Source organism: Perognathus longimembris, chromosome 2 (assembly GCF_023159225.1).
Source record: "Perognathus longimembris pacificus isolate PPM17 chromosome 2, ASM2315922v1, whole genome shotgun sequence".
NCBI classification, from domain to species: Eukaryota; Metazoa; Chordata; class Mammalia; order Rodentia; family Heteromyidae; genus Perognathus; species Perognathus longimembris.
Genome location: NC_063162.1, coordinates 76407121 through 76912260, shown reverse-complemented (window position 1 = coordinate 76912260; position 505140 = coordinate 76407121). Strand labels below are relative to the sequence as shown.

Here is a 505140-nt window from a genome sequence, read left to right as displayed (position 1 = left end):
TACACATTTCTATCACTGCAAGTATTTCCTTGACCTCTATTTGAAAACAATTTCTATCAATTCCTGAATCCCAAGAGGACACCATCTCTACCTCTGTTATAAACAAAGCTCATTCCTCACCCAACAACCCCTTTGTACCTAAATATAGAAGGTACAGGTGGCCAGCCAGAGATGAAAGTAGAGCGGACAGCTGCTGAGCAAACAATCATAAAAGGATTCCAGAGGGCATTTAAATTCAAGAAGGGAAGAAAGTATATGCTAAGAGCTAAGGAAGGAGTCCATGTTCTGTAAACTCAGGACATAGGAGCAAGCAAGTGTAGAACTCTGAAATTAATTGGCTAAATGGGGGGTAGGGAAGGAATGAGGAAGGTCACTCTGATGTTATCTCTCATCCTGTTCATGGTTTGTTTTGTTGAACTGTTACTCAAGTGTTGTAGGACCCATAAAATTGAGATCCAGCACCAGAATAACTCCAATGGAGTCATACCAAGAGACTTCCAGGACACACCTGTTGAAAGGTAGTTCTGGAATATCTTAGAACATTCTGGAGCACTCCTAGGGTGGAGGTATAGGCTCTCCTGACTCTATTGTCATTCATCCTTTATCATTATTGTTATCTTTAATAATATTATTATTATGCCATCAACTACTAGCAATACCTAGGCCTTTACGGGAGCCATGATCTGGTCATTAAAAGCTTTCTCAGACTATTAACATAAGATGCATTAATGATTCTTCCTTAAAGCCTGGTCATCCTCCCTCCAACACACACACTCATACACTTCTACTACCACCAGGAACCAGGATGGGGGAGATAATCAGTGGTAAAAGTAATCAGTTACAGGGGAGGCTCTGGTTGTTCCTAGAATAACATATTTTGTGTTTGTTTGTTTTTTATTTATTTATTTGTTTTTTGTCTGCTGTGGGGCTTGAACTCAAGGCCTGGGTGCTATCCCTAGGCTTTTTTTGCTCAAGGCTAGTAGTGCTTTACCACTTTGAGTCACAGCTCCACTTCTGATTTTCTGGTGAGTAAATGGAGATAGAGCCTCACAGACTTTCCTTCCCAGGCTGGTTTTGAACCACGATTCTCATATCTCAGCCTCCTGATTAGCTAGGATTACAGGCATGAGCCACCAGTGCCTGGCTGTTTTGTGTTTTAAAAAATGGTAAAATACTATAGAAAAAAATTCACAATAATAAATAGACCAGATATCGATCGTACTTGTAGGATCAGTGGACATATACTACCAGGTATATCCTAAAAGTGTTATATAAAAGTAGCTATTTCTATTGTTTACATCTGCAAAACAAGAAAATAGTCGTGCTATTGATTATGGTTGGGAGCCACAGAAGAAGCCTGCTGTCTTTGTGAAAATAGCATTTATCATACAGGTGAAGCTGTGCTCCAGGAAAGGGTGCAGGTAGGTCTGTGATAAAGGTTTCCTTGGCCGTGTTTTATGGGCAACTAAAGTAGGGAAGCAGAATTATTAATCTGATTTTTAAAGTAAACATAAGTATAGTGTATTGGAGAGTAACAAATTAGTTATAGGATCACTAGAAAGTTCCTAATGCCACCTTCAGGATGTTTACATGATATTAGAAACTTTCAAGAAGAAGTAAAAAAAAAAAAAAAAGAAAAAGAAGAAGTAAATTCCTGTAGGATCAACAGAACTCCAAGTTGCATAATTAAATGTGTTTAAAAGCTCAGCTAAAATCAATTTTATCAGTGCATGGGTGATTTATAGACATCATAGACAAATGTGATGCTATGACAGATCCTAAATATTTAATCAAATAAATAAGATGATTATCTTTAAAACTTTTGATATCAATATCCTTTACAAGCAGCCCCTGATAGGGAAGACCGTCTACCACAGTCCCTGAGCATTTCTTGTCCTCTTGTGAAATGTCCCTAGACTGCTGGTCCCTTTCTTGGGAAGGTGCTTATAGTAAGGAACAGCAAGGAAGGGGGCCACAGCACAATCTTACTCCAACTCCCAAAGAGTGGGTTTGCTTACTGTGCACAATAAATACAACAGATTCCTCACACTCTGCATCCTAACCCTGGTGACCCAATTTAAGCCAGTAAGAAGCTCAGTGTGCTTACTATGCCTTGAGGAGTAGCCAGGATAGTCCCCTGTCCCTGACAGAGGCACCATGCCTTTTACCTCTATCCATGAAGCACTGTCAGACTGATGTATTACGCTGTAATTAAAATACATAGCAGACCCTTTATAGACTTTCAATTATTTAAAAGTTTGAAATCATGGCACAAAAAATACTAGCTTGTTCTTCTAACTGATGTCCGGAAATAATTACTAGCAAGAAAATCCTACCTTAAAATGAGCTGGATGCCAGTGGCTCATACCTAGCTACTCTGGAGCCTGAGATCTGAGGATCCATTCTTGAAGCTAACTCCAAGCAGAAAAATGTGATAGGGTTGAAACTCAAAGTTGAAACTGGAAGTGTGGCTGAAGTAGTCGATTGCAATGAGAGTCTGAGACCCGCAGAGTTTTGTATGTACACACAAACACACACACACACACACACACACACACACACACAATACCTAATCTTACCTGAATTCTTCAACTGTGTATTTTTCTCTTTGATGTAATCATGATTGATGGACAGTTGGTACTGATTAGGGAATCTAGACTGCTATTCTGACAAAAAAAATGGTTTGGCACCTAGCCATTTGGAGATCATCCCAGAGTTGATCTAGAGTAGATATGAGGCTAAAAGTTTCTGCCACTTACACAGTCTTACCACAGAATGGAACTAGCTTTCCTGCTAGGGATTGATCTTTTTTCATAGAAGAAATTTGGACCCCGTGCTGACAGTGAAGAGAATGGGCTTGCCAAGGAATCTCATCTTCAGAGAGAACATTGCTAGATCATAGGATGCACTAGACTCACAAAGAACATGGTCTTATGAGAAAGAACAGTTTAGACATGGAGTCTGAATCAGGCTTACCAGGCCTTTGTGTAGTCAAACTGTCCAATAGCCCAACACAATCTAACCCCTACAAAAGTAGAAATCCCTGTGTCACTACTAGGAAGTGTTGGTCTCATACAAGAGGTGACACAGTCGAGATACACAGAAAGTGCAACTACCATCCATCTGTTGCTAGTAAATAAGAACATGAGAAGCAATTTGGGCAGACCTGCTTAGAAATCCAGTCACATGACACTGATATCTCTAGGAGTTTCCAGGACAGGGATTGGCGCCTGTTCCATTGGCCCTTGTCAGCCTGAATATTTCATTAAAGAGATTAGTCAGCCCAAAGATTGTAAACACAGAGAAGTTTGCTTAGACAAATGTTCATTGAACAATGATAGGTGTTCTCGAATGAATGGGCTTTAATCATCATAAATAAGGCTGTAATATACAAGGATGGAGAGGAAAAAGGAGCCCTATAGCTAAGAATAATAGAGAAGTCCAAGAGAAGTGGAACAGGGAAGTCCAATGAAACTTAGAGGAATAAGCCTGGGTCTAAATAGGAAGGAGGTATAAGAAGGAGGTGGCATAATGAATGGGAGAGATCACAGATGGAGCTAAGACTCTCAAGCTGCAGCCCTGAAGAGGAAGAAATTGGCATCTAATGTGGCAGTGGCATATTGACATTACTCTTCTTTGTGACCCTTTGGTCCGTTACTTTCAAGTGATTGTCTTCAGTTCCTGTGTGTGTGTGTGTGTGTGTGTGTGTGTGTGTGTGTGTGTGTGCTAGTAGTCGCCTTGAACTCAGGATGTGGGCACTATTCCTTGCTTTTGCACTCAAAGCTAAAAATCTATCCCTTGAGCCATAGTTCTGCTTCCTCCTTTTTGCTGGTTAATTGGAGATAAGAATCTCATGGACTCCCTTGCTTAGTAGGATCCTAGTAGTTAATATTATAAGCATAGCCACCTGTGCCTGGATTTCAGTTTTTCTTCTTTTTTTTTTTTTCTTCAGGTCCCGAGGCTTGAACTCTGGGCCTGGGCACTGTTCCTGAGCTTCCTTTGCTAAAGGCTAGCACTCTACCACTTGAGCCACAGCACCACTTCCAGAATTTTTGAGTAGTTTATTGGCGATAAGAGTGTCACAGACTTTCCTGCCCAGGCTGGCTTCAAACTGTGATCCTTACATCTCAACCTCCTAAATAGCTAGGATTGAAGGTATGAGCCACAGGTGCCTGGCTTCAGTCTTCATTTTCTTAAGGACTTTGTTTCCTTTGCTCTTCTTAAACTTAGATATCTTCAGTGTTTGAATCTGTCTCTTTTTTCTTTCTCCATCTTTTCAATGTCATAGCTATCCATATTTGGATATCCATATCTATACATATTTTCTCCCAGTTCATATCTCACTATTGACCTATACCATCCTCTGCTGGGCCTTTCTCCCTTTTTACTTTTCACATGTTTTCCCATTTCATTACTGTTGGTTAAAGCTTTCTCTCCCCCTAGAACTGACCTTTAGACCACAGCTAATGATGGGCATGAGAAGCACTTTTATCTAATTCACTTTAAAGCTCAAAGTTCTTAAGCATGGTCCCAAAGCTCCTCCCACTGTTTCAGATTAATTCAGGAATGGCTTAGCCACTCTTTATGCTTACACTAAACTTCTAGCATTCTCTGTGTTTGCTCAGCAATCAGTTGTACCTTTTCACACTCTTTCTGCTCCTTGGATGTGCTACCTTGACCTAGGAAAACCTTAATCTCCTGCAGAGTGGAAAGAAACATCTACTCTACTGTGAGGTTCTTCCTGAGAAGAGCAGTCTCTCCATTGAGGCCTATCCCTGGTTTGTCTGCATTCACTCGAGGCCACTGTTTCAGTCATCATTAAGCTTTTGTCTCTGCCAGTAAAATGAAAGTTCTCAGGGTTTGGAGGAGATGTCTTTATATCTATGGGCCCCAGACCTCTCACACGCTCATAAATCAGCATTTTGGAGAGAATAAGTAAATAAATGAGAGAATAGCAGAAAAATTATCAATTCAGTTACTGTGCATTATGATACAGAAATAACAAGAAAATACTTTTGTTTATATAACAGATTATTATTATTAACAGATTGAGTTCACTATCGGCTTTTCTTTTTTAGTTTAGTTTTTTATTTATTAATTTTTATTTTAATAATACACTACATAAAACAACTCTAACCCAATACAGATGTCAAATATAAAATGACTGAGCTAGGACATTTGATATCATAATCTCTTGAGACAAATACATTATTTATGAATAATTATGACATACAATGTGATGTTTCAAAATACATGTATAATATTTACTAATCGAGTAAAGTATAAACCTGTATATTATCATTACATTTTTCTTGGAGCTTCTGACTTTTACACTTCTGGTTATTCATGAATGTGGTTTAGTTTTAAGTGTGGCTAGCCTACTCTGCTCTAGAGCATCAGAACTTACTCTGTCTGGAAAACCATTATCCAACTACTCTCCATTTCTCCCACTTCCATCATTCAATGATTCTAGAAATCACAGATATACATTGTATTCTTTTTTAAAAGATTCCTCAGTGAGCAAGCACAGACAGTACTGGAATTACTGTGTCAAACTTATTTCACTTAATACAGTGGATATGTCAATGGATGAACAAAAATCCATCTTGTATACATACACTCATGTTTATACCAACATAGACGTGTGTGTATATACATACATACACATATACATACATTTATATTTCTGTCTCTTCTCTGACTGGTATGTCGTTTGTCTTTACATGTGAGCATGCAAGTAGCTCTTCACCATCCAATTCCCTGAATTGTTATATGTTAACAGAAAATATCCAGAACACACTTAATGGTTGGTTTGCCCACTGCTGTAGATTGGGTAATTATGGCTCTTAGTAGTTTAAACAGCCTGGATAAACTCAATACAACAGCAGTAGAAGTGATCACTTGTATCCAGCCTCAGTCCCATGTACAGAATGCTGAGAGGGAGCCTACCCTCTCCCTTACCTGGGCACTGGGACAGCCCCTCCCCCCCAGCAACTGTGCACCATCACTGTGCTGGTTCCAAGAGCTGAAGCCCAAACCACACTCAAGGCCTCAAGGAAGGTGCTGTCTTTCCAGCTTGAGAACAAAACGAATTCACTATGGGCCGATGTAAAAACCCTGCTTTATAGGCCCACCTATGACAGGGGCACAGTCAAACTGAACCTGTCCTGCCTGAGCCCCACCAGAGCTGGCAGTATGCAATGAGGAGGATGAGGAGGGATGCAAGCTTTCTGTGTATACATTCGGAAATGGACAGAAATGAGATTGAGAATGTTTACATTTTTCCACCAAAATAACTTCTTATTCTATGGTAATCTAGAATGTATACTATAGTAAAAAAATAAGAGATTCATCACATTAACATTACAGTAACATAAATTTGATGTTTATGTATCTGTATACATACCCATTTAGGTACATGTATATGCTGTGGCACTTTCACTTCATATTTTCACTCAAGGGTGGTGCTCTACCACTTGAGCCATAACTCCACTTTCAGGCTTTTCCCCTGAATAATTGGAGGTAAGTAGATCATGGAGTTGTCTGCCCGGTCTGGCTTCAAACCAAGATCCTCAGATCACAACCTCCTGTGTAGCTAAGATTACAAACATAAGTTACCAGCACCAATCCCAGAGCATTTATTTTAATGGCTATGCATCTTCTGACTGAGGAATACTTACAACATAGCCTGGACTATTCTTCTTGTAGAGGAGTTGATAGGTAGGTGTTTTGGGTTAGAATTTGGTTGGATCTTTAAGCTTGCCGGACTGGTGTACTTATCACTTAGCCATGCCTCCAGCACTGATTTTGTACATTATTATTTTCTTTTTAAAATAATGCTAAGCTAATCTAGATGTTAATTTTAAATAAATAAAGAGGGGGTAGTTATGAGTGAACTTTTTTCTTGTCAACCCCGGACTTGAACTCAAAGCCTGGGCACTGTCCCTGAGCTTCTTTTGACTCAAGGCTAGCACTCTATTGAGCCACAATGTCACTTCCGGTGTCATGCATGATTAGCAAGAACTCTACCACTAAGCCGCATTCCCAGCCCAAGAGTGAACATTTTAAGAGCATATGGGAACTAAAGTTTTGAGAGTTGCTTTTTTTGGTATTTCCTGATCTTTTATTACCAATTTATAAATCCAAATAAATAGATATCCCAGATAGATAGACAGACAGATAGATAGATAGATATGGATATTTCTAGGTCCATTTTTTCTCATTTATTATCTACAAGTGGCTGTACAAAAGGGTTGTATTTTTGAGATAGGGTCTCCCATAAGCCTGAGCACAACCCACCTTTGTTAGGAGTCCCAATATTTAGAACAAGAGGCATACGTAACCAAATCCATCTCTTTATTGAGAATTGGTATCATGAAATTTTTTTCTTTCCTGTCTATTCTTGAATCATGATCCCAATAATCTCAGCCTTCCAAGTAGCTAAGATTATAGGCATGAGCTGCTGGTGAACTGTTTGCACCATACTTGTTTCCCCCCCTCCCCAACTTCAAAAGGATGTACAGGGAGTTACAATATAACATGTTGGTCTTCTAAGTCTCCTTTATTTCCTTTTCAGAGCCTCCCCTTCATCATTCTCCATCCTGTCTGTTCCCTGGCCCCTCACATTCATTCCCATTTCCTTTACCACTATGCTTACTTTTATATGAACAACTTATTCCTACATACTCATGTCATAGAAAGGCACAATGTAGTTTCAAAAAGTGACGAATGACACAAATAATTAAAATAATCTTTGCCTCCATTTTGTTTTGAGACTGAGTCTCACTACAGATCCTATATTGTCTTCAAACTCTCCATCCTCCTGCTGTTGCCTGATGAGTGCTGAGATTAGAGGTGTGTGCCACTGTATCTGGCTTCCAATAATGTATTTTGAAGCAAAAATAATGTACATTTATTCTGAATATTTCCAGATTGGTGACATTTCACGAGTCTTCACACTGAATGTGGGGGAGGATAATTAAAGATTACTTCCTGCATTTATTCCCTTTTAGTTAGAAACTCATTTTATTCTCTTTGACTTTTCTTGCTTTATTTGCCTGTACACACTTGCTTTCCTGAGACATCAATATTGAGCACACAGCATCGGATGTACAGCTACAGATAAAAGCCTAATGAAGCACTGACACCACGCTCTCCGAACTGAATAGAGAAGGAGTGCCTCTGCTAAATGTCCTGCCATGTAAATGGCGATAATTCCAAAACAGACCCCTCTCCTCAACTTCCAAAGTAATGATGCAAATTGTCTGTTTTATTTCAGACAGGAGTAAGCTCTGGCAATGTAGAATCATTTTTTTTCTTTTAATTTTTATTGTCAAACTGATGTACAGAGAGGATACATTTTCATACGTTAGACATTGGATACATTTTTTTGTACTGTTTGTTACCTCCTCCCTCATTCCCTCCTCCCCTCTCACCCTTCCCTTTCCCCCCATGAGTTATTCAGTTGATATACACCAAACAGTTTTGCAAGTATTGCTTTTGTAGTCATTTGTCTTTTTACCCTGTGTCTCTAGATTTTGCTATTCCCTTTCAGTTTCCTAGTTCTAATAACAGTATACACGGTTTCCAATGTACTCAGATAAGATGCAGAGATAGTGCAGGTACAACCACAGGAATGGGATACAAGAACATCATCAAGAATAGATGCTACAGTTTCACATGGCATGTTGAAAGTAATTACAACAGTGATTTAACAGTCGTTTCCATAACATAGAGTTCATTTAGCATCATCTTATGTGTTCATAAGGGTATAGCTATTGGGCTCTTGTGATCCTCTGCTTTGACTAGCCTAAACCTGTGCTAATTATTCCCTATGAGGAAGACCATAGAGCCCATGTTTCTTTGGGTCTGGCTCACTTCACTTACTATAATTTTTTCCAAGTCCTTCCATTTCCTTACAAATGGGGCAATGTCATTCTTTCTGATAGAGGCATAAAATTCCATTGTGTATATGTACCACATTTTCTTGATCCATTCGTCTACAGAGGGGCATCTGTGTTGGTTCCAGATTCTAGCTATGACAAATTGCGCTGTGATGAACATTGTTGTGCTGGTAGCTTTAGTGTGTTCTTCTTTGTGGTCTTTTGGGTAGATGCCCCAAAGTGGGGTTGCTGGGTCATAGGGGAGCTCTATGTTTAGCCTTCTGAGGAATCTCCATACTGCTTGCCAGTGTGGCTGAACCAGTTTACATACCCACCAACAATGAAGTAGGGTTCCCTTTTGGCCACATCCCCTCCAACATTTGTTATTGTTAGTTTTCTTTTTTTTTTTTTTGCCAGTCCTGGGCCTTGGACTCAGGGCCTGAGCACTGTCCCTGGCTTCTTCCCGCACTCTGCCACTTGAGCCACAGCGCCGCTTCTGGCCGTTTTCTGTATATGTGGTGCTGGGGAATCGAACCTAGGGCCTCGTGTATCCGAGGCAGGCACTCTTGCCACTAGGCTATATCCCCAGCCCCTAGTTTTCTTGATATATGACATTCTTACCAGGGTGAGATGGAATCTCAATGTTGTTTTGATTTGCATTTCTTTTATGGCCAGTGATGTAGAGCACTTTTTCATATGTCTCTTGGCCATTCTCATTTCCTCATCAGAGAAGTCTCTTTTTTAAATCTTTAGCCCGCTTGTTGAGGGGGCTATTGGTTCTTTGCGGTTTTGTTTTGGAGGAAGGTAATTATTTTAGTTCTGCATATATTTTAGATATGAGGCCTTTGTCTGTTGTATGGCCGGTAAAGATCTTTTCCCAATATGTGAGCTTTCTGTTCGTCTTGCGAACTATGTCCTTTGCCTTGCAGAAGCTCTGCAGTTTGATGCAGTCCTATTTGTCCATCCTTTCTTTGATTTGTAGCATTTCTGGGTCTTTGTAACGAAGTTCCGTCCTGTGCCAATCCAATCCAAGTCACAGGCTGAGAGATGCTATCAATAGTACAGGCAGTGGTGCACATGCTCCAGGGTGCCCGTGGACTCAACACTTATTAGGTTCAGTGCCTTAAAGGGAATGAAGTTGTAAACACAACTTTATAGAGTAAAATAGAGAAACAGGCATTGTCTCTGACTTCAGGAGGAAAGAAATATAAAATCAGGAGGAACAGGAAATCTAAAGAACAAAAAATGTAAGATAGCAACATTAATGATGACGAGACAAAATAAGTGCTTCTAAGAGAGCAATATAAAAAGGGAGGGAATACTGGGTGCTGGTGGTTCATGCCTCTAATCCTACTCAGGCGGCGGAGATCAGAGGATTTCCATTCAAAACCAATCATGGGCAGAAAGGTGCATAAAACTCTTGTCTCTAATTAACCACTAGAAAACCAGAAGTGGAGCTGTGGCTCAAAGTGGTAGAATGCTAACCTTAAGCAAAAAAAAAAAAAAGCTCAAAGACAGCATCCAAGAATTTAGTTGAAGTCCTATGACCACCAAAAAAACAAGGTGTGTGTTGGGGGGGGGGGAGGATGTGTGTTCTTTTATTGGTACTGGGGCTTGAATTCAAAGGCCTGGGCTAAAGACTAGCACTCTGCCACTTGAGCCACTGCTCCATTTTCAGCTTCTTTTGGAAGTTAATTGGAGATAAGACTTTCATAGACTTTCCTACCCCAGTTGGCTTTGAGATGAGATCCTAAGATGTCAGCCTCCTAAGAAGCCAGGATTACAGCCATGAGCCACAGGTGCTTGGCTCTAGATGAATTCAGTTCTAAGGACAGGATAGCTCATGAGAAAATATCTTGTGGCAGGAAAAGGTGCAATAAAATTCAAGAGCTGAAAGATCATACATAGTTCAGAGAAAGAAGGAAGTAACTAGGGCACAGTGTGAGCCATGGCTGAGAGACATGTATGGGCTAGATACACAAGTACCAGGCTATTAAGAATTAGAATTCATAAGTGATTTGGAGGTGTTCTGAGGGACTGAAAGAAGAAATACAATCAGATCTGAGTCTCAGAAATGTCACTACTTGTATCACAAATTTATAAAAAGAAGGTATATTCGCTTCTTATTGTTACTGCAACAAAGTACTATAAATTCAGTTGGTCAATGTTGCAGAAATCTAAATCTAAGGTCTTCCCGAGCTTGAATCAATATATTGTCAGGGCAAAACTCCATCTGCAAGGTCTAGAAGAGAACAGGTTTCCTTGTGCCTGCCAGCTAACAGAACAGCAACATTCCTGGGGGCCTGGTCCCATCCTCCATCCACGAAGCCCATCACCCCAACCTCTATCCCATCTCCACATCTCCTCTCTGTGTGCTGTTCCTGTCTTTCACAAAGTCTCACAAGTGTTCAAGCCCACTGGGACAATGCAGGCCTTTGCCCCATCACAAACTTCTTAACTTAGTTTTATCTACAGTCTTGAGCCCCATGAGGCGATGTAGACAGGGGCGGAGGGATAATGGCAGGGGAATCTTTATCTTGTTTATCTATCACAGGAGCACAGGAAAAACGCTGAGAAGCATCAGCAAGGTGAACCTGAAATGATGGCTGTTTGAGTCAGAATAAGTGCAGGGCCAATGGACTGCATTATTTATCTGACAGGTATGAGGAATATTTATAAGGAAAGCAGGTATGACTTCATAATGAACTGAATATGAAAAATAAAAGAATTGCAACAATAAAGACAGCTCACCATAACCTTGATGTCTGCAAGGGATCAAGGTCAGACCACAAACTTCCCAAACAAGGGTTTGGCAAAATGAGCGCAAAGACCTTGCAGTCATGCAAGAGTATGTCAAGTGGGACTTAGATAATCAGACCTAGAATTAAAAAGTGGTATGGGTTATTGAACCACCACAGATGTCCCACGAGGCAGCACAGGAGGTGGGAAAAGACAAAGCAAAGTACCTTGTGGGGATAAGGCACAGCTAATTATTGTCAGTTGCCATGGGGTTTGTTAACTGTTTGTTGTTCCATTTCATTTCATGAATTCAGAAACACAAGCCTTCTGGGTTCCTACTTTTTATTAGAGCTTAAACTAAGGATTACCTGCTCTTGCTTGGCTTTGTGGCTCAAGGCTGGTGCTCTGACAACTGGGACATGCCTCCCCTTCTGACATTTTTCCTGGTTAACTGGAAGTAAAAGTCTTATACAGGACACAGTAAAAAACATTTGCACATCCATGTTCATTGTTGCACTCTTTACCATAGCCAAGTTAGGGAATCAGTCCAGATGCCCTTTAATAGACAAATAGATCAAGAAAATGTGGTGTGTGTGTGTATAATGTGATATAGATATAAATAAAAACAGATTAAAATATATAATCTATTAATAATGTATTTATGTATTACATAAATATTACATACTTATATGTGTACATTTTATTAACATATATAATATATATAATGGAATTTTACTCACGCCTCAGGAAGAATGATATTATGTCATTTGTTTAAAATGGATAAACTTCGGAAAAGTTTTGTGAAGCAAGTCTAGCTCAGAGAGATAAAGGATACATTTTGTTCACATAGATGGAACTTAGATCTAAATTATAAGTATATAGGTAATCATATTTTTCAGGGTCATATGCATATATACACAAACATATTATCTAAAGTATGGTTAATAATTTTGTTAAGCTGTTCTTTCTGATCAGGAAGCTGGGGCATGTGTTATAGGGGAGAGGTCAAAGGAGGCAGATGAATGTATACATGAGAAAATGGAACTAGGAAAATTGAGGGGATGAGGAGCGTTGGTGGGATAGGGGAGAATAATAAAAAGGGTGACATTGACCAGGATGCATGATACTCGCTTACTGACATGTTGAGTTGAAACTCCTTTGCCCAACTACTTAACAACAATAAAAATGAATAAAAGAAAATAAAAATAAGTCTCCTGGACTTTTTCTTCCTCAGACTGGCTTAAAACCTCTATCCTGAGACCTAAACCCTCATAAATAGCTAGGATTAGCTGGGCACTGGTGGCTCACACCTATAATCCTAGCTACTTAGGAGGCAGAGATATGAGGATCACAGCTCAAAGCCATCTTGAATAGGAACATGTGAGAGATTCTTATTTCCAGTTAACTACTAGAAAACCAGAAGTAGCACTATGGCTCACGTGGTAGTGTGTTAGCCTTGAGTGAAAAAACTCAGGGACAGTGCCCAGGCCCAGAGTTCAAGCCCCACAACAACAAAAATATAAATAAACAAAATAAAATAGCTGGGATTATTGGTATGAGCACCAGCAACTGGAAGAAACTTCTTCTTTTCTCTTCTGTTTTCCCAATCTCTTGCTCTAACAAGTTCTTACAGGATGCTGACTTGAGTCCCTCCCACTCCAACATGAGCCACAGTCATGGACAGAGTCAGGTAGAAAGATCGCCAGGATGGACAGGATTGCTCTAGTGCTTGGCTGTGCGTCTCCTGCCTTCCCAGACACCTATACCTCTCTGTTCTTCATAAACTGAGCTCTAGTATGGGGGAATCAGATGTTACACAAGCTTCGGGAACCACATTCTCTTCTGGAAGGAGCTTTGTTCCCAAATGGATTTGTCTCTTCTAGTTCCACCCAAAACATGAGTATCTTTGGAAGAAATCATTTTAAAAATAGATGACCACTGGAACCATACCATAAGCATCATAATGGTGGGGGTTTGTTTCTGGGGTTTCTTTTAGGGGGTGTGCTTACATATGATGGAGAAAGCATTCCCTCCCTAGGGAACAAGTTTCAATTAAAATCTTATCACTAACTTGCTTGAGAGGAAATTAAGTTGATGTGTGGAGAATGTATCCCAATGACAGCAATCACCATGCCTGGGCTTCTTTCTGGGAGCTGGTACCAGGCATTTTCTTCCCCTTGTGGGAATACTAGTTAGTTACATCAGGGATAGTAAGAACTACATTTACCACTTTGAATAAACTGGAGAGAAATGTATAACCTTTCCCATCCCAAAAAATGTGCAAGTGCTCCTCAGATAAGTAGTACATATGGACTTTCCTTTTCCTTTTTTAAATTTTGTACCAGTACTGAGGCTTGAGCTCCAGGCTTTGCATTCTCACTTAGCTTTTTCACCCAAGGCTGGCACTGTGCCACTTGAGTCACACCTCTGCTACTGGTTTTTGGTTGGTTAATCAGGGATAAGTCTCAGGGATTTTTCTACTGTCTTCTAATCTCGATCCTCAGGTCTCAGCCTCCTGAATACCTAGGATCACAGACATGAGCCACTGGTACCTGATATATAAGGCATTTTCAAGGGAACTGTGAGAAATCAGCAGGAGAGAAATCACAGCATCACTTTGGCTGTGACCTCTTTATAATCAGGGTCCTGAGTAATCAGGCATGGACCAGATGGAGCCTGTTATGATTGAGTTGATCCATGGAGGTCAGTCAGACACTGCATAAAAGGCAGCAGGAAGGGGCAAGACGTGGCTCCAGTCAGGAGGCCAAAAGGAAGAGACGAGTAATGAGGATGACATCAGAGTAGGTTATTTTCCTAAATTTCAGGTCCAATACAGCACCCTGCTTTACAGCCCCTGTCTGCTCCTGAATGCAAATCTCATCAGGCTGAAACCTGAGTCCTGGCCCTCTCCTGACCTCCTCTCATCCCAGATTTTTCCACTTTTTTCCAGCCACCCTCCAGCCAGACTGAATTATCTCCAGATCCTTAAAGAGCTAAATGCTTTTACTCTTCTGTGCAACTTCAGGATAACTTCTCGATTTAGAATGTGGCTATTTTCTATAATTGGCCCCCACAACAGCTGAATTGTCACATTTTCTGTTGTGATTTCTTTGACTTTTCTGGGTGCTTTGATGATGTTTTATGCTGCTGACTCAGACTCCCTGCTAGGCAAGACTGTGGAAGCCCGGAGACGCCTGGATCATTCTGAAAAGAAAATCAATAGTCAGCCATTCATTTCAATGATTCATTTTAACAAATGCTTATTGATCACCTATTCAGTGGCTGACACTAGGAATGAAATAGAAAAAGTAACAATCTCTCTCTCTCTCTCTTTCTCTCTCTCTCCGTTAGCCTGGTAGAATTTGCAGTTAAGTGAAGAAAACATTTCAAACAGTTGCATACAGTAATATAATCATGGTACATTTTGTGAAGGATGCTTACATGGTGAAATGGCAGTATTAATAGAGGGAAGAGCAGGGTACAGCTAAGCCCCCAGAAAGACTGACAATTTGTGCTGACATATGAAGTATGACAAATTTGACAGCCAGCTTCTATTACTATAACCAATGCCTTGAGATAATCAACTTATAAAAAGAAAAAGTTCACATTGGATTATAATTTTAGGGGTTTCAATGCATGATTACTTGGCCCTTTTCTTTTGGGTCTGTAGTATACATCATGAGGAAGTATGTGATTTAGCAAAAACACTTGGCCAACAAATAAAAATAAGCAGAACGAGAGGCAGGGGAAGGGGAAGAAGGAGGCAGTTCCTTCTGGCACATAAATCCAGTGACCTTAAAACTTCTTGCTAAAATCCTACTCCTTTTGGATTCTAAAACTTCCAAATAGCACCTCACTGGAACCCAAGCTATCTCTTTAGCAAGAAAGGATTGGAGTTTATCTGAAGAACACTCACTAAATATAGATTGGAGGGCTTAAAGCAAGGGGTGGGTGATGTGCTGGACAGGTGAGTCCGAGACTTCAGGTTGTTAGGAAAAATAGTTTCTTAAGCCAGGGGCTCATGCCTATAATTCTAGCTATTCCAGTGGTTGAGATCTGAGGACTGAAGTTCAAAGCCAGCCTGGGCAGGAAAACTCATGAGCCTCTTATCTTCAACTAACCAGTGAAAATCTGGAAGTAGAGCTGTGGCTCAAGTGGCAAACCACCAGACTTGAGCAAAACAGTTAAGGGACAGCACCCAGGCTCTGAGTTCAGGTCTCAATACTGGCACTCAAATAAAGCATATATTCTTTCTTCTGAGGGCATTGTGAATGCATTAAGAATTAATCAAATGAGTAGCATTCTTGACTTTATAATTGAAAAGTAAAACACATAATTCTATTAGAAACACAGAAGATAGAAGGGTGGACGCAAATATGAAAATAGGAAAACAGGTTGATATTGATACTACGAAGCTCGAAATTATGGAAGCTTTCATAAAAGAAGTGAAAGATGGGGAGAAGGAACCTCTTGATTTGAGAAACCACAGAGAGTGAGACAGCATCTTCTAAGATTCTGGGAAGGACAGAATTGTCTACATCAAAATGAGGGACTTACGTTGCTAGAAAGAGAACAACTTTATGAGAGATAACAATTACACAAGAGGGAAAAGCAATAAAGCAAGCTATCCAAAAACATGATGTTAGATTCAGACAAAACTCAGCTTGGAAAATTTTATTAAAAATATTACATAAGCTTTTACATTTGTGAAAAATCCTAATTCTCTAATGTAGGTTTCCATGTTTTATGAAATATGTGTTCTTCACTTGAGACAATTATATTCTTATCTTTGAATGCAATAGGTCACACAAATAGTCTCTGAATCAAAACCACCTTTGCATTTACTAAATAAATTGTAATCCATTAGGAAACATCATACATACAACTTGGGTATACCAATATTTCTGTTCCATTTTTGTGCATGAAGTTGCTCAATAGTTCCCTTTTATTTTATTTTATTGCTTTTTACTTTATGCCACAATTATACTGGTGTCATAAAATAAGATAAATAACATTTGTTTTTCTGTGAAGTAGTTTATATAATGTAATATCTATCATCCCCAATTCAACAAACTTATGAAACAATCTGAACCTCTGTCTTAGATCAAGCAGTTTGTAGCGAATATTTACAATTACATTTCACTATCAATTGAGTTTCTACAATGGGTAATGTTTTCTTAAGCAATTGTGTTATCAGTTGCTCACTAAATTTTGTTTTGAAATAATCTGCATAAACTTTTATGGTATTATATTATACCTCCTATTCTACATTACCACATTTCATGTACTAATATTAATTGCAAGGTCATAAATGATCAATTCCTGAGTAAATAATGTAAAATATATTCTGCCTTGCTAATGAGACATTACACAGTGTAGAAAAATGATTAAAGTGATCATTTACAAGTGTCTATTGTAAAATGTTGATATAATTTGAATGATAAGGAAATGTATAATCTGTAACAGAGAATCATGTATGTATTTTGCCATGATTGTCTTTCCAGGTTAAATATTAGTAGCATAATACATTATGGTAAAAAATAAAACAAAGAAGTAATCTGTACTTGGAGAATATTGAATTTCATTTAACAAGCAGAAGTCTACTATCTACTTAACATTTTAAAACATATAAAAATGTTTTCTTAAAATATCCTAACCAACCACAGATTAAGATAAATTATTTTCATAAACAGTCTGGTTGTAAATATGCTCACTTTCCTTATGCTTTACGGTTATAATTAAAATCTTTCTTTGGTAAATAGTTAATTGCATAAACCTGTTTTTGCTAACTTTGTATTACTTTTATTTTATATTATCTTCAAGCAGCTGTACAAAAGGTCTTCAATTTAACATGTCAGTTTATAAATACAACTCTGCCTATCTCCTCTAGTTCTATTTTCATATAAATTTTTCATACATATATTGAATATTATGACCCTATTTGCCCCTTTTCCTTGATCTTACCTCCCCTGACACCCCGCATGCTAATTTCCAGGTACCCATTTTGTTAGACTGTAAGTTAGTTATTCAAAGGAATCTCACCATTGAAATTATTCCATCTACATCATAATTTGTTTATGTATACATTTGTATACCTGAAGCCTCATTCATAAACTTTGTAAACAGAATTTGCCAAGTATATCACCACAGTTTGGTAGCAGATGGTGTAGACTGCAGATTTAATTAATCAATATAAAGCAATGTGCACACTGTCATCTTCTATTGGAGAGAAAGATACACTGGTAAAGTTTCTAAATGTGACCTGAAACTTTTTCTAGGCTTAATATGTACATTAGTCAATCAATCTATATTCCTTAAAATATTTTAAAGAAAAAGTAGGAGGGGTATATGCATGAGAAGGTGAAATATATCTTCATTTGATCCCAAGCAAGTTAATAATTAAGGGAGACTCTTCAACTTCTTTCAGACTTTTGAAACGCTGCCCAGTAGGAGATACTTATCCATTAATATCTCAATAGGAATGCTCACTGAGAGAAAATGACAGTGCTATTTAACAAAAAGGGAAATTTTCCATAAAATTTTTCTTCTCCTTATCTACTGCATTCAATGTAACAATAACATTTATGGATATAAGTGACATCTGCTCTATAGATCTTAATGCACAACTATTAAAAATGTAGTAATAGACTGACAACCTTGATTGTCAAAAAGACAGGCGTGCTGCCATTTGTCATTACTTACCTTTACTCAACATGTTCGTTTAAGTTTATTCAGTTCTCATTAGGCAAATTGCACAACACCTCTGTTTGACTTTCGATTGTAGAGTAGCTGTCTCTTTACCTACCTATCTGTATTTTTGTTTTGTTTTGGTTTTTTTTGGCCAGTCCTGGGGCTTGGTCTCAGGGCCTGAGCACTGTCCCTGGCTTCTTCTCGCTCAAGGCTAGCACTCTGCCACTTGAGCCACAGCGCCACTTCTGGCCGTTTTCTGTATATGTGGTGCTGGGGAATCGAACCCAGGGCCTCATGTATACGAGGCAAGCACTCTTGCCACTAGACCATATCCCCAGCTCCTACCTACCTATCTGTATTTAACTATTTGGTACTTTTTACCCCAGTATGTTTGAACTCAAGGACCTCACATTTACTTAACTTGCTGCTGCTAGTGCTCTATCACTAGAGCAACAACCTTCAGCTTACCTTTTTGCTAGTTAATTGGAGATGAATCTTAGATTTTTCTGGTCAGGCTGGCTTTGAACTATGATTCCAAGATATCAGCATTCTGAGTAGCTAGGATTACAAGAGTGAGCCACCCAGGCTCTGCTCTATTTGGTTCTTATTACAGAATTCTCACTTCTCTATAGAGCCATACAAAGCATAGGTGAAGACTACATGGCCCAATAATTCTTACAGTTGAATCCAAACAACTATTTCTTAATAATGTGACATCAGCCTATGTATGGAGGTTAGACTATAAGCAAACCTCTTATATAATCTGATCTTATATAATCTGAACTTGCTATGTATGCAGAATAATGCAATAAATATTACTCAAAGAATAAAGTATGTACATGGCTGAGTTTTGGTATATTTGTTTGTGTATGTATGAAAAGGCCTTAAATGATCAAAATTGGTGAATTTAATTATGAACCAAAGCCTATACATAGTGAAGTCAGTTTGAAATCTGTGTGTGAATGGTCATGTTTGTGTGTGTATGCTAGTACTTTGGTTTGAACTCAGGGACTTGCCATTGTTTCTTAGCTTTTTCACTAAAGGCTGGCACTCTCCCATTTGAGCAACACTTCCATTTCTGGCTTTTTAAATTGTTTTCTTTTTTTTTTTGGGCGGGGGGGGGGTTGGTAGCTAATTGGAGGTAAGAGTCTCATGAACTTTCCTGCCCAAGTTGGTTTTGAGCCACAATCCTCAAATCTCAGCCTTCTGTGTAGCTCCACAGTTGACACATTGTAAGTGTCTCTATCTTCCTGTATGTAGTAAAATCTGTGATAAAGCTAGTTTGCAGGACATTCTCACAACATTAACACTGTGCATGTGAGGAAGTACAGTGTTTGTGGTTTTGCGTTTGGTTTGAAATAGTCATGTTGAGCTGTATTTCCATTGAATAACAATTAAACAAAAGATAATGAAGGAAGCCTTTACTATTCTAAAAGTAATGTGTCTTGTTTGGTTTTTGCCATCTTGATTTTGCATAAGGACTTTAATATACCTTTATATTTAAGTAAAGGTAAATTACATAATAAACAGTAGATTACATGAACTGTAATTACTACTGTTAATTCCATCTTATAAATTACTCAAATGATCTCAAAAGAAGGCAGCTGGTGTAAGCCTCAGTTGAGTGACCTTCAGCTCAAAGGTCTTAAGACAAATGTTTAACTCCAAAGGCATAAAGTATCTGCATGACTGACAAATGCAATGAGACTTTCAACATTGGCATAAGATGTGACCTATGTGTCCACTCATCTGGGTGGGGCACTTTTGCATGTTGGCTTTCTTTTTCTTCCTGTTTATTGTTCAAAGGCCTACCTTGAGGCATAAACTTCAAGAATATAGCAATTCAAAGACCAGAAAAGAGCCCCTAAGAGCAGAACATATCTAAGCAAAACTCAATTAAATTTTCACCTTTAAAACTTTAAAAGATCTGCAGTTGTTATATTTCCTCCTTACCTAAATTAAATTAGATCCCCAAAGACACAAATAAAGATGCAAGAAAATATACTGGCCAAAGCACAATTACATTCCATAAACCAGGTTCAATTATAGCACATTTCGTTTATTCACAGCACAATGTAAATATAATCATGCTTCAAAAGTTGGTGTTTATTGATTCAACAACAAAAAAGTTGATAGTGAGTCTATGTTAGAATTCAAATGCAAGAAAAATCACCAAATGCCAAATTGTAAATTCTTTAAGAAAGCATATTCATGTGATGTAGGAACATCAAACCCACTCAAGTCAATACTATCCATGTTTAGCATAATTCTCATCATACTAAAACATCCAATAAAATTATATTCAGGAAAGATAGATTTATTAAAATCTTGCCTTGCAAAAGTAATAGCACAGGGAAGAATTTTCTTTCTATCGCAAATTTTAAAATAAAATTAATGTGATTTTTCATTGAGCTTTTAGACACATATTAAAAGAACCCAAAATGTATGACAGGAAATTACTTTCAGTTGTAGACATATTGATTTTATACATTTCATTTAACTATAGAATATTGATTTTTAGATTAATAGTTTGGGGGAGCCATGTCTTTGAGGACAATAATTCTGAAAGTCACATAATTTTAGAAAACTACAAAATTTAAATTACTACTCAGTAATCATATAAACAATGTGCTGATAGTGCTTACATAATTAGAAGATAGTCAGACTTTTCTACAGGCCAGATTATCAAACTAGAATATGCATATTTAAACACAGTTTGCTGGGCTCCTTCCCAGGATCTGAGATTTCCATTTCTACAAAGCTCTGAAGAGAGGTCAATAATGTCAGTGATATGAAAATTACTATACTCTAGGAAACATTGTCCTAGAATAACAAAAAAACAATTTTTTTTCAAAATTAAGAAAGAAAATCACATCTTATTGCTTCAATTCTCCTGTTAAAAATTATAGTCTGTGGGGTCCTGATTAAACTGTTATTAATGATAAAGAGCAACTGGTCCAAATGTCTTTAATTTTGCTAATGGTTCAACAAAACTAAGTAGCTCTTTATGCTATTTGGGGAAAAAAAGTGGATTTTTTCCAATCCATTTGTCATGCATTTTTACAAAAGTTTTCATTTAAATCAATTTGAAGTTTAGTTTAGAAAAAAGCATATCTAGTAAAAAAAAAAAAAAGATGACAGAAATAGAAATAGTCCTTGATACCATATATCCTACCAAAAAAAATGTTAGTGGGCTCTGTATCTTAAATGCTTGACATGAAAAACTGTGGATGGCCCACTCCATTACAGAACTTCTCTATGGGACTCAGTTTCTTCATGCTTTCCTCCCAAAGAAACTCATCTACCTGGATTGGCAAATAGTGAATCTATTGAAAGAAGCCAATAGAATGACCTTTTAGATGACTGTTTATTAAAGAATTTCAAAACAGACAATGAAGGAGAAAATATAATTTTCCTGCCTTCCAGCTCCTAAGCACTGGAGATAATGTTTGATTCTTGTATATCAATTTCAGTAGAAGACAAGGTGGGCTCCTCTAATGCTTTACACAGGCAAGTGAGACAAGTGTTGGCTGTCAGAGGACAGATCAGGAGTGGATTGCACAGTTGGCTGCTGCTCACCAGCAAAGTGAATAAACACCTGAAAGAAATAATGAAAATAGCTGCTAACTTAGATGAGCACCCAACCTTACCAACTCAACAACAAGGAAGACACTGTCTCAGAACACTACCCAACCAGCCCCCATTGCCACAAATCACACATCCATGTCATCCTCTCTTTCATCGTCATAAACATGTACATGTATTAAGAATTCACCTCTAAGACTGATAAATAATTCTGTTAATAAATCACCTGGAAATTCTCAATAATTGGAGCACAGTTTAAAAATAAAAGAAATTGTGACATGATTTCTGTTACTCTTAGTAAATCAAATACTTTTTGTTTCCCCCTGAGTCAGAGATCATACAATTACAGCAAAGTCCAATTACTACTTCAGGGACTAGATAAAAATGTGAGGGAAAAGTTAATATGACATGATGTATGTTACTAGTGCCCAATACAACTATGAACAAATTGAAAATATACATATATAATCAGAATTTTGTTAAATTAATCAAGATTAATTAAATGGTAGACTGAAGGAGCAATACAGATTATCAAAAAATCAGCTGCATTAGATCTGATGATGCTACTTTCTAAGTCATTCCAGGTACCATACCTGTTCGAGCGTAGTTTGATTAATGGAATAATGCTTGATGTTCAGGAGAGTCCTATTGTTCTCTAGAACTTTGAATAAGTCAGCTAAGCATTCCCATGTTTTGGGCACATGATATTCCAATAAATTAAGGCACTGTCCCTACAAGCCAAAAAATGTGATTATTAAACAAAAACTGTATATACTGGTATTAGAATTAGGAAAGTGAAAGGGAATCGAGAGACACAGGATAAAAAGACAAATGACTACAAAAGCAATGCTTGCAAAAACTGTTTGGTGTAAACCAACTGAACAACTCATGGGGGGAGAAGGAAAGGGGAGGGGGGAGGGGGGAATGAGGGAGGAGGTAACAAACAGTACAAGAAATGTATCCAATGCCTAACATATGAAACTGTAACCTTTCTGTACATCACTTTGACAATAAATAAGAAAAATAAAAGAAACAAAATGAATCACACGGGCTGGGGATATGGCCTAGTGGCAAGAGCGCTTGCCTTGTGAATCACACTACATTTATTTGACACATATATTAAACCACATATGTAAGTACCAATGACATGTGTAGGTTAACTTTATGAGCTTTCAACGAACACTTATTCAAGATCATTTAGCCCAAAGCATATATACGCTAAGTGGTATTCACCTGGGTTGAATTATTGTTCTATCTCTTATGCACTCACGGCAAGGTTGCCATGAATGTCAGGAGGTCACATCTTAAAGGCCAGAAGGTGCCTACAGATGTTTCACAAACAGGAAGTTCTGTGCCATGACAGAGGCATCCAAAGGTACACATACTCTACATGCAGACACATGGTTTATAGCTCAACCATTGCCCTCTCCACTAGCAGAGCAAGGGAGAAACTCTTTGCAGTATGTGTAGCTACTCTGATCCTTATTTTCATGTCTTGTGGTGAACACAGTGATGCCCTTCTTACAAGACTATCGAGATGGTGCTGGAGTAGGAATGATAGGCATTTAACAGCATGTTTCTCCCATTGTAGGATTACAACAAATGATTGACAGTTGATATACATAAGGAATCGATACTTATAATGAATCAGAAGGACAGTTATTTTAAAAAGTTGTAGAAGAGCTTCTCAAACTTTTTTCATGCCAGTACTGAATCTTGAACTCAGGGCCTTGCACTCTTGCTTAGCATTTTTACTGAAAGGTGGTACTCTACCACTTGAGCCACAGCTCCACTTTTAGATTTCTGTTGGTTAATTGGAGATAAGGTCTCAGTAACTTTTTGGCCCAGAGCTGGTTTTGAACCTTTACCCTCAGATCTCAGCCTCCTGATTAACTAGGATTAGAGGTGGGAGCTACCATCATGAGGCTGAGCTTCTCAAACATTAATGTGCATAAGGACAACTTAGCTGCCTTACTAGAATGCAGAGTGCCATTTAGTAGGTCAGAACCTGAGACTGCTTGTCTAAAATATCTTAGATAGTGAAGATGTTATTGGTCCAAGGGCAATCTTTGGCCAAATTCAATTAGAAGAGAATCAACTCTAAGCATAGGATTTTACTTGTGTGGAAATGATCAAGCTTATAAACCTCACAGAAAATTCCCTATTGCAATCCAATCTAAGCAAAACAAAAACAAACAAACAAAAACCTATACAGTGGAGCTGTGACCATTGGTAAGAAAGGTAACTGTGTGGTCACAGTCTATGCTGGGCAGGCTGGGAAGTGTCCACTCAGTCTTAGCACCTCCACAGTGGTTAAGAACACCAGCTACTCATAGTATTCTTGGGAGGGAAACTGTTCAATGCACAACCATGAAGCAATTCGAGAACAAGTATACTACACAGTAGAGAATAAAAACAAACTCAAGTACATGAACAAGATGTTTCCAGCTAAAATTAAGGAGATAATGAAGGATATTGTTTCTACCTTAAACTGAATTTCTGGAAAATGGAGCTTTAAACAGTCAGAAATAGTGCTGGGTTGATCGGCTTCCTTTGAGAGCCAAATTTTGACTACGTAACCATCACCAAACCTGAGAATTACATAAATAAAAATATGGTTACATATAGGTATATATTTTACTTACCTTAGGCTAGTATATATTATATATGTATTTATATATTTAAATATGTTATGTATGTGTATATATAACATATATATTATTTGTGCATATGTTGTAATATTTAAAATATATTTGATATATTTATATATATTAATATATTTACTTACCTTAGGGTACATATATATAGGCTATGTTTGTATATAAGTATATACTGTACTATGTAATGTATAATATATATACTTATATACAGAGAGAGAGAGAGTTTCCTAAGATATGTAAATTCTAAGTTCATTTTCACAAAGTGGTTGAAAAGACCATATCAAATTGTTGGAAGATTTTGGATTCTCAAGCATACAATATGGAAAAATTCATGTAAGTTAATTTCACAGTCATTGTTACCCACTTATATTGACAGGGACATTGATTAAACTTTAAAAACAAAATCAGAAAGTCAGGAACTAACACCAGGTCAATTGAAGAAGGAAAGGTGAAAATGCAAATTGTGAGAGCAAAGTGCTGAGTTAGGGAGCTTTTCAGAGTTGGGGCTAGAGATGCCTTGAGAAGCATTATTATTGCTTCAAGGCCTGTAATGATTAAAATGTGGCTGGGAGAACATGAAAAGGAATGCATAAGTAATTCAACCAGGCCCTTTAAAAATCAACTGTATATAAAAGAATTTTCCTGTCTGTATTTCAGCTCAGCCTCAGTGGACAGTCCTGCCATGGCAGATGCAGCATTTATTGTGACATTGTAGAAGCAATGTTGTTGGCCAATCTACTGCTGTCCAATCAACAGTGAGAGGCTATTTTCAGACCCTAGCATAATCTTCCACTATCATTTCCAAGAATGGAGATTATCCAAAAGTATATTATTCTACACTCTCATTCTAGGTGCCTAGCATGGGGTTGGGCACAGACCTAAATTTCACTATTTATTATTTGTTTACATAGTAAATCTCAATAAAAATCTGATTGGCAAGAAGAAACAAAAATGGCCAATGGACACATGAAAAATGTTCAATATCTCTGGCCATAGACAAAATGCAAATAAAAACATCATTGTGATTTCTGCCTCACCCCTTTTAGAAGGGCCATCATGAAGAATGCAAAAAATAACAGATGTTGACACAGATGTGGGCAAAAGGAAGCCCTAGGATAGTGTTGGTGGGAATGTAAATTCTTTCAGCCTCTCGGAAAGCAGTATGGATGTTCTTCAAAAAACTAAACATAGAACAACATTATCATGCAATTCCACTCCTGGGCATTTATTCAAAAGATTATAAACCAGGATGGAGTCAAGCCACCACGGCAACCATGTTCATTGAAGCACTATTCAATGCAGCCAAGGTATGAGATCATCCGAGATGCCCCTCAGTGCATGAGTGGATCAAGAAAATGTTGTATATACATACAATGAAATTTTATTCATCCATTAGAAAGAATAAGTTGAATCGTTTTCAAAGAAATGGAAGTATCTGAAAAAGTTACATTAAGTGAAGTAAATCAATTCCAGAGAAAGAAGACACATGTTTTCTCTCATATGTAAAAGCTAGAATGGTACCTAGCACCAATAAGTAATCAAGAATGAACAGATGGCATGCCCAAATCTTACCATTGTCATTTTCTTCCAAAGCATCAATAAGCAAAGATATGTTTTACTTTAGTAACTTTTCCCGATGTGAGCCTGGCCATAATGCTTTTTTGATTTGACCATTGTTGTGAATCTCTGTACTGAAGGCAGAAAGAGCAAGGTGGTATGAGCTAGTTTCGATGGTGCAGAACACCCTGTGAGCACCCTCAGAGAAATTCATCCTGGGAGTCTGCCATGCTGTATCTGCCTTGCTTTCAAGTTGTAGATGAGCCTGGCCCCAAAAACATTCCATCGTTTCACACTGATGGTTTTTAAGCTCCACTTGGCTGAGAAACACACTAATAAGTATTCATGAAAGCACAGAGGCACCTCCTTGACATGCATTTAGCTGTCGCTGGGAATCTTTCAAAATCAGTACTGTAGCCTCTCCTCTGTCATTGGGTGTGGGTGTGTCAGAAGCTGAGCTGCTAAGTTCATCCTGCTCTGTTTTCACAAAAGCTACCAGAGTAGAGGGATGCCCCGGCACTGCATGAAAGAAAGAGATGAAGTCCAAGGGATTCAGGAGTTGCCAAAGTGAAGAGTTCTATATTTGAGGCTTTGTAACCCTCCACAGAGAGCTATCAGCTCTATGGATCCAGTTCTGGGTCATTGAGTGTGGCTTCTGATGATAAAGATACATCCTCAATGATTCATATCACATGACATGACATAATGTAATGTTTGCTCTACAGACTCTGAGTCCCAACAACTGGGTTTGAATTCAGCTCTTTCACTTACAAGATGAATGACCCTGGAAAGTAAATGAACTTGCTTATCTCAATTCCCTCATCTAGGAAACAAAACTATAAAAACCTGATAAGGCTGATAGAAGACAGGTGAATTAATCTGTGTGAATTATTTGAAACAGCTTTTGACACTGAGTAAATAAGTAGTTAAATCCAGGTTCTGAACAGTGCATTTACAAGTATATAACACTTCATTTGTTATGAAAAAGTTCATAAGTTGTTGGGGAAACCTTGAATACGGTGAAACGATTTGAAGATTAATTAGAAGCTGTGCATATTAATAGGGCATGAGGCATCAGCAGGCTAAGAAAATACCTAAAATCCACTTTACCACTATTTTGGAGCCCTATTTTAGGAATGCACTTTAGATTTTTCATATTTAAAATGAAATTCTAGCTACTCAGGAGGTTGAGATCTAAAGATTGTGGTTTGAAGCCAACCTTGGCAGAAAATTCCATGTAACTCCAGCCAGGTGTTGATTCAGTGGTTAAAAGAATGATAAGAGGGGGCTGGTAATATGGCCTAGTGGTAGAGTGCTTGCCTTGTATACATGAATCCCTGGGTTCTGTTCCTCAGTACCACATATATAGAAAAAGCCAGAAGTGGTGCTATGGCTCAAATCAAGTACAGTGCTAGCCTTGAGCAAACGAAGCCAGGGACAGTGCTCAGGCCTTGAGTTCAAGCCCCAGGACTGGCATAAGTAAGTAAGTAAATAAAAGTAAGTACAAAAAGCATTAAAATTAATTAATTAAAAGAAAAATTGTGTTCAATCCATTTTCTGAGAAATTCTGTACAAACATATTATTTAAATTCTTTCAAAATTTTGCTCTATTTGAATCTAAATACTTCTGATCCTAGTAAGAAAAACTGAATTACACTAAAAAGAATATGTAGAAAAAAATATATATTCTTAAAATTTCAAGGGAAGATATTTATACATATTTAAGGGTATATCATTATTTAAACTATATATTTTTAAAACTTCAAGAGAAAAATATTCCCTAAATAGACTGAAAAATTGCATAGGCCCTTTCTAGTTGATTCAATGAGATAGCTGGACGTCATGATATCAACACATGTATACTCAATAATTAGGAAATTTTCTGTAAAATATAAATTTTTCTCTATTAAGTAAGCATCAATCTTAGCTTTAATTTCTCATTTCTTGTATGTTTATGGCAATTATCCAAATCCTATGAAGGATTTATTTATCTCTGTACTAAGAATAAACAGTTTCAAAATAGCTAAATCATCAATCCAACATTTCAAAATATTGCTTTATATTTACATCATTTGTATAGTCAGCAATGACCGAAAGATTATCTGCCCATAGGAAATATTTGACAACTTTTTGAGATGCAACCTCCTAATATCACAAATATTAAGCTTATCATATATGACAAATGTTAAAATATAAGTAAGAACAATGCAGAAACATAATAGAATGTCAATCTAATACAGGTATATTTTAAAAGCCAGAGACATTTCAAAGAACATAGGAAAGAAGGAGCTAGACAGGCAGCTAAAATAACATTTCTAAAGAATAAATTATGACTTTATCTCGGGGACCCATGAAACTTTACAATCTTAGGCTTACAACTCTCCACTTATAAAATAACTTCCTTAGGAGGAGGCGCTGGTGGCTCTGGCCTGTAATCCTAACTACCCAGGAGATTGAGATCACATAATCTTGTTTTCAAGCCAGCCAGGTGCACAAATTCCTGAGATTCTTTTTTTTTTTTTTAATTGTCAAACTGATATACAGAGCAGTTACAGTTTCATACTTTAGGCATTGGATACATTTCTTGTACTGTTTGTTACCTCCTCCCACATTCCCCCCTCACCCTTCCCTCTTTCCCTTTCCCCCCATGAGTTGTTCAGTAGATTTACACTAAACAGTTTTGCAAGTATTGCTTTTGTAATCGCTTGTCTTTTTTTACCCTGTGTCTCTCGATTTTGGTATTCCCTTACAGTTTCCTAGTTCTAATACCTGTATACACGGTTTCCAATGAACTCAGATAAGATGCAGAGATAGTGAAGGTATGACCACAGGAAGGAATTACAAGAGGATCATCAATAATAAAAGCTACGGTTTCACATGGCATGTTGACAGTAATTACAACAGTGATATAACATTCTTATCTGCAATTAACCAGTAAAACTCTAGAAGTGAAGATGTGACTCAAATGGTAGAGCTCTAGCCATGAGCAAAAAGCCAAGTGAGAACTCAAAGTCCCAAATTCAAGCCCTAGTACAAAAAAAAAAAAAAATCTACCAGCCCTACCCCTAAAAATCTCCCTACATTAAAACATTCAAAGTTTATTATTTATGAATTTATAAGCACATTTATTGAAGCCTCAGTCACTAAAGTGTCTATAAAGCATTTTTAATGATGAGATGATTTGAATGTTAAAAGTATAAAATACAAAGTAAAAACATATAGACTTAGTAAAATGTCACCTTTACAAATACACATATGTAAAGGACTCAGAAATTCTAAAATGTTATCTAAGAAGAAAAATAGTCTGGCTGTTGGTTTTCTGTTAATCTTCTTCTGAGGGCTGGGGATATAGCCTAGTGGCAAGAGTGCCTGCCTCGGATACACAGGCCCTAGGTTCCATTCCCCAGCACCACATATACAGAAAACGGCCAGAAGCGGCGCTGTGGCTCAAGTGGCAGAGTGCTAGCCTTGAGCAGGAAGAAGCCAGGGACGGTGCTCGGGCCCTGAGTCCAAGGCCCAGGACTGGCCAAAAAAAAAAAAAAAAAAAAAAAAAATCTTCTTCTGAATTAAAAAATAAGAAGTACATGCCACTATTAATATAAAGAGAAAAAATATATGTAGCTTTTATAATAATAATAAAAGAGAGGTTGACATGAATCAACAAGTGCATTGTAGTGTATTTTTAAATTTGATTTTTGGTGATACTGGAGTTTGAATTCGGTGTCTTGTGTTTGCTGAGCAGGTGCTCTACTACTTCAGCAATATCCTAGATCATTTTTTTGCTTCAGTTATTTTTCTGATACAGTCACATTATTTTTGGCCTGGCATTAGCCTATACTACAATTCTCCTACTTATGTTTTCCTAGTAGTTTCAGTTACAGTTGCATGAATCACCAAGCTAGGCTGTCTGTTGAGATAAAATCTAACCTTGCCTGACCTTGAACCTCAATCCTCTCAATTTCTGCCTCCTAAGTAGCCAGAATTACAGGCATAAGTCATCATTCTGACATAGTTTCTGATTTTATAACCATGTATTAAAAAATCTGTATCACATTGCTACTTAAAAATAAATCTATCCAGGTGGCAGAAGTTCATGCCTATGCTCCATTACTCAGGAAACTGAGATTTGAAGATGGTAGTTCAAAGCCAGATTGGGTAGGAAAGTCCATGAGACTCTAAACTACAGTTAACCAAAACAACAACAACAAAAAAAAACCTGGAAATGGAGCTATGGCTAGAATGGCAGAGCACTAAATACAGTTTTTATAAACTACTTTGTTCAATGGCAATTCCTTTGTACAACTACTTAAGATTACATATATATACATATATATGCATATATATTCTTTATACAATATACAATATGTGTGTATGAACATATAAATAAAATCATGGAAGAATATTGATGGTTGAAATTTTTCTGTTTTGTTCACTGATGTTCAACTAGCACCTGGCATCTAGCATGCTACCAATAATAAGCAATCAAAGAATGAATGAACAAATGCCATGCCCGAGAACAGCAATGTTCAAGGATAAAACCAAGGCTTTAGTTCAATCCCCTGAACTGGTACATAAATCTCCTTACATAAACTGCTAATCCTGGACTTTGTGAATTATACAATATTCTTATTAACTGTCCATATATATATATATACATATATATATATACACACACACATACATATACAAACATATGTATATATAGGTAGAAACATGATTATATGATCTACTCTAAAAGGAACCTGTGTGCATGAATGTGCATGCACACACACACATATATGCCCATATATGTACTTCCCCAGTACCAACAATAAATCAGTTTAAAAGTAGCTTTTCCCCATCTATCATAGAGATAGAGCAGAGGGCAGTAGGTCTCCTGAGACTCATGGGAAAGCTCCTATCAAGCATGCCTATTCCAATACCTCCCCATGACCAAGGAGACTGTGCTAGGGCGGTGATGGACATTGGAGAGAAGTTGGGATGAGTTCTGCCCACATCCACCCAGAATGGGACACTGAACACAGATTATCATCTTTTATCTTTCAGAATTTGTATGACATTTTCTTGGTGTCTGTAGCAAATATGAAAGGGAATCTCACAGAAGATAGGAACTTGCTCAGCTCCCACAAGTCAAAAGGAATAGAATGACACACAATTCAAGCACTTGTCAGTTGAACTCCAACCAACATCAAGATCTCATGTTTAACACGCATGCTCTCCACAGCACCACTTTCTCATCAGCATATGAATTTTACTCCTCACAACAACTTGTGTTTTCCTTACATTTCTCCTTTATAAAATGCAGGATTTTAAGGTCCAATGAAGTCCATTGTCACTCAGCTCATTAACAGGCAGAGCTGGAACCAACTGAGGCTCATCCAACAGGTACATATTTCCATCTACAGTTTGCCTTAATTATTTGAATGTTGCTTAAACGTAGTTTGAAAAACATTGTAATTGTTGAATATGCAAACAAGAACAATTGTGAGGATTATACATCTAAGGTATTAACATAAAAAAGAGCTTCTGACCAACAAGGAATAATAATTTTTAAGAAATAGTTTGAGACAGCTAGGGAAAAAATCATAATTAACAGAGCTTCAGTAAGCCACTAAAGGTAGAGACAGGATCAAATGGGCAGAAGACAAGACTTAACAACTTAAAAAGCTTGAGCCATGATAATACCTAACATTTTATGAAGTCTCTCTGCACCTAAAAGAGCCATTTTCCTCCCCCTGCTTCTTCTTCTTCTTCCTCTTTTTCTCTCTTTCTTCCTTTCTTTTATTCTTCCTTTCTTTCTTCTGTTCTTTGTCTCTGTCATTCTCTCTCTTTTCCTTCCTTTCTTCTGCCTTTCTATCTTTTCTTTGTGCTGGGTGCTTGAACTCTGGGCCTACCATTCTGGCTTGGCTTTTTCTCTTAAGGCTGGTGCTCTACCACTTTAGCCACACTTCTACTTCTGTATTTTTGCTGGTTAAGAGTAGATACAAATCTCAAGAATCTTTCTGCCTGGGCTGACTTTGAATAATGATCCTCAGATTTCAGACTCTGGAAAAGCTAGGATTACAGGCCCAAACCATGGTCAGAGGACAAGAGCTCCTTTCATAAATGACTCTACCAGACATACGTTTAAGAGCATGGTCAATGCTTCCATTAGGAAGTAAATTGCTTCACAGGCAATCCCATGGAATCTATGCACTTTCAATAGATTTGGTCTTGTATAGCATTAGGAGTCATTCTGAGTGCAGGAGAGTTTTCTCTTAGCTATCTCTGAAGGTTCTCACTGGCAAACTAAATATGACATATGTACCCTAGTTCTCCTATGACTCTATTACTCTCATTTGTCTTTCACCACAACTTGCACTGTTATTGAGAACAGTCTCAGGCTTTAAGTTCTCTACTCATTGCTGCAGATTAGAAGAAATTAGGAGTTATCTGTTTTGTGGCTTCCTTCTTTTTTCATGCATTTTTATTGTTATAATAAAGATGATGTGCAGAGGGGTTACAGTTACACAAGTCAGGTAAAGCATACATTCCTTTTTGAACAATGCCACCCCTTCCCTCACTCTCTTCCAGTTTTTCCCTCCTGTGCCCACTCTCAAGTTATTTAGTTCATTTTCAACATATTGAGTACTGCTGCTGCATTTGTGCATATTTTGTCCCACCATTTCTGTGTCTCATCTTACCCTCCACTTTACTCTCCCAGACAGATAAACAAGACAAAAGGAAAAGAAAAGAAAAACAGCAATAAAGGGAAAAAAGTGTCTTGTTTACATTTGCTGGAGTTTTTTTAGTTAAATATTATACTTTCATGTTCCTCTCCTAAGAATATCCTCCTTTGTTCTCAATGTGTGTGGACGCCTACAAACCTGTATAATTTATCATGTCCCAGTGTGTTTTTTTTGTGGCTTCCTTCTTATCCAAGGCAAGTACCTGAGCCATAGCTCTGGAGGGGGGAATGTAAGCAATATCAGATACTTCTCTCTGAAGGGCACATCCACCTTAGGACCTGAGTACACATCTGAGAAGACAGAACTGAACCTTTTGGTTTTCTCAGCTTGCTTCTCCCTTGTGATCTGGGGTGGGGACAATGTGAATCCCACTTCTCACCTAGTTTAGGGTCTTTAGGTTGTAAGGTAGACCTGGGAGCCAAAGGGAGCTGTCACCTCTCAGCTGGACTCAATGGCAGAAAACACCTGGAAGCAAGAAAAGACATGGTGCCATGCTTCTACTTGGGGAAAGGGATTGCCCACTCATGGAGAGCCAGGTGGATGAAGGAGCCTGAGTTCTTGAGCACACCTACGTGGAGTAGAATTTCTCTTCCCCTTATCTGGATGGTAGGAGGAAAGCAACATATCTTGGTTTGAATGCTGAAGAATGTTGTTATCTACTTTGTTATAGCACAGGCTTTAAAGACCAATTTTAGATGGAGATTCTAAATGGTAGTTTTTATACAGTTGTCATAAGGTTTCTTGGGGATGGGTCTGCTGAGCTACTCACCCATGTCCTGGTGGCACTCTGGTCATCACCTGTCACAGAAATGCCTCTATGTCCACTTTACACTAACTATCCATGTAATCACTCCATATAAAGCAAGGAGGCAGTTATCTCAATTAACACATTCATGCACATGCTGTAAGAAATCAGATTTTCTTTGTCATAGATCACTTGGTTCTTAATTGGTGCTTGGAGGGACTCAGATTAATATCGAAAAGATTCACTTGCTTAATAATGCATTTTCATTCCTCAATCATCACTAGAGGCTCTCCTGTCTTTGGAGGATTGGGGAAAATGTGCCTGCTTTTATGCTAGTGAGGGTCCAGGGTTTCTTTTCTCAAGAGTTCTGTGAATTTCTAGTGTGCCATAGTGACCATTTGCTGTACTCTTATGTTCTCACCTGAATACGTGCTCCTTGGCCTCAGAAGTCTGGTCAGTCAAGCTGAGCATCCTCTAGATACACTTTTCTTGGGAGATTTGTGATTGTACTACTTCTTGGTGTTTTCGTTATGGAGCTGAAGTACATAATTGGAGTGCTCTAGTGTCAATCCACCTGGCCCCATCTCCATATTTCAGGGAACTTTCTCTTTGGGCTCCCGCAAGTGTAGATCACCCTCCTTCCTGCCACCATTATGGGCCAGAAACTAATGAGAGTCTGCCTTACATTCTTAACAGTAGTAAAGGTTAGTTACTCCTTAAGGCAATTCCTCTCAGCTAAGATGTTTGCTTTTATTTCATATGGAATTATTTTTAAACAATTTGACTCCTAAGCATTTGACCAGTAGATCACAAACAAGGTTACAGTAAAGCCATAAGCACAACCATTTTCATTGCCGCATCATTCACCATAGCCAAGATATGTACTCAGGCCAGATGCTCCTCAATAGACAAATGGTTCAAGAAAATGTGGTATATATACACAGTGACGTTTTACACATCTGTTAAAAAGAATATTTCCTTATAGGAAATGTAAAGATTTGGAAAGAATTATATTAAGTGAAGTAGGTCACATTTAGAGAAACAAAGGTGTCATAACTTCATTCCTTTATGGTAGCTTGAATTTGCCTATAAATACTTAAGTAAATATGTTGGGCACTACACAAGTGACTACTAACATATAAACTGAAATATGGTAGACTTAGGGACAACTCAAATAATGTAATTCCTTAGAATGATAAAGTCAAAACCCAACAAAATAAGCACTAGGAAACAGGTACTTGCCAGAAGGGGATGGGTCCAAGGGGAGAGAGGTAGATGAATGAAGAGCAGAAGGGGAGGTGGGAGAATGTAGTCAAGAATCTATGTATATACTACAAGATTGAGAAAAGGAAAGGAAAGGTAGGTCAAGGGGGATGAAAGTATTGAAAAGGATGACATTGATAAAGATGCATTATATTCATAAACTTCTTTCTTAAATGGCAACTCCTTCGTACAACTTATTCAAAGATATTTTTTTAAAGATTTAAAAGCAGGTATGGATGGGATCTGACTAGAGTCCATAGAAGTTATAAGACATTTCTGAAATTAACGTAAAAAAATGTTTAAGCTGATCTTCCTAAAACACCATGTCTCCACAGAAGCAAAAATCCACAGTGAAACAGATTAAAGTGTATTTAATTACTCAGGGCCTGTTGCAAGCTCCAGTGTCTGCACAGGTGGTAGCTGGCTGTGCACTGGATTTAAGGATGAACATTTCAATGATGGTGCTTTCCTCATCTGGCCTCATAAAACCCCAAAACAAATGACCTTGGCTTCCTCCATGGGGGGACATTGTTAATTACACTGATGGGCTCAGAGAGAAAAGAGCAGGAGGAGAATGAAAATTTCCCATGCTGTTGCCTGTGCAGGGACTATGGTGTGAGAACAGTTTGGTGGCTGCTACTGGCATCTGTTGTGAAAAGACTTGATGTAGCTGAAAATACTTCCTGGCCGTAAACCTCCTCTAAACTGTGGCTTCCAAAATGGAGAGATGTAGGCCACAGTTGTTTGGTAGTATTTTTGTATTAGGGCCTATGGTCTGTTGCTAAGATTCAATGGTGGTTGTGTAAGATTCCTAAAGTGTAGTAATGCTGGGTGAGTTCCTCTTCTTTCCCTTCCTCCCTCCCTCTCTCCTTTCTTTCCCCCTCCCTCTCTCCCTCCCTTCCTTTCTTCCTTCCTCTGTTTGTTTCATATGGCTTTCTAACAAACTAAAGTCAGTTTGCTTATTGAAATCACTTTTTAGCTTCTTAGGGTCTCTTTAAGATTCCATAAGGAAGAGTGTAAATGCATAAGATTTTGTTTCACTTTTTTTGATTAAAATCAATTGTTTCAACAATTTAGACATTTTAGCAATCCCTCTATGCTCCAAAATAAGCTGTCTGCTGTTACTCTTGGTAGATTTCATGATGTCAGGATTTTAACTCCACAGGTAATCATTGCATTTACATGTCAACATTCTCTTTAAAAGTGAAAGGAATGTGAAAATGAAATTCCTAGTTGTCCAGGCTGATTGATATAGAAAGATCACTCTTGTAATAATGTCAAGGTATCTTATCTATTGAGATTTCAGGGTGTCTCTGAAATGAAGGAAAATATTCAGAAACAAGCAACAACAAAATAAAAGCAAATAAAAAAGTAGCTAAGATTTAGGGCTCTCACCTACCACCTGGAAACAAAATGCTCTGCATGCTTGTGTGGCAGGTGGAAATGGTATGATGCTGGACATGAGATTTCCTTTTATTCCTTTCTCCTGGACTCTATTGCTTATTCTTTCAAGTTACTCTTTTGACATGTTAGGAAACCTGCAGCCCATAGGCCTCAGCAGGCTCTAAAACTCACTTGTACATGACTGACAGGACATGATGGAGTCTTCTGTGCTTTTGATTGGCCATCCACAGGCATTTATTTGTATTGATAATTTGTATAGCCCATGATAAATGTACAGTGGCCCTTGGGAGAAAAACAGGTTCCTATTCCTGGAAGGGAAAACCAATAGAATATTTTGCTATTTTTCCTGTTAAACCAAACTCTAACAAGGAGTTTGACTAATTTGTTACTGTTAATGTATCAAATCTGAGCTGGCCTTTGAGGGCTATTAGAGGCTGTGTAAACAACTTGACTGAAGCAGCTGATTCCACAGAGGATGTCCCATACAACTGAGCACATGGGACAAGGTTGACCTGACCCAAGGACAGAGATTTCCCTGTCCAAAATAGTATTACATAGGAAACACACTAAAGTGGTGAAGGAAAGGAGACCTGACATTGGTGGCATGAAGAGCACTCTAGGGTAAGAAGGCCATCATCTTGGAGTGCCCACAGACAAAGCCAAAGAGTTTGACTTTTTGCTTATGTGTGGTACTGGGGTCAAAACTCAGACCTATACACATGCCAGACAAACACCAAATGAAATTCCCTGTCTATGGGTGATCTTTGAGCCAGACTTTCATTCTTGAAGCTGAGATGGCCTCCTAAGCTGAGACAGTCCAGAACAAAGACATCACAAGGAAAAAGGTAAATAAAAATAACCCCACTCTAGACCAATATCCTTTAAGCATATAAACATAAATACTCAACAAAGTGCTAAAATAAAATCTAGCAGCATAAACAAAGAACCATACATCGAACACAATCAAGTGAGATTTAACACGCATTGGTTTATCATCCTAAATCTAACCTACTTTGCAGATCCAAAACAAAACACTCACCAAATTAGGAAGAGGAGGGGTCTTCATCAACCTCATAATAGGAACTACAAGAGATTGCAGTAAACATGACACTTAATGGATGTGACACCACCCTCACACTGTAGCTTCAAGTTCTGTAGTTCCAGTTATGTGGGTATAACTGTAATCTGAAAACATTGAATGGAGAACTCCAGAGACAAAACATTTCTACACTTTAAACCTTGGGTATGATGTAGTCTTTTTTTTTTTTTTTTTTCCAGTCCTGGGGCTTGGACTCAGGGCCTGAGCACTGTCCCTGGCTTCTTTTTGCTCAAGGCTAGTGCTCTGCCACTTGAGCCACAGCGCCACTTCTGGCCGTTTTCTGTATATGTGGTGCTGGGGAATTGAACCCAGGGCCTCATGTATACGAGGCAAGCACTCTTGCCACTAGGCCATATCCCCAGCCGGTTATGATGTATTCTTATCATTACTGTTTCATTATTTATTACTGTTATATTTTTACTGTGCCTAGTTTGTTAATTAAACTTCATCCCTACTATGTCTGAGTAGGTAAAAATATAATACACATAAAGTTTTGTATATCCTCAGGTTCAGGCATCCGCTGGAGTCTGCTGTCTATGGACAGGGAGAATGCACTGGCTTCTATCTAGCATTGTAGTATGTTCTAACTGTAGCAATAAGACAAAAAAAATAAATAAAAGGCACCCGTATTGGAAAGGGGAAATAAGCCTGCTATGCTCTGCTCATAGGTAACAGACAGTATATACAGAAAGTACCAAGAAATATACTAATCTTAGAAAAAATAAGAAAATTTACCAAAGTTGAAACATATAGGACCAACACACTAAAATAAACGATTTCTATATATTTGTTAGGCACTGACCTGAATTTAAATTAATAAAATTCATTTTCTAATAAAACAAATAAAATACACAGGATTAAAGTTAACAAAAAAAGTGCAAAATTGGCACTCTGAAATTTTTAAATAACATGCTAGAAGAAATTAAAGATTGTTCAAGTAAATGAGATGAGCTTTTATGTTCATGAATTGGAAGAAGGTATGTTCTTGACAGGCCAATACTCTCCAAATTGATCTAAAGACTGAACACAATCAAGGTCAGGAACCATGATGACTTCTTTCAGGGAAATGAAGCTGATTCTAAAACTCATATGGAATATCAAGGAATTCAGAGTAGCCAAAACTATTAGAGAAAGAAGGATGAACTTGGAGGATTCATTAGGCTTCAAAGTTTTATTACAGCAGTTATATTGATGCTATAGAAGTGACTGTGGAACACACATGTGAATGGATGGATTAGAACAGGAAGTTCATATGTAAACCTTGGGAATTACAGTCAACTTATTTTCACAAGGATGCCGATACCACTCATAGAGAGAAAATAATCTTTTCTCTCCCAAGTAGGTATTGGCTACTATATATTCACATGCCAAGAGAATGAAGCTGAGTCTATATTTCACAGAAAATTTTACTCAGAACTAATCAAAGATTTAGATATAAATGTTAAAACTACAAAACTCTAAAAAGAAAGCATAAGAATATATTTTCATGACATTGGACTTGCAATGGATTTTCAGGTATGACCACAAAAATATAAAGGGGAGAAAAAAACAGATTCACTAGCCTTCATCAAATTAAAAAATGCTTGTGCTTCAAAAGTGTAAAAAACAAGCCACAGAGTAGGAAAACTCTGATAAGGATTTGCATCTAAAATAAATATAAATATCAAACTGAATGTATATTAATAAACACAAATATATTTATGTATTTAAAATATCTACAATATACTATGCAGTAGTGGCTCACACCTGTAATCCTAGCTACTCAAGAGGATGACACTTGGGGAATCATACTTCGGAGATAGCCTGTGAGAATGTCACCAATTAACTAGAAAAAAGCCATGTTGGAATCAGGCTGGAGGTATGGATCAAGTAGTAGAGCACTTCTATGAACCAAAAATCCAAGTGAAAGCATAAGGCCCTTACTTCAACCCTTGGTGCATATAACATATAATATAATACTTAATATATAATATATATAACCAAACCTACAAAATATGATATATAATATAATATTATTATAAATAATAAAACCCTATAAAATATCACAGGATTTATATAAATATTCATATTATATTATTTACTTTATATATTTTCCATGCCAATGTATTTATATTAGTCTTCCAACTCAGTTATTAAAAGAACATGACATAAACATGATGCAAATATCTACATAAGCAATACATTTTTTAAAAAGATGGCAATTCACACATGAAAAGTGCTCAAGAGCCGGTGAGAAACATAAATCAAAGCCACGCTGTGATTCTCCTTCACACTCACTAGGAGAGCTAATGGAAAAAAATTCAGCTAAGAAGTGATGGGAAGGACACAGAAGCGTCAAATGTTCTCACACACTGATGATGAGATTGTAAGGTGACACAGCCAATCTGGAGAACATCCTGGCAAAGCCTCGCATAGTCTCCACATCACCCAGCAATGTCACTCTAAGCAATGGGAACATATTCACACACAACTTGTACAAGAATGCTGATAGCAAAACTTTTCATGAGGTCAATACTCATGAATTGGTAAATAAAATACAAAGTACCTCACCTTCAAAAAGAATTGATACATGCTACTTTACCATCTGTGAATTGTAAACTACCAAGCTTTCTCAAAGCAGGCTTTCCCATAATACCACACACCTGATTCCACTTACATGAATTGTCTTTAAGAGATGAGTCTCTAGCAGAAGAAACAATCTGTGTTAACTTAGGTTAATGCAAATAGGATCACAAAAGTGGGGCAGCTGAAGAAATAGTTCTCCATATGAAATGTTAAGAATGTTCTACAATTAGCTATGGAACGGATGTGTGTGTGTGTGTGTGTGTGTGTGTAAAATACTTATGTTATTTACTCTAATATTTTCCATGTTAATGTGTATATATATTAGTCTTATATACATATATCCCCAATACAGTAAAGACTATTAAATTGTATATTTAGTACAGATGAATTGTGAGATATAAAATATGTATCAACAAAGCTGCGAAAAAGGCAAGGCAGGGTTGGGATGTAGCTCAGTGGTAAAGCATTTGCCTAGCAAGTGCAACGTCCTTGGTTTGATCCCCAAAAAAGAAAAGACAAAACAAAAGGCAAGGCAAAGATGGGTTTTAACAAAGCAGTTAGAAGACATTTAAAGATTGATAGGATGTAAATATGGCAACAATTGTTTAGTCCTTCTGATGTCCATACCCTTTGCACAAGATTATAGTGTATTCCTGCACTATGGGTGGGCACTCTTTCTACTCTTTTTGGTGGAGGCAAACTGTTACTAGATGTAGCTAAAGTGACATTGCAAGTGTAATGTGGTAATGAGCCATCGTTGTGCACCTCCACCTGTTTATTCTTGTGCCAAAATCTTCTGGACTGATCTCAGAAGGAGGCTGAGTGACAAGTAGAAGGACTCTGCCGAGTTGGCTATCTCCAGGGACCCCTGAAGATTACTGGGGGTGAATGACAATCATTTCAAGCCACTGAATTTTGATGACTTTAGCAGAATTTTTGTAGCACACTTCAAGTGGTACATAGGACTATTTTATTTAAGGTGGAAAAAATTAAACTTGTACACAATGTTATAAACTATCAAACAAATATTGAGGATTCATGCAGTTCTGTGCAAATGAACTTGAGCTTGGGCATTTGAACTTAAAGAAAGTACATCTCCCAAGTGCTAATTTAGATTGGTTTTAAACCTGAAACATAGTTCTGACTAATAGGACTCATAATCCAATTTAATCCAATTATAATCCATAGTCCCAACAGTTTTCTATGCACCATTTATACTTAACTTTCCTATGCTATATTTTGCCATCAGTATGACATATTAATTTTAGGCAAGCCAGAGTATGTTCGCACTACATCTGGCTTTCCAGCAGAGAAGGTGACAGCAAAATATTGCCAAGTCCATGGCAGTAATTAGGCCTGAATCACACCCCTGATAGTTCCTGCTAATGGAGATGTTGAGTATAGACAGACAGAGCCCTGATTGTAAATGCAACAACTAAGAGTGAATAATGAAGACTGTTTTTGAGAGAAAGCAGGCTTCATCTTGTGTAGAGATACATGGGGCCTGAGTAAACATCTTTAAGAGGCAAATTATGATTATTAACAGTAGATGCTCACTAAGCGAGATGGGGTCCAAGGGTTTCCAAGGACCTCATCCAGTTCCTCTTTGAGAGTCCACACAGTCACAGCACCTTTAGAAGGAATTATTATTAAGAGAAGATCAAAAACAAGGTAGGATGTAATACTTGTTCCTCCAAAGATTCATTCAGTTCAACAAAGACTCAGTGTCTGTGTTATATTAGGCCCAAACATTAAGAATACAGAAATCAGCAAAAACAAAGGTCCCTCATCAATGTTGTTAGACAGAGACAGTGAGTAACAAATAAAATAAGGAATGCTGTGGTCTGTCCAGGTGTATTCATGAGTAGCAGATAAACAAAAATGAGCTGGGATGTTAGCAATTTTAACATCTGGTATTAGGTTGCTTCATTTCTAATCATCACATCTGCATTCAAGTGAGAAAGAAGCAAAATGGAAGGAACGAAGTAAGGAAAACATGATCCTCACTACAAATTCAAATTCTCCAGAAAGATGGACCTTGTAGCTTTTGTCATATACATGTTCACAATGTTGTTTGGGGGAGAGCTCTGTTCCTAACAATCTTTCTATTTCAGTACAGATAAATGTAACGGAGACTGTAACAGTAAGAGTCACTCTAAGAAACTTGGAGTGAAGAAGGTGAACTTTAAAACCAATTCTGGATGGATTGCAGACACACACCACATTCTTGTGTCTCTGCAAAGCAGAAATAAAACCTCAGACACATGTTTACAGGGAACGGTTTGAAAATTAGTAAGAGGAAGGCACCAGTAAGGGACAAGACAGATAGTGGTTAGGAAAAAAATATAAAATTACCAAACTTTAATCTAAAAATATTCTGCATACACACATATACAAAAATAAAATAAAACAATGAAACCTGTAGAAATTGTTCCAAGAAGGAAAAACACAAAGGAGACTAAGTTTATTTTGGCTATATTGTACATATATCATATTACTGTATTATATAGTTATGTTATAAAACACATATTATGTAATGTTAGATATGTTATACAATTTATATTGTATAGTTTTACAATATGATAATAAATATTATAGTAAAATTCCTTTGTACTACTAACCTGTTAATGTAGGTTAAAAAAATAGATATTGATTGTTTAAATGGTCTTTTTGTTTTCAGTATAAACTCTGTGCTTGGGACCAACTGTCTCACTTTGATCTGTCTCAGTTTCCCTACACTAAGGTGCCCTACAAGTAGCCATTTATGTCATCAGGTTTAAATGGGACAATGAATTATAAAATATTTGTCAGCTGGAAATATGGCCTAGTTGTAAAGTGCTTGCCTCATATACATGAAGCCCTGGGTACGATTCCTCAGCACCACATATATAGAAAAAGCTAGAAGTGGCACTGAGGCTTAAGTGGTAGAGTGCTAGCCTTGAGCAAAAAGAAGCCAGCAACAGTGCTTAGCCCCTGAGTTCAAGCCCCAGGACTGGCAAAATAAAGTGTCAAATGGCCTCTATTAAGTAGTGATTAAAACAAATGTAGTGGCGTGGATCTGATCTCAGTTCATGTGACTTCAGAATTTTTACACATTGGTTCAAAACTTTGATGAGTCCAGCTACCCCATCTCCAGGTCATAAAATGACATTGCCATAGTCTCAAACACCTCTTTGTCTATGAAACCACTCATGCCAAACTCTCCCGTAAAACACTGGGTTTGCATCTTATGAATTACATCGTTGTCATCTCTAATACAGGAGCCAAATAAATGCATGTAACTTCAAAGGTATCACTAGTCTGAACTCCTAACAAAAAAAATCCATCCATCTAAAATGGAAGCAGTTGCAACATTCACCATAGCCAAGTCGTGTGTGTCTGTGTGTGTGTGTATATATATATATATATATATATATATATATATATATATATATATATGAAAACAGATGCTATCCAATGGAGCAATAGATCAAGAAAATGTGATAGAGGAAAGTGGTGGTGTGGCTCAAGTGGTAGAGCACTAGCTGTGAGCTGAAGACCTCAGGGACCCATGTTCAAGCCTCATGAGCAACAAAGAGAAAAAAAAGAAAAGAAAATGTGTGTGTGTGTGTGAGAGAGAGAGAGAGATAAACACACATGTATTTATACACACATATATATGTATATGTGTGTCTATACACACATATACATATATAATGGAATTTTACTCATCCATCAGGGAAAAGGTTACTTCTACATCATTTCCAAGGAAATGGATGGACCTAGATGAAATGACGTTAGGTGAAGTAATTCTGGCTCAGAGAAACAAAGGATACATTTTCCCTCATATGTAAAATTAGATCTAAATTTATAAACATATATGTAAATATATAAAGGTCATATGCATATATGCACAAGCATTTCAATGGAGGAGTATTTCACAGGTTAACAAAATTAATACCAAGAAGCTGGGACTTGTGGTATTGAGGGGGAAGGGAGTAATGGAGAAGGGGTAGATGAATAGGGATAGGAATAGTGGGCAGATTCACTCACAATATTCAATAGATATATGTGAAAATAGACTAGGGAATTTGAAATGATGGGTGGGATTGGGAGAGATAGTGAGAATGATGAAAGGGGTAACATTTATCGAGATGTGTTAAACTGTTACAAACTGATCAGATGAAATGAAATCCCTGTGTATGACTACTTAATGGCAAGAATAAATAAATAAATATAATGGAAACAGTTATCTGCACTTGTATCTCCTATATTCATTCTGGGTGAGAGGCAGTCAGCTTATTTCTCACAGAAAATACCAGACAATGAGAGCGGAGAGTTCCTTTTTTGTGGGTAACAGCTCTGGGTGGCTCACGATCTGAATTTTCAAGCCTGTAGGCATCCACCTAAAATACCCAGCAGGAAAGGGGCATGTGAATAAGAATCTCCTGCTGGGTAATTATGTAAGAACAACATTAATTTTGTTCATGCTACACAATGGTGTGGAAACAAATGAAATGACAAATTATGTATGTCAGCTGGGGTGAGAAAATGCTGAGGATGTCGGCCCAATGAACATCTCTCCCTCTATCTGTGTCTCTTTCTCTCTCTCACCTCCCTCTGTCAATACATTTACTTCTTTTTGTTTTCTTGTCAATCATGGTGCTTGAACTCTGGGCCTGGGTGCTGTCCCTGAGCTCTTCAGCTCAAGGCTAGCACTCTACCACTTAAGCCACAGTGGCACTTCCAGTTTTCTGGTGGTTAGTTGGAGATAAGAGTCTCATGGATTTTTCTACTTTGAACTGCGATCCTCACATCTCAGCCTCTGAGTAGCTAGGATTACAGGTGTGAGCCACTGGAACCCAGCATAAATTTACTTCCACTTAAGGGAATGTAGGGATTAGCAGGAGGAATTGAAATATATAGTTCCTTAATATAAAGTAAAATTTAAAGAAAACCAATTCAGAACCTCATTTCATATGTCTGATACCATTACGTAGCCACATGTTCAAATATCTTTCTTTGTGAAAAGGACATAAATATATCACATCATTTTATTTTTAATAACCCATCTCATTATTTGACAATTCAATCTCTCCTTTTTGGATAAAAAAAGAAACTGGCAGTAGCAGTTTCAAATTTAGGAACTCATACTTGCTCATCTTACTTGCTAGGCTGGTGCTCTACTGCATGAGCGATTCCTCCAGTCCAACTTTTTACTGGTTACTTTGGATGTGGAATCTTGTGGATTTTCTTTTTGTTTTTGCCTGTGCTGGCCCAGACTACCATCTTTTAGGTGTCAGCCTCAGTAGCTAGGATTACAGGTGTGAGCCTCAGGATGAGCTTTCAAGTTCACAGTGGTACATTATAGAAACTTTAAATTAAAGTTATCACAATGTAGCCTATGATGTCACATTAGGTGACATTAATTTGCAATTACCCAGTCAACCTGCGAGCTCAAGTTTCGTGACATCTTTTATTGTGTTAGAAGAAAACCTACCAATATAACTGCCTAACAACGCTTCATATTTTAAATTAAATGACCAAATGACATATCTATGATAATATCTTTTGACATTCACTCCAGTTTTGTTCTTAATTCCAAGCTTTTTGTGTTTGACAGCTCAATAAAATGAAAATCCTTATAATTTCTTTGAATCTTTTAAGGCCATGTGGTGTTTATAAACCTTTATCCTCTTTCCTTCCCAAATCAGCCTGTTAAACTTCCCACTGTGAACTCTGTGCCTCAGAAGCAGGCTGTATTTTCCTATCCTAGGAGGCCTCTAGGCAGACTTAAACATCCTTCTGAAGACAAATCCAACACAGAAAAGCAAACAGTGTAGCCTGCAGCTGTTTCTGGTTTCTGGGTTGTGAATGTGCCCACTGCCAAAAGGCAGCTACCAGGGCTCTCAGAAGGTTTGCAGCATGGCATGCAGAGGACTGGGGAATCCATCCCTCATTACCTGTCACAAAATTTTGGTGCCTAAGGGTTGTCTGTCAGGTAGCTGGCACTCCACTTCAACTCTTGTTGGATAACTCATCAAACTTTGTGTGTGTGTGTGTGTGTGTGTGTGTGTGTGTGTGTTTATATACAACTACCCCATATTATATTACTATCTTGAAGTGGAGGTCTCTGGAGCTCAGCATAGTAACCCTTCCTTACACACACATTTGTATGTATACATGTATATACATATATATACATGCATATATAACGGAATTTTACTCATCCATCAGGAAACCTGGGGGAAATAATGTTAAGTGAAGTAAGTCAGGCTCAGAAAAAGAATGATCCAGTAAAAAAAAGGAGCCAGACTTCAGAAAGTCCACTGTACATTCACTTTTCATGCTCCACAAGAACAGAAATCTAATTTTATTCAAGTAGAGAAGTGTCCAGCTTAAAGTCTAGAGACTAAAGTCTGAGACTATCTCACAGTGAAGGAATCAATGGAATTGAAGTGTAAACTAGTGAATGAGCTTAGTTTGGAGGAAATTATACACAGTTGGCATGTGCTCCTGTTGGTTTTCTGTGCTTCCCCTGTCTGCTGCATAACTATGGATGGAGCAACAGCAGCAACTTTGAGACCAACCCAAACGTAAAAACTAGAGCCACTGAATCAATGTCAATTATAAGGTTTATCTGGTTTCTCACTACATACAGAAATGAATATGTTAAGGCAATAAATATGCTTAAATGATTGTGCTTGCTGTTGTTTTACTCAAGCAAATAAAGTTCATCATTTATAAAAACTAAAGTGTTCAAAATTAGAACAGTGGAAACAGAAAACCACTTGATGAAGATCTCAGAAGGGAAGGAGATCATGGTATTATCAAACAGATGGATGATTTAGGGAAAAAAAAATTTTCAGAGTGAGGACAAAAGGAATAAAATGGTGGGGAATTACTAGAAAATTGTTAAGATCTTATCTGGATCATAGGTAGCTTCTCCTACAGAGGAAATCAGACATTATGCATTAAATGTGCAGTGGTGGCATCTTGATAAGAATGGGGGGGCTGGGGATATGGCCTAGTGGCAAGAGTGCTTGCCTCGTATACATGAGGCCCTGGGTTCAATTCCCCAGCACCACATATACAGAAAATGGCCAGAAGGGGCTCTGTGGCTCAAGTGGCAGAGTGCTAGCCTTGAGCAAAAAGAAGCCAGGGACAGTGCTCAGGCCCTGAGTTCAAGCCCTAGGACTGGCCAAAAAAAAAAAAAAAGAATGGGGTAAATGTTGAAACTCTGTGGAGAACACCATCCACCAGGATATCAACAGGGGAAGGAGTTTGTGTGACTCCACCTCTGGCAATGGAGAGACTGCTCTAGTGGAAAGTGCCAGAATGCTCAGTCCCCAAGCCTGAAGTCACTGAATCTCAGCTCTTCCCCACTTCATCTTACATTCAACATGAACGCTCATCATGAGGGCACATCACAGAATAGGTGGAGCCAGAATGCTGAGGTTCAAATCTCAGCTTCTCCAGTTTCCAAAACTGAGGAAAAATACTTTAGAGTGCAAATAAAGGCTTGCTTGTAGCAGATAAACTCAGATCAGAAAGTTTTCTGCTGCTCTTACTTGATATATCTACAGTGCATTAGGTATATGTGCTTTGGAAATCTATTATTATTATTATTATCATTATCTTTTACAAAGATAATCTCTTACAAATCTTTTACAAAAAGGTTTTAATTCAACATGTCAATTATGAGTACAATGCATCTTGACTGATGTCATTCAATTCATTGATCAATGTCAATTCAAAATTTTCCTTGTCTCTCCCATCCCATAGTTCAATTTTCTTATATATAGATTGAATATTATGCCCACATTCCCACCCTCTCTTCATTTGACTACCCCATTGACCTCCCAGACATCTCAAGTGCTAGCTTCCTGGTATTCATTTTGTTAAACTGTAAGTTAGCTGTTCAAAGGAGTTGCACCATTGAAATTCTCCCTCGCATGGACCATAGTATATGCACTGCAAAACCTCAAAATGTTTACCAACTCATGGTATCAATAACAGCATTCAAATAAATAGCTGGAATATTGATTCCATACGAAACATACTATACCCAGGAAGAGGAGGGGGACACAAGGTCTTTTAGCCAAGTATGAGATTTCTCCTTGCCCTCCAGGCAGGGATTGCCCCACATCTGTGGTCCACAATTTCTGGCTTCACTTCTTTTAGACAAGTATTTCTCAGCCAAATCTAGCCCAAAGCAGGCTCCTGCCCATAGCCTGCTTTGTCCCATGGAAAAGCTCAACATGTAGGTCTCAACTGAGACTCAGGCTGTCTCTCCAACCTTGCTTTCTTCTGATTTATTTTCTTAGATGCTCTTCGCCCATACTAACCATTCACTATTTCTTTGTTATTTTCTCTGTGACTCTTTCCGTATTCCATCAGCCTCAAACTACAAGGCCATCATTTTTTATATTTATTTATTTTATTTATTTATTTCAGAGAGGTTACAGTTTCCTATGTTAGACATTGGATACATTTCTTGTACTGTTTGTTAAGACCATCATTGATTCCAGCAATTCTCCCCTGTAACCTGTCATCAACCATGAGCTTAGCTGAGTTCTCAGCATGCTGTTGGTTCAAAGCCATCGCTTACATTTCCAAGAGCTGATTCTAACTTTTTAAAAACAAATTTTGGCAGTTCTGGGGTTTGAACTCAAGGCCTCGAACTCTTATAGCTTGCTTGTTGGCTGGTATTTTACTAATTGAGGTATGCCTCTATCCTTGCCTTTCTGCTGGTTATCATGGAAACAGACTCTCAGTGACTTTTCTGTCTGACCTTCACTTGTGATTCTAAATTTCAGCCTCCTGGGTAGGTAGATTACAGAAGTGAGCCACCAGGCCTGGGCTTCGTTTTGGCTCCTGCAATGTGCCAAGGTCGGTACTGAGATGACCAGGCAAGCAATTGCCACTCCAATCACACACAATCAAACACAAGCCATCAGTAATCATGGCCAAGGCTGTGGCCTGTCCTCAGTGTGCTCAGTCTCATCCACTCCTCATGGCCACCCAGGTGATAGCTGAGAAGAGGGACAGAGGCTTTGGGAGGGTCATGCCGGGCAAAACAGATCCAGGCCCTTGCTTCTTCTCCCATATCTCTATCTGCAGGGTCCTCAGCACACAGCACTCAGGGTCCCAATTAAATCCATCTACATTGAATTTCTAGAGGCAGGAAACAAGGTCACATCCAAGACTGAATCAAATTGAGGACTCTCAGGAGGGAGGAAGTCTCTTTTCTACCCTAAAACAGCACCAACAGCCATGGCAATGCTTTACTCCTTACAGAGTTGTAATCAACCATCTCTAAGGAAGAGCTACCTCGTGTCCACTGCAGAGGCCCCTGTTCAGGAGCACTTGTTTGTATTGTACTTGGTGGATGTGTTTGGAGTGATAGGAGAGGATGTGCGTGGAGTGATAGAGCTGGATAAGAGGAGGAAGGATAATCCAGCAATCTTTCCCCCATGCCAAGGCCTGTACATCACAGCACAATGCTGCAGCTCAGAGCTGCTGACTCCTGGGTGTAGAAGAGGATGCATCACCCTTCATTTCCTAACTCAATATAGAGGAAACATCTGTAGTCATTTATGTAGTTATTATAGGTTTGTTTATTACAGAAGCATACAAATTTCATAAATTACTTTTTAAAACTCTATTAGCTTCATTGTTGCAATGAATAATCCACAAGGCAGCTAGAGTTGACAGCTTTGTGCTCTTGTCTTTATCACTCATGGATAGCATTCTACCTCTTGAGCCATGCCTCCATTTGGAACTCTTTGCTGGTTACTTGGAAATAACTGTCTCCCAGATTTGTCTACCTGGGTAGGCATTGAACTGAGATCCTTAAATCTCAGTCTCCTGAGTAGCTAGGGTTACAAATGTGAGCCCCTGGTGTTTGGACACAAGACAGCTCTTAGGTCATATAGTTACATAGTTCATATGCTCTAACAATATGGATATGAACTATATAACTATGTTATATATCAGCTTATCAGTGACATCAGCACCAAGTCTTAGAGGTATACAGATGCTCTAGAGACTGTGGACCAGTTCAACTAGAGGATAACTCTAGTAGGTGTCTTGACTCACTTTTTATAAACCCGTAGTAAGCCTGATAAAAACCAAGTAGGTACACTCCATCATACATTACCCAACTACAGAACAGACAGTGAATTAATAAGTAAAATAAGTCAGAACAGACAATAAAACAGACCATAAAATTTCAGATAGACACAAGGATTAGAGAGCATGAAATATTATTACTATTGTTATCTTGATGATACTTATTAAAAATAGGTTCTAACAGGTTTATCCGGCAAATGGTTATCCAAACTATCAAGCAACAATAGTTGGATAGTCCTAGCCTAACTCTAAGACAGTGGAAATACCATGTTTACTATATCACATGCCATCTTGATCCAATGTGTCAATTATTCTCTCCATAATGTAAACTTTTAAATTCTATGTACCTCTCTAAACACACACACACACACACACACACACACACACACACAGAGAGAGAGAGAGAGAGAGAGAGAGAGATTTATGAATAAACCTCAGATTGAGAACTCTCACTTCAAATTTTTGAATAAATAGCCAGGTACTGGCGACTCATACCTGTAATTCTAGCTAATCAGGAGCCTGAGATCTGAAAATTACAGTTCAAAGCGAGCCAAGGCAGGAAAGTTAATGAGTTTCTTATCTCCAATAAACGACTCAAAAAAAAAAAAAGATGGAAGGTGAACTGTGGCTTAATGGTAGAATGTAGTAGAATGTATTGGCCTTGATCATAAAAGCACAGAGACAGAACTTGAGCCCTAAGTTCAAGCCCCAGGATCAACAAACAAACACACACACACACACACACACACACACACACACACACACACGAACACCACACATATATGTATGCACACACACATACTCACACAAAAGCTACTAAGTAAATAAAAATCAAAGAGATAATTATCAACATAAATTACCATATAAAAATTATATATAAACAACAAATTAGAGAAGTTAAAAAAAATTCAGGAAACTCTGAAACCAAGAAGTTATACCAGGATATAAAATTGCTCATAGAAAGTAGTGACAAGATCATTATACTTCCAAAAACAAATGGTAAAAAGACATGGAAGGATTATTAACCAGGGAGAGATCTGCTGGATTAGTGAACACAAGAGAACTATACTGAGTGCTCAGTAGATCAAATGAAAAGTAACCACAACAACACTCACTCTTTACTGTCCTAAATGTCAGCTTTTTAATGTTTCTTTATAGTGTTTGATAAAATGGGAATACTGATTCACTGTGACTATGGGTTATGTGGGCATTTTATGTATAAACAAATCATTTCTCATGCTGACTTTATCATCACCCTGCAACGATCTTGTGATACCACAGGTACAATGTCCTGGGAAAAAAGAAAATAAAATGTTTTATGAAAACCATCTTAGAATTACTGTGTCTTTTTTTTTTTTTTTTTTTTTTTTTTTGGCCAGTCCTGGGCCTTGGACTCAGGGCCTGAGCACTGACCCTGGCTTCTTTTTGCTCAAGGCTAGCACTCTGCCACTTGAACCACAGCGCCACTTCTGGCTGTTTTCTGTATATGTGGTGCTGGGGAATTGAGCCCAGGGCTTTATGTATAAGAGGCAAGCACTCTTGCCACTAGGCCATATCCCCAGCCCTACTGTGTCTTTTATATACTCATTCTAGTTTTATGAGCACATCTGTTAGCTTCTTAGGGACTTAATCTACTATTACATGTCAATAGGTAATTTTCTAGACCAAGGTGATGTTTCTAAAGCACCCTCCATAATAATATTACATCACACCTGTGATTTGATAGAAAACATTTGTAGAGTACAGGAAGCTCAGAGTACCTGTTTTTAATGTGCTGAGGGGAGCCAAGACACTTAAAGCTGCCATCAACCATTATGGCCAGCCTGGTGCAAAGGGCTTCACACTCTTCCATGCTGGAAGGAAAGAAAACAAAGTATAAAATACGCCATGTTCTAAAATAGAAAAAAAAAGTGGAACATGATTTATACTGTAGAAATAAAATGGAGGTAAAAATATCATTCGTACAAAATACACAAATTCAAATAGACACCACATGATAACCAAATAAAATGCTTTCAGCCACTTACACAACTTGAAAATATTATTTGCATTTCTATTCACCAGGAAAACTAGTAGAAATTACATATGGAAAAGAACTACTCAGCAACAGCATAAAAATATGAAATGATCTTACCCGAAAATGTGAATATCTTATGATCAAAAGTAACTTTCTAGCAGACAGAAGTGAAATCTTAAAACAATAGGAGAGGGCATTTGAAAGTGAAAAGGATGAAAATCTTAAAATTGGGAAAACTTGTGAAAATTAGCATAATGTAAAATTATAGTACAGCAATAATGAAAATATAAAATATTTTTATATAGGCATGTCCAAACTATCAGTAAATTTATCACAAAAGCATAACAGAAGTTATACTATAACAGTTAATAATTGAAATTTTACAAATATATTTTAATTTGTGATTATAATGTAAATTACAATGTAATTTAAGACTATATCAACATGAAATTGATTATAAAGACCTGTAATTCATTATTATTATGTGAGTTTTATGTTATAGTGAATCAAAATATAATCATGCCTTGAGGAAGATGGATACTAATTAGAAAATATATCTTTAAAATTACTTAGAAGAAGAAAATCATTCAGTCATGAGGGAAAAACATTGTAAAATATGAATATTTGTTATACAACCAAGGAAATTAAAATTAAATAATTCACTAAATAATCACAAAGTCAATGACATGGGGGAAAGGGAAGAGCCTCCAAGTGAATCAAGATTAATGCATAAATGATTGGAGTGTACAATCATACCCTCTAAGCATAACTAAGGAGATGGTTAATATATGGGACAAAAAGGGCTGGGGATATGGCCTAGTGGCAAGAGTGCTTGCCTCGTATACATGAGGCCCTGGGTTCAATTCCCCAGCACCACATATACAGAAAATGGCCAAAAGTGGTGCTGTGGCTCAAGTAGCAGAGTGCTAGCCTTGAGCAAAAAGAAGCCAGGGACAGTGCTCAGGCCCTGAGTCCAAGCCCCAGGACTGGCCAAAAAATAAAAAATAAAAAATAAATAAAAAATAATATATATATATATGGGACAAAAATATCTCCAAGAGTATGAGAACATAATACATAACATTTAAACCAGTATGGATTGGGGTACTCATGTATCATGTATCTCATGATAAAATGCTTCTCTAGTGCATGTTAGACCCAGGTTTATTCCATTTCTAGCAGTGAAAAGAAAGTTACACCAAGAATAACAGTAGAGGTTTCTATACTTACTACAAAGTTATAAATTGATTTAAAAATAAATCAACATAAATTCAGTACATAAAAGGAGCAAACAATACACAGAAAAATCCACAGAACTACTCCTGATGATTAAATCTACTAACAAATTATAAACTTAACCATAAAGTGACTTTATTTTAGTACTATTTTCTACACAGAAAGGCTTTTGTCATATAAACTTTCTTGTTTCTCTATTATAGTGGAAATTTACTGTTTCCTCACCTCATTTTTATAAAAACAATTAGTTCTCAGATGAATGAACAGTACTCAGACTAATCACCCGATTCTCTGTAATTCAAATTAGAGCATCTCATATACTGACAATGGAATAAAACTCAGTGTAACTTTTTTAATACCTTTGGCAATAATTCCTCTTCACTAAAACTTTCCTCTGAAATATAAAATATAAATTACACCGAAATTTATTTATAATAGCAAAACTTTGGAAATTTGTAAATGTTCCATTGTCCAATAATAAAATACTCATATAAATCAGAGTACAATCCACAAAGTAGCTACTGAAATCAGCTTCTCTAGAGTCAATTAGTTTGCACGAGGAAAACTAAGAATATAGTTATGGCAGGTGATACATATTAAAAAATAATTGCTCAAGCTAGGCAATGGTGGCTTAATCCTACAATCCAGGCTACTCAAGAGGCTGAGATCTGAGGACCACAGTTTAAAATCAGCCCAGGCAGGAAAATATGTAAGAATTATCTCCAAGTTGCCACCAAAAGGCTGAAATGGAGATATGGAGGAAGAGCTCTTAGCCTTGAGTACAAAAAATCAGGGAGAACACCCAGACCCAGATTTCAAATGCCTGCCTCTCCACACACACACACACACACACACACACACACACACACACACACACACACACACACAGTATGTGAAAAAAAAAATATGTCCTTGAACTACCAGACCCAAAGAAACATGGACTCTATGGTTTCCTTCATAGGGAATAATTAGCACAGGTTTAGGCTAGTTACAGCAAAGGATCACAAGAGCCTAATAGCTATGCCCCTATGAACGCCTAAGATGATGCTAAGTGAAATGAACTCCATGTTACGGAAATGACTGTTATATCACTGTTGTAATTACTTTCAATATGCCATGTGAAACTGTAGCTTCTTTCGTTGATGATCCTTTTGTATCCCCTTCCTGTGGTTGTACCCGCCCTATCACTATCTCATCTGAGTACACTGGATACTGTACATACTGGTATTAGAACTAAGAAATTGAAAGGGAATATCAAAATCGAGAGACAAAGGATAAAAAGACAACTCCAAAAGCAATACTTGCAAAACCATTTGGTGTACCCAAGGCCTAACGTATGAAATTGTAACCTCTCTGTACATCACTTTGACAATAAATAACATAAAAAAAATTTTAAAATCTACAAGTAAAAAAAAAAGAAAAGACTACCAATATTTGAAAATAATTAATGGTTAGATCTTCTTTCTCTTGATGTCACTTTATATTATCCAAATTCTCTATAGGCAGCATGTGTTATTTTTATTTTTAGCTAACAGTCTAAAGCAGTCTGCTAGCTGGGTCAATGGATGTTGAAGGTTTTACCTCTTAGCCTTCCTTGTAGCTCAATGTGTGCATATAACAGGCTGAAGTGAGGGGTGCTTACAATTTCTGGGTTATCTTAAAATAAAGAAAACCACTTGCCCTGGAATTTCTTCCCCTTCACTTCTCTAGGTGGGATATAGACTCAGGCAATGAATACATAATAACCTTGGTATTGAGTACAACTCATAGGCCAGAAAGTATAATCAGTGAAATGATCTGAGTCCTTGGTTTGGTGGAACATGGCCCACCCATGCAAACTGATAAGCGAGTGGGAAAAAAAACTCTTGAAGAGCCAAGACAATTTAAGTTTTTGGGGAGATAATAGCTTAAGTGCCAAGTATGGGACCATGTGCTACAAATATTCTAAATGTGCTTTACATATTTTTTGTGCAGTGTACCTTTCTGTTTCTTTAATTCCAATTTAAAATAGACCATTTATCATTCTGATAACTGTATTATAGGTAGAATATGAAATAACTTTTATATTGTTTCTTTAAATGTACTTTTGACAAATGTAAGAAAGATCACAGACCACCTCTCCCTGGGGCAAGACAGGAGCTCAGTACTCTTAGAGCACTATTAAATTATTACATACTAAATTATTAAATATTAAAGCATTATTAATGATAATTTTAAGCCTTTATTATAAGAAATCCTTTCAATGTTTATTTTGTTCTTTATCTAAAATAAGATGTTATGATCTTTCTAGCCCCTAATTGACTCCCTAATTGAAAGTTGTAATACCTTTCTTAGTGCCCTAGCTAGCTTGAGTGAAGGAGACTCAACCAAGCAGCCAGCTAGACTACCCTCATGCCAGAACAAGCTTCTTTATAAATTCCCCACATACCACAGGGACGCTACATTGCAGCTACAGCTGCTTGTTTCTGAAGAACACTCTTCTGATTCTCAGCTACAACTGTTCCAAAAAGCTTCCATCAAAATTTTTGCCATCACAAGCTCCAGTGAATTATAGATGTGCCAACAGCCATTCCTACTCCAGTCAGAAGTGGAGTAGTTTCTCTGGTGACCTAGCAGAAAGCTTGTGATTGGTGCAAATTCAATCCTTCATGTGCCTAAGGAAGTATAACATGATTGGTACAAACGTAGTCCTTCATTTACATGAAAGGTTTGCCATGATTGATGCAGACCCCCTTTTGTACTTTCTTTCTGGCTATATAAGTAAGCAGTGAAGATATCAGCATTCATTGAGGCAGCAGTAGCTCTGCAGGCATCCAAACAACGGCAGAAGTATTGCAGCTGATGAATTGCACAGAATGGCCAATACAACAAAGACCTGGAGCAGAGGCGATGGAAGCAAAGAGCACTAAGAGCTTAAGACCAGAAACTACAGGCCCTGATGACTGAGCCTTAAGAGCCAAGGTCTCTGATACTCTAGGAACAAAAGCTATAATTGTGGGTCTAGAGCTGAGGGTCCCAGCATCAGGACTGTATGTAAGTTGCCACACTAGAAAGCGCTCCACTGTTGTTGCTATCTGCTGCCACAATCCATTTCTACCAAAAGCAGAGCATTATAGTAGCTACCCCAATGCTGCAGTCATTGGTGGCTGAAGAGCAGAGAAATAAGCCTTCATTCTGAGTGTCTAGAACCATTAAGTTCCTGTTAAAGCCTAGAGCAATAGTCTTCTGGATGTCAGGGTTTAGAGCTGTAATCCTCTGGGCTCTACCAGTCCAACCATTGGCCTTGGTCTTTCAAATGCCTGAGGTGGCCTGCCAGCACTGGAAGAGCTTCTTCTTGTCCACCAATGATTCCTACTCAGATAGACAAATGAGCCCAACCAGTTGATTGGAGATCTGAATGAGAAACAATAATGGGGTGAAAGGAACCTTCACAAGAATAGAGTCCAACCAACTCTTAGATGGCAAATTTTACTGTAGTTATGTCTACAAGCAAAAATCACTTGACAAAAAAAAATGAATCACAACCTAAGAATAACTAGCTCATCATTTGCAAGTAATTTGAGATCAGTAATTTAACAGAATGCTGTAAATCTACTCATATCATAAAATATGAGTCCACAGCGCAGAGTCTACAGCAAGACTATACAAAGTCAGAAATTGTTCAGCAATGAAAGCAGTTATTGGTCATTTGCTAAAAACAAACAAAATAACAAACAAATCAAAGAGAAAACAAGCAATGACTTCCACTAATGATAGATTGACTACTAGAATGACTAAGAGAATAGAGAAATTTAAGGCCTTGTATCAGAATTCACATATCATTGTTGGATGTCTGGTCACTTTTGGTTGGCCTTTCCCATCCCTGCAGTAAATGATACAACAGAAAGCTCCTCCCTCAAGGTTCTTGCCACATGCTTTCCCAAGATGCTGTGGGGTAAGGAGTTAGAGCTAATAAGATATAACGCTGAGACACGTCTTCTCAACTAAAGGCTATCATTTTAGGAAAAAATATTAGCCATAAGCTTTCTAAATCTGCATCTACAGTGAATCAATCAGTCAGATCTTTACATTGAATATTCATTTACAAAAATCAATTGATGTATGTACATATATATCATTCATATAAAAGCACTGAATAGGAAGATGTAAAGAAAAACTGCAGATAGAATAAATGGTACTACTGAGAACAGTCTACAATAATTATATGCTATGTGAAAAATAAAAATGATTTTGATGGTGAACCATTTTGCCAAGTTTCAAACCCTATGCCTGCACATCAAGACTCATGCATGCCAGAAAAATGAACATCGAAATGTTCAGTTCCTAGAACTGGCAGAGTGAGATGATAATTTTGTGAGAATGTACACATTATGATAAAGTAGAATAATTATCTAATTTAATTTATGTTCATGTAAAATTTTATTTCTAAAAAGAAGCTGAACAAAAACACAAAAATACGGAATAGTACTTCTGGCTATAGATGTACTGGAAAATCCTTTCCTCAGTGAGTTGATAAAATTCACAAAACAAACATTTCAGTAGACTGGAAAGATCCAAAGCACAAGCTAATGTTAGAAGCACATTGCAGACACATTGCTAAATGCACAGTAAGAAGGCACAATTTATCTGTGACCTACAAACTACAGAGCTACTGTCTTCCATCTCCATGGACATCATCTAGCAGCTATTACCAGGAAACACAGGTCATGTAGGTCAGAAGATTCTAACAAAATGGAAAGGAGTCCACTCAATTTGGATCATTAGGCAATTCCCATGGCTGGTGACAGTTGATGTACATGGCCATTTTGGAATCTAAAAATCTGATGAGTTAGCCTCTACTAGACAAATGTTGTGTAACTATGGAATATACAGGTATGCATGTGTGTGTATATGTGTTTACACACGAATCACAGGTATGTGTAATATAGACTAGAGAGGAGTACTGAACAAGAGAGGGCATCAGTGGCTCATACTTGTAATCCTAGTTACTCAGGAGGCTGAGATTGGAGGATCATGTTCAAAGCCAGCCTGGGCAAGAAAGTCCATGATATTCTTATCTCCCATTAACCATCAAAAAGCCAAAAGTTGGGCTGGGAATGTGGCTTAGTGGTAGAATGCTTGCCTAGCATGCATGAAGCAAAACAGTACATAAGATTCTTGTCTCCAATTAACCACCAGAAAACTGGCAGTAGCACCGTTTCTCAAAGTGGTAGAGTGCTAGCCTTCAGTGAAAGGAACCCAGAGACTGTGTGGAAGCCTTGAGTTCAAACCACACAGCCACCAAAAAGAAAAAAAGTTTTAATGTACAGATGTATGCTATAGTGAATAAACTTCAAAAACCTATAGTAAATTGAAAAAAATACATATTATACAATTTAAATACTGTTATAATTCAACAAGATTATATAAATGTAATTCAATACAAAAATATTCATATTAAATAATTCTATTAATATGAAGTATCCATAAAAGGCAAATTTATAAAGATCAATAGTTTCCTAGATCTGTGGTTTTGAGTGGAGAAAGTGATGGTAAGCTCTCGGAGCCTTAACAGTTCCTGTACAGCAAGTGGAATCTTTAGTCCTGATCTTCATTACATCTTCAGACTTTTTAGTAGGTAAATCTTATTACTCAGTCTCCATGAAACAGTCTTATGAAATCTATATTTGTCATGTCATGTGTCCTACAGCAGTGTGTCATAAAGTAAAAAAAAAAGCAATGGTTGAGTATTCTAATTACAAAATTAATTCTGTAATAAGGAAAATGTCAGATCAGATTCAGTAAACAAGTTAGATTTTCATTTTGAACATTTCCATCTTCTGGATATGATGAGGGCTGGAACAGGAAGTTGCTGAAGTGTCATTTGGGCAGAACTCAGTGAAGGAGACTAGAACTCACCTTTAAGAGGCAGCAAGGAGAAGACCCAGGGTGCGTCTATGGATATAGACTACTAGGCTCAAATTTTAGCCCAACTGCCTGCTTTGTGTGGTCTTACTTATGTTTCATAAACTCTCTGCTTCAGTCTCCTAATGTGCACAATGGAGAATAGCAACCATTTCACCACTATAACGTTGTAAAGACAAACTTCTTACTGTTGATGGATACTCTGTCTTGTTCAAAGAGCCTCCAGGTGGGGCAAAGCTCACCTGTGAGAAGTCAGAACAGCAGCACAGCCTTCTCGAACCTCCTTCATAATGGTTTGCCACAAGTAGCGCTTAGAGCAGGCATCCATCCCAGAGCTAGGCTCATCCTAAGGGAAAGAAAACATGGAAATGGGCATTTATTCAGTGAGTGCACATTGGAAACGACACACCATCAAATGGGACTAGACTCTGACAGAGCAGAAATCCCTGTTCTTGCAGAGCAAACATTTATGCTGTTTTTATTACATTCTACAAAATAAGTCATGATGATGGGGAGCAGGGATGACTGTGTCAGGAGTAAGTGCTTGGCTCCCTCATTCACACAGGATGACATTACCCATGAACAGTACTACCTGGTCACACCTTAATTATTGAGGCATTTGGCACAGCTGAGATGTTGGGAGAGGCTGGAGGTAAGGAAGAAAGTCCATTGACCATAGTAACCATTTTCAGTCTTCTGATGAACCACCTGAGAGGACTCCCTGAATACAACAGCCTTCTGGCACACCTCACTTGCCTCCTTTCCTTAGCATTTTCCTGAGAGCACTCCCACAGAGTGCAAGTACCAGTATCCCCCACAAACAACCAGCACATCTGCAGGACTAAGGGAAGACACACAAGCTTGAGCATTTTCTAACGGAAGCAAAACAAACAGGAAGCTCCCAGCAGCTGGCCTACTTCTGTGGGATTGAGAAAAGACATATGAATTCAAGAATTCCTCTCCCACAAGACTGACCAAGAGGCAAAGACTGTTCATACCTATAGAAACCATCTGACAGTGCCTTAGCATCACTCTCCTGACTGACTAATGAACTTGTTTCTCTCCTAAAGACAGTGGAGGCAGTCATGGTGGGGTAATTGCTGCTCTAAATTTGAACACAGCAAGCAATGCAACAGTTCTAGGAGCCATGACACCACTACCAAAAGAACACAAGAATATCCCAACAACCAATGTCAATGGTGTGGGATTGATGAATTGTATGACACAGAATTGTAAATTATTATCTTAGGAAGCTCAGGGAGCGACAAGTGATTGTAAATAGACAACTCAACAAAATCAGAAAAACAACATAGAAACAAAAAAAGATGTTTTCTTAAAAAAGAGAAGGAATTCATGTAAGAAGAATCAAGTAGCAATTCTGAAACATACACTGACATGTTGAAATGAAATCTCTCTGTACAACTACTTAACAGCAGCAAAAATAATAAATATAAAATATTATTGGACTTGCAAAAATATTTTAGGAAATTCCAGAGCAGAAAAATGCAGTAACTAAGATGGAAAATGTGACTGTGTCAATGGCAGACTATATCAAGTAAATTTTTAAAATCTGTGAACTTGAATAAAAGTTACTTAAAATTATCCAATCAAAGAAGACAAAAGAAAAAACAGACTTAAAAGGCATAAAGAATTCATATAGGATTCATAAGACAGTATCAAGAGAACTAACATGTGGGAAACAAGTTTGGTGGCTCATGCTTGTAATTCCTGCTACATGGAGGGAGACACAGGTAGAAGAATCATAATCAGAGACCAGCCCCTGATAGTAAGTAGAACATTCTATTAAAAAACAAACAAAAAAATAAACCCAAAGCAAAAAAAATTTTTTACTGAACTGAGAGAGCACCTGTGTAGCAAACAGGTCTTGAGTTCATGCCCTGGCACCACACACATACATGTATGAGCACACACACAGGCACACACACACACACACACACACACACACACAGAATGCAGCATTTATGAAAAACAACCTTTTACACTGTTGGTTAGACAAATTAGAGCTGGGCACCAGTGGATCATGGCTGCAATCCTAGCACTCAGGAGGCTAAGATCTGAGGATCAAAGCCAGTCAGGACAGTTTGTAACACTCTTAAATTAACCATCAAAACAAAAAAGAAGTGGAGCTATAGCTCAAGTGGTAGAGCACTAACATTGAGCACAAAAGCTCAAGGACAGTGCCCATGCCCTGAGTTCAAGCACCAGGATTAGCACCAGTGAAAAAATAGGGGTGATAAAAATTAGTGTAGCTATTATGAAAAAAAAGTAAGGAGGTTCCTCAAAAAATTAAGAACCCAGCAATCCCACTAATAGGTATATACCCCACATATATAAATGTATATAAATGCACAGATATAAATAAATATACACACAAAAAAATCAGTACGTAAAAAGAGTGTAGATGTACATACTTAAGTGAATATATGAAAAATTCCATCTAAGTGCCCATCAACAGTAGAGTAGAAAAATGTCTTACATACAGGCTATGTAACCTTATCAGGAATGAAAAGAATGAGATCACCTCATGCTTTTACTTGTACATATGCAGAAGTATATGATGAAATACTATTCATTAAAGAGAAGGAGACAACATAGTTTTCCAATACTTATATATACATATATGTACACATATGTGTACATATATACTTATATATGTATATACATATACTTATATATGTATATATATGAACCTGAAGAACACAATAGTAAATGAAATAAGTCAGACATAGAATGATTATTACTATGAAAACTAAGGAGTCAAACACATGGAAACAAAGAATAGAAGGTTCTAACAGATGTAGAGAATGAGGGAAATGGGGAGATGATGGTGGAAGGGTAGAATATTTTCATTATGCAGACTTGATATATAGCATAGGAATTTCTATAGATTGAAACTTCTGCCCCATCTATATTTTGTATTGAAACTTAATCCCCATAGCAAAGTACTGAATTGTGGCATAGGAGAGGTTATTTAAGTTGTAAAGGATACACCTTCCCAAACAATATGTGGAATTGATGGAGAAATTTTCTCCTGTTGTGCCTTATGATTTCTGCAGTGAGAGATCTCATTCTTCCCTCTGGAGTATGCACAATTCAAGACACCTCTTGCAGCTAGAGATAGGAACTTCAACAAGCGTCTAAACCCATCAAGGTATGACCTTGATCTTGCACTTCCATTCTCAAGAACAGCAAAAAAAAAATACATTTTGTTCTTTGTATATTAATCAGTCTGTGGTATTCTGTTATAGTAGCACAAATGGACTTGCCATGCTGTATTATTTATTTGAAATTTGCCAACAGGGTAGATCTTAAGAGATCTCATCTGGAGAAAACGGTTACAATCTGAGGTACTGACTGATACATTGGCTTGATTGTGATAATTACTTCAGAATGAGTATGTATATAAAAACAGCACATGTACATTATATGTGTGTGTACATTGTGTTTATATGTAATTATTCTCAATAAAACTGGTGGGCATGAGTGGGACTGTTTTACCTCACCTTAGTTTCCCTTGGTGATCTGGCCAAGCCATCCTCGGTATTTTTTTTTTTAATGAATTCTCACCTTCCATAAGCTTTCAGGCTGATATCCTCTAGTAAGATGTATAAGAGAAGCAAAAAAAAGGCTTCCTTTACCTAGGAACATCAAAGAAACTGAAAGTTCCTGGAACCTGAAGCTTTCTCCTTCAATAAACTCCCAAGCACTTCCTATTTGAGACACTTTTGAGAGAAATCTTGCTGAACACCATGATGCATTTCTGTGCTTTTTGTAGTCGGAGAGTACAAACCACATTTTTCTTAAAAGCTTTGGATCATCAGATTTCCCCAAGGATAAAATGGAAGGGAAGTGAGGCAAGCAGAGAGCTGAGCAGGAAAATAAACACCTGGTCTTTTCTGCAAATCAAGTGATACATGTATACTGTTAGAAAAAAAGGTGAATAAAACATGGGATCCTGTATTGCTCAGGAAGAGGAATAGATGTATAATTTCAATTTTTCCTATTTTATGCCTTAGCGTCAGCTCTCAGAATCTGAACAGCACCATCATTATAGTCAAAATATTTATTATAGACTTATGCACAAGGTACTAGCAGCATGCTTAATGTAGATTATTTCTTTTATTCCTTTAAATAGTTTCTTAAGACAGACACAAATATCAAAACTATTTCCAGACAAGGAAGAACCAGGCACAAACATACAAGGTCAAGCTATAGAATTTCAGAAGCTCAAGCAATTGTACCTAGTCTCTGGGGTCCCCTTCTGACCCCAAGCAAGTCCTGATCATCCATATAGATTGAGAGAAAAAGAAGAAAAGACATGGCCTCTTTGTCCACATGAGGACTGAGGCTAGCACACGGGTGATGGACATATATATCTCTGCACTCCTCAGCAGAGCCTGACTCATCCTCGCGGAATAATACCATTGTAAATTACAGAATGGTGCAAACACTAATGTGTCCTATCAGATGCCAGAATATAAAATTACACAATAGCATTTTATTTTGGGCTTCTCAATAGCAAGGTTAGAGCAGGTAAAAGGAGTATTCAGTTGAGTTTTAAATAGACAGCAAGAAAAACAACAGGATTCGTTTTTCCAGTGTGGGTCTTCTGAATCCTCATTAATTCTTCTACTTAAATGCTATTTTCATTTGATGAGCAAGAATGGAAGAAAAATAATCATCTTTGTTTCATATATATTTTGATACCTTTGGACTATCCTCCAGGGTTCAGCATTAGGGTGTAATTTAGTAATAGAACACAGCACATGATCTCTTTACTTGTTGTTTAATGGCATTATATATATTAGAGTTATTTTTTAATACCAGAGTGTTGGCTCTTATTCTTGGTAGTTATCACCTCCAATTAATGTTTTGATCCCTCTACATGAATTGGATGCAGCTACCAGGCAGATTACACACTGCCTTGTTCCTTGGCCATGCTCCATCTTTTTGCTGGAACTCCCTCTTCTTTCCCCATACTCATCCTGTATCCATGTGTTAATCAGCTTTCCATTACTAAAACAAGTCATCCAGACAATTAATTTATGAAGAGAAAACATTTTTGTCTTATAGTTTTGGAGGTGTGAATCCAGGATTGGTTGGCCTTACTGCTTTGGGGGGGCTGCACCACCCCAAAGCAATAAAGCCGCTTAACATGACTGGAGGTTATAATGGAAAAAATATCACTTCATGCCAGAAAGCATTTTAAAAAGAAAAGAAAAGAAGGGGCCAGGGACTTATGATCTCCAATAACCTAAAACTAGAAGATTCTCCCACTAAAGATTCTACAACCTCCCAATTGAACCAGGGGCTAGAGACAAAAGTGTTAGTATATGAGCCTTTGGGGAAACAACAGCAATCTCTGACCCCTATCTTCATAATATATATGTAGGCATTTAAAAGGCATGAAAGCAACATAGAACTATAAATAGCATTTCAGATTACAGGTATACTTCAATATTCTTCTCTCTGAATATCATTTTAATGTTAAAATTTCAAGGAATTTTTGATTTGATAGAAAAAAAGTGAATCCACCAAATGATAAATGTCGCGCGTGTGTGTGTGTGTGTGTGTGTGTGTGTGTGTGTGCGTGTGCGTGAAATTCTGGTGCTATATTATACTCTGGTTGAAAAACATTGACCTGGTACAGAACAATTTATTAGTTAATACCATCAGTGCTTTCAAGTTTTAAAGTTATTTCCGGGAAGAACTCTAACAGTTTAAAGTAAGTCAATAAGTGTGCATGCAAAGTGTGTCTTCCTTTAAGACACTAACATATTACTGGACTTTCCACTACTCACCAATAAAAGAATGTCAGGTTTCCCCACCATTGCCAGGGCTGTGGACAGCTTCCGCTTGGTTCCTCCACTATAGGTCACCACGAGTTTGTCTGCATGAGCTTCAAGGTGCAAGCGCCTCACAAGGTCTCCAGCCACCTAGAATAGAGGAACTACATATGAGCACACAGCAGTTCTCAGCCCTGACTTCTGCTTCTTCTCCACCCTCCCCTCACCTCCCACAGACAGTCAAAAACATCTCTGGTCTGTTCCCCTTCATGATATTGGGAGCAACTGAGAAAGAATGTGAGCATCCTGTGCCTGTAGACATCTGATTGGAGATCAGAACTCAGGACTGAAGCAAGCACAGAAAGCAGGTAAGTGGTTAAGAAACATTACCTCAAGACTGTGTCCACATAAACAGTCACAGTAAAGTGAGAAGATGGAAATCAGGAACTGAAAATGAACAGAATAAAAATGAAGCCAAAGCAACAAAGTGCCAAAACTTCAAGGGAGAGAAGGAGTGAAAGAGAGAAATTAGAAGTATGGGCACAAGAAAAGAAATATCTCCTTCGTATAAAGAAACTATTGATAGAGTTTGCACAATCAGAATTCAGCTTATGAAGTATCTTGGATGTATGACAGAATGGGAAAGTGATTCTCCCTTTATTTCTTTTTAAAAATTTCTTTTTCTCAAAGTTTTTTCTTGTTTTGTTGTTGTTTTCTGATTATCAGCTGCAGGCAGAGAATAGTTGTATGAAACAATGCGTAGAGTGACTTCATTCACCAAAGCACTCAGCCACAAGGAGCATCTGAGCCTATCAAATCCTCTGATTCACAACTTCCCCTGACCATTCTCCTTTCCAACCTGCCATCTTTTCACCCACCCTGAGAGTCCAGCTCCTTTCCTTCATCTCTTAGCATAAATCATGGCCATCTCTCCTGGATACCAGATGTGTTGATATATCAGATCCCTTGTTATACTTCACTGTAACTTGCACCTCACTGTCTCCTAGCTATTTCTGGTATGTATGCAAGACTCAAATGAGGAAACTTCCTTGTTTCCAAGCCTTGGCACAATTTAAAACTTTTTCATGATTATTTATCTCTGTGACCACAAGTAGTATTAATTAAGCTATAAATGTATATTCATTTTTTTAGATATTATGAAGCTGGCCAAGATCATATCTTAGTTCAAATTTAGGCTGGGGTATGTATGTGGCAAATGGCAAATGCAAATCCCTGAGTTGATACCACAGTACTGCTAAAAAAAATTAAATTTAGGAAGACACTGTACAAACACAATTCTTTAATTTGCAGCCTCTAAGTCATTTATAAAGTAAGCAAGGGAACTCACAGGACTGGTCTTATGACCTAGGAGTGCAGCTGAAGGAAACATGGACTTCAGGGACCAAAAGAGACATGAAGATATGAAATTGAATCCCATGTTCTTTGCCTAGCAAAGTCTCCTCAAGCCCTGATCATTGTTGTGCTTATTGAAAACAGTCAGGTCCTTCCTTGAAGATTTTTTGTGTGTGTGAACTACCTTTTCCTGGCTATATTCTATCTAATTATTTCAATTAAAATCATTTGAATGCAAGTTCATCTAAACTAAATTTAAAATTTTTAATATGTTATCCATAATAAGCAAAAAAGTACAAATATTAATGATAGTATTATATGAATGAAGATACAGCATGCCCAACAATGAAGAAATTAGATGGAAGAGGTAGTAAATTCACAAAGCTTTTCCATGGAGAATATCAATATTGGTAATAGTAGCCTGGATGAAGATGAAAGATAGAAGTGACCAAAGATAGAGACCTAAGAATATTATAGGCAGCACTGGGAATCAATATCTTTGAGGGGAAAACAAATATTAAATGTAATAAGACTAGAAAAAGGAACAAATAGGGAAAATAAGGTTTAATATGATTTTAGATTCATAAAACATAAACAATTGAAAATATAATATCTGCCTATTTGAAAGTTTTATTTTGATCTCATGCATTTTCCAAAGACTGGTAATCAAGGGAGGCTAATAAAGGAAACAACCGAAATAAAAACACCTGGTTCTTTAGAAACATGTTACAGAACAATACATTTTAAATAAATTTGGGGAAACATTACTACTTTTTCTTATGAAACTAGGATATGAGTGTTTTCCAATTTCACAAAATGTTGAAAGGTGCAGCCTGCAAATCCTGGATTTTCCATAGGGAAGTTTCCAAAATGAACAGGAACAAATATTCAGGTTTCATCTAATGCCCTCTGAATGTCACATTTTCAGAAAATAACTGAAAATGACCTAAGAAGATGTATTTTGTTGTTGTCTTTTCTGCCCTCCACAAAAGTATCAAAATAATGACAAATGTAACACCCCAGAAATCAGGGGAAGAAAAAATGTTACCTACATCTACAAATGCTAGAAGTCGCAGAATCTCTGGCATTCTCACAGAACAACAAAATGTCTTAAGTTACAGAATCCCTTGTTTTTATCTCAGGAAGCTTTATAAATTGCATTTCACTTGAAACAGAATATTGGTATTCATTTATTATTCTATCTCCTAGGGCATATCACATTGGTATAAAGAAAGACTTGTAGAAACATCATTGGAGTCTAAATAGATCACCCAGAAAGACACCTATGCAACTCTTGGCTTCCAAACCCAAAGATTTCAATTTGCGTATATGATGGTCATGACAGTATTTCTTGAGAGATTCGGGATCAAAAGAGAGCCAAGGATTTGGGGTAGTAATGCTTCACTTCTGGCTTTTTCTCAGGCAACAACTTCCTTACTTTCATTCTCCTTGTCTCCTAACTTCTAGCTCCTCATACATCTCACTAGGAATGGGGGAAAAAGTTCAGCCAAAAGTCATGCCTTCAGAGAAATAACACAGAGCTGTGTTCATTATTTTATGAACAAGATTAAGATGGGTAAAGAATGTACTTATTCAGTCTCAGGCAAAACTAAAATGCAGAATTTGCTAACATTCATCTTAATTAGAAATGTAGTTTGGTTTTGGGTGGGAGTATAACACCAACCCTGACGCTATCAACATTCTTTACACTTTTTAAAGCTTCTCAGTCTGTGTGGGCCTGCCCTCTTAAACCATTTGGCTATGGCTTGATGTAAAATTCTTTAATAGGTCAATTGAACTCAGGCTCAAGTGTATAACCTGTGTACAAAACAGTATGAACAATGAGAAAATTGGAACTCATTATACCAACCTGTAGAGCCCAAGTTCAAGCTAAAAGTGGAGGTAATTTTTTCCCCCTGAATTGAGGTTTGGAGGTTTGCGAGAGGGAGGGACATAACTACCCACAGGATGGCTCAACAAGCTGAGATAGGTAGACTGGATGCCTGGAGTATGGGTATAGCTCAGCACAAGACTTGAGTTTTAATGATGTTAAAGAAGGAATAGTTGAGAAGCTAACAAAGGAAGGACTTTCCAGAAAGGGAGATGGGCCTCCCTCATAAACTACAAAGATCATGAAGTAACAGCATGTTCATCATGAAAAGATGGAAGTCTGGAGAAGAGATCCCACATAAGCAGAGCACGGGTGATAAAAATCCTATCAGACATCTAGATGGGTCAGAAATGGGGGGGGTGCCTGCCCAGCTTGAGCCAAATGAAAGGTAAATCACTGAAAACAGCTTGTGTTAGAGGACCCATGTAATAATCCAACATAATTTCCACTTCTTGGCTCCTTTAGGGACTTATGAAATATGACTGATCTGTAGATGGCAGAGGGATTTAAGGGTCAGGTCAGCACCTTAAAACATGAGCCTGTACCTGAATTTAGTTTATCTGATTTCAAAATAAAATCATCACATACCAGTCACGTGACTTAAGTAAGTCACTTACAGGCACTGGGCCTCAATTTGCACATTTGTAAAGCTAATATTAGACAGATTTGAGCTCTGGGCAGTCCCACAGCCACACCAGTGCCAGCGCCAGCACAGCGCCCGGCACAGCAACCTGCACTCCACGCAGCTAAAGCACACAGCGGAGACCAGGGAGAAATCCTCCAGATGGCGGCTCAGCACGGAGGACCTGAAATCGCAGAGAAAGCGTGAGTACCCCATGAAAGATATTCTCACTCGCACCCACAGAGCAGCTTCTGGAAGGCAGCCCTTCCCCCACCGCCAGAGCAAAGCACCATCTTTGCCACTGACATAGGGTCAGACCAGATTGGAACTAAAGCGGGCCTGGGGAAAGCGAGGTCAAAGAAGCCATCTTTGAAAAGGGCAAGAGGGACGGAACAGTGAGAGCCAGCTCCACCCAGGAGAACGCCCCCTGCCCAGGCGGGAGGCTTGTCCCAGGCCACAGCTTAGCCAGAGGTGCCCCGCCCTACCCGCCGGAACTTCTAAATTTAAAGCCAAAGCAGCAAGCAGCTCCCGGCAGCACGGAAACACCAGAGGGAGGAACGAATAGTTCCTGAGACAGTTAAACGGTCCCATCACAGAGGAAGCCCAATTCCCAGCCCGAAACGGAGCTGCTTTCCATACCCACCTCTGCCAAGGAGGCCGCCCTGCCCAGGTGGGAGGAGCCTTACCCATGCAAGCAACTCTCAGCCGGGTAAAACGGGCCAGAGGTGCCCCGCCCTGCTGTTAAAGGCCGAGGCCCCGCAGCAGACAGAGGAGCAAACTGAAATCAAGCCAAAGCCAGCCAATCAGGAATATAGACTGCAGACCATCACAAGGAAACCAGAGACTGGGGAAAGACCACACAAACAAGGAGGACTCCATTTTTTTTTTTTCTCTTTTCAACATTTTTTAAACTTTAAAAAAAAAACTTTTTTTCACTTCGGAAACGTCGTTGGTTTGTTTTTTTTTTTCTCTCTCATGATTTCTATTTTTACCTGTTTGTTTTATCAAGTTTTTTTCTTTTCTGTTTGTTTGGGTTGTTCCTTTTCTGATTTTTTTCCTATTTATTTTTTTTCTTTTTTAAATAATTTTTCTCTGTTTTGTGCACCTGTCTTCCACTATTTTTACTTTATTTCTCTCTTTGCATTCCCTTTCTTTAAAAATTACTTTCCTATGAAGAACACCTCCACTCTTTTCTGCTAACTCTCCATTATCTATCATTTTAACCTTGTTCTTTCTACTGATTCTACTCTTCTCCACATTTCCACGTCACTGAAACTAAACCAAAATCACCACCTCCCCTCCCCAATACATTTTACTCTATTCTCTTTACTACCTCCAACTTACCCTCCTGACTTACTGCCTGGACCTCCAGTCTCCATTGACTCCCGGTTATTGGATAGAGGGTATCCCAGCTTAATCTGAGTGAATCAAAGGGGTTCATAGAGAAAGCCAGTCCTAAAAGAACTTAATATAAAAACGAGAATTGCTTATAGGGTTGTAACAGTAAATAAGTAACTACTGAATACAGGGCCCAGGATCAGTTGTTATATTGTAATTGTATTCTTTAGGAACACCAAATCTAATTTTATAGACAGGTATACAGGGTATCGGTATATAATTGTGAACTTGTAAGAGTTACACAACAGTGCTTGGTAAGGGCTGCTTTGGGTCTTAAATGGTGCTCACAGGTGCTGGTAGACTGGCATTCCCAATTCAGATGGGCAGAAGGAACACAAGAAAGATAGCAAACAATGAAGTCTTATCCCCCACTCAAAACAAGCAGGAAGCAGAGCAGTCAATCAAAGACATAGAAGAGAACCCCAAAAGGCTCTACAAAGTCTACTGATAAACATGATAAATGAAAAGTTTGAATCTCTTCAGTCAATTATTCTAGAGCGTGAGGAGGCAAAGCAAAAATTAATGGAGAATTTCATGGCATCCACGAATAGAAAGATAAATGAACTTCAAGAGTCAAATGAAAAGATAGCTAACCAGCTTAAAGATTTAAGAGACAAGACTCAAAACCAAAGTAATGAAGTTAATGAAGTAAAGAAGTCCATACAAGACTTAAGAAATGACATGGAAATCATCAGGAAAGACCAGTCAGAAGGAAAAGAGATTCGAAATCAAGTAGCTAGCTTACAGTCCCGATTAACTGAAGCAGAGGAGCGAATTTCAGAAGCTGAAGATTCTTTAGATTCTATGGAGAAAGATCAAAAATCAATACAAATCCAGTCCAATCAACAAAACAGATCGTTACAGGAGATTCAAGACACGATCAGGAAGTCCAATTTAAGGATAATAGGTATTGAGGAAAATTTGGAGAAAGAGGGTAATGGGATAGGCAACCTATTTAACAAAATATTAGCTGAGAACTTCCCAAATATCCAGAAGGAAAGGCCCATAGAGATACAAGAAACATTTAGAACCCCAAACCGACCAGACCAGAATAGGACATCCCACTGACATATAGTGATCAAAACAAGTTCAGTAGAGTGCAAGGAAAAAATACTCAAAGCTGTTAGGGAGAAGAAAACAATCACATATAAAGGAAAAGCAATCAGAATTACCCCAGACTTCTCAGCAAGACCATGAAAGCAAGGAGAGCCTGGAATGAAGTATACCAAACACTAAATAAAAATAACTACCAACCAAGAATTCTGTACCCAGCCAAACTCTCATTGATAGCCGAAGGTCAAATAAAAGTCTTCCACAGTAAGGAAAAACTGAAACAATATATCTCCACCAAACCAGCTTTACAGAAAATCTTCAAAGATGTACTATACAGGGAAAATAATCAAGATCCCAATACAGACAGAGAAATGAACCCTAAATAGTAAACATCAGATCAAGAAATGGGAAGACACAGCTTTAAGCAAGATAGTGATAATGAAAGGAACAAACGATCATCTCTCAAGCCTAACTCTCAACATTAATGGACCTAATTCTCCAAATAAACGACATAGACTCATAAGTTGGATCAAAAATGAAGATCCATCTTTCTGCTGCCTCCAAGAGACACATCTATCCAGCAAAAGTAAACATCTTCTAAAAGTGAAAGGCTGGAATCAAATCTATGAAGCAAATGGCCCCCATAAGCAGGCTGGAGTTGCAATCCTAGTATCAGACAAAATTGACTTCAAATTAAAAAAGGTAAGAAGAGACAAAGAAGGTTACTACATACTAGTAAAGGGATCTCTCCTACAGGAAGATATAACCATTCTAAATATCTACCCACCAAATGCAGGAGCACCCAACTTCATCAAACAAACACTACTGACTCTAAAAACACTCATAGACCCAAACACATTGATAGTTGGGGACTTTTACACCCCACTATCACCTCTGGACAGATCAACACGCCAAAAACTGAACAAAGAAACCACAGAACTAAATAATTGCATAGAGCAACTAGACTTAACCGACATCTACAGAATATTCCACCCAGCAACAACAGAATACACATTCTTTTTGGCAGCACATGGAACATTCTCCAAATAGATCACATCTTAGGGCACAAAGAAAATCTGTACAAATTCAGAAGTATCAAAACCATTCCCTGCATTCTCTCAGACCACAATGGTATAAAATTAGAGCTCAACTCAATCAGCCACCACAGAAAATACTACAATTCATGGAGACTAAACAACACACTGCTGAACCATCAGAGGGTCATTGAAGAAATTAAAACGGAAATTCAAATGTTTATGGAATTCAACCAACTTGAGGACACAAAGTTCCAGCTCCTTTGGGACACAGCAAAGGCAGTACTCAGAGGAAAATTTATATCTCTGAGTGCATACCTCAACGAACTGGAGAAACAGCAACTCAATAATTTAAAGAAGCACCTTAATTTCCTTGAGAGAGAACAACAAGCCAAACCCCACGTCAATAGACGGAAGCAAATAATTAAAATCAAATCAGAATTAAATCAATTAGAGATGGAAAAAACCATCGAAAGAATCAACAAAACAAAGAGTTGGTTCTTTGAAAAAAACAAGATAGACAGACCCCTGGCAAACCTGACAAAGAAACGAAGGCAGCACACTCAAATAAACAAGATAAGAGATAAAACAGGTAACATCACCACAGAAATAACCGAAATTCAGAAAATAATAAGGGACTAAGGGACTATTTTGCAAACCTTTATGCCAACAAATTCGAGAACTTGGAAGAAATGGATGATTTCCTAGAAAAAATTCATATCCCCAAACTCAAACATGAAGAGTTAAACCTTCTAAACAGACCCATATCCAGTATTGAAATAGAAACGGCAATAAATGATCTCCCATCCAAGAGAAGCCCAGGTCCAGACGGATTCACTGCAGAATTCTACAAGGCCTTCAAGACAGAACTCACACCAATATTTCTCAAACTCTTCAATGAAATTGTAAGAGAACGTTCCCTACCAGACTCATTCTATGAAGCCAGTATAACTCTCATCCCAAAACCAGGCAGGGACTCATCACGGAAAGAGGACTACAGACCAATTTCCCTGATGAACATAGACGCAAAATTTCTCAACAAAATTCTGGCCAATCGACTTCAACAGGTTTTCATAAAAATCATACACCCCGATCAAACTGGATTCATTCCAGGGATGCAAAGTTGGTTTAATATACGCAAGTCAATTAATGTAATCCACCACATCAACCAGAGCAAGGTAAAGAACCACATGGTTTTATCTCTGGATGCAGAAAAAGCATTTGATAAAATCCAGCACCCATTTATGCTTAAAGCCCTGGAAAAACTGGGATTCCAGGGAACATTCCTGAATATAATCAAGGCAGTTTATGACAAACCAACAGCAAGCATAACTCTAAATGGTGAAAAACTAAAGCCATTCCCTTTAAAATCAGGAACAAAGCAGGGATGTCCACTCTCTCCCCTGCTCTTCAACATAGTACTAGAATTCCTAGCCAGAGCAATTAGGCAAGAAGAAAATATAAAGGGGATCCAAATAGGAAAAGATGAAGTTAAACTTTCTCTCTTCGCAGATGACGTGATCCTATACCTAAAGAATCCCATACACTCTACCCCAAGCTACTAGAGCTGATCCAAAACTTTGGCAAAGTTGCAGGATATAAAATAAACCTTCAAAAATCAAGGGCCTTTCTCTATGCTAATGACCCGAAGACCAAGGCTGAAATCAAGAAAGCACCTCCTTTTGCAATAGCCCCCCAAAACATGAAATACCTAGGAATAACCTTAACCAAAGAAGTGAAAGACCTCTTTGATGAGAACTTTAAAAGCTTGAAAAACGAAATTAAGTCAGAACTAAGGAAATGGAAAAACCTCCCATGCTCCTAGATTGGGAGGATTAATATAATCAAAATGGCAATACTGCCAAAGGCTATCTACAAATTCAATGCAATACCCATTAATATCCCAACACCATTTTTTAATGAAATAGAGGAAGCAATCCATAAATTCATATGGAACAATAAAAGACCTAGAATAGCAAAAACATTCCTAAGCAGAAAGAACAGTGCTGGAGGAATTACAATACTCAACTTCAAGCTGTATTATAAAGCTATAGTAATAAAAATAGCTTGGTATTGGCACCAGAACAGACCTGAAGACCAATGGAACAGAATTGAAGACCCGGAAATGAACCCACAGGACTACGCCTACTTAATCTTTGATAAAGGAGCTAAAACAATAGTATGGAAGAAAGATAGCCTCTTTAACAAATGGTGCTGGCAAAACTGGCTCAACACATGCAACAAACTAAAACTAGATCTTTATATATCACCCTGCACCAAAATCAATTCCAAATGGATTAAAGACCTCGAAATCAAAACAGGCACCTGAAAACACTAAAGGAAGGAGTAGGAGAAACACTTGGGCTCCTTGGCACAGGACGGAACTTCCTTAACAAAGACCCTGAAAGGCTACAAATCAAAGAAAGGTTGGACAAATGGGACTGCATCAAACTGCAGAGCTTCTGCACGGCAAAGGACATAGCTCACAAGGTAAACAGAAAGCCCACAGACTGGGAGAAGATCTTTACCGGCCATTCAACGGACGAAGGCCTCATATCTAAAATATATGCAGAACTAAAAAAATTACCCTCTTCCAAAACAAAACAGCAGAGAACCAATAGCCCCCTCATCAAGTGGGCTAAAGACTTACAAAGAGACTTCTCTGATGCGGAAATGAGAATGGCCAGGAGACATATGAAAAAATGCTCTACATCACTGGCTATAAAATAAATGCAAATAAAAACAACATTGAGATTCCATCTCACCCCAGTAAGAATGTCATATATCAAGAAAACTAACAATAACAATTGTTGGAGGGGATGTGGCCAAAAGGGAACCCTACTTCATTGTTGGTGGAATGTAAACTGGTTCAGCCACTCTGGTAAGCAGTATGGAGATTCCTCAGAAGGCTAAATATAGAACTCCCCTATGACCCAGCAGCCCCACTTTTGGGTATCTATACAAAAGACCACAAACAAAATCACAGTAATGCCACCAGCACAACAATGTTCATCGCAGCACAATTTGTCATAGCGAGAAGCTGGAACCAACCCAGATGCCCCTCAGTAGACGAATGGATCAGGAAAATGTGGTACATATACACAATGGAATTTTATGCCTCTATCAGAAGGAATGACATTGTCCCATTTGTAAGGAAATGGAAGGACTTGGAAAAAATTATACTAAGTGAAGTGAGCCAGACCCAAAGAAACATGGACTCTATGGTCTCCCTTATTGGGAATAATTAGTACAGGTTTAGGCAAGTCATAGCAGAGCATCACAAGGCCCAATAGCTATACCCTTATGAACACCTAAGATGATGCTAAGTGAAATGAACTCCATGTTATGGAGACAATTGTTATTTCACAGTTGTAACTACTTTCAACGTCCCATGTGTATCTGTAGCTTCTATTATTGATGATGTTCTTGTATCACCTTCCTGTGGTTGTACCTACACTAGCTCTGTAAGCTTATGTGAGTATATTGGAAACCGTGTATACTGGTATTGGAACTAGGAAATTGAAAGGGAATACCAAGATTGAGAGACACAGGGTTAAAAAAAAAAAAAGACAATCAACTACAAAAGCAATACTTGCAAAACTGTTTGGTGTAAGTGAACTGAACACCTGGGAGGGGAAAGGGTAAGGGGGAGGGGGGTGGGGGGTCTGAGGGACAAGGTAACAAACAGTACAAGAAATGTATCCAATGCCTAACGTATGAAACTGTAACCTCTCTGTACATCAGTTTGATAATAAAAATTTGAAAAAAAAAAAGTAATATTATACCTTTTATCTACTTCATATGATACCTGTAAACCACTACAGCATGGGCTGGGAAAGAATGGATACTTCAAAATTGTCATGCATCACATAAAAATGAATACTTTCTGAGAAGTGAAATTTTAATCAATTTTGTCTTAGTACAAACCTCAAATCAAAGTAATAGAGGTCATTCACTAGATACTGTCTTATAAGTAGTAGACTTTATTAAAAACAACTCAACACAGCACAATAAGTACAGAAACCAATATGTAGTCATTTATTATTAGGAATTATACTTTCATTTGGTTGAGAGCACAAGTTTGTTTACACTAGTACATCCTACTACTACTACATATACTACATATACTACTACATCCGTACAAAAATGTACGGGGATATCATACTGCAATGGTTACAATATTATTAGGCCATGAGGATTTCTCAATTTTGTTAAACTGGTCAGGATCGCTATTGTGCATGTGGTGCTAGGTGAAGTGCAATGTCACTTCAATGTATGATTGTATTATACATGATGGTATTAGACAATTCTTTTATTTTTTAGTAATAATTCTTTCTGATCACTTTGTGATAAGCACCTCAAAACATGCACACACATACACATTTTTTCTGTATTTAAAATATTCACAGAATTATAGAGAGGGAAATTTGCAAGAAATGGGGCTTATCTCCTTTGGAAATTGATGGGAATGTGTTTTGATCTATTAGAAACCTCCTTTCAATGGATGAATGGCTTAAGGAAATGTGACATTAATTATATAGCCAGATCTAGACACAGATGTTATAGAGATGGACAGACAGACATCTGTCTAGATAGATATATAGATACATATATAGATGGATAGAGAGGAATTTTACAAATCCAGTAAGAAGAATGTTTTGTCATTTGTAGGGAAATGGATGAAGGATGAACCTGGAAAAATAATCACATTAAATGAAGAAAGTCAGATACAGAGAGTAAAAGGACACATATTTTCTCTCATATGTATTAATTAAATTATAAATATTTATGATAATATTTACAGGGTCCTAAATACATATATTAACTTAATATGTTTTTTATGTGTGTATACAAATAACATATATATATATATACATTAACTTATATACATAGATTAACTTAAGCATATTCAGGGAAGATTCCAGTGATGTAACTCCTTTTTCACAATTAACCTACAGTTTAATAACACAATACTAGAAAGTTGGAACTTGTGGTGTCTGGGGGGGTGGTGAGGGGAGGATGGTGAGGTAAACAGGAGGGAGCAGACAAATGAAGATAGAAAGGGTGAGGGAATGTAGCCATAATAATCATGGTGTATATGTGAAAATGACACTAGGAAAATTGAGGGGATGAATAGGGTTAGGAGAGATGGGGAAGAATGACTAAAGGGGTGACACTGATCAAGATTCATTGTCCTCACAAACTGACATGTTGAATTGAAATCCATTTCTACACTACTTACAGATATTTTAAAAATTAAGAAAAATATTTCCTTACAAATGGGGCAGTGTCATTCTTTCTGATAGAGGCATAGAATCCCATTGTGTGTATGAACCACATTTTCTTTTTTTTTTTGACATTTGGTCATTTATTTCTAATTTTTAAAATATACATGCATCTTACAGCAAACTATAATGCTGTTTAACATACTTTCTAGACATCTTCTGTTACTTGTAAAGATACACTCATCAGTAACCTGAAGATAGGTAATTTGAGAAGTTACATTGAAAAGGACACGTTTTCCACATTATTGAAAATTTTACACCAGTGACTACTTACATAAAATTGGTAAACACTTTCATTAAGGAGCTTCTCATTTTGTTTATTTTCTTCTGTTGATTCCTTGGGCTTGAGCTCAGGGTCTTTGTGTTGGGCCTGAGCTTCTTTGCTCAAGGCTAGCACTCTACCCCTTGAGCCATCGTTTCCACAGCTGACTTTGGGGCAGTCAGTAAGAGTCTCATAGACTTCCTGCCTGGGCTGGATTCAAAAAATAATCTTCTGTTCTCAGCCTCCTGACAAGCTGAGATTACATATCTGAGACACCATGGACAGGCACTTTTGAAGTGAATGACATATGTTTCCATATATTTTATGTAAGTTATCTCAGGGCTATCATGATGATTTGACTTAGAGTAGCTCCCACCATTACTCTGCCCAAAGAAGATGTTTAAGGACAAACACCAGGAGTACCCAGGCACTCACCTTTGACATAGTCGTGGCATTCCTAGACACTTGGGAAGGAGAGAAAACCCTGTGCTGTGTTTCTCAGCACATTTGGGGATTTCTGCTAACGTGAAGAAGTTGGTAATTATCTCAGGTGAAAAGATATTGAAGGGAGGGATGGCCCAAAGTATGGGCTGAATATCTTCCCACCTATCAAGGAGTTCAGATCCAATGTTCTGGTTTAAACTTCATGATAAAAAGTAGAACAAAATAAATGTCAGATCTTCTCAAACTATTCTCTCAGTTATTTGAAATCTGTATTCCTAATTCTATCTGCAAATTAGGTTCTGTCTGGTTGACCTTTAGTTTGGATCGGATGTCTTCCAAATCTACATGTGATGATTCCTCTTATTAATTTTAAGCAATCTCACTATTGTACATATATATTTGTACATATCTATATATTGTTTAAAGTTACTATATCATCCAATAAATCAGAAATGACTCCACTTTCTTTTTGTTTGTTTTTTTTTTGGCCAGTCCTAGGCCTTGGACTCAGGGCCTGGGCACTGTCCCTGGCTTCCTTTTGCTCAAGGCTGCTAGCACTCTGCCACTTGAGCCACAGCGCCCCTTCTGGCCATTTTCTGTATATGTGGTGCTGGGGAATTGAACCCAGGGCCTCATGTACACAAGGCAAGCTCTCTTGCCACTAGGCCATATCCCCAGCCCCTCCACTTTCTTTTTAAGATCAAGCTTCCTCAGTGAATCTTACTGTTGAAAAATACATTGTTATTCACTCAGAGATTTTCATCATTCACGACACTAAACATCATATACAATATGGAACATTACATATACCACAAACTTGGCTGTTAAATAAAAAAGCTATCAATTACAAAAGTTCATCATTCATTTAGATGGAATACTTAGTGTTTTTAGAACTTGTTACTTCAGGGTTTTTTCCATGCCATACCTGGTGCTTAGATGAGTATTTGTTCACAAAATTAAAGACAAGTGAGGTATGTCAAGTGGCGTGCTCTCAAATACATTGTATACCAGTGTTGGTGGCTCATGCCTGTAATCCTAGCAACTCAGGAGGCTGATTATCTAAGGATAAAAATTGAAAGCCAGCCTGGTCAGGTAAGTTATCCAGTCAACTTAGAAAGCTGGAATTGGGGCTGTGGCTCAAAGTGGTAGAGTGATAGCCTAGAAAAAAAAAGGGCTAAAGGATAGTTGACAGCCCTCACACCAAGTTCAAGCCAGAAGACCAACAAAGAACTAAAACACACATACAAAAACATCATAGATGGAAAGAATTCTCCATTAAGTATGGATTAGGAGTTTCCTTCCTGCTAAGGCTCTTAGGGTATTTGAAACTATCATAGAAACTACAGACTCCTACATTCGCTAGAATCCAAGCAGATTACACACATACATCTTTAAATAAATGTGTTTGTGCATAGGGACTGACTAGCCAAAATGAGTTTGCGCCTCTAGGTCACTTTTCTGGTTGTAGTTCATCATATTTAAATTTACACTAAAGTTTGAGTCATAGTCATAGTTCTTATGTGCATAATATAAAAGCAAGAAATAATACCCCACATAGCTATATTCTTTCCTTTTTGTATTCCCACATGACATTGACGGGCTGACTATAGACAGAAGGATTTCTCACATGAAAAATGTTCTTGTGGATTCTCATCAGTGTGCACCGTTTGATTCTGTATAAGAGGAGTAGATCAGTTCACAGCTTTCCCACGAGTGACACTCACAGTTTCTCTCTGCTGTTTGTTCTTTGAGGGAGCCAACCCTCCATGATGACTGAAGGCTTTCCCAGAGCTGCAATGTTCATAGTGTTTCTCGCCCGTGGATAGTCAGGCCTAAAGCCTCTCACAAAGATGGTTTCTATTGGTGGTTTCTGTCTAGTATATGCCCTCTCGTGTTGTCTTAGATGAATTGACTGACTGAAGACTTTCCACACAGATGAGACTACTGAGTTCTCAATCTGGGAGGATTGGTTTTCCATTCTAAGGTTACAGGGTGTACCAAAACATTCCACACACAGGTTGCGTTTGTATGATTGCTCTCATTTCTTGTCCTGGCAAGGTTTAAATGAGATACTGAATGATTTCACTCACTGATGACATGCATCATTTTTTCTCTAGTGTGTACTTTCATATGGTGAAAAAGGCTAGAGGCCAAACAGAAAACTTTCCGACAGAAGTGACACTCATAAGGCTTCTCTCCAGTGTGTATTCTCTCATGTGTGGCACGGTTAGATGGCTGAGTGAAGGCTTTCCCACAGGTGCGACATTCATAGGGCTTCTCTCCAGTGTGTGTTCTCTCATGTGTGGCACGAGAAGATTGCACAGTGAAGGCTTTCCCACAGGTGCGACATTCATAGGGTTTTTCTCCAGTGTGTATTCTCTCATGTGTGGCACGATGACATGGCTTAGTGAAGGCTTTCCCACAGGTACGACACTCATAGGGCTTCTCTCCAGTGTGTATTCTCTCATGTCTGGCACAAGAAGATGGCCGACTGAAGGCTTTCCCACAGGTCCAACATTCATAATGTTTCTCTCCAGTGTGCACTATGCTATGTCTCTTAAGGTCACTTGCCTTTTTGAAGTCTTTTTCACAGATGTGACATTCATGATGTTTCTCTTCAGTGTGTGTTCTGTTATGTGTCTTAAGGTCACTTGGCCTTTGGGAGGCTTCCCCACCGGAAGGACACACATGTGTTTTCTCTCCGGAATGTGCTCCTTCCTGATTTCCAGAATGAGACAGGCGAGTGACCGCTTCCCACACAGAGGGGACCTTCATCTGCCCCTCCTCCAGTGGGCATGTCCTCCTGCTGCCAGAAGATACTTGGCTGAATGAAGGGAGCAGTACACAGGCGGCTGTCATCAACTTCCTGTCTAGTGTCTCCTCCATCCTGCCAACTGAGCTCCCTGGGTTGATCCAGTACATGCCCCAGGTCACTATCCTCACATGCATTGTCTCCATCATGTGCAGTCGTATGGTGACTGAACTTTGAAGGAACAAAGGCTGTCGTACACAAACTACAACCATGTGATTTTCCTCCAGTGTGAGTTACATAGTGTTTACAGCGTTCATTGCTCTCAACAAAGACTTTAGCACATAAACCACAGTCACACTGTTTTCCTCGAGAGACTTACTGCATTGTCTCATGTAACGAGTTCTTCATAATGCCATTGCCATTTAGATGACCAATTTCTTTGTGTTCCAGGTGCTCAAGAGTACATGAATATTCATGGTGGTTCTCTCCCCGGTGTAGGCTAACACAGGAGATGTCTTCTGCCTCCTTTAGCAAACTCTGTGTCAATGAAGAACTGTGAATCTTCGTTTCTGTAGAGTCATTCCTGTCAAGTAAGTCTTGCAGATAAAGAGATTTCTGCACTGATGGGGTCATGTGGACCTTACCACTAACTTGTTGTATGTAAAGATGGCCATCTTTGCCACGTGGAATGGAAATACCGATGGACTCCAGCAGACAGGCAACCTGTGACATCACATCTCTCCACAGCTTCCTCTGTGCTGCGTTCATCAGGTCCCACTCTTTGGGGGTGAAGTTCACAGTTAATCTTAAATGTTCAGAGGTTCCTCAGTATTTCCAGGTGTCTCCATCATGGGACACTGGATCCCGACATCTTGGTGGACCGACACATCTCCTGTAGGTGCTTGGTGTAATAGGGAGGTTAGATCTGGCCAGTGCCATCATTAACTGTGGAGGGACTTCAAGATGACTCCACTAAGATTAGAGCAGAAGCCAACTCCATCTCCACTGAGCTCTCCCCCGAACCACATTTTCTTGATCCACTCATCTACTGAGAGGCATTTGGGTTGGTTCCATATTTTAGCAATGACAAAAATTATGTTGTGATGAACATAGTTGTTCTGGTGGCTTTAGTGTGGTCTTGCTTTTGGGTAGATGCCCAAAAGTAGGGCTTCTGAAAAAAAAAAAAAAGTAGGGCTTCTGGGTGGTAGAGGAGCTCTATGTTTAGCCTTCTGAGAAACCTCCATACTGCTTTCCACAGTGGTTGAACAAGTTTACACTCCCACCAACAAGGTAGTAGGGTTCCCTTTTGGCAATATCCCCTTCAGCATTTGTTATTATTATTTTTCCTGATAATGGACATTGTTACTGGGTGAGGTAGAATCTTAGTGTTGTTTTGATTTGCATTTCTTTTTTTTTTTTTGCCAGTCCTGGGGCTTGAACTCAGGGCCTGAGCACTGTCCTTGGCTTCTTTTTTTTTTTTTCCTGACACTTTTGCAGTTTATTTTGTTTTGTTGTTTTTGTTTGTTTTTTTTTCAAATTTTTATTATCAAACTGATGTACAGAGAGGTTACAGTTTCATCCTTGGCTTCTCTTTGCTCAAGGCTAGCACTCTGCCAGCTTGAGCCACAGTGCCACTTCTGGCCTTTTCTATATATATGATTCTGAGGAATTGGGTTTCATGAATATGAGCCAAGCACCCTTGCCACTAGTCCATATTCTCAGCCCCTGACTTCTTTTATGGCCAGTGATGCAGAGCACTTCTTCATGTGTCTCTTGGCCATTCTCATTTCCTCTCCAGAGAAGTCTCTTTTTAGGTCTTTAGCCCCTTTGTTGAGGGGGCCATTGGTTCTTTGAGGATTTGTTTTGGAGGAATTTAATTTTTTGAGTCCTATGTATATTTTGGATATGAGACCTTTGTCTGTTGTATGGAAGGACTTGGGAAAAAAAATCATACTAAGTGAAGTGAGCCAGACCCAAAGAAACATGAACTCTGTGGTTTCCTTCATAGGGAATAATTAGTACAGTTCTAGAATAGTCCCAGCAGAAGATCAGAATAGCTTAGTAGCTATGCCCATGTGAACACAAAAGATGATGCTAAGTGAAATGAACTTCAAGTTATAGAAACAAGTGGTATAACGTTGTTGTTATTTTCAACATGCCATGTGAAACTGTGACTTTTTTTCATATTCCCTTCCTGTGGTTTTACCCCTGATACACTGTAACTGATTTTAGTACCCTGGAAATTGTATATACATGTATCATATATTGAAACTAGGGAAGGGAAAAGGAATACCAAAATAGAAAGACAAAGGATAAAAAGACAAACCAATGCAATAGCAATAGTTACAAAACTATATGGTGTAAACCAACTGTATAACTCAAAGGAGGGAGAGGACAATGGGGAGGGGGAGGCAGGGGAAAAAAGGGAGGAGGTAACAACTTGGATAAGAAATGTACTCACATATGTACCTTACATATGAAACTGTAACCCCTCTGTACTTCACTTTGACAATAAAGAAAAAAAAGAAAAAGTAAAAAAATTAAGAAAAATAAACCTCTGAGTAAGCAAGTAGTAAATGTGTCTCAAAAATCATTTGCAGTTTTATGAAAGAAATAAAGTCAGTTCCTAATTGGTGATCATTAAAGTAAAGTAGGTTCTCCATGGAGAAGTTCAGAGCCATAAGCTGTCTGACAGCAGTGTATCAGGAGGCAATCACCCTGGATGACAAGAAACAGTAAGCATTTCTGTATTATGGTCAGCCTTCCATAGGCCCATCCCCTCCCCCCCCCCACACACATAACAGAGGGACTACTTACAACTTTACGAAGCATCTGCCGCTCTCATTAAAGCTAACAAGGGAAAGCTGGCAGATAAAACACCTATTAACAGAGCCAGCTATTAGTACTGGCTTCCCAGAGCCATTAACTGCAATGAGTCTCTTGTGGAACGGTCAGTTATCTGTGCTTTGTTAAGATGGGAACCAGGATCTGAACAATGAGGAGGCAGAGGTTTTGTTGTAATTTCACTTGAAGTCACAGAGCATAAATAAGAAATAAGAGTTTGAAGTATGACCAGAAGAGCACAGAGAATCACTTTTCATGGTCTGCTGAAGGCAGTTTTTGTCTCTTGTGACTCCTAGGAAGTTCTGTCTCCTACAGATTCTGCTTGAAAATGTATCACATAAGCCACATTTCTCTGGTTCTTGCTCAGAATCCAGAACTCCAGGAAGCATCTCAGATGAAGAGATGGTAAAAGCATGCCTTCAGCATGTGTCTTTCTGGTGGTTCCCAGTGAGGAATGTTTGATGAGCTCTCTAGCAAGACTATTTGTTTGTTTCTCTGATTATGGGCTTTATCAAAGGCAGTGGCAGCTTATTTTTGCTATGTTGCTTCTTTCTTCTCCACTCATTCTCATACAGGAAAGTGGAGGGAGAAGGAGTTACCAAATCCACATTACTTCTTCATTCTCCTGAGCACACCCAAAAAAGGAGCCTCTGACAGGAATCTGTCAGCCCACTCACCAGGAAGTCATCAGTTCCAATAACTCCCCAGTTCCATTCATGCTCTGGTGCTCCACCTCTCTGCTGAAAGCCTAGTTATGATATTTGTTCATGAATATAAACTCATATATCAATGCATGCAAAATGTTGTTATTTAGATTTAACACCTTTTATATGATCTCCTCACCAAACCATGATTTATATATATATAATGGCAATATGACACACACTTTTAATATTAGAAAATGTCTTCCTGTGAAGTTTATCAGCTATTATGACTCCTGTTTTCAGGAGGAAGAGTGCAGCCTGGGTACAGGTCTGTGGGCCTTGCATTCTCTTCTACAAGAAAACCAAGGACATTTACCTCTTTGATGCATTGCTTTGGAATCCCACGTAAACTGCAGTAATAATGGAGATGTTCCCACCCAGTCAGGAGGTCATCCAGAGCATCCTGCTGTGGACAGTAGCCAATAAGGATCCCCGCCTCTCCAGCAGAAGACAGATCTATGTCATCTCTGTGAAGACAAACAGAGCAGTCTGAGTACAGGCTTCCATCTTGTAAACTTGACTTGTCAATAAGATGTAATTGTAATTTATACAATTGGTTCATGTTTCACAAATAGTTCCATGCTTCCTCCCACACCTGCTAAGAATTTGTCCTCAACTCAGAACCCCTTTCTTTTCATTCACCCTGACAGTACAGATGACTCATGTGGATGCCTCAATCTCAATGTTTCCAATGTGTGTGTGTGTGTGTGTGTGTGTGTGTGTGTGTGTAAAACTGACATTCTCATATACAAAGTCAATTTTTCTCACTTGTTTTTCCTTTATGCAGGGCCCTGAGAGATTCTAGCAGGGAAAAAAACAAAAGCAAAACCTTCTGGCTCCCAGTAGAACAAACTTAATTCTTAAACCAGTGTCTTGGAGTTAACATCAGTAAATCCATGATTATTTTGGTGGTTAATATAATATATAGAGCACAGCCTAGCAGCATAACATAACAATTATTTAAAGCACAGAGCTTCACATTTGGCAACAAACATTTAAGTACACATATGATGTGTCCTTAATAAATGGTATCACACGCAGGCACTACTAGTGGCTCAGGACTATCATCATAGCTACAAAGAAGTTTGAGATCTGAGGACTGCAGTTTGGAGTCATCTGAGGCAGATAAATCCACAAGAATTTCATCTATAAATAAACCAGAAAAAAGGCCAAAAGTAGCTATGTGAGTCAAGTTGCCAGTGAAAAAGCTAAGCAAGGGCACCAAGCTCTGAGTTCAAGTCCCAGTACAGAAAGAAGAAAGAAAGGAAAGAAGGAAAGAAGGAAGGAAGGAAGGAAGGAAGGAAGGAAGGAAGGAAGGAAGGAAGGAAGGAAGGAAGGAGAGAGAGAGTGGGAGAGGGAGGAAGGGAGGGAGGGAGGGAGAGAAGGAGGGAGGGAGAGAGGGGAAGAGAGAAAGAAAGATAAAGAAAAAGAATGGCTATAATACTTGTTATTTTTCCTAACAAAACAATTTATGTGAACAACTGATTAACAATTCTTAGGATAATCACATGGTTTCAGGTTATTTTGAACATTAAATATTGTTATGATAATTCATTAATCTCTCATTGAAAATATGGAAAAGAATAGAAGAATAAAACTAATAAGTACAATTCTCAGTGGTTTCTACCATTTAAAGTTTGGCATTAATCTCTCAAGTACTCATGCTACATAGATATGGCAAAGATTTATACTACATCCAACTCACTTAAAGAAAAAAAACTATAGTTCCATTTCACAATTAATGTTAATATATACTCATCTGAAAAAAATGCAAAACTATCCAAATGTGAACAAATTTAACATTTTGATTATTTTCTCACTGTATGGTTTACAGACAGGGATACAATTATTTTGACCATGAGGATTCTTAAGGTCACTTCAGGAAGGAAAATTTTTATTCCTACATAGAAAATAAATTATTTTCAACATGCCATGTAAACTGGTACTATTTTTTTTCTCTTTTTCCCTGTCTGTTTATTTGACTGATTGGTTTGTTTAGTTTTGTTTCTCTTGTACTCCCTTCATATGGCTGTACCCTTGCTCCCACTGTATCACATCTGAGTACCCTGGATACTGTTTATAAGGGTATTAGTACTGGGGAAGGGAGGAGGAATTCCAAAATCGAGAGACAAAGAACAAAAAGACAAACCACTCAAAAAAAAAAAAAAAAAGCAACACTTGCAAAGCCATTTGGTTGTGAACCAACTGCACAACTCTTGGGAGAGAGGGGAAGGCGAAGGGGAGAGGAGGGGGAATGTGGGAGGTGGTAACAAGTAGAAATGTACTCACTGCCTTTCACATGAATTTGTAATCCCTCTGTATCACACTTGGTGAGACAGATGGTGAACAGATGGTCAGTCAAGTACAGAGGGCTCCTCAAACCTCAGAAAAGAACCTCTTCATGTCAAGTACTACTGAGACATAAAGTATAGAGCCCAAGGAAGAATAGTAAAAGCTGGAGAAGAAAAGTGCCAAGTCACATATAAAGACAAATCCATCAGAATAACAGCAGATATCTTTCAACAGAGACTCTAAAAGCCAAGAGGGTATGGATTGGTGTACTTCAACTCCTGAGAGAAAAATAATTGCCAACATAGATTACTGAAACTAAAAAAACTACCCTTCATAAGTGAGGGAGAAATAAATATCTGTATGATAATCTCAAACTTAAAGAAGTTATGACCACTAAGCTAGCACTGAGAAGATACTGAAAGGATCCTCTACATAGAAGAGGAAATAAACCATGACCATTAGAACACAGGAAAGGATAAAGTTTACCAGAGGAGCACATTAGCGGATAAGGAATGGAAAGAAAAAGCAATACAAAATAAAATAAAATAAAATAAAATAACAAAGATCACTACATATTCTTAAATAATAACTCAAACATTACTTATCTCAAATTTCTAATTAAAAGATGCAAGCACGTAGATTCAGTTCAAAAGAAAGACAATGTGATTTGTTGTCATTGTTTATTTTCATTTGTGTTGCTCTATACAAGGCACATCTTTAACTGGAAAACACACAAACTCCTATTGAAAGTACTGAAAAATGTATTCCAGGAAAAAAAAAAAAGCCAAAGGCAAAAAGGAAGAGCAATGTCCATATTTGAAAGCAAAATTACTCAGAAGAGACAAAAGAATATCCCTTTATATTGATAAAGGAACAATCCATAAGAGGGCATAGCAATTGTATACATAATAGCACCTGATATCAATGTGCCTAATTTTACAAAACAAACAGTACTAGATAGGGGCTGGGAATATGCCCTAGTGGGAAGAGTGCTTGCCTCTTATACATAAGGCCCTGGGTTTGATTCCTTAGCACCACATATACAGAAAATGGCCAGAAGTGGCGCTGTGGCTCAAGTGGCAGAGTGCTAGCCTTGAGCAAAGAAGAAGCCAGGGACAGTGCTCAGGCCCTGAGTTCACGGCCTAGGACTGGCCAAAAAAAAAAAGTACTAGATATAAAAGCATAGATAGATACCAGCACAGCAATGCATGGTATGACTTCATTTCCAAACCCTCACTAATAGAATAAGTCATCAAGACAAAAAGTCAGCAAAGAGACTTCAGAATTAAATGACACTATAAATCAAATAGACTTAACAGCCATCTACAGTAAAATCCATCCAAAGTTTATAAAATACATATTATTTTCGACAGTCTATGGAACTTTCTTTAAAATAAGTCATATTTGAGGACATAAAGCAAGTCTTAGCAAATACAAGAAAATAAAAATAACCTCATGCTTTATCAGACCACTGCAGAAATAAAACTCGAAATCAACAGCAAGAGACACTAGACAAAATTGACACTACACAGTATACTCTTGGTTTGTCAGTGAGTCACTGAAGAAATAGCAGACAAAATAAGAATTCATCCTAAAAGAAAATGAAAATTGAAACACAGAAAACCAGACTCTATGAAATGCAATGAAGTGGTACTAAGAGTGAAGTTTAGGGCTGGGGATATGGCCTAGTGGCAAGAGCGCTTGCCTGGCATACTTGAAGCCCTGGGTTCGATTCCCCAGCACCACATATACAGAAAATGGCCAGAAGTGGCGCTCTGACTCAAGCTGGCAGAGTGCTAGCCTTGAGCAAAAAGAAGCCAGGGACAGTGCTAAGGCCGAGTCCAAGGCCCAGGACTGGAAAAAAAAAAAAAAAAAGAAAGTGAAGTGTAAAACTATGTATCATTAGGCTGGGAATGTGGCTTAGCCATAGAATACTTGCCTAGTATACATGAAGCTCTGGGTTCAATTTCGCAGCACCACATAAATGGAAAAGAAGGCAGAAATGCCTGTGGCTCAGGTGGTAGTGTGCTAGTCTTCAACAAAAAGAATCCAGGGACAGTGTTCAGGCTCCAAGTTCAAGCCCCAGGACTGGCAAAAAAAAAAAAAAAAAAAAAAAAAAAACCTATGTAGCACTACATTTAAAAAATCAGAAATCTCACATGCTGGAAGCATGTCCCAAGTGCTACAGCACTTGCCTAGAAAACACAAAGCCCCAATTTCAAATCTAAGAACTTTATGACCCCCCCAAAAAACTCAGAGAGATATAAAATAAATAACATGATATTGCACCTCAAGCTCTCAGCCAATAAGCATATCCCTAATAAAAAGAAGGAAAAAGTAAAAATGAGAGCTGAAGTTAACAAACTAGAAATTGTAAAAACAACACAAGGATCAAGGAAACAAAATTGTTTCTTTGAAAGAATAAATGAAGTCCTCCCAAATGAACTGAAAAGAGAGACAAAAATGGAAGAATTTGTCAAAATTAGAGATGAAAAAAGTAACATTATAGCAAATATCATTGAAATTCAGATGCTAATTAGAGAATATTTGGAATTTATATAGTCCAATAATTTGCATAATCTGAAACAAATGCATAAATTTCTAGACACACAGCTTACCAAAATTGAACCAAGAAGATATAAATAATGATCAATAAAAGCACTAATTTTGAAACAGAAAATAAGAAGTTCTAAATAAAGAAAAGTCTAATACTATATGGATTTTTTACTGTGCCTTTAAAGAAGAGAAGCTCTAACACAAATGATCCTTATACTATTCCACAAAATACAAAGCAATATTTTCAGTCTCATTCTATGAAGCTACTATTACTTAGATACCCAAACAGCATAAGTCTACAAAAAGAGGGAAAAACTGTGGATCAATGGTATTGTAACAAAAGTGTTTTTTCAGAGCATCTACCCAAAAGACCACAAACAAAAACACACTAGAGCCACAAGCACAACAATGTTCATCGCAGCACAATTTGTCATAGCTAGAATATGGAACCAACCCAGATGCCCCTCAGTAGATGAATAGATCAGGAAAATGTGGTACATATACACAATGGAATTTTATGCCTCTATCAGAAAAAAATGACATTGTCCCATTTGTAAGGAAATGGAAGGACTTGGAAAAACTTATACTAAGTGAAGTGAGCCAGACCCAAAGAAACATGGACTCTATGGTCTCCCTCATAGGGAATAATTAGCACAGGTTTAGGCTAGTCACAGCAGAGGATCACAAGCCCAATAGCTATACCCTTATGAACACATAAGATGATGCTAAGTGAAATGAACTCCATGTTATGGAAATGATTGTTATATCACAGTTGTAACTACTTTCAACGTGCCATGTGTAACTGTAGTTTCTATTATTGATGATCTTCTTGTATCACCTTCCTGTGATTGTACCTACACTATCTCTGTATCTTATCTGAGTATATTGGAAACCATGTATACTGTTATTAGAACTAGGAAATTGAAAGGGAATATCAAAATCGAGAGACACAGGGTGAAAAAAGACAAACAACTACATAAGCAATACTTGCAAAACTGTTTGGTGTAAATGAACTGAACAACTCATGGGGGGGAAAGGGAAAAGGGGAGGGGGGAGGGGAAATGAGGGACAAGGTAACAAACAGTACAAGAAATGTATCCAATGCCTAACGTATGAATCTGTAACCTCTCTGTAATTCAGTTTGATAATAAAAACTTAAAAAAAAGGATTAAAGCCAGCATGGCAGAAAAAAAAAAAAAAGAAAGAATCAACAGTGTGAACAAACAGCCTACAAAATCGGAGAAAATCTTTGCCTGATATTTATCCAACAGGAGATTCATATCCAGGATAAAAAATGAAGTTAAATATATATATATATATATATATATATATATATATATATATATATATATATATACAGAGAGAGAGAGACAAAGAGAGAGAGAGAGAGAGAGAGAGAGAGAGAGATGCTCACACCTGTAATTCTAGCTACTCTTAGGAGGCCGAGATTTGAGGGTCACAGTTAGAAGCCATCTTAGGCAGTAAAGTCCAATTCACTATCACTACTCAAAAAACAGTCATAAGTGGAACTGTGCCCCAAATAATAGACAGCTATCCTTGGGCAAAAAAGCTCAGGGACACCTTCCTGTGGTTGCACCTGCACTATCTCTGTATCTTATCTGAGTATATTGGGAGCCGGGTATACTGGTATTAGAACTAGGAAATTGTTAGCAAATACCCAAATCGAAAGACACAGAATAAAAAAAGACAAACAACTACAAAAGCAATACTTGCAAAACTGTTTGGTGTAAATGAACTGAACAATGCATCGGGGGGAGGGGAAGGGAAAGGGGGAGTGGGAGGGGGAATGAGGGATGAGGTAACAAACAGTACAAGAAATGTATCCAATGCCAATGAAACTTTAACCTCTCTGTAATTCAGTTTGATAATAAAAAAATATATATATAAAGAAATTACCCCCAAAATATGCAAATTAAACTTAGAGAAAGTAGAAGTTATAAAACAATGATTAAATAGGAAATAAAACAGAAAGAGAAAAAAAGGAAAAGCAAGTGCTATTTTGCTTTTCTCTGAAAATTTCAACAAAATCTACAAACCATTAGTTTGAATGACCAAGCAGAGGGAAAAAATGTTTCAAATTCCCAGATTAAATTAGCAGATAAATTATTTCTACGAAAATAGGACTTAACAAATGAGCAGTGCATAGGTTCATATGCTAACAAATTCCCTAGAAAGGAGCAAACTACTGAATATGATTAAATAAGAAAAAATCTTAGATGTATGACAAAGCAAGAACTTGAATAATTAAAAACAAACAAAAAGTCCCTGGGACCAATATTCATTGATAAGTTCTATCATATGTTTAAAGGTTAATTAATATCAATTCTTTACAAACTGTTTCAAAGAGTAGACAGGGAAAGCGACAATTGTAAACCAATTCCATTACATTAAGAATCTGATCACAGAACCAAAGACATAACAAGCAAAGAAAAAAAATTATATGTGTGATAGAGTTTTAAGAATCCTTAAAATGGGAGCTGGTGGCTCATACCTGTGATTCTAGCTACACAGGAGGCTGAGTTCTGAAGATCATGGTTCAAAGCCAGGCTAGACAGGAAAGCCCATGATTACATTTAGCCATCCAAAAATAAATATAGATAGAAGTGGAACTATGACTCAAGTCAAGGACAGCACCCATGCCCTGAGTTTAAGCCCCAGGATTGGCACACACGCATACACATGTACACACACATGTACACACAAACACACACACACACTAATCCTCAAGAAAATACAATAATCCTCAACTAATAAAATAGGACACTCTATAGCTAACAATACATTTGTACCCTAGTAAACCCATCATAACTTGAAAATATTGTAAAACAAAAATGCATTTGTAAACTCTGAGCATTATAACAGACTGGCCCTCCTGAGACATAATCAGAATTTAGACTAGCCTATGGTAGAACATTGCAAAAGAATTAGGACCATATATCAACTGTCTGGGAAAGGATGGAAATTCAAATGTCAAAGTAGGATGCTACTGAATACATTATATCTTTCATACCATTATACAGTTTAAGAAATTGGATAAACATCATAAATCACAAACCAGCTCTACAAGTAAATTGAAGCCAGTAGTAATAGAAAATTAGACATGACCAAGTGAGATAAATCCCAGGAATGAAAAGCTGGTTTAACATACACATATAAGTCATTACACACCCACACTAACAAAATAAAGGAGAAATACACAATATCTTAATAGTCCAAGAAAAATTATTTGACAAAAGAAAGCAGCCTTTCATGGTAAAAATGAGCAAGCTAGAGATAAAAGGGATTTTATGGAATCAGCATAAAATAGAGACATCTGCACATCCATTATTCACAGTAGCCAAGTTACAGAAGCAGCTTAAGTGCCAACCCATGGGTGAATGGGTAAATAAAATGTGGTATACATACCCAATAAAAATTTATTTCCCCATTCTGACAAAATTATGTCATTTGCCAGCAATGTTTTGTAGGGAAGATTATCATGTTAAGCAAAATAAGCCAGATTTACAAATATAAATAATCACATTTTCTCTCATATGTGGAATGTAGTTTTATTTTAAAAGACATGAAGGTACAATGGGAACTCTCTGGGACCAATGAGAGAGATGGGTAAAGAGGAGGGGGTGTCAAAGAAGATAATGAAGGTAAACATAATCCAAGTACCTTATATACATGTATAATTAATATATCTAATAAGGTTTGGAAGGATTTCATCTTATGATCCCATTTATATGAAGTTTCCTATTCATATAAATAGACAAATGTATGAAACAGAAATAGATTAATGACTGCTGAAAGCTTTGGGAGGTAGTGGCAGAGAAGGAAGATAGCTAACAGCTATGGTTTCTTTGCAAGGTGATGAAAATATTCTAAAATTAAATCACAGAAATAATTATACAACTTTATGACTACATTAAACCTACTCCACTGAATTGTTATACTTAAAATTGTAAATTCTATGCTGTGTGGATTTCATCTCAATTCATTAAAGCACCATCAGGAAAAGCTAAATAGCTAGGATTATAGGCATGAGCCACCAGTGCCCCGGAAGCAGACCCATTTTCAATCGTGTGGCTTTATAATTCTGATGGAGACATTAATGGGTGAAACATTTTATAGATTTGTATACAAAGAGGTTTACTGCTAATAAAGCCCTGGATTGAGACAAGCATTGATATCTAGCCAGAGTTCATTGTAAGTGTTCTAGAAGACCAGATGAGCTCACTGATTTAAATTTTCTCATCTAATTCAGAATGACGCTAACCACTCATTTCCTGGATCACAATCACAGTCAATCATATTTATATTAGAAAAGGTTCATGTGCATTTCATCATTTCTACAGGCTTGGGTCCGGGTTACCTCAACTTAGTAGAGAAGATCAGAACACTATGTATGCTCAATGCTTCAGCAGCATGTACATACAGAAGCTTTACCAGTCTTGAACTTAACACAAAAATGAACTCCTAGTGGCTTTTATGATGGTGCAAGCTATCTTGCCCTTTTCCTCTTCAATTAATGACAACAGTTAAAAAAAAAAAACAAAACTGGAAAGTTTATACAAGACAGGCAGCACTCAGAGAGGTCTTGCCAAACCAAGAATCTGTGGTTTCAAGAATTTAATTTCTGTTCTATTAACAGCAATCTGTGAAATGCTGCAGTAGGTAAATGAGAGGCACAGAACTATTCAATGAACCTAGTTTGATTTGCTTTCCAGTCAATATTTTAAGCTTAATTTCTCTCAGACTTCTGGCTCTTTGTCACTGTTCTGTCTGTGCTTTGCTGCAAGTTTAACTTCCAGTTCACCACATATCTAATTACCAGATGATCTGGTCCTTCCCAACTTTGATTTAGAAAGAGTACAGTATATCCCCAGCACTTTGTTTAGTAACTGTGGATCAAGATCATGTGTAGAATAAATTTTGAAGCCTATGCTTATTAGGGGGGGGCTCTGGACCCCCTTTTCCCTTATCTCTTGAGGGAAATGCCTGAACCCAAACTATGAAAGACACTCAGCCCTACCCCTCCCACCGGCAGAAGGAGTAAGGAGTATCTTTGTGGACTTTGCTGAGTTGAGGAGAAATGCCGAAATCCCCTACCCCGTCAGCCCCCCTCACGTGTCCAACGCAGGAAGAAAATTCTGGGGAGACAGCCTGATGGTTGAATGGGTCTCGCCCACCCAGGGTGTGGGCAGAAGAATTTATTAGAGTGACAAAGGCGGAAGGGGAAAGACTTGGGATGATTGGCTAATTGGCTGAGCTGGGCTGCCCATCAGGTGATGTCATGAAACTTCCTCTGTGGGCGGGGGCTACAGCCCCCCAAGAGCTGGGTCTCTGTAGAAGTCCCCACCATGATGGCATGCACGTGTTTGCCCCAGGGGCTGGGGGCTTCTCTTCCTGTTAAAGGCGCAAGGGAAGGGGACAAGCTAAAGCCAGCTGTGGCCTCTTAAAGGCACAGCTGTCCCCAACATATGCTTAAGCTTATAAATCTCCAACACACTCTCATCCTACCTACATCACCATACTTTGTCCTCAAGTGCAAGTACAAACAGAATTCTCTCCAGTCCTTCATACTGGAAATTACATATAAGTATATGTGCAATATTACAATGAGTGTACACTCATTCTTTTAGGAAAGTACTTAGGTATCTGTTGCACATTCTCTCTCTCTCTCTCTCTCTCTCTCTCTCTCTCTCTCTCTCGATCTCTTAATTTTATTTCTCTCATTTTTATTTTGTTAGTACTGAGGTTCCAACTCAGGGATACAGGCTTTAGAGGCCTATACTCTATCACTTGATTCATAGCCCAGATGTCAGGTTACAGGTAAGGCCTCCTTAATTTTAACAGGGCTAGCCTGAGACTGTAACTTGATACTTCCATCATCTGAGTGTCTGAAATTAAAGAGAGATGATGTTATGCTCAGATTGTTTTTGAAGAAGCGTTTTGAGAGACAGTTTCCCAAGGATGCCTTTGAATTATGTATGACTCTCCTATCTCTGAAGCAATCTTTTTTATTTATTTAATTCCTATGTATGTGACTAAGAGAGATTACACAAGTCTAATAAAGAAATGACTAAAAAAGTAAGTAACAAAGTAAAATTACATGTAATTACAATTACATACTTCTAAGATGTTTCGCTTTCTTGCCTACCAAGAAAACAAGTTTATTTTTTGTCTTTTGCCATCCAGTGTGTTTACTTGTAGGTTTATAGGCACATTCTAGCTACCACAAATAAGGGAAATCTAGGTAACCTATGTTTCCTTGGCTCTGATTTACTTTTTTTCCCTCTCCTTCATTGTCAAAGTGAAGTATAGAGGGGTTACAGTTTCATATGTAAGGCAAGTACACTTCTTATCCAACTTGTTACCTCCTCCCTTATTTTTCCCATCTCCCTCCCCAGCTCCCACCCCACCCCCAGTTGTAAGGTTGGTTTACACCAATTGGTTTTGTAAGTATCACTATGACAATGGTTTGTCTTTTTATCCTTTGTCTCTCAATTTTGGTGTTCCCTTTCCCTTCCCTAGTTCCATACATGTCTATAGAGTATCCAGAATACTAAGATCAGTTACAGTAATAGCAGGAGTAAAACCACAGGAAGAGAATATAAGAGAAAAAAGGTATGGTTTCACATGGTATGTTGAAATTAATTACAACAATGATATACCCCTTAGTTCCATAACATGGAGTTCACTTCACTTAACATTATCTTATGTATTCATATGCTATTGCATATGAATAGCTATTGCATAGCTATTGGCTATTGTGATCTTCTGCTTATCTGACTTACTTTGATTAATAGAATTTTTTCCAAGTCTTTCCATTTCCTTATGAATAATACAATTTTTCCTTTATTTTTTTAAAATTTTTATTGTCAAACTGATGAACAGAGAGGATACATTTTCATACATTAGGCATTGGATACATTTCTTTTTTTTTTTTTTTTTTTTTTTTTTTTTGGCCAGTCCTGGGGCTTGGACTCAGAGCCTGAGCACTGTCCCTGGCTTCTCTTTGCTCAAGGCTAGCACTCTGCCACTTGAGCCACAGTGCCACTTCTGGCCATTTTCTATACATGTGGTGCTGGGGAATTGAACCCAGGGCCTCATGTATAGGAGGCAAGCACTCTTGCCACTAGGCCATATCCCCAGCCCTGGATACATTTCTTATACTGTTTGTTACCTCCTCCTTCATTCCCCCCTCTCCCCTTCCCTTTTCCCTTTCCCCCCATGAGTTGTTCAGTTGATTTACACCAAACATTTTTGCAAGTATTGCTTTTGTAGTCATTTGTCTTTTTACCCTGTGTCCTTTCTGATGGATACGTAGAATTCCATTTTGTATATGTACACATTTTCTTGATCCATTTGTCCATTAAAGGCATCTGGGTTGATTACATATATTGGCTATAGTAAACAATGGACATGGTTGTACTGATAGCTTTAGTATATTGGCTTTGTTTGTGTTCTATTGGATAAATGCCCAGAACTGAGTTACTGAGTCATAGGGAAGCTCTATGCCTAGTCTTTTGAGGAACCTCTGTAATGTGTCTCAGGGTGGTTGAATGAGGTTACATTCCCACCAACAGTGTAGTAGCATTTCCTTTTGGCTGTATCCCAGCCAGCATCTGTTATTGTTAGTATAATTGATAATGGTCATTTGGACATGACATATTATATAGGATAGGATTCTAGATGTTTACACAATGAGACCAAGGGAGGATATTCTTAGGAGAGGAACACAAAGGGTCAATACCTATATGATATAGCATATAATAGATAACATATACTATATAAACAGCGTATTATCATATAAAATTATTTTTATCAACATGGACTCCAAGAAAAATGGGAAAAAGGTGTCTTTCTCCTTTGTTTCTGCTTTTCTTTCTGTGCCTTCTATCTGGTTTGTAAGTTAATATGTTTTAGGGAGGATAGGAAGAAGAGAGAAATGGTAAGACAAAGGGGGAACAAATACAGCAGTGATACTCACTAGATACTATGATAAAAAGTGAACTATACGGGCTGGGGATATAGCCTAGTGGCAAGAGTGCCTGCCTCGGATACACGAGGCCCTAGGTTCGATTCCCCAGCACCACATATACAGAAAACGGCCAGAAGTGGCGCTGTGGCTCAAGTGGCAGAGTGCTAGCCTTGAGTGGGAAGAAGCCAGGGACAGTGCTCAGGCCCTGAGTCCAAGGCCCAGGACTGGCCAAAAAAAAAAAAAAAGTAAAAAAAAAAAAAAAAAAAAAAAGTGAACTATACAACTAGTCAGGGAGGGGCATCAGGAGAGAAAACCTGGGAGAAAATGAGAGAAGAGGTAACAGTGTTCAAAAAGAAATACATTCATTACATGATTTATGTAACTGTAACTCCTCTGTACATGACCTTATCATCTTTACAAAAACAATTAGAAAATAAAACAAGCAAAAACAGAAAATAGTATAATTTTCTGGCAACAAAATGGCTTATAAATTTACACATATGTCTTTTGTGTAACAGTGTCAATTTTCCTATTTAAACATATATTCAAGGAAAGGACTAGGTAACACATGAAGTTTTGTTTTCAAAGAACAAATGGTGCATTGCTGATTATGTGTTACCACTGTGAGATGTTACCATTGGTGATATATAGAATTTTGGGAACTCTCCAGAAAACATTAGCTCAGCTAAAATTAACCAAATCTGCTCTTCAATAATGTTAATGTTAAGAGATTAAGGGAAATCTGGATGATAAATATTAGCATTAACTGAACTCATGAACTTTGACTGACTACATTAAAGACTGAAATATCCAAAAATGTACAATACACAGAAATTTTCTATTTCAATTAAGTGGAAAACAAATCACAATGTCATTTTTAAATTTCAAAATATAACTTTTTAAGATCAAATAATACTTCAGAATATCTGAAAAATGTTTTGTAAAAAGTGAATTCATTTATAAAATGTTACTAAAATTAATGGTTAGAGGAAAATTCAAAGATGGGACTTTTCTAACAATAAGAAAGAAACAATTGGAATAAATCAATGAAATATTATTCTTTTTTTTTTTTTTTTTTTTTTTTTTTTTTGGCCAGTCCTGGGGCTTTGGACTCAGGGCCTGAGCACTGTCCCTGGCTTCTTTTTGCTCAAGGCTAGCACTCTGCCGCTTGAGCCACAGCGCCACTTCTGGCCATTTTCTGTATATGTGGTGCTGGGGAATCGAACCCAGGGCCTCATGTATATGAGGCAGGTACTCTTGCCACTAGGCCATATCCCCAGCCCCGGAAATATTATTCTTAAAAGTTAGAAAAATAACCAAAGAATATTGTGAGGTAACACAAAATATTTAATAATAAAATTAGAAAATAACTAATTATAAAACTATAAAGCAAATAAATAGTCAATTCCTTGAAAAATGTTAATATATCGCTAGTTTCTCCAGAAAAAAAAGGATGTAAAATAACTGAAAACATGAAATAAATTGGTGAAAATTTTAAAAGCCAAAGTAGGTTCCTAATTACAGAAATACCAAAGGAATTCAAACAATGAGAAGACATTGTTTTAAGTAATAAATAAATTCACATTTTGAGTAAAGCTTATTATTTTCCAGGAAATATCTGGCAGTCAGTATCCAGACTGATATCTTAAAGTTAGTCAGTTACTGTTTTCTAAACTGAAAATAATTCTAAGGAGTAAACACTATGGACTACCTAGTTTCTGTGTCATACATCTATGGGCTGAAGGTGAACAACTATAAACAAGAAAACACAGAAATAGAAAAATAGATGGATTTAAGAAAGCACACTGTTCTATTCCTTTAACTGTTCTTTGATTATGCCTGTGTATAGTCATGTATTCCATATTTTCAAATGATAGGGCCAAATACTAAAGTAACATCACTCTTGCATTTAGAGGTAAAATGTTTTCTTAAAAGGTCACATTATTTAGCTCTGATAGTCTATGATACCATTAAGAAGTAGTAAAATATTTAAGAGGTACTGCTTAGTGAGATCAAGGGAAGTACCTGGGGATGTCTCCTTGAAGGGGATTGGTGCCCAAGCTCTTTCTTTCCCTCTCTCTCTTTCTTTACTTCCCTCTTCCTCTCCCTTCCCCCCTTTCTCTCTCCCTCCCTACCTCTCTCTCCCTCCTCCTCTTCATGAAGTAATCAGTTTTCTGTCATGTGATTCAACCATATTTTTCTTATCATAGAAAAATAGGCCAAAAAGTAATGGAGCCAAGTGACCATGGACCAGAAAATTTTAAAACAGTAAGCCAAAATAAATCTTTTCTCCTTTTAAAGTGATTTTCTAAGTTGTTTTATCATGGTGGCAGAAAGCTAATGTGTTGATATGATTTTTTTTTAAAGACTATAAGAAAAAATTGACATGTTAGACGAAGTAGCACTCAAAAACAGCCCACAGCCAAATGCTACAAGTATATGTGTACAAGTATATATAGTCTTGAATTTTAACAATGAGGATGAATTCTGAGAAATGAGTCACTCAATGTTTCATTGTTCTGTGACTGAGTTGACTAATTATTCATGGGGTGATAGGATCTTATGGATCCAGCATGATGAATGTCATCTTTTATTTACTGGAATGTTATTAGTAATGTATGATTTTATGTACAAAATAACTTAAAACAATGAAGTGTAGTCATTCTCCTTGGGAAACTATATTTTAGTATTACAGAAAATGACAACAAATGTTTGCTATTTATGCTAAATAATTTTGGTAATCACATATCCTATTTTCAGGTAATAAGTTAAATGAAAAAACTGACTTTATTACAGTCATAATCAAAGTACATATTTGTCTTCTATGTTACATCTAAGAAGAACAAGGAACAGAGCATGAATTGTGATGTATTCATCCTTCTTACTTCTCTGTGTCATTTATAATCCTCTTCTATCCTCCACTACCCACTGTCTCCTGCCTAGATCTCTGGGAAGAAAAACCAGGGACTTTGTCCACAGTAGATCATACTTGGTTGTCTATTTTTTAAATTTTTTTGAATAATTACTTATTTATTTTCACAGTGATATACAAAGGGGTTACAGTTTCATACATAAGGCAGTGGGTAGATTTCTTGTACAATTTTTTTTTCTCAAATTTTTATTATCAAACTGACGTACAGAGAGGTTACAGTATCATACGTTAGGCATTGGATACATTTCTTGTACTGTTTGTTGTCTTGTCCCTCATGCCCCCCTCCCTCCCCCCTTTCCCTCCCCCCCAGTTGTTCAGTTCACTTACACCAAAGAGTTTTGCAAGTATTGCTTTTGTAGTTATTTCTCTTTTTTTACCCTGTGTCTCTCGAATTTGGTATTCCCTTTGAATTTCCTACTTCCAATACCAGTAAACACGGTTTCCAATATACTCAGATAAGATTACAGAGATAGTGTAGGTACAAACATAGGAAGGTGATACAAAACATTATCAATAATAGAAACTACACATACACATAGGACGTTGAAAGTAGTTACAACTGTGATATATCACTTGTTTCCATAACATGGAGTTCATTTCAATTAGCATCATCTTATGTGTTTCTAAGGGTATAGCTATTGGGCCTTGTGATGCTTTGCTATGGCTTGCCTAAACCTGTGCTAATTATTCCCAATAAGGGAGGCCATAGAGTTCATGTTTCTTTGGGTCTGGCTCACTTCACTTAGTATAACTTTTGCCAAGTCCTTCCATTTCCTTACAAATGGAACAATGTCATTCTTTCTGATAGAGGCATAAAATTCCATTGTGTAAATGTACCACATTTTCCTGATCCATTCATCTATGGAGGGGCATCTGGGTTGGTTCCAGCTTCTCGCTATGACAAATTGTGCTGCGATGAACATTGTTGTGCTGGTGGCATTACTGTGATTTTGTTTGTGGGCTTTTGGATAGATACCCAATAGTGGGGCTGCTGGGTCATAGGGGAGTTCTATATTGAGCCTTCTGAGGAATCTCCATACTGCTTGCCAGAGTGGCTGAACCAGTTTACATTCCCACCAACAATGAAGTAGGGTTCCCTTTTGGCCACATCCCCTCCAACAATTGTTATTATTAGTTTTCTTGATATATGACATTCTTGCTGGGGTGAGATGGAATCTCAATGTTGTTTTGATTTGCATTTCCTTTATGGCCAGTGATGTAGAGCATTTTTTCATATGACTATTGGCCATTCTCATTTCCTCATCAGAGAAGTTTCTTTGTAAGTCTTTAGCCCACTTGATGAGGGGGCTATTGGTTCTTTGCAGTTTTGTTTTGGAAGAAGGTAATTTTTTTAGTTCTGCATATATTTTAGAGATGAGGCCTTTGTCTGTTGAATGTCCGGTAAAGATCTTCTCCCAGTCTGTGGGCTTTCTGTTTATCTTGAGAGCTATGTCCTTTGCCGTGCAGAAGCTCTGGAGTTTGATGCAGTCCCATTTGTCCAACCTTTCTTTGATTTGTAGCCTTTCAGGGTCTTTGTTAAGGAAGTTCTGTCCTGTGCCAAGGAGCCCAAGTGTTTCTCCTACTCCTTCCTTTAGTGTCTTCAGGGTGCCTGTTTTGATTTCAAGGTCTTTAATCCATTTGGAATTGATTTTGGTGCAGGGTGATATATAAGGATCTAGTTTTAGTTTGTTGCATGTGTTGAGCCAGTTTTGCCAGCACCACTTGTTAAAGAGGCTATCTTTCTTCCATACTATTGTTTTAGCTCCTTTATCAAAGATTAAGTAGGCATAGTTCTGTGGGTTTAATTCTGGGTCTTCAATTCTGTTCCATTGGTCTTCAGGCCTGTTCCGGTGCCAATACCAAGCTGTTTTTATTACTATAGCTTTATAATACAGCTTGAAGTTGGGTATTGTAATTCCTCCAGCACTGTTCTTTCTGCTTAGGAGTGTTTTTCCTATTCTAGGTCTTTTATTGTTCCATATGAATTTCTGGATTGCTTCCTCTATTTCATTAAAGAATGGTGTTGGGATATTAATGGGTATTGCATTGAATTTGTAGATAGCCTTTGGCAATATTGCCATTTTGATTACATTAATCCTCCAAATCCAGGAGCATGGGAGGTTTTTCCATTTTCTTAGTTCTGACTTAATTTCATTTTTCAAGCTTTTAAAGTTCTCTTCAAAGAGGTCTTTCACTTCTTTGGTTAAGGTTATTCCTAGGTATTTTATGTTTTTGGGGGCTATTGCAAAAGGAGTTGCTTTCCTGACTTCAGCCTCGGTCTTCGGGTTGTTAGCATAGAGAAAGGCCGTTGATTTTTGAAGGTTTATTTTATATCCTGCAACTTTGCCAAAGTTTTGGATCAGCTCTAGTAGCTTGGGGGTAGAGTCTATGGGATTCTTTAGGTATAGGATCATGTCATCTGCGAAGAGAGAAAGTTTAACTTCATCTTTTCCTATTTGGATCCCCTTTATATTCTCTTCTTGCCTAATTGCTCTGGCTAGGATTTCTAGTACTATGTTGAAGAGCAGGGGAGAGAGTGGACATCCCTGCCTTGTTCCTGATTTTAAAGGGAATGGCTTTAGTTTTTCACCATTTAGAGTTATGCTTGCTGTTGGTTTGTCATAAACTGCCTTGATTATATTCAGGAATGTTCCCTGGAATCCCAGTTTTTCCAGGGCTTTTAGCATAAATGGGTGCTGGATTTTATCGAACGCTTTTTCCGCATCCAGCGATAAAACCATGTGGTTCTTTACCTTGCTCCGGTTGATGTGGTGGATTACATTAATTGACTTGCGTATATTAAACCAGCTTTGCATCCCTGGGATGAATCCAGTTTGATCGTGGTGTATGATTTTTTTGATGACCTGTTGAAGTCGATTGGCCAGAATTTTGTTGAGAATTTTTGCATCTATGTTCATCAGGGAGATTGGTCTATAGTCCTCTTTCCGTGATGAGTCTCTGCCTGGTTTTGGGATGAGGGTTATACTGGCTTCATAAAATGAGTCTGGCAGTGAACGTTCTCTTTCAATTTCATTGAAGAGTTTGAGAAATATTGGAGTGAGTTCTGTTTTGAAGGCCTTGTAGAATTCTGCAGTGAATCCATCTGGACCTGGGCTTTTCTTGGATGGGAGATCATTTATTGCTGTGTCTATTTCAATACTGGATATGGGTCTGTTTAGAAGGTTTAAGTCTTCATAGTTGAGTTTGGGGATATGAATTTTTTCTAGGAAATCATCCATTTCTTCCAAGTTCTCGAATTTGTTGGCATAAAGGTTTGCAAAATAGTCCCTTATTATTTTCTGAATTTCGGTTATTTCTGTGGTGATGCTACCTGTTTCATCTCTTATCTTGTTTATTTGAGTGTGCTGCCTTCGTTCTTTGGTCAGGTTTGCCAGGGGTCTGTCTATCTTGTTGATTTTTTCAAAGAACCAACTCTTTGTTTTGTTGATTCTTTCGATGGTTTTTTTCGTCTCTAATTGATTTAATTCTGATTTGATTTTAATTATTTGCTTCCGTCTATTGACTTGGGGTTTGGCTTGCTGTTCTCTCTCCAGAAAATTAAGGTGCTTCCTTAAATTACTGAGTTGCTGTTTCTCCAGTTTGTTGATGTATGTACTCAGAGATATAAATTTTCCTCTGAGTACTGCCTTTGCTGTGTCCCAAAGGAGCTGGTACTTTGTGCCCTCAACTTGGTTGAAGTCCATAAACATTTGAATTTCTGTTTTAATTTCTTCAATGATCCACTGATGGTTCAGCAGTGTGTTCTTTAGTCTCCATGAATTGTGGGATTTTCTGTGGTGGCTGAATGAGTTGAGCTCTAATTTTATTCCTTTGTGGTCTGAAAGAATGCAGGGAATGATTTTGATACTTCTGAATTTGTACAGATTTTCTTTGTGCCCTAAGATGTGATCTATTTTGGAGAATGTTCCGTGTGCTGCCGAAAAGAATGTGTATTCTGTCCTTGCTGGGTGGAATATTCTGTAGATGTCGATTAAGTCTAGTTGGTCTATGCAATTGTTTAGTTCTGTGGTTTCTTTGTTCAGTTTTTGGCGTGTTGATCTGTCCAGAGGTGATAGTGGAGTGTTAAAGTCCCCCACTATCATTGTGTTTGGGTCTATGAATGTTTTTAGAGCCAGTAGTGTTTGTTTGATGAAGTTGGGTGCTCCTGCATTTGGTGTGTAGATATTTAGAATGGTTATTTCTTCCTGTTGGAGAGATCCTTTTATTAGTATGTAGTAACCATCTTTGTCTCTTCTTACCTTTTTTAATTTGAAGTCAATTTTGTCTGATACTAGGATTGCAACTCCAGCCTGCTTATGGGGGCCATTTGCTTGATAGATTTGTTTCCAGCCTTTCACTTTTAGAAGATGTTTACTTTTGCTGGATAGATGTGTCTCTTGGAGGCAGCAGAAAGATGGATCTTGATTTTTGATCCAAGTTATGAGCCTATGTCGTTTGATTGGAGAATTAAGTCCATTAATGTTGACAGTTAGGATTGAGAGGTGATCGTTTGTTCCTTTCATTATCACTGTCTTGTTTAAAGCTGTGTCTTCCCATTTCTTGATCTAGTGTTTACTAATTAGGGTTCATTTCTCTGTCTGAGTTGGGATCTTGATTATTTTCCCTGTATAGTACATCTTTAAGGATTTTGTGTAAAGCTGGTTTGGTGGAGATATATTGTTTCAGTTTTTCCTTATTGTGGAAGACTTTTATTTGACCTTCGGCTATGAAGGAGAGTTTGGCGGGGTACAGAATTCTTGGTTGGTAGTTATTTTTATTTAGAGTTTGGTATACTTCATTCCAGGCTCTCCTTGCTTTCATGGTCTCTGCTGAGAAGTCTGGGGTAATTCTGATTGCTTTTCCTTTATATGTGATTGTTTTCTTTGCCCTAACAGCTTTGAGTATTTTTTCCTTGCACTCTGCTGAAGCTGTTTTGATCACAATGTGTCGGTGGGAAGTCCTATTCTGGTCTGGTCGATTTGGGGTTCTAAATGCTTCTTGTATCTGTATAGGCCTTTCCTTCTGGATGTTTGGGAAGTTCTCAGCTAATATTCTGTTAAATAGGTTGCCTATCCCATTAACCTCTTTCTCCAAGTTTTCCTCAATACCTATTATCCTTAAATTGGGCTTCCTGATTGTGTCTTGAATCTCCTGTAGCGATCTGTTTTGTTGCTTGGACTGGATTTGTATTGATTTTTGATCTTTCTCCATAGAATCTAAGGAATCTTCAGCTCCTGAGATTCGATCCTCTGCTTCAGTTAGTCGGGACTGTAGGCTAGCTACTTGATTTCGAATCTCTTTTCCTTCTGACTGGTCTTTCCTGATGATTTCCATGTCATTTCTTAGGTCCTGTATGGACTTCTTTACTTCATTAACTTCATTACTTTGGTTTTGAGTGTTGTCTCTCAAATCTTTAAGTTGGGTAGCTATCTTTTCATTTGACTCTTGAAGCTCACTTATCTTTCTATTTGTGGATGCCATGAAATTCTCCATTAATTTTTGCTTTGCCTCCTCACGCTCTAACATAATTGACTGAAGAGATTCAAACTTTTCATTTATCATGTTTATCAGTAAACTTTGTAGAGCATTTTGGGGGTTTTCTTCTATGTTTTTGATTGACTGCTCTGCTTCCTGCTTGTTTTGGTTGGGGGATAAGACTTCATTATTTGCCATCTTTCTTGTGTTTCTTCTGCCCATTTGAATTGGGAATGCCAGTCTACCAGCACCTGTGAGCACTGTTTAAGACCCAAAGCAGCCCTTACCAAGCACTGTTGTGTAAATCTTACAATTTCACAGTTATATACAGATAACTTGTATACCTGTCTATAAAGTTAGATTTGGTGTTCCTAAAGAATACAATTTCAATATAACATCTGATCCTGGGCCCTGTATTCAGTAGTTACTTATTTACTGTTACAACCTTATACGCAATTCTTGTTTTTATATTAAGTTCTTTTTTTTTTTTTTTTAACTATTAAAATACTAAATTTTATTTTTTTTTTCTTTCTCAAATTTTTATTATCAAACTGACGTACAGAGTGGTTACAGTATCATACGTTGGGCATTGGATACATTTCTTGTACTGTTTGTTGCCTTGTCCCTCATGCCTCCCTCCCTCCCCCCCTTTCCCTCCCCCCCCCAGGTGTTCAGTTCACTTACGCCAAAGAGTTTTGCAAGTATTGCTTTTGTAGTTATTTCTCTTTTTTTACCCTGTGTCTCTCGAATATGGTATTCCCTTTGAGTTTCCTACTTCCAATACCAGTAAACACGGTTTCCAATATACTCAGATAAGATTACAGAGATAGTGTAGGTACAAACATAGGAAGGTGATACAAAACATCATCAATAATAGAAACTACACATACACATGGGACGTTGAAAGTAGTTACAACTGTGATATATCACTTGTTTCCATAACATGGAGTTCATTTCACTTAGCATCATCTTATGTGTTTCTAAGGGTATAGCTATTGGGCCTTGTGATGCTCTGCTATGGCTTGCCTAAACCTGTACTAATTATTCCCAATAAGGGAGGCCATAGAGTCCATGTTTCTTTGGGTCTGGCTCACTTCACTTAGTATAACTTTTTCCAAGTCCTTCCATTTCCTTACAAATGGAACAATGTCATTCTTTCTGATAGAGGCATAAAATTCCATTGTGTAAATGTACCACATTTTCCTGATCCATTCATCTATGGAGGGGCATCTGGGTTGGTTCCAGCTTCTCGCTATGACAAATTGTGCTGTGATGAACATTGTTGTGCTGGTGGCATTACTGTGATTTTGTTTGTGGGCTTTTGGATAGATACCCAACAGTGGGGCTGCTGGGTCATAGGGGAGTTCTATATTGAGCCTTCTGAGGAATCTCCATACTGCTTGCCAGAGTGGCTGAACCAGTTTACATTCCCACCAACAATGAAGTAGGGTTCCCTTTTGGCCACATCCCCTCCAACAATTGTTATTATTAGTTTTCTTGATATATGACATTCTTGCTGGGGTGAGATGGAATCTCAATGTTGTTTTGATTTGCATTTCCTTTATGGCCAGTGATGTAGAGCATTTTTTCATATGTCTATTGGCCATTCTCATTTCATCATCAGAGAAGTTTCTTTGTAAGTCTTTAGCCCACTTGATGAGGGGGCTATTGGTTCTTTGCAGTTTTGTTTTGGAAGAAGGTAATTTTTTTAGTTCTGCATATATTTTAGAGATGAGGCCTTTGTCTGTTGAATGTCCGGTAAAGATCTTCTCCCAGTCTGTGGGCTTTCTGTTTATCTTGAAAGCTATGTCCTTTGCCGTGCAGAAGCTCTGGAGTTTGATGCAGTCCCATTTGTCCAACCTTTCTTTGATTTGTAGCCTTTCAGGGTCTTTGTTAAGGAAGTTCTGTCCTGTGCCAAGGAGCCCAAGTGTTTCTCCTACTCCTTCCTTTAGTGTCTTCAGGGTGCCTGTTTTGATTTCAAGGTCTTTAATCCATTTGGAATTGATTTTGGTGCAGGGTGATATATAAGGATCTAGTTTTAGTTTGTTGCATGTGTTGAGCCAGTTTTGCCAGCACCACTTGTTAAAGAGGCTATCTTTCTTCCATACTATTGTTTTAGCTCCTTTATCAAAGATTAAGTGGGCATAGTTCTGTGGGTTTAATTCTGGGTCTTCAATTCTGTTCCATTGGTCTTCAGGCCTGTTCCGGTGCCAATACCAAGCTGTTTTTATTACTATAGCTTTATAATACAGCTTGAAGTTGGGTATTGTAATTCCTCCAGCACTGTTCTTTCTGCTTAGGAGTGTTTTTGCTATTCTAGGTCTTTTATTGTTCCATATGAATTTCTGGATTGCTTCCTCTATTTCATTAAAGAATGGTGTTGGGATATTAATGGGTATTGCATTGAATTTGTAGATAGCCTTTGGCAATATTGCCATTTTGATTATATTAATCCTCCCAATCCAGGAGCATGGGAGGTTTTTCCATTTTCTTAGTTCTGACTTAATTTCATTTTTCAAGCTTTTAAAGTTCTCTTCAAAGAGGTCTTTCACTTCTTTGGTTAAGGTTATTCCTAGGTATTTTATGTTTTTGGGGGCTATTGCAAAAGGAGTTGCTTTCCTGACTTCAGCCTCGGTCTTCGGGTTGTTAGCATAGAGAAAGGCCGTTGATTTTTGAAGGTTTATTTTATATCCTGCAACTTTGCCAAAGTTTTGGATCAGCTCTAGTAGCTTGGGGGTAGAGTCTATGGGATTCTTTAGGTATAGGATCATGTCATCTGCGAAGAGAGAAAGCTTAACTTCATCTTTTCCTATTTGGATCCCCTTTATATTCTCTTCTTGCCTAATTGCTCTGGCTAGGAATTCTAGTACTATGTTGAAGAGCAGGGGAGAAAGTGGACATCCCTGCCTTGTTCCTGATTTTAAAGGGAATGGCTTTAGTTTTTCACCATTTAGAGTTATGCTTGCTGTTGGTTTGTCATAAACTGCCTTGATTATATTCAGGAATGTTCCCTGGAATCCCAGTTTTTCCAGGGCTTTTAGCATAAATGGGTGCTGGATTTTATCGAACGCTTTTTCCGCATCCAGCGATAAAACCATGTGGTTCTTTACCTTGCTCCGGTTGATGTGGTGGATTACATTAATTGACTTGCGTATATTAAACCAGCTTTGCATTCCTGGGATGAATCCAGTTTGATCGTGGTGTATGATTTTTTTGATGACCTGTTGAAGTCGATTGGCCAGAATTTTGTTGAGAATTTTTGCATCTATGTTCATCAGGGAGATTGGTCTGTAGTCCTCTTTCCGTGATGAGTCTCTGCCTGGTTTTGGGATGAGGGTTATACTGGCTTGATAAAATGAGTCTGGCAGTGAACGTTCTCTTTCAATTTCATTGAAGAGTTTGAGAAATATTGGAGTGAGTTCTGTTTTGAAGGCCTTGTAGAATTCTGCGGTGAATCCATCTGGACCTGGGCTTTTCTTGGATGGGAGATCATTTATTGCTGTTTCTATTTCAATACTGGATATGGGTCTGTTTAGAAGGTTTAAGTCTTCATGGTTGAGTTTGGGGGTATCAATTTTTTCTAGGAAATCATCCATTTCTTCCAAGTTCTCGAATTTGTTGGCATAAAGGTTTGCAAAATAGTCCCTTATTATTTTCTGAATTTCGGTTATTTCTGTGGTGATGCTACCTGTTTCATCTCTTATCTTGTTTATTTGAGTGTGCTGCCTTCGTTCTTTGGTCAGGTTTGCCAGGGGTCTGTCTATCTTGTTGATTTTTTCAAAGAACCAACTCTTTGTTTTGTTGATTCTTTCGATGGTTTTTTTCGTCTCTAATTGATTTAATTCTGATTTGATTTTAATTATTTGCTTCCGTCTATTGACTTGGGGTTTGGCTTGCTGTTCTCTCTCCAGAAAATTAAGGTGCTTCCTTAAATTACTGAGTTGCTGTTTCTCCAGTTTGTTGATGTATGCACTCAGAGATATAAATTTTCCTCTGAGTACTGCCTTTGCTGTGTCCCAAAGGAGCTGGTACTTTGTGCCCTCAACTTGGTTGAAGTCCATAAACATTTGAATTTCTGTTTTAATTTCTTCAATGATCCACTGATGGTTCAGCAGTGTGTTCTTTAGTCTCCATGAATTGTGGGATTTTCTGTGGTGGCTGAATGAGTTGAGCTCTAATTTTATTCCATTGTGGTCTGAAAGAATGCAGGGAATGATTTTGATACTTCTGAATTTGTACAGATTTTCTTTGTGCCCTATGATGTGATCTATTTTGGAGAATGTTCCGTGTGCTGCCGAAAAGAATGTGTATTCTGTCCTTGCTGGGTGGAATATTCTGTAGATGTCGATTAAGTCTAGTTGGTCTATGCAATTGTTTAGTTCTGTGGTTTCTTTGTTCAGTTTTTGGCGTGTTGATCTGTCCAGAGGTGATAGTGGAGTGTTAAAGTCCCCCACTATCATTGTGTTTGGGTCTATGAATGTTTTTAGAGCCAGTAGTGTTTGTTTGATGAAGTTGGGTGCTCCTGCATTTGGCGTGTAGATATTTAGGATGGTTATTTCTTCCTGTTGGAGAGATCCTTTTACTAGTATGTAGTATCCTTCTTTGTCTCTTCTTACCTTTTTTAATTTGAAGTCAATTTTGTCTGATACTAGGATTGCAACTCCAGCCTGCTTATGGGGGCCATTTGCTTGATAGATTTGTTTCCAGCCTTTCACTTTTAGAAGATGTTTACTTTTGCTGGATAGATGTGTCTCTTGGAGGCAGCAGAAAGATGGATCTTGATTTTTGATCCAAGTTATGAGCCTATGTCGTTTGATTGGAGAATTAAGTCCATTAATGTTGACAGTTAGGATTGAGAGGTGATCGTTTGTTCCTTTCATTATCACTGTCTTGTTTAAAGCTGTGTCTTCCCATTTCTTGATCTAGTGTTTACTAATTAGGGTTCATTTCTCTGTCTGTGTTGGGATCTTGATTATTTTCCCTGTATAGTACATCTTTAAGGATTTTGTGTAAAGCTGGTTTGGTGGAGATATATTGTTTCAGTTTTTCCTTATTGTGGAAGACTTTTATTTGACCTTCGGCTATGAAGGAGAGTTTGGCGGGGTACAGAATTCTTGGTTGGTAGTTATTTTTATTTAGGGTTTGGTATACTTCATTCCAGGCTCTCCTTGCTTTCATGGTCTCTGCTGAGAAGTCTGGGGTAATTCTGATTGCTTTTCCTTTATATGTGATTGTTTTCTTTGCCCTAACAGCTTTGAGTATTTTTTCCTTGCACTCTGCTGAAGCTGTTTTGATCACAATGTGTCGGTGGGAAGTCCTATTCTGGTCTGGTCGATTTGGGGTTCTAAATGCTTCTTGTATCTGTATAGGCCTTTCCTTCTGGATGTTTGGGAAGTTCTCAGCTAATATTCTGTTAAATAGGTTGCCTATCCCATTAACCTCTTTCTCCAAGTTTTCCTCAATACCTATTATCCTTAAATTGGGCTTCCTGATTGTGTCTTGAATCTCCTGTAGCGATCTGTTTTGTTGCTTGGACTGGATTTGTATTGATTTTTGATCTTTCTCCATAGAATCTAAGGAATCTTCAGCTCCTGAGATTCGATCCTCTGCTTCAGTTAGTCGGGACTGTAGGCTAGCTACTTGATTTCGAATCTCTTTTCCTTCTGACTGGTCTTTCCTGATGATTTCCATGTCATTTCTTAGGTCCTGTATGGACTTCTTTACTTCATTAACTTCATTACTTTGGTTTTGAGTGTTGTCTCTCAAATCTTTAAGTTGGGTAGCTATCTTTTCATTTGACTCTTGAAGCTCACTTATCTTTCTATTTGTGGATGCCATGAAATTCTCCATTAATTTTTGCTTTGCCTCCTCACGCTCTAACATAATTGACTGAAGAGATTCAAACTTTTCATTTATCATGTTTATCAGTAAACTTTGTAGAGCATTTTGGGGGTTTTCTTCTATGTTTTTGATTGACTGCTCTGCTTCCTGCTTGTTTTGGTTGGGGGATAAGACTTCATTATTTGCCATCTTTCTTGTGTTTCTTCTGCCCATTTGAATTGGGAATGCCAGTCTACCAGCACCTGTGAGCACTGTTTAAGACCCAAAGCAGCCCTTACCAAGCACTGTTGTGTAAATCTTACAATTTCACAGTTATATACAGATAACTTGTATACCTGTCTATAAAGTTAGATTTGGTGTTCCTAAAGAATACAATTTCAATATAACATCTGATCCTGGGCCCTGTATTCAGTAGTTACTTATTTACTGTTACAACCTTATACGCAATTCTTGTTTTTATATTAAGTTCTTTTAGGACTGGCTTTCTCTATGAACCCCTTTGATTCACTCGTATTAAGCTGGGATATCCTCTATCCAATAACCAGGAGTCAATGGAGCCTGGAGGTCCAGGCAGTAAGTCAGGAGGGTAAGTTGGAGGTAGTAAAGAGAATAGAGTAAAGTGTATTGGGGGGGTGGTGGTGATTTTGGTTTAGTTTCAGTGACGTGGAAATGTGGAGAAGAGTAGAATCAGTAGAAAGCACATTGATAAAATGACAGACACTGGAGAGTTAGCAGAAAAGGGTGTAGGTGTTATTTATAGGAAAGTAATTTTAAAAGGAAGAGGACGCAACGAGAGAAATGAAGTAAAAATACTGGAAGACAGATACACAAAACAGAGAAAAATTATTTAACAAGGAAGCATAAGTAAATAAAAAGGAAAATAACAGAAAAGGGACAACCCAAGCAAATAAACACAAAAAAAAACTTGATAAAACAAACCAGTAAAAATGGAAAACAAACAAAAAAACAAAAAAACAAAAAAAAAACAGCCAATGATGTTTCAGGTGTGAAAAAATTAAAAAGAAAATTTTAAAGAAAAGTTAAAAAAAAAAATGTTTGAAAAGAAAAAGAAACCAGTCTCTGGATTCCCTGCAATGGACTGCAGTCTATTTTCCTGAATGGCTGGTTTGACTTGATTTCAGTTGGCAAGGGGTGGATCTGTTCTGACCTTCTCCCCTGTTGGTGCAATCGTGGGTCTCTGAGGTTCGCACAGCTTGCAGGCAGGCCTTGGGCGTCCTCTGTCGATGGGGACGTGGGCAGTCACAGGAACTGTGGCTCCTCTGTCTGCTGTGGGGCCGCTGCCTTTGATGCCTGGACTTGACTAGACTGTGAACTCGGCAGAGCGTGGAGCCTCTGGCCTGTTTTGCTCCACTAAGAGTTGCTTGCCTGAGGGAGGCGGCCTCTTTGGCATAGGTAGCTATGGAATGCAGCTCCGTTTTGGGCTGGGAATTAATTTCCTCTGTGACGGGACCGTTTAGCTGTCCCCGGAACTGTTTGTTCCTCCTTCTGTTGTTTCCGTGCCCCTGGTAGCTGCTCCCAGCTTTTGCTTTAAGTTTAGAAGTTCCGGCGGGCAGGGCGGGACGTCTCTGGATAATCCCCAGACTCCCCTCCCGCCATGGCAGGGGGCGTTCTTCTGGGCGGAGCTGGTTCTCACTGATTCCGCCCCTCCTGCCCTTTTCAAAGTTGGCTTTTTTGGCCTCGCTTTCCCCAGGCCCGCTTCAGTTCCAGTCTGGTCTGACCCTATGCCAGTGGCAAAGATGGCGCTTTGCTCTGGCGGTGGGGACAGGGGTGCCTTCCAGAAGGTGGACTGTAGGCACAAGCGAGAATAATTTTAATTTTTTTTTTTTTGCGGGGTACTCACGCTGTCTCTGCGATGTCAGGTCCTCCGTGCTCGGCTGCCGTCTGGAGTATTTAACGCTTTAGCTGTGCGGAGTGCGGGGGCGGGGGGGGGGCTGTGCCCGGCACTGTGCCGGAGCCGGCGCTGGTGCCGCGGCGGGACGCCGCCCGGAGCTCAAAACTGTGTTTTCAGACCAGCAAAGTCGATTTTCCCTTCCTGTTCAGAATCCCTGTACTGTTAGAACTTACTTTGGCTGTCTTTCTCAGAGAAACAGTTTCTATGAGGTGAGAAAACTACAATATCGGAGGGAGCTCTGCAGGGCTCAGCCGCTCCTCCGCCGTCTTCTGGATCTATCTTGAAAATTCTTGTACAATTTGTTAGTTCCTCCCTCATTTACCCACTTCCCCTTCTCCCCCTCTCCCCCCATGAGTTGTTCAGTTGGTTTACACCAAATGGTTTTGTAAGTATTGCCTTTGGAGTTGTTTGTCTTTTTATCCTTTGTCTCTCAATTTTGATATTCCCTTTCCATTCCCTAGCTCTAATACCAGTATATACAATATCCAGGGTACTCAGATGAGATACAGTGATAGCACGGGGGCAACCACAGGCAGAGCATACAAGAGGATCGTCAACAAAAAAAAGCTACGGTTTCACATGGCATGTTGAAAATAATTACAACAGTGATATAACACTCGTTTCCATAACATGGAGAGGAAATGAGAATGGCTAAGAGACACATGAAGAAATGCTCTACATCACTGGCCATAAAAGAAATACAAATCAAAACAACATTGAGATTCCAACTCACCCCAGTAAGAATGTTCATTATCAGGAAAAGTAACAATAACAAATGCTGGAGGGGATGTGGCCAAAAGGTACCCTATTACATGGTTGGTGGGAATGTAAACTGGTTCAGCCACTCTGGCAAGCAGTATGGAGATTCCTCAGAAGGCTAAACATATAGCTCCCCTATGACCCAGCAGCCCCACTTTTGGGCATCTACCAAAAGATTATAAGCAAGATCACACTAAAGCCACCAGCACAACAATGTTCATCGCAGCACAATTTGTCATTGCTAAAATATGGAACCAATCCAGATGCCTCTCAATAGATAAATGGATCAGGAAAATGTGGTACATATACACAGTGAAATTTTTTAGATTTTTTTATTGTCAAGGTGATGTACAGTTACAAACATAAGTCAGTGAGTACATTTCTTATCAAACTTGTTACTTTCTCCCTCATTTTTCTCCCACCTTCCTTCCTCCTTAATCCCCCCTCCAGTTGTATAGCAACTTTACAGCTCATTGTCTTGTAAGTATTGCTGTTGCATTGGTTCACCTTTTACCCTTTGTCTCACCATTTTGTCTATTGTTTTAACAAAAACAAACTTAAACCTCTAGCTCAGAGGAAGCTTTCGAAAATGCTCACATAATTAAACAAAAACCTACCACTCAACAAAAGAATAAATCAAGTAATGAAATAACCCTAGATGATGTCTTACCTGTCAGGAGTCTTAAAAATCAGAAGGAGAGGAACTGAACAAAACAAAGACAAAAGATCCTTAAAGCCAGGTGCCAGTGACTCATGTCTGTACTCCTAGCTAATCAGGAGGCTGAGATCTGAGTATCACAGTTCAAAGCCAGCCAGGGCAGGAAAGTCTGTGAGACTCTTATCTCCAATTCACCATCAGAAAACTGGAAGTGGCACTGTGGCTCAAAGTGGTAGAGCACTAGCCTTGAGCTGAAGAGCTCAGGGATAGCACCCAGAGTTCAATTCTGACTACCAACAAAAAAAAAGACCTTGAAATATTTAAATGTATGATTACAACAAAATGGTCAGTAATTAATTAATGGGAAGATAGTTATAAGGATAAATACCAGATAGTCAGAACCAAAAATGATAGAGATTGAAAATCAGTGAGACCTTCTTAGTTCTAGGGAACACAATAACTAAGGAACAGGAAGTCAAAAAGAATACAGAGAAAGCAGGGTGAGAAAACTATAACCTCATTAGCACAAACACTGTAAAGTTCCAGGTTGAAACACAAAGCATAATAAACTACAAGGAAGAAGAAGAAGAGGTAAAGAAACATGCCAAGGTACAGTATCATTAAATAGTAAGACCAGGCACACATACCCTAAACACATGCAGAAAATGAATCAAGTTAGCATGCCCCTAGAAGCCTCAAGAGTAAGGTTGAGCCCTAGGTGATGCAATGGAAAGATATATTGAAAACTCTTCAGAGAGTATGTAATATCTCACTTCAATTATCTACAAATATTTAATCATACAATTATGCAAATATACAATTATAACCACAAATATTGGATTAATATTAATAATATTTCTATATTATTGATTTGAGGGACAATGTTTCCTATTCATTTTTTCTCAGAAAATTTCTAGGGATTGCTCTCAGAAAAAAAAAAAATCAAAAGGGAAGTATAAACCAAGAGAATAGGAACCATCGAAAAAAGAAAAATGGCATCAATAAAAGAGAAGACAAGAAAGTTGCAATGGGGGCCAAAGGTGATAATGGGGCAGCTAAGAAGCAGTCCCTGAGAGACAGCATAGAGCAAAGCTTCAAAAAAATAAAATTGATGGCTTAGGCAATGTACTTGGGGAATGAAAATGGGGACCCAATGCATTGGAAGCAAAACAAATTAAATAAAGGCAACCAATAACACAAAATGTTAAGCAAAAATGTGATGCCGTCGCTTCTCAGACCTCAGCTGTGACACACATTTGTACAACTTGAAAATTGAATGGTGTACAATGTGGATGGGGGGGGAATAATTTTTTTTTCCTGGTTTACAGATTAATAATTAAGAAAAAATTTAAAGCATATGTATTATAGATATTTCTCTTATATATAAAAAACAATCACTTGCAATATGAACAGAATGATCATTAATTACAATTTACAATTATCAGATAAAGCCAACATCAATTTCTAAATTAAAAATTGTGAAAAATAACTTAGTAAAACAGGTGGGTGTGGCTTAGTCTCAAGTGTGGCAAAGCATCTGAGACAGACTTAAGGCCTCACAGGGAGCACAGCACACAATAAGGAGCTCAGACCATGTGTTCGCTCTCATTTGATAAGTACAAATCTTCACTTGAACTCTCATGTATTGCAATATACAATCTTTGAGATTACTTTTGGCATTTAAAATTCTTTAGACAAAGAGTGTCTCACATTAGTGATTTATCATCTCCCATCCCCAGAAGCTTACTCTATTCATTACGGAAAATAGAGTTCTATGTTGGAAGGGCCTTAGAGAAAATAGTTTCTAGGGCTACAATGAGCCCAGCATTCAAATTGGCTTTTGTATCTAAATGCTTTGGAAAGGAAGCAATTCCCTCCAATATTCCACTTCAGTGAACATTATCTCCTAATTAACAAAATGCTGAGGGTATTTCTCTGCCAGGGGACTTTTACAATTTTTCTAATGCCACTTTGTAATACAATAGATTACCCAAGATGATTTAATTATTCTGGCACATCAGAATAAGAGTAGAGGAAGATAATAATTAGTATAGGATAAAGTTCCGGGAGGGGGGGGTGGTGGATAACAGATTAAACTACATATTACCTATGGAATGTCAGCAAGTTTTCATACACACAAGATATGTTCTATTAGAACACACACACACACACACACACACACACACACACGGAGAGAAAAAGAGAGAGAGAGTCCTATTTCCACATTAAAGTTGCCGGTTTTGAAAAGATAGCAAAGATATCTTGGTTGACTGAAAAAAATCACCCAAGACAATTCATTAGCAGATGTGACAAACAAGGATCTGAACTGAATGCCACTTCAATGAGGAACACATTGTATAATTACGATCTGCCGTGGCCCAGTGCCTTCAATTCCTATAGCAAATACAGATGCCTTTTGCTGATGCTTCCTCTACCTTCTAGGCCATAGAATAAGCACAACCATTGCCTAGCTTGCATTAAGAGACTTCAAGTAGGAGTTCTATAATCCACTACAGGAAAATTCACATGAGAATCTTAACTACATAACAGAGAAATTATTCAGTACATGCTGGTGTCGATTTGTTATTATTTATTTGTTTATTATTTTATTATTATTTTGGGGTATAAATTTTATATTATATTCAGTGGAATATAACACAGGTGATATGAACACTGTACAGAAGTACTAAAAAAGTCTGATAACATATATATCTAGAAACAGTGAAATGAATGAGAAACTATAATGTCACTGAAATTACAGGAATGTTCCTCTATATAAGTATATGCACAGAAGAAAATAATTACTGATGCCTTGTATTTCACAGACATGTAGATAGGCAGAAATTTTCAATGCTGAAACTAAAAAAGTGGAAATCACTTATGTTTAAAATAGTCAAGGACTTTCTTCATTTCTTTCCTAAATCTATATTAAGTATTGTTAACCTGTCATTTAATATAAAATGGCATATGGGAGACGTCATCATTTAAATTCTTCTAATATGTGATCCATGCTAAAGGAAGATAAATTCCTTTTTAAGCCATAAATGGGTTTTATGTACTTTTTATATTGGTACTGCCTTGGTTTATATAAGGTAACATAATTTGTATATAAAGTACTAAGTGCTTTACCTATAAAGCTCGGTGTTTTGATGGAGTTCTTCAGCTAACAGTTAACACTTACATGAATTCTACAATAGTAGTCACTTACAAAATGAGGAAACCAACATCAAAAATATATATAATGTCCATCCCAGCTCATACATTAAAAAAATGCACACTCCCAAAATAGTAGTCTAATATATGAAAAGAAAGGCTAATGTCTTAAAAAAATGTACAGTTTTGTTTATTGAATTGCACCATGAACTAATACATTACCATTTTGCAAGATTTGAAAAAAAGGAACAAATAAGAATTGCAATTCTCCATCTAGATATAAAAGTGTCTGACCTATCAATGCCTTTCCATTCACAGTATTATTTCATTATATACTGTTTATATGTCTTGCCAAGAAGTTAGCTTCCCACTTAATTTGGCACGGTCACATTCATCCATGGCCACCAATAATGAAAGTGTTCTATGGTTGTGTTGCCTACAAAGGAAGAAACCATGGTGTGCTCCTAAGCTGTTTCCAGAGTTTTCTTCACTGGAGTGGATAGAATGGAGCTACAAATCTACAAATAAACACAATGTGCATTACGCAAGTGGTTTCAAATGGTTTCAGGGAAGTATAATGGATTCTATGGAGAGCTCAAATAGTATTATTTTTTGAAGAGTAGGTATAACACCCCCCCAAAAAATAAAATCAACACCAGGAAATACACTGGTATATGTAAGCAGGGGTGTGGAACAAAGGGGAGAGGGGAAGATGAATGAAGAGGGGAAAAAAAGTAGAATGAAGTCAAGAATTCATTATATATACCACAAAATTAAGAAAAGTAAGGGAAGGGGTAAGTCAACGTGTGGTGAGAATGTTGATGGGGATGATGTTGATCAAGATGCATTGCATTCATAAAATGCTTTGTTAAAGGCACCTCTTTTGTACAACTACTTAAAGATAATAATAAAATGTATAAAAAACAAACTAAATGTGTATTATTTTATTGATTTGTTTGTTTAAAGGCTGTTCTGAGATTTGAACTCAGTTCCTTTGTTTGAGAGACCAGGACTTGAGTTATGTCCCTAGACCCTATTTTTCATATTTGATCTCCTGTTCCCCATCCTTAGACATTTGGCCTGAACTTCAATTCTCCTACTCATGCTTCTCGTGTATTGGGATGAGTTGGGTGGGCCACTATGCTTGGCTTTTTTGTTGAGATGATTATTTCTCTCTGACCTTTTACACAGGTTGTTTACTCAAGCCAACTTTGAACTGTTATCCAACATTCCGATCTAGCAGAGTAGCAGAGATTATAGGATTATGTTATTGCATCCAGCAAGTTTATTTTTAATATATTTCAATGTAATTTTTCAATATTATAAGTGGCTTGTGGCTACAGTTTTTTAAGCCTAGCATTATTTTTTTAACTCCATTATTGCAAACTTTATTTTTTTCCACTTATCTTTGCAGAGTTCTTATTTGGCATATTCTGTTCTACCACATTGTGCCTAAGTATAAATCTTTCTTATGTGAGAGAAGTATAATAGTTCTTCAGGCTAAGGAAGCCTGTTTTATCACCACCAGGAAATTCTTAACTACTAATTCTTAAATATTGTTTTTCCCAACTTGCCTCCACTCTTTCTTCTCTGCAAAGGCTCAATAATGAGGCAAGTGTATTCCTTGCAGTTCGTTTTGATGGGGATTGCTCTCATACCTCACAAATAGGCATGAGGAGTTTTATTTAGAATCTGTTCATATATATGTTATTCCTTGTTATCATATACTTCATATATGTTATACTTATTTAAGCATTAGACAATAAAGGTAAATAGTTAAAGTCTTTCTTATTATTGTCTTATTCCTTTTATAGTTTTTGAACAGTTTGTTTAGCACATTTTCATGGCTTAGGTTTAACACACAGAATTTCAAGAATGTAAAATGATTTCATATAGCAAAGTACATTTGGTTAAGTAAAGTATCTTTGCCTTAGATATGATTTTTCCTATGCTTCTATTTAAAAGATGTTAAGAGCAAGTCCCTTATCTTTCCATTGATCTTTCTCCAGTTCTTAATATGTAATGAAAGATAACTAGTATTGTAAAATAATTGGTAAGATAAAAAAACAGAGATGATATACATTCTTAAGCAGAAAATCACAAAGGCCACTGTTTTATATAATATAACCTCAGAGAAGAAACAAAATGAAACTTAATATAATGAATGACTGAATCCATGTGTCTCAATTACTTAGTAATCAGTTATGAGCTGCATGGGCAGGAAGGTATATTCCAACACTCTAAGTAGTTAAAAATTCCATTGTGCTTCTAATTGCCTATTTAAATCCTTGAATACCAATGTGCAATTAACATTACAAATAATCAAGGTTAAAAATATAATTAATGCAAGTGTGATTTAGTTATAATTAAACCAATTACACAGATATGTAGCATAATAAGGGACTTGCCGACCATTATGTGGATGCAAATGTATTCATACTTTCAAGAGCAGCTATTTGAATTTCATTTTCCAATTATTTTACAAATGATGAAATGGAATAATAAAAGAGAAAATCAGTCTGGGCAATGAAAAAGTAAACTGTATATTTTTCATCCTTTTCAAAGTTCTTAATCTTTGGTCCATATGCACTTGTCAATAAAGAAGCCAGTGAGGAGAAAATGTGTAGTATGTAGATAGTCAACAAAAATACCTGACTTCTCACTTTTGTTATTATAAGGAAAAAATTACAGGCAGGACAGCACAGAATGATTCAATTGCTAATGTGATTTTCTTTCAGAATGGCAAGATAATGCACAAGATTTATACACATGAACCTTAAATATTCACTAAACCCATGCATTCTACTTCTATACTAAACCTCATTAGTTCTGAATTTTGCTTTCATCCACTGGCATAAACCAACAACTGATAAGCTTCGATCTATTCTCTGCCCAAAGACAGCAATAGTTGTTGCCATAGATTGCCTGCAGGGAATCAGGAGAGGAGGTATAGTCAATAGGGCTGTGCAGGGATAACCTTGGGTGTACCTGATCTCCATGGCTGGGATCAGGCAGCCACTGTACGTACTTGTGTAGAAAACAAAGGGCAACAGTGTTTTTTTGACTCCCCTACATATGACATGAGGCTTTTAAGGTGAACACTGTTTCTAGTCCCAAGTAAGCCATAACTACTAGAAAGGTGAGGTCTAAGTGGTAAAAGGAAGGTTACCATCTGACCCCTCATAATCACACTTGAAACTCTGCCTAACAGACAAAGAAAAAGAGCTGGGCTTCTATTTCCCACTCACTTGAGTTATATACAAAACATCACAGACGCATTTTGGTGTTTTCAATGATTTTATCACAATACCTTTTGGGCATATAGTTAACAAGAGTTGAGTACTATTCATTGCTCTTTAAGAATAGGCAACTAGCCAGTCACCCATGGCTCACGCCTTTAATCCCAACTACTCAGATAGATGAGATCTGAGGATCACCATACAAAGCCAGCCCAGACAGGAAAATCCCCATGAAAATCTTATCTTCAATTAACCACTCAAAAAACCAAAAGTGGAGTTGTGGCTCAAAGTGGTAGAGTGCTAGCCTTGAGCAAAAGAACTCAGTGACAGCACCCAGGCCCTGAGTGCATGCCCCATGCCCCATGCCCAACAACAACAACAAAAAAAAAAAAAAAAAAAAAAGGAAGGAAGGAGCAACTAGAAGGAAAATCTGGAGGAAAATGGTGTTTCTAATCTTTACTCCATAGATGTTAAGGCATTCTGGGGACTCTCTGGGCTTTTTAGCTTATTTGGTAAGAAAGTAATAAAGCTTAGATCATACCCCAGGGGCGTCCGGATGACAGCATGTCCTGAGCTCGGAGGAATTTCACCATTCAACATTTTAAACATAGTGCTCTTTCCAGCTCCATTCACCCCGAGGAGCCCAAAACACTAAAGGGAAAAAAAAATAAAGTTAAATGGAACATGTTAATATACCCAAAGCGACTTTAGAAACAACACTTCAGCTGAATCAACTTTGAGAGACTATCATTGGTCTATGGAATTAAGCACAGTTTGAACCTCACATTATTGTACAATGTGATTTTATGGATTCTACATATTCTATGGCACTTGAAGGATTAAAAGATATTTTCAGAGACATCATGGAATTTGAGTATGAAAATGTTAGCATTAATTTACAGATAAATCCATGTATGGAAAACTGAGCAGAATGAGAACTGTCAAGTACCTCAAATTAAGCAGAAAATTATATAGTCTTTAAAAGTCACATAATTTTCCTGATGCTTCCCTTTTTGAACATTTTAAATTACTTTCTAAAAATATTCTATCTTGAACCTTCCATCTGTATATATATATATATATACATATATACACACACGTGTGTGTTTGAGTGTGTGTGTGTATAGCAATTGGTTTCTTCCTTTTCTATTGAATTGGTGGTAAAATTTTCCAACACAGAGCCTAATTGCTTTTAATTCTGTATTCTGACCATTTATTCTTGGTTTAATCTTGTCTTCTATTCCATGTAAAAGATGACTTCGCTCCCATTTCTAAGCTTCGTGTCTGTCTTGCATGTATTTTGCAAGATTCCAAGTCAATGATTCTTGCAATCTTCTGTGATGATGCTCACTTTCTGAAGTCTAGGTGCTGCTGTCTGCTGGTATAAACTGGCTTCCTGTCTCTTTGTATCCTAGAGAGTGGTCCTTTATGGAGTCTGCCTCCAATCACATAACCTTGTTTGTGTCTCGGGATATTATGCTGGCCATATACTTCAATCACCATGTTTTTCCCAGTTGCTCTGGATTTTACCCAGTATCCAAGAAATGGATCTATCTCACTCTGTTGTCAGATTTGTTATACCTGAGTTGGGCATATCAAGATACACCACCAACACCCTATCAAAATTATGTTCTCAGTTTCAGGGCTCCACCATACCCCCACGTTTGTCAAAATGCTCTCCTCACACATTTGCCTTCTTCCTTCTGGTACCTTCTCTACACATAAAGCACCCAGGACAATACCATGTATATGAGTTATAATCTTGTCTTGATGGGAGGCAATGCTTATGCTGCTATACAGCACAATGTATAGTTATGATCTTTTGTCTCTTAACTAATTATTTCAGTCATTTCTTTATTTTTTCATAGGCTCTAACAAAGCACTTCCCATCTGGACTATTAATAGTGATGCTCATATAAATGATTAGAGAGATTGCGCACACTCAGTCACTAATGTGTTTCAAAGGCCCAAGTGTTGAAGGCTGGTAGGTCCCTAAGTCATGGCAGGAATGAGAGATGGTGAAACCTTTAGAGAATGAGACCTACTCGGAAGTTTCAGGTCACTGGGAATATAGAGAGGGATACTGAAGGGGATATTGAAATAGGACCTCTTTCACTCTCATTTTAGCACTAGTCCTGAAGTGAACAGTTTGCTCTGCTACACACTCCTGACATGGTTTCTATGACACAACATACTGTGCAACCAAAGCAGTGGGGGCCAATGAGTCATAAGGGGAAACTACCAAATCTACAATATTTCCTCTTCACAATTGGATTGTCCCCAGTGTTTCCTTACATTAAATGGAAACTGACTAATATAAAAACCAAATTTAAGGTTGAGGATATGGCTTAGCGGTAGAGTGCTTGCCTCACATGCGTGAAGCCCTGGGTTCAATTCCTCAGCACCACATAAACATAAAAAGCAGGAAGTGGTGCTGTGGCTCAAGTGGTAGAGTGCTAGTCTTGAGCAAAAAGAAGCCAGGGACAGTACTCAGGCCCTGAGTCCAACTCCCAGGACTGGCAAAAAAAAAAAAAAAAATTAAATGGCATCCCAGATACATAAAATTCAGGTTTTTCTCTTACTCCATAGTTTAAAACTACCACAGAAAAATAATGACAAAATTAATATTGATGTTGACTTTGAAACAGAGGTGAAATTTTTCATGAGACAAATACAGTTACACAATTAAAAGCAGCAGAAATATAGCCACAAAAACAAATATGTCCTTAATATCTTGCTATTTTCTACTAGAAATCATGGTTGTGAGCATATGGAAACTCCTCAAGTGCTTGAGATGGGTTTTCTGGGCTTTCCTTCATTTCAGGATGATCATGTGTGGGACACAAGCTCAACTCACAGAGAGGGTGTGACTTTCAGTCAGAAAACAATATAGCTTACTTTGAATTTCTCAGGAGCTTGGAACAATACACATCAAGGTGCTCTTTTTTCTCAGTTAATTAAATGTAATCATTTCCAAGGTTGATTTCCCTTTGTGCATTAAGTACAAATCAAGAACAATTTATATGGCTTCTGTCAGTTCTAATTAAAGATTTCTACTAGAATTAATGCCCTGCTCATAAGAAATGTCCCCTGCTGTGACTATGAGTATTTAACTTGCCAAAGCAGCATATTACTGAATATTGAATGGACCAAACTGGGCACGCAAAGCAAACATGCTTGAGTAAGAGGAAGAATTTCTTTAATTAACTAAATATATATAATTATATATATGCTAAATATATAATTAACTTAATTATATATTTCTATAAATATATGTATATACACAGATATATGTAACTATGTATTTATATGTACTATTCATAGTATATATATGCTATGTATATGTAAAATATATTTTATATATAGTATATATAAATACATAATTATATATAGTTATATTTCTATATATTGTTGTTGGTGTAGTTACACACATTTTATGTTTATTTATTTAAATATATTATTTTTATGTCTATATATTTATATGTATAAATTTATAAGTCAATAATAGACATACATATAAATATTTAAAATTTATATATAAATACATATTTACATATAGTTTATATCTAGTGAAACATCATCTTACAGCACAAATAAAACTTAAAAATCCACAACAACTGATACTTTCAAAATTATGAAACAGAAAAAAATGTTAAACAGGAGATGGAGGTGTAATTCAGGTGATAGAATGTTAGCCTTGAGCATAGAAGCCAAGCAAGAGTGTAAGGCCCTGAGTTCAAGCTCCAGTATAGGCACACACACACACACACACACACACACACACACACACACACACACACGTTCTGAAAGAGCTGGGTGCCAGGGATCATGCCTGTAATACTAGCTACTCAGCAGGGTGAGATCTGAGAATCTTTGTTTGAAGCCAGCCTGGGCAGAAAAGTCCCCGTGAGATTCTTATCTCCAATCAATTACTCAAAATCCAGAGTGGTGCTGAGGCTCAAAGTGGTAGTGTAATATGGAGGTCAGATCTGGCCACATGGCAAGTTATACTCATCTTGTCTTTTGGGTGTGCCTGGATTCCTACAGGAAGGGAAGTCCATCCCCAGGTAATGGGTGTTCCTGAATCCCAGGAGACAGGGGTGGGCACATAGCCTATAGGTTACTGAACCTGTCTGTCAAGTGCTTGGAACTGGGAGCTTCCTGTGACCCAGCCCCCCTGACCTGACCCGGTCAGGCCAGTTCAGACCCCATTATGCCATGACACATGTCTCCATGTTCATGTCCTGTGTCCTGTGTCCTGGCTCATCTCTCATCCCCATGGCATCCCAAGTCAGCTCTCCATCAGAGATGAATTGGTTTGTTGGTATCGTTTTTGTTCTTTCCTCCCTCTCTAGCCTGTTTCCTGATAGTGTGTGTGGCCTGCAGGAATTATTTAGAAATCTTCCAGAAGTAAGTCTCTGTGTCTACGTCCTATTTTGTGTTATATGTTTTTCTGAAACCTGGGATTGATCCATCTGGAACTTCCCCAATACATTCATCTTTTTGCTTGAGACTGTCTGAGTGGTGGACTCTTGGAGGGATGGGGAGTCCCCTCACTCAAACCCCATAACAGGTAGAGCACTAGTCTTGAGCAAAAGAGCTCAGTGGCAGTGCCCATGTCCTGAGCTCAAGTCCCAGGACCAACTGACAAAAGAAAAATTGGAACAAAAAATGCTGTCAATTAAGTGGTGACTCTGACTATGCGAAGAAGTTACAGCTTTTGTAACGTTGTGAGAAGGATGCTTTTAAGCATAATTGTAGACATTCTGAAACTACTACAAGCAAATCCATTCTAGGTGTTACATAGGTTAACAATAGAGCAAAACTAAAGCTAAAAACTTCTTTACCTCTCCTTTGGGTATTCCCACTGTAACATCTTCCACAGCAGTCACCTTCTTGCAAAAGCTTCTGTAACTCTTACTAAGGTTGCATAATACAAGGATGTCTCCACTGGTCCTTCCTTCGAATACTCTCATTTGCTCTTTTTCCACATCTCTATCCTTTGAAAACTTCACAGTATGTTCAAGGACAGTGTGACCCCTGGGAAAATAAAGAGGATCAATTGACACCTAAGAAATCATACTGTATTCAAGAGAGCTAAGAGGAAAGAAACAGAGCCCTTGGATCTATGCATATCAGCTCCTTGTAGAACACCTCAATCTTGCCATCTTGAAAAGCAGCAAGAGCCAATTTTCATTTTCTAGTTTAAAGGAAATATACAAGTTAGTAAAGATGTTTTTGATTCCATGAAGAACAAGGTCAGTTGGGACCTTACACTAGATGTAAGAAAAAAAATCATCACATCATAAGTATCAATTTTAAAGGTACGTTTATTAAATGGTTCATTTAATAAAAGATCATATAAAATACACAAATATACATAAGCTTATAGTATAAATTGGACTACCTACAAGAATTAGGTAGTCAATCAGCATTCCACACAAGTCTTCTATAAGGTAGTAAATTAGCATCTACCAGTCTACTCTAAATCTAAGCTATACACTCCTTATTATGACTTTTAGTCTGGTGTGTGATTTTTTTTCTTTTGGTACTAGTACTAGGGCTCAAACACATTCTGGATACTGTCCCTTAGCTTTTTTCACTCAAAGGTAGCCCTCTGCCACCTGAGCCACAACTTCATTTCTGGCTTTTTGCTGGTTAATTAGGCATAAGAGAATCATGAGATTTCTTGCCTGGGTTGGCTTTAAACTATAATCCTGACAGCTCAGCCTCCTGAATAGCTAAGGATACATGTACGAACCACCAGCACCTGGCTAATCTGGTATATTGTAACTTTCCATTAAATTTAATTTCCCCTTTAACCCACATTGTCTTAAAGATTAAATAACTACTCCTGAGTAAGTAGTATACCAATATCCACTACTTTGTTTTTATATGCATATTGTGAAAAAAAATCACATTATCATGGAGGGAGTTGGGAAAAGAAGATAAATCTTTTGCAATCTTTTGAAAATTTTAATTTATGTCAAAATAAATAAGTATTAAAATTCAAAGACATAGCATTACCCTCATTTGCCCTACCTTCTTTCAGTGTATTAGTTTTCTATATCTGAAGTCACCATCTGATTTTCAAAAAAAATTATTTCATAAACATCACAAATAAGATAACTAGATGCTCAGAAGTATATTTCACAGGATATTGTTGACATCACATTTGAAAGTATAGAAATAAACCAACTGAGTTTAAAAAAAGACATGTCCCCAGAGGATGCATGTTGACAGACTGTGATCGGGGTGCCAATGGTATTATCAATATTTAATTCATTAATCTAAGAAGGGCTACAGGAGTGTCACCAATTTGTACAAATCCATCATATTTTGTATTTTTCTGCTTTACAGTATTTATACTTTCTCAGATGGCCCTCCACCCCAGGCTGGCCTTTCCAATGTCCTTTTTCATTCTAACAGATCATGTATTTGTGTCCTCCTCTCCTCCATCCCTACAGCATCCCACACCCAAGATTCTTTTCTCCATGCAAATTAACTTGGATGCCTATACATAGCTCCTGAGTCTCAACCCAGAGTTTCTTATCTCAGGGCTCCAGCAAGAAACTCAGCAAAAGAGAGAGAGAAAGAGAGAGAAAGAGAGAGAGAGAGAGAGATCTGTTTGAATTTCTTCAATTCATTCTGGTGGATGAAGAATGTATCACTGAGATTACTTCTTGTTGAGGCCTTTCCCAGCAATCCATGATCCTAGCACACCCATCTCTGCTCAGCCATATGCCACTCAGCCATCCTCCCACCAAAAATCACAATAAATACCATCTATCCTATAGAAAAAGGATCTAGATTGGTTGTAGATGTAGCAGACTTCCCCAATTATCATCATACCTAATATCAGCACAACTTTCCTGGCTGTTGTGACTCAGTCAGCACAAGGTTATTGAGAACATCTCTTCTCCAGAAATGAGAAGATGAAACAGGTGAAACTTCCCAAAATGACCTGACCTAGGTGGCACTGGGACATGACTAGGATGCTAATAGAGACCTGGATTCTTCGCAAACTAGAAGCCAACAACACAAGACATCAGGTTGGCGCCAGCACATGAGAGAAGGACAACTGTGAAGTGGGCCCCACAATCCTCTAGCCTCAAGTGCTGGTAACTTCCATGCTGCTCGAATGGGGAAGGCAGTCTCTGATCCCATGCATGAGGCTGAGTTTTCCTATTCTCTTCCAAGATTCAACTGAGACTACTATAATTTTTCTGCAGGAATGAGTTTATCATCAGGTAAAGATAATTACCATGTAGATACTGTAGTTATGCTCTCATTAAGAAACAATTAGCAGTGGGAAACTAAGAATTCCATCAGGGAAGCAACAAGGGAGAGAGGTGTGCTGGAAACAAAGAAAGACAAGCAGAGAAGATGGGAGGCACAGTCCTCCAAGTGGTGTGGAAGGAAGGGTTAGGGAGAGCTTTACTGAACATAGCTTGTCAGACTTAGAGAGTGTTGCTAAGAAATGTGGAATGAGCCATTTTGCAAAGGGTGCTATACTAGGGTTTCAACTCAGGGCCTCACCACTTATGTTCTATAACTTGAGCCATTCTACTGGCTGTTTTTTTGCTGCCTGAGTTTAGAAATTTTTTCTTCTTGTTCTGCCTTGAAACCACATCCTCCAAATCTCAGCCTTGTAAGTAGCAAGAATTACAGGCATATACCATGCCCAGATGGAAATATATATCTATATATGTGTGTATGTATACACACATATGTATATGTATATGTATATATAGTTGTTTTTGTAAAGGTAACATACACAGAGATTAGAGTTACTAAGTCAGGAAATGAGTACTTTTGTTTTTAAACAGTGTCACTTCTTCCTCGGCTCTCTCCCAGTTTTTTCCTCCTGTCCTTACCCACAAATTATATAGTTCATTTTCAACATAATGTCTGGTGAGTATCACTACTGCATTTGTTCACCCTTTTTCCCACCTTTCTATGACCACCCCGCCCCTCCCCCTTCCCACACAATAAGATAAACTTACAAACCAGGCAAAAGGAAAAACTCACCAACAAAGGAAAAAAAAAACATTTTTCCATTTCCTGGAGTTTATTTAGATAAATATTGTTTTGTATGGTCAGATGCACATAAGCAATTATTATTAATCTGTCTTGAACTGGGTCTCATGATCACTGTAACAGTAATCCTAAAGGAGCACTAGCCAACTGGTGTCTAAGCTAAGCTAAGTTTCTATTTTTTACATTGATATGCAGCAGAAATGACTACTGTGATATCAAAAACATTACTCCAAATCCAGTCCAACTAGCATGCCCTATAAAGTAAAGGTAATAAAGGAAGAATTTTTATTGAAGTCTTTTGATACTGCAGGACGCAAGCATAACCTGAAATGTGCCAGAGGGGGTTCCATGTTACATGTTTTAAAGTAGATTGAACCATTAAGGGATATCACAGAACCAATTATGTTCGAAAGGCACTCGGAACTCTTACCTGAATTTGGTAAGCTACTGGTTATCTACAGAGTCTCAGAATAATTATGGCCAAATGCAAAAGACTTTTGGGATTTGCATTCAAAATGGGTTTCTCTTTTTGCAGCTTAAAAGTTATGAAATGAAAGCATGTCATGAAATGACAGAAAAGAAAAAAACTGTAAAGGAATAATTGTAAAAGATTAATAATGTGTCCTTACATCTTTAATAGGTTCTTCAGTGAGAGGGTCTTAAAATTTTCTCCCTGTAAAATCATTCTTTTTGCTAGGGATTTGGCTCAACTGAAAACTCCTGGCAGCAGGATATCAAGTCAAACCCAGTACACACACACACATACACACACACACACACACACACACACACACACAGATAGATAGATAGATAGATAGATAGATAGATAGATAGATAGATAGATAGATAGATAGATAGATAGAAAAAAAACCCTTCTTTTACCAAAGTTCACAGGCAAATCAGTAGATTTGCTGTGGGCAGAGAGATACATCATTGTGGACTCTACACCAAATAGATTATTTTTCTTCTTAGATTTTACAGATTAAGTCTGGAAATATTTTAGACATCTGTGCAAAGCTATCTTAAATACTATTCATGGTAGGTGTAAGTGATAGCAGGTGCACACACATCTACACATTTACAATTACCCCGCACAGCAGACAATTGCTTCCTCAATTAAGTTAAGAAACCAGCAAAAGAAGGAATAGAATCTGGCAATGACATGATGTGTTCTGTACTGAATTTTCGTAACTTCCTGCCACCGGGAGCTAGTCATAAAAACAAATTATTTTATGGTATCAACCAAATTCACCTGAGGTGCTACAAAGCCAGAGGGAAAAGAAATGTGCAATTTCAAAGTGGAAAATACACTGATACAACTAAATAATTGTGAAGATTATCTCACAGGTTGGCACCTTATCTTTTGAAATTCTCCTCTCTAGGGAATTTGGTGACTCACATTAATCAAAATAAAGAAGGAAATGTAAAAACCTCATTTAGTGGTACCATGCATAATTCTGGTCAGATCCATTTCTTATCTTGCAACCTGCAGGATGGATTTTCCTCTCCTTTTTATTCAAATGATTGACCTGAATGAGCCATACAGAACATACCTTGGCTGCCACAACAGGTCCCAGTGCAGCAGGATCCTTAGGAGGAGGAGAAATGTTCCCTGCAAGGCCAGTACCACATAGATCCAGCCCAGGAAGTTCATCTCAAAGGGACTCGCATAGGAATCAATGCCAAAGTTGTGGGTCAGGTCATATTTGATCTGATTGTAGCAGAGTTCTAGCAGTCCTTGTCCCAGGCAGAATTGAGGGAAAATAGTAAATACCCACTTGAGCACATTGTAGATGTTCTGCAAGTTCTGCATAGTTAAAGAAATAAATTTAAATAAAAACCAGTCCCTGTTTTCATGACATCTATGCACAATTATTTTTTTGTCCTTGCTTGCATGTATATTCTGTCTTTCCTATCCCAATTCTCAGTGACCCCAATAAACTCAATAAACAGCCATCAGACCAAAGAGGACTGTTCTTGACATCTAAGATTCTATTATATTTAGCTTGTAGTGAAGCTCTTTTCCTTTTCTTCCCTTGGAATGGAATTGTGTATACCATCTTGCTTTTGTATTTTAGTAGTATGAGGAATTGTGATTGTGAGTATTTAAGTAACATACAAAATTCCCAGTTTAGGATGAGTATAGTGGTATGTGGCTCTAATCCCAGATATTCTGGAGGCATAGATTGGGAGGATCATGATTTGAGGCCACATAAGCACCAAAACCCATTTCCACCAACCAGCTGATATTTCAGGAATATTGAAACTGATAGGAAGTTTTTGGTCCAAACTGGCCCAAGAAATAAGAAGTCAAGAGAACAATAGAGAGAGACAGAGAAAAAAGAAGGTAAAAAAGGAGAGAAGGGAAAGAAGAGAGAGAGAGAGAAAGGCAGGCAGGCAGGAAGTCAGGAGGGAGGGAAGAAAGGAAGGAAAGAAGAAAAGAAGGAAGGAAGGAAGGAAGGAAGGAAGGAAGGAAGGAAGGAAGGACCCGCTTAAAAAATAACTATAGTGATATTGCCCTATTTATAAGGAAATAAAAAGACTTGGAAAAATTATATTAAGCAAATTAAGCCAAAGAACCATAGTCTGCATGGTTTCCCTCATTTGTCATAATTAGAAGGTGCCTATAAATCTACAAGTACACCCAATGGTTAGTAAAAGACAAATAATTACACTTGGACATGATTAAACAGCAGCCTAAAAACTCACACATTCAGAACAAAGGAGGATATTCTTGGGAGAAGATCACAAGGGCACAAGGGCTCAATAACTATGTGCATATGATCATATAAAATGATGCTTAGTGCCGGGCACCTGTGGCTCACTCCTGTAACCCTAGCTACTCAGGAGATCTAAGGATCTCAGTTCAATGTCAGCCTGGGAAGGAAAGTTCATGAGGCTCTTATCTCCAATGAACCACCAGAAAACGAGAAGTGGTACTATGGTTGAAGTAGTCCAGTGCTAGCCTTGAGCTGAAAGGGACAGGGTCCAGGCAAAAAGTTTAAGCCCCACAATCAACCAAAAAATAAAAAATAAAAAAGCTTAGGGAAATGAACTCCAAGAAGTGAGAACAAGAGGTGTTTTTGTTGTTGCTGTTAGGTTTTTGTTTGTTTGGGGTTTTGGTTGTTGTTGTTCGGTCATGGGGCTTGAACTCTAGGCCTGGGCACTGTCCCTGAGCTTCTTTGTGCTCAAGGCTAGCACTCTACCACTTGAGCCACAGCGCCACTTCTGGTTTTCTGGTGATTGATTGGAGATTAGAGTTTCACAGACTTTCCTGCCCAAGGCTGACTTTGAACCCATGATACTCAACCTCCTGAGTAGCTAGGATTACAGGTTTGAGACACCAGCGCCTGGCAAGAGATTTTTTTATTGTACTGTTTGAAGTTCTTTTTTCCCCTTTTATCTTTAGTTCATTCCCTTTTGTCACTGTATTTGATTTCTGTACCATTTGTCTCATATATAAGTTTATCTGAGTTGGGGAGGGGAAGGAAACACAGAAATGGTGGACAAAGGGTGAACCAATTCAGCAGTGAAGCCCACTAGACCTATGTTGGAAATAAACTACACAACTTGGGGTGGGGATTGGGTGGGAGAATAGGGAGGGAAAAACCTGGGAGAGAAAAAAGGAAGGGGTGATACTGATCAAAAGGAAATGCACTCATTACCTGACTTATGTAACTGTAACCCCTGTGTGTTTCACCTTTACAGTAAAAATTAAAACAAAAAAATATAAAAATTTTGATGGAATAGCTCAACTAATAGAGTCCTTGCCTAGCAAGTGGGGGGCCCTGAGTTAAACTGCAGTACCCTCAAAAGTAAGTAAGGAAATAAGTAAGTAAGCATAAAATAATGAAAGAGAGAGAGAGAGAAAGAAAGAAAAAGAAAGAAAGAAAGAAAGAAAGAAAGAAAGAAAGAAAGAAAGAAAGAGGAGAGAGGAAGATGGTGCCGCCACAATAGGGAGGCACCCCAACTTGCTCCAACTGAGGAGCGAGCTGGGAACTCCAGCACCCAACACCCCATCAAGAACCCAGAAAAACCAGCAGCCGGAAGCAGTGGAGAAATGCAGGAAACGAAAAGGAACAAAAAAAGAAGAGGCTATAACTTGCATGGAGCTGGAGAATCTCCAGGGTACCCTCCCCCCACCCACCGACCCTGGCCTGAACAGGGCCAGGCTGGGAAAGGGGACCCAGTGAACAGCAGACCGACTGCCGAAAAGTCACGCCAGGAGCGCAGAGTCCAGACAGTGGGATTCCACGGACCCCAGCGGGAGCACAGACTGAGACAGAAGGCGGTGATGGGAAGTTCGGGACCACACGGCCAGGATCAGACGTGAGCGGCAGGGGAACCGAACGGTGCAAAAGGGGAGAGCTGGGGCCGCCACCACCAAATGACCATTCGCCACACCCCAGCACCCCACCCCCAAAGGGCCAATGGCGGCGCGGGAAACACACACACACAATCCAGGACCAGTGAGTTCCCCATTGCCCCCTCCCCCAACGGGAGACCAGCTGTCAGAGACCCAAGCCCTGCAGAGAAGCTGGAACTCCCTCCCTCCCCCTCCCCACCTGAGGGAAAAAAGAACCCCCAAATCAGGCTGCAAAAGGTCCCTTCAGACTCTGGGAAGATACAGGAGCCAGCAGGGGAGGGGCGAAGTAGGGCCAAGGCAGCAGAGGAGCCTGAACCGGCCCCACCAGCCACGCCCCCTTCCCAACAGGGGCCCGGGGACCAGCAGGCATTGGAAGCCCCACCTGAGGCACCTGGGCCTTGCGGACTTTTTCAACAAAAGTCACCGGCGAGCTGGTGGGCAATACCAGCGCAACAGGGACACCTGGGCCCGATCACGCACCCCTCTCACAGCAGAGGCGCAGTCTGTGGGCGCTAACCCGCACCTGGATACTTGATCCCACTGGGGCCCACACATACCGCCCCCCACAGGGGACTCATGGGAGGGCGCAAGCACACCCCAACAACCCAGGGCTCGCTCTGGTAGGCGTGCCCCGCACTGGTGGGCAGAGCCCCCCAGCGGCGGCACCCACTCAGTTTGGCGCATTTCACACAAGTGGGTGGGCCGCCCCTCAACACCACCGGCCCTGGAGCGGTCCACACAGGAGGGCAAACCGCCTGAGAGGTGAGCTCCTCTGACCAGGATACAGAGTGGAAAAAAGAACCAAAGAAGAGAAAAGCCTCCACACCACGCTGAATCAGCAACCAGCAAACCCCCACCAGGGGCACGCTAGGGTCAGCACAACACAGCGGCAGGACACTATCCCACAGAGAAAGACACAGAACCTACCCATCCCCAAGAGCAGGGAGTGTGACCACCCCGGCAACAATCCAGATGGTCACGCTCACCCATTGGGCAGTAAGGATCAACAGCCAGGCTCAAACCCAGAGCCAGGACACAGACAAGTCTCCCACTGATGGACCAGCGGGAACCAGCACAAAGCCAAACCAGGGAAGCCACCCACAGATCTCCAGATGCATAAATCACAAAGAAATATAACGAGTTTCGTCAAAGGGCAAGCCAACTCGCCAGCTCCAAAAAGCAGCACGACTGAAGGGGAGATAGAGAATAGAAAAACAACTGAGGCCATGTTAGCAGAAATGATAGAAAGCTTCAGAAACGAAATCAGAAAACAATTCCAGGAGTTTAGAGTAGAAGTCTCAAAGGACATCCAGGAAGCCAATAAAGAAATGGAAGAAAAAATGGATACAGTGCAAACCTCCGTTAAAGAAGACCTTAACATCCTGAGAAGTGAAATGCATGAAAAAAATAGATTTAAAATACAACTCTTTAAAGGAAGAAATTTCCACGATCAGAGCTGATCTGGCAACCATAAATAGCTCTCTGACATCCATAAACTCCGCAATTGAATCCACAGCACAAAGAATTGACTATATGGAAGTCAGAATCTCTCTCTTGGACAATAATGCAGCCGATAAGAACCAGAAAATTACCATACTCCAAGAAACGGTAAAGCTCCAGGGCAGACTAATCCAGGAGCTAGTGGACAAAGACAAGAGATATAATCTGCGCATAATTGGAATAGAAGAAGGAGCCGAATACCAGAGCAGAGGGCTTCAACATATTTTCAATAAAGTTATTGCAGAAAACTTCCCCAATCTCACAAGGGACCCCATCCAGGTAACCGAAGCCTATAGGACAGCTGGCAGACCAGACCCCAGAAAAGCCATGCCAAGGCACATAATATTCAAGACTTCAGATCTCAAGAATAAAGAGCAAATTTTGAATGCAGCCAAAGTGAAGAAAGAAATTTATTACAATGGAAAGAGGATCCAAATAACAGCAGACCTCTCCACACAAACCTACCACGCACGAAAAGAATGGAAGAACACCATCCAAGTTCTACAGGCTAACAACTGCCAACCTAGAATAAAATATCCAGCAAAGCTGGAGTTCATATTTGAGGGGAAAACCAGATCTTTCCATAGCAAAGAGGATCTAAAGGAGTATGTGAATAAAAAACCAGCCCTACAGCGAATTCTAAGAGGGGAATCCCACCCAACAGAAATCGTACAGGACACACAGACAGAAACAGAAAGAAACTACAATAGCCAGAGCCCAACAAAAAGAGCAGCTCACTAAAGACAAAAAAAAAAAAAAGAGGAAAAACAGCCCAACAAGAAAATGGAAGGAGAAAAAACATTCTTATCCTTGATCTCTTTGAATATAAATGGTATAAACTCTCCGATAAAGAAGAGCAGACTGGCAGAATGGATCCGCAAACAAAAAGTTGCCATCTGTTGTCTACAAGAGACCCACCTTACCAAAATGGCAGGAGTAGCCATCCTGATCTCAGACAAGCTGGACTTCTCATTAAAATCGACTCAAAAAGACAAAGGAGGTCACTACATTTTAATACAAGGAAAAATCCAGAATCAAGACATCACGGTGATAAATGTATACTCACCAAACAAAAGAGGCCCTACATATGTCAAGCAAATTCTCACAAAACTACAGAACAAGATAGACCCAAACACTATCATAGTGGGTGACTTTAATACCCCACTCTCTCCAAGAGACAGATCCAACACCCAGAGGATTAGCAAAGGAGCTGAGGACCTAAGTAACACCATATCCCAAATGGATCTTACAGATCTATACAGAATCTTCGACCCTACAGAGACCCAATACACCTTCTTCTCAGCAGCCCATGGATCATATTCCAAAATAGACCATGTCATAGCCCACACAAAGAACCTCAGCAAATACAAAAGCATTGACATCTTCCCATGTATTATATCTGACCACAGTGGATTAAAGGTAACCCTCAATAACAACGGTTACCACAGAGACTATACACATTCTTGGAGGCTAAACCCCACACTGTTATCCAACACTTGGGCCACAGACCAAATTGAAGATGAAATCAACAAATTCATAAGCCACAATGACAATGAAAATACATCACAAAGAAACCTATGGGACACAGCTAAGGCAGTACTGAGGGGCAAGATCATTGCCCTCAGCACTCACATTAAAAGAATGGAAGCAGAGCAGGTGAATAACCTCACGATGAAACTAAAACAACTGGAGAAACAAGAAATGATCGAACCTAAAATGACTAGGAGGAGAGAGATCACAAAGATTAATGAAGAGATAAATATGATTGAAAATAGAAAGACCATTCAACAAACAAATAAAACTAAAAGCTGATTCTTTGAGAAAATAAATAAAATTGACAGACCACTCACAAGACTTACAAAAAAAAAGAAGAGACTCATATACATAAAATCAGGGACTCCACCGGAAAAATTATAACAAGTACACACGATATTCAAACAATCATAAGGAACTATTTCCAGAACCTCTACTCACTAAAAAACAAAAATTTGACAGAAGTGGATCAATTCTTAAAGAAGTATAAACTGCCCAAACTGAACCAAGTAGAAATAAATCAGCTAAATAAACCAATAACTTACAGCGAGATACAGGGGGTAATCAAGAACCTCCCAACAAAGAAAAGCCCAGGCCCAGATGGATTCACCAACGAATTCTATAATTCTATAATTGTATAGTGAGGAGTTAATACCAATACTCCTCAAATTTTTCCGTGAAATAGAAACAGAGGAAGAAGTCCCAAACTCATTCCCAAGCCAGGCAAAGACTCAACAAAAAAAGAGAACTACAGACCAATATCACTAATGAACACAGACACAAAGCTCCTCAATAAAATATTAGCTAACAGGATCCAGAAACTGATCAAGAAAATTATACATCGTGACCAAGTAGGCTTCATCCCACAGTCACAAGGATGGCTCAACATCCGTAAATCAATCAATGTAATTCACCACATAAACAGAACTAAAATCAAGAATCACATTGTTATCTCAGTCAATGTCCAAAAAGCCTTTGACAAAATACAACATCCATACTTATTAAAAGTTCTGGAGAGAACAGGAATAGATGGAACATTCCTCAAAACAATAAAAGCCATATACAACAGACCAACTGTTAACATCATATTAAATGGAGAGAAACTTAAATCATTCCCCCTAAACTCAGGTACAAGACAAGGATGCCCACTCTCCCCACTTCTTTTCAACATAGTGCTGGAATCCCTAGCCATAGCAATAAGGCAAGAGGAGGACATCAAAGGAATCCACACCGGCAAGGAAGAAATCAAGCTATCCTTATTCGCAGACGACATGATCTTATATCTGAAGGACCCAAAAAACTCAGTCCCCAAACTCCTACACCTAATAAACCAATTTAGCAAAGTAGCAGGATACAAAATCAATCCACAAAAGTCAGCAGCTTTTCTGTACACCAGCATTGTACAAGCAGAAAAGGAAATTATGGAAACAATTCCATTTACAGTAGCCAAAAAAAAGAATAAAGTACCTAGGGATCAACCTAACCAAGGACATGATGTACCTATTTAATGAGAACTATAAAAATCTAATAAGGGAAATCAAAGAAGACACAAGGAGATGGAAAGACCTCCCATGCTCATGGGTAGGTGTCGGGCTCAGGTCGCCTCCCCTGGCGCAAGGATCAAGGCTCTGCTACGCTTCTCACAGCTCCCTTTCTCACCCTCTCCCCTAGTCACCCGACCCGCAGGTAAAGCCTGGGTGGAGTGGGAGGCTCAGCATAGACCTCAGATGCACGCGGCCGAACGAGATCGCATTACCTCCCTTCTTACCCGTGAAGAAAGCCAGGCGTACGCGGACATCGGAGACGCTTCGGGACCAATCGGATTTATTAAGGTGGGGGCAAGGACTAATATGGTAGGAGGGGAGGAGAGAAGGCTATTGGCCAGGACGCTGATGATAGGCTACAAGCTTGCCATATGACCCCCTCATGAGCTAACGTCACTCGGAAAGCGCCAGGCCAGGGAGAGACTGGGGGTGCATGGGCTGGCGAGAAAGTTTGAGGGCTGTTCGCAAAGCTGGTTCTTCTGGTTCCGAACCCAGAGAATTGTGGCCTGCTTCTGCATTCCCCAGGGCTGGGAGAAGGGCGGTGTCTCAGGAGCGCTCCCAATGCCCATCCCCCATCAAGTCCAAAGGCTGGACCCCAACAGGTAGGCAGAATCAATATAGTGAAAATGGCCATATTGCCCAAATTGTTATACAAATTTAATGCAATCCCTATAAAAATCCCAGTTACATTCTTCACTGAAATAGAGAAAGCAATCCATAAATTCATATGGAACAGCAAAAGACCTAGAATAGCCAAAGCAATTCTAGGCAAAAAAAAGCAGTGCAGGAGGTATCACAATACCAGACTTCAAGCTCTACTATAGGGCCATCATAACAAAAACAGCCTGGTATTGGTATAAAAACAGACCGGAAGATCAATGGATTAGAATTGAAGATCCAGAAATAAAACCGCACTCTTACAGTCAGCTGTTATTCGACAAAGGAGCTAAAGACATACAATGGAATAAACATAGCCTTTTCAACTACTGGTGCTGGGAGAACTGGGGAGCCATATGCAAAAAACTCAAAGTAGACCCAAGCCTATCACCATGCACCAAGATCAACTCAAAATGGATCAAGGACCTCAATATCAGACCTGAATCCTTGAAACTACTGAAGGACAGAGTAGGAAAGACACTAGAACTTATAGGCACAGGAAGGAACTTCCTGAATATAGTCCAAGGGGCACAACAATTAGGAGAGAGACTCGACAAATGGGACTACTACAAATTAAAAAGTTTCTGCACAGCTAAGGACATAGCCACCAAACTAGAAAGACAGCCAACCATATGGGAAAGGATCTTTACCAGCACAGCAACAGACAAAGGCCTAATATCTGTCATCTTCAGAGAACTCAAAAAACTAAGCCCCTCCAAGCCCAATAAACCAATTAGGTTGAGATCTGAGCATTGTGGTTCAAAGCCAGCCTTGGAAAAAAGGAAAAGTCCCTGTGATACTCTTATCTCCCATAAACTGCTCAAGAAAGCCAGAAGTGGCACTATGGCTCAAGCCACACTGGAAGAGCAAGGACTTAAGTCAACCCTTTTTGTTTCAAGGCCAAGGTGATTCCACTAAGAAATACAGCTTTGGGGGGATGTTAGTCTACTGACCTGAGATATAGCTACTCTAAAAACAATTAGCCCAAAAAGGAGACATTATTCAGAATTACCAACACAAGCCCTGGAAAGACCATGATGATTTAGACTTATACTTTAAAGTCCTTTTCCTTTTGTTCAAACTATATAATTGGTCTAAAATGAGTAATCATATTTCCAGGTAGAGGAATCACCATAATCTGAGCATATAAAACACAAGTATATGTATTATATCATAAGTATTAAATATTAAAATTGCAGAACCATTAATTCTATTTCTTACTAGACAATGTATATATTTTTGCATTACAATGTGAAGTTCAAACACTAGGTTAAGTGTAGTCTAGATAATTTTGTTTGAGGTACAATAGAAATTTTAAATAATAGTTTTCAAGCATCTTTCATTATGTGATTTGTTGTCTTTTACTTATAGACAGAAGAAAGTGCCAGAGCTTCATTTAATCTTCCCTTAGCTTTTCCTTAACTTTCACTAGTTATACATTTCAATCAGAAGTGTTTATTTATTTCATTTTATATACAACTATATCCCTATATTAATTAATGGACCACATAAAAGGGTTTTCTATTATTACTGAGGATATAGCAAGAGGAGAATCTTGTACGTTTTAGCTGAGGAACTGATAATTAGTGAAATGATGCACTAATGGTATCAGTATATCTCATATTAAGGAGTTCATGATGTCTCTGTACAAGCATGAACACAGAAACGAGATATAAGAACACAGAGGTAATGAGAAATCTACACCTATGAAAGGAGTATAGCCACACAAGTCCAAGAATACAAAGAAATAGAATCTGTGGTTTGTTGTTATTTTTGTTTCTTATTTTCTTTTGTGCCTAAACTGAAGCATGGACTCAGGGCTTCCTGCTCTCACTCAACTTTTTCACTCACAGTTGGCCCTCTATCATGCAGAGAATATTAAAATCATCATGCTTCCATTTCTGGTTAATTGGAGATAAAAGTATGCCAGAGCTGATTTCAAACTGTAATTCTCAAATCTCCGCCTTCTGCATGGCTAGAATTATAGGCATAAGCTACTTGTGTTCAGCTTAGTGATAGTGATTTGTAACTCCACCTACATCCTTCTAAACATAACAAAAAGTCTCACCATTGGGAGAAAGATGATCCACACCTTGTGTTCAGAGAACTCCAATTATAGATGGGAATGACCTATTACAGATAGGAAAATGCTTGCTGGCCAAGCAACACCAGCTTGGAGAAATCCTCTTCTTGAACTTTTGGAAAGACATTAAACTGAATTCCTGAACTCTTTCCAAAAGCTTCAGGCAAAAGGGTGGAACACATCAAATCATTCTCCAGGTGTGTTTGGTTCAAGAGCATGGTAAACAGTTCTGGTTCATTCTATATTGAAGTATCCAACCCAGTATAGGATGATTTGTAAACAGGGCACATTTTACTGCATTCACTATTCCAGCACCTATCAGTAGTTCCATTACCAAACCATCTCAGTAGGAATTGTACCTTTATTTTTCTCAGTTTGTCACAAAGCCTGGACTTGCCTTCTAAAAAATTATGGAAGTTATCATCTTTTGTTGTTGTTGATAGTGGTGGTTGTGGGCTTGAACTCAGGGCCTGGGCACTGTCCCTGAGTTCTTTTTCTCAAGGCTTGAACGCTACCACTTTGAGTCATAGCTCCCCTGGAAGTTTGTTATTAATTAGAATCAATTTTCTTTCCATTTTAAGAATGGATACTTCTGCATGTCCACTGAATTCCAGTAGTCAAAACAACAGAATTATTGCGCATCTGTATATGGCTCATATGTGTTGAACCTTTAGTTTGCGGAAGTTCTAGAAACTTTATGAAGCAGAGCCTAGGTATGAGAATTAGCTCCTTAGGGGATGTGCCTTTGAAGGTTGTATCTGGTCCCCAGTCCTCCTTAACTCTCTACTTCCTGTCTACAGTGAGGTCAGCAGCCTCCTCCTCCTCCACTTGCTCCCACCATCATGATGTTCTGCCTTTACCCTGGGCCCCAAATTATAAAAACAAAGATTATGGGCTGAAATCTCTAAAACTATAAGCTAAAGTAAATCTTTCCTCTTTTGTTTATGTCAACTATTTAGTCATAGAGCAGAGAGGGGACATAGATTCCCATCTGTCATGGAGTTGGGAAGTTAACTAATACACAACCCCATTCTCCTCTCATTCAAACTTTTAAAAGGAAACACTGTCACTGACCTGAGCTTTGGAGATGATGGCCAGGAGCTTGGGCATGGTGGTCATCAGCATGGTACATAGGCCAAAGATGAAATTCAAGGAGATGTAGGAGATAAAAGCCACATCTGGACTTGAAAAGATTCTGGACATCAGATACATCCATGGAAGCATTGCATATCTGAAAAGGAAAATAAACTAATTTCATGTTTATATTCTTATCATGTTGATCCATATAACAAATGAATCACAGACATTATTTTATTGCCCTGTGATTTTTTTGTTGTTGTTCTTCACTTAGTGAAAGACTATCCTATGGTCTTCCATGGACAAAGCACTCTTCTGGTGCCACTAAGGACCACTGGGTTGAGGACTGAATGAAGTTGTATGGGAAGCCTCCTCCAGCTCCACAATCTGCAGAAAGCACCTGACTTCTCCACCATCTCACCTAAAAGCATGCTCCTTTATGATTCTACTCTAGTCATGTAGGAATAATATCTATTTGTTGTAATGAGAATTAAAAGCAACAAGAACACAAAATGCCTCATAGTTCCATATAACATTAACATTATTAAAAAGTAATAGAAAACTTAATTTTTAGAATCTAGTGTATATTGAGCTCTATGATGACACTTCTCCTCTTCCTCCTCCTCCTTCTCTTTCTCCTTTCTCATCCTTCATCTCTTCTTTTTCCTCCTCCTCCTTCTCCTCCTGTTCCTGAGCCCTGCCACCTGAAAAATGGCACCATGACCTTCATCTCATATGTAGAATATGAATGAAGTTGTGATCTTGATCTCACATCCACAGCTGATCTATAGGTGAAACTGATCAGGGTCAGCATGGTCCCAAAGATAGATAGCAAGGGATCATCGCCAAATATCAAAATCTAAGACACTACTCAACATCCCTAAAATAAAACTCTCCATTTTTCTATTTCTCCACAATCTTAGAGCCATGTTTCATTTGGGTTACTTTCTGAAGCTCACAGCAAAAAGAGATAATTTTAATGCACCCCAACAAAGGAAAGTGACACTTTAATCATAGTTTCAAAATTAGCAGAGTGATCACAGCCTTTCCCAGAAAACCTCTCTCTGGAGTCCCTACATGTTTGCTACAGACTCAAGGTACAACTGTCACTGTTTCCTTAAAGTGACTGATGGTTTAACTGAAATACTTAAGTGTTTCCAAGTGCCTGAGGTTTTCCTAATATGCTAGTTAGCTCTGAAAATTAGGAGACTTTGAAATGGGAGAAGAGATGCTAGGGCTTCAAGGCAGCCATTATGTTAGTATGCTTCCTTTGTGTTATGTAATCTGTGAGACTAGAATACATCCCTGAATTAAAAGATAATTTCTCTTTCCGAGGAAAGTATTTGAAAAATTATGCATAAGATCATACAATGTCTCAGAAATGTACTTAACAGTAATCTTCCTCCTAATTTAAGCATGAAAAAATGTCATGGAGGACATGTTGGAGGTGAGTGCTTCAAAGAAATTTTTCTAGAGGAATGGAGGGGGAAATAAAGGGGAGAATATAGTCAAGAATTCATTGTATACACCACAAAATTAAGAAAAGTAAGGGAAGAGCTGGGTCAAAGGGAAGTGAGAATGTTGAAGGAGGAAACACTGATCAAGATGCATTGTATTCAAAAATTGATTAAATGGCACCTCCTTTGTACAACTACTTAAAGATAATAAAAATATATATTTTAAAAAATAAAACAACAATTCTAAAGTAGATGTGGTAAAAGAAAATTACATTAAACCAAAGTAATAACTACAAAAAAATTGGTAAGTCATGGCTGTTTGATGCCTTAAATTGTCAGTGCTTCTTCTGTCTGAATCAAACCTCAACTCTACTTAACATTACTTTCTTCTTCTGTTCCCTCTGGAGCAAAACTCAGGTGCTATTCTGTGTTATGGAGCCACTCAGAGTCAAACAAACCACATCATTGAAGGTATTTCTGGGCTGGAGGTTTAGTTCAAGTGGTAGACCACCTACCTAGCACTCATGAGTTCCTGAGTTTAAACACCAGTACCATCAAGAAACTGTATTTCTGCCTTTGAAATTTAAGTGAATTCTGAAAAGGTGTGACATTGATTAAGATGAATTTTATTCATAAACTGAATGTTGGGGGTACAATTACTACTTAAAGCAATAACAACAATAATAATAATCTTATATTGTGGAATAAGACATGAAAAATTGCTTCTCTTTTCCCAATAATAGCCTTTTAAATGGTCAAAAATAGCCATGTTGTTTACTTAAGCTTATACTATAAAATATTAAGTGTTTATCTTTTTTTTCCCTCTGTATAACACAAGTCCAACCAACTCTGTGCACTAAATCTGTCAGTGTGGGGGCCAGGAAATGTGAGGAGTGCACCTCACGGAGTATCTGATGTGGCATATTACAAAGCATAGCAAGATTATAAACTACTTTGATCAGCCCCCTCTGCCCACCAGCACAGTCTCACCACACCCACCTCTCCTGCTGTCAGACCTGCATCCCTCTATCTGTACTTAAGGGACTAATTACAACTTTGCCCCTAGTCTCTGTGTCACTGGAGATTGTTATGAATCTACACTTTGTTACACCTTACATACGGTTTCTATACTGGGCTCTGTCATTTCAATATTTGACAAGCATATCAAAGCATTGTTCAAGAAAAAAAATTAGAGATAAAGAGACAATCTTAAATGATGCCCCAGAGGAGTGTTGCTACATTAATGAACGCATTGTCAGCTTACGTTGTCAGCTTCTTTTTCCTGGCTAGATTGACGGGTTTTGTTTTGTTTTTAACTACATTTTCATTGGTTATCTTTCAAATACTTGGTTGAAATGACATATAATTTCAGTTCCTCTCCTGTTTTCCTTTTTCATTTTAGAAGAAAAAAGTTGATTTGCAGGCTCTAATGTACTTTTTAAATGGGACTTTCAATTCTCTTCACTTTTTTATTAAGATATTTCACCATGTTCTGGTGGCTCATATCTGTAAAATAGGCTACTCAAGATTATAGCACAAAGCCAACCTGAGCAGGTAAGTTGGTGAGACTTCATCTCCAACTAAACAGCAAAAGGCTGGGCTGGAGACATGGCTCAAGTGGATAACTCCAGCTGTGAGCAAGAAAGCCCAACAAAAGCATGGGGCTCTCAAGTCCTGATTCAAGCCACACACACATACACGCACAGTCACCCATAAAGACATACTGTAACATTTTTCCGGAGATTGGTATACTGTTCTCAAGTATTCTGGAATTTATGGGAAGACATATTATTCTCTTCTTCAAAACTGGTCCCTTGCCTACACTGTGTGAATTTCCTAAAATACCTAAACAGGACGTTGTAACCCTTTTTCTCAATCTTGTAGCAAATATATATATATATATATATATATATATATATATATATATATATATATGTTCCTAGGTTTTGAATTTTTTTAATACTAGCTAGATTGTCTTTCACAATTTTGGGTATCATTTTTCTCTATTTTTTTTGGTTTCTATTTTTCTTTTGAGTGTCATTCTATAACCCATGTTGAGCCTAAGCTTGCAATCTTCCTGCCTGAGTCATCACATCCAGGTTATATTTTCTTTTTATAATGATGACTTTTGCTTCACTGGTACAGTTTAACTATCTAAAGCTCCCACACTAGAGAGACAAAATATATTATTATTAGAAGTGTATATTTGTTATCTTTTCTGAGAACCTGTTCACTGATCCCATCTTTTTATCACCACAGATTCCAATTCAATAAATGGCTTGTTTCATACTCAAGTATGTTCTTCAGTTTCACCCCATTCTGAGATTTGGCCTTCCTGACATCTTTCTTGGACTACCGCTGCCTGGAATGACTCAGTTCTGATGCCTTCACCCAGAGATGGCTGCCCGGACTTGTCTTCACATGCAGTGAAAGGGAGGTCATGGGGGCTACAGGTCCAGTAATTCTATTTCAAGCATGAAATAATGACCATTTTAATATTAATTAGTCCATGACCCTAGCTGTCATGCTGTAACCTTCTTTTGAAGCTTTTTCATTGGTGTTACCCCTGATTCTTGTACCTCTGTTCCCCTTAACCAGAAATTTTTATCAGAAAGTGTGTGGGTCCAGAAAGTGTTGTCCAAGGGCTGTGCATCCACAGATCTAGATCTCCAGATGTTCCAGAAATCCTTTAAAAAGTATTCTTATACACAAAGAAAGGATTTTGAACTTGTTGCAAATTCTTAAAGGGATTTATAAAGAGATCAGGATTAAGAAAATTTTCTAATAACATGTTTTAAAAGTTTCTAACCATTTGACTTTATCTAAATTGTATCATAATTGTTGAAGTCTGCTCCTATAAATTCAACATAATTTTATGGCAAAGTCTATTTTGCTCACACTATGATAAGACCAAACAGTGCTTTCCACTCAAATGGGATCAATAAACTGAAATCAGACAACTTCAACCAGATACACACATATATAGATCTTACATGTGAACTCACAAATATCAAATTGACTATAAATAAATGTTTGCTATATGTATGCTATAGACCTGAGCTCATAATCATTCTAAATAGGAAAATAATTTTGAAAATATCAATATTAGCTAAAATTACTATAATTATACTTGTTGCAGATATGTCATCTATGATATTTGCATAAAAATATGATTTAACTTTCATAGTATTAAAATGGAGTATTACAAGGATTAAACTGAGACTTAGAGAAGGAAATTAATATTACCACAGCCACAGAGTTAGTGAATAAAAGTATCAATATTCCTGAAAAAGGAACTTTTTTCTTTTTCCATGTCTCCTTTATGTATCTTTTTACCCACCCATTCATTCATCCATCCATGATCCATTCATCTATCAGTTCACCCATTTAGTATTCACCTGATGATGATGCATACTTCTTTAAGTAAAACTCTATCTTATAAGATATTTTTAATATTTCTAGATCATTGATGTTTTAACAAAGAATATATACAATACTTTGTTTATAATATTTAGCTGAAATGAAAGCTGAATGTGTTATTCTTAAAATGTATTGAGTTTCAATAATTTAATGCATCTATTATTTTCCCCAGAAAGGCTTCTTATGTATTTATTCTATATGTAAACATATACACCTACTATGTACAGCCCATAGATTCTTGATATCAGAGGAGCATAATTTAGGAACTGCTGGGAATAATCCTAATCAATTTGTTGAAATCAGAAATTTATAGTTCTACTGGTTTTCCTCTGCAGAAAAAAAACACAAAGAAATATATGGAATTCAGATAAAATGCTTCATATAAGAGAGGAAAATCTATTCCAGACAGAACTTTAAGAGGGAATCTCCACAAATGTAATTTCAGAGCTAACTGGATTATATATTTGAGGCCATGATTAATGTCAGAGTGAGAAAACCTGAGAATCCATTTTGCCTTGCACAAGTTGTCTACAAGCCTGAGGGCCTTTCTGGGCCAGGGCCAATACCATCTTCATTATGACCATGTCAACCGCTCCTTCCTACACAGGGCATTCATCATCTTGCTCAAGCTTGTTTGTTCAATGTCTCTCGTAGAAGCAACATAATTGCTTGAGAGGAGAAAAAATCATGAAGCCGACAGCAGGTTCAAAGCCATCCTTAGGGTTTTTCTCTTACAGAAAACAAACGATAATTCTGCAGCAGTGTTTCTCATCACATACCCGAAAAGTGCCAGCAGGAGGGCTGTGGCCGCCAAGTTCTCACGGAAAGTAAAAGCTGTTAACTGGAAGGCAGCGATAATGGCGACACACAGGGAGACAGAAACCAAGTAAAAGAGCTGAGAAAATAAAAAGGGAACATGTTGCATCAGAGGACTGTAATATATTTATCTACTTACCTCAGAGTCGCCATTCAATTCCTATGTATGCACAGCTCCTACTTTGCACATTAGAAGCTTTTTGGGAGTATAGTTCATCCTGAAGACTCACTACTATGGGCTGATTTGTGCTCTCACAAAATTCTAATGCTGAACACCAATAGCTTCAGAAATATGACTTTATTTGGGCACAGGGACTTTAATGAAGTAATTAAGTTCAACTGAGATCACTAGGGTAGAGTCTAACCCTATATGACTGTGTTCATAAAAAGAGGAAATGAAAGGACAGCAGCCAGGGTCTCTCTTGGGGCTCTCACATGACTTCTCTCTCTTGCATTAGTGTTTCTGCCTACAGAGCCCTTTCTCAGTGCCATCCCCATGGCTTGTTCCCTCTCACCTTTATAGATCTCAGCTAAAATTTCACTTCCTTGTTTGACTCCCCAATTTAATGTTACCCTCCACCCCATTGCCCTCTTTAATTCTTTCAATAGCCATGAACCAACTGTATGTGTCCTATTTATTTATTTATGCTTCTTCCTATGAGACTATAACCTTTATTAGGGGAGAGATCTTCTGTCCATTGATCTTTCTGTCCATTGAAAGCTAACATAGAACAGCCTGTGTGACTTTTAAAACTACAAATTCATGTTCACAGTTCTGGATATTGAGGTAGATGACACCAGTACATCTGGTGTATGTGAGAGCCTACTTTCTTGTTCCTAGATGAGGCATTCTGTACATTAACCTCTGATAGAAGGAGCTAATGAGCTCTTTGGGATTCCTTCCATAAAGGCACTAATCTATTCATGAGGTCTCCACCTCATCACCTCCTATAAACCCCACCTGCCAATACCATTATTAGGGAATTAGGTTTGAACATGGGATTCTCAGGAAATACAAACATTTTGTCTCCAACAACCTTGGGCATACTTTGATCCAAAACAAATTTTCAAAAATATTCATTTGATGGGTCGATTCATAAAATAAACAGGGAACTATTGAATAAAAGAAAAATGTCAGCCAGTAATCACCCATTCTCTTAAACTCCAGGGTGAAGAAGGGCCACATTTAGCAAAAGAGATAAAGAGATGATAACCGAAGTGTACAGGAAAGAGAGAAATCACAGGGTTTCGAAACTTGGGATGCTTTATGGTGTCCTGGACATGCTAATCCTTGTGTGCTATTACTGTTTCTTGGTGCATCTCTCCCTTCCTCTGAGGATGGGATGGCCATTAGACATCATTAAATATCATATGGTATAAGGAAAGAGGCTCAGAGCTTACAGTACTGGGTAAAGAACTAGGTGAAGAACTGAGCAAGAAGCCCAGGCTGGCCTTGAAGTCTAGAAATATAATCTTAGATGGGATTCTTACTTCCCTTTGTAAACATGAGGGGTTTGATGGCCAGCATTGTTTAGTCTTGTCTGAGAGTCATAAGTTGCTTTGGATACTGATTGAGCAGGCCTCAGAGTCCCATCTAGACCTACTGAACACAATCTTGAAAGTACATCCTTGGGAGTCTTCTTCACTGTTAGCAAATACCCTGGGTGGTTAATGTCACTGCAGAGTTTTGTTAAACCTTGACTCAACTCAGTGAATTCTTGTAATGTTGAGGTAACTTAGGTATGAACAATACAAACTGTATTTTAGAAAACACATACAGGGCTGGGAAGGTGGTCTAGTGGGAGAGTGCTTCCCTAGCGTGAATGGAGTTCTGGGTTTGATTCCTCAGTACCACATATACAGAAAAAGCTGGAGTTGGCACTATGGCTCAAGTGGTAGAGTGCTAGCCTTGAGCCGAAAGAAGCCAGGAACAGTGCTCAGGCCCTGAATTCAAGCCCCCAGACTGGCAATATATATGTGTGTGTGTGTGTGTGTGTGTGTGTGTGTGTGTGTGTGTGCATGTACATACATGCATGTACATATATATATGCATGTATGAATATATCTATATACATACATATGTATGTATATATATACTGCATGATCAAAAGGAAATCAATCAACTTATCTCTAAGCTATCTCGAAAGAATAAACATTACTTAATAGCAACATGATAGCACATCAGATTCTGTACAAAATACCCGTGTTGACATAGAAGCTGACAAGTGTCTGAGTATCTAGCCAATAAGTCTTATCCCCATCCTTCCTTAGCTACCATAATGGGGAAATAAATGCAGTCCTTTGAAGAGCACCCTACCATGGTGGAAAGTTGTTGTAGGCATGCAGTTTTTAAAATTATCTTTAAGTAGTTGTACAAATGAGCCATTTAAAAACGCAGTGTATGAGTACAATATATTTTGATCTATGTCACCCCTCTCAACATTATCTATCCCTCCCCTACCCACCCTTTCTTTTGCTCTTAATTTTGTAAGTTATACATTGGATTCTTGGCTGCATTTCCTCTCTTCTCCTCTTTATTTGTCTGCTCTTCCTCCTTGACTCCACCATACCCCTTTTGAGTACCTGTCTCCTAGAATTTTTTTAAAAATTTTGTTTTATGTACCTACACCATCTCTGTAATCTTATCTGAGTATATTGGAAACCATCTATACTTGTATTAGAACTAAGAAATTGAAAGGGAATACCAAAATTGAGAGACACAGGGTAAAAAAAGAAAAACAACTACAAAAGCAATACTTGCAAAACTGTTTGGTCTAAGTGAACTGAACACCTCATGGGGGGAAACGGAAAGGGGGAGGAGGGAGGGGGGCATGAGGGACGAGGTAACAAACAGTACAAGTAATGTATCCAATGCCTAACGTATGAAACTGTAACCTCTCTGTACATCAGTTTGATAATAAAAATTTGAAAAAAATAAGTAAAAGATAAAAAAATAAAATTTTGTTTTATTGTGATGTATGGTGTTACAGGGGTTACAGTTACCTATGTAAGATAGGGAGGACATTTCTTGTCAAACTTGTTACCTCCTCCCTCATTTTTCACCCACTTTCCATCCCTGCCAACCCCTCACCAAGTTGTAGAGTTAATTTCCAACATAGTGTCTTGTTAATTTCCCTGTTGCATTGCTTCACCCTTTGTCCCTTGTCTCACCATTTTAATGTTCCCCTTCCCTTCCCTAATTCAGATAAACTTATATACAATACCCAGCGCACCAAAACCAAATACAGTGACAATAGAAGATAAACCATAGGAAAGAAAAATGAAAGGAAAAAGAAATAATTTCACATAGTACATTAAAAATAACCAAAGAAGGGGCTGGGAATATGGCCTAGTGGCAAGAGTGCTTGCCTTGTATACATGAAGCCCTAGGTTCGATTCTTCAGCACCACATATATAGAAAAGGCCAGAAGTGGCGCTGTGGCTCAAGGGGCAGAGTGCTAGCCATGAGCAAAAAAGAAGCCAGGGACAGTGCTCAGGCCCTGAGTCTAAGCCCCAAGACTGGCAAAATAAATAAATAAATAAATTGAAAAACCTCTTATTTCCATATCTTGGAGTTTATTTCGCTTAGCATCATCTTATATGATCATATGTACATAGTCATTGAGCTAGTGTGATCCTCTGCTAGAACTTCCTAGACATATACTAATTATTACCAATGAGTGAAACAATGGCCTCTATGTTTCTTTGGGTCTCGCTTATTTCACTTAATATTTTTTTCCAAGTCTTTCCATTTCCTTGAAAATGTGGCAATGTCATTCTTTCTGATAGAAGCATAGAATTCCACTTTTATTGCCTTACTTTTCATAAGTGTCCGGTAAAGGCAATTTCCAGGCAGGTCTTTGGTTTCTCAGATCTCTAGCCTAAGATTCCCAGGTCTTACCCTTATGAAACTATCTTAAATGATTGACAGTGATCAGAAAAAGTGATTTGCCTGACATGATCATGGATGGAGTGATAGCCTCTTATTACAAATAGTCCCAGATGGTCTGGGTCCTCCCTCCCCTCACCCTCACATATACACATGGATCACACTCCCAAATCCTACCATGTCATGGAAGAAATATGTGAACCAGTATGTCCTGTAGCCAAGGCCACTTAAGTGCTGCAACTTTTTGGCTCCGGTCACCCTGTCCCTCACCACAGAACTGCCAAACCATGCAGACAAGACAGAGAATCCCAGCACAATGCAGAGGGCAACACCACACTGACGGATGCTCTCCAGGCTGCAGGCAAAGCAGAACACCTCATCAGATGTCAAGAAAGAACTCAGATCTTCTTCCTGTTACTAACAATTGCATATGGGAGGAATGTGTGTATTTCATGACTACCCTCAACTGCCTTTAGACACATTGTTGTTCAGAGTTTACAAGAGACATAACAAGGAACAAGATACTGATGGGCATTTCATTGTCTTCATATTTCAAAGTCTGTTGTTCACACCGAGCCTAATTCCTAGTTAAAATGAAGGACATCTCCAAAATGATATCCTTGATACTCCCTAGCGCTGTCAGTGTTGGGATAACTTTGCTACACAGCAAAGTCGGACAGGTAGAAGTACACACTGCAATATTACACTTCACTAGTCCATCTCCAAATTCCAATAATCAAAATAATAAAAAGTTTGTCCATGATCAAGATGGTCCTATAATAATAATGTACATTCACTCCTTCAGATGTATTTTAGCTGTGGAACTATAGGGGATCCACTGTTCACGGTGCCCTCTTTCCATCTCTGATAACAGTGAGACACAGAGGATCTTTCAGGTGTCTGAGAGTGAATAGTCTCATCACAGAGCATCTACTAGACCATGCTTTCATTTCCACCACATATTGTTTTATAACAGATGTCAACGCTCCTACTCCTGAACCTCTAGGCAGGTTTCAGAGATTGCCAAAGGCAGAATCCCTAAAATCAGGACATAACTGAGAGGAAAAGCTATAAATGTACCTTTGCTGTAACATTATGATTTGAGGAAATGATGCTTATTCATCATATTGCCTTCTCAACTTGATATGCCAGAGAAAGGATACAAAAATACTTACCTTTATTACTAATTTATTATTTATTACTTTATTACTAATCTTTGATGTTTGCGAGCTATATGTTACCAGTGGGAGTGGGAGAAAATTGACAGAACACTGTACCTTGTAATAAGACAGTGAAAACTAACACCAAATTCCATATCTGAACACCAGCATTACTAACACTCTAGTCTATCTGCACCTTGAGCAAAGTCTTGCATTAGAATTCCCAAGGAGATACTGGGCACTGCTAGGTACCACAAACTTGGTGTTCACCTGGAATGTTGTCATGGAATCTGTGGCACCCCATTGAACGCATCCTCCAGTGACAAATGCAATTTAGAAGTACAAGTACCTGAGGACCTCATCCATTTTGAAACTCAATATGCTTCCCACTCCCTTTTCTTGTGTGCTGCTCCTGGAGCATGAACTCCAGGCCTGGGCACTCTCCCTGAGCATGGCAGGGACTCTACCAACTGAGCCATAGATCTACTTGCAGTTTTTTTCTGGTTAATTGGGGACACAAGTCTCACTAACTATCATTGTTTCCCCACTTTGCAAAGAAATGCCAGAATTCTGTCACTAACTACATATATCAATATTTCTCCTGACAAATACCAAAGAGGAATCAAAATCACCCCTGTAGGACTCAAAGATATTCTTCCATGTTGGTGGTCCTGCCCAGCATTCCTTCAACTCACATCTTGTCTTCATTCAGCAAGGCCCCTCCGTATGGGTGGCTATAGAGTGTTATTCCTGTGAACATGAACAACAAATTGCAATGTGAATCTTGAGCTCTCTCTTGCCTGATGAGTCACAGCCCTCCTCCAAGTTCTCCTCCAAGCCACTGTGAGCAAGATATCTCCTGCTGGCATTCATGATTCCATTCATAGCAACAAAAAGAAATTCTACCTTGCCATACAGCTAGGCTGTGTTGAGATTTTTTTTTTTTTTTGGCCAGTCCTGGGCCTTGGACTCAGGGCCTGAGCACTGTCCCTGGCTTCTTCCCGCTCAAGGCTAGCACTCTGCCACTTGAGCCACAGCGCCGCTTCTGGCCGTTTTCTGTATATGTGGTGCTGGGGAATCGAACCTAGGGCCTCGTGTATCCGAGGCAGGCACTCTTGCCACTAGTCTATATCCCCAGCCCTGTGTTGAGATTTTTACTGTTGCTATTATTGTCAAACATAGACAGCATGCATTTTTATGCACTATGTGACAAGTACTATTGCTATGCTTTATTATCAATTGTTACATGCATCTCAGTAAGTAAAACATCAGTTATATTCTACCATGGGTAAACAGATGCAGACTAAATACCAATGTTCAGAGGAGATCATTTCCTAGACACAAAATGAACATTCCATTCACCTCCAGCTTATGCCAGGCTTAGTCTGAGAAAACAGGACTGTTTCTGTGGGCCATTTTTGACTGTGGAGTTGTTTTGCTTTGCTTTGTTTGTTTCCTTGGACTTTTACATTAGTGTAACACCAGCAGCCAATATGGAGAAATTGCCAAGGAGTTATCACCTAAATGGATGCCATTATGAAGACAACACGCAGTATCTCAGCATGATGTCTCTTCCTACAGCAAATCCCAGTCCTTAATGTATGAAAAACTCCTTAACTTGAAGAAAATGATTTGTGTTTTGTCTTCAAGGCACTGTGAGCTGTGAAAGTAATTAACTTTTCTTTTTTCAAAAAGGTTGTTTCAAATATTTGAAGCTAAATGTGGAGCTTGTATACAGAGGACAGTGCAATAGCAGAAAGCACTTGATTCATTTCATGTTGACATTATATTTTTATTTTCCTTTTGACTCACTTCAAATTCATCCTATCATCCTTATTTTACATTCGTAAAATACATCCGTATTTTACATTCCCTTATGAAAACACATTAAATATTTACTGAACCACCACAGGGTATAAATGAATACAAATAAACCAAAAGTACAATGCCAAAACAGAGCACAGTACTCCAAATGCTAAACCATTTTTTTCTTAAATATCTTGACCTCTCCATTTTCCTCTCCAACTATCCCAGCTTTTTCTTAAATTTTCTTCCATTCTGGGCTTGGGCATCCAGCAATGCAAGAGCACTGGCTCATTGTAGAAAGAGCAATGAGAACTCTTTGTTCATCAAGTCTCTTGTACAGTTTTCTACAACATTCTCTTTGATGGCAAATTAATATTTTGTAGATATTCAGTGGCCAGCTCTCTGCATATGGGCCCAGTGACTGCGGTGTGGTTTCTTAGACCTTGGATTTGACTTACACCTAGCTTATAAACTAAAGTGCATAATTAAACCACAATAAACCTCTGGAAAAAGCCTCCTGAGAGGATATGGTTAGTAAAGGGTCTGAGTAGAGGGGATAGAAGCTGGCTTCTGCTCATACTAGACTTTATGTTCTCTATTTAGCTGGCCCTCCTGAACTATGTCATTAAAATACATGTGTAATGGTAAGCATAACTCTAATTTATTGTAGCAAATCTTCAAACCTGATGAGATCCCAGGAACTGTGTACTTTATAGCTAGTCATTGAAAATTACACATAGGCCCAAGGCCTCTCAAAGTGGAGCAGAAGGAAGGGCCCTCTTATTTGAGACCATGCCCTTTGGTCTTAACAGGTATCAGTGTGCAAACCATGGGTTATATGACAGAGTTCTGTATCCAGCCCTCTGTCTTCCCCAGTGGTTAGATGCCTCAAAGTTCCTTTCCAATGTTAAAAAAAAATGCTTTAGTATATTCTTTGACCCTGCCTCCTTGGGAAAGTTCTCCTTTCAAAGCACTGTTGGCTTTGGATAGTGGGGCCACTCCAGATCATCAGTGGTAGAACGAAGTGGCCGTACACCCAGCTAGGAATGAGACAGAGCATAGTCTACTGCTAGATGCTTCTTACGTAGTGGAGCATAGTCCACTGCTAGATGCTTCTTATGTAGTAGAAATATGGGCATGACTTGAAGCCTTTCCTGGGCTGTCTGTGTCTCATACTCTTAGACCCCTTCTGTCTAGCCTTCTTTGATTATCATGTCCTACCCATAGCCCTAGCATGAGGCTGGCTTAGGAAATCCTGCCACCCTACAAAAATCAAAAAAGCACCTTAGGCTAGGATGCTCTCCTCCTTCAGCTTCCTCACTTCCTTGAGAATTCTCATCATCCTTCCAGTTAGCCAGACCCCATGACCCCACTGTTCCTCACCCTACACATCTGAGAAGCTTCCTAGTCTTGTCATTTCCATCGGTGCCACACTGTGGTTTTGTACATCAGCCTCCTACTAACATACTGTCCCTTAGCCCACCTCTGCCCATGCCCTTCCCACCCCTCAGTAGCCTAGATAGCTCCTAAAAGGAAATGGATATTAAAACAGAGCATTCATAGTCATTATCTAGACACAGATGCTCTTCAAAGTAAAGTCCTAAAGTCTCCTATTATTCTCTATTTCACTGGTGTGAATTTCTACCATTTTCCTTAACTCATAACTACAGGCATATTCCACCTCTTCCTTATACTTTTTGTCCAGGCCCCATGGACTTCTTACTCCCATTGCATATCAATTTGATGAATTAAATTTCTACCTCTTGAAATTATTATTGCTCTGACATGCTTTAGTGAGATATAGCTGATGAATTAAAAATGTATAAAGACTGACTCTGACTTATAATGGCTTAACTTATGATTTTCAAGCTAAGGACAGTACAAAACCAACACACCCTTTGTAGAAATCAAGCTTCCTATTTGAATTTCAATATTTTCCAAGCCTACTAATAATACACATTACTGCACTCCCGTGATGCTAGGCAGTCTATTGAGCTGCTGCTCCTAGACAGCCATGTAATCAATTTTCCATAGAGCACCACTCTGCAAAGTAGTGATGCTGAGCAGGAAAGCTGTGTCCCATGCATTTCCCTCTTCAAAGACTTCACCCTGCAAGTTCATCAACACACCAACCCATCATTAAAAAATCAAGGAGCATATGCATTGTGAGATGATTATCACACGTGAGCTCATTATCATACTCATCCTCCCTTTTATACTGTTAGTGAGAACATAAATTAATATATCCATTATGATACCATTATAAATAATCGCACAGAAGTACTTCAAAACATTATAAATGGAACTACTATGTGATCTGTCAATCCCACCAAAGGAATGATGGAATTACATTCTAAGTTGATAAAAACACTTTTTAAAGAAATATGTGCTAATCTCATACACATATAGATAGATATACATAAAAATATATATGGATATATTTATATAGTATATGCATATATACTTATATATGCATATATAGCTATGGTGTATAGTATGTATCTATTATACACACAAGTATTATACATCTAATATGTACAAATAACTGTAGGCAGATACATGATTGGAGAAAATACATTATACCTATAGATATATAGGCATAAATATAAGTAAAATAGGCTATAATTATAAATATATAGGGATAAATATAAGTATATAAATAATGAGTATATAGGTGTGTATATATATGCACACATAAGTACACATAAAATATATGTTTATATATGTACATACAAATATAGTGGAATATTGTTCAACTTTAAAAAGGAAACCTTTGTCTTTGTAAGAATATGGATAAAAGTAAGGATATTATTCTAAGAAACTGAATGGAAAAAAAATCCACGACCTTACTTAGATGTGGAATTTTAATGCTAAAACTCATGAAAACAGAGAGGAAATGATTCTCAGCCAAAGGAAGATATTCTTAGGAACAGATCACAAAGGCTCAATAGCTACATGAATATGATCACATAAAATGATGCTTATCGAAATGAACTCCAAGTAAAAACAAGAGGATTTGGGGGTTTCTTTTTTCTCCTATATTGCTGTTTTTGTATTTCTATACTTTTTGTCTTGTATGTAAGTTTATCTGCTTGGGGGTTAGGGGAGAGCACAGAAATGGTGGAAAAAGGGTAATTAGTGATACTCAGTAGACACTACACTGAAAATGAACTATATAACTTGTAAGAGAGCAGGTCAGGAGGGAAAACTGGGAGAAAACAAGGGAAGCGGTGACACAGTTCAAAAACAAATGTACTCATTACCTAACTCAGATAACTGTAACTCCTTTGTGCATCACCTTTACAATAGCAATAAAAAATAAAGGAGAAAATCTAGAAAAGAATGGTACTCAGGGATTAAAGTGGTCAATGTTGGAAGATGTTGGTTAAAGACAACAGAGTTTCAGGTAGGAGATGAATAAGCACAGTACTGTAGTTAAAGGTACTGTTTTGTTTACTTGAAGTTTAATAAGTATAGATCAGAAGTGTTATCACTATGTGTATGTACACAGGAGAGATGAGTTCAATGGCAGAAGTAAAGATCAAGGATGGAAGCAGCACTTCTCAGACCTCAACCCTGACAGACTTGTGAGCAAAGAGAAGGAACTGGTACCCCCCAAAGTGTGCAGCATCCTTCTTGACCCATGAATTCCACATTTGCTGCTCCCACTAACCATGAACCAAAAATTCATGGAAAAAATTGCACCCATACTGGACATACACACATTTCCCCCCATTATGATTTCATGAGCAGTATGGTCTAAGAACTATTCTTCTATAGATTACAGAATACAGAAAATGTGCCTACATTATATGCAAATGTTGTAGCATTGCCATTTTGCATAAAGCACTGGGACATCTGTGGGTACTATGGGGGATCTGGAAAGGAATTTTCCACAGATACTGGGGTAGGACTGTACAAAAGGTAACCTGTGGCCATGTGTTCTACACTATGAGTGCAGAAAGTCTTAGAGAAAAAATGCTGTCACCTCAGTGTTTCCAAGACCATTTGAGAAGAGGCATCTGAATCACAGGTATTCAAAACACCTGCCAGATTGTGACAGCTGCGACATTCTGGGATTCAAGACTGTGGTTGCCCCTGCCACAACCCATTTTGCTGCCAGCTTGTCATACACTTCTCTTCAGCCTACACTTGTGATTTCCCTAACACCTTATCTACACAGTGAGAGGAAGACAAGGCTGAGGTTAAATGTCTCTGCCCTGCTCACTGTTGCAGTTAAAAGCTTCAAATATTCCTGTGGAGAGTTGAATAATAAAGTTATATTGGATCTTTATTTGTCCAGATTGCATAAATATCTTTTCTTACATGAAAACACCAGAGTCACAGCAGAGACTGAAAACAGTGACCTAATATTAACTTTCTGCGCTGCCCTCATTCCTCTGTTAGAAATTGATTCTCTTTCATTGTAGCACATTCTCTGGTTTTGTATCATTTCTCAAGTTCTAATTATGGGGTGAGAGCTCTTCTGTTCTCCCCTCTCACTGGTGGTTGACTGACAACCCTTGTGGTTAGTAATCCCCAGATGGGCTAAACCCTATATATAATACACTTTCCTATTTAGTCATCTGGTTATTTACTTGATAAAATTCTGTATTAAAGAAACCAATAGAGCATCCTCTCATTACTGTGTAAGGCAGCTCACAGCTTTCTAGAATTGTAGGTTTTATACATAATAGGAACCCTGAGGGATGATGTAGCCTAGGCACCCACTTGGCATAGTCTAGCTTAGGTACGTACATCCTTGTACTGTGGAAGCATGAAGGGCAGCAGATGGATGAAGCTGATCTCCTGGAGCCCAGGGCCCGCTCTGCATTGGCAACACTCATGTCTCCACCTCTCCAAACAAATCACCCACTAATATCCAACAGCACTGCAAACTGGGCATGTAAGAATCTCAGTGTGTTCCAATGGCATGCATAACATAGAGTCATGAAGCATTTCATGGCAGAAGAATGCCATGTATTCCTTGCAATAAGCTCTAGGAGCTAGTCACTGGTGCCTCAGGCCTGTAATCCTAGCTACACAAGAGGCTGAGATCTGAAGATCACAGTTCGAAGCCATCCCAGGCAGAAAAGTGCATGAGACTTTTATCTCCAATAAACTACCAGAAAACCAGAAGGGCATTGTGGCTCTAATCAGTAAAGTGCTAGCCTTGAGCAATAAGAGCTAAGAAATAGCACTTGGGTCCAGAATTCAAACCTCACAACTAACAGAAGGTGGGGGAGCTTTAGGAAACAGCCTGCCAAAGCAGCCACCTGTCAATCTATTTCTCTTTTTTACACACAGAGCTAAGTGTCCATGGGCTATCCTCCCACTGGTCTTAGAAGTGTGAAACTGCCAGACTTCCCCAGATTGGTGGGGCTGCCTCCCTTCCCAGGGACCCCCATTTAGAGATGATTCAGTGGGACACAGATTTTAATGTGACTTTGCTTGAGTATCCTCATATATTTTACATAGTGAATATTTTGGTGTGACTTCATTCAGGCCCTACAGAAAACTCTAATGGCCCAGGAACACAGTGCTTGTGCTCTGCACTCAAGGCCAAGGGAAAACCTTCAGTCACCTGTAACGCTCATCACTATTCAGAAGCCTGGAAGACAGGATTCTGAACAGTTCACAGTAAAGAAATGGTAAGTATTTGAGAAGATAGATCCATTTAACTTGAGCTAAACATAACATGATGTATACATGTGTTGAAACATCACATAAGACTTTATAAACATTTTTATATCTCATGTCTATCATCTATCTATCTATCTAATCTATCTATGTTCTGGTACTGGGGCTTGAATCCAGGTATCCTATAGCCTTTTCACTCAATGCTACCATTCTAACAGTTGGCGCCAAGAAACAGACAACCCTGGACAAGCTCATATCCAACAGCATCCCAGACCTCTCATAGGACTATAAATAAGGTTGGAGTAGAATGGTTCTCTGTAGGGTCACTCTGTAATAATCACATAGATCTGGGTAGGGAGGTAGGCAGGCTGCTGGTTGGGAAGGGTAGAATCTAATGGTTCACACATACTCATGTGGAATGCACAGGCTGCCTGTTGAACACACAAGCAAGGCTGGCTGAAGGGGAGGGCAGATGACACACAACAAAACACATATGTTATCTTGGTTTAGGAGCACTGAGTTTGCTTTTCATTTTAGCATTGCAATCTGGCCTATTGCAAGATCTGATGTTTTCATATCCTGCTTATTTCTTAGGAACTGTTGCATAAGATCACACACAGTTGAAATCAAACTAACATTTCTTTAATTGGTGCTAAGAAGAATTTATCTATATCTGGCAAAAGTGAAGAGATTTGAAGCTATTTAAATAATTGATGAAGATGGATGGATGATAACATATGTGTATGTGTGCTTGTGTGTGTGTATGTGTGTGTGTGTTTGCATGTTCTCAAAATCAAAAGAGTAATTTGAGACAGAACAAGAAGACTAAAGGAAGTTGATTCTGTCCTTGGGCATCCTGGGTCCTCAGATTTTAAGCTCAGCAGCCTATATAAGAGAAATATCACCTGCAGAGTACTCTCCTACCATCACACCTTCTCATCACAGACCCTTATTTTATACTGTAACAAAACTCCTTGCAAAGATTCAAGAAGGAGGGGTCCTGGCGTAACTCCTATCAAATGTGACTAGTCTGTGGAGAAAGTGCAAAGGAGGACCTAAAGGGGTGGGGGAAACAGAGAAGGAAATGAGGAATAGGGGGACATTCTTGTAACTAATCTGAGGTTAAGTATAATTGGTAAGAAATTGAGAGGTGCCACCCCAGTTTCTAGATCTTCATTTAATCTCTTTTCTGTGAAACTAGGAAAATCATTTCTAGTCTTTGATGTCCTCACTGTGAGAACCACATTGTGGCAATGAACAATCTCCATAATTGGGTTATTATTTTCATTGTGCCGTGTGCACTCAGTACTCTATTTAGGTAACAATGGCATTGTGAGAGAATCTTGGGACTGATGATGTTGGAAAAAGGATCAAAGATAGGAAAGAAAGGGCTTCCATTTCAGTACCACCATTGAACAGAATGCACTCACTCATCTCTCTCCAGCAGTACTTCAAAGGTTTGCAGAGATGACATTTGCAAATGTACATTGTGGGGTACATTTGAATCATTTTTCTTGTTTGATTATTCTTATCATTTATATTCTGGCTTTTCTTTCCAAGAATTGGCCCATAGCAATGTCTAAATGTATCAAATTAGTTTTCTCATTTAGCATTCTCATTATGGCGACATCTGTTAAGGTTTCTAGACTGTATATTTGTCAAGGAAAATGCACATCTGGGCTTTTGTTTCATAGCCATTATGATTGCAAGATACTTAACATATCACCGTCAATTCAAGTAGTCACTTTCAAGTTCATTACTCATAAAATGTGTATACTCTGGAAGTACTAATGTCCAGACGTCTGAAATGTCCACATGTTAATGTCCACACTAAAAGAAATGTCTAGCCTTAGCATTAGTATGTGTGAGGAATTTTGTGTTCATTTAATTAACTAACCACGAGATATGGAAGAGTAATTACATAAATTCAAACAATCTTGAGAAAAATATATGAATTCTTCTTACTAATTGCAACACAATGGCTTTTACCTTTTATTCACTCCAGGGAAAAAAAATGTTCTGTACTCTCAATATAATTATTAAGCCCGGCACCACTGGCATATGCCTGAAATCTTAGCTACTCAGGAGGCTGAGATCTGGAGGATTATAATTCAAAGCCAACCCGGACTTCATCTCCAAAATGCAAAATACTAGATTGGAGGCACAGCTCAAGTGGTAGAGCACCAGACCAGCAAGCATAAGGCCCTGAGTTCAAACCACAATACTGCAAAAACAATTAAATTAAATTAAATTAAATTAAATACTATAAGCCAATTGTAAAGATATCATAAATTTAAAAATAAGGTACAGGATAAAATTCAGTTATAATCTAGTCCCAAGACATTCAGATTTAGAGGTAGTCACTTTTTTATTTTTAGGTTTATTGGTTTCTTTCACAAGTCCTGGGGCCTAGACTTAAGGCCCGAGCACTGTCTCTGACTTGTTTTTGCTCAAGGCTAACAGGCTACCATTTGAGCAACAGCGCCACTTCTGGCTGTCTCTGTTTATGTGGTGCTGGGGAATCAAACCCAGGGTATCATGCATGCAAGGCAAGCACTCTACCTCTATGCCATATTCCCAGCCCCTATTTCTTTTCTTTTCATGGTTTTCCCCTATATATGCACATTATTGTTGAACTGCTCTGTGTTATATGGATTCAATTCCATGAATCATTCTTAACTTTGCATTAATTTTTCAAATGAAAGGAAGAAAGAGAATAGGAGGGAGGGAGGGAGGGAAGGAGGGAGCAAGGGAAAGGAAAGATTTTTCTGGTTCTATATGCAGATCAGCCTTCTCCCAGCCTCCAGGTAGCTGTTTACTTGTTCCTGAAAGAGAGCTAATATGGATATTAGTTTCTAAATTCCCCTTGTGTCTATTCTTGTGTTTCAGTGATCAAATTATGAAGTCAGCTATGGAATTCAGCCTGTGGTTCCCCAACCTGGTACACATTAGAGTCACCTAAGGAATTTAGAAAGTCACATGATTGAGACTTGCTCCAGAATCCCTTAAAGCTGAAACTCTGTGGGATTGCAGTAGAAATCATTGTGTTTAACTCCTTGATGACTGCAGTATTCAGTGGTTGTAGTTTGACCATGGTGGACATTGGTCAAGCCATTTCCTCCAACAGGGTAACAGATTTTGTTGACTGTCTTTCTAGACTTGGCTCACATGTGAATACAGAGTTGATGTAGGTTTTCTCTACATTTCCAACTATTATCTCTATCACTCATAACTTCAAGATAAAAAATAAATACAATAAAAACCAAACCCTTGGGGCTGGGGATATGGCCTAGTGGCAAGAGTGCCTGCCTCATATACATGAGGCCCTGGGTTCGATTACCCAGCACCACATATACAGAAAATGGCCAGAAGTGGCGCTGTGGCTCAAGTGGCAGAGTGCTAGCCTTGAGCAAAAAGAAGCCAGGGACAGTGCTCAGGCCCTGAGTCCAAGCCCCAGGACTGGCCAAAAAAACAAAAAACAAAAAAACCCAAACCCTCTTCTATTCTTAGTCTGTCTTCCTTTTAGTTACTTCTTTATCTATTTAGGGACTATTCTATTTAAGCTTCTGTTTCATTTTATTCATTTCATCTTATTAAAAATTTTCCTCTTTCATTCATTCTTCTATATTTATTTAATACCAGTCCAATAAATTCATGCCAATTTTAAAAGGTACAATAATAAAAGCAGCAAGTGTGTACTTTATTGCATATTAGCTTTTATCAGAGAATATAATCATAATAATGAAATACACTACAGAAACCCTATAATAATGGTACCGGGTCTCCTTTATTTAAGAAAAACATTTATTAAAATCCTCAAAGACTCCAGAAAAACAGACACATCCATAGTTTAAACACCAGCCACGAAGTATTTGTATTCTTCTTACTTAAGCTAGAGGTACAAATGAAAGAAGGAAATGCAAAGTGTTACCTTCTCTAATGACTTGTCACTGTGTCTGGAGAATGGTAGACATAGTATATGAATTCTTGCTAAGACTGGATCTATCAATGCACTTGAGAAGCTAAGGACTGTAGGAGATGAGAGATGAAGCCACTGACTCAATTTGCAAGAGTGGCAAGGACCTCAACAGGTGAGGCAATATCTGTGATTGCCCTTAAAAGGCCAAGAAAGGCCTAGCTTCTCATTAAGTATGGAGGAGAAGAAATGGCAGTCCATATGGAGACCATGTAAGTATAAAGGCCCAAGGGACCATCAGTCCATTGTATGTAAAGATGTAGATACTCTAAGGAAAGAGATGGGGCATAAAAAGATATGAAACTCAAATGACAGGCAGCAGTGAGCACATGCCTATTCAAAAGCATGGGCTGTGTAATGAACACATAATGGAAAACACTAAAAGTCCTGTATTTTGCCAGATAACAGTGGCTATTACCTATAATGTAAGCTATTCAGATGGCTGAGAACTAAAGATGTGGTTCATAAGCAAGCCAGCCTGGGCGGAAGAGTCTATGAGACTCTTATCTGTAACTATGCAGCAAAAAAGCAGAAGGCAGAAACATGGATCAAGTGTAGAACACCCAGCCTGGAGTGGAAAAGTATAAAGGGTAGCAATCAAGCCCTGAGTTCAAGCCCAGTAACAATACAAAATACAAACAAACAAAAAAATGTCTTGAACCGAGGGCAAGAATTTTAGTTCCAAAAATGGTGGATAGCTCATACCTCTAACCCTAGCTATTTAGGAGTTTGAGATCTAAGGATCCTGATTTGAAGCCAGCCCTGGAAAAGTGTGCGAGACTCTTATCTCCAATAAGCTACTAAAAAGCTAAAGTAGGGGTGTGGCTCATGTGGTAGAACACCATCCTTAAGTGGAAAAGCTACAGAATGGCTCCCAGGACCTGTGTTCAAGCCCCAGTATAGGCACACACAAATAAGAAGGACAATTTTAGAAGCACTTTTCCCAGCAAAATGTCACAGCATGATTAATGTATTTTATTACTGCATTAATACAAGTGGAATTTTGATTTAAAAAATGCTTTCAGTAGAGAGTAAGTAGAAAGGGAAGGCATTTAGAAGCGTATATGATAATCAAATATCAATGGGAGAAACTAAAAGAAAGTATGTGAGTAACCCATTTAAATTTGAGGAAGAGAAAATTCCAAGCAGCTAGGCATATACCTGTAATTCTAGCTACTTGGTAGGCAGAGGCGGATGGAATCAAGGTTCAAGGAGGGCAAACCCAACAAGTTATCATCTCAAAATAAAATACAAAATAAAGGCACTGGGGCCTTGACTCGGATAAAAGAGTGCTGGTGCATAGCATGCATATGGCTCTGGGTTCAATCCTGGGTACCTCCTGTGGTGTTATGTCATCTATATTCCCAATTTATTACATAAACCTCCCTTTCCTGTCGCGACTGTATAAACAAGTCAAATTAGAATTGAAATCTTGACAACAACAAATAAAATAACTCTAAGGGTTTTTTATTCCAAATAACTGAAAATAAATGTACCTTTCCAAGTCAATATTGCAAGGAGTGAAATGTTCACTGCTCACAGTAGATGCTTCTGGGATGAGTATTAATAGATATATCTGCAACATCACTGAGGACATTGCAAGGACACAAGCCATCCAAGAATGTGGTCCAGCTAATAGTGTTCTTCTGTTGCTTGACCTAATCACCCCCATGGCCAGGTACCAGAAACTTAAGGGCAACCCCCAAACCCCAGAGCCACCTAAAACTATAGAATCTCCTAGAAAATATTCTTGCCCATTTCCCTCTTATTCTTTTCTTGACTGATGGTGGGTCTCCTCCATGGCTCTCAATGGTGTGGTGTGGCCTAACTCCTTCTTTGGTATCTGTGAGAACCCCAAATCATCTTTCCAATAGCAATTGTCTCCTCATCTGTTGCCCTTACTGTAATGCAGTGATAATAAAATCCATATATTGAAATAAAGCTTACCAAGCCATCTCTCCCAGTGTAGCAGACTTGCTCTGGGCTAAGGAGACCTTAACTAATTGCATAGAGAGAAAAGATTGTGGCCTCTGCTTGTTCTTGAACATTAATCTCCACAGATTGGGGAATTGCTTTTGTCTGGTTCCCCCTCCACACTGAGCAACTACTAAATGTCATGATTTCCTTTAGTCTCTCTCTCTCTCTTCACTTTCCAAAGGCCTTCTGCTATTCTGTGAATCCTTCTATTAGCCATCTATCTCCTGGCCTAGGCACCTGTGGGGCAATATTCTCCTTATGATTTTCACAGACCATACCCACTGTCTCTTTTCTTTCTGGCCTGAGACTATCTTTTGGCCGTCAGAACCCCATTCATGTGACAGAGCAACCTAATCTTCAGCCCATAGACAGTTTATGGTATATTAGAATTCCTTGCACTATGTCTCTAGCTCACAGAAAGATACTGGTGATTGGGACACCAGTTCCCCCAATTCACAGCAAAAAGGAGTGTGATCAAAGCAAATAAAATTGACACGAAATCCTCGAGTTCTCTATGATTAGTTGTTTCTTTGGTTGCTATAGATCTTGGACCAGGTCCCAAAGCTCCCATAATACTATGTTAGTATTTTTAGCTGTTTATTTAACTCTTCCGTGGGGTAAATGAAACCTATTCTGACACCTTCTGATGTTTGAGCCTTATTTTCTTTGTGTGGGAACTGGTCTATCCCTGTAAATGCTCTAGATGCTTATTATAATGGAGGAGAAGCTCAGATGATCTAAATCATTTGCACCCACTCATCTCAAGGAGGTGTGGCAGCTGCACCACTCTATGTCTCTATCACACATCCCACAGGAGGGAGGATCAGAAGATGTTAATCAGCTACCACCAATTCCACAAAAAAATACAGAAACAACCACGGGCAGAAGAGGACAAGAAATACCTCACTGGGAAACTGCTGAGGACTACAGAAAGTGTCTGGGCATCCCTGGAAGACCAACAGTTGATTGTACCTCAGCACACATGGCTATGGGTAACAGATGGAAGCCTGCTGCTCAAATCAATTTATTGGTTAAAACAGAAACAAACACACCATTCAGTTCCTCAAAAAGTCCTCAGACTACAGTCTGACATTGCATTTCAAGTTTATGTCACTTTATTATTTTATTAGATTTATTTACGTTTCCTTTTCTTTTTTCTTTCCATTTTTCTTCCTTCCTTGTTTCCTATTTTTTTCCTTCCTTATTTTCTTTCTTTATTTCCCTTTATTTTTTGAGACAGAGCTTCTCTCTGTAGCCCAGACTGGCATCAAACTCAGATCTTTTTGCCTCAATCTTAATACTTGTGCTTATTTTTCAATGGTAGATATTAGAGGACATATAATAACAGGAACAAATTTTAATTTTTAAAGCATGCCCAATGTTTGAAATAAATTTTAGACTTACATTGCCCTTATACTTTTTTTAAAAAGATGAACAAGTTTTATACTTGCCTTCTATAAAAGTCTGGCCATCCTGCAAACAAACACCTTTTCTAGATAAAATCCTTCATTTAGTTTCTGTTTAGCTCTTTCGAGGCTTTTATTCATCAATTTTCTTTATATTCTTATTCTTGAATGTTCAAAGTATACCTTACCTCCTCAGCCTCTCCACACACACACACACACACACACACACACACACACACACACACACACTTTCTCTTCACAGTCAAACATCCACAAAGCAGAAGGCTTTATTGTTTGGATTCTTAAGTTTTTTATCTTTTCTGTTTCATTCCTTCTATTCTGATGTATGCTTTTACAACATTACTGGAGATTGCAAAAACAAAAATCCCTAAATGGCTTTGCAGTATTTTTCCCTGTTTTTTGCCCTTCTGCTTGAAATTCTGTTCTCTCCTGGTATCTGTGGCAAGATTTCCCCACCGTGAGGGTTGCAGCATCTCTGCTCAGGTCCTCCTGAACATTTTCATGTGTATGTGTGAATCATAGCCACCTGGCTGCTTCCTTGAATTTACCACTGCTCCTGACATCTCTTACAAGGCCATCCATCCTGAGCAGTCAGTCATTCAATATACAAAGCTCAGGTGGATGAATTCAAATTTGAAATCCTTTCTTTTCTCTATCCTCTCTGCTCTAATTTTTCTCTCATTTGTTTCAATTTTTATCATGTGTTTTCTCCAGATTTACCTTAGTTTTGCCTGGGTTACTTACAAATTATGAGATGATTTCCTTATAGGCCTTAGATTGCAAATCACTTCCCTTTTAATTCCTGGCCTCCAGATCATTCATTCTAACCCACAATTTTGATTCTGTCATTATCCCTGAATATGTAGAAAGACTAACTACTGTGATCAGTACCAAAGTCTAGAGTCCTTACATCACCAATGTCAAGCATAATTTGACTTCAGTCTTTCCAGACAGATTGACAATGATGTCTCAATACTTAATTCTATGAGTGCATGCCATGACTTTTCTTGTAGTACCAAGCCCCTCCATGGCTTTCTGACATCGCCCACCTACCTGCTTATTGTTCAAGGTCTAGTGTTAATGGCTCCTTACCCATGGAGCATGTACATGAGATATGACCTCTCAGTTTGATGGATAAGTGCAAACTTGTTACCAGTAAAAGTTTGACAGCAGTCTTGGTCTCACTCCAGAGCCAAATTTACTCAGAGCTGGAGCTGCAGCTCATATTTTTAATATCAACTTTCTAATCAGTAAAGTAGGCAAATATTTCCCAGCTTACAAAAATCGAAATAAAAATTAAATGAGACCTTGGAAATTTCATTTAATGAATACATTGCATATTTCAGAAACTTAATAAATATTACTATTTTATCTCCATTCCACATGACTTAAGACTTGTTTTGGCCAGGCATGGGTGTCTCATGCCTATAATCCTAGCTACGCAGGAGGCTGAGATCTGAGGATCGAGGTTCAAAGCCTGCCCAGGCAGCAAAGTCCAATAAGACTCTTATCTACAATTAACCACCAGAAAACCAGAAGTGGCACTGTGGCTCAAGTGGTAGACTACTAGCCTTAAGCTGAAGAGTTCAGGGACAGCACCCAGACCCAGAGTTCAAGCCCCAGGACTAACAAAATGAAAAATGAAAAATAAACCATTTGTTTTGTAATTTTCTTAGCCATACATATTTTAATGATTTATGCTACTCATTATTAGTAAAGTTTCTAGAGTAACACAGAATAAATTTATTTTATTAAAAACATGATAGTAAGCAGAGTGTTGGTGGCTCACACCTATAATCCTAGCTACTCAAGAGGCTAATGTCTGAGGATTGGGATTTGAAGCCAACTCGGTCAGTAAGGTCCTTGAGACTATTACTTCCAAAACAGCCAGAGGTGCACCTGGGGCTTAAGTAATAGAAACTCAGAGACAGTGCCTAAGCCCTGAGTTCAAACCTCAGGACCAGCACCGCAAACAAAAACAAAAATTTGATATAGATCAGCTGTATAATGCCTATCATATACAGATGCTCTGTGTTCAATCCCCAACATCACACACACGCACACACAAGCACACACACACACAGAGTAGAGAAAAGAAAACAAATGTGTAAAACTGAAGTAAGTTTGGAGGAAGGTGAAAGCATATTACAGTAACTAGCATTAATTTATATGTGAATTAATGTTTCAGTAAATATAGTTTGCAAATAAATTATGACGGTTGTAGTTTGCTATGCTTTATACTACCTAGGGGTTTTTCCTTCTTATTTTAAAAGAACCTGAATTAAATTGATAAATTATAATTTACTCAACTAAAGCAAATGAACACTCTCTTAAACCAATAATTAACTCTCTATTCCAGAAAAGGACCAATGCCATTCACCAAAATAAGAAAGCATAAATAATCAATAGTGATCAACATAAGTAAGTGACAAGTTGAAGACCCAACATAAATCAAATTACAATGTTCATCTTCCCAATAGTGAGAACACTAAAGTGATCTATATTCTCTATTGCAAAATAATATCAATAATATCCTTTTAAAAGTCAACTTACAAGCCAGGTGCCTGTGGCTCACTTATGTAATCCTAGCTACATAGGAGCCTGAGATCTGAGAATCACAGTTCAAAGCTAGCTTAGGCAGAAAAGTCCCAATGAGACTCTTATCTCCAATTAATCACTCAAATACTGGAAGTGGTGCTATGGTTTAAGTGGTAGAACACTAGCCTTGAGTATAAAGTAGCTCAGGGCCAGCGCCCAGACTCTGAGTTCAAACCCCATGATTGACAAAAAAAAAAGGTAAATTTATGGGCTAGAGGCATAGGTCTCAGGCTAGACATTGCTTTCTCAGCAAGCATGAGGCCCTACATTCAATTCCTAATACCACCAATAACTATTTTATTTTTGCTTTTGTAAGATATGAAAGCCATAGAATAATTTTAGGAAAGAATTCTCAAGCCACATTTTTGGGGGTTTGTTTTTTTTGTTTTGTTTTTTTGTTTTTTGCTTTTGGCTTTTTCTTGGTGGTTCTGGGACTTGAACTCAAGCCCTTGGGTCTGTCCTTTCACTTTTCTGCTCAAAGCTAGTACTCTACTATTTGAGACATAACTCTACTTCTAGTTTTGTTTGGGGGGAATGGATAATTGGAAGAGATTCACAGACTTTTCTCTCAGGCAAGCTTCAAATCAAGTTCCTCAGACTTCAGCCTCCTGAGTACTGAGGATTAAAATTGTAAGCCACCAGTGCCAACCTTCAAGACACTTTTTATTCTATCCTTTTCTTTAAAAAAAAAAAGTATTATCTTTAAGTAGTTGTAAAAAGGAGTTGCCATTGACCAAAACAATTCATGAATACAGTCCATCTTGATCAATATCACCTCTTTCAACATGCTCACCCATCCCTCCCAACACATCCCTTCCTTTGCTTATCTTAATTTTAGGTTATGTATTGAATATTTCCTCATTTAAGAAAGCAGATTATGTGTACAATGCATCTTGATCTGTGCCATAACATCAACATCTTCATCCCCCTTCCCTTCTATTTCTCAGTTGTGCAGAATATACAATGAATTCGTCTCTGTGTTCTCCCCATTTCCTCTTCATTCTCTATTTTTCTCCCCCTAGGCCCAATCCCTACCTTCTCACAAGTACTCATTTACTGGTACTTATTTTGTTGAGCTTTGACTTCATTTTTTTAATAGTGATACTATTTGCACTCTCCACAGAGTCTATTACACTTCGGTTAATTCATTTGTACTGCTTGCTTATTACCCAGTGTGTTTACTTGTGGATTTATAGGCACACTTCAGCTATCATAAATGAAAGAAACCATGAAACCTACATTTCTCTGGGTCTGGCTGACTTCAATTAATATAATTTTTCCAAGTCTTTCCATTGCCTTATGAATGGTACAATATCATTCTTTCTGATGGATGAGTAAAATTCCATTGTGTACATATACCACATTTTCTTGTTCCATTCATCCATTCAGGAGCATCTGGGCTGATTCCCTATCTTGGCTATAGTAAATAATGCTGCAATGAATATGATTGTGCTAGTGGCTTTTGTGTAGACTTGTTTGTGCTCTATTAGACAAATTTGCAGGCATAGGATTGCTGGGTTATAGAGTGGCTCTATGTTCAGTTTTTTGAGGAACTTCTATACCATTTTCCAGAGTTGTTGAACAAACTTACATTCCCATTAACAGAGTAATAGAGTTATCATTTTTAGTGAGGTCAGGGTTTCGAGGAAGTGAGATATTTAATGACACACATGTAAAGACAGAGCCTTTGACTTTGTAAATCTTTATACATGGTTGGATGCTAATAGAAATGTTCCCCATGGCATTTTTCTTTCCTATAAACCCTTTTTGTTTCTTTTACTTAATAAATTTTACCTTGAAAGTAATCAATTATAATGCATAAAAAGTCAAATGTTACCGTATTGTCTCCAGTCCACAGTAGAAGGTAAATGTCGCCACAAAATAAGGTTGTTTAGATGATTTAAGTAGGAAGGTAAGGAGTGGAAACCCTTCTGATTAAACCACACCTACAAAAGAAAGATAATTTAATGGATCTCAAAAAATTAATGCTTAAGTCTCTTCTAGGGCATAAATGCATGTGTCAGTTAGCTTCAAATGCACCTGAATGTGGAACCCACAATAAAGTTCCTTCATGCTTGCTAGTGAGCAGTCAACTCCAGTCGCTAATTTTATATTTGTTGCAAGCATATAATTTACAGCTAAAAATAGATTAAATTTCCCCCAGAACAAATGTGAATGTTGTTTTATAATTATAGTCTTAGGAGAAAAGAGAACCGAAGCCCATTTTTTTTCTTTCTCTGTTGGTAAGCTAATGAAATTTGACCTGCAAATTAAAATTGTAGAAGATGATCAGAAAAAAATGATTACTTTCAAATTAATAACTGAGTGTGGAACATTATTTCACAAAATAAATTGAGTTGAACATTTGCTGAGCATAGGGAATAAAGTTGCATGCCAGTTGAATGAGAAAAAGGTGGAGAAAACAGAAAAATATGTAATTGACTTCAGGCAAAAAGTATCATAAAGCACTCATCAAACTATCACTATCTATATTTCAAAATATCGGTATTTTAATGAAACATATATTCTCAATTTAGAAAGCTGGTAAGAAATATAACAAATCAGCTGGCGCCTTTGAATCTTCTGTCATTTGACTGTGCAGCTCATTTCTTTAGACAATGCTGTCTTTTGCAACAAATAATTCACCTGAGGAATTAGAGTTCTCCCACAAAAAGTTTACCCCCCGAGAAATCTGTTGGAATTTTCATCAACATGTATGCAAAATGACAGTCAGACTTAAGAGCCAAGAAGGTTCCAATCCATCATACATTGAGCAGTTGTTTTGAAACCAGCATGTGTGTGGTAACTGTAGAGCTCACAAAAACAGGTAACTAATCAAGTGAAGCTACAAAGCAGAAACAAAGCCCTACTATACAACACAACATTCCCCCGTTCTTTCTCAGCCCACTTCATGAGATACTTCAGAAAACAGAATTCACTCTCATCTCTTTCCACATCCAAGACACTCTTTTTTAAATATTGGTTTACATTCATCAAGTAAACCTTGCTATCATTTCTTAATCTCCAAGAAGAAGAAATGCAGTTTGAGACATACTAATCGCAGAATGCCGAATGTTTTCTAAGTGTCTAAGGCTATGCCTAAACAAAGTGGCATAGTAGGGTCCATTCCTTCCCTGAAAAACTATCTAATGCACCTTAAATCCACAATTCTGGAAAAGTAGAGCAAAGTGTGAGTTCTTTTTTTTTTTTTTTTTTTTTGGCCAGTCCTGGGCCTTGGACTCAGGGCCTGAGCACTGTCCCTGGCTTCTTCCCACTCAAGGCTAGCACTCTGCCACTTGAGCCACAGCGCCGCTTCTGGCCGTTTTCTGTATATGTGGTGCTGGAGAATCGAACCTAGGGCCTCGTGTATCCGAGGCAGGCACTCTTGCCACTAGGCTATATCCCCAGCCCAAAGTGTGAGTTCTTTAATGGCACTAAATTGGAGCAGTTAAGATCACATCTTAGAAGGATGTCCACCTCCTTCATTCAATTCAGAACTTTCTGTGCAACTCTGTAATCACATACACACACACGCACACACGTACACACACACATATCTGTCATAACTCTCAAGACACCTTTTGTTGCAACCTCATATATCCAGAAATGATGGGAACAGGGTTTTGTTAAAGTCAATTAAGGCTGCTACAGGAAAAAGGCCATTCATTGAATGTAGATACAGGAACCTCCCACTAATCCTTATCTGTGACCTTTCTTCCCATTATATCTTGATTACCTTCAGTTAAAGAAAAAAAAAAAGGGGGGCTGGGAATATAGCCTAGTGGCAAGAGTGCTTGCCTCACATACATGAAGCCCTGGGTTCAATGCCCCAGTACCACATATATAGAAAATGGCCAGAAGTGGTGCTGTGGCTCAAGTGGCAGAGTGCTAGCCTTGAGCAAAAAAGAAGCCAGGACAGTGCTCAAGCCCTTTGCCCGAGGCCCAGGAATTAAGTCAGAACTAAGGAAATGGAAAAACCTCCCATGCTCCTGGATTGGAAGGATTAATATAATCAAAATGGCAATATTGCCAAAGGCTATCTACAAATTCAATGCAATACCCATTAATATCCCAACACCATTTTTTTAATGAAATAGAGGAAGCAATCCAGAAATTCATATGGAATAATAAAAGACCTAGAACAGCAAAAACAATCCTAAGCAGAAAGAACAGTGCTGGAGGAATTACAATACCCAACTTCAAGCTGTATTATAAAGCTATGGTCATAAAAACAGCTTGGTATTGGCACCGGAACAGGCCTGAAGACCAATGGAACAGAATTGAAGACCCAGAAATGAACCCACAGAACTACGCCTACTTAATCTTTGATAAAGGAGCTAAAACAATATAATGGAAGAAAGATAGCCTCTTTAACAAATGGTGCTGGCAAAACTGGTTCAACACATGCAACAAACTAAAATTAGATCCTTATATATCACCCTGCACCAAAATCAATTCCAAATGGATTAAAGACCTCGAAATCAAAACAGACACCCTGAAAACACTAAAGGAAGGAGTAGGAGAAACACTTGGGCTCCTTGGCACAGGACAGAACTTCCTTAACAAAGACCCAGAAAGGCTACAAATCAAAGAAAGGTTGGACAAATGGGACTGCATCAAACGGCAGAGCTTCTGCATGGCAAAGGACATAGCTCGCAAGGTAAACAGAAAGCCCACAGACTGGGAGAAGATCTTTACCGGCCATACAATGGACAAAGGCCTCATATCTAAAATATATGCGGAACTAAAAAAATTACCCTCTTCCAAAACAAAACTGCAGAGAACCAATAGCCCCCTCATCAAGTGGGCTAAAGACTTACAAAGAGACTTCTCTGATGAGGAAATGAGAATGGCCAGGAGACATATGAAAAAATGCCCTACATCACTGGCCATAAAAGAAATGCAAATCAAAACAACATTGAGATTCCATCTCACCCGAGAAAGAATGTCCTATATCAAGAAAACTAACAATAACAAATGTTGGAGGGGATGTGGCCAAAAGGGAACCCTACTTCATTGTTGGTGGGAATGTAAACTGGTTCAGCCACTCTGGCAAGTGGTATGAAGATTCCTCAGAAGGCTAAATATAGAACTCCCCTATGACCCAGCAGCCCCACTTTGGGGCTTCTACCCAAAAGACCACAAAGAAGAACACACTTAAGCCACCAGCACAACAATGTTCATCACAGCACAATTTGTCATAGCTAGAATCTGGAACCAACCCAGATGCCCCTCAGTAGACGAATGGATCAGGAAAATGTGGTACATATACACAATGGAATTCTATGCCTATATCAGAAAGAATGATATTGCCCCATTAGTAAGGAAATGGAAGGAATTGGAAAAAAGTTATAGTAAGTGAAGTGAGCCAAACCCAAAGAAACATGGACTCTATGGTCTCCCTCATAGGGAATAATTAGCACAGGTTTAGGCAAGTCACAGCAGGGGATCACAAGAGCCCAATAGCTATACCCTTATGAACACATAAAATGATGGTAAGTGAAATGAACTCCATGTTATGGAAACGATTGTTATATCAAAGTTGTAACTACTTTCAATGTGCTATGTGTAACCGTAGCTTCTATTATTGATGATCTTCTTGTATCCCCTTCCTGTGGTGTACCTGCACTATCTCTGTATCTTATCTGAGTACATTGGAAACTGTGTATACTGGTATTAGAACTAGGAAACTGAAAGAGAATACTAAAATTGAGAGACACAGGGTAAAAAAGACAAACGACTACAAAAGTAATACTTGCAAAACTGCTTGATGTAAATGAACTGAACAACTCATGGGGGGGGAGAAATGGAAAGGGGGAGGGGGAGGGGGGAATGAGGGAAGAGGTAACAAACAGTACAAGAAATGTATCCAATGCCTAACGTATGAAACTGTAACCTCTCTGTACATCAGTTTGACAATAAAAATTTTTAAAAAAGAAAGCATATGTTCCATTGCTAAGATCATAAATTAAAACACTCATACTATCATTCTAGCTGAAGCAAAAATGCAATCAAATGAATACAGTAGACCCTTAGTATCTGTGGGAGTGTTTCCAAGGAAATCACCATTGAGAAGAACTATGAGCTTGGATACATAAAGTTCATTACTACACTGCTTGATTCATTTCTCCCACAAAGCCATACTGCTTTGGCTGAAGACATGCTACCTTTTAACAAATCTAACATTGTCCACTTATCACTTAAGCATGTTGACTTTTACTTTGCTCTGGGAGCACCATATATTTGGGTGGAGGCATATTTTCACAAAATTTAGAGCAGAAAAACACCCAGCAGATCACACAATTAAGACAACCAACAATTATGTGGGACCAACTGACATACATCCTCCAAATCAACTGAACGGCATAAAGCATGCATGAGAATTTTAAATGTGTTGCTTTTAAGAATGTTTACTTATTTACTTATTTAATTTCAACTGCATTTAGTCAAAACCACATATAAGTCCAGGAATAAGGCAGGCTTGCTGTTTGTGCTCAAACCTGACCAAGATCAGACTATCCTGGCCCTAAAACAGCAGCAGAAGCTCTCAGACCCATACTGAGATCTCTAAGGCTTGGAGTTCTTGCTATATAGTAGCACTGAGGTAGTAAATAACTGACACAATAACTTGTACTAGGAGGAGCTATTAGGATAGCAACAGTTGAAATTAAAACATATGGCATTCATTTTAAGATCAACCAGTAGGCAATACAGAAATACTTAAATAAGTTTGGAAACAGATGAGAAATCCTACAGGAATGTTAGGGAACGTAATAAGAAAACTGCAGTAGATAATGATGGAATGCTGAACCTTCTTACATAGGATCAAAGACTTGGTCAAAGTGTCATCTGAACTATCTTTGAAGATAGATGGTAGAAATTATACCCAGTAAAGCTGGGATGGAGACTGATTTGGAACCATATTGAAAGACACAGCTTCAGAATAAATATTAAAGGTGAGGCTGTCAGAACTGTGTTAAAATTCCCTGAAAAAAAATGATGGAGAGGGACAGAAGGGTCCCAGAAGCTCCTTATGCTTGACCTTTTCCTAGTCCCAATAATTTATTTTAGAAAATGTAGCTCATCTCAACAAAAACCATGAAGTAGTTTGTGGACTTTACATGAATAGACAGACAGCCCGGAATATTCTGCAGGCAAGCCCATCAGACTGAACAGGATGTATGAGGTGAATGGGTTCCCAAGCCCAGCTTTCAACAGAAGCCACAGGTTCTCTGCTCAAAAGTGTGCAGCCATGGAGGGTTATGGGAAAGGAAGTCCTTGGCAACAACTGGAAATAATGGAAAGGATTGTGAAATATTCCCTGAGCACATTGCTTCACACAGCCCACAGAAGCACAACCTCATACTCATGGACTAAATGCATGTGTACCGTTGATGCTACTGACATTTGTGACTGATTATATAATTATTTTGGTACTAAAGGATGGTTCCACTGGGCTTCAAGGAAATAACTCTGAAATATTCTTGAGTTTTTCTTTCAATTCTGCCAATTAATCTCTGAGAGAACTTTTCTAAATTATTTAAATATGCAATCATAAGTTACAATGTATTTTCAAATTAGCATTTGAAGAGAGGTGCCAGTGGCTCATGCCTGTAACCCTAGCTAGTTGGAGGATCTGAGGATCTGAGGATGGCAGTTTGAAGCCAGCTGGGAGGGAAAGCCCAAGAGATTCTTATCTCCAATTAACCACAGAAAACAATTCCAAGTGGAGCTGTGTCTCCCCTTTTTTTTTGTGGTAGAGTGCCAGCCTTGAGTGGAAAGAGCTAAGGGAGAGTGCCCAGAATTCAGTACCAGCCCACACACTCACACACACACACATGCATGCATGCACACACGTGCACACACATGTTATCATTTAGAATTTAGCTAAATTCAGAAAAGTAGTTTTCTTTTCTTTCTTTTCTTTCTCTCCTTCTTTCTATTTTTTTCTCTTACCACCAAAGAATAATGTTCTAAATCAGACTATGTTGTCTGATGACCCACAAACCGGAAAGTAATAAAAGTCCAGGGAGTAAGAGAGGAAATCGATCTTCCTTTAGGAACAGTTCATTCCAACTCCAAACAGATCTTTCTTCTCAGGACTCATGAAAAATGAGTCCCTAAAACTAAGCTTTCAGAGAATAAATAACTCAATTAAAAAATAAAGGGGTTAATGAACCAAACAGAAGAAGTAAAAATGGCCAAAAACACATGAAGAAATGCTTAATATCTCAGACTATGAAAGAAGTGTAAATCAGAACAATGCTTAGAATGGCCATCATCAAGAATACAAACAGCAATAGATGCTGGCACAGATGTGTGCAAAAAGAACCCTATTACACTGTTAGTGGGAATGTAAATTTGTTCAACCACTCTGAAAAGCAGTATGGAGATTGCTCAAAAAGGTAAATGTAAAACTACCCTATGATCTAGCAATTCCACCTCTGGGCATTTATCCAACAGACTACAAACCAGGATATGTAAAGTCACCAGCACTATTCATTGTACCACTATTCATTATAACCAAAGTACTAAATCAGCCCCGATAGCCCTCAATGAATTAAGAAAATGTTGCACATAAAAGAAATACAAATCAAAAAAACATTGAGGTTCCACCCCACTCTAGTTAGAATGGCCATTATCAAAAAAACTAACAATAACAAATGGTGGCAGCGATGTGGCCTAAAGGTACTAAACTACACTGATGGTAAGAATGTAAACTTGTTCAACTGGAAAGCAGTCTGGAGGTTCCTCAAAAGACTAAATGTAGAGCTTCCCTATGACCCAGCAATTCCACTCCTGGGCTTTACCCACAAACAAAGCCACACTGAAGTTACCAGTACAGCCATGTTCATTTCAGCCTTGTTTACCATTGCCAAGATATGGAATCAATCCAAGTGTCCCTCAGTGGATGAAAAGATCAAGAAAATGTGATATACATACACAATGGAATTCTGTGCTTCCATCAAAAAGAATGATATTGTACCATTCACAAACCAATGGAAAGAAAGACGTGGAAAAAAATTATACTAAGAGAAGTATGCTAGACCCAGAGAAACATAGGTTGCAGGTTGCATGGTTTCCCTCATTTGTGGTAGCTACAATGTGCTTATAAAGGAAACATACTGGATAATAAAAGAAGAAAAATATACTGGAACATTATAGATTATACAGGTCTCATGGCATTCACACAGAGTGAGACCAAAGGAAAATATTCCTAGGAGAGGCTCACATAGGCTCAATAGCTATGTGCATCTGACCATGTAAAACAATATTTATTGAAATGAGCTCCAGGAAATGGAAAAAAGAGGATTTTTTTCTGTGTTGCTGTTTGTGTTTTCATTTCCTTTTGTCTTATTTGTTTATCTGACTTTGGGAGGATGGGGAGGGCACAGAAATGGTGGGACAAAGGGTGAACCAATGCAGCAGTGTTACTCACTAGACACTAAATTGAAAATGACTATACAATCTGTGGGTGGGGATGGGAGGGGAAAACTGAGCAAGAGAGTGAAGGAAGGGGTGACATTGTTGAAAAGGAAATGTACTCTTTTTTTTCCTTTATTGAGATAAAGTAACTACATAAATTTCACAGTACACAGTTTAACCCTACCAATGATGGACCTGTCATTCTAATCTACAAAGCATATGAACTCTACAAATATTAATAAAACAAAGGAAATACACTCTTTATCTGACATGCAACTGTACCCTCTGTACCTCACCTTTACAGTAACAATAAATAATTTTTAAAAGAAAATATGGCATCACATTTACTCATCCTTTAGAAAGAATAATATGGCATTGTTTGTAAGTAAATGAAATGACCATTAAAACTATGTGAGTTAGTTAGCTAGTCCCAGAGAGACAAAGGTAATGTGTTTTCTTTCGTGTGTGGGAACTAGAATTACTTTATAAATAAATAAATAAATAAATAAATAAATAAATAAATACTTTAAATAGTATGCAAGTGTGCAAAAAATGTGTTAACTGACATACAGTAGCTTCAGGGAAGAACTCATGGTAATTCCTTAGAAAGGCTAAATCAAAGGTCAGTAAAATAATTACCAGGGTACTTGAAAGGAATGAAAAGGGGTCAAGGAAAGGGGTTAAACAAATGAAAAGTAAATGGGGGACAATTAAATAAAAAATCCAATGCATACCCTACAAAATGAAGAAAATTGAGATAAAAAGGTGGTTTGGGAGATGGGGGTGAGAGTGTTGAAAAGAATGACATTAAACAAGGTGCAATGTATCCATAAGGGCTTTGTTGAAAGGCACCTCCTTTGTAGAACTACTGAAGACAATAAAATAACAGGAATGACACTGCCCCATTCATAAGGAAATGGAAGGACTTGGAAAAAATCATATTAAATGCAGTGACCCAGACCCAAAGAAACATAAACCCTATGGTGTCCCTCATAGGGAATAGCTAGTACATGATTAGGATAGTCATGGTAGAAAATCAAAATACCCCAATAGCTACACCCATATGATCACATAAGATGATGCCAAGTGAAATGACCTCCATGTTACGGAAACAAGAGTTATACCACTGTTGTAATTATTATCAACATGCCATGTGAAAACGAACCTTTCATATTTTTTCTTGTCTGTTTATTTGATTGTTTTGTTTAGTTTTGTTTCTCTTATATTCCCTTCCTGTGGTTGCACCCCCGCTACCACTATACCTCATCCAAATACCCTGGATACCGTTTATATGGGTATTAGAACTGGGAAGGGAAAGGGAATATCAAAATTGAGAGACAAAGGACAAAAAGACAAATCATTCCAAAAGCAATGCTTACAAAACCATTTAGTGTAAATCAACTGCACAACTCTTGGTGGAAGAAGGAAAGGGGGAGGGGGTGGGGGAAATGAGGGAGGAGGTAACAAGTTGAACAAGAAATGTACTTACTGCCTTACATAGGAATCTGTAACCTCTCTGAACCACACTTGAACAATAAAGAAAAAGTTTAATTTAAAAAAATTTTAAAGAGTAACTAAGTAGCAGTAATGAAAGAAAATCACTAGAGGATTATGAAATTCCAGTGCATAATAAAATATTATGAAAGAAGAGAGGCAATTTATTTGGCCTTTTATTTGACATGTATATGGTTTAAAGGGTGTGTTAATTAAATAAATATAAGCTAAACACTCAAGGTGTATGAATGAAATAAGACAGAAAAGTTCCTTGAGAGACATTTTATAATATAATGAACATGCATTATGTATTTTTGGATGCAAATATCCTATTTTTCCTACACAAAATCTATGAAAATCTTGCTTTCTGTCCTGAATGTAGCCTAAAATTTGGAGGAAAGTCTTATTACAGATTGTGAAAACTGAATGCATTTATTTGATAGGACATCAGCCACCAACAGACTTCAGTGGGAGTTTCACACAACAGACACATATCATACTTCAGTGCAGTATCTTGCTAGACTCCTGAGTGTCCTGTTGAGAAATGTCTCCCCCAGATGATCAGCTACAACAACTCACTTGTATGTTGCAAAGAACATGTCAAGCAACATAAAAATTCCAGAAACAATCAACTAAACATGTCAGTGAGAAGAAACACGTAAACAAAGAACAAAAAAGAAAAGTCATATCAATACATAAACCCCTGTCCACATCATCATTGAACAGGAAGTCCATGTTATGGACATCTAAAAGCCAGGAGACAACTGTCTGTAATACATAGGCAAGGTTGTGGCTTGGATACATTTTTTTTAAGTCTAAATGTAAGAAAGTGAGTCCTACAAAAGAGGCATATTTTAAGTGACTACATAATATGTTTCAACATATTTCAAATCATTTTTCAATCAACAAATGAGAGATCTTTTACATGGAGTTATAGATCTTTTCCTTTAAAGAAAGTAAAAGAAATTTGAACAAACCTCAGTTGGAAAAAGGATTTCTGAAAATCCACACTAGGGTTTGGCATTTTCCTCAGGCATTATATTGCAAAGTCTAACTGTTGAAATCATCTTCAGGGATGATACTGCTAAGGTGCCCTTCAGGGATTTTGTGGTGAAGGCATTGTAAGAAGTCTTCTGTTCCACTGAGAAGACCTCCACAACCCTCACCCTTATCCTAATTAGCTTTTCCAGATTTGTGGGAATCATGAATGTCCCCATTACAGAGTGGAGAAGGTGCCTTCCTGGGATCATGGAACATGCCTTCCTTGTTTCATTAGTTCTGGGAAGAAATTATGAATAGACAGGATACCTCACTTACAGAGAAAAAGAACTTGCAGTCATTCAATACTGACATCCTGACATAAACTCACACTCACTTTTCCACATTTGATTTACCTTCTTCCCACAACCTACTCATTCCTTTTTCTCTCTTGGTCAGACACCAGACTAGTTCCTAATCTTAGGGCTGAAAACTTGAATTCTTTCATTTTTTCCCATCTTAAGGTAAGCTGACATTTTCCCCACAAAAAAATAGATGTATTTTCATCGGCTTTGGGCCTATTAGGTGTAGTCTCATTTTAACAAATAGCAATAATCTATTTGTTCTGCTTCTATACATCTAAAGAAAAATAATTCATTTTTCTCTTTCAAGGGAATGTTTCAATACAATAATTTAGTATTGACCTTCCCATCACAAAACTATGCTCAAAATGCATTTAGATTTTTGTTTTCCCTAAGTATTTTCTAAAAAGGAGTGGGGAAGAAGAAAGAAAATATTATCACCTTTGCCATAGTTCTTGAGTCTTGAACTTTATTGAGGACTCCTGCTCCAAAAGACCAACCTCCAAGCCTAGTAACAGTAAACAAGGTGTTAGTGCTCCACTAGGGATTCTACTCACAGCTCATTTCATTACTAACCACACTAGTTATAGTGGTCCAAGGACAGGTCGTACCCAGCTGAGCATCTATGGTCTTTGGCATGCCAGGTATATGACAGGTATATGAGCCTGGCTCTCATTGTAAGTGTGCTAGAAAGGCACTGCTTATAGAGAAGAACTGGTAACATTAAGGATTGTACTTCTCATAACTTGGTATCATGATAAGAAATACATACCTTTTAAGAACACGGTTGAGACCATCAATACTCTATTTTAATCCTCTACAAATCCACCGTTCAGGAATAATTGGTCCATTATGATCTTGCAGCCCCCCAGGTTTGTGCACACTACTTTGTTCCTTTCCTTCTCCACTCACACCTTGCTTAGTTCAGGAAGGTATCAGAGAACTACACGCTGCATTTCTTTTGAATTCTCCTGGTATTCCATGTTCCATCCATTGTATCAGTTACTACACTGAGTTTTAATCATCTACCTGCTAGCTTATCTTTTGTGCAGCTCTGGGAGAGTTTCCTAGGTGGGGTGTATCTTTTATCTCCATCTTTCCAAGGCTGTATAGTATTTGGCAATAGTTAAGCTCCAAAACATAGTTGATATTAGAAGCAATAGCAAATATTAATCTCTGCTTCTCAGCTCTGGGTAAAAGGAAGCCAAAAAGCAGTCTTGTGGAGGAAACAGAGCAGGGACATTTTTCCATCCAGCTCAGTTGAATTCACTCATTCCTTTGACAGACGTGAATTGAATGTCCATTGTGCCAGATGTAATTCTAAGTTCTGAGCCTTCAAGTTCCTAACTTTGAGAAGCTAACCATTGAACCACTAACCACTAACCACTGGGGTTAGGAAGATATCAGATAGGGCATACTAGGAAATGGAGCAGCAGAGCAGGGACAGGCATAACAACACTGAGGCAGAAGCTGTCTGTGTCCTTGGGGCTGAGAGCATGCATCATGGAAAGAAAGGTAGGTTCAGGGTGGTGAAGTGTCCCCAGCAATATAAACAACTTGCATATGTGAGACAGTGTAGTGTACTGGGAGGAGGGGTAAAAAGACTGATGGGGTGGTGAATATTACTAAGGTGTAAATGAGAACCAATCATTCTGCCCACCTCATCTGGAGTCACTTCTTTGCCTCAAAAAAAGCGGGAACACAAACAAAAACTTTCCTAAAATCATCTGTAAGAAATTTTTCAAACCAGTTACATCCAGGTTCCTATACTTCAGGATGCTTAGGAATTGTAAATGCACTTGTATTTCATTATGCTATTAACTTGCCTGCTCCTGTTCCCTAAAACAGTAAGACTATTGCTGCTTCCCTGACTCTACCATGGGCAGAATCACAATTGATATGATTTCCTCCAGTGCTTCAAAGACCAAAAGTCAGAAGCAAGGAATCTGGAGCTGGGTGCAAGACTTTGGAATTTTTCTGAGCACTACGGTGAGTGTTTCACTTTTGGATTCTTGTGAATATTACCTTTGCAAACAACAAATTGACCGAAATATACTCTATTCTCTCTTATCTTCCACATCTAGGGATTCAACCAACTATTGATGCATGTGTTTTGAACGCATATAGACAAGTGTCATGTCATTATTCCCTATACAATATGTATAACAACTATTCACATTGTCTTAGATATTAGGAGTCATCTAAGGATACTGAAGAATGTGGATGGATTCTATGCAAATGCTGCAACATTTTGTAAATGAGCATCTGCAGATTTTGGCAATCTCCAGAATATTGAAACCAATTCACAAAGGATACCAAGGGGCAACTGCTACTCAAAGACAATAGAAAAAAACACAAAAGCATTTGTGCACACACCTGGGTTTCTCAGATGGTTGCAGCAGGTACTCCTCCACATTGAAGCCTGAGAGATTGAGCAGCTTGTGGCCCAGGCAGTTGGTCAGGTAAGGAGCACTTCCATTTGGACACTTCTGCAACTGGTTTCAAAAATATAAAATTGACACTTCATTTGTAACTCACAAACTAGTCTACCAACCGTGCTTTAAACTAAATATGATTTATTCCCTCTTTCAATTTTTAATAAATTATCTCCCACTTTTTATGCATTCTGATTTCTAAAATCTTTTCAAAAGTCTTCTACATTAGAGAATTGCGCCAGAATTCTACTGAGACCATGGCTGTCAATTATATCTGAGAACTTCAAATCCTTTTCTGTCTGAAAGTTGGTGCAGATTTATAAGAACTCAAAAGGAAAATGTTTTCACTGTAATGATTGTGTGTTTGATGAAGCTGAAAGAGAGTCAGAGGCAACTAGTGGAGAGAAGATAAGCAGGAGAATTCAAAGAGGCATGTTTCTCTCATAAATATCTGAAGTAGAACTCAACAGTTCATCCACACAGACACACTAGAGTGCTAGTACCCAGTCTGAATGATGAAACTGACCACAAACAAGGACAGAGGTAGTGGTCACACAATGCTGGGGGATACAGGGTGATGTCACATGTCCAGCCACAGGGTTCAGACTCACTGGGCTTTGTTCCCATTTTAATGACTTAGAGGAAGACAATATATGAAAATTCATTCCCAGCATTGAAAGCTTGTTTTTTCATTTGCAAAATAAAAATAGAAATAGAAAGATAAACCAGGCTTGCTGAATGCATGGATTTTGTTGTTGGATTCAGATAGACATGGAAAAACTAAGCCAAATAACAAGGGTTATTATATGCATTTATCATGTGACTTTTTGAGCGCTAATAGGAATGAAGGGAAAGACACTAAAACAGATATCAATAGCTTTACATTACAGTCCATCCAAATGCTTACTCACCTGTGAACTCTAATAAACACTCAACTCAAAAATAAATAAATAGCTAGACTCAAAAGAGTAAGAGAACAAACTGGTGGTTGCTGGCAGAGGCTGGGTATGGAGCTGCCTTTCTACTTCCTTCCTGTTCATCTAAGAACCAAGGTCAAGGAGCCAAATGTACTTTTTGGACCCGTTGTGATTTCCATCTTAACTCCCACCTTCCTAAGTTCTTCTGGTTTCTAATGTGTCAATCATCATCTCTCTACACAGATAAAGACAAAAACAATGAAAGAAACAAGACCCAAGGAAGCAAATAATTATGCACAAAATAACTTGAACAAAAGGGAGCTGGTCTCTGCAAAGGAGCAGCAAATGTATTTGAATTTTCTGTACACGGAGGCCAAACGGAAGCATGGAGAGCTCCATGGACTTGCAAGTGCACTAGCAAATGAAATGTCCATTATGGGGTATGGGGAGGCTGTGGTATGGGTCTCTCTTATCTACCTCCCTCTTTTCTAGGAGAAGAAAGCAAATCAAGTCATGCAAAAGCAAACTTTCCAAAGTCATTAAGCTACTGAGAGGAAGGAACCACGAGATCACTACATAAAGAGGCCAGTGAACATACTTCCTACATGACCATTTCCTTTATATCCTGATCTAAGAATTTTCATTTCCCTTTTTAAAGGTAAATTCATTTTGCCACATTGTGTTGCTGATCATGGATAGCCCCTTTTATTAATTAGCTCTTGGGATTTCCATTGTGAAGAATTCCCACCAGTTTTCCAAACAAATTTCCATGTGTTCTCTTTCATAGACTAGGACATTTGGCCTTTGCTTCAAGAGTGGTATGTTGGTATGAATCAACCATACCTGAAATGTTTAGTGCTAGCTTATTATTTAATATTTGGATCTTACAACTCAAATAAAAAGTATGATATGAGCCTGGAGGTCATTTTGTCTTGAAACTTATGAAAATATCTCCCCCAGTGGCAATCCTAGCCTCTCATTATTAATGGAAGATTGATTTGCTTAATGAATACCAGTGGGGCTATTGATGATCCAGAACAGTAGATGATGGTTAAGGGGTCACAGTGGGGTATGTATAATGTTCACCTTAAGAATGAAACTTTCCCACAAATGGCCAATCAATGGAATCAAGAAGATATAGAAACTCACTGAACAAAAATGAAGGCTTCACAGATAGAGTAAACTTATTTTTTCACTTGAGATTTATATTTAAAATGATCAAAAAATGCTGTAGAAACATACCAGGCAGCCACAGGAGTCCTGGAATGCAGAGCTAGAAAAGGGATCTTTGTGCCAGCGGGAAGAATTCTTTCTAAAGAACAAAAGAGAGAATTAGAATGATCCTTAGGATTACAAAGCTATTTTATTTCCATAAAAGAAAGTTCCTTCACAGTAGAACATGGTTCACAAGATAATCACCTCCTACTGCCACTAAGGATGAGCTTTGACATTTGTTTTCACAGTGTGAGCTGCTAATCTGATGATAGCTTTTATTAAAATGCCAGAATTCCATTGTAGGACAGGCTGCTCACTTGGCTTCCTGCATTGAATATATTACCAAGGCTTCCAGGACCTTCATGGGATCCTAGGCTTGTGAATCCTACAGCTCCTGGTTTTATAACCAGATGCTAAGACACAATTCATAAACACAAGGATCTGATGACTCCTTTCCCATGGCAAGTCATTTAATCATTAGCTAAAGAAAAACAAGCATTTGTCTGTAATCCATAGATTGCACAACAGAAAGTTATGAAAACAGTAAGGGGCAGGCAGTGATGGGGAAAATCTATTTTGTAGTTCAAGTTCCCTATAGCTTTATTAGCCTATAGGCACATGCTTTATTTGTAAATCAAATTGTAATTTAGTAATGATAGTTATTCTTAGTTACTCAAATATTGTGAGAGAAGGAAGGAAATTAACATGTACAGGCTTGTGGAGTATGGAGAGCTAAAGAAGCTGGCCAAGACCATCCAGGGGAAATGACTAGCCTGCCCTTCTCTTAGTTTAGTTTTTTGGTCTCAGTGTTGCCACAAGAGAATCAGTATAGCAACACCAAGTTATAAAATTGTCCAGTCCAGAAAGAAAGAAATTGTCCAGAAAGAAAGCTTTCTATTTCTAGTCACCAGAGTAGCAAAGTACATGTAATTTTTGAAGCACTCTCCAGCACTATTGATTCCCTTAGGGCAATTAACATTTGAGATTTTCCAGATCACCTGGAAATGTAACATATAGGAGAGTTACATATTTAATCCAATGGCTATATCTAATACTACTTTTTTTAAAAATTGACTTTATGTATACTTAAACCCATCAGTCCCCTTTGCTTCAGAGGCATGTCCTAAACAACAAAAATATGACTCTATGAACACTTAAAGCCAATGCTGTTGTTTGGCTTCCCCTAAAGGTGTATATGCTGGAAGCTTGGTCCCAGTGTAATGGAATTGGGAGATGGTAGAACCTTAAGGTACAGGTGAGGGGGGAGGGGGACTGCTAAATAGAAGGTAATTCAATCACTAAGGATACCTAACACCCATGGAATGGATTAATGTTTTCCATCTGAAACTCCATTTAGTTGTTCAGAGAGCAGGTTATTATAAAGAGAAGGAGCCAGCTCCTCTGCTTCCTGCTTTGCTAAGTGATCTCTTCCACATCCACTCCCACTGAAATAAAGAGGTCAGATCTGGCCAGCACCATCACTGGCCACATGGTGAATTGTAGACTCTGGCATCTTGTCTACAGGGGTGTGCCTGAATTCCTAGAGGTAGGGAAGTCCCACCCTCAAGTTATGGGTGTTCCCAAATCCCTGGAGACAGGGGCCTATAGGACTTGGCCTATAGGTTACTGAACCTGTCATTCAAGTGACTGGAAGTGGGAGCTTCCTATGACCTAGCCCCCTGACCTGATCCTAGTTAGGATCAAGCCAGCTCAGTCACCATTATGCCAGGCCACATATCTCCATGTTTGCATCCTATGTCCTATCTCCTGTCTCCTGGCTTGTCTCCAGTCACCAGGATGTCCCAGTCAGCTCTCCATTGGAGCTGAATTGGTTTGTTGGTACTGTTTTTATTCTATTTTGTCTCTCTTGCCTGTTTCCTAATAGTGTTAAGAGTATTCTTGCCTATTTCCTAACAGTGTTAAGGGTATTTGCAGGCTGTAGGCCTTTGTAACAACTGGCTTCCTGCAGACTGCTAGCATTTTAATGAAGTCTCCTGTAGTATGGAGGTCAGATCTGGTCAGTGCCATCACTGACCACATGGTGAGTTGTATTATCTGGCATTTTGTCTTGCTGGGTGTGCCTGAATTCCTAGAGGAAGGGAAGTCTCACCCCCAAGTGATGGGTGTTCCTGAATCCCTAGAGACAGGAGTGAGCCCTTGGCCTATACGTTAGTGAACCTGTCAGTCAAGTGCCTGGGACTGGGCACTTCCTGTGACCCAGCCCCCTGACCTCACTCTAGTTAGGGTCAGGCAAGCTCAGGTGTTGGGAGGCCATGCCACATATCTCTGTTTTCACATCCTGTGTCCTGTCTCCTGGCTCATCTCTGGTCACCATGGCGTCCCATTTCAGCTTTCCATTGGAGCTGAATTGTTTTGTTGGTATTGTTTTTTGTTCTACCTTTCCTCTCTGGTCTGTTTCCTGACAGTGTTGAGGGTATTTGCCAGCTGCAGGTCTTGGTAACAACTGGCTGCCTGCAGACTGCTAATGCTCTAATAAAGACTCCAAGATTCAGTCCTTCAAAATGTGGCTTCTCAGATAATTTACCTTACAACACCACCATGTTGTACCAGCCACCAAAGGACCCTCACCAGAACTACCCAGGTGTCCACCCCACCCTCTCAAACCTATAGTACTGTGAGCTAAATTTTACAAAGTGCCCAATTTCAGGTATTTTGTTGCAAAACAGAAACATGATAATACCACAAGTATATATAATTTAACTTCAGAAAGTAAGTTCTCTATTTTTTTATCCTCTAGCTTCCTTAGCTGCATTGTCATAATGACAATGTTTAACAGAGTTAATCCTTTTTAGCATCTCTTAAATGCCAACAATTTTTGTGTTTGAAGATTGCTATGCAGATATATGCAAATAGACCAAAAGATGGTAGGTGCATTGGAGGATTCCAATGCTATAATTCCTTTGAACCACGAACCAAATGAATACTATGAAATGGAACTTGTGCTCGATGAGGTCAACAGGAAGTGGACAGATGGAAGAGAGAAAAAGTATAGCTTACTAGAGTCATGGTAGTCAATGTACACATGTGAAAAATGGAACCCCTGGTAACTTAAGAGGATAGGTGGGTTGAGACAGATGAGAGAAGGATGAAAGCGTGACATTGATCAATACACATTGTACTCATAAACTGACAGGTTACTGAAGCCCTATATATATATATATATATATATATATATATATATATATATATATAGAGAGAGAGAGAGAGAGAGAGAGAGAGAGAGAGAGAGAGAGAATTATATTAATTAAGGAAAAGTAGAGTCACTAGAAAGTTGTTTGCGCATGAAACAGGCCAGCAGACAGGACAGCAGGTTGACAATTATATGTTTCTCCCCAGATTTTAGGAACATAAGCCCATATTTTTACTTAGTAAAGCATTGCTCTCATGTGTTTGCAGAACATACCAATAATGGTGTTTTGAACATGGTTACTTGCTCCCTAATGTTTGAACATGTGGGGTTAAGTAAGTTTCTCTAATGCAGAGCTGCCTGAAATCTCTAAGCATGATATTAGAGCTCAAAGTAAGAGTGACAGTTGCAAATGACCACATGTCTTGAAAGTAGTGATCAAAAATATGAACTTGCCTAAAGAGACTGAAAACATTCCACAAGGGTCTTTGTCATATTTGATGCTGCTTCTATAGAAATGGGAACACACAGAAGCCAACAGAGGCAGACAGAGAGGTCCAATAAGTTGGCCAGGTTCACACAGGTGAAGGTGAGCTTCGAATTGAGAAAACCTGGTCAGGAAAGTGGGCTCTCCACCCCTACATATGATGCCTTGAGGAGGTACACCATGCTGTTGACTTTTGACCTCAACTTTCATCTTCATAGATCCAATCAGCAGCCACTTCATCTTCAAGGAGCTGGCCTACAGAGCATTCATTGGCCAAATGAGCCTTTGATTGTCCTGAGCACTGAGACTATAGGCCACTGGCATGACACATCGTATTGTTTTTGTCTAATTGTGGAAGTGGTACAGTATTTTTAACTTTATGAAAATAAGCTTTACACATTTTTTTTTATCCTCAGTAACAGTACTTGAGCCCAATGCCCTGAGCTCTCTTGATTTTCTTGTTCAAGCTGGTGCTCTGCCACTTGAACCAAATCTCCAGCTGGCTTTTTTGTTGGCTAATTGGAGACAAAAGTCTTGTGAACTTTTCTGTCTAGGTAGGCTTAGAATGATGACCCTCTCAGCTTCTGAACAGCTAGGATTACAGACATGATCCTCTACCACTCAGGTGCAATTGACTTTTTAACTTGTCAGAAATATAAAATATTCTAACAAGCATTCTGGTTTCCATTAAAAACTAACAAGAATGGAGGGGAAATGACTACTTTGCCTCAGGTGTCACCCAACATAAGCTTTGTAAAGTAGATCAAATTATGTCAGTCTACTAATCTGCTCCTAGAAGTAGGCAATATTTGCACATTTCAAAATTTAAATTTTGGTACATCTACTATTATGAGAAACACCATTTAGATTTATAGCAACCATCAACTGTGAAAAAGAGAGGTCAACATCACAGTTCATTATGACAACTGGTACATGAACCTTTAAGTTGAGTATCTCAATAGTAAAGCACTTTTCAGCCATAGTCTAATCATGTGTTTTGAAATGTTTTGTGTAACTGATAATCAAGTGCTTACTAAAATATGTCAATAAAGTAAAAGTATAGACATCAACAATGCACTTACAGGAAGACACTGGCTGAAGAAAAATTTTGTTTTGATACTGTCCCTCATAAATCAAGCTCTGTCTGTGCAACATGGACATGAATTCTTAATACAAGTACCCATGGATATCTTCACATACAAGCATCCACATAGGCACAGAATTTTGCTAGGTGGACTCAGTAGATATGAATATGTTAAGGAGCAACTATGAGGATTTTAAAAACAGGAAAGAGAAAAGAGCAAATCCAGAAGGCAGAAGAAAGAACCTGAGGGTATTTTACAGGCTTGGCTGAGGAGAGGGGAAAGGAGACAGAGTGCTTGAAGAGCCTCTGTTACTTCTGTAAAGTTAAAGGACAGGCAAACAGAACTCTACCACCACTGAAGCATTCATCCCACCATTGTTTTTTTCCTCTTGAGAGACTTTCTCTTACTCCTACTTTCCTTCTCTTTCAGGCCCTCTCTGCTTTTCTCTGTCTGTCTCTCTCCTTTTGCTCACTGTCCTTCCTTTTCTCTCGTTCAAAGGTAGATGTATTTTACAACCTACGTGTTGCATCAGATGGAAGAGAAATAAGTCATCAACACTGAAGCCTTACTTAAATAAAACTACTTTGTTTTCCAAGAGAAAACTGAAGTGAAGTAACCTAATTAATTGTCTGTTAATGCTTTCACACTGAGACCATCATAGTTTAATTATTGTCAAACTAATTATCAAGATGATTAATGAGCAAACTTTTGTGATTATAAATTAAGAAACATATTGTCAATATAGTATTTTTGTGAGGATTTATTTTTTAACTTAAGAATACTTCTGGCATCCATATACCATTATGGTTTCATCACTTATCTCATATTTTCTATCTAAAACTATAAATTATCTGAGACCAAACTATATGCTTTTTGTAACTTTAGTCCCTACAGCAGTACTCTATATTAGATCCTCAGTAAATAAAAGTCAAGCAAAATAAGAGCGAAATGACTACTTCTGAAAAAATATACTTTGTCAGTGTTACATAGAAAAGTCATATCTAACCTAGGCACTGATGGTTCACGCCTATAATCCTAGCTACTCAGAAGGCTGAGATCTGAGAATAACAGTTGAAAGTTGGCCCTCACAGGAAAGTTTATGAGACTCTTATCGCCAATAAATAATTCGGAAAAAGCAGCAAGTGGACCTGTGGCCCAAGTGCTTGCTTTAAGCCAAAGAAGCTCAGGTACAGAGCCTAGGTTCAGAGTTCAAGCCTCAGAACTGGCCAAAAATAAAACAAAGTCATCTCTATCTTATCATTTTCATATCTAGGAAAATTCTTACCAGTGTTTGTATTTTTTATTAGTGGTGTTCCTGGAGCTAGACCTCTGGGCTTAGGCACTATCCCTGACCTTTTTTACTCTACCACTTTGAGCCACAGCACCACTTCTGGTTTGGGGTGGTTAACTGGCAAAAGCATCTCATGGACTTTCCTGCCCTCGCTGACTCTGTACTGCAATCCTCAGATCTCCGGCACTTGAGTAGTTAGGATTACAAGCGTGAGTCACCAGCTCAATGTTTGTATTTTTAATGTTTTCTTCATAATTTACTCATAGCTGCATTTACAGATGACAAATGATGTGATCTATCAACAACTATCAGATCAGGAAAATGATCATATCCATTACCTAAAACATTTATCATTTCTTTGTGTTATGAGCATTCTAATACTCCCTACTTCCTATTTTGAAATATTCAATTCATGGTTCTCAACCATAAGAATCCGTTTTCTCTCTGTCTCTCTCTCCTACCTATCCTTCCTGGGTTCTAAAAGGCTTTGTCTATTTCCATGGAACATTATATGGCCATTAACAAGAACCAAACTCCATTATGTGTCACATTGTATCTGGAAATAAAAGACATTATATGAAATGAAATAAATCAGGCACAAAAAGACAAATACTGCAGGTTTTCACATATGTCCTGATTTTTAATATCTTTTCATTAAAATACAAATTCATCCATTGAATTAGTTCATTCATTCATGAATACCCTCGCTCAAAATCACAGCTACAGCTATACTCACTTTGGGTGAAAGCTTTCTCTAAAAGTAAAACCTAGTAAATTTTAGTTAATTGCTACTTCATTCTATTTTAGCTTTGGTTTTTATGAAGCAATTTGGATGCTATTAATTATTTGGTAACTGTGATGTAAAATGTGACAGAAGGAGGAGAGAGGAACAATTAGGCAGCTACTTCAGGTCATATAAAAGTCATATAAAGAGGGGAATGAGGGAGGAAGTAACAAACAGTACAAGAAATGTATCCAATGCCTAACATATGAAAATGTATCCTCTCTGTACATCAGTTTAACAATAAAAAATTTTTTAAAGTCATATAACTGATGACACCCATAACCTACTCATTAGGCTAACACTCACTTCATGAAATATACAGTTGAAATATAAAACAGCAGAGTTAGAGGGCTGGACCAACACTGCTGCTTCTCTTGGTCTAAAGTCTATGTTACGTAGAGCACCTTGTACTTACAGAGCTGCATCTAAATTACCACAGTGATGATCATGATCTTTAAACTTCCGCAAGAGCACATGAGTCAGGTCCATGTTGTCCTTTCCACTATTGTTCATGGGAAGACAGGAGAAATAAAGTAAGACTGTTAGGAGCTCAAACAACCCTGTAAGCACAACTTCTAATCTTACAGTGTGTTGGAATCAAACAGATGCCAGCTATAGCTCAGCTATAGCTACTCGTCCACCATTTTATGGGAAAGCCAAATGACCAAGGAAAATATTGAAAAATTTCTTTAAAGCACAATTTTGTCACTAACACATATGCATCTTAGTATACCTAGTCACTGTGTATTATGCTTCTCAACTTTCCATTTAGTTTTATAACTATTCTCACCTACTTCCACAAACTTAAAAACAAATTTTTAAAGGCTGTGTAAAATCACATTATGTTAATATATTAAAATCTATTAAAAATTTCCTCTTCATGCTGAGTTCTGGCTTCATTGTCCTATTACTTCATTACCTATTACTTCAATAAAACAATGTTTTATGTTTATACATTTTGGTTTCAGTAAGTGAACTGCACTGAAGTGCCTTTTGCAACTAAAAAGTTTTCAGAGCTTGCTGCCAGCAGCTCATGCAGGTAATCCTAGCTTTGTAGGAGGCTGAGACAGGGAGGATCATGTTTCAAAGCCAGTCCAGATAGAAAAGTCAGCAAAAACCTCCATTTCAAGTTAACTTGGAAAAAATCCAGCTGGAGACATGGTACCAAAGGCAGAACACTAACCCTGAGCAAGAAAAACAAGCAAGAGTACAAGGCCCTGAGTTCAAAAAACAAAAACCATTAAATATCAAAATGTACATGTCAACATCAAGAAATGTCCTGAGTTGAAGAAATTCAAAATAAAAACTCTTAAACCTCTGAACATTTGGCTAGTTGGGAATAGGTCTACTTTCAATTAATTAAAATGCAGAATTATAATATCTACAAAAGAATACAAATTATCACTTTAGAAGGGAAGTTACAAAGTGGTTTTGAGTATGTACTATTGAAAATATTTGTTCCAGATATAAAGAAGAATGATATACAATTAACATGATAGGTAGCACACATATAGAGTAGCCTCAAACTCTAGAACAAATTAGCATATGTGTTAACCAATACACATACATGGTGTCTTGTAAAACATTTACAAGTTTCCTTTTTTAAGATGTGAAAGTAACTTCAATGTAATACTCAACCACTGCTTTTTCAAACAAATTTTGTGGTTCATGGACAATGGAAAGTTGACTCTTAAATATCTTTTTGCATTGTTCTTAGCATTCACTCACTAATCAGAAAGTCTGAGTTGGTTAGGCCCATTGCAACCGATATACTTCAGTACAAATGTAAATCCAGGACAAAGAAATTTCTATATTTGTGCAAGAGGACCTTATATGTGTAGGAACTTTCTAGATTCCCAGCTTTCCCAATTCCCTGTCTGAGATCCCTAATATAACTTGGTATTTTCATCTGCTCATTTTTTCATGTGATCCAGCTATTCTAATTCTGTGTACCTATCCAAAGAGAATGATATCTGCCTATCAAAGAGCTATCTGCTCATGTTCATTGCAGTATTATTCTTGGTAATGAAGACAGAAAACCAACCAACGTGTCCCTCACAGATAACTTGATAAGAAAGTGTGCTATATACATAGACAGTGAAATATTCAACCATAAACAAGTTTGAAAGCCTGTTATTTGTAGCCAATCAATGAAACAGAAGTATATTATGCGAGACTAGCACTCTTGCCACTAGGCCAAATTATACTAAGTGAAGTGAGCCAGACCCAAAGAAACATGGACTCTATGGTCTCTCTCATAGGGAATAATTAGCACAGGTTTAGGCTAGTCACAGCAGAGGATCACAAGAGCCCAATAGCTATAGCCTTATGAAAACATAAGATGATGCTAAGTGAAATGAACTCCATGTTATAGAAACAACTGTATATCACTGTTGTAATTACTTTCAACATTTGATGTGAAACTGTAGCTTCTATTATTAATGACCCTCTTGTTTCCCCTTCCTGTAGTTGTATCTGCACTATCTCTGTATCTTATCTGAGTACATTGGAAACCGTGTATACTGGTATTAGAACTAGGAAACTGAAAGGGAATTCCAAAATCAAGCGACACAGGGTAAAAAGACAAACTACTACAAAAGCAATACTTGCAAAACTGTTTGGTGTAAATCAACTGAACAACTCATGGGAGGAATGGGAAAGGGGGAGGAGGAAATGAGGGAGGAGGCAACAAACAGTAAAAGAAATGTATCTAATGCCTAACATATGAAACTGTAACCTCTCTGTACATCACTTTGACAAAAATTTTTTTAAAAAGAAGTATATTATGTTAAATGAAATAAGCCAGACGCGAAAAGCAAGTACCACATGCTCCCTCATTGGAGAAAGTTAAAATATAAGGTGACCTGAAGGCATAATAGTCATTACTTGAGATGGAGATGGGGAAAGTAGACAAAGAGAAGCTGGATATCATTGGTTCATGTGTTGGTATATGTTGAAATAACATACTAAAATCAGTTAACTATAAAGTAATGTAGTAATGCATGTAAAAATAAGTTGAAAGATATCTATATATTATATTAATATATTTTACATGTGGCTCATTTTTACAGTGAGCTTGAAATACTATTATGTCTCCAAGTTTTAAATCTTTCCACAATCTTCAGGCCTGAACATATTTATGCCCTTTTCTCAACATTATTTCTGCAAAGGAGGAATCCAGTCCAGACTACCCCTAAGGACCACTTGCTAATTGAGTTGATCTGCCTTCAAGGTTTTGATCTTTCCCACACGACTACTCTAAGCTATGTGAACATAAAACTGAAGACATGTAGAGCCCATAGACCTAGCTTCATTCAGCATGAGTACCTCCTCCCCTGTTTTCCTTCTGCCCAGAGGCCTTGGTACACAACCTCACTGAGTTCTAACTGGAGCCTTTGCTTCAGTCTCATCATTGGCATAAAACAAGATTAAGATAAACTACAAACTCAAGATTTCCAAAAAATAATTTGTTGAATGTATTGCAACATATTCCTAGTGCACTGAAGTGATTGGACTAATCCTGTATCTCTTCCATCTCTAAATCCCTGAACTTGCACCACCTAAATATGACAAAAACTTAACAGGAAAAAATATATCTGAAATTCAAACTCTTTGTGCCAAGTGAGTGCTGTATTTTGGCTAAGGATAACCTTGTTTTCAGAGCATTAACTCTGCATAAATCCAGAATGTCAATATTTCTAACAAAACCTAAGCTAAGAACAAAATAATGTTTTTTTAAATAAATTGTAGGACATATATTTCTTTACATTGGATTTGAGTACACAAAACTAAAGGCAAAATGTTTTATCCTTAGACCTCTCAAATACAGAAAGGGCCACTGAAGTGAATCTCTTATTGCTGAAATAAAAAATACATGTTCTTGTCTCCACCAGACATTGCTTTCTACCTTCCAGGAATAACATGTCTAACAGCAGTGACACTATTTGCCAACAGATTTTTATTCTCTCAATACTTGAAATAATTTGGGCACAGACTATCAATCTTGTGCATCTGGGAAAAAAGTACACAAAATTTTAAACGAGGGAAATATCAACTTGCATATTTCATATATACACTAAAGAGTTTTAAATACTCTGGAGGCTTATAACTGGCCAAACATGAGTCTCTACAGCCATGGCTAGAATAAAAGACAATGAACTGGGGACTGGTGGCTCATGTCTGTAATGTTAGCAACTCAGGAGGCTAGGACCTGAGGATTTCAGTTCAAAGCCAAGTGGGGCAGGAAAGTCATCCATGAAACTCTTATCTCCAATTAAAACCACCAAAAGGCTAGATGTGAAGCTATAGATCAAGTGGTAGAACACTAGCCTTGAGCAAATAGAACTCAGGGGCAGTGTCTAATCCCTGAGATCAAGCAGCACAGCAAGCACAAGACAGTGAAACAAGCTGAGATTGAGTCCTATATCAAAGCCATGTCTGATCAGCAGGTAGCCCTCAGGGACCTGCAAGTCCCCATATGAGGCTGACCTCAGCTTCCTCTGAATAAGTGGAGATGGTAATACCTACTTATTCTTGAATCAGAATGAATGTAGAGTGGAAAGTTTCTTCAGTTCCCTCAGGAAAAGAGAGATAAGCAACACTAGCAGCCACCTGAGTCTCCACGGAAGAAGGATGTGATTGTTCTATTTCACTCAGCATTGCATCTTGTCAGCACAAGTGGCATCCTTATCTGATTTCATCAATATATTATTCTTACTGAGAAAACAGTAAGGACATCCACACCCCCCGGGAAGTCAGAAGGAAACTCCAACAGTGTAGACTTCTATTAGGAATAAAACTACTAAGAGAATACACAGTTTAAACAACCAAGAGAATCAGAGTTAAGAAGCAGTGATTGATCCCAGTGTCAATGGCTCATGCTCATAAGCTTAGCTACTCAGGATGCTGAGATCTGAGGATCAAGGTTTGAAACCAGCCCAATGGAAAAGTTCCTATGATACTGATCTCCAAATTAACCAGTAAAAAACCAGGAACAGAAGTATGACTCAAATAGTAGAGGGATAGCCTTGAGTGAAAAATCCAGGTGAGAACATGAGGCCCTGAGTTCAAGTCCTAGTAGGGACACACACACACACACACACACACACACACACAAACACTGACTGAGAATTATATTGTTGTGTAAGACTTCCTCAACCCAGGAAACATGTTTCCCTCAAGATGGTATTGAAGATATGAAGATATGAGTAGAGCCAGGTGCTGGTGGCTCATGCCTGTAATCCTAGCTACTTAGGAGACTGAGATCTGAAAATTGCAGTTCAAAGCCAGTCAGAGTAAGGAAAGTCCATGAAACTTATCTCCAATAAACTGCTCAGAAAAAGCTGGAAGTGGCTCTGTGGCTCAAGTGGTAGAGAGCTAACCTTGAGTACAAAGGGACTCAGGGACAGTGTGCATACCCTAAGATCAAGCCTCAGGACCAGCAAAATAAAGAATACATATGTCCATTGTTTAGACATAAATATCAGGCTAGGCTCTGGTGACTCACACGTGTAATACTCAGGAGGCTGAGATCTGAGATCTGAGGATTGCAGTTCAAAGCCAGATCAGGCAGGAAAGCCCAGTGGACTCTTATGTCCTATTACCACCCAAAAAGCTGAAAGTGAGCTGTGCCTAAGTGGTAGAGCCCTATCCTTGAGTATAAAAGCTCAGAGACATGGCCCAGGCCTTGAGTTCAAGCACAGTACATAGTACTAAAGGAGAAATACATAAACAAATAACCTTTATAGAAAAGATCAGGCATTCAGGGTGATATGGATATAGATGATAACCATTTTACTAAATGTAACTTAAAAAATAGATCTGAGCGATCCTAATATGAGATATAACTGGACCTTATAAAAGAGATAAAGGAAGTATGGATCTAAAGAAGTAATTGAGTCAGTGATAGAGTAAAATTATCTTGAACTCAAAAAAAGGAAGAAGAGTCTATAGGTTTATAGGCTTGCTGAAGGAGAAAAAAATGGGAAAATAAATTCTTTACTCCAAGGATAGACATCTTAACAATGATCAAGACAGGAAAAGTCAACTATAAAAAGATGACCTGCTCCAAACTCAAGTTTGTGCTTGGAAGTTATAAAAATAATCCCTATTACAATGACGCTCCAGAGGCTAAAACTCGCAAATATCTTCCTTCCACAAAAAGACAAAAAAAAAAAAAAAGACTGTTCTTAGAAAAATCTCACAGTACCTGCCAGGAAATGGAAACACTTTGGTTCGATTACCTTCATTATTCTCCTACTTACACTTTAGGAAAGGTAAAATTATCTCTGAAGATTCCATTCAGGCACCACAGCCTTTTAAATGATAGAAACCTGTCTTGCCATCACCAAATGGTTCCCCTGAAGTATTAGCAAAACCCGTCACCTAGTGCCTACCTATCTCATAACATGGGTAAGGCTTTTTGCCTCATCTGCAAGCTTCCTAAGGGTAGGCCTTAAGTCATTATACGTTGCTGTGGTTTGGATATGGTTTGAAAGTGCTCCCCAAAGGTCCTTGAACTGGAAATGTGGTCACCACTGTGGCAGAGTTGAAGTGGTACGAACTGTAAGAAGACTAAGAGAAAATCAAACATGGGGCCCTACCTGCAGCAAAGAGTAACATTGTTCTCCTGGGACTGGGTTAATTCTCAAGAGAGTTGTGACAAAGAAGTTACTGGTCAGTCCCGTGAGAAGCCATCAAAAATGAGGCAGAGTCTAGGAGTGATGAAGATTTCTCTTTCAGTTTTCCAACTTCATGGTTGTGAATCTACAACTCAGGAAACTCTGAGACCCACTATTGTAAATTAATTATGTGGTGAAATCTGGACTCTTCTGAAAGTATTGCCCGTGAATCCTAACCTACACAGACCTGGTGTTTATGGACTCATTTATCTCTTTCTGCACAAATGAGAATCCAGCAGGTCCTTGCAGACAGGTGAACACAATTGTGAACCATTGTGTTTGAGGCTAATAGTGCAAGATTTTGTGAAAAACACAATGTATAAATTCCTGGAAATTCTTGAGTATACCTGGCCTTCCTACTTCCTGTTAAGAACCTGGGGTCATCGTGTGCAGAGCCCTTTGCATCTCAGTAGGAGGCCTCCTGTCCTGTCAAGACACTTGGTGGCTAAGGGGAGAAGGCAGTGATGTCGAAGTTTCAGGAACAAACCCACTCCTGACACCCTAAACGTCTGCATGAGACAGCCCTAAATATCCAAGGGCCGCTCAAAGGTCATCCCTATGAACTCTAACCTCAGAAATCATAGAAAGTATCTTATAGGGAAACTTTTAAAAAATTCTGGACGTTAAAAGGTTGTGCAAAGGGATCACCATTAATGTCTGCAAGGGTTCAATGCAGTTACCCCTTCCATCACTCCCTTCATCTGTTCTTCCATCCTATCTGTTCCCTCATTTCTTCCATCCTACCTGTTCCCTCCTCCCAAGATCCTGACTCATTTGACATTTCCCACTTCCTTTATCACATACGGTATCACATGCATTGAGTATTCTGGCTATATTTATCTCCTATTCCTTTTTTCATTTATCCACACCACTCTCACTAGATCTCCCTTACAATTGCATTTCAGCTTCCTCATATTCATTTTGTTAAACTGTTACTTGCTCTAAAGGTTTACTGTACAGAGTTCAACTCTTGTATATACAATACATTAGTCAATTAAACCATATACAGAAGCCTATGTCTCTATGTGTGTTTATATGGGAGGTTGTATCTGGAATCTAAGTTCAACATATGAAAGAAAACATGTGCCCTTTGTCATTCTGGCCTGGCTTACTTTGCTCAGTGTGATATTTTCCATATCATTTTGTATTTTGCAGTATTTGAATCATCTCTGTAAGGATGAAGAGGAATTAATTACTAGTTCACAGAAATAAGAGGAGTTCATAGTTTCACTAAATATTCTGACTTTAGTGTATAAATATTTTGTTTCATATGTCATATCATCTTTGCATATGTAGTATTTCTAAAACATAAGCTTCAGAAGTGAGAATGTTGAAAAGGGTGACACTGATCAAGATGCACTATATTCATAAACTGCTTCTGTGATGGAAGCTCCTTTGAAAAACTGCTTAAAGATAATGAAAATATTCAAAAGAAGAAGTTAGTTTCTTTTGTAAATGGTAGCTGCTTTTTAAATTAAAATTCTGCATTTGCTATCAAAGAAGGAGGAGGAGCAGAAGGAGGAGGAGGAGAAAAAGGAGGAGGAAGAAGAAGAGGAGGAGGAAAGCAAGAAAGCAAGAAAGCAAGAAAGAAAGAAAGAAAGAAAGGAAGGAAGGAAGGAAGGAAGGAAGGAAGGAAGGAAGGAAGGAAGGAAGGAAGGAAGGAAGGAAGGAAGAGCAAGCACATATATTTGAAGGTTCTGATGTGCTGAGGACAAAACCCAGTGCTGTGGGCATGCTAGACAAGTACTCTATCACTAACCTATATCTCCAGCTCTTTATATTAAGAAATTTTAATTTGAAATTCTTAACAAATGATAATGTGATTGCTATTTGTCTCCAGGCAACAAAAATTCATGGTATCTAAAGATCAGAGAAATAAAAAAAAAGTGTCTTACCTGAAAAAGTAGGATTCTGCCCTTTCATAATGGCCAGGTGTCAGTTTGAGGGGAGGGTAAGTGGTAGCCAAAGGCTGCACCATAAACAAGCCCATGGCCAAGGCCACAAAGAGAACAGGTAGCAGCAGGTTGGAGAAGGTGCTTTTCCAGGCCCGCAGAGTGTGGTATAGCCTTCTCCTCAGGAGGGCAGTCACCTGCACCAGTAGCAGCTGGTGGCCCCGCATGCACACAGGTAAGTTCTTCTCTGGTGGATTCCATGAAGGAGAGTCACCTGCAGAGGTGGGCAGGTCAGCAAAGTGAGTCAGATAAGGATACACCAGGCTCCTAACACTCATGTAGCTATAGGTGACACTGGAGTGCCTTTCAGCCATAGCAAGATGACCTGTGCTGCCTCCCCACAGCAAATAAGAACAGGATTCTGAATCCAAAGGACCACATCTGGGCTCTGACTCTCCATTCTGCAGGGAAATGAAAATTAGACCTGTGTCTCACAGCATTAAGTACAGTATCAAGCACCAACATGGGATAGCTCTGATCTTTCTCCTTTGACTTAAAAAAATGTGACTTCTATTTATCTATTAATTTTATTTACTTTTTATGTGGTACTGAAGAATCGAAACCAGGACCTCATGCATGCTAGGCAAGCAGTCTACCACAAAGCCACATTCCCAACCCTAGTGTTAGCTTTATTGGTTTGAAATAAAGCCTGGTTCATAGGCAGATTCTGGCCCTCAAAGATTTAAAATGAGTTGGGCATCAGAGGCCCAACCTGTAATCCTAGCTACTCGGGATGCTGGGATCTGAGGATCACTGTTCAAAGCCAGCCAAAGCCAGAAAACTTGTAAGACTCTTATCTCAAATTAATTGTCAAAAAATCTTGAAGTCAAGTTTGTGACTCAAGTGCTAGAGTAATAGCCCTGAGAAAAATAAAAAAACAAAAAGCTCGGGATCAGAACCTAGGCTGTGAGTTCAAGCCCAGGGACTTACACACACATACACACACACACACACACACACACACACACACACAACAACAACAACAACAACCAGAATATTCTGTGAGTCACAACCAAACCACTGGGTAGCAGGATCCTGAAGAGTTTCTCTCCCTGCTTAGAACTTACACCCCACCCCTCTCTTCCCCTTTCTCTCCGTTCTTTACCTGAGGTTCCCCACCCCCAAAAGAAAAATACTCAGTTCTAAATGATGAGTATGTAGAGTGGTGCTCAGGAAAACCCTTCTGACCCCTGCTTTCCCTCAGTTCCACCTTCCACAATGCAGGGAGAAACAACCTGGGAGTGTTGATGAGAAAGGGGAGGCATGAGTGCAGCCTGCGGGAAGTTCAGGACATGACCTTAAGACCCAAGAGGAGCTTTCAGGTAGACAACAAAACATGAACATAAAACTCCTGTGAAGACTAGTAATGCAAGCAGAATTTAGGACTTACTTGCAGTATGTGGTAGGGGATGGGAGTGAATGATGGAGAGAAACCAAGGCATAAGAGCCCCAAAAGTCCTCTGAACTAGACTGAAGACAAATTCACCAGGGATGATCTGATTAGACTTTCAAATGTATAAAAAAATTCACTGCATGAAAAGCAGTGCTCCAAGGACTGGCTTGATAACAAGCTACATATAAGACTCACCTGGACATTATTAAAAAGACTGATTTCCTAGCCAAGATGCCCTACAATAGACTAGTGGATGAGGAAAATGTTGTGTGTGCATGTTTGTGTGTATATATATATATGTGTGTGTGTGTGTTTGTGTTTATGTATATATACATACACACACCATATACACTGTCTATATGCACTATGTAGTGCATATATCCTATAGTATATATAGCATATACTATATATACATCATATATACTACATATAGTATATACTATATATACTGTGTAGTATTTCATATATATTTACATGTATATTCACATATATAGTGTATATAGAAAGAGAATGTATATGTGTGTATGTGAATATAAATATGTATATGAATTTTATTCATCCATCAGTAAGAATAATTCTTATATTATTTGCATGGAAATGGACCTGAAAAAAAATTACATTGAGTGAAGTATGTCAGGTTTAGAGAGACAACGGGTACATGTTACATGGAAGTTAGATCCAAATCATAAATATATATAAAACATATACAGGGGCTTGAGCATATACATGTAAACAAAAAGTATGGTATATACAGGAGATGATTCCAATGGTGTAACAAGTAACAGCTTAACAAAATGAATACCAGGAAGATAAAGCATGCTTTGTCGGGGTGAGGGGGCATCAATGAAAAAGAAGGAGGCAGATGAATGGAGGAAGGAAAGGTTAGTGAATACTCACACAATGCAATGTACATATGTGAACATGGAGTCATGTAATTTGAGGCGGTGAGATGGAAGAGATGGGAGGAAGAACAGTGAAAGGCGTAACAGTAATCAAGATGCATTGTACTCAGAACCTTACATTTTGAATTGAAACTCCTCTGTAGAACTACTTACACATAATTCTTTAAAAATTAAATTTAAACAATTAAAATTCAATTTTAAAAGACTGATTTCCAAGCCCTGTTGCACAAGAAAAAAACCTACATCACTGCCAGGGGTTCACACCTATTATCCACGCTACTCAGAAATATAATTTGAGGATTATGATTCAAAGCCAACCTAGACAGGAAAGTCTGTGAAACTCTTCTCTGTAATTAACCAGCAAAAATCCAGAAATTGAGGTATGGCCCAAATGGTAGAATGCTAGCCTTGAGTAAAAAAGCTAAGGGACAACATGCAAGCCCTGAGTTCAAGTACTAGTACACACACACATGCGCGCACACGCGTGCAAACACACACACGTGGGCACACACACAATGCATTTATTATAACTTCCTCAGGGATTCTGATGTTCAGATGGTCTGTGGTTATAATTTAATGCATTATCTCTGCTGATCTATATGCAGCTCTCCTAATTCAGCATTAACTCAGTCTATAGAGTAGCACTAGAAAATGTATACTGTTACATTAAATATGACCTTCTCATTTAGTTATGACCTTCTTGATAGAGTACTGCATAACACCAATTCATGCTTTTAGGTGTGCAGTCCACTAGTATAATTATGGGCCTTATCTAACTCAAGATAAATGATTTGAAATGTGATTAGGTTGCCTAATTATTGATGCCTTCACTGGCTCTGATTGAGGAGCTTTCTCCTGCAAAGCACAGGTCGGCCTCTGTGTATGTGAAGGGTTAATGATGGCCCAGTCATTCTCACACTTACCTAGCCACTACCATCATAAGTCACATCCCACAAATTAGCCTTTACTCAGTGCCTTTGACTCTATCACTGGCCATCCACACTTACATCCTGTCAAACTGCATGCTAGAACATGTACGTATATGGCAGGTGAAACTCATAAATACCTATTCACTAATAGACAAGAACATTCTGGTTATCTAACTTGGCAAATTTTCCCTGGTGATGGAAGCCAAGGTTGAGAATGATGGGCAAGCTGCCACTGGCCTTGTTAATTGGGGCTCTTCCTGTGCATCATGGTGGAATAGAGGAAATTCAATCTACATATACTTGGATATGAATCCAATCTCATTCCCCAAAATACCTTGTGATTTTTTTGGAGAACTACTTAGCCTCTCTGAATAATATCCTTCAGTTGTAAAATAAGGAGTCATATCATTTCCCTCTATATTATGATAGTTACTACGAGAACACTTACTGCACTGTCAAAATAGCCATAACTTCCAATCATTGTATATGTTTACAGACAACCTCAATAAGACTGTGGGGAAAGGTGTAACTCATCTTTTTTTTTTAAAGACTTTTATTTATTTATTATTATTATTTTTATTTTTTATTTTTTTGCCAGTCCTGGGCCTTGGACTCAGGGCCTGAGCACTGTCCCTGGCTTCTTTTTGCTCAAGGCTAGCACTCTGCCACTTGAGCCACAGCGCCACTTCTGGCCATTTTCTGTATATGTAGTGCTGGGGAATCGAACCGAGGGCTTCATGTATACGAGGCAAGTGCTCTTGCCACTAGGCCATATCCCCAGCAGGTGTAACTCATCTTACCAAGAATAAATTTTCTCCACCTTCACATAGCTGTTAATTGGACATCATGAGAAAAAAAATAAATGATAAAATAGCTTATGGTTATGAATCAGCCACCAATTAAATATTCATGGATAAACTTATAAAAGTATTCACATGAATAATTTAACAGACAAAATTAAAGTGCTGGATGGAATTGTTACAAATTGTCTTATTTGACTTATGAGTGCAATTATATTCAAGGACTCTAGTTACTTCCACAATTATGCATTCCCATTTTGTTCAGACAGTTGAATTGCTTAAAGAAAATGTCTATAGAAGCTTTTTGTCCTCCCTTTTTTTGAGAGACAGAGAGCAGGTAAGGTAGCTGCAACTGTTCAAACATTAATACCTAATGAAGAACAGTTTAATATATGAGTGACTTGGCAAACACCCTAGTATATGATTCTCACTGAAATATTCTTGGAAATTTTCCTTTCATAATACTTCTAAGTTCATAAAAGTAAAATATATGCTCCAAAAGAAAAATGCACATACAAAATGCATGATTAAACAGTGTAAAAATCTACAAATAGTCAATATATGAATAGTGTAAGATAAGACAATAATTTTTCTTTTTGACTCAAGAATATATTAAAAACTAAAGATACTCTTAGCAACTATTATTATTTGAGAGCTCAAGAAAATAAGTCTTCTCATATCATTCTTGTGGGAATCATTTCCTGCAATCATTTGTAGAAACCAATATGTATTTTCTCCTAATCTCAATTCTAACCTAAGAGCTATATTAATCAACTGTTTAACTACAATCCAACAGGTATGCTATTCAAAATAAATGCATCAAACACCATGCACCTGTGGCTCACACTCGTAATTCTAGCTACTCAGGAGGCTGAGATCTGAGGATTACAGTTCAAAGCCAATCCAAGCAGGAAAGACTGTGAGACTCTTATTTCCAATTAACCATCAGAAAACCAGAACTGGCACTGTGGCTCAAGTACACTAGCCTTGAACTGAAGAGCTCAGGGACAGCACCCAAACCCAGAGTTCAAGCCCCATGATCCACCAAAATTAAATAAATATATAAATATATGCATCATATGTATGTATATGTATGCATATATTATACATATATGTCAGAGTAGTCTTTACAGAAATTTGGTAAGTTTGGTAAGCTTGGTTATCTTTATAGAAATTTATAGCAAGAAATCAGAAACAAATGTTTAATAAATGGGAATTAATTGAACAAAGTATAATAGAAGCTGAGCATTTCATACTCAAAATGCATGGGCCCAGAAGTGCTTAGGATTTCAGATTTTCAGATTTGGAGATATTTGTGTGTACCTAATGAAGATGGTCTCCAAGTTCAAACTTCAAATTCACTTACATTTCACAAACACATTTTTGTTTGCAAGTCCTGGGGCTTGAACTCAGGGACTAAGCACTGGCCTAAGCACTTCTTTTTGCTCAAGGCTAGCACTCTACCACTTAAGCCACAGGACTGTCTACTGGGTTTTTCTATATATGTGGTGCTAAGGAATTGAACCCAGAGCTTCATTCATACGAGGTAAGCACTCTACCACTAGACTTCCCAGTCCCACAAACACATATTATATAGGCATAGACAGAAGGTATATTCACACAGTGCTTTTAGTATGCCCGTGTTTTGATTGTGATTCATTGTGTGAAATTCTCCACAGTTGTGGCATCATATTGACACTCAAAACTTCGCAGAGTTGGGGCACTATGGAGTCTAGATTAGAGATGCTTAACCTATGCAACTGTACGGTGAAATACATTCATCACCAAATATTCATTGATAGGAAAAGTATTCATTAATTTTTATAACTGAATAATTTAAAATGGAGTAAAACCATCTTTTTAAAGAAAATACCTAATAGCTCAATAAAATATAAGGAAAGGAAATAGGACCCAAAGCATTGATAAGACATATCAACCAAAAAAATTAAAAAAGATTAAAACATGAAATATTTTAAAGTACAATCATACTATATTAGATGACAAATGTTGCAATGTAAACACACACACAATAAATATAATTTACTAAGATGGCAGTCACTGAACCAGAAAAAAATTGAAATTTGGGAGAGGATACATTCAGTGAAAAGTTGCCTTTGATCAAGTAATTTCTACTATATATATAAATATGTAGATATATACAATATATAAATATATATCATTTTATCCAAAAAGATATGAATCTATAAGTATTTTTTTAACTTTTTTTTTTTTTTTTTTTGGCCAGTCCTGGGCCTTGGACTCAGGGCCTGAGCACTGTCCCTGGCTTCCTTTTGCTCAAGGCTAGCACTCCGCCACTTGAGCCACAGCGCCGCTTCTGGCCGTTTTCTGTATATGTGGTGCTGGGGAACCAAACCTAGGGCCTCGTGTATCCGAGGCAGGCACTCTTGCCACTAGGCTATATCCCCAGCCCTGTATTTTTAACCTTCTTGAAGACTGACATTTATTTTTATGATGATTATGGTTAATTTAATTTTCTGTTTCTTCAGCAATGAATATTTATCCATCTTGTAATCAATTATGATTTTGCAAAGGCTGTAAGCCTCATTCAGGAAAGGAGATGAAGTTCTATATGACAAAAACAGTACCTGAAGTCTTGTTTAGTAGGCAAATGACCCTGCTTGATGGGAATATAAGAAAGTACTAAGAATGATGAGCTTAAGGATACATTAAAGGAAGAGTTTATATTGTACTTACAACTTTCTTATAAATTTAGGATTGTTTCTCATTTTTAAATGCGTTGGGGGAAAAATAGTCACAGTTTTTGCTAAAACTTCTCAGCTCTGTTTCCCATGTTATAGAAGCAGGTTTTGGAACTTGCTAATAAAGCAGGATAGATCATGGAAAATGAAGCATTGGAAACTGCAGCCAGAAATTCAGAGATAAATAGTGTATTAATGAATAGCTTGGTTAAAAAGCATAAAGACAATGGGTAGAAAAAAACACGTACTTCAAACCTTTCATTTATGTATCATTAACATTACTTTAAGAAAAATTTGAAGGAATAAAACATACTATAGACTAATGTGAGTACAACAATTAGACTTTAGGTAATCTATATGAGTAAAATTCTTAAGGGACTCTTATTATTTAATAGACCCAGGTATGTCAACTACACATGCTAAGTAGCCAAATTAAACAAATTCTAGCCAACACAGTAAATGTAGTTAGTGCAAGGTCATGGGTAGATTCTTCAAGGAGGAGCCAACATGAGGGCTTCCTTAAAGGTGCTTACTGACAGGGAAGGAAAGTCAGCAGAGTATGCAGGTTGCTCCAAGAATTGAGGGAATCACCTGTGGATTATGAAGTAGATATGAATGGAGATCTTTAGGCAATGAGAATGAGGGCTATTTTCTACTATACTGCAACCTCAACCCTGGGTTTCAAACTCATTCATAACTAGGAAGAATTCTCACATCTGTTCTCAACAACCCAGCACAATGGAATCAGGGGAGCTGTAGTGTAAGCATCCTTGGGAGATACATTTTAACAAACTAGACACATGGTGTGATCTTTGTGAATGTCTCACAAGGGAAGAATACCATGTTGTGCCAGCCATCAACACCCCTGAATTCCAAAGCATGTTGCCTCTGCTGCACTGAAATGTCTCTGAAATGCAGCACACAGATCCTCCATAGTCTACACATGGCCCCATACTGGGTTCCCAAACATGAGCTCCCTCCACAATTCTAATGAATGGATGCATAATCTGTACGGTTCCAAAATCCAAAATATTTTGTGTACCAACATGACACTACATGAGGACAATTTCATACCACAAAACTTTGCTTCATTAATCAAATTGTCTAACATTCTGCATAAAACTGCATAAAACTAAGGTATATGTGAAATATATATATATGAATTTCACGTTTGCACATGGTCCCACTTCTGAGATCTCTTATATATAGGCAACTATTCTATAATCCAAAACAAAATGCAAAATATGACACATTTCTAGTTCCAAGCCCACTGAATGAGAGCTATACAATCTGGATCAAGCTCAGAGATTTGTACCCAGCTCTCTGTGGCTCCAGTGAGGAAATGAGTGCTGAGAAAAGATGGAAGGAGCTCCAGAAGCCTTCTCTTGCATTCCTGAACATAGATCTATCAGGGAAGGTCACCCAGCGCTAGTTCCATCTGAGCTAGTCCCATGTCCCATTTAACTTTGAGGTGATGCTATATGTGAGCAAAGTACACTGTGGTCACGTATTTCACAGGAAGATGATATTCCAGCTCAGGAAATAAAGATTGCAACTATTCATCACTGCCTCAGGAGCTTCCTTTGGCAGCTTTCATCCATGTGGTTGAAAAAATTACAGCTTCGCATACATTCTTGGCTTCCCACTGCCCCTGATAGACGTTGCTGGCTTCCTGGCACCTGCCACCAGCATTTATCCTGCCCAAGTCTATTTCAATTCTGTTCTATTTTGGCAGACTCCTTACTGCAAGAGCACCCTGCCGGTAGCTCGCTGCTGGTTTTATCTAACTTGGAAAACAAACCTTCTTTGGTATGTATAATTGGCAGCAGTCAATTCCCTCCCTACCTTGCTTGAAGGGACAGTGGTTTTTGAAATTCAAGGCAATGTAGACTAAGGAGAAAAGAGAGAAATCTGGTTTTAACTCCATAGTACAGCATTGGAGACACATGTAGAATTTGGAACAGCTCTTTGAAGAGGCAGAGAATCACCCCATCAGTGTAAAAATGGGGCTGGTCAAACAGAATTGCTTTAAAAAGCAAAGGAGTGGTTGCAGACCCTTCAGATTAACCACTGCCAACATTGTTTTCCATCATCAGACACAGTAGCAATTAGGAAAGAAATATAGAGGATTAAATTGTGGAAGAAAACTGCACAACGACTTTAGGTAAAGTGGCATAGACAAGCTGGAGAGCTGACAATTTGAATGCAATCTCAGATCTCACATGAGGGGATAAAGCTTCATAAAAATTTACAAAAATAAAAAAGCCATGGTGAAGCCTTCTACAGAAAAATAATCATGTTTAATAAGTATTAGATGGATTTGTGATCTTTCACAGGAACTTTAAGCTTAAAAAGACTCTAATGGGGTGTTTTTCATAGCAATGACCAGAGACCATTTCAACCACAGAACTTAGGGTGCCTGTTAAAAATGTAAATGTCTCCAAGTCCAGTGTTATATAGCTATAGTCCCATGTACTTTTTAGTCTGAGGCAAAAGGATTCATAGTTCAAGGCCAGTCAGGGTTGCATAGTGAGAATCTATCACAAAAAGAATAGACTGGGGGGCTGGGGATATGGTCTAGTGGCAAGAGTGCTTGCCTCCTATACATGAGGCCCTGGGTTCAATTCCCCAGCACCACATATACAGAAAATGACCAGAAATGGCACTGTGGCTCAAGTGGCAGAGTGCTAGCCTTGAGCAAAAAGAAGCCAGGGACAGTGCTCAGGCCCTGAGTCCAAGCCCCAGGACTGGCCAAAAAAAAAAAAAAAGAATAGACTGGGTGTGGTGGCTCAAACCTATAATCTCAGCTACTCAGAGGCAGAGACTGAGAATATGATAGTTGGAGGCCAGCACAGGTAAAAAGGGAACAAGATTCCATCTCAACCAATAAGTTAGGCATTGTGGTACATGCTTGTTTTACTGGCTATGCAGGAAGTATACACAGAATGATCGTGGTCCAGTTTGGATCATGATACTAGACTTGATCTGAAAAATAACTAAATCATAAAGGGCTGAGGATATGGCTGAAGTAATAGAATAATTGTGTAGTATGTGCATGATGAGTTTAAACTCCAGGACTACAAAATAATTTGTAAAGTAAAAGTAAAAAGTAAATGTTTGCTGAGGACCCATGGCTCACTCCTGTGATCCCTGCTATTCAGATGACTGAGATCTGAAGATCTTGACCCAAAGCCAGTCTGGACAAGAAAGTCTGTGAGACTCTTATCTCCAATTAACTACCTAAAAAATCAGAAGTGGAACTATGGCTCAAAGTGGTAGAGCACTAGCTTTGAGCAAAAAAGCTCAGGGACAGTGCCCAGACCCTAAGTTCAAATCCCAGGACAGGGAATTGAACACACACACACACACAAAAAAAAAAAAAAAAAACACATGCACACACACACACAAACACACACACACATGTCTTCAGAACTAAGATTTGTGACTAAGAATAAATACCCAGAATATTTTTAGGTTTTCTTTTAAAAGAAGTCCCTTATTAACACATATCATGCATGGACAGAGAGCTACAGTGACCAGGCACAGTATAGGTGGCACTGCAAGGCAGCTGACTACAGGGTAAATGAGGCCTGTGGTGAGCTCCTCCAAGGGCTAACTGCACATCCTGACCAGCACACAATCAAAGCCCGAACTGTGAACTGGGCAAGGTAAATGGCAACCATTTCCCATCACATGCAAGGCTGCAGGGCCCCCTACTCATTTACTTGGTCAGCTAGGTAAGAAACTTGTTCCATGTATTAGGGAAAGACACCATACTCAATGCCCAGGCTACAGCAATAAATAAAATGACCACTCCAGGCCTGCCCTCTCCAGCTTACAGTCTTTGAATGGACACAGATGCTTATCAAGTAAGCACTTGATAAGTCTGCTACTTAAATACAATCTCTCTCAGATACTGTGAACATCCTATCCAAAGAGGTTTGACCTCATCTGTTGAGCTGGGGAAGGCTTTGCAGAAAAGATTGAAACATAAGCAGAGAGAAAATTGTAGACAGAACCTAGGTGGGGACAAATGTAAATTTAATCTGTGTAAGAAACTGAAAGAGAAGCAGAAGACAATGCAAAGAGGCATGGGTCACTTGGCCATATATTATCATGGCATTTGTGGGGGAAGAATCTGAATCCAGAGAAAATCTACTGAATATCCCAAGTAAGAAAAACAAAATGGGACCTTTAATTTTAAAGGAAGATGGGTGACAGGCCAGAGCACATACTCCACACTCATGGATTTCAAAACTTTGTATGAAAAATGAGAAAAAATAAAAATTTCACTCATGAGTTCAATATTCCCTCTTGGTCTCCAAGTACCAAGAGCACAGATGGAGCAAAAAAGGTGCTTGGGTGAAACACATGTTTTATTTGGACATGTTCTAATGGTAATGATCAAACAAAGATGCCCAAGGACAGTCCTCAATGGGAGCAGGTGCCAGATGTGTGAGCAACAGCTCCATGGGGGTAAAGAAGCCTGCACTGGGATGAAGAGGGTTGTGGGCAGCCTGACGGGCCAGGATCAGCTGGGCCTTTGGAACTCAGTGTGAAGGCCAGGATGAAGAACACCACCAGGAAAGCAGAAATTGAGGTCTTAAAGACCCAAGAGAGCTTTACCCCCAAAGAGGGAGCTGATACTGCTTTGAGAGTAGGGTTGCTTCCACTTGAAAGTGATGGAAGGATGGACCACCACAAAAGGAGAACTGGCTTTTGGAGGGGCAATGATGGCAGAATAACACAAACCTGAGTGGACCAAGACATGGGGGAGTCAGAGCATACTCAGAGCAGCCCTCCATGCTCCTTCAAGGGAAAAGCTGTTCTCTGCAAGGGAGGGGAGCTAAGGCAGCATTTACTAAAAGGGTATTTGTGAGGAGAAATTTTTATTCGTATTTTGCTGTTCCTAAAGGAAGAGCCAAGAGGATATTTCAAACCCTAATGGGAACAATTCAAGAGATTGGGAAAAAGTTGGACATACATGGATGTCCTTTAGATTCATGGACGGAGACAGATGGACAGACACACCAATAGACAGACACCATGATTCTAACTATGGGACTATTTAGGGAGATGAGTGAGAGGAAAGAAAGAAGGACGGAGGGTGAATAATATTGAAATATATCACAATTATGTCTGAAGATGGGATAAGGAATCTCAATAATATCTATTGATCAGGAAAGGAGAAAGCAAGGGAAAAGTTTATCCTGATTAAGATACAATATATGCGTGTCTGAAATGTCTTGTGAAACCCCTTTGGTTCTGCTAATACACACTGAAAAAGTAAAATGAAATAAATGACAGGAAAGTAAAATGGTCTTTGTTATACAGACGGGCAGTCAGCTGGGGGAGGGGGGCAAATAGAGCAAATGAATGAGGAGGAAGACAGTCGAAGTAGTTCATTTGCATCTATGAAAATGAAACTGCAAAACCATTGAAATTGTTTTAGGAGAGTAGTGAGAGTAATAGGTGGGGTGAGGTTGATGGGGTACCTTGTACACATATGTGGCAAAGTCCATGGAAACTCTACTTGTACAGCTAATATATGCAGAGAGAGAGAGAAGTAAGTTCACAGTAATTAAGTCCCACCCCAGGTCTGCTCAGTCAGAAAATAAAAAATTATCTGTGTTTTATGGGGCTGTCTAGGCTATCAAGCTAATTTGAGCTCACTCTTGTCTCTGAAAATATTCCAATTAATCTTATTATCAATGTCTATATAAACATTACTTGATTAATCTTTTTCCCCTCTCTTGACCTAATTAACTTATTTGTTTATTTCATTGTGGTACCAAAGTTTGGACTCAGTCCCTTACATTTGCTAGGCTTTACTATTTGTGCCATAGCCCTAACCTTTTCATTCTTTTGTTACTTCACCAGAGAGAGTCTTATGTTTTTGCCAGGATTTTGTGTCCCTCCTATTTATATGTTCTGCATAGCTAAGATCACAGGCTCACACCAGCACACCCATCTTATTTCTGAGATTAAGGATCTCAGTAACTTTTTTTACCCAACTGGGCTTCAAACCACGAACCTTTCAATTTCTACCTCCCGGGTAAGTGTGAATACAGATATGTGCCACCATGCTTGGCAAGATCTTGTTCAAAACACAAAAGAAAATGGTCCTAAGAGAACCCATGGCAAGTGTAATGCCTTAAAAAGGACTTTCATTTTTAGAAAACCTAAGGAATTGCAGAGATCAGATAACTTCTAAACCTCAGATCTATTTCCAAGTTGGCAGTGCAGAGTAAATATGAAAAAACACATGCATCTAAAGTGCCCATCTCAAAACCTGATATGTCTAGGCAGCTGATAAATAGTTCCTTTCTCCATAAGGAAGTGACTTCCAGGCCAGCACCATGTGCACCTCCAGGCATCTGTCTTCATAACTCATTTCTGTGGCATTGCTGGAGTTTCTGTGATTAGAAAGTATATATTTTATATTTTATTCAGCCTTCATCAATCTCTCAGAGTGGTAAGCAGTGAGTTATTTGAGTGCTGGCCCTTGAAAGACACATGGCATGGGTAGAGAGAAAGGGTGGCCACAGGCAGGCGCCTCTGGAAACAGATATCAATAACAAAAGAATAATCTTCCAGGCACCAATGGGAGGAGAAGGCATTTTTGCTAATGGCTTTTCAAGAAATTGAATTTCTCTAGGGTAGATCATACCAAGGGGAGAAAAGTGGCTCAGTCTCTTTATTTAGAAGACATTAATATACACGCTCACCAGTGTCCTGATTTAACATTTTGATAAAGTTCAATCTCCTAAGGAACATAAATTTAGTTCACATTGAGTTTTATATGAGAATTTTACAGAATATAATAACACTGGCAAATTCAGGTGATCTCATTCCAAATTTGTCTTATTATATCCTGGTCTTGTCTCTTAATTAGTAATGAAAGATTTAAATAGAATTTTAAATTCCAGAATCTGTAATGTGAATGACAAAATTACATGGTTGTGTCATATTTTGTATTTAATGATGGAAAACACTGTAATTCTTCTTTCCTGAGGATTCTGTCTTTAAACACTCTGCTTTTCATATAGCATTACCCTCTATTACATTCCTCACATCAAACACATTGTCATGAATTTTCATAAAGCTCCCCAGATTTGGAATATGAAATCGTTACTTCTCAAAACAGATGTCTGACCATGATAAAGACAGTGAATAGAGGCAATGGATTTTTGCAATAAAAATTAACCTAAATTATTAGAATGATAGTGTTTATGAGAACCTAGCAACCCGAATTTTCAGGAAAGAAGTATTTCCAAAGACAAAAAGCTCAATGAACTCCAAGGAATAGAAACCCTAAGCCCTACATCAAAGTACGTTGCAAACAAACAACTGAACTTTGAAGGAAAAGAGAGACCCTCAAAAGCCTCAAGAGAACAAACTCATCATGTACAAAGCAATCCTTAACACAACTACTAATAGCTAACTTGGAAGAAACCTTAAATGTCATAAGACAGAAGATAATCATTCACATAGAAGAAACAAAAACTGTCCACTGATACTTCATATTCTTCATAAATGCTTGAGAAATTAAAGAGAAATTAGTCATTTGTAAACAAATCAAAGCTAAACAAGAACAATACTAGGAAAGATGCCCCACAAGAAATGCTAAAACAAATATTCAGGTTCAAATAGAAAGAATCCTAGACAATAACTTACAAAGCAATCAAACTATAATGTCCTCAAGTAAACATACATGGGAAAATATCAGAAAGAGTATTATTGTAAATTTAGCATATACACTACTTTTTATTTCCTACAGGATATAAAAGCCAAAACTATTTTTTTTTTTTTTTTGCCTGTCCTGGGGCTTTGGACTCTGGCCTGAGCACTGTCCCTGACTTCTTTTTGCTCAAGGCTAGCACTCTGCCACTTGAGCCACAGCGCCACTTCTAGCCATTTTCTGTATATGTGGTGCTGGGGAATTGAACCCAGGGCTTCATGTATAGGAGGCAAGCACTCTTTGCCACTAGGCCATATCCCCAGCCCCCAAAACTATTTTTTAATGTAAACTTATCTTAATAAGAATATAATATATAATGGTGTGCTTTTTGACAATAGTATAAAATGGGTAGAGTAGAGCCATAAAGTAAAAACATTTTTGTTTGTGGTTAAAGTTCAATTGGTATGAATTTAAGATAGATTATCATAACTTTAGGATATTATATGCATTGCCTTTAGTAGATACAGATTAAAACATGCATAAAATGCACATAAAAAGAAGACAGAATAGAAACATATCACTATGAGAAAAGTGAACAGAAAATTTGCAGTGGAGGAAAGGAGGACTGGGAAATTCTAAGATGTATATAAAACAAATAACAAAATGCAAATAAGTGCATCCAGTTGAGAATGACTTTAAATATAAGTGGATTATGCCTCAAATCAAAGCATAGACTGTCCACATTGATTTAGAATGAAATACAATAAGATTCAATGAAATACTGTCTACAAGAGGCATATTTTAGGTCCATGACACATTTAGGTTGACAGTGAAAGGTAGAAAACAATACTTGATGCAAAAAAGAGTGTGACTAGCTTACTAGTAGACAAAAATAAAATAAATAGAAAGCATTTAGAATAGGCAAAGAAGAACATTATATTGAGTACATTTAATAAGAAGCTAGAACAACTGCACACACTGGCTTCAGGTTCTTGCTCTTCTATTATGAAAGAGATAGTGAGTGAAGTTGGTGGCCTGGTACCTGGTGCAAAAATGCAAACAAGCCCTTTGTACTTACAGTAGTCAAATAAAGGTCCAGTAGGCCTCTGATTCTGAGGTTCTAACATAGTCCCCAGAGCAATGTGAGATTTCTTGTTGGAATCTTGCAAAAGCTTCAAAAATACCTTTGAAAAGGAAAACACAAAGGAAACTGAATTGTTTTATTTTTTTCACATTTCTTCACACATTCCATTTCTTTTCTTCCATCATCCAACTAGCTCAGGCCAATAACACACTGCACACATACCCATATTTCATTAGTCATTCATTGAACTAGAGTAAATCTAAGACTTCCTATATATCCACAGTCCAACTGATAGACTCCGATAAGATGCAAAGATAAAGGAAACGTGACTGTTACCTTCAGTCCCACCCCTGCAGGAGGAAGCTGGCTAAGTTCACAAACAGCAGTAGGCTGGAAAAAGACAAGTAATAATAACCGGCTCTTCTCAGTTTGGCTCAAGTTTACAACTCACAATGCCTGCATCTTACAAATTCAGACATAACTCAGATAATAAATGAGAGTATGCATATACTCACAGTTTCTGTATAGATCTTGTCTATAAAACTCCACCTTGAATTTGTGTTCCTTGTGAGTTACAATGTGCCTTTGCATCAAAATAGTTAGGTTAGGTTATTTGTGACAAACCACTATTTAGTTAGTGTTGGAAGGGAAAGTCCAAACTTCCAAACTCAATGGGTTTAAATCCAAAGACTGGGCCCAAGAGTGCGAGTCAAGACAAGCAGAAATGGGGGACAGGAGGAATGGGAAATAGGCCTTGAATTATACCTAGAGAACTGACAGGGAATTATGAAGAGATGGAGAATCTTTCACATACACATTGAGCACAGCCCACAAGAAGTGGTGTTGGTCTAGGCATAAAGGATAAAGGAAACTCAACCCTGTAAACCATGAGCCATATCATGATGTTGTTTTTAGCTTTTTTAACTCAATGAATAGGCACTGTCCCTGAGGTTTTTCTTTTGTTTGTTTGTTTTTTTTCCCCTCAGTGCTAGCACTCTACCTCTTGAGCCACAGCTCCACCTCTGGCTCGATGGAGTGCTTAATTGGAGATGAGAGTCTCATGTCTGAGCTGGCTTTGAACTGTGATCCTCAAGTCTCAGCCTCCTGAGCAGCTAGGATTACAGGCGTGGACCACCAGCACCAAGCCATCACTGTAGTGTTTGAAGACAGAACCTTTGCTGTGACATTTGGGTCAGCTCTGTGGCTACAGGTATAGAAGTTCATCACCCAAAATGTAGGCTGCCTCATCTGTGAAACAAATATGATAACAGTAGCTTAAGTTCAGTGGATGCTAACTGTAAACTTCCATGAAGATCCAGATTCTCCTTCCTGGTCCTCTTCAAGAGACTCCCGCTGGACCAGTCCTATTGACTGTCTATCTGGTACCTTACCATCTATGTGTGTCCATACTGTCCCTGTAATTCTGATTTCTGTCAACAGTATCACTATTCTAATTCCCTTAGACAAATACAAAAGTATGATTATTTCTAGGTGTTTCCCAGTCCTCAGGGAAAATAATGGGAGCACCCCAGAGAGAGCAGCTGGGAGCAGAAAAGCCTGAAGGGAGAGGTATGCAGCCTCTCTACATGTGGCTAATTAGTTTGAAGTGAATCCTACTGAGAAAACCCTGTATCATGAACAGTGGTGAAGGTCAGGACACTGCATGACAGAAAATGTTGTTCCCTTCAATGACCTTCCCTTCTTTTGAAGGAAAATGTCACACTTCAGTACCAAGGCACATGGTAACATAGCAACATTTCCAAGTGCATGCCAGCCATACAACCTTGGACAAACTATTTGACCACTCTATGACTTAGTCTCTTGAGATGACACATGGTGATGATGATACATTACAGGACTGTTGCAAGCCATGATGCACTTACAAAGGAGAGTCGGGAGACGCTTCGCTGGCTGGCATGGAATAAGCTCTCAGTGTTAAGCCAGAGGATACACATGGCAAATTTCACCACATAATTCTCAAATCAATCCAGTGAAAAAAGTGATGTGACCCCCACTTTACAGAGGCTTAGCACAATAAGTACATCTCCTTTCTTAAAAGTTTCCATCTCTTCCTGCTTTCAAAAAAGTCTGTGCCTGTGAATGAGCATTGTATAAATGTGTGTGCACATGCGTATACATGTGTGCACGCATGTGTGTAGGTGTGTGTCAGAGGCAGAAACAGAATTAGGGAAGAAGTTTTGCCCCAATAATGTCACAGATCGGTGAGGGGTTGTGACCAAAACAATTGTAAAGGAGCACTAAACACCAAGGTATGTGCCTGAGAATTTCATCCATATGAAAAGGTGAAGTCACGTCTAAGAAAACTAGGAATTCAGTCGGTAACATCTAGGGTTAATGTGATGTGGAGGTCAGATCTGGCCAGCAAAAGAGGGCAGAAGCTGACTCCATCTCCACTATCTCCCCAGCCCCCCTTGCTCAGAGGCCTGGAAAGATTCCATCTCCCAGTAAACAATAATGACTCCCGCCCCACATATGGCTGGATTTCCCTATCCCACAACCACTAAGCTAAAAAGGCCCCGCCCTTATGAGAAATGAGCACACCCCTAGCCAATGAGCCAGAGACAGAGCTTGCCCGCGAACTAACCGGCCAGTCAAGTGTAAGCCCGCGAACCCCCACCCAATCACAAAGCCATTGTCATGTTTATCCCTCCCCCTACGTCTCACAACCCAATTAATCAGTGGGCAAATGAGCCAAATAGAGACTTCTCAGACAAAGAAATAAAAATGGCCTACAGACACATGAAGAAATGCTCAATATCTCTGGCCATACAGAAAAATGCAAATCAAAATAACACATAATACTTCTCACTTAGAATGGCCATCATCAAAAATACAAACAATAACAATTTCTTACACAGATATGAGTGAAAAGGAACCCTAGCGCACTGGTGGGTGGGAATATAAATTTATTCACCCACTCTGGAAAGCAGTGTGGAGGTTCCTCAAAAGAAAAATGACACATAGAACTACCCTATAATCTAGCAATTCCATGTTAAGTGAAGTGAATCAGGCCCAGAGAGACAAATGATGCATGTTTTCTCTCATATGTGGAATTAATTTATACATTTATAAGTAAACACTTCAGGTAGAATCCAAATATATGTAAGTATGATAACAGAAATATGGTGAATTCAGAGGAGAACTCAAATAGTATGTAATTCTTTAGAAAGACTCCCACTCCGGAGGAGGGGGGCGGTATGAGGGACAAGGTAACAAACAGTACAAGAAATGTATCCAATGACTAACGTATGAAACTGTAACCTCTCTGTACATCAGTTTGATAATAAAAATTTGAAGAAAAAAAAAAAAGAAAGACTCCCACTCCAACAAAATAATCAGGAAATAAGTACTGGAAAAGAAAGGGTAGGATCAAGGGAGGAGGGTTGACAAAGAAAGAGAGGAAGTGGGAAAGAATGCAGTCATTAAATTCAATGTATATCCTAAGAAATGAAAAGGATAAGGTTGGGAGAGATGGGGAGAACGCTGAAAGAGATAACATTGATCAAGTTGCATTGTATTCATAAGCTTCTATGCTGAATGGCAACTCTTCTGTACAACCACTTAAAGGTAATTTTTTTTTTAAAGAAAAGAAAATGTCCAAGTAGCCAGTGAACAGAAAGATCCCATAAATATATTTTTTTCAAAAACAGTAACATTGAATCCTTTAGTCAATGATTTGAACTCTTACAGGCAGATTTTTGTTACTTTGGGCTGTAATTTTTGTACTAAATAGAGAGAGTCAGTAATTGCAAAGCTTCCATTGGTAAACAACCCAGTGAACCTGACACCAGAATAGCCCATTACTCGAGACTGTAATGAAAAAGAATGTATCAGAAAGTTTCTAACACTCTATTGAGTTTAGGAAATGAAGCATCCATAGATCAATTTTAATACATTCTTTATCATCTGATACATATTTTCTAGCAAATTTTAAACTGCTATCTGGACTTCAAGATTAAATCCTTGCAAATTTTTAAATATCAAAAATAAGATAACTTGTTTTTATTTGTTCAATTTGTTCTATAATGTAATATTATTTTAAAAATCTTATTTTAAGTAAAATCATGAAAGGCTTTCCAACACAAATTATCAAAAAATATAATTAATTGGTGAGCATGATCAATGTACTTTTATGCAACTATGAAAATGTCACAATAAAGCCTATTTTAACAATAGTAAAAAAATGGAAGAGAGATAAGAGAGCATGAATATGATCAAAGTATATTATATGCATATTATATGCACTATATACTAATAAAACACATTTGAAAAAATAGTAAGTAAAAAAGGAAGATAGAAATAAAGCTTGAGCTACTTTATAGAAAGTTATTCGAGTGTCAGATAAAAATCTAACATCCCCTACCTGGGCATTGGTATCTTATGTCTTTAATCTTAGCTACTCATAAAGCTGAAATATGATCATTTTGGTTGAAAGCTAACCCACTAACCAGGGCAGGAAAGTCCATGAGACTATTTTTTTTTTTTCTTTTTTGGCCAGTCCTGGGGCTTGGACTCAGGGCCTGAGCACTGTCCCTGGCGTCTTCTTGCTCAAAGCTAGCACTCTGCCACTTGAGCCACAGCGCCACTTCTGGCCATTTTCTGTATATGTGGTGCTGGGGAATCGAACCCAGGGCCTCATGTATGGTGGCAAGCACCCTTGCCACTAGGCCATATCTCCAGCCCCTATGAGACTATTTTTAATTACCAAAAAAACACAAGTCCTAGAGTGCTAGCCATAAACACAAAAGCTCAGAGACAATGCCCAGGCCTTGAGTTCAAGCCCCAGGACTGGTGGGTGTGCACACATGCACACACACACACACACACACACACACACACAATCTCTAACATCCAGCCACATTTTTCACAACTTAAGAGAATGTTAGATTTCTGCAGTTGGTATGAAATGAAATATACATCTTCCTCCTCTTTCATGTTTTCTCTCATTAAAAACATATTGATTATAGTTGTCATATTTATTTTAATATCTTTGAATAGTTCTACAAAGAGGTTTTCATTCAACTTGTTCACGTATCCAAACTCCACCTCTCTCAAGTTTCCTAGTTATATTTTTAATGGTGTACACTGAATATTGTGACTGTTTCTATCTATCCATCATTCATTCCTTCTCCATTTGTCTACCCACAATTCCTAAAGTTCCTCCTCCCTCAGATATGCTTCATCTTCCTGGTATTCATCTTGTTAAGCTTTTTGTTCACTGTTTAAAGGAGTTACACCATGGAAACCCACCCTGAACATCCCATACTTTGGCCTATTTAATCATGTACCTATGCATTTGCTCCTGTGTTTTTATATATATATATATGGTTGTATTTTAGGGCTAACTTACACATCTGAGAAAAGAAACACAAGTGCCCTTGACCTATCGAATCCTGATTTTCTGTCATTTGTAATTAAATAGGGGCCACAAGCCAACTTGAATAGTTCAAACAGAAACTACACCTGGCTGATTTTTAAAGAAAAGGACTAGAAAATTGTTTTCGATCTTATCTTACATTTTTATTTCACTAGAATTAGCTCAGTCTCCTCAAGTCAAGGATCCACAAAACTGGTCACACGTGTCTTACTTTTATCCATTCATACAAATTGAATAAGCAAAATAGTATAAGAAATGATCATTTTAAATCTATAACACTAGCCTGAAAATATGTATAATTCAATGGAAATTGGCTTTAAATAAACTAATGCCTGTGGAAATTCTTTTCTTTCTTTATAGGGTAAATAAATTCAGCAGTTTGAGAATTCTTCACTTGGGGATTTATGTCTCTTTAATTTAAGAGGGCTTCATGATGTTAGTGTTTATGACAGCCCCGTGTCATCTCAGCATTGATTGCACTATCCATCTGTGGGGCTGGAAGGCAGCAGTTCACACCACCATATTCTGTATAAAGGACCTTGTCTGCCAGCATTAGACCCCAGCCATGGCAACACTCAAGGTGTCAGTTTGATAGGCTGTATCCTGGAGATGGTCAGCACGAGGCACCTTTTGGCTGAGATGCTGAAGAAATTGATGAGGTTGACCAAAGTTTAGTAAAATGATAACAATAGAATCTAGCTGAGGGGCAATATTAGCAAGAGGGAAAGTTCCTAAACTTTGACCACAATGTAATACAGTCTATACTCTTTCCTTTCCCACACAGTGATCAACATGTATGTAGTCTCTGATGACACTGTGTTGAGTCCTTCCATGATAGGATGTACAAAGGCACTGACAGCCATTCTCTCAATGAGGGACTCTGGGTTGAAAGATTTGCTGCTTGAGGAGAAAAGAGCAAGGGAACACTGAAAGGTGCAGAAGTTTCTCACCTTGAAAAGGAGGGAGGGACAGATTAGTGAAGAGGAAACACTGGAGGGAGGTGCTGTTACTAGATTAACATAGAATGCTGTCTCACTTTAGCCAAGAGAGAACCTAAGAATAGCAACCTTCAACTGCCATGTGGTTGTTAAGCAGCCAGGAATTCATGGAGAAATAGCTGGTTCTCATCTAGGCAGAAAAAGCACCAGAGATCCTAGACCAACATACTTTATAAGAAAGAAGGAAACAGCCAGGCATAGTGGCTCATGCCTACAATCCCAGCTACTTCAAGAAGCAATGATTAAGAACACTGAGGTTCATAACCTGGGTTAAAAATTAACAAGACTCAATCTCAACAACAACAACAACAAAAAAATTGTTGTCACAGCTACCTGGAAAGCGTAAGTAGGAGTTCAACCTGGGCAAAAACCATGAGACCTTACCTGAAAAATAAAGCAAAAAGGAGAAGGGGCAAGGCTCAAATGGTAGAGTGCTTGTCTAAGAAGATAGAAGCCCTGAATTGAAACTCTAGAAATCTCAAAAAAGAAAAAAGAAGGAAGGAAAGGTTGGAAAGAGGAAGGGAGAAGAAAGGAAGGGAGGGGAGGGAGGAGAAGGGAAGGGGAGGGAAAATAAGGGAAGCAGAGGGGAAGGGAAGGGAGAGGGAGAGAGGAAAAGAGAGAATTAACTATAAAACCTAATATGATATAAGCATAAAAGTAAATAATGTCCCCAATAAATGGTATCTTGTCAAATAAAATAGGAAGCCATGGCACACTAATGATATAATTTTTTAAAAAAAGAAGAGACTATAAACAACGCAACTAAAACATCTATTATGAATGATGAAGTTATGAAAATCATCACATGGCAAAAGCCTTAGTAATAATAATTCAGTCAAGGAGGGTACTGAGACTGGTGGGTTCAAAGAAGTAGATTTTGAAAAGTCTGAAAGTTTGTTCTCCAATAAATAAATAAAAGAATTAACTTGAAAGAAAACAACCCTATAGACACTTCTCCCCCTGGCTGATTGAATTTCTTCCCACCAGCATGGGTCAGGGCAATGAAGATGCCACATTGCTACTAAAACATTCCAGCCCCAAACTGCATAACCCAATCTTGTCACAAGGAAAGAGGCAGATTCTTATTGAGGTTTGCTGTGCAGAATGACTACTCTGTAATCTTGGAAAGTCCTGATGGTGTGGAAATCAAAGAGACAGGAATTCCAGAAGATGCTTATGATGGAATTGCATCTCTGCTTTGATAGAGGCAACCTCTGAATCAGTAAACTGGATAGCAATTATTTGTTTGTAGAAATGGTTCTCCAGAAGTAAAATTAAAAAAAAAATTTAAACAGGTCAAGCTCTACTCTGGACTTGATTTTCATCTGTGGCCCAAGTTCTATCTCTGATTGTTTTATAGAATAAGGGTTACAGATTCATGCTCCTGAACAACTGGCCTCTAGAACCCTTGAGGCACAAAGGGGCTCCATTCACCTGGGCTTAGCAAGCTGGAGAGAAGACGTTACCCATGCCACACAGGCACTCTAATCACCCTAAACCATCACTGACACTTCAGATTCATTAGAAGCACACTACTGAAATTCCCTATTCCTGAGTTATTTCAGAAAATTCTTTTTTCTTGGCTTCAGAGATAAACAAAAGGACTTCATATGCACAGCCAAGCTCTCCTTGCTCTCCCTGGTCCTCATGATTTCAAAGCAAACACCTTACTTAAGTCCAAGCACTACAGTAGAAATTTTAAATGCCTTAGTAAAAATTAAGGCACAATTTGATTTTAAATCTCAACTCCTGTGATTCATCAGAGTATATTTGGAGAATGTGATTTCTAAGGAATTTATTGTAATTTAAAGGAAAAATCTGGTTTCTAGTTACCAAAAGAGGGTCAAGAGAGGTCTTTGGGGGCTGGGGATATGGCCTAGTGGCGAGAGAGCTTGCCTCATATACATGAGGCCCTGGGTTCGATTCCCCAGCACCACATATACAGAAAACGGCCAGAAGTGGCGCTGTGGCTCAAGTGGCAGAGTGCTAGCCTTGAGCAAAAAGGAAGCCAGGGACAGTGCTCAGGCCCTGAGTCCAAGGCCCAGGACTGGCCAAAAAAAAAAAAAAGAGAGAGAGAGAGAGAGAGGTCTTTGGCAGGTACTTCCAGCAGCAGAAAAGCAACCAGGCAAAATGCAGATGAAGAAATGTGGAGACCACAAGCTGGGGGCTCTAACAGCCACCTGAACCACAGGTCACAGTGATATAAGTAAGGAAAGTTGGGGCTACTCCGGTGAAGAGACAAAACTGGCTGGAAGAGATGTTTTATAGACTACACCAAATAAAAGAAAATTCTTTAAAGGCACTTGCTTTTCTCCCAGTTTAAGATGCCTTTGTCAAACAGGGCTGAATTTTCACTTTCATATTTTGTCAAATCTCATATACATTTTGCATGCATCATTTCTTTTGCCTATTTTGTCCTTAAGACAGATAGCTTTTTTAAAGCATCTGTGAGTGAGAGAGAGAGAAAAGGAGATATATGAGATTCAACAAATCAATATTTATTTAGGACCTATTATGTGCAAAGCACGTACTAAATGTAGAAGGTGGGAATTACTGGAAGAAATTGGAGAAACACATATTACATCTCCAGAGTAATTGGGCAACTGGTTCTATTACTTCTCCTGGAGTTGTTATTGAAGTTACTTACAGCAAGGGCATGAATCCAGGACAAAGAAAAACACAATTTTCAGAAGCAAATTACAAGGGGTGGTTATTTCTTCAAGGAAGTAGTAGAAGAGCATTTTTCTTATAGTGGTGGTTCCATAACTCTGGCATTTGTCGAATCCATTAAGTGCATTCTACTGTATGTAAATAAATCTTTTTTTTTAATAGAAAAGAAGGCAAAGAGGAGGAAGTGGAGGAAATTTCCAAAAGGATGGAAACATGGATGAGTAACAAAAAAAGTCAATATTTTGGAGTAAAAAGTGAATACTAAACAGAAATAGAGATTTAAAACAATAGCACAGAATGAAGTTAAAATTACAAAGAAACACCTAATCTGACATGTAATACAACTGTGTTTAATCTACATGCACCAAAAAAAAAATCACATGAATGTGATACTCTTTTTTCCAGCGTTTTGGCTGCAAATGACCATGTGTTAAATCAAACCACTGACAGTGATAACTGAGGATTAGTGAAGGGGGCTGCCATGTACCTACTGATCACAGAAAGGGATGTGAATGGATACTCATGCCCACATTCATTCTAAAACACAACTCATCTTCAGACTAGATCCTCCTACATCTATCTGTTGATCCAGAGAGGCTCAGCACTCTGGACAGAAGTCCATGGTGGGCATCAAAGAAGGAAGAACCACAACTGGCTAACCAGCCACTACTGAAAATTGTTTGGATATCTGAGACAGCTAGGTTAATCACACCAAAGTTCTCATACAATTATGAATGTTTTTTAACCTAAAACAATAATCCCCTTCCAGATGTGTTGAATTCAGGCTTTTTTATTTCCTCTGTGCCTGCTACTAATGAGAACTCAGAGATCAATAAAAATGCAATGTTTTCCATTCCCTCCCTTTAACCATATCTCCTCACTGAGTGCACACTGGTCAATAAAAACATCAATCCTGTAAACATGCTTTCATAACTCTTAGTACCTGTTCCAAGGTGGTGTCCGAGATCCCATACCCTGTCAAGTGTAAGTGCTGTAAGTTCTGATCCAAAGCCTGGAAGAGTCCCTTGAAGCAGGTCTTGTCTGCAGCCTCAGGGATGGTGTAGGTCAGCTCCCCCCCACTGCTGTCTTTGAGAAATGCTTGTGGAACATACACCTGTATCAAGGATGTAATGCGAGCTACATCCTTGGCATCATGGGCCTCTAGAACAGAGCACTAGAGAAAAGAAAACACAAAATGAGAAACCTATATGCAAACTCAATCCAAACTTAGTCAGTTAGATGATTTCATGTATGATCCTAGGCCTATTGACTCAAAATTCCTCATTATACAGAATACTTCATGGAAATAGTAAGCACTTCAGTAATACATGATATGCTTTCTCTTGCCCATTTCTCTTAAAAAATACAAATCTATGATGATAAACTTGAAAAGCCCAGAACTCCATGCCCATCATGGTTACACTGCATCCAGCCTCCCGCAATCTGGGCTCCTGAGATGGCCTCCATACCCCACACTCACTGAAGGAATCACAAAGAGAGCATCTCCTAGCATTTGGAGTTCACAAAACATAATTTTCTTTTTTTTTTTTTTGGCCAGTCGTGGGCCTTGGACTCAGGGCCTGGGCACTGTCCCTGGCTTCTTCCCGCTCAAGGCTAGCACTCTGCCACTTGAGCCACAGCGCCGCTTCTGGCCGTTTTCTGTATATGTGGTGCTGGGGAATCGAACCTAGGGCCTCATGTATCCGAGGCAGGCACTCTTGCCACTAGGCTATATCCCCAGCCACATAATTTTCTTAAAAGCAAGAAAAGGTTCACAGACAAAGAGGCAAGAACTCCTTTCAGGATAGTAGGACATTCACCACTAGAGAGAAGGTAAACAGAAAGAATAGTTCAGGCTCCCAAATAGCAAAGATTTCTGCCATAAGCCATCAGTGCTTAGCTTAAGGTCAGATTTTTTTGAGGCTCACTAAAAAGCAGACACATAATCTTCAACAGATGGAAAGTGACCCCTTGCATAGCTTCTGAATCCAACCTCAAAGCCATCAAAGCAACTTATCTCCATGAACACCAAAAAATGATCCATGAAAGTGTGACAGAGATTTGGTCTTTGGGGTTGTCTCTTACTCTAGGACTTCACTGCTATGCTTCTGCTTTATGGCAGAATACAGTATCATTGTCAAAATAAAAGTTTCTTGAATAGGCAAACCACCATGATGGCTTTCTTCCCACAGTTCCTGGGGCATATCAAGTATTTGTAACCCCTCTATATTTCCTTCTAATAAAAAAGCACTATCCTTCATAGAAGCTAGCTCCTATAGCTCAGCCCTGGAAGAGAGGGGGCCCACTTTGCCACCTGGCCATTATTCACAAAAAAAAAACTTCATTGAAAGCTTAATTTTAGACAATAGTCACAATTTGTTTGCTATGTACTAGATAGAACAGAGGCTTTCTCAAAGAAACAAAGGAGTCATATTTCTTACTTGTTTTGTCAGGGTCAGGCTGAGCCCCTGGCTGTACGCCTCCTTCAAGCAGAGAGGAGGCCCACAACACCTGAGCCTCCCTTGCTGGAGGATGGCCACACAGTCACTAAGAAGCTCAGCTTCATCCAGGTGGTGGGTGGTAAAGATGATGGTTCGACCTGCATTCAAGCAGAGAGCAGATCAACACTAGCATGTCAAAGGCCCTTAGGTGAATCATCCATCATTCTTGTCATGGAAAATGAGTTGCAGTTAAAAGACAGCCACCCAAATGGGCACTGTGGGAAAGATTCAACCAAAGCCATTTTACAAATTGGTGTCCTTTCTTCTTCTAGAGTTGCCCCAAAGTCAAGAGTATCATGTTTTTGCAAGTCCTCTATCCCTTCTTCCATGAGGGAATAATTGCCATGACCTAAGGACAACACTGAAGTTCAATGCACAAAATCACTGGGTCCAGCAACTTTGATGTCAACAATTTTGATCACTGCATGGACGTAAAGATGTGTATGTGTGTAGGATTGTTATACACATACGTATATATAATATAATATATTATATAATATATATTACATATGATGGTATTATATGTAGATGTATTATGCATTACATGTTATATTGAATATATAATCTAGGTGAGGCATCTTTCTCTTATCAGATGACAATTCCTATGTACTTACTTAAGAAGAAACTATATTCTATAAGAAGTACATGCATTTTTAAGTCCTATGTAAAGATAGAGATGTCTGAAACAGTCATAGTGGTGCTTTATGGAGATCCTTTGAGATCCTTTGGAATTGCATTTTCATATATCAGGTGTAGTAGGATTGAGATGTGCATGCTTTCCCTGAAAAAGCTCAGAACAGCTTCAAACCATAGACTGTGAGTTATTGGATACAGATGGATAAGCCAGGGATGGTGTAACTGAAGCTACAGACCTTCCCAGGAGGAGAGTTCCTGAACCCAGAAAATAAGGCTACTTATTGCAGAAGCAAATGTCCACCTCCTACGTGTACTCTATGAATTCTAGCAACTTCTCAACTTTATTACCTTTATTCTCTTTCCTTGGGGAAAAAAAGTCTTGGCTTTACCTTAAAACAAGAAGCCAGAAAAGCTAAAGGCATGTGAGAGAAGGTGTGAGATATGACTCTCAGCTTCTATTCTCCCCAGTGGCTTAGACAGAGCCCTCCATTCAACTGTTCCATCCAAGAGAATAAACATATTCATTGATTATAATTGCAGAAGCAAATCTTGGAAGACAAAAGGCTGAGGACATGTTTATAACTTTGCTCGATTTTGTATTTTTCAATATAAAAATATTAAAAGACAAGGAGTCGTCTTAATTTCATTCTTAAAATCCTGTCTAGAAATAAACCATGAAATACAGATCCAATAGCGGTGCTATAAATAAGTCCCAAAGGCCAAGCACAACTTCTTGGATGTTAAGAAAATGTGCTCACAGACCCAAAGAAACATGAACTCTATGTTTTCCCTCATAGGGAATAATTAGTACATCTCTAGGATAGACATAGCAGAAGATCGCAATAGTTCAATAGCTATGCCCATATGCAAACATAAAATATTGCTAAGTGAGATGAACTCCATGTTATGGAAATAAATGGTATATCATTGTTGTAGTTAATTTCAACATGCCATGTGAAACTGTACCTTTTTCTTCTCTTGTATTCCCTTCCTGTGGTTTTACTCCTGCTATTACTGTAACTGATCTTAGTACCCCGGACACTGTATATGCATGTATTAGAACTAGGGAAGGGAAAGGGAATACCAAAATCGAGAGACAAAGGATAAAATGATAAACCATTACAATAGCGATACTTACAAAACCAACTGGTGTAAACCAACCATACAACTCATGGGGGGTAGGGAACTGGGGAGGTAGGGGAGGGGGGAAAATGAGGGAGGAGGTAACAAGTTGGATAAGAAATGTACTTGCTTTACATATGAAACTGTAACCCCTCTGTACTTCATTTTGACGATAAAGAAGAAAAAAAAAAGATACCCACAACCAAAAGAGAAAAAGAGAGAGACAGAGACAGACAAAGAAAGAAAGAAAGAAAGAAAGAAAGAAAGAAAGAAAGAAAGAAAGAAAGAAAGAAAGAAAGAAAGAGAAAGGAAGGAAGAAAGAAAGAGAAAGAAAGAAAGAAAGAAAGAAAGAAAGAAAGAAAGAAAGAAAGAAAGAAAGAAAGAAAGAAAGGAAGGAAGGAAGGAAGAAAGAAAGAAAGAAAGGAAGAAAGAAAGAAAGAAAGGAAGAAAGGAAGGAAGGAAGGAAGGAAGGAAGGAAGAAGAAAGAAAGAAAGAAAGAAAGAAAGAAAGAAAGAAAGAAAGAAAGAAAGAAAGAACGATAATGTGCTCAGTCACTAATCTGGAATAAGAGGTAGGTTAAGGTCTTTCGCCAGCACTCCCATGAGGTCCAGGTGGTATGTTCCCTTGCAATGAGGCAGTATAAAAATGAAAGTCCACTTGAATCCCAAGAAAAGAAGAGCGTAGAGGGGTTGGGCCCTAGGCTGAGGGGTGGGATGAAGAATGCAGAGGTATTAGTGACATGGTACAGAATTTCATACATGCAATATTAATAAGGTCTGGAGATCTATTATATAGCATGGTGACTACAGTTAATAATACACAGTATACATGAAAACTTTTTTTTTTTTTTTTTTTTTTTGGCCAGTCCTGGGCCTTGGACTCAGGGCCTGAGCACTGTCCCTGGCTTCTTCCCGCTCAAGGCTAGCACTCCGCCACTTGAGCCACAGCGCCGCTTCTGGCCGTTTTCTGTATATGTGGTGCTGGGGAATCGAACCTAGGGCCTTGTGTATCCGTGGCAGGCACTCTTGCCACTAGGCTATATCCCCAGCCCTCATGAAAACTTTTAAAAGATTAACGCTTAAGTGTTCTTAGCACACACTTATGAGTGTGTTTGTGACATAGTAGAGATGTTAACTAGATCAAGTAAATCATTTTGTGATGTGTACATGCATCAAAATGCAATGCCATATGCCACCAATCTATACAGCTTTCATTTGTCAGTTATACTTTAATGAAGTTAGAGAAACAAGTCAATAAATTTTTTTAAATCTCCAAAGAATTTACGTTTAGGTCAGAGATGATTGATCTCTGATATTTTTATAGTAAAATTTAAAGAAACCCGAGACTCATCCTAAACTTTGAAGGCCAATTATACAATCTCCATTTCCCCCAAGAGGTTTCTATTTAGCTTGTATAGTATACCATGTTCCTCCCAAAGTTATACCTCTCATATTTATCTTTTCATATCTATTTTAATAATGACACACTTTATTATGGATCATGCACCAACATACTGGGTATTGTTGAGCTATGTACTTTCCTATATAGCCTATTTACTTCCTGCAAAATGCCCTGAGATGGAGATGCAATTATCTCCATTTGAAAAAACAAAAACAAAAAAAAAACAAGAAATGTATTCACTACTTAATGTATATAACTGTAACCCTCTGTGCTTCACCTTGTGAAAAAAAACAAAGCAGAGAAAAAGAAAAGAGAGAACAGAAAGAAGAAAAAGAGAAGAGGAGAAGAGAGGGAAGGGGATAGTGGATGAGAAAGAAGAGAGAGGGGAGGAGGGATGGGGAGGAGAAGCAAAAGAAGCTGGAAGAATCAAGTAATCTGACCATTTCTTTAGGGTCACACAGGAAATATAGAGAAAATCCAGAATTTGGTACAGGAGCTTAGTTATGATGTGCCAGTTTGAACTCGTGTCTTTCAGTTTCTTTGTTGATTTTCATGGGTGACTGGGAAGTATGATTACAGAGCTGATCAAGAGCTCCTGTGGGCATGGTGGTGCATGCCTAGGATTTTAGTACTCAGGATGCTGAGACTGCAGGATCCTGAGTTCAAGGACAGATTGGATTTCAAAAGCAAGTCTAGTGTACCCCTCTCCCTGTTGCTCTTGGGTCTACCATTTATGTCTTTGTGTATGGAACTTTTTTGGCCCATCCTGGGGCTTGAATCTGGGTCTGGGCACGCTCCCTGAGCTTTTGTACTCCAGGCCAGGGCTTTTAGCTCTTGAGCCACAGCTCCACTCTGGCTTTATGTGGTTAACTGGAAACAAAAGTCTCATGGACTTTTCTCCCTGGGCTGGCTGCAAACCACAATCCTCAGGCCTCAGCCTTCTGAGTAGCTAGAATCACAGGCATCAGACACTGGTGCCCAGCATTAGATAGAATTTTTTAATAAATTAGGATCCTAATCTGGGCTATTTAATGAGACTTAAACTGAAACAAACAAACAAAAATAAGTAAGAAAAACACATGAAATTCCTGGTGGATAAAGCACCAAATACATTGGTGTTGTGATGGAAGCAACTCTTTCAACTTAGTGGCTAATATTTGGGTGTTTTTATTTTAAGTCTTAGATCTTACTCAAAAAGCACTATCAGTTGTTTTAAGCCTGGAGCTGTTCACAGAAATAGCTATATATTTTGATTTTTGAAGGTATATTTTCCTTTTAGTATTTCCTATCTAATCCAGTTACATCTTATTGATTTTGAACTTCAATCAATGCAAGGACAATTCCAAGAGTCCTCCAAAGACAAAAAAGTAAATTATTGCTAAACAACAAGGGATAGTGAAGAAACACCTAATTTGTTACAACAGAATCTGAAGAAAGCTGACATTTTGTCAGATTTGCACTATTTCCTGTCAAAACTAACCTTTAAGCTGATTACTCAAGCATTCTGTCACCTAAACCTTTATAGGTTCATCACTGACTTAAAATAAGCAAGAGGATTAGAATCACAGCATTTAATTCATTCAGTTTATGGATGCAGAGTGGCATAATATATCTGCCTGTCTTTCATCTCTTTTCTCTCCGAGGCCCTACACAGGATACATTAAAATATTAGTGTACTCTAAATTAGCTTGATCTCAAAATGCAACCAGTTCCTTTAAGTGGGATTAAGGATCTTGCAAAGAAACTTCACATGTTGTCATTTCTGCTCCTTCTACCTGTGTCACCAAAGGACACTTAGGTAAATGGAATAGGAAGACTTAGGGAAGGGTGCAGAACCCAAATGAATCACAGGAACCTCCAAAGGAGTATTCCCTAGTTCTGTCCACCTGGTGATACACATTCCTAAATCTGTCAGATAGCTCCAGTCCCAAAGCCTACAAACCTGGGGAATTGCGAGAATACCAGCCTTTGATGCTAAATTGGGCTCCAGGACCTCATGAACCCTAAGCCAGCACCATCCATGTGACTCTCATGCTCCTCATGCAACTGCCCAGCCCAAGTCACAGTCCATAATAGGACAATTTGTTCAATTTCCCTGGTTGCTTCTCTGTTTCTTCTATAATTTCTCAAAACTTGTGAGGTAGAAATGCAAAACTGTTCCTTTATGCTATCTTTATGTTAGACTTCTCCTTCCTCATTCTAGCCTATGGATAGACTTTAGTAACAGACTGGATCATCTCTTCTACTGCAAGAATATAATAATCTGAATTTTCTGCACTTAGGACAAGGTCTTTCTTATTTGTTTGGGTGTTTTGTTCCTCTTTGCTTTTCTTCACTAGCAAATTCTCATAGAGCCTCAGGGAACTGAAGATTTCAGGCCAAGTCTAAAACAAAACAAGACAAAAGTCTTATGCTCAAAATGCAAAAGAAATAAGGCAAAATATTTTATAAGATGCCTTATTAATACTAGTTCTATTGCTTCTGCTCATATTTACCAGCACCAGCAATGGTGTCCACAAAATTTTTTTCCAGACAAGAATGTTTCTATAAAAATATATTTTCCTTGCTGTCTGGACTGTGGGAAGTCAGAATGTATAAATGAATAGCTGCCCAGCCAGGACTCTTGATTGTAGTAAATAATAATGAAGAAGAGGAATAGGCACTGTCTAGGTCAGACATGTGACTTTCCTCCTCCACATAACAAACTTTTTCTACAGGTGTGAACCAATCATACTCCCATCTCCCCAGGCCTCACATTTGTCATCTGAGGAAAGAAGCTGCCATAGTTAGGATCTGGTGTACCCCAAACGGCCATATTCTTAGTTGCCAGTAGGTAGTGCTATCAGGTGGTGGCTTCTTTACCGCGTAGTTTCCTATTAGACGGAAGTTAGGTCAATGATATGCCCCTGAAGGGGATACTGGGACTTCAGCCCTGAATATTGGGACTTCGGCCCTTCCTGTCTCTCTCTTTGCTTCCTCCTATTTATGAAGTGAACATCATTCTCCCACATAATGTACTGTGTTACCACAAGCCCAAAGTAACCTACCATGATCTCTGCAACCTCTGAAATCACAAAGTCCACCTCAACTTTTTCTCTTTAGAAGTAGATTTTTGTTTTATTTGTTTTGTTTTCGTTGCCAGTCCTGGGGCATGGACTCAGGGCCTGAGCACTGTCTCTGGCTTCTTTTTGCTCAAGGCTAGTACTCTACCTCTTGAGCCACAGCTCCACTTCCGGCTTTTTTCTGTATATGTGGTGCTGAGGAATCGAACCCCGGGCTTCATGTATACGAGGCTAGCACTTTACCACTAGGCCATATTCCCAGCCCCTAGAAGTCAATTTTTCCCAAGTCTTAATCAAAGCAAAATAAAGCTGACTAACCCAGGAGGGTTCTTCCTAGATGATCTCCAAATGCCTCTTCTAGTAGCCTGTTTCCATAATGGAACACAATGAGGACAAAGACAATTGTAAGTGATATCATCTAAAAGAATGTATATTGATAGTGTTCCTGCTAATACCAAGTTAATGAATCAAACACAATCCAGGCCATTCTGAACATTGTAAATATACTATCTTCAAATATGCCTTATAATCTTCTGGGAACTTTGCTTTGAAAAAGATAAGATTAGACTGACTTGGCACTTTACATACAATTGCCAACCTTGTATGTGTGTGTGTGCCAATATTCAGGCTTGAACTCAGGGACTGGGCACTGTCCCGTAGCTCTTTTGCTATTTAGTTCTACAAATGGAGCCACAATTCCATTTCTGGCTTTTTAGTGGTTAACTGTTAGTAACATTCTCATGTACTTTCATCCCCAGGCTGTCATCAAACCAAAATCCCCAGATCTCAGACTCCTAAGTAATAAATAATTACATGCATGAACCACAAGCACCCAGCAAGAGCCAAGCTTCTCCCATGCCACAACACTCTGGGTAGGGAAAGCTGAGTGAGTACCAATTCCTACCTTCCCTGTACTTAAGCAGAATGTCCCAGATGCTGCGACGGGAGCAAGGGTCCACCCCACTAGTGGGCTCATCCAGAATCACAGTCCTCGATGTGCCAATGAAGGCTATACCAATAGACAGCTTCCTCTTCATGCCTCCAGATAAGGCCCGGGTAGGTTTGTGCTGATGGTTAGTTAACCCCACTTTGTCAAGGGTTCTGAAACAGAAAGAAAGGTCTCATTCTTCTTCCTGAACACATGAAAGCTTTGCTCTGAGTTTCACTTCTTATGTAATAATTTACAGTACAGGAGATCCTCATAAATCCCAGCTACCTCAAAGAGATTTCCATGTTACCTGAGCCTATAAGCCTTGACACAGCACTATTGACCTTCTCCATGGGTAGCTGATGTTGCTGGTCATGGTGTCTGCCACCTAGTTGTTTCTCATCCCTATAGAGTTGTGCTTCTCCTCTGTTCACTCATACCCTTGCCAAGGAGGGATCCCTTAGGCATGAGCTCAGTAGAATGACTGAGGCAGAAATGTGGTAGGAAGAAGCAAAGCTCCAGCCACCAGCATGCTTTTAATTCTTTGACCCACAGCATGGAATTTGTAGGACACTCCACTTCCCAAAAGAATGATCATGAAGTCCCAATGACATCACCCACAAAGTACAGATCACAAATTTCCATTAATAGAAGAATAAGCCTTTCATGCTCTCTGGCTCTCAGACCTCTAGTAAGCACAGAGTCATGTATGTGAAGTTTCATCATCCTTCCCTGGATCCACTTTCTTTTCTCACATATAATTTACACTCTTCAGTGTCATGTGACCTATTAACAGCTACATGTATATTGACCCCCTGCCTCACCTGCTTTAAGTCTGGTGCATTGTTTAAAGACCATGCCTCCCCCAAGCCTTTTCTCAGCCCATATGGATTTCCTACCCCTATTACTGGCTTGCTTGTCATTTTCAACAGCAAACAGTGAGAAAGGCAACTCTCAGACAGAAGAAAAGGAGTTAACAGGAGCAAGGCCATCACAAGGGTTCCATGGAGTTGAGCTTCAAGTGCATTTGTGGCCCAGAACACGGGTAGAATCCTACAGAAAGTGTGGAATGAATTGAAGGCCTTCCCTTGCCTGGGGAATAAGTACATTTTTATGTTTGTGTTTTCTTATGTCTGTACTCTCCATCCTGACCCCCAAAAGAGTTCATCCCAGCTTCTTAGTGTCTCATTTTCAGCCTAGGCACTTTATGGCTGGTCCAAGTATGAGATTGTACTTCCTGCTGGTTGAATCTCAGCAACCTAAACACAGAGAAATAATCTACACCCTTCCTTTTCAGGTATGCCCATTGGAAATAACACCTGAGTCAAAAGGGGAAAAACCATCAGAGAGCTGCCTTCACCCTATAACTACCAATGCTTCTCCCTCTCCATGATTCCAATATAACAGACAGCATGAATCCATGAAGCCCAACTTGTACACATTAATCAAAAGTCAGTCAGGAAGAATGACAAACAGGTAAGAAAAAAATCTATAAATTGACCATTGTTCTCAAACCTGCATGTTCTGTTCACTTTTTCTTAAGCTTTTATTATCAAACTGATGTACAGAGAGATTACAGTTTCATACTTTAGGCAATGGATACATTTCTTGTACTGTTTGTTACCTTGTCCCTCATACCCCCCTCCCCCGCCTCCTTACCCTTTCCCCCCCTGAGGTGTTCAGTTCACTTACACCAAACAGTTTTGCAAGTATTGCTTTTGTAGTTGTTTCTCTTTTTTTACCCTGTGTCTCTCAATTTTTCACTTTTCTAATTCAAACAGAAGTCATTGCTCTCTATGTGTTTCTTCCATTGACACCACTCAAGGCCTTTATCTTACATGCTAGAACCAAGGGTGGATGGATCCTGATGATCTGTACCTGTATACAGGACATTTTATTCAATGTTAATGGAATCAAAGAATTTGACTAGTTCTCTAGGAAAGGTTGTATCACCAGGACCCTGAGCTCCTGAGATGTTGTCTGGGGATGATAAAATTCTGTGGGGCAAGAAGTCGACCCTGGTGCAAAGTCAGGTAATTTCCTTTCTGTTGGCTTCTGGACTTGGTTCAGATGGTTGAACTGGACTTAAAGATTAGAGAAATCAATTCACAAGCATTGCTCAAATGTTTTTATTTGTTTAATTTTTCTGTAGTCCAGGGTTATAAAAGGGCTAGTATTTTTCTATTCATTAATGTATCAAAAGGGAAAAAAACTATTTCTGTATTTGAATTTGCAAATTCCTTCAAAAAGAGCCAGGAAATCTCTCTAATTGAGAACATTACTAGACGGTAGAGGAAAGAGTTTTTCTCATAAGTCCCAATTACATGCTAGGCAAATGTTTTAGATACTTCTCTTCTGCCATCCATCCATTTATTTTAAAATGTTTACTTAACCTCTAAAATGTGTAACACCTACAACTTGCTAAGGCCAGAAAAATAAATTTGTCTGTGATTCTAAAATCTCAATGACAAAAAATGATAATAAAATACAAGAAAAGTAACAGTAAAGTAATTGTAAATGTACTAGTAATAGGAAAGACCCAGGTGCTCTGACTTCAAAGAAAAATTATATAAGAAGTCAGCTAGATGTATAGTGAGACTTTGTAAAAGAGAGATGTTGAGCAGTGGGTTCCAGGAAAAGCAGCAAAACTTTTTTCTAGAAATTTGGGGGGGGGGAAATTTATAAGAAAAATAATCATTATTGATGTAAAAGGAACAATACACAGTGACCTCAGATAAGACAGGAGTAATGATTTTACCCCAAACATACACTCATCATAAATCCTCTCATATGACTGCTGCTGCTTTTCTGCTTCTTTTACAGGGTCTAAATGTGGGGCAGGAGGCCTATCGTGACTTATAATCACTCTCAGTACATCTTTCTTCACCAGCTCTACAATTCCCAGCACTGAACCTCAGGCAATCAGGCCTACTATCTACTCCTCTTGTTGTTGCTGGCATCCACCAAACCCTGAATCTGCCTTTGTGCACTGTCCCTTTCTCCAGTTTGATTACTATATGCAGTAGTGGGGATTTTATTGGCCAATGTAGTACATCATCCTATTCCCTCTATTAGCTTCATAACTCCCAGCCAAGGTGAGACATACACTCCATCGTTTCCACAAACCATGGATTCCCCTGGGGTCTCAATGCTATACATGCTCTGCTGACTAAATCTATTTTCACAGCCATCACTTAATTCCATGAAAGTCAATTGTTCATAACCCTTCATGTAAATAACAATGTCATGTCATCTCTCCATCATCATCATGTTGGTACATCCAGGGTTCAATCCATCCATCATCCTCTACAAAAACTAATCTTGTTACTACCATGCCCAATTTGCACCCAACCTAACTGAAGTTCAATGATGTACCTCAGAATTCTATATGGCAACATTAAGTCAAAAACAAATTTCTCAAATACTCTAAGACTGAGGACGTTCTACTCTTGACTTCCCTTGTTTTCTCTAGGCCCAATTAAAGGAAAACCAGTCACAATCTGCCTCTTAAGTAAAGATTCTTGGAGCCATTGCCTCCCTTGAACTCAAATTTTAATGAAGCCAGACATTAAGTAAAACAAGCACTCCTACAGGACACTAATAAGAAGCATGTTGACTCCAAATCAGATGTTTGCAGTTTTCCCTCTCTCTAATTGAGAACTACTGTCCTAAAACATGATCCCGTTCTGATTGCTTTTGTGCAAATTGTCTTGGTTGCTAGGTAACACACTATGAAGTGATAACCATTAAGGTTGCCTGGCACCCAAATAGGAGTTTGAAGTCAATGTAGCATTGTTAGGTGCTTGATTGAAGCCCTGGTCACAGTCACCAGAGAGTGTACTATAACACCATTTTTTAAATTAAATATAGGTGACCTGTGACTTTTTCATAGAAGAAATTAGATGGTGCATAGATAATTTGCTATCTAATAATCTGTAGATGGTTACAATACCTAGCCATTATGTATTAAGTACTTACTCAAACTTAAGGTTCATTTAAGCAGTAGAAAGTAAAACATTTTACCTATGTATTTGAGAGTCTAATACATTTACATTATTATTACATTACCAGCCAGTTTATCAAGATATTTTAAAATACAAATTAGCCCACCCTGTAGTAGAGGACGGCTTCATAACATGCTGATGAGGTGTACTTTGAGAGAGGCAAAACGATAAAAGGGCTATTTAATAAAACTTTGTGGTATAAACACCACTCTTCACAATGGCCCCTGTCTTTTGAGGATTTTTTTTTCTCTGAGTCCAGATTTAATTTACATTTGACCCTCATAGTTCGAACATCTGTCCAGGGAGACATTTGATTTGTTCTACATGTACACTTGTCATCACTGGTGTCTAAACCCAACCACCTATTTCATGTTGAGATCAAAAAATCAAATACTGACTGATCGCTTCTAAACACAGAAAGAGAAAACTGTGGTGCAGCAGAGCATTTCTGGAGAGACCGTTTGTCATTTTCCAGCATTGTTCTCCACTAAGGGACTGTCAGGGTGACTACGTGTGTTTTGTACCTGATGTTCTATCTTAACTTCTTGTCCCTGAGGAATATGTATCTCTACCACATTTAGGCAGTGTGGTCTTTTTTTCTGTTTGGTTTATTTCTAACAAAAGAACTCCCAGATCATTGCCAAGTTTTGCCCCTCTAAGTTTTCACACTGCTAAGCAGATTTCTCAGTAAGGTGACTTTATTCCAGTGAGAGTCTTACAGAAACCAACACTCCAGAGGCAGTTTCAATAAGAAGAAAAATTCTTTCCTGACTATGCAGTATCTTGTGTTGTGCAGGGGGTTGCACACCATGACCACAAGAGTACCTTTTTAAGCTTAGGTTACAGGTATTTAGTAGACACAGAGAGAACAACTGGTAACAAAATGCTTCCACTTCTCCAAACTAATGGACCCCCCCCCATACGTGCCTATTCTACATTCGACAATATTGGTGACAACACCACTGTGTGCTAGAAAACTCCTCTTCCTTTTCCCACCACATCTCAACTTCATGGAGGCCTCTGTCACCAACCCAGCTGGACAGCACTCACCCTGAAGGAAAAGCAGTCATGCTCACTGGACATTGGAGAGTCCTAAGTCAGATCCTTGCCTTCCTGCGTGAGCTGCATGGCCCCCAGCTCCCTGAGCCCTTGCTGCCTTATCTGCAATCTGGAAACTGACTTTCCATCTTTCAGGAGAGAGAAATTCATCACCAACATGGTCACCTCTTCAATATGTTCTCTCACGGGTTCCCACTGGCCTCCTTCCTCAGATCTCTTCTCACTGTTGTAAAGCTAATTTTCTGTATCAACCCTACTCTACAGATGAGGATCAGTGGATCCTCATCATAGCTTCCTATGTGTGCCCTGCTTTCTACCCATGCTCCACCATCTTCTTATGGTCAACACAGATTATTCTCCACAGTCTGATGTGGCCTACAACACACGGACATCTATTTTTGAACCTCCTGTCCCAGACTTATGATGAGTGCTTATTTCACCTCTGCTGGTGCTGATGAAGAAGTCAACAATGAGGGTCATGGCCTCTATGTGTCCAGTCACACAATGGCTCTGCCACCTGCTGTGATATAAGACTTATCTTATAGATCACAGGCCAATCACAGCCCCTTACTCATTAATACCTGTCTGTAGGATAACATTCCAACTCCTTAGCATAACTAATAAGGGTCTTTACAATCACCTATCCTGCCTTACCTTTTCTTTTATTTTTTCTTCTTTCATTATTGTATGTTATATACTTGTAGAAAGTGGTAACCATTCAACATGTCAGTTTATAAGTACAATGCATCGTGATAAATATAACTGTTTTCATCATTCTCCACCTTCCCTTCCACCCATCAGTATTCCTTCAACCTCAGTATTCCTAGTTTCATAGGTTATGCATTGAATATTATGATGGCATTTTCCCTCATTCCTCTCTTCACTTATTTGCCCTCGTCCTTTACTTCCCCACACATACATCTCAAGTACCAGCTTCTTGATATTCATTTTGTTGGGTTGTGAGTGAATTACACCATTTGACTTCTCCACTGCATATACCATACTTCAGTTAATAGGTTTGTGTACAACTGCATACAATCCCAGTATGTATTTACTATACAAGTACATTTATAAATTTGTACACTAGATACATTTATAAATTAGATCTAATTTCCATGTGTGAGAGAAAATACATGTCTTTTGTCTCTCTGGGCCTGTCTTTCTTCACTTAATATAGGTCTCCCAGCTTTCTTTATATTTCATGACAACCATGGGATCTCTTTTCTCCTGACACACAAAACTTCTGCCAGTAGCCCATATATACTTTCCACATTGGCTTAGCTCTTTCCCACCTCCAAAAAAAACAAAGTTAAATTCGGAATCTTTCCAGGAATGCCTTCTCTGAAATCTCCAGAGGGGCTTACTATTTCATAATTTCAAGGTTATGAAGCATTTGCTTTTGTTTTCTGCTCATAAATATAGCAGTAGGTAATGTGTGTGTATTTATGTATGTGTTTGTGTGTGTGCGCGCACATGCGTGTGTGCCCAGGATGAGCTCAGGGCCTGAGAGTTGTCCCTGAGCTTTTTTACTCAAGGCTACCACTTTACTACTTGAGCTACAGCTTCACTTCCTGCCTTTTTAGTAGTTAACTGAATATAAAAGTCTCATAAACATCCATACCTAGGCTGGCTTAAAATTGTAATCCTTAGATTTCAGCCTTCTCAGGAACTAGGATTACAGGTTTGAGCTAACATGGTAGCTATCTTGGTAGTCTTCACTTATACCACTGGGCAAAAGCAGAAGGAACAAGAAGATACCACTTTACTAACTTATTGACTTGCTGTTGTCGTTCCTTTGTGGTCCACCAAGGTGCCTTTATGGAAGCAAAGAGCAGCAGATGTTCTCGGACAGTAAGGTTGTCCAGAAGAACATCCCGCTGTGGGCACACCCCGAGCTCCATTCTGATTCTGGGAAGGTCTGTCTGCAGGTTCTTGCCATCGACCATGATGGTTCCAGAAGTGGGAGGGTAGAGGCCCGTCAACATAGATCTGCCAGAGAAAACAGATTCGCATAGATTGCTTTCTTCTGTGACTCCATCTGTGGTTCAGGGCGGCACACACACCCTACAGAAATGATTCATCTTTTGCCATTCTGCTTTCTACAAGATCAATTACAATCTGTGAGGCATTTATACACCTGTTAGCTGGTTAATCTTGGAAATATGGGTTTAGCTAAAGGCCAGGGAAAACTCTGTGATCATAGATCCCTAAAGCTATATCAAACTTTCAGGTAACAATCCAAGTATAAGTTTGCAGTGGAGTAACCTATCTAAAGTATTGACATATATACAGTTCTCCTAACTCAGTATAAGAAAACAGAAATGTCTCCGGGAATCCATGGCTCACACCTATAATCCTAGCAGCTCAGTAGACTGAGATCTAAGGATTGCAGTTCAAAACCAGCCCAGGCACGAAAGTCTAGAGACTCTTATCTCCAATTAACCCACTAAAAATAATAATTGTTAAGTTATGGCTTTAGTAGTAGCAGTCCAGCCTGCAATGAAAAAGCTAATATGGAATAGTACCCAGGCCCTGAGTCCCAATGTAAAATAAAAGATAACTACCAAAAGGTTTTAAAAAAACACACAGAAAAATCAGAAATGCCAATCTAGACACCCAACCTCTGACCTATCATTTCTCTGCATCCCCAGGCTATCTGTTCATGCCAAAACCATAAGTCAGGTGACCAATCACCAGAAACACATTCATCTGACTTCACAAAAACAAACCCGAGCACTGTCTAGTTCTAGTTCCTTATGTTAATGAACCTATTGTACAAAGTTTAAACTTATTTCTTATTTCAAAACAAGTAAATATGCACCTACTATAGGGCCTAGATAGTACACTCCTAAGTATTTATACAAGAAAGATTAAAATATATGTCCAGACAAAAGTGTGTACAGTTCATAGTACGCCAATTCAAAAGTGGATACATGAGGGTTTGCAGTACTTTGTTCACAATCACTGAAAACTGGAAACAGCCTCAATTAACATCAGGAGATGAAATATCTCTGTGTGTACAATACAAAGACCACTTAGCCATCAAAAGAGACCAATCTGCTGCTGGACTAAAAATATAGATGAATGTGGTGAATAGTAGAAGCCAGATTCCATTGCTATAAAATTCTAGGACATATAAGCCAATTCACAGTGACAAACAATAGATCAGTGACCACTTGGAGGTCAGGACCAAAGTAGAATACAGGAAATCTTAAAAAGGGAAAGCAATGTTCCTAATCTTCACTATGATGCTTGTTGTAGGATTAGTCAAGTGTTCTGACCTCATTAAACTGCACACAGACAAGGTATATAGTTCACTACCCAAGAATTATACCTCAATAAGCTTAACTAACAGCCTTTTGCTGCACTATTTTCACAAACTCCACTTGTGAATAAATACAAAAGAATCTAAACATTTGTTTCTTGATATAATTGGTGGATGGTTTCAGGACACCAAAATCCTCAGATGTTTAATTCTCTTATAATAGAAAGCATGATAATTGTCTATAATCTATACAGAAGTCCCATATACTTTAAATCCTCACCTATGATGACTTATTATACCTAATATAATGTAAATGCTATGTAAGTAGTGGTTATGTTGTATTGCCTAAGGAATACTGTTAAGGAAATACTGTACATGTTAATGCAGATGCAATGCTTTTTTGAGTACTTTTGATCTTACATTGGGTAAGTCTGAATGTGGAGCCTGTGACATAGATGGCTGTCGTACATGCTATGTATGTGTCTCGTTTATTTTTGTTTTAAATGGTGAAGATCCAATTTGTTAATTGACCTTTTAGTCTCTTAGCACTGCCAGAAAGACACAGCACTTAAGATAACTCAAAAAGCACTTCAAACATATACTAAAAGCAAAGCATAGTCAGTGAAACTTGAAAAATCAAGAAACTCCAAATTTAATACTTACTATTCTGCTAGATAAGTACTCTACATTTCCCTGGTAAGAAATGTGTATTAGTAGTAAAAGCAGAATGCAGAATGCTGATTGAGTTATTACGTGTACATTTAGAACTTGCAAACACTAATGGAATGCTCCAGGAGGTTTTCTGTTCTATTTCAGCATCCAGGAAAGAAGAAAAGCATTCCATATGATATCTTTCCAATATGAAATTTCTGTAGTTCTCTATTTTTCAACCTTTCTTAGTAAGATTGAGACAATGATCTTTTTATTGCTTACACTAATTAGATATTTCCTGATGACACAAGAAAGAATTAAAAATGACTTGCTCAAAAGAGATACTCTATAATTATGGTGCATTGGCCATAAACAGAACACAACTTCCACAATCAGCTTAAGGCTATGAAAATTTCAACTCTTTGTTTCTCTACAGTCACATTCTTTAACCAAATCTGGACTACTGGTTCCTAAGCCAAATACCAAGACTTAATAATCAAAGAAACAAATACATAAAAATAAATGGAAGTTTAAATTTTTTAATATTCATCAATATACATAAAAATAAAATTAAACTTTATAAAACAAAAGCTAAAAGTGTAAAAAAAACTTTCAAAGACTAAACATCATGTAAATTATTTAGCAAATAAAGCAAAATATGAATGCATGCCTTCACTTGAAATCTATCTATACCTAACATATATCTGTGTAGTGGAGGACAAGGGCAACGCTAGAGAGAGAATTCTATTTTCCTCCTATGTCAATAAACTCTGTGCTGAGACTCACAGAAACAAAAACCAGGATATGGGATGGAGGAGGAGGAAAGAGAGAGAAGCAAGAATGCAAGAAATTGAAGAAAAGAAAAGGGAAAGGGGGGAAAGAGAGGGGAGAAGGGAAGGGAGGAGAAGAGGGAAAGGAGATGAGGGAAAAGAGGAGAAGAATGAAAGGAGGAAGGAAGAGGAAGAAAGAGGAGGAGAGGGGTGAAGAAGAGGAGAGGAGGGAGGGGGAGAAGAGAGTGGAAGTGGGGAAAGGGTCTGGATGAGATGGGAGGGGAGGGAAGGAGAGAGCAAAGAGGGAGTGGGACAGAGAGGGGAAGAAGAATGGGAGGAGAGTTGAGAGGGGTAGGGGAGGAGAAGAGGAGAGAAGGGGAGGAAAGAAAAGGAAGGAGGAGAGGGGAGAGGTAAAAAGAAAGGAAAGGGAGAGGGGAGGAAGAGAGAGGAGGGGAGGAGGAAAAGAGAAGGGCGGACAGAGAAGGGGAGGGGAAGAGAGCAGAGGGAGTAGGGAAGGAAGAGAAAGAAAATGGGAGAAGTGAAGAAAGGACAGGGAAATGAAGGGAGCGAAGTGATGGGAAGGAAGAGGAGAAATGACAGAAGAAATGAGACCTCCATGTGACATTTAAACTGATACTACTAAGCATCAAGAGGAGGGGAGGGAACTGGGACTCACATGACAGTAGTTTTCCCAGCACCATTGGTCCCCAACAGGGCAGTGATCTGTCCTCTGTGGAAGGTGAGGGTGAGGTCTTGAACAGCCAACCTGTGCCCTTCATATTCCTTGTTCACAGAAACCAGGGTAACTCCAGGGAGACCTCCTTTAAGTTCTCCGGCCTTATTTTGGTGTGTCGACCCTGTACAGAAAATGTAAATGCTCTGTGAAAAAACAATGAAGTCAACTCATTTTCCCCCTTACAATGGAATGCTAGCTCTATGAAACATGCCAAACATTTCACAAATCTTTTCTTACCAAAAGCAAGAAGCAAATTATATAATAGCGAAACTCAAGTGAGACCCATGATGACAAAAAGCTGTGAATCCTATGACAGGCAAAAAATTGTATAAAATAAAGATAAAGATGAATGTGGGTTTGTGTAGATGCAGATAGAAAATAACCAGCAGTTGGTTATACCACAAAACACAACACATACTCTCCTGAGGTTAGAGTTGGTGTGTTCTAACGTTCCTAATACAATCATAATTATCTTGTAGTTTATAACTCATAGTCTAAAACCACCATGACAGGAGCTTGCTCACCAACAAAGGGCCTCTTGATTTACAAGTAGACTCCCCCCAAATACTCAATTGCCTCCCTATGCCTGGCCTACTGGTACAGCCACAACTGAAATGGAATGGAGGGTGCATATCTCCTGAAGGTCTTGTCATTCCTGAGACTGGTCAACATTTGTAAGAAGTGACACTGCCTCTCACAAAAACAACACAGAAACTAGTGTTTTCAAAAATTCCCTAAGTATTTTCAAAAATTCACCTTGTAGCTAACTACTTGTGCTTTAATTTCTTTGCAGCTGCTTATTTCTGGATTGGCCTTTCAATTTACTAAACTGTAATATATGCAGAAATTTAAACAATACTTAGAGTGGTTTACTGTAAAAAATGGCACTGTGACCATTCTGGAATTCCTGCTAAACATTACCAAGAAGCAATGTCTCACAGCTTGATCCTGTTTCATTTCTAGGCCCAAGAAACCTGGAAAATGCATCTCTAGGAATTGGTACAGAGCTATAAAGGCTTTCCAGAAATGAAAATCAAACCTGACCAGAAAAAAAAAAAATATATATATATATATATATATATATATTTCCATTCATGCTGCTTTCTACAAACCTTTATTGCCAAAGTTTTCATTGAAGAAAAACAAATTAGAACTTAGTGAATGCTGCCGTTTCTCCACCAAGACACACACATTCTTCCAATAGGACGCAGTAAAGGGGAAATACCAGTGTTTCCGTAAACCAAAAGTTCCTAATGAATGGGATACAAATAGATTAAAATTAAAAATTATAGTGGCTTTTCTATGTGAATAAAAATTTCTGCAATAGACTATCTTAACGATTTAGTGTGAAAGGTAATTTTATTTTAATTTTATTTTTGTTGGTCATGGGGCTGGAACTCAGGGCCTGAGTGCTGTCCCTGAGCTCTTTTGCTCACCACTAGCAAGCTACCATTTGATCCACATTGCCACTCTGGTTTTCTGGTAGTTAATTGGAGATAAGAGTCTCACGGACTTTCCTGCCTGGGTTGGCTTTGAACTACAATCCTCAGACCTCAGATTCCTGAGTAGTTAGGATTACACGCATGACCCACCAGCACCAAGTAGAAAGATAATTTAGTGTAAATGCTTTCAATGTGCATGCTGTACATAAACTAGTGTTACCTTGGGAGCCCTCAGTCTCCCTGCTTGGCTTGATCCAGGGCCATCTGCTAGGACCATTCACATTCATGCCTCCCAAAATCATCTTCACACATGCTCCCTAAACATGTGTGGACAATTGCTAGATATTTCCCATAGTAAAACCTTGTGCCTGCTTCCTATTTCCACTCTCTTTCGACTATCTCTGATGTTTGCATGGAGTTCTGGATAAGATTAAGAATGCGAAATACGTGAAAGATCACATCAATTAAAACTTCCACAAAGAAGAATAATTCATATTGCTAACATTTCCATATGAAACATATTAATATTCCTTCAATGTATTCTCTAAATTCATTTCAGTCCATTTAGCAATCACTTTGCCCTTTGTTATGTGTCAAAATGAAAGGAGATTTAATTACTGCACTTCCCATTTTTGTTTAATGTATCTATCCTAGCCTAAGTTGATGAATACAACTTACCTAACAAGCCTAAATTCTTTAAGTAAATGGAATTTTTTAAAGGCCTTCATGAAGACTACTTCAGTACTTTGAGCATTAGGCAGAAGAGAGCTATATAAATGCTTATACATTCTAGTCAAAACATTTAAAATGGTCATCTGCTCGAAGGACTATGTCTTTCATCTTTGGAGCTGTTATTGGGTCTGGTTTTGACCACTAGTGATACATTGATTTGTTTTAGATTATCATATGTTGAAACCATAACCTCCAGTAGAGTTCAGAATGTGACTGGCTTTGGTAAGACAATTTTTGGAATGGTAAATACAAAATGATGTCACTGGTGAGCCTTCATCCAATATGGCTGATGTTCTTATAAGAAAAGGAGACTAGATCTGGGTGCCAGAATCATGATGTGAAACGAGCCTGGGCAGGAAAACTTGTTTCTCCAATTAACCAGCAAAAATCTGGAAGTAGAACTGTGACTCAAGTGAAAGAGCACCAGACTTCAGCAAAAAATTAAAATTAAAACATCAAGCAAGAACGCAAAGCCCTGAATTCATGCCCCAGTATCAGCACATACACTTAAACACACACACACACACACACACACACACACACACACACACGGAGACTAGAGCAGATACAAACAAGGCAAACAGGCAGGACAACCCAGTGAGACAAAATATCTCTCTGCCAACACTCTTATTTCAGACTTCCAGCCTTCAGGACTATGAGACTGTAAATTGCTGTTAGCAAAAGCCAGCCCGTCTTGTATTTTGCTATGGTCAGCCAGGCACATTACTTCAGGCAAAGTATCCTGGAAGATCCTATCCACTTATCCCTGTTCCTTTGTGAGAACATGAGTAGCCTAGGATAATTAGGTCACATTACACCAGTGTTCTAAGTGACTTTTTCTGGTCCAACCACTGTCAGTGTTCTCTATTTGTATTTACTCTCACAGTCTGTGACCACCCAATCACCAAATGCTGTCATCACCTCTGCCTTCCCAATGGAAAGGAAGGGACAGACAAGGCATGTCCAGTGACATACACTAAGTGGCTCTAGAAACAGTATACTGGCTGGCCTCTCATCTCATCTTAGCTCCTTACAGGAATATCCAGGTTCAGCATCAAAAAGACTTTGGATTCCTTGCAAACAACCTGCTTTTGCCTCAGACAAGCAGAGACACTCATGTCATCCTTAGCATCTCATTCTCTTTAGCATATAATTATCTGATCTATCTCATTCACACCTACGCATGCACAATGCACTTGTGGAAATGAAAGAAAATAATAAACAAATGCATCAGGCAAATATGTCTATAAATGCTGCCTATAACTGTTGCTATTCCCTGCTTTTGAAGAAGCAGTTTTGCTGCCAGTCAGCTTCCAGGTGGGTTGAGCATGAGTGAGCAGCACTATTGTGAGAGGAAGTCAGTGAGAAGATATGTTGGAAGGTTTATAGATTATGAACTATTGATTAAAATTCTAGGAATATATATGGCAAAATGATAACAAAGTAAAAATATACATCTGAGTGTAAACATATAAGACACAAATTTGTTAAACTTTCAAAGTAGAAAAAAGTGCAGGAATTATTATTTTCATTAAATGAGATCCTGAAGAGCTACTAACAGTATTTTCAAAGATGTAGATAAATGTTTCCTAGAACATTAGTTTGTAAAATAAAGGAAAATTTATATATACAATATGAACCCAGCAATACATATGAAAACATCTGAAAAAAAAAAGAATGGGTATGATATTATTAGCTCTGGTTAGTGAGGCTGAAGAAAATTGGATTTTAGTCTCTACTTCTTCAAAAACCTAAGCACTTTTTAATTTATAATAAACATAAAGTCATTTGATAAACTGAAGCTCAACTTCATAGTACCAGCATAAAGAAAATAACACTTCCCAGATTCTAGAGGCTTAACTATAATATTTACCTGTTCCAAAAGTAGCAACTAAAGAGCATCATACATTGAATTTACTACAAGAAGATCCTACATGAAAAAAAAATTCAGATCTACTCCACTTCCACTTACGTAGAAGCTATTCGAAGAGAAATTTTATACAGTGGCTTTCAAATATTCAGCCATGACTCATATAATCACCACACACAAGCAGGCATATGTGCACGTGTATGTGTGCACACACAAGCACACACACACACACACACACACACACAGAGCAATTTCTGGAGTCAGTAGACTCCTAGCATAGAGCTAAGATACTGTTTCTCATTCACTCACTAAGTCACTGCAAGCCTAGTCCATGATGAGAGACTGATAAGAGATGCTTTGCTGAGGGTAGATGTGAGCACGTCTCATGGAGGTAAGAAGGGGAGAGCCAGTTAAACTCGCACTGGTAACATTTCCACTAAGTCAGACCCAAAAGAAAAGGACAGGTGAACAATCAGCAACATGGCCATAGCCTGAGGACCCCTGGGTCCAGAACATCCTATCTTCGTCCTAGTCTTCCCTATTTACATCCTCCTGTTCCAGAGAGATGACTGTCCTCACACACAACCAATTTTACCACCCTCTGGTGATACAAGGGTCACACAGACAAATTAGGCAGAGCCTTACCTTGATTTGATTTTCATTCTAGTGGTGAAGACCAAAAGTACCACTGAAAAGAATCTAATATAGCAGAGCACTGTGATTGCAGAATTTCCACCAACATAGTCCCTTCAAGCTGAGGAAAAGTTGGAGAAAGCTAAGGCAGACTGTGGTAAAGAAGGGCTGTTAGATTTAGTATATACAGCACAGGATGGCCAATGGAGTTTGAATTTCAGAAAGACAACACACAATATCATACTGTAAGTATACCCCACAAGTGAGTTTCAGTATGTCTGAAATGTCAGCTTATCTAACTGCTCTTATTTGAACTGGACACGTTATGTGGAAGTGTCAGGCTCATTGCAATAAAGAGAAAGAAAGGCATGGATGGAGGCCAGGAGAAGTCAGAGTATCGTTGGAATACTAGAACATGGTGGCATTGTGGAACAAAAAAGGCTATTTCAGGCAAGAGAGGGTAGGGTCCACCTGGATGGCTTTTAAAACTGTAACTTGGTATCAACATGGAGTGTCCCTTACAGAACTGATGGAGGTAGAAGATCCTGAGGCCCAGAAAGGAGCTACTGGGGCCCACAGTAATCCAGAGCAGGAACTATGAAGCCTCAAGTAGGTTGATAGCTTCTAGGACAGAAAAGAAAGGCAAAATAGGATAGACTTTCCAGTCTGAAAGAAGAATTCATAATAAATTGGATATTTAAAGTTTGAACCAGTAGTTTACACCTGTAATCCTAGCTACTCAGGAGGCTTTGATCTGAGAATCACATGTCAAAGTTAGTCCGGACAAGAAAGTCCATAAGACTCTCTTATCTCCAATTAACCATCAAAAAGCCAGAAGTGGAAGTGTGGCTCAAGTGGTAGAGAACTAGTCTTGAGCAAATAAAGCTCATGGATAGCACCTCAAGCTCTGAGTTCAAGCCCCAGGCATCAAAAGAAAACTTTTTTTAAAAAAAGAAAAGAGAAAAAGTTGATTTGCTAGTTAAGCATAATCTGTCCAAACTTTTTTGAATTCTCTTAACTAATCTATTAATCCAACTAAAGCAAGGCGCTGCCAATGCATTCATATAAATATTTCTAGCTCCTGTCTGCAGTTTTGTTTTTGTTTAGAAATCTAAATTTGCCTTATGTTCATACTCTAGAAACACAAAGACCCCACTCACATCAATGAGTGTAATTGGGTACACTAATTTGAGCAAGGCCCCTCAATATTATCCTGAGCTTCACTTCTCCAGGGGTGCTGCCTGCTGGATTATGGAGGCCAAGAAATTAATTAGCACTGCCCTCCTGACAAAAACCTGATAGTAATTAAGGAAGTTGTCAATGAAATTAGGCAGATCAAGCAGAAATAAATTTAATTGGAAACACATAAAGAAGGGTTTTTTAAACACAAACTCTTACAAACAGATGTTTGCGCATGAGCTCTGCAATAGAGCAGGGAGAACTGCCATTGACACTAAATCCAGCAGCCTGAGCAGTTTTCTGATTTTCTATCAGTACTAGATTAAAGAAATGCTAGGATGATCTTCTCTGTGTAGCAAAGAAAGGAGAAAATAGAGAAAGTGCACATGCGTGTGCATGTGTGTGTGTGTGTGTGTGTTTTCACTCTTCAATCTAGGGGTCACCTTCCTACCCACAGGACATTGCCAAATATTGATTCCAAATTTGGTGATACTCTCAACAGTACTTATATATTTATCTATTTATAGTTATTTATTTGAGATTTCCCAAACTAGAAACCTACCCCATGACTCAGTCTTTCTGTTTTGGCTCTGTTTGGGTTTTAGTTCATTATTCGGGAGTACTGGGACTTAAACACAGAACTTGGGCACTGTTCCTTAGCTTTTTTGCTGAAGGTACTCAACCACTTGAGTCACAACTCCATTTATGACTTTTTGCTGATTAATGAGAGATAAGATTCTCACAGGCTCTCCTGTTCTGGCTGGCTTTGAACTACAATCTTCAGATTTCAGCCTCCTGAACAGCTAGGCTTATAGGAGTGAGCCACTAAAGCTCGGCTGAGTCTTTTCCTCTTAATTGTAGAAAATATGCTAATAACCAAATATACTGTCCTAATCCTCTTCCCAGGACACTGTGAAAAGGTTGGCTTTGCTGTGCCATCGTCATTAACATCATCTCCACAACTGTTTTACCTTCTCAAGCAGAAGCTCTGCCTACCACTCAAGAGTTCCCCACAACTACAAGAACCCTCCACACCCACACACCATCCTGCCTTCTTCTATCGATATAGATTTTGCTCTTCCAGGAGTCTCAGGCAAATGAAATCATATGTCTCCTTTGTGACCAGATTATTTCATTTAGGACAAGGCCTTTGAGGTTCATCCATGTTGTATCAGGTGCCAAAAGTTCCTTCTTTCTAAAGTTCAATCTTATTCCCTCATACGATTATGCCATATTTTGTACTTGGATTGCTTCTACCCTTTGGCTCTTGTGAATAAGAATAACAGTTTTATAAATATAGATGCACAAATATCTTTTAGGACTTCTTTTCAGTTCTCCTGTGTTCAGTCTTCTGAATGCCTTCTGACCTTTCATAAGAAATTTCTTCTGGTGAAATCATTTTTCTTTTCTTTCCTCAGAATTTATTCAAGCCAATTACTCACATAGCCTCTTGAGAAGTTGAGATTAAGAGGATTATAGTCCTAGGCCAATCTGGGCAATGAAGTTGACAAACTCCTCACCACCAATAGGCTGGATGCAGTAGTGAGAACCTGTCATCCTAGCTTTGAAGGAAGCTAAGATTGCAAGGACTGAAGTTCTAGGTAAGCCTAGGCAAAGAAAGCCATACTCCAGAATTAAGCAAGCTTTTACAGAATCTTCTATTAATCCTATATCCATGTTATCTTTCTGCCACTCTATTAATCAAATCTTTCCTTCCCTAGAACATTGACTTTGTAAATCTTTTCAGATATGTGTCTGGGAGATTCATCACTAGTGCTCAGGGTCACCAAAGCACAAAGAATCAGAAAATTAATGAAAACCACATTGTATGGAAAGCCAAGAGTCTAAATAAGAGGAGCCACATTAATCTTCAAGCTCATGTTGCTAACTCGTGGCTAGAAATGGAAACAGGAAACAATGACAGGAAGTAGCATAGATATAAGAATGGACAAGAGGAAAAGTCAGGAGAAAAGAGAGCATGCAAGAACATATCATGGGGCTGGGGATATAGCCTAGTGGCAAGAGTGCCTGCCTCGGATACACGAGGCCCTAGGTTCGATTCCCCAGCACCACATATACAGAAAACGGCCAGAAGCGGCGCTGTGGCTCAAGTGGCGGAGTGGTAGCCTTGAGCAGGAAGAAGCCAGGGACAGTGCTCAGGCCCTGAGTCCAAGGCCCAGGACTGGCCAAAAAAAAAAAATAATAATAATAATAAAGAACATATCATGAACATAAAACTTATCTTTTTTGACAGGTTGTAAATCTGAGTAAAAGACACTGCAGATATCAGAGGAGTCAACTTCAGACTCTACAAAGAAAGTTGGGGCCCCATTTCTGGTTAATTTCATTGCCCTGTCCTCCCATATAACCCAACTCATCTGTAGGAACATCATTATGTTTACAAATAAAACATAATGCCTGATTGGTATTATATCAAGCCAACACTCTGCACTGTAAAAGAAATAACCAGGGCTGGGAATATGGCCTAGTGGCAAGAGTGCTTGCTTCATATATATGAAGCCCTGGGTTCAATTCCCCAGCACCACATATACAGGAAACAGCAAAAGTGGTGCTGTGGCTCAAGTGGCAGAGTGCTAGCCTTGAGCAAAAAGAAGCCAGGCCCTGAGTCCAAGGCCCAGGACTGGCAAAAAAAAAAAAAAAGAAAGAAAAAGAAATTATCAATGAAAAGAAATGGTAATTTACTTGTTGTGCACTGATGGCTCACACCTATAATGCTAGGTACTCAACAGGCTGAGATCTGAAGATCAGAGTTAGAAAGGAAAAGAAATTCATTAGTCACATATCTGCAATTAACTAGCAAAACTCTGGACTGAAGATCTGGCTTAAATGGTAGAGCACCAGGAAAAAAAAAAGCTGAGCAAAAGCAAGAATGTCTGAATTCAATTTTCAGTACAGTCACAAAAGAAGGAAAGAGAAAAGGAAAAGGAAGTCAAAGCAATGTAGCTTACCAAATGCAGTGGGGAGGGGGCGGGGGGGGGGGAACTGCCAAGCATATATCTGATGAATGGATAATTTGCAAAATTCACTCCTAAAAGAAACTCCTGAATGAGGGACGAGGTAACGAACAGTACAAGAAATGTATCCAATGCCTAACGTATGAAACTGTAACCTCTCTGTACAACAGTTTGATAATAAAAATTTGAAAAAAATAAAAATAAAAATAAATGACTGGAAAAAAAACTGAGCAGGTGGTCAAATTTGCTACCCACATTTCAAAAATATTAAAATTGGTAATTTTCCAGTTATAAAAAAAAGAAACTCCTACAACTCAATAGAAAACACATATTGAAAGGGAATACCAAATTTGAGAGACACAGGGTAAAAAAAAGACAAACAACTACAAAAGCAATACTTGCAAAACTGTTTGGTGTAAGTGAACTGAACACCTCCATGGGAGGGGGGGAGGGAAAGGGGGAGGAGGGAGGGGGGTATGAGGGACAAGGTAACAAACTGTACAAGGAATGTATCCAGTGCCTAATGTATGAAACTGTAACCTTTCTGTACATCAGTTTGATAATAAAAATTTGAAAAAAATAAAATAAAATCCCCAACCAGGAAAAAAAAACAACACATATTACAATGTTCAAAGGGTAACAAACCCAAATAGACACTTCTTGATAAAAGATATAAATGTCTAACACGATTCATGAAAAGATACTCAATATAACTAATCACAAAGGAAAATAAAATTAAATCCACAGTAAGATATCATTTCACACTGAGTTGGATGGCTTTTCTTAAGGAAGAAAAGAGGGAACAGAGAATGCAGACAAGGATTCATTGAATAGCCTACAAAATTAAGAAAAGTGAAGAAAGGGGTGAATAGGAAGGGATGGGTAAAAATTTTGAAAGGGGTAACATTAATCAAGATGCACTGTATTCATAAGCTGCTTTGTTTAATGGCAACCCTTTTCAACAACTAGTAAAGCACTGAAATAATAATTATAAAAAGAAAGACAGAAAAAGATAACTGTTAGTATATTGTTGATTTTTTAAAAAATCCTAGAAAACTGTTGATGAGAACCATAGTGCCACTGCCACTGTAATGGAAAACAATATGGAGATTCCTCCAAAAATTAAAAATAGAATGATTGTGATTCCCTCAGCTCCACTTCTGGATTTATATATATTCAAATTAAATCTATATTCTTGAGAAACATTTGCAACATCATGTTTATTGAATCTTCTTCACCATAGCAGATACTTAAAATCAACTGAGTGTGCTTTGATACTGGATAAAGGAACTACATTTTATATACATGTATGTATATATAATTGACACCTACCTGCATAATATATACAGAAAATGCACATATTGGCAAACATTCTTATTCAGTCCTAAGAAAGGATATCTTATTTTTTGTGATCAAAGGAATGAACTTCAATTATATTAAGTGATACTTGACACACAAATACTACAAGGATGCCACTTATATGAGAAATTTAAGTCAAATGTATGGTAAGAGTGGAATAATAATGGCCAGTGGCAAAAGGGAATAAAAATGAGGGGTATTAAATACATGGTATAAAGTTTCAACTAGGCAAGATGAAAAGGCTTAGAGATCCACTGTACAACTTGTGCTTATACTTAATAATATTGCACTGTGCACTGAAGAAAACTTGCTAAGATACTGGATCTTATTATTAAAGAATCAAGAAATACAGAAAAACAGAGACACAAAGAGATATGAAAGTATATGGATAGATAGGAGATAGAAAGAGAGATAGACCATGATTGGTTGGATAGATGGATGGATGGATAAACAATAGATATAGATGATGGAGAGATATTGGTAGATTATAGATATATAGGTATAGATATATAGATATAGAAATGATTAGGTAGAGACAAGGAAAGGAAAGAGAAAACGAAAGCAAATGGTGAGAGTAAAATTCTCTCTTGTCAGCTCAGGATACATACCTATTTTACTTATAGCTCTTTTCCATTAGTCTTTTCAGGAAAAGGACAACCTAAATTTCTCACATCTTTTCTTAAACAAAAGTAGAAATAAAGGGTATTTCACCACTGAAACTGCAAAATTAAATTCTTTCAGCCAACACCATGCTACTTTTCTCCTTAACTGTGCCCTTCTCCCTGCTGGGCAGCTGTATTTTTTTCTTTCTTTCTTTCTCTCCTTTTTCACTGTGTAGATCAATTTTTTTAAGTCATTTGACATTCTGAAAGAAAGTACAGTCACTGTTTGTAGCTTATTTGAATTACAAAAGAAACACGTGTTCTATGCAGAGAAATTGAAAGCAGGAAAGTATGACTCCCACAATTCTATATAAACTCCAACCGGCACAAAACCCAAATACTGAGATGTTTCTCCAATTCATACTAAATATTGTTACATTGTATGTCTTTTATATGCAGACATATTCAGGCTCTTAGCATAATATGATCTTCTGTTTTACATATTTGTTCCTATAAAATAGAATCCAATACCCGACCTGGTATTTCACAGAAACCCATACTACGCATCTAGCCAAAGTTACCCAGTCTGCTAATCTTAGAAATGTAGATTTTCCTATGCTTTGCTTTTATAATAATCTGCAATAAATATCTATGCTCATATCTTTTGAATCTACATATTAAGAAAAAAATTAACAATGTTATGTGTATTACAAATTGATCATTTTATGAGAGCAGTCAATTAGTATTATCTTCAATTTTTCCTTTTTTTATACATGTTCCTATGCTAATTGTTATCATTTTATTATGTTAGCAACTAGAAAACAAAAACGTTATTTTCTGCTTATTTTTGTATGACAAGACTTTTTAAAGTTTTTTAAAATAAAAACCTCTCTCTCTCTCTCTCTCTCTCTCTCTCTCTCTCTCTCTCTCTCTCTCTCTCTCTCTCTCTCTCTCTCTCTCTCTCTCAATCACGGCTAGCACTCTACCACTTAAGCCACAGCTCTACTTCCAAGTTATTGATGGTTAATTGTAGGTAAGACCTCAGACTTTCCTAAACTGGCTGGCTTTGAACTGCGATCCTTAGATCTCAGTCTCCTGAGTAGCTGGGATTACAGGTATGAGCACCAGCATACAGCCTCCTCCTGATTATTTTTAATACTGTTTTATTTCCAGTGAGTATATGAATTAGTTTCAGTTTTTTCTGCCTGATAAATTGAAGGACAGGTCAGGAGTTTGACCTAGTGATAGAGTGATTTCCTAGCATGCATGAAGCCCTTGGTTCTATTACTGGGTACCACATACACGGGAAAAAGCCAGAAGTGGCACTGTGGCTCAAGTGGTAGAGTGCTAGCCTTGAGCAAAAAGAACTCAAGGACAGTGCCCAAGCCCTGAGTTCAAGCCCTAGGACTGGCAAAAAAAAGGAAATTGAAGAACAATGCATGGTTCCTTTTGATTAATAATTTTATCAGAGAAAATTGTATATATACTTGGATTGATTTTGATGCTTCATTGTTTCTTTTTTTTTTCCTCCCTGAGATTCTGGGCATATTTTGACATACCAGATGAAAGCTGTACCACTGACTAGCATCCCCAACCTCCATTGCTTTGTCTATATGACGTGAGCACTTCATTGTTCTATTCCTCTTCCAATTTAGAGTACTGATGTACAGAAATCATTAGCCACTCATTCCAATGTTCAAGACTTTTTTTTGTCAGTGTCACTAATTTAAATTCTTAGCCATCCTTTAGGAAAAGTTCTTTAATTAATAATACATTCTTAGATTGAACACTCTTATTTACATGATTTTTGTAACTTCTATAATATTACATTAATAAAATGTCACATGAAATATTACATAATGTAATACTATAGAAATGTGTACACTCATCTGGATAAAACCAACATACTTCCAAAACTGGATAACCCTGCTCAGGAATACAACATCTTTTAATTGAGTCCACTCTAAATTACATTAACCAGTGTTTCATTTTTTAATTAATACATATTCTCCTTTGCAGATTATTTATACCTCGAGGCACATTACTTGATTGTATTGAGAATGAAATCCCTTGCCCATTATGGCTGTGTCTGTTCCAACATGCAGCAATGCTGCTCAGTGCTGTGTACCTCTGACCAGGCCATTTTTTTCACTTGACCCTCTCATCTAAGGTAGGTATTATAACGGCACTGTCTCTTCATATTCATACCTCTATTTTGTTGATGGCATTGTTTTCTTTTCCCTGTGGCTAGATCTTTAATCTCAGTGCTTAGCTTCATTTCTATCAGAAACATACCCAGGAAGTGCTGAGAGCTGCATGAGTGCCAAGCTCGGAAGAAAAGGAGGATAGTACCCTGGTCCTCATCCTTAACCCTACCTGTCCCTCTGCTCCTCTTGGTGGCAATGACGCAATGGGCACCAAGAGCAGGCTTTCCCAGCCACTGGAAACAATGGATCACTGTCACCCTCAAACTGAGGAGTACGTGACCCTGATGAGTATTCACCTGTCTACAGTGCTGCTCTTCTCTCGCATGCTCATGGTGCCAGCCAGCCATCTCCCTTGCTCCAACAGCACCAAGTCTCCCAGTAGAGAATCCTCATTGCCACAAAACACCCAGGAATGCTATCCACTTTTTTTTTTTTTTGCCAGTCCTGGGCCTTGGACTCAGGGCTTGAGCACTGTCCCTGGCTTCTCTTTGCTCAAGGCTAGCACTCTGCCACTTGAGCCACAGCACCACTTCTGGCCATTTTCTATATATGTGGTGCTGGGGAATCGAACCCTGGGCTTCATGTATATGAGGCAAGCACTCTTGCCACTAGGCCATATTCCCAGCCCACTATCCACTTTAAATAACAGTCACTGTGGTATTAAAAATCAAACCCAGAGCTGGACATCCATGGCTCATGCCTGTAATCCTAACTACTCAGAAGACTGAGCTTCAAGGATCTGAGTTTGAAGCTAGTACAAACAGAAAAATCTATAAAAACCCGTATCTCCATTAACTGGAAGTGGGGGAATGGCTCAACTGGCAGAGCCCTAGCTTTGAGCAACAAAGCTCAGGAACAGCAGGCCTGGTGTTAAGACTCCAGTATGAGGAGAAGGGGGGGGGGGGGGCGCAGGGAGAGAGAGAGAGTATTTCAGATCCAGGAGATTCAGAATATCCAGAAATCCATTTCCCTGCCAGGTGTAGCCACAATCCTTTCATTCAAACTCAGCTCAGTTATACTACAAACATAATATAGAACACAGCCAGGATGGCTTTCTCCAATCATTTTATCTTCTTTTGTTTTTTTCCATATCTAATCTGGGCAAAAGATTTGAGATTTGCAGTACACTTTGGTGTAAAGAAATAAAATGTCCCTAAGACCTGGGGCCAGGGTTCCCCAGCTAAATACTAAAGTTCCTTCATTTTACCATATTAAACATTGCAGCTAGGACCCTTATGCTCACATTATAATGACTGGTGGGTGATCAGAACATTGCTGATGACATTTTATATCATTCCCGTCAGGACTCAGTGTAGACTGTTTTTGCTAGTCTTTGTGCTGGTAGGATTCCTTTTCTTTGCCCTTGTATCCTGAACTGAGTTTCTTCTTATGAATTTTGACCATCATATGACCATTACTTATTCTGAAAATACAGGTTTTCTTCTTAGCGAATAATAATTCCCTTCTGCCACTAGTTCCAGCTGATCCCTGTTCTTCTCCAGATCAGCACGACCCCTTGTGATTCAACCTCTTCTTTGCCCTCATGTTGGTGACTTTCTCTTCCTCATTTTTCTAGGCCTTTTTCTGTCTCCTCTCTCTTTCTCTTTTTCTTTCTCTCTCTCTTTCTCCAGAGACATACTATGTATCCCTCATGCTTGTAGTTTGATCCCCTTGTTTCAGCCTTTCTAATACTAGGATTATAGGCATGTAACACTATGCCTGATTTGGCTCATTTTTTTATGCTTATGATGACTTTCTCATTTTAAATAGGCATTTGTCCACCTTTTGCCTAATGTTCCTTTCTATATTTAGCTTCTTTCCAATACCCAATTGCTTCCTATCCAGGATCCTAGAAACCTTGGCTTTCTCAGTTCATTTTTTTTTAATTTTCTATTTTCCAGAGCTCATCTTGTAAATTTTATCCAACGTTTCAAAACACTGAAATCCAACCTTTCCCCAATAAATCAAATTCAATATGATATCCTTTTTCTACCTCTAGTGGCCATATTTCCCCCTTTGTTGTTAAATTAACCTTTTTGATGACCTATACTGCTGCCATGCATACACATCTTTATATCTTCCATGAGCTCCTCAGTCTGGAATGCAGTTTCACAGGCAGTATGGACTTTTTTTTCCTTCTGTCCCTCCATCTTCATTTATATATAACTCTTTATAGTATGTCATTTTAAAGATTATATCTCAGTTCATTTTGAAACTAGACAGACAGACTCAGAAGTAAATTTAGCAAGAAAATATAATGCCATTGGCATGCCAATTCTAAAAAAAAAAAAAAAATTAAGGTCTCTGGTGTGACTGAAGTGCTAGAGCTTCTCCTTAAGCAATCACAATGCTCTAAGTTCAAATCACAAATACTACCAAATAAAGGTTGCAGTTTTGCTGGGCACCATGGCTCAAACTTAAAATCCCAGATCTTTGGATGTTCAAGATCAGGAGGCACTTGGTTCAAAGCTAACAAGGCACAAGACCCCAACTCAACTAATAACTGGGTATATTGATACATGCCTGTGATCCCAGTTATGGTGGAAATGTAAATAGGAAGATGGTGGTCTAGGCTGGCTCAAACATAAATGAAAGACCTTGTCCTAAGACTAATTAAAGCAAAATGGACTGAAGTGATAAAGCCTGCCTAACAAATGTAACAATGTCCAGTATTACTAAAAATAATTTTAACTACTAAATGTGCTCCATTTTTTTGTTTCTATCTCTCCTGACAAAACAGGAAAAAATCAGTAGCCTTGGGAACCTCTCTGGGATGGGTGTGCTCCTCTGTAGTCTCCAAGTCTGGCCAACCACATTAAGGAAGAAGCAAATATGAAGAAATCTTTACCTGTGAGATGGAAGACTGAGTTTGTCCCAGCTCTTCATCTCCAATGCCTTGTCCAATGCCTTATTAGGCTTCCTCCTGAGTCTGACTCGCTCAGAGCTTGGTTTCTTCCCTTCCTTCCATGAGGCTCCACTCTTACAGGCGCACTGATTCATGAGTACACCCCTTTGCTCTCTAGAAATCAACACCACCATAGGCCTTGGTTGGACTCTCCTGTCCCCACTCCCTTCATAGCCACCTCCCTCAAACACTTGATCTGGGAAACTGGAGCTTAGTGCTGTGTGAGGGACAGAAACCCACCTACTGGGTGTGCTGGGCATGGAGGATTTTTGTCTCTTCCTATAACCCTTCACCTGCACTTTGAACTTTCATTTGGAATACACAAGCAACTCAAAATTCATATCTCCAGCCAGGTGGCTGTGACTCATGCCTGTAGCTACTCAGGAAGCTGAGATCTGAGGATCACATCAAAGCCAGCTTAAGCAATAAAGTCTGTGAGACTCCTATCTCCAATAAACTATCCAAAAAAAGCCAGTGGTAGAGCACTAGCTTCAAGAAAAAAGAAAAAGCTCAGAACAGTGCCCAGGACACACACACACACACACACACACACACACACACACACACACACACACACACACACCCCACATCTTCTTTTAGATGTCCTAAGATTTATCTTAAAGATACGTTCTCTACAAACTAATTGTTTTAATACTCATGTACATAGGTTTAAATATTCATTTTACTTTGTTATAAAGTACAGAATTCTTACCAGGAATCAAATTGCTGAGGTACCATCCACATAAAAAATAAATGATTGAATCAATCAGAATCATCCAGCAAACCCAGCCAAAGGTCATGCCCCCTGCTTCTGGAGCCTGGTATATATTATTCCATTGGATCCCTGAGAGGGAGGAAAAGAAAGGTCAAAGTTAGAGCTATGTACCCTCTTTTTCTGTAGACTTCCAGTGAGATGAATTCATTAGTTCTAGAGCCTCAAGTTGAGGAGCAAAACCAATGGGAAGGCCAGCACCAATGGCCATGACTATTCAAAGACCGTGTTAGCTTGGAAAACAGTGCCTATCAATGGAATCATGTGAAGTGACCATTAATACCACTTGAATATCTAAAAACTTTTAAAATTCTCTTTATTTGACTCTACTTTTATTTACTCAAGTAAAAATGTACAACTTCATATTTCATGGAAATAAGCATGGTTTTCAAGATAAAAAAAAAAAATGTTTCCAAGCTACTCAAAAAGCTGAAATCTGAGAATCAGGATTCAAAGCCAGCCTAGGCAGGAAAGTCTGTGAGACTTTTATCTCCAATTAACCATTAAAAACACAGAAGTGGAGCTGTGGCTCAAGGGGTATAGTGCTAGCCTTAGAGCAACAAAGCTAAGGACAGTGCCCAGGCCCTGACTTCAGGCTCCAGTACCAGCATTTAAAAAAAAAAATCTTGAGAGCCAGGCACAGGTGCTCACACCTGTAATCCTAGTTACCCAGGAAGCTGAGATCTGAGCACTACAGTTCAAAGTCAGCCCAAGCAGGAAAGCCCATAAGACTCTCATCACCAATAAACTACTCAGAATAAGCTGAAAGTGGCATTGTGGCTCAACAGTAAACCAACAATCAGGACCTTGTTTCAAATGCCAACTTGGAAGGCATCTAAACAAGTCTTTCTGCTCTGTTATTTGCAACATAACTATATATTTCTACAAATCTGAATCACAGAGATCATTTACAAAAGCTGCATTCTCTTACCTGTCTCTTGTCCTTCCAGGAATGTAATGAAAAATACTCCTTGCCCAAAAGCTGTTGTTGGGAGGAGGCACTGCACACAGATTGTTAAAGAAAGGGGAGAAAAACAGCCTGTTAGTGTTTGATTGAAAATGCAGAAACCCCACAGTACCAAATTCAAAGAGGGGTTGACACTTTTCAGATGCTAAGGATGCCAAGCGATTGCTCCAGGCAATAATTTAAATATCGGAATCTGAAAGGCTTAGCAGAATGTCAGCCTACTCTGAAAAACATGCTAACAAGCTAGTTTTTAATGTTAAAAGGAATTATTTCTCTTTAATGCAATGCTTGAAGTGTCATAAATCCAATGCACTGTATACAGAAATGTGTAACAGAAACTAGTGGAAAATGAAATCGAGCGATTTACTATTTTTTATTATTAAGTGAATGCCCTGAAGCGCACTGCAAGCAGACTGATGGACTATCTACACAATTCTACACTAGAAAGAGAGTGTACTAGCAGAAAATGTTATTTCATCTTCAGTGGACAAGTCCAATGTCTGGAAAGAAAGCTCATTGAAAAAGTATGCGATATTTAAAAATACAACATACCAGAGTTTTTTCTAAATTGATCGAGGAAAACATTTGAATATGCAAAAAGTTAATTAAATGCCATATGCATAGAACTCCTGAATGCAAAGGTTGAAGTAAGAGCAAAAATGAGAGCATTTGAAATTTTGCTCTAGGTGTAAGAAGTTTATGAAGGAGGAACATTACATGTTTGTTATTGTAAAAGCATATCTAGTCAATTGTGTAATACAAAATTATTGGTCATGAGTTACTGAAGGTGTGGCCTAAGCTAATGAAATAGAAAAATACATATCCACCAGCCAAATACTAATGGAGTGGAACTGTTCAGTTATATGCACATGTCTATGTGCTAATGCACAGCTGGTAGAAAACTGTGAACAAAGAACATTGAATAGTTTCTTGAAGTTGGAGAAAAATGATCTGACTGTCATAGACATAGTTTACCTTTCAACTCTAAATGAACATAAAAGATGAAGTCATTCCAATGAGTACGACATACACTGGGCTGTCAAGAATTTCATGCTAAGCCAAAGAACTTGTAAATGCTCTGAGACCTGACATCCCCTCAAAGAGAACCCAGTCATAATTGCAGACCTTAACAAGGTCATTTGATGAGCATAGTGCAACTATGCACAGATCTGACCCCACAGCTATGCCAGACTAATTGCTTGCTCCTTTTGCATTGCTTGAGTTCTTTCCACATGTCAGATACTGTGCATCCCAGACCACAGTTGTAAAAGAATAAATTTATGCCTTCTGTCTCTTTTCATATTGCAGACATGGAAACATTCTCATTCTTTTTCAGAAGGTACATTTGAAATGGATAAGCAGTTCTGACATTGCTAATGGAGAGATCTTTCTATCTAATGGGATATGATTTGTGATGCTTATGTTTTACTTCTAAAATAGCTTTAAAAATCTATTTTCTGCCATGCACAAAACAAAGAGAAAGTAAAGTTGCATGCTTCTTAAAGGATGTTGTTGATTCCCGAGAGCCACCAGAGAGCCCTCCTTTCATGAAACATGGCAATGCTTAATGGTTGCCACTGAAACCATGAAAAGTAATAAAACTTCAATGAGTTGTCACTACAAGTTTTGAATAAGAAGGTAGAATAAAGAGTGTAGATATTAGAAATCCTATGTAGATCAGAACATCATGAGTTGCTAGGTGGAGGGCTGTTGTGTTTGTTTTGGTGGGCAAATGCCAATATTGTTTTATTTTGCATTTGTACAGAAACAACACACTTACCAGAAGTGTCTGAATGGCAACACTTAATTGGTTATGAAGGACCAACAGGATAATGTAGGGTAGAAAACTCAACATATACACCAGGCTGGTACACAAGGCTGCGGTATTCGCTTGGCTGAAAAATGCACTCAAGAAGTAACTCAGCATGATGACTGACACTCCAAAATCCAGGAAGAAAAGGATAATGATGAAGGCATCGCTGTGCATGAAGATGCCACTTGTTTTCAGAATGATGGCCAGAGCAATGCTGCTCAGGGTCAGCACAGCCATGTTCTCCAGGAACCAAGCCAGGAAGTGGATGGTCGGATGCACTCCCATCATCCGCATGTACTGTCAAAAGAGGGAAAACCTAGTTGTCATTGAATTGAACTCTTTATGTTTTGTGTCAGTAATGGTTCCCTTGGCTTTTCACTTCAGGCTAGTGATGCACTACTTCAGCCACAGCTCTACTTCGAGCTTGTTGGGTGGTTAATTAGAGATATGAGTCTTATGGACTTCCCTGCCTAGGCTGGATTCCGCATCTTGAGTAGCTAGGAGTACCGACATGAGCCACCTGCATTCAGCAGAAATAGACTCTTGAGAAAGAACAGGACAGATTGTATACAAGAGGTGACCCCATCGGGTTTGCAAGTCCAGCCCTTATGAAGGCCACTGGGATTGTCACTTTCTTCCATAGCTCAGCATGTGATTTCCAAGAGCACCTTGCAAAATTGGCCATTTAGTGTGTTGGAGGAGAGGGAACTGAGACTGGAAAAAGTGAAGAATAGTCTCACCAGTAAAAACCCACAGCGGGAAGGGGTAGAAGCAGGAAAGTGTTTGAGACCTTAGAGTCAACTACTGCCTCATTGGTTTTTTTTTCCTGTTTCTCAGATATTTGTTGTTTTAGCTTTGGTTTGTTTTTTTAATTTATTTCTGTAGGTTTTGTTTAAAAAGGTAAGAAGAGAAGTGAAGGAAGAAAATACCTAGTACATAAGCTTTTCTGTTTGCAAGTTCAGTATGTAGTATTTAGAATGCATTTCACCAAATAATGCCAGATGAAGCAGTACAAATAAAATTTGTTTGTTTATAAAATCTACTATCTGCTAGTCAGGCTCTGGAGGCTCATGCCTGTTACCCTAGGGTACTCAGGAGGCTGAAATCTGAGAATAATTTGATGCCAGCCTGGGCAGGAAAATCTGTGAGACTCTTATCTCCAATTAAGCATCAAACAGCCAGAAGTAGACTTGTGGCTTAAATGACAGAGAACTAGCCTTGAACACAAAAGCTCAGAAATAGCATCTAGGCCTTGAGTTCAAGTCCCAAGACTGGGGGCTAGAAAAAAGAGAGAGAGAAAGAAAAGCAGACAGAAAGATGAAGGAAGGAAGGAAGGAAGGAAGGAAGGAAGGAAGGAAGGAAGGAAGGAAGGAAGGAAGGAAGGAAGGAAGGAAGGAAAGGAAGGAGGGAGGTGGGGAAGGAGGGAGGGAAGACCATCTGCTATTCTACCACAGCAAGATATCTTTGGGTATAGAGCTGACTATGTGTGGAAGGAAGACAAGTAGCTGGGACAAGCACCTGTGGTTGACATTTGAGAGTCCATCAAGGGGAACACTCAAGTCACCAGGCTCCTGTGCTTGTCATGAATAGTCTGTCTAGTCATGATAAATAAACAGCATGCTAGACAGCAATGTAAGCTCTCTATTTCATTTAGAAATAAAGGCACATTCTACTTTACCATCCTATTTTTCTATGTTCATAAATACTCAGTGAGTGCACAATGGGCATTCCTTGTCCCTTGACTTTACTTCTCTTTGAAGATTGATGGGTAGTCACTTCATTACTGGGTGCTTTTAAACATTTTTATTCTTAAAAGCAGATTGTTCTTAAAAGCAGTTTCATATTTTAGCAATATAAAGACAAAAATTGTAAAGAGTTCTAACTATAAGTTAAAGGTGGAGAGGCCACTGTTATTTTTTCAGTGGTTTGTAAAAATTACTGCATGAGAAGCATCTGGGTGCCATTGTCTCATGTGTGTAATTCTGGCTCTCTCAGGAGGCTGAAATTGAGAATCTCCATTCAAGGCAGCAGACGAACCCAAGAGACTTTTATCTCCAACTAACTAGAAGAAAACTGAAAGTAGAGGGGTGGCTCTAGTGGTAGTGTGCTATCCTTTAGCAGAAAAACAAAGAGCTGGAGGCTTTGAGTTCAAGCCCCAGCACCATCACATACACAAAAACAATTGCTTGAATAAAACATTAGTTTTGTCTGTTTTGTTTACTTACTGTTTGCTTTCCTTTACTATTAATAGAAAAAATTGGCAACACTTCAAACTCCAATAGAAAATAATGTACACAGGAGTCCAAGCAGAAAGAGGGAGGGATGCAAAAGACACACTCCTGAGTTGGTTATTGGCTAAGCCTTACTTCTAAAGTTGGCAGGACCTTCTTTCTGTCTCCCCAATGAAAGTTAAGGTGACTTACCTCTTCTATCTGAATCTCTCGCTCATAAACCAGCTTCTGGACCATGCTGGCCACAGACACCATCCATGTCAGCATCATTATCAGTGGAAAAAAGAAACCAACATTGTTCAGGAATCTGTCAGGACATAATTCAGTCAGCACCCAAAGAAAAATGGCTCCACATTTAGTCATGTACATGGTAGCTACTAAATCTCTATGAATGTTTGAACATTTTCTCTCAGTTTTCTAAACACTTTCAGGAGCAGTGCCTTAACAGGCATATGACCTAACACTTGTTCTCAGTGCCCTGGCTTTTAGGATGGACAAACACACAAACATGATCATGCAAGAGATTGATTCAAGGTCCTTCAGTTAACCATAGCCTGACCCAAATCCTTTGATACTGGCTATTGTGAGAGCAGGTCAGAAGAAGAAAACAGGCCATTCCTCCATGACTCATTTCTCCCACTTAACCGAGCAGTGATCTATCTTCACTCACTGATACTAATTAATCACAGATTATCATCTAGAAATTATGTAAGAGCTGGCAAATTCAAGTCTCCAATTCTGTCTCCTCAGCACTCAATTTCAATCTATCCTAACTGGGATAAATTGATAGGGTAGGGAGCCTAATTGACAGGCAAGTCACTAAAATCCAATATGAATTTTCAGTCATTTTTCTGTCCTGAATTCTCATCTTTGTTTGATAACACTGACCTCTCCTTTCCTCTTAGTCTTAATCTAGAGCAACTTTCCTTGGTTTTCCACACATTTCCAGGCCACTTAGTCCCCCACATAAATTGCATCTTCTTTACCTGTCCTTGAGTGTAGACATGCTCACCCTAGCCCTGGGGTAAATGCTGAGCCATCTAACTCACTAGAAAGCTCACTGAGACCAATGTAAGATGAAAGCTAGCTAATTGGGTCTAACCCAATTACATGCAAGCAATACAAAATCCTGCTATTAGGGACACCCCACATTCTAGAAGTGTGGGGGAGAATAAAGCCAAGCAACAGACATGTCACATGGTATTAGGTAGAGATGAGAGCTGGGAGATGGAAGCAACTGTGGTTAGGTGAAATGGCTACTGAAGCATTTAAACAGATAAAGTACAGCATAAGTCATGCATATGTTTATCAGAAGACAACTCTAGGCAAGGCTTACACAAACTTTTTATCTGTTCCTGGAAACTAGACCAAAATCAACAAAAGGAGAGGAGAATGTACATCAGAATTTTGTTCAGTGATTGAAAAGAAATACTCAAGTATTTGAAAAGTCTGCTAAAAAACAATCTCAATTATACAGCAAAACACCTCCTCTCCAGATCTTCAGATGAGCCTTCAAAAATATAGACTTGCATTCTTAAGGTAGTGGCACACTCTTATGGGAAAACACACAGAGCAACACATGGTGAGTGGATATCAAGTTGCATGTTAGGCTGGATACTGTGAGACATGACCCAACCCCAGGGAGGCAAAGAAGAGTGGGCTTTGTGAAGAATACACATGTTTGCAGGAAGTTCCCAGATTTGTGATCATAAAAGGAAAGACTTTGAGGTGTGTGCCACTAATGTCTCCTGATCTTTGGCCAACCAGTACCTTATAAATACCTGATCAAGTATAGCCAGTTCATTCTACATGAGTAACAATCACAGCAATCAAAGTCTCAAAAATACCTACATGAGAAATACAAGGCAATGGTCAGCTGCATCATTATTAACAAGTAAATAGGTCATGCCAAACTTTTGGATGGTGATATGGGGCAAATGAAAATGCTGAAAATGTTTTGTACACCATTTCAAAATATTTAAGTAGACAAATCCTTCTTAAAAGATCATGGATAGCAGAGTTGTTAGAGGTGAGTGAAGATGGGAAGAAAATAAAGAGAACTGAGACATGAGCTCAAAGAACAAAAACAAATAGATGGAAAATATATAACCATCAGACAATGGATGAGTAGAAGAAACATAAGGGCAATAATGGATACCACATCAACCCACTAATGACACAGATAGTAGGCAACAGAAGTGTAACTTTAAATAAAAAACAGAAGAGTTTAAAGGGAGTAGAGAAATTTTATAGATTAAGAACACAGGAAACGGAAAAATCATGTAATTGATGCCCCTGAAGAAGCAAAACAAACAATAAATTGGTAGAGGTGAATACATAAGAAGATTTAATGCACTTTCAAGAGACATATCTGTCATGGAACATTGTGCTATATTAGTCAATGATCACATGTGTACTCTTGCAAATTTACTGAATTTTTCAGTTACTGACAGCTGGCCAAAACTACCAAGACATATTACAGAGAAAAATAGCCAAGTGGACTCTCTGGTTTCTCCATGGTAACAATGAAAGCTAAAAATAAACAGGCTTGGCACTAGTGGCTCACACCTGTAATCCTAGTTACTCAAGAGGTTCAGAGCTGAAGATCATTGTTCAAATCCAGCCCAGGCAGGAAAGTCTGTAAGACTCTTAGGCTCTTATCTCGAATAAACTACCAAAAAGTCAGAAGTGGAGAGGTGGTTCAAGTGGTAAAGCACTAGCCTTGAACAACAACAACAACAAAACCAGCTTGACAGCTTAGGATAGTGCCTGAGTTCAAGCCTGCAGACAGCACAGAGGAAGGCGGGTAGGAGGGATAGAGGGAGGGAATAAGACCTGAATACAATTATACAGTCAAAGGTACAAAGCAACAGTTCCAATATTCAGAAGCCAAAAGCACAGGAAAAGGAGATGTATAAGCACTGTGGAAATATATTATACCTAACCTTACTCTAAGGCAGATCAGGACGGCATAAATTAAAGGGGAAAAAAAAGTCCTAGCTAGGAAAATAATGACAAATTAAATTTCTTTCATTAAACATAGATAGCAAATTAAGACTTGCATTGATGGCTTGTATCTGTAATCCTAGTTACTCAGAAGGCTGAGACATGAAAGACTTTTTTCGAAGCCAGCCCCAGCAGAAAAGTCTATGAGATTATCTGCAATTAACCAGCAAAAAATGGCTAAAGGTATGGGTCAAGTGTTAGAGGACTAGTCATAAGCAAAAAGCTGACTCAGAGCTCTGAGTTCATCCACTGTATTGGCAGAGAAGGCAAGCAAGAAAAAGGAAGGAGGAAGGCAAGGAATTTATTTTCAAGTGGCTATAATCCCATATTAGTTGCAATCCCATATTAGTTGCCAAAAGAAATTACATAAACCAAAAAAATGAAAACAATAATTTTCAAAACAGGATTTAGCAACAGAATTTAGCAATTAATTGTGTTATGCAGCTATGCAATTTTGTTCATCTGATAGGTAAAAATATGCAATCACAAAGTAGTTTTAATTTTAACTTTTCTTTTTACAAGTAAGCTGATTAACGTATTACATTTTAAAAAAATTAATGAGAATTTCTACTTAATAGTGAAAAGGTTTACTTAGTGATCTCTTGCATCAAAGAGAAAATAGAAACTCAAATCACAAGTACCTAAAGAATATTGAATTTTTAGCAGTGTACCTAAAACAATTGTTGTCTTAGGTAACTGCATAAATTTAAGGGGGAAAAGCACTAAAAATATGAATCAACTATCAGTTTCAAGTTGTGACAGACACAAAACAATGAATTGAAAATATATAATGTTAAAAATTAAAAATAAAAGCAGAAATAACTAATTTGGAAAAGAGTTTCCAAAGCATTAAAAATGTTCATATGAATTTTTAGTGTTAAAGTTATATGGACTTGTGTGTTTGCTCGTACTGGGACTTGAACTCAGGGCCTCAAGCTCGCACTTAGCTTTTTTGCTCAAGACTAGTACTCTACCACTTGAGTCACATCTCCCCTTCAAACTCCTTTGCTGGCTATTTGGAAGTGAGAGTCATCCCATATTTGACTTCAAACCTTGTTCCTCAAGTGTTAGCCTCTTGAGTAGTTAGGATAACAAATGTGAGCCACCAGCACCCAACTTAAAGATTTAAAAAAAGAAAAGAAAAGAAAGAGAAGAAATTGAAAGGGTTCATAGGGGAAGCTGAGGCAGGCATGCCTCCATCAATATCTGCACTGTGTAGCAAGTTCTGAAGATGTCCTTTGATTCTTGCCCCAAAGGAATTCTTCACTATCCCAGCAGGTGAACTTTTCAGTTTTCAAAATCATGAGTTAAATCAGCCTCTTTGCTCTGCATATTATGCTACCTACCTACAGTTACAAGAGACTAACACCACACTATTTTTCTCTATTAAGTGTCTCTACACTTAATAACCATTTACTTATAACACCAGCATTAAAGAACATAATAAAGTTAGGGATGTCTATGTGACTCCAGAAATAATTTGACCTACTATGTAAAGAGCATGAGTCAAACTAATACATTCCAGAATCTTCTTTCGTACTTGCCTCTATTTTCAAATCCCCACAAATCCCCACAAAAACACTACAAATAAATCACAATTGAAAATTAAACTCCCTCACCTATTTAGGGCTTCTCAAAAGGATACTCTGATCTCATAAACATTTCATTGTCACCATTTCCTTTCTGCAGGTGGCACTTACTTAATTTACATTTTAATAACTCCTTGTTAATCAAGTTTTATCTGCTGCTTGCCTCAATTAGCACTATGCAGTGGGTTCCAAGATAGAAAAGTGATGAGCATGTTGAATTAAACTCATACTACAGAAAGAACCAGATAGAATAACCTGCTACTGTATTTGTCACTCAGAACACAGAATTTAGTTTCAAATGTGGGCCAATGGCAACTTTCCAGCTCCTAGTTCCCCCTCATAGCACCGAACTCTGTTCATGCCCTTCCTCCCTTCCAAACCCATGAATGCTACCACCCAGAACCAGTTCCCAGAGGAGCCCAGAACATGGTGGAGGCAGTTATTAAAGGAAGGACAGTGACCTTCTGCTTTCCCATTGTCTTCCTTTCTCCTTCTCATTCCCTTCAGGATAAAGGGGAGCAGTCTGTCAGCTCTGTCTCCCACAGCCCTTCTCCTCATGCTTGACTTGAATGCGTTATGATGTGTGACACAGGGGCAGAGGAGACTGGGGAAAGGGTGGAGGTGTGTACAGTTGTGTACAGTGATGCCATGAAGCACCTCTGCTCCCCTAAGCCATGGGTAAAGGGGCCAGCGATACTCTTTCTTTGTCTTAATGTCCCTATGTCAGGTAACCCACCTGGGGGAGTCAACGAGTGGGGAGCACGCTCACATGTTTCCACACCTCTCTGGATACATCATCCCCAAACATCAAATCCTTCTGACTTTCAGTATCAGTGGATAGAAGAACTTTCTGATAGTTAGAGCTAACCCTAAACACAGTAGGTTCCCAATATGAGCATCTGTACTCAAAGTGCTCTGCACAATCCCCTCAGGTGTGGGCTTTTCTAAAATACGATCATTCACTGGGTACCAAAGAAGCAAGGAGATCAGCAGTGAACACCCCATCAAATCATTGCCCCAAGGTCCTATGTCCAGCAAATGGCACAGGTGGGACCCAAGTTTTTGGTGCTTTTTTTTCTTTGATGTAGTTATTCTTGTTGTTTTCTCATCATTAGAGTCTGGGAATCTAAAGGGATCTCAGGATCTAAGAGGCAGATTTAAAAGTTTCAGAACTTCTAGGTCACTTAAATTGTCCTTAAATTGTCCTTCCAGGCACCAGTGCTCACAACTATAATCTTAGCTACTCAGGAAGCCGAGATCTGGAAGATCATGGTTTAAAGTCAACCTAGGCAAAAAGTGAGTCTGTCCCTAAAACAAACTGCAGAAAGCTGAGTTGGAGCTGTGGCTCAAGAGGTAGATGCCAGCAGAGCAAGCAAGCTGAGCATGGGGAGAGATCTTGAGCACAAACCCCAGTATCAGAAGAAGAAAAAAATCTTGCCCAGCACCAGTGGCTCAAGCCTATAATCCCAACTACTCAGGAAGCTGAGATCTAAGGATGACAGTTCAAAGTCAGCAGGGGCAGGAAAGTCCATGAGATCCTTAACTCCAATTAGACACCAAAAAGCCAGAAGTGGAGCTGTGGCTCAAGTGGTAGAGCACTGGCCTTAAGCAAAAGACTTCAGGGGCAGTGCCCAAGCCCTAAGTTCAAGCTCCCTGACCAGAAAAATAAAATCTACTCTCTTCCCTGATCCGTTTGAAGAGAGAACCCAAGGTGTGCTTTTGATCATAATTTCCCTAACTGTATCTTTTCTGTGGAAAGCTAGGAGTTCTAAATATCTTCAACATAGCTTAGAGTCCTAAACTTATATGTATTCAGTGAGATCTAGCCAATCTCCAAAAGCATTTGTCTGCTTAGCATTTGGGAGGAATATTTCTAGAAAGCAATTTAAACATTCTTAAAGTGAGCTTCTATTTTTTTTTCTCCTAAACCTTCTCTGGTCACCACTTAAAGGTAATTCCAGCAATCCAATTAAGTGAGGAATCATCTTTGATCCCTCTGGACTGCACTATCAAGTCTTTTGCACATCTGGGTTCTACCTCCAGAATGCAGCCAGAACTAGAACACTTCAAAAGGTTACCTTCACTGGGAACAAACCACTCTCATCTCTCAGTTGCACATGGTACATCCACAGCCTCTTCTGCACACAACATTCTCAGAAAGCCCTTTACAATGGGAGCCAGATGACATCACTGCTGCTTAAGACCCTCCCGTTGTTCTGTATCACTCAGATGATGTTATGATACACAAGCTCAGCTCTTTGACTTCATTATCTGTCCTCTTGTCCTTGTGTACTCTGCTTTGGTAACTGAATGCATTCATGCTACCACACTACTGTAGGGACTTTACATTGGTTGGTCCTCTGACCTGGAACACATATCCCTCTAATCCTGTTTTAATTTATCTGCCTTATAAGATCCATCCTTATCACATTAATAAATCCAGCTTCCCTCCTTATATGACTGACCCTCGTCCAACTCATAAATACCATAGCACTTAGTTACTGCATTTAACTTTTTAAAAATTTTTGTGCCACTCCTGAGACTTGAACTCACAGCCAGGGCACTGTCCCTGAGCTTGTTTTTGCTCACAGAACCACAGAACCACAGAACCACAGCTCGAGCCTTTTTTATTTTGTTTTGACCTAGTGCTTAATTGAATGTAAAAAAATCACACAGAATATCCTGCCTGGGCTGGCTTCAAACCACAATCCTCAGATCTCAGCTTCCTGAGTAGCTAGGATTATAGGCATAAGCCACTGATGCCCAGCTTGCACTTTTAATGCAGTTTTCATCATTACTGCATTTTTATACTTCCCTGAACTAGCAAGTGATGGGAATCTGCTTTGTTCTCATAACTCCATGTTGCTCCCCTCTCAGCCCATTCTTTTTATGTAGTAAAAGATCCTATATGAAGGACTTGTCTCTCCCATTTTTCTAGGTATCCAAAGATGGAATATGAAGGATTGACTCCCACTCTGTTTCTCCAGGTGCATACAGACATCAGGCAAGCCACCAAAGATATGTGCAGACTGCCTGACACAGTCAAGGAAATCTACCTAAGTCTGGCTATAAACATTCTATTCTGGGCCCAACTTCCCTAGACATACTTGCTTTTTCATTAGCCTCTGACTCCCTGCTCAGACTTCATAAAATTCCGATTCCTGTTCTACCTCTGCACAGTCTCCAAGCCCATGGAAAGGCTCTACCCCTTGCTGCTCTATCTCAATAAACAGTCCTTTCCTGTGGAAGATCGAGTCTGGCCTGTTTCCTTCCTTTCTCCTCCATTTTCCTAACAACAAAAAACTTTAGACCAGGGAGTTTCAGTTGCCTCATTCACTGGTTCACCCCACACCTAGAAGCTGGCAAAGAGTACATAAATGTCACAGAATACATTAATAAATTCATGCATATGTAGCTTGTTCAATAAGCTGCAGGAAACCACTAACAAAAATTTAAGCAAGTTTGGTCTATCGTACAAGCTGTTCATAGAATTTTTTACTCAGGTGACTCGGCTCCTGAAAGATCCAAGATGGTGTCAGCACACTCCACCTCCAGCAATGCAGACATGCTGAGGTGAGATGTAAAGGGAACACAGACAACAAAGAGAGGGCTCCAGGAGGGCTGGGAATGTAGCCTGGTGGTAAAGTATTTGTCTACCATGCATGAAGCCCTGGGTCCGATTCTTCAGCACCACATATATGGAAAAAGTGGGAAGTGGCTGTGGCTCAAGTGGTAGAGTGCTAGCCTTGAGCAAAAAGAAGCCAGGGACAGTGCTCCAGGCCCTGATTCAAGCCCAAGGAGTGGCAAAAAAAAAATTAAAATTAAAAAATTAAAAAAAGAGAGGGCTCCAGGGTTTAAATCTTTCAGAAAAGTGAAATACTTCTCCACCTTTGCCAACATGTAAAAGAAATCATTTCTGAGGAGCTATGTTGTGGTACCCTAGTGAGCAGGCAGAAAAAAGTAATTTCATGGCATCCCCCTCACACTCCTAGACATTCCACTAATTGCAACTAACGACTTCAATGCATCTCATGGTCAAGAATTAATTTTCATTAGTCATCTGACTCATTCAGACCCTCCCTTCAGACTACTCAGTTTGCCTAATAGCCAAGCCTTGTGGTCAGCAGGGAAACCCCACTACTTCTGGCTTTCCATCAACACATCTGCTTGAGAGTTCATCTTTCTCCCTAGACACATCCTGTGAAATGGAGTAGATGGATCAACCCTGCCCGCCTCCTGGGAACCACAGTAGCTGTATCCCCATCTGCCACGGAAGACAATCACACCACATTTTAGAGATGAAAGAAGACTGTCATGTGTGTTTGGGGTTGGTTGTTTTTGTTTGGGGGGGTTAGATACACCTTTAAACATAGCATCAGGAAACCTTGACTTCCCCATTCATCTAAATATGGTGGTGATTGCTCAGGTTTTGCAAGAATCTAAGTTGGAAAGGAAGCATTTTTTGCCTAACACCCAACCAGCACCACCAGTTTTCTTGGTTTCTGTTTCCTGTGCTATCACTTTCAAACGAAGACAGGGAGAGGCTTTGGGAGTATTCTTCTTTAGTGTTGAAAATTTTCAGAACCAAAAATATCATTACATTGAAAAGAAAGAAAAGCTTTCATTGTGCAAAGAAGTTTACAGGTCTTACAGATGATTTGCCTAATGAGACAGTTCTAGGTGAAAATAACACCTTAGTCTCTTTCTTCTTGACCCTTTGTTCTCTCCACCACACACTCAGACACCCCAAGTTAGACTCAATTAGGCAAGCTTTCTATCTTCTGCAGCCTTTTATCCAAACACTGTGATACGTGTTTCCTGTGATCTTGATCAGCAATGCATTGATGAGCTATAATGTATGAGGCATATTACTAGAGAGGAAGGGGAATAAGGCAGAAAGTCATTGGCCTTGCAAAGAGGATCCCAGGCACTTGTACAAGGAGTCTGACTTCTGCATGGTGACTGAAGGCTTTGTCCCATTCAGGGGATAAAATGTGTATGAGATGTTATCTCATTAAAACAAAAGTGGCTGGCCCTGGCCCTGGCCCGGTGCCGTAGCTCACACTTATAATCCTAGCTACTCAAGAGTTGAGGACTGAGGATCCTGGTTTGAAGCCTGTCCAGTCAGAAAAGTCCTTGAGACTCTTATCTCCAATAAACTACTCAGAAAAATCCAGAAGTGGAGCTGTGTCTCAAGTGGTAGAGCACCAGCTTTGAGTGAAAAGAAGTGCAGGAACAGCACCCAGGCCCTGAGTTCAAGCCCCAGGACTAGCAAAAGAAAAAAAAAAAAAAAAAGGTTGTCCTTGTTCTCATAACTAATGTCACACTCACGTTGTCCCTTTAATAACCTCACATTCTGCTGCTCTTCTCCACCATGCTTTCAAGAGTGTGGTAAGATGGCAGCATTACAGATGGTAAACAGCAATACAGAAGCAGGATGATTATGAGAACAAACATCCATCACGGGGAAAGGAAAGAATTAAGGCTGAGCCCTGCAGCCTGAAGTAGCATTACTCACCTCATTTAACACATTTGAAAAGTCCTTTTATGGTTTCTATGCAATGAGGTACCCCTAGAGCTCACAAAGCCCCAGAAGATCACAGACCCTGCTCTACTTTGGGAAGCACTGTGCCAGGCTTCAATTAAAGTCACCCAACTTCTCCAAGTGATCTAATCCAACTGCTCCAATAGAAATTTCTATCCCCATCCCCCTACACATCTCAAACCAAATCACACTATTTCAACTTTCAAATGTTCTTGGATTATTTCCTGAATACTTACACCAACAACCTAGGCTCTTGTGGTGTCCCTGGCCACTCTGCATAGTATGCAACACTTGGCCTACTTATTTGAAGGATCTGTGCCCAAAATGGAAAAGCCATTCCTTGTGTCCCCAAGTATAAGTAGGTAGAGTCTGAAGCTGGAAATACACAACCCTTGTAGACATTGTTTGTCAAATTTATTCTAAGAGCCAAGCATCTGTGGCTCATAGCTAGTTTGAAGCCAGACCAGTCAAGAAAGTAAGTCAGATTGTCATCTCCTTTAGCTAGCAAAAAGCTGAAAGTGGAGCTGTGGCTCAAGTAGAGGGCCAGACTTGAGCAAAAAAGGTAAGGAACAGAACACAAGCCCTGCGTTCTAGCCTCAGTATTGACACATCAACACACACACACACACACACACACACCCCTACACACACACACACACACACCTACACACACTAGTTTAGGTACACTTAAAACTATAAATGCTAAATAACAAATTTCAAACTCTACTTGATCACATTAAGTAGCCCCTAAGTTTCAGAAGAAGTTTGGTTCTCAGATCCCCAGTGGTACCAGAATCTACAGATACTCATGTTTCTGACATAAAATAGTAGATTATTTGCCTATAAACTATGACTATTCTCCAGGACACTTTAATTCATCTCTAAATTACTTGTTTACCTAATTCAATGCCTGGGTAGCACTTAATTCACATGAATTTAGTACAGTGCAGGACACATGGCTAATTCAAATTTTGCTTTGGAGAACTTTCTGACGTTTTTCTCTTTTCACAGAATTTTAATCCACAGTTGGTTGAACTTATGGATACAGAAACCCATGGATCAGAGGGTTGTCTGTACCTCAACCATTATGTTTATACCTGAAGAGTTCAAGTACATGCAAGATAAACATTAAGACATTAAAAAAAAGAAACAAGTTTTTATAATGCTCTTCAAAACGACTATAGAAAAGCTCCATGATTTTATGATCCTATTCTGTTTTGCAAATGCAGTTTCTCTTCCTGTGGGTAGACAATTGACTGGCTGTGGCTACTCACAGGTCACTGGTGTGGCAAGGGTAGGGGGCTGCCTGTGTCTGCGTAGTCGGCTCTAGGGCGTCCTGCCCAGTCTGTACCATAATGATAGCCCTTTCAATCATATCTTGCAGTGGGACAAAGATGTAGTTATATTTAAATCCATCTGCTGGTAGACTCTGAGGATGAAACTTCCAAGACGGGTTTTTTATCAAATCGGTTCTCATGCTGTATAAAATGCTGGTCCGAATTGTATATGTGACATGGGGTGGCAATTTGAGAGATGCTGATCTGACATGCCTGTGGACTAAGGAACTGTTGAAGATAACACCTAGTGAGTAAAAGGAAAAACAAAGCATCAGGAAGGAGCATACTCGGCCAGCACTGGTCAGACTGCTGCGTCCTAGGGTATCTCACAGCCTCCCATTTGTCTCCTAGAGGTTAAGGCCAATTTGTAGTGCCAAAAGCTTCCCATTCCCAGTCCTGCTCCTTTTTTTTTTTTTTTTTACAATTTTAATGGAATTATATTGGACTATCATCCATACAAAGATTATTTATAGTACCTCAAAAATTATGTCAAGTTGCTCAAGTATCAGAGGTTTGTTTCCCCCCTCCCTTTATAATTGCAGGTGCTACTGGGTGCCCAGAATCCATCTCTTTAGAATTACTTCTCATTCATAGCTTAGGCATATTCTTCTTTCTGACATAAAAAAAATCTTAAAATTGCATTCATTAATTTATTATGAGATGAATCGATCAGCTTCCCCCAAAATTCATACGCTGGAGTTCCAACACCCAGGACTTCAGAATGTATTCAGAGTTAGAGATAACATCTTGAGAAGGGCTGTAGTATTAAAATGAAGTATTTGGGGTGGGAGAGGAGCCTAATTCAATATGATGTTATCTTATCAAAATAGAAAACTAGGACACAATGGTGTATATATGTGGAAGATCACATAAAGACACATGAGGGAAAAATAAGCATCTATAAGTCAAGTGATGCCTATGGAAGATTCTTTCCCTCACAGCCTCAGAAGAAACCTGGATTTGATTTTGGATTTCCAGCATTTAGAGCTACAAGAAATCAAGTTTCGCCCAGTGCCAGGGTCACAACTGTAACCGTAGCTACTCAAGAGGCTAAGATCTGAGAATCGAGGTTAAGAGTCAGATCAGGCAGGAAAGACTATGATACTCCAATATCCAATTAACCATAAAAAATAAAAGCCAGAGTAGAGATGTAGCTCAAATGATAACAGTGCTAGCTTTGAGCATAAAAGCTAAGGGACAGTGCACAGGCCCTGAGTTCAAGCCCCAGGACTAGCAGGGGAACAATGGTTTCTGATATTTAAGTTATCAAAACTATAATACTTTATTGGGACACCGCTATAAAATATAATTCAAAACCTAAGGAAAAAAGTGATAATTAAATCAGTGATGGAATGTGTCATTGGCTTGCACAAGACCCTGCATCCAATCTCCAGTTCCAAAAATAATAATAATAACAGTAATAATAAACTTCTTACTAAAAGGATATGAAAGTATATATCATGTTTATCTTGAACAAGTACAGAGCTAATAACAGAATCTAGTTAGCCACTGTATTCTTTCCATTACCTCAGGATATTAATATAGTATGATAAAAATAAAGGTGTTGCTGGTAATCAGAGTAAAACTTGAGTCAAGAATAATTTATCATGTGAGATTTAACTATAAAATTACATTTAATAATAATAATAATAAAAACAGATCAAGAAAGTAGCACCATCTTTAGGATGATAGAAATGGCACTTGGTATGGCCTGAAACACACATATTCCTTAACTCAGCACATATATTTCTGCTTAACTTTGTTGTGTCTATAAAAGACTGTTTTTTAAGCCAACATAAGACACTCAGGGAGAAATATGCAAAATGCTGACCTACTGGAGTGTATGTCTATGTGAACACATTTTTTCCCCAAATACTTACTGGCCAGGAAGTTGTTCTGCTGCATGAGTTCATGTGCTTTGGTCTCCAGAACATCGACAGACTTCACAGCCTGGAAGCGGTCCAACACCACGCACGATGAGAGATTGACCAAGATACTGCCCAAGAACTGGAAGTGTCCAGTCCCTGTGTGGTTAAACATCTTATCCACCATTCCATCTGAGAAAAGCAAACAAAAAATTAGGACATACCATCTTCTCTACCATCTCAGTGCTTCCTGCTCATGCATTAGGGATAGTGCAAATGGATTTGAAACAAGTATTAATTCCTTCATCAAAAGTTGCTCAAAAGGACCAATTTTATTCATGTACAAAATTTGCCCCTCGTTAACCCATTGAAAATCCTCTAGCACTTTTTCTATATGTTCTCTGTGATATTGAATGAGAAGAAGAGAAAGAAAAGGAGTGAAATGAGGAGGAAGAGGAGGAGAAGAAGGAGAAGGAGGGGGGAGAAGGGGAAGAGGGAAGAGGGGGAAAAGGAAGTAAAGGAGGAGAAAGAGGAGAAGAAAGAGAAAACGAACAAGAACAAAAAGAGGAGGGGGAGGAGGAGCAGTTAGCACAAAAAGGGTGAGACTGCAACCCACTGTAACTTGTAAAAGGAGACTCAGGCAAAATAAACAGAAAGAAAAGAAATCCACAAGTGATGGGAAAAAGTCTTTCCAAGACAACTCAATAAAAACAATGCTCCAGCCTGGCCTGGAAGAATCCTAACTAATATGCTTTCACTGAAGTCGTAAGCATTTTGAGAAACACATTTGATGACATTCACATTACAAAAATAATAATCAGCCAAGTGCCAGTGGCTCATGCCTGTAATCCTAGCTACTCAGGAGGCTGAGCTCTGAGGATCACGGTTCAAAGCCAGCCCAGGCAGAAAAGTCCATGAGACTCTTATCTCCAGTAAACTACAAAAAGCCAGAAGTGGCGCTGTGGCTCAAGTGATAGAGTTCTAACCTTGACCATAAAGATGCCCAGGGACAATGCCTAGGACTTGAGTTCAAGCTCCAAGACTGGCAAAAATTAATCGTCGTCATCATCATCATCATCATCATCATCATCATCAAAGTTATTATCAGCAAGGAAACCAATCTTCCTATAGTCTCTGCCCCAGATTGGTACATTAGAAAAGCAAATAGATTAGTGAATACTGGCAATATCCTTGCTCTGGAAGCTGAACTTTAAAACCATTTTCACAGGAAAAAAAATGCTGAGGTGGTTTTGGTATTTTCATTCTGGTTTCAGGAAAGAGCTGCGAAAACTAAATTACCTGGAGAAACGAGTATGGGAAGATGGCCTAAGGAGGGAAAGCAACTGGGGACATCCCAGAAAGCAGAAGAGTCAAGTATGAACTGCGTCCCACTAATTTGCAATAAAGGAGGCCCTGCCACAGCCGACATCACAGCCCCAAGCCATCCAATCATGATCAGAGTGGGGACCAAGGTGCTACCCATCTCTCTCCAAGTGGTAGAAAGAGAACATGGCCCTTCTTGGCTTGTATACTGGCAGCTGTTCACCTGGTAAGGGTGACATTCACAGCAGAAGGATCACCATCCACTAAGGGTGGCCTTACTTAAGGTTTTCTTTTTTCTACTTGGTATTTTATAAAGAATGAATTGAGAAGAACTGAACATATGTACAAGCATCTCATCATGTTCATACACACCCACAACCTACACAAAACCACACAACAAAGCAAAAAACTTGTGGATAAAATTATAGTATGGGACAGCTGTCAGTGGCCAGTATACATCCCCTTGGTCATGGTACCTGTTTATTTCAGTCCCAAGCAGATGGAGGACATGAGCTTCTGGTACATTCTTCTTTTGAAAAGCACTCAGAGAGAGCTAGGTCACAACTTAGCCCTAGATTTAAAAAAAGTAGCTAAAACCAGAGTCCACAAATGGCACCAGTGGCAAAAATACTGATTAACAAGGAGTACTGATTTCTGGCCAGTTTCAGACTCACAATTTCTAAACTGTAAAGGCAAAAAGATCTTTGTCTGCTGAAATGTTAAATATTAGAAGGATCCCCAGAACCAGGGTTTTCCACCTCAACATGCCTTGATCCACAAAACTTAGAAGATGTCTCCCACTGTCAGAGATCTGAAGAGTACTGTGGAGTCCTCGGGGAGTTACTAAGCCTAAGAGCCAATGGTGTGGACTCGGCATCCACCTAAGAGGTCGAGAGGTTGGCCAGGGCTCTGGCCTGGCTTTCAGTGAGACTTCCCAGGGGCCTGACACTGTTCCTCACTCAACAAGAGGGTTTGGGGTGCTTGGTTTCAGGAGGGTCTCAAGTACAGAACACATTTGATCTGGAGAAAGAGAGCTTTGTTATCTAAGGGTTGGAGGGACCCAAGCCTCCCTTCATCACTCCCTAGAGTGAATATTTAACCTTCATGTTGTTTATGAAATGGGAAAGATAATAATATGCTTTGTAATCAGTGTGCAAACAATTAAAGAAAATAAAGCTTACAACACATCTGGCATTCACTGTGTCTGATGCGGAGGGAGCTTTAGGTCAGTATACTTTTAGGAGGGATTTTTTGTTTTGTTTTTGTGCTGGACCTCTTTTTGCTCAAAGATAGCACTCTACCATTTGAGCCATAGCTTCACTTCTGGCTTTATGCTGGTTAACTGGAGTTAAGAGCCTCATGGCCTTTTCTGCTCAGGTTGGCTTTAAACTGTGATCTTAGGTCTCAGACTACTGAGTAGCTAGGATTATGGGCATGTGATATGAGCACCTGATTCATCATTTTATAGTTGTTGAAATGGCATGTAAAATAGATTGCTGGTAGAGGAACAAACAAAATGCATTGCCTTCTTCTTACCTTCTTTTTCTAAGTCAACTATTAGGTAATTTTCAGGATTGAAATATTGTTCTATGTAGCAGCTGGATTTCCAGGGTGAAAATCCCTACCCCTACCACCAAGATGCCATTTCTGGCACCCTAGTCTGTTGTGACACTCAAAGCAGGGCCTGTACAGTTGTCTTAGATTACATGGGTGAAGCCAACAGCTGTGGAGTTTAATACTTTCTCCTTCATTATCCTAGTCTATGTCCTTTTCCAAAATGGTACCACAGGTCTCACGTTGCTGGTCCAGGGTGTTCATGGCAGAGGATGAAGAGAGATGATAGAGGTGGAGTAGGCAAAGAGGAGACAGGAAGCCTGGATGCATCGACCAAGTGAAATGGTCATGACATGACTTAGTCTTTGTGTGTATGAACATTTTATATCTTATCAGTCCACTCCTTTGTTTCAACTTAAAATGATCTCATGTTTTCTCCCAAATGTTGAAACAAAAGTGATGCCTTCGGCTACCTGTCATATTCCCTCCACAGCTTCCTGGGACACTGCCTGGCACCTCCTAGAGTTTCTGTGACTGCGCTCAGAGGATGCCAGTTGAAATGTAACTGCTACCAAGGCTGGCATCTATGGGTTATGCTGTGGCTGAGGTGAAGACCCCCTTGGGGTTTCTGTTGTTTTCTGAATTGTGTGGGTATGCCACCAGGCTTGAATGTTTTCACATGAAATGACAGTGCTGGGAGCCATCAAAAATAAGGTGCATAAATGAGTACCGCTGAGCTGACAAGACACGGCTCTGCTCTTGTAGCAATTCTGCTACATAGTCTGTCTTTGATGTCTGTCAAAATTTTAGCTTCCTCATTCTTAGCAAGGGGGAAGCAAAACTATGCATGTGGTTGCTGTAATGGTTTAATTAAGTTTTATATTAAACTACCGTATTACTGAATGCTTCCTACTACTATATTTTTAATTGCTAAAGACAGCATGTCGATGCTCATCAATTAAGTACGTTTTCATTCTTCTACAGAACATCACCTAGAAAACAGAAGACCCTGAAATACATTGCCCATTGTGGGAGATGCAAAGTTTATTGATAGAGAATGGGAGAGTATTTAATTTTACAATGTGGGGTCACACTGGTGATTCTTTGTGTGTTGCATTTTATATGCTGACCATTTGTCAGGTAATATGTTACTCTACTATCTTGCTTTAGTAATCTTGGTTAAGCAATTAAACTGCACATACTTACAGATGGTAAATACAATAAAGAGTAACTTGACCTCACTATAGGGTAGCTTTAATTATCCTCCATGGGAACAATCAAAGCTGCTTTTTCTTTTTTATAGGCCTTAAGAATTTGAGCCATTTACATAAATGGAAGCATAAGTGCAGAGGTGGAAAAGATAAACACATATTCATAGGTTTGGGGGTATAATTTGCAAACACAATTCATGGTATAATTTGCAAGCACAGTTTATGGCTTTGTACCCATGGATTCTGTATCCATGGGCTCAGTCAAGCTCACATCAAAAATATTTTTAATTGTGTCTAATTCAAACATACACAGACTTTTACTCTCATCATTGTTATCACAAAAATATAGCATTTACACTGTGTTAACTATTATCAGTACATGGACTTTCCTGCCCAGACTGGCTTGGAATTGGGATCCTCAGATCTTAGTCTCCTGAGTAGCTAGGATTATAGGTATGAACCACCAGTGCCAAACTTGACTATGATCATAGAAAATGATGTTCATGGAAATGCTCAAAGAAAAATATTTACTTTTGAACATATATGCCTGTATAAAAAAGATAAAAATCTACTAAGTATACATCTCAGGAAGTGAAAGGCATGAGGAAGGAAGGAAAGGAGGGAGGAAAGAACCAAAGGAAAACATAAAATACTGAGATGAAACAAAGCCACTGTGTTATATTTTCTTTTTAAGATTCACAAAATTGATAGCCCATTACAAGATATATGGAAGTACAAGAGTAAATGTAGGAGGAAGAGAAAAGAGGAAAGACAAGGAAGAAGTAGAAGAGTAGAGGAGGAGGGCAAGAGAGGATACAGGAATTAAATAAAAGATATCTCCACTTTATCTTCACCTATAAACAAGACATTACTGGATAGCATTACTTAGAAATTGTTTTTGTTGTGTATCCTGCTTTAAGATGAAATTTGTGAATGTGATTCCCAAAACAAGATAATGAAATAAATATGAGAGTGGAAACCAAGATCATGATATCCCACCCAGGAGAGCAGAGAACTCTTGGGATGGCCACTAGGTATGGATGGAATGGACAGAGTAAAGAGCAGCCCTACCAGCTGTCTGCAGACAGCCAGACTGGACATAAAGATATGCTGACACACTGGGGGAGGGAGGAGGTTAGCAGAGAGAAATATCATTTTTAAAGGGCATTGCATTTTCATGCATAGTCTGACTTTGCAACAGATAGTACTTATCTGGTCTTTATGTTTTATCTGAATAAAAATGGGCATACAATTAGAGTGGGAGTGACCAGGCAGAGAAATGATGGAATGTAGAACGAATTTGTGTCTTTCCTAACAGGGAATCGATTGATAATTTCTACTGTGAACAAAGCAAGAAATACTGCTATAGATGTTATTATTTAAGACTATGGTAATCAATCCATAAGAAATCTCTCAATTTCAAAGTGGTTCATCTTAGGGAATACAAGTGGGTGGGACAGCTCAGTTAGGAGATTCTTTTCTAGTAACAGAGCCAATGGTTATAAAGTTAATTTTCTTTTACAAATAACTTAAAAATATATGATGGAAGGACCATTTTGTAAAAATACATGTCTGTACTCACTGGAGAACACAACATTCCATTTGAAAAAGAGCTCCAGATCTGGAGATGATGGTGCATGGATCTCCTTTATCTTATTTATATTGTCTATTGTTTCTACAAGAAAAACATGTTGCTTTGCAATAGAAAGTCAATTTCAAGAGTTCTATAATGAGTGGAATGGAGAAGCTTTTTGAGGTTGATTTTGGGGAGGAGAATGAGGGAGAGTAATGGAATGGGTGAATCTGAACATGGTGCACTGTGTGCATATACAAACATATCAAAATGAAACTCCCAGCCAGGTGCTGGAGGCTCACACTTGTAATCCTGGCTACTCAAGAGACTAAGATCCGAAGATTATTGTTCAGAGCCAGCCAGGGCAGAAAACTCTGTGAGACTCTTATCCCAATTAACCACAGAAAAATCCCAAAGTGGTACTGTAGCTCAAGTAGTAGAGCACTATCCTTGAGCAAAAGGAGTTTAGGGACAGCAACCAGGCCCAGAGTTCAAGACCCAGGACTGGCAAAGAAAAAAGAAAGAAAGGAAGAGAGAAAGAAAGAAAGAAAGAAAGAAAGAAAGAAAGAAAGAAAGAAAGAAAGAAAGAAAGAAAGAAAGAAAGAAAGAAAGAAAGAAAGAAAGAAAGAAAGAAAGAAAGAAAGAAAGAAAGAAAGAAAGAAAGAAAGAAAGAGAAAAGAAAGAAAGGAAGGAAGGGGAAGGAAGGAAGGAAAGAAAGAAAAGAAACTTCCTTGTACAACTAATCGACACTCATAAAAAATGTTTTTAAACAGTGATGCAATGAATAAAAATGACACAGGGAGTGTGTCAATATATCTTTAAGTAGTGATTTTACCACAGTGTCTAGCTACAAGTTATGAAATGAAGAAATATGTGTACAACCTGGCTATGCATCTGAAAGGGATACAGACCCAATTAGATGAGTTAATTCTTGAGCTATAGAGAAACCAATAGAGAATTTCAAGACTGGGAATGTAACTCAGTAGTAAAGCACTTGGTACCTAACATGAACAAGGTCCTATGTTCAAGCCCCACCACTACACAAAGCAAAGCAAACGGAGGTCAGTTTCTCATATCCCACACCACCCCAAGCCATGAAGAACACATGCAGTCATACTGTGACTGTATATGAAGGGCTAGATGTGTTGAAAGAGAAAAATAATCCTCAACCTCTCCTAGTTAATGAGAGGATTTTCAGTGTCCAATTACAGGGAAAGGATTCATTTGTGACCTCAAAATTCCATGCAAATACTGCATCCTGGGGCCCCATCCTGGATTATCTGTTTGGGGCCGAAAGATCTCACAGACCATGGTAGTCTTTGGCTCCGAGGACATAACATGAAAACTTCACTGTGTGTGTGTGTGTGTGTGTGTGTGTGTGTGTGTGTGTGTGTTCTGAGGCTTGAACTCAGAGCCTAGGCACTGTCTTTGACATTCTTTTTCTCAGGGCTATCATTCTACCACTCGAACCACAGCACCATTTCCAGCTTTTGGAGTATTTTACTAAAGATAAAAGTGTCTTGGACTTCCTGCCTGGGCTGGATTCAAATCACAATTCACAGATCTTAGACTCCTGAGTAGCTAGGATTACAAGCATAAGCCACCAGGTGAACTTCACTTTTTAAAAGATATTCTAATAAAAAAAAAAATTAAGGCCATAAAGCATCTCCAACCAAGCCAGGCACCAGGCCCACACCTGTAATTTACAACCTTGTAAAGTAGAAAAGTCACCAAGAATTTTTTTTTTTTTCCATAAGAGGGCAAGACTGTTCTTTTTCTTCTTCTTCTTCCTTTTTTATCAGGTGTAGGGTTTGAACTCAAGGCCTAGGAGCTGTCCCTGAGCTTTTTTGCTCAAAGCTACACTCCACCATTTAAAGCCACCATGCCACTTTCAGTTTCCTGGTGGTTAATTGAAGATGAGAGTTTCATAGACTTTCCTGCCCAGGTTGGCTCAGATCTTAGCCTCCTGAGTAGGTTAGGTAGGATTACAGGCATGAGCCACCACTGCCCAGCCAGGACTGTTCTTAATAAAATAAGGTCACAGCTGGTAAAAGTAGCTCACGTTCCTCAAGAGGCTGAGTTAAAAGCTAACCCATGCAGACAAATTCAAGAGAGACTTCTTTTTCCAATTAACCAGCAAAAAGCCAAAAGTGGAGGTGTGGTTAAAGTGACAACCATGAGTGCAAAAGCCAGGTATGAGAGCTAGAGTACCTGAGTTCAAGCTCCAGTACTGACACAAACACACAAACAAAAACAAAATGCCTTGCCTTTCCATACCCTTCATACTTCACCTATGTATGAGTCCCTTTTCCGTGCATAAGCAGAGGCCAGGGTTCCAGGGTCCTAAATCAGCCTGACACTCTTCCTTTTCTGGTCTGCAATCCCCTTCCTCTGCTTTAGGTTTTTAACAGGCACTCGGGCATGCCTCTGGCAAAGCCCTAAGTCTTCTCTGGCATCGCTGTTTCACAGTAGCAGGAAGAAAGAGTCCATGGCCCTCTCCAGATCTTTGCTCTCTTATGTGCTCAGTAAATAAGCCCAATATGGTGGCACATGAGCATGAGCAAAGAGTCATGAGTTCCAGGCCAGCCTAAATTCCATAGCAAGGTTTTGTCTCAAGACAAAGAAATAAGCACAACGATAACAGAAACACATAAATGATGTTATAGATTATAGCCAGAATTCAATCTAAGTTTCCTAATTGATAGATATTTTTGGTCTGATCTTTACATTTTCAAACCAATGTGATTGCTTTCAATGTACTGTTAACTCAATAGTGATTTTTTTTTTTTAGGAGAAGCAGATCTGAGTGTTATTTCTTCAATAACTTCAGTGACTTCTTTAAATAAGGTAAGGCACCTTACAAATACTTCAAGAAAAATATTTAACTTTGCTAGGAAATCCTACAATTTAACAATAAATAATTAGTCTCAAGACTCAAAAGTGCAGGAAATTCAAGCATGTTATTCCTTCCAAATTCTCCACCAAAACAAAACATTTATGTACATGTTAGATATAAACCATGTACATTACAGTATATAGTTACTATAGTTTAATAGTTATAACTTTTCACTAATTTATTTTATCTATTTGTTTTATGTTTTATATATATATATTATTATCAAACTGAATTACAGAGAGGTTACAGTTTCATACATTAGGCACTGGATACATTTCTTGTACTGTTTGTTACATCGTCCCTCATTCCCCCCTCCCCCCTCCCCCTTCCCCTTCCCTTCTCCCATGAGTTGTTCAGTTAATTTACACCAAACAGTTTTGCAAGTATTGCTTTTGTAGTTGTCTTTTTGTACCCTGTGTCTCTCGATTCTTTTGTAACCTTGCTTTGTAATCCACACTTCTAGCATTCCATTCAGAACCCTTCTTTTTTTTGGTTGTTTTTTGTCTTAACGAAGTTCTTTACAAGTCAAGCCCTAAAGCAGTAAGTCAGAAAAGTTCATGCATAAGTAAACTTTGGCATAACTAGTTGAAACCCTTCACAAAAAGAGACTGCAAACTCAGAGAGTAAAAGTGACAACACAATATCATCAAGCAACTTTGTGGCACAAGGAGCAGGGCACAAGCAGGATAGTCATTGGAGCCATGAACCCCACCCTGTACACAAGAATATTTACCATAAGTCTGCAGAGTTTCCGTAAGTTTGTCCACATCAATGTGCAACTGGCTTTCTATAAAGTGTCTTATAAATTTGTTTCTCAGGGCATCCTAAAGAAAAGTAATATATCATAACAAAAATAATTGCATTGTGTCCTCTTATTGAATAGTACTAGATTTATTCCAAGTTATTTTATTCAGGAAAAAGACAAAGTGAATCCACTCACAAGAAGTTGTAAAACATCACAAATAACTAATAGGTGATCAGTTCTTTAATCTTGTAAAGCAAGAATAGCAATTGTGAAAATTTTAGACTCTAATTTTAATTACTCACTGATACTAAAAATGGAAAATGGAGAATAAGTTAATTAGTGGCTATTTGGCCAAATTTTCTAACACCCACAACACCATGATCCTCTGTCATTTTTAGATTTCCCTCTTTTTTTTTTCTTTTTTTCTTTTTGCCAGTACCAGGACTTGAATTAAAAAAACATGGGTTTTTAACTGGCTTTTTTGTCTAACTTTTTTACTGTTTGTTTCCCCCCCCCCCCGCACTGGTTAATTGGAGATGGAGTACATGGTGTTTTCTGCCAACCTAGCTTTGAACCTCAGTCCTCAGATCCTAAGCTACTGAGTAGCCAGGATTACAGACATAAGCCATCAATGCCTGGCTATCTTCTTTATTTTACATTCATTTTTATATTGATCATTTGGCAAATGCAGGGCCGCTGTTATAAAAGAAGAAAGACTTGCATAGGACCCAACCCCTGTCTTAAATCTTGTGACACCCAGAACATAACCAATGGAATACTCGCTGGACGCATCTCATTGTGATGTTCCTAACTTGTTTTATTTGTTAATGGATTTAATATAGAGAGTCCTACCAAAATAATTTTTCATAGACTTCATGAAATTGTGCACCTTGATTTTTCCATTAGCATGCATTTATTTTCATTATACTTCCACACACCACAACCAAAACAAGAAACCTGAGAGCAGGAAAGTACTGTTGCAGTGGCACTTAATACCAGAATTCAGAAGTAAAAGTTAATTCTAGAATATGCTAGCTCCTTTGAGAATATCTGTTTCACCATTTAACTTTACAACATGGAAACTTCAGATTGTAAATGCTCTGCTAATCTGTGCCACCTGTGTTTGTCCCTTTTACTGCTTATATTCACCTTTACTAATTTTGTCTGCGAATGACAAGACTTTGGTATGAAATCTGTTTGCTTCTTAAATCTTGTTTATCTTCTTTCATTTGGGCACTAGTTATTTGCTTGATAATGTACAGGGTACATTATTATGCAATTATCTCATTTAATCTTGGAGACATTCCCATGAAGAAATAACTACTAACTTTTACTGATGGGAAAAACCCACAGCCGAATTCATAGCATTACCCAAAGGCACTAAATATCACCATCTAGTGGCAGAACCAGGTTGAGACGTCACTCTAAACCCAAAGACAGGTTTCTCTGAACAGGACCCAATGCTAGGAGAAACACAGTTAACAATTCGTGACATCATATTCTGTATAAAGTAAAAGTTTTTCGCATAGATGCTTGTGTGTCTTTACTTTGACGTGAATACCTAGTAACAATACTTGACTAAACTGAAGATTTTTCAAGTTGATGCCCAATGCTTGGAACAGAAATTGGTTTCCTTTTTTTATACAGTCAATTTGGAACTTAGGATATAGCACATCATTATCATAATGCTTAACTAATTAATGCATAATAGCCTGAAAGCATTCAATTTAATGCAGAATTTAAAGCACATACAAATGCAAGTAAATTATCAATTATTCTCATAATTGGACCATCTTACATAAATAAAACTGAACATTTCCAAAATTTCACACGTATTCAACTTTACATCAATTTTACTACAGATAAAAGTCATACAGGAAGTGAATTTGATCACAGTATATTATATGCATGTATGGAAGTATCTTAATGAAATACCTTTGTACAGATAACATGCACTAAAATGAAACAGAAAAAAGGAGTAACAAAAAGTTGGATTTGATCAAAATGCATTATATGCATGTATGAAAATATAGTTTTTTAAAACCATTTGTGCAAAAAAATATGTTAAATAAATAAATAAAATGTACTAGTCAGCATTCACACAGAGAATGAAGGAGGAGGATATTCTTAGGAGAGGTTCATGAAGGTGCAAAAGCTATGTGCAGGGCTGGGGATATAGCCTAGTGGCAAGAGTGCCTGCCTCGTATACAAGAGGCCCTAGGTTCGATTCCCCAGCACCACATATACAGAAAACGGCCAGAAGCGGCGCTGTGGCTCAAGTGGCAGAGTGCTAGCCTTGAGCGGGAAGAAGCCAGGGACAGTGCTCAGGCCCTGAGTCCAAGGCCCGGGACTGGCCAAAAAAAAAAAGCTATGTGCATCTGATCATATAAAATAGTATTGATCTGGGCTGGGAATATGGCCTAGTGGTAAAGTGCTCACCTTGTATACATGAAATCCTGGGTTCAATTCCACAGCACCACATATACGGAAAAAAGCTGGAAGTGGCACTGTGGCTTAAGAGGAAGTAGTGCTAGGCTTGAGCAAAAAAAAAGGCAGGGACAGTGCTCAGGCCCTGACTCCATGCCCCAGGACTAGCAGCAAAAACAAAACAAATAAACAAAGTAGTATTTATCTAAATGAACTCCAGGTGATAGAAACAATGTTTTTCCAGGAAATGGAAACAAGAAGATGTTTTTCTTTGTTGCTGTTATTGTTTTCATTTCCTTTTATCTTGTTTATCTGTCTTTGGAAGGGTAAGTGGACAAAGGGTGAGCAAATGCAGTACTGATAGTCACTAGACACTATGTGGAAAATCAACTCTATGACTTGTGGGTCTGGGAAGGAAAACCTGGGAGAGCATGAGGGAAGGGGTCACGCTGTCCAAACACAAATGTGCTCTTCACCTGACTGATGTAACTGCAACCCTTTTGTTTATCACTTTAACAGTAAATAAATTTTAGAAAGTTTACTAGCAAACCATGTTTGCTACCATCTGATAGAATCATTTTTAAATTTTAGCTTATTGTAAGGGTTACAATAAGTAAGGTAATGAATACATTTCTTGTCAAACATTATTACCCTCTCCCTCACTTTCTTCCACTTTCCCTCCCCCAACGCCCCTCCCCCTAAAGCTGTAAAGTTAATTTCCATCATAGTATCTTGTAAGGATAGATGTTGAATTGATTCATCCTTTGTCCTTTTTCTCACCACTTTGTTATTCCCTTTCCTTTCCCCAAATCAGATAAACATATATACAAGACACAGGGTACCAAAATTAACCCCCAAAAAGTGACAATGGGGGATAAATCAAAGAAAACAAACAAAAAAAAAACAGAAATTCAAAAATAACTTCACACAGTACATTACCAAAAAAAACCCCTCTTGTTTCCATAACTTGGAGTTCATTTTGATTAGCATCACTTTATATGGTCATATGTACATAGCTACTGAGCTATTGTGATTCTCTTCTAGGACTATCCTAGACATACACTAACCATTACTAACAAGGGAAACCATGGAGCCTATGTTTCTTTGGGTCTGGCCCACTTCACTTAGTATAACTATTTCCATGAAAGTCTGCCGCACTGGCTCAGACAAACCCAAGCAGGTAGCAGCCTGGATCTCTGCCCCTACTCACTTGCAGCTGGTTGAACATCTGTCCATGTCCACTCCCCTGGAAAAAATGGGACATCTTCAGCAGTATTTCTGATAAGGATTTTAGCTTGTCCACAAAATAAAAAGTATAATTCGCCTGCAAAATGAAGCACACATGGTAAGTCTCTTAGGTTGTTGCTGCATTAGAACAAATCTTCAGACTTGCAGCAACTATAGGCACAGCAGCATACAGGAAAGAGCAAGAATCTCTGTCACCCCCTGCAGACTGCCTGACACTTCTCTTGACCCCAAGAAAATGTCAATACTCACAAGTCAGGATACAGTAAAGACACTTGCACACCACATCCATATTTGTTGTTGCACTATTTACCATAGCCAAGTGATAGAAATAGCCCAGATTCCCTCCAATAAACAGATGAAGAAACATATATGTGTGTACATGTTTCTTAATAGATGTATATGTATATATGTTTCTTAATACATATATAATGGAATTTTAGTCATCCATCAGGAAGAATGATATATATATATCATCTGCAGGGTGTTAAGTGAAGTAAGTCAGGTTCAGAGAAACAAAAGATTCAAGTTTTTTCTCATCTGTGAAAGTTACATATAAATCATAAATATTTGTAAACATATATGTTTATATATGACACATATGTGTTAATAAAGTATGGTATATGCAGGAGAGAATTCCAATAGTACAACTACTCTGAACAACTATCTTAATAATAACAGGAGGCCAGAACATGTGTTGGTGAATGGGTATGGCCAAAAAGGGGGCAGACGAGGGAGGAAAAGTGGGCAAATACAGTCACGATATTCCATATGCATGTAAAAACTGAGTTAGGTAAATCTAGGACATGGGTTGAGTTTGGAAAGATAGGGGAGACTGATGAAAGAGATGACATCTGAAAAAAATCATAAAAACTACAGTTATAGACCCATAGAAGAAGGTATGCAACTATATCTCTCAAAAGAAAAAGATCTTATCCTGTATCCTAAGGAAATAATTTAAATGAAATAAAATAAACCATAAGGACAAAATCCAAAGAGGAAAGAGTTCCAATTTCCACTCAACCCATTTCAAACTTGAAATGGAATAGTCAATCACTGTCTCGATGGACAGATGAATGCAGGAATAGATGGATGCATAAATGGATACATAGAGAGATGGATGGTTGGGTAGATGAATGGATAAATGGGTGGATGGGTAAAGGAGAGATTAGAGGATAGAAAGATGGAGGAAAAGACAAAGCACTCTGTAGTCCCTTTATAAAAGGGCCTTGGCCTTCCCAGAAAAACAGAACAGCTGGACATACTCTCCTTCAACATGTTAGGACAGAACAATCCAGAAAAGTTCATGAAGGGTACTGAGTTGGAGGAACTAATTTGAGTCCTTGACTGGTCACAAGATTCTGAGCAACTTTTCTCAGCATTCTGGGAAGATGACTGGTGGTCAAGAGGACACAGCTGAGACACCATTGCATAGTTTGTTAGTTACTAACGAGTGAAATTGGATCTGAAGGCTAGAGTAATGGAAGTTCACAGGCATCCAACTTCTAGGGGAAAATGAAGCAATGTCTAAATTTCTCAAGGTTTAAACATCATGTAATCTCACAGAACAGGTACATCCATAAGCCTACTGATACAGCTTTTGAGTCCTGCTGTTTTATAGGTGATTCTATCAAAAACATCTCATCATAAAATGTAATTATTTCTACTCAGGCAACAGTCCTGAGTTCTGATAAAATGGTTTAGGTAGAACATTTTCACCCACTTGAGCACCTAGCTCCAGGCTAACAACATGCTCTTAGATCACTGATTAGATGCCTAAGGTCAGAAGCAGATTGCTATGAATTCTCCTCCCACTGCAACTCTCTGGGGATGACTTCAGCCTGCCTGGAGGTCTTGAGTCTCCTTCAAGCATCACTCCATCCATGTAAACAATCCCAGTGCAGAGCTCCTGGTGTCCTCGCTCTGCTGGCTGTATTTAGAGTCCAGACCTGGACAGCTACTACTCCCTGATATTTTTCATCTTGATCAGTATCCAAACCAAGCATTTCCATTTCTACACTAGTTACTTAATCATCAGGCTTTATTTCCATTCAATCATAAAAACAGAAATAGCTTCATCTTTAACCTGTGTGACTTCATTTTCATCCTCCCAAAGATGTACCTCTGAAGGGACTCAGAAAGGTGAAATGCCACACCTTCCTACTCAAAGCCATAAGCATGCTGCCAATTTCTATCATTAGCTAAGCAGCATCCCAGATGAAGACAGTAAAGGTATCCTTAGAATATAGGATCCTTATTACTTGATAACTAAGATATACAAATAATCCAGGCTGTTTGAGTCCACTAAACATGAATGTGAACCATGGGCTTTCATTTCCTAGTTGATAGTGTAAATGTAAATGTAAACCTAATCAATCCTTACTATATTTAGTGAGAAGAATGGGTTTAATAACACCTACCCCATTTGGTTTTCCTGTAAGATGTAAATGAGAGAACATTTGAGAAAGTATCAATGGTGAGTTAAAACTCACAGAAATAATGCTTGGAGCTCCTAACTACTTAGGAGGCTGAGATCTGAGGTTTGTGGTTCAAAGTCAGCCTATGCAAGAAAGCCCATGAGACACTTATCTCTAATAAACTACCAAATAAGCCAGAAGTGGAGCTGTGGCTCAAATGGTAGATCACTAGCCTTAAGCAAAAGAAGCTCAGGGACAAGTCCCAGATCCTGAGTTGAAGCCGAAGGACCAGCATCAAAAAATAGAACAAAAACTCATAGAAATAACTGTTCAGTGGAAAGTGCTTCTATATTTAGGGCAATGACATTGTTCACGTTAGAGTTCCCTCCTCTCTTAGATCAGACCCAATGAGAATCAACTATGCTAGAGAGAGGACATGAAAAGTCAGCCTCTTTCTTTATACCCCTGGTGAGAGCCAGGTCCTCTCAGAGGAAGCCATCTTCCTCATCCACTCCATCGCTCAGGCCCTGGCCTTCACATCCTGATCAAACTCCAGCAAGAGGATAAACTGGATTTTATTCACCTGTGAATCCTCTTGAGGAAAAGCACTTAACTAAAGCAGACAAAAACTAAATAAAATATTTTGTTTGTGTAATAAAACAGATCTAGGTTCAAATGTCATGTAAGCCTCTTTATGAGACTTTGGCAAAGGTACATCCCCACACAATGCTTTCTACCCTGCACACAGGTGACACTTGCTGTTCTCTACCATAGCCATGGGTATAAATGAGCTTCTTAAACAGGGGGGCTGTTCGTATAAAGATTATACTATATAACTCTTCTGCAACTGCTCCTTCTATTTCTACTCAAAATACATTAGGTAAATTACAAATTAGTTTAAGAACTGATGAGCTTTATGGTAACTGTTCTCGATAGCTTCATTCCTCAAAACTAAAGAAAAAATTGTCAACTTATCCTCTTGAAATTCCCAATGTGCCCTTCATTATCTGTTTTTTTCCTTTTTTCTCCCCAACAATTCATTTTTTTATTTTTTTATTGTCAAAGTGATGTACAGAGAGGTTACAGTATCATACATTAGGCATTGGATACATTTCTTCATTACCTGTTGTACACTAATGAAGATGGGTCCTTGAATCTCTCTCCTCTGGCAACTGGCACAATACTAAACTTGATCAGTAGAGGGCACTAAAGGGACCACAAGATTTTCTATTTCAAGCCTGCTAAACCCCTAGCACTCCCTGCCTCCTCCCATCTGCCTACCATTTTATTACCACTGGGTTCCTACTATGTGCAGTTTCTGCCATGGTCAATATACACAGCATCCCACAAGGTATTTCCCTGGGAATGTGGTGCTATAGAACGCCCCTGCGTCAGTCCTCCAGGTCTCAGCCTCTTGAGTAGCCAGGATTAGAGGGGTGAGCCACCAACACCAAGCCTACTATACTTTTTTGAGGAGTTGGGGAGGGTGGCTATGTGCATGCATATATGCACATAGCAATAGTGAGGCTTGAACTGAGGCTCTAGGTGCTGTCCCTGAGCTTTTGTGCTCAAGGTTGGCACTCTACCACTTCAGCCACAGCTCTACTTCTAGCTTTTTTGTACTTAATTAGAAATAAATGTGTCTCAGACTGAGATCAAACCCCACAACTAACAACAAATAGATAGATAGATAGATAGATAGATAGATAGATAGATAGATAGATAGATAGATAGATAGATAGATACCAAGAGTGTTCCTGCTGTGTGGAACATCAGACCATGTTTCTAAGGATAGGAACCAGATTTCATAGAACTAAATGGCCACATTTGACTTCTAGAATAATTCATCCCAAGTACAACCTCATAATGTCAGCTTTAAACGTATAAAACCAAAGTCAGAATCACACCTGTAGTTCTAGCTACTTGGAAGATTAGATTTGAGAATTGTGCTTCAAAGCTAGCTCTGGCAGGAAAGTCTGTGACTACCAAATAACTACCAAAAAGCTGAAGTGAACTGTGGCAGAGTATTAGCCTTGAGCAAAAAACAAAAGCTCAGGGACCACACCCAGGCCCTGAGTTCAAGCACCTGGCCCATAAAGGAGGAGGGGGAGAACGGGGGAGGAGGAAGAAGAACAATAAGAACAAAACTAAATACCTACTGCATGATCTTTACTGGGTAGACAAAACATATATCCATCAGTATTCTGACTGCAAAATCCAAAAAGAGACTAAGCAAGAACCATTGAAATCCTTCCACACTTATGCCCAGAGATCACCTCAACTTAGAGAGATCAATTTATAGTAAATATTTATTATTTCTGTTTAGCTTTCCTTCCTTTCCACTTGATGAGCATTTCCAAAGCAAAGTTCATCATACTAATTATTGTGTTGAAAAATACATAGCATATTACATAATATGGACAATATAGAAACATATATCTATACTATTAACATAGTATGTACCATAATTGTGAAAGGCATCATAGCCACTTTAAAATCATACATCTAAAGTAAGACTGTGTCATAGAGCCATTTTCTATTAAATTCCTAAACTTCACAAAATCCAGAGACATTCAGTCCACAAGGGAAATCGCCTCCCACTGACTTGGGCTCCGGCCTTGGCCTGAGCTGCCCTTCCCAGCACAGCCTCGCTGGACAGTATGACTATCATATGCCATAATGTAACACCTCAATCATTGTCATTCCATTGTAAGTCTAATCTTTTGGAAAAATCGTTTCAAGATTGAGGAAAAAAAAAAAAAGGTTATAACTAGAACTGAGACTAGGCTGTGACCACTGAAGTCTCTGAGCTAAGAGGCCAGCCGCTGTGACCTTATTGCAGAATGCAAAGGCAGGAAGAAGAGACATTATGTAAGTGAATGTAGTCAACAGTGGCTTAATTGATCATGTGATCATATTACACGTGTGTGTGTGTGTGTGTGTGTGTGTCTGTGTGTGTGTGTGTGTGTGTGTGTGTGTGTGTGTGTGTGTGTGTGTGTGTGCTGGTCCTGGAGCTTGAACTCAGGGCCTGGCTGCTGTCCCTGAGCCTGTTCAGCTCAAGGCTGACACTCTACCACTAGAGCTACAGCTCTACATCAGACTTCATTTGATGCTTTATTGGAGATAAGAGTCTCGCTGACTTTGCTGCCTGGGCTGGCTTTGAACTATGACCCTCAAATCTCAGGCCCTTGAGTAGCTAGGATTATATCTATGAGTCATCAAATGCTAGTTCATACTGCACTCAAGATTTAAGTGGCTGATACTATTAGGAACCTAGAAGTTAATTCAGTGTGTATCTCATCTGTGTTTGCCAGTGAGCTCAAAGCATCTCATGTCCCTAGCATAATGTCCCCTTTGCAAGGTACCTGCAGGTTCACAAGAAAATAAAACATGATCATTTAAAAAGGAATCAGACAAGTAAGAATGTCAGACAAGTAAGAATGCAACACAATGATTTTTTAAATAAATTGCAAACAAGATTGGAAAAGTTAAGTAATACAGGAAAAGGGAGGAAAGCAAAAACACACAATGGAGAAATTTGTTCTGGAAAATTTTGAACCTTCTCATCTCATGTTCTCTACAAGGTCAGTGAAATCTCCAGTCAATTCAGAAATCATCACTCACCAAAATGCTAACAGCTAGCACATGGGTTGGGAAGTGCATCTCTCAGTCTTTCTTAAGCACCAGCCACATCAAGCAAAATAGATTAGACTTGTTCTCTCTGTTCTTGTGGAACTATTCCCCTGTGCTCGACCTGAAACTGTCCTCTACCTAATTGTTCTTGACTTTTAATATTAAAGTCCTGTGAGTTCACTGGATTAGTGATTCTAAGTATTGCTCGCTGCTTCCACAAAAGAACTCCACAAATAAACTTTTGACAAGCGGAACAGGAAACCCAGGGGTCAAATGAATTGTAATCAACTTTAAAAACAATTATAATCTAGGGCATATCATAATTATATTAAACATGGACAAAGATTTCTTCGCAGAATATCCTGTATCAGTGTGTACGAATCTCATTTGTCTCAACATACCTTTTGGATGATCTTATTAATCTCCGGAATGTCTGGTGTATAGAGTATTTTTCCATGTAGTATAGGTTTTAGGAAGGACCACACCAAAGCACCATTTGGAGACTGTAGAATTTCCTGATAAAGCTTGAGGCAAAATGGTGCTGTCATAATTAAAAGAGAGAAAAAAAAAGCATATGCAGAAAGTCTAGATTAACAGCAATTATGCACATATCCACATGAATACTTTAATTGAGTGATTGGGACATATTTTTCATGACACAAATCTGAACAGGGTAAGTAAACAAGGTTTTCTGGAACCAGTAACTGGGACTTGAACTCAGGGCCTAAGCATTGTCCCTGAGCTCTTTTGCTAGAGGCTAGAATTCTACCACTTGAGCCACAGCTCCACTTCTGACATTTTTGTGGTTAATTGGGGATAAGAGTCTCATGGATTTTCCTTGCCTGAAATGGCTTCAAACCACAACCTCAGATCACAGCCTTCTGAGAAGCTAGGATTACAGGCATGAGCCACAGACACCTGGCACAAAGAGTATGTTTTATATCCATTTCTTCAGCAGGGGTCATCTACTCAGGATGCAGTAGTAGTGGCTCATACCTATGATATGATCAGGAAGATCTCAGTTAGAAGCCAGTCAAGACAGAAAAGACTATGACACCCATGTCCAAAACAACCAACAAAAACCTAAGATGAAAATGTGGCTAAAGTGGTACAGCATCAATCAAATGAGCAAGTTGAGCAAGCTTGAGACCCTGAGTTCAAACTCTAATACTGCCAAAAAGAAAAGCAAGTATACAAAGCTCCTAAACTTTAGGATGTTGTGTTTGCTCCAATGACATAAAAGAAAGATAAAAAAATTAAGTCTCTCAGAAAGTGATGACATTCCCTCAGTAGAGAGTGGATCAGGAAAATGTGGTACAACACACAATGGAATTCTACACCTCTATCAGAAAGAATGACCTTGCCCCATTCATAAGAAAATGGAAGGACTTGGAAAAAATTATACTAAGTGAAGTAAGCCAGACACAAAGAAACATGTATTTTATGGTTTCCCTCATAGGGAATAATTAGTACAGGTTTAGGCTAGTCATAGCAGAAGATCACAATAGCCCAGTAGCTATGCCCTTATGAACACATAAGACGATGCTAAGTGAAATGAACTCCATTTTATGGAAACAAGTGTTATATCATTGTTATAATTATTTTCAAGATGCCATGTGAAACTGTAGCGCTTTTTTTGTTTCTCTTGTATTCTCTTTCTGTGGTTGTACCCCCCCCCATCACTGTACCTCATCTGAGTACCCTGGATGCTGTATATATGTGTATTAGAACTAGGGAAGAGAAAGAGAATATGAAAATCGAGAGACAAAGGATAAAAAGACAAATCATTCCAAAAGCAATACTTACAAAACCATTTGGTGTAAACCAACTGTACAACTCATGGGGGATAAAGGGAAAGGGGAGGGTGGGAAATGAGGGAGGAGGTAACAAGTTGAAGAAGAAATGTACTCACTGCCTTACATATGAAACTGTAACCCCTCTGTACTTCACTTTGACAATAAAGGAAAAAAATTAAAAAGAAGAAAGTGATGGCATTGTCATTTAAAAGCAAAACTGAGTTTTTAAAAAATCTGTTGCTAAATGAGAAAATTCTCATTTCAACGGTCACATATGGAATCAGCTTTATAAGTCACTTGTTCTGGTTTTTCTCTGATACACTGATGTAGAATTGTCAAACCTGCTACTTTTGTTATGTGAAAGCAACTATTTTCACAAAAACACTCCTGATAGTTCTTATCATTGCTGTGAAAGTAGCTGCATTAAAAGTTTACTTAAATAAATTGTCTAAATAAGTTGACAGCTCTTGACTAGAATGTCCTGTGAAGAAATATTGTAAGGTTTTAGAATACTGGCTTGTCAATATAATTAGTTCTTTTACTAAAAAGGAGAACATTTGATTGGAACTATTACGCTAATTTTTATTAAATGGTTTGCAATATGTAAGGTATAAAGAGCATTTCTGTGATATTTGTTTGTTTGGTTGTTTTTGCTATTTGAGCTCAGAGCCTGAAGCTTGCTTGACTTGTTTGGCTGATGCTCCAGCACTTAAACCATGCCTCTAGCCTTGCATTTCGCTAGTCATTTTGGAGGTGGAGTCTCATGGACTTTTTGGCCTGGCTGGCTTTAAAATTCAATCCTATAGGTATCATCTTCCTGAGTAGCCAGTGAAGGAGCCACCAAGACCCAGCTGTAGTGATCGTTTTGAAGTGTTTATTTCATTTTTTCAGAATTCTTCACTTGAACATAAAAGCAAGTAAACAAATTTCAAATACATTAAGATGGTTGGAAATAATTTCCTAAAATATAAATTAACTATATAATTATGTAAGACATTTCAAGTTAAACATAGAAGTTGTGTATTTTTAACCATTTACTCTTTCAATTGCAAACTTAGTTTGGATGGCAGTGAAAAGCATAAAATATATAAAATATAGTATAAACTATATATATATGTACAGAGAGAGAGAGAGAGAGAAATTTGAAGCCAGAAAGCATGAATCATCCACTGAATGAACTTGGGTATGTCACTGAACGCTTTCTGAGCTTCTAACATGTATTATGGGAAATGAGGCTACTCATTTTTATTTCCAGTGAATATGACCAGTTTAGTCACCAAAGTCATGTACATTTGAAGTAAAATGCATGTAAGGACCAAGAAAATTTGGTCCTCAATGTTAGTTGGGAGAATGAATAGACAGATAGTGGATGGATGGATGATAGATAGATGGTAGATGGAAGCAAGAAATCATTCTCAAGACTCAAATATAAAACACAAGAAATAAAGAGGATTAGAGAAAAAGATAAATCATTAAACATAAACATTTTAATAGGTCTTTCCACTACCAAATTACCCCCAATATTTAACTGCTATCCAAATTATCCACCAGCTTTGGAACACACAGGCCTGTAACTTCTTTTCTTTCTTTTTTTTTAGGTTCAAGACCAGGACTTGAACTCAGTACCTGACTCTTTAGTTCATTGGTTAGTGCTCTACTAATAGAGCCATGCCTCCAACCCCCTGGCCTACAGTGTCTAATGCAGCTCTGGGAAAATTCTTTCTACTCCTCCTTCCTCATTTCCACCAGTGCTTCTGTCTTCAGTTTTACTGTGCATCCTTAGTAGGGGAGAAAGAATTCTAAGACACTCCTATAATTGATATTTTCCTGGGAAATTTTATTTGGCCAGGGAGGCGGGTGGGTCCTGAGTGAAGAAGGGCCTGTGAATGTGATTAATGCAACATCTGGGTCCCTTCATCTGTTGAACTGAAGTTTGAGCCATCAGGTATCCTGGCTAAGAATCAGGTAAACTCTTTCAAGAAGACTGGAAGCATCAAAGACATGTCTATGTAGGCCTTGATGTGACCTGAAGCAGTTGTGCAGCTACAAGGCAAAGGATTCTACAGAGGATTCTGAGCACTTCACAGGCCAACAAACTATAGCATGATGAATGCACGATGTCTTCAGCCACTGAGTAGAGTGACCGGTTCTGCAGCAGAGGAGGCTTTTGTACCACTCTGCCAAGCATCACCTCCATTACTCAGAGAGCATCATTATGTGGTAGATGTTATGTTTTGTGCTTTAGGTGACAATAACATGATCCAGAGACATTAAAAAATATGACCAAAGATTAAAAACTCAGTACACTGAGGGAGAGGAGAACCGAAATGCTTGCACCCCCAAACCCTTGCCAATGTGTTTAGGCTGCCTTTCTAATGAAAACCAGCAGGGTACAGTGGCTCATTTTTATAATCCTAACTGCTTGGGAAGCAGATATGAGAGGATCATGGTTCAAAGCCAGGCAAGCATGATCAATAAAAAGCACTGGATGTGGTGGTATGCGCTAGTCATCCTAGCTCTGTGGGAAGTATGAATAACAGGACTATGGTCCAAGCCAGCCCAGGCATAAGTATAAACCCCAATCTGAAATAAATACCTGAATCAAACAGGGCTGGAGGTAGGACTCAAGCCATGGAATACCTGCCTATCAAAAGCAGGATCCCAAATCCAAGCCCCAATACAGCCAAAAAGACAAATAAAATAAAATGTATTCATTAGATTGGAGTACATAGCTCAGATTTACAGTTCTTTCCTGGCAAGCATGAGTTGCCAGGTTTGACCTCAACATCACCAATTTTATTATTATTATTATTATTATTATTATTATTATTATTATTATTATATTAGATAAAATGGCAGTTAAAAAGTAGGACTAAGGAATTATTCACCAATCTGCTTTCATTTGAAATGAAGATCTGTGTAAAACAAATTTGTAGATGGCAACTTAGCTGCCATTTTGAAAGGTCAAAATGAAATGGTGGCCATGGTTTTCATCCTGGGATCCCTTACTAATACTGTTCAACCAAGGATCCCCCCAAGTGGCTGGGGTCTCAAGTGTGTTCAGTTTTTCAGACTCCCTTGCTTGGTGACATGTGTGAAAGGTTTATTTCACCTATGTTCAAGGACCCTGGGTATTCTATAGTCAATTGTTATGCCAGCACCTAGTGATCATATTAAAAATGATTAAGTCAATTGGATGCTGGTGTGTACCAATCAGTCTTCCATACAGAGTATGTAGTATAAAGCAAATCTAATTCTCAATAAAGCTACCTGTGTCTTATTATTTTCTTACTTGAGTATTCCGGAATGTTGAACTTTTCTTTGTCATCTTCCAAGAGTTCATTGACTCTGGGTAAATTAATGAACATGTTTGAATTGCTCAGAAAAGATGTTTGATCCTTACAAACCAGCTTCATCATGGTCTGGAAAGAACCAAAGGCTGAACTTCTAGCTGGACCATTCTGTGCAATCTGGACACATAAAAAAATTAATTGAAATTACAGTTACTTAAAATAATCTTCCCAAAGATTTCTGACAGTATAATCCTTTATTTGACTACATAAAGTATTGAACAAGTTTAAAGAATAAAATATTTACTTTAGCCTTTTTTGTCCTTGGGATACCATTCCAATGGTTGCAATGATTTGCTAGAAAATCTCTCTCTCTTTCTCTCTCTCTCTCTCTCTCTTTCTCTGTGTGTATATGTATAACTCTCTCTTTTCTTTTATAGACACTAATAAGTCCTTGTTGTTTGTCAAGTAATAAAACATTAATCTATAAAACATCCCTAATATGTCTTAATGCATATTTAGATTGCTGAATTACCCTAATAGTTGATAGCTATTTAAATTATTATTGATGATCATACTAACATACTACCTCCAGGGTAGATCAGAGCCCCACACTTTCTGGCTCATGGTTCTATACCTCCAGCTGTTCATAATAACCCCTCCTTACCCACCTCTGATGAAGTTCCATCAGAGGCCGACTTCAAGTAAAAACTAATATCAAGCCACTAACCTAATTCAAATTTGTGTTTGCATTAGCAGAAAATGATCTGTAATTTGTAAGCCAATTATTTATATGTAAATAAATGTCTTAAGGTTCTTGAAAGCAATTTGCTTTCGGAATTAAGTTAAACAGGTCCTTGAAATCTCATTTATGCTAATAATTGACTTAGTAATTTCTTACTTCATAGACAAAGCATGAACTTTTCCAACTTCCTCTTTGGTGGTTGTTTCTCCACCCTGTTTTCAGAGGAGATTCTGGGATATACTCTCTCCAAGTCTTGCCTCAAGCACCATTTAAAGGTGTTCCTGTGCCTAGCTACTGTTGTCCAGTTACATTTTTTAAATTTTGGAGGAAAAGGAAGAAGGAAGCAAAAATACAATGAAGAGCAAATGCAAGCATCTCCCCAGAGGGAAAATATCAAACACACACCTGGGGCAAGTCTGGCATATCTATCAAGGCAGTGATTTTCGATGCGTGGAGAAATTCTGGAAGGTACTGGAAGACATGCTGGGCTCGAGCAAGCAGGGAGCTGAGGCTGGAGATGACATCCAACAGGGACTTGAGCAGGCCATTGGCTTCAGGAGGTATCAGAGCCTGCAAACCAAACAAGAAAAGTGAGAAATAGCCAGCATTATTTTTACTCTCACAAGCATCTTTGGAGCAGTGAAAACTTGTTTACTTGTTTTTATTCTTTCTTGTAGTTCTGAGAGATGTTTGCTGTACTCTTGAAAAATGTTTTATATTACAAAGGCTACAAATCTGAGGATCTGGGGAAGAACATATTAGATTGTTCCAGTATTTTATTTTAAAAATATAAACCAAGAACAAATGCAATCATACTTAAAATTCAAATCATTTTTAAATATTTCTTTGCATCTTTAAGATTAATAATATCAACAAGGTTTAAAAAGCTGGGTACAAGTAACTCACACCTATAGTCCTAGCTAGTCAGGAGTGTGAGATCTGGAAAATCCAGCCTAGGCAGAAAAGTCCATATCCATCTCCAAAATAACCAGCAAAAGGCTGAGCTGGAGGTGTGGCTCAGGTGGTAGAGTACCAAGCAAGAAAGCAAACCAAGCAAGCACAAGTTCCTGAATTCAAACGCTTGTACCACCAAATAATAAAACAAAACAAAAAAATACAAAGAAGCTTTTTACCTCGGTCATAGCATTAGCTCATGGTATCAGTCCTAACACCTTGGAGATGTGGAAAAGAAAATAAGCTCAAAAAGATAGGTTTCCTGAATTTTCAGGTGTAGGATTAGAAACACAGTCAGGCTCCTTAAAAAAGAAAAAGAAAAAAAAACAATTCGAGTTCTTGGAACTTCACCTGCATTATTACCACCTGATAGTACAATTCATACTTGCAATTTGCCTATTCTCGGTTCTACAATGTGAATTCCACAAAGGCAGGACTTTATTTTTTTTTCAAATTTTTATTATCAAACTGATGTACAGAGAGGTTACAGTTTCATTAAGTTAGGCATTGGATACATTGCTTGTACTGTTTGTTTGTCTCCATCATTTATGTAGCTAATGGAGATGAAACACCTGACAATACTAGCTGACAGTACTTGTAGTATGAATGCATACATATTTTTAAAAATCTTTTTCTTAAATTATACTAAGTGAAGTGAGCCAGACCCAAAGAAACATGGACGCTATGGTTTTCCTCATAGGGAATAATTAGCACAGGTATAGGTTAGTCACAGCAAAGGATCACAAGAGCCCAATAGCTATACCCTTATGAACACATAAGATGATGCTAAGTGAAATGAACTCCATTTTGTGGAAAGGAGTGTTGTATAGCTGTTGTAATTACTTTCAACATTTTATGTGAAACCGTAGCTTCTTTTGTTGATGATCCTCTTGTATCCCCTTCCTTTGTTTGTCCCCGTGCTATCACTGTATCTCATCTGAGTACCCTGGATACTGTATATACTGGTGTTAGAAATAGGGGAGACAAAGGATAAAAAGACAAACGACTCCAAAAGCAATACCTGCAAAACCATTTGGTGTAAACCAACTGAAAACTCATGGGGGGAGAGAGAAAGGGGAAAGGGGAGAGGGGAGGGAGGAGGTAACAAATAGTACAAGAAATGTACCCATGGCCTTAAATATGAAACTGTAACCCCTCTGTGCATCACTTTGACAATAAATATGTAATTATTATTTTAAAATTTTTTCTTTCCACAGGGACCATAAAAATCAGAGAAAATCAAATCACCTTCTGCATCATATAATTTGCATGTAGGATTTCTGGTTTCCCATTGGAGTGAGACTTTCAATGCTCACAGATTGTTCTGCCTGCTCCTTGGAGTGCTATTCTTCCAACTGACCTTTGGGGCCTGGAGCTCCCCACTTTATACTGCATGGATACACCCTGTCCTGAGTGCAAATATGGTCCATGGAGACCAGTACACAACTCTAGCAGGAGAATCTATGCGCGTGGCCTTTTGTTTGCTTGTCTACTTCCCTTTCAAAATTGGCTACAGCTCTGAGTGGCACAGAGTGACCCCATTAGAGTAGAGATTACATGAGCTACAGTCACAATAGTGACATAGGAGGGTGTAGTATTAATGTAGCTAAGCATGTTTTACAACAGGCCTCAAAATTCGTCATCAGCTCAGTGAAACAGAAAACACACAAACATGGATGTGAGCTATTAGTGAACATGAACTCCACTGGTGTCACCATGGATTTTGAACTACCTTCTCACAGTTGAGCAATGTAGAAGTTATAGGAGCCTTTGTTATTAATGGTGGTGTCATCTTCACTCCATCTGGGACACTGAAAGCACTCTAAATCTCATCTTCCAAATAGGTCTTGGCATGGATAATGGCCCTGGTCAAAGTAATTATTTGGGCCCTTACAAACACTAATTGTGAATCAGAGGCCTTTGTGTGCCAGAATCCACAAGACTGGTTCATTGATGGAGCTGTATTTGCTTCCCAAAAGGCAAATTAAGCAGTTGAGAATGAGAAAGCAAATTCATACCTAAGCTCTTGGCTTGTTAGTATTAATTCTACCAAGACAGAGGAAAGTGGGCAAATCATAGAAACATTTAGAGAATATTCACTTTCCTCCTGAAAACTTTAAGTGCACTCATTCTAGAAATTCATATTTGTACTTGAAATGTAGTACATGTGTGCTCTGAGCATGTGTGTGTGTGTGTGTGTGAGAGAGAGAGAGAGAGAGAGAGAGAGAGAGAGAGAGAGGAGATCCAATATTTACTGGTTAAATACCTGATGTAATATTGCTCTTGGGCATTTATCCAAAATATTAAAAGTCAGGATACAATAAAGACACTTGGATGTCTATGTTTATTGCATGTTTTTAGCTCAGATATGGAAAATGCCCAGATGCACTACAACAGATAAATGGATCAAGAAAATATGATATATATGTATGTGTATATATTTATATATATATATATGATTTTACTTATCCATAAGGAAGAATAGTATTATGCCATTTGCAGCAAAGTAGATGGACCTGTAAATAATTATATTAAGTGAAGTAAGTCAGGCTCAGAGAGAAAAAAATGGACACATGTTTTCTCTCAAATATGGAAGTTAGATCTAAATTATAAACATACATGAAAACGTGTACATGGTCATACATATATATATATATACATACATAAATATGTTGTCTGAAGTATGGTATTTTACCAAGGGAGGATTGCAATGCTGTAATTCCTTTGAACAACTCACTTATAGTTTATCAAAATGAATATTAACAAGTTAAGACATATGTTGTCTTCAATGAAAGTGGTCAAGGAAAAAAGAGGCAGATGAATGAGAAAAGGAGGGTGGGAGAATACAGTCATAATATTCAAAATACAGATATGAAATTTGAGGGGATAGGTAGGGTTGGGAGAGATGGGGAGGAATGATGGGAGGGGTGACATTGATCAACATATATTGTGCTCATAAATTGTTATATTGAATTGAAACTTTTTTGTACAACTACCTAAAGATAATTTTTAAATGTTAATAAAAGGGAAGGAGACTGTGAATGGCTGGAGAAGCAAATCTGCCCTTTCCTAACCAAAGACTGTTGTCCCAGATATAGAGCAACCATAGCCACCTTGCCATATCACAACCTTACAGGTTAATCCAGATGTTGTGACATATAATCCTAAGGAGAAACTGAAGCAATACTCTTCCTCAAGGGTAAGACCTGAGGCTTCTTGAAATCAAAGTACAGGCATCCACATGGAAGCCAGAAAGAGGAACTTCTAGAAAGGACAGCCTGAAAACAAGATCAAAATCAGGAACTCTTTTCCTGGTGGGTCAACTGGAAAGTGTTGGGTGAGGCCTCCCTCCACCCCTACCCACCTCCCACTTGCAGTTCTTTCCTGGGGATGCCACCATCCTCACTTTCCTCCAGCTAACAAGCTGTCCTCCTGTTGTGCAAAGGGCCACTAAGGGGCAAGTGAGGAGCTGGCAGAGATAAGAGGATTGTGCCCAGTCCCTTCCTCAGGGCCACTCTAGGCCAGCTGGACGCACCATACAGACTACGAAACAGAGGCCACAGCACAGGCCATGGAGAAGGGAAGGGCCAGTATATGGTGAAGGTGGCACACACCCTCTGTGGCAGCTCTGAGTGAATGGGTTCAACTTAGCTACCCTCAATACTCCAGGAAGTTGCCAATAGAGAGGAAGGAAACCTGGTACTACATGTGGGTGATGTTGGATGCTGTTGGTCTTCCTCACTTAATGTGTAGATTGCCACAAACTCTTTGTCAAATGTCCCAATGGGCCTGTCTCCATAGATGCCCTACAAAGTGTCCTCAACACCCTTTTGTTTTAACAAAGCCCAATTGAAAGCTTCAGCCCCTTGGTCATCCATCAGGTAACCCTAGGAGTGGCTGCAACTCCCACAGTGTCCCTCCTTGTTGGTGTCAGGCTGCAGAGAGTACAGTTGGCCATGCTCTATTCATGGATTCCATCAACTCAGAGGCTGACTGAAAACATCACTTGACAAACAACTACAAAAGCAATACTTTCAAAACTGTTTGGTGTAAGTGAACTGAACACCTCAGGGGGGGAAAGGGTAAGGGGGAGGGGGGAGGGGGTATGAGGGACAAGGTAACAAACAGTACAAGAAATGTATTCAATGCCTAACGTATGAAACTGTAACCTCTCTGTACATCAGTTTGATAATAAAAATTTGAAAAAAAAAAAAAAGAACAGCTCCCAGGCCCAAAGTTCAAGCTCTGTGACCTACAATAAATAAATGAATAAATAAACACATAAATAAATAAACAAATAAATGGTAAAAAAAAAAAAAAAAACTACATCTATCCCAGCACTGGTGGCTCATACTTGTAATCCTGAAACCTGAGGATTAAGGTTTGAATGCAGCCCAAGCAAGAAAGTCTGTGAGACTCTTATCTCTTTTAGCCACCAAAAACCTAGAAGTGGACTTGTGGCTCAAGTGGTGAAGTGCTAGCCTTGAGAACAAAAGTTCAAAGACAGTTGGTAGGCCATGAATTCAAGCCCCAGGACTAGCACAAAAAAAAATTTTAATTTAAAAACTATTTTTAGCCAGGCACAGATATCTCACATTTGTAACCTAGCTACTAAGGAAGCTGAGATCAGTGGATTAAGATTCAAAGCCAGCCCTGGCAGAAAAGTCTGAGACTCTCATTTCTAATTAATCACCAAAAAGCCAGAAGTAGTGGTATGGCTCAAGTGACAGAGCACCGGCTTTGAGAAAAATAGCCAAGTGCGAACACAAGGCCCTGAGCTTAATTGCTCAAGCCATAGTTCCAGCATAAAAAAAAAAAAATCCTATATCTACACTAAACCAAATACAAGTTTTTTTCCTTTTCATTAATGTTTAAAACTACAGACAGCATGCAGAGAACGTAATGACTATGTATATCAGTTTACATAGCTTTTATTAGGTCATCTAGAGATGATTTAAAGTATGCAGGAAGATGTGCACTGCTTTAATGAAATTCCACATTGTTTTGTGTAAAAGGTCTGATCATTCTTGGAGTTTGGTACCCAAGGAGGATCCTGGAGCCAATCTCCCAGGATACCAAGGAAGAGATGGTCAGCTCAGCACAGCCAGGAAGCAGCATCCTCTGCAGAAGTCCACAAGCCCAACAGCCCCTACTCCTTACTTTGTAAACAAAAGTCCGCAGGTTCAGGTTCTGACTCATGGCCACAATCAGAGTGTATACTTCTGACCCAGGCAAGCCACAGAGCTCCTTCACAGCCAGCCAGGACTTTTCATCCTCAGGAAATGTCAGCAGGAGATGAAGAATTTCTTGGTCACACTTTCCAGACAAAGCTACAGTGAGGGCACTGGTGAGAATCTGTTTCAAAGCACAAGGATCAGAAGTAAGCATAACAAGGTCATTTTGAGCGTTGGCTCCCCACACTCTTCTTCCTCACAACTACCTGGGAACCTGTTCTGCCAATGTGTTGAAGATCCACCTGCATGCTGGTCTGTCTTATTCAGCTTTCCATCTTTGTGACAAAGTACCTCAGATAAACAACTAAAAGGAGAGAAAGTTTATTATGGCTTCTGGATTCAAAGGGTTCTGTTTCTGAGCCATTGGCCTATTGTCTTTGAGCCTGTGGAAAAGCAGTTAGGGAGATCATGATTGAGCAAAGCTGCTCATCTCAGGGACAACAGCAAATGAAAAAGATATGGTGAGCCATAATCCCAATATCTCCTTCAAGGACATGCCCCCAATGACCTAACTTCCTATCAGGCTCAACCTTCTGAAGTTCCACAGCCTTTAGAAGCACCATAGGTTGGAGACCAGGCCTTTAACACATGGGCCTACAGGAGACATTCAAGATCCAAACAGTAATTGAGCCCAACTCTCTGTTTAGTTTTCAACATTTTGAATAGATCTATTACTTTAATCGCATGTTGTTATTCTCTGCTTCTACATCTTGCCCTGTCTGAGGCCTTAGAACACAATGGCAAAATCCTTCACTCCTCTCCCAGTGGGGCTCACCTCAGAGTGCTCATCTACTCTACCCCATGTTCCCAACCCCTGCCCTCATATTTTGTGTTTGGGTCTTGCTTGCTTGATGTTAAGTCTTACCCTTTGCTTTCAGCTCCCTCATATATCACAGCTAACAGTGTGAAACTAATTTTTGCCTCCTCCATTTCCAGATTGAAAACAGGATTATCAAGTTTGCCAACCATTTTATAAGGAGGAAGTAAATAAAGCTCAGATGAAAGGGCATTACAGAACTACAGTACTTTATTTATTGATCTTACATGCCACAGTCAAGGACTGCAGCTTGAGTATGTCTGTCACTGAGTGACATTGTTGATAAAACTAAAAAGCAAAATAAAAACAAAAACAACTGTACCTTATTTGGTACTGTCATTCTTCTGATGGGCCTGATCATTGAGAGACATTCTACTCAAGTGAGACCTAAATGTGTGAGACCTGGGCACAAGAACTACTGTCCATGCTTTTTAGGGCTTCTGTGGCAACCTAGGACTCACCAGATGTTTCCATAGCTATAAAATTCTCAGAAGAAAGTCATTAGAAATAATCAGGGATTATTAGGGCCCCCCAATAAAGTGGGGTGTGTGTGTTTGTGTGCATGTGTGTATGTGAAAGAGAGAGAAACAGAGACATAGAAACATGAAGAGAGTGATAGAAACAGAGACACAGAAAGAAATAGATGTTTTACTTGTAAAATAAGAAACACACAGAGACATACATGTATTTTAAGGAATTGAGTCCTGAAGCTGTAGGGATGGCAAGCACAAAATCTACACAGCTGTCCAGCAGGCTGGAAACCTAGGAGAAAGGCTAATGTTGCCTGGGTACTAAGGGCCTCAAGGCAGTATTCTTTCTTCCCTGAGGGTCCTCCATGTTTTTGTCCCCTCTCATGGCCTGTAAAGGATTGCTGGGGTATGTGGAGTAGGGGGATACTGAAGTTTGAACTCAGTGTATTCTGCTTTTCAAGGAGATGCCTTTACTTCTGAGCCCTGATTTTGGATGGTCATTTTTCAGATGGAGTCTTGCTACCTTTCTGGGTGTTAACTTGGTCACAATTCACCTATGTTAGGCTTCCCAGTGGCTAGAATAACAAGTGTGTGCCAATGCTGCCCATTAACCCAAGGCCAATTCATTGAGAAGGGGTTATGTGAACTTATTTCTGCCTAGTCTGGCCTCAAGTTGTGATCCTAACAATCTGAGCTTCCTAAATAGCTAGGATTACAGGCATCCTCTGGCTCTTTAGGAGCCTTGAGGAGGAGGCCCACTACACCAGAAAGCATGATGCACTTTCCCCAAAGTCTGCTTATTTAAATGTTAACCTCATCTAAAAATACCTTCTAGGGACATTCAAATTAATATCTGCTTTTCCAATTAATTAGCCAAGTAATCCTGTGCATCTTCTCCAGAGCCTCTGTCAGTGCATCTCACAATGGTTTCAAGGAAAGGTCTTAGAATTTACCATTCTTTGTTGGAATTTTGTCCTAGAGCAAAGATGTTTGTACTAATTTTTCCCATCTTTTTTTTAACCAAAAGGACAGCATCTTATACCCTGTCTTCTGAAGGCTCAACAGTCATAACACACAACACAACAACCTAAGTGGCACATTTCTATGACTTTCCAAATTTTATAATTTATTTTTATAATATTGTTAGGTCTGGTTTTCTGCTGTAAGGACAACTGAAATAAGTAATTAATGAATAAAAATTAAGATAACACTCATTTGCATGGCTGGGAACAAAAATTCATGGTTCCTACTCTAAATACAACAGGGGTGTTTTGAGTTAGGTTTTATTCATCATGAGAGATGCTGAGTTCTTGATGTTTACCTACATATCTTTATTTGATTTGGAAAACTGCAAGGAAATTTGAACCCCAGGGTAGACAGCTCCTTTCTACTAGCACATATACTCGGCCATTCCAATGTTTGTTAAGTTTCTAGCATGGACAGGCAAGTCCAATGGGCCACTAAGAAGCCAGAAGGGGAGTTGTGGCTCAAGTGGTAGAATGCTGGCCTTTTGCACAAAAGCTCAGGGGCAGTCTCCAATCCCTGAATTCAAGCCCCAGAACTAGCACACGTGCGCGCACACACACACACAAGACCAGACATGGTCCCTGAGAGAGGTATTTTCACTTTCAGCAAGAGTTCACTAAACATCTTCGGGTCACAGGATTTACACTGAGAACAGAGCATAGAAGACAGTACTTGTGTTGACCAGCTAATAGTCTTAAGAGTAGATCAAGAGAAAATGTAAACTGGACTTGGTCCCTTTGTGTCTAGAAAGAAAACACTTGCAACCATACAGAGTACAAGATCATTGCAAAGAGACTTGGCTAAATTAACCTTTGAAAGATAAGAGAGTAAAGTGAGGTCAGGTAAGAAAAGAACAGGTTCTCACATACCTGTGGGTATTTGTCTGTTCTGGGATACATCTCTGCCCAGCTCTGCTGACATAATAAAGAGACAATACAGGAGCAGACTATGGGAGATTAACAGAGAGCTAGCAAGGATCTGTCTAGAAGGACCGAAGCTACAGGTTGCAAAGTTGGTAGTAAGGAGCCAGAATGGGTTATGGTAAAGCCAATGCACATTAGAGCTGCCTTAGCACTCTATGATGATCTCTAAGTTATTATGACTATGTGGAACTCAGCTTCCTTGTCTACACAGCAGTGTGACAATTACACCCCAAGGACTCCAAAGGTTTGTTAGGAGAATTAGAGACATGAGTCGCAGTAGACAGTGTGTATGAAAGTGCAAAGAGCTGATATGACTGAAATGCGTAGCAACACCAACACCACTTTGACCAAAGAGGGGAAGAAAAAAGGAAGAAGAAGAGAAGAGGAGAAGGAGAAAGAAGAGGAGGAGTTGTATGAGAGTTATATTGATCCATTTATTGGCAAAACATAATTATATTTAAAAAGAGGGGAAGAGAAAGAATGCAAAGAGAGGCCCAGGGACAGCACCCAGGCACAGAGTTCAAGCCCCATGACTGGAGAAAAAAGAAGAACAGTTCTATTGACCTGAATAAAAAGGAAAAGAGGGGAACATGCAATCAAGAATCCAGTGTATACCCTATAAAATTAAGAAGAATAAGGGAAGGGATATATAGGGGAGGGATGGGTGAGAATGTTGGGTGAGATGGGTGGGATGACATTGATCAAGATATATTGTATTCATACACTGCTTTGTTAAATGGCATCTCTTCTGTATAACTACTTAAAGATAATGAAAGTTTTAAAGTTATATTGATCCACTGAGAAAGATAATTACATTTAGAAAGAGAGAGATTAGAAGGAGGGGAACAAAAGAGAGGTGGGTAGAATAAAACGAATTTATTCCCTGTGTGTTTCCATATTCCTAAGCAGAACCATCTCTCGGACCCTTTCCTACTCGCAGCCTGGCATTGTGTTCTGGCAACTAACCATCTGTTATCCACAGGCTCTCCTTCCTCTGAGGCAGGAGCCATCTGACTGTGGCTCTAGAGAAGGGGCACAATGGCCTGCTGGCCACTCTCCCTACCCAGCCTGCTCTGCCTCCATTTCTTCTGTCTCTCTTATTGCACCTTCAGACAAGGTAATGTTTTTCACATATCCACTGTTTAAGAAATTAGGGGCTGGGGATATAGCCTAGTGGCAAGAGTGCCTGCCTCAGATACACGAGGCCCTAGGTTCGATTCCCCAGCACCACATATACAGAAAACGGCCAGAAGCGGCGCTGTGGCTCAAGTGGCAGAGCGCTAGCCTTGAGCAGGAAGAAGCCAGGGACAGTGCTCAGGCCCTGAGTCCAAGGCCCAGGACTGGCCAAAAAAAAAAAAAAAGAAAGAAAGAAATTAGAAGGCTGAGCATGCAGGTGGATACTGGTTATCACAGCAACATTCAAGAGGTAGAGATGGAAATATCACTATTTGAGGCCAGCACAAGAGACATGGTGACATTCCTTTGTAGTCTCAGCTACATAGTGGATGGAGACAGGAGGATCATTGTCTAAGGTGGGACTCCTGGAGGGAAAGCCTGAATCATTATTTGAAAGGTAACTAAAACAAAAAGGGCTGAAGGTGTTGCTCAAGGGGAACATGAATGCCACTCTTTAATTCAATCCCTAGAAGTACGTACATATGTACATACATACATATATCCAGGAAGTCAGGAGATTAGAAATTTTAAAAAGCAACCACAGCTGCATCCTTTAGAAGAGACTAGGTATTACAAACAAGTAATAATGTCAACTCTGGAACAATTGTGATTGTAGGTTATTTGAAAGACAGTGCTCACACGAAGAGCTTCAAGTACAAGAGCAACCTAACCAGATTCACAGAACTGATTCATTTCTGTCCAAGAGAAACAAGGATATGTCTCAGAATACCTTTCCACTTGAAGTAACCTCTCAGAAGAGGTCAGAAATCCCTGGATGTCCCCTCTCCTTTCTTCAGAAAGAATCATGGAACCAATGGACAAAGCCACCAAAGACTTTGGAAAACTTTGAAGGGTGGGTGACCTTCCTCATTTCCAAACAATTGTTCAGCAAAGTAAAAAAAAATGAGCAGTAGACCCAGTCTTGGATTGTACTCTAAGTCTGAATTCTGATTCTGACCTCATTTGGGGATTTGTTTGTTTATTTGTTTTTTCCTGGAGGTTGGCCTCAGAGCCTGGGCTCTCTCCCTGAGCTTCTTTTCTCAAAGCTAGCACTCTACCACAGCTCTACTTCTGGATTTTTTAGTAGTTTAGTGGAGTTTAGTGGAGATGAGAGTCTCAGACTTCTCTTCCTGGGCTAGCTTCAAACAGAAATCCTCAGTTCTTAGCCTCCTGAGTAGGTTGGATGATAGACATGAGCCACTGGCACCAAACTTTCATTGTTAATTTTGAAAAGGTAAACATTTAAATCAACATTAAGAAAGGAAATCACTGTTGATCTTAGGGAGGGAGGTGGGGCTGAGCACTGGTGGCTCATCCTAGCTTCTCAGAAGGTTGAGATCTGAGGGTCAAGGCTCAAAGCCTGCATGGGCAGGAAAATCCATGGGTCTGTTATCTCCAGTTAACCAAAAGAATGCCAGAAGTAAAGTTGTGGCTCAAGTGATAAAGACAGAGCTCCAGATTTAATGGAAAAAAATCCAAGTGAAGTACCAAGCTCTAACATATAGAAAGCAAGTAAGTAAGTTTGGGTTTTACCCAAAAGAGGGTAAAGGAGATTAATCCTAGGACAGAAGGCTTGGGTAGATGGACTCCAGTGTCCAGGCTGCCCTATGAGTCTATGGTTTGGCAGCTTGATCTGGTGAAGTGGGGTTAATAATAGAGCCTTTCTTTTCTTTCTTTCTCTCTCTCTCTCTTTCTTTCTTTCTTTCTTTTTATTTATTTATTTTTTTTTTGCTGGTCCTGGGGCTTGAACAGAATAGGCATTGTCCCTGAGCTTCTTTTGTTCACGGCTTGCACTCTACCACTTGAGCCACTTACAGTTTTTTTCTGTGATTAATTGGAGATAAGAGCCTTCACAGAATTTACTGCCTGGACTGGCTTCAAACCATGATCCTCAGATCTCAGTCTCCTAAGTAGCTAGGATTGCAGGGGTGAGCCACCTGCACCCAGCAAGAATGGAGCTTTTCAATGGAGAAGAGCTTCCTATAAGTTCCCATCACAGGTTGGGAGAAGAGGGCTGGAAAGGGAAAAACACTTGGCAATAATGGATGAGCCTGTTCTTAACCTCCTTTTGACTCATTCCTGTGCCTGGTCATTTGATGCAACTTCCCAACCTCTGACTCTCAAATTATCTGTCTAGCCTCCAATGTCGCCTGCCTGCTAAGGCCCCTATCTATCATTGTGTTGTATGTACTGCAGAAAACTTCCCAGTCTCTTCTCCTCCACTTGCATCATTGGTTACATATTTGCTGTACTGACTCCATAGAATACACACATACCCGGTGTGGCCACATTGCTTCACTAAGCCAAGCTTTCCCAGAGCACAGACAGGCTCATGGTAGAACGTCAGCGACACCTGGTGGCCACTTCTTTAAAGCTGGCAGGAAGCAATAATACAGTAGCACCCGAACTGCAAGTATTTCATTAAGGCTGAAATAAAAAGGTTCCCAAAAAGCTAATCTGTTGCCTTTCTCTCCTTCCCTCGAACCCTCCCTTCCACCTCCCTCCCCACCCTTTGTCGGTCCTGGGGCTTGAAATCAGGACCCAGGCACTGTCTGAGCTTTTTGGCTCAAGGCTACCACTCTACCACTTTGAACCACAGTTCTACTTCCAGTTTTATGGTGGTTAATTGGAGATAAGAGTCCCAGGTGACTTTACTGATTAAGCTGTCTTTGAACCGCTCACAATCCTCAGATCTCAGTCCCTGAGTACCTAGAATTACAGGTGTGAGCCATAAGCACTGGACTTTGTCGCTTCTCTTAAAGCAATCCTAGGTATCTAGTCAAAGTAATTTAGTCCCCACTACAATTCTGTTACAAGTTACAATAACTCTTGAGTTCAAGCCACAGCTAGCCACTATTTCAACTGTGAGCTGAGTAGAAGAAATTTCACCACTGCTGTCAACTTCCCTTGCCTCAAAGTTCATCCCCCAAATTCCCAGCCTGATAAGCTAAAATTGATCATTTTATTTTTCAAAAAAGTTCTAATGTGTCCTGTGATAAGTTACTTGAAGATACTGAAAAATGAATTTTGGATTTCTAGTTTCTCATCTATGTCTTAGATTGATTCCTACTGACTCACCATGCTTGAATTTAACTTGACCATATAGACTTGACATGAAATTAATGACATATACTGACTCAATTGGTTGTCAGTTAAAATGTGTCCTTGTTAACCAGTTTCGGGGTCCTCTTTAGGAAAGGTAAATTCCACTGGAAGTGCTGAATGGCTGTCGCTAAAAAGCACTGCAACTGGCACTGGCAGCTCATCCCTATAATCCTAGTTACTCAGGAAGCTGAGATCTGAGGATTGTTTTGAAGGCATCCTGAGCAGACATATCCCCGGGCTACCAAATTGTTATACCCAATTAACCAACAAAAAGCAGAAAGCAAAGATATGGCCCAAATAGTAGAGCCTTCAGAGAAAAAGAAAAGGCAAGAGCTCAAGGTCTAGAATTCAAGCTCTAGTACCAACACAGGAAAAAGGAACAGGAAGGGAAAGGAAGGGAAGCAGGGAGAGGGGGGAGGGAAAGGAAGAGAAAGGAAAGAGGAAAAGGAAAGGAAGGGAAGGGAAGGGAAGGGAAGGGAAGGGAAGAGAAGGGAAGGGAAGGGAAGGGAAGGGAAGGGAAGGAAAGGAAAGGAAAGGAAAGGGAAGGAAAGGGAAAGGAAGGGAAGGGGAAAAGAGCACCTGCTAAGGATTCAGGTGACATTTGCCATGGGGGACATGAAAGTTACCTGCTCCCTCTTCCATGATAGATCATATCTCAATGCCACCTAATAGTTTTGGCCTTGCCCAGCACCTCCTGGATACCTTAGAGAGGGTAAGACGTGTCATGACTCATTTCCCTCCATGAGTGGCAGATGGTAAGACTATACACAGTAACTCTCCATACGAGAGGGATAGTGGTAGTTTCAGATCTTTTATGTTGTTTTTACTTGGGGCTATTTCTGTGTTTTATAACATCTATAAACCCAAGCAGAGACTCTTCCCTACCCCCCCTCCACATGAGGTGTCATGAATCAAGGTTAGAAAGGACTAGAATAAATGTTGTCATTAACTTTGTCCTTTCTAACTTCAAACAAAGACAGTTGTGACAATACAGACTCCAGTTTTGGCATGGGACACAACCATTGGTTCCTCATAGTCCTCTCATTTCCGTTCTGCTTTTGGATATATCACTTACAATGAACTCATTCTACCAGCCATAGGAGGGAGAGAAAGAGGAGGGAAAAATAAATGACTTTTGGACTGAGGGATCTTAGCTGTCCCAGTACACACAGTAGCACTGTACCTGTGAGTGGGAAATGTTTGCTTCTAAGATAGTGTGGATGGTTTCATTGGAGATGTGGATGGAAGATTGAAGCTCTTCGGTTAACCTGGTGATGTTCCTCATCAAATCTTTTATTTTCACATCTGAAAAGGGTGGAACAAGAGGAAATAATGAGATTTATGTACTCTTCCACTATTATAACAAATCTACTTATGAATATAAATAAATATATTTATATTAAGTGCATGTATTTATTATAATACATATTAAATCTATATTTATATTTATTATAATAAATATATTAAATATTGTTATAAATGAATGATCTTGAGATAATTCATACCATGAATAAATTTAAACATGGGCTATGTGGTATTTGCTGGTCATTTCTTTGCTTTCTATAAACCCTGAATATTTTGCAATTTATTTTACAATATTTTCTTAAGGAACAATGACTGAGTGCAATAAGAGCATAATATCTCCATGTTTCTATGTTTATCTCGCATTATACAAATGGAATGTGACCTCAGGATTATCCAGAGTTCTTCAGAGTTATTAATGTGTTGTTGTAACAAAAGGTGTATGAACTTTGCCGATGATGTAAACAGAGATTTGTAGATCACCAGGGATTTGGGCCCAGGATAAATCCCAGACCACAGATGACTTTCTTCTGCTGCTTGACTTCTTTGTATTCTAGGATTTTAGGATTTTTCTTATAAACCCCAGATACTTCAGACCAGGTGAGTTCTAAACTGTTCTTTATTATGTCTAGCATAATTTTCTCTTTCATATTTTATTCTGATTCTATGCTTGAATGAGAAACTGAATTTAAGTTTTTAGTCAAGCTAACTTAGAAAACCACATACTTACCCTCAGTGACAGTGAAATTGCTAAGAAAAGACATAATGGGATTGCCCGACAGCCAACTCTCCTTGAATCTTTTGGCCAACCTAAAATGGCAGAAAATGAAAACTAAAATAGGCAAGATAAAATAGTAGACACAATGTTGGCATGAACAACACTGCCTTGGTTCCCAGGAGATGATCTAGATAAGAAAATATATTTTTCTCTTAAATTCCTCCAACAGTGCCACATACTAAGCCCTCCTGGCAGGCACCATTTTGTGAACATCCATTAATGTCAGCATTCCAATAGTCTCTTCTCAGAGCCCCTACCAATCATGATGAACCAGGGGGATAAGGATGCATAATAAATAGCTCCTTGATAAATGTGGAGCAAGTAGATGGGATGGATCATAGGATATCTGAGAAGTTAGTATAGCAAAGATTAGACAAACATCTTTCTGTGGGAAAAAATGTCATCTAGAGATTGCAAAGTCTGTGCATCCAGATCACTGAAAAAAAACAATCAAATATGAATCAATTTCAAAATATATGACTGTTCATATATTCATAGTGAATATCATATTGAAATTGTTATCCTTGTGGCTAATGCTGCTCATGCGACTGAACATTTGAAAACTTAGCCATGGAAAATTTTGATGTTATTTTTAAATGTACATAGTAACATGTATGTGACCGGTAGTGAAATTCACAATTTGAAAATGCTAGACCTGTGGGTTGGTTGAGACCCAGAGCCAGCCCAACCAAGAAAAAGTCTGCCTGACTCCTATCTCTACTTAGCCAGCAACAAGCTAGAAGTGGAGGTGTGGTTCTAGTGGTTTAGGTGGCAGAGCCCCAGCTCTGAGGGAAAGAACCAAGTGAGAGCATGAGGTCCTGAGATCAAGCCACAGTACCAGCGCACACAAAAAGAATGCTAGCATCCCAACACCATTTTTTAATGAAATAGAGGAAGCAATCCAGAAACTAATATGGAACAATAAAAGACCTAGAATAGCAAAAATAATCCTAAGCAGAAAGAACAGTGCTGGAGGAATTACAATACCCAACTTCAAGCTGTATTATAAAGCTATAGTAATAAAAACAGCTCGGTATTGGCACTGGAACAGGCCTGAAGACGAATGGAACAGAATTGAAGACCCAGAAATGAACCCACAGAACTACGCCTACTTAATCTTTGATAAAGGAGCTAAAACAATAGTTTGGAAGAAAGATAGCCTCTTTAACAAATGGTGCTGGCAAAACTGGTTCAACACATGCAACAAACTAAAACTAGATCCTTATATATAACCCTGCACCAAAATCAATTCCAAATGGATTAAAGACCTCGAAATCAAAAGAGACACCCTGAAAACACTAAAGGAAGGAGTAGAAGAAACACTTGGGCTCCTTGGTGCAGGATGGAACTTCCTTAACAAAGACCCAGAAAGGCTACAAATCAAAGAAAGGTTGGACAAATGGGACTGCATCAAACTGCAGAGCTTCTGCAGGGCAAAGGACAATATAAACAGAAAGCCCACAGACTGGGAGAAGATCTTTACCAGCCATTCAACGGACAAAGGCCTCATATCTAAGATATATGCAGAACTAAAAAAATTACCTTCCTCCAAAACAAAACCGCAAAGAACCAATAGCCCCCTCATCAAGTGGGCTAAAGACTTACAAAGAGACTTCTCTGATGAGGAAATGAGAATGGCCAAGAGACATATGAAAAAGTGCTCTATATCACTGGCCATAAAAGAAATGCAAATCAAGACAACACTGAGATTCCATCTCACCCCAGTAAGAATGTCATATATCAAGAAAACTAACAATAACAATTGTTGGAGGGGATGTAGCCAAAAGGGAACCCTACTTCATTGTTGGTGGGAATGGAAACTGGTTCAGCCACTCTGGAAAGCAATATGGAGATTCCTCAGAAGGCTAAATAAAACTCCCCTATGACCCAGCAACCCCACTTTTGGGTATCTATCCAAAAAACCACAAACAAAATCACAGTAAAGCCACCAGCACAACAATGTTCATCGCAGCGCAATTTGTCATAGCGAGAATCTGGAACAAAGCCAGATGCCCCTCAGTAGACGAATGGATCAGGAAAATGTGGTACATATACACAATGGAATTTTATGCCTCTATCAGAAAGAATGACATTGCCCCATTTGTAAGGAAATAGGACTTGGAAAAAATTATACTAAGTAAAGTGAGCCAGACTCAAAGAAACATGGACTCTATGGTCTCCCTTATTGGGAATAATTAGTACAAGTTTAGGCAAGTCACAGCAGAGGAGCACAAGAGCCCAATAGCTATACCCTTATGATCACATAAGATGATGCTAAGTGAAATGAACTCCATGTTATGGAAACGATTGTTATATCACAGTTGTAACTACTTTCAACGTCCCACGTGTATCTGTAGCTTCTACTATTGATGATGTTCTTGTATCACCTTCCTGTGGTTGTATCTACACTATCTCTGTAATCTTATCTGAGTATATTGGAAACCATCTATACTGGTATTAGAACTAGGAAATTGAAAGGGAATACCAAAATCAAGAGACACAGGGTAAAAAAAGACAAACAACTACAAAAGCAATACTTGCAAAACTGTTTGGTGTAAGTGAACTGAACACCTCATGGGGGGAAAGGGAAAGGGGGAGAAGGGAGGGGGGAATGAGGGACGATGTAACAAACAGTACAAGAAATGTATCCAATGCCTAACGTATGAAATTGTAACCTCTCTGTACATCAGTTTGATAATAAAAATTTGAAGAAAAAAAAATGCTAGCAATCTTCCTGATGAAGAAGAGAAGGTGTGAGAGCTTCTTTGGTACATACCAATGCACGTGTTGCTCAACAGTTTCCAATGGGGGCTGGCATGCACAATCTTGGTTGGTGACATGATCCAAGTTGCTTGTGAAGGGTTCCAAGGTCCTAGAAAGATTCCTGATGAGACTTTCACAATTTAGTTGACTGGATGCTGGCCATATCTTTTTGATTTCCTAGAAATTATAGAACAGAAAAACAAATACTTGGTTGTATGAGCTTTAGTCTAATTTCTAGATCTACACATGCCCTCACTTCATTTTATGTGTATTGTCAGGTTTCTTGTTATTTATTTTCAGCAATCTTGAGACACCGAGCGCATAAAATTGTGGCACAGCTTGAGGTGTATAGGGAGAACTCTTGGATGAGAAGTAGGGAAGAAAGAACCTTACTCGTGACTCTTCCATTAACCAAACCAGCAAGACAAGAATGCATGGCAGAGAACATGCAGTACCCTGCTGAGTGGCTTAGCATTGACATTCCTAGAGCTCAGGTCCCAAGAATGCACAGAACTCAGTAAGAAAAAAACAAACAAGCAACCCAAATAGGTAAAGGACTCTGAATAGATGTGTCTTTAAAGAAGACACAGGAATGGTCAACAGGTATGAAAATGTGCTGAATATCACTAATCATATAATAACTGCACATAAAAACCAACAGTAAGATTACATCTCATACCTGTCAAAATGACAATTATCAGGAGACATGAGATGGATTGGACAGGAACTCAGTGGAAGAACATTTGTCCAGCATGCCCTGGGTTTGATCCCACAACCAAGGAAAAAGAAGAGAAATGAAGTGTTGTGGAGGATGTGAAAGAAAGGAAATTTTGAGGGCTGGGAGGTAGCTCAGTGGCAAAGTGCTTGTCTTGCAAGTGCAACATCCTGGGTTCAGTCCCCAGTACCAAAAAAAAAGAGACCAAAAAATAAAAATAAAAAAGAGGAAAGGAAAATTTTGAACATTATTGGTGGGAATAGAAAGTAGTGTAGTCATTTAAAAAGCTAGCATGGATTCTCAAAAAATTCATATCAGAACCGTGGTATGATCCAGAAGCACCACTCAGGGTTTATATTCAACAGGAACAAACGCATGTTTACTGCAGCATTGGAAAACCTCAGCATGGAATCTGCCAAAGTGCCCAGTGACAAATTGGCAAAGAACAAAAGCTTTATACACATGCACACATTCACATACATACATGTACACAGAAGGGAAGATTATTCTTCCATATAATAAATTATGCCCTTTACAACAACATAAGTGAACCTAAAAAATGCTTAGTGAAAGAGATCAGCTAGAAAATACTCTTTGCTCATAATTCATAAATATGCATAGGTTGAGTTAAGATCAATGCACTTGGTTTTAATTTAAATATAACTTTAATTTAACTTTAAATTTTAAATTATGACAATGTTATTATTTAATTTAAAATTTAACAAAATAATTACTTTGTCATAGAGCCAATTATTTAACAGGAAAGCATACTTCTTACCCAGAAGCAAGAAGTAATGAAAGAAAAGTTTTAGTACATGTATACTAGGGTCAGATGAGAATTACTTGCACAGAGTTTGAGACTGGCACTTGTAAGGTTATACAGTACAAAATCACCACACAGAAAGGCATCTCATCAGACCTCCCATCTCTCCTACAACACAACTGGATCACTCAGGAACTAAGCATAGAAGCATATACAGGTAAACATGTCTAGATTTGAAGAATTGACCAGGACCCCTAGTTTAACCTGGAATTCCAGCCACATTCTCCAACTCAGCTTACTCTAGAAGTGGTATGACTCATCGGATGTTTGTTGTCGTTTCAGAAACTTTATTTGTAATCCTCCTTTAGCTCCCAATTGCTACTTTTTTTTTTTTTTTTTTTTTTTTTTTTGCCAGTCCTAGGCCTTGGACTCAGGGCCCTGGCTTCTTTTTGCTCAAGGCTAGCACTCTGCCACTTGAGCCACAGTGCCACTTCTGGCCATTTTCTATATATGTGGTGCTGGGGAATCAAACCCAGGGCTTCATGTATAGGAGGCAAGCATTCTTGCCACTAGGCCATATTCCCAGCCACCCAACTGCTACTTTTTAACTCTCTGAGAACCAAGAAAATAAGAGAATAAAGAGCTGATTCTCTGAACTATTACATTGTTGCCATTAGTGGAGAGCTACACTTCTACTGGACACATGGAGTGGGTAAAACTGCTTAGAATATTTAGACCCCGAAAACTTAAATAAAATAAAATAAATTTGACATTGTACTCTTTGCCTTCCTCTGCTGGGCAAAGTGGATTCCACATCCTGCTGCCTAGAAAAGATGTCCATTTCTTAGTCCCATACTTAAGCCCAATGAACCATGAACCCATACTAAAAGCTTTGCATCCTGAAATGCCAATGCTCTTTCTTTGTCATCAAAAGTAAGAATTTCTGACTTTTACCAGTATGGACTTATCACCAACCAGGGCTATCAACAATCATGAGAGACCATGAACTTTAAATGTAGTCTTTGAGTCAATCTCTTGCCTGATTTTTTTTTTGCCACAAACATGACTAATTCACTGAAAAAATGGTATGTGGGATTTTTGGACATTTTTGTTTTATCTGCATATAATACAAGTTGAGTATACTGACTCAAAATGTTTGTGGCCAGAGTTGTCTCAAATTTTGTATTTTTTTCAGATTTTAGAATGTTTCCATATATTATATATTATAGTGTGTGTTATATATAATGAGATAACTTGGGGATGGGACTCTAGTCTTAGCAGAAAATCTACTGGTTTCATAGAAAATTGAATGGGCCCTCCAAAAGTCCCATTCTCAAACTTAGCATTACTTGAACCCTGCATGGAGCTTTGGGGGAACTTGTCCAAATTAATTAAAAGAAAACTGCAGGGCTGGGGATATAGCCTAGTGGCAAGAGTGCCTGCCTCGGATACACGAGGCCCTAGGTTCGATTCCCCAGCACCACATATACAGAAAACGGCCAGAAGCGGCGCTGTGGCTCAAGTGGCAGAGTGCTAGCCTTGAGCGGGAAGAAGCCAGGGACAGTGCTCAGGCCCTGAGTCCAAGGCCCAGGACTGACCAAAAAAAAAAAAAAAAGAAAACTGCAAAGTCAGGTGCCAGTGGCACTTACTGTCATCCCAGCTACTCAGGAGAGCTGAGATCTGAGGACTGTGGTTAGAAATCAGCCTGGGCAGGAAAGTCATAACACAGAAACTACCAAAACCCTGGATGTGGAGCTGTGACTGGAGTGGTAGAGCTCTAGCTTTGAGCAAAGAGGTCAGGGATAGAACCCAGGCCTGGAGTTCAAGCCCCAGGACTAGTTTAGAAAAAGAAAAAGAAAACTACAGTGCTGGGCCCTATTCAGCTTTCAGTTCTTGGAGCTTGCCAGTAATAGTCAGCTCATTAGAGCAAGTAATGGGCTGGTAAATTCTGAAAAATTTGTCCTCCATACTAAAATGAATAAACAAAAAAAACAAACAAATAAATAAATAATTGGATACACTTGAAAGTTATCATGGTGCAAAAACTCCCATACTGGCTAATTCAAGATGTCAACAGGACATTGCTGAACACAGATTTATGAAGGACATGAGTATAAAATATTCCTTTCATATACAGAAACCACCGATAGGAGCCATCTCTGGAGGATTGATTATTGTAAACCATACTGAGGTCATGAGGAAGTAATAGGCCTTGTGTATTTGTCACTCTGGTGTGACTATACATAAAGCAGTAATCCCAGTTATTCAGACCAGGCAGCAAGCTTAGAAAAACTCCACTGCTCTCTCTGCAGGGGTCAATGATTGTGGACATGGAATTTTCTGAAACAAAGAGAGGACACACCTGGTAGTGGGTGTACACAGCAGTTACTCCTTGGATGGCAGCTAAAACAAGATGCTTTGTCTCACGTGGCTTGCAACTCAGAGTGGCACACAAAATGTCCTTGGTCAAGGAAGGGTTTTCTGCCAAAAGAAAAGAAAACACACCAAGAGAAATGATTTTAGGGAACAGCCGTCTTTCTAAATGGCCACACTCACAAAACCATCTTTTAAACTTTTTAATGTTACAAATTTCTTGTCATCCAAATGAGCACTAAGATAATACACCAGGATCAGATTTCATATACATATGAGGTATATTGTGGTATTTCCATATATACATACAATGTGTAGTGATCAGATCAGGATAACTGGCACATCCATCACCTCAGATAGGGATTATTTCTTGGTGTTAAGACCACTTGAAACACTTTGTTCTAATTAGTATTTTAAAATATTTAACTAAATGTTGTCAATCATAGTCATCTAATTCTGCCTTGGAACATCAAAAGTCATTCTTCCTATCCAAGTGCACCAGTGTATTGGTGAATTATGTTCACTCTACCCCTGCCTGTCTCCTAAGGCCCCTCCCACTCTGTAAGCAAATGTTCTACTCTCTATAAAATCAAACTTAGTGCTTCCAAATATAAGTGAGATCAAAGTTTTAGGAGTATTGGCGTGAGTTCTGCTTTGAAGGCCTTATAGAATTCAGCTGTGAATCCATTTGGTCCTGGGCTTTTCTTGAATGGGAGGTCTCTTATTGCTATTTCTATTTTATTACTTAATATGGGTCTATCACTTGGAAAAAGAACACCCTCTGGTCAAGGATATTGACGGTGGAGGTAATGTATGTGTGTGAGGGCAGAGGCATAGGCATATTGAAAATCTCTGTGCACCTTGCTCGGTTACTTTCTGTCCATCTAGAACTCTCTTTTAAAAAGTTATTCATTAGATAACATTGTGGCTATGTACAAGGCAGGTGTAATAAATATAATATACCTAAAGTCATGCTTTTCAAAAGCATCCTGCCTTGAGAACTTGTTGCTCTGATTAAACATATTTCACCAATATTAATGGTAGTTTGCTTTACCGTAGAAAATGTAATGTTGCTGGACATGGTGGTACATGCATGCAATCCCAGTACTGGGGAGACTCAGATAAGATTATGTGTTGGAGGGCAGCAGTTGCTTCAAAAGTAAGACTCTGATTCATAAAAAAAAAAGTATGTACATACACACACAAATATGTGTGGAAATATAAGATAGAATCTCTTAATTAAATAGATGAGTAGGTAGATAGAATCTCTTCATTAACTTCCTACTGAAGTGCAAAGCGATGGAAATAAAGAGCTCTCAAACATCCCAGCATTTGCCTTTGATCATTGATGGACCTTTTATTTGGGGGGAAAAATAATAAAAGAAAACACATAGGAATTTTTCTTAAAAAAAAAAAAAAGAAAGAAAGAAAGGAAAAAGTCTTCCAGGCACCAGTGGCTCATACCTGTAATCCTAGATACCCAAAAGTTTGAAAATCTGAGGATCTCAGTTCAAAGACAGCCCTGGCAGAAAAGTCCATGAAACATTTATCTCCAGTAAACCACCTCCCTCCCACCAAAAATAAAGCCAGAACTAGAGCTATGGTTCAAGCAGTAGAGTGCTAGCCTTAAGCAAAGGAAGCTCAAGAACAGCATCCAGCCCCAACATGACACAAAGGGGAAAAAGCCTGAGAGAGAAAAATGCTCCATAAAAAAGTTAACATAATATGTGGTGCTCAGTGGGCTTGAGTGTCTCCACGTGAGATGAGGCTCTGGCATCAGAATGGCTGAGTGGCCATCTGATGGCAACAGGCCCAGCTCTCTCTGCACTTGGATGTGGCACCATGCAGCCCTCAAGTATCACAGTGAAGACATTGCACCTTGATAGCAATAGCCCAGCTCAAGCCTGGACTGTCCCACCTCCAAGGGCATTTTGTTCTCTCACATTTCATCTCCTCAAAGGCTGAATTCCAGCCCTTGCCACTTGCCCTCTCTTCCCTTCTTGCCTTGAAGACATATTCAGATGCCAAATCTGCCAGTTTACTCTAGGGCCCTCCATTCTGCTCCCCTAATCCTTACCTACTTAATTCTTTCCCCAATCAGAGAGAGACTCTGACATTAGACTCCTCATTCTAAAACCATGGGCAAACAAAATAAGCATAAAGAGGAGGGAGAGACAAGAGGATGGGGTAGACAAATGAAGAGGGGAAGACAGGGAGACTGCAGTCAAGAATTTGTTGAATATACTACACAACTAATAAAAGGAAGGATTGGGTTGAGGGAGTGAGAATTTTGAAAGGGGTGACACTAATCAAGACGTATCATACTTCTAAACTGTTTTGTAAAATGGCAATCCCTTTGTACAACACTCTAAAAATAATTTTAAAACTAAAAATAAATAAATAATTAAATAAAACTATGGACAACTGACCTCTACTCTCTGGGCCTCTATTTACCAATTTGTGACATGGCAAACTGAAATAGATGGGAAATGTCAAAAATAATTTCACTGAAAACATGGCTAGAACACCCAAATAAACAAAGCATCATGACAGAAACAACCAAGGTTCAAAATATTGTAAGGATAGTACATATACAAAATGGAATTTTTTTTTGCCTCAGAAAGAATGACATTGCCCCATTCGTAAGGAAATGGAAGAACTTGGAAAAAATTATACGAAGTGAAGTGAGCCAGACCCAAAGAAATATGGACTCTATGGTCTCCCTCATAGGGAATAATTAGCACATGTTTAGGCTAGTCACAGCAGAGGATCACAAGAGCCCAATAGCTATAGCCTTATGAACACATAAGATGATGTTAAGTGAAATGAACTCCATTTTATGAAAACGAATGTTATATCACTGTTGTAATTACTTTCAACATTTCATGTGAGATAAATCTCCACCCGTCCGCATCCATCCTCTCAGCATTTTCCCCGACACGGCCTCATTACAGGCGCAGAGGCAGGGGCGGCTTGGTGGGGCCTAGCCCATCCGAACCTTCTTGTCTCCGGCCACGGGGAGACTGGGGACGCCGGTATACCGGCGGCACTGAACGTGGGGAACATGAGGTCACAGCGGAGGTGAGGTGGAGATGCAGGGCCCGACTCTAGAAGTGGTTACTCAACGTTCCTCCGTATATAAAACAGGCCAAACGCACCAAGAAGGTCGGCATCATCGGTAACTATGGCACCCGCTACGGTGCCTCACTCCGGAAGATGGTGAAAAAAATAGAAATCAGTCAGCAAGCCAAGTACACCCGCTCATTCTGTGGCAAGACCAAGATGAAGAGGTGAGCTGTGGGCATCTGGCACTGTGGTTCCTGCATGAAAACAGTTGCTGGGGGGGCCTGGACCTACAACACCACTTCTGCCGTCACAGTCAAGTCTGCCATTAGAAGACTGAAGGAATTAAAAGACCAGTAAAATCTCTACCATCTAAGTTTCTCTCTACAATAAATGGGTTAATTTATATACATATATAAAAAAATTTCATGTGAAACCATAGCTTCTTTTGTTGAGGATCCTCTTGTTTCCCCTTCGTGTGTTTGTCCTGGCGCTATCACTGTACCTCATCTGAATACCCTGGATACTGTATATACTGGTATTAGAACTAAAGAAGTAAAAGGTAATATCAAAATCGAGAGACAAAGGATAAAAAGACAAATGACTCCAAAACCAATACTTGCAAAACCATTTGGTGTAAACCAACTGAACAACTCATGGGAGTAGAGGGAAAGGGGGAGTGGTGAAAGGAAGAGTGAGGGAGGAGGTAACAAATAGTACAAGAAATGTACCCATGGCCTTATATATGAAACTGTAACCCCTCTGTACATCACTTCGACAATAAATAAGCAATTATTATTTTACAAAAAGAAAAAAAATAGTGTAAGGAAATATCTCTCAAACCTATATGCTAATGAATTGGAGAATCTGAAAGAAAAAGATGAATTTCTAGCAAATATTGATATGCTCAAACTAAATTAGGATTTAAACCAACTAAATAGACCCATATCAAGTAATAAAATAGAAACAGCAATAAGGGACTTCCCATCCAAGAAAAGCCCAGGACCAAATGGATTTACAGCTGAATTCTATAAGGGCTTCAAAGCAGAACTCACACCATTACTCCTAAAACTTTTCAATGAAATTGATAGTTTTCTATCAAACTCATTTTGTGAAACCAGTATAACCTTCATCCCAAAACAAGAGAGGGACTCATCAAAGAAAGAGAACTATAGACCCACTGCTTTGATGAACATCAATACAAAACTTCTCAACAAAATTCTGTCTAATCAACTTCAACAACTCATCAAAAAAAATTAGATACTATGAACAAACCAGATTCATTCCAGGGACACAAAGCTGGCTTAATATACTCAAGTCAATTAATGTAATTCACCACATCAATAGAAGCAAGGACAAGAATCAGATGATCATTTCCATAGATGCAGAAAAAGCATTTGACAAAAAAAAAATCCAACACTCATTTATTATGAAAGCTCTGGAGAAGCTAGGAATCCAGGAAAAATTCCTGAATATAGTAAAGGCTGTGTATGTCAAACCTACAGCTAGCATTATACATAATGGCAAAAAGCCATTTCCTTTAAAAATCAGGTGCAAGACAAGGATGTCTGTTCTCTCCACTCCTCTTCAACATAGTACTAGAATTTCTGGCTAGAGCAATAAGCCAAGAGGCAAATATAAAGGGATTCCAAAGAGGGAAAAATGAAGTAAAACTCTCTCTTTGCAGATGACATGATCCTGTTTTTTAAAGAACCCCATAGACTCTACTCCCAAGTCACTTGAGCTGATCCAAAACTTTGGCAAAGTAGCAGGATATAAAATTAATCCACAAAAATCAATGGCTGTTCTGTATGCCAACAATGTGAAGAATGAGGCTGAAATCAGGAAAACAACTCCTTTTGCAATAGCCTCAAAACAAAACAAAACAAAAAAACCTAGGAATAACCTTAGCCAAAGAAAGTGAAAGACCTCTACCAGGAAAACTTTAAAAACATGAAAAAGGAAATTAAAGCAGAACTAAGGAAGTGGAAAAAAACCTCCTATGCTCCTTGATTAGGAGAATTAACACTGTGAAAATGGCAATATTGCCAAAGGCTATCTAAAAATTCAATGCAATATCTATCAATATCCAAACACCATTCTTTAATGAAATAGAAAAGGAAGCAACCCAAAATTTCATGTGGAACAATAAAAGAGCCCAAATAGCAAAAACAATCCTTAGCGGGAAGAACAGTGCTGGAGGAACATCAATTTCAAAATCTATTTACAAAGTTATAGTAATTAAAAAAATAAGACAGCTTGATATTGGCACAAGAACAAGCCTGAGGACCAGTGGAATAGAACTGAAGACCCAGAAATGAACCCACAGACATATGCCACCTAATCTTTGATACAGGAGCCATAAAAAATAGGATGGAAGAAAGACAGCCGCTTCAACAAATGGTGCTGGCAAAATTAGTTAAACACCTGTTTAAAAAAAAAGACTAAAGCTAGATCCTTATATATCACCCTGTACCAGAATCAATTCCAAATGGATCAAAGACCTTGTGGTAAAAGTAGATACCCTGAAAACATTGCAGGAGAAATAGAAGAAACACTTGGGTTCCTCAGCACAGACCAAAACTTTCTTAATAAAGGCCTAGAAGCACAGAAAATCAAAGAAAGGTTGGACAAATGTGATTGCATGAAACTGCAGAGTTTCTGCATTGCAAAAGACATAGCTTGCAAAATAAATAGAAAGCCCACGGAATGGGAGAAGATCTTCACTGGCCATACAATAGAAAAGGGCCTCATATCTAAAATATACTTAGAATTCAAAAAATTAAGTCCCCCAAAATAAATCCTCAAAGAAGCAATTGCCCCATTAATAAGTGAGCTAAAAACTTAAAGAGAGACTTCACTGAAAAGGAAATGAGAATGGCTAAGAGACACATGAAGACACACTCAACATCCCTGGCCATTAAAGAAAGACTTGGAAAAAATCATACTAAGTGAAGTGATCCAGACCCAAAGAAACATGGACTCTATGGTTTCCCTCATAGGGAATAATTAGTACATGTTTAAGTTAGTCATAGGAGAAAATCACAAGAGCCCAGTAGCTATGCCCATATGAACACATGAGATAATGCTAAGCGAAATGAACTCCACATTATGGAAACAAGTGGTATATCATTGTTATAATTATTTTCAACATGCCATAAGAAACTACCTTTTTTTTTCTTTTTTTTTCCTCTTGTATTCCCTTCCTGTGGTTTTACCCCTACTATCATTGTATCTGATCTGGATACTGTATATACGTGTAGAACTAGGGAAGGGAAAGGGAATCCTAAAATGGAGAGACAAAGGAAAAAAGACAAACCATTCCAAAAGCAATACTTACAAAACCATTTGGTGTAAACCAACTGTACAACTCATGGGAGAGAAAGGGAAAGGGGAAGGGGGGAAATGAGGAAGAAAATAACAAGTTGGATAAGAAATGTACTCACTGCCTTACATATGAAAGTGTAACCACTCTGTACTTTACTTTGACAATAAAGAAGGGGGGAAAAAGAATGCAAATCAAAACAACATTGAGATTCCATCTCACCCCAGTAGGAATGGCCATTATTAAGAAAACTAATAGCAAAAGATGCTGGTGGGGATGTGGCCAAAAGGGAACACTATTACACTGTTAGTGGAAGTGTAAACTTGTTCAACCACTCTGGAAAGCAGTATGGAGGTTTCTCAAACAGCTAAACATACAGCTTCCCTATGACCCAGCACCCCATTTTTGGGCTTTTACATAAAGGACTAAAAGCACGACCATACTAAAGCTACCAGCACAACCATGTTCAATGCAGCACTGGAACCAACCCAGATGCCCCTCAGTAGATGAATGGATCAAGAAATTGTGGTATATATACACAATGGAATTCTATGCTTCTAGCAGAAAGAATGGCATTACCCTATTCACAATGAAATATAAAGACTTGGAAAAAATCATACTGAGTGAAGTGAGCCAGACCCAAAGAAACATAGACTACATAGTTTCCCACAATGGTAATAATTAGTAAATGCTTAGCATAACCCTACCAGATGATCACAATAGCTCTATAGCTAAGTACATATGACCACATCAGCGAAATGAACTCCAAGTTTTAGAAATAACTGGTTCATCAGTGTTGTTGTTATTTTCAATGTACAATATGAAATTATGCCTTATTCTTTTGTTTTTTTGTTTTGTTTTGTTTTTCTTCCCTATAGTATAGCCCCTGTTGTCACTGTAACTGATTTTGGTACTCTAGGTATTGTATATCCATTTATTGGAACTAGGGAAGAGAATGGGAACACCAAAATGGTGAGACAAAGGGTAAATGGCGAACAAATACAACAGCCATACTTACAAGACAATATGTTGTAAACTAACTACAAGGTGGGGGAACTGGGGAGGAGGGAAGGTAAGAGAAAAATGAGGGAGGAGATAACAAGTTTGACAAGAAATGTACTCACTACCTTACTATGTAACTGTAACCCTTCTGTACATCAACTTGACAATAAAAATAAAATTAAAAATAAGAAAACATGGCTGGCTTCAATATGCCAGACAAAGGCACTGAAGAATCAGAAAGAAATTTCACTTAAATTTTACCTAAACATATTTCTATGGGCTATATGCTAAGACTATGCCTCAAAAACAATTTAAAATAGTAACTCAAAAATTCATTCAGTCAATTAATTCAAAATTTCAGTTAGGGTTTCAACACCAACCGAGTCCTCTTAATTCCCTTTGTTGCTCATTCCATTTTCATAGCCTCCCTCCAAATTCATCGCTGGTAGGGATCAAGGAGACATTTACAATACAGAAAAAGATATAAGAAAGAGTGGATGAGATAGCTGCAGTCCAAGAATCCATCATAACCCATCTCTGGGAATGCTGAGAGCAGTTTCCCAGGGTTGTGCACACAGCCCTATCCTCAGCCTGTCCTGTACCTGGGGAAGAAGAAAAAGTGTCCACCACACACCATACCTACCCCAGCCAGCCCTTAGTTGTTGCTTGTGTTTGCTGCCTCCTCTTCTTACTCAATCTTCTCAGCTGCTGTTTGAAATGAGGGTCACCCTGATTCTATATAAAGCTCAACACAATCTCAATAGCCTTCCTGGTATCGCTCAGGGAGGTGGAAGCTGTGACCACTGCCTAGTGGAAGCTCTGGCGCCTTCCAGTATACAACTTGTTCTATCTCGGTGACTGGGAGAGTCAAGATGGATACTTAGCCTAGAAATGCCTGGGCACAATTACATCTTAGCAGCCATGGTCCACATCACCAGCAGTGCACCCCCATTCACTTAATCCTGAGGAGTGGGAGTGGCCACAAACTGGCCACAAATCTATGGGTGGTAGGGGTTGAGCCCACACCAACCCTCATTTTGGGGATCTCTGCATCATACCACAGACCTCAACTGAACATTTCCCCAGTCATCACCCCCAACCCAGATTCCAAGGGGACACATATTGAGTGTCTGCACCTCCTCATCACTCGGGCTTTACTGCATGTACTCACCAAGACTGTCTCCAGCAAGGTCTCCACTTTTCTCCACCCCTTGCTGGTTCACATCACCCCTGTTCAGCCTCTTCTTAGTGCTTCTCAGTGCTATGATGTACAACTGTGCACTAGCATGCTCATTCCTGCCCAAGGCTCACTTCCGCTCCTGCCTCCCAACAGGTGCTGTTCTGCATATCTGGCTCTCAGCCTCAGCTACCCACACCCAACAGTGATTCCACTTCAGGGCTGCCCACTCTTCCTCTCTTTCCTCTGTGACATCCTCCACTTTCCCATAGTTTTCTCACTTGTACCCAATGAGCTCCAAATGTAGTGTCTCTTATACACTCCCACATGAACACACTACATATTTAGAAATTTCAGAGGTTGGAGACATAATCACAAGAGGGATCTTGGCATTTATTCACTCAACAAGCATTGACTGGTCAATGAGCTCTAATTACCATATGCTGGGTTCATTAGTCAATAGACAAGTTTCATTTTTAGTGTAAATGCTCACTGTGGCGGGACACCACGCTGAAAACATGGGTTTCATAAGAGACTGGTCCTGCTCTCAGTGAGGCTACAGACCATGGTGGGAAAGGAGGGACAAGAAAGCAAAATGCAAAAATAAGAAATTCACTTGTGTGGACCACAGCATACCGGGGGACTGTATCTTTTGTGTCAAAAACTAATGATTAGGACATGGCTGTGCCTGCAATACAAAGAATCAGATTTGATAGACAGCTCCTCAAGGTCCTTGGAGCAATGGAAGTAGGGAAGTTCTGGATGAAATATCCCCAACTCTAAACTACAGAGCATATTGGAGGTCATGTCAAAGAGATAGGAGAAGTACATTCCATAGGAAAATACACAGTGACCAGAAAGCTCAGTGTCAGATCAGGAACAGATTGCCCAATAAAGCTAGGACAGGATCTGGTAAGGAGGAAATATAGGCATAGGTCAGATAGCTACAGAACCAATAACCAGATAAACAAGACAGTGGTTTCTGCTAAAAGAAACTCAGAATATTGCATCCCTTATTGGGAAAGTTCTGGAAAGTGGCACAGGGCAATTATCAAGCAGCCCACCTGCAAAGATGATGAGCACATGCAACACCATCATCTTGGCTTTCTGCAGCATCTCCATGGCTTCTGAGGATGTCTCCAGCTGCTGGAAAGCTTGGCACATGTCAACAACACTTAGGAAGAAACACACAATGGCATTAAATGTTCAACATCTGCAACCAGGTACACTGTTTCACATGTGCATTGTCTCCATCCAACTGTATTCATGTCACAATAACAACAAGAAATTCGCAGATAACACCAGGCAGACTTCCAGAAAGATTTGCATATCTATTTTAATTAAAGCATTGGTTTTACTGCCAAGAGCATAATATTTGCTTTTTGTTCTTTGCTCCATTCTCTTGAAATGCAAAGGCAAACAATTACAGAACATCAAACAAAAATAACCTACATTCAGTGATAATGGTTCACACCTATAATTTAGCTACTAGGAGGCTGAGATCTGAGGACTGTGGTTCAAAACCAGCCTGTATAGCAAAGTCCATGAGACTCTAATCTCCAATTAACCACCAAAAATCTACAAGTTGAGCTGTGGCTCAAGCCCAGAAACAGCACTCAGGTCCTGAGTTCAAGCTCTAGTACTAGCACAGAGAAGAGACAGAGACAGAGACAGAGACAGACAGACAGAGACAGACAGAGACAGACAGACAGAGAGGAGAAAGAAGGAAAGAGAGAGGGAGAGAGGGAGGGAGGGAGGAGAGGAAGGAGGGAGAGAGTCGAAAGTGTTTTAGAGAATGGATGTGCTTGTTACTGTGACCTTATCATTGCCCAATGTACACATGTATCCAAATACCAAAGGAACTGGACACGAATGTTTCCTTATCATAATTCTAGCTATTCAGTAGGCTGAAATCAAAAGGATTGTGGTTCAAAGCCTTGGCATAAAAGTCTGAGAAATTCCATTTCTAAAATAACTAGCAAAAAGTAGGGCTAGAGGCATGGTTCCAGTGGTAGAGACCCAGTTGAGTAAGAAAGCATGAGGCTCTGAGTTAAACCCTCATATCAAACTGTACCCCATAAGTTTGTACAATTATGTTTCACTCCAAAATAAAACAAGCAACTGCTCTAAAAAATAAAAAGAAAATAAATAAGACAAACAAAATAATAAAATGTTAAAACTTTATGGTATATAAAATTATGGTATAAATTCCTTATCAAAAGACTGAAAAAAAGTAAGATGAAACCAGGCACAATGTCTCCATCTGTAATCCTAATTACTCAGGAGGTTGGGTTCTGAGAATTGAGGTTTGAAGCCAGTCTAGGCAGGAAAGTCCGTGAGACTTTAATCTCCAACTGACCACCAAAAAAAAAAAAAAAAGCTGGAATTGAAGCTGTAGTTTATATGGTAGAGCACTAGCCTTGAGCACAAAAGCTCAGGGGCATGCCCAGGCCCCAAGTTTAAGCCCCATGGCTGAAAAAGCAGCTAAGATAAAAGCTGAGATTGATGGAAAACAGAAATTGCCAAGCCCACCTGCAGTTCAAAACTAGAGCAAAGCTAAAGCCACAGTTAAATGTTTGTATTTCAAAGTAGTCAGAGTTCTATGGCCAAGTATAACTAAAGACATCCTCCTAAACTACAAAAAGAAAGAAAGAAAGAAAGAAAGAAAGAAAGAAAGAAAGAAAGAAAGAAAGAAAGAAAGAAAGAAAGAAAGAAAGAGAGAGAGAGAGAGAAAGAAAGAAAGAGAGAGAGAGAGAAAGAAAGAAAGAGAGAGAAGAAAAGAAAAGAAAAGGACTGGATTCAAGGTGAAGCTCTGTAGCAAGAAAGCTAACAGGAAATAGGTCAGATGGCATGGTGGCATATGAACAAAGGTTTAAAGGGCTCCTCTGGCCTCTACATACCAGTGAGAGAAAAACAGATATGGGCAGGGACAATGAACAATGTAAACAGTCCTATCCCACCTCGAATGAAAAAACTGAGCTAGCACAGAACTTTTGGGTGTCTTCTGCACACCAAGAGGTACAACTCCTTGAACCTAAAGAAGCAGACAGTTTCAAGAGCATGAGGCCTAACAAGACTGAATCTTGTAAGTAGAGCTTTCCTTTATCCTAACTTGAGAAATGGATCAACTATTTAAAAGTGGGTTCAATCTAAACACAGCAGAACCAACCAATGCCTAGGACAGATTGGGTAGCTATGAATGCCAGCATTATTTCCTATGCAAAATGAGGTAATATTCTTGGTTTAATATCTAATATTAGGACCCTGAGCTATCTGAGTATGTATTCAGAAAAATGGTCTTGAGATATATTAGCAGAATATAAGAGTGTGTGTGTGTGCGTGTGCGTGTGTGTGTGTGTGTGTGTGTGTGTTGGTATTAGGGCATTGACACTGTCCCTTAACTTTTTCACTCAAGGCTGGCACAATACCACTACACACACAAGACCACTTCTGGTTTTTGGTGGTCAAATGGAGATAAATATCTCAGAAACTTTTCTTTTTTTTTTTTCTTTTTTTTTCTTTTTTTTTTACCAGTCCTGGGGCTTGGACTCAGGGCCTGAGCACTGTCCCTGGCTTCTTTTTGCTCAAGGCTAGCACTCTGCCACTTCTGGCCGCTTTCTATATATGTGGTGTTGGGGAATTGAACCCAGGGCCTCATGTATATGAGGCAAGCTCTCTCGCCACTAGGCCATATCCCCAGCCCTCTTAGAAACTTTTCTGTCTGGCAGGCTTAAACTCAGCCTGGCTTTTGCTTTTAAAAGTAATTTACTTTAGAAAATCTCTGAATCCAAACCATATTTGCTTGTCAAACAGTGAGTTAAATATAAAAAAAAAAATTATTGGTCCTGAATCACTCTTGATGGAAGCCAACTGCAGAGGGTCAAGATCTACTCACCCTAATCTGTTGTTGGTTATAGCAGTAGAGGAAAAGTAGAGTGAGTAAGGGTTTGGATTACCTTTGATCTGTCAGTAGAACCTTTTTCCAATAGGCAATTAATACAAGTAATTTCTTCATGTATGTGCTGAAAGATGACAATGATTTCAAGTTATGTGGAAAATCCATCATCTTTTCTTTTGGTGGCATGAGATTCTTTCCAGTAGTTGCATTAAGATAGACTTCAAAAAATTGATGGAATGAAGTGTTTATGGAATTCAGCCACTGGGAGTTGTCTGGGAGGAGACTTTTTCTTAAGAGAACTAGCTGATCTAGCAAATTCTGGATTGCTATTTCAAGTTGATGATGAATGAAACCTTTGCTTAAATCATCTCCACCTTCACTTGTAATTCCACTGGAGGCCTCTACAACTGTTTCTATCATTCTGAAAAGGTTATTCGAATGATGAACCAATGTCCACAACAGATTAAAAGCATCCCAATTGTCCCTCTTTAAGCTACTCCAAAGGGCTTCTAGTGTGAGATCAAATATCATTTTAAAGGAATTCCCTACTTTTGTGTTATTTTCTGTTAACATAGTATCCTCCAAATGGCTTATTTCACGAATTCTTTCCCATATTGTATCTTGAGGCCCATGGTGAGAAGAAATTGGATTAAGCTGCAAGAAGTCCATTTTGTGGGTGATGTTATTTATAGGAACTAAGCAAGTCAAAATTTCTTCCATCAAGTTGACAGAACCCATAGAAACTATTTGAGTTCCATTATTAAATGCCACTACCAAAAGACGCTCCAAAAATTCCAAATTGATTTCCACTGAAGTTAAAAACTCAGCAATTTCTTCCAAAATATTAGAAAAGTCATTGGATTGACTCATATTTGAGAATACACTAGATGACATATTGAAAATATCAGAGTCTTGTGGAATATTGGGCTTGACCCCCAACATCCCAAAGGACAAGTCAAGAAATGGCATCAGCAAATCATTTATCTTTTCAAATGTCACATGGTCCACTTTTCTCAAAGGAATTCTTTCTTTCACAAGATGCTGGACACTTTGCTGCATGACAGAATAAAAAATATTTAAAAAGTCCACGGCGTCCTTGGTGTTAGAGATGAAATGGGTTTCCACGAGAGTGGCCATCTTCCCTGAAACTTTCTTCACTAGCTTCAGAAGTTTCACAGCATAGTCCAAATGTGTGGCGATATCTCTCAGCTCAGCACTGCCATTAAACAGCATGGTGAGGATTCTAGACATTTCTAAGAAGGGCTGCAGGCCATGGCTTTCTCCATCAGCTCTAGCGATAACATCAAGTAACCTCTTAGTGATTTCTAATGTGTCTCTATTTCTTAGAGGAAATGAGTTATTTATAAAGGGAAGCAAGTTGGTTAGGTCAGCAAGCACAAGTTCTTGGAGTGCAAGACAGGAGGTATGGAAGTCTTGATTAAGAGACTTTGAAAGTATGTCCATAAGATTTTCTATCTTTGTAGAACTTTCTCTCACAAGGTGAAGGACCGAAGTAAGATTTTGGTTGAGACTGGTGAGTTGCTCAGAGTTATTCACATGGGAAAGCAGCTCACTCACCACCACAAGAAAGTGTGGATTATCTTCAGTCTCATTTTGCAGTGAAGTTTCCCTTCGAAGGGCATGAAATAAATCTCGTACAAATGTCAGTCCTCGTTGACTATCAAAAGAAAATTCTCCACTGTCTAACATAAATGAGCTTCTGATTAGATGATATATAGTCCCCTTTAGCCATGAGAAAAAACTCATCAATCTGTATCCACTCATCAGTGTAAGAAATTGATCCAGTTTCAGCACTTCTCGAATTTTATCTTTTGAGATAAAGCTGTAAATATGTATTAACTTTTGTTAATGTATTAGCAACAGAAAGATTAAAATATGTAGTGGTTTTAATGATACTATTCATTTCATAATAGCATGGAATGATAATGCTTAGTGAAAGATGGATTGCCAAAGTAATTCTAGGGGAATCGTAACAATTTGCTACCAAATAATACAAAGAGTAAAGGACTTTCATGGGCAATTCTATTGCAATTCTTTGATGCTAATGTTCAAAGAAATCTATATTCTTTTGTTTTTAGAAAAGAACTTAATTCACTAAAAGTGATCTTGATGTATAAGGTAAATCTCTGAAAAAGTGGCCAGCCTATGTTATACTTTTTGTGAATGTTTAAATTACCAGATGATCACTTAGACGCTGTGGTGGGTTTATAACATGTCAAGTTGGCTAAGAAAACCAACAGCCCCCATCTCTCTATGTCTCTAAATTGGTTATGCTCTAAAGGAGATTTCCCCAAGAGAGTGGAAGGAAAGATAGGAGTTAAAGCATATGACATAAATATGTCTCCTACTAGCTACCAAGTCTAAGGCTAATCGAAATGCTGCCGAAAGGGGACTTTATTGAAATAAAGTCCCTAGTCAGTTAACCTCATGTTATTCAAAATGAATATTGTCTAGGTGGGCCTGACATCATCAGGTGAATTAATTGTAAAAGAGTCACATAGAGCCTCCTGACTTCAACAGTAGCTATGAAAGCCTTTGCTCTCCCTTCCCCTCAGGACTTCTTTATATACCATCATTGAGAGAGAGGGCTTCAGCTCATGTCCCTGATGTCTTTGCCTACTATTAACTACCCTACCTGAACCCTTTCTGAGTTTGCATTTTCATATCGAGTTTCCCAAATTTTGTAGCCCAAGACTCTCTCTTCCATCCTTGGTAGATAACCATGGTTGAACCTTGAGTGACAGAATATGGAATATAATTAATTCTATCAGTAGTATTTTCACCAGTAACTGTCAAAGATTTTTAAACACCTGAATAGAAATAACATGATTCACAACTTTAATGTTCCTAAATACAAAACCACAGGAGGTAAATTGGAGGGGAAAAAGTATTAAAGCCCTTGAAGATTAGACAGAGAACAGAGAAGCTCAAATCATGTTCATGCTCTATGTACATATTTATCCATAAAATATTAATTTTTCAGTTGTACATAAAACAGAATTTTATAACTGTTTTAATAATCTAAAATATTGAAATATAAAATATGCTAATCCCTGGCTAGGTTTAAAACTTACTGATGAAATGGCAGTAATCAAAGTAATTTTACCTTCATAATGTGGAAAAATGCTCATTAAAGCAATGAATTAATTGGCATTTTCTACTCCAGAAATTAAAGTGGGCTGAGCTTTACAAGCACTATACAAAGGCAAGGTATATTTACCTCATTTCTGCAATAACATCTTTGTGGAAGTCTTTCAGCAGGAAAGATATTTTGTTCTCAGAATTTTCTTTTAGGGAGAATGTTCTCAAAAGCTCTTCCATGAAATCCATTATGCTTCTCAGAGAGAAAACTGTTTCCCCACCATTTTCTGACTGTAAACGACTCAGGGTAAGGTTAATAAAATTCAACATTTGGAGGTCACTATCACCTAAATTTGGAGCTGTTGCTTGAGAACTTGATGCTACGTCATTGAATGCATTAATTAGAAGGTTGACAAGAAGTAATTGTACAACAGAGAAATTACTTAGTTGCTCCTCATTTAGGTGTGTAATAAAGGCAATGTCAAAATTGTTTTCTCTAGAAATGCCTTTCAGAGACCCCCAGTTGCTAGTGATAACTTTAGTTAACACAGTTATAACATCAGTTGAAATCTCATTGTCCATAGCAACAAGTAATGTTTGTATCAGTTGGGAATAATTTTCATCTGCATACACAAAAAGCAAGTTTTTTGTTACCTGTAGGAAATCTTCAATAATTTCTAATGACTTTGATGATGATAAATCTAGGATTTCCAAAAACTGGGTAAGTTGCAAAGTTATATTTGGAAAGTCCACAGAATTTATGTCTTGGATTTCCTTGTTGAATTCAGAGAACAGGTGATTGATACTAAAGTTATAGATTAAGTCTTTAATGATTTGTTTGAAGTCAACCCACAATTCTTCAAAGTTGTTAATTGATTCTGTTTTTTTAATGAAATCTGATACAGCTTCTAAACTACTGTGTGTAAGATTTGCATTCAGAAGAAACAAGAATGGAGACTGATCTCCAGAAATTGATTTGATTATCCTGTCCAAATTTAAGGAATTATTACCATGGGCAGATATCTTTATACCTGTAGTAATATTAATAATCTTGTTTAAATTAGCTAGCTTATTAAGAATATTTTTACTTGATGTACCTTTTGTAAAATTCAAATGTTTTAGTTTTTCTATTATTTTCAAGGCAACCTGTTTTATGGGGCCACCAGGACAAGCTTCATGGATGCTGCCATTACTTTGATTTCCAAAATATGAAACAAAGGGTAAGACCTTGTACCAAAATTCTTGTATACTTTTCACAAGTGGTGTTTGAATATGGAAGACTTCAGACAGATTAAGTAGATTAGAATTCCAGTCCACTAATTCATGTATCACACAGACTACTTTCCTAGTCATTTCTATTCTTGAGCTTTCATTTGAACACTGTGAATCTTCACCAAGAGGAGACAGATGGAGATGCTCAAGGATGCTGGTAAATTTTTGATAAAAAGAAGACATAAACCCATGGATATTACAGGTTTCTAACCTTGAATTCTGCTGAAAACCAGTTGTACCATTCCAGCACCAAACAACAGGAAAACAAGTTAGAGCCTCAGATACAATGGCTGGTTGGTCTGATATTAACTCAATGATATCCAGAAGAGTTTTGAATACAGTGGCAAAGTCTTCCTTGGCAATATTGGCAGTGCTTATGCCATGAAGCAGTGTGAAGTTATAGACATCCTTGAGGCTCTCTGTGATGGTTTTACCAGCAATTCCCTGGAGGAGCCCCATGATACGAGGAAGAGCATAATATACATCCACCACAGCATTCATCTCATCTTTAGGAAATAGCTGAGAGAGTCTCAGCAGATGATTCACATTCCATGAGTGAAAGCTGGCCATAAATTTTTCTACCAAGCCAATAAGTAAGTTGACTCCTGAGTTGTCAGGATCTAATCTACTGAGATTCTTAAAGAAATCTACTAGGCCTTCACTGATTTGTTCAAGCTGGTCAAATAACAGCTCTATGTCAGCCTTCTTGAGGAAGGAAGGAAGAAAGGAAGTTATTTTATTTAAAACTTGAATATGGGCCATATTTTGTGGAATATTGGAGTGGATGGCAGGCATCAAGGAGGTGAACACATCCCTCATCAATTGAATACCAAGACCCACAGATTTCATTAATTCATGTGGAATATTTTCTGATGAATTTTGAAGATCATGTGATAGGTTGAAGGCAAAATAATTAGCTAAATGATAAATGGAATTGCCTAAACTGATTATATCCTTTTCCTTTGGATAGGTGGAGAATATTCCAAAAAGTTTTTTCATACTAGGAAAGGAATTTCTTTCCAGGATAGCAGGAGAAATATCTTGTAAATATTTCTGTATTTCCTTCCCCAGAGTTGTTATATGCAGCCATATGTTTTTAAACTGACTGGGAATTCCATCTAATGTATCTATAGGTCTTAGAAGTAATTCATTAAAATGTTTCCAATTGGCTTGGGAGAGGAAATCAAACTCCCTTGTTAAGTTGTGGATAATCATCTTTACTTGGTTTGTAGAATCATTTAAAAGAGCTAATAAAATCTCAAATTCTGGTACTTCCTCTTTTTCCAAGACCATACTAATTATAATATTTAGAAAGTCAGCCAGGTCTTTCAAGTAAATATTTATACAATTTATATTAGACTCATTTAAAGAACAAAGACTTTCTTTTATATTGAATACCCAAGTTAGAATTTTTAATATAGAGTTCATTTTGTTTTCAATATCCTTTAAATTCCTCAAAGTACTGTGAAGAGACCCTCGGAAGAAACTTGAGTTAGACATGACGTATATATGGTCTATGACTTCTATCCATGTAATGCAGCCTTTTAGCGCACTAATGGTGTTTTCAGAGGAAAATGTGGAATTTAACACAGCCAGAATCTTAATAGCCTTCTGGAAATTATCTACATCTGATAAGCCATCTTCTAAAATCAATACAATAACTTTTTGGAAAAGATCAGCACAAGACAATAAATCTTGATCATGTGATACATTTCTAAAAAATAATGTTGTTTCTCTTAGCTCGGTAATAATACTTTCAAATCTGGCTCCATAATCTGTGAGATTTTTTAAAAGATAGTCATTTATCAAAGCTACATTTTTACCCATATACTTTGTGGGGTTGCTTAACTTGGTGAAAACTTCAAGCAGAGAATATAAAAACTCTCTGCTTACATTTGTTTTCAGTGGCACTGACGTTAGCTGGTGTAGGGCAGTTTTCATGGCAAAAAATGATTTCTGTACTTGGTCCAAATTAAGTGATTTTACTGTAACTAACTCATCATCTATTGCTACCCACAGATTCCTGAGGTACAGGAGAGAATTCCAATCATGGAAGTAATCAGCTTGCGTTAAGTTTTTAAACAAATTTAATATGAGTCTAGCAGCATGATGGGTTGGAAACACTCCCTGGCAGCTTTTAGAAATGTTCACATCATTTTCTAATTCATCCAAAAGCTGAGTGAGACCAACATGAAGAGGAGGGAAAATATGCAGTTCAAATTTAAATATTTGAGAGATGCTTGCCCATATCTCAGTCCACATTTGAAGCCATGATAGAGTACAGTGAACAGCCATAAACTCATTAAACATACTGATGTTTGCTGAAAGGTTGGAAAATATTCTTTCCCAGGGAAGAGTGAAGAAATCTCCCTCATTTGTTGAATAATTCACAGAAGAAAGGTTATCCAAAATAATAAAGCATTCGTTATTCAGCAAGGCTTGTTCTGAACCATTGAAGAGTTGGCTCATATATTGGAACAAAGAAATGCGAAAATCTTCATCTACTACTAGCAGCTGTTTGAGACCTATCAAAGTATTATGGATCACTTCCAATTCTTTGTCATTGCTAGACCTCAGAGATTGGGTTTTAAGCTCCAAAAAGTTAAAAATTGAAATTATCTGTTGACAGTAAGATACTTCAGAAATCCTCCCAAGAAACTCTGCTGCCTCTGACAAAAATGCAAATGCATTGCTGATGTTTTGGAAATTAAACTGTTTAATAATGTCCAAAATATGTCTAGAAATTTTGGAGAGATAAGTTATCAAAGACTCTCTACTCTGAATGCTCAAGAATTGATAAATAAGTTGGTAAAATGAAGAATAAACCTGAAGAAGTAAACTTGAATCTTTGTTGTTAAAGACATTTAGATAGAGATGAGTCAAAACTTTTTCAACTTCCTGCTTTTGGGGTTCAGAAAGGGCTAAGAAGAGATCAGTTGCATTCTTTAGCACATAGACTGTATCCAGAGCTTTAAAAACTTTTTCCTGGCTCAGGAATCCAAATTCATAGAGGCCATTTATTACAGTTTCACATAAATGTACAAAATCCATGTTCAGGGTTGGTGGTCTAGGCAAATCAGAATGGAACAACCAGGACAAGTTAAAACTTGTACTAAGAATCTTCTTATTTTCTGGAACTGAAAATCCTAAGAGGGTAGAGAGTGCTTCTAATTTAACTCTTTCACCTCTGGGAATACCATAGAGCCATAATTCTAGCAGTTTGGGGTTAATTTCAAAAAGTACTAATTCCACAAATCTCAGAATATTTTTGGATTCTGTCCTCATCCAGTGGTTTTCAAGAGTTTGCATTTTGTTGATCACCTGTTCACTAAATTCCAGAAGTTTCTGAGTATCAACAGTGTATGGGTTTCTGTCTACATTTGTTACATGATTTATCCACAGCACATTTTCATTCTGAACATCCTCAGTGAGTGACAAGAGCTCAGAAACAATAGATGAATTGAAAGGAACAGGCAACAATAACTCTTCCAAAAATTCTACAAATAATGAAAAAAATTTCTTCTGTTCATCTTCCTGTGCATGCAATGTCTCTTCTGCTACCAGAAGCTGCTTTGTGAAATTTAGGACCCTATAACATTAATAAAAGTGCTTTAGTATCAGAAAAAATAATAAATCCTATATATTAAATTTCTAAGATAGTAGTCATTTGTAGTAAACCAAAACATGTGCTCTGCATTTCCCAACACATGGTAATGTAATGTGAGAATTTAAAATGTTTAAATTTTTCACAATGTAGTTGTCGACATTTAGCTTAAATGTGTTTTTTATCATCACTGTAAGTTAGTTTCACCTGTGCTGTCTCTTCCAGAGAAATCATAGGATTTTCACATTACCTCTCAAAATGTCTTGGCTAGAGAGAATAATGCAAATAGTGAGATGCAACAAAAAGTGTGTCTGTTGTGGCTTAAGAAAAATCCTTTCCAGAAGGCATTCCAGGACCTGCACTGGTATTTTCTACCCAAGTGCTTATTTTTAAAGAACAAAGAGTTCTCACAAGAGCAACTCGGAGTCATGTCAAACCCACACTTGTAGAACTAACTTGGAACTCAGAAGTCATAGGCTCTCTAGAAAATTATTAGTGACAATACTGAAATCAGCTTCACATAAGGTCAGGCTTCATCCCTGCAGCTGTGCTATGATGCTAAGCCAGATGAACAGCTGTGAAGCCTGGAGTTGATGCTCACACCTATAATCCTAGCTTCTCAGAAAGTTAAGACCTGAAGACTGAGGTTCAATGCCCCAGACAGAAAAGTCTGTAAGACTCTTATCCTCAATTGACCAAAAGTGGAGGTATGGTTCAAGTGGTAGAGTGCCATCCTTGAGCAAAAAAAACAAGTAGCAGTGTGCGTGTACACGCGCACGTGCACACACACACACATTTCCAGAATTGTGAGTAAAAGAATTTGGCCTTTTCTGACTACTAATATTGGAATGATTAATTCCTTAGAATTTTGTTAACCCTGGATGCTGGCAGAGGGCAAGTATAAGAGACCAACTGTGTCAATATTATTTTTCTCTCTAGTAAGTGTGAACAAAGCATACAACAATTAATTTAATTGACTGTTACTTGTGGAATTGAGAGTGGCTATTTTGAAACAATTCTTTGGAAAAATTCTGATCAAGAAAATTAATGTTCTACCATTAAGAATTCAGTATAAACCGAGTAGAAATCCTGCCCACCAGGGAACCATACTATATAGAACAACTACTAGGCAAGTGATCATGTATTAATAGAGGAAAATGCAAAGAGTATGTGTACTAAAGCCCCAGTACCACAAAGAAAGAAAAGGAACAAAGAAATAGTCTATATTTATAACAAGAGCTAAAATGGTAATGAAATAGCAATAGTAGTAAAAGAACCAAAGTAGAAGTCATAAAGAATATTTCTACTAGATATTCAAAGCACCTGCAAACCCACATAGTTCATTCTTACAAAAGCCTTCTTAGGAACATAATTATTATTTCCATGGCATGGGGAAAATATTTTGATTTATTTAAAGTAATGAATGAATTCACACTCTTATCATGTGGTATGAACAGGACACAGGCCAGATTTTCTTGTTTTGAATTCAGCTCTCTAAATGTTAATTATGCTTGGGTGTGTGTGTGTGTATGTGTGTGTGTGCGCGCGCGTGCGTGCGTGCGTGTGTTCTGTTGCTGGAGCTTGAACTAAGGGCCTAGGTGCTATTTCTGAGCTTTTTTGCTTAAGGCTACATCCCTACCACTTGAGCAGTAGCTCCACTTCCAGCCTTTTTGGTCATTAATTGGGGATAAGAGTCTCACTGATTTTCCTGGCTGGGCTGGCTTTGAACCACAATCCTTAGATCTCAGCCTCCTGAATAACTAGGGGTACAGACATAAGCCAAGGGTGGCTGGCTGGTATTATCTTTTTTGAACTGTTATTTAGTTCAGGTTTCAAGAAAGTAAGGAACTATCAATTTGACATGTGGAAGAAACTGATTATCAGGAAGTCCCTTCCATTGTCCTTCCACGGCCACTGAACACTGGGTTCAGAAGGTGCTGGTGGTTCACGCCTGCAATCCTAGATATTCAGGAGGCTGAGATCTGAAGATCACGGTTCAAAGTCATCCTTGGCAGGAAAGTCCATGAGACACTTATTTCCAATAAGCTACCAAAAAAGCCAGAAATGTAGCTCTGAAACAAATAGTAGAGTATTAGCCTTGAGCATAAAAGCTAATGGACAGAGCCCAGGCACTGAATTCAAGCCTCAGTACTAGTACAAAATAAAATAATAATAATTTCTCCAAGGTGATGAACCTCAGGTCCAGAGTGGTGTAGCGAAATGGTTCTCAGACTTTGGTGTACACCAGAACCAGCATGCTTGTGGCTAAAGTGAGTTGATAATGTGGTACAAAGGGTAGTTGTCACCAACTCATTTCTTTATGGTCCATAATAAAAAACATTTTGTATGCTGTTAATTCTGTAAACAGATGCATGTTCAAAAGATCTATGATGGTCTTATAATCTTAATCTAATATATTTTAGATATTTTATTTTTTCCCTCTTAGGGAATACATTTAGTATAGTGTAGAAAAATACTTCATGACATTTTCATATAAGGTTATATAACTTTTCATACATAAACATAAAATTTGTTGTAGAAAATTCTTTAAACCAAATTTTAATCTAGGACTTCAATTTAATCTGTTCCTTGAATCTGTTTTTATGTGGCCCTTAAGAACAGATCCAAAATATCCATTGCTAATATAGCAATAAAAATACTTGGGGTACTGACAAAAAAAATAGGGAAATCTTGGTCCTATGCTAGAAAAATCAACAGATGAAATGAAGGGTAAGACTGGAGAAGTAAACTGAAGCCAGGTGTGACATTTGTGCTTTTAGCAAACATCACACATAAATTTGATTCACTGTGGAGTTGCAGTGCTACTCTTCTAATACAAAGCTCCTGTTCCATTAAGTTTTAATGCAGCTCACAAGTGATAATGAGTACTTTAAAAATGGACATAGCATCTGTAACCACGTGCAACAATCCTGATCTCAAAACATGCTGAAACAGCAAAGCAGGGAATAATCTGCCATATTTACACCTGAAGATTATTTTTCTTCCCAGTACCTCCAGAACCATGTGTATCTAAATCACTGATCCCACATCATAACTCTAAACAACTAGATGAGACCATTTCTCCAATAAACATTTCATTTGAAGAATATCCAGTATAAATCTTAGTAGAAAGGAAAATCTTATTACTATAGTCTGTACTCTCAAAACCCATAGAAACTTTAGTTATGCATTCTATGAAAAAATAAATAGCTTACCTAATGTGAAATATTGTATTAATGCTTAAATGAATCTCATAGATATTAAAGAATGGATAGCCTATGAATAGGTTTTGCATATATTCAAATAATGGTTAAATTAATATTTGGAAGTCAAATTCCAGTCACTTACCTGGAGACAGAAGTTATTGGAGACTTCATTAAATTATTGAAAAATATAAAATAATTATCACTGACAAGTTTCCAATCCATGTTTTCTTTATAACAAGGAGAGTCCTCAGAGAACACTAGGTAGAAATACATTGATATTAAATTAAACATAACAGACAAATCCAGTTGAGAAAAATATGTCACATTCAGTTAAAATGGTTAAAGATGATCCAGGCACTAGTGGCTCATCTAGCTACTAGTACTAGCTATTGAGGACCTGGGTTCAAAGTCAGCCTGGGAAGAAAAGTCCAAGAGACCCTTATCTCCAATTAACCAGCAAAAACTTGGAAGTGGAGGCATAGTGGCTCAAGTGGTAGAGCATGAGTAATGAGCCAAAACCATGAGTGAGAGCAAGAAGTCCTGAGCTCAAGTCTCAGTACTGGCACACATGTGCACACACACACACACACACACACACACACACACACAAAAGATTGAAAATGTCAAAAAAATGAAGATAAATTCTTGATTTGATATCTTCTTCTAGCAAAGATGATATACCACTAGCCACTAGCCAATGAGCAATGATAAATTGCAGTCAGAAAACCAACAGGTAGAATGGATGACTGATTGTCTCAGATGACTAGTAAAAGAGAGTAGAGTCTAGGTATATGGAGAAGAAACCAGGGCCAGTGGACATGCTAAGTTCAGCAGATGGAGCTCAGTGTTGAGAGGCAACAGGCTTCTCAGAGGGAAGGAGAGGGCTGCACAAAGCAAGAACATCAGCACATGCTCCCATCTAGTATCTGCCTGGCAACTAATTATCTACATGAGGACACCATGAGACACTAGCTAAGTCAATCCCAAAGTGATCAATGATAAATTGTTTAGTGATTTCATAAGCTTATTTCCCTTAGCCAGACAGGAATAATTGACAGGTCATCAGTCATACAGAAGAGCATGTAGAAAGGATTTTGCATCAATTGTAGGTAATATCTACAACCAGAATGAAAATGTGGTCAGTTTTGTCTTCTATATCTTTAAAACAAGACCATAAGGCTAAGATGCATGATAGAATACTTGCCTAGCATAAGCAAGGCCCCAAGTTTATTCTCAAGTACCACATTAAAAAAAGGGGGGGGGGGCTGGGGATATGGCCTAGTGGCAAGAGTGCTTGCCTCGTATACATGAGGCGCCCTGGGTTCAATTCCCCAGCACCACATATATAGAAAATGGCCAGAAGTGGCACTGTGGCTCAAGTGGCAGTGTGCTAGCCTTGAGCAAGAAGAAGCCAGAGACAGTGTTCAGGCCCTGAGTCCAAGCCCCAGGACTGGCCAAAAAAAAAAAAAAAAAAATGGAAGCCAATCACTGGTGGCTCACATCTGTAATCCTAGCTACTCAGGAGGTTGAGATCTAAGAAATGAGGTTCCAAGCCAGCCTGAGTAGGAAAGTACATGAGACTCTTATCTCCTATTAACCACCAGAAAAAGAACAAAAAAACAGAAGTAGATCTATGGCTCAAGTGGTAAAGCACTAACCATGAGTACAAAAGCTCAGGCACAGTGCCCAGGTCCCTGAGCAGGAACTCCAGGACTGCACAAAAGAAAAAAAAAATAGAAAGAAAGGAAAAAGAAAAAGAAAGAAGAGGAAGGAAAGGGAGGAGTGAAAACCTTAAAAAATCTAAGAAGTATAAAGCAATTTGGTTCAAAAAAATAAAACAGAATTAAAGGTAAGAGCATGAACCATATGAATGGCTTTTGTTATTCAATTTATGCTATACAGTTTAAACAGTTCAATTAAAAGTCAGAACATGTTAGATTAGATTTTAGACGTCCTAACCATATGTTGGTTACAGAAATGCACTTTAAGGGTTAGGAATATGGCCTAGTGGCAAGTGCTTGCCTCATATACATGAGGCCCTAGGTTCAATTCCTCAGAACCACATATATAGAAAAGGCCAGAAGTGGCTCTGTGGCTCAAGTTGCCCTAGAGCTAGCCTTGAGCAAAACGAAGCCAGGGACAGTGCTCATGACCTGAGTTCAAGCCCCAGGACTGGCAAAAAAATAAAAAGCTCAGAAATGCACTTAAAATATGGAGACATAAATAAAAAGAAACACATACCTCAATGTATTTATTGGAAAAAATTGGAGTTCATACAAGAGTTTTATCTTTAATAGACATCAAGAACCCTGGAAGCTATAGCAATTCTAAGCTGTGTATTTTATAAAAGAAATTCAGAACACATGAAACAAAAACTAATAGCAACAGAAGAAAAAGTAAAAAAAAAAATCAACATTATATTTATATATTTCAAGTCACATCATGGCAAAATACTAACAAGGATATAGAAATTTTATTCAACAACTTATTAAGCAACTATTAAATAACTTGATCTAATGAATGTTAAGAGAGTTTCCACCCCAAACAAGGTAGTACCTAATCTTCTCAAGAGCACAGGGAACATGCACCAAAGTAGGCTATATGCTAAGCTGCAAAGCAATTCTCAATAAACTTAAGATTGTAGTCATACAAAGAAAGTTCACTGACTAAAATAGAATTTGTTCAAAAGTCAGTAACAGAAATATATCTGAAAATCCCAAATATTTGAAAGATAAACATACTTCTAAACAATTTATAGATCAAAAGATAAACCAACAGGTAGTTAGAGGTTAAGTGCCTGCTATGTTAACTGAGTCAAGTTTTATGGATAGCAACATACCTCAACATTTTATCAAATTATATGCATTAAATGTCTGTCATCATGTATGTCAATTATATTTCAAGAAATCTGTTTGTTTTTTTTAATCTATGCTGGACACTGGTGGTTAATGCCTGTAATACTAGCTACTCAGGAGACAGAAATCTGAGGATCACAGTTCAAAGCCAGCCTAGACAGGAAAGTATATGAGACATCTCCAATATACTGCCAAAATGCTGGACACAGAGCTGTGGTTCAAGTGGCAGAAAACTAGCCTTGAGAAAAAAAAAAGCCTTAGAAAAAAGGGGATAGCACCTAGGCTCTGAGTTCAAGTCCCAGGATAGGCACAAAATAAATCCTCAAAATCACCTTTCTAATTTGATGCATGTTGGGGTCAGCTACACCTTTAAGGGGCCACAGCTGACCTCGGCCTGTCCCTCCCCTTCCTGTCTTTAACAGGAAGAGAAGCCCCTGTCCCTGGGGCTAGCACGTGTGCTATGGCGGAGGGGTACCCCAGGGGCCCATCCATAGGGGGCTGGACATCTGTCAACAAATTAAGTCTCCTGACATCATTTGAGGAACAGCTCCTTGGGACCAATCAGGGGCCCCTCTCTTGTGCCTGCCTTTGGGGTATATCTGGGAGGCTCCTCATTTGAATAAACAGAAGCCCTAGAGGTTTTCTCCAGGGGCCCACGCATCCGTGTTGTTCTTGGCGGTTTTGGGGCACCCTGCGACCACATGCCACCGAGGCTACCTGTGGCCATCGCTCCCACGTGAGAGCGATAAAGGACCACCCAGGAAGGGGCAGACAAGCCCCTTCCCCCCCCCCAGCGAGGGGAAGTAGAGAGAGAGAGCCCACAGATGGCGGCCCAGTGTGGGGCAGGATGCCCACGGGAAAAGCAATCCGGAGCTGACGGTAGCCTTCAGGAAAGATGGGAGTGAGTACTCCGGAACGTGTGGTACCTCCATCTATGGCGATGGGGCAGAATCAATCCGCGTCCCAAGAGGCTGATCGGATGGCACTCGCACCAAGGGCCAAGGAAATTCTGCAGCCCTCAGAGATTGGCTTGCAGCTTCGCACCTCCGGGCGCCAGGCGGGGCGGCAGCGGCAGTCTAGCCCAGGGCCCCCCTGCCCGGGACTTTTAAAGTCCCTACTAGGGAGCAGCCACTCGTACTGGACGCTGGCCTCCGGGGACGCGGGACCCAAGGTGGCGACGGGAGCCGCAGGGGGTCATGGCCCTGGCAATGTTCAGGTCTCAGAGAGCGCGGGCCGCCCTAGCGCCGGTGGCAACGCGCATAGAGGCATTGTGAGTCTACAGCATGCATCTGTGTGAGTCTGAGTGTTTCTGTTGAGTGAGGAGAGGTTCCCTTTTGTTTTTATCAACCATGTGGTTCTATTATGGGCAAAATAATACCATTTGCCACTGGAATTCCAGAAAACTTACATGGCCAATTTAAAAAAAAAAAAAATTATAAGCATGCCTCAAAGCTTGTGCACAAGTATCTGTATGTCTGTCCGTGTGTGTTGGTAAAACATGGTTTCAAAGTTACTTGCCTTTTGGCTACTAATTTAACTTTAATTCTTAATGTTAAACTGTTCTTTGCAGCCTGTGGGTGGAGTCACAGTAAACAGCCTGGAGGCAGTTGTGACTCTTATCACCAAACTCCAAGCCAAAAGAAAAAAAAAAAAAAGGTATTCTTTCTCTCCTGGGCTCTCATAAACTCTAGATCAAGGGACCAGAGTCATTTTGGAACAACTGCGCAAACCTCGATTTTCCTGACTCAGGATTAATACTTTGCTTTATAGGATGCAGGTCGACGTGTGCTAGCTGCATGGACTGTGGCAGTCCATGGCTACAGGAAGCTGACTCCACAGTCTGTTCCCAAACTGCCTTGGTTTATTTTTTTCTCTGACCTATAGTTGTTGTTTCCCTCCCCTCCCCTCCCCCCCAGCCAGGGACCGAACCCCGGACCTTGCGCTCATCAGGGAAGCGCTCTTCCGCTGAACTAAATCCCCAGAGCCTTGTATATGCCTTTACAGATTGGAAAACTAAGCCCAGAGCACTTGCTCTGGAGACATGTCTCCCCTTGTTTTCTCTTCAGGAAAACAAAGACTGTGGTGGATTTTTCCATGGAGAAACGAGAAAGCCTGCCTGTACCAGCGATGGACCCAGTGTCAGCCCTGTTTCTTCCCTGGACCCAGCCTGGTGCCCTGCCATGTCATAAGAAAAATAATAATAATAGATAAAAATAAAAATTGGAAAAAAAAGGGAGAGAGAGGAGAGTAGACCCCATGATTAGTAAGGATAGCTATGCTTATATTATATATCTTAAGAAAATATCTTAAAAAATTTAAATCTTCCCAAAACAGTGGGAAAGAGCTTTGTAAATGCTTTTACAGATTGGAAAACTAAAAACCCAGAGCACTTGCTCTGGAGAAATGTCTCTTCTTGTTCTCTTCAGGAAAACAAGGAATATACTGCAATTCTTCTGCTCTTCTAAAGAGAATAAGCGCTTCTTGAGAGGCAATATTTAGCTGTGGCAGTGTCGCTTGCAGTTTTGTACAAAAGTTAAAGAAATTTTGCACCATGTTTATTCTACTCCTCTCCCCCTACTGTTTGATTTAAGGGAGTCCCGTTACAGGGAAATAGGAGCTGAGGGTTTGACACCCAACCTTAATGTTTTTTAAAAAGTAAGCGCAAAGATTTAACACCTTCGCTTCAATGTTTATATATAAAAAGAATGTTTTGGGGCTGGGGATATAGCCTAGTGGCAAGAGTGCCTGCCTCGGATACACGAGGCCCTAGGTTCGATTCCCCAGCACCACATATACAGAAAACGGCCAGAAGCGGCGCTGTGGCTCAAGTGGCAGAGTGCTAGCCTTGAGCGGGAAGAAGCCAGGGACAGTGCTCAGGCCCTGAGTCCAAGGCCCAGGACTGGCCAAAAAAAAAAAAAAAAGAATGTTTTACTAATCACTTATGTTTAAATTATTAGCTACTGTGAACTACCAGGGATGCCAGAGCTCCAGCCTACTTCTACTTCACCACCAAAAGAGGGCTGATGTCTGCACCTTCCTGCACTTGGCAGAAACCAGCTGAGGATTCCAGCTTCTCTGGACAAAGCCAGAAGGACGGCCACCTTACCTACCCCTTCCCTCTGTGGAAGAGGCCCCCTATATATTTTTATATATATATATATATATATATATATATATATATATATATATATGTCTTATGTCAGCATTTGCCTTATGCCTACATGTATGTTTTCAACATCCCCTACTAATTAAAAAAAAAAAAAGAGTAGCAGATGTTGGGGTCAGCTGCACCTTTAAGGGGCCACAGCTGACCTCGGCCTGTCCCTCCCCTTCCTGTCTTTAACAGGAAGAGAAGCCCCTGTCCCTGGGGCTAGCACGTGTGCTATGGCGGAGGGGTACCCCAGGGGCCCATCCATAGGGGGCTGGACCTCTGTCAACAAATTAAGTCTCCTGACATCATTTGAGGGACAGCTCCTTGGGACCAATCAGGGGCCCCTCTCTTGTGCCTGCCTTTGGGGTATATCTGGGAGGCTCCTCATTTGAATAAACAGAAGCCCTAGAGGTTTTCTCCAGGGGCCCACGCATCCGTGTTGTTCTTGGCGGTTTTGGGGCACCCTGCGACCACATGCCACCGAGGCTACCTGTGGCCATCGCTCCCACGTGAGAGCGATAAGGGACCACCCAGGAAGGGGCGGACAAGCCCCTTCCCCCCCCCCAAAGGAGGGGAAGTAGAGAGAGAGAGCCCACAGATGCAAATAATTTTTTACTTTCATATTAATTTCACAAATAAAATTACATAAAATTTTCATCGATTATACCTCACTGATTGGCTAATATATATAAAGAGAGAGAGAAGCAAAGAGAAAGAGAGAGAGAGACAGAGAGAACTGTACTAAGGGTTTATAGGTAAAATAATGGCAATAACCTTGAAAGTTAGATTAACATCCAGCTGTGTGAATAACAGCAGATAAGAAAAACATTAATGCTATCAGGAAACCAGGCAGTATCAATACTTGTAATGAACAAAAGAAGAAAAAAATCCTCCACAGTAAATTCCCTGGCAAATGTTAGGGGAGCATTATAATTCTGACATGCACTTCAATTAAGGAAGAAGAAGGAATTGGTATCTACTGTATATGATAGCAATTCTGTGCTATATTGCAAACATCTCAGATAATTGTCCTAAAAACCCAGTAAAGTAGGCTATATCATTTTCTTCAGCTCTGAACTTTGATGGTTATTTTATAGATGGAATCTAGAAAACTTTCCTGCCTGGGCTGGCTTGAAGCACAGTTCTCCAGATCTCAACCACTTGATTAGCTAGGATTCTAGGCAAAAGCCACCAGTGTCCAGCTCAGCCTTCTTTTGACCATCTTATTGACAATGAATCTGGGGAGGTAATTCCTTCTATTTCTGGATTCTTTAACTGTTAAGACATTTTCCCTGAGGACACCCACTTGGAAGATCAACCACATGCCTTATTATCATTCATTCCCCAAGAACCACTAAAACAGCAACTGAAAATAGAAAAGTGTCAAATCCCATAGTAAGATGAATTGTAAAAGGAAAGAAGAGCAGAAGAAACTAACAGCATGTAGAAATAAGAAGACAAATGGTCAAGGAGAAGATATAGAAAAGCCGAATGTGAGGCTTAAGCTCAAAGAAAAATTCAAAAGGCAGAAGATGAGCTTCTTCATAAAATGCTCCTCAAAAGTACAAGATGCAGAATTAAAAGTAAGCAGATATGTTACAATAGAACTTTGAATAATGAAAATTCTAACTCTCCTGCTTATTACCCTAATCAGAATTCTTTTTCTTTTGTTTCCTTTTTTCTTTTTTTTCTTTTTTTTTTTTTTTTTTTTTTGTGCAGTCCTAGAGCTCCCACTCAGGGCCTGGGCACTGTGCCTGAGCTTTTGTACTCAAGGTTAGTGCTTTACCAGTTGAGCCATAGATCTACTTCTGGTTTTTTTTGTTTGGTTTGGTTTGGGGTTCTTTTTGTGGTTAATGGGAGATAAGTGTCTCATGTAGTCTTCTGTTCATCACTCTAGCCAGGCAACTCTTCCTCTATGTCATCAGAAGATACATGGTTTGCGGGAGAAGGAAATAGAAGAGATGGGTACCGAAGCTGGAGGATAAGCATGATTGATCAACAGTGTGGATGTTAAATATTAAGGATTCGTTTAACCTTATTTTTATTGGCAAAATTTTCATCACTCTCTTTTGTTTGTTTATCAGAATGGTAGCAGCCAAATACAGTTATTTCCTTCATTTAGAAGATTCTGCTCTTTGGGCTTCAAAACAACTTGCCTGTCTTACAGAAGAGATGCACATCTGTGGCAATGGTTGAAGATCATCCCCTGGGAAGAGTAGCTTATCACCTAGTCACTGTCACCTGGTCACCCTAAAGGGAAGCCTTTAGGTGACAGGCAAGCTCTTGCATAATAAACATTTTAGTGTTTACTTCTCACATAGAAATAGACAGCAAAGGACTGAGACCTCAAGGAAACATTTTTATGGAAGACAGAGATCATTCACAGAAAAGAGAAATCAGAAATTAATGATTCAAACTCTAAAATAAAAGACTTGCTCTCAGTCAAGAAACTAGATGTGATAAGAACAAAGAGCTATTTTAATGAGTATATATAAAACCAGGAAAAGTTTCCAGTATTCAAGTGTGCTAGTATCTTAAATAAAATTGAGAAAAATATCTCAAAAATTAGAAGAGAAAATATTCTAAAGGATTATAAAATTAGAGAATTGTACAGAAGGAAAAATCTGTCTGTTTAGATATTTTAGAGAGAGTACATGAAAAATTTGAAATAACCGAAGAAATAATACAAGAATGTTTTCCAAAATGTCTATCACCAAGTAGAAAGAATACACTGAGTACATGATACAGTGACTTTTTTAAGTTCATATCAACTCAAGTGTCCATAATATTTCCGAATATTAGAACTAAGAACAGAATCTTACAGTTTATCAGTGAAAGGGGGAAAAGAGAAAAATGCACTAAAACATTGAGATTTTTATTTCTTGGAGGCAGGCTTTCCCTAAGTACCCCAGGCTGGCCCTGAACTAGTGCTCCTCCTGCTTCAATCAGCTTCCTGAACGTTGGCACTATAGGCATACCACATCATTCTCAGCTTGGAGATCTTAACTAAGTCATTTCCCACAGAAAGCTAAGAAGTGCCTACTAGCAAAAATATTTGATTTTTTAATAAGGAAGCCAAAGCAGCAAAGAACGTTAAGGTATAGGAACACCAGTCAGCCCAGGAAGATGCAGCCAATATCTTAAGATGAACAGTGTTTCCTATATGATAGAACAAATGCAAAGACCAGTCCTGGGAAGTGTTGGTTGGATACTGAGAGGCACAGAAGGAGACTCTCTGGTAGTTTTTTGTTTGTTTGTTTGTTTGTTTTGTTTGTTTGTTTTTTGGCCAGTCCTGGGCCTTAGACTCCGGGCCTGAGCACTGTCCCTGGCTTCTTTTTGCTCAAGGCTAGCACTCTGTCACTTGAGGCACAGCGCCACTTCTGGCCATTTTCTGTATATGTGGTGCTGGGGAATTGAACCCAGGGCTTCATGTATATGAGACAGCACTCTTGCCACTAGGCCATATTCCCAGCCCCCCTGCTAGTTTTTTAAAGCAGAAATTTGTAGTGAAAGGGAGGAGCAAAAACCTGTTGTTCACATCACAGAAGAAAAAACAGAAACTTCCATTCTCAGCCCAAACCACTCAAGATGCAGACACTCTAAGGAGATGCTGACAGCCCCACTGACATGAAACAATGTCAGGACAAATCAAGAGAGATGAAAGCAGACAAAAGATAGAAATGGAAATTGTGCTATACTTGTATGGCTTAATATGAAGCCGTAGTTCTGTTTCCTAGAACAGCTCGCAGAACTCAAGAAAACAGTTTCCTGACTAAGTTACTGACTTACTATAAAGGCTAAAACCAAAGAAGAGCCAGATGGAAGAGAGATGCTCACAGCATGGGAGGGCAGGAAGGTTGGGGTGAAGAGCTTGGTGCCCTCCCAGGACTCCATCAGTCCATCAGCCTGAAAGCTGTCTGGGATTTTGGAGAGCTTCATAGGGGCTTTGTTATATATTGTAACTGATTAAAATATTGTTCATTAGTGATTAATTCTCTCCTCTGGGGGAAGGTAAACAGTTGGGGCAAGGTGGATAACACTTGAAACCCTTCAGTTACACAGCTGACTCCTCACCAACCAGCCCCAACATGAGGCCATCCAGGAACTGCCAATTATCTTACCAGTATATGCAAGTTATTTCATACCAAACATATATATTTGCAAGCTTAATGAAACCAAAAGTTCCCTAAAATACAAATTGCATTATCTCACAATTACATGATTCACAGGGAAATCTTTGTTATCGAAAAGACTGGCACAGCTCCCAAAAACCCTCTCGGTTCCACAGAAACAGAAAGTTCCATAGGTCTCTACTAAGTCAGGTCATCATTAGTCTTATATGCATAATTATTTTCATGTAAACCAGTATGATTTTTTTTTGGTGCCAGTCCTGGGGCTTGAACTCAGGGCCTGGGTGCTGTCCCTGAGATTCTTTTTCTCAAGGCTATCACTATGACTTGAGCCACAGAACCACTTCTGGCTTTTTCTGAGTAGTTAATTGGACATAAGAGTCTCACAGGCTTACCTGCCCCAGCTGGCTTTAAACTATGACCCTCAGATCTCAGCGACCTAAGTAGCTAGGAATGAACTACCAGCACCCAGTTCAGTATGGCTTTTTTAACTGACATTAATTAATCATACAGGAGCCTTCATTTTAACATTGCTTCTGGTTCACAATGGCCCTTCTACATTCTTTCTTCCTCACTCTCATTTCCCAAACCAGCCTCATCATGGGGCTTTCATTTTTATACGTGTATTGTGTTGACATTAGCTCCCTTTCTTTTCCCCACTAGTCTGCTCTCTCATTAATGCCTATGCTCTAGATAAGAAATATTTCAACTTCCTAATATTGTTTCTTGTTAAAATTCATGTTTATTGTTCAAAAGGGTTTTTTCCACCAAGATGATGTTCATAGTAAAATTAGTCATTGGTGCTGGACCCCAGGGGGCAATCAAAGCAGGATTTCTTAGGAGTCTTGCTATAACTGATGGAGAAAATCTGAATTCAGTACCTGTAACATCAAATTGTACTTAGTCAAGTTTTCAAATTTATGTTCCCTTTGTGAAGTATTTTATGAAAGTCATCTTACTTCTCTAAAGAGAGAAACACTTTATATTGTCATCACTTAAGGTAGTGGACTTACCCATTGGATTGTTCTGGAAACTTCCTTGCATGTTCACATATCGAATTGCTTCACAAGTAATCCTGATGAAACGCAGGAAGGTTTTCCAGTAGGGTATTTGTTCCAGATATGTTTGTGCTTGTTCAAGTATGTGAAATATCCTTCAATCAGAAAGAATATAAAGTAAGCTAAACTTGCTAATGATTTTCTAGATGACAGATCACTACAACCCACTTAAACATAAAATATGCAAATATAGCAATCCACATATGAATGTCATTAGAATATTGGAAATAGTTCAGTCCAGTTTTTATTTTTTTATGAAACCCTGCACCCTGGCTTGAAAAATGAAGAAAACCATTTTGGGCAATGTATAAAGTGTAAGAAAGAGTACATCAAAGCTAGACACTGGTGATTCATTCTTGTAATCCTAGCTACTCAGGAGGCTGAGAGAGAGAGTTCATAGTTCAAAGCCAGAATAAGCAGGAAAGTCTGTAAGACTCTTCTCCAATAAACTACCCAAAAAGCCAGAAGTGGAGCTATAGTTCAAGTGGGAAAGCACTAACCTTGAACAAAAAAACCTTAGGAACAGCATCTAGGCCCTAAGTTCAAGACCCAGGAGGGCAGCAAAATCATGAGTTGTGAAAGAAAATAAAGAATATAAAATTTTAATTTTCAGGCAAAGAACAATACATTCTCTTGTATATGTACGTATTTATACTATATATATATACATATATATATAAATGTATGTATGTTACTATGAACTTCCTAACAGCCAAGGGAAGTGGAATTGATCACACATATAATACATATGTACTCCAATATAAAAACAAGGTGAAATTCCTGGAGAAACATGTTGCCAAAGAGATGATCCAGCCTGGTACCCACAATCCTAGTTACTCAGGCAGCTGAGATTTAGAGAACCACAGTTAGAAGCTAGAAAGTACAAAAAAAAAATTCTGTGAAACTAGCAAAATGCTGGACTGGAGGCTTAGCTTAAGTGACAGACTGTCATCTTTAAGAGCACAAGGCCCTGAGTTCAAGCCCCCATACTATCACAAAAGAAAAAAAAAAAAAAAGAAAGAAAAGAACTTCCCATTAGCAACTATGTGAAAATTGAGTGTGTGATTAAAAAGAATTCCAACATGTGGTAGATTGGACTGAATTAAATTTTATGTGAAAGATTAAGGCAATAGTTAAACTTAATGGAACTGCTTAAAATGTTATAGTTTTTTGGTGTGTGTGTTTTTTTTTTTTTTTTTTTTTTTTTTGCCAGTCCTGGGCCTTGGACTCAGGGCCTGAGCACTGTCCCTGGCTTCTTTTTGCTCAAGGCTAGCACTCTGCCACTTGAGCCACAGCGCCACTTCTGGCCATTTTCTATATATCTGGTGCTGGGGAATCAAACCAAGGGCTTCATGTATAAGAAGCACTCTTGCCACTAGGCCATATTCCCAGCCAAAATGTAATAGTTCTAGATGCTTTATAACAACACCAATAGGATAATCCCTTTAAAGTAAATTAAGTATCCTTATTTTCTAGTAGATATTCAACAAATATTCTAGTCATTAGAAACTGAATGTACTATGTGACACATTTTGAGGAGCAGGGGTCAGTTGAAATCATGCTGTTATATAACCAACTGTTGAGAAGTTTTCCATCCCCACGTACTCACACTGTGGAGACAAGTTGGTGCTCACAGCCACCAGAACAGACGCCATCCACACTTGAGGCATCAGCTTTTGGCAACTGGAAGAGCCGAGAACAGGAAAGGCTCACTTCTGACAGCTGCATCTCAAGTTCTGTCCAGCCCAGATGCCCTTCAGATAATAGGGCTGAAGTATTTGTATGCCCATTAATGACCTCTTGCAGAATATGATCCTTAATTGAAAAAGAAAATGTCCCTTATAAAACATTAAGCCATTCAAATATAGGTACTCGAGATCTAGCTTACCTAGTCTCACTTACCAAGGTTTCCAAGTCAACTGTGCATTTGATAACCTGTAGGAAGATGGTCCCCGAAGGCATAGTTCCAGGTTTGAATTTTTTGTGTGCTGGTCCTGGGGCGCTAACTCAGGGCCTATGTGCTGTCCCTAAGCTTTTGTGCTTAAGCCTAGCACACTATCACTTTGAGCCACAGCTCCAATTCCAGATTTTGGTAATTAATTTGAGGTAAGAGTTTCATGGACTTTCCTCCCCTCGCTGGCTTTGAAATGTGATCCTCATATTTCAGCCTCCTAAGTACCTAGGATTACAGGCATGAGCCACTAGCACCTAGGTAGATTTGAGTTTTATCATGTTCCAAGTTATGCCTTCAAACTAAAAATTTACCCAACAGTAAACTAGCATATCTCACATTCCACTTAATAGTGTCTTTTATTAAGACCTCAGTGTCACAGCAATGTGAATTACCTTGTCTCCCCAAATGGTCCCAATGAACCTAATAATTAGACTCCTGGTAAACCTCTCCCAGAATTCATCAAAGCTAGTTGACATGCATTAACTCATTAAATGTAGCAGAGGTGAACTTGTGCCAGTTCTAGGCCTGCCCTTTCTGAGAAGTAGTCACAGGATTTACAAGCTTCTCTTCTTTCTCATTTCTGAGATCCTTGGATGGCCCTGTAAGAAATCCAGCTACCTGACTAAGAGACCATCTGGGGAGAAAAGAAACTCTGACACTATATTAGAGAGGGAGAGTTTCTGGCACCAAGGATTCCAGTTGAGCAACCAAACAACAGTCTCCCTGGCCAATCAGAAGAACCACCTTTCTGAGCCATGGACACTCAGAATCATAAAATACCAAAGAAGGCATTTTGTTTTCCATCACTGAGCTTAGGGGGACTTTTGTTAGGACACATACCCTAAGCTCCATCAGAATGGCCATCTCATATATAAGTGACCTAGAAACCCCCTCACCACCTGCAGTAGGTCCTATTAGACCAACCCAGACTCCATTTGGGCTAGGAGTTAAGCTCTATAGATAAACAGAAATTGAGAAGTGTCTTTCTAAGTCAAAGTCCACTAGCAAAAGTAGATTTGATTGCTTAAATGATTTCAAGTACACTTTTGGGGGGATCTGTCTAGCACCCTTTCCAGCATTATATTGCTTCTAAATTATATACTCTACTTAATGTTCATAAACTTCTTCGTGATAGAATTTCAGATACTACACTCCAACACATTCATGCCTTCTACCCCAATCAATCAGGAGAGCAACTTCCTGTTCCCATTTCCTTTGATATGCAGGGAAGATGCTACAAATCTTTGACCAGGCTGAATTATGCACACATTACTATATCAATTTTTATTTTCTATGACATCATCTACCTTTTATTAGTTTCATAGTTCATTAGTTTCATTTACCTTTTATTAGTTTCATTATTTTCTTTGTTTATTTCATAGTATGCACAGAAAATGTTTATTTTAACTAGGTAACTCTGAGAGTAAAAACAGAATTATGATATTTAGTTCTTAGTTTAAAAAAGGAAGGCTAACCTTGACATAAGAATCTTTCAGAATAGACAACTATTCTTCACTCACATATGAGCACTCAGTAAATTCAGTCCATATTCTAGGTGGTAGGAAAAACATTTTTTTCATCTCCAATGACCTGAGCTTTGCTACATATTGACAAATCACCTAACCCATCGCTCTATTTTTTTTTCTCAAGTGCAGGTGAAAACTGTAACAGGATAGAAACCATAGAGCCAGAGAAGCAAAAATAAGTGCTTTGAAATTTGGAGTATGGACAGGCGCTGGTTGCTCACACCTGTAATCCTAGCTACTCAGGAAACTGAGATCTGAGAGTCACAGTTCAAAGCCAGCCCAGGCAAGAGTCCATGAGACTGTTATCTCCAATTCATCACCAGGAAATTGGAAGTGGAGCTGTGGTTCAAAGAGCTAGAGTGCTAGCCTTGAGTAAAAGAGCTCAAGGATGAAGCCCAGGCCCCGAGTTCAAGTCCCACAACTGACCAAAAGAAAAGAAGAAAGACATTTTGGGGTATAATGAGTGATTTTCAAGCAGATCTTGGCCAGGTAGGTAACACATTCCCAAGCAATTAGACAAAGGAATTAAAGGGCAACCATGATTCTATTAAGCACTTTCTTTGAATTGTATAGGCTGATGTTAACAATACCCATGTCAAAATTTCAGTTTTGATTATTAGCATCTTCAGTGAATTCAGTTTGAGTCACCAGTGAAATTGGTACTCTTGCAAGAGATCTAATGGTAGACTACTTACAGCATCCTCTACTGCAGCAAGCAACTTGTTTAAAACACTGGTCTTGTTTTCAGAATGGTGGCACCACAGTTCCCAGAGGTCCCCCAAGATGCTGAAGTTCCCAGAGATCAGGAGAGCTTCTTTGGAGGGGTGCCCATTGAGGCAGGTAGCAGTAGCATTCTTTGTCAACAGCTAAAAGATCGATGACAATGGAAAGGTATAAGTAACATTTCAAGAGTCTTAGTTATATGGGTTGCAGGGCTATCTGTAGAAATAAACAAAGGAAATGTTACAATGGAAGCAAAGTTCTTTAAAAAGCTGGCCTAATTTCACTTTATTTTGCTAGCAAACTCATCATAAGCAACCTTGAATATTGTATGAGTTTCTTGAATGTTTTACAAAGATGGCTTATGTATAATTCTCAGCTGTGGTTTACCTGCTTTAATTCCCCAAAGAACTCGTCCTTTTTGAGTTGCCATCTGTCTGGTCCACCCTGTACGGAATCGTTTGCTGAAGTCTCCAGGGAAGTAAGGATTTCTGTAAGATCAATAATTTGATTCATTACTCATCAAAGTTAGGCTTCTTCCAAATCTTGACTTATACACTTGACATGAATCAATAACTTGAATTCTTAGGCATTTCAGTAAACCTGTTATCATACATTTCCTTGTCTTTCTCAGGAAAATAAGGGAAGTCATTATAATACCATTTCTTCCTTTCTGAAGGAAGACTCTTTAGTAGAAGTTTTTGGTTCTAAAACAACCAATCTCATTTTTCCACTTAGTCAAAAGGACAAACTTGGCCAGGCACAGTGGCTCGTGCCTATAATCCTAGAGGCTGAGATCAGAGCATCTCAGTTCAATGTCAGCCCAAGCAGGAAAGACCATGAGAATCTCATCTCCAATTAATCACCAAAAGGCCAGAAGTGGAGCTGTGCCTTAAGTGACAGAGAACTAGCCTTGAGCACAAAAGCTCAGGGATATAACCCAGGCCCTAGAGTTCAAGCTCCAGAATTGGCCAAAATGTTTTTTAAAGGCATACTTCCACAGAAGAGAAAAGAAACAGCAACACCCACCAGAGTCAAGGGAAGTTCAGAGAAGGGCATTCCATATACCCATGGGAAACCTGATTCTTTGCCTCAAGTCCACTGAGGAGCAGAGGAAATGGAACTTAATGATTCATTTGAGCCTTTCCAGCATGGAAACTCAGGGTGCTGTGTGTCGATGCAATGTTGAACCACACAACTCTAGCCCACACTGCAAATTCTGGTGAGCACTGGGAGGTGCCCTCACTGTGTCGGCCATGACATCAGACTAAAGCATAAATAGTCACACAGCTCCAGCATGAATTAGCTCCAGACTTTGTAATGCTGTCAGATCATTGCAAGTCCATAGGCCGATAAATGTCATGTGTTCTCTTAGCAAATGGGTGACAAATGACAGCAGAGCATATGTACCTTTGACAAAATGGAAATCCTGGGTCATGGCATTTCTGACAGCGTCATCCAGCTGCTGCAGTCTCTGTATGCCTGGCCACCAGGGGAGGTTGTGCAACACAGTCTGAAATTTCTGCAGATGTTGGAATCTGAGGACAAACATGCATAAAGGAAAGGAAATGGAAGGTTGTTCAATGAGCCAGCTAAGGACATGAACTTCCATGCAAACGAAATACTCACTGCTTCAGGCAGTGTGTTTATAGAATGAATGCCTCTCTCCATCTTCTAACCAGGTATTTGATACATTGCATTGTTTCAATCAGCTGATTAGAGTTTCTTTTACATACTGGATATGGGTCATACATACTCTTTATCCTGAAGCAAGAAAATATTCCCCAAATAGTGTATAAGAGAAGCAAGGTTTGGATAAAGTCCCAGTTGAACTTTAAAAGCTTTTTTTTTCCTGCCAGGAGTGATGGTACACATATATAATCTGCACTCAGAAAGCAGAGGCAGAAAGGATTAACATTCCAGGCTAACCTGGGCCTTTGTAAGACCCTTTGGTATTTTCCTGGAAGCCTATAGTTAGGAGACAGTAAATTATTTCAAAAAGTGGTTCATAACATTGAGTTAATCAGGACCTACCAAATTGGTATTAACTAGGATCCCACTGGGCTGTAAGACTCTTAAAGGTCCCAGGCCCTGAGTTCAAGCCCCAGGACCTGAACAAAAAAAAGAAAAAACAAGATTCTCAAAGGTCACAGGAAGAGAAACTAGTCAGACTAATTTCCCCCAGAGTGTTAAGCTGCTGAGTTCAGACACATTGAAGACCCAGAAGGGAGTGTTTCATCTGAGTCATGGTGCAAGGACTATGGTTTTAAGCTATTCACCTTGAAAGTTAGTCAGAACATGACCAGAAAAAAACATTCCTAGTGCTACCTTGCCACATATCTCTTCCAGGTACCTCAGTGGAGTTGGTAGAATAAGAGACAAGGACTCTTAGGGTTGTTCTATCTCTGGGCTCTCATCTGCTAAGAGGGACGATGTGCTGCTCAAACTGATGCAGAAGGCAATTCAGAGAAAAAATGCTGGGAAGTAAGAGGAAAATGAAATTATAACAATTGTGGAAGAATAAAGAGCCAGACATGAGTCACACTGCCTTAGAGCACAGGGCATTCTTACCTAGGAAAAAGATGGCAGGCTAGAGACGATAAGAACAGGAAGAATGTTGGTAGTTGGAAGCCAGGTAAAATGCTGCCCCTGGAGAAAACTTGGCATAGCTGGGAGCTCCTGGTCTGTAAGTGCACTTCCTTGCCCTCTGTTCTCCTTGCAGCCTGTCACTAGTCCTGAGTTATGTCTAAGACAGTGGCTGCTGCCCTGTGGTCTCTGTGCTAAGGAATCTGACCTCTGGGTTACAGAGAACGTGAGGAAGGTATCAATCCCGGTGGAATCCACCAGAGGGAGTCCCATCCTGGGATACGCACCTCTTACTAGTCTGGCAGGAGAGCTGCTTCTTGTCTTGAGCTACATGCAAGGGGTTTGGGTGTGTGGTGCAGGAGGAGGAAGCAGAAAGGCTGGGCTGTCCCAGAGGAAGGCGATTCTCTGTGTGTCATGGAACCTGGATGGAGGTCTGACAAGGACATCAAGTGTTCATATCTGTGAGTGGGAGCTTCATAGTGATGTGTATATTCAAGGGTCAAACCTTGCTGGAGTATTCAGAGATTTCCTATTAAGTTTTTGGCTCACCAGCATCTACACACACCCCACCCAGAACATAATTGAAAAGCTTCCATGGCTCAAGTTATCCGATGAACGTAACTTTTGCAGGAACAGACAAAGAAGATAGAAGGATTTCAGAGACACCAAGACCTCCAAAGGAAACAGGTGTGGCAATGCTCTCATTTGTTTTGGTTGAACTTATACTTTGCCAATCAAAGAATGTGAGTAACTGGCTACAGAAACATGGTAGGAAAGAAGGGTGGGACTTACAGGGCCAAAGCATTTGATTTAAAAAAAAAAAAGTTTCCTGCTAAGCATGAATGAGAATCTTTAATTGTAAAAAGAAAAAAGTGCATATAAGTAACTGCCTGATTTAAAGTGGAGAAAAATAGTATCTGACAGAATTCATCCTTTGTTTGAAAGGATGTTCAAACATTGTTGTCACAATTACCCAAAGATAACAAAGTAACAACTTTAAAATCTTTGAGCCAGGGCTGGGGATATGGCCTAGTGGCGAGAGAGCTTGCCTCGTATACATGAGGCCCTGGGTTCGATTCCCCAGCACCACATATACAGAAAATGGCCAGAAGTGGCGCTGTGGCTCAAGTGGCAGAGTGCTAGCCTTGAGCAAAAAGAAGCCAGGGACAGTGCTCAGGCCCTGAGTCCAAGGCCCAGGACTGGCCAAAAAAAAAAAAAAAATCTCTGAGCCAGGTGCCAGTGGCTTATACCCATAATCCTAGCTATTCTGAAGGCTATGCACTGAGTTTGAAGCCAGCCGGGACAAGAAAGTTCACAAGACTCTTACCTCCATTAAACTACAAAAAAAGAAAGAAACCAGAAGTGTACCTGTGGCTCAAGTGATACAGCACTAGCCTTGAGTACAAAAACTTAGAGACAGCACCTAAGCCCAGAGTCCAAGCCCCATGACTGGCAAAAACTAATTAATTAATTAAAATAAATGTAAAAGGGCTGGAAATATGAACTACTGGCAAGATTGCTTGTCTCATATACATGAAGCCCTAGGTTCGATTACTCAGCACCACATATATAGAAAAGGCCAGAAGTGGCACTGTGGCTCAAGTTGGCAGAGTGCTAGCTTTGAGCAAAAAGAAGCCAGGGACAGTGTTCAGGCCCTGGGTTCAAGCCCCAGGACTGGCAAACATAAATAAATAAATAAAAATAAATTTAAAAATCTCTAGACCATCCCTGAGATAGCCATGCCAACACCCCTACAAAACAATATGACAGCAAGAGTGCCTGAATGTGCCACAAGTCAGATCATCACACTCTTCCTAAGGTTAACATGTGTCCTTTGTCTTTCTGGGCCTGACTTATTTCATTTAGCATCCTTTTTTCCAGGTCCATATATTGCTTTGAAAATGATGTGATATCATTCTTCTTAAGGGATGAGTAAATTTTCATTTTCTTGAGTGACTTGTCCATTGAGCAGTATCTGGGCTGTTTGCATATCTTGGCTATAGTTTTCAAATAAGGAAACAGAAACAGATAGTTCCTTACATGAAAGAAACTTAAAATGTGTGTGCTCATTTTAAAACAAGTGCTAGTACTTTCCCTAATTAGTCCAACCACTAGATTACACTTTTTTAATTGAGATGAGACCATTCTTGTTGGTCAGGCTGGTCTTGAACTCCTTAGATCAAAATATGCTCCTAGCTGGAGATATAGCCTACTGGCAAGAGTGCCTGCCTCGGATACACGAGGCCCTAGGTTCGATTCCCCAGCACCACATATACAGAAAACGGCCAGAAGCAGCGCTGTGGCTCAAGTGGCAGAGTGCTAGCCTTGAGCGGGAAGAAGCCAGGGACAGTGCTCAGGCCCTGAGTCCAAGGCCCAGGATTGGCCAAAAAAATATATATATATGCTCCTTGACCCCAAGTATCCTCCATGAGCTCAAGAGAAACTTCCATCTAAGCTTCTGAAGTGCTGGGATTACAAGCAAGTGCCACCTTCCATGTGGTAGTCATGTCTGGATTAACACCCAGGTAATACTCCATAACACAATCTTGGCTTTCCTATTTGCTAGCTAGGAATATGTTGTCTCGCTATAAGTGTACCCACTTTTCTTATACAGTGTCACTCATTCTTGAAAATTCAGTGTTGTCTGAGGGAAATGTGCCTTACATGTATGGAGATGGATGCTTGTCTTCAGGGCCATCAGCTGCCAAGCTGTCACTCAGGAGGAGCAGTGCAGCATGCAAGGCTCTCATCACCTTCTGTGGCTCACTCTCTTCTTCAAACAGGTCCATGAGGTCCTCCAGACTGTGTCTGACACCTGTGAACATTTTCTGCAACAAGCCACCCTGTAGCCACTGGTCAAACACCTGCATACATACAAATTAAAATGATACTACTAATACTACTAGTATTCAAAATATTGTACTTTGTTTTAAAAATAGTAACAGATCATTCTAGATGATAACAAATTTTTAGTTATTTTGGAAAATTCAAATATGTGTTAACAATTGTATGATGACTACTTTGAACTTGAAGAATACATTTGGATATGTACAGCTCCTTAATGAATCCCCTATTTTTTTTCTTTCCAATGCCCAAAGAAGAAAAAGGAAGGAGAAGTAAAGAACACAATAAAATATAATTTGAAAACTAACATGTTTTAAGATACCTTAAAAGTAGTAATAAACCTTAAAACACATGATATCCTTAGTATATATAATGATTGGATATGACTTTCTGATAGGGCCTTGGGAAGACAATTGGATCCTGAAGACAATTAGTATTGACGTTCTGGGTCAAGATTATACCAAAATAGATCTCCCATGTCCATATTGAATAGCAAGAGGACATGGGTGATGCACATTCAAACCTGCAATTGATGGCATAATACATTGTGTATTTAAGTCACTCAGAGAATGAACAAAGCATTTGCCCGCTTTGATGCTGATTGTTTCAATTCAGTTCTTAGATTTAGTGCTAGATAATCTCTAGCAAGGGAAAACCACATCTATGTGCTTTAATAATTATTTCATATCTTTGACAGTCATCAGTGCATACAGCAGGGGAGATAAAAAGTTTTAGAAAAGTTCCTTCTCTGAAAGTCAATATGATAAAAAGGAACTCAATGCCTGACAAAGAGAATGGGAGATGGCTGTGGAGGAGGGATCCATGAAGACTCTGTGCAGGCCAGGACCACTGTGGGCATCCAGAGCCATCAGCCATCCAAGGACCAGGGTACCTTGTGGCACATCAGCATCTCTCACACAGCCCAGAGCTTCCTTTCTCCCTGCCTTTAAGTCCCCTCACTGTTTCTGCACAGCCATTCTGAACAAAATGTGAGCCAAGGCACAAAGGCTAGTTGAATGATTACACATAAACATCCATGGAGTTGTTCAAAGTAACCCTAGGATAATATCATGGGAAATATAACAGCATGGATCCAGGGATCTCTTAGCTGTCTCGTGTAAGTCTAAAATGGACTTTTTGGTGACTTTACTATGGGTCTGATGGAAATATACACAGGAGAAAGCACATAACACAGCCAGGATGTGAGAGCCTAAAGGCTTTCCACAGATAGCCAATGACAAGGAGGGGAAATAAACTGATTGGGACATTGCAGACAGGCAGGCTCTAGGATGGAGCATCCAAAAAGAAGACAGTACCTCTCTGTAAACTTGCAGCCAGCTGACTGCATGGATGAGATAGTTTTTAGTTTCTGACCACTTAAGCTGACAGTCTCCACCATAACCCTTGGTCTCCGCTTCATCCTCAGAAGTGCTGAACAAAGCTGAACACACCATTCTCTCTAAGAAACCATCTGTTGGAATCTGGCAACAACATGGGGAAAAAATTAGAAGCTTTTTTTCTAGAATGTTCCACTTCTAAAAATAACATCATAATCTCCCTGAAGTAAAAGCTCTTATATTTGCCTGATTGAAGGAGTGGCAGGTGATCAAGCTCCACTTACAATGTCTATGTGACTTTCCCTGAGGGGAAATTTCTGTAGTTAAGAGAGAAAATTGATTTCTATATCTCAAGATTGGCCACAAACTTTGGGCACAGCTGTTTCTCCAGAAGGAAGACATGGAGATGATGCAAGCATTGTCCATGTTCATTCTTCCTTGCAATGCAAATTCAGCTTAATTGATACTTTGGACAAAGGTGCTTTAGTAAGAACATTCTCTTTTGTAATTACAAAACTAGATAAAAGAAAACACCAGGCTACTGGGATATGCTCTGTCACAGAAAGTTAAAGCCTGTGTTGTGAGGGAGGCTGGAGTGAGGTCATGCAGGCTCGTAGAGTACTGTATTGAAGGAACCATTTTCAGGATAGGCAAGGAAAGGGAGTGAAGTTGGCTTATGCTAGTCAGGGGCAGTGTATATAAGACCTGGACATTGGAGGGTCAGAAGTCAAACAGGGAAGGGTTCAAACAAAACATGACATAAGAACATGTTTATAAGAGTGGAAAGTAGAGTAATGGCCCCAGAAACACCCACATCTTAATTTCCAGAACCAATGTTACATGGCTAGTGGATGAGATTTGAGGTTCCAGACAGAATTAAGAGACTAATCAGTTGACCCTCAATGGAAGAATATGCTGGATTGTCAGGTTTTTCTAAAGTAAGCACGTGGGACTTTAGCAGTGGTGGCAGTAGACAAAAGAGTCAACATCAGAGTAATGCGTCACAAGAAAGAGAAGACCAGACATAGTTGGCTTTAATAGATGGAGAAGAAGCCACTGGTAGAGAAAGTGGACAGCTTCTAAAAGCTGGAAAAGACAGAGAAACAGGGAAAGTACCAGAATGTACCATCTCCAACATAAAAAGCAAAGTAAGAGACAGACTACACAGCAAATGTTCCTTTCCCTAACTCCCTAAAAATAAAGTATTAAGTGTCCCCTTTTGTAAAAGTGGTTGACATTTATAAAGAGGATTCCATACTAGGAAGATATTCCAAGACCACTCTGATCTCCCGAGAGGCTCTTCTTCACCCAAAAAGAGAACCCTATTCACCAGGTACAACCTCACCTGTCCAAAACTTGCCTTCCCACCAAAACTGAGCAGCTCCCATCTGTTATTTAGACTAAAATGGAGTCTACCTCCTGTTTCTTGTAAAAGTCTGATGACCAACTACATAATTTAATCTAGTTTTTCTCTTGTTTCTCTGTGTTTTCTTAGACTAAAGTGTCGGTCCAGCCATTTTCCTTAGAAGGTTGGAGTGAAAATGACTTTTATTTCATACAGAAATCTCTCTTTGGAAGAACCTCACGAAGAAATACAGACTGACAGTCACCTTTGTTTTAGCCCAGGAAGATCCATTTCAGACTTAAAATACCTAAAACTATATAATACCTAATTTAGGTTCACTCATCCCCTACATTGGTGGTAGTTTGTTACAGCAGCAATAGGCAACTCATACATATATTTTACAATATCCATGAAGCCTTCTGGAGAACATGATTCTGGTCTTCCATTGACACGTAACATGGTTTCTCCTGACTATTCTCCTTTTAATTCTAATCTCAAAATATTTACCAGCCTAAGGTAAAAGTCTTATATAGTCTAATTATATTTTAAAATTTGGACCTTAGGAAGGAGAGAATTGGAGTCAAAGTCAGTGAGGGGTTTCATAGTTCATCTCATGACAACACTCATGAACCATGTTGTCTCTTGTCTCTTCCTCCTCCTCCTCCTCCTCCTCCTCCTCCTCCTCCTCCTCCTCCTCCTCCTCCTCCTCCTCCTCCTCCTCCTCCTTCCCTTCATCCTCTTCCTCCTCTTCCTTCTTTTTCAGCTACCAATGCCATCCTGGAGATCCCATTTTCATGACTTCATCTAGTCATAATTGCCTTCCCAAAGGCACTACCTTCCAAGATTAACATAAAAATTCATGGGAGACATAATCATACTATAGCAAGTGCTATCAGGTTTACACATGGTTTTAAGAACTCACAGAAAAGCTTTTCTAGTATGTATCAAGACCTCCAAAAGGAGATACTGGGACTCTTCTAAACACTTACACTTCCATCTTGGCAGAGGGACTGTAAAAGAGGCCCTCACCATGAAGGTGAGGTGGATCACAGCTGCAGGTGTTTGCTCTTTTTCCTGGGCCTGAAAAGCAGTAGATGCTCCAAATAGGCTGCAGACACAGAAGATGTCTCATCATGTGAAGACCCAAAAGTCTTAGCAACATCAGTGTGACCTTCATCTTAAAGGACAGTGAATCCAACACCACTGTTTCACCTGTTTGGGGAAGTGATGCTCAACTTTGACTAACTCAGCTAGACTTTTTGACCTATACCTTACACTTCCTTCAGCCTAGAATCTCACACCATCCGTGACCTCCTCCCATTGGTTCCCAGTGGTTCAAGTGTCACATCGTGTCATTTCCTAGTTGTCTTTGTATGTTGGGGTAAAATACCAAGCAGAAAAAGGAAAAATAGAGACAAAAGGAGTCTGCTGTTTTTAAGAATCCCAGGTTTTAGTAGAAGCCACCTATCTGGCTTCTATCTCCCATTGTCGCCACTAACCCAGTCCCAGTCCCTCCATTTTCACAGAGCAGTGCTTCTAGAATCCTTCAGTGACACCAAAATTCCCAGATGCTCAAGTATCCTACACTAAGAAGCATAGTATTTCCATACAGAATAGAGACATTCTCCTATATCAATTTATCTCTCCATATTAATATTATATGAATACTTGGTGAATTGTTCCTATGCTATAGTGATTAGGCTTTAAGTACATGGGGAAAGTCTGAACATGTTCATTGAAGATGCAATTTGTTTTTTGCTAATTCTTTTTTCTCTGCAGTTGGTTGACTCCATGGATGTGAAATGCACAGATTCTCAGGTCTGACCATCTAGTCATGCTCAAGGTGAGATACAGAAGTATGAGAAGCAGGCTCACAGGCATACCTCCCTTAGCTCAGCCGAATAATTCAGGATGTGTTCCATTTGAAGATCATCAAAACCAAATTGGGATTTGAGATCAGACTGGACTTTCTCTGGGTTCCAGACTATATTCTTCAGGGAGAGGTGGTAAACTGACTCTGAAACAACAAATGATTTAGATTGTCATTATTTTAATATTTTGCTCTACCTAAATTAATTCAGAAAATAATGTCATTTTCACCTCTAATGGGAAAGCAAATGAAAACCAAATATTATTTGAGTTTCAAACAGGAACAATGAAGAAAAATGATCACCATATTTACCCACTGACCTTGGGCTCAAGACTATTAGTGGACACTAACACCATGCATAGTGCTTAACCCTCCATACAGTGTGATTTTTTTCCCTATACATTCATACCTATGGTCAAGCTTACTTAATAAGGGAACATAAACAACTACTACTAATAAAGCAGGACCATGATATATCCTGCTCTAAAATTACTCAGCATCTCTGCCCTTGTATCTTGGGGTCATCAATAAGAAATACAGGAGTTACTTAAACCCAGTATTGGAATACCACAAAGTAATTAGCTTCTTGCTAATGTCAGACTGACTATATAGTTTAGCTATACTAGATAAAAGTATAATTTGTTCTCAAGGCAAAGTGGAAAAGAGAAATGTGAGACTTCCTCTCATTAGAGGGACTGTCATACAGTTAGAAACTGATGGTTTATTTCTGAAATGACCAGTGTCATATTTTTTAGACTGTAGATGACAATGCATAACTGAAACTACAGAAAGCAAAGCTTTACTGATGACTGTTCTGGACACTACAGAGCTTGATAAGATGTCACAGGACCCTTAGCATATAAGTTACAAACTTTCTGAAGGGTACTTTGAAAGTAATTGCAACCATTTTATAAAATTTAAACCAACAAAATCAATTTTATTTCTGTAAATCTATCTCAAGAAACTCAGATAACTGAATAAAGATTGAACTTACAACCATGTGATTGCATTCCTTTTGCACTGTTTAAATATTGAAAACCAGTTAAACTTCAGGGGAAATGATAAATTACAGTAATTTCATAATGTACAATACTATAGAGACTTTAAAAATATATTTCTAAATATTACAGAAAGACAGATAAAGTGTTTCAATTGACATAATCAAGGCAAGAACATAAAAGCTACTCACATAACTACTTAGAGGTAGTACACCTGAAATACAAGTCTCATACTTCGAAGATTTGTCTTAATCTCCAGAAAGCATAGCAACATAAAAGCATGTAAATCCAAGAGAAACCTTTGTCTGAAAACCTAGCAACCGACAATTTTAGATTGTGATACTATAGCCATTTGCTGACTCCTTACCTGTGCCAGCCACTCGTATAGTTTCTAAAATAATGCTGTGAGCATCACAGAAAAACACAATCAAGGCATTTGCCATGCAGAAAAGGTCAAGTCCAAGGAGACTTCGGGAAGGTATTTAAGATGGCACAGAATACAAGAACCCCGGACTTCTGGCTTCAGTTTGGTTGTTCGTGCATGAGAAAATCCTTGGTTTTTTGAGATTAAAACCAGTATTCTCGTATGCTAAAGAGGTATCAAGTGCTAAGATAAGCATTTGCCACCCAGCTACCAGCAGCATCACCAGGGTGGTCCTAAAAATCACCCCTTTTGAGAGAGGACAAAGCAGTTAGAGACACTAAAAGTGACACTTTTAGTGATACTTCATACCAGGGTGGTTTGATCCCCACACCTGAGCTATTAATATTAGTCCCTCGAAATTAACTTCAGACTCTTAGACTATTTTAGGATTATTTAGAGTTCCAAAAAGAATACAAAAATAGTGAAAACAGCCTACAAATAGTTATGAAAACAAAAAATCATTCTTTAAAAGAGAACATTGACTCCAAATTCAGGGTCAAACAATAAAGTGTTCAGAATACATAAATGAGTAATTTCAATGAATGATAAGACTAAAGTAGACCAAAACCACAAGGTAAACCAGCCATTCCCCCTTCAGGCATGGAAATCTACTTGAGAGACAGAAGCATCTTTGTGGAAACAAAAGAAATAAAGACTTTTTGTATCTTTGTTCGTAGGTCATCAGCTTGAACTCTCAGAGCCTAGGCACTGTCCCTGAGCATTTTTGCTCAAGGCTAGCACTCTACCACTTCAAGCCTTAGCACCACTTCTATGTTTCTGGTGGTTACTTGAAGATAAGAGTCTGTCCAGGCTGGCTTTGAACCTCGATCCTCAGATCTCAGACTCTTGAGTAGCTAGGATTATGGGCATGAGCCACCAGCACCCAGAAATAAAGACACTTTTTAGCAGTCGCTGAAAGTATGCTTTACAATTTCTTAGCTGTGACTTAAATTGGTAGAAAATTATTTCTTTTAATTACATTCTTTTTTTTTTTTTTTTTTGGCCAGTGCTGGGGCTTGGACTCAGGGCCTGAGCACTGTCCCTGGCTTCTTTTTGCTCAAGGCTAGTACTCTGCCACTTGAGCCACAGCGCCCCTTCTGGCCATTTTCTGTGTATGTGGTGCTGGGGAATTGAACCCAGGGCCTCATGTATATGAGGCAAGCACTCTTGCCATTAGGCCATATCCCCAGCCCCTTAATTACATTCTTTTTTTTTCCTTAATTACATTCTTAACAGCATATTTTCACTTGTAAGGTAAGCTGACAGTTCTTTCTTCCTCCCCCCCAGCCCCCCATGTGGGTGCTGAGCCTTGAACTCGGGAACCTGGGTGCTGTCCCTGAGTTTTTATGCTCAAGGCAGTACACTACAACTTTGAGCCACAGCTCCACTCTGACTTTTTCATAGTTAATTGGAGATAAGAGTGTCGTGGACTTTCCTGCCCAGGCTGGCTTTGAACTGCAATCTTTAAACTCTCAGCCTCCTAAGTAGCTAGGATTACAGGTGTGAGCCAACAGCATCAGCAAAGTTCACTGTTCCTATTTGGATAATGTACAAAAGCTCAAACTTCCAAATGCGTCTATTAAAATTGTCAACAAAGCATTATATGTCTCCCACCACACCTCTGAGTTTCTCCTGAGCCTAAGAAACACTGGGAGTGTAGCTCAGCAGTACAGAGCCCATCTAGCACGCATGACAGCCTGAGTTCAAGCCCTTGTACCACCAAAAAGAAAAAAAAAAGATGTTATTTTCTATTAACAATGCCTGCAAAACTCTAACTGTATTAGAAAGTTTGAATTCCACATTTCCATTCAATTTCTATGTTTTACTTAAAGAAACAATTCTCTTCTATTTGATATTTTAATCAAATCATTTTTTTGGACACCATCTGAACTCTATATGGATTATCACCCATGCTTTTAAGTGGTAAACCATTTGTCACACAGCCATAGCCCTTAGGTGCCCAGCGTACCATTCACTACTGCTCCATTTTGCTTCAGAAATGTCAGTGTTGAGATGGTCACGTTGAGCACAATTTTGGAAACCTGGGAGAAAGTCTGGTGGAGTCGTAGCCAATCTAAATCTCCCAGAGATGTTAAGGAACTAGAACCAAAATAAACCAAGGCAGTGTGAGTTGATAGTCTGCCAAACAAGCAGCAGCAATTCCAAATTTACTTCTCAGGCACTGGGACTGTGCCCTGTTGTAAGACATGTTTAGACCATTACATTATAGCCTCCTGGCTTTTATTTGGCCCTAACTCCTAGGCAAAGATTAAGCAGGAGAGGAGACACACATACACACACACACACACACACACACACACACACACACACACACGAAACACATAAGAATTTTGTCCTTCACATCAACCTAGAGTTTGAGATTACCCTACCACAGAAGCTGTTTAATGCTCTTGGATCTTCCTGCCTACCTAGAGTAGCCAGTGAGGCCAGACCGCATACAAAGTCCAATCTCAGAGCAAATGCAAAGTTAGCATGGCTGCCCCAGGTTTAGACAATCAGTCTAATACTTGGATAGTAGCCTTCAAGAATGATATGGACACCAACCTGCTCTGTCTTATCCCACGGATTTGAGCCCATTAGGGGTTAATCCCCGTTCTTAAACTTTGTGTATGTGTATGCCAATACTGGGGCTTGATCTCAGAGCCTCATGTTCTTGCTTTCTTTTTTCACTTAAGGCTAGTCCTCTAGTATTTGAGCCATGCTTTCACCTCTGGCTTTTTGCTGATTAGAGTTAAGCTTTTCATGGACTTTTCTGCTGCAGTTGGCTTCAAACCAAGGTTTTCATATGTTATTCTCCTGAGTAGCTAGAACTACAGCCATAAGCCACCAGCACCAGGCTGATTCTTGAACTTTTTCACAGAATAAGGGTCTTTACGCATAGGAAGTAAACATATATAAGGCATTCATTTATTTAAAGTACCAACATTTTATTTTATTAATTAAACTTTTTGGTCACAAAAGATATTTAACTTAAGTAGGGAGTTGACACAAAATAACTTAATTTGGAAATTGTGCTTATTTTAAAAAAATGGAAATGCCCTGAGGAATAGGGCTCTGAAAGTATCCCCAGACCAAAATGGTGTCAGGGCTTCATGATGTCTTGGGCAACCATGGAATCACTTACTAGCTTACGTGATTATGTAGGTTATTATGTTCATGTCCTTTCTCTAATCACAAAAAAAAACGAACAAAGAAAAGAAACTTTGGAAACAACCAAAGGGCAAATTTTAAAATTAATGAGTTCCTACCTTGTTATGTGACTCCCTCTGTACATCATCTTGTCAATAAAATTTAATTTAAAAAATAAAATAAAATTAATGAGTAAATTTCACCAAAACAGAATATTATGTAACCATTAAGAAGATCTTTTGAAGACTGCAGGAACTCCAGCAATAAGAACATGATAAAGTATGTTTTTGTAAATTGTGGAGAACATGCTCTGAACAAGAGCATTGTTCCAACACAAGATATGATCGAAGACAGATAAAGCACAGAGAGGTGCAATTGTTCAGGGTGTTTAGGGCAACACCATCATGAGTGTTTTTTTTCTGTCAAACAACACTCCATAATATGTATTTATAAAATGAAAAGAAGCTGGGAGTTCATGGTTCATGCCTGTAATCCTAACTAATCAGGAGGCTGAGATTGAAGCCAATCCAGGCAGAAAAGTCTACGAGATTCTTATCTTTAATTAACCAACAAAAAGCCAGAAGTGAAGATGTGGCTCAGGTGGTAGACTGCCAACATTAACTGAAAAAGCCAAGTTTGAACATGACACACCCAGTTCAAGCCCCACTATTGGTACCAAATATAAAACAAGTGCAAAGGAAAAACATTTAGAATTTTCTTTTTCACTTACTTGGAAACTGCCTGAAGAAAGTGTATCGCTGCTCCAATGCCATCTTCCACGTGGACATGGGTTACATGTAATTTGGGCAGAGATAATAGGAAGTTCCAGATATGAGGTTTCTGGTAGAGAATTTCCAATTTTGATATCACCTCTTCAGTTTTATTGAGATCCATCTAATAGAAAAAATAAATTCCAAAAGTTTTTCTCTTTAGATGTATTAACCAGAGAAAGAGAGAGAGGAAGAGAAAGACAGAGCTATGAAAATGCAAAATATTGGACATCTGCTGGGAGTAACGCATGCTTGATATGCCAATATGTTGCACATAAAAGATTTGAAAATTAGTCTATTAGTCTGCTTTTACTTGTAATGTATGGGAATTGTTTTTATTAATATAAATCAAGTAAAAATAAAACAGTAGAAAAGCCTACAATTTTGAATAAGCATAAACTCTGAAAGTGTAAAGAGAATGGAAGAAGGAAGAGAAAAGGAAGGAAGAAAAAGAGAAAAGAAAGCAGGAAAAAATGGAGAAAGGAAAGAGGGAAGGAGGAAGGGAAGGAAGGCCTGGAGATGGTTGTGGAAGGGAATTGAGAAAGGAAGAAGGACTTCCAGTCTCAAGCACCATGAGTTGGGAAAGAATGTCACATTTATGCTCAGGCCGGCCTGGACTATTGTCCTGCTATTTATGTTCCCCACACAACTGGGATAGTAACTTCTATTGAGAGAAATTCTTGTTAATTAGTTTCCTGCTGTAACTTTGATTCCCCATATCTCTGCCTCCCAAGAAGCTGGGATAATAGGAATGAGCTGCTGTTTCTTTCCTTCCTTTCGTTTAATTGGTATATATTAAATTATACACAAGGACCAGGAGTGTAGCTCAAGTGATAGAGTGCCTGCCTAGCAAGAGTCCCTGAGTTTCATCCTGAATACTACCCAAAAAAAGAAAAAGAAAAATATCACCAAAAAAAACTTTAAAAAGAAAAATTAAACAAATTGCACACCATTGAGGGATTTCTGTATAACACTTCTGTGAATATACATAACGTACTTTATTCATGTTTATCCCTTCTCTTCACTCCCATCCTTTTTACATAATGGTTTCATCTCCAGTTTGTCATATTCTTCTTAATATAAGAAGAAAGGAAGAGTGCCAGGTGCCTGTGGTCCACACCAGTCATCCTAGCTACACAGGAGGCTGAGATCTGAGGATTATGGTTCAAAGCCAGCCCAGGAAGGAACGTCTACAAGACTTTTATTTCCAATTAACCATCAAAAAAAAAAAAAAGCGGTGCTGGGGATATGGCCTAGTGGCAAGAGTGCTTGCCTCGTATACATGAGGCCCTGGGTTCAATTCCCCAGCACCACATATACAGAAAATGGCCAGAAGTGGCGCTGTGGCTCAAGTGGCAGAGTGCTAGTCTTGAGCAAAAAGAAGAGTGCTCAGGCCCTGAGTCCAAGCCTCAGGACTGGCCAAGAAAAAAAAAGCAAAAATACCAGCCTTGATCAAAAAGCTAAAGGAAAGCCTCCAAGATCTGAGTTCAAGCCCTAGTACTAGCTCGCACTCACACAGAAAGCAAGAAGAAAGCAGAAGATACGTTTTGGAATTTGGCAGCTAAATTTTCAACTAAATTCTTTACAAATATTGTTTTTTACCCAACAGAGGCTTCTGCCTCTGGATCAAGAACCGCTCCCCACCCACACTCAATTTGCAATATCATATTCCTTATTTTCTTCTGAGGCTTCACCAGAAAGAAATGTCTTTGATGGTTACATGTCCACCAGCCTTTGTTCATCATGTTATATATTCTCTAAAGTGACACATGCTAAATCTACTATGGTCTTTACTCTTTCTAAGTACTCACCAGAGTAGTCATCAATATCTGTGTTTCTAAACACCCATCCTATACTCTAGGCTGCTTCTTTATTTTTTTTTATTTTTTAAACCAGTCCTAGGGCTCGAACTCAGGGCCTGAGCACTGTCCCTGGCTCCTTTTTGCTAAAAACTAGCACTCTACCACTTCAGCTACAGTGCCCCTTCTGGCTTTTTCTATATATGTGGTGCTAAAGAATCAAACCCAGGGCTTCATGTACATGAGGCAAGCACTCTACCACTAGGCCATATTACCAGCCCTCTGGGCTCCTTCTACCATTAGCCTCTGAATATGACAGCCTTTGTCCATCAATCAAACCTAAATCAAATCCTGCATCTCTAGGCCCAGCTGGGTGTCTCTAACTTGTGGCTTACATATTTATGGGCTTGACCCAATCACATATCAGAAATGTGGTTAGACCATGTGGTTGTATCTGTGCTGAATATAGAGACTTTTATTCTTTTTTCTTACGTAAATACATAGAAAAAAATAGTTCATGTCTTTTATGTTACCGTAATAACTATTTTATTCTAAATGAAAAAAAATCAAATATAACTTCATTATCAAGATTCTACAATAGGAAAATTACCTACTTTGGGATATTGAAATTATCCACCATTATAAATAGTTTCATGCATATAGCATTTTTGGCATTACAAATAGGATAAACTATCAGAAAAACAGCAATATCAAGTTACTTTTCCAAGAGTTATTGCATCCATTTTTATTACTATAAGCCAATATGATTGTATCAATGGGCTACAATATGACAAAAAATTGGGTAGCAAAATTTCCTTTGAATATTTGTCCTATTTTAAGTCGTTCATTTGTGTGTGTATGTCTGCATGTGGGTGTGTGCCTATGTAGGTACATGCACAAGCGCGCGCACAGTCCTGGGTTTGAAGCTAAAGTCTGTAATGTTGTCTCTTAGCTTTTGTGCTCAACACTGCCACTCTACCACTTGAGCCACAACTCTACTCTTTGGTGGTTAACCAGAGATAAGGATCTCATGGACTTTCCTACCTAGGCTGGCTTCAAGCCAGCATCAGGATTAACAGATCTCAGCCTCTTGAGTAGCTATCATTACAGGCATGAGCCACTGGTGCTCACTGTTCAGTTACTTTTAAGACTCTGGATTTTCATTATTTACTCATTCATTTATTCATTCATTCATCTAGTGGTACCAGTGATTGGGTTCAAGACCTGGAACTTGCTAATGCCTTTGCTTTACCATTTGAGCCATGTCCCTAGTCCATTATGATTAATGACATTTTCCTTGTGCCTCAATATGCCAGAAAGCCCAAGGGAGGAGATAGATGTCCAATAGTAGTCATAGAAAGAATTATTTGAAAATGTAAACAAAATTTTAAAACGGTGCTATAAACTTAAGGTAATTTGTTCACTGGAGATCAAGTTTCAGACTTCATTAAAATACTTACCATCAAACCAGATGTCTGTGGTTCACACCTGTAATCCTAGCTACTTGAGGAGGAAGATCTGAGGATCACAGTTTGGAGCCAGCCCAGGCAGGAAAGTCTGCGAGACTCTCATCTCCAATTAACCACCCAAAATTGCTTAAGTGATAGAGTGCCAGGGCTGAGGAAAAAGCTAAGAGATAGCACGCAGGCCCTGAAATCAAGCCCCAGTACTGACACAAAGAAAAAGATACTTACTGTCAAAAAACTGGTACCTTGGGAAGAATCTACAATTAAAAAAAATTAAAGGTCATTTTAATCATCAACCCAAAAGCTTGTGCCACATGACCACTTCTGTTTTTTAAGTGACGCTGAGTATCTCCTACCCTCAGTCCAAACTATGAAGACATCCAAATAAATATATCTGAAGAAAAGCTTCAGTGTTAATTTACAAATTACATTGATATTAAGTAACTTCTTGGAAAAGAATCTAAGTCTAGGGATCAAAATTTCTATGGTTTTTCCAAAAAGTATTGTATTATTTTATCAATGTCAAATTCCACTGTAAGCATTCAGGAGAGGATAAAGAGACTGAAAGAAAAATAAAGGGAAAGGGGGAAAAAAACGTTTGAAGAGTGTTGGGGTTCAGCTTTGGCCTTGAGGGGGAAGGGCAGAGGAGAGCGCTCCTGAGAGGCCGCCCTTCCTCCAACCCTGGGGGAATGCGGAAGCAGGCCACAATTCTCTGGGTCCGGAACCAGAAGAACTGGCTTTGCCACCAGCCCCCCAACTTTTTCGCCAGCCCATGTGCTCCCCATTTTTGCGGGCTTTGCCCATGGGGTGGTGCTATGCAGGTGACGTTAGCCCATGAGGGGGTCTTATGACAAGCTTGCCAGCCTATCGCCAGCTCCTGGTCTATCACCCCTTTTCTCATCACCCCTACTATATCAACTGTTAGCCACTCCCTTATTAAATCAGATTTGCTCTTTTTTTTTTTTTTTGGCCAGTCCTGGGCCTTGGACTCAGGGCCTGAGCACTGTCCCTGGCTTCTTCCCGCTTAAGGCTAGCACTCTGCCACTTGAGCCACAGTGCCGCTTCTGGCCGTTTTCTGTATATGTGGTGCTGGGGAATCGAACCTAGGGCCTCGTGTATCCGAGGCAGGCACTCTTGCCACTAGGCTATATCCCCAGCCCCATCAGATTTGCTCTTGAAGCATCTCCGAGATCCGTCTGCGCCTGGCTTCCTTCGTGGGTAAGGAGGGAGGACAAGGAATCTCGTAAGGCTGCGTGCACCTGAGGTCTTTCCTGAGCCCCCCACTCCACTCTGGCCTTACCTGCGGATCAGGTGACCAAGGGAGAGGGTGAGAAAGGGAGCAATTAGATTAGAGTAGAGCCTGACACCCCTGTGCCAGGGGAGGCGACCTGAGCCCAGCAGAAGAGGAAAAGAAATTGTGAGGTTTTTCCCCTAATTTTTAGTGTGTGTGTATGTGTGTGTGTGTGTGTGTGTGTGTGTGTATTATATAACTCAATAGCTCAAATTAGATAAGTAGAGGCATAATCTCACAAAAACTAATCCTTCTAAAAGCATGTAAAAGACCTCATTTGAAAACAATTTGTCAAATGACCACAAACAAGGCTACACTAAAGCTATCAGCACAACTATGTTCATTGAAGCATTATTTACCATAGCTAAGATACGGAATCAAACCAGATGCACCTCAGTAGATAAATAGATAAATAAAATGTGGTATATATACACAATGGAATTTTATGCTTCTATCAGAAAGAATGACATCATCTCATTCATAAGGAAATGGAAAGACTTGAAAAAAAACATATTAAGTGAAGTAAGCCAAGCCCAAAGAAACAGGCTGCATTGGTTCCCTCATTTGTAATAACTAGTATATGTCTAATATGGTTGTAGCAGAGGATCACAGTAGCTCAATAGCTATGTACATGTGACCATATGAAATGATGCTAATCAACATGAACTCCAATATATGAAACAAGAAGGGTTTTTCTGTTTGTTGTTGTTGTTTTAGTGTACTATTTGCAGTTTCCTCTTTTTTTTCCATTTTTTCCTTTGGTTGATCCCTGTTGTCACTGTTTTTTTTTTATTTTGGCACTCTGTGTCATGTATTTACACTTATCTGATTTGGGGAAGGAAAGGAAAATCACAGAAATGGAAAGATAAAGGAAAGGATAAAGGGTGAACCAATGCAACAGCAATACTCACAAGACACTATATTGGAAATGAAGTTTAGAACTTGGGGCAAAGAGAAGTTGAGGGAAGGGAAAGTGGAAGAAAACGAAGGACGGGATAACAGTGTTTGACAAAAAATATACTCATTTCCTTAATTAGGTAATTTTAACTCCTCCATACATCACCTTTACAATAAAATCTTTTTTAAAAGTGTGTGTGTGTGTGGTTTAGTTTTGATCCAGGATCAAAAACTTGAGCTGTCTAGCTCAAGTTGGCTTCAACCTCATGATCCTCCCGTCTCAGACTCCAGAGTACCCCAGGTGTGCACCACCATGCCCAGCTATGAAAGCAAATTTTATTAAAGTACGAGCTTGCAATAGCGGTTAATAGAAGAAATCTATCCTTTGATGAAACCAGCCTTCAGGGAGGCCAGAATCTTATCTGTCCAGGCCCCACCCTGGAAAAAATGAAATTTCCTCTCCTAGACATAACACAATGCCACCTCTTCTAAGGAGCTCAATATTCTGCCAAATCTCTAACTCTAGTTACTGAAATAAAAATAAAAATAAAAATTTGAGTATATAAAAAGAAGAACTGCCAGGTCCTGATGCACCTCTTCTCTGTCATCCTAGCTATTCAGAAGGCTGAGATTCAAAGAATGTTGATTCAAAGGCATCCTTTGCAGAAAAATCTGAGATACTCTATGTCTGTTTAAATAGAAAAACACTGGGCTGGAGGCATGGGTCAAGTGGTAGAGTACCAACTAAGCAAGCACTATTCCCTGAATTCAAATCTTGGTCCTAGTCAGAAACAAAAACTCAAACAGAAAAAGTGACTTAAGTATAGTTGCCAGATTCAACAAACCCAAAGTTAATCCATTTAAATTTGAATTTCAGATTTAAAGATCTTTTACAATATTTTCCTAGTATTTCTAATGTATTTCAATGGCATTTGAATGGAATGTCCTATATTTCATGTGGAATCCTGAACTGGACATCAGTAACTCGCTCCTATAATCCTATCTACTCAGGAGGCTGAGAGCTAAGGATGGTGGGTGTAGCCAGCCCAAGCAGGAAAATCCACAAGACTCTTATCTCCAATTAACTACTAAAAAATACATAAATAAATAAAATTTAAAACTGCTGGAAGTGTATCTGTGGCTTAAGTGTTAGAGTGCTAGCCTTCACCAAACAAACAAACAAACAAACAAAAAACCCTAAGGGACATATCCTGAGGACAAGGCCCAATATCATCACAAAATAACAAATAAATAAATAGAGAGGCTCAGCATAACCATGCATGACCATGGTCCCCTATTGAACAAAGCTTGCAGTAGGCAAAGACAGAGCAGGTGAAGGCATAGTGTTTGCAGACGGGCAATTGGTAGCTCCTCTCTGAGATTCAAAACTTTATTTACATTTGCAAGCTTCAGTCTCTAAGATCTATAGCCCTATCACTCTTCTACTATAGATCTATAAGTCAGAGTTGAAGCCTCATAATATAAATCGTTATCACAGGGAGCAGAAATTACCTTTGTTTGAAGAATAAATTGCTGTAATAATCCAAAGACATACAATGAAAACGATCTAATCATGCAAGGTCAGAATTCCAGTGTTAGGAAGAAGATAGACAGATGTGGTGGCCTGTGCCTGTAGTTCCAACCTTCAGTGAGGAAGGAGGACTGTAGGTTTGAGGCAACTTTGGGCTGGATAGGGAGGCTCTGTTTTAAATAAGTAAGTAATAAATGTTAGCAAGAAACAAAAGAAAGTCCAGTGTACTAGGAAGAAGAAAGGAATTGAAATATGCTTATTTGTTTGAAGATGTAGATAGTGTTTGCTTTTGGTTTGGTTTGGTTTGGTTTGATGTGTGTGTGTGTCTGTGTGTGTGTGTGTGTGTGTGTCCACACATGCTACCAATGAGATGTGCTCTCAGAGCCTTGAGCTCTTGCTGGGCTTTTTTCACTCACAACTGGTGTTCTACCACTTAAACCACACCTCCAGGGTAACATCTTACTAGTTAATTGGAGATAGTGTCAGGTTTTTTTTTCTCCCGAGGCTGGCTTTGAACTGTAATTCTCAGATCTAAGCCTCCTGAGTAGCTAGAATTATAGCCACCTGCACCTGGCTTCTAATTAGATTTTTTGAGACCTATTTTAAAAGTAGGAAAATGTAGAGAGCTGCGAACGGCTACGCCCTAAAATGGCGCTGGCCTCCGCCTTCCGCTCTCCCGCCGGCGAGTGCTCTCTGTCATAAACAACTCCTTAAATGGGTATAGCTTGCTGTCTGGCTCTCTTCCGTGTACCTGGACCTATCGGTGATCGCCAAGTGACACACTGGGGTTGGCTAACCAGAGGGTTTATAGGGCAAAAGGGGAAGCTCCCGGGGAAGAAGATGATTACAAGGTCCTGAATAAACTGCTGAGAGAAGAATCTGGTGTTGTGTCTTCCTTGCTGGCCGAGGTGGACGCGACAGGAAAATGACTTTATAAAAGAAGACATCAATAGGAGACAGAGAAGGGAGGGTAGAGAGAGGGTAACTGGGACCTAAACTAGAATGGAAAGCAGCTCCTCTGAAAGCTAAGTAGCTGGAACTTTACATAAGAGCCCAGCCTACATTCTATAACCCACTGCTGGTCCCAAATACATCCATCAGGGGGTCCACCTTTCCCCCAGACCCACAAGAAGTGCCTAAAGTCTCCTAAGAGTCTCTGGATTCAGAAAACATTTCAAGTTCTCAAACCTTTGTTGGACTTCTCTCTGCCTATGCTGTATGGAAGAAGGCAGTACCAGAGCAATGAAAGATTTACTTACCTAGTGTCTCTGATCTTTGCTCCCAAAACTTCTGTAAGGTTTTTGCCTTGCCCATTGTTTCATAAATGTCCTCTGCCAGATCCTGTATCTCTCTTAAAAAAGCCAAGCTATTGATCTTCATGTCATGAGCTGTAGTTTGGAACCTAGACAGACTTCAAATAAATTGAACAATTACCACAAGTATTGTATAAGAACACTTTTATGGGAATAAGTTTTCCCCATATCTTTTTAAAGTTCTTGGTAATATTTTCAACCAAACTTGTGCCAAATTACACTCCTTCCACTCACCCAGGAGAATCTTACCCATCACCCAAAATGGAAATTATTACTTTAAAAAAATGCAAGCTAGGTGTCAATGGTCCACACCAGGAAAGTCTGTGAGATTCTTTTTTCCAATTAACTACCAAAAAGCCAGAGGTGGAGGCATAGCTCAAGTGGTAGAGCACTAGTCTTGATCACAAAAGCTCAAGGACATCACCTTGGCCCTTAGTTCAAGCCCTTGGCAGGCACAGACACACAAAAAATTTTAATTTAATATTAGAAAATACTTCTCTTTCATTATATGTCAAGTTCAAACTTTCATATGTTCACTAACCATTTAATTTAATTTTGTTTTGTTTTTAACTGTATTCTTTTCAGTCCTTTCTTTTTTGGTACTGGAGATCAAACCCAGGACATTACACTTACTAGGAACGCACTTTGCCTCTGAGCAAAAAACATATATAGCTTTAGTATGGTCTTGCTTGTAACCTTTTGGGTAGATGCCCCAAAGTGGGGTTTCTGGGCCACAGGAAAGCTCTATGGTTAACCTTGTGAGGAACCTCCATAGTGCTTTCCAGAGTGGTTGAACTGGTTTACACTACCACCAACAGTGTAGTAGGGTTCCCTTTTGGCCACATCCCCACCAGTATCTGTTGATGTTAGTTTTCTTGATAATGGACATTCTTACTGGGATGAGGTGAAATCTCAATGTTGTTTTGATTTGCATTTCTTTTGTAGTGATGCTGAGCACTGCTTCATGTGCCTCTTGGCCATTCTCATTTCCTCTTCAGAGAAGTCTCTCTTCATTTATTGAGGGGGCATTTGCTTCCTTCAGAATTTGTTTTGGGGGAACTTATTTTTTTGAGTTCTAAGTATATTTTAGATATGAGGCCTTTGTTGTATGGCCAATAAAGATTTTCTCCCAGTCTCAGGGTTTTTTATATATCTTGTTATTTGTACAGCATTTGCTGTGCAAAGCTCTGCAGTTTAATGAAATCCCATTTGTCCAACCTTTCTTTGATGTTTCTGGGCCTTTGTTAAGGAAGTTTCAACCCAATCCAAGTGTTTCTCCTATTCCTTCCTTTAATGTTTTCAGGTGTCTGCTTTTACATTGAGGCCTTTGATCCATTTGGAATTGATTCTGGTACAGGGTGATATATAAGGATCTAGCTTTAGTTTGTTATAGGTGTTTAATCAATTTTGCCAGCACCCTTTGTTGAAGAGGATGTCTTCCTTCCATCCTACTTTTTTGGCTCCCTTATCAAAGATTAGGTGGCCATAGGTCTGTGGGCTCATTTCTGGATCTTCAAGTCTATTCTATTGGTCCTCAGGCCTGTTCTTGTGCCAGTACCAAGCTGTTTGTATTACTACAGCATTGTAATAGAGTTTGAAGTTTGGTATTAATATTCCTCTAGCACTGTTCTTCCTGCTTAAGATTGTTTTTGCTAAGGGCTGGGAATATGGCCTAGTGACAAGAGTGCTTGCCTTGTATACGTGAAGCCCTGGGTTTGACTCCTCAGCACCACATATATAGAAAAGGCTAAAAGTGGTGCTGTGGCTCAAGTGGCAGAGTGCCAGCCTTGAGCAAAAAAAAAAAAAAAAAAAAAGAGGGGGGGATCTTTTGTTGGATTGTTTCCTCTATTTCATTAAAGAATGGTGTTGGAAGAGCAAGACCACACTAAAGCTAGCAGCACAACTATGTTTATTGCATCACAAGTTACCAATGCTAAAATATGGAACCAACATAGATGCCCCTCAGTAGATGAATGGATCAAGAAAATGTGGTACATATATGCAGTGGAATCCTAGGCATCTATTAGAAGGAATGACTTAGCCCCATTTGTGAGGAAATGGAAAGACCTGGGGAACAAAATCATACTAAGTGAAGTGAGCCAGACCCAAAGAAACATAAACTCTATGGTTTCACTCATTGGAAACAATTAGTATTTGTCTAGGATAGTCCTAGCAGAGGAGCACAATAGCTCAATAACAATGTATATATGATCACATAAGATGATCCTAAGCAAAATGAACTACAATACTTGGAAATAAATGGTTTGTCTTTGCTGTTGTTATTTCCAATGTACCCTATGAAATTGTGACTTTTTCTTTTGTCTTTCTTCCTCATGGTTTTACCCCTGATTTCACTGTAACTGACTTTGATACACTGGATATTTTATGTACGTTTATTAGAACTACGGAAGGGGAACACCAAAATGGAGAGACAAAGGTAAAAGGCGAACCAATTCAACAGCAATACTAACAAGACAATATGTTGTAAACCAACTGTACATCTCAGGAGAGGGTGGGGAGGGAAGTGGGAAGGGGAGGAAGATGGGAGAAAAATGAAGGAGGAGGTAACACGTTTGATATGAAATGTACTCACTGCCTTATGTATTTAATTGTAACACCTCTGTACATTACTTTGACAATAAAAACATTTAAAAAATAAAAAAATAGATATTTTACAATACATCTTATGCAAAGCAATCAGTCTGGAGACAATAAATACCATGCCAGAAAGCCCCATCCATGTCTGTGTGCCTTAGCACATCTAATTAAAACAGGCTTTGGAGACAGGGATTCAAGCTAGACTTCCAGGGTGTTGCTAAGAGCAAGAGGCAGATGGCACCTTCTCTTTTAAGATGAAAAAAGTAAGATTCTGGTTTGCAGTGCCCACTTGACATTCAGGGAGCGAAGCAAGAGAGTTCTATTCTGTAAGTCTGGGGTGCAGATGGTTAGGGCTCCAGTGTCTATCAGTTTTTCTCCCCCCTCTCTTCCAGAGTCTCAACTTGCAATCCTTCTACCTCAGCCTCCTGAATACTGAGATTACAAGTATGAACCATCACACTCAGTAACTATAAAAATGTGTATTATCGGAGCTGGGGATATGGCCTAGTGGCAAGAGTGCTTGCCTAGTATACATGAGGCCCTGGGTTCTATTTCCCAGCACCACATATACAGAAAATGGCCAGAAGTGGTGCTGTGGCTCAAGTGGCTTTGAACAAAACGAAGCCAGGGACAGTGCTCAGGCCCTGAGTCCAAGCCCCAGGACTGGCCAAAAAAAGTGTATTATCTTCTTCATTTACCTGAATTATTTGTGTTTTACATGTGGTATCTCTTACTGTTTGGGTCAGAAATATTTTTCTCATTTATTTGCCTTGCCTTTTATTTTAGGATTGAACAAAGTTACTACTAAAAGATAATAGCTGAACTCCAAGAAATGGAAACAAGAGGTTTTTTGTTATTTTTCTTTATGTTTTGGGTTTTTGTTGGGGGGAGCTCTTCTTTGTCACTGTTTTTTATTTATGTACCTTTTTATATGTAATTTTATCTGTTTGGGGGAGAGAAAGGAAGAGCACAGAAATGATGGGACGAAGGGTGAACAGATAGAGCAGTGATACCCACTAGACACAATGAACCATACAACTTGTGGGGGAAGAGGATCCAGAGGGAAAAAGTAGGAGAAAACAAGGAAAGAGGCAACTATTCAAAAAGAAATGTACTCATTACCTGACTTATGTAACTGTAACTCCTCTGTATATCACTTTTGCAATAATAAATAAATAAGTAAAATTTTATATCCAGAAGAATAAAGAGCAGACAGACTATACAAATTCTAATCCTAGAATAGGTGAACACAGCATATGATTTTAACAGGATTTTCTTTCACCTTTATAATTTCATCATAAAATGGTAATGCACTCATTAGGAGTCACAGTTGCACCAGGTCACCTTGGAAGTTTGCTAAAAGCAATGACTTTCAGGGGCCTTGTCCTACCAGTTCTCACTAGCTGGGACTGGAGGCTATTGGCAATCTAACTTGTAACTCACTCTGCTCACACATTCCAACAATACAAACAATCCATAACTAACCCAACACTGGGGGAAATATAGACACTAATTCCAACTGACAAATGACAAAATTGCTATAAATAGCATGCATGGGAAAAAAATTTTTACCAGTACATGATAGAAAAATATTCTCTTGATCTTGGAAATTAGCACTGTGAGGCTGTTTGTTTACATCTTATCTCAAAATCTGTTGTAATGTATTCTTAATCAGTAAATCAACTGATTTGGAATAAAGTAGGAGATCAAATACAAGTTACTGAAAACTAGGAACTTTGCACTCAGTTGAATTTATTTCCAAAGATGGGGTGAGGTGTGGAGGGAACCATAAATGTGAGAGGAATTTTGGCCATTTAGCCAAGAACTTTTCAGATTTTTTTAATCCCATGTCTTTATTTTACAAATTAGAGAATTTTGAAAATGCTTTAGCAGTTGTAAACATGCAAATCTCCCATGGGAAAAAAAAATAAGAAAGCTTGAAGACAAAGAGTTATGGTTAAAAACAATTCCTTGTCCAAACATTGTCATTTAATTCTCCCAATCTATAAAGAAGTCAGAATAGGTTCTGTAAACACTTACTGATGAATAAATAAGCTCAGTGCCCTCTAGTGCATTTAGAGATGAAGAAATAGGTGACTTTGTTTAAAGCAAGGGGACTATTAGCAGCAAAGCCAAGTCCAAGACAAGGAGAGATTACCTTCTGTGACACACATTTCTTAGGCTCCAGGGAAACCTCACCTGTTAAAGTGTGGTCTTCCACTTGAAAGAGTCAGGATTGCAAAAGCATTACAAGAAATCAGCCATTACTGTCCTGACCAGACCTTGCATTAAAAGCTTAAAATGACCTCAGACCTCTAGGATTTATGAATCATGATCCAAACTCTCTGGCCTCACCCAAACTGGAGATTTCCTTAACTACCAGATTATCCAACTTCAGAGCTTGCCGTAATTCAAGAAGAGTTCTCCTGTAATAATGAACCCATTTATGTTCTTTTTTAAATTATTAGTTCCATGGTACCTCAATTGGTATCTAAGCCTGAATAATAATGAACATCATCACCCAGGAAATGTTCAGAGCAGGAGGGAAAATAATACTTAGAAAATCCTTAATTAAACATTGATGTATCTACATATACTGTGTGTGTATTGGTGTCTTTGTGTGTATTGTTGTCTTTGTGTGTGTGTGTGTGTGTATGTCTGTGAAATACAGAGACAAAGACAGAGACATAGAGAGAAGCAGACCGATGGGACAGAGAAAGAAAAAAGGAGAGAGACTGAAAGAAAGAGATTAAGGAGAAAGGAGGAGATCAGATTCCTGTGTACCAAGGAAATCCCAGTCCTGCAATAGGATCAAGGAGAGATCAGTGAACAATTTCCTTTTCCCTGGGTCCAGTTCTTCATAGGGACTTCTATTATGTGGTGCTTGACCTTGCCAAGTAGGAAAGCTTTGTAAGTGGAAGGTGTGACACAGAATATTAAAATGCAAGAGGACAAGAACAGGTGAAATATTTCACTGGGTGAAATGTTTAAACTGTATAATCTCTCAGACAAGGGCCAAAAATCACCCTTCAAAGACCCAGGCCACAAAAAAAAAAAGTAATAAATAGTCACAATAGAAACACCCAAGCAATCCAGAGAGGGATGTGAGGACACCAGAACTGTGAAAGGCTTTGGGACTCATTGTCCAGGCTGACCCCTCAGTTTTCAGACAAGGGAACTAAAAAACAATAGGAGGTCTCCAGGATGTCCACTTGACAGGGTAGCACCTATTTCTCTGTGAACAGGAATAAAGGACAGTAGTGACAATGTAACTAATGCCGACATGAGACACATTTTTAGCACAATGGCCCCTGTAGACTGCAGGAAGCCTATCATTCCTTGTATTGCAATTTTTACTAGTTCACAAATAGAACACATTCTTACTGAATTGGGATTATTTCTGAAACTACCAGACAAAGGAAAAAATAATTCTCTTGGGAATGCTGGGTTGTATCTCACATTCCTACCAAGGCTAGCAAGGAGCTGACTGAGGGGAGCACTGTGCCAAGAGCCAGGCTGGCCAAGGCTCCCAGCCTGAAATGCCCACCTTTAACTCAGCATAGGGCTTATGATGGGAGTCGCTAAGTAAATTAAACAATGCATCATAATTGCAGGGTCCACTACAAGTCTAGCAAGGATCATTCCCAAGTCCTCCACTAAGTCACTAAAAGACAGAGGAATAAACCCTAGGAACTTTCAAAAATTGCCTTCCTTCAAGCAGAGACCAGTTTCTTGAGGGAGTTACTGAATGGCATGAGCACTGTTTCTTGAGGAAGTACTGTCTGCATACAATAGAGGAAAGATTCTTGACTATGGGACAAGTAGGAACTATAAACAGAGAAAGCCTGAAGAGACATTGAAGACAGATGGTAATCATTGTTGAAGGGCCTCAAGGAGTAGAAATGAATCCACAAGCATGGAAGAAATCCTCTACTTCTAATGTCAGTCCTTAAAACAAAATCTTTTGCTGGTACCTAATTCTAGCTAGTTAGGAAACAGAGATCCATCTAGAGAGGATCAACATTCAAGGCTAACTCAGACAAAAATAATAAGACCACATATCAACAAACAACAGCAAATTGGTGGTTCACACCAGTAATTCCCGCCATGTTGGAGGCATAGGTAAGGGGGATCACAGTCCAAGACTTGCTCAGAACAAAAAAAAAAAAAAAGTTTTAAGAAAGGACTCACTCCTGTAATCATAGCTACTCAGGAGGCTAAGATATAGAGGATTTTGTTGGAAGCCATCCCTATAAGAAAAGCCTGTGAGGTATCGTCTTCAAAATAATCTGCAGAAAGTGGGATTGGATGTATGGCTCCAATGGTAAAGTGCTAGCTGAACAAACACAAGGTCTTGGGTTCAAACCACAGCACCAAATTCAAATTATAGATGCGTTGAATGAAATCTCCTTGGATGAAGGAAGAGGATTCAGCTACTCTAGAAGAAGCTGGACAGTGGGCAAAGAAGATTATAAAACAAAGACTATCACATTTAGAAGACCCTCTAACCAATCAGCAGTGAACTGAAAAGCTGAAAGGCCAGGCAACAGCAGGTGATCATCAATTAAGACAGCCCAGATGGAGAAGGCAGCAAGGCGGAAAAGATGATCCTCCACAAATCTGGAATATTTGAGAATGTAGAAAAAGAAAAATATTGACAATTAGATAATGAGAATAGTTGAAGTAATTAGGAATATTTTTGTGTCAGTCATAGGGCTTGAACTCTGGGCCTGGGTGCTGTCCCTGAGCTCTTCAGATCAAGCCTAGAGCTCGACCACTTGAGCCACAGCACTACTTGTGGTTTTTTGATGGACTTTCTTGCTTGTGCTGGCTTTGAACCATGATATCTCAGCCTCCTACATAGCTAAGTTTACAGGCATGAGCCACAGAGCCCATCTGGGAATTTTTTTTTGTAAAGAACATTTCAAAAAGTTGAGAGTGAAAAACTAAACAACCCAGTAGGATAAGAGGACCTAGGTACGGTCAGCGCTGTGCTTTCTGAGGATAATTGACAGCAAAGAGGGTGGGAGCACACTTAGCACATCAGTGTATTGCAAAACATTTTAAACTTCCTTTGGGGCTATTTGTGCGATCACAACCTTCTGTGGGAATATCCTCTTAATCTGCTCTTGGTAATGATTCCGATTGTTTTGCTCTGAAATCCTCTTGTTGGTACAAAGGAACAAAGGGAGGAATGAGGAAGTAGATTTTCAGAAGCATAGCCCACATCAGATGACAACTAGGGCTTAAACCCTAAGGGAACTTTCCCTAGAGGCTTAGAAAGGTCATGGAAATGTATGGACTAAATTGATCATGATAATGTCTCACTGAACTTGAAATGAAAACATTTGCCTGTAGGGTTTGTTTGCTGCAGTAAAGGTTTCACTTGGTAGACAGGAACTCTATCAGTTAAGTCATACCCCTAGGTCTTTCCTGATGCAGTTATTTGTGGGATAGGGTCTCATGTTTATGCTCTGGCTACCCTGGATCCAATCTTCCTATTTGTTTAATTATATAGCACAGTGCCCACTTTTATTGACTGAGAAGGGTCTCATGAACTTTGTGCCCTGGTTGGCCTCGACCTGTGATTCTCCCAATCTCCTCTTCCCAAGTAGCAAGGATTACAGATGTGATCTACCATGCCCAGCTTGTTTTTAGATGGTTTTTGTTGTAATTGTTGTTGTTTGTTGTTTGTATTTTGTGACACTTGGGTTTGAACTCAGGGTCTTAGGCTTGCTAGAGAGACATTCTTCCACTTTAGCCAATACACCATTCCTTTTTGAACTAATTATTTTGAGATAGTTTTGATTTATGCCCAGGATAGACTGGGCCACAATCCCTTCTATTTATTCTTGTAGCTTGGATGACAAATGTGTGACAAGGAGCCCAGAGAAGTGGAGTCTCATGGATGGCTTTGAAAGTGATCAACTGTTGTCTGCCTCCCAAGTAGGATTATTGATGTGAGACACTGTACTTGGTTTTTCAATATTTTAAAATTAAGACAATTACCACACACACACAAAAAATCAGAAGTGAGTATTTACTTGTGACTGAGTTTCAACTTTGAAATCATACTTGAAAGAATATGGAAACATGCCTGGTTGTAAATTGCCAGAGATAAACTGGACATTATATTTCTTCACTATTTCCTTGTCTTTCTTTCTCTATGTTTCATCTTTTATCACACCTCTGAAATGGGTACTACTAGACACTAGGAGTCATTTTAATCTTGATTCTCAAAGTCAAAGGCTGAATGATGCTAGGAAATTATTTAGGGTATGATCATTATGAGAATATATTATAAAGAACTATCACAATCTCTGAAGTTCCACAAACTAGAATAAGGACGGTAAAGTAGAAGACCACTGAGAGGGGAAAAAAAGAAAGAAAATAAATTTCTCCCTAATGTCCAAAAGCAAGTTATGGTCAAATGAGATGGCACAGGCCTATAATCTAGCACTTCGGAGGCACAGCAGGAAGATCTCATGTTTGAGGCCAGCCTGGGCTACACAGTGAAAACCCTGTCTCAAAAAACACAAAAGCTGGGGATGTGAATTTGGCCTAGTGGTAGAGTGCTTTCCTAGCATGCATGAAGCCCTGGGTTCGATTCCTCAGTACCACATACACAGAAAAAGCCAGAAGTAGCACTGTGGCTCAAGTGGTAGAGTACTAGCCTTGAGCAAAAAGAAGCCACAGACATTGCTCAGGCCCTGAGTTCAAGCCCCAGGACTGTCAAAACACACACACACACACACACACACACACACACACACACACACACACAAAAGCAAGACAAAATCTTATAATGGGTATCTTTGTGCTAAAGAATTTGTTATTACTATCATTAATGAAATGGTTTCCATATTTCATTTTTAATATTTGTTTTGCTTGAGACATAAATAAGAAAATTGGAAGTCAGAGGAAATGATTAAATTGTACAGATTCACAGAACCAAAAATAATACAACCAATATCATTTGACTTTCTTTTTCCATTTCAACATCATGTAAATCTCCCATTCTACAAAAGGCACAGGTGTAAGACCTAAAATGAAATGCTAGAAAGCTTCATATCTTACACTTCCCAGGAAGGCATAGTCTTGAAAAGTCTTGAAACACACACACATACAACACACACACACACACACACACACACACACACACACACACTCAGAGAGAGATCATGGAACTGTTTAGAGTTATGATTTGATTCAGGATTATAATTATGATCTCAAATGATTCTCTTCTATTTTTGTGTCATCCCTCCACTGCGGTCTGGAGGTTTGCATACTCTCTCCATGGGTTGGTATCAGGAGGCATGCCCTTATGAGGTGATTAGGTCATAAAGCTGCAGTTACTATGAACAGGATCCATGCTGTCATAAACCCCAGGGAGACCCTTCAAGTTCATCCTATTCTGAAGACAAAGCTAGAGAGACCATTTACACACAGTGGACCCTCACCAAACATATACATGTGCTTCCCAGTCTCCAACACTGTGAGAAATAAGTGTTTCTCATTTATTTCTTTTTGTTTTGGTGTGTGTGTGTGTGTGTCTGTGTCTGTGTTCTGTGTGTCTGTTTGTCTGTATGTCTGTGTTGTCTATGTGCCAGTCCTGGGCCTTAAACACAGTCTGGATGCTGTCCTTCAGCTTTTGTGCTCAAGACCAGCACTTGAGCCACAGCCTCACTTTCGGCTCTTTTTCTTTTTAAATTTTTTAATTTGTTTATCCTTTTGGTAATTGATGAGTCCCACAGGCATTCCTGCCTGGGCTGACTTCCAATGGAGATCCTCAGATCTCAGCTTTCTGGGGAGCTAGGATTGCAGGCATGCGCTACCATCACCCAACAGTGTTTAAGTACTTAATAGCTATTCAGTTTATGATATTTTGTTAAACTAGCCTAAATGGACTAAGATCATTTATAAAAATTATATTAGTTATGCTCCAAATTACCTGGAAGCTTTTTGTTTTCTTCTTGCAACTTGAAGTTGAAAGACAAATATCTTGTATTTTATACTACTTTTATGCTTAACTCTCTCCTGGTATTGTTTAATACCAGAAAATGTGGATAGAGCTAAATTTGCATCATTAATACCTAATAAATTCAACTATAATGATGAACTACTAATTCTCTTCCATTCTGTACTGTGCATAGAAGTTTGCAGAACATTCCAGGACCACCATGTTAAACCTTTTGATACTTCTGTGAAACAACTCCTCTCCATTTTCAATACCAACTAATACTAAGGGCAACCTTAGCACAGGAGGGACAGAACTAGAGAAGGCACCTTAACCACCATGAAGTACAGGTAGGCATAGAGAAGAGTGACTGACAGCCATTCATATTTTATTTCAACCTAGAATGAATCCTGATCAACTCGTAGCACAAGAGGAAAAGCCCAGTAGCTAGCCCCCACAAAACACTCATGTTGTAAGTGTATAGCAACAAAATGAAGTTGACTAGACAAGTCATCCTGATGTCAGAATATAAAAAAACAAAGCTATTATATGAAAATGGCAATCTTTCTCATCACTGTTAATTCTTTGATGCTCCAAACACAGTGGCAAGCCATCCTCATGGAGATGGTAGTAGTTGGAGTCACTACAATTTCAATCTGAATTTAATAAAAACTGATTTTTCTCTGGCTCCAAGTTCTATACATGATCCCTGAGCTGGCCCAAGTTATTAGGCTTTGTTAAGACATGGGTCTTCCTCTGACCACCAGCATCCCAGGATTTCTGAAAAAGATATTTAGGTTTCACTTACCGAGACTGGTGATCCATGGAATCTTCAAAGCTGAAGTTCCTGCAACTTGATCCGGTGTTACAAAGGAGTCCTTGGACAAAGGACAGAACGCCCTGGTTGGGCAAATCCCGTGGCTGCAAGTAACCTTGTAAAAGATGCAAGGAAGAAACGAATTCAGACACCTGCCCCCAGAAGGAGAATACCTTTTGCATCAGACTCTTATTGGATAATATCAGATTATTTGGAGCATGTATACTGTTATTAAAAGGTATCTGAGCAATCAATTCCCAAACACCAGCGTTTATGCTTCACACCTCCCCAGCACTGCACTCATACTTCCAAGAAGATTGGCTATCATAGCAGTACCTTTCTATTTGTCTAGCTTTCCTGATCATGGAGTGGCAACTGTTTCATTACTTATACAGCCAAGCCTGAGACCAGCCATGTGTGGGGAAAATAAAAACTGGTAGTTGTTCGCATCTGATATTTTTTAAAAGTTTGGAGTTCTTAAGTTTGGATAAAAGTTTCAACTATAATGCAACTTGGATTCCCAAAAGGGGGAGGGGAATGTAAATATACTCTTATTGGACATAACTCAGTTATATTGATATTGCCAAATAGAATCGTATTCATTCATTCTACTGGGAGAAAAAAAGAGTGCTATGTTTGTTTTCTAAAGGCTTGTTATCCCTGGGTTCAAAGTGACTTACAAGTGTCTCTGTGTCTAGGAGGTTCTTGAAACCGAAGTACAATCAGAATCATGAACAGGATACATGGCCAGAAGAACTCAGCAAGGGAGAGGACCTGTGGATATTTATTTAAAAATAAATAACTATTTTTAAGAAAGAAAAGAAAAAAGAAGGCTTGAATAAATTATATTCTAATATTTCCATTATAAGGATGGGAGACAAAGCTGGCAAGTCCTCCTTTAAAGAAAGTCACTATTACCCCTACTATCTTTCTCCCAGAACAATCAGTGAGTGACAGGATGCTGAGAAGTCCCAGATCACTCCCCATGTCCTTTCTTTGCTAAACCTGCCACTTGCTCCTCTTTTTTTTTTCTTGATTGCAGAACCGATGACATTAAAGAAATGAAAGAAGGAATTTCCCCCTAAATTCCACACTCTCAACAAATCTTTTTTCTGTTTGTAATGCATTTAACATTCCCATGTTTTCCATCCACTTTCATCCACTTTTTGCTGATCTTCACTTCCTGAGTATTATCCGGAGTTGTCACATGACAACACATTTATCATCTTAGTGATGGCAAAGCATTACTACACAGTGAACAGGCCACTATTCATATACCCAAACTTCTAGCAGGGAATGTATGTGGTGTTTAAATAATTTTTTAAATTACTTTGTTGAGACTGGGAATAGATTCCTACAGCTCTGACTATTGGAGGCAAGTCTCTAAAGCAAACCCTTCAAAAAAGTTGTCCCAAATGAGGGAGGAGGTAACAAGTAGAACAAGAAATGTACTCACTGCCTTTCATATGAATCTGTAACCCCTCTGTATCACACTTTGACAATAAAAAATTGTCCCAATAATTAATATAGGTCTAGAATATTTCTAGCGGAAGATCACAATAGGTCAAGAGCTATTGCTCCTATGAACACATAAGATTATGCTAAGCAAAATGAACTTCAAGTTATGGAAACAAGTCGTATATCATTGTAATTATTTTCAACATTCCATGTGAAACTGTGCCCTTCTTCCCCCCCCCCCCCTCGTATTCCCTTCCCATGGTTTTACCCCTGATATCAGTGTAACTGATTTTAGTACCCTGGATATTGTATATATGTGTATTGGAACTAGGAAAGGGAAAGGGAATACCAAAATCGAGAGACAAATGATAAAAAGACAAACCAATACAACAGCAATACTTACAAAACTATATGGTGTAAATCAACTTACAACTCATGGAGGAGAGGGACATGGGGAAGGGAGAGGCAGGGGGGAAAGTGAGGGAGGAAGTAACAAGTTGGATAAGAAATGTACTCACTGCCTTACGTATGAAACTGTAACCCCTCTGTACTTCACTTTGACAATAAAAAAATAAAAATAAAAAAGTTGTCCCAAAGAATTGCAACAATTTGTGCAACCTGAGCGTTTTTCTCTTTTAAAATGTATTTGTTTAACTACTTAGTCACCGGTTTGTTATTTATTTTCCAAGATGCTAAGCAAGTAAGCCCTAGCCCTAGCTCTAATCCTAAATTTTCAAAGTTAAAAGAAAGTGCACTTACATTGTATACAGAGTTTGAGAAAGAAACACTGTCTAGAAAATATAATCAATGAAACCTTAGTAGAAAATCCTTGAATATCATAGATTGTTGTGGAAATCTGTGAATACCAAGCCATGAGGTCTAATAAAAAGAATTGAAATTCCATTCTCTGACTCTCAGAAAGCTAGGAATGGCCAGGAGAAAGATCAATCATCCATAACATTACAGAAAGTACATATGTAGGCATAACTTGTGTTTTGAGAGGCAATTTCTCATATCAGCACTTATACATCTGCCTCATTTATACAATTCTACTTAATACTAACTCAATAATCTACTGTACTTAGCATCCTGCTGCAGTTATTTAACCAACCACCTAGTTCTAGAAATCTCATTACTTTGTTTTGAAAGCTTGTACTATCAGTTTTCTAGTTTTTCTTGGTTAATTTTTGTAAGTGTATCTGTGAGGAAATATTGCTAAGTGGGAAGTCTAAGACAAGTGCCCATGATTTTTAATCTGACCTTTTAGTTTGGATAGATACATGAAAATTTCCTCATTAAGAGCTAAACCAATCATCCCTCACTTCTCCATACTCTCAACAGCACTTAGAATTAATAATTTTCCTAGGTGCTGGTGGCTTATGCTTGTAATCTAGTTATTCAGGAGGCTGAGAGCTGAAGGTCTCAGTTTGAAGCCAGCCTGGGCCAGAAAGTCCTTGAGACTCATCTGTGATTAATGACCAAAAAGTCAAAAGTGGAGCTGTGGCTCAAGTGGTGGACTGCTAGCCTTGAGCACAAAAAAAAGCTGAGGGACAGTACCTAGACCCTGAGTTCAAGCCCAGGTCTGGCACAAAAACTTAATAAAAATAAATAAAAACCCAGATGTGGAAGCATGGCTCATGTGGTAGAGTGTGAGTCTTGGGCAAAAAATCTCAGGGACAGTGCCCAGGCCCTGAGTTCAAGCCCCAGGACCAGCATCAAAAAAAAAAAAAAAAGAAAAAGAATTAACAAACTTTATTGTACTGATATTTGGATCAATCACTTTCTATAAGCATGGTATAGCTTCTCATACCCTGTTTTTCCACACCAATATTTGTTTCTCTCCACCCCCCTGCCACTCCCTCTCTCTTCCTTTCTTTCCTTCTGTCTATGTGTCTTTCTTTGTGTCCATCTTTCTTCCTTTCTTCCTCTCATTCTTTCTTTTCTTTCTTTCTTTCTTTCTTTCTTTCCTTTCTTTCTTTCTTTCCTTCTTTCTTTCTTTCTTTCTTTCTTTCTTTCTTTCTTTCTCTCTTTCTGTCTTTGGTGTGTGTGAATCTAACACTTGAGCCTCACTTCCATTTCTGGCGTTTTTCTGGCTAATTATGGAGATAAGAGTCTCATGGACTTCTTTGCCTAAAATGGCTTTAAACTTTGATCTTCAGATCTCAACCTCCTCAGTAACCTGGATTACAAATGTGAGTCACCAGCCCCTTAACTGGACATCTATGTTTCTATTAAACTCTTCTTTACCTGGTATCTACCTAATAAGTCCTTATGTCCTACTTTTTTAATTAAAGAATTTGGTCCAGGGCTGGGGATATGGACTACTGGCAAGAGTGCTTGTCTCATATACATGAAGCCCTGGGTTCCATTCCCCAGCACCACATATATAGAAAACAGCCAGAAGTGGCACTGTGGCTCAAGTGGCAGAGTGCTAGTCTTGAGGAAAAAGAAGCCATGGACAGTGCTCAAGCCCTAAGTCCAAGGCCCAGGACTGGCAAAAAAAAAAAAAAAAAAATGGTCCTTTCCCAGCCTTAGATATTTCCAATATTTTCTCTATTTCTTTTGTTTGTCCTGAGGGAGACAGTTAACTTAGGCAGATAGAGTTTGAACTGAGGACCTATATTTCCAGGCAGATGCTCTAACCTTAAGCCATTCCTCTAATCTCCTAGCTTTGTATTCACTGTTTTACTGACGCTCTCTTTTGATCAACTTTCTAACTTTAAGAAGCAGGTGTGATCAGTAAATGACTTATAGTTAGCATAGATTTTTGTCTACCCCCAAGTTCCCAGAAAGTTTGGTGTGCAATTAGCCTATACACAAGATAGAAATATGAATTCCCTTCAAGCCCCAACCGATTGACCTTTTTTGGAAACTCTCAGTGTTCTGAGAATTCCTGGTGAGAGGAGGCATTCCATTCTCCCAGTCCTTTCTGGCCTCACAGCTGGGCTTTTGGGGGCTTTCTCATACACACATAAAAAGAGATAGATATTTAACTGAAATTGCCATTAAACAAACCAATATACATTCTCAATGATTACAAAAATCATATATGAGTTCTGAACTTTTGGAAGAAATCTTAGCAATGAAATCTTAAATGTAATAAAATATAAAATCTGGTGATATTACTTCTGCTTTCAGTAATATGCAGAGTAAAACAACAATTGCCTTGTTGGTCTTACAGAGAATAAAAGAAATGTCTGAAGACCTAAGAGGAAGGGAGTTAACAAAAAATATTTATTTTAAAGTGATGAGTTGAATCTTTAAGAAATTTTTCAGATACAAGATATTAGAACATAGAAGAATTTCACTTACTTAAGAGTGTAGAAGAAATTACAAAAGATTTGTTTTATTTATTTTTAACTTTTATTATCTTTAAGCAATTATGAAAAGGGGTTTTAATTCAACATGTCAGTTTGTGAGTACAATGCATCTTGATCAATATCATCCCTTCCAACATTCTCCCTCTCTTTCCCAACCTCACCCATCTGCTCAGCTTTCCTGTTTCATTTTTCACATATATTTACGTTAAATGAAATTTTACTCATTTATCAGAAAGAATGATATATAATTTGCAGAAAAATGGATGGCCATGGAAAAAATTTTAAGTGAAGTCAGGCTCAGAGAGACAAAAGACACATGTTTCCTCTCCTATGTGAAGTTAGATCTAAACTGTAAACACAGATAGAGATAGATAGATAGATAGATAGATAGATAGATAGATAGATAGATAGATAGATAGAGTAATATGAATATGTAGACAAACATATTAACTGAAGTTTGGCATGTGGAGGGAAGGAGTATAATGATGTAATTCATTTGAACAATAACTTCCAGTTTAACAAAATGAACACCAGGAAACGGGAACTTGTGGAATACAGGAGGGAAGAGAGAGGTCAAAGCTTAACAAATAGAGAAAGTGTGGGAAAATGCAGTCATAATGATGCACACACACACACACACACACACACACACACGTTATATATATATATTTTTTTTTTAATGTACAGCTAAGATCATCCCTGAGCATAAGAAAGATGCATGCCTGTAAGGGCTGGGAAGGTGGCTTAGTGGTAGAGTGCTTTCCTAGCATGCATGAAGCCCTGGGTTCAATTCCTCAGTACCACATAAACAGAAAAAGCCAGAAGTGGCACTGTGGCAGAGTGCTAACCCTGAGCAAAAGCGACAGTGCCCAGGCCCTGAGTTCAAGACCCTGGACCAGCAAAAAAAAGAAAGATACATGTCTATGAAAAAAGAAAACACAACATAACTAGAATCCACATCAAAACATGATATAATAAGTCATGAACACAACAAAATCAAAGAGGTTTCTATAGCATTTCATAAATACAGACACTGCTTCAAAAGATCAGGCATAATTATCAACAACTCATAAACAGAAAGATACCAATAAATAAATATTGTAAAATATTAAGAGAAAAATCTGTCAATCTGGAATTTATACTCCCAAAGATTTAGCTCTCATGAATGAGAGTTGAAGACAATTAGAAGATTATCCTATAGCAGATGTATATCAAAGAAATATTGCAATTTGAATCCAAACAGTACTTGAAGTAAACTACTTGAAAAGTTATTATTATTATTTTTTTTTGGCCAGTCCTGGGCCTTTGGACTCAGGGCCTGAGCACTGCCCCTGGCTTCTTCCCGCTCAAGGCTAGCACTCTGCCACTTGAGCCACAGCGCCGCTTCTGGCCATTTTCTGTATATGTGGTGCTGGGGAATCGAACCTAGGGCCTTGTGTATCCGAGGCAGGCACTCTTGCCACTAGGCTATATCCCCAGCCATTGAAAAGTTATTTTTAAAAGGAAGAGGTATATATCATTAGGATGGATAAAACTAAAATATGAAGTGTTTATGTATACTAGGTAAATATTTTTAAAATTAGCAATGTTAACATCAGACAAAAAGGTTAGACAATATTATTAGAACAAAGAAAACCACCACATAAAATTATTGAAATGTGGAAAGAATAAATAATTTTATGCAAGTGTATACTTAATAAAACACTTACTGATAGAGGATAAAAATTCCAAATTTAATTTTAAGTGAAAATAAAATCATTGTCTCACAATCATTGTCTGAAAAATAAGTTACACTTATTTTTATGTGGTGATTCTTTTTGTTGCTAATCCTGGGGCTTGAACTCGGGACCTAATTGCTATCCCTGAGCTTCTTTGCCAGCACTCTAAAACTTTAGCCATGGCCTCACTTCCAGCTTTTTGGTGGTTAATTGGAGGTAAGAGTATTGTGGAATTGCCTCCCCAGACTGGCTTTGAACTGTGATTCTATGATCTCAGCCTTCTGAGTAGTTAGGCTTACAGATATGAGCCACCAATGCCCGGAAATAATCATTTACCTTAAAATAAGATCTAATAAATATAACATAAATTACTGTTGCTGGTCAATTAAAAGTGTGAAATTGAATAGTTAGGAATTCATACCTTAACATCTAAAATATGTGCAGTTACTACATGAAAGAAAACAATAAATTTATTGAAAGACACCAGAGAATCTAGATAAAAAAACATATCATCACTATTAATACATAAGAAGTCCCTGGTGGTCTAGTGGTAAGGATTTGGCGCTCTCACTGCTATGGCCCAGGTTCGATTCCCCGTCAGGGAACCAAAAAAAAAGATACATACGAAGTTTTGCTATCACAAAGATGTCAGTTCTAATCAAATTAATATATAGGTAATTCACATTACTGGAATGATGAGATCAAGTCAGTTCCAATGGAATTGCCAGTGGAAGTTTGTTTTGTTTGTGGACTGTTGTCATACTTTTCTCTTTTTGCCATATAGGGATTGAACTCAGGAACTTGCACTTGCTCAGCAGGCAATGTAGCACTTGAGCCATGCTCCACCTGTTTTTACATTCATTGGTTGTTTGGGGAGTAAGTTTTCACTTTATGCCTGGGCAGTTCTGGGCTATCATCCTCCTACTTGTGAGTCTTCAAGTTGCTAGAAGTGACAAGCACACATCATTGTGTCCCCTTTCTCTAGACTTACAGGAATGCACCACCAAACAGAGCTATAGGTTCAAATGGAATCTCATGAACTTCTTTTGGCCCTGTGATATGAATTATGATTTGCCAGTCTCCACCTTCCAAATACCTTGTAGGCTTGAGCCACTGTGCCCAGATTGTTGTCATACTTAATAAGATGTTACTGTGACATATTTTAAAGCATAAAGTGTCCAGAATACTTTACACCAACAGGTTGATGGAACTTGACCTATTTAAAAAGTAAACAGATCAATTGAAGAAGAACTTTCTGTTCAATAAATCATTCACATAATTGGTTTTTAATAGAATGTGATTGGGAAGAAGGGAAGGATTAGATGCCTGTCACCAGGTGATATAAAACTCTAAATCAGTTGGGAACTAGTGACTCGGCTTATAATCCTAGCTACTCAGAGCTCAAATCTTGAGGATCCTAATTCAAAGACAGCCAGGAATAAGAAAGTCCTTGACATTCTTATCTGTAATTAACCACCAAAAAAAAAAAATCCAGAAATAGAGCTATGACTCAAGCAGTAAAGTGTTCACCTTAAGCAAAGAAGCTCAAAGATAGCACTGAAGCCCTAAGTTCAATCTCCAGGACCCTTACAAAAAGAAAGCAAATCTCTGAGAAACCAAAAAACTAACAAGCCAAAAGGAAAAGAAAACAAAAAACAGCAACAACAACAAAAACTCATTTCCATTTCCTAGAGTTCATTTCCCCAAATATTATTTTATATATCAAATGAACATAGCTATTGTCCCTTTGTGATCCTCTCCTAAGAATATCATCCTTTGGTCTCACTCTGTGTGAATGTCTAGAGGCCTATATAAGTTATCATGTCCTAGTGTTTTGTTCTTTTGTTTTCACCTTTTTATTTTTATTCTTTTTATCATCCAGTGTGTTTATCTAAAGGCACACTCTAGTTACCACAAATGAGGGAAACCAGGCAACCTGTTCTTTGGGTCTGGCTTACTTCACTTAATATAGTCTGTCTTTAGGATGGTAAGAAGGGACACAGAAGTAGGTGGGACAGGGGCTGGGAATATGGCCTAGTGGTAGAGTGCTTAACTCGCATGCATAAAGCCCTGGTTTCATATATGTAAAAGCAGAAGTGGAGCTGTGGCTCAAGAGGTAGCATGCTAGTCTTGAGCAAAAAGAAGCCAGGGACAGTGCTCAGGCCCTGAGTTCAAGCCCCAGACTGGAAAAAAAGAAAAGAAAGAAATGGTAGGACAAAGGGTGAACAAATGCAGCAGTGATACTCACTAGATAGTAAAACTCAGTGTGTTAGCAAAGAACATACAACTTGTAGATGCGGACAGGAGGGTAAAACGGGGTTCAAAAAGAAATGTACATTTTATCTAACTTATGTAACTATAGCCCCTCTGTACATCCCCCTTTACAATAACAATAAAGAAATTTAAACAAAAATATTTATACTGCATCTGAAAAATAAACAAAAACTGTAAAAAAATTCAGATGAAACACAGGATTTCATTTTTGTTTTATATCTTACAGAATACAAAAGAAACTTTCAATTATAAAGAAAAAAATTATACAAAATATAATTCCAAGTCCTTATCCTTCAGAAAAGCTACTTGAAAAGTAGAAAGATGATACAACAACTAAAGATTGATGAAGTGATTGTCTACTGACAATGTAATGTTTAGAACAAGTAGAAATACTCATAAATCAGTGAGAAGATGGTGCCACTGAAAGCAATAAACAGAAATGACCATTCATAAATATAAACTGCTGCTAAATTTCAGTACTGCTCAGAAAAATAGTGTTTTACACCCTCTAGGCTGGGAAGACATAAAAACTCTAACCACTAAGTAGGAAGGAGCCTATATACCAACAGCAATTTGGGAATACAATTTTATAATATGTGTAAGTAAGGTGAAGTGTACAAATTCAATGAGCCAAAGGCTCAACAACTAGATAGTGGGTTAAGTAATGCTGATTTGTGTAGATTGGTAGTGAATATAACAAACAAAAATTAGAGGCATTCAAAATCCATCAACAAGAGAACAGATCAATAAACTCTGGAATCACAGAGTTAAAATCCTAACTGTATCCATTCATCTATCCATTAGGAAGTGGCCAACATGTTTGTCTCTGTGACAAAGCCTGCAGACCTGCCAAAAAGAGGATGGAACAAATGTACAAGATAGCCACCCAAACCCAAAAGTTATCATCTGAAATGCTCTTAGACCCAAACTTTTGATTACTAACATCATGTGACGAATAGAAGATTTCACACAAAATTACTAAATTACTCAAATACAAAACTATACAACATTCCCTGCAGAGTATATATAATCAGTATGAAACATAAATGGATATTTTTTATGTTTAGACTTCAGTTCCATACCAAGGGATTTCACTCTGTATATTAAATATTTCAAAATCTGGAAAATAAATCTGAAATCTAAAACACTTTTAATCCCAGGCATTTTAAATATACCATATACGAACTGTAGTAGGAAAATGAGATCATGAACACACACACACACACACACACACACACACACACACACACACACACACACACACACACCACACACCCTGAATGAAGTCCCTCTGAGGAGTTAGACATAAAGAAAACTGAGCCAAGCCTCTGGTAGTTTTCTTACATAATACAAACATGTGCTTATCCAATATATAGTCCTCAGTAGAATAGACACTGAGATGGCTCATTTTATGCCAGTTGATCTCCTTGGAAACCACGAACATAATTATTTTTTCCAGTACCCTTGAACTAATTTGTTATGGAGCCTTGATAGATGCTCAGGCCTAGAAAATAAACAAATAGTTTTCCATCCTAGTTGAACAGGCCTCTAGATTGAATTTAAATCCATTTTTAATTCCTCCAAATGATTCATGCTGCATGTGGTTTGGGTTGCAATTGGAAAGCCACAAAGAATGAAATGTTTCTTCAGTATTAAAAAAATGGATTTGTAAATGAATGAAGAAAGAAAAGGGGCCCTTCAGGGGAAGAAGCTAGACATGAGATTCCATTGGCTGAGAGAGGATAAAGAGATCATTAGACGTTTAGGATATCAGGGAATTTGAACAAAGCATATAATTCATTTGTTTGCCCTGGTCATTGGAAACAAAGAGCTTTGCAGTGAGCATGAAATTCCATTGTCTTGTGGGCACTCCCCTTTCTGGATGCTAACCTCTGAGAAGCAGGACTTTCCCAGAAGTATTTTGAGGTCCTGCTTGTGTAAGTACTGCAGAAAAGACTGACTAGTGTACAAACAAGCTAGAGGAGAGTCAATAGTGCCTGGAGTTAGAGGTCATCTCCCTTTCTGCACTGCAGCTAGGACCTAAGAGCTTCCAAAGATACCAAAGATCTTTTTTTTTTTTTTTTTTTTTTTTTTTTTTGGCCAGTCCTGGGCCTTGGACTCAGGGCCTGAGCACTGTCCCTGGCTTCTTCCCGCTCAAGGCTAGCACTCTGCCACTTGAGCCACAGCGCCGCTTCTGGCCGTTTTTTGTATATGTGGTGCTAGGGAATCGAACCTAGGGCCTCATGTATCCGAGGCAGGCACTCTTGCCACTAGGCTATATCCCCAGCCCCACCAAAGATCTTTTTTAAGATACAGAGTAAAAGAGCTCAATTGCCTGCTATGAGACAACCCACCCTGTCCAGATTCTCACAGGCCATCCCTCTGGGCCTCTGGCCCAGCTCTCAGGAGGGAGCCAGATAAGAAAAGGCTTGCACCAGGGATGTGGATGGGAAAGAAGCCACACAGAGTGCAAAATTCAGCACTCAGGCAAGTTTACTTGAAACAAGCCTCTACAATCCCCAAATGGCAAATCAAATATATGTTTCATCTAATCAGTTCCCCAATAAACAGCCTCAACCTCCAATAGATTCTTATAGAAATAAATGAAAGTGTTGCACTTGCCTTTGCCTCAAATCTCTTGTGTTATTGTGCATTTGAGCAAGTGTGTGTGTGTGTGTGTGTGTGTGTGTGTGTGTGTGTGTGTGTGGTTAACCTTGCTTGTCATCAAAAACATCCAGACTTATCTGGGCCAAACAAAATAAGTGAATATACCAAGAAGACTCCAGGTATTCACCATGGCACAAATGTCCAAGTAGGAAGAAAAGGAAAAACCAGAAGCCTGTTGTTTTCTGTATTTCACAGAAGTGAGTAAAATTGCCATGCCATCCTAAGTAAAATCTTACTGATCTAAATCTTTTTTTAATTCCTGGCAAGAACAAGCACAGAGGGTTATTTTTCTTCTCTTTTCACCCTGGTAAATCAAAGAGGGAAATGAGAAATACCCATGCGTTGTTTTGGAAATTCAGTCATTTTTTTTCTATCCCTTTAGAAGAGTGGACATTCTTTCACTCAGGTCCAGCACATCATGACAGGACACAAGAGACGTTACAAGTAGAAGGAAAAGTCTGACTGATACTTTCTGTGTGCAGGAGTTCCCTGACTAGCTTCCAGAGTTGTTTTCAGGTCTAGTAGCTTGTATAATCACTTATGCTTTGAAAGAGAGAGGGAGAGAGAGAGAGAAGAGAATATGAGGTAAACAAAGTTAAAGGATTAGAAGCAAATTAAGATCAATCAGAATTGAAAAGGTAGTTTGAAACCTTGATTATGAATGATATCAAAGCAAACAAACCCTAAACAGCCTAGCACTTGCCAGCCCCAGGAGCCAGACACAAAAACATGTTTACAGTAATTAGATTTCCAAACTCCCTTTTCCTAGATCACTGCTCTGGGTAAACTGAAACATGTCCAAGTGACCTGTAGTAGCCTTACCTAGCAATTTCCTTCCCAGAGACCAGTACCAAGTGAGTCCTAGCAGCCAGGGCAGCCCAGTTGCACCCAAGGGACCCCATAGACTCCAAGCTTTATAGTAAAACATTGCCAACTTTTCCTTCTTATGCATGCAACTGGAAGCTAGATTTCCAATGATATTAGAGAGCTACCGGGAAGAATTTCAGATTATTATGAGACTATGAACACTTGAACTAGAATATGATTCCAGTCAGAGAGAGAAAGAGGGCATTGGAGAGAGCCATGAAAGTTGTCCAGTCATGGGAAAGGAACAATTTCCACATAACTGCAGGGAACACTGAGAATAGCTCGATGGCTTCCCACACTGCCCATAGGACCCCTTACCTCTCTCCTCCAACCTTGTTCAGCCCTACCTGGGTATGCAGCTGTGTGAATGTGTGTCTGGAGCTTTCTAGGTGCAATATGCTGAGAAGCAGAATAGATTCAATAATTATCAGGCTACTTCTTAGCAGTGCCCCACAGGCCCTACTTCTGACCAGCCAGCCAGTAAAGATCCACTAAGTCCAGGGCATGAGAACACAGTGCCTGTTTATGGCCTCTGTTAAGTACTAGCATGCTAAGGATAGGGCTGGCCACTGCCATGATGATCATCTTGGGATAAGTAAGGGCCAGCTCCAAACAATGCCTCAAGTAAGTCCTACAGCCTCTGTTGGGTATAACATCAGAAGAATCTGAGCAGGACCATGCATCTGAGTCACATGACTAGAGCCCATCCACGAGAAGATTCAGTGAGCAACTGAGGCCAACTGAAGTCTTAAGACTCTGGTAGAGAAACCAGTTGAGGACAGCCATTGTGCTGGAATGCACACAGGCATTCCATCATGTCACAAATATTCAGTATCATTTGTCCAGTCTGTGCACTCAGACAGACATTAAACCAGAGATGTGACTACTGTTCCTGCACAAGTCCTGGCTATGCATCTCAATAAACTTTCAACCAGAAGTTAGCAGAAGCCAGAGCCATAGGGACACTCAGCCATACCAGTCCAGTCTCCTGAGAAGCTTTGAAGCTTCAGATAAGTCTCCCATTCTGGGAGGGAAAGGATATCATACTTCACTCCATGATGAATGGTGATTTTAAATATGTTTTTAGAGAGGCTGCGTTCAGATGAATGTCTTTTCTTTGATCTTCAGGGCTTAAGCCACACAGGATTGTGACACCTGAAGTCCAAGCTTTGTTAAAGTCACAAGCTAGCTGTATGCCAGTGCCTTGAGCCTGTAATCCTAGCTACTCAGGATGTTGAGATCTAAGGATCACAGTTTGAAGCCAGCTCTGGTAGGAAAGTCTATGACACTTTTCTCTCCACCAAACTACCAATAAGCTGGAAGTGCAATTGTGGCTCAGGTGGTAGAGCTCTAGAATGTCAGGGACAAAGCCCAGGCCCAGGTTCAAGCCCCAGAAGTGGTACAGAAAAGAATAATGATAATAATAAAATAATGCCATAAGCCAACAAAAGGTATGAGTTTGTTTATGAAAACAGGATAGTGTTAACATAGATCCAACCAGGCAGGACAAAATATGCTGAATTTTCACCCTCTAAAACTCAAACTGTGACCTGTTAATCCCAGCATCACAATATAATCTAATTTGGAATGAGGGTCTTTGCATACAATTATTTATGACCAGGTCATACTTGAGTAGGATGGTCCCTAATTCCAAATGACACTCCCAGTCAAGGAGAAATGTAGAAATGTAAAAACACAAAGGGAAGATATGCAGAGACACAGGGAGAAGATAGCCACCTCTAAACAGCCTTCAAGGGAACTGTCCCTGCCAACATTTTCATTATGAATGTCATGTCCAGAATTGAGATTTTTTTTTTTGCTATAGCAGCTTGTGCAGGCTCATACTTGTGTACCACGGGTGCACCCCAACTGCTTTTCAGGGTGATAAAGAGAGTAGTCACTTTGGGAAAAACTCTTTTGAAAGTAAGTCACTTACTCACCAGCAAGGTATAAGCAGGATTCAAAATTATTAATATTGTTATTATTATTGTTTTATCAGCCACTTGTTTTTTTTCAAATTTTTATTATCAAACGGATGTACAGAGAGGTTACAGTTTCATACGTTAGGCATTGGATACATTACTTGTACTGTTTGTTACCTCGTCCCTCATACCCTCCCACCCTCCTCCCCTTTCCCTTTCCCCCCATGAGGTGTTCAGTTCACTTACATCAAACAGTTTTGCAAGTATTGCTTTTGTAGTTGTTTTTCTTTTTTACCCTGCGTCTCTAAATTTTGGTATTCCCTTTCAATTTCCTAGTTCTAATACCAGTATAGATGGTTTCCAATATACTCAGATAAGATTACAGAGATAGTGTAGGTACAACCACAGGAAGGTGATACAAGACCATCATCAATTATAGAAGCTACAGATACACATGGGACGTTGAAAGTAGTTACAACTGTGATAAAACAATCGTTTCCATAACATGGAGTTCATCTCACTTAGCATCATCTTATGTGTTCTTAAGGATATAGCTATTGGGCTTTTGTGCTCCTCTGCTGTGACTTGCCTAAACCTGTACTAATTATTCCCAATAAGAGAGACCATAGAGTCCATGTTTCTTTGGGTCTGGCTCACTTCACTTAGTATAACTTTTTCCAAGTCCTTCCATTTCCTTACAAATGGGGCAATGTCATTCTTTCTGATAGAGGCATAAAATTCCATTGTGTATATGTACCACATTTTCCTGATTGATTTGTCTACTGAGGGGCATCTGGCTTGGTTCCAGATTCTAGCTATGACAAATTGCGCTGCGATGAACATTGTTGTGCTGGTGGCTTTACTGTGATTTTGTTTGTGTTCTTTTGGATAGATACCCAAGAGTGGGTCTGCTGGGTCATAGGGGAGTTCTATATTTAGCCTTCTGAGGAATCTCCATACTGCTTGCCAGAGTCAGCCACTTGTTTTAACCTTAAGTCTCCATACCAGTGACACTTTATGGCTTTTATTCATAAAGCTAAACAGCTTTTATAAATAAAATAACTTCTGCTAATAAGATCTTGTTTGAACATTTGGACTTTTAAGGTTTTTTTCCCAATATAACATTGTTTATGCTTTTCTTTTTTTTCTCTCTCTCTCTCTCTCTCTCTCTCTCTCTCTCTCTCTCTCCCTCTCTCTCTCTCTCTCTCTCTCTCTCTCTCTCTCTCTCTCTGATTGCAGGACAACTCTATCATCTTATTGAAAATTATCTTTCAGAATGGTTCAAAAGATTTTCCCAACCTAAGTGTAAAGAAATCAGGCACCTGACCTTTGACCTCCTGATTCCAGGTAACTGGCCTTAGTAAAGGCAATAGCAAACAACTGATGAGCTATGACATGTGACTGGAAAAAGAAGCAACAACAACAAAGAAAAAAGTCAACCACTAAGATGATGTCCAGAAGTAAGAGCTACTTTACTCTTGGGACTGCTTATCTGTAACTTCTGCAATTTCAGAAAAATATAGCAATTGTCATATAGCATGTTGTTTGCAAAATAAAGTTATTTTTATTACCAAGTTAGAATCAGAGCATCTGAATTCAGTGGCTGAACAAAATCTTGAAGGAATGAAAAAAATTAAGGAACACACACACACACACACACACACACACACACACACACACACACACACCAAGCTATTAGAGGTTTGAAGGACTAGAACTCCATCAGCTTGAACATTTGTCCATTCACCAAGTATGGTGATGTACCTCTGGAATCTCAGCTACCCACAAGGTGGAAACATGGATTCAAGAGTTTAAGCCCACACAGAGAAAGTCAGAAAGACCTTATCTCAAAAACAAATACAAACAAAATTTACTGGATGTGTGGCTTAGTAGGGTGCTTATCTAGCATGCTCAAAGCTCTGGATTCAAGAAAGGAGGAAGGGAAAGAGGGAGGGAAAAGGCAGAGGAAGAGGAGGAAAGGAAAGAGGAAAAGAGGAAGGAAGAAAGTAAGAAATGGAGGGAGGGAGAAAGAGAAGGAAGAAAGGAGGGAAGGAATTTCCACTGGTAGCTATTCCCTTACTATTTCTGTACTCTTGTCTGTACCTAAGAGAAAATACACATTGTATTACTATGGCCTTTTAAAACAAGAATGCAGTGTTTTTGTGTTGGAGGGATGTAAGGTATGGATCAATGGGTCCTGTGTTGTAGAGTGCACAACAGAAGGACAGTCTAGCTATAGTTTTGTAATTTTCATAGGCCACATGCAACCCATGGTTGGGCAGAAACCATGGGTTTTTAGAATTATGGTGCCTACTAAGTCTCCATGACTACATCAAAATATCTGAGATAGTAACTTAGAAAAAAGATTGTCTGCACCCAGAGTTCTGAGTTTCTAGTCTTTGCTGAGTTGGCCCATTGCGTTGAGCCTGTAGCACATCACTGCAGGAGCTTGTGGTGAATGTGATTGTGAACCAGGGAGCAAAGAATGAGGAAAACACCAGAGCTCCATGACCTCCTTACAGAGCATGCCTGTAATGACATAGAGACCTGCCACATAGCCTTCCCATTGCACCATTTTAGGGACAAAGTCTTAACCTATGGGCCTTTGAGGGACATTCAAAATACAACCTATAGCAATGTCCTGATATGAAACTATCTCAGTGTCCCACCACAAGCCCAAGTCTTCAGCAAGATTGACCAAACTCAGAAGGCTGTCACCTTTCATTAAAACAGAGTAAATGATCTCAGTTCTGTCCAGTTGGAGGCAAAAGGGGTGAGATGAGCAGTCAAGAGGATAAGATTTAAAATGGAGGTCAGGAGATGGGAGACAACATTGTCCAAGAAAAGTCACTGCTGTATGATGTGACAGGCACATCCACAGTGCATAGAGAATGGGTTTGGTCACATTAATTGATACCAAAGCAGTGGAAGTTGGAGGCAGACATGTGGCTTAAAGTATCTTCTTGTTGTGACTATATTTTTAAAATTAGGAGTAATGCATGAAATATTCAAAGGAATATGAAATTCACATGCAATAGTCATGCTAATAGCCACTGGACACTTCCGTAAGTGTTGATACGGCTGCCTAAGATCTATGCAGGAACATTCCTGATAACATTATCAATTGCTAGAAACCTGTCCCAAATCATGTCCTTACCTTTATCTAGAAGCTCTGCCCCTGGAAACCTAATCAAGCGAAAGAGTCCCAAAGAAGATACTACTTCATGCATCATGAGGGTTTGTACATTAGTAGGAGCTAGAAGGAATCTTGCTCCCTCCTGTCAGACAAAAGGTCAAATAAGTTGTGTGTATGCACCTGAGAGAAAATGGCAATCTGAGAGAAATATCACACTGCAATGCTTTTTAATGTTGGGCTTTAAAAGGGGGCTGTGAGTTTTCACTGTGTAAAATGACTCTATTTCCTAATGAAAGACTATAAAAGTAGCATGTGAATTAGCATTGTCACTATCCAATTTGAGTTGTTTCATAAAATTTCCCCTTGTTATTCTAGTTCTACTTGTACAATAAATAAAAATCAGGAGGGAAAAAAGAAATGGTATTAAAATAGCTCTAAAATTATATTTCTATATAAATTAATTCTTTCCAAGAGTAGCATCATTTTAACAATCTAAGTATCATGGTGGAGATTTTTTTTTAATCCATTACACTAATTTTTTTTCTAAAGTTTCCATAATAACGCTTCCAAAGAAATTATAATATAAGAAAATGAATTAAATATAACACAAACAAGCTTCTTTCACTTTACAAATAGCACCTGGATGTTATTCACTAAATGAACATTCATTTGGGGTCATTTGTTCACTCCGTCACCTAAGTGTTTCCACTATTCATGCTAACAGCACATATCTATAAGGCAAAAACAAAGAATTCACAGATAGTCCGTGAAGAACAGAAGAAGCTGTGAAAAGTAGGTCAATTTCAAGACATTCTCCCAGAGGGGCTTGGCCTCAATATTTCACTGCAATTGATCAAGAGATGTGAACATACTCACATTGTATCTTCCCTGGGGTTCTGCTTTAACCCAGTCATGCAAGCTTGAAACTTAGAGCTAGCTTTACTTCTCTCACTTCTTGTAACCTAATAATGATCATGTCATAGATGTCTGCGGCACCCATTTCTTTCTTCCTTCCTTTCTTCCTACTTTCCTTTTCTGTGCTGGTACTAGGGCTTGAACTCAGGGTCTGAGCACTTGAGGCTGGCACTCTACCACTTGAGCAACTTGAGCCATAGCTCTACTTCAGACCTTTTTATTTGGTTGTGGTGGTAGTAGTGATAGTTAATTGGAAATAAGAGTTTGTTTCACCCATTTTCCTGCCTGGGCTGAGTTCAAATCATGATCCTCACATGTCAGCCTCCTTAGAATCTAGGACTATAGGAATGAGCCACAAAGTGTCTGACTGAGGCACTCATTTCTAACACATCCAGTACTATGGCCTGATAAGAAATAATCTCATATAGAAAGAGGTAATGCCTGCTAGGAAATTTGCTTGAATAAGTGACAGAGCTGAGATATCAACTGATCAAGTACCTCCACATTACTTGCACCAAAATTTGTATTGTTTCTATTGTGTTGCTGTTGTAAGCAGTATCACAATGAAAGGTCTTGCAGAATTGCCATTTCACAGTTGTGCAGAGATCTCTGTAGGACATATGCCAAGAAATGAGTTCATTGAATATCGTGTATATGATCAATTTTCACAGAACTGACTATATCCCATGGAGGACGGCACATATTTGTTCCTCCAAACAGAAATGTAACAAATGTATGTTACATCTTCCTTTACTCATTCCACAGACATTTATTGAACAGCTTTGTATGTCAGGCACTCAGGCACTCTTCAAGATGCTGGAGAATACCCGGGCAAACGGCAGCTCTCATAGATCTTACATCCTAATGCAGGATTCAGAGTTGATTAACAAATAAGTAAATCTGTAGTAAATACACAAAGTACACTATGTGCATGTCTGGAAAATCACAGAAAAGACCTTACTGTGCAAAATTAATATGCACTGATATGTAAATGATCTGTAATATATGATATATACTAAGTATTTAAGACAAAAATAAGTTAAAAATTAGTTATTGAAATTATAATTTTAAGTAAGCAGTAATCAAATGAATAAATCACATGCCTAGCTACTGAGGATGCTGAAATCTGAGGATCAGGGTTCATAGCCATCCCAGGCAGAAAAGTCCATGAGACTCTTACCTCCAAGTCATCACACACACAAAAAAAAAAACAGAAGTGCAGCTGTGGCTCAAGTGATTGAGCAGTATCCTTGAGCAAAAAAAGAAAAAAAAAAAAAAAAGGACAGTGCCTAGGCCCTGAGTTCAAGCCCCCCAGAACTGGCACAAAATCAACCAACCAATTGATCAAACGTGATGAAGGTATTTTCCTTATAAAAATAATAATTGCAACAAATTAAATAATGCAGGTATCTGGCAGTGAGTAGGTTAGTGAGCAGTTGAAGTTAGTAAGCTGACATAAATGATAGAAAAAGGTCAATATAGGAAACAGCTTTCCTCTGGAATATTTGTTCACAGAAAAATTGACTTAATTTCCCCAAACAATCTTACATATTAATGAAACAAATTCTTCATAAATGGAAACTCCCAAGTAGAATGGAACACTCTTAAAACTTCAAGAATGCAAAGTCAGGCACTGATGACAGTCCTAGCTACTCAGAAGGCTGAGACCTGAGGATTATGGTTCAGAGCCAGCCCGGGCAGGAAACATCTGTGAGACTCTTTGCTCCAAAAATTTTTGAAGTACAGTAGTGGCTCAAGTGGTGAAGTGCTTGTCTTGAGCACAAAAGCTCAGAGACAGTGCCCAAGCTCTGATTTCAAACCCAAGACTGGCAAAAAAAAAAAAAGGTTAGAGTCTCACTTGTTCATTCCTTATTTAAAACTTTTTTACAATCACTTTTTCAACTGAGATTGTTCTGATCCTGATATCACATGAAAAAGAAAACATTGTTAACATTTGCTTTGTTTTGAAAAACAGAGGAAGATAGTCCTGTGGATCTGATGATGCAGCAATATGAGGTTCCATGTTAACAACTGAATTTTTTCCAACAGGACAAGTGTTAGCAAAAAAATTTCCCATGTTCAGTGCATCATACAGTACATAATATAGATATATTACTGCAGATATCTGCTCTAAATGGCATTTCTAGATGTTAATGCATATCTGGTGGCATCAGGAATATGAAGAAAAATGAATGACAGTAAGCAATTGAGTTCTACATCATTACAATACTCATGAGATTTTTGCTTATAGCTCTACACAAATTTGGTTTTGGCAATTTCAATCTCGTTGGGAAAGCCTTGCTGATGTAATTGAATACTAGTTTAAAACATGTGAAATGACCCTACAAAGATGAAATCTGGAAATCATATTGAATAACAGATCATACAAAGCCTTCCTTATGCATTTTACTCACATAATTTGGAACTGATATTTGTAATGTGCCCTTTATGCATTGAATGTTCCTTAAATCAGAGGATTCATCATTCATTTTCTACAGCAAATACCCGAATTACAGTGTAAATTCCTCTGGGTATGTTTTTGAGAATGTCTCTGAATTACTCTTTCCCTTTAAAGTATATATATTAATATGTATATACATATATATATATATATTCATGGTCTACTGCCTTAGTGTTACTTTGGTCATTAGAGATGAGCTATCTTGGCCCTTAGGTCAGAGCCTGAAGTAAAATAATCCAGCCTGGCTTTTCCATTCCCCACCTCACCACTGCAGACTTTTGTACCTACCAGAAGGCAGGGGCTTCCAAGGAGCAGAGCCCCTAGTCTGCACAGAGGGAGCCCTCTGAAAAGTTCAGGTAATACTCACCGGGTGGCGCAGCCTGCATAGCCAATTCTTCCAAAGCAGCGTTTGGAACTGGCATCCAGCCTGCCCCATGCCTGCTGCTCCTTGATCCCAGCCAGGAAATCAGCCTGGAAGGCCGGCCCTTATATCTGCCCAGCTCCAGCAGGGAGGCATGTGGCCTATTAGTCAATTCTAACAAAAGTGACTGATGCAAGAGAGATGACTGGTGACTGAATAAAGCAGGCATCAAATGTCCCCTCATGCTCTGTGTCTGCTAAGGAATCTTTTCTTTTCACTAGCTGAGCACTGTTGGAGAGGGCTGAGTTCCAGAAGGCTGCCTTGGGGCTCTTCTTGGACAAAAACACAGAGCGTGCCTAAAATGCTAAGATGTCTACAGTCCCATCCAACTGATGTATACCATGAGAAGCCAGGCCCATGTCTCCTATATCTTCCCCATATCTTTGATGTTAATTGGATTCAATGATTTGTCCTGTTTCTTGAAACATCAGCCCTCACACTAATTTACTGAAATAGTTGCATCTTGGTGGTGCTATGACAGAGACTGGCAGAAATAAAGTGTGCTTGGTCACTGGAGGTTATGGGAAGTGTAGTTCAAGATCCATTTTGTTTCTACACCACCACTTCATGCTCTGCCTTCACCATCCCCTGCCCCTCACCCCCTGTGCATTCCAGGATATTGGGCTTTGACTTTCAGACAGCAAGCAGCTGTCCAGTAGGTGGCAGGTGCTGGTGTGGCAGGTGAGCCCGAGGCACCCTCTGAGGTCCCTGCACACTTGCACTCTTTGGACAGGCTGATAACCCAGCAGGTTGTTTGTTGTTGCACCATCCAGAGATCTTGTCCCTCTCCTCCTCCCATCCTTACTCTTCCTCCCAAGTTCAGATCAGAAGCAGATGTCTGGCATTGCAATCTTGTGATCTCCCATTTCATAAAGTGATTTTCACAAGCTGTCAATGTTCTGTGGAAACAGGACACTGGAAGCAGCAAAGGAATTAACTCAAATGTTCTATGAGCTACTAAAGAAAACATCGATTTCATTTTATTATGTTATTTATTACACAATTGACCCCACAAGATTGAAGAATATTACATGGTACAATGGAGTTTAACACACACATCTGGTTTTGTCTGACCTATTCACGTCTCCTAGAGGCTTGGCAGGATCATCTTACTGTAACAACCATAGTTCTCTATGCAGATACATGTAGATCAGCATACATAACAGTTGGTTATCATGATTGGTTTTGAATATGGCCTAGTGGCAAAAGTGCTTGCCTTGTATACATGAAGCCCTGGGTTCAATTCCCCAGCACCACATATATAGAAAATGGCCACAAGTGGAGCTGTGGCTCAAGTGGCAGAGTTCTAGCCTTGAGCAAAAAGAAGCCAAGGACAGTGTTCGGGACCCTGAGTCCAAAGCCCAGGACTGACAGAAACATTGGAAGAAATTTCCTTGGCCACCAGCCTACCCATTTTATTTTTATAGCAGGCCCTTCCTTTATTATGTTAGAGACACACCCATCTTTTTTTTTTTGCCAGTCCTGGGCATTGAACTCAGGGCCTGAGCACTGCCCCTGGCTTCTTTTTGCTCAAGGCTAGCACTCTGCTGCTTGAGCCACAGCACCACTTCTGGCTGTTTTCTTTTTTTTTTCTTTATTGTCAAAGTGATGTACAGAGAGGTTACAGTTTTATACATTAGGCCTTAGGTACATTTATTGCAGTGTTTGTTACCTCTTCCCTCATTCCCCCTGAGCTATTTTGCTCATGGCTAGCATGCTGCCACATAAGCCACAGCTCTACTTCTGGCTTTTGGGCAATTAGTAGGAGATTCAAATTTCACAGAATTTCCTACTCAGGCTGCATTTGAACCCTGATCATCAGATCTCATCCTCCTGAACAGCCAGGATTACAAGCATCAGCCACTGGATACCAGCTGCATGATACCACTTCATATGAAATGTCAGAATAAATAGACCCATAGACTGAATGTAGACTGGTATTTTCAGGGGAAAGAAATGGGGAGAAATTTTTTAACAGGTATAATTTTTTTAATCATAGAAATACTTTGGAAGTAAGTACAAGTGCTGGTTTTACAAAAAGGTTTCATCTCAACATACCAGTTTTTGAACATATTCCCTTCCCACTGGTTGTTTTTATGTCATATAAATTTTATCGCCACAAGTAGTACTGTGGCTCAAAGTGGCAGAGCACTAGCAGTGAGAAAGAGAGCTCAGGGACAGTGCCCAGGCCCTGAGTTCAAGCACCATGACCAACCAAAAAAAAATTTTTAATGTCATAGTGGGGCTAGGAATGTGGCTTAGTTGTAGAGTACTTGCCTAGCATGCATGAAGCCCTGGCTTTGAATCCTCAGTACCACATAAACAGAAAAGGCCAGAAGTGGTGCTGTGGCTCACGTGGTAGAGTGCTTAAGCAAAAGTGATAGAGTGCTTGAGCAAGTGGTAGAGTGCTTGAGCAAAAGAAGCTAGGGACAGTGCCCAGGCCCTGAGTTCAAGTTCAAGTTCAAATATAAAGATTACCTCCACAAATGAATTTTTCACTGGATTTTGCAATTTCTCCCACCTAAGTCATGTAGAGACTTCAATAAAATCTGAGCCAATGCTGCTGCTAGAAGATTCTGAATTTAGGTAGCCACTGTTTCCCAGGGTGCTGCTCTTGGCAGTTGCTGAAAAGCAGATGTTCAGTGAGGAATTTAGCTCCTTTAAGCTAAGAGAAGACCATGTGGTTCACTCTTGTCACAGCTGAAGTGTGGTGGGGCTTTGCCACTAACAAGTCCAGTCTCTAACAGTCAGCATGGCCCATACACAGGTGGAGAACACAGTATGGAAGAAACTTTGTCCCGGGAACAGCACACAGGGTCGAGTTCCCTGAAGGAGGATGTGGCAGACCCTTTGGTAAGAGGAAACAAGCACCCATTTTCTGAGCAATGACAGCATTTGCCAGTTCAAGTGGCTGGTCTGGTAAAGCTCACTCTGAGAACCCTCTCCTTCTCCGTGTAGCCCACCCTCTCTTCTCCCAGCTCCCTCCCAGACTCTAGTTCTTGTACATGACGCTGAGTTCCACATCCTGCATGCCACCCTGTCTGGAAGTCTGATGTCCTAACCACTAGTTTCTCAGTAACCAGAATGGCAAAGCTTTCAGTTTGATTTCTTGACTCTCTCTCTCTCTGTGTCTCTCTCTTTCTCTCTCTATCTCTCTCTCTTTCTCTCTCTCTCTCTCTCTCTCTCTTTCTCTCACTGTCTATACAATGAGTTTTCCACTTTGCCTTTCTTTCCTTTATATTATTCAGCATGACTTATGTTGTCATGTTTCCTTGTGGACCCTGATGGGTAGAATCTATCTGTGTGTGTGTGTGTGTGTGTGTATCTGTGTGTCTGTGTATGTGTATGTGTATGTGTATGTGTGTGTCTCTCTCCTCCTCTCCTCTTCTCTCCTCTACATCTCTCTCCGTTCTCACACCTCTCTCTCCACTTTACTGAGATGTCTCACTGAGATAAATGGCTAAAAGAGAAAACAATTTGTCCACAGGGAATTCTGGGCACCCTACTTTCTCTCTCTTCCTTTCTCTGCAAATAGCTGTCCCCAGCACCCATATGCCTTCACTAGATATAAAGTCAGGGAAGCCAGCAGGATGATGCCATAGCAATTGTCAAGGTATAAGATAATAATGACCTCCAACAGGGGCTTGGTTATCAGGGGGAGGAACAAAGGACTGAACAGTACAACTGTGAAGTCAACTCCACAGACAAAATAAGAAAACATACCTAATAAGTGATGAGGCATGGCTCAAGTTGTAGAGTGCCTCTCTAGCAAATGAGAAGTCTTAAATTCAAACCCCATTGTGGTCAAAAAGTTCCTAATGAAGTCTTTCTTTCTCCCAGTGCTTTCTATTCCCAGATTTTCTGCCAGAGATCAACTCATCAACGGATTGGTGTCTTGGTAATAAATGCCCATACTGTCAGAAGCTGAGCACAGGAAACTGTCTCCACCTGCCTGGACAACCACCTGTACACAGAGAAAAGCAAAGAAGTCCAAATATAGCCGAACAATTAGGAGCAGAAACCAGGGAGATTAAACTCATCAGCTCCACACCCAGGGATGGAGCTCAGTGCTGGTCTAGCATGTGTAAAGCCCAAGGATTAATCCACCACATAGAAAAAGAAAAAGAGGGCTGGGAATATGGCCTAGTGGTAAAGTGCTTGTCTCATACACATGAAACCCTCAGTTCGATTCCTCAGCACCACAAATATAGAGAAAGCCAGCAGTGGCGCTGTGGCCTAAGTGGTAGAGTGCTAGCCTTGAGCAAAAAGAGGCCAGGGATAGTGCTCAGGCCCTGAGTTCAAGCCCCAGGACTGGCAAAGTGGATCAGGAAAATGTGGTACATATATACAATGGAATTCTATGCCTCCATCAGAAGGAATGATACTGCCCATTCATAAGGAAATGGAAGCACTTGGAAAAAAAATCATACTAAGTGAAGTGACCAAGACCCAAAGAAGCATAAACCCTATGGTGTCCCTCATAGGGGATAGCTGGTACGTGAGTAAGCTAGTCATGGTAGAAGACAAAAATACCCCAATAGCTACACACCCATATGACCACATAAGAAGATGCCAAGTAAAATGAACTCCACATTATGGAAACAAGAGTTATACCACTGTTGCAATTATTCTCAAAATGTCATGTGAACTCGTACTACTTTTTTTCTCTTTTTCCTTGTCTGCTTGTTTGACTGAGTGGTCTGTCTAGTTTTGTTTCTCTTGTAGTCCCTTCCTGTGGCTGTACCCTCGCTACCACTGTATTATATCCGAGTACCCTGGATCTTGTTTATACAGGTAATAGAACTGGGGAAGGGAGAGGGAATACCAAAATCGACAGACAAAGAACAAAGAGACAAACCAATCAAAAAGCAACACTTAGAAACTATTTGGTGTAAACCAACTGCACAACTCTTGGGGGGAGAGGGAAAGGGGGAATGGGGAAGGGGGAAATGAGGGAGTAGATAACAAGTAGAACAAGAAATGTACTCACTGTCTTTCATATGAATCTGTAACCCCTCTGTATCACACTTTGACAATAAAGAAAAAAAAAACCAATAACAAAAAGGAAAAGAGAGAATGGGAAAGGGGGGAGGTAGGGAGGCAGAGAGACCTCATTAGATTCTATTCTACTGTGATACGCAAAACTGAAGGTTTGTCAATCCAAAAGAAATTTAGAAATAGTAATTTTTCTACACAGAGAAAAAGTTACAGGAGGATACAGAAAGAAGGTACCTGCTACAAGCCAGAAAGAAAATTCCCACATGACAGGCACAAACCACTGCACTTGGCTATGGATTAAAGAAGGGTCTATCAAAATTGCCTGTATGGGTTGTCCTTGAACCACAGTCTTTCCAATCTCAGCCTCCCAAATAACTGGCTAGAATTACAGGCATGAGTGTCTGGTGTCTGGCTCATAATCAGTATTTTGAACTTTTCCATTATTCCCCAAAACCTCCATGCCCTCTCTGAAGTAAAAACCTACTCATTTCTGTCCCCTGGTAGCCACAGATAAGATTTGTGGCATGGAATTTTACTTTTGGCTTGTCTAGAATTTTTCTAAATGGATGTAAAATAAATACATACATAAATAAATAGACATATGTACACATAAAAAAAAGAAAATTCTCACAGAAACCAGCCTTTATGACAGCTTGATCTTGGAACTTGATCTGTAGAACAGTGAAAAAGAAATATCCATTGTCTCTGACATTATGTAGACTAAGGAATCTCAACGTTTACAAAGGACATCTGAGAAATGAACTTCTTTCTGAGTGCCTCAAGATGAGGTGAGAAATTGACTGCTAAAAATTAGATCAGAAATGTCTTTGACTCTGGAAGATAGTGAGACCATCATAGCTTAGGGCAGAATTAACTTTGTATAAAAGGACCCTTAGAATTAAATTTCTTGGAAATAATCTCTAAATACAACTTTTTTCTCAAAGGATAGCAAACATTAATATATACTTTATGGGGGCTGGGGATATAGCCTAGTGGCAAGAGTGCCTGCCTCATATACATGAGGCCCTAGGTTCGATTCCCCAGCACCACATATACAGAAAACGGCCAGAAGCGGCGCTGTGGCTCAAGTGGCAGAGTGCTAGCCTTGAGCGGGAAGAAGCCAGGGACAGTGCTCAGGCCCTGAGTCCAAGGCCCAGGACTGGCCAAAAAAAAAAAAAAAATATATATATATATATATATATATATATATATATATATATATACTTTATGCAGACACTCCTGTGTGCCTCAGGCAGCATCATGAGAAATCATGATTCCATATTTAATTGCTACTTTGACATGGACTTCTCATACTGATTTATGAAGGTAACATATGGATTTATGGCCCACAATGAAAAATGCTCCCAATGTCCATTCTTTGTTACTCCTTCCAGACAGCTCACTCTTCCACCTCACATCCAGGTCTTCTGTATTCTTTAAATTAATGTTGGATTCCTTAATCAGAAACACAGATTAAGTAAGGAGATTGGAAGCCAGCCACACATCGTGGAGGAAAGAGTAAAACAGAGCTGAATCTAGAACAGAAAGGAATGAAGAACAGGACTGTTAGAAGGCTGAAAAACAACTTCATATTTTCCCAGCAACTCTTTTTAAAAAAACACAATTTTTATTAAATACTTGTACAAAGGGTTTCAATCCCACAAGTCAGGTTATGAGTACAATACATCTTAACCAATGTTACCGCTTCCATCTTTCCCCATCTGATCCCTATCCTCAAGTTCAATGTTTATACAGTATACATTAAATATAATGACTGTTCGCTCAGCCTTCCTCCCTCCATTTGTACCCCTCCCAAGCACATCTTTACTCCAGTAGAGCAAGGATGGAGTAAGTTTTAAACATCGATTGTTCCAGTCAGAGTTAAATATCTTCCCAAGAGCTTACCAAACCATCAGAAGTCCATGAGGGTAGGAGATTATCACATCACACACACTTAGTTGATTCCTCTGACAGGTTCTGTTAATGTACTTAAATGTTATAATGTAAATTATGCAGTATTGTCAAGTAAGATTAACCCTTTGTCTGTTAAAAGGCTTTAAAAATCTGATTTATTTATTAAAATAAGTAGATGTGTCAGAGCTTAAAATTTTACATGACCCAAATGTTCCCTATTTAATTGTAAATTATAAATCCTGAAAATTAGTAACATCACAGGTCATTTAAATAATTTACTTTTTTGATACTGAAATCCTATCTTGCTAATTTTTCCTGTTCTTAAATTAGTTTCTCGGGGCTGGGGATATAGCCTAGTGGCAAGAGTGCCTGCCTCGGATACATGAAGCCCTAGGTTCGATTCCCCAGCACCACATATACAGAAAACGGCCAGAAGTGGCGCTGTGGCTCAAGTGGCAGAGTGCTAGCCTTGAGCGGGAAGAAGCCAGGGACAGTGCTCAGGCCCTGAGTCCAAGGCCCAGGACTGGCAAAAAAAAAAAAAAAAAAAAAAAAAAAAAATTAGTTTCTCCACTTCCATGAATAGAAAAAAAAAGTTCCAAGTTTTGCAAAAATAATTGTTCAAGAGATAAAAAGTTGAGAATGGCAAATGGCTCTTGCCTTTGCATGTTTTCTGGTGTCTACTGAGCTAGAAACATTAAGAAATAAATTCAAGGGGCTGGGGATATGGCCTAGTGGCAAGAGAGCTTGCCTCCCATAAAGCCCTAGGTTCGATTCCCCAGCACCACGTATACGGAAAACGGCCAGAAGGGGCGCTGTGGCTCAAGTGGCAGAGTGCTAGCCTTGAGCAAAAAGAAGCCAGGGACAGTGCTCAGGCCCTGAGTCCAAGGCCCAGGACTGGCAAAATAAAATAAAAAAAGAAAGAAATTCAAAACTCTATTAATATTGAGAAGAGAGTAAGTTGCCTGCCTATGACCTAAATTTAAGAGCACTGCATAAATTTACTTTCATCTGTTTTGGGATAGTCTGAAGTCTAAGTCATGTTTCTTACACTTTCCCATTTGAACCAAATTCCATTTCTTTAGGTGAATATATGAAATGTACTATCTGTTAATACCACCATCAAATTTGACAGTATAGAATGGAACATTCAAAGTTGGATCAGGAAGCAGGTACTCAAAAGAGGTAGAGTGGGGTCAATGAGAAAGAGGCAGACGAATAAAGAGAAGAGGGAGTAAACTCAGTCAAAAATCCAATGTATATCCTATAAAATTAAGAAGAGTGAGGGGAAGGATGGATAGGAGAGGGGTGGATGAGAATGCTAATTGACATGACATTGACCAAGATAGATTGTATTCATAAACTGATTTGTTGGGGCAACTCCTTTGTACAAGTACTTAAAGATAATAATAAAAAAAGAAAGAAAACCATACAAATAAATAACTAAATAAATAATCTCAACTTGGTAATGGGCTCCAGGGCTTCTGTTCTTTTAAGGTCATAGAAGAGAATTGGCTCTGAAGGAGGTGTTTTCAGACTAGGCCAGTAACAGCTAGAGACTCCCAAGCCAGCAAAAAAAAAAAAAAAAAATCCTAAGGATGTCTGGTATCACAAAAGAGGAAATAACTTTGCCAAGATCTGTGATGAGAGCTATTCATGTAATGTCTTGCAATTTTCAAAATACACTTACATATATTGGTTGTGATTTTCAACAAAGCAGTAAAGTAGGTAGGTATTATGTATTTCCCTCTACAGATGTAAAAAGTGAGGCCTTGCCAGGTGCCTTTCTCTCATTCCTGTATTCTCACTAGGAGGCTGAGATATGAAGCTTATGATTCAAAGTCAGCCCAGGCAAGAAATCAATCTTCTGAGACTTTAATCTCAAACTAACCATCAAAAATCTGGCAGTGGAGCTGTGGCTCAAGTGGTAAAAAGCTATCCTTGAGTAAAAGGCTCGGGGACAGCATCCAGGCCCAGAGATCAAGCCCTAGGAGCAGCACACAGAAAGACAGATGGACAGACAGACTGACACAGAGAGAAAAAAAAAAACACTAGTATTTCCCTGAGGAAAAATAAGATGAAATCAGAAAAACATTCATACAGTTCCTCTACCAAATGGACCAGTTGATCTTTCTCTTTTTTTTCTAGTATTACTGGGACTTGAATTCTGAACCTGGGCATCGTTCTTCAGGTTTGTGCTCAAGGCTAGCGCTCTACTATTTGAGCCACAGCTCTACTTCTGGCTTTTTGTGGTTAATTGGAGATAAGAGTCTCACAGACTATCCTGCCCAGACTGGCTTTGAACTACAATTCTCACATCTCATCTTCCTGAGTATCTAGGATTACAGATGTGAGCCAGGCCCAGCTATGTTGGCCTCTTTTTAATTCAGATACCCTGCCTTCACTTCTAGAGTGGAAATCCATCCCTACAAAGGATTCTTCCTCGGTAAAGACAGCCCCCTCTCTCATGTCCTCTAGCTCTGAAGTACCATCACTTTACCATTTTTCAATGGATCATTTCTACAAGCACACAAATAGAGTAGCTGCCATCCCATAAAAGATAGACTCTGCCAGCTACAGTAACCTATCTTGACATATTAATACCAGAATTCTTCACAATAGCTGCCAATATTCTCTCCGTTCACAACTTTACATCTCACCTGTCTTCAATCCTTCACAGTAGTGCTTTTGCCCTCACTGCTCCTTTGTGATTTCCTCTGAGACCACCATGTTCCTAAATCCAATTGACAGACCAAGCAAGACTCTTCTACTATGACCTTGGCAAAGAAATGAGGACATGGTATCACATTCCTTCCTCATTACATTTCTCTTCCTTCACTTCCTACCTCCCTAGCCACATCTCCATTGCCCATCCCTACTTGTATTTCTATCTCTGAAAGTTGAGATGATCTCAGGACTCAGTATTTACCTACTTCTCTTCTCTACATACACCCACAGCTCAGCCAGGCTTCTGGCTTCAAACAGCCCCCAAATTCACAAACTGGTCTGATCTCTTCCCTCACTGAGGCATGATAATGAACTGTCCTAAGAAGACCAGTGTCTTCATACCTCACTGCTGAAATTCTTGTGTTTGAACTTGGTCTCTATGTCCATATGTACATTGCTATTCTGCTCTCTCATCTAGACCTTGAGACTGACCCCTCTTCTCTTCCTTACCCTCCAGGTCCACAGAAGAAGAGAAACTATGTAGCTATTTGCCTACATCTCTCTAATACCATGACTGACTTGATAGAATTACTGTACACACACACACACACACACACACACACACACACACACACACACATCCTCTTTCCCTCCCTTCCTACTTCTCTCCCTCCCTTCCTTTCCCCCTCTAATTCAGTGTCCCCACTGTCACCTCTGCCACACTGAAGCCTGAAAGGCTTTCACCTCCCAGGGCTTCAGCCTCCCATTGCTGAAATCTCATGTGCTACTTGAAGGTTACATTGTCCTTGCCTCACCTTGGAAATAACACTTCAGAGGAGAAGGGATGCAGTTTTCCCAAATAAACCATGCATTGTACACTGCATGGGTTTATCTACACTCATACAAGAGGATAGTTTTAAAAACTAAGCCGTATTCCTCTAATGATTCTACTTTACATTTGCACCATGACCTTCTCTACTTAAAAGCCAACATTAGGTATATTGGCCTCTTCCACAGTACTTCACATTTACTGCAAACTAAAGTTGTCTCTGGAATGAACACTGAAAAGCAAATCAGAACAGATTGGAGAGAGAAATCAAGCTCAAAGAACAACCCCTAATTCCATGGAATTATTTTTGCTATGCCCAAGTCGCAAGATGACCTTCAAGAAGACCACCAAGAGCCAGATATTCCGAAATGCAAAAGCAAGGCTTTATTCAGGCAAGCTGCAGCTTGGGTCTCCTCCCATTCACCGATGCAGCGGAGATAGGGGGGAGGACCCCGAGCGGAAATCTCACAGGGTTTTTAAAGGCAAAAACCACAAAGTTACAGTAACCAGGTGTTTACAGATCTGATTGGCTCTGGGGTAAAAACATTCCAGGGTGGACAGAAGTTACCAAAACAGTCCTTCAGCCATCTGGGTTCTGACAACGTGCCCTGTTAGGTGGAGTATTTGGAGGCCTGAATGGGCTCACAGTGCTTGTTTATCTTTGACCAGCATGGCCATTTCTCAGAGCTTGGGCAGGCCCAAGGTTACAGGCACAGAGTGGGGCCTGGCTGGCTTTAAGATAGCCTTGTTTAAGGACTTTACAGTTTAGCAGTCTCAGCAGAAACAAATCAGTTCCTGGAATTAGGGTGGGCTCTGGGTTACTCAGTGTAAACAATCAACAAAATGGGGGCTGCCTGAAAATGGAGTCATTTTGGTTTTTCAATTTTCAAGGGGTGGGGGACGGGTCCTCTCATTTTATCCAACATAGAAGTTTAGGGAAACCCATAAATTGGAATTATGAACAGTTACAAATGGAAAAGGTGCCAGTAAAATCACCTCTGCCCTAACCAGAGCTAGACATAGTAGAATGCAGTGTGGAGTCTCCCAATACTGACTTGTGTGAGCTCATCACAAAACTGGACCCATATAGCCACAACAGGCATGGCAGGCCTGTAGCTCCAGTTTCTTGCTCCTTTGTTCTGCAGCAGACCCTGATTTAGAGAGGCCTTTTTGATCCATGTGGGAAATCCCAGAATGGACGTGAAAAGCACAGAGCAATGATTCAGAGAATTCCTGGGCCCAAAGCAGACCTGTAAAAGGGGAAATAAATTAATGAAAAGCAAGAGAAAATCTTGGCATCTCTGCTTGCATTTTTTATGTAGCCCAGGCTGGTCTCAAACTCGTGATCCTCCTGCCTCATCCTCCTTGTTGATTACCAGCATGCGCCACCACGGCCGGCTGTATGTGCCTTTTGCTACGAGTAATTCTCTCTGCCATGATTTTGTAATCGGGGACAGACAGGACTGGTTGATCATATCTTTATGACAAGGGACCAGAAATCATCCCCTAGGAATGTTAGTGCCTCCTCAGGACAGACCACCAACCAAGTAACGAGAGCTTGTTCGTTCTGATCAGTTATGACAGTGGTAACAATCTCTCTGGGAAGACTGAAATTCTAACAAACCAGGCCATACTTTGACCAGAACTGTGTGTAATAATTATGCTACCTCTCTTTCCCTTCCCCCAATTCCCTATTTAATAGAATAGCTCATGTCTGTACCCACAAAGGTCACTGAAAACATACTGTATGGCCAACTTACAATGGCATACCTGAATCTTATAATAAATTGCCTTTCTCTGCCTCTCTTTATCACGTCTTTTTATTTGATGTTTTAATATCTTCCCATCAGAAGCTGGGCAGAAAGATTCAAGGCCAGCTAGCACTTGTGGCTCATGCCTAAAATACTAACTATACTCAGGAGTCTGACATATGAGGATCAAGATTCAAAAATCAATGTGACTAGAACAGCCTATGACACTATATCTCCAGTTAACCAGCAAGAAAGCTTAACTGGATATATAGACTAAGTTGTACAGCACCAGCAGTGAGAGTGAGCTATGCACAAAGGCCACTTAGCTTAGGCCCCAAGTTCCACCCAAAAAAAAATTTTAAAGGTAGGAGGAGAGCTCAAAGACAGCCTGATATACAGTATGAGTTCATATTTAAAAGTATGTGTGTGTGTGTGTGTGTGTGTGTAAAAGAAGTTGAACACTACAACAACACAAAAAAGAAAAGAAAATCCCATGATATATGAACTTGGAATTCTTTTCAAAATTGAAAACTCAGGCTTTCTGAATGACTCAAAAAAAAAAAGACAAAACATAGGCCCATAGAAAATATTTACAAACCATATATGTAACAAAGTGCTTACATTTAGACTATATAAATAGTTCTCAAAACTCAACAGTAAAAACAACTCAGTCAAGAAGTGGCCAGTAGATATGAAGACAGAAATCAGAAAAAATATATAAATAATAAATGAAAAAAAGATTATGTCTTACAGGGGTAAAAATAAATTTTCTTTTTACCAACTAAATGTGATCGAATTTACTTGAACAAATCACATCCCCACAACAACAAAAAATTATTCATGAATCAAGGAATTCCTAAATCCAGAGCAGGTTCTAAGAACACCAACCACATAATCAGATAGTATTTATAGGAAAACAAATTTGAGCCACTGGAAACTAATCACCTGACTACAGCCAAGTCAACTGATTAGCCAGTTGGTGGAGGAAAACTACTTCATTCTTTGCCATCTAATCAGATAACTAGCTCCAGGGCTTTGTGCACAGTACTAAAGATCACTTACTGTGATTCTAGCCTTTATTGGTTTGGTCTATTAGGGCCAGTGCAGGAGCCCAGTCCAAATGCATTGCCTCCTACAAAGTGTAATTTAGCCCTAGCCACCAGGGAAATACCAGTTAAAATCAAGATATCACATACCTCTTAGAACAGCTAAAATAACCACTGAGGAAATATCCAATTTTTGGCAAAGATGCATATAAATCACATCTCTCACACTTTGGCAGCAAGATGGCAAAGTGGTACTCTGAAAATAGATCGGCCACTTCTTTAAAACTTGGGAACGCATTTACCATATAATCCAACTATTGTTCTGCCTGTGTATTCTAGAGAAAGAAATACATATTCACTCCAAATCTTGTATACGAATATTCATAGCAACTTCATCAACAAGTCAAACCTGGTGCTAGTGTCTCACAGCTACAATCTTACTATTCAGGAGGCTGAGAGCAGACTATTGTGCCTGGCCAGCCTGAGCAGAGAAGTTTACTAGACTCTATCTCCAAAATAACCCATGAAACCAGGGCTTGAGGTATGGAAGAGCACCAACCAAGTAAGAAAGCTAAAGGACTACAAAGTTCTGAGTTCAAATCCTGTTACAGTTAAGTAAAATAATAATAGTAAGTAAAAACAATAATTGATATTAATGTCCATATGTATGAGAATGTCTAAATACATTTATATATTTATACATGGAATACTGCTCAGCAACAAAATGGAAGAAACTATCAGTACATCCAACTTGGATGAATTTCTAGAATCTTATTGAGTGGAAAATATCAATTATGCACAAAAAACTCAAGATTTTACATATATATGTATATATGAAAGGAATAAAATATAGTAGTGATTCCCAAGGGTAATACAGAAGATCATCAAGCATGAGGAATGGAAGAGGAGAGCCGCATAATGAAGCTCTTTGTGATGGTAGATAATTTCCTGCTCTGTTTGCACTTGTGATAAGAGGGCACAGAGCTACACCTGTTGTGTTGATTATCAGTGTTCTGATTTAGAATAGTTAGATAACCACTCAAAGTCCCTGAATGGGGATTCTATGTGATATCTCCATGTCGTCTTTACAACTTCCTGTGTATTTACTTATACTGGCCTTAAAAACAATAAAGTTCTGAGAATGTTACTGTTATGTATACCAAAAAGAAATGGATTTTTTTAGATATAAAACAAATGTAAAGCAAGATTTGCTGGTTGAGTGTCTGCCTTGTCTGTTCTCAGGTCCAATCCTGACATGAGAGTTAAGGCAAAAGTCCAGGCTCCAGCTCACACAGTAAAACCCACCTGAACTGTCCATATATTTCCAACTGCTTCCCAGAGACTGTTTATGGATCCCCATGTAACTTTGGGTTAGAAGGACTATGCAGCTGAATGAGACTTCTCTGAAAGATATTCCAGCTCCTGGAAATGGACTCTGGTGAGATGTCTTTGGTGTGACACCTGCACTAAAATAAAGCTCACTGCCAAGGAAATTAAGAGTGGAGAACCACAGAGAAGTAGAACTGGATCCTTATTCAATCAGACATTGATCCTAGACCTAACTCTCACCTGCACGCCTAGTAATGTGGGGTAGGTACTTATTCATTATGAAGCTAAGTCTCTGGATCCATTTTTTTTTTGCTATAACAAAATTCCCAAGGTTGTAAAGTGATAAAGAATATATCTATCTTGGCTCACAGTGTTGGAAGCTTGGAGGATACCCTGTGTTTCCATTGGGCTTCTGATAAGTGCCTTGCCCTAGAGATGGATGACCAATGATTTAATCCTTAAGGATGAAAGTCTCTATAAAAACCATGAAGAATGAGGCTCTTGGGAGCTTCCTAGCTTGTGAATATATCAATGTTCTTGGAGGTTGTATATCTTGACACTTGTGGACAGATATTCCTGCACTTAGGACTTTCCAGACCTTGCCCTGTGTGCCTCTTCATCTGATGACTCCACTCATCCATCGCTTCAATAATACAATAACAGTCACAAGAAAAGGTTTTCTTTTTTTCAGTTCTCTGGGTTCTTCTAGTTTATTATTGGGAGTGAAGAGGTATGAGAAATTCAAACTTTATAGTCAGGAAGGCAGAAGACCCCATCTGAGCAAAGGGAAGACTCAGCAAACCAAGCCCTTCCCTTCAGCTCATGGGATCTGATGCTAACTCTGTATAGACTGTGTCAAGCTAAATTATATGATAACCACTTGATGTTGGAGACTTGTCAAAATGTAGGTGCTGAATTCACAATAGCCAAAATACGGAAACAACCCAGATGCCCCACTACAGATGAATAGATCCAAAAAATGTGGTACCTGTACACAATGGAATACTACATAGCGATAAGAAATGATAAAATATTGGTATTCGCAGGGAAATGGTCAGAGCTTGAACAAATAATGTTGAGTGAGACAAGCCTAGAACACAGAGAACAAAGGGGCATGGTCTCCTTGACATATGACTGTTGGGGGTGGGGAACAGTAGAGACCAGGTCTGCAAAATAACAAACTTCTTTTCAAAGGTTATTTCCACATGTTTGGGTCACCACTTTACATTATGTATCTAAAACCAAACAACTACTAAACAAACAAAAAGGTCTAGGATACAATTATCAGTGGATCTCAATAGCTCAAAAGCTATGTACACATGATTACATAAAATGAGGATAAACAAAAACAACTCCAAGAGAAGGACACTGGAGGATTCTATTGTTGTCCTTATGTTTAATGTTCTAGGTGACTTTCCTTTGGCATGCCCTACGTGGTTACTGTATATGATTTTGGTACACTGGATATTATATATATGCCTACATGAACTAGGGAAGGGAAAGAAAAGTGAGGGTGTAACAGCTATGACAAGAAATGTACTCACTACTTATTATGTAACTGTACCCCCTTTGCACAACACCTTGTCAATAAAATTTAATTTAAAAAGTGTAGGTGCTCAGTAAATACCTGGCTCCATTAGAGTTACTTTATAGACACAAGTCATCAACTATTATCTAAAATTCTGAAATTCAAATACCATGGAAAACTATTTTTTTTCCTCCCTGAAACGTAATATTATTTTTTCTTATTTACTGTCAAAGTGATGTACAGAGAGGTTACAGTTTCATACGTTAGGCCCTGGGTACATTTTTTGTACTGTTTGTTACCTCTTCCTTCATTCCCCCCTCTCCGGAAAACTAATTTTTAAGTACTAAACTTGTAGCCAACTCATTTTGCCAATAATACTGATTAGCAATGATATAACACTATGTATCGTCTTTATTTACCCTCCTCTGTGTAGGCAGGGACCCACACCATCAAGGCATCATGGGTAATATATATGTTTTATCAATCAAATCACAAAACCTCACAACAGAGGGTCTTGTGAAGCTAAAGGCAAAGATTAGAATTATACAGCTACACACTAAAGAATGCCTGGAATGAAAGGAACATGGAAGAATCAAATAAGAATTTCCTCTGGAATCTACTGAGATTAATGACAACTATTAATGGCCACTTCATTTTAGGCTTCAAAAGAGTAATAGAGCAAATTTCTGTTGTTTTGAATCATGTTCACACCAAAGGTAAAACATGCATACAAGAAGTAAACATAGGCCAAGTATTTTAATTAATTAGTTAACTAAGTGGGAAAGGAAACAGAAAGATGTAACTGATTCAAAGAGGATTTGTAGAGCCAGGGTAACTTTAGGATCTGGAGTTAGATATAACCCAGGTTAATGTGCTACAGGACAATAACCAGGACCACTGTGCTATTGGTTCTCTCACTGGTCTGCAATTATTTGCAACTCTACTGGGAAATATCCTCAATTTAACATGTAATGCTCTGTATCTGGGACCTTAACCAAGAATGAGTCACCAAGAACATTTCCCCTTGAGAGACCTTAGAGTCTTTAGCCCATAGGACACTGAAAAGTTAAATCACCCACCTCCCTGCCTGATTTCCAAACTATGGACTTGAAAAACTTTCCCCAAGTCCATTTTTCAAGTCACAGCTTCATCAAGATGGCTAAGGTCTCAGCACATTTGAGGAAAAGCCTAGGGCTAAGCCCTTGGATTTTAGCTTTTTAAAAGTATAGCCTTGTTTAACTCACATTTCCTTTGTTTCTACCAACCTTTTTGTCATTCTTTTAGAGAACTAAGAGGTAACAATTATTTCTTCCACTTTTCAATACTTTAGGTTTTCATTTACATTTTTTATAATCAGGTTGCCTTTTGATCCTGACCATATCAACACATCTTAGCTCAAGAAACTTTCATGTTTGGTAGAAATATATTAATCTGGGGCTGGGGATATGGCCTAGTGGCAAGAGCACTTGCCTCCTTTACATGAGGCCCTGGGTTCAATTCCCCAGCACCACCTATACAGAAAATGGCCAGAAGTGGCGCTGTGGCTCAAGCGGCAGAGTGCTAGCCTTGAGCAAAAAGAAGCCAGGGACAGTGCTCAGGCCCTGAGTCCAAGCCCCAGGACTGGCAAAAAAAAAAAAAGAAATATATTAATCTGCCCTTGTTTGCTGATGCTAACAAAGCAAATGATTCCTTGTTCTCTAGACAGTATAGAAATAAAGACAGGAACAGCAAAAAACAAAAACAAAGAAAAAACAACAAAATAAAAGAAATCACTTGAGCAGAAGAGAGAGTGCATTGCAAAGCAAAAGACAAAGCTACTCAGGGAAATGGATGGGGGAGGCAGAGCTGGTTATCCAGCCTTGGCTGCTCCTTTATCTCCTCTTCAGGAATTTGGGGAATGGTCCTATCAGGGAATTTTTTTTTCTTTTCCAGAAATGATAGGAGCATTTCAGCCAGTTCTAGGAAGTCTGCACAGGTGGAACATGGGTAAACTTTCAAGAGTGTTGGTGATGGGGCCCCTGGGGGAAAAGGACAGCATGATTGTTGGTCATGAGGTCATAAAGCTGCTGGCTGCAGCAGCTATTTCACCATCAAGGCCACAAACTGTGGGACTCTTCCCATTAAGGCATAGCAATTTTATGTTTAAATTAAAAGGTAGACTTACATTTTATAAAACTAAACAATGGAATTATATGCTTCCATCAGAAAGAACTGTGGTACATATACACAATGGAATTTTATGCCTCTATCAGAAAGAATGATATTGTTCCATTTGTAAGGAAATGGAAGGACTTGGAAAAAGTTATACTAAGTGAAGTGAGCCAGACCCAAAGAAACATGGACTCTATGGCCTCCCTTATTGGGAATAATTAGTACAGGTTTAGGCAAGTCATAGCAGAGCATCACAAGGCCCAATAGCTATACCCTTATGAACACATAAGATGATGCTAACTGAAATGAACTCTATGTTATGGAAACAATTATTATATCACAGTTGTAACTACTTTCAACGTCCTATGTGTATCTGTAGCTTTTATTATTGATGATGATCTTGTATCACCATCCTGTGGTTGTACCTACACTATCTCTGTAATCTTATCTGAGTATATTGGAAAGAGTGTTTACTGGTATTGGAAGTAGGAAATTCAAAGGGAATACCAAATTTGAGAGACACATGGTAAAAAAAAAAAGAGAAACAACTACAAAAGCAATACTTGCAAAACTGTTTGGTGTAAGTGAACTGAACACTTCCGGGGGGGGGAAGGGAAAGGGGGGGAGGGAGGGGGGTATGAGGGACAAGGTAACAAACAGTACAAGAAATGTATCCAATGCCTAACGTATGAAACTGTAACCTCTCTGTACATCAGTTTGATAATAACAATTTGAATTAAAAAAAAAGAAAAAAAAGACCATCACCCCATTCATAAGGAAATGGAAAGACTTGGAAAAAATCATATTAAGTGAAGTAAGCCAGAACTGAATAAACATAGCCTCCATGCTTTCCATCATTTGTAATAATTAGTATATGTCTAGGATAGTACTAGCAGAGGATCACAATAGCCCAATAGCTATGTACATATGACTATATAAGATGATACTACATGAAATGAACACCAAGATATGGAAACAAGAGGTTTTCCTTTGTGGTTATTGTTTTTAATGTACTATGTGAAGTTATTTCTTTTTTTTCTTTCATTTTTCCTCCTACGGTTTATCCCCTGTTGTCACTGTATTTGATTTTGGTACCCTGTGTATTGTGCATATGTTTATCTGAATTGTTACTGTTACTTTTATTAATAATGGCCATTCTAACAGGGGTGATTCAAAGAGGTTTTAATTCAACATGTTAGTTTATGAGTACAATGCTCTGTGTGTATAGGTGTGTGTATGTGCATGCGGACATGCATGTGCATACACAGGTGCTGAGGCTTGAACCCAGGGCCTGGTTGCTCTCCCTTAGGTTGTTGTTGTTTTTTCAAAGGTAGATCTCTACCATTTGAGCCATAGCTCACCAGTTAAGTAGACATCAAAGTCTCAAGAGCTTCCTTTTTTTAAAAAAATTTATTGTAAAAGTGGTGTACAAAGTCAAGTAATGAGTACATTTCTTTTTCAACAATGACACCCCCTCCCTCATTTTCTCCCAGTTTTTCTTCTTCCATCTTCCCTTTCCCAAAAGGTGTATAGTTCATTTCCACCATAGTATCTGTTCCTGACCTACCTGAACCACACCAGGAAGCCCTAGGGGGGATACTCAGACACCATGTCCATCCAGGAATGTACGAAGAAGTTGGGGCTAATCCACTGCAACATCTTGTAGGAATCATCAGTGTGGGCATGCATTTGCAGACACTCACATGACTATGTGGAAGGAACAAGGAAATCCTTGTCATCCAGAGCTCCATCCTGTGCTCAGAGACTATGCCAGGAACTTTAGATGTCACCATGCCAGTGATACCCTCGTGGTCTTCTCTAGATATGTTTGCTTTCTTAACTATACTGATGAGAATGGAGGACTGCAGAAGCTACAGCAGCACTGAGTGGAATTGGGGGAGGATGGAGGGCATCTGTCTTCAGGATGGATGCATTGGAGAGCTGGCTTTGGGGATGCCTGGTCAAAGCCAAATGGCATTCTAATCACTTGGAATTCCCAAAGAAGGCAGAAAGGTGTCCATGCAGGAAACTAGGGCTGGGTTCCTCTGCACCTGGGGAATAAAGGAGAAGCCTCTAGTACCCTGTCAGCCAAGCCTAGCTAAGTTTGCTTGCTCTGTTGCACATCAGGCCCACACAGAAGAGGGAGACCCACATTGCTCCATCATGAGCATTCAGTAGGCTTCCTGGGGGCTCGGTGAGCATTCAGAGGAAAGGGTGTGCTGTTTGGGGAGACATGGCTCATGGAGGAGGAGGCAATGAAAGCCTGCCTCAGTGAGGACATGCAGGGATCTGGGGGTGGCAAGCAAGACAAAGCATCCAAGAGTTGACAGTGCATGAGGAGAGTCCCCAGGGGCTTGTGCAGGTAGGTGTGAGGCTCTAAATAGAAGAGTGCTGCTCACATGTGTGTGATCTAAGTCCCATCAGCTCTCTAGGCCTGTCACAGGCATGGACATTAACAGGCCCAGGAACACAGCTGCTATACATGTGTTTAAGGAAGGCCAAGAGATGGAACATCCCACCTTCTGACTCTGCTGCCTATCCTTCTGCACCAAGCACTTTCTTGTTAATCCTGCACTCCTGGATGAGAGAGTATCTGGAAGATTTCACCAAATTGCTGGACACTACCTGCCTCAAATATTTTCTAGCATACCTACAGTGCAACATGCCTTGGTCTATGCAGAAGAACCAAGATGAACTTCTGCTCATGGGTGAGCATGTGGGCCACAGACAGGCAGAGCTTGAGGGTAAGTAGCATGGTCTGGCAAAAGAGAGAACAGGAGGGGGAATTGCTCCATTTCAGGCTCCAATCCTGCCATGAAGCAACAAGTAAGAAGAGCCAGGGAATCCAGAGACCTTAGGCTGGAGCCTGGCAAGGCTTCCTGTGGTGGAGTTAGGGGCTGGGACTTCTGAGACAGGAAGGCAGGGGTCTCCTGGGACTTAGGAAAGACTCAAGGGAAGGTAGTCTTATGGGGGGGGGGTCTTGTCTTCTCATGCAGCTGTACCACCAGCTCCAGCGTTTGGTGACAAACCAAGGGTAAAACCACAGTCATCTCAAGCTGTGGATCCAACACCCCACCTAGAAGCAACACTACCATCTCTGTCAGAGGTGCAGCCAGCAGCACCATCGGAGCCACACCTAGCTCCAAGATCTGGTTACTCTATCTCTCCCTAGAGAATCTAGCCCAATAGCACCAATGACTTCAGCCCCAGGTATAGATCCACCAGGACATTCAGGAGAAGAGGACATGCCAGTGCCTATTCTAGTACAGCAGCTGCCTCAAAGCAAAGCTGAACCAATTCTACCATCTGCTCAAGAGCCAGAAGCATCTGCCGGTTAGCCATTGGATCCCAGTCCCATTGCATCAGACAGCTCAGGGCCAAAGGTAGAGGCCACAGGAAGTGGAAGATTCAAATCTGGTTCTGGTCCTGCTATGGAGCAAGTGGAGGCTTGAGAATCTTCTAACTCCATACTCAATCCTGCCAAGGGCAACTGTCAAACTGTATGGCCTTCTGGAAAAAACTCAAAGCCTCGGGAAGAATGAGGAACTGGTAAGTGTGCATACCTGAGGCCACAGACTCTATAGGAGGTGTGGAGGGTGCTCTGGAAGCCCAAGTCAGCTTCTGGCCCACTCTCTGAATGCCCCATCACACGTGGCCTCCGCATAGTTGGTATGTAGCAGGAATGAGCTGTAGTCAACACACAAGGTCCTGCAGGAGCACAGGGCTGGGTGATGGGCAGGACCACAGAACTTGCACATCTGCCAAGTGCCAGCCTAGAAAGGGACCAGACCCACCTCGATTCCCATGTGCAGGGTAGTGGCCTTTGCTAGGGGCTGGAGGGTGGCTCACTGGGGGCAGGCCCCAAGTTTTCAAGGTGACTGGCTCCATGAGGCTGGGAGTAAGTCTGGGGTGACTTGGGAGGAGGTTAAGAGGACCCTTCTCATCATTCCCCTACCAAAGGCACACAAATATCTGGAGGGCATGGTCCCTTTACGGGGCACCATCCTCACATACCTGGCCTCACTGCACAAATCCAAGGATTTCAAGGACGTAAGTGAGCAGGGGCCCAAGGCTGGGAAATCAGATTGGGGAAGAAGAGCCTCTTGCTGCCCATTGACCCCAGTAAGTGCCCCGAATTCACCCCTTCCCCAGGGTGCCAAGCACCACAGCAATCCTACTTGCTGATGCCCCAAGCTGCCAGACTTCAGTGCTGCTGGTGACTTGGGTCCATTTCTCAATGGGTGATAACTATGGGTGGGAATGTGGCGCCAGGTCCTTCAAGATGTTATCGCAGGTGGGACCTGCATGGCCTCCTCACTGCAAGCCTCATTCTCCCCAATGTCCAGAGAGAGTTGAGCAGCCAGATCCCTGTCCTCAAGCCTCAGACTCCCTGCCCTAGACTGAGCAACCCTAGTTCAGGTGTGGACATATCCTGCCCTCTGCTGGTATGCAGAGGAAGCCAGTATTATGGACACATCATTTTCTAAGGACATTGGCTCTTTGACTTGCAGAGTAGTTGAATTAACATGAAGAGGCCCTCATCCACAGGGTGTCAGCTGTGTAGGCCACTTAGGTCCATCCTTGCCTCTGAAGATGGTCACATTTGGAAATGGGACCCTAGAGGGGGGAAATCTAGGACAGCTTCCTGAGGGTAGCCACTGGATCCCAGCAGAGAAACAAAGAGGATGCTAAATATGAGAAAGAGAGGAGTGAACCCAGGTAAAGACCCAGAGTACGTTGCCTGGCCTAGCTTGCACAAGTGCATCACCATCCTTTCCTCAGGAATTCAAGATCCTATCCTTCATCAAGGAATTGCAGTCCACATGCCAGGAGCTCCACGTGGTACCAGAGGTCAATTTTGTATCCTGATTCCAGAATACACAGCACCTCAGCAAGTCTGAAAGGTGAGCTGGGGCAGGGAGTAGGGATGGCAAATATGGGGATCCCCAGAACCAGCTCCTGGGAGCCTGCAATCTGAGTCAGTATTCCACTGTGTCCTGTTGGATGCTGAGAACATGGGCTTCTGAGTCCCTAGGGACCCTGGGAGGGAGCCCCAGTATGAGCCTGCTGTCCTCACAGCCACTCCCTGTCTTAGCTCCCAGCTGTCCAAGGAGCTGGAGCCTCACTACAGGGAAAGCTTCCTGACCAGGAACACCAGGAGGATTTCCCTCCCAAGGAAGCCCTCACAAAGTAAGTGCCTGGACCCACAAGGCAAGGGACTTTCAAAAGTCACCTTGTGACTGGGTTATGTGGCCTGAGCTCTGCCCATCTCACTTTCTTCATTGGGGTCACACAGTGGTCCTCAGAGGTTTGGGCAAATGGGCTAGTTGGAAGTGAGCAGAGTAATGAAGGCTGCCTCGGGCACAGGGGGATATGGAGTCTGAGACTGCCATATGTCCTTGGGGAGGCCCTGGAACTAAGGTAGTCCTCAATTCAGTCTCCAGAATTCTACCAGAGACCTCAGCAGCAAGAGCAGCTTCCAGCTGGAGACAGGTACTCAGCTGGGCAGTGGGAATATCAGCCACCCACCCCCCATGCAGTCAGGCTGCTCAGCCTGTCCTGATTTGCACACAAACATCAACAATGCCCCAAAAACATTACTGCCATGTTAGAAGAGACCTACCACTCTGGTCAGCATCTCAGAGACACAGCTCTGTTCTTGGCAGCTCTGTGTTGGTTTCTAGAGCCTGGTTTTCTTCTAATTCCCAATTCCATGTGTTAATTCATCTTTACTCAGGTGGACTAGAGATTTGAAAAGTCCTGTATTAGCAGGAAGGTAACCATAACTAGCCATGATTAAATGTATTTTTCTGTCCCTATAGTTAGAAGAAAGGATTATGAATGTTCCCAAACCAAAGAAAGGTGAGTTAAGGATATGCTAAACACCTTGATCTGACCATTATGTATTGTAGCACCACAAGGTATCCTATAAATCTTTATGTATCTAGTAAAAATATTCCTAGCCAAGTACTAGTGACTCCCACCAGTAATGATTCCTACTCAGAAAGCTAAGATCAGAGGACTGAGGTTTGAAGCCAACCCAGGCAGAAAAGTCTGAGACTCACCTCCAATTAACTAGCAAAAGGCCATCTAAAATGTTAAATATGCATCTTAAATGGTAAACCACTGTAATATAAATTATCTGTACTCTCACAGCTTCTCCTGGAAATGTTTTGCATCTCCCTTTCCCCTAATGAAACACTGCTTAACTTATTTTATTTTTATTTATTCATCTTTTTCATTTATATTTGAGATGGCAGTATGGTGTCCAAATTGGCTCCATATTCAAGTGATCCTCCTGACAGCTCCAGAGTAACTCAACCTACAGAATAAGCCTCTTGGCCAGGCTCAGGAAGTTTCCTTTACATATATTTTTCATTATATACTAAAGTTGTAAAGGATGAATCAGGGGCCAATACAACAATAGGGTAGTTTCCTTTACCTGCTAGTTCACATACTTGGAAATTTGCAAACCTCTCTACTGTGCGCAGGCCTGGCTAAATCACATAGATTACCATAAGCAAATGCCTGGAATTAAAACATGGGCGTTTCCCTTCACATCTCCAGACATAGCTAGGAAGTCCTGTGTATGGGGCCTGAGTTTGAAATGGCAGGGAACATCCTTGTTCTTTGTGCTAGGTTTCAGTTGGAAATCTCAATGAGCTGGTCACTGATAGAAATTCTGCACTTGGTCTCACAATGTCTGAGAGAAAACCAGGATTTCTAGGAAGTACTTCCACTTTCCTGGCTCAGATAGGAGAGTCAGGACCACACCCAGCCACAGCTGGCCAAGGACTGCCAGTCTGACTCTGGACGACAAACCCGCGTGCCCGCGTTCTCCAGAACAGCGCAATGCATCGTGGGAAGTGTAGTCTCCCCCCTCAGATCAGGCTCCTTCTGTGCCTGCGCCTCCCCCCTCACTCGTGACGTTTTCCGCTCAGGAATTCCGGTTCCTGGCGCGGTGCTGCGCTCTTGGGGAGTTTCTGAAGAATTCACAGTTCTGAGTGTTGGACCCAGGGTGGCTCGATCTCCCGCCGTGCCTTGGCCGACCTTGGGGCCTGAAATGTGAGTGGATCGCAGGCTGGCTGGGAAACCGGGGTGCGGGCGGAAACTGGAGCTGGGCGGTGAGCCCCGAGGCTCCACTCACTGCTCAGGTTCCTCCGGTCTGGGGTGACTGTGCCCGGGGGTCACGATCGCCTTGTCAGAGTTGGTACCGCCAGAATCAGTGTCCTTCCAGGGGCCAGAAACTGGGTCCAGAAGGCAGCCTAGGTGGTTGTCAGGCTAGGAGGGCTGAGGAGGCCGGCGTTTATATTCCAAGGCCGCTTCTGCTGTGAGCCTGTGTGACATCGTCACTGCTGCTGCCCAGCTTACAGATGAACGCGGTCACAACTCCAGTGAGGTAAAGACAGGTGTGTGCTGGTCGGGTCATGTGACACGGCAGGGGCATTTGTGGGTTCTGTGTTGTTTCCTCTGGGGACGCTTCTACTTCCCTCCTGCACCTTGTAGCCCGCTTAACACTCCTGGCTCGAGTTCACACATGGTTGCACACGAACTCGTTCCTAGAGAAAGATCCATACAGGATTTTGGAGAACTGGCTGATAGATATGTGTAAACTTATCAAATTGGAAGGGGGGCAGAGTCTGAACAGCAGTGCCCATCCTGAAAGAACACCGCCCTTGTGAACCCTCACTAGCCCTAAAGAGCAGAGGCAGAGAATCACTAGAAGGGGAAGAACTAATTAGCTTCTCATGCCCTACAATTAGCTGCTTACATTCCAGAGCACAAGATTCACGTGGTAGTATTTTCTCCAAAGCTCCCAACCACTCTCCAACTTGCAGAGAGGAGAGGTGAACAGAACTGAAAAATAAGCCAGAGCTGAATTATCAGAGGGCATAGGAGGCTGTAGTTTGTAGTGGAGAGATACCTTCTCTACAAGAACCTAATGCCAATTTCATTGATTTAATCTAACCCCACTATCATTTCTAGAATGCAAGCTCTCTCAAATGTATCCTATTATTAAATGTGTCTAGAGATGTTCTGGTACTTGCTTTTACCTGGTGATTTTTTCTGGCAGTTGAGAATATGCTTTAAAATAGAAATGACATACAAAAGCTTAGGGTAATGTATCCTGCTCAACGTTGTTTGGTTTGTAGATGTTAAGTATCCTGAAGTTTTAGCCAGTGTTGCCCATTTTGACAAAATTTGCCAAAAGTAGTACATTTCACATTTGTAAGGGTTTTTTGGGGGGGAGGGAGATGATTAAAGTCAGTGTATCATAAACATTGCTTCAAAATACTTTACTTGAAATATGCTGGTCCTATTTCTTATCCTCAGCACTGCCAGTGGCATTTGTGACTTAAAAATGTTAATAACAGGAGCTGGGAATATGGCCTAGTGGCAAGCGTGCTTGCCTTGTTTACATGAAGCCCTGGGTTCAATTCCCCAGCGCTACATATACAGAAACTGGCCAGAAGTAGTGCTGTGGTTCAAGTGGGAGAGTGCTAGCCTTGAACAAAAAGAAGCCAGGGACAGTGCTCAGGCCCTGAGTCCAAGGCCCAGGACTGGCAAAAAAAAAAAAAAAAGGTAATAACACGAATATTTTACACCTTTAGTATGTTATTAAAATACAAAGTTTTTTACACTATAATAAAGAACTTCTTTTACATTACTTAAAATAGGAAGGACTGAATATACTTCTGTTCCAAAATAGCATCAGTCCCTGTTTTAAATGAAGATTACATTTTTAAACAGAAATTTTGTAATATCAGACTTTCCAACTTTTTGCCCTAGGGCTGTCCAAAATTCAATAGAGAAAGAAAACGCTCTCCATGAAAGCAATGAAGATTCAAGTCTCATAAATTGTAATTCAGCCTACGACAAACTTATTTATTGTTTTTCAAAGTATAAAAACATTGTTGTGATGCAAACAAAAGTTAAAACTCAAATGCATACATTGCTTTTTAATGATTCACTTGTTCATTACTAGCAACGGCAACCTCACTGAATTCCCAATAACTGACTTTCATGATGATTTGCACTATTCGTCAATGTGGCTAAAAAGTTCACTCCATTTTATTTCACAAGTTTGTCTTCTGCATAATTTTCTTAAAAACCACAGAGTGGTGAATGATACCAGTACCTCCTGTGTAGTAAGCCAACCATCATGTATTAGCAAAAACGTACAGCCATTTCATTTGTTTAATGTTTTGTGGAGCCAAGGTTCTTCACAGTATAATTGTGTTAAGGAAGGCTAGCACTAAGGAATTTTCGAACTTTTGTTCACATCATATTCACTGGTGTCTCTTTGGCCAAAGCAAGATAAATGGGAAAGGCCAGATCAGTGCTTCATGCTCTCTGAATAGAGGAATATGTGCCATATGCAAACCAGTATTGGAACAGGAAGTCACCAGAAACATATATTATGTACATTTTTCTTCTATAATTATGAGCTAAAAAAATACTGAATTATAAGAAACATGTTTTTTGTGATGCTTAAGTATTCCTGAATAGGAGGTATAGTGAAATGCTCATGGAATCCTCTATAATATCTTTACATTAACAGGAAAATAGTTCATACATTACTAAGTGTAATTCTGTAGTTCCTAGGTTTAGTAAGACATCATATGTCTTTCCTTGGTTTACGTTATTTAGTTATTTTTGAGGGAACATTAGTTGTGCCTAAAATTACTTACAATATCTAGCAGTTAATGGAATGTGGATACATCTTTACTGGAGAATATAAAAAAATGAGACATGAAAAATGGTCTTCTTCCACAGAAAGGCTTATTATTATTATTCCAATCCATGTGTAGTATCTTGAGCGGGAAAATATGGGACTAAGATTGCTTCTTTCCTGACTCCATTTCATTTGCCTTCTCTCCCACCTATGTTATCGGAATCATCTCTGCACTGCCAACAGCAACAAAAAATGAATGGATCGCTGGTGAGTGTGAGTGTCTTTTTATTTGTTTCAGTGATTTTTATGAAATAAATTTTTTTTTGTTTTCTTGGCCAGTCCTGGGGCTTGGACTCAGGGCCTGAGCACTGTCCCTGGCTTCTTTTTGCTCAAGGCTAGCGCTCTGCCACTTGAGCCACAGCGCCACTTCTGGCCCTTTTCTGTATATGTGGTGCTGGGGAATTGAACCCAGGGCCTCATGTATACAAGGCACACACTCTTGCCACTAGGCCATATCCCCAGCCCCATGAAATGTTTTATGAACTTAATGGGGTCCAAAAATTAAAATGGAAATGTAGAAAGTATTTAGCCTCTGGAAAATATTCATAAATAAGGTAAAGATGGCTTGTATGATATCTTAAGAGTCAATTTAAGTTGAGTGCAAATTCATCTCAATTTTGTTTCTGGTGTTTCTGATATGAGAAAAAAGTAATTATACTTGTTACACGATGCAATGACACCTAGTCGGTAAGCATGCTAACGTCTTAGAATATGAAGATTTGCTGGCCGTTGGTGTGAAATCTCATCCTCATTAGTTATTATACTAACTTGTCTTAATAATGTTAAACTATTTGAGTGAGATTTTTCTGTAGCTACTGAATTAGTGTGGTCCCAAACATCTTTGCATGTTAGAGAAGCCTGAGTGAGCCATATACTTAACTGTCTGTCCACACAACCCTTGGCTGGTGTGTATTTTCTGTAGGGAGTGCAACACATGGCATAGAGTTCCATTTTTTTCCCCAAAAGCCCATTAGTCTGTTAAATTATAGTCAAACCCCATGACTGCTTTTCAGTGTTTTTCTTACTTGTAACTTACACTATATTTGAACACAATGTGTATATCCTTCTAGAAATCTTTATTTCTTTCTAAAATGGCCTATCATACTTTTTCTCTACATCTCTCTCTCCCTTCTTTCCCTTTCTTTTTATTTAAAAAATTATTAAACACAAGGGTTTCAATAAGTAAATCAACCGAAGAGTAGATATCCTTTTGGACAATGTCACCCCTGTGCTCACTCTTTCCCAGTTTTCCCTTGCTTTTACCCACAGGGTTGCATAGTTGATTTTTCACATGGTGCCCTGTGAGTACTGTTGCTTTCTTTTTCTGTTGGGAATCGGTAATATTGGGATGTTATGAAGGAATAATGTCACCAACTCAAAAAGAGCTAAGCAAGACAAATATACTTCTGCAGAAGAGTGTACTATCAGCAAAAAATCTGGCAAACAAGCACATGGAACAGATAGCTGCTCCAATTTATCTCTTGTTTTATCACTTATCTTCAATTTTATCTTTCTCCCCTCTGCCCAAACTGGCCAACCTTAGCTTCATAATCACCTCACAGTTTGAAGAGGATGAGGTTGGTCAATTACTCTCACCCTCTGCTCCTTTCTGATATTGTCTTAGTAGAATCATCAAGATCCAAGCGACAAGTCCAAGTCAGGAGCTGTTAAGAAACCCACTGTGATGGAGAAGATCACTATCATGGCCCCACTTCTTCTTACTCTTCAGTTTTTCTTATCTTGGGCAACTATGGATTCACTTTCTTTTACACTTCATATAGGAAAATCACTATTTTCCATAAAGTTACCAAGTACAGTGCAATGTATTTCTCCTAATTCCATCCTCTCTATTAAGTCTAGCTTCATTTAATGTGATGGTGTTTTTTTGTTTTGTCTTCTCTTATTATTTTAATATTTTCAACTGTTCTGTATATAAGAACAGGAGCGAATAGTTCTGGTCAACATTAGAATGACTGGTTTATTACATTAGAAGTGTCACTCTTCACAAACCTGAAGGACATTTTTTTTCAGTAATAAGGTTTGGGATCTCAGGAACTCTGCTTTTAGCTAACAATAGTCTCGACTGCTAGAAACATACAAGAGTTAGTGGAACACATTTATACTGCAGTCAGAAAAAATACTTATACAAAGAATAAAAACAAGATGTGCAGAGTCTAATATTTTCATCTTTTTCCTGTGTATGTATTAGTAATTTTAATTGAAGTTTGTATTGTCATTTTATTTCCAGCTACATCTGACTCACCTGTTTTTGAAATTCTTTCTGTATCTCTCTCTTTCTCTCTCTCTCCCTTGCTCCCAGTCCTAGGGCTAGAACTCATGTGGGCACTGTTCCTAATACAGTTCTGCTTGAGCCATGGCTCCACCTTCAGCTTTTTGCTGGTTAGTTAGAGATAAGAGTCTCATGGAAATTGCTGCCTGAGCTGAATTCAAGCTGCAGTTCTCAGATCTCAGCCTCCTGACTTGCCATGCTTACAGATGTGAGCCACTGATGACCTTCTTTCAAACTCTTCTAAATTACCTATGTTTTTTCTTTGCAATTTACATTAATAGCTTAAAGTCACTAAGGAAAATAGATACATATATCACATTTCTCACATAATTCATATGACTTAATATTTGTCACATTACCTTCCTTTTAATGTTAATTTGAAGATAGGGTTGCTGTGCAATCCAAGCTTTTCTTGACTTTGATATATAGCCTAGGCTGTCCAGTAATCTTGTCTCAAACTCACGTATTCTTGGTGTTGTTACAATGCCTGGATACATTAACCATTCTTATTATTTTATTCTTGTCTGAGACTTGCTCAGTATCTGACACTTTTATCCATGGGCTGGGTTTTGCCACCTGAGCCATGCCTCCAGCCTCACCATTCTTAAATGTACAGTTGATTGATGTTATATATGTTCATATTGTTGTTGTGCAACCTCCTTTCCCATCCATCTATAAAAGTTTTCCTCTTCTGTATATGAAACTGTATATATTCAAGAAACATGTAGTTCCTATTTTTGTCTACCCCAGTCTCTTGGAACCACCTGCTTTTTGTACCTATGAGTTTGTTGACCCTGGGAACTTCAATAAGGGAAAGTCTACCATGGTTGTTCTGTGTATGTATGTATAAGAGAGAGACACAGAGAGAAAGAGAAACATTAGTGTGTCCTGGTCCTTGCTCTTGAACTCAAGGACTGAACATTATCCTTGAACTTCTTTTGCTCAAGGCTAGGACTCTACCACTTGAACTGCAACACCGCTTATATTTTTTTTCTTTTTCCTTTTTTCTTTTTTTCTAGTCCGACAGCTTGAACTCAGGATCTGGGCACTGTCCCTGAGCTTCTTTTGCTCAAGGCTAGCTAGCACTATATTACTTGAGCCACAACGTCACTTCTATCTGTTTGTGTTACTGAGGAATCGAACTCAGGACTTCATGCATGCAAGGCAAGCACTCTACCACTAAACTACATTCCCAGCCCTCCACTTTCTTGGTAGTTAATTGGAGATAAGAGTCTCAGGGATTCTCCTGCTCAGGCTACGTTCAAATCACAATCTTCAGATCTTAGCCTGCTGAGTATCTAGGAACACAAGTATAAGCCACTGGCACCCATCTTCTCATGGCTGTTTGTAACACCTTTGTTTTATTTACCTTATAGTATTCAATGCTGTAGCATGACCTAGAATTTCCTTTCTTTTCTTTTCTTTTTTTTTTTCTTTAAATTTGGGCTTGGGGCATAAACACTGGGCCTGGGAGCTGTCCCTGAGCTCTTCAGCTCAAGGCTAGGCTCTACTACTTGAGCCTGTACAGCACCACTTCCAGTTTTCTGGTGGTTAAATGAAAATAAGTATCTCGTAGACTTAGTGTTGCGCTGGCTTTGAACCACGATCCTCAGATCTCAGCGTCCTGAGTAGCTAGGATTACAGGCATGAGCCACTGGTACCCAGCATTTCCTTTCTCTTTTAAAGCATAATTTTGTTACATTTTTGTGTTTATTATGTTATTTTTAAACTCTGTTGCTTTCTTATTATTAGATGTGTGGTTCACTACTACCTTTTGATTATTGTGAGTAGTTGCTATTAAATGATTCTTCCAATACCTGCTTTCTCTTTGGTTGGGTACAAAGATAGAACTTTTGAACCGTATTCCTGTATATGCCTATGTTTAGTTCTTTTTTTTAGCATCTTTGATCGTTGCATTCTTGCCAGAAATCCACCAAATTTTATACTTTCCTACATCTTTCCCAATATTGGTTATATTTTTGGAGTTTTACTATTATTTAATACATCCCTACTACTAGCTATAAAGTAGGTATTTTCATTACTTTGTTACTACTAGTATTGAACACCTTTTTATATATTTACCATTTGTATTTTCTTCAGGAAATTCATCATTTGGCCATCTTAAAATCAATTTTCATTTGTTTTTGTGTTACAGGATTTTATAATCTTTTAAATGAATTCTGGTTATTAATCTATAAGGGATATAAGCAAATATTTTCTCAAATTTCATGGATGCCTTTGTCATTGTGCCTTTGATGCATCATGTTTTTGTTTTATACATTTGTACTTGTCTGGTTTTTGTACCATGCACTTTTGGTGTTATATCCAAGAGGTAATTGTCAAATTTAATGTCATTTAATTTTGTCTCCCTCCTACTGTGTTTCCTTTTCCTTCCCTCTGGTGTCTACACCTATTCCCCTCCCTCCCCCTCTTCTCAGATGGGACTTCCCTGATTGTTCTCCAAATCATAAGCTTAAATCATAGTCCTACCTCAGCCTCCCACCATACTTTATGTTTTCTTCTTCCTTTTCCCAGTACCAGGGTTTGAACTCTTGAGAACCCAGAGTTGGTCAATTTTCTCACTCACCTGAGGCATTCTTGCAATCTGTCTTTTAGCTGGTTAATTGGAATTGTCTGCCTAGGCTACCATCTAGACTTCCACCTCCTTTGTACCTAGGATAAGAGGCCTGAGACACAGGTGTTAGAATTGTTTTTGTTTTTTTATTAATCATTTTTGGTTATTAATCATTACTGGTCATTTAACATTCATCATTAGTTAAATACTACAGTAAAACAGGATTATTGTTACAGGTTTAGTAGAAATTTACATTCAACTGGAACTCAAATAGTCTATGTTTCAAAGCAAGTGCTGTCTTTTAGCTCTTTTATTTATTTTGTCTAATTTTTCTATTGTTAATTAAGAAAAGTATTAATTATCCAATTGTAATATTCCATTTAAAATAATCCTTTTAATTTTGTGGCTGTTCTTCCATGTTTTGGGAGACTTTGTGTTTAAGCATGTAACCTATGTTATTCTGATGTATGATCTGTCTGTTATGTCATACAGTTTGTGTTGACATTTATTTCCTCATATGATAACTAGTTAAGCTTTTCAGTACTGGTTTTTGCTTATAACATCAATTTGTTTATTTTTTATGCTTTAGAGTATTCCTTTGTGAGCACTATTGAGTTCTTTAAGGAGTGCGGGGTCAGATCATACTGACTTGTGTCTTTATTCCATTTGCATTAAAATACGAATGTTATTTCAGTTATGTCTACCATTTTGCTACTTCTTTTCTCCTTGCCTCATCTGATGTTTGTTTCTTACTTCCTACCTTCTTAGGGGAGGTTGATGAAATCTTTCTAGCATAGTCATCTCTAGTTATCCACTGGGATGGTTCCAAAAAACATTACAGATACCAAAGTAGATGTTCAGGTTCATTATACAAAACTGTGTTGTGATTTCATATAACCAGCACATATCCACTTAAATACTTTATATCACCTCTGAATTACCTCTGGACCTTGTACAAATTAAATACAATGTAACCAGTTGTTATTCAGCATTTTCTTTTTTTTATTTTTAATTTATTGTCAAAGTGATGTACAGAGAGGTTACAGTTTCACACATTAGGCCTTGGGTACATTTGTTGTACTGTTACCTCCTCCCTCATCCCCCCTCCCCCTCCCCCTTTCCCTCTCCCCCCATGAGTTGTTCAGTTGGTTTACACCAAATGGTTTTGCAAGTATTGGTTTTGGAGTCGTTTGTCTTTTCATCCTTTGTCTCTTGATTTTGATATTCCCTTTCACTTCCCTAGTTCTAATACCAGTATATACAGTATCCAGTGAATTCAGATGAGATACAGTGTTAGTGCGAGTACAACCACAGGAAGGGATACAAGAGGATCATCAACAAAAGAAGCTACAGTTTCACATGACCTATTGAAAGTAATTACAATAGTGATCACTCGTTTCCATAACATGGGAGTTCATTTCACTTAGTATTACGCGTTCATAAGGGCATAGCTATTAGGCTCTTGTGATCCTCTGCTGTGACTAGCCTAAACCTGTGCTAATTACTCCCTGTGAGGGAGACCATAGAGTCCATGTTTCTTTGGGTCTGGCTCACTTCACTTAGTATAATTTTTTCCAAGTTCTTCCATTTCTTTACGAATGGGGAAATGTCATTCTTTCTGATAGAGGCATAAAATTCCATTGTGTATATGTACCACATTTTCCTGATCCATTTGTCTACTGAGGGGCATCTGGGTTGGTTCCATATTTTAGTTAGAACAAATTGTGCTGCAATAAACATTGTTGTGCTGGTGGCTTTAGTGTGTTTTATTCAGCATTTTTCAGGGGATTATCAAAGGTTTTATGTCTATACACGTTCATTAAAGGAGCCATGTGTTTTCAAAGTTTAAGATCAATAGTTGTTTGAATTTATGGGGCTCACAAATATGCAAGACCTACCGTATTTACTTGTTGCCAAGGTTATCATGTATGAGCATTATCAAGTGTGGTACTGTATTTTCCTCATGAATGAAAAGCCAAATATTTCACATTGATTGGAAATTCATCCTCAGGCTGAAGCATGGAGTTTAACAAGAAGCCAAATCTACAAGCAGCTTGTTCCTGAGGTATCATTTCTAGAACTGCAAAAAATGTATTTCTCTCCCACTCTGCTTTGATATAGTAGCTATAGGAAACTAAATATACTAAGAGTACTGTCATACTGCATCCTAATACATATGTACTTTTCAGTGGAATAATTCCATATACAAGCTTGATTCTTTTATATTTTAAAATAATTGGTGATATTATGGCTTTGAACTTAGATCATGATATAAGCAAGCCAGCAGCAATAACAATTGGATGTTTGATCTGTATTCCTATTTCATGTACTTTTGTCTTCAGTACATGTAAATGGATACATACTGAATTTTCATTGAGATAAATTATCTATATGCTACTGTAATTTATGTTTTAAGCCATCATTTAAAAATCACATAAAGGGGCTGGGGCTATAGCCTAGTGGCAAGAGTGCCTGCCTCGGATACACGAGGCCCTAGGTTCGATTCGCCAGCACCACATATACAGAAAAATGGCCAGAAGCGGCGCTGTGGCTCAAGTGGCGGAGTGCTAGCCTTGAGCGGGAAGAAGCCAGGACAGTGCTCAGGCCCTGAGTCCAAGGCCCAGGACTGGCCAAAAAAAAAAAAAAATCACATAAAACATATGTATATATGTCTCTGTGTGTCTGTGTGTTCAGGTGTCTGTGGGGGCGGAGGGTATTCTTTTATGCCTACCAACAAATTTACTATTTCTCTGATCCTGGTCCCATGAGTACATCTGAGTTAGCACTTTTTTTTCATACTCTTAAGATGGACAATTTCATAGCACTCTGGTAATGCCAGTAATTAATTCTTAATCTGAAAATATGTTCAGTCCATTGTTAGGATAGTTCTTCTGGACAAAAGACTATAAATTGAAGGTCATTTTCTTTATATCCTTTACAACATATTTCTGTTTGATGGGTTGGGGGTCAGCATTCATTTCTGATATTGCTAAGCATAGCGACAGTAGAAAGATAGTTGGACATTCTTTCTTTATAGTGGGACTCAGCATCAGAATAGAACTCTCCTGTGCCCTCTGCACTACTCCTTGTGCACTCTGCCCTGTGCCCTTAGCACAAAATACTGTTCTCCCATCTTTTATTTTCTTCCACATTTTTGGACCAATTCCCTGTTCTTTATTCTTATTTCCCTTTGTTGTACTCATGTTAGTCACATCTCACATTGCTTTCTTAGGTTCTTTCTCTCCCATGTCCCTTCCATTCTTCCATGAGGAAGACACATTGTATTCCCCTCTTGTTTATGTTCTGTATTGTAGAAGGTGGATGCTTTCATAATAATCAGTGATACCAGTTCTTTACTCTTTAGGAATGAAGTATAAGTGAGCCTGAAAACATCTTTAGACATATACTAATAACAATGAGCACATGAAACTTATAAGAACTAAGTAAACGCTAATATGTCCCAGATCATTACTAATCAGTTTCTTGAGTACTGTCACTTCATTTAACACTTACCTGGAGATTGTGTTTTTGTAGTTCTACTGATGTGGTATATATCTCTTGTGATTTCCTGACTGAGCTCTGGATATCCTAGATACTAGACCTCTATTTCTAGTTCATTCTGTTAGTACAAATCATTTCCTCCTTAGAAGAGAATTTTCATCTTGTCTCCCTTGCTGGCAGCAAAAGTATTTCCTAATTGATAAGCAAATCTTTGCTTTCATAAGGAATAAGTTAGTATAGAAGCAGACATTTCTTTTCTTTCCTATACTGCATAAATAAGAGAGCAAGCTCCGGCCATTTTGTGTCAGACAGAAACATAAATGTAGAGAAATGAAATCCTCAGACTTGGTTTTCTCATGAATCAGGACTAATAACTTGTTGCAATGTGCCATTACAGGAGTTGGTATCATTTGAAGATGTGTGTGTGGACTTCAGCTGGGAGGAGTGGAAGGACCTGGATGATTCTCAGAGGACCCTGTATAGGGATGTGATGCTGGAGACCTACAGCAACATGGTTTCCTTGGGTGAGAAAAGGACACATTAATTCCCAGGAGCAAAGTCTCTATTCTTAATAGATAGGTGAATATGTATCAGATTAAATGTTGTTTACGTGTACTAGGGGCTAGTAATGTGGTTTAGTGGTAGATTGCTTGCCTAGCATGCATGAAGCCCTGGGTTCAATCCTCAGTACCACATAAATAGAAAAAGCCAGAAGAGGCACTGTGGCTCAAGAGGTAAAGTGCTAGCCTTGAGCAAAACCAAGCCAGGGACCGTGCTCAGGCCCCAGGACTGGTGAAAGAAAGAGAGAGAGAGAGAGAGAGAGAGAGAGAGAGAGAGGAGGGAAGGAGAGAAGGAGAGAGGGGGGAGAAAGAGAGAAAGAAAGAAAGAAAGAAAGAAAGAAAGAAAGAAAGAAAGAAAGAAAGAAAGAAAGAAAGAAAGAAAGAAAGAAAGAAAGAAAGAAAGAAAGAAAGAATGGATGGACAAACGAACTATTCTAGTCTTTGAGGACCATCACCTCCCCATAACACAAAGTTCAATTTGGTTGCACAACTCCTGATAGAGGATAGTTGTTGTCATTCTTCAAGGAGCTGAGTCGTTTCATTAAAGTTCTATGTGGTTGCCCAATAACAAGGCCTGTATTCTCAAATCTGAGCTAACTATGAAGCCTGAGCAAAATAGTAGTGCCCCAGATGAGAGAAGAACCCTCAGAACAGGGCTTCCCAGATGTTTCACTGCATTCTAGATAGAGAGATTATGAAGATCAGAGCCACTGTGGCTGCACTGAGCTTTTCTCAACATTTCCGCACCTGGGGCCAGCTCCTGTGCATTGCACATCTGCCATCTGTGGTCTTCATTGGTGCTTCTTGTATAAATGTACCTCCCCATTTTTGCTTGTTTAAGTCTTACTAAGACTCCAGTCACTTTCTGACTCTTTGATTTTCTTAGGTCCGTTGTTCTAAATTTTTAGTTGCTTTTTTTACTGTCCATTTCTAAAATCTTTTCCCTAAACACTTATTGATAATTCATAAATTCCTCCAATGCTGTTAGTTGAATAATTCACATGTGCTGGTATTTTTGCCACTGTGTCGATAATAGAGATTAAATACATATTTCCTTTGAAAGAACTTATACTATTTTAAGAACATATATCAAATGTGTTTAGTTGTGAGGTGAGATTAACAAACAGGGTTATACCTGGATGAGACAGAATAAAGGGTAGGATGAAAGACAATATTTACTTAGGGGTACTTTAATTTTAATGTGATGCGTTTCCAAATTTGGCATATAACATATAGGGTGATATGCAATGTCCTACAAAGTATACGTCACTATTGGAAACATGAATTTGCAAATCATTTAAAACCGGTATTTAAAATCAAAAAAATATATATTTATGGAGAAGGTCATCTATTATTCCAGGCCATAGTTCCATAATATTTCCCATTAACAGGGCACTCGGTTCCTAAGCCTGAAGTGATTATTAATCTGGAACAAGGGGCAGAGCCATGGCTGGGAGAAACCCCAAACAAGAATATGACAGGTGAGTCAGCATTTACTAGACGTCGTGGATGTTAAAAAGAGCCAAGCTCATTGAAATGTTCTCATTCATGTCCCAGCTCCTGGATTCCTGTGCTGCTGATTCTTTCCAGCATGTACTGGAGCAATGGATGAAGACATGCCATAATGTTTTAAAACACCATGAGAGCAGGAATGGATTGAACTGACACACATTACCTGACTAAAAATGTCTCCCGTTTTTCCTCTTCTATTTGGTCAAGTTTTACCAGCAGTAACCTAAGGGACTTACAGGAAAAGATCAACAGGGAATATGCTAAGCATTAAAAAAGATGATAGCAGAAGGCAGTAAGATAAGAGCACACTGGAAATTTTCCTATATTTGACAGGATTACTGCAGGAAATTAGACACCCATCATCCTGTCTTTACTTACAGGAGTGTAAGGACTCATAAAACCATCCGTTTTCTACTAGCATCAGTCATTCTCCAAGTACTCATAGTTCCCACAGGACCTCAGGGTCCCCATACTTGGTTTGGAAAGAAGTAGTTCAAGGCCAAATGAAATAACAGTTCATGTAGAACATCCTAAATTCTGTATGGGAGTTTTTCTCCTGTGTCACTGTTCAAAACTCTCTTTAAAAAGAGAGAGAGAGAGAAGGGAGGGAGGGAGGGAGGGAGGGAGAGAGGAAGGAAGGAAGGAAGGAAGGAAGGAAGGAAGGAAGGAAGGAAGGAAGGAAGGAAGGAAGGAAGGAAGGAAGGAAGGAAGAAAATGAAAAACTTCCAGGAGACCCATTTTCTATTGATTTAGAAGGCAAAAGATACCAGGAACTATGGAGGACAGCTGATTTGCATGTCTCAGATAAGTGAGAACAAAGCTTCTCAAAGGAGGAGCACAACCCTGAATTCAGAACCAAAGTTTTAAGGTAAGATAACATGACCGACTTTGGGAGCCTGGTGTCTCCCACGTGGGCTGTGGTTCTGGGAGGCAACTCTACCAAAATAGGAATTTGAAAGACATTTTGTAGAATATAGAGAAGAAAATACTTGAAAGTTCCCCTAGATGCCAAATGGAATTTTCAGGGAGAAGTGAGAAATTGTCAAACATAGGGATAAATGTTTGCTCTCAGGAACCACTCCTGCTTAGGTGACAGGTAATTTACCCTGTTATATATCATTAACTTCTCTGATTCTGGAACACATTTCTATCTTCAAATCTCAAGTCTCAGAAGGAAAGTAGCAAAACATTTTCATAATCGTTGCAAAACCAAATGAACCAAACGTCTTCCCTAGAAAAAGCAAAATTGAAACCAAAAAAAATAAAAAGCAAATAAGGGATGCTCCACATAAAAGAATTAGCTGTCAATTATTGAGTGTTTTGACTAAATATTTTCTCTGATATTAAAACAGAGACAGAAACTTAGGAACCGGAGAAGAACATGACTATATCAGTATTTGTTAAGTAACTCATTCCTAGTACTATGCTAAATCTTTAGTAAGAAGCATGGGAGGAAATGTCTTTACCTTTACATAAGTATTCTCTGTGAAATGCTTGGATGCCATCATTATTTTATTCTGCTTTTTTGTTAAACATTTTAGGTGCCCAGCAAGTAGATGGCTCGATTGAAATATGCCAGGGGAGTCCAGACACACATCTGTTGCAAGTTGAAATCACCACTAGCAAAATAATAGAGGAAAACGTTGGTTTTCTAGGTGTTAAACATGGAGCAAATCTTTTTACCACAAACCAGACCCCACTGTACAGCAGGAAACTCACAGAGGAGAGATACCCTGTGAATACAATGCATGTAATTACCAGAAGTCAGACCTCAGCAGGCTTCAGAAAACTCACGCAAGAGACAAATCCCATGAATGTAACACATGTGGAAAGTATCTCAAGCAAAACTCATGCCTCAGTGTGTATTAGAGAAGACACCCAGGAGAGAATTCTTAGGGAAGTAACACATGTGGAAAGTCATTCAAATGGAAATCAGAGCTCAGTGTACATCAGAGAACATATAGAAGAGAAACCACATGAATGTACCACATGTGGAAAGTCTTTAAGCCGGTTGTCAAATCTCCGGAAACATCAGAAAATACACACAAGGGAGAAATCTTATGAATGTAACACGTGTGGAAAGTTTTTTGTCACAAAGTCAACACTCATTCGGCATCAGACAGCACACACAGGGGAAAAACCTTATGAGTGTAACACATGTGGAAAGTCTTTCACATGGATGTCAAGTCTCCGCATCCATCAGAGCACACACACAGGGCAGAAACCTTATGAATGTAACACATGTGGAAAATCTTTCAGACAGATTTCAACTCTCCACATCCATCAGAGCACACACAAACAAGAGAAACCTTATGAATGTAACACATGTGGAAAGTCTTTCAGACAAATGTCAATTCTCCGCATCCATCAGAGCACGCATACAGGGGAGAAACCTTATGAATGTAACACATGTGAAAAGTCTTTCAGATGGATGTCAAATCTCCAAAACCACCAGAGAACACACACGGGAGAGAAACCCTATGAATGTAACACATGTGGAAAGTCTTTCACAGAAATGGCAAATCTCCGCAGGCATCAGAGCACACACACAGGAGAGAAACCATACAAATGTAACACATGTTCAAAGTCTTTTGTCACCAAGTCAACACTCATTCGGCATCAGACAACACACACAGGGGAGAAACCTCATGAATGTAACACATGTGGAAAGTCTTTCAGACGGAAGTCACATCTCCACATCCATCAGAGGACACACACAGGAGAGAAATGTTACGAATGTAATACATGTAGAAAGTCTTTCCTGTACAAGTCAACCCTCAGTGTTCATCAGAGAACACACACGGGTGAGAAGCCATATGAATGTGACAAATGTGGAAAGTATTTCAGCCATACATCAAGTCTCTGTAGGCATCAGAGAATTCACATATAAGAGAAACCTTATTAACGTAAACAATGTGGAAAGTTCAAGGAGATTACAGCCTTCATTAAGCATCAGAGAGGCCATATGAATATAGGACATGTGGAAAGTATTTCAGACATATCAAATCTCTGCATGCATCAGATCACACACAAGTGAAATCTTAGGAATGGAACAAATGTGGAAAGTCTTTCCCCTACAGTTAGACCTCAATGTTCATCAAACAACACACACAGGAAAGAAACTATGAATGTAACAATTGTGGAAAGTCTTTCACCAAGTCAAATCAGAGTTTATACAGGAGAGAAATCAACACCAAATCAGATAGATGGAAATGAAGATTCTAAGAACTTTGATTTGGGCCACCCTGAACCCATGCATCTCCCTCATAGAACATTAAATGTTGGAGAGGTTAATGTTGAGCAGCATACTTTGGCAAGCACTCTACCACTTGAAACACAAGGCCATTTCTGGCTTTTTGTTTTGTTTTGCCAGTCCTGCGCCTTGGACTCAGGGCCTGAGCACTGTCCCTGGCTTCTTTTGGCTCAAGGCTAGCACTCTGCCACTTGAGCCACAGCGCCACTTCTGGCCAGTTTCTATGTATGTGGTGCTGGGGAATCGAACCCAGGGCTTCATGTATACGAGGCAAGTGCTCTTGCCACTAGGCCATATTCCCACTTCTGGCTTTTTTGAATAGTTTTTTTGGAGGTAAGAGTTTCATGCTCCAGCTGGCTTCAAACTACAATCCTCAGATCTCAGCCTCATGAGTACCTACAATTACATTCATGAGCCACTTGTGCCAGGCTTGGAAATTCTAGATGATAGTAAATGGACACTACCTCTTCAGCATTACCTGCCTTACACTGAGGAATGCCTTCTACCTGATGCAGCACCTTGGCTAAGAACATAGTCATCGTGAATTAGGGCTTACAAACGACATGAGGATTAAGAAAAAATATGCTACATCTAAGCATGTAAATGTCAGAATTCTACCTCAGCTGGATTCTGCACTATATCAGGAGTTATCCAAGGCTGTGACAAAGGTGAAACTTGTCTACTTATGTAGAACTAACTACAGTAGCTGCAAACAAAATACGGTGACTTAGTTTTGTATGAAGGTGTAGCCATTTTTGCTTTTAGTAGCTTAACTCATCTGAATGTGGTTACTTCCTACTCTTGGGTACTATGTAAATCCTTTTTTTAAAGGCTCTAAAACCTTTTAAGCTGCTTTCAAGTTACCAGGGACTCCCAACTAGTGTACAAAATTGTCACTTGTTATGTTTATATACTAAGCTTTTGTTTTATGTACCTGTATTTTTCTTCTAATATGGTGAAGATAAATAAAACTGTTATTTGTATAGGACATAGCTGTGTGTAAGCTAAGCCATTTGGAGAGCTTCTTACCTACTTATTTCTCAGTCAGAGCCCGCCACCTCACACCTAGTGCACTTGTGTTCTGTTTCTTTAAGGAACTTGCTGCCCTGCTTCTGTTCTCATCACTTTCTTAACTATCAACTTATCTTTTCTTAACTTTCTCACTTTAAAAACTGTGCATTCTATATCCACTTTACATTTTTTTTCAAATATAAGAAAGCTTTATTTTTAAATGACTGAAACTTGGTAGGAATTTTCATTGCTGTGTGTTAAACAGACTTCTTTTTTTTCACTGTACTGTCAAAGTGAATTACAGAGGAGTTATAGTTTCATATGTAAAGCTGTGATTATATTTCTTGTTCAACTTGTTAAATCCTCCCTCGTTTTGCCCCACCTCCCTCTTCTCCCTTTCCCTCTCTCCCCCATGAGTTGTACAGGTGATTTACACCAAATGGTTTTGTAAGTATTGCTTTGGGAAGTTTGTCTTTTTATCCTTTGTCTCTCGATTTTGGTATTCTCTTCCCCTTCCCTAGTTCCAATACACATATATACAGTATCCAGGGTACTAAAGATCAGATACAGTAATAGCGGGGGTGAAACCACAGGAAGGGAATACAAGAGAAAAAAAAGGGGGGTTATGGTTTCACATGGCATGTTGAAAATAATTACAACAATGATATAACACTTGTTTCCATAACGTGTTCATTTCACTTAGCATCATCTTATGTGTTCATAAGGACATAGCTATTGGGCTCTTGTGATCCTCTGCTGTGACTAGCCTAAACATGTACTAATTATTCCCTATGAGGGAACTATAGAGTCCTTGTTTCTTTGGGTCAGGCTCACTTCACTTAGTATAATTTTTTCCAAGTCCTTCCATTTCCTTACAAATGGGGCAATGTCATTCATTCTCATAGAGGCATAGAATTCTATTGTGTCCACTTTACATTTTATGTATTTGTTTTTGTTTATTGGTTAGGAAAAAAGGAAACAATATTCAGAATAAAGTTAATCTCCTTTGTGAATCTCATGCTCCAGAAGGATATTGACAGATTAAAATACATCTATCCTCCACTGCCCTCTGTAACATCCATATATATGAGTTGCCGTAGAGAGGTTTGAATGAGTCCATTTAGTATACTGAACCACTTCTTCTGCCATGTGTAATCCTTTGTGTATTGATACCTCACATACTGTACATGATGTACATGATATAATGTGCACAGCTATTACCATATTGACATTTGTTCAGTGCCCATAGAGTTTTAAGCATTATTTTATACCACTTTTTCTTGGTAGGATTCATATCCCAAAGTACATGTATTCAGGCAGGGCCAGACAAATTTCAGCACAGCAGTGTACACCAGTGCTTTCCCCTCCCTCATTAAATCTGAAAGTATCTTAAGTCTTTCTGAGTTCAACTGGGAAAAACTACTCTATCTCATGTTGGATTAATTTGTATTCCCAGCTATATATGCCATGTTACTGCAAGTTATATAAATGGTTTGTCTCACCAATGTGAAAATAAGTAACAGACAAACTGTTAGAACAGGTTTGTTGGGATCTGGCCTTTAGACTTGGTGGGGGGCTTGACGCCCTTCCCCCAGCCCTGGGAAATGCGGAAGCAGTCTACGGTTCTCTGGGTCCGGAACCAGAAGAACTGGCTTTGCATCCAGCCCCCAACTCTCCCGCCAGCCCAGGCGCCTACCAGTCTTGCCCTGGCTGGGCGCTTTCGAGTGACGTTAGCTCAAGGGGATCATGTGACAGCTTTCAGTCTATCGGCGTCCTGGCCGATCGCCCTCTCTCGCTATCATCTCCCTTTACCTCCGCCTTAATAAATCAGTTGGCTCTAGAAGCTTTCTCCGACACTTGCGTACACCTGACTTTATTTACCGGTAAGGAGGCAGGCACGCTTTCTCGTTAGACCGTGCACAAGTGAGGTCGGCCCTGACCCCGCCGTCCCATCCTAGCTATCTGCCGGCCAGGTGTCCAGGAGAGAGGACGAGAAAAGGGGGTGGCGAGAAACCTAGCAGAGCCTTGATCCCCACACCGGGAGAGGCGAACGAGCCCGACACAGGTTGGTGTTTAATAGTATCATTTGTGAGTAGTTGGCATAGTAGCACTCTGGAGGCAAAGGCCAGACACTTGAAGAAGTCAAGAGGACCAATATATGAGCTTTGTAGGGGTGAACAGGCCAGAGGCTCACACAGGGTTGTGTGTACTGTTGATGGATGGAGCCTTAGTCAATCTTGCTTTGTCTAGATCCCTGGCGCTTGCTCATGCTGATTTCCAACATATGGATTTGAATGGTACATACTTTTCAAAAGCTAGTATTTGTTTTCTTCAGTTTATATATACAGTTCAGATATATGTCAAGTACTAGAGATTTTCTTTTCAAAACTCCAGATATCAAGGTAGGTAGTAAAATATCCAAAATAAACTTCTTGCAAAGACTGTTCTTCTAGCTTTTTTTTTTTTTTTCAGAAAGAAATAGATTGAACTAGAGGGGATAAGCCAGCATCAGAATGCCATGCCAAGTGATATGTTCTCATACACACATGAGCACACTTGTGCTCTCTCCCTCCCTCTCCCCCTCTTCCTGTCTCTCTCTCTCTCTCTCTCTCTCTCTCTCTCTCTGTGTGTGTGTGTGTGTGTCTCTCTCTCTCTCTGGCTCACAGTCTACACACAAACACCAATACATAAAGCATGGTTTTGACATTGGGATTATTTAGCAGAACAAGAGTAAAAGACAAAGGTGGAGGAAGAGTTTTACAATACAATATGCTTCTGTGAAGATGGCACAAGGAATTTCACTGAATTTTATTGAACCATAGGGATACACAGGGATTCAAGGAAAGACAGAGTAATGAAGAAGGTTATCCACAATTATTAAAGGACTGGTTTTGGAGCTTGAAGTCAGGGCCTAGTAAGGACCCAAACTACTTTGAAATATTAGATTATTTTTTGAGCAACAAGTAAAGAATTGACTTTATTGAAGGTACAGAATACAGATTTTTCTTGGTGCCAACTACTCAGATCCCTCAGAGGCAAAATTTAATTAAAATCAACATAAGTTATTACCTGTCCCCTGATCATACCAGTTTCCTTCAAAAGATGGGGCATTTCTTGGGTCCATTTCTCATATTTCTGAAAGATTTGTGATTGTGGAGTTCATCCCCTGACTTTTCTTTGTATGTTATAGGTTTTGAACTCAGAGCCTGGGCACTGCCTCTGAACTTTCTTGGTTCAAGATAGTGCTCTACCACATCGAGCCACAGCTCCACTTTCAGTTTTCAGGAGATTAATGGGATGGCTCTCAAGCGCCATTTACATGCTCAGGGTTTTTTCGTTGTTCTTTTTGTTTTTGTGGAGGGGTTTGTTTTTGTTTTTTTGAGCACTAATTTCAATATCTGGGCTTTCTCATGGATGGCTTTGGTCAAAACCTTGATCCCTGTGTATAAACCGTACTTTCCTCTCTAGGCTTCATACTTTTTTTCAGAGGTGAACCTTGAGTATTACCATGTGGTCAATATGGCAAAAAAGATTGTCCCTCCTCATGAGTTTGGTGCAATGTTTTGTTGAAGGCTCTAATCTTCTATCCCTGAGTACCAGGCCTAATCTTGCAGAGGCCACAATATGTGGATTCTACCCACCACCCCTGGCCCTCATTGTAATAGATATTTCCCTGGAAAGGCTGAGCACTGGGGTCCTATTGGACTGTTTGTTACTTTCAAAGTTGTGGTGCTGGTGGCTCACGCATATGATCTTAGCTGTTCACTGGGTGAGATCTGAGGATCAGGGTTCAAAGCCAGCCTAGCCAGAAAAGTCTACCTGAGGCTCTTATCTCCAATTAACCACTCAAACCAGAAGTGGAGTTATGGCTCAAAGTGGTAGAGTAATAGCCTTGGCACAAAAGAGATCAAGGAGAGCTCCCAGTCCCAGAGTTCAATTCCCAAGACTGGGGGAAAAAAACAATGCTGAACCATAAAACACTGATTCAAGTTCTGTGGAAGAACCTTTAACCTCAGGACCCAGGATTTCCTGGGTCTTGACAGGGCAGCACGGTGTATCATGCAAGTGAAATGAATACTTGGTTTGTGCAGAGTAGACAAGTCATTCGTTAAGAGTGGAGAAAGGCAGTGGCATTCCCTACTTCTGGATAAAGCCCACTTTGTCTCCTGAAAGGTTTCCTATTTCACAGCAGGTGGGAAGGTATCTTATTACCACTAGAAGTGAAAGACTAAAACCACAATGTCCATACTACAGGAAGAACAAAATTGTAATATCAATATTCAAGTCTAACATTTTCTATTTATAGCAACTAAAATTGCCCCACCCAACTCTGTAAACATTTAATTTTCTGCTATTCCTAGAAATATTCATTCACTCTACAGACCATGGAGCCATGCTTCCACAAATTCAAATCTCCATGTTGTCTTGCATCCCAGGGGTGGGTGTTTACATTTTGAATGACATTAACTAGTATAACACTGACCCAATCTGAATGTCTGCCTTTGATGTATGAAGAATGGGGTTTAAGAGAAGCATTTCTGTATGGTCTCAGGATTTCTGGGGTTTGTTGTGGGCAATACTCTCTAGATCAACCCTGAGTAGAGGGCACCTGCAACACTGAGGGAGGGCAAGTCAGTATATCAAATGCCAGTCTCACTTTAGCATCAGGATGGGGATGTGCATTAATGATTTTCAATGTCTTAAACTTGATGTAAATGGTGGGTACAGTCTGACCTGGGACACTCCAGTCAGGAATTGCTTATCCTCTGGATAGCCAGACCAAGGAAAAACATCCCTACATGGAAAGCTTAATATTTTCATCTGAGTAATGTACTCACTGCCTTACATATGAAACTGTAACCCCTCTGTACTTCACTTTGACAAGGAAAAAAAAAAGAAAAAGGTCAAGCTCCATGCTTGACCTTTGTCTGCTGGAGCAAGTTTGATTTCTGGAGCACAAAGTTGTAGTTGGCCATATTGTTCATGACACAATAACGTTAGCATTATCATGACGTTCATAGCTGGTAGAAGAGGAACCAAGCTAATCAGCAGTACTGGCAGGGACTGGGACACAACAACAACTGGAGGACCTCCTGCATACCTGGTCTGAGTCATGACCTTTAAATCCCCCCAATCTACTTCAAGGACTAACAAGGAAGGACTCCATACTTGCCTGGAACACACTGCTGAAATCTATCTATGTTTTTTGTTTTGTTTTGTTTTGTTTTTCAGAAAAGAAGTTGGGAATACAGCTCAAGCCAGCTCAGTCTGGAGGTGGCAAAGATATTCCTCTCCTGTTCTTGCTACATCCTAGATCATGTGGATCTCCAAACAGAAAAGGCTTTCTAGAGTCTGGTCCAATGCCACTGAGAATTGCTCTGTCTCTTTACACCTTTCTCTGTCTCTCCCCACTGTCACTGTTCCCACATGGAAGGCTTTCAACTCCAAGGGCTTCAGCCTCCTATTTGTCAAATCCCAGTTCTTCTTTGGGGTTACACCTTGGAAAAAACACCCCTGAGGAGAAGGGATGGGTGCAGGGTCCCTTCTTAAAGAAATTCCCCCTTCAGTTTTTCCCAATTGAGCCATATATTATCCACACAGGTTTATCTCATACAAAAGATTTCTTAAAGCAGTTCTTAATTCCTCTAATTATTCAACCTTCTTTACTTAAAAGCTAGCATTTAGAGGTTTGGCCTGTTCCACAATAATTCCCCTTACTGCAAACTAAAGTCTCAGGGACAAACTTTAAAAAGCAGGCTGGAGAGAGAAGTCAATCTCAAAGAACAACCCTTAACTCCATGGATTTGCATATTTGTGTTGGGGGAGGTTCTGCCACCACAATTGGAAGTATGAACAACTACAAATGGAAAAGGTGCCAATAAAATCACCTCTGCACTAACCACACCCAAGCACAGTGTGGAGTCTCCCAGCACTGGTTTGTGTGAACTCATCACAAATCTGTACCCCTGTAGCAATGACAGACATGGCAGGCCTGCAGCTCGTTTCTTGCCTTTTTGCTCTGCAGCAGACCCTGATTTACAGAAACACCCATTTGATCCATGTGAGAAATCCCAGAATGGATTGGGAATGCACGGTACCATCATTCAGAGAATTGCTGGGCGCAAGAATACCTATGAGAGGAAATAAAGAAAAGCAGGAGAAAATCTTGACATCTCTGCTTACTCTGCCTTTGCTTTGAGCAATTCTCTCTGCAGAAACTTTGTAAACACCTTGTAATTGGAGATGGACAGGTCTAATCATATGTTTATGACAAGGGACCAGAAAAGAATCCCTTCTGAGGAGAGACCCCCAACCAAGCAACAAGGAATGATTCATTCTGATCAGTGATGTCAGTTCTCTGGGAGCACTGAAATTTCTGACGAACCAGGCCATACTTGGACCACAACTGTGTAGTAATCATGCTTACCTCTCTTCCCCTTCCCAGTTCCTTTTAATCTTATAGCTTATATCTGTCCCTAAGGGTGGCTGAAGATACACTGAACTGCTTTTTCCCAGGGCATACCTGGATCTTGTAATACACTGCCTTTCTTGGTCCCCTTTTGCCATGTCTTTTTATGTGGTATTTCAATGACTTCCCTTAGTAGACTGGGCAGCCAGGCACTTTGGGCTTGAAAGCACTCATCCCAGAAGACCACATGGACACTGTCACATACATGACCTTTTTAGGATTTATCAGAGTAGGTGACAAGGACATCACCACCATAGGAGAGGGAGGAAAATGGCGCCTGGCCCTATTCAGGGGCATCCTTGTAATACCTGGGCTAGAGGTAGGAGGTGCACTGTGTACACAGTTAGGGGTGGGCAGAGTGAGGGGTGGGCAGAGTGGAGATGCTGACCAATCACAGAGAAAAGAAACTGCCAGGAGAGTTCTTTGTGAAGGGAAGGATAGCATTCAGGGTTGGGTAGAGAGCATTCAACTGATGCAGCTGGGGACAGCTCTGTGGGCTGGGAATGTGGCTTAGTGGCAGAGTTCTTGCCTAGCATGCATGAAGCCCTGGGTTTGGTTCCTCAGTACCACATAAACAGAAAAGGCTGGAAGTCGGACTGTAGGTCAAGCTCAGGGAGAGTGCCCAGGCCCTGAGTTTAGACACCAGGGCTGGCCAAAAATAAAAAGAAAGAAAAGAAAAAACTTGCTCAATGAAGTGAAGTGGGAAGAGCTGAGGACCAGAGATGGAAGGAATGCTAACATTCCCCCCTTCATTGTTTAATAAGTATGGGTACCAGATAGGGGTCCAGAAGTACGGATGGAGGTCCTTTCATTGAGAGCTGCTTCCTGCTGTAAAGAGAGAAAGTAGTCAGTCAGGAGTCCTGATTTGTCATTCGACCAGGTACTAGCCAAGAAGTAGTTGATATTTTGATTGGGAATAGTCTTCATCTTTTCCATGAGAATATTTTGTAGTTATCAAAAATGCAAGGTACAATTAGTAGAAAGCAAAAATCGCTGGTAGTTGATGCAAGGGAGACATAAGCCAGGAGGGATTGATTCTCAGAAAGGGCTATCAAAGACCTCAGATTGCCTTCTCAATCTTGGAGACATATTGCATGGTACCTGATTCCTCATATCCTGGAAAGGGAAGTAAAGCTTTTCCAGCTTTATCTTAGCATCACAGGAGCCTGAGGAGGAGGTAACAAATATTTAAAAGTACCAGGGCCAACAGGCATCAGGGTCTTTTCTGGTCACTTCCTGCTGGCATGTGGGCATCAAGGAGTCACACTGGGATTTGGGTTTTCAGGGTCCAGGTCTGCACTGAGCAGGGCAGGGCAGTGTAAGTGAAGCCTCCAGTTTTCCGTAGTAATAGGACGGCCTTGACTTGTCCCCAGGTGGTATCCTGAGTGAGGAGTGTTATCCTGTTAAAGAGAAACTTTTGAAAAGGTGAGATCAGGCAAAGACTGACAAGGTGGCAGGACCAGTTAACATGAGTGACACAAGAGAACATACCCTGGCTACAAGTTCTATTTGGAATATAAGCCCAGTTGTGACCCATTACAGACAAGGAGAAATTTCCATATAATTGGACTGGGGACAGCTATGGAGTCTCTAGTGGTTTGGGCTACTGGGTAGGGGAGAGCAGAGTGGAGTGGTGGAAAATAACCAGTCTGAGACTAGGGCTGGATTAGAGAAGTTAAGGGCCAAACGGGAGGCCTTGATAGATGTTTGGATTATAAACTATGTATGAAAGACCCCGGAAGCTGCCAAGGCTAATTGTCCTGAGTCTAAGAATTACTATAAATACAAGTAGCACATAAGAAGTCAGGAATGTAAGTTCCTGTCCAGTTAGAAAGTAGACAGGTATGGACATTAGATGGGCAAGCTTATTAACTATTTCTTTTGATCTCCCAGCTCTAATTAATTTTGAAAGAGTATATGTAAAGTGACTCCATTTAGGATGTGACTTCATCTCCTCTTACTACTCTACATGGTTCCTCCTTGTCAGGACTGGCTTCATGGTGGGGCTCTAGGTGCTTGTTGCTAGAATATCTCATTCCAGATGGCATCTCTTTCACTGGGATTGAGCTCAAGGCCTAGGCACTGTCCCTGAGCACTTCTGCTTTGGGCTAACACTCTACTACATTGAGTCACAGTGCCACGTCCAACATTTGGCAGCATTTGGTACAGTGCCCTCCAGATGACTATGAGGATGTCTTTGGACTTTGCTCAAAGGGAAACCCCAGGTTGAAAAGAATGGGCAGGATGTTTGGTAGGCTGCAGTAGCATCTCCCAGTGTTCCTTGGATGGTTTGTCACATCTGCTGGGTTGCCTGCAAATTTCTGCACAGACTTGTTAAAGACATTTAACCTATGGCAGGAACCTTTTTAAGTGGGCTTTTGCAGACTGGTGTCCCACTGGTTTAGGCAGTGGTCCTTGAGTAATTTACCAGTGACACCTTTATTAACCAGGTATCTTTCCAATAAGACCAGGATTTTCTAGGCAGATATAGGCTTGAACCTGTAACCATCTCTCACAAGTGCAGTCGCCATACTTACACATTTGTTACCACTGTTTCCCTTGCTTTTGCCTTTATCTTGCCATTTTTTTCCAAAAGTGACTCTGGTTCCTTGATTTTGAGGGGAGTTAATGGGAGAGGATCCATCTTCTGTGACTTCTTCGAGCAGACTCAGGGAAGCTGGCACTGCTGAGCCAGGGACTTAAAACCTTACCTATTTTACCAAGGTCTTGCCAGGATCACATGTCATTACCAATCCTGGAGAAACTGGCAGAGGAATTAGGAGAGCTGTTTGTGAAGGGCAGGGTGGAGCTCAGATTTGGGTGGAGAACATTCTGCTGATCCAGCTGGGAGCAGATAGATACAAGCTGCTCCAAAAAGTTAAGTGGAGGGATGGAGAACTGGAGATGGAGGAAATGCTAACAGGGCTGATGATATTAATTCTCAGGAGGCTGACATCTGAGGGTAGAGATTCAAAATTACCATCAATAAAACTGTATGATACTCCATTTCCACTAAATCACCAACAAGAAGTCATAAATGAAAGTGTAGACTAAGTTGTACAGCAATAGCAGTGACAGAGTTCAGCAGCAGCACATGCTACAAGATCAGTCACAAAAAAGTGGTTGGCAGCTCAAAGAAAGCTTGCTATAAATTATGAAGACATGTACAAAAATATAAATATAAAAAAATAAATAAAAGCCAGGTGCCAGTGGCTCACACCTATAATCCTAGCTCAGAAGGCTTAGGTCTGAGGATCCAAATTCAAAGCTAGCCTGGGCAGGAACGTCCACGAGACTCTATCTCCAATTAACCACCAGAAAACCAGAAGTGGCACTTTGGCTGAAGTGGTAGAGTGCTAGGCTTTAGCTGAAGAGCTTATGGACATAGTCCAGACCCAGAGTTCAAATCCCACAACTACAAATAAAATAAATAAATAGAATGCACTAAAAATGCTCAATTGTAGAATTGATATGAAAATGAAAGATAGCAATTTTGAAATATCAATAGGCATTAACTGATTGAATAACACAGGAGAACAAATTGATAACCACCAGATCTTCAGCAGCCTATAGACAATATCAAAGTTCCAGTATGAATAGAAACAGAAGTGTCCATATAGAAAAGTTCAACACTGTAACAATGCAAAAACAGAAAAGCCCATGAAAGAAAAATGGAAGTTTTTCAAAATTAAAATCCCATACTTTTGAAGACAAAATATAAACCCATGAAAAATACTTATAAGCAATATATGTGACAAAGTGCTCCCATTTAAGCTATATGAATAGCTCTCAGAACTCAACAGTAAAAACTAAATTAAGAAGTGGCCAGAAGGTATGTCAGCAACGATGTATAGATAGTAAATGAAAAAGTATTTTGTATCACCAAGGTTAAAAGAAAACTTATTTTTACCAGCTACACTTGGTAGAATTTATTTAAACAAATCCCATCCCCAACATCACCACAAAAGAAATTACTCGTGAATCAACCAATTCCTAAACCCACAGTAGGATTTGAGAACACCAACCACATTAGACCACATTTATAGGAAAACAAATTTGAATCACAGAAAACAAATCACCTGACTATAGTCAAATCAACTGACCAGCCTGTGGGTGGAGGATAACTACTTCATTGTATGCTATGCAATCAGATACCTAGGCTCTAGGGCTTTCGGCACAGTGCTAAAGCTCACTTCCTGTGATTTGGTCCTTTTTTGGTTTGGTCTATAAGATCCAGTGCAGGAGCCCAGTCCAAATGCATGGCCCCCTACAAAGTGTAATTGAAATTAGCCACTAGGGGAGTACCAATTAAAATCAAGACACTATCAGATACCTCTGAAAACACCCAAAATAATAATTGAGGAAATATCCCATTTTGGCAAAGATGCACATCTATTAGATCTCTCACTTTGCCAGTGAGATGGCAAAATGGTATTTGGGAAATAGATTGGTTATTTAAGAACTGCACACACATTAACCATATTATCCACTATCATTCTCCTCAGTGTATTCTAGGCAATGGAAAACTTAGGTTCACACATAAATATCCATAGCAGCTTTATCAATACTAAGTCAAATGAGCTGCTGCCTTACATCTTTTGTTGTCATTTCACAAAACAGAAGCCACATTTTGAGAGGTTCAACTGGGAGTCATTATTAGGAAGCCAGCAGCAGCAGGTGGGCTCCTGTCTCAAAAACCTACAGTCCATAATGTCACTTACACAAAGCAATTAAGGAAAAACCACATAACCGGTATGAGAGATTAAATCTACCAAAATTGTTATACATGGAAAGAACAAACTAGGTGATGATATGTCATCCTAACAAATGTGCCATACATAGGCAGAGCCAATTATCCGGGAGAACCATCAGAGACAACCAGGACCCAATTATCTAGGGGAAGCAAGACTTTCTGGGAGTTTAACAAGTCATGAACCATCTGCAATCTGAAGAAGGTTCTTTATCACCTCTAGAGCTCTCAAAAAGTACCCATCTTCTATTAACTTCTATTGAGATGCCAGGATGGCATTATTTAGACCCAGTATCCTTATTTGACCACGACCATCGGACGCTCATTGGTGCCTCCTGAAGAATATTGACAAGTTAGCCACCTATGTCATCACCACATACGTAGGGATCACAGCATGGAAGAGGCAGACAGGACTCAGGTGCTGGAGCACTGGATCTAGGTGGCCTTGGTATGCTGAAGGAGGGGCTCTTGGACCCTGCTTCCCTTTCCTGCCCTCACTCTATGGAGGCCTGTTCACTCACAGCCCACTTGCCTGAGTACAGTCCATCCCATGCCATCCTTGCTTGGGCTGGCTACAATCTGCTGCTTCTAGAGTGTTCCTGCCATCTCCCCAAATCTCCCAAACATTCAGCCCCAGCACTTAGATCAAAGCAGGACCTTAAGAAGCTCAATCCTCAGCTCAGCTCACACATTCACCATCCCTAGGAATGCCTCCCCCGAGAAATGTCTTCTCTCTCTATGCAATCCCTATCTGAGCTCACCCTCCAAGGCCTGAAAAAGACATGGAAAGGACTTTCCAGGTGAGTGTGCCTCTTTCCTTGGCAAGGATAGATTTCTCAGCCTAGCACCATCTGGAAGAGCACTGTCAAGCAACCAGAACAGGTGCTGCAGCTCTGTACACCTCAGGCATCTGGGGCCTTGCCCAAAATTTCTCTGAGAGCAGGGAATGCCATCCCGTCTTCACCCTAATGAATGACTTGCCTAGCACAGACCAAGTGTTCATTTCATTGCACTATACTCTGTGCTGCTCTGGCATGGCCCAGGAAATCTTGGGCCTGAGGTTCTAGGTTCTCCCACAGAATTTGAATCAATGTTTCATGTTTGGGTATCTTTGCTTTTGTCAGTTTTGGGGCTTGAACTCAGGGATGAGGCATTTTCTTTGAGATGTTGCAGTCTAAAAGTCTACAATTTGAGCCACACCTCCACTTTTGATATTTGAGTAATTAATAGGATATCAGATCTTCAGGGAAACTTTTCTTCCCAGTCTGGCTTTGAACACCAATCCTCAGATTTCACCCTGCTGAGTATCTAAGATCACAGGCATGAACCACTGGCACTCCAGTTTTGGGTGCCTTTGAAAAAGTAATAAGGACAGCCCAATGGAAGAGGGGAAGCCTCAATGCTCAGCCTTTCCAGGGAAATATCCATTACACTGAGGGGTCAGAGGTAGTGGTTAGAATCCACATATTGTGGCCTCAACAAAGAGATCAGACTGCCTAATCAGGGATAGAAGATTAGCACCTTCAACAAGACATTGTACCAAACTCATGAGGACTGACAATCTTTTTCCCTGATTGTCCACATGATAATACTCAATGTTCACTTCTCAAGAGAGTATGAAGCCTAGAGAGGAAAGAGCCAAAAGCTATCTATGAGAAAGCCTAGACATCAGAAACTACACATTCTGGGTACAGAGATAAAAGAAAAGAAAAGAAAATTCAGCAGCAGATATATGGGGGGAGAGACATCAGTAAAATGAAGATGATGAAGGCTGAGAGTGAGTGCTGCTTAGTGCAGCCCAAGACATCTAAGCACCCTTCTTCCCTGTGTGTGTGATCTTTGAGGCTGGACTTCCCAGGGGACATAAGGTGACCTGACTGCCTTTGTGGCCTCATCCAATGATTTATGCCTATACTGGAAGGAACAGTTGTAAAAGCCTCTGAGTTCCAACTGCAAGGGGAACACAGCCACTTCTGGGCCTGATGGGTACTCAAAAAAGTCAGAAATGGTGCTTTGGCTCAAATGGTAGTGGGTTCCCCTTGAACAAAAGAAGCTAAAGGACAGTGCATAGGCCCACAGTTCAAGCCCCACGACCAGAAAAAAAAAAAAAAAGAAAAGAAAACTTTCTAGTGCAAATCAAAAAGATCCTGTTCCATTTTGGAAGGAGAAAGAACCATTTCACAGTCCAACATATTTCCATCAGGTATTTGATCAAAGTATGCTGCTCAACATCAAGCTCTTAAAACATTCCATTATCTATCAGGGAGGTACAGAGGTCTAGGTTGGCCCACACACAAATTCAAAGCTGTTAGAATCTTCATTTCCATCTGACTTATTTATTAAAACTCTGATTTCTGCTAAGATATGATTTGTAGGCAAAAGACTTTTCACATTTGCCACATTCATAAGATGTCTCTCAGGGCCAGCAATGTAGCTTAGTGATAGAATGCTTGCCTAGCATGTCTGAGGCCCTGCGTTCTATTTCACATCAACAGAAAAAGCCAGAAGTGACGCTGTGGCTCAAATGGCAGAGTGCTAGCCTTGACCTAAGATACAGCACACAGGCCCAGAGTTTAAGCTCCACGACAAACAAACAAATAAATTAATAAGGCTGCTCTCTTGTGTGTGTTCTCTGATGCAGACTGATTGAACTGGTGACAAAAGTCTTTCCACATTGTTATTCATAAAACATCTCCCCTGTGTGTGTTTCCATATGGATGTGGAGATGTCATATCCATCGTTAAGACTTTCCACATGTGTTACAACCATATGGTTTCTCCTGTGTCTGTTCTCTAATGGATGTGTAGATATGATATGCAGCCAAAAGTCTTTCCACATGTGTTACATTCATAAGATTTCTCTTCTGTGTGCATTCTGTGTTAGTTGCGGAGAATTGACATCCATCTCAAAGACTTTCCAGATGTGATACATTCAAATGGCTTCTCTCCCGTTTGTATGCTCAATGCATGTGAAGATTTGACATCCATCTGAAAGACTTTCCACATTTGTTACATCAAGAATTTCTAACTGAGCTCCGGTGTCTCATGCCTATAATCCTAGGTACTCAAGAGGCTGACATCTGAGGATCCCAGTTTGAAGCCAGCCCCCCTCAATGAGACTCATCTGCAATAAACTACTCAAAAAAGCCAGAAGAGGTTTGTGGCTCAAATGGAAGAGTGCTCACCTTGAGCAAAAGCTCAATGAGAGTGAACAGACCCAAAGTTCAATCCCCAGAATGAGAAAAAAAAAATTCTTTTAATTGCAAAGTAAAAAGATCCGGTTGGAATTCGAGGGAGAGAGCACCACCTCATAGTCAAACACAGTTTCATCAGGTATTTGGTCAAAGTATCCTGCTCAACATCAACCTCTCCAACATTCTACATTCTATGAGGAAAATGTGCAGGTCCAGGGTGGCCCACACCAACTTCAAAGTTCTTAGAACCTTCATTTCCATCTGTCTGATTTGTTGATTTCTCTCCTGTGTGAATTCTCATGTCTGCTAAGACACAACTTGTAGGAGAAAGACTTTCCACATTTGTCACATTCATAAGGCTTCCCTCCTGTATGTGTTCTGATGAACATTGAGGGTTGACTTGTACCGGAAACTTTCCACAAGTGTTACATTCATATGGTTTCTCTCCTGTGTTTGTTTTCTGATGCCGAGTGAGTCTTGACTTGATGCTAAAAGATTTTCCACAAGTGTAACATTCATATGCTTTCTCTCCTGTGTGTATGCTCTGATGGACAGGGAATGTTGACTTGCACTTGACTTTCCACATGTTACATTCATATGCTTTCTCTCCTGTGCGTGTGTGTTCTGATGGATGCAGAGTATTGACTTCCACTTGAAAGACTTTCCACATGTGCTACATTAATAGGGTGTCTCCCCTATGTGTATTCTCTGGTGGCTGCGGAGATGTGTCCTCAGTCTTAAAAGACTTTCCACATGTGTTACATTCATGAGGTTTCTCTCCTGTGTGTGTTGTCTGATGCTGCCGAAGTTGTGACTTCACTACAAAAGACTTTCCACATGTGTTACATTCATGAGGTTTCTCTCCTGTGTCTTTTTTCTGATGTGTGCAGAGTTAACATCTAAGAGTAACTTTGCACAAGTGTTACATTCATATGTTTTCTCTTCTGTGTGTGTTTTCTCATGCTGAGTGAGGCTTGACTTGATGCTAAAAGATTTTCCACAAGTGTTACATTTATATGCTTTCTCTCCTGTGTGTATGCTCTGTTGGGCGGAGAGTGTTGACTTGCACTTGAAAGACTTTCCACATGTGTTACATTCATACGGTTTCTCCCGTGTGTGTGTTTTCTGATGCCACGGGAGTCTGGACTTAATGCTAAAAGATTTTTCACAAGTATTACATTCATATGGTTTCTCTCCAATGTGTACAGAGTGTTGCAGAGTGGATGCAGAGTGCTGACTTCTACTTGAAAGGCTTTCTACATGTGCTACATTCATATGGTTTCTCCCCTGGGTGTATTCTCTGGTGGCTGTGGAGATGTGTTCTCAGTCTGAAAGACTTTCCACATGTGTTACATTCATGAGGTTTCTCTCCTGTGTGTGTTGTCTGATGCTGCCAAAGTTGTGACTTCACTACAAAAGACTTTCCACGTGTGTTACATTCATGAGGTTTCTCTCCTGTGTTTGCTCTTTTACATGCAGAGAGATAACATCCGAGAGAAAGTTTCCACATGTGCTACCATATTGTTTCTCCCTTGTGTGTGTTCTCTGATGCCGTCTGAGATCTGGCTTGATGACAAGACTTTCCACATGTTTTACATTGTGTGTTTTCTGATGCTGAGTGAGTCTTGACTTGATACCAAAAGATTTTCCACACGTGTTACATTCATATGGTTTCTCTCCTGTATGCGTGTTCTGATGGGACACGGAGAGTTGACATCTGACAGAAAGACATTTTGTCCCCTATATGTTCTTTGATGCATGCTGCCCTCTGATTTCCTTTTGAATGACTTTTCACCTGTGTTACATTCCTAAGAAAACTCTCCTGGGTGTCTTCTCTGATGCACACTGAGGTATGAGTTTTGCTGGAAAGACCTTCCACCTATCTTACATCCATGGGATTTGTCTCCTGTGTGAGTTCTCTGAAACCTGCTGAGGTCTGACTTCCAGTAATTACATGCATTGCATTCACAGGGTATCTCTCCTCTGTGAGTTTTCTGCTATACAGTGAGGCATGGTTTGTGTAAAAAGATTACCTCCATTTAAAAAACCAATGATTTCCTCTACTGGGTTGCTACTAGTAATTACAATTTGCAACAAACTTATGTCTGGACTCTCCTGGCATATTTCAATCGAGCCATCTACTTGCTGGACATCTAAAATGTTTAACAAAAGGCAAGATAAAAACCATGATGGCATCCAAGCATTTCTTTGAGGATACTTATATAAAGGTAAAGACATTACCTCCCACCCTGCTTATTAAGGATTCAAAAGTAATAGTACTAGGAATGGATATATGAGAATTGCATTAATTTCTCACATGAGTGACTTAACAAATACTGACACATTCAAGTTAGGTTTTTATCTTTTTTAATATTAGAGGAAATATTTAGTCAAAATACTCAATAACTGACTGCTAATGCTTTCAAGCTGAGGACATATTATCTGCCACTTATTTCCCTTCCTTTTTTCTTTTTGGTTTGCTTTAGGGAGCACTTTTGGTTTTGCAACAATTACGGAAATTTTGTGCTACTTTCCTTCTGAAACTTTAGATGTGAAGAAAGAAATGTGTTCCACAATAAGAAAACTGAGAATATGCAAAAGGGGAAATTACCTGTCACCTAAGCAGGAATGGTTCCTAAGAGTGAAGATTTATGCCTATATGTGACAATGTCTCACTTGTCCCTGAAAATTTTAGTTGGTATCCACGGGGATTTTCAAGTCTTTTCTTCTCTATATGCTACAACATGTCTTTCAAATTCCCATTTGGTAGAATTGCATACTAGAATGAAAGCCCACATGGAAGAAAGCAGATCCTCAACCTTGGTCATGTTCTGTTAACTTAAAGCTTTGTTTCTGAATCCCACATTTGTGTTCCACCTGTGAGAAGCTTTGTTCTCACTTATCTTAGATGCCCTCCTTAGTTCCTGGTAGATTCTGCCTTCTAAATCAATAGAAAATGGGTCTCCTATAAGTTTTTCACTTTTTTGTTTTAGAATATTTTACACAAAGACACAGGAGAAAGGCTAACCATAAATACACAGAATACACAGAATTCAGGATGCTCTTCATTAACTGTTGATTCACTTGGAGTTCAACTACTTCTTTGCCCACACAGTGTGGGGCCCCTCAGGCCCTTTGGGAACTATGAATCCTTGAAGAGTGACTGATTCTAGCAGAAAATTGATGGTTTTATGAGTTCTTATCCTCTGGTTAAGAGAAGGCAGGTTTATGAGTGTCTAATATTCTGCAATTATCTAGTCCAAGACAGGAAAAGTGCGTGTGTTCTCTCATACTCTATTCTGATATGTGTTTCTTAATGCTTACAATATGCCCTTGTGATCTGTTTTTGTAATTCCCTTCAGGCAGTGATGATAAAATTTGACAACATAGAATGGTAAATAAGGAAGACATCTTCAATTAATTCATGTCTGTCAGCGACATTCATTCCTCCTCTTATGGTGTTATTAACAGATGATGGTATGTGTTAATCCATTGCCCCAGTACATGCTGGAAAGACCCAGCAACACAGGAATCTAGTAGCTGGGACATGAATGAGAATATCTCAATGAGCTCTGCTCTTTTTAATATCCAGGATCAGTAAATGTGGACTCACCTGTCATATTCTTATCTGGGGCTCTCTGCAGCCTTGGCTCTACCCCTTGCTCCAGCATAACAATCAGGTTCAGGAACTGAGTGTCCTGTTAATGGGGAATATGAACTATATGGCCTGGTGTAATAATCTCAGGCCACCTAGTGGAGAAAGCTTCAACTGAACCTATTTTCTCCTCAGTTTTACAGAGGACTTTCTCCATAAAAATGTGCTTCTGATAATAAATACCAGCTTTCTTTATTTGCTTATTTATTTTTTTGCTTGGTTGTGGGGCTTGCAGTTTGGGAATGGGCGCTGTCCCCAAGCTCTTCAACTCAAGGCTAGTACTCTACCTCTCTGAGCCACAGGGCCACTCTCGGTTTTCTTCTGGTTAACTGCAGATAATAGTCTCATCAACTTTCCTGCCTGGGATGCTTTGAACCTCAATCCTCGTATCTCACCCTCCCGAGTAGCTAGGAACAGAGGCGTGAACAGCTGGTACCAGGCTGAAATACCAGCTTTAAATTACTGATTTGCAAATTCATGGTTCCAAAAGTAAAGTATTCTCTATAGGGCATTGTATATCAACCTAAATTTTATATATCAAATTTCAAAAAGCATCACTTTAAATGCAAATTATCCCCAAGTAAATATTGTCTATCATCCTATTATTTTTTCTATCTCATCCAGGTAAAACTTTTTTTTGTGAATTTCATCTAAAAAATAAACATATTTGCTTTCCTTTTTGTTTTCAAAGTAATAAAAGTTCTTTCAAAAGAAATACATTTGATCTATATTCTTATCTACACGGTTACAAAAACACATGTGAATTATTCAAGTAACAGAATTGGAGGAATTTATCTATTTTTGTTTGTCTATCATTTATTAATCTATCACTAATAAATGCATAGGGGAAAAGACTTTAGAAGGGGATGGTAAAAAAGCCACAGAAAATATAGAAACACTAACAAAGAAGAAAGTCTAGGAGCCAGAAAGTTACTAGAGTCTTAGTAAGACTTAAACAAACAAAAATGAGGAGGTACAATTATACAACAGGCACCAGTGAAGACTGCAAAAGGCAGATGTGCAATGCACAGGAGCTGTCCTCAGGTGTGGAAGGTGTGGAAATGGTTGAGAACGGCTCAACATAGCAACACTGGTGCGGATCTTCACAGCCTCTCTATATTCACTGAATTACCTGGGCAGCTCTGTTCTGAGGGTCCTTCTCTATCTGGGACTCTGCTGTTTGTTCCAGCTTCATAATTAACTCAGATTTGAGAACATAGGGCCCTATTACTGGGTAATCATAGAACTTTCACAAAAATGACTCACCTAGGTCCTTGAATGACAAGAGTATAGCATCAGGAGTTGTACAAACAAATTGAACTTGGTGTTACAGATGGTCCTCAAAGACTAGAATAATACATCTGAGTAGCATTAAATTTCATATATATTCACCTATCTATTAAGAACAAAGCCTCTGCTCCTGGGAATTAATGTGACCTTTTCTCACCCAAGGAAACCATGTTGCTATAGGTCTCCAGCATCAGATCATCCTTATACAGGGTCCTCTGAGCATCATCCAGGTCCTTCCACTCCCAGCTGAAGTCCACACATACATCTTCAAATGATATCAAGCCCTGTAATGGCACACTGCAAAAAGTCATTAGCCCTGACTCATGAGAAAAACCACATCTTGAGAATTTCATTCCTCTACATGTAGGTTTCTGTCTGACACAAAATGGTTGTTGGAGCTTGCTCTATTTATCTATGCAATATGGAAAAGAAAAGACAAAATAGAAATATCTGCTTCTATACTAACTTATTAGTGACTAAACCAAAGTTTCCCTTACCAATTAGGAAGTGTTTTTGCTGCTAGCAAAGGAGAAAAGATGAAAATTCTCTTCTAAGGAGGTAATGATCTGCACTAACAGCATCAACTAGAAATAGAGGCTTAGGATCTAGGATCCAGAGTTCAGTCAGGAAATCACAAGGGGATTCTACCACATTCGTAGATCTACATAAACACAGTCTCCAGTATGTGTTAAATGGAGTGACAGTACTCAAGAAACTGATTAGTAATGATTTTGGACATACAAGAGATTACTAAGTTCTCACAATATAAGTTTCATGTGCTCATTTTTGTTAGTATATGCCTAAAGATACTTTTAGGCTCCCTTATACTTTATTCCTAAATCTAAGGAACTGGCAGCAATGACTATTATGACATCACCCACCAATACAAAACATAAATGAGAGGAGAACAAAATGTGTCTTGACCACATTTCTATTTTTCTAGTTCCTCATGGAAGGATGGAAAGGATATAGGAGAGACAGATTCTAAGATAGCAGTGTGAGATGTCACTAACCTGAGTAGGCAAAGAAAAGTCAGAATAAACACCAGAAATGTGGTCCAAAAATGTGGGAGAAAATGAAAGATGGGAGAATAGTATTTTGTGATAAGATGTTATGCAGAGGGCACAAGGGTAGTTTTATTCTCATGCTGAGTCCTATTACAAAGAAACAATGTCCAACCATCTTTTTACTGTCACTATGCTACGCAATGCCAAAAATGAATGCTGACCCCCAGCACAGAAAAAGGAAATATGTGTGTAAATGATTCAAAGAAAATAACTTTTAATTCACAACCTTCTGTCCAGAAAACTATTCTGATAATGAGGACTGAACATATTTTCAGATTAAGAAAATTCTCCAGAAGTGGCGCTGTGGCTCAAGTGGCAGAGTGCTAGCCTTGAGCGGGAAGAAGCCAGGGACAGTGCTCAGGCCCTGAGTCCAAGGCCCAGGACTGGCCAAAAAAAAAAAAAAAAGAAAATTCAACAGCAGCATACCTTCATTACCAGAGTGTTATATGAAATTGTCCTGCTTAGAGAATGACAAAAGATTTTAACATAGATGTTCTCATGGGACCAGGATCAGAGAAATAGTAAATTTGTATGTGGGCGTAAAAGAAGACCACAAACACACACGTATGTAATGTTTTAAACAATGGCTTAAAACAAACATTACAATAGCATGTAGGTAGGTAACTCATAAATGTTGATTCAATATGTACCTACATACATGTAAACATCGAAACAAGAGTACATGAACTACAGATCAAATATCAAATATCCAATTGTTACTGTATTTGCCTTGAAAACATCATTCTCTAAGTTCAAAACCAAAACATCACAACTTGGTGCTAATGTGAAATGGATCAAGCTTATCGATGGAAGTATTGTCTTGAAAAGTACAGATCTATAAGGTTGCAATATGACATTACTCTTAAGTATATTTATTTCCTATGGCTGCCATACCAAAACAGAGTGGGAGAGAAATGCACTTCCAGTTCTAGAAATGAGACCACAGCAATAAGTTGCCTGAGGTTTGGTCTCTTCTGAATCTCCTTGCTTCAGCCTGAGGATGACCTTCAATCAATGTAAAATCCCTGGTTTCCCATTTGTGATAAAATACAGTACCATACTCGATTAGTGCTCAAACGTGATAAACTTTGCAAAAAAAATGCTGTAGGCCTTGCATATTTGTGAGTTCCACAAACACAAACAACTATCAATATTAAAATTGGAAAATATATGGCTCCTGTACTGAACATGTACAGACATAAAAATTGTGGAAATGCTGAATAACAAGTGTTTACACTGCATCAATTTGTACTAGGTATCAGAAGAAATTCAGAAGTGAATATGTGCTAGATATATGAAATCACAATATAGTTTTATAGAAGGAACATGAACACCTACTTTGTTATCTCAAGGAGTTTGTGGAACCATCTCTGGAAGCCAAGAGATGACTACGCTAGAGAGATTTGGTTTAAATACTTCCTAAGAAGTAGAAAAAAAATACCATATGAAGTAAGGAGACAAAAAGTAGCAAAACTGTAAACATAAATGAAATCACATTAGTATTTCCTATAAATGGAGTAAAGACAAGAGGCTTTTTCTGACTTGACAAAAAAAAAAAGAACTCAATAATCTATTACAAAGGCATATCCTAAAGACTCAAATAAATAAACAAACACAAACAGGCCATAAGCAAAAAACAATACTGAAAAAGCTGAAATAGAGTTCATATGAGAGGAAATAAACACAAACAGCATGATAACATACAGAGATATAATAACGGAATGATCACACATCAGAATAACACAAGGTATTTGTATAAACACTAAATTTCTCACAAAACATGAAACAAAAGCCAAGGTATTTAACCTAAAATTCTAAAACCTTGTAGAAAAATTAGAATGGGTCTGAGACAACAAGTACTGTAATGTTGGCACTTATGGTTTATTTATGGTGGCCACAAACTCAATTTTCCCACCTTTGGGGTGAAAACAAATTCTTCCTTTTAAGTGGGCAAGTCTTACCAATTTGCTTAGTCAAGTAAACTTATCACAGACTGGGAATGTGGATTAGTGGTAGAGTGCTTTCCAAGCATGCCTGAAGCCCTGGGTTCAATTCCTCAGTACCACATAAACAGAAAAGGCTGGAAGTGGTGCTGTGGCTCAAGTGGTAGAGCGCTAGCCTTGAGAACAAAGAGGTTCAGGGACAGTGCCCAGGCCCCTGAGTTCAAGCCCCAGAATGGGAGGAAAGGAGAGAAGGAGGGAAGGAGGGAAGGAGGGAAGGAGGGAAGGAGGGAAGGAGGGAAGGAGGGAAGGAGGGATGGAGGGAGGGACGAAAGGGAATGAAGGGGAAGGAAAAGGAAGGAAGGAAGCAAGGAAGGAAGGGAGGGAGGGAGGGAAGGAAAGAAGGGAGGGAGGAAAGGAAGGGAAGGAAGGAAGAAAGAAAACACATCACAATGAGGAAAAAACAATTATAGTCATTACAAAAGAAAAGGCAGCGGGCTGGGGATATAGCCTAGTGGCAAGAGTGCCTGCCTCGGATACACGAGGCCCTAGGTTCGATTCCCCAGCACCACATATACAGAAAACGGCCAGAAGCAGCGCTGTGGCTCTGGTGGCAGAGTGCTAGCCTTGAGCAGGAAGAAGCCAGGGACAGTGCTCAGGCCCTGAGTCCAAGGCCCAGGACTGGCCGAAAAAAGAAAAGGCAGCAACTGCTTTGAACCATGGACTATTTGAGTTTTGTTTAAATACACATTTCTACATAAACCAGTAAAAGAATCCTGTTTTATTGTAGTATCTTACTAATTACACATTTCTACATAAACCAGTAAAAGAATCCTGTTTTATTGTAGTATCTTACTAATTATAAATTTTAAGTGACCAACTAATAAAACAAACAACAACAACAAAAACCAGAATGCCAGCACCTGTGTCTCAAGCATCTCATCATAGCTACAAAAGAGGCTAAAGTCTAGATGGCAGCCTGGGCAGACAAGTACAATTAACCAGCAAACAGACAGGTTGCAGGAAAGGATCAAAGCAAGACAGCAAAATGACCAAGGGTGGAATCTCAAGAGTGCAAACCTTGGTACTAGGAAAAGAAGAAAGCATCAAGCATGGTGGGAGGCTGAGGCTGGAGTATCATTTGATCAGGGAAACACAACGAGTTCCATCTGAGGAAAAAAAGAGAAAAGGAAAGGAGGGAAGTAGGTGTTCATACCAGAAAGAAGAGAGGGGAAACTTGGTAGGAAGGAGAGAAAATTTCAAGACATTAAATGTCACAGTTATTTCTTGGATATAACACCAAAAGGTGCATGGTAAAAAAAAAAAGACAAGTTCAAATGTAGAAAATGAAAACATATCTCATCAAAGGAACAATGACAAAGGCATCCATGAAATTTGAGAAAAATATTTGCTTATATATCTGGAAAGATTAATAACCAGAATTCACTTAAAAGATTGTAAGAAAATCTAATAACACAAAAACAAATGAAAAGTGATTTTAAAATGGGAAAACAATGAAAAACACAGAATACAAGCAAATGGTTAATTAATATATAAAAAGGTGTTCTCTTTATCACCCAGTCTCCTTATCTGCCTGCTCTCTCTGACACACTGACACACACACACACATACACACACACACACACACACACACACACACACACACACACACACACACACACGACAGAATCGCCATTGTAGAATTTCCCTTACTAAGGTTCCCAGGGTGAACAAATGCATAGAGAAAAAAAGCAGAAGGATGATTCCAAGAGACTGGGGAAGAAATAGGAATTACAAGTTTCTTGAATATATATATAGCTTCATATACAGGCTATGAAAAATATTAGATAGATGGAAAAGGAGGTAGTAAAACAATATAAACATATACAGTATCAATCAACTATTCATTTGAGAACGGTGAGGCTCTTATCCAATACAGTGTCATGAGGAGAAAAATGAGGGATGGGTAACAGTGTTTAAAGACAAATGCACTAATTACCTTACTTATGGAACTGTAACCCCCTTGCTCATCACCTTTTCAATAAAGATGAAAGAAAAAAAAAAAAAAGAATGGTGACACTGGCAGCATGGCTCAGGCCCTCCAGTGGTAAAACTTAGTCAAGGGGTGAAAGTATCAGATAATGAACTCACATCCACTTCTCAGACAAGAAGAAAATAATAACCATGTAGCCAAGCATGGTAACAAACACTTAAAATACAAGAATATGGGAGCCTGAGGCAAGATTGCTAGACAGCCTAGGCTATATATCAAGGTTAACAAAAGTTTGGAATACATAGCAAATCTGTCTTCAAATTAACATTTAAAAGCTAGTATGGCAAATATTAAGTTATATGAGTTATAGAAGAAATACATGTGATATATGTATCTCTTCTCCATACTTACTTTAAGTAATTAATGGCAATTAGAAAGAAAAACCACAACAAGGAATTTAGAAGAGTTTGAAAGAAGGGCATCAGTGGCTCACAACTGTAATCATGGCAAGTCAGGAGGCTGAGATCTGAGAATTGTAGTTTGAATTCAGCCCAGGCAGGAATGTCCATGAGACTCTTATCTCCAATTAACCAGCAAAAAGCTGAAAGTGGAGTCATGGCTCAAGCAGGACTGTATTAGGAACAGTGCCCAGCCATGAGTTCTAGCCCTAGGACTAGAAACAACAACAACAAAAGAATTTCAAAAACATATTAAGTCAGATGTAGCTAGAAATAGAACAACAATACAGGGGCTAGGAATGTGGTAAAGTGCTCGCCTCATATACCTGAAGCCCTAGGTTTGCTTCATTAGCACCACATATATAGAAAAAGCCAGAAATGGCGCTGTGGCTCAAGTGGTAGACGGCTAGCCTTGAGCAAAAAGAAGCCAGGGACAGCGATCAGGCCCTGAGTTCAAGCACCAGGACTGGCAAAAAAAAACAGAATGACAATATAAACTTCAAATAGTATTACTGATACACAGGAAAGAGATGAAAATATTAGGATCTGCGCATCCTGTCTTTATTTTTTGAATAACATTTCACTGACTGCAGTATAAATGTGTTTCACTAACTCTTGCATGCTTGCTAGCAGTACAGACGATTGTTAGCTAAAACTAGATTTCCTGAGGGTCCAAACCTTATTACTGAAGAAATGTTCTTCAGGTTTGTGAACAGTGACATTTCTAATGTAATAAAGCAAGCCACTTATGGTTGACTAGAACCATCAGCTCCTGTTCTTACATACAGAACAGTTGAAAAACATCAAAATAAAGTGAAAGGACAAAACAAAAAAGCAGCACCACATTTTCTGAGGGTAGACCTAACAGAGAGGATGGAATTAGGAGAAATCCATTTCACTGCACTAGACAACTTTCTGGAAGGTAGTGATATTCCTATGTAAAGTGTACAAGAAAGTGAATCAAGAGAGTTCCCTAAGACAAGAAAAACTGAAGAGTAAGAAGTGGGTACAGGATAGAGCATTTAGAGAAGAAAGGAAGAAAGGAGGGGAGGAGGGAATGCAGTGAGGAAGGAAAGGAAGGATAGAACGGGGATAGGAGAAAGGAAGGTATTTTGAAAAAAGTGATCTTTTCTATCACAGAGTGTTGCTTAAGATACGTGACTTGGACTTGTGGTTTGGCTCCTTTGGATGAGTCTACTGAGATAATATCAGCAAGTAAAGACAAGAACAGAGGGTGTAACTAACTGACACATCCTATTCTCTTTAACCTAGAAAATGACCAAGCACTCATGAACCTGAGGTCAGCCAATTTGAGCAGAGGGACATGGCCTGCTGCATAACAGATAAATCTGGAATGGCTACCAGTTTCACCTGCTGGCTTGCCAAATTTCTGGCTGATGGCACACCCTTCTGCAGAAGTAACTTTTGTCTTGCTGAGCTGTTTTTCCACTGGTGTCCTTATTCCTTCAGAACATTCCAATATCCCCAGTTTCCAAGAGAAAAGGAAAGCAATGGTACTCACTAGACACAATGTTGAAAATGTACCATACAACCTGTGGGTGGGATAGGAGGAGGAAATAACTGGGAGAGAGCCAGTGCAGGGGTGACATTGTCCAAAAGAATATCTACTCCATGCTTGACTTAAGTAAATGAAACTCTCGTATTTAATTTTAAAAAAAGGTTTAATTACACAGAAAAGCACAGTAAAGAAAGAGAAATGGAGAAAAATAGTGTGCCATGCCCCTTTAGAAAGGAATAAAGATTCCTAGAAAAGCCATACGCAACATCTTCAAATATAGCATAAGTTTCAAGTAAGAAAAACACTGAACAGCAGTTATGAGCTTTGACTACAATTTAAGTGAGTAATGGACTTTTTTGGGGGAAAGGGGAGATTCTATGGCATCTATTGTACTCCCGACAGAAAATACACACCAGCCAAGAGTTATAAGTGGGCAATCATTTAAGTATAACGGGTTAATCCGGCCTTTCTAACATGGAAAGAAGTTTGGGACCACACTAATTCAGTAACTGCAGAAAAAAGCTCAATAAGATAGTTTAACACAATTAAGATAAGTTAATACATGACTAATGAGGATGAGATTTCAGACTGATGGCCACCAATCTTCACATTCCATAAGAAGTTAGCATGCTTACCTCCTACGTCTCACTGGAGTAGGTAACAAACATAACTGGTTTTTCTCACATCAGAAACAACAGAGACAAATTCAAGGTGGATTTGCACTCAACTTAAGACAGACTCTTAAGATTTCATTTTCTGCTAAATCTACAAGCCATCTTTTTCTTATTATTAACCACTTTCCTGAGGCTAAATCTTTTCTACTTTCCCACTGTCATTCTTGGACCCCATTAAGCTCATAAAACATTTCATAAAAAGCACAGAATGAAACAAAAAGAGACTCACCAGAGACCTATTCATGTTTCTTTGCTCTTGGCAATACAAAGACAATTCTGACAGCACACCAGGGAGAAGTCAAATGGACTAGGGAAGGAACCAATGTGGCTTTGTCCCAAAGTTTCCTGCTCAAGACACTACACATAGATTGGTAAATAACAACAGAAGTAGTAAAAGTAATTTTAAAAATGTAATAAGGCTTCCTGTGGGAGAATTCATGTCTCAAGCAGACATACTATATTCTCCAGTAAAGATGTATCCAAAGACCATTAATTGGTAGATAATATAAATGTAGTTCATGTCTAGGTGAGGGCAAAACTAATGTGTCCTAACTGAATAATGTAAGTCAAAGAAAGACATGATGTCTTTCCTAAAATTAGGAACTACAGAAATGCACTTAGGAATGTAGGAACTATTTTCCTGTTAATGTAAAGATATCATATAGGACTCCATTCAGCATTTCATTGTATCTCCTGTTTTGGAATATTTCAGTATCATAGAAAGCATGTTCCTATAGGTCAGTATTTTTCACTCAGAATTATAGAGGAAAAATGTACAGAATACATATTCATTGTGGTTTCCTGTTCCAGTACTAATTCCCAGATGGGACATCTCCCTCTACCCAGAGAGCCTAAAGCACTGATCTGGACTTTGCCATTTATCTTGTTTTGGCAAGAGACACCAGTGAACATGATGTGCACAAAGGCTTGAAAATTCCTTAGTGCTAGCCTTCCTTAACACAATTATACTGCCACCAAAAAAAAAAAAAAAAGCAAGCGATTCATTAAAGACCAATGTATGCATTTTTGTTTTAACTTGTGTTTGTTTGTTTGCTGCTACTCCTGGGGCTTGAACTCAGGGTCTGAGCACTGTCCCTGGCTTCTTTTTTTTTTTCTTTTTGGCCAGTCCTGGGCCTTGGACTCAGGGCCTGAGCACTGTCCCTGGCTTCCTTTTGCTCAAGGCTAGCACTCTGCCACTTGAGCCACAGCACCACTTCTGGCCATTTTCTGTATATGTGGTACTGGGGAATTGAACCCAGAGCCTCATGTATACGAGGCAAGCTCTCTTGCCACTAGGCCATATCCCCAGCCCCTGGCTCTGGCTTCTTTATGCTCAAGGCTAGCACTCTATCACAGCACTTCTTCTGGCTTTTTCTGTTTATGTGCTATTGAGGAATCCAACCAAGGGCTTCACGTATGTGAGGCAAGGCATACCACTAGGCCATATTCTCAGCCCAAAGTTATTTCTTTTACTTTAAAAACATAAAATGAATTTCTTAGAGGCTGAATAGCTCAGTTTATGGGACTGGAATGTCCATAGATTTCATAGTAGGAGGATTGTTTTCCTTTTGTTTTGAATTTTGGACATCCCTAGAACAAGAAATATAAAGTTTCATATGAAGAGAATTTCAGTTTAAGCATGTAAACTCCACTTAAAAGAGGGAGTGAAAATGTTTTAGGGTGCAAGTATATATAGAAGTCCTTATTTTCAATAATGTAAAATGAATTCATCCTGGTGCTGCAGCATTTGTACTATTTCAAGAATATGTTAGAAGCAGAAAATGTTAGTAACATTTTTGTGTTGGGGATTCATGCTGCCCTTCCCCTAGCCCGGGAGCTGTGTGGGAGGGAACCCCTCCCACCTTCCAGCTTCAACCAGAAGAGAAGCAAGCAGTCCCCACCGCTCTCGGTTCGGCCACATGTCTAATGGCTAGGCCTGGCCCTTGGGGGATTATGGTCCCCGCCCACAGAGGAAGTTTTATGACATCACCTGATGGGAAGCCCAGTCAAGTCCATCCCCTTCCACAAGAAGGTGATACAAGAACATCATCAATTATAGAGGCTACAGATACACATGGGACGTTGAAAGTAGTTACAACTGTGATAAAACAATCGTTTCCATAACATGGAGTTCATTTCACTTAGCATCATCTTATGTGTTCTTAAGGGTATAGCTATTGGGCTTTTGTGCTCCTCTGCTGTGACTTGCCTAAACCTGTACTAATTATTCCCAATAAGAGAGACCATAGAGTCCATGTTTCTTTGGGTCTGGCTCACTTCACTTAGTATAATTTTTTCCAAGTTCTTCCATTTCCTTACAAATGGGGCAATGTCATTCTTTCTGATAGAGGCATAAAATTCCATTGTGTATATGTACCACATTTTCCTGATCCATTCGTCTACTGAGGGGCATCTGGCTTGGTTCCAGATTCTAGCTATGACAAATTGCGCTGCGATGAACATTGTTGTGCTGGTGGCTTTACTGTGATTTTGTTTGTGTTCTTTTGGATAGATACCCAAGAGTGGGTCTGCTGGGTCATAGGGGAGTTCTATATTTAGCCTTCTGAGGAATCTCCATACTGCTTGCCAGTGTCAGCCACTTGTTTTAACCTTAAGTCTCCATACCAGTGACACTTTATGGCTTTTATTCATAAAGCTAAACAGCTTTTATAAATAAAATAACTTCTGCTAATAAGATCTTGTTTGAACATTTGGACTTTTAAGGTTTTTTCCCAATATAACATTGTTTATGCTTTTCTTTTTTCCTTCTCTCTCTCACTCTCTCTCTCTCTCTCTCTCTGATTGCAGGACAACTCTATCATCTTATTGGAAATTATCTTTCAGAATGGTTCAAAAGATTTTCCCAACCTAAGTGTGAAAGAAATCAGGCAGCTGACCTTTGACCTCCTGATTCCAGGTAACTGGCCTTAGTAAAGGCAATAGCAAACAACTGATGAGCTATGACATGTGACTGAAAAAAGAAGCAACAACAACAAAGAAAAAAGTCAACCACTAAGATGATGTCCAGAAGTAAGAGCTACTTTACTCTTGGGACTGCTTATCTGTAACTTCTGCAATTTCACAAAAATATAGCAATTGTCATATAGCATGTTGTTTGCAAAATAAAGTTATTTTTATTACCAAGTTAGAATCAGAGCATCTGAATTCAGTGGCTGAACAAAATCTTGAAGGAATGAAAAAAATTAAGGAACACACACACACACACACACACACCAACCTATTAGAGGTTTGAAGGACTAGAACTCCATCAGCTTGAACATTTGTCCATTCACCAAGTATGGTGATGTACCTCTGGAATCTCAGCTACCCACAAGGTGGAAACATGGATTCAAGAGTTTAAGGCCACACAGAGAAAGTCAGAAAGACCTTATCTCAAAGACAAATACAAACAAAATTTACTGGATATGTGGCTTAGTAGGGTGCTTATCTAGCATGCTCAAAGCTCTGGATTCAAGAAAGGAGGAAGGGAAAGAGGGAGGGAAAAGGCAGAGGAAGAGGAGGAAAGGAAAGAGGAAAAGAGGAAGGAAGAAAGTAAGAAATGGAGGGAGGGAGAAAGAGAAGGAAGAAAGGAGGGAAGGAATTTCCACTGGTAGCTATTCCCTTACTATTTCTGTACTCTTGTCTGTACCTAAGAGAAAATACACATTGTATTACTATGGCCTTTTAAAACAAGAATGCAGTGTTTTTGTGTTGGAGGGATGTAAGGTATGGATCAATGGGTCCTGTGTTGTAGAGTGCACAACAGAAGGACAGTCTAGCTATAGCTTTCTAATTTTCATAGGCCACATACAACCCATGGTTGGGCAGAAACCATGGGTTTTTAGAATTATGGCGCCTACTAAGTCTCCATGACTATATCAAAATATCTGAGATAGTAACTTAGAAAAAAGATTGTCTGCACCCAGAGTTCTGAGTTTCTAGTCTTTGCTGAGTTGGCCCATTGCGTTGAGCCTGTAGCACATCACTGCAGGAGCTTGTGGTGAATGGGATTGTGAACCAGGGAGCAAAGAATGAGGAAAACACCAGAGCTCCATGACCTCCTTACAGAGCATGCCTGTAATGACATAGAGACCTGCCACATAGCCTTCTCATTGCACCATTTTAGGGACAAAGTCTTAACCTATGGGCCTTTGAGGGACATTCAAAATACAACCTATAGCAATGTCCTGATATGAAACTATCTCAGTGTCCCACCACAAGCCCAAGTCTTCAGCAAGATTGACCAAACTCAGAAGGCTGTCACCTTTCATTAAAACAGAGTAAATGATCTCAGTTCTGTCCAGTTGGAGGCAAAAGGGGTGAGATGAGCAGTCAAGAGGATAAGATTTAAAATGGAGGTCAGGAGATGGGAGACAACATTGTCCAAGAAAAGTCACTGCTGTATGATGTGACAGGCACATCCACAGTGCATAGAAAATGGGTTTGGTCACATTAATTGATACCAAAGCAGTGGAAGTTGGAGGCAGACATGTGGCTTAAGGTATCTTCTTGTTGTGACTATATTTTTAAAATTAGGAGTAATGCATGAAATATTCAAAGGAATATGAAATTCACATGCAATAGTCATGCTAATAGCCACTGGACACTTCCGTAAGTGTTGATACGGCTGCCTAAGATCTATGCAGGAACATTCCTGATAACATTATCAATTGCTAGAAACCTGTCCCAAATCATGTCCTTACCTTTATCTAGAAGCTCTGCCCCTAATCAAGCGAAAGAGTCCCAAAGAAGATACTACTTCATGCATCATGAGGGTTTGTACATTAGTAGGAGCTAGAAGGAATCTTGCTCCCTCCTGTCAGACAAAAGGTCAAATAAGTTGTGTGTATGCACCTGAGAGAAAATGGCAATCTGAGAGAAATATCACACTGCAATGCTTTTTAATGTTGGGCTTTAAAAGGGGGCTGTGATTTTTCACTGTGTAAAATGACTCTATTTCCTAATGAAAGACTATAAAAGTAGCATGTGAATTAGCATTGTCACTATCCAATTTGAGTTGTTTCATAAAATTTCCCCTTGTTATTCTAGTTCTACTTGTACAATAAATAAAAATCAGGAGGGAAAAAAGAAATGGTATTAAAATAGCTCTAAAATTATATTTCTATATAAATTAATTCTTTCCAAGAGTAGCATCATTTTAACAATCTAAGTATCATGGTGGAGATTTTTTTTAATCCATTACACTAATTTTTTTTCTAAAGTTTCCATAATAACGCTTCCAAAGAAATTATAATATAAGAAAATGAATTAAATATAACACAAACAAGCTTCTTTCACTTTACAAATAGCACCTGGATGTTATTCACTAAATGAACATTCATTTGGGGTCATTTGTTCACTCCGTCACCTAAGTGTTTCCACTATTCATGCTAACAGCACATATCTATAAGGCAAAAACAAAGAATTCACAGATAGTCCGTGAAGAACAGAAGAAGCTGTGAAAAGTAGGTCAATTTCAAGACATTCTCCCAGAGGGGCTTGGCCTCAATATTTCACTGCAATTGATCAAGAGATGTGAACATACTCACATTGTATCTTCCCTGGGGTTCTGCTTTAACCCAGTCATGCAAGCTTGAAACTTAGAGCTAGCTTTACTTCTCTCACTTCTTGTAACCTAATAATGATCATGTCATAGATGTCTGCGGCACCCATTTCTTTCTTCCTACTTTCCTTTTCTGTGCTGGTACTAGGGCTTGAACTCAGGGTCTGAGCACTTGAGGCTGGCACTCTACCACTTGAGCAACTTGAGCCATAGCTCTACTTCAGACCTTTTTATTTGGTTGTGGTGGTAGTAGTGATAGTTAATTGGAAATAAGAGTTTGTTTCACCCATTTTCCTGCCTGGGCTGAGTTCAAATCATGATCCTCACATGTCAGCCTCCTTAGAATCTAGGAGTATAGGAATGAGCCACAAAGTGTCTGACTGAGGCACTCATTTCTAACACATTCAGTACTATGGGCTGATAAGAAATAATCTCATATAGAAAGAGGTAATGCCTGCTAGGAAATTTGCTTGAATAAGTGACAGAGCTGAGATATCAACTGATCAAGTACCTCCACATTACTTGCACCAAAATTTGTATTGTTTCTATTGTGTTGCTGTTGTAAGCAGTATCACAATGAAAGGTCTTGCAGAACTGCCATTTCACAGTTGTGCAGAGATCTCTGTAGGACATATGCCAAGAAATGAGTTCATTGAATATCGTGTATATGATCAATTTTCACAGAACTGACTATATCCCATGGAGGACGGCACATATTTGTTCCTCCAAACAGAAATGTAACAAATGTATGTTACATCTTCCTTTACTCATTCCACAAACATTTATTGAACAGCTTTGTATGTCAGGCACTCAGGCACTCTTCAAGATGCTGGAGAATACCCGGGCAAACAGCAGCTCTCATAGATCTTACATCCTAATGCAGGATTCAGAGTTGATTAACAAATAAGTAAATCTGTAGTAAATACACAAAGTACACTATGTGCATGTCTGGAAAATCACAGAAAAGACCTTACTGTGCAAAATTAATATGCACTGATATGTAAATGATCTGTAATATATGATATATACTAAGTATTTAAGACAAAAATAAGTTAAAAATTAGTTATTGAAATTATAATTTTAAGTAAGCAGTAATCAAATGAATAAATCACATGCCTAGCTACTGAGGATGCTGAAATCTGAGGATCAGGGTTCAAAGCCATCCCAGGCAGAAAAGTCCATGAGACTCTTACCTCCAAGTCATCACACACAAAAAAGAAAAAAACAGAAGTGCAGCTGTGGCTCAAGTGGTTGAGCAGTATCCTTGAGCAAAAAAAAAAAAAAAAAAAAAGGCAGTGCCTAGGCCCTGAGTTCAAGCCCCCCAGAACTGGCACAAAATCAACCAACCAATTGATCAAACGTGATGAAGGTATTTTCCTTATAAAAATAATAATTGCAACAAATTAAATAATGCAGGTATCTGGCAGTGAGTAGGTTAGTGAGCAGTTGAAGTTAGTAAGCTGACATAAATGATAGAAAAAGGTCAATATAGGAAACAGCTTTCCTCTGGAATATTTGTTCACAGAAAAATTGACTTAATTTCCCCAAACAATCTTACATATTAATGAAACAAATTCTTCATAAATGGAAACTCCCAAGTAGAATGGAACACTCTTAAAACTTCAAGAATGCAAAGTCAGGCACTGATGACAGTCCTAGCTACTCAGGAGGCTGAGACCTGAGGATTATGGTTCAGAGCCAGCCCGGGCAGGAAACATCTGTGAGACTCTTTGCTCCAAAAATTTTTGAAGTACAGTAGTGGCTCACGTGGTGAAGTGCTTGTCTTGAGCACAAAAGCTCAGAGACAGTGCCCAAGCTCTGATTTCAAACCCAAGACTGGCAAAAAAAAAAAAAAGGTTAGAGTCTCACTTGTTCATTCCTTATTTAAAACTTTTTTACAATCACTTTTTCAACTGAGATTGTTCTGATCCTGATATCACATGAAAAAGAAAACATCGTTAACATTTGCTTTGTTTTGAAAAACAGAGGAAGATAGTCCTGTGGATCTGATGATGCAGCAATATGAGGTTCCATGTTAACAACTGAATTTTTTCCAACAGGACAAGTGTTAGCAAAAAAATTTCCCATGTTCAGTGCATCATACAGTACATAATATAGATATATTACTGCAGATATCTGCTCTAAATGGCATTTCTAGATGTTAATGCATATCTGGTGGCATCAGGAATATGAAGAAAAATGAATGACAGTAAGCAATTGAGTTCTACATCATTACAATACTCATGAGATTTTTGCTTATAGCTCTACACAAATTTGGTTTTGGCAATTTCAATCTCGTTGGGAAAGCCTTGCTGATGTAATTGAATACTAGTTTAAAACATGTAAAATGACCCTACAAAGATGAAATCTGGAAATCATATTGAATAACAGATCATACAAAGCCTTCCTTATGCATTTTACTCACATAATTTGGAACTGATATTTGTAATGTGCCCTTTATGCATTGAATGTCCCTTAAATCAGAGGATTCATCATTCATTTTCTACAGCAAATACCCCAATTACAGTGTAAATCCCTCTGGGTATGTTTTTGAGAATGTCTCTGAATTACTCTTTCCCTTTAAAGTATATATATTAATATGTATATACATATATATATATTCATGGTCTACTGCCTTAGTGTTACTTTGGTCATTAGAGATGAGCTATCTTGGTCCTTAGGTCAGAACCTGAAGTAAAATAATCCAGCCTGGCTTTTCCATTCCCCACCTCACCACTGCAGTGTAGACTTTTGTCCTGTTTCTTGAAACATCAGCCCTCACACTAATTTACTGAAATAGTTGCATCTTGGTGGTGCTATGACAGAGACTGGCAGAAATAAAATGTGCTTGGTCTCTGGAGGTTATGGGAAGTGTAGTTCAAGATCCATTTTGTTTCTACTCCACCACTTCATGCTCTGCCTTCACCATCCCCTGCCCCTCACCCCCTGTGCATTCCAGGATATTGGGCTTTGACTTTCAGACAGCAAGCAGCTGTCCAGTAGGTGGCAGGTGCTGGTGTGGCAGGTGAGCCCGAGGCACGCTCTGAGGTCCCTGCACACTTGCACTCTTTGGACAGGCTGATAACCCAACAGGTTGTTTGTTGTTGCACCATCCAGAGATCTTGTCCCTCTCCTCCTCCCATCCTTACTCTTCCTCCCAAGTTCAGATCAGAAGCAGATGTCTGGCATTGCAATCTTGTGATTTCCCATTTCATAAAGTGATTTTTCACAAGCTGTCAATGTTCTGTGGAAACAGGACACTGGAAGCAGCAAAGGAATTAACTCAAATGTTCTATGAGCTACTAAAGAAAACATCGATTTTATTTTATTATGTTATTTATTACACAATTGACCCCACAAGATTGAAGAATATTACATGGTACAATGGAGTTTAATACACACATCTGGTTTTGTCTGACCTATTCACGTCTCCTAGAGGCTTGGCAGGATCATCTTACTGTAACAACCATAGTTCTCTATGCAGATACATGTAGATCATCATACATAACAGTTGGTTATCATGATTGGTTTTGAATATGGCCTAGTGGCAAAAGTGCTTGCCTTGTATACATGAAGCCCTGGGTTCAATTCCCCAGCACCACATATATAGAAAATGGCCACAAGTGGAGCTGTGGCTCAAGTGGCAGAGTTCTAGCCTTGAGCAAAAAGAAGCCAAGGACAGTATTCAGGGCCCTGAGTCCAAAGCCCAGGACTGACAGAAACATTGGAAGAAATTTCCTTGGCCACCAGCCTACCCATTTTATTTTTATAGCAGGCCCTTCCTTTATTATGTTAGAGGCACACCCATCTTTTTTTTTTTTTTGCCAGTCCTGGGCCTTGAACTCAGGGCCTGAGCACTGCCCCTGGCTTCTTTTTGCTCAAGGCTAGCACTCTGCCGCCTGAGCCACAGCACCACTTCTGGCTGTTTTCTTTTTTCTTCTTCTTTTTTTTCTTTATTGTCAAAGTGATGTACAGTGAGGTCACAGTTTTATACATTAGGCCTTAGGTACATTTCTTGCAGTGTTTGTTACCTCTTCCCTCATTCCCCCTGAGCTATTTTGCTCATGGCTAGCATGCTGCCACATAAGCCACAGCTCTACTTCTGGCTTTTGGGAAATTAGTAGGAGATTCAAATTTCACAGAATTTCCTACTCAGGCTGCATTTGAACCCTGATCACCAGATCTCATCCTCCTGAACAGCCAGGATTACAAGCATCAGCCACTGGATACCAGCTGCATGATACCACTTCATATGAAATGTCAGAATAAATAGACCCATAGACTGAATGTAGACTGGTATTTGCAGGGGAAAGAAATGGGGAGAAATTTTTTAACAGGTATAATTTTTTTAATCATAGAAATACTTTGGAAGTAAGTACAAGTGCTGGTTTTACAAAAAGGTTTCATCTCAACATACCAGTTTTTGAACATATTCCCTTCCACTGGTTGTTTTTATGTCATATAAATTTTATCGCCACAAGTAGTACTGTGGCTCAAAGTGGCAGAGCACTAGCAGTGAGAAAGAGAGCTCAGGGACAGTGCCCAGGCCCTGAGTTCAAGCACCATGACCAACCAAAAAAAATTTTTTTAATGTCATAGTGGGTCTAGGAATGTGGCTTAGTTTTAGAGTACTTGCCTAGCATGCATGAAGCCCTGGCTTTGAATCCTCAGTACCACATAAACAGAAAAGGCCAGAAGTGGTGCTGTGGCTCACGTAGTAGAGTACTTAAGCAAAAGTGATAGAGTGCTTGAGCAAGTGGTAGAGTGCTTGAGCAAAAGAAGCTAGGGACAGTGCCCAGGCCCTGAGTTCAAGTTCAAGTTCAAATATAAAGATTACCTCCACAAATGAATTTTTCACTGGATTTTGCAATTTCTCCCACCTAAGTCATGTAGAGACTTCAATAAAATCTGAGCCAATGCTGCTGCTAGAAGATTCTGAATTTAGGTAGCCACTGTTTCCCAGGGTGCTGCTCTTGGCAGTTGCTGACAAGCAGATGTTCAATGAGGAATTTAGCTCCTTTAAGCTAAGAGAAGACCATGTGGTTCACTCTTGTCACAGCTGAAGTGTGG

At 39.1% G+C, this 505140-nt stretch overlaps 2 protein-coding genes and 2 long non-coding RNA genes across 8 annotated transcripts; 2 read left to right on the top strand and 2 right to left on the bottom strand.

Annotated features, from left to right (window-relative positions):
* Nucleotides 1-21353: 21353 nt before the first annotated feature.
* On the bottom strand, nt 21354-424919 carry Abca13 (ATP binding cassette subfamily A member 13). Of its 4 annotated transcripts, XM_048339554.1 has the most exons (62): nt 424798-424919; nt 404373-404466; nt 403684-403807; nt 392267-392418; nt 387517-387545; nt 383984-384147; nt 382073-382203; nt 378695-378828; nt 375446-375610; nt 373950-374149; nt 370110-370237; nt 369090-369190; nt 368675-368845; nt 366109-366314; nt 364455-364594; nt 353448-353562; nt 345363-350084; nt 342180-343964; nt 339288-339397; nt 329646-329764; nt 325819-325982; nt 322995-323074; nt 322146-322267; nt 313372-313566; nt 307663-307827; nt 306515-306692; nt 301828-301967; nt 295342-295455; nt 291693-291783; nt 282418-282594; nt 280475-280781; nt 269253-269367; nt 266797-267126; nt 264981-265050; nt 263990-264121; nt 248486-248623; nt 247314-247494; nt 243722-243940; nt 236865-237061; nt 229680-229837; nt 228182-228412; nt 218167-218272; nt 202607-202877; nt 194447-194536; nt 187264-187333; nt 185046-185164; nt 183111-183177; nt 172247-172355; nt 153681-153735; nt 152003-152180; nt 147900-148015; nt 142241-142397; nt 131037-131290; nt 126291-126483; nt 121985-122094; nt 84953-85103; nt 65010-65144; nt 59430-59533; nt 51791-51883; nt 24382-24487; nt 22490-22627; nt 21354-21909 (listed from the first exon to the last, which is right to left on the bottom strand). In XM_048339554.1, the coding sequence occupies exons 1-62, from the start codon at nt 424864-424866 to the stop codon at nt 21814-21816; spliced, it is 15081 nt and encodes a 5026-aa protein (XP_048195511.1). In that variant the 5' UTR covers nt 424867-424919; the 3' UTR covers nt 21354-21813. The 4 variants fall into 4 exon arrangements, with proteins under 4 accessions (XP_048195511.1, XP_048195508.1, XP_048195509.1 ...); XM_048339551.1 differs by lacking the exon at nt 342180-343964; XM_048339552.1 differs by lacking the exon at nt 342180-343964 and having other exon boundaries at nt 194447-194540; nt 202611-202877.
* On the bottom strand, nt 404156-404376 carry LOC125346746. Its single transcript, XR_007210022.1, has 2 exons — nt 404242-404376; nt 404156-404203 (listed from the first exon to the last, which is right to left on the bottom strand). It is a non-coding gene; the product is annotated as an uncharacterized LOC125346746 (long non-coding RNA).
* Nucleotides 412037-415226, top strand: LOC125346745. Its single transcript, XR_007210021.1, has 2 exons — nt 412037-412261; nt 415126-415226. It is a non-coding gene; the product is annotated as an uncharacterized LOC125346745 (long non-coding RNA).
* Nucleotides 424920-450014: 25095 nt separating the features above from the next.
* On the top strand, nt 450015-466568 carry LOC125346741 (zinc finger protein 717-like). Of its 2 annotated transcripts, XM_048339549.1 has the most exons (5): nt 450015-450126; nt 452981-453004; nt 461561-461687; nt 463115-463204; nt 464777-466568. In XM_048339549.1, exons 2-5 carry the CDS (start codon nt 452990-452992, stop codon nt 466123-466125), a joined length of 1581 nt encoding a protein of 526 aa, XP_048195506.1. In that variant the 5' UTR covers nt 450015-450126; nt 452981-452989; the 3' UTR covers nt 466126-466568. The 2 variants fall into 2 exon arrangements, with proteins under 2 accessions (XP_048195506.1, XP_048195505.1); XM_048339548.1 differs by lacking the exon at nt 450015-450126 and having other exon boundaries at nt 452831-453004.
* The last annotated feature ends 38572 nt before the right edge of the window (nt 466569-505140 follow it).

Coding starts and splice junctions, on each gene's coding strand:
- Abca13 (XM_048339554.1), bottom strand. CDS start 424,866: ATGGGGCAGGCTGGATGCCAGTTCCAAACGCTGCTTTGGAAGAATTGG. Junction 313,567..322,145: donor CAAACATTTCCCACTCACAG/GTACAGTGCTAC, acceptor GCTTTGAAACAG/ATTCTCACCAGTGCCCTCAC. Junction 153,736..172,246: donor TGTGGACTGGAGACAATACG/GTAACATTTGAC, acceptor TCATGTTCACAG/GAATAACACTCTATAGCCAC.
- LOC125346741 (XM_048339548.1), top strand. CDS start 452,948: ATGTTATCGGAATCATCTCTGCACTGCCAACAGCAACAAAAAATGAAT. Junction 453,005..461,560: donor AAAAAATGAATGGATCGCTG/GTGAGTGTGAGT, acceptor GTGCCATTACAG/GAGTTGGTATCATTTGAAGA. Junction 463,205..464,776: donor CCCAAACAAGAATATGACAG/GTGAGTCAGCAT, acceptor TAAACATTTTAG/GTGCCCAGCAAGTAGATGGC.